Genomic DNA, 548,855 nt, shown 5'->3' on the forward strand with positions numbered 1-548,855 from the left:
TTTTTACCCTTTTTCCCCAAGATGCCGGTTGCTGACTTTATTATAATTAGCACCATTCGATTCAGCGTCGTCAACTTACCCTTAGGTCAAATTTTGAAGCGATCAGCTAAAAGGTCAGTTTTTGGCCCGCGTTGACTGGCCTATTATGTAATCCGTCGTAAATTATGATCGATACGATTGTAAGAAATTTTCCCAAATAATATCTTTATTTTAATAGGAGGGAAAAAAAAAAGAAGAAAAGAAAACGATAAGCGTGTGTGACGCGGAATTAGGTCAGAAGAATTGGGCCAAGTCTATGCAGAAGAAGCTACCAATCTTCGATGACCTGAAATTGAGTAAATTTACTTTCAAGATTTTAATTTAAAAAAAAAAGGAAAGAAAAAATAACCAGCTTCAACTCTTCTCTTAAATAGGTTACTTAATAGCAAGTCGTATAATTAAATATTCGTTTACATCTTCTATCATTTTTGTTAATTGAAAGTTACATCGAATAGAATCATAACTTAACAGTATTAATAATAAATTGAAATTAATATTGATATAGTATATTAATTTATACGTAATTAATTATAATATATATTTATGTTTTCTATAGAAACTCAATGAATAATGATGATTTATATTCTGTAAAAATAAACATTTTTTTGTTGCCATTTAAAATATTTATACAATTTTAACAACTTTGTCCGTATACGTACGTACGTACGTACGTATTTATGCACAGATATGATTTTTATTAGAACAACACCTGTCGCTATTTAAACTTCTCTTTTAATTTCGCCTATATTGAAACGTATCTCGCAAGGTACGACCTTAATAACCATACCACGCACTCTCACGATATTATCGGAGCAGGGAATCTACCTATTCATCGTCTACGTGCTTTGATTCGGCAATTAATTATTACATCAAGCAAATTACTCTGCTCCATCTTTAACCCCGAAATAGCTACCGTTTATCGTTACTATTCGATTATCACAACGTTTTATTTTTATCCCCCTTCAAAATCTTCACAATATAAAAACATATTGATTACCAAATAAAGAAAACACATTATTTTTATGAATTATAAATAAAACATCAAAATTATAATGTGTTTTCCTTAATTTTTATGGGCTTACATACCACTTTCGTAATAAACGATCACCGATTATTAATCATTTATTACCCGACGTTAAATCCCACTTCTAACAATAAGACATAATCTTTCTCGATGAGAAAACTCGACGATTGTTGAATCGATCCATCGATCTTTTTTTCCATCTTTCTCATCCCAAAGAAACACACACACACACACATACAGACACACATAGAAAATAAAAAACTACTATTAATAATATTCGAATATAAATCATAGAAAGAAACGTTTCCGACGTATTGACTTATTCTGGTGTTATAATTACCGATGCGTATACCTGCTGCGTATAATCGAATTCCTTCGGTCGAGACCATGGTCAACCGCAATAAAGAATATGGTCGGGAAACGTATAAAAGGTAAATAAGGGATCGGACCGTAACTAATAAGCGAGATCTCTAAGGAAGACCGCAACAAATGCTATGGCGAGATGAGCTTCGACAAACGATCGAAGTTTAACGAGCCGAAGAAGAACCCACGAACGGACACCGATAAGTCCATTTTCTCTTTCTCTGATTCTCTTGTTCATATACTGTCGATAGGTGTCTCTTGGAACGAACAATATCCTGGATATCTCGAAGGGGGATGATCAAGCCTGGTATCTCGTTGGTTGATTCGTTCGTTCCGTTCGTTCGTTCGTTCATTCGTCGTGTCGCGTTTCCTTTGCAACGATGGATTCGTCATTGGCGCCTTTGTGTAAACCTCTGTTCGCTGCGTTTGACACTTCCGATACGATGGCCTCTCTCTCCTATCCTTCGTTTGAAATACTATTCTCCCTTTGCGTCTGACACCTTTGATTACCGCTCGGTGGTCTATCGAAAGCTGCTTTAATCTCGTACGGTAGGATCGCCATCATCCCTTCCTCGTCCTTCCTCATCCTCATCCTCATCCTCATCCCCGTTTTCTTATTCGTCGTCGTTGTACACAACGACGACACTCGGAAGATTCAAAGGAATCATTTAAATTCGCATTTAGAATTTCCCATTCTGGATTTGACCCCAAACCTAACAACTCTTTTTTCCCCATTTTTCCTCTTACTTTTACCGATACCACTATAAAGGTAACACGTATACAACGGAGCTACGTTTAGTATATTTTGCAATGTTTAAACATCGATATCTGTGCAATTTGATACGTAAGTCATATGTGTAGAATGATTCATTAGTAACTGTGTCATCTAGATTAGTTGTTAACCGTCGATAGGTTTGAACGATTTAATACGATACATCGTGATATAAATTATATTATACAACTTTTTCTACTTCGTACTACTTAGAGTAATTTAATCATTTGGTTTATGTTAATATGTTAATTATTTTGTATGTGTGTATGTGTGTGAATATATATAAATGGATACTTTCTCTTTTAATAAATTTAAATGAAACAATAAAAATAGATAATAAGCAGATACATTAACGTTTTTAATATCCAACAAAATAATTTAAATCTTAAGAAGATTGATTTTACGATATCTATTCTTAATACTATTATATTATTTTAATTATATTCTACGTGCGTTAAATGAAAACTGTGATAAGTATAATGAAAAGATTATAAAATCTGTTCTGATCGAATAAGTAAAAAGAGAAGGAAAATACGGAAAGTTAACACAGGTTTTCTGATTATAGTCGGCATCCCACTCCTATATTCCTGCTATTCTACGTTCTTCTTTTCCTTTACCTTTGCTGGAATTACCAAAGCCTCGGGACCATGTATCGAGAAAAGGAAAAAGAGAAAAAAGCTCGGTAGGGGGTGTTAGAAAGAAAAAAGAACGGAGAAAAAGAAATGCAACAAGAACGGAATCCAGTGGCGGGAACGAAAGAGAATGTTTATCGTGGCCTTAGGAAGAAAAGAAACCTTTCCGACCAACGAACAAACGGGAAATACGACATATAAATTTGAGTAAGATAAAAGGTACATTATGTCTATGTACTTGTTGGTGGCTTTTTTTTTATACACACAACCGATGCAAATTATTTTACTATTTTACGAAATGATTGAAAATTGGCCTAAATTAGTACCCTATCCAATTTTTCTTAATATTCGTATAGGAAATTAATTATTCGTTACAAAAAAAATAAAAAAACGACAAATTCATAATTACGTTCAATTCGATTTTATCATCAATCGACAAAAATTGATCATTCCGATGAAGCTAACGTAAAATTGAAATATTTTTTCAAAGCATTTAAGTAAATTTTTGTTTCAATTTATCGTAATGTCTCCTTTCTAATAAAATCAATTTATTTTCGTCATTTTTTTTTTTTTTTTTTTAGAGAAAATAAACTACCGGCAATTTATTTCTTTCATTTATTCGGCAAATTTTAGAATTTTTCTACGTGCTAAAATAAATCGGACCGGTGGCGCATGTATATACGTGAATGGGTTGAAAAGTTTTGAGTCTAACATAAAAACAATTTTTTGTTTCGATCAAACCTATTGTTTTCTTTTTTTTATTTTCCCCCGACGTAGTCTCCAAACTTTTCAATCCATCCACGTATATTTTTTTACCTCTCCAATTTTTAAATATACGCAAATATAAATAAAATAGTAGAAATGTGTTTACTGGAAAATCGTTCGTGAAATTACATTCGGATAAATCCCGTTGGTACCTTGGGAAAATTATTGGAATGAGAAAGAAAAAAAGAAAGAAAAAAAGAAGGTAGCACGTTAAAAGCGATGTTTAAAACAAACCGTTCAAAAGGAAAAGGCGGGAGACGATGATGGACGAAAAGTAGAGAAATCCACGTGAACAAGAAAAAAAACACGTTAGAAAGAATAAAAAATAATATCTTTCAAGGATTTTCAAAGAAAACTAATATTTAAAAAAGAAAAAGAGAAATCTAGATACTTGCACTCGGGAGATGTTGGTTTCGATCGATAATCGATTAAATTCTTTCTCTTATATTAGACGAGAAAATATTGTTGAAAGATTTGGCCTTTCTCTCTCTCTCTCTCTCTCTTTCTATTTTTTGTTCTAAATCATTTATTTACAGATGGAAATAAAACGATTGTAAGAATCGTTAGAAGTAAAAATTAAAAAAAAAAAAAGAAAAAAAGGAGAGAACAAATTATAAACGTTTGGTTGCAATTCTAGTAATAATGTTGTTTGATAGAACTGTAAGTGAAAAATGTTAACAAGGAAACGTTTTAATAAGTGTCACGTTACTATCGTAAGCAATCAAGAAATGTTGTCGTTAGCTATTAAAACTAACTTGTTGGTCGTTATCGAGAAATATCGAGAAATGTCGAGAAATGTAATAGGAAATTATTAACGATCGTGTTATTATTATTGGTCCGCGCGAATCGATTGTTAAAAGTAAGTAAGTAAGTAAGTAAGTAAATAAGTAAGTAAATATATAATAAAAATACAAATAGTAATAACAATATTAAGTTGTTATTAGAAAAATGAAATATGATTAAAAAGAAAAAAAAAGGAAAAAAGGAGCAATAGACTCACCGGAATGACAGGTGTTGCGAAGTGCTCGATGACGTCACTGTTCCCGTTCAAGCCAATCGAAGTAATAATAGAATTATCATTAGCATTGGAATTAGAAGAAATAGTATTATCCACCTTAACGAACAGAGTTTCACTAACGATCTCGTCGTACACATCATCACCGGTCATCATCTTCGACATATCGTTACGAAATAATCGTCGATCATTATCATTGTAAAAAGAAGAAGAAAAAGATGGTATAGAGGAGGACTCGTCGTTGCATTCGATCCTCCTCGTTGTCGTAGTCGTAGTCGTAGTCGTAGTCGTCGTCGTCGTCGTGAGCATGGCACACCTCTTCTTCTCCATGGTATCGCGCGTCGCGACGCCGACGGCCGATATGATCATCGCGTCGCGACGCCTTCCTTCTGCCTATCAACAACTTCTAACACCGACTGATGTTGACGCTGCTGGTGCTGCTGCTGGTGCTGCTGCTGCTGCAGATGATGATGATGATGACAATGATGCAGGTGCTGCTGGTGTTGATGATGTTTTAGCCGATGTTCCAGCTGATGCTGTAACTTTTCCACCACCACCACCACCACCACCACTACTACTATTATTACTACTACTTCTTCTTCTTCTTCTTCTTCTTCTTTCGAAACTCGCTCGTATTCGCGCGCGAGCATTCCTTGTCGCGCGACCCAAAAAATATTTCAGCCTCTTCCACCGCCGAGATAATATCCGTCGTCGTTTTCTTCTCAATGTCACGACGACGAAGACGCATATATGTTTACGTCCACTCGGTTATTACTTACTGAATGAACTCTACTGCTCCTCCTCCTCCTCCTCCTTCTTTTTCTTTTTCTTCTTCTCTCCCGCTTCGTATCTTTTTTTCGCTCTCCTTTTCTATTTTATTTTCTATCAATGATTTCTTCACTTCGCGAAGATTTATCACTTGAAATAATTATCGTTGACAACGTACTCTAATATACGGAAATATTATTTACGTTTGATCTAAACAAAACGAAAAAGAAAAAGTAATAGATCACACGCACTTGTTAAATAAAACCAAGGAGAGAGAGATAGAGAGAGAGAGAGAGTGAGGAAGAGAGAGAAAGAGAGACAGGCAGCATACAGAGAAAGAGATGAAGGCCGGTCGGTAAGGAAAAAACTTAAAAAAAAAAACACACGAGACGAAATAAAAGGCGAAGGACGAACGATATACAGATACGAGACGAACGAGACGAACGAGACGAACGACAAGTAGAAATGCACGTCCTCCTAGCCGTGACACGGAGGGCAAACTGTCGTTCGGTACGCGCTCTGGCCGCACCAGCGACGTCTCTCAGCGGCGCGACGAAAAACTGAAACTCGGTGGCGCCACGCCATCGACGATCGACACGCCCCCATGCTGCACCAACGTGCACTACTCTCTCCCCCCACTCTACTTCTCTCTCTCTTACTCATTCTCTTGCTCACTCGCACTAGTGTTATGTACGCGAAAATACTGCTAGTAGGGAAGGCTTCGAACGAGAATCGAGCACGAACAAAACAAATTCTTCATATCGGTACTATTATATTCGAATATTTTCTCTCGTATTATTATATCGATCGAATTATTAAAATAATAGTTTGTGAAATCGAACGAATAAAAAATCATTTATCTATATTATTATTCAAACCGAATTATAATAAGAAAGATTAACTTTCGAAACGGAAGAAAACTCGAATCCTTCCATCGATCTGCGCTCGTCACCGAGGCGCACTCGCGCATCACCATACAACTACAGGAACACCTACAGCACACTGCTACTGACGAGAGACACGCACGAGAAGCTACTACTCTCTTGAAACTCGCTTGTCCGTCCAAGCAGAGAGAGAGAGAGAGAGAGAGAGAGAGAGAGAGAGAGAGTGAGAGAGAGCCATGAGGAGTAGTAGTCGTAGTAGACAGTTTGCCCCACCCCGAGACATCTCTGGCACCTTCGGCACCCTTTTCCAGGGTCTCTTCGGTTCAACTGCAATTCGTCCTCGATCCTCGATCTCAAGTACGATTTTAAACTTGCCATCTTCGTCCCACGAGTTATATCTTTTCTAAAACTACCCTTCTATTCCCTATCTTCCACCACCTCTCTCGTTCACGGTAGATACTATTTACTTACATACATATTACGTTCTCTTTCAACGATAAGTTTCATTGGCGTTACCGCCTTCCATTCCCGATTTTATTCCCATTTTCTTCTTCTTCTTCTTCTTCTTCGTCTCTATTCTGTCCGATTTCTCTGGCTGAAACAGCACTACGTGGTGTATCTAACAAATGAAAGTCCCTCAAACGCCAGCGAGAGAGAGAGAGAGAGAGAGAGAGTTTAGAATTTTCGCGAAGAAAATACATTGAACTTTTTACGAGTCCCACCTCTCTCCTCTGCTACAATTTCTACTTTTTCAAATGCTATTTACTTTATGATCTTTCTTATTTTTTTTTTTTTTACAGAGCTGATGTTTCCTAAAATACTTTTATCGTATATTCTGTCGTATATCCTATTTTTTATTTCTTCCATTAAATTCTTTCCCTAATAATCATTTAACACGAATTGACAAACGATAGCGTAGATTTTATCATTAGAAAAATGACACATAACACACGAATGAACGTTTTCATTTTAAAATACGTAGATAGTCTTAGTACGCATTGATATACTTTGATGAAAATCATTAAATATTGTCATATTTTATTAGTTTTAGGTAGTTCGTTATCACCTCTATTGTCCACCCCCTTGGTAGGAATATTCTTTTTTTATTATTTTCCACCCCAGGCACTTGGTTTCGCTTCTTATCGCTCTTCCCTTACCACTACGGTCGTTCTTCTCCTTTCTCATCTCCTCGGAATCTTTGCGAAATCCCACGACTTTGTGGCCACGCCCCCCTCCCTCTCTACCCCCTATTCATCCTCCACCTTCCTTCTCTTCTTCGAACACCTACCCCCGAAGTCCAACGTCGAGGGTTGGTATAGGTATCTTCTTCCTCGAGGTCAATGCTTCCAAGACGAGCGATGCGCTTACGATGGAATTAAAAGATGGGAGAGTGGTAGTTACGCTTCGAGATTTGCGATAATATATTTTTCGAAGGTCGTTGAACTTTCTCATCCTCTTCTTATTTTCGATTAAAAACGGGAACGAAGGATACGCTAGATCGAGTTTCAGTCTTTCGAAAGAAGAAACTTTTCGCCAAAAATATTCCAAATCGTATATCGAACGTTGATTTAAAGTCTCGACGTTTTCTTTAAAAAACCAAAAGAAAAAAAAAATCGCATTTGTGTACGCGCAATTTTGCATGTCTCTCCCTCTCTCTCTCTCTCTCTATTTCTTTGCTATCTCTTTTTCGTTCTTTAAAAGCACTTTTGTAAATTGCTTCGTAACTTTGGTTCCGTCGATGAACGAATCGATACGCATTTCCGTTCCCATCGATGGTCCGTTCGAGGCTATCAAGCTATCTCCGAAATCGTTCTTAAAAAAAAACGAGACAACAAAATATAAAATAAAAATAATAATAAAGTGGAACGCGAAATCCTTAGTATTAAAAGTAGTGATTCGACGATATTGCAAAAGCAGAATGCTACGTGACAGAGAAAGAAAGAAAGAAAGAAAGAAAGAAAGAAAGGAAGAAAAAATAATACACGCATAAATGTTATTAGAGTTTACGCAAAAAATGCAGTCAAAAGAATATAAAGAAGATAGAGACAGCAAGAGGGTCAGCTAGATTTTCTCCAGGCCATTTTAACGGGTCGTGAGATATCGATGAAAGGGTCTTCTGGCATGATGTTTCCGAAACATTCTCCGTTACGGAATAAGGGATGGAAGATGGGGTTGATGGTATGTGTGTGTTTGGTGTCAGGGGGTAAGAGTTGAAGAGGGTGGAGACGGTTATGGCAAAGTCCAGCGAGGAAATTCGGCTGTGAGTCTCGTGCCTCGGAGCGTATCTGGAGCTCGCCCTTCGACATCAGCACAACCACCATAACCACCGGCACCATCATCTCGACGACGGAAAAGGAAAGGATGGAAGAGGGTGAAGAGGAGGAGGATGAGGAGGAGGATGAGGAGGAGGATGAGGAGGATGAGGAGGATGAGGATAGAAGGTAGATGGAACGGGCAAACGGGTAAGTCGGGCAAAATCTCGCGTTTCCCTCTGGAATTCGAGCCCCGTCATGCCGGCGCATCGCGTGGCATCGTTCGACGTCCTGATGCACCACTATCCCTCTTCTTTCCGTGTATGTATGTCCAACCCTCCAGTCACCCTGCTGCACACCACCGGTACCTCCACCCTTGGGATCGAACCTCGTAAAATTGGATTTGCGCACGGCGTACGCTCGATTTATCCTATCGACCCGATCGATATATGAATGTACATACATATATACCTTCATATATCTATATACATATGTATATATACATATATATTAGTGTGTATGTATATATAACTGTATGTGTACATCATAGAAACACGAAGAACCGAGATCTTCTTCGATTTCACGACCATGACATCCTTAGTACCGTGGCATAGGATTATCAACGTCCTTTTTCGCGTAATCGCTCTCTTCCTTTCGTTCTTACTTTCGATGATGACCCACACTCATATATATATATACGAGTATATATACTTACACAGGGAAAGAGAGCGACATATAGATTTCGAGTTACCGCTCTGATTTTCTACGGATTTTACTCTGTTTCGTTTCCTACGATTTCTACGATAAAACGCGAGATAAGGAGGTACCAATCGATCCTACGATCTCGATTCTCCGTTAAAAGAATGTTTCTAAATCGAACGATGCTTTCTCTCTTTCTCTTTCTCTTTCTCTTTCTACCTCTATCTATCTTGCTTTTTGTCGCTACGGAAGATTTATCGATTCTGCGGAAGGAAGCGTCCAATCGTTTTGCATTGTTACGAGAAACCACTTCGTCCTACGATTCGTTAAAGCAAAATCGCTCGTAATTATTTATCAGACGAAGAGAGAGAGAGAGAGAGAGAGAGAGCAAATCAATGCTCTACATTTAACAAATCCTTTTACCAAATGGATACAATCGGATTGTGATATATTACATAACATTACACAATATCACTTTATTACGACTTGGAGAAATCCTTAAAGAAAGAAAGAAGAAGAAAAAAGGAGACATAATAAAACGAAGAAAGAAAAGGGATCGACTAAAGCTTGACAAAAAAGGTAAAGTGCGGAAATGAATTTTTGGGAAAATCCTTTTCTCCTTTGTGAAGAATTAGCTTGATATTCTGGAAAGGACGTTGATGGTAGTATTGGTGGTGGTGATGATGACGATGGCAATGGTGGTTTGTGGTCGCTCGCAAAGGCGCCAGGCTAAAGTTCCTTCGCAATAATTTACTCTAATCCCTGAGAACGATCCCATCGAAGATCCGGCGGAAGTTGCAGGTTCTCTCACAAACGAGAAAGAACGTACGAACGAACGAACGAACGAACGAACGTAACGAGAGAAAGAAAGAGAAAATACGAGATGGGTAGGTGAGGGAGGGGGAGTGGGAAGTGGGAGGGTTTGGTTGGTGTAGCAAACATTTTGGTCGTGAAAAGAACGAGGAGTGTTAGAAGAGAGGGTTGAAATCCGATGGCAAAGGAAAAGTTTTCGTCTGTTGTGGGACGTCATAACGTTGCTGTGCACGTGCACGAGAAACCGCATGTGCTATCGGGGGTAGTAGACGCGATCGAGACGGAAAACAATCGCTTTTTCCATCTTTCTTTTACTCCAGGAACCACGACCACCCCCTCCCCCCGAGGACTTCTTTCTTCTCTTTTTATCCCGTTTCTTTTTCTTTTTTCCTTCGACTTCGACGATCAAAAAGCCACCGACGAAAATGACATACTTCGTCAATACTATTTTCCCTTTTTTACCTTCTTCTTTTTCTTCTTCTTCTTCTTTTTCTTATTCATCTTCTCGATCCTATTTTTTCTTCTCTTCTCTTTTATTTTCTTTTTTTTATTATTCCTATTTTCGATAAGTATTAATTATATTAGGTTATTTCAGCGATAAACATAAATATATGTACGTGAATCGGATTGGACGGTTTTGAACATTATCGAAATAAAAGGAATGCGTGCTTAGCTTTCGCACCGCGATAGAAGCGGAACACTCGTGAAATCGAGTGGAAAATAATTCAATTAAATTCGTATTAATAAATAAATCAAAGTTTATTTTTAGAAATACAAAACGTATGTGGATTGGTAAGAAAAAAAAAGAAGTAGCTTTCAAATATATTCACTTTATGTTTTTCATTTGTCGAAGTTTATTTTATAACGTGCGTTTTTACTTTTTTATTTTTAAGCGAAATTCTAATTCATACGATTCAATGATCAACGTAAAAGTCAAACGAGGCAAACATTGGCTATGGTTTTATTGCATGTCGAAATTCATTCTGTATGAAGTGCACATAGAAAAACATTTTCGAATGACCTGGTAAGGCGATTGAGAAGATAGAATTGGTTCATAAATAGGACACATTTTATTTTGATTTGAAACAACGTAGAGATAAGACATTATGTTTTCGCTCTTCTTATAAGAATTTATTCCTACGTGAGAGAGATTAAATAATATTTTATTATAAATTTTTATATCTAATTAAATTTTATTTGATTTACAGATTTTAGCAGTCATTATGGGATGGTGTGAATGTCTTGAAATTAGGTAAGAAGATTTATAATTAGAATTACGGGATTTAATATTTTTTCTATGGTTTCAAAAAGATTTTTACCATAATCTCATTCTTTTTATGGTTTTAGAAATATATTCACCATAATCCTAATGAAATCATACTAATCAGTGATAGAATATATAACTTCATACGTGCGTGCAAATATTTCTCTGTTTTATTTTTTTTTTTTATTTCAGAACTTTTCAATTTCCATTTGGATCTCCGACACAGCAACCTCCTCGTGGTGAAATCCCGTAACCAATATTGCTTACGGTGTCTATAGAATTTGTATAGTGCAACGTAAGCACCGTCGGGAAAATGGCTGATGTTCGATATATTAAAAAATTGTAACTTTCCGTTTCGTAAATTAATTGTAATATGAATGAAATGATTTATTGAATTAATTATTTAATTACGTGCTTTGCGATTGTTGTTTCAATATTATTAATTTAACTTCATATTATTTATTGTGATATTAAATTAACATAAATAATTCGAGCACGTTCAATCAATTTTAATTAATCGTTCAAATGATTATTTATAAATATTTTACCTTGTTTTGTGTTCTACACTAATGCTATATCTATTCTTTCCTATAGATATTAAAGCAATTAATTTACTTCTGTAAAAATAATCCTATCGCGATAAAATGTATTTATTAAAAGATAGAATGCAACGCGATATTTGTTCGTTAGTATTTTAACTTATTTTTCATATAATTTACAAGTTTTACATCTTTTAAATATTTTTGTTCAATAATTAAAATATATAAAAATAGTAGAACAAAATATTGTCATAGTCAAAAGTGTGAATTAATATATATATTTCTTCTTAAACATCTTTATCAATGAATCTGACTTTGTCTGAATAAATCAACGATTAGTATTATTTTGTAATCTTAATTATTACTTCTTACATATATATTCATTTTTTAAATCATGATTGTCTTCATTCGTGGTTTTCATTCGTGAGAAAGATTTTGAATGATATAAAACATAATTAATATTATTTCGTACTTTGAATTACAGATTAATCATCGATTTAACGATTCATTGATTCAACAAGTCATCGATTCAACAATTCATCGAATTTTAATCAACTTCGCATCATTCGGGACGAGTGTTTTGGAGCCATCGCAGAACTTCTAATGCTAACTGTTCATATTTCATATATGCGTCATTTTAATTTTAAAATACCACATATATGTGATATATCTAACAGTTAGTAATGAGCGAGTTAAAAAATTTAAAGTTCATCGTTTCATCAGTTTCAATTCACTTAATTAACAGTGCAATTATTTAATGCACTTAATTTTTCTCTTTACGTATTGTAAAATTTGTTTTACATGCATTGCTTAATAGTTCATAATTAGTTTATTTTTATTAAAAATTGTTCTAATCTAGTTTTATTCGGACGACGATAAAATAATTGAATCTGCTTTCAATGCAAAGTAGAAAACCCGTTGAGGTACTTAACATCGGGATATTTTTATCTTCTACCTCGCCATGGTTACCTCAAAGTTGACCGTGTGTTCGTTCGTTCGAGTGCAAGAGGAGAACGCACATATGTATTTTGAGGAAAAGCTTTTAAGAAATTCTTTTCCGAAATCATACGAAATAATCTTTTTTTTTCATTTCTTGCTTTACCCAGTGGTAACGTATCTTTTGCCGTGCTCCATTCGTTCGCTAATTGCGCGGTGGAATACACTTCGTACGAAATGTTTATGTGTATCTTTCAGTTTGACTTAGAAAAACGTTTTTTTTTTCGTGAAAATTACTAAAGAGGAAATGCGATGCGTCGAATTTTTTTCCCCCTTAGCCTTTTTTCTTCCTCGATTTATATTTTCGGTTGATTTTATTCTTTTTTTTTTTGTTAAATCCGAAAGAATACAAAAAGCAAAGTAAACGAATACTTAGGCAGAGAAGAGAAATGATAAAACCGCAAACTTTAGTTCGTTTTTTCAGTTATTCTCACAATAGCTTTGAACAATAAGCGATGTAGATGACGATAATGTGTTTAATCTATCCCCTTTATTCTATCCTCATCCCCATTTCTCTCTCTTTTTCCCCCTTTTTCTCTATTTCCTTCTCAGTTTTTTTCTTTCCTCTCTTTTTCCTTAACGTGTTACAAAGTCTATAACTAGAAAAGGTTTGCTGAAATGATAGAAAAGTATCTTCTCGTCGAAGCCGACGAAAAAGTTCACGGTGAGGAGAAGTTTTTTGCGATACCGCGAGAATCGTATCAGATTTCTCTGCTACCAAGCCAGAGAGAGAGAGAGAAAGAGAGAGAAAGAGAGAAGGTTTCAAAGCTTGCTCTTCGAATTCTCGATCTTTCTCTCTCTTTCTCATTCGTTCGCTCTTTTAAAGACCGCTTACACTTCGTACTTAGTCTCCTATTCGAACGAAACTTAGCCAGAGCGAGCGGATACGCCAGTTGTTGAGAGAGAAACTGTAAAGAAAAGGAAGAGAGAGCTCGAAAGAAATAAAAGACAGAGAAAGGAAGAAATAAACGGAGAAAGAAAAAAAGTGAAAGAAAGAAAATTTCACGTTTAAACGGAATTAGAAACGTCCAGGGGGGAGGAGAGGTTTCACCTATTGCCCCTATTGTTTCCTTTGCAAAGAGACCATCGGGTAACTATTTCAACGTATTTATTTATGTATTTCATAAGCTTCTATATGTATGCATGCACTTATATATATATATGTAACTACGAGTACGTTTATTTACCTGTCTAACATATTTGAACGCGTTACTATTTAGTCATTTGCGTATTGCAGATGAGGGACATCGTTCTTAGTTACTATAACGCTTTAGAAATTAGTTTAGCTTTATTAGGAAAACTCATTGATCAAAGGGTTGTTAATCGTTATCTCAAACGTCGACACTCACCACCTACTATCAACATCTAACCATTGGAAACATTTATCTACTCAATTTGCTTCTACTTACTGGTATTACGTATTAACTCGTTCGGAATGTAATTTCGTTTTCCGTACAAAGATTTCGTTAATCGCGTTTATCCGTTTATTCAACCTTACTATAAATCTTCAAATTATTTTACATTCTAACAACAGACGCGATTTATAAGCCACTGCGATTCAATATGTTAATTAGTTTTTCTGTTTTTAACCACCGCATCAGGAATGGAAAAAATTAATGAGCGAACAATTTCGTCATATTTTACTTTTGTTTTTTTTATATCAGAGTATATTATATATAAGGGTAAAAAAATGCGGTACAAGGGAAAACGAAATTACGAATAAGTTAGAATTGATTTCTCAAAATTTCGTTCTGGTAAATTTCGATTACTGATTGCAAGATGCAGCACGCTTGTATCGTCAAGTTGAAAAAAAAATGAGGGTAAAAATAAAAACATCGATGGATGTTAATCGTCGAATAACAATTCGAGAAGTAGCCAAGAAGTTGAATTTATTAAAATCGATCGTTTATTATTTTCTAATTCTTAAATAATATTAATGACCGATATTTCGAATTAGAGTAGACGACATATTCACGCGAGTAGATGGACCAAGTAATTCCTTAGGATAGATAATCGCGTCTTTGTACGATCGAAAGCTTCATTCGAGTTACCCGTTTGAACATAGCTCCATTACGAACGACAATACACCGATCTAAACTCCGCCGGGACAATGATGACGAAAACTAGATGGTGAACGAGAAGCGAGATGAAGGGGGGAAGAAAGAGGAAAGGAGGAGGAGGAGGAAGAGAAACCGAACAACATACATACCCAAACACACACGTACACACATACACACACGTGTACACCTCGTTTAGACAACCAGATATATCCGTGCAAATTCGAGAACGATGACTCCCGTTTTCGTAGAAACGTTGTGGAATTAGCTTGGTTCGTCAGCTTCCAAATGAATCATCAACTTGTTTCGCTTCACCTTTTTTTCTAATTTCTCTCTTTACCCATTTAATGTACTTATAACGTCATAGTCATTTTACAGCCACCAGGAAGATCTTTGCCAACGTGTAAGGTGAAATGATTCATGCCGTGCATACCGTGATCTTTTTTCGTATTTCATCGTAGACAGTAAAAGAGAAAAGAACATTTCATCAAACGAGTCGCTATCATCAGTACTGTTCCACTACCTGTATCACACACACACACACACACACACACACACATCTTTTTCTTTCTCTCTTCATTTATAACCCTTTCCCGAAGAGCGTAGAAACGAGCGTAACTACTGCGCGGATGTACCACCGCTGGTGTGGCCTTTGTTAGTCAAAATTCATGTAGCAGTTAATTAATTTCAGGCGGCCCTAGCTTATTATATAACCGCAGGAGGTATTCCAGGCCGCTTTCCGACATCGTGCAATTTGGCAGATCGTTACAAGCCCGAGCGAAACGTGTGCCGAGTACTTTGTATGTACGTGGCATCCCTTTTACGTATGCCATCGCGAAACAATCGTATTCCCCCTACGGCCATAACTGCTGCTTTCGTATACTCGCCATATAACTAACACTACGTGAAGATACGAAAGGTAGGTGGAGAAAGGGGTCGTTGGGTTGGAGAGTAGGATGTGGGTGGATGACGGTTGGAGGAGTTGGGTTGGATAGGGTTGGTGAGAATTATCCTTTCGTTTCCAACGTATACTCTCGTCGGAGTTTCCTCTCTACAACGGGGAGGGGGGGAAGTGATTCAAAACTTCTCTTCTCTTCCACTCTCTCTCTCTTTCTCTCTCTCTTTCTCTCCAAGGAGAAATGTTTCTTCTAATTTATGTAACACGCACCGGACGTTAAAGGTCGTTCAACAATTCCGTTCTCCCCGTGCACCCTTCCCCTACCCCCACCCCGGTTAATGTTAGTTTTGTAAAGGGTTCTCTTCTCTTCTCTTCTCTTCTCTTCAGTGGTACGATGAGAGATGCGGTTCTCCGCTGAGAAATGATTCCACCCGGTGGATCGTAACGAAATAGGAATTGGAGGATAACTTTAAAGGGTAAAGCGGAAAGATTTACCTGAACCATAATGTGTAATCCCCATCCACTAACGACTACGGTCAGCAACTTTGGTCATCTTTTGCCCGAAGACTCGGAGAAAGAAAGGAAAAAAGGTTCATGCTTTTTCTTTTAGTATGGTATCATTAGTATTCTCGAATATATGTATGTGTATGTGTGTGTTTTTGTGTGTTTCTGACTGTGAAGAAGAAGAAGAAGAAAAAAAAAAGAAAAATGAAAAAGAAAGATAGCTGAAGAGGACGTTGGTCGTTCTCGACCAAGGAAAATGAATATCCCACGCACAGTGAGACACGTTTCTCGACTACACTCGTCCTACTTGCTTGCTACGTTCCTTACTACCCGGTAACTCGGTCTGAAGAGCAGTAAGAAAGAAAAGCGAACTCTCTTAACGAATGCTTGTCTTCGTCATTTGCCGTCGTCGTGCGCTTTAGAGTAGCACAAGAGAGAGAGAGAGGATAAAAAAAAGAAAAGAGATAGTCATGCTTCCGGAGCAACGAGATGCTAGACGTTATTTTTTTTTTCTTTCTTTCGTTTTTGTATTTCTTTTTATTCTCTCTCTATCTCTCTCTCTCTCTCTCTCTATCTCTCTCTCTCTCTCTCTCTCTCTTTCTATATCTTTCTCTTTTTCTTATTCTTTTTCTGTCCGTCTGTCTGTCTATCTCTTTTTCTTTCTCTCTCTCTCTCTCTATTTCGTTTTCTCACTTTATCTTTCATCTCCTTCTTTCACATTCATCGCGACCTGTAATCAGCAAAATTAATGAAGCATTTACATTATATTCCCGCAACGAAGTCGGCATGTCCTCTAACGAGGAGCCCTTATGCGATGAGATTCGGCCGGGCTCCTCTCTCCTCCCCGTATATCTCTCGTTTCTAATTAGAGTAGTAGGTACGTATTTTGACTGGCGCGAGAGATGTAATTAAATTTCCACGGATAATTAAATAGGATTACAAAGATGGGATTTCGGATGGATCATCTGGACACTTTACAAAGGTTCACGTGGCGCATAATTAAGCGGCCCTCTGCTACGATAGATAACTACGTCTCGAAGTAGAAAATCGTTTTCTCTTAGACAAACGTTTAAGAGGAATTAGAAGAAGAAGAAGAAGAAGAAGAAGAAGAAGAAGAAGAAGAAGAAGAAGATGTAGAAAAAGAAGAAGAAGAAGAAGAAGAAGGAAGGTTTACGGTTACGCGAATAAGCTTTTCGAATCTCGTCATCTGTCACGGGAAGATAACGAAGCGAACTAACGAAAGTAACTCCGCGTAGATAATGTAACAATTTCGTTTGATATTTTGCCAAATAGTCGCTCAATTTTTGCTGCTCTCGTTTTCTTTTTTTCTCTTTTTCAATCTATCTTTTTTTTTTTTCTTTTTCTCTTTTTTATTATTTTTCATCTCAAAATTGAATTTTGTAAGATTGATAGCAATTTGCCGTATATATATATATATATAAATATATAGAGAGAAGGAGACACAGCATACGTTGTTGAACGAGCTTATTTGTCATAAGTCGAGTCACGATAAAAATTCGCTTTTATCGAGCAACCTGTGCTAGTAGAAGTGGGCAGATCGCCCACCTAATATCCATAAAACGGTTAAAAGATCGATTTAGAAAGTAACTGACCCAAATACGAGCGTACGCCTACCGGTAACCATTTTGTCCTGATATAAATACACGTATAGATACACGTATACATATATACATATATATATATAGGTGCATACATGCATGCACGAACGTGTGATTGACGAAGGAAGAAGTTCAACGTCGATCGATCGATTCTATGCGGTTACTGTTGGTCCTGGCAAGGAAAACTTTGAAAAACGTTTTAGTCCGGTTCGTCCGGTTGACGACAAGTCTTATGTCCAATTTTTCTCCGTTACTCGCAAATAAAACTTCAAAAGACGATTTAGCTACGATAGAAAATAGAAAGAAGGATAGACGATATAGGAGGATATTCGTTGTAGAAGGCGAAACGTGACACCTGGTACCACCATGCGATCGGCATTAAAGTCCAATGAAACTGAAAGGAATCTACGAGTAACGAAAAGGACAAAAAGAAAGAGAAAGAGTGAGAGAGAGAGAGAGAACGAGTGTATACATGTATGAGCGTATAAGAGAGAAAAGAAGGGGGGGACGGACAGAAGTCAAACCACGTCGAGAAGGGACGTGGTCTTAAAGTTTCACCTCCGACAAACTCGACAACACAATGACGAGTTACGTTTGCACTGGGGCTGATGTATATATACGACAGTAGTAACAATGACCTCGAGAGATATCGTTTGGTAGAAGTGTGTTTTTCGTATATGTATCGTAAAAGAAGAAGAACAAGATGAGGAAAGGGGCGGTGGAGGGTGGCCTAGAACCAGGACGATTTCTTGCTGATTTCGGTTATTCTAGACGGTCTGTGCTTCTTCCATTGGATTCAAAGGAATGGCCGGGTGTAGCAATTGGACCATAGTTGGGTTCTGGATGGGCAGAACCCCGGGACTCTCCTCTGTAAAGAAACGAACCTTCGAGGCGTGAGTTCCGAGATCGTAGAAGTGCCAGGTGCGATTTCTCTTTTTTTTTTCTCTCTTCTTTCTTTTCTATCTCTCTCTCTCTCTCTCTCTCTCTCTCTCTCTCTCTCTCTTTCTTTTACTTTTATACCTGAAATCCTATGGAACCAGAATCTTTATTCTTCTCTTCCATTCGTGGTTCAATGATCCCAGAAATGATACCGCAAGATCCTTGAAATATTATCCCGATTCGGCTCGTGTTGTTGTGATCGATCAATTGTGATCCATCCGCGACTTGCGTGAAAGATCCGATAGTTAAAAATATAGATAAATAATGTTGGTGTATTCTGTACAATGAATCGGAATAATCTATAAAGAGAGGTTTCAGATTGTGGGATTTCATTTGGCGATAAACAAACATTTGTAAATTGAAATATTTAGAGAAATAACATCGTTCCTCTTTTTCCTCTCTCTCTTTCTCTTGGATAATGAAAATAATTAATTCCAAATCAAAGCTATCATGAATTTGATTTATATTTAATCGAAATGTTTCCTCTCGTCTCTCAACTATGTAAAAATGTTTTTTTTCTAACATAAATGGTCCACATTATTGAAAAAATAATATTGTATTCATCATCCAAATTCTTATACTCGTAACATCTATGAATTTTTCTTTTAGCCTTAATGAGTTTGTACTATGCTCTTGTATTTGCATGAAAAAATAAATATTTTAGGAACATTTTCATATAGTAAACAATATTATTAGGTCCATATCAATTTTTTTAGTAATTTTACCCTAATAATATTTTGTTTAAATTGTATGTAATTTAGTAAAATAATGTGAAATAAATAAAATATTTTGCATGTAAAATATAGAAAAAGTAAAAAATATTTATGAAGACGATTTACAATTGCTTGACGAAACTTTAATTAAAATATATCGAAAATATTTAATTATTTTTTTTTTTATTATTATTTTTATTATCGATTAACATATAAGGATTAAATTTCTTTTGATCGAATTTAAACACTCGCCTATATTATCGACCGCCGTTTAAAGTAAAGATGTTAAAAATATTTTGTTTGTTTTACCTTTTCAAATATAAGATGTGTACCTGAATTCAAAGAAGGATCGCTACCAAGGACGAAGAACAAAAGTAGTTGAGCGGTACCAAAAGAGTCCTTTAAGTACCGATCTCTGTGTTTGCTCGACGAATTAGTGAACACAAAAATGTACGACGTGTATATGCGTGTATACTTAAAATACATATTCTTGAAAGGTTGTCGACGACAAGCTTTTGTTTTTCGTAATATCCTTGAACCTTTTTCTTCCTTATGTTAGTCATGGTCAGTGGAGAGATCCTGTGCAAATATATGTAGATACAAGTGTATGCAAAAGGTTAAAAACATAAACGACGGGGCAGATGTTCCTTTGAAAAGAGACCGAACAAAATACTTATTTGTGTGTCTAGACACAGGAAAGTGGTACTCTACTATACGAAACTTCAATATTTTCTCGCCGATCTTATATAAAAAAAAAAAAAGAAAAAAACATAACTTCTCAATAGAGTCTTCAACACGTTGAGTATTTTTTTTTACTTATGAAATTATAAATAAAATAAAATTAATGCATGATTAATCTATCGTTACAAATTTTTACGATGTCTTGTATGGCGCACGCAAAATATTATTTCAAAGGTTTCCTTATTTTCCATTTCTATCGTATTACTTGTTCTTATCAAAAATTTTAAACTTAATGCGATAAAAAAAGAAAAAAAAAACGCAACTGAGGAAAAGCGTGCGAATGAAAATTTTCCTTGGTAGGTGTAGAATGTTTACACGGGCTGTTAGGAAAGTCAGTGATCCGTAGGAAAGGGTAGATCGAATAAAAGATGTCGCGTGGCTGTACGCTCGATTTGACTTCGTTATCGAGATACCAAAGTGGTGTGGTATACCAGGAAACAATCTCGTTCTCTTATTCCCTTTCTCTTTCTCCCATTTCTATTTCACTTGTGTTCACTACAATCTTGTCGATATTGTTGCCTATTGAGATAGTTGATAAAACACTCGAAAGTTATCAGAGTGTGATCGTAGTTTGAGTATCTTTGGTAAAATGCCTTTCGGCGGGCATGAGTTTCATTTCTGTTCGATTCCTGGATATGCTTTAGAAACGATATTCGGAAGACACGATGACGATCTTCCTCCTCCTCCGAACGTTTCTCGTTCGATTCCCTCCACCTTCCTTTCGAACGATTCATTTTACGGACTTTTGCGTTCGCATCCTCTTCATTGTGTCATATCTTCCGTTCGAATAAAACATGTACCCTGGAAGCAGCACTCTAGTGTGCTGCAACAACGTTTCAAAATCGAAATCTTTCTACTGCTTTTTTTTAAACAACAAAGGAAATGTCTCATCCTGTGTGAACTTTTTCTACGTACGCGCGTGTGTTCGTTCAACAAATCGAGTCTCACTCTTTCTCTCTCTCTCTCTCTCTCTCTCTCTCTCTCTCACTCATTCTCTCTCTCTTTCTCTCGTTTGTCCAACTTTTCTTTGTCATCTAAAAATCCTTGCTTCTTGTTTTTTTTTTCGTCAAATTGAAAAACGTGCCCATAGAAAATTTTCAAATTATTATCTTTGTTATCCATAGAAAAAGTTCTTTTTCAATTTTTCATAGAATACGTCTAATTGAATCATAAAATGAAATGTTTCATTTTTGAACGAATATTAAATACCTAATATAATTATTTCTATCAGTAATTTATCGTACAACGTTATAATTTTAAATATTATTTTTTCCGTACGTGTTTTCTAATTAATGCCAATAACAAGGATCGATTTCAATGATAGAACATTTTAAATGAAGCATCTATTTAGAATAGGAATCGTGTTTATCGACTATAGATAAGATTGAAAGCACATCAGAAAATTTAAGCAAAGAATGCAGAAGAACGTAAAAGCTCACAAGTCCCCTTTATTATCTACCCAGATTCATCTTAGTTACTACCGGGACCAGAAGTGGGCGATAGTAGGTACTAAACGCGACGACGTACAATACTATCTACTACTACTAGTAGTTAATACTAAAGAATACAGTATTCTTTGATAGTATATGAAAGTATATGATATATTGTAGACAAATTTTAAATAATTATATTTAATTTTTAGTATATAAACATGTGTTGTGTGTGCCTTTAGAAATGCATTTATACATATATTTTAAAATGAAACAATTTAAGACATTCAAATAAAAAAGAATCCAGAAGGTTTGATAATAAATCCAACGATGATCACCTGTAACGAGAAGAAAACTATATTAATCATACAATCAAGTGATACAATAGCCTAACATATAAATCGTCCAATTCGCAGATGCACTTTTCAATTGAATTCTCTGTTTATTTTGATCAAATCTCTATTTAACGTTGCAATGAAGTTAAATTTAAACGCGTGATTTTGCATTTACGTAAAATAAATAAAAATATATAAAGAAATAGGAAAAGTAAAAATACTAAGTTACTAAAAAAGATAATATCTATTAATTATTATGAAATACTTTTAAACTGCATTCTATAGAAAAGAAAAATTGCAAATTTAATAAAATACGATCAAAGTGAAAAATTTTAAAGACCAAACAAGAAAAGAGAAGAGGCCCCCGCTTAATTGTGGCTGAAGAGGGCAACTACATAGACTATTAAGTTATTTAGTCCAGTCAACTCGGGCCATCTCCTTCGAATCTCAGCAGATTTGGTGGAAACTTGATATAAGGGTAAATAGACGACGCTGAATCGAATGGTGCTAATTTTTTTGAGGTGGAAAGTGCCGTTTTTGAGAAAAAGGGTAAAAAAGGGTCAAAAATAACTTTATCTTAGAATCTAGGCATTTAATCGAAAAAAGTTTCAAACAAAAGTTGTAGAAAATTGAAAAATACTAAAAAAATGTTCTATGAGTTATCTTCGTATTTTCAAAAATAAGCGCATAGAATTGGATTGAAGATGGGAAAAAAATTGTAAGAGTGGGAGAAAGCAAGCTTATCCCTCCGTCGCGTTTTACACGCGAGCGAGCTAGTGTGCGTGCGAGCGTCCGTGTGCACTAATACACAAACGAAGGATCTTCGGCAATCTTCGGGACTCTCGGTCTTGAATGCAAGTGAGAGTGAGAGAAGAAACCGATATTTCCCTTTTCTATTTGTTTAGGCGATAACGAGTATTATCGTCCTTGGGAGCGTTCTAATATTTCTCTTTTATATATTTTCTTTGGTAGCAAGAATTTTACGTCTTGGCCATCGAGCGTCGTGCGTTTTGTATACGAGTGCGAGTGAGAAAGAAAACCGATATTTCTCTCTTTCTATTTTTTCTTTCGGTAGCGAGAATTTTTCGTTTTGGCCATCGTGCGTCGAGCGTTCTATATATCTATATATATCGGCGTATAAGCGCGGCACTTTTAAATCGTATCTTGATGCTTATGGCACGCCGTTTCTTTATTTATTGTCAAAAATAATGAACCTTGAGTAAAAAAAAAATAATTCATTTTAACAGAAACTATTATTATTTAGTTGAGAGTAAAAATAATGAATTAATTTTGTGTCTCGCCATAAAATTAATTAGAATAATTAATTGATATAAATTCTTTGCCTCACAAAAATTAAATTGTATATTTTTGTAAAATATAATGAAAATAGTAGTGTAAATAGTAAAAAATGTTTGTATTTCTGAAATTGTAAAGAAATTAAATAGGTTTATTTTTCGCGGTGTCCTAGGTGATTTCTTATTAAAATGAAAATTATGTTTTACTCAATGATGATTCGAACATTTAACGAAAATAAGAAGAGACAGTGTTTTTATGAAACACAAAATCTAATTTTTTATTTAAATTGCTACGAAAGGGTATTCGATTTCTTCATAGTCTTCCTGCTCATTTTCATCATATTGATTAAAATCAGAATCCTCGAGGTCCAGTTGTTCGACAATATCGAGGAATTCATTTCTTGCCATATCTTCGACATCCTCGTCTCTTTCTTCTACTCGAATCTCAGCTGAATTCTCGACTGTGCTAGTGGAAAAGTTGGAGCAGGATTGTTCTCCACAATATTTACAAAATTGGGTGCAAAGTAGCCCACTTTTTCGGCAGCTGCACCGCAAAGATTTGCAGTCTCCCGTGCACGCACATTGTACCTAGACATATACATGTAGTAAACATTTAAGGAAAATGATTAAGAATTTGCATGCGCATAGAATGTATATGATTTTTTGTATAGTTCATTTCAAATTCGCGAAACATTAATCGAACGGTAAAGACTTTAAAAATTCGTGAATTTTTGGAATAATCATTGAGTCGTGCAAATTTTTGCAAAATTCCAAATATTTTACTAATTGTTGTTTTCTTCTTCGATTCAAGTTTAAAAAAGTAACGTTGGCGTTCAATTTACAATTTCAGAAATACAAACATTTTTTACTATTTACACTACTATTTTCATTATATTTTACAAAAATATACAATTTAATTTTTGTGAGGCAAAGAATTTATATCAATTAATTATTCTAATTAATTTTATGGCGAGACACAAAATTAATTCATTATTTTTACTCTCAACTAAATAACAATAGTTTCTGTTAAAATGAATTATTTTTTTTTTACTCAAGGTTCATTATTTTTGACAATAAATAAAGAAATGGCGTGCCATAAGCATCAAGATTCGATTTAAAAGTGCCGCGCTTATACGCCGATATATATAGATATATAGAACGTTCGACGCACGATGGCCAAAACGAAAAATTCTCGCTACCGAAAGAAAAAATAGAAAGAGAGAAATATCGGTTTTCTTTCTCACTCGCACTCGTATACAAAACGCACGACGCTCGATGGCCAAGACGTAAAATTCTTGCTACCGAAAGAAAATATATGAAAAGAGAAATATTAGAACGCTCCCAAGGACAATAATACTCGTTATCGCCTAAACAAATAGAAAAGGGAAATATCGGTTTCTTCTCTCACTCTCACTTGCATTCAAGACCGAGAGTCCCGAAGATTGCCGAAGATCCTTCGTTTGTGTATTAGTGCACACGGACGCTCGCACGCACACTAGCTCGCTCGCGTGTAAAACGCGACGGAGGGATAAGCTTGCTTTCTCCCACTCTTACAATTTTTTTCCCATCTTCAATCCAATTCTATGCGCTTATTTTTGAAAATACGAAGATAACTCAGAGAACATTTTTTTAGTATTTTTCAATTTTCTACAACTTTTGTTTGAAACTTTTTTCGATTAAATGCCTAGATTCTAAGATAAAGTTATTTTTGACCCTTTTTTACCCTTTTTCTCAAAAACGGCACTTTCCACCTCAAAAAAATTAGCACCATTCGATTCAGCGTCGTCTATTTACCCTTATATCAAGTTTCCACCAAATCTGCTGAGATTCGAAGGAGATGGCCCGAGTTGACTGGACTAATTTTCAAAGGTTCAACAATTAAATAAGTTCAAACTTTTCGAAAATAGCTCTGTCACATTACGCTGAACCGAGCAGCCTACCGCATGAGAAAAACTATTTGTATAGTAATTCTATGGAGATAAAGAATTCTAAAGGTGTTGATAATCTAAAATAAATATGTAATATATTTTCAATCTCAGGTTACAGGCGATAGAAATAATTCTAAGATATTCGGTCTCCTCAAAAGAAAGGGTCTGATGCTTGTTCCCCCTTTTGTAAACAAATGCAAGTTTGGACGGGTAAAATTCCGAGAACTGTGGAAGATACTCTCTCGCTAAGACGTTACAGGCGGTAAAAGAAAGAACTATCGATGACCAATAGGGAATCTGTGATTTAATAAGAAACGCCTTGTAGGATAAAGAGAGTCCTTTCCCTCCCACTATATACGGGGTATAAAACACGGACACCAGACCAGAAGCATTAAGTACGAATAAGTATTAATATGCATGATGTCTCAAGTCGTAACATATAGTGTTACAATATTAGAAAGATTTGGATTCCCATTTCAAAAGTGAAAGATATATAAGAGTTTTTTCTTACTTTAAGTATAACGCAGAGAGTTTTTTTGTATTTTTGTTCTATTTTCTTGTGTTTTGTTAAAATATATGATCCATATTTTGTACTACTTCGTCTCAACTGTTATTCACCCCGACCTATAATCGAACAAGCTCTTTAGTCATTTTTTATATTTTACTGTATAATTTTGTTGCTCGTCATTAATTTGTAGTTGTAATTGGAGATGATGGACCATTCCATCTCCTTGGCACATCAAATCTATGCGCCGTATCGTCCAAAAGATGCATTTGTGTTTAGTTAGAGTCAGAAATATTAAAATTTTTGTATTATTAAATTTTGAAGCTTAAATACCGTTCGGTAAATATTACAGTAATTTCTCTTTTCTTGTTTGGTCTTTAAAATTTTTCACTTTGATCGTATTTTATTAAATTTGAAATTTTTCTTTTCTATAGAATGCAGTTTAAAAATATTTCATAATGATTAATATATATTATTTTTTTTAGTAACTTAGTATTCTTATTTTTTCTATTTCTTTATATATTTTTATTTATTTTACGTAAATGCAAAATCACGCGTTTAAATTTAACTTCATTGCAACGTTAAATAGAGATTTGATCAAAATAAACAGAGAATTCAATTGAAAAGTGCATCTGCGAATTGGACGATTTATATGTTAGGCTATTGTATCACTTGATTGTATGATTAATATAGTTTTCTTCTCGTTACAGGTGATCATCGTTGGATTTATTATCAAACCTTCTGGATTTTTTTTTTATTTGAGTGTCTTAAATTGTTTCATTTTAAAATATATGTATAAATGCATTTTTTAAGGCACACACAATACATGTTTATATACTAAAAAAACTAGTGTGTGTACTTATGTACGCACGTAAGAAGTTATACTTCTTTGCCGTACCAAAACGAATATAACCTCAATAACCTCAAAAATAACTTAAAAAAAAAAACTTCAAAGAAAAAAAATAGCTTAAAAAAAATAATTTTTATTATATATATATAAGAAAGAATAAAAAAAAGAAAAAGAAAATATCAAAATATAGATACCAGTCCACACTAAATATAAGAGAGATATATCGAATTACTTCACGCGTCAACAGTCATGACGCGGTTACAGCATTAGTTTTCGCTTTGATCATTTAAGTAAAGCAGCGCTGAGTACGATTAGTATTTGGATGGGTGACCCGTTTGAAAAAAAAAGGGGAAGAGGAAGAGAAGACAACTTCATGCCGTATACTTGAAATCGCTTTGCCGCGCGTCGTAAATACCGACAAACTTCATGGTGTCGTTTTTCCAGACTAGACGTTCGGAACAGAATCACTCCCCATTACATTTTCCCCAACGCGCCAAAAGAAGTATAACTTCAAAAATTAAATATAATTATTTAAAATTTTTCTACAATATATCATATACTTTCATATACTATCAAAGAATACTGTATTCATTGATAGTATTATTCCGTCATCCCGTTAAGTACAAACTTTCGCTCACTGGTGGTTCCGATAGTAACAAAAATGAAACTGGGTAGATAAAAAAGGGAACTTGTGAGCTTCTATGTACTTCTGTATTCTTTGATTTAAACAAACATGAGAATGAAACCTTATCATCAGTTTAGTTCTTTTTCTAGTTATCAACAAAAGATTAAGATGATCTCTATATTTATTATGAATAATATGCATCTAAGTGGAAAATTATTTTCATGTGTAAATGTGGGCAATGTTTATCATTAGTCCATCAAGTAGGTATCTACAATTTTGTTCACTTTTTCTTCCATAATCTTACTAACTAATTCTGTTAAAATTATAATTTTTTTTAAAATTAGAATAATGAACCATTTATCTATTGATAAAGTATCATCACTATGGTATTATAATGATAAGCTATCATCGATTGGAAAATTAAAATGACAGAACCATCAATAGATAAAATCAATTTTTACAATGAAAAAATGTTTCTAACTAAAAAAACTTTGAATCTTTTAATGATTTAATCAACAATTTTAAATATAGACATTTTCAGATTCTTGTAAATTTTTATCAACCTTGTTCTTTTACCATTTATGTTAAATAATAAGCTTTCAATTACTTATCCATATTTAGTTTAATGGCAATTACATATTGAATCAGGTTCAATCGACAGCAGATACGATGATAATAGAAATGTTGTGTAGAGTAGATGTTTCATATGATTAATCATCATTGATGATAAAAGTGGGATCACTGAGAATGAATGTGTTTCTATCCAGAATACCATAACGGCTTTGCACGTAAGACTTCATTTGATTAAAACTCATGTTACTAAGGAAAGTAATTAAATCCTTACATTTGTAATGAACGAATACGTAGTGAAGCTTTCTTCAATATATTATATGGCTTATAAGATGAATTTTTTTCAAGTATAAATTAAAAGTTATTAGATTGCAAAAATACTTTTGTTTAGATTCGTATAATAATTATTAATTAATAGAATATTTATTTGTTTTTTTTTTATTGGAGAAATGTATATAATTTATGAAAATCCATGAAATAATAATTTGAATGATTTTGAGGAATATTTCATATTTAATAAGTTTTCTTAAACCAAATGAAAATTATTTGATCACGTTTTACAAATTTTCTCCGTATTGATTTTGGCATAAATAAATTTTCAAGAAAAATTTACAAGTAAACAAGACTGGCATAGCAACCATGTAATCAAGAAAATGATATATTTCATTTCGAAAATAACATCATAGGAAACATCATATTTTTATAGATATACATTCAAGGTTGATAGGATAAATGTTTTACCCTGTATATATATATGTAAGTAAAAATATTAATATATCACTGAAACAAATGGTTGTTAAAAGATTTTTATATTTGAGGATTTAAATAATATTTATTTTAAATACATACCTGTTATGTTTGATAATCGATAGAACCATTACGGAGATCAACGATAATAATTATTGTTGAGTTTGAACAAGTTCTAGCAATAGAGTAACACCATCGAAGATTATAATCAAGTCATTTCAAAGGTCTAGAATAGAAGCTAGATTGAACAAGAATAAAAGAAAGAGAAAGAGAGTGAAAGAGAGAGAGAGAGAGAGAGAGAGAGAGAGAGAGTGAGAGAGAGAGAGTGAAAGATAATAACACTTAACAATAAGAGTAAAAAGACTGTCGTACATGGGGTCAGGTGGTATATGGAAAAAACAACATATCCTGGAGACCGATTTCAGCAGCGGTGGTTCGGATCGTTGCACGGGGCACGTCGAGGGCAAACACCCCTGGTTGGCCCGGCGGTCTATACCAGAGGTGGTAGCAGCGTTACCGGGCCACGCATCACCAAACTCTTCTCTCCTCTTTGATGCTGGGAGAAAAGGAGTATAAGTGTAGGGTAGCGAGAAATTTAGTAAGAAACTTAGCTCGAAGGAAGGAAAATTCATCTCTCCTACTAGTTGGCGTTTCAAAGATATCGGAAAATCTTTTAGAGATAAATCGGATCTACGAAATATTTACAGAGATAGATTCAGTATAACACAGAAACCGAGAGAAAGAGAGAGAGAAAGAGAGAAGAGAGAAACAGGAGGATGTGAGGGTAGAAGGGAAGGTTTACGGTTTCAGAGCTATGGTGTTAGGTAGGTTAAAGAAAGATAGATAGAGATGGTGAAGTAAAACGAAAGAGTGAGAGAGAGAGAGAGAGAGAGAGAATTCTCCTGTACACGATGGTGGGCACAATATTGATCTGTGGGGTGGGCTTCGGGAGATGGGTGTACTCCACCGCCCAGGCAGTGGTTCCCTTCTTTCCTCTCCCCTGTCCTGAGATCTCCTAGTTGTGTTAGGAGTGGGAGAACCGGTGGCTGCGTGCTGGACCATTCCGCAGGCTCCTGCGAGATGAAGAGTGGGGGTTAGCCGGGAGGGAAACTAGAGAGGGAGAGTGGAGGAGAAAATACTCTTCTTAGGGGTGGTGGTACCGGTGATGGAGGTGGTGGTGGTGGTGGGCTTACACGAGATGCGGGGTGCCTTTCTCGCATCTATACCGCGCCGGTGGTGGCTGCGAGTCGTAGGGAGCTCCACGGCCGGTTTGCTGCTGCTGCTGCTGCTCCGTTCTTCACTCCTCTACTAAGTTTTTAAGATCGGGAGAAAGAAAGAAAGAAAGAAAGGAAGAAAGAAAGAAAGATTTGCTCTGTTTCTTATTTTTTGCTTTTTATTTTTTTTTTTAGACAAAAATTTTCTTTTATTTTACATAATCGCATTAAATTTCTTTCCATCTTTCTCTGGCAGATCTCTATTTAACACTTCTTATCTTCGAGAATATATTTCGACATTTGAAGATACGATAGTCAACGTAAATATTCTCAATTTTCATTTAACTATAATATAATATAATCTTTTCGTATATCTTATTATTATAAAGTAACACGTCATTTTTTAATTCTTCTCTTTCTTACGAATTTCTTTTGTTCTTTCATATTTGTTTCTTTAATTTCGTTTATTAAAGCGTATCAATAAGATCGCGTGTAGAAGAATATTTGAATGTGAAAACAGATCATCGGCACATCATCAACGTTGCGAAACGTACACGCCGGTGTACGGCGTGGTGCTAGTGATGGTGCTGATGATGATGGTAGTGTAGGTGGTGCTGCCGGTGGTCTTGCTTAGTGGTGGTGGTGGTAGTGGTGGTGGTGGTAGAAGTGGTAGTAGTGGTGGTGTTGGTGGTGGTGGTGGTGGTGGTACTGGTGGTTAAACGACCCTCGCTCGTCCTTCGTTTCGCGAGAAAACACCGCCAACACCGGGACTCACGAGGATCGTTTCTTCCACTTTCTCTCTTTTTCTCCCCTAATTTTTTTTTCATATCTCTTCTATCTCCTCCTTCTTTTCCCTTCGAAAAAAAAAATAAAAGAAAAAAGTAAGAAATAAAACACCCGTGTATCAACAAAATCTAACCAAGTTCGTCACGTACTCGTCACGTTCGTCTCTTTATCGTCCCATATACGTAGAATCCTTATTTTTTTTTTTCTTTTTTTTTTTAATACACCGAATTCGTGCATTCATATATATATTTCTCTCTCTATTTTATTCTCTTTGACGTTGGATAAGTTTTTATCGTCGTATATGACAAAACTTTATCATTATTATTATTATAATCATTATATCAATTACACTTACCAGCGAGATAAAAGAATAGACGAGAATTAGGATAGAGTCTGTTGATTTGTCTTGCGTGTTTTTGACTTGAGAGATCGTTCGACAGACACATTTGACTGTTGTACTTCTAAGGAAGAGAAGGATTATTAGAGGGAAGAACAAGGAGGTGAAGACGAGGATAGTAGTAGTGTTGGATTAGTAGTAGTGTAGGCGATAAAGGAGCCGTTGGAAGACAACGACTCGTCAGCAAGGGTAGAAAGAAAGAAAGAAAGAAAGAAAGAAAAAAAGGAAAAAGGAAAGAAATAGAGAAAGAGAGAGAGAGAGAGAGAGAAATAGAGCTAGATAAAGAGAGGGATGAAGGGGAGGTGGTAGTGGTACTGGTAGCGGTGGTGGTGGTGGTGCTGCTGTTGCTGGTTGAAGAGGAGTAAAAGAGGAGAGGGTAACACGCTCGAGGAAGTTGCCTGGATACGGGGGCAGCGACGGTGGCACCGTGTTGCGCCCTCGTTGAAGGAGGAGGAGGTGGTGGTGGTGGTGGTGGTGGTGGTGGTGGATAAAGTGGTGGAGGAGGAAGTAGTGGGACGGGGCTAGAGGGAAGCAAAGAGAAGGAAAGAGAGAGAGAGTAATATCTGTATATACATATATTGAGAGAGAGAGAGAGGGGTAGAGAAAGGTGCGCGCGCGCGCGCAAGCGAGTGGCCGGCCGAGCGAGAACGCACATAGTACGCCGCGTACGGATTGGAATGGAACGCGTCGCGGACCTCGACGAAGGTGCTATTTGTAGTGAGACGTGGAAAAGTACGAGGATGCACGAGCACTTGCTATTGCTATTGCTAGTCCTCCTCTATCGACGATTCGTCAATTTAATTTACTTTATTTCGCGATAGCATCCTGCATCCTCGTTATGACTGATGATTATTATCTGTTATCCTTATTCTTATTTGTAACATTTTTATATCTATTTTTAATTTAACTTTGATTTATTTTATAGTATTCCTTTGGCTCTTTCTATTCCTATTTTCTTTTCGTTCTTGTTCGTTCTTGTTCTTTTTCTTTTTTAATTTTGTTTGTATTTATTTGTCGCGCGAATCAGTCCCGCGATCATCGTGCGCGTATAATTGGTAAAAAGAAAAATAAAGAAAAGGCAATTGAAAAATAAATTTTCTTTTCGATTGAATTCTCTTAGGAAGTGTTGGGGAAATAGAGAAAGAGAGATATAGCTGAGTGACAGAAAAATAAGTGAAAGGGAAGATTCGTGTTATGGAAGAGAAACGAGAAACAGGATCACCCGAGTGGATAACGGACGAATGGGTGTCCTCCTGCTTAAAAAGGAAGGATCGTGTCGGGGACACCTGTGAATTTAGTGTATTATCATAGTACGAAGGACTTTCATTTGTCCTTCTTCTCCAAAACTCGCCTCTGGAGCTTGCGATATTGCGAGACACGAGAGCGTGGTATGTAACGAGCTTGTAATCATTTTTCTCCCCATATATCTAATATTTTTATTTCGTTTCGTTTCTTAGAAGTTTTTCAAAACATTTGCAAAAGGACGTGCGAGTGAGAAACGGTTAAAAAATTATTTTACTATATTTTGTATTTTCTCGAAATTCGGATCTGATTTAAATTGTTTAAATCTTATCATTAAAAATGTTGACGTTTTCTATACTTATTACATTGTACATACAATTTATTTGTTTTTTTTTCCTATAATTTAGCGAATTCGTTTAAAAAAAATTTGAATTAGTTTAGTATTATTTTAATATAATTAGGATTAGTTATTAATACATAATCTTATCGTGAAATAAAATTTGGACACTTCTTAACTATTACACGTATTGAGAATAATTTTTGTTTTTCTATTCCGGCGAGATTTTTTTTGTTTTCTTTTTGTTTTGTAATTTAAATTTGATATAGTTCGTGCGATTGAGGGATAATAAAAAAAAAAATTATTATTCTTTTTATTCTTTGTAATTACGATCGGATTTAAATGTTTGCTCTTATCGTGAAAAATGATGAGCCTTTCGCGCGAATGTGAGAAAGATAGTTAAATAGACAGAAATAAGAGAGATAAAGATAAAGAGAGAGAAATAGAGAATGTAAGAGAGAGAGTGAGAGAGAGGGTGAGAGAGAGTAAATATACGAACGGAGTTCGATTTTCGATATGCTCGTAAAAATCGTTATATCGAAGCGGCTGTATAAGAGCATCTCTCAATAAATAACTGGTGTCATTTAAATGAGTAGTTCGCGCGTTTATAATGTCCTGGACAACGAGGGGATTGCTATTAACGGAGAGAGAGAGAGAGAGAGAGAGAGAGACAACGAACCTTCGAAAGGCTCGATCGTTTTTACGATAGGGATGTTACTTTCGTTTCCTATCAAATAAAGCAAAAAGAAAAAAAAACAAAACGATAATGTTATTTCAAATCAGTCGTATTTTTTTCTCCATGACGTCTTAACGAAGAAAACTCGTAAGGATAATATCCCTTCGATATCCTACGAAAACAAAAATAAAAAATAATTTTTTTCTTTTTCATATTATCTCCTCAATCTTGTTTAAAAATACGTCAAATTGTATTCCTAAAAAAAAAAAAAAAGGAAAATTGGCAGACTTTCTTTCTGTTTTTGTTCTCTGGAGTTGACACGAAAAAACAGGTGAATTTAATTATTAGATAAACAATTTTCGATTTGTTTACGATAGTAGAAAAGTAAAAGAAAAAATTTTATAGAAAAGAATCGTGATAGATATTGACAGGCTCGTCAAGGATCAAAGTATCGATTATTTTTCGTCAGCTCGAGAATAAAGCAGAAAGAAAGAAAGGAAAAGGAATAAACAGAGAGAGAGAGAGAGAAAGAGAAAGAAGTGAAACGAGTAGTTAGTATTATCTCTTTCCGCAAATACGAAAACGTCCGAAACATTTTGAAAAGATATGCACGTATAACATAGATACGAGTTGACGTATCGAAAAAAAAAAAAAAATATGCCGTGTTCTCTAACAATAACGTTTTTACAATAAATCCCGTAGCATTAATTCGATGAACAAACTTCTATTCGTAAATAAAATTATAATATGAAAAATCCCCCCCCCAAAAAAAACAACAAAAATATCGAGAAACTTAAAAAGGAAACCCCCCAGCCCCCTCCCTAAAAAATATAAAAGAAAGAAAAAAAATGATCGAAAGAAATATGAAAGAGGGTTTTTTCTTTTAAATTGTTTTCAGAAATTAGAAGAAAAAAAATGGTTGGATTTTGTTGGAGGGATGATCATACGAGAGGAACGACAACAACGACGAGGCAAACAAAAACAGCGTAGCGCTCGATAGATTGCGATCGTTCGAAGAAAAAGAAGAAGACGAAGAAGAAGAAGACGACGAAGAGGGAGGAGGAGGAAGAAAAAAAAGAGGAGGAGGAGGAGGAGGAGGTGGTGGTGTGTTGGAGAAGAGAAGAGAGGAGAGGAAGAAGAAAAACGGGGAGATTCGTGGTAGAAGAAGAAGAAGAAGAAGAAGAAGAAGAAGAGGAAGAAGGAGAAAGAGGAGAAAGAGAAGGTGGTAGTGGTTGTGGTGGTGGTGGTGGTGGTGGGTGGTGGTGGAGGAGGAGGTGGTGGTGCGAAAGGACGAGGCTTGGGTTCCCTCGATCGCGCGATAGCCCATCGTCGAATAATCTGAAAGAGGACGCTCGGTTATGACGGCGAAATCGGGTGGAGGTGGTGGTTTACGATATTCTACCCCACGGTCGCGACTTTTAGTCGAATAAGGACGATCGGGTTGAGAGCTACGGTGTCACGATCACGGTCACGGAATAGATCATGACAGTTCTCTTCGTTCTCGTGGAATTAATAGTAGTAGTGGTAGTAGCAGTAGTAGAAGTAGCAATAGTAGTAGTCAAAAACGCGCGACCAAGTGGAACCTTTATAAATTTAAGCTTGGAGCTTCGAATTTAACGGAGAACGGAGTTTTTACGAAACTTAAGGAACAAGAAAATTGTCGTTATTGTGGAACGTCCTCCTCTCCTTCGAGACTTGTGTGTGTATTTATATGATATATATATATATATATATATGTATATATAAATATATATGATATAAATATTAATATTTAAATATAAATATTAACAAGATATTTATATTTATATATTGTATTATATATTTATATCTAAATTATATTTAAATTTGCGTATCTCGATATATATACATATATATATTTATATGTGCGTGTATATGTCTATGTGTAGAAGTTTTTGATATCGGTCATTCGAAGGTGGACCGGAAGAAGAATAAGCTGCCATAATGGCGCACGACACTATTACGGGTTCTTTCCCAAGGATACAATTTTGGATGTTCACAAGTAGTCTGCCGATTTTATTCCTGCTTATCGTCGTACCTCAGGGTGAGTGATTACATATTTTTATCTTATCTTTCAATTATTCTAATCGTCTTTTATAATAATTTCAATACGTCACATCGATGGGTGATTTTGATATTTCGAATAATATCGAAATTATATATCTTTTTATAAATTTTGTTTTTCTTGAAACAAATATTCCACGTACTCGTCTATGTGCGTGTTCGTTTCTGAAACAAAAAAAAGGAGAAGAATTTTTATCATCATAGTTTTATTATCGTTGCACAACAAAAAAATTGTTTGATTATTTTACAAACGTTTCTTTTTCCTTCCCCGATCCTCGACAATATTTTTGAGTAGTCAAGCTTGGATTCTGGATAAGACAGACGTATCCTGGGGTTGTCGCGTTGTTGAAATATTACGGGTGTAAAGAATGCACGTGCTCGAATAAAAGGTGCTTCTCGGTTATACTCGTCCGGAACAATTTTACATGCTTTTCACTCGCTTCGAAGAAAGGCAAATATATTTCTGTATTTACGTATTACATGTATGTGTAAAATATATGACAAGAAAGAAAATACGTAAAAGAAAAAAAAATACAACAAGTAAACAGTATTAAGATGTAATTTTCGTTTAAACGAAAAGATTTAAAAGTGATACTTTGTAACTGATATAATTTTTATTTGTCGTAATTTTTATCGAAAATTAAAAAAAAAAAACTAAACTAAAACGTTTTTTATTATATTTTATTTTATAATATAATAAAATTAAACCTCGTTGTGTGTTTTACCATTTATTCGAAAATATAATACTTTCGTGTGAATAAAAAGTATAAAGAAAAGATGAAAAATAAAAAGATATATAATCGAATGTTCCGTTCGCGAACGACTTATTCAAAAATATTATTTACAAGTTAATCTACGTATGCATATGATGTTGCTTCATTTTAAAAACTAATATTCGTTTTCGTATCGTCCGTTGAGTAATATCTTTATTTAATTTCTTTTTTTTTTTTGTTTAATTTTCGTTTTATTTATTTATTTATTTATCTTTTTTCTCGTGGCAAATGTACGCTCGAATTCATGCGACTTCATTTCGAATTACAGGATTATTTATATATTTACGATGGACGTTTCCGTTGGATGATTTGAGTCGATTTTTCGCCTAACTTATCGCGATCAACGATTTCGTTGATTGAAAAGAAAATAAACGTCGATTACGAAAGAAATGTACTGTTCGATGAATCCAAAGAGAGCATTTTCTTTCCATTTTCTTTTCCCTCTAAATGAAAATCTTATCTCTCTTTCTCTATCATTCTATTCCTATCCTTCTTCTCTTAATTTTCTTCTTTATCTTTCCGATCAGCTTTCATTCAAAGACATTACTGATTAAAAATCGTTTTTAGTTTAAAACGGGAACGTTTGAAAAGGAAGAATTCGTTTATTGTTTTTTCTTAATTAATTAATTTATTTATTAATTAATTAATTTATTTATTTATTTACTTCGTAAATTACAGTTTATTTCTATTCTCGCGGATCGGAAACGTCGATCTATTTTAGTAACGTTAATCAATTAAACATAAAATTATTCTCACGATTTGTTCACACGTTTTGTTTCATTTCGATTATTGTGTCTACATATGTATAAAATATAAATTTACTGTAATAATAATCTATATAATAATATATAAAATGTATAATCCGTTAATCGAAGCGAGCGAATGAATTTTCAAAATCAAATTTCGTTAATAATTAATAAATTAAATGAATCTATTCATTAATTCGCGTTTCATATTGTTACAAAAAGAAAATTCTTTTTCAATAAAGTTGAATGAATTAAAACGAGTGCCTGCACTTTATCAGTCATTGAAAGGACAGAACTCAACGATAAATCCTTTCATAAATTCATTTTCGACGATGAAACATCGTACGAATTCCCTAAAGTTCTTTCATATGCAAAATAAACTGCACAGTTTCACTTTGATTGGTTAGTTGTAAAAGATGATATCAGTGATAGACGTTGATTGTGAAAGAGAGATTAAAATCGAGTTGCCATAAGTTTTATCGTCTCTTTTAAGATTCTCAATGATCTTTCGTTTCTTTTTTTGTCATTTTGTCATTTTGTTCATCTTCCATTTCGTTGTTTCATTTCTTCTCCCATCTTTTCAATAACCTTGGGAGGGGGGTGGAGGATTCCGTTTTCTTCGAAAACGTCGAATCACCGAGGTATACATTATTCAAGAGCTACATAGAATCTAATCGCGGAACGTTTTCTTCGACTCTTTCTTCTTCTATTTCTTCTCTCGTGAAAATCTTGCATTTTCCTGCGGTTTATCAAAGAGAGAAAGAGAAGTGAAGAGAAGGAAAGGAAAGAAAAGGGAAGGCAAGGGAAGAGAGAAAAGAGCTCTTTGGAAAAGGGCGAGCAAATTGATTTGGAGAAGATTCATCCTAGAACTCGATTCTAGAAGCTTTCAAATAATTCTCGTCTTTAGAAAATCAAATGGAAAGTTGTATCTCGCTAAAAAAAACACCGGGAAGATAATTATTCAGCAAAATGTTAAATACTCGAGAAGGTAAATTCCCACTCTTTGTGTACAAATTTTTGTTGTTACAATGTAAAAGTTACGGTATTATTTTACACAGTAATTCATTTTGCGATTTAAATATTCGTATTTTTATTCTTCAATCCTTTTACAGGTCCGTGAGGCATATTTTTTATTAATGTCGATTTTTTATAACGATATATTTTTATTAAATAAATTCTACGTGTGCAGGTATGCGAGATTTCGAAATTTGGATTAAATATTATTTAAAAAAAAAGAGAATAAAGGAAAAGAAAAGAGAAAGAGAGAGCGAGAGAGAGCGAGAGAGAGAAATAAAGAGAAACATAGAAAAATTGATTAAAAAGAGAGAACTATAAGACAATTATAAAATTTTTCACGTCGATTATAATTATGGATAGCGTATATTCGATGACAAAAGCCCGTGATAGTAACGAAATCATGCAGTAACGTATTGCATGTCGTGTCCAAGCGCTCCTCGTCGTTTCACAAAACTGCATTTCGTTGGTCGAAACGCTTCAAACAAAGTTTCCATTTGTTCTGGTCCACCTCAAACCCTCCCCGCTAACCTCCTGTCCTCGTGTTACTATCCTACCTTTAAATTCTACTCTTTCGATCGAACGTTGCTGCGTGGAATTCTGGCTGCTATTGAATAGAATTTTGTGGTTTTAGAAAATAAAATGGGCAAAATTATATTGTCATTGTTATTTAACCCTTCTATTTTCTCGATTAAACATGTTTTCAAAATTTTGCTGAAAAATAAATTTTCAATATTATCTTAACCTCGTGATAAATATTTTGTGTTAACAAATTTTTCAAAAGTTATCACTATTTTTAAGAATATTTTGTTTGATATAAATAATTATTTATACATTACGGTATTGTTTGTTGTAAATCATTACTGATCATTTAAAAAAAAATTGACCAGTTAGTGCATTTATAAATATTTTCATTATAATCTTTCAATCTTTCAATTAAATAAATATCTAATATATTTTTCATGAATATTGATCAGATAAATAAAATATTAGTCCAATTTAACAAATAATACCATTGTTTGATATGCTTAGAAAATAAAAAGAGGATATTTTATATAACAAATAAAATTTAAACTAAACACACAGTCTTACTCAAAGCGTGTAGCATATGCTTATTATACCAGGCACCTATTATTAACAGGTACGACCCTTCGACAACAATGGTCCTTTCATTACAACTACTTTGACTCCTTTATTTCGTCTCACTCAGAGACACTCAGTAACTAATTGCCAGTAACTAACTCACCTTGCTGACTGTTTTTAGTCTTTATAAATATAATATCTTACTTCTCCCATTTTCACGTCTTTATGAAAAGTCTCTACTTTTGTCGCGACACTTTTTATAAACAAAAGATGCATCACAGGACGAGCTTTGGTTAAAATAAATACGGGCCCCAGGGTTTTATTGCTTTCAAACGTACAGATACAAATCAAAGGGACAGCTTACCCTTTCGTGCACTAAGGGACAATTTCTATTTCTCAGATAGTCTTTTTAATTTTGTTGACTTTGAAAAATAAAGTAAATGATAGGGAAAAAAGGACGACGTTTTTTAAATATCTTAAATATATAATATTACTATTTCTCAATATATATACAGACATACATTCTGTTAACGTATCTTACATTATCTTACAGGTATCTCCATTCTTTGATCACTACCTTGTAATAGATAGTATCTTCACAAAAGATAAATTGTCTTTAAAAAAGAAAAACTACATTCTACTCTATTCAAGTAATTAAGTATTATAGCAACTATCTCTTTTACCGTTATCTTGACTGATTCTTATTTACAAAAGATACATAAATTTAACGATAAGAATTCGCGAAGGAAAGTGGTACTAGTTGTTTGCAACAACGTAAAAATAAACTCAATTCTTTTGGTTTTTCCATAAGAATTGAGTTTTCTATCTGAAACGTGGCTTTAATAGTTCTGTTGTTTGTTCCACGAGTAAACTGGGAAGGAAAGAGATACTTTCTTCTTCGGAAAGATTGTTTTCGAGATAACACGTATATCTTTACGCGTTAACGTTTTATGTTAGTGCACGAGGGTTGGAAGGGAAAGGGGAAACGACTTTGAAAGAAGAGGAACGAGACTTAGGGGTTTCGGGGTGAAGGGTTAGAGGTTCTGACTTAGGTGAAGGGGTGAGCGAGGTTAAGGGGTAACACACCACCCTAGGATTTTCTTCTAGAAAGGCCAAAGTGATCTTCTCGTAACGCTCTCGTGACGTCGTCGTCGTCGTCGTAGGAAGAGCCCGCGAGACTCTTCAATAGTAACAGCCTCCGCGTTCTCGTTTTAACGAAGCGCAGATTTGAAAGCTTTATCGAATTAGTTACTGGCACGGTGAGTTTGAAGCAACGATGCATGATTCCTGGACGGCGAAATTCCATCATTATTATTTCAATGTGATTACGTATATTCATCTTTTTCTTTTTCTTTTTTTTTTTGCTCTCTCTCTCTCACTCTCTTTTTCTTTTATCTTCCTTGATTTTTCCTTTATTTTTGTCACGTTCATTTTATCAATGTTTTATATACATATATGTTTATATCAATATTATTATATAATAATAATAATAGTAATAATAATTACTAGACTGTTTTTTTTTCCGCAAAGTGTTTTTTATGACAGTTAACTTCTCCAGGTGGTACATGTTATTTCGGTTAACAAAAAACAACTGACAAATAGACTTGGTCATTTTAAAAAAAAACATCTCGAATATATAATAATATAATAATATTTACTATTATTATTATTATTATATAGAGAAAAAAAAATCTATTTGTTTATCACTAGAGTTTCGATTGCGTTTTTCTTTTTTTGTTTTTTCTTTTACTATCTTATATAACGTAAGATTATATTTTATTATAAATAAATATTATACGCGTGTCGTTAATACGCTTAGAAATATTATTGGTCGGTCTTGTTTTCTTCTGCTTATAATAAACATGTTTTTTTTTTTATTACAAATAGTTACGGATATAAAGTGGTACCTCGCAAGGATGATAAAAAGTGCGTCGCATTGGAGAAAGAAGGAAGGAAAGAAGAAAAAAAAAAGTAATAATTTTGCGTAGGAAAAATCGATACGCGTAGGATAATGAACGAATAAAAATAACCATTTAGCTTTGTATCTTTCGTTAATTTTCATTGATACCACTTCAACTATTATATGTATACGAAGGCCTTATTTGACGTATATAAAATATTTCATAAAAAAGACTTATGTTTCGCGTGGTGCCTAAATTCAAAAAGAAGAAAAAGAAGAAAAAGAAAAACAGATTAAAAAAGTATATTACTTGACACAAATATAATCGCGCATATAAACAATTTCTATAATTTCTATCGAACAAACAAAATAGTCTGATAATAATGATTTATAAACAGATTCAACGAATACAGAGATAAAAGATTATCGAAGATTAAATGAAATTTTGATGAAGAATCAAGCATCTCGTTAATTTTCCTCGTTTCTCTCTCTCTCTCTCTCTCTCTTCTTTCCCCATTATGAGAGCGGGTCTCTGTGTGTTTATGTATTAGCATATAAAACGTACCCATATGAAATATACTTTGTAGAGAGTATCGTCGAGGCAAATAGTATTCATGTATGTGTTTGCATATACAGAAAAAAAAGAGAGAGAGAGAGAGAGAGAGAGAGAGAGAGAGAGAGAGAGAGGGTAATATTCAATACGTCCTTTAAAAAACTCGCGTACCGAGAGTTTTAATATTCGACCTCTTTCGCTAAATCCAACGTGTTTGCACGAGCAAACACATCGAGCTATATATGTGTGTGTGTGTGTATGTGCGCGCGTGCTTGTTCGCTCGCGCACTATTATAAAGAACAATGAAGCATTAAAATCTCTTTCTCTCTCTCTCTCTCTCTCTCTCTCTCTCTCTCTCTCTCTTTTGAATCGATCGGCTGTCAAGCCAACGCGTTCGTCGAAGTGCCTGTCAACGGAAGAGCTTGGCTTTGGTCGAGCTTGATTGAACGGGATATGTGGCACGCATTAGAGATGCATGCATGCCTGACTCGATTATGCATTTCCAAGAAAGGAAGAACTTTGCGTTCGATACTACTACTCCCGTTAGATGCGACGCCTTAACTCAATCACTTATCGTTCTTTGTTTTTTTTTCCCCTTGTTCCCCCTTTTCCTCCCCCTTTTTCAGAAAACGGAATTTACTAAATAGATTTTATCGATACAACTTGTGCAAGAGACTTTTGCATCCTACTGTAATAGAATCTTTTTTCTTCTTTTCCCTTTGGGATATTTTTTTTTTTTTTGTTTAGATTTATTTTTCAATTTTCTACTCTTATATAATAAGCGAGATTTCTAGCTGCAACGGACGAAAGGAATCATTGGAATTATCTTTTTTTTCTTATGGATTCTTTTCTTGAAACGTTGCTTCTTTTTGTTCTCTTTTTGATATACATTTTTTTCTTTTCTTTTTTTTTTTTTTTTTATGAAATATTCCACAATGAAATCTCTTCTTCTTCTGCTTCTTTTTCTGCTCTTTTTTATTTTTGGTGGTGTGGTTCTTTTAATTTCCTTTTTAAAATAACATTTTGAGATGAGAACACTTGGAATCCTTTCTAAGATTTTTTTTTCTCGAAATCTTATTTTTCTCCTTCCTTCTAATTCCTTCTTCACTTTTTGTTTTTTTTTTTGTTTTTTTTTTTTGATAAGTACGAAGGATATACAGCAAACACGTGCGAAAAGCCCATGTAACTTTCAATGAAATTTTCATATCGCCGAGTTTGTGCATTAGAATTACTTAAAATAGAAATAAAAATAATACGGCATGGGAGAGTATAGCTGTTGCTCATGAAATTTTCCGTAGTAGTACGTAAAACTTTTATGTTTTTATTCGTGTTTTAAGCTTGTTCAACAGATTACTTTCGATTCGTCCAAGAAAAATAAAATAATACGCGTAAGGGAATAAAAAGGATGGAAATGGAAAAAATAAAAAGAAAAATAAACGTTGAACAGTTTTGCTTCACTATTGATTTTTTCCTTGGATATGGATTTAAGGAAGCAAAAATAAAGAATAAAAAAAAAATGATGAATTCGCTGATTCAACATTTCCTTCATTCGTTTCATTCTTCAAAAGATAAGATAATATAAAATAGCTGCAAACTATGCATACTGATTTTCGATTAAACGAAATATCATCCTGACATTTAACTTGAAACATTTTTTATCGATGATCGGGTGATAAGAATTATCAATGCTGTAGCGAAGTAAGTTAATTCTTTCGTAGGTTTCAGCGATATCGTGCGGATAATATTGAATGAGCATAACCCACGCGTTAATTCGTTCGTTCTTTCGTATATTTGTTCGTAGATTCGTTTTTTACGTAGGTGTGCGTGGGTGTTGGTTCGCGCGAGAATATAGGATCGATTTGTGGGGAAGACGCGTGTACCGTAGCGTTAAGCAAAAGAAGAAGCAAGCGTCCGAGTACTGGGATGAGTTGCGTTGAGTCGAGTTGAGTCGAGTTGAGTCGAGTCGAGTTGAGTTGAGTAGAGTAGAGTTGAGTCAAGCTGTACACTACGTGTTACGAGCTCATAGAGCATGATGAAGAAAGGGTTGGAGTGAGAAGAAAAAAAACGTAAGAGAAAGGGAGAGAAAGAGGAGGAAAAGGAAAAGGAAAAGAAAGAGGAAGAGGAAGAGGAAGATTGGTGGAAGAAGAGGGGTAGGGAGGAAATAAAGGGAGGGAGAGAAGGAAGGGTGAGGGTTAGAACGGTTCTCGTAGAAGAGAAAAACATTTTTCTATCTCGCATCGTTGAACTTCGTCAGCTCGACCGAGCGTACGTGTGATCGACTTGCTTACGATACTGTTCTCTCTCTCTCTCTCTCTCTTTCTCTCTTTTCCTCTTTGCGTATGCGTGTCACCAAGACACGCATGCGTCCTTTATGAATGGCGATATGTGCGAGTGATCGATCGATGCTGTTAGTAGCTATTCAATATATCACTGGGTCGCTAGAATTCGAATATCAGGTGAACCGAAAACGAAACCAAATTTGTTCGACAACTAGTTTTGTTTTTACATATATATATATGTATGTATGTATGTATTTATATATATGATTCTGTGCGTGCGCGAAAGCGTGTTTCTTTCCACCCCTTGGTCTAAATAATATGCTTTATCATCCTTCGACTATTCGTTGTTTTTATTCTTGTTCCGATTTTTCACTATCTTTTTTATTAACTTTTATGAGGTATCGCGTTACGAGCTGAAACAAGAGAAAAAAAAAGCAAAAAAATAAATATAGAATAAATTTATTCGATTTTACATACATATGTGTAATATAATAATCGTAGTTTGATTTCACGTATAAACATATTTTTCAAAATTTTTTGCAAATATATAGGTAGTTAACGATAGTATCGTATTACTGCAGGATATCTAGAAAATGTTTTATTTTTTTTTTCGTTCGAATTTAGATACACTGTTGATTTAGATACACAGTGAGATACACATACTTTTGAAAAAAAATTAAAACTAACTTTAAATACTTTAAATACGAAAAAAGGGTGATAAAGAAGAAAGAAATCTAAAGGATGTAGGGATGGGGAGGATTGGTGGTACTAGCGGAAGAGGTGTGGTGGTGATGATGGTAATGGTGGAATAGAAGGTTCAGGCACGATTAATTCACGTCAGACGTACGCGCGTTTTTCGATGGATAGGTCAATTTATCAAGCGTGCGCTCGCGCGAGAATGAAAGCAAGTTAGGGAGTAGGTGGAGAAGTAGAAGTAGAAGAAGAAGAAAGAAAGAGAAAAGATGGAGGAGGATGAGAAGGGGGAGGGGGAGGGGTGGAGGAGGAAGGTTTGGATAGGTTTAGGTTGAAAGATAGAAAAGAAGAAGAAGAAGAAGAAGATTGGAGAAAGAGAGACATTTGGAGTGGTACTTTCGGAATCTAAAATTGCGCGTCCAATCCTGCTCCGAAGAGTTCAGCTCTCAGTTTAATTTGTCATTCATGGATTCGGCCACGAGGAAAGAACAACTACCCTCGTTCGAAACGATTTCTCTTTTTCAACGATCGAAAACAGAGACAGAGAAATGGAGTACAAGAGATAAAAAGGGTGAGCGAAATAGAAAGAGAGAGAGAGAGAGAGAGATTGCTAAGGGAATGGAAATGACAAAGGCAGAATTAAAATAAGAAACTTTTGTTTATTAACTCTCCCCAAGACAGTATGATATATTAATCTTATTTCGTACTTTATTAAACTTAACAGAATATTAATCGTGTGTCTCTGCTAATATTAAAAGATCATTTGTTTTTATTAATTATTTGATTATATATTATATTTATATGCGAAAAGTAATTAATTAATAAAGAGAGAAAGGCACAGAGAGGAAGAGAGAGAGAAAGAGAGAGAGAGAGAGAGATGATAAAAATGATAGTGCAGAATATTTTTTTATTGATTAACAAAAGGAATACCTTTTTTAAGTCCCTTGAAAGTAGTTTTTGGTATTTGTTTATTTGATCGTTCGTTAGAATTGAGACGTAAATTAGAGAAGCGAGTAGGGTAAAGGCGAATGAAGGGGGGAAATCATAACGAAGGAAAGTTTTAATCAAACGATTCTAGAATGCACCAACAGTTGCATCGCACTCCTGTTAAAGAAGACAACTGCACACGAGAGAAATTAAGCGAATAACGTTTAGTACGAGTTATATATCATGAAACTTGACGTTATATTCTTTAATTTGGTAAGTTCTCTCTCTCTCTCTCTCTCTCTCTTTCTCTCTTTGCTTTTTGTCTCTCTCTTTCTTTGTCTCTCTCTCTCTCTCTAGTGGTTCTTTCGTCGTAGCAACGTTATGCAAATTTTCTCGTCAAAGTTCAGAATTCTCTTCTCTTCCCTCTTCTATTTCCTATCTCGGTAAGCAGCCGGTGTTCTCTAAGGGTAACGGATTGATTTACGTTCCCTCGTAAAACCTCGAAACTCTCGAGAGACGTGGTTAGAGAACTCGACGCGGCATCTTCCGTCATCTCGTTTCTCTTAAGGGATGGATCTTTCAGATTCAAGAAGAGTAAAAATACTCAAAGAGAAAGAGAGAGAGAGAGAGAAAGAAAGGGTAAATGGTCCAAGCATGAATTTTCTAGGCTGAAACACACAAAAACACTAATAGACGAGATCACCCTCTCGTGAAAAATGCATTTTTATGTCTATTCAAAAAAACATACACACTTACATACACATATGCACGAATACACAGGTTATATTTCGGTGTATGCTAACGCATTTTTACATAGACCCGAAAAAAAGGAAAGAAATGAAGAAATACCCATATGTAATAAAGATTTTTTTTCGGGGATTTCGTTCTTTCCTTTTGATTTAAATCGAAGCTATTCATAACAGGTAGGAGTTAATTCGGTCCTCCGCTTTTTTTAATAGTGATTTATACTCATCCCGTTCTATTCAAGCGACTTTTCGCAATTTAGTTGGACGGTATGGCGGAAATTGTCGACCCGATAAACTTGCATATGTTCCCGTTATATCATCTAGTACTGTGTGTGCCGTGCACGCTACTGATACAGCTGAAACTCAAACAATAAGTAAGATGATAAATCTGTATTCTGGTCCGTATTGCACATGTTCGCAAATATTCGTTCGGGTTTGGATTTGATGGTCAAAACTACGGGGAAAAAAGATGATTTTGTCTTCAATATTATATTGAATTTTGTTTCATGCGATTTAATGGTATTTGGTTCGTTCATTTTTTTATTATCAATTATTATTATTTTATATATATATATATAGATTACTGATCACGTTACGTTACGTTATATTTGTATGCAATTCGTGTAGTCGCATTAAAAGGTCATGTTAAACGATGGAAACTACCAACGGGAATATACCATTTGCTCTAATTACCGTTGGAAAGTCTGAAAATTTGGCGAAGTTATTCATTAGCGAGTTCGGATGTTACGTTCAAACTTCGTTTCGTGATAGTAATATTCATAATAATATTTTACGCGAGTTTCGTTACGTTTTCGTTCTATTTTTTACGAATACTTCGTTAGATTATACTTTCACACGCACAGACATACATACGTACACGTATTTGTATATACATATGTATATATACGTATGTACTTATGTATAGGGTCATTTTGGTCTGCTTATATTTCCAGTATAATAATCTTCGAACGCATGTTCCAGGTGAACGAAATAACACAGTGATAACGGTCTTTATTTCAGGGATTACACTTATGTGATATCGAGTCATGAAAGTTTCTTGGCAAACGTGTTAAATGTATTCGGATTATTTAAGAACATACATGTATATATATGAAAAAGTGATTTGGATTAAAGGAGAAATGTTAATTATAATATCTTGTATTTTCTTTCTTAAAAAAAAATGTCTCCAAAAACTAAACAACTATATTACATTTTCAATTGTTAATCGACAAAAATGATATTATATTCGTTAATATGTGAGTAGTGAGTAGTGAGTAGTGAGTAGTGAGTATGGTCAGAAATTGAAATATTAACAGTCAGACATAGATTGTCAGAAATGTTAAGTAGTAACAGTCAATAATGGACAGAAAATTAAGTAGTAATAGTCAGTCATTTATCTGTGCTCATAGATTTAAGGTGTAAAAATCATGTATTCGTATAAGCAAAGATATATTTCTTTTATAATCAATTGTAAATATTCAACGAAAAATGCCACCTAAATATTTTTCAAATCGTGTAAATCTCATAGAAAAGTCCTCATTCGATTCAGAATTCGAGATTATTTCTGGCGCGCGACACACGTGACATCTAACCCGATGAAATTGGATTCTTTGACGAAACCAATGTTACTTTCTTTTTCCTTCATCGTGGAAAACCACGAATGGAATTTCTAACTTCATACCTTCTTTTCAAATACTTTATATATATACATACTTTAGTGGAAACCAGATATATATCAAGATTGCGATTAGTTTTTTCTTTGTTTTTTTTTTTATTCCAATTGTAACTGAGAAAAATTTCTTCGAAATATCTAAGTATATGATATAGTTTTATTTTTCTTTTGAAAGAGCTCGATATGGTCTCAAATTCATCGAAAACTAAACCACAATTATTCGTTATTCTTTACTAGTCCTCTTTCTTTACTCTCCCCCATCCCCTGTTCCGCCAACATTGAATGCAAGCTTATCTCTTCGGCATATTCTCCTTGCTGAGACTTGAAATGATCAAAGCGAGTCAGTCAATTTCATGTAAATTCGATAATAGTAGATAACCGATCAAAACAGGAGAATGATAGATAGAATTTTCTTGAGTTTCCTATATGTATAAAGATATATATGTAAATAAAATACGAGAAAATATATCCCGAATGGTTAAATCAGAATAAGATAAACTCTTTGTTTAAACTAGTATCATGAAGAGAAGAAGAAATAAAAGAAAAAAAAAGACAAAAAAGAAAACGAGAAAAAAAAGAACGAGGATTTAAAACGAACTTGCTTATTTATTTTACCGTTACTCGTATCTAGAGTATAAAATATCGTACAATTATTTTAAATATCATTTTACTTACGTAAAAGTAACGTGTCGATATAAGAGATCCGATAACGTAAATAATTGTAATATTTTTTTCTTTAAAGAATTGAATCGGACGATTACGAAAATGATCGAAGTTTTAAAAATATGTTTGCATTACGTAAAAGAATTATCTTTTCTTATTATAGTAAAACAAAAATAAATAAATTTACATTAAAACAAAATGTTGATTATCGTAGATAAAATAATTCGTCGATAAATTTTCAAACACCAAATTACGAAATATTATTATAATTTCAAAATGTAAAAACTAAATTATGATTTAACAAGTATTTTCGTAATCACCAGGTGAAAACAAGTTTCTGCAATTCTCGTTGTTAATTTTCGTTAGTTTTTGTTGACGTGGCAAATACCATACGCTATTATATTATATTTAGTAGAGCATGATATTCATACGTCATAATCGGTCATAGTGACACGTCGGCCATACTTGTAATTCGGTTTCACGAGTTTCCATCGTGGGACCATCTGCATCGTGCTTTCCACTCTTCTTCTTTATCCGTAACTCCCCTCAGGATTAATATTTCAAAATTAAGCTGCAACCTGCTATAGCCCAATCCGACAAATCTCGATATCAATTTATTAATGTCCTTATATTATATAGGATCACCTAGATAACCGACTTGTTTCCTAACTGTATTATTTGCAATATTCCCAAAGAGAAATGCAATGAAAGATGAGAAAGATAAAAAATATTTAATTTCAATTTTTAAGATCGAATTGATCATTATTATTTTGTTTAAAGAAACGAACAAACAAACAAGTTTTCTATTTTATCATTATTTACGATTTCTGTTGAAATTAGATCAAAATTCAGCATTATTAAAGGGATCAATATTTCTTTGATATTTATTTCTTAGTTTTCTAATATAAACGAATATCTCAGAAGATTATATTCTTTTCTTATATTATATTAAAAAAGCACGAATTTTTTTTTTTTTTTGTTCTTTTTTATTTGTTTATGTTGAAGTTGTACGCTTTGTCGGTGCTTGGAATCAAGCTTCCTGTTATAATAGAAGTTGGTAGAGGGAAGAAGAAAGAGAACAAACGATGAGGTTGGCTGATGAACGGCTAAGAAGAAATGGTAAGAGAAGAAAAGAGAGAGGGTTTTTGCAGAGGGGGAAAGTTGGAATGGGAGGAGGGGGGAAAGATACCTTTTATAATTAGGCCCACAGGCGACGCGTTGCTCCTCTAATTACCTGTCCAACAATCCCAAGCGAACGAGTAAGTGACTCCCTGCTAGAAATCTAGTCGGTGGCCGTTATTACGAAGCTTATTCAGTTATAGAAACGACAGTCAGCCATATAAAGCAAAGTCTCTATACTTTCTCTTTTTCCTCCTCCTCCTCCTCCTCCTCTTCCTCCTCCTCCTCCTTCTCCTCTTTTTTACGTGACTAAGGGCCAAGAAGTTAAAACCTTCCACACGACCTAAAACATTCCACGATTAGCTATTACATAGCTAGAACCTAATCCAGTGAAATATTTCACATACAAGATTTTAATTCGTTAGAAATATAACTTTCTGAATGAAATGAAATTATGTTAAAATATTAAGAAACTTTATGCAAAATATATATATTTTCTAAATGATTGAAATTCTAATGAGATTACCTTTAACATAAAATCTATCGTCAAATTATTAACCGTGTTAGAGAAAATTTTTTGTTTTATTGACAACATTTGTTTTCCTTTGGCTTGATTAAATGTAATGAAGATAATTACTTAAGGAATTTTATAGAAATATATCCCTTCATTTTGTTGAAAATTATAACAAAAGATTTAGCATTATAAAGAAAATATTTTAAATGTAAATAGAAATCAGACAACAGTCATTATTTAAAACCTGTCTCGATTATTTGTACATTCAATGATTTTATACAAAACTAACATAATCGTGTGGAAAATTTTATAAAAAGAATATTCTATTAAAATAGGTCCTCGCATTAACCCTGCAAAATTTCAAACCCTCTCTCTCTCTCTTTCTTTCTCTTCTTTTTTACTTAATTGATAAAAACGTAAATAATTTGATTATTATATAATTAAGCAAAAAAAATAAATTGTTAAGTAAAATCGATATTTATGAAATTTCTATACATAATACGATGATGACCCCCAATATAATATAAGAAAAGGAAAAAAGAGGCTAGGAAAAGATCGTCGAGAGTTCAGGTTTCCAAGTAGCTCGTTGGACGGATTTGCAGTAAATAGGCAAGTGGCCGTGAGAACCTTGATGGGACCGATCGTAAAAGAGGGATCTTCGTAAACGAAGACCTTGGTTGTGTTAGCTGGTTGGTTTGTTACTTGGATGGGTGATCCGGTAATCGAATTAGTCCCTTAAGTAACAAGGCGTCCGTATACGCACTTTTTAGGGGATCATTCGAAAACATTCGTTTATATGTGTGTATATCTTTCTCTTTATTTATTTCTTTCTTTCTTTCTCGTTTTTTGTTTCTTTTTCTCCTCAACAGTTAACACCGATTGCTTTGTACGAAAAAACATAGACATATACAATAAATTTCGTAGAAACCTTTTATTATATCCACTTCTGTAACAAGAATTTGCGACAAGGTATCATTTAACAAACAAAACAAATTCAACTTTCCTTTTATCTATTACATGTCTCAGTTTTATCAACGATATTTCTTATTGATTACTTCAACGTGTCGTTTTATGTCAAATAATACACCGAAACCGATTATTTCTTCATTGTTTCTTACAAATTTTTCGATTAGTTAGAATTAGTTTTGAAGATGACGAGTTCAACGATTCTTGACTAGTTCTATATCATGTAATAAATGTGATAATTGAAATTGATAATTGAAATTTTGAAACAGTTGCAACTTTAGATTTTTTTTGATGTTAGAATGGTTGCAAATGGAATCAAAGTTACATAGAGAGAGAGAGAGAGAGAGAAAGAGAGAGATAGAAAGAGAAAAAGAAGAAGAAGAAGAAGAAGACAATGGAGTATAGAAATAAGTTCCTCCTTCTTTTTACTACAGTTACAAGTACTTACAGTCTCCCCCACCCTCAATGTTCTACGATTAAAGTAAAGTATTCGTAGAGTGAAAACTCTGAATACATTCACCACCGAAGCCCTTTAAACTCTCTCTTTCTCTATTTCTCTATCTGTTCTTCTATTTTTTTTCTATTTCATTTACACTCTCACTTTACTTCAGTTCCTTCAGTTTATTCCCTAAGATAGCCTTCGATTTTGTCTTTCTAGTCACGCTACTGTAAACTTTGCTACTGGCACGTGTACGTGTGTAGCAAATTGCCTCTTTCGCGTTGGTGGTATTACGAGGAAGTAACATCTGCCGTGCGATACTTTTTGGAGTTGCTTCCAATCTCTTTCTTTCTCTTTATTTCTTTCTTTCTTTCTCTCTCTCTTTCTCTCTATGTCTATGTCTATGAGTTTGCAATCGGGTGTCCTGGAGATAAAGGCTAATATGGTTCTCGTATAGTGTACAAGGCATGGATCATGATGATATAGTACGGGTTATGCAGATACACTTACGGGTTATGTACGCTTATACTGCATATAGTATCACAGTAACACAACGTGCTTCCTGTCTATCTGTGTATATGTATATATGTATATGTATATCTCGTTTCTTCTATCGGAAAAGGAAACCACACGTTTTAAAGATAAAACGTCTAATTAATTTCTATTTAAAAATATTTATTCCGTCTCATTAAAAATTTTTTATTTCTTTAGTAATTATACGTGCGCAATATTATACTTTTTATTTTTATTTTCTTCTATTTTATTCAGAGAAAAATAAGATTCACAGATGATTTATTATATTATCTTTTTCTCTATATTGTAAAAAAGAAGTTCAATGAAATAACATACAAAATAAAGTATTGTGAATGTAAAATTTATTAAGAATGAGCAATAAATTCACAATTCAATGAATAAAAATACTTGGAGAAACATTATTTTCGAAAAAGCATCGATTACCCATTGTGATTTAAAATTCAAGATTCTTGTTTTTGAAATTACATTGAGTAAAAGGAAATGATAAAAAGGGGGAGAAAAAACGTGGGAGATTCGTTAAGTAAGGATACCCTTTAACTGGATTTGTTTCTTCGAGTAAGAAGAAGAAGACTAAGAAAAAGGAACTAAAAACAAAACAAAATAAAAGAAAACTCATGATTACGTTTCCTCCAATAGCGATTGTTGTATTGGTAATACTAAACTGTAAGAAAAGAAAGTAAGAAAAAAGAAGGAAAGAGATAAAGTTTAACAGAGAAGAAGGACATCGAATCGAATCGACGATGTTTCCGGTGCACGTTTATCTATCGAGTAATACGAAAGGGTCTCGATATCGACTACGGTACTACGCCGATTGAGCTTGGAACGTTTCGAAACGAAGGAAGTACCCTCCTTAGTAGTTGCATACTAGAATTTTCCCTCCTTTCCTCTCCTCTTTCGGGATCTATCTTAAACTTACACAACTATAGTTCTAAGCTTATATACCACCCACTCGCGTTAACATATACATAGATTCATGTACGTGGATTTACACACATACCACACATACATTCATTACACGTATACTGTATATCTGTGTATACATAAATCTAGATAGGATACATGTATCTACCCACTCGCAAAAACGTGTATACATACGTACACATACGTACACACAGGTACATACAAACACACATACACACACACACACACACACGTATAAAGATCGAGGAACGTATATATGTAGAGACACTGTCAGAGGATGTTGTCGGCGACAAGGGTGAGGAGAATCGATGGTAGCGGCTACATTGAAAACCGGTAGCTACCCCAAGTGTTTATCTACGAGCGGTAAGCGCTCTTGTGATTCGACGAATAGCCAAGGTTGCTTCGATATCTGTGGTGGCCTCTTAAACGTCGATGTGCATATAACGGTTGACCCAATAAGGATACCAACCAGCCCTCTTCTCTTCTCTTCCTTTCTTCCATCGACCCCATCTCTTTCTCTCTCTCTCTCTCTCTCTCTCTCTCTCTCTTTCTTTGTTGCTTTCACCTAGTAGCTCCATTTGCTTCCCTTCTCATCGTTGTGTCGGCAAAAGAGACACGGATGAGTGGGAGGAGGTGGAAGAGGTGGAGGAGGAACTGTAGGAGGAGGAGGAAGTTGAGAAGCAAGACTGAGGAGAAGGAAGGCAGATCGAATCCTGGAAGAGGCTCGAACACTTGAGAAAGCACTCGAGCCACGCCTGACTTAATCCTTGTCAAGTAGCGAATTTACCTATAGCTATACTCAGACTAGCATAACAATTTTCCATCCACTATATCAACGATGTCTGCGTGCGTTCGTGTCTCTTATTCCTGTTTAGATTAACGAGCAACGGCAAATACGGCAATGTCTGAAATTTCAAATTTACACACACACACACACACACACACACATGTAAACAAGTATTTGTATATATATATATTTGTATATTCTTCTTGTTATTTTTTTCTATTAACGGTGACTATTATTTTTCACCCGCATATGCCGAGTTTTCTTTATTCTTTCTCCCTTTTCTATTTTAATCTTTAGATATTCTTCGACATCTTTGCAATTATTGATTCTATCAAAATGCATTCATTCCGAGCTCTCTTTCTATCTCCCTTTCTCTCTCTCTCTCTCTCTCTTCATGTATTTGCTCATTGAAGTTTTAACAATTATTTTTTCAAAGTTCAATATCAAAGCGTGCAATCAAGCAGAATAATATTTAATCGTTAATTCAATGTTCGAATATAAACACATATCTTTGACTTTAGAAATAATTCAATGTTTAACGCGTAGGTTGTTAAAGTGAATTCTAGTTTCAATGCATACATGAATAAGCATCAATAATTTCATTTGATTTCTAATCGGCTTAGATAGTTATTGTAAGGTTTTACAACATCAAAAGTTCTAGTAAACGTAATTGATTATTAAAAAATATTGTTTCCGATTAAAACAACATTGTTGTTTATTTTTCCGAATAATACCAATAAACAATAATGTTAATTATAATCAAATTTTCGATATTATTCGTAAGATAAAATAACACGAACGTTGTTATCAATATTTCTCCGAATTCTACTAATAAATAATAATGTTAATTGTAATCAAATATTCGATTTTATTCGTAATATAAAATGAAAATATATCGTTGCTCGTAATAGTAAACTGCTGGATTTGTGTTTAACAATCGTCTAGCAGTCATTTGATATCGAACTGGCTTACAAATCCACGCATAAACACAACCTTCGGAATTAGAGGATAAATAGATAAAGAGGGTGAGAGAGAGAGATGTATATATATATATATATCCAGACTTAGATACGATCGTTGAAAATCGGATTGATTTAGATTCTCGAAACTGCAACCAGCAATCGTACGTTTACGAAGTATACTGCACACACGCGCACGCACACACACACACACACACACATCTAAATATATATTTATCTATATACCTATCTACCTACTTGGATATACACGTACGTACATCTATCGTTCGCCGATTGCGTTGTAGCTCACCTTTAGTGTTAAACGTGCCGTACTGATATCGATCTCACATTTACGAGCGTCTCTATTTACGAGCATATCAATGGAGAGAGAGAGAGAGAAAGAGAGAGAGAGAGAGAGAGAGAGATGCTGGCTATGAAAAGCTAACACCCTCCCCTCCCCTGCCCTCCGTTAACTACCTTCCCCCCGTCGCTCGTTTTTTTGGCTAATTTTAAAATCATCCTATAAAAAAAATAGATTTTCATGATTTACATTATATAGCAATCGTAAAATTCCTTCTTTCTTTTCGTTTTCTTTCGATTTTTCTTGTTTATTTTTTCTTTTTTTTTCTTCAATTTAATAATCCCCATTGTAATCATTTATTTTCTTCCGTTTGTTCTTTTTTTTTTCGCGTCCGAATTATGTATCTCTGTAAACGAAAATTTCGACGTTGTGTTCGAGCTATTATCGTAGAATTTAACGAGACGTATAAAAAGAGACGTTGGAAAGACGAGCAGCAGATGTTGGTCGGTCGGGAAGACGAAATGGATTGTTTGATCGTAACCTTTCGCGTCTGGAATCCTTTTGGTAGAAATAGTAGGAGATCGTAAAGGTTCTTATCGTATCGTCTAGCCAATGAAATTCTACGAGTAGGTACCATAGTCGTTCGTGGATTTTACGATGCGTCCACTCCATCCTAACGCTAATTAATTGCTCATTAGGTACAATCGATTTTATGCGTCTAATTAAGGAGCAATCAGCTGAAAGTCGTATTCTCATTGTTTTCTTCTTAACACTCTTTCATTTTATTCTTCCTAGTATTATCGTTAAATTAAACACCTTAAAGGTTCTCGTAAGACTTTATTAGAAAATTAATACGTCGATCTAATCATCCAAATGCTTACCTTGATATTATTTTCAATTAAAATTTAACAATAACATTTACATTTAGATGTTAGAAAATTGTTATGAGAAAATAAAATTTCACGACGAGTTTATTAAAGAAAATAATGTTAAATGATTAGATTAGATAATAAAAATATTTTACGATTCTATTAATACAATTTGTAATATTTAATATTTCCAAAAAATGATTGATAATCATTATGATATATATTATTTACAATATTTTACGGATAGAATTCGATTTAATACCGACATTTAATTAAAGTTATACCGAACAAAATATATACGTACGCAATACCGAGCATTTATTTTACAAAATATTTACTATTAATTAATAAAAATATCGATCAAATGAAAAGAAATAAATGTAATGAACAAGTTAATATAATCACACAATTGCATTTACGAAAATCAATTGAAAACAATAATAAAAATTGAAATATAAATAAATTGATCAATGTTAAATAAACATAGAAAAATAAGATAGAGAGCCCGTGTTATTATTACTGTAAGTATAAAATATTTGAAGCGTGAGAATGTCGAGGAGACAAGAAAGTTACATGGAGGTAAAGGGTAGAAGCAAGGAAACGGGTATTGAGGGTAAAGAAGAAAAGAGGGATGAGGCGCGTGGGCGAGTTGGGGTTGGTACGGGGTTTGCCACGAGGGGTTGGTAAGTAAGGGAGGATAGGGGCTTGTTGCTGGCGTGGCGCTGGAATGTGGAGCAGTGTGTCAGAACGACACCCTTCTGAACAGCAGAGCACAGCAGAACACAGCAGAACAGAGTATAACACAACGGGACACAGCACAACAAGTCAGCTGGCTCTCACGTCGGGGTGTTTTCCACTTCCTTTCACAAAGAGATTCTTACGTGGATCCTCCCTTTTTTTTTGTCTTTCATCCTTTTCATAGATGACAAATTCTTTTCTTTGTTCGATCATCATTCAATCCTCTTATTAATTTGTTTATTAAAGATAAGCCCCAACATTTTATATTTTCTCATTTTCATTTTATTTTTTGGATTAGTTTTCTTCCTCTCTCTTTCAGCAATGTCTGAATGTCTCAGCATGCATTGATTTTACTCAACCTACTACCAACCTCTCTCCTTCTCTCTGTGTGTATATACTTACCTACTACCTAAGTCCTAGGTCCTTCTAAGCCTGGGTAAACACTCGACACTGCGAAGTGGTACACGTTTTGTACCCGTGCGAAAGAACGAACGTCGCCCATTAACGCACACATTCATCCATCCATCAGCCTACTACCTCGACATATACTATATATACTACCAACAGGAGAAAGAGAGAGAGAGAGAGAGAGAGAGAGACAGGAAGCTAGCAAGGCTACTGATTCAGGGAACGAGTACGGTAGCATAGACCAGATGAAAAGTTTTTCTCTCTTTTTCTCTCTCTCTCTCTCTCTTTAATTTTTTCACCGTGCGACGCGTTTTTCGGTTTTCGAAGCTAACGAGAACCCGTGTATGCCACTCATGGATTTCTTTTTTTTTTGATCCCAAAGTTAAAGCGGACCTCGTGACAAAACAAAAAGGAACACGAGAGATCATTCGCCCTTTTTTTCCTCTTTTTTTTTTCTCTTTCAATCTATTTATAGTCTGTCTCTCTTTTTCTCTATTATTTATTTATCTCCCTCTCTTTCCCTCTCTCTTTTTTTTCACCTCACTTTGTCTATCAGATTATCTCTCTCTCTCTCTGTCTCTCTCTGCTTCTCTCTCTGTCTCTCTTTTTCTTTCTGTGTCTTCTTTTATTCACCTTAGGAGAACACTCACAGTTACTTTGTGATTATATCGTATTATATATCGAAGTGGTTTTCTCTCGAACCTCTCGATCGAGGTTCACCGCGTTGCGCTCGAGTGTGAAGCGGCCTTTACACTTAATTAATCGAAGAAGAGAACGTAGACGACCGCGTACAAATCAATATTTCCTCCTATTTTTCTCCTCATACTATTCCATCAATCTATTAGAAATATTTAAGTTTTTATTTTACCAAAGCGAGATATCGAATGATTTTTCTCCTGGTTAAAATACTCGAGGAAGATAATATTTTCTCTCGTATATATCTAATTTTATTTTTGTACGATAGATACGTGCCAAAAGAATACGTGTGAAAATATATATTTCATCTATCGAAAAATATTTGTTTATTTAACTCATGTCAGATGAAGTAAAAGAAAATTTTTCTTCTTAGAATTTTTGGTAAATCATGTTAAATTAAAATCGTGTAAAAAAATAGTATAATTGGGATATATATTTTTCTTTCTAATTATTTATCTATAAACTATTAAGACTTATTTTTTCAATTTTCTTATTATGAAGAAACATGATGACTATTTTTTCTCTTCTTTTTCTTTCATGCAGTTGTTTATAACGAAACATTCGAGAGTAATCGATTATCGTTGTTTGCCGATATCCTACATAAATAATAAAACGCAGAAGAAAAAATGAAAAGAGAAAGAGAGAGAAAGAGAGAATTAAATAAATCCAGAAATATTGATTATAAAACACTAATACAAAAAAGAGAAAAAACGATTGAAACTTGCTTATTAAATACGTACGTGCATGCGTATGTACGCTTTTTGATTTATAATATTAACAAACTCGGCATTAATAATATTCGTAGTAATTACCAAATTTGCAATTAGCTATAATGATTTGGTCGATGTTGACGCTGCGATAAAAGTGATATTCAAATTGCCATCGTTACCATATCGGTTACTTTATCAATACCCTTCCCGCTTATTTCTGACTCATGTTTCAAAATTCGTTATACAACTAAAACATAATACTTTTTATTTTATTTTATTTTATTTTATTTAATGATAAATATTTTTATTTATTTAATTATTAAATTATTAAGGTATTGGTAAAAAATAGAAAAGAATTGCAAGTAAAAGCAAAAAAAATAAATAAATATTTCGATAATTATCAAGAAAAAAAAAACAAGAGTAGAGCGGTTAAAGGATAAGATTGCGAGTAAATGAAAAATAGATAGATAAATAGTTACAAATTGAGATGAAAAAATATAAGTGGATTCTCGAGATAACAGAGAGATAATCTTTTTGTTATTATTAAAATATAAAGTGTATTAGTGAAAGAAAGATGGATGGATAAATAGAGAAAAATAGAAGAATAACAAAATAGACAGACAGAGCGACAGAGAGAGAGAGAGAAAGAAAGAGAGAGAAATAGAAAGAGAGTGAGAGAGGAGGGAGGAAATAAGAGTACATTCGCAAGTTAACAAAGAAAATTTGATACTATTAATAGCAACCATCGTAGAAGCTTTTATCGTTGTACTTAACGTCGTTACGAGTACGTAACCTTGGCAAATTATTATTGCAACCCTCATAACATAGAAATACGATTATTAGAACGTTCCAACGTATGATACAAACTTAAAACACAACGAGCGGTATGTGAAAACATTAGGAAGATTATAGCCCTTGTCCATTTTACGATACACTTTCGAACATAGTTATAGGATTATATAGAATCGATTTTTTGTATCCATCTTCGAAGAAAAATTTAGATACTTCTATCATATTCATATAATATATTAGTATGACATAGGATAGAAGAAGAGAAAGAAAAAAAAAAACGTTTATGTAAAAATAAAATTTGAAAATATGTTCAAGGATGATTGACGCACGACAACGACGACGATGATAAAAATATACGTGACGCGTCGTTAAAGTATCTCGTTAATAATAATAATAATAATAATCATTATCATTATCGTTATATTATCTTAAATATATATATATATATTTAGTCTGGTAAAAATGATTTTTAAGAGCATATTGAAAGTGATATATGTGTATTAGTAATTCTATAAATAATTTGATACCAAGTGATATATATTTATACGTGTATATATCGTAAAAGAGAGAGAGAGAAAGAAAGAGAGAGAGAGAAAGATAGAAAGCAGATAGTTCAGTGATATCTTATAATAGATTTCTTCGTTACTTTATTAGACCGGTCTCTGGCCGTCGTCGTTTCGACGGTTATACATATATCACAAAATAAAAAAAAAACAGAAGTGACAGAACGGGGTAATGGTACATATACATAGATACATATATGTATGTATGTATTGGTGACTATACCGTCTGACCAAACACGGTCTTTCTCTACTTAGCTTTCATTCAGTAACTCTTTCGACATTCTATTGCTTCAGTACTTTCTCTTTATTTTATTTCACCCTATCTTTCTTTCTTTCTCATTCTCTCTCTCTCTCTCTCTCTAGCTCTCTTTTTAAATCCAATAAAGTTTCGAGCGATAAATAATAAATTTATATGCGGCAAGACTCGTTCGTTGGCACGTAGTGTTTTAAATTTCACCCTTGAGAGAAATGTCTCTCTCTTTCTCTCTTTCTTTTTCTCTTTTTTTCTTTCTTCGGTTTTTCCAACGCTATCATTTTCAGTTTGCAGTTAGGATGCAGATACGTAGATACTCGTAATATATATAAAAAGCTTCGTTTCTTATGAAAGACGAAAAGAAAGAAAAATTAAAAAAAAAAGTAAGGCAGAAAGAAGGATAGAAGAAAAATGATAGGAAAAAGGGAATATGAAAATTCAATTCGTTTCGGTAGATTACAATTTCGTTAGTAAAACGTTCTTGTACTGAATATTTTTATTGCTAGTATCTACCTATTGGTTTGATTAAAAAAAAAAAAGAGCCTTATACAAAAAGTAGAGACTTGGAATGGGAAAAAAAAAGTCAAATAGGAAGAAACAGATAATAATTAACCCTTTCGGTACGAGCGAGTTTTATTTAACATATTAAATATATGTGTATAATGGAAATAATATTCATAATAAATAGAATTTATTCTTCTAAAAGTCATATATAAGTAAATAATCAATAAAAGAAATTTTCATAGATGATAATGATCCAGTTCAACGGTGGATTTCGAAGAAAAACGTTGATTGAATTTATATTTCGTGCTTTTACACTAAAATATTCCTTTTCTTTCGATTAATTAACAATATTTTAAGATACATATAATACTTTAATGTATTCTACTATATTACGATTGTTTAAATTAAGATACATTTGTTTTAACCAATTTGTTCCTGCTTAACGATGAGTTTCAATTGAAAATTTACATCTAATAAAATATCAGATCGAAATCGTTTAATATTTTAAGTACATTAATGAAAATATGTTATTTTTAAACAAATTTATTTTATATTATTCTTATTTTAATGGATATATAAACTGATTTTGATACACACACACACACACACACACACACACACACATACACCACCATCATCATCAACTAACACTAGAACCTTCCCTAATTTCGTTCAACTGTCTATCGACTGAGGATTTTATCTCATACTCTCTCTCTCTCTTTCTTTTCATGTAGTTTTATAAAATTTTATCGTTACCTATCGTCGCTTAAAAAATATTTCACTTTATTATATTTCTTCACTCTATTTCACTTATTTTCATATTGCTTTATTGTTTCGATTTTTCAACAAAAAAAATCTCTTTTACCAAGCGCATTTCTGTTTCTCAAAATCGAGTAAATATTTTAACCTGAATCGTTTGCGACAAGAAATGGATACTCTGTAGTATTGAGAAAAATATCTTCCCGAAAATCCGTAAAATCCTACTTGGGAGAATGAATGAGACACGATTACATTGGTAAATGAATTCCTGTTGGGATATCCAGGAACGAGGGTAGGTAAGAGTAAATGGTGTTTTAACCAGCGAGGAAAACGGCAAAGAGGGTGATGAAGAACGTACCTGAGAATTGGATATTTCGTAAAGTCAAGATGAAAGAGGAAAAGAGAAAGAGAGAGAAACAGAGAGAGAGAAACTATTAATTTCCGTTTAATTTCAATAATCGCAAGAAAAATATTTATCGACATATATTTTACTAGACTTTCAAAAAAACGCATCGTATTTTCTCTTTTTACATGTACATAGTTGTTAATGTGAACTAAATAAGAACATTGAAAAAAACAATTTATTTTATGACTTTATATGCCTTTTTATTCTTTCTTTTACGGGTTCGAGTCACTTCTTTACGAACACTTTCTCATACCTATCCAATACTACCATAGAAGTCGTGTCTTTTTTATCGCTTCTCTGGAGTCAGCAGCTCATGGTTTTTGTCTCTTTTTATTTTTCCGGACGGGTCACCCATTCATTTAATTAATCGTACCTACGTTGCTTGATTTTAGCGATCTAACGGGATATATTTATATAATTATATTTTGTTATATGAATATAAATATTATATTTTATAATATAAATGAGCCGTTTATTTTGAAAGTGGCCTAACTCCATTTTTCATTTTTTTCCGGTTACCCACGGTAACATGTACAGCTTCAAATTATCTATCAATAAAGCATTTAAGATTTTTTATATTCCGAGTAAATACGGTAATTCTGGACACATAAGTTTTCAGAGTTAGTTGAATCACTGAACCGTTTATTTTGAAAGTGGCCTAACTCCATTAGTAGTAGAGATTTTGGTGTGGTAGAAATGGCATTAAAAAAAAATAATTTACTGTTTGTCCCCCGAGAGTATTACAATATTATCAAAAAGTGTCGGAAAGGTAATAACTTTATTGTACATGAAATGAGACAAGAAGATTTTGTATCAACAAAATTATTAGAAGACGCAATTTTTAAAAGGGTCAAGAATTCTAACGGAGAACCAATAAACTGATTAAAAATATGTTGGATGCGTTTTGTCAAAAATGAATAAGATTTTCTATAAGACATCAATGAATGAGAACGAAAATTTGAAAGTCCTGAATTTAATACCACGTCGGGGTAGACCAAGAAAGTTCGAAAATATTGTATTGACACCACTGTATAAAAATATAAGACAAATTACAACCGCAAAATTCAAGGACATGATTGACTTATTACGATATATACCACCGGAACATCATTAATTCTTTAAATCCCTTTAACATACACAAAATGTAGATGAGTAGAAAATTGTTTTGTAATTTATGTTTGTAAAAAATATTTTGAATCGCATAATTTATGTTTTTAAAGTATTATAAAGATATGTAAAATAAAATAAGTATTGTTTTTTCGCAATTTGAAGCATCTTAAATTATGTTGAATGGACTTCGGTTCCTTCAAATTTTATAACGAATCTGGTTGTTAATTTTGAAAGTGGCCTAACTCCATTCTTGGTAAGAAAACGCATATTATTCACTTAATAATTGCCATTATTTTAATAGGAACTGTAAATTTAACACCTTTAGATACACTTAAGCAACATAACTCATTGTTATTCATTACGTATATTTTTAATTGCATTGAAACGCAAACCTTTAAATATCTCAATTTAAGGTTATATGGAGTTAGGCCACTTTCAAAATAAACGGCTCAAATAATTGTAGTATATTATTAGTTATAGTAAATAATAAATATTAGATCGAGTTGAAAATTTCTTCGAATTTTCTTGATAGACGGCAATAGGATTCGCATAATTCTGTTAATATTAATCGAATCTGTTAATATTTGATAAAAAACTGAAAATCGACCAGAAAACAGTTTGAAACTATTTGGAAGAAAGGTTCGATACGGAATACGAATAAAAAGCTTTTTTTTCACTTTTGCATTAAAATACTAACACTAAACTCTTTTTATTACAGATTAGATATATTTTAATGAAATTATTATTTTATCTATAGGTTAATAGAAAAATGAAATTTATTATTTTGTACGAATAGAAATATGTAAAATAACGAACGAATGAAATGCAACGAGATCGATGGTAATAATTATATAATTATCGTATATATAAAAGCGCGTGTACGACGAACATAGCAGAAATCGCCATTAATTCGATTTATTCAGATGATTGCTTTATCCGACCATTCGAATCGTGAAAATAATAGCGATTGTCTATCTATATATATATATATATATGTATTGAAACGAGAGAAATATAAATGGTAGAAAGAGAAGGAAGAGTGGGGAAGATCGGAAAACATCGTTATTATCGGCAATACGTGATAATGTTCCGTTGGACGTTAATTTGCGTTTTGTCAAATATGACCACGACTTTCATAATTATAAACGACACTATGGATAAAACCAATATAATATTAAATATCCTTTACGTTTTTAATTATTCATAATATAAATACAAAAAATATAATGTTCTCAATGTTACTTCAAATCGTACAATTTGAGGGATAAGATAATTTTTGTTTAACTATTAATAATTAAATCGTCTTTATCTCCTACATCGTTTAGAAATTTTCTTATAAAAATAATGGACTCTACAATTACTTTAATTAGACAAATTTTTCTAATAATTCATTTATTATTAATAACTTGTAATTACATACTGGAAATATTGATTGAAAACGTTAAAAGATCCTGATCATTTATTTTTGTTAACTACGAAGAAGAAGAACAAACGAAAGAGCAGAGAAGTCAAACTAAAATAGATAGATAGATTGCTAGATAGATATATAGAAAGATTGGTAGACAGGGATCAGGATAATGAAGGTAGTCGAGACTGGAATGTCGAAGAAGGATAACTATAACAAATTTAGGGACCTCGTTTGGATTGGGGGATAGGTGAGAGACGATTGCCGTTGGTAAATGAATTCTTGGCAAGATGTCGAGAGAAGAAAAACAGAGAGAAAGAGAGAGAGAGAGAGAGAGAGAGAAGACAGCTTAAATGACGTTTTAACTGAAAGAAGAAAAAAGTGTAATAGAGAGGGGGGTGGAGAGGAGGAGAGAAGGGGAGAAAAAAAATAATATTTCGCCAAGAATTGCTGGTACGGAAAAGCAATCGAGGTAATTTCGTTCTGTCTAGGACTGCAGTTGCTCTCTCTCTCTCTCTCTCTCTTTTCTTTTTTTTTTCTTCTGTCGTACCTCTAAAGAAAATGTTGAGCTTGTTTTCTCTCTCTCTCTATTTCTCTCTTTTTCTTTTTAAAAGCTAATTGCTATCTACGGCGAACCTTGTCGCGTAATTACTCGGCGTTTAATCTTCCTCCGGTTTTCCCCTCATTACCGATACGTCTTGTTTGGCATTTCGAAACAACCTCTCGCAGGATCCTTCCTTCTTTAAGAGAATTCATCTTCTTCTTCTTCTTCTTCTTCTTCTTCAACGTCAATTTTCCTTATTGCGATTCCATTCACGTGACTTTAGCGTATGATATTAGTTCCTTTTGCAGATGTTGTTGAACATCGTTAAACATAAAAAACATTTCTCGCGTTCAAAGGGGGTCTCTCTCTCTCTCTCTTTCTCTCTCTTTGACGAATCGTTTCTCCTATTTTAAGTTGATAACATTAATAGATATACAAGTGTAAAAGGTTTTTTTGATTATTATTATTGATTATGTAATATTTGCATATACAATCATAATATCAATAAATAAATATTATATATAAATATTATATTTATATAAATATATATAAATAAATAAATAAAAAAAAAAACTAGAAAGAGATAAAGAGAATTGGATTTATACCTGCAGTTTATTTATCTATTATAAACTAAGTTATAATAATGTTTTATAGTTATACGTTGTGTTTCAATCCATCTCAGTTGTATCATAAAAGTCAGCAGGGATAATGACAATATTTCTCAATACTGATTTCAACTAGTCGTACATATCTATGTCGGTATTTGCATTTAACTATGTAAGTTTCGAATTTTACTACGTATTCTGATTTACGAGTTACTCTACTACGTATATGTTTTCTATAGCTTTGTCAGAGACAATATAGTATCTACATATATACGGATATTTATGTATGTATTTATTTACTCCTATACACATTACTGGAAAAATAAAATCGTAGATGTATTCCTATACGTTGGAGAACGTACGTGAAAATTCTATTTCTCTCTTTCTTTCTTTCTTTCGTAAATCATATCTTGTCAATAGGAGCGTGCCAATATTTGCAAATGCACGAACTTTCTGTAATAGGAAATTTTTTTCAACTTATGTTCCTCTTTTCATATTTATTTTACAATATTTTATTACATATACATATAATAATAGTATACGAATATAATATATTTTTCATTTATCATAGAAAATTTAATTACGATGTAATAATAAAAAAAGTTCAAATGCGAAAGTTATACATTCTTTGATTTTGTTAAATTTCATTTTTTTTTGTTCGGAACGTGTTTTTAAATTCTCACCCGTAAGAAGAAAAGAAATAAATGAAGAATAGGGTTACTACATACACCCTTGACATCATTCTCGACGTTCTGATTATCTTTCTTTCTTTCATTTTGATTCATCGTAATCATTTTTCCACGTACTTAAAATATGAGTGCGTGTTTGTTTTATTTTATTGTTTTCTTTTTTTTTTTTTAGTTTGATCGAAGATGTTGCAGCGCAACATATTCTGCAATTTCTTTGATGTGCTTTCTCTCTCTCTCTCTCTCCCTCTCTCTTTCTTTCTTTTCTCTCTTTCTTCTCTGTCTTATTTTCCTTGGGTTTTTTTCATAAAGACGGGCTTTTAGAAAATATTATGTGTATCGCATCGTGGGTGCTGTCGAAAGACGACGAAGACGAAGCATTTTTCGCGTCGAAAGGGAAACGCAATTTTTCACGAGAGATACAATTTTTATTTTTTCTCTCCTCTTTCTCTTATATTTTTCTTTCTTTCTTTCTTTCTTTTCTTCCTTTCCTTCCTTCCATCTTCCTTTTTCTTTTCTTCTCGAAGAGAAATATAAAAAAAAAAGGAAAAAATAGAACGAGTAAGAATAAATAGAAAAGAAAAAAGGATTGAGAAAAGATAAAAAAATAAACGACGGAGGTAGATTTTACTGTTTTTTTTTTCTTTTTTTGTAAGCAAATTTATTTATTACACCTAAAATTCATACACGTCGTGCATCCAACATTTCCATGAAATAATATATATATATAAAAAGAAAAAAAAAGATAGTTAAAAATGAAATTCAAAAAGAATATTTTAGAATTTTGATTTCAATCGTAAATCAACTATAAATTTAACGAAAATTAAATTCATTTCCAAGTACGTTACGATTGTGGTAAAACAAATTTTCATTGCACAATGGTAAAAAAAAAAAAAGGGAAAAGTGGAAATAAATGTACTTATCCGGAAAAAAGTTTCAAGAATATTGAGGAAGAAAAATCAACGTTAGAAGTAAACTTGAATATTCAACTTTCTAGTAGGTATACACACATACATACTTTAAACATTAGTATGCAAGTATGTCTACACATACATGTATAGTATATGTATTTGACGTCTACATCTTACGTTTCCTCGTATCGATCCTTTCCCCGAGCTTTCTAAGAGAAAAGAAAAGAATAGGCAAAATGGGAGTGGATGAAAGAAAGAAAAAGAAAGAAAGAAAGAAAGAGAGAGAGAGAGAGAGAGAAAGAAAGAAAAAAAGAGAATGCTCCATAAAGTTAGGAAAAGAATCTAGTATAGACAAGAGGAACGGAGTGTCAGCGTAAAGACCAAGGGAAAGTTCTTTCAAAGTATCGTTATTCTTGTCAGTAGTAGTGGCTCGTGAAAATTCTACCTCCAAATGTACACACACATACTTACACGCATCTAACATCTACATAAGCTCGCACAAACGTAGTTATGCATACAATCGACTTCCCCATACACACAAATGCATACGTTACATACACAAATATATACACATTTGATTTAAGGAACTTTATGTATGCACACGTATATGTATATATACATATATATATATATATATATAGAGAGAGGGTCTTTCACCTAAGTATACCATCTTAAATATATCGCTTATTTCGTACGATAGAAAAAAATGTCAGAGGGAAGAAATATTCTGTTCGAAGACGTAAATACGGTGATGGATCGAAATTTTTTCTCAAGGTCATTTTTATCGAGATTTCAAGAACATCGTATTTTTTTTTTAAATGGGACTCCATATTTTCACTGCGACAGTCTTAAAGCTTATAAAAAAACGAATCCAACGAGGTGCAATATGTTGATCTTTGAGTGTCCTTTACCGAGAAAATTGTGAAATGTTGTCTCTTGTACACGAGAGGATTTTTTACTTGTATGAGTGTCTTACACGTTGATTCGCATTTGTTCTTTTTCATTGACAGTCCTTCGAGCGCGTACTGAAGTTACTCACAAACTTCTTTTCTTTTTTTTTTCAGTTTCTTTTTTTATTTTCATATATTTCAAAAAGATTTATTTCCCGAACGATTATTATTCGATGATCTGTTTGTTTTCGAAGGAAATATCGTACACGTGATATTTTTATCGCATGGAACGGAGGAAGACCACGATGAACGTCGAAGAACGTACTCCAGGGAAATTAGAGCTCAACGCGATCGTCGTCATTGGATTATCTTTTGATTTCGCATGGTGAAGCGTATTTTCAACAGTCGTATCTTGATATATATATATATGTATATACTACTTACAGCTAAGTTATTTTCTCATTTTTTATTTCAAAGTAACGTATATATCCAGCTGAAATGCATTATCAATGCTTGGGATTAATTTCAGTTAAATTAATCTTATTTCCGATATTTTCAACGAGTTGTTCCATTAGATTTGATCAAATGGAATTCGATAATTATTTAATTAAAAATGGGGATGCATAAATGTTACGGTTAAAATGTACGATACAGTTGAATCGTGAAAATTCTAGATTCTACACGAAATAATTAGACGTTTTCGAAAAATCATATAAAATAAAACAAGTTGATTTAGGAAATAACTACGTAATATTTATAAGAATTCAAAAGAGTTGATAGTTAAAGTGTGAGATTGAAATTTGAACCGTTTTTAAAGTTTCAACGTTGTACGTTCAAATTTGATAGAACAGAGCACGACTAATGGAAAAATTTCTTCTCAAAGAACGGATAACTGAAAGCACTTTTTCTTCGCGTTTATTTTATTTTCATTTTCGTATAATAGTTTTCGAAGGAAACTTAGTTTAGTCCCTTAAATCGATAGAGAAACTCTATTTCGAAATTAGATAAGCTTCGCTTGGATGACCATAAAACGAAGAAACACATATTTTCTATCATCGGATTTACGACGGTGCAAGTATAGGTGGGTGGCATTGAAATGAAATCGAAGACAATTTTTCTTATACTTCGAATCAAATTTTAATTTCATACTTTAACTACTCGCTTCTCTCAAGAATTCACATATTACGTAGTTAAAATATATGTAATTCTCTCTTCTTTCATACTTTAATAGGTCAGTGTAGTTATTTTGTATTTTAGTAGATTATTTCATGAATTAACGAATTTCACAAAATAACGGTAACGAAGGATAATATATAATCACGCGAAAAAAAAGAAAAAAAGTTACTAGAATACAAAAAAATAATGGAAAAATGTACAAATGGTAAGAATAATTATTCTCCCTTGTTCTTTCTGCCCTTTATTTATTCTCTCACAGATATTTTTTTGTTATAAAAGAGAGAGAGAGAGAGAGAGAAATAAAACGTGTAGTAAAAGCTGATTCTATTCTCCCCGCCACTTTATTTTCATCTTACCTGTAGGGCAAGATATTTTTTTTTATTCCACTTCTCTCTCTCTCTCTCTCTCTCTCTCTTACACTCTTTCTTTTCGTTCTTGAGAAAATCGCTGACATCGTAGATTGTTAATGCCACGCTTAATCCGTATTTAATGAGGTAGTTTTTATTACGTTCGTTCGTAACAACGTGGATCTTGAGGTATTGGAGTAGTCCTGTAGAGTAGTCCAGAAACGACAAACGATACGTGAAAACGAAACGAGATATTACTCTTTAAATGAAGGGGAAGATAGATAGATAGATAGCTTGATAGATAGAAAAAAAAACTAATAAAACAATAACACATACCTATAAGATATTTGAAATCATTTGCTAACTTTTTAATGCAAAACAATTCTCTTGACATCACTTGCTTATGGTTTCTATACTATTCGTTAAGAAAAAATTAATGGTGGTATACGTTATGGTGGTACTCTCTTCTTTGTGCTATTGCTATAATTGCAAATTGGTTAAATAATAATTACCATATAATATTGTACATAATTTTGTAGAAAATGTATAATAGAAACTAACATTGTGCGACAAAAAGGAAAGAGTAAAAAATAAACAACAGAAATTTGCATTAGTAAAATTATAATAAATTGTTGACCTATCAGCGATTCGAATAATTTTTGTCTATTTTTCCTTTTAATTTTAATTGTTAAATGTGGGAAAATATTTTTTCCTTTATGTTATTTTATTTGGAAACGCGCGAAATTATGTAAAATCTAACGTCTGTTCTTGTTGTCAAGTAATTGCTTGAAATTTCTTGCAAACCTTTGCGTTTAGTTGAACAAAATATCTTTCGATTGGTTAAATCGCCAGATTTCTTTGACATCTGTCATCTCTCTCTCTCTCTCTCTCTCTCTCACTCTTACTCGTTTTCTTTTTTTCTTTCCTTCTTCCTTTCTTTCTTTCTTTCTTTCTTTGCCTTTGCGAAGAAATCTTTGTAAGATTTTCAGTGAAGCGATAGAACGATTTGCCTTTGACGAGAAAAAAAGAAGTAAAAATTCAGGGACGTGGAAAATGCAGTCGTACTCAATATAAATTCTTTTCTTAACATCGTTCATCGCTTATTCGATTTATCCTAATTCATTGCATAGTAAGTACTTATATACTTGCATTAAAAAAGTATAGTAATTAGCAAAAAGTAATTATTTACGATATCGCTATGTGTGATATTTCAAACTATGTAATTTTTTTTACATTATAAAAGTTTTTAACACAATTATAAATAACAGAGATATTTCGATGTTCCAATTTAAATATCCTATAACCTGTTTATATCATATATATATGTTATAATATGTATCAATTCATTATATAGTAAATATTTATATACTTGCATTAAAAAAATATAGTAATTAGCAAAAAGTATAATAATTATTTACAATATCGCTATGTGTGATATTTCAAACTATGTAATTTTTTTTACATTATAAAAGTTTTTAACACAATTATAAATAACAGAGATATTTCGATGTTCAAATTTAAATATCCTATAACCTATTTATATCATATATATATATATATGTTATAATATGTATCAATTCATTGTATAGTAATTATTTAAATACTTGCATTAACAAAATATAGTGATTAGCAAAAAGTAATTATTTACGATATCGCTACGCGTGATACTTCAAATTGTGTAATTTTTTTTACATTATAAAAGTTTTTAACACAACCATAAATAACAGAGATATTTCGATGTTCCAATTTAAATATCCTATAACCTGTTTATATCATATATATATGATGCGGTTATAATATATATCGTCGGCAACCTATCTATCCTGTCAGGCAAATAATATCCATGCTGCACTGTGGTGTCGGCAAAAACTTGGATAGATGCAAATCGGAGGTAACTATGCTAGCATAAAAAGCACGATCGTCGCCATCTCAGCAAAAACATTCTCCTTTTTGTCTCCTTTTGCTATTTCTCTCTCTCTCTCTCTTCCTCTTCTTCTTCCTCTCCCCTTTTTTATTTTATTTTTTATTTTTACTTAAACACGCACGTTACGTATAACATATCTTTTCTTCGTTGGTATTAAAGAATAATCATTGAAACTGTGCGAAGACGAAAAAAAAGGAAAATAAATATATGAGAAACGTTTAACGACGAAAAGATGAAAAAAAGAAAAAAAAAATGATTTTAATAGTCGTACGAGTTGTATGATATTCTTTTTTATTTTTCTTTTGTTTTTTTTCCGCCTTTTCTTGCTGCAAAAAAGATTTTATTCGTCTAAAAATCTTTGACTATTTCGATCGTACTAAAAAGCACATACATACATCCCTGCACGTACTCGTACAAAGGATTTAAAATTTTTTTCCTCAAATAAATATATCTTTAGAATAAAAATTTTAATGGATATGCATATGTGTATTTATATTGATGATTTTCTCTTTCTTTTTTTTTTGTATCTTTATCAAGATTAAAATTTTCTCGTTAATGGATACGCGTGTACAGGGTGGACTACAAGTTTTTTAACCGATTTTTCACATCTATTATAACACCACTTTATTTCCAGATTATTATAAAAAGAAAAAAAGTATAAGAGCAAATTTAGAATGAGAACAATAATAATTGTTTTGTTGGTTAAATTATCGAAAAATTTCGTACTCATTTTTTATCACACGAACGCATACGTCGATATGATTCGTAAAAAAAAAGATCAAACGATTAACAAGAGAATAGTAAAAATACTCGTTCGTTCATCTTCTAAAAAAATGAAAGAACAAATTAGAAAATGAATGATTTTTCCTAGCTGAAATAAAACAGTATAATTTCGAGAAGGAAAAGCTGCTACTCGTTTCGCGTTGATGGATGTTATGTTCCCTATCGTTTAGCAGAGCAGAATGATAGAGTGGGTGTATAGCAAAGTATAGTATGGAAGGATGCTGTGCGGCAAGGAAGTTCGTTAACTTTCTCTTGGGTTAAACGAGAGAAGGGGATAGTTTGGTTGAGGGTGTGGTAGGGTGGATTATTTTCTTCTCGAGGATACACAGCTGAGACTACGATACAGTTTTGATACGTAGACGACCGCAATCATGTTTTATGGTGTAAATATTCCTACGTATCCATTAAGCCAAGGAAACTTCTAAAGAATCTAAGGCTATTATTAACTATGTTCGAGAAATTCCTCGTTATAGTTTAACGTATCGAGTTTTTAAGATGGGAGAAAAATCTCGACTTCGTTTATCCCCGATACAAATGATATTTATTATAATAGTTTTTTTTTTTTTTTCGAATTATAGATAATTTTATAAAGATAAATTAATAAGACTACATATATAGAACGAATATAAAATGATATATACGTGCATCGAATGAAAAGAAAAAAAGGAAAAAAAAAAAACGTTAAATTCATCGAGAGATTCTCTTTTTGAAATTTATCCTATCCTCCTATTTTTTTTTTCTTCTTTTGACATTACAAATAAAAATAAATACAAAATTCGGCTGAACGACAGGTTGGAAAAATGGAGAACGTTCTACGTATCAAATATCTCACATATACGTCTATATGAGTGTGTTATACGTGTATATACGTATTACACGTATATTAAACGTTCATATATGAAAGTAGAACTTTTTGACGCTTGAAATATTTTCGACGCTTAAATAAATTGTGATATCCTATTCGCCGCGATGACGCATTTTCGATAAAATTCGATATTCGTGATTAAAATGTCGTTTGATTATTTCTATTTCCCTCTCTCTCTCTCTCCCCCTCTCTCTCTTTTTTTCTCTCTCACTTTCTCTTTTGATATACCTAATACACGGTCCGAGCGTTTAACGGTGCACCAAACGCTTTCTACTGTCAGAAATGAAATTTATTTAGTCGTTAGGAAATTATGTGATAAAAGTAATTGATCTATCAATCAAATTAAAACAATCAAAATGTGACTTTTTCATTCTCTTATATTTTAAGAGACCAAATTTGCCAGTAGCAGCAGCAATTACTGTTGCTACTGCTGCTGCTGCTGCTGCTGCTGCTGTTACTGCAACAAACGAATGAATTCACCTTTGTGTTATTTTTTTTCCTTTCTTTCTTTCTTTCTATTTGAAGTTTCTCTTTTGTCAGATTCTTTAGAGAATTGTCTCATATCAAACAAACGTAACAACTACTTTCATCGTCTCCTGACTCTACGAGTAAGTACTATTATTATTCATTCGGGATAATGGAAAAAGGTTATTACCTTGTCCACCCACAATTTCCAACCCCCATCTCTCGCCCTTCTCGCCGGTTTCATACTCGATCGTTTCGAGGATAAAACAAAGGAGAAAATGCAACTCTATGCGATCTGTATGTGTCATGTTGAAACGGATAAGACAACTCGGCAAATTTATCAAACTCACTGACAGATCAAAGTTATGAGAAAAGAGTTTTTTTTTTTTTTTTTTTTTTTTTTTCATATCATCCCGTCAACTATTTTCAATCTTTTCTTTTGTTTTTTTTTAAAACTTCATTTTTACAAATATCTAATATAAGAAATGACATTTTTATGACTTTGCCATGACTGAATTGACACGTTCATTTCTATTAATTTATGAGAAAACCTTTTAGAAAGAAGAACAGATCGTCGAGACGGAAACGCTTTTGATAATAATTGCAATTTTATTATAAAAGAAGACTTACAATTAATATAAAATTTCATTAAAATAGAAAGCATGTAAAAGGACGTATTATATATTATATAAGATAATAATACGATTAAATAATTATTCTTAAGATCAGCAGAGTTACTCTCTTATTGTTCAATTTTTGGGATTAAAGATTTATCCTAAGCATAGTTCTGAAATTACACAGGTTTTAAAACAGTATAAAGCTTATAATACTTATTTTTTTTTTTAATTTTTTTTTTCATAAACCATGTGAGTGAATTGAATCAAATTTGTTGAATAACGACTAAACCGTGGGGAAACTAAAAATGAATTGAAGAAAAAGGGATAGATAGATAGATAAATAGATAAATAAATAGAAAGATAGATGGATAGATTTTTTGAAGGGACGACAAAGGTGGCCTTCAAACTGGACACTCTGGTACTTTTCAGTCGTTCTTTCTCACGCTCGGCATCCCTCGCAGTTGTCATGGCGACGAGGATCTGACAGTAGAAAAAAAAGAAGAAGAAGAAGAAGAAGGGGAAGAAGGAGAGGGAGGGAATGGAAGAGAGGGTGAAGGAAAGAGAATCTAACGTCTTCTCTCCCCAATGACAAGTCTACTTGAGAATACTTCAACTCGGAGTAGAAGCAGCACAGAAGCAAAAGCAGCATCTTCCCCCATTTCTCTCTCTCTCTCTCTTTCTCTCACTTTCTCTCTTTCTTTCTTCCACTCGTTACTTCAAGGTGATATTTGATAAATACATTCTCGCAACATAAAAAGGAGAATCTTCCGCCCCTCTTGTTCCCTTTCATCCACAAAGTTAGAATATAAAATGTGTCGTTAGATTTTCGATTCGATATTCTTTAAGCATGGGCGTTTACTTTTAAAGATAAAATAGGAGAATCATAATTTCTATTAAATGTCTCACGTAATGAATATTTTTGATATTATTATTTGTTTCAAGTATCTTCCATATTTTGTGATAATTACAAATATTCACGGTTACCGATAAATATCGATGATATCATTTCCATTTATATTCATTTATTTATAATTTATTTTGTCATTTATTTAGATTTGAAACATATTAAAGAAGATGATTATGTTAGATAAGTAAATTTGGTTTTAATCATTTCTCGTTTGTCGTGTTAATATAAGATTGTTGAGATTCCATTCGTTCGTCAAATCTAGAAAGTCATCGTTGTAGTCATTGAAGTGATTTAACAAGATAGCTATCATTAATTACTATATAGGACGCTAGGGGTGGTGGGTGGTAGTGGGTGATGAAGGGGATTCAACTAGTTAGTGCATTAATGATCTTGTAAAGCGTTTCGAGCTGTTTGCAAAACACGAGCTTCATACTTGACGTTCTCGTCGTCGTCGTCGTCGTCGTCGTCGTCGTCATCGTCATCGTCATAAAGTTTCCGTCATAAGTCACGCCAAAGTGTTTACATGGTAAACGTTCTCGAGGTCGGAATACTTGAGAGCGATTAAGTGTTAGCCTCGTTTTGGTTAAATTGCTATGCGATATATATATTTCTCGATATTTCGTCTTCTTTATAAATATTCATTTTGAAGAATGTTAAAAATTTGGATATATCGTTTGGAAAGATGAGAATGAGAGAAGAAAATGAAATCGAAGAATAGGTGGCAAAGGAAAATGGGTAAAAAGAGGATCAAGAGGAATGAAATTGTAATGATGAGGAAAACTTTCTCTTTCTCTTTTTCTCCCTTTTGACTTTGTTTCTTCTTTTTTTCTGACGTCGAGGGTAAAAGTAAAGATCGAACGAATAAGATTGAACCCAAATGAGTTTGAGTGTGCTACTACCGAGAAGGGGGAGAGTTAAAAATGAGAGTGCGAAGGAGAGATACACAGGAGGGGAGAAACTCAACTTGCTTAGCTCGCAGAAAGATCGAAATCGGAAAGAAGGCATACAGAGAGACTTAAATAAATAAAGAAAGAAAGAGAGAGAGAGAGAGGGAGATAAAAAGGGAAAGAAAGAGTGGGTTAGTTAAATAAAAGGAAAAAGAAAGGGAAAGAAAAACAGAAAAAAAAAATAGAGAGAAAGAAAGAAAGAGAGAGAGAGAATTTTCGTACCCTTTAGTTTATTTCTCTCTCTTTCTTTCTCTTTCATTTCTTCCTTTTATCACACTTTGTCTTTCTTTCATCGTGTTCCTTTTATCACATTTTCAACGTCAGCAAAAAGATGAGAAGAAACACGTACGGGAATGAAAGGGTATAGGGATGCAGGAACAAGTTGGAAGATGATAAAGAGAGAGAGAGAGAGAGAGAGAGAGAGAAATTTCGGGGGTGTCTGTTGCTATGGCGACAACCCCGGGACTATACGCTCGACGATAGGGGCACCCGGGCACACTTTGCGATACCGGTTATCCAGATATATAGAATATATCCACAGAATGAAATTAGACGCCCTGTCGTTTCCTGAGTAGGCCGTTAATATCTTGCCACCGCACATTCTTACCAAGAGATACTGTCCGCCATAACGATAATGCTTTTCGACCGCCATCTTCATGTTTTCTCTCATTCTCCGTCTCTCTCTCTTTCCCTCTCTCTCGCTCTCTTATTACTAGTCTTTAAAACGGGAAGAATTACCTTTAATAATATTATAATCACAAATATATTATTATTTTAAAAGAAAAATAATGCATCACACGTATAAATTATTATTCACGCTGATCATTTTGTTCTTTTCTTCCTTTTTTTTTTTTTTTTTTTATTATCCTCGAAAAAGAGAAACCAAAAATAAATATATATGTTAGTATATAATTTGATAAGCTTCTTATTTTTTAGTTTGACAAATTATTCATTTATTTTTTTTGTCCCCTTAATTATTTGTATCTACGGATTTCGATGATAAAAAAAAAAAGAAAGAAAAAAAGAAGATTGACACTTGTCGTAATAATTTAAACAGGTCAATGCACACAAAGTTGGAATAATAAAAAGAGAAATGAAAAAGATAACAGAAACATTGGTATATGTCGTCGTACTCAACCAAAAAAATAACAAGAACACGAAATAAGCGAGTATGTGTATGGGTGTAACGTGTGTTTACATAAACTCAGAAAAATAAATAGTTCCCTCGCAAAATTACGATTTCCGTTCTCTCTCTCTCTTTATCTTTGTTTTTCTCTCTTTTGTTGAAAAGAGATAGAGACAAACAAGGGGATATATGGTTGGATTCGATTCTCGCGTGCTTAGAAAAACCTGACAGCCATTAAACGAGATCGCGTACACATATGTTGAGGTCCACGTCAAGGGGGTAAAAAAATAACCAATAAAGGTAAGAAGGAAGAAGGAAGTAAAAGACACGTGTATTTTTTTGTCTTTCTTTCCTTTTTCTTCTTATCTTTTCTTTTTTTTTTTAAAGCCGAATCAACGAGATAAACGTCATTTATAAAATACGGATGATTCTTCCCATAGAACGAATAACATTTCTTATCCACCTCGAAATGGTGGCTCGTTTCCAAATATTACTCCTCTCTCTCTCTCTCTCTATCTTTCTTTCTTTTCCTCCCTTTAACTATCATCTATCTCTATCTCTTTTTCTATTTTTTTGTATCTCGCGTATTCTCGACGCTTGTACTTTGACATGCTCAATGAATATATCGACTGTGACACTTGTGGCACGATTTAGTATATCACTGCTTTTTCCTTCTTTTTTTATTTTAATTTTTTTTTTGTTTAACCATTTGCAGGGTTATTAACGATCGAACAAAAATTGTACAGTTTACATATTATGCGATTGGATATATATTTAAGATATTTTAATAGATTTAATATGGAATCTTTTTTATAGTGTTTAAATTGTCGTTTAAAATAGATCTTTCATTTGAATGGCATTTAAGGAGTTGTTACAAAAAATAACGTAGAGTTTATTTCGTTTTTTTATTCATTTCATTTATCATCGTTTCTCGTATGCATAAGTGTAAGATTTATTTTACGTTATTATACTGTAATCGTAAGTTTTAATTCAAAATACATTCTATTTTAAGTGATTTGTTTTTATACGAGAATTACAATTCGTAGGATTGTTTGAGGTAAAAAAAAAAAAAAGAGAAAGAAGAAAGTATATAGATATAATATGTATATAGATATAATAACGATATATATATGTGTATATATATGTGTGTGTATATAAACGACAAAAAGAGACGATGTTCTGTTCGGCAGTCGTTGAGAATATGCCTCACACGTGCGACCTCTTGTAAATGCAAAATTCGCGAGAGACTTGTGGGTTTCTAACACGTGGCACATTCTGATCAAATATTCCCTCTTCATAAGAGATTTTTGATATCATAGTACACGAGACTCTTCGAGGGAATTTTACGTATCGAATTTATGACAAATATTAAAAGATAGAAAAAAAAAACTGAATAAATTTAAAGAATTTTTATATTCATTAAATAAAGAAATGTTTTAATATAAATAAATACAATTAAAAACAAAATGATTAACTGTTTGGAAGAATATATTTAAATAAAAAAAAAAAAAATTATTATTAAATAGATAAAGAAAAATATAGAAACTGAAATAATTATTTTGACGAAAGAAATTTGCGCGGAAAAGAGTATTACTCGTTTAATAATTTCGTTTATATATTATATTATCCTTATAAAAAAAAAGCATAATAATAATAATAATAATAATAATAATAATAATAATAATAATAATAATAATAATAATTAATATTAATTGAAAATCCTCTTATCTTATTGTCACGTCTATAAATTGTATATTTTTACAAGTATCATATTTATTAATAATTATTATTTCCACATGTATCTCTCTCCGCGTGAATTACTTTTACTTAGTATTATATTTCATAATATACTATTCCATAGTATTCCATTATAATATATTCAGTTTTGAAAGGACAGTAGTTTGGTCGTAGTTATCGTCATCGAGTTTTCCAGCATCCACGCGTATGGCGTTGAGTATCGGAAGCATCGCGTGAGCCAATCGATAGAATTTCATCTTGAAGGACGAATGAAGCAAGACGGTAAGACACTCACTCTCTCTCTTTCTCTTTCTTTGGTGTAGGAGACCGATCGATAGTAATCAAGAACCTTCACCCTCTTCTTGTTAGACCGTTTTGTATTTCAATTGACTCATCTTCTCGTGTTGAGCAACTTCCGGCTCAGATTAAGTCCTTGAGTCCTATCGATACAAACGGGTAATCTTCGATTATCCCAACTGTTTAATATCTAACCATCTTTTTATCTTTTACTGTCTTTACTTACTTTTCTTTTTTTCTTTTTTTTTCAATCTATCTTGTTGACTCCCAATGAGCCATAATTAAATGTAAATGTAATTAGTCCGATACACTTGATTAATTGTTCTTTAATTTCATTTTGTCTCTCTCGTAGATCGATTTAAATGATTTTTTATTTTTACATTTTTATTTTTAACCGTTTAAATGTTTTCTTCCTTCTTTCTCGGTAATTAGAAAATTCTGTTCCAAAAATATGAAAATTCGATTAAATTCTATTTTTAATTTTCACCACTTTTTTAATTTGATAGAATTTTGCGATGACAAAATTCAATAAAGTTGGTGAACAAAATCGTGGCAGAAAGAAAAGAAAATAATTGCGACGTTATTTATTAGTAGTGACAGTAGTGACAGCAGAGTTACAGGATTTTGTTCATGCAGAAAATTCTATCGAGCAGAACGCATAACTGTTTGATTGTTTATCGTTGCCTGATTGAAACGAGAGTAGCTTTAACGTTGATCAAAAGAATTGTAGGTGAAGCATTGTCTGTATATATATATGTGTTTATGTGTGTGCGTGTGTATGTGTGTGTGTGTACGTCAATGTATTGGGCGAATAGAAAGCAATGATATACATACATACTTACACTTAGATACAGTTCTATAAACACACACACACACACACACACACAAATATATATACAATGGATTTTATTTGTCCTGTTTGTCGCGCGATACAAAACTCTCGGGCGTTGCTTATCTTTGATTTTATAAAAAAAATTTCACGATGTATAACTCTGACAAATTTATATCCGTTCGAGATAACAAAAAAACAAAAGAAAAAAATCCAAACGTCGAGATCAAATCGATCCTTTGATTGAAACGATCGCACGAATAATACATACTTTATTTGTTTCATAAAATCATAATATATTTAATATATTAGAATCGTTACTTTTGTCTTTTTTAAAACAATACAAAATTCCAAATCAAATATTGACAATATACGCGAATAATAACTTAATCAACAACAACAACAAAATAAATAAATAAAAGAAACAATTTTCTTTTTTTCTACGAAAACGAAATATTTATTTACAACGATCAACATAAAAAAGCCTTCCCGACTATAAATATATATATATGCATTCGTACGTACATATCTACTACATGTGCAATCATTTTTCAAAAGGAAGATCGTGCGCGAGGGAATGAGATAAATAGATAGATAGATCAAAATAGAGGAAAATAAATAAATAGATAGATAGATAAAAAAAAAGAAAAAGAAAGAGAGAGAGAGAGAGAGACATGAGTTTTTTCCGTACTATCAATAACAGAACCCATAAATATTCAAGGTGCGTCGTGGGCTCGATTTAAGATGATCTATCGAAACGTCGATATTCGATCACGAAATTGGGAGAAACAGAGAGAGAGAGAGAGAGAGACAGACAGAGACAGAGTGTGCGCGCGCGCGCACGTACACACTCTGTATATCTCATGAAAAAGCTGGCTGGCCGCTGTCAACCTCTACCACTTCAACCTCAACCTTCTCAACCCTCTTTTCATCCCTGTTCTAACTCTCCGTTTTCCTCGACCAATCGTGTCTCCCCACCTTCGAGTATCAACAAGTCACCGAGCCCCCAGTGCTGGCAGAAAACCAATGAACGGTGGTAGCTTCCTTCGTCGTTTCTTACGTCCAAACACGTGACCCTTATATACACTTGCCAATATTCTTCTATTCGAGTTACTATGCTAGTCGATTTTTGATTTGACTATTTTGTATGTTTATTTAGGAAGAAATTGATCGATTATTTATTTCAAGGGCTACTTTAATATATTCATGGATGTGCAAACTGTGCCATTGTGTGCATCAGGGTTTCGCGCTGTTATAATTCTATTATAAAACAAACAAATATAAATTAACTTTTCTTTAAATTTTTATATATCTTCTTCTTCTTCTTCATTCTTTAATTTAGGCAAGTTGCCTGTTTCGTAATGACGTTTTTCTGCCTATTGCACTGTTAAATTGTCGCACCATCGTTTTCGTGGGCGCCCCGCACTTCTGCGGCCAATCGGTGATTTATCCCGTGCAATTCTGCCGATTCTTGTTGTCCATTCTGCTAATAGACAGAGTGTCGTTTCTATGAGCCGCAAATTTTTTTACGTTGGGTAGGGAGCTAACGTGATCCAACAACCTTCCTCCTTTTCCCGGGCTTAGGACCGGCAACATGATCGTTGACCTTGATCCGTCCAGCGATCATGCAGGCGGAGTTAATTTTTATATATAAACACGAATATTAGAATGTGGAATAAATATTGATTAAAAAATGGATGTTTGTCTATATTTAAAATTTTCACAAATGTTACTAACTTTCGTTGATATGATGTAGTTCTAACAAATAATTGATTAATGCAAAATACTTTTACTACAATTAATATTACATATAAAAAAAAAGAAGTTCATCGTATCAGTCTCGTCGAATCGTCGGTCACACATGCGATTTCGATGGTATCAAGGGACTTACAGGTGGCTCGTATACGCGTAGGAATGTCAAAGTTTAGCTCGTAAAGCCAGTCGTACCTACCATGCAGTCGTTAAATGGATTGTTGTTGGTAGTGCATTGTTAAATGTAATGGGGGCTTTACTTGGATCTGTCATCGGATATGATTTGACCTATATTTCTCAACTTTTCTCCTATTTTTTTTCCTTTTTTTTCTAACAATATCCATCGAATCTTCTATTCGTTTAAATTGTTCCTTTTGATTCACGAATGAAATAAATTTAATAAATATTTATTAATGTAACACACGCACACACATGAAATAAAAATAATAACAAATTTCAATTAGAACGATAAGATAAAAGGAAAAAAATTTCATATTATCCTGCTATCGACAAACGTAATTGCAAAAGCACGAATTCGCAATAGATCTTTCGAAAAAATGCAATATCCAATTTTGCGAGGTGTCGTTCGGGGGTCATCAATTAATTCGAGATTAAACGTAACGGTAGGAAAATGCGACGATGTACGACTCTAGCACATGCAAATGTCAAAGACTCGATTATAATAAAAGGAAAGATTCATTTTGTAACCTGTATTGTCTTCATACAATAAAACCTCGTTTAATTTTTCGAATCGAATAATCAAAAGTAATTGCTTCCCTTTTGTTAGTAGTACAGTCAAAACCGAATAACCGAATATATGTTGATTTCATTTACGTGTAATAGGTATTTGTATATTTTATATTTGTATGTATGTATACGTGTGTGTATATATATATATATACAGTCGGTTACAAAAGTACTATTTTGACGTTTACATATAATATCGTTAACAAATATACAATAACTGTCTGTTGCAGTACAGTCTATAGAAATTAGAAACAGGAAACCGTTGCTTTTTTACGTACGGTTGTTTAAATATTGCTGAAAAATCTAACAACAAAAAAACACGAATTTTTATGTCACAAAAATATTGGGTCATTTTACAATATAGATGTAAACGTCGAAATAGTCCTGGTGTCTAAATATTTTTGTGACCGACTGTATATATATATATATCATGAAATAGCTCTTTGCAAACGGTGACAACAATTAAATTCACCGTTACACTCGTACGAGTATTGCTATTATTCTACGTAGCTCTCTGGAGAGCTGAGTTTAAGGACAGTTTTCGCAGGTTGAAAGTTTTGTGGACGAATGGAGAGTAACGATGTTAGCAGAGCGGTGAGACTACGTTGTTGTTGTGTTGTTACAAAGAGAGAGAATAGAGAAAGAGAGAAGAGAGACCGACAATGAGAGAAAGAGAAACGAGAGGTTACAGCTTCGATTCTTGCTATTGTAACTCAGACTCGAACAATAAAAGCCACCAACTGTGTACACACAATGATAGGCTCTTGGTTTTGGTGAGAACCAAGCTACAGAAAAGGAAAGAGAGAGAGAGAGAGAGTGAGAGAGAGATAGGGAGAGGTCAAGGGATAACATGTATTGTTTATTTCACATCGGAGGCACAGTTTTCCGCAGGCTAAGCATCTCTGCCTCTCTATCGTTACATTTTTTATCAAGCATTTCTCTTCCTAACGACAGAGAGTAAGTACTAACGATGTGCTAATCAAATATTAACCACTTTCACTACGAACTTATGTATCTTACATTTCCTACGTTTCCTAAACAATTGCTCGGACCGATATTTAATTGTAGAGAAAAAGAAGAAAGAGAATGTGGATTGTTTTATTTTTATTTTTTTTTTATTTTTTTTTAAATATAAAACAATCCAAACAAGAATTGCTTATATATATATGTTGTTAAGGAAAAATATGAACGTTTTGTTGATACACATTTAATTAAACAATTTGATCATTTCTTTATTTCTTTCTTTCTTGTGTATATCACTAATGTAAGTTTTCTCCTATTTCTTCATTTCTTTCTTTATTTCTTTTCCTTTCTATTTGGTTTCGTTTTGCTTCGTTTCGTTTCTCCTTCCTTCGGGGAATTGAATTTTTCTTCGGGATTCGATATATCGAACTGCGAAACGATTGTATAGCCTCTATGTCTTTCTTTCTTTCTTTCTTTGTTTCTTTCATTTTTGTCTTTATTTATCTTATACGATTGAAATTGTCGATTCTAATGATTTTTTGAAAGAAGATGGTTTGTCAGATATATGTATGCATGCATGTATAATATAAGTATCAATTGAATTTCTTCCATTTATTGTATCTTATAATGCTTTTGAAATGTTTATTCATATCTGGCCAGACCAATTTTCTTATCATTTATATCAAATATTACTTTTCTTATGATAAAATATTATTTTGCAATAAAATTTATATCAATTTATAAATTTAATAATATCAAAATATGTTTTATATGCGTATAAAAATTTTGTAAATATTGTATTACAAGAAAATATAGATTTTTTTCTTTTTAAATTGACAGCGACTCTACGAATTCTCCTGTGACTCACTGTATATACAATATTTATCTGCACATAGACACACTTATCTTTCCTTCATCAATCTATTCATCTATCTATCTATCTATCTATCTATCTATTTATTTATCTATCTATCTCTTTGTGTCTAACTTACACCAGAGAACGTGAAATTCAAAGAGGACGATTACTTCCAAAGTTTAAATTGCAAATTAACATGCGGTAAAGCGATACTCGAGTCAACAAAGCTTCGCCATTGTTCGTCGTTGAGTCTAACGTTGAAATGTTTGAAGCAAGCGTTTGAAAACTTTCAAGACAATGTTATTAAATCCATTGTGCCGGTGTTGCTGTTGTGTTGTTGTTGGATACGTGGATTTAAAGTCGCAAATAAAGCCAACCGCAAAAGCATTGAACAACGAAAAAGAAGCGTGGTTCCAACGTTGTTCAATTAAATCGTCGAATTCCGTTTTGCTTCTACCTAATTGTTACGTTTTCCCTCGGATATTGTATTCCGGTCAAAGCGGAAGTAAAAGAGCCGAGTTACCGAAATTTTCCATTTACGGTTGTTCTCTGATTTTAACGTCGGACTCGTTTTCCATTCCCTATATTTTAAAATATTTATTTATAAATGATTCTTTCCCTCTCTTATTCGACGAGAATCGACCATTTCGACGTGTTCTATTTTTCTTTCTTTTTTTCCTCTTATCCTATTATCACGTATTATTAATTGTAGAATATAAAATGAGTCTAATTATGCCGACATTTTCAAATTATACTATATACGAAAAAAGAGAATAATTAAGCACATTGTACAATTATTATTCAAATTGTCAAATTATTTTATATTATTTTAAAGCCTTTTAAGCTAAATAAAATATAACATTAGTATTACGTTGCGTTAGAAAGTATTGTGAGACAAAAAATAAGGCTTCGTTTTTATTTTTAAGATGAAATTTTCTAACTTTCAATGAGATCCAAATCATAAGATTATTTTTAATTAGATTCGATTAGATAATAAATGTCATTTGTACTATGGCATCAGATCCGTGCCTTTTTTCCACAGAATTTTCTTGAAACCCCAAACAAACCCCTTTTCCCTCCGAGAGACCAACAAATACGTCACGAAACATTTGGAAAGCTTTTATTCTCTGGAGATTATTCGGAAACGATTCGAGAGATATTCGTAGTAGAACGACAGGGAACGATCGTCGAGTGTATGGTAGTATCTCTCTTCAATTTATTCAAGTAGGAAACGTTCTTTTGTAGTAAGCCGATTGGAACGGGGGAATAAGAATGAACGAAAAAGAGACAAAGTAGAAAAGAAAAGGGGGGAAAAAAGAAAAAAGGAAAGAAAAAAGAACGGTGCTCGTCCATTAACTTGTTTGTACGAGGATTTAGAAAAAAGAACAAACCAAGAAAAGAAGAAAAGAGAATAATTTGATGACGATTAGAATTCACCTGTTCTCAACCCTTTGTATCAATTCATCCTTTATCGGTAACTTTTTCTAATACGTTAAAGAACTAACGATTATCGTCTGTACGTATAGTAGTATGAGCAGGAGGAGGAGGAGGAGGAGGAGGAGAAAGAGGAGAAGGGGGTGGAAAAGGAGGAGGAAAGGGTGGAGAAGGTGGGTGATCTACGTTGGTAATTCCGTTTTCAAGTGGCTTCGTCGATCGCTTCACGAAGCGTAATAATATGCTCCGGGGTAATTCTGATTCAGCAATCCGCAGGTAATCCCAGTGAAATCTCGGTTAACGTGGAACGCACGCTATTTGCGATAATACTCAAGCGAGGAAGCATTGGACCGACGTTACGCGTACGCCCAGCTACACGTAATCGATGTAAATTCATTTTGAATACGTTTATCTAGGAGTAGAAAATTAAAACCTATTAAATACTTTTATCTTTCTATTACCAGTTTCTCTCTCTCTCTCTCTCTCTCTCTCTCGTTCGTTACGATTTTCATACGTATTATAGATACACGTAGTTATAGTTTATACTTATGTACGTGACGTAGGAAAATTGAATTTTCCTCTAAAGTCTTTTGTAAATTCTTATTCAAAGTACGATTGTCTTTTAAATTTGTTTTTCATTCATTCTTTTCCTTTCCCATTTTCTTTTCTTTGTAAAATATATCTCATTAAAGCTTGAATATATATATATATATATACGTAAGTATTGCGAAGATTTAACAATTGATGTAGATATATACGATAAAAATAAGATAACTAATGGGGATAAATGTTAAAAATGATATTTGAACTATACAAATTTTTCTTTTTCTTTTACACGCCTATTAGATTCTTTGCGGCTTACAACTGTGAATTGTAAATTTTTCAAATTTATTGAGATATATTTTGAAAATGTAATCAAAACAAAAGAAAACATTATTCTAAGAACAATTTATCACGCACAGATATATTTTTCTTTCTCATTCATTACTCTACATCCAACGAATATCCTAATTTATTTTCGTTCAATCTATCTACTACCATGAGTCAATGACACGTAGTTCGATAATAATTAATGTGAGATAGAGAAAGAAAGAGAGAGAGAGAGAGAGTGACAGAGAAAGAAAGAGTCACATACATACACATGCACACACAGATGGACAGAGGAAAATGTCGAAGCTCGTCAAGTATCGAACGATATTCCTTTTTCGTTCTGTTTACCTTTCGAAAATTCACAATTCATGTGTCACTCTCGTGAAATCCGTCTTCGTGTCAACGTCATACTGTTTTACAAGCAAAGACGTCTCTCGTTATTATTACTTCTCCTCGTTCGTTCATTCATTCATTCATTCATTCATTCATTCATTCATTCATTCATTCGTACATTCCTATATTCGTTCATTGGTAATAGCAACGAAAACATATCGAACGATGTTGCATTTTTCAATTATGCGCCAGCTCTTTACTCGCCAAGGTACAGATCGATGTAGTTTGTAATATCATCTCAACTCTCCCTCCCCATCACCCCCTCCCGCCCGCACCCGACCCTCATCATCACTCTCACCTTCTCACCCTCTCATTTCTCCTCGCAATATTTCCCACCTTTCTAACTTCGTATCCAGGACTTTTAATACACTTTTCGTGTCACCCTTGCAATTCCTGTCATTTATGTCACCTACCAGCATCGAAATTAAACTCTTTCTATCTCTCTCTCTCTCTCTCTCCCTTTCTTTCTGTCGTTCTTCACGATACATCTGTAACTAAAAGTAAAATTTATCATCTCGTGAAAAATTTTTCTTCCATCTTTCCCTCTCTGTCTGTATATATATATCTGTCTGTCTGTGTGTGTGTGTGTGTGTATGTGTGAATATCTTGGAAGAGAACGTTAACCCCTTTACGGTAGAATAACTTTACCTCGGCCATATTTTTATCACGTTAGTTCCTTCGTTGATTATCGATCGATGGAAAGTATCGATAGGTATAATGGTTAACGGTACAAAGTAAAAAGTAAAAATAAAATCAAATCAAACAAAAGATATAATAAAACGGATCAATTATAATCGGAGTTCCGTTTGGTTGAACCTATTTTCAATTGAATCTATTTAAAAATCCCTCGGACTTTTAAAATTAATATTTAATTTTCTAACGATAATTTCTAATGGCAATAATAATCGATATTATATTTTCGAAAGAAAAAGTTTGAAAATAAAGAAAGGAAGGAAGGAAGGAAGGAAGGAAGGATCTATCGGTTTAATTCTAAGCTAACGATCGTCTTTCTCCTAGCAATTTCGATTACGTTCGCGCGACCCCCTCCCCCTCCTTCCCTCTTTCCCCTTCCCCCCTGTTCTCTCCCGGACAGCACAGGAATTAATTTCGTTCGTTTATATCGTACGTGTGTATCTCTGTGTGTCACGAATTCCCGAAGGCACGTGAAATCAATCTGATCCGATAGGATTGCACCTATCGATTTCTACGAGGATGTATATATCACGGTAGTAATGTATTACAAAAAGGAAAGGAATTATGTAAAACTCGTTATTTTTTGTTATTTTATTCTCGTAAGTATCTCATATATCTATTACATATATTTATTTATCTTACTAATACGTATAAGTATGTATTTACGTGTATGCGTATTTTTATATGCACGCGAGTGCATCGTTGATGAATAGGGGAGGATGGGATTTATAAATGATTTTGTTTAATTTTTTTTTTATTTTAAAAAATGTTTCTCTTCGTTTCTACTTTCGTTTAAATCTGTGTAAATATCTATCCTAACGTCTACTAACGTAGATATGTATGTATGTATGTATGTATTTTTAATGACCAATGGAAAGGATGGGAAGACTTCTTTTTATAGTATATATATATATATATATGTCTCTTTCTTCCTTTCTATTTCTATTTTTCTTTTTCTCTCTTAGTCAATCGAACGTCAAAAAAAGCGACAGAGCATTGTTCTATTTTACAGTCTGACAGAAACTCAATGGCTCGTTAACTTTCGAAATACGGAAAGATGCTAATGATCTATGATTCTCTTCCTCTATTTCTTTCTTCTATATTTTTTCCTTTTTTATTTTTTTTTCTCATCTTTTTCATTCAGTCTTACATATGTGTATTTAAATATTATGCATTTGTATTTTTTCATATGTCGTTGCAAAGAATTATATATATGTTCATGTTCGTTCATTTCTCTCAAGCATTGATTAAAATACTTTATTTTATATATAATATGTTTATAACACGTGATGTGTGTAAATGCTCGAAAGTTATTTTTTTATTATTATACGCTTCGTGTATTATACCGATTAGTAATGAAACGTTTTATATTTGTAAACACTTCCTGCGTGTAATTATTTATTAATTATTATTAATGAAAAATTAATAGAGAATTTTCATTCTTTCACATTTATAATTCCCCAATAATGTGAGAAAATTCGTGCGGAATTTCGCGTAAGTGGAAATTAAATAGATTTTTTGTTGTTCTTTCTTTCTTTTTCTCTCATATTATACAGTACGAATATATGTAATGTGTCAATATTATTTCTCGTCTTTATAATATTTTAAACGATATCACAATTATACGCGAAAGTAATGTCAAATAGAATATCTTTAAAATGAACCACTAATCGATTCATTGAAATATTGAAAATTATATGATATTTTGTGAATAATAAAAAAGTTCGGCCGATCGACCAATAATTTTTATATTTCAACGAAATGTTTTTTTTCTCAATTGTCGAGCAAAAAAAATAGAAAGGAAAAGAAAGAGTTAGTAAATCGTCTCTAAAAGTTCTTTCCGCTGAAAACACAAGACCTTCATCTTCTTCTTCTTCTCCTTCTTCTTTTACTTTTTCTTTTGGAAGTTGATCGCGTAAGGTCTTTGGCGACACGAAGAAAGTAACCGACAGGTTTTCGTGGTTCATTTACTCGCGAATGGAATACTCGGTATAAATTAATAACGTTGCTTAATGATGCGCGAAATTCATGTGGCACTGGCAGTTTTCAAAGGCAAACAAACTTTTAATTACACCTACCTGACGTACACGTCATTTTGTTAAAGGATTAAATATCAGACGATCTAGGCCGACGGTTGTAAATCTAAACACTGTACTATATACAGATTCTACTTTTTATTTCAACTGCTGCGCAACCTTGTATAGAATTTCAGTTTTTATTTCTTTTCTATATCTCCCATATCCCATATCCGTTTTGTATTTTTTTTTTCCTTTTTCTTTTTTTTTTATTTAAATTTCTTCTTCTTCTTCTTCTTCTTCTTTTCTTGTTTCTCTTCTTTTTTCTTCTCAATCTATGCTACTATTCTAACTTTCTGTGTGCAACTCGAGTTTCTTGAAAGTACCAACACCAAATTATCTCTTATCAGATTATCTTGCATTTTAGCTCGCACGACGATCGATATTGCACCACCGAGAATTTAATTATACCTCCGGGCAGAATTCTACTAGCTATAGAGAGAAAGAGAAAGAGAGAGGGAGAGAGAGGGAGAGAATATGTCTTACGAGAAATATATCGGAAAAGATCGAAAATGCATCCAGATTCATATTACGTATCATACATCATACATACATCCATACATAAAAACATGTTATCGTTTATTGTGAAGTAATAATAAGAACTAAAGTAAATAAAAAAAGTATTATATGCATACTTTTTATCATTAAATGCAACAAAGTAGCTAATCATTAATACATCCCCATATACATACGTATATATATATATATACACGGTATAAAATGTTATACATTTATTTTCCATGGGAGACCACAAAGGATAGTAGTAGAACACGGAAGACACTATTTATACTTAAACTCGAGATTCCCGGAGAGCAAGTAGCAAGGCATATCCTCTTTTATGTAATATCAGTCGACGTTAGGTTGTAGTAGGAGAGAAGTCGGTCTTTAGGGAGTGGAAGAGGGTTATAACAAAAGCAGGGAAAGCATAGGAGCACATGGTAAACATCGCACAAGGTAGTAACACACAATACTACCACCATCAGACACGATAGCTTGATACAAAGGGAGTAAGCCTTCGTCTATAGGTATTCTGATATCCAATCCAGTATGGAATCTCGAGCACATCTCTCTCTCTCTCTCTCTCTCTCACTCACTCACTCACTCATTCTCTCTCATACCCTCACTCTCCATCTCACTCAATAACTTTCACGATTGCATGTATCCAAGCGTAGGATACGACACATATGAGAGGAATATTCGCACTTCTACATATGCGTAGAGGAGTCTCTGATGGCAGTGGCAGAGAAAGTCCTTTAAACATAAACCACCATACGCGACCTTAACTGAAATACTGGTCTTCCTGGGTTGCGTCGATGATATTTGACTTAGGCGAGTATATTACATCGTGAATACTTTAAAACCTCTAGTTCAATTCGTTGAGAAGTTCGTCCGGTAAAATACAAATATAGGAGTAGTTCATTCTGTTCACAATCAAATGAGAGACGAAGAGTGAGGAGAAAGATGAAAGGTTTGTATTGATATGTATCATGTATATTGGATATGAACGTACTCGAAATTTTATTTGAATATATTTCATAATTTTCATTCATATTTGATAATTCTATTGTAATTACTTATTGTTAAATATCGTAATCAATGGTAAGAATAATTATAGAGATTACTCGTATATTTTATTTTGTTTTCTTTTTCTATGGTTATTTATGTATAGATAAGACGTGTTCGTTGCTAGCCTACTAGACGATGAACGTTTTCTTAGGTGTTTTTTTTTCCTTTATTCGGTCTTTGTCTCACCGTGAAACACTTTAGCTATCGCTATTCGACAGTTTTACATTAATTGGGCCGCTTTCACTTGAATCCACCAAGCTCTTATATTCTTCGTTTTACACATACTTAAGATTTATCTCACGCATCATATATGTAATTGTTAATTTTGTCTCTATTTATATGTTTTATTCGATTTATTTCGTTAACGAGAAAGGACATTAAACAACGGTAAATCTTTCTTATTAATATTTATCATTATGACAGGTATTCATTAATTATCGACGTGGAAACTAACGTTTAATAGCCATGAACATTTGATTTTCGTACATCTACGGCGTACTCGCGAACGATCAAAAATTATTTTCGCGATAATGGAAACGAAATTAATGCGATAGTATTTGTTTCTATCTGTATATACTATTTCCATCTTAATTCCCGATTAATTACTATCGCACTTATACATATATATATATAATTATTTTATAAAAGAGAACAAAATAAATGGAAAGAGAAATCGATAAACATATCGAAATATTATTCCTATTTCTGTTTTGTTAATATTTATATATTTTTATTGTTGTTTCTAATATATCTCATTGTGTATTTTTCAATTTTCCTTCATGCTCGATTACTTTTTACATAACACATGCGCTCGTTTTAAATCGTTAGATCGAAAGTAATAGGGTACTCTCCATGTTTGCACGCACGAACGAACGAACGCAATGCAAACGCATGCTATTTATTCGTACGTTTGTACATACATATATACATACATACGTACATATACGCGAAGCATACGAGATATCGTTTGTTTGTTTATAGAAGAGGATATGTATATATCGATTCGATGCGCGATGCATTATATGTTACACCGTATATACTTGACTCTGCTTGTTTGATGAATATTGACGATTTTCATGCGTTTGTTTATCTTTTCTTTTTCTTTTTTTTTTTTTTCAAATATACACATTCTTATAATACTTTTTTTCATTTATAATATTCATAATATATATTATGTATATATAATACATATTAATAACATATAATAATATTCATTATAATTATCTCATATAAAAACTATACGATACGATAACACGCTTTATATCTTGAATTGTATTTTTTTTTGTTTTCTGTATTGAATTATAAAAAATAAACAAGTATTTTCACTAAAAACTTGACTTCACAATAAGAGTCCTATTTATTTCGATATTTACCTATTTCTCTCTCTCTCTCTCTATCTCTTTCTCATTTTTTATTTCTATCGGTTTCTCTTGAAATATTCGAGTGGATCCTATCTTTTTAAGAAGTTCTAACCCCCCCCTCCTCCTTTTATTTCGACGGAAACAACAGGAATCGTATAAAAGTTTTGTTCTCGATGTTCGTACGTCGCTTCGACGCCTCGTAACGATCGATTTCGGTTGTGTTTCGATAACGAGAGAGGCAACTCTCTTGATGGTAGAGAGAACAAGCTTTTCCCCGAATAAGAAAATATTCTGCATTTAACAAGAGACAAGGACTCTTACAAATACGTTTTACTTTCAATAATTGGATTCTCTGGTTGTTATTGGGAGAGAAAATGAAAATCATATACGTATATCTAATTAAAAAGTATCGAAGAAAACAATCTAAAAGAAAAATCTTGAAGGAAAATCATCAAAAAAATAAATGAATAAAGAAGTTTAATGAACTTTAATAGAATGGGGTCATTGACCGATCGACGAAAGGATCCTTCGTCCTTTTTCCACAAAACTTACAACTCTTATCTTCCTCTCTCTCTCTCAAAATTTCTATCGATAATGAAAAAGAAATAGTCGAAGTTTTCTTTCATTCATTCAATTCTCTATTATTATTATTATTATTATTATTATTATTATTATTATTATTATAAAAGAATAAAATATAGAATTATTGATTGAGTTATTATGAACTTTTATCTAATATAAATAATATCAAGAAAAATCTTATCGAGAATTATTATTATTATTCGAGAAGAAATCGAATCGGATTAAATATTTTTCTTATAATATAAATTTTGTTAATAACGTTAGTAAAACAAAAAAAGAAAATTACAATTGGAAAAGAAAAATAAATGAACAAGGTTCGGTGAACTTTAGTAGGAAGGGGTCATTGACCGATCGATAAAGGTCCTACGTCCTTTTCCCTGGAACACACACACACACACACACACACACATATTCTATCCTTCTCTCTGAGAATTTTTGTCGAATGAAAAAGAGAGAGAGAGAAAAAAGAAAAGAAGAGGGATTGACGAAAGGTTTATCTCTCTCTCTCTCTCTCTCTCTCTCTCTCTCTCTATCTTTCGATCTTTTTCTTTTTCTGTCTCACTTTTATTCGGCACTCGAGATCACGCGATAAATATTCGTAGGAATATGTCGAGGGTGGCACCAGCTCGTCGCTGCCTTTCGTTTTCACGATTTATCGTTCGATACATCCACACTGACAAACGATATCGACAAGCTCGTCTTCGAGAGTATTATCGGGGAAACGATCTCCAGCTAGGAAAACCCCCTTCTTCGTTGCGTTTTCTTTTACAACGACGACTACGACGACGACATTCGCTCTGATTTCTCGTTACTTCACTTCTCTTTACGTTTTCTATTTTTTTTTTTCTTTTTTTTCCTTTCCCAATACTACCTTCTATCTCTTTATTTTTCTCTCTTTATATATCTTTTCTTAGAAACCTAGGACACAAATCGATCGAGCTTATCAGTTATCTCGAACTAGGATTATCTTCTACCAGCCAATTCTAAACAATTTTCTTATCTTAACTAATACATATATATGTTATATGATTATGTAATATTATTATAATATAAATTATAAGAGTATATATATAATATATATATACTATATGTAATATCGTGTGAGAAAAGCAAAATTACGGTTAAATAAAATAAAAGTGTAAATTAATGCTTTAAATAAATTATTAATTAGTGTTCTTATCACATTATACTGTTATCAATGTGTTAAGTAGGTATCTATCATAAATATATCACAGTGTATAGGACAAAAGTATAAGGCATTATGTATTTCAATGCATCATACATATATTCGCATATACATATAATCATACTACTATACTACTATTATAGAACCATTATACTTTTATTTACTATTTTCTTTTTACTTTTATCTACTTTCTGTGCGTTACTACAATTATAATGATAAGTTTAATAATAATTACATAATTTTCATTTCCGTTTTGTTTCACCTATATATTATATTGTACTACACTGTAATTAATGGTCTTAAGGGAGCTTAGGCTTTTGGGTCAATAAAATATTATTAAATAAATAAATAAATAAAGGACAAAAAATTCATTTTATATATACTATGCGTTACATGCAATTTCCAGAATGTCGAGATAAAATCTGGAGTTTAAAAGAAACACAGAAAAATGTAAAAATAATTAAAATTTGGTTGGATAAAAGTATTGTCCAACACTATATATATATTTAATATTACTTATACTAATGAAATATATATTATACCAGTATAGAAAATAGTTTACAAATAATAAGAATATTATTAATCAGGTGCCAATCGTAATCAAATTTAAAAATTGATGTTTTACGTCCACACAGATTTTTCGATTATTGTATTATTGAAAAATCAATGAATATAAATTATATATTTCGAGATATTCCAATCGTTCTTACCAAAAATGTAAGATTTAAAAATGACATCTTCTATTTTTTACTTCTCAACGTATAACTTCGATTTATCATCCCTCTTTTATGACGTAGATTCATATATCGATAAATATACGAGAAGCGTGCAATTCTCCCGAGATTTTCTCTATCGGCACGCGGATATTCGAACGTACAAAGGAACATCTTCCTTTCTGTTCCTTAGAAAGGAATTTGTATGCGTACGTGTATATATTATATACATATTATGTATGAGTGGTGAAAATATGTGTCTGTATATAAACGTAAGATCGCATGAAATTTTTCTTTTTGCATAATAGCTTCGACTCGTTTAGAATTTTAAGTTATTGTGAAATAATACGATACACGAACGTGTTCTTTTTAAGTAAACGACTTTTCGACTTCAAAAAGTTGACGAAAAATCTAGAAACTATTTTTTTTTTTTTTTTTTTTACAAATATTTCGTTTATTTCAGTGGGTGAAGATTTGAAATTTTGACGAATGCATCATGAATTAATTTCGAAATAAATAAAAATGCAAAATAATTCCTTAATATGCAAATAATTACATTTAAATAATGTACATTTAAAAAGGGAGACTCCCCACAACCTCTTGGAAAAGTCGGAAAAAGAATATATAAAGTATTTCTCGTATTAAATATTACATTGATTTTGAAAGGAGAAGTTTTTGAACGTTACATACGATCTGAATATTTTCGTTTATGTGAAGAAATAAACGCGGATAAGATGGGGTGAAAAAAAGATCATGTATTATGTCGAAAGAGAATATTATAAACAAAGCTCCGAGACTTTCGTTCGAAAGTTATTTTTTCTTTCGAGATTGAAATTTGTAAGAAGAACAAACAGTGTACTCGAAACTTTCGAATGAGACGCACGACCAGGATTTCAATCTGTAACGTAATTATTCATAATTTTTAATTTATCCTTTCCTTCTTTATACTAACTTACATATATTACCTATACATATATGGAAATAATAGTTGAAATATTTCTTATCGATAATTATTAATAGTAAATAGAATTAGACGGGTAGCGTTACGGGACACTAAGCGGATTTCCGAAGCTGTTTTTATTTTCTCACAGAGAGAATTGCAATTATGTGCTCTGCGGTTAACCGATTGGATTTGACCAATACCGTTGCGTTTAACTATAGAATAGTCGCTGAAGCTGATTCGGATGCCTAAAGCGGTATTCGATAACACCAGGATAATGTAGGACGAAGGACGTTGATTCGCTTCAATATAGCGAATTTAGCATTCCGTAGCTAAACCGCATGCTTTTCAATGCGTTCATCGTACGAAACCATCGTATTTAATTTCTACTGACTTTTTCCGTCGATAATTTATCACGTAATTAAATTTTCTTTTTATATAATCTATCCATGAGCTGAGAACTTATTCACGAATGAGAGAATTTATTAGTTTTATTAATAATTGATATTAACAGATATATCAAATCTCTTTGATATTTTTTAATTAAATGTCTTCTTCCAAAATTTCAGATCTCGATCGAGATATTATAAAATATATAAGAAAAATCAGTTGATATTACTTATCGAATATAAGAGTGAAGTTCTCTCGTTTTTATACGAAAAATCAGAAAAGATATGTTTTATTGTAGATTCGTATTATCGTTTAGAATGATAGATTTTGGGAAGAAGGTAGATATTCTTGCATATTGCGTGCCAAAACTATGGAAACATTCGGATTAATGGTTTGGCTCACACTGATCGTTTCACATCCACGTGTTTCTTCCAGCTGTCCTTAATGTTCTCTAATGTTATGAAAATACATGTATTGTTATATCTCTAGTTCATTCGTACTGTAGGATTCGTGAAAAAATTGGGCCGTTGGACTGACTGGACCGGGACTCGAACCCGGATCTTCCGCTTTCCGGGCGACTGGCTCTTTAACCATTGAGCTATCCAGGGCCCACCGTCCAATCTCCTCACGAATGCCTATTTAAGTTTGGCTTGGAGGCGCTCGCATCCCACAGTACTATTTAATTTTTTTCTTTATTTTAATTATATACAGGTAAAAATGATTGGATTTCAATCAGGACATATTATCGTAATTATTCTTTTGTATTTAGTATAAATTTCAAGACCAATTTAATTTTTTTTCGTTTCAAATATAAACCAATATTTTTTGTATAATCGCAAAATATTGTACATGAAAGATATCGATGAACCTTTGTCTGAAACTTTTGTCGTAATATATCGAATCTTTTATTTTTTTTTTTTTTTATATTTTGTTGAAGCGATGAGTAGTGGTACCCTCGGTACGAAAGCACATTGGTTGGGGTAATGTTCGAATTGATATCCCGTGCATGGATACGGTAGCAGCGTTTGCCCGCAGCCGTTACACCATATCGGAATACGGAAGTTTATAGTCTTCACGTGCTGGCACGTTGCCCATAAATCTTCTCAGTCTTGGTTGCATTCATCGAGAAGGTCACGTGCACCTATCAAGAGTATCCTGATTCTAGTATACTAGATCCTACAGAATACACTCCCATGCTTACAAGATTGACACTTGTAAATGTTTAGTTCCACTTTCTTAGGATTACTCGTGTAAAAATTTAATATCCTTTGTGTGTTCAAAGATAAAAATCATTTATTACGAAATGTATGATAATAATCGAAGTTGTTAGAAAATATTTAAAAAACATTTCAAATATGACGTAAGCATTACTAATTTTCTGACGATTAAATCGTAGGAATCAAAGAAGAATTGAAAATAATTTTTGAAAATTTTATGATTGCAATTATTACAATGAAATTTAATTTATTTATCGATCAACTTAATGCATTATCAATTGGTATCATTTTTTTGTTCCTCTTTTTATAACAGTATGAATATTTTTTATAGCATTTTTCGTTCAACTTTTACATACATTTTTCTTTCGAAAGTATTAATTTCCTCGATGTAGATGTAAAAATGAGCGAGGGTGAGTTCTAAAGACTCGAAAATCTTTCAAATCGGTGAGAGAAGTATTAAAAAGAGGAGTGGCAGAACAGGACTTAGCAAACTGGCTCGAAAGCTACGAGATATCTACTTTTTCGAGGGCACATGGATTTTACTTTTCCTCCCTTTCTTCTTCTTCTTCTTCTTCCTCTTCTTACTTACATACTTCACTCTCCATATCTCGCATATCTAAAGTTCCTACTTCTCGCAAGAAGGAAAATTATTTTTTCGCTGTAGATCCCCGGTGGAGAAGAACGTATTGTTATGATAGGAATAAAAAAACTAAGAATAATGCTTTGTAGTGTATCCGGCATATTTCTAATACATACACGTATACCTTACGCATACATGGGTTACATTATAGAAAATGTAACTTACGTATCCTGATTCGCAATAAAATTTTTCTCTTTCTTTTTCTTCTATTTTTTTCTTTTTTCGTAAAAAATATTATTCGGTTTAATAGACGCTGTTCATATTAGTTAGATGTTTAATTAAAAATTTTCATTTCAACTAAATTTTCCTTTTTTTTTTTTTCTTTCGGTACATTTGTATGATATTTTATTTTTAGTCCGTTAATTAAAATTATTGTCTCGTCTCGACGGATTTTCTCTATTTATTTTTTATATTCGTACGAAGGGAGATGTCAAATGTTTTTCCTACGTTTTTCTTGAAAACACTTGCCAACACTTGGTGTAGGGAACAAAATTTTTTATATTTAAATATATGTTAGACTGTGTAGAGAAAGACGGAAAAGAAGGAAGAGAGAAAATAAAATAAAATCGAGCCACTCGCAGATTACAAAAGATGTTGAAAAACTTCTGTCAATTTTTGTATTTTTAATCACTTTTTCCTAGTTTGAACATAAAGCAGATATAGTTATATACTATGTACACTGTACAGGATATACTTTAATACATAGAAATATACATAGTAGTATGTAGCTTTAAAAACGAACGAGATGCGAATGTGAATTATTAACGTGACGTTATATCTTTCATCGAATTTCCTCTTTTATCTCGTTAGTTAGTTCTGGTCGCGGATCGTTCGTTAATATTTTCGATTCTTTTTTCTTTTTCCTTTTTTTTCTTTCTCTCTTTTTTTGGACAAAGAGGAAATATATACGAGAATTGATTATATAATAATAATAATAATAATAATAATAATAATAATAATATAATAATAATAATTGGTTTTTTCATACGCCAATCAGGTATCGAATGATTTTACTATTTCTTTTTGCTCTTTTTGCATTTCAATGATACTACCAGTATTAATAATATGTTCATTTTTCTTTTTTTCGGATTAAATCGAATTGATCTTTTATATATTTTTCTATAGATCAATATATTTTTGTAGAAAAACAAATGATCAGTATTAATGATTATTTTCCGACAGATTTAATATAGAGATCAATTCATACGAAATACATGCCAATCAAAAATATTGACAAAATTCTGGCCAGACAAAAACTAGCTTTTTATTTTTTAAATAATATTATACAAAAACAATCGGGGGGCTTTAGTTACAATACACAGATTTCAAATAAAAATTTCATCCGAAAGAAACATACTTTTATTCCTAGTAGAGGCCGTTGCTTTTTTTCCAGCCATTAAAATCCATAGAAAGCGGGAAACCGTGAAATAAAGTATATATAAATATATGTATGTGTGTGTGTGTGTGTGTAGTATATGTGTGCACGAGAGAGAAAAAGAAAAAGAAAAAGAAAGAGAGAGAAAGAAAGAGAGTAAGAGAACATTTTCTTCTCTGTGTTATACTTACCGTCGTCGTAGTTCATTCCTCAATGCAAACGAACGAATCGCGAGTAGGTTTGTAAAGCAACGTATGAAATAAGGTCGACGCTCGACAGTCCACTTGTACGGCGCTTGTTTCCTAAGTTTATTAACGTGTAGCCGGTCTAATTAACTCTCTCAGCTGCTTTCACGCTATGTTTCTCTCTCCCTTTGTCTCTCTCTCTCTCTCTTTATCTATCTCTCTTTCTCTATCACTCTATCTCTCCTATTCTTTCTTACTCTCTCTAATTTTTTATCTTTTTTTCTCTCTCTTCCCGTATGTCTCTTATTCTTTATCTTTTTTCTTACTCGTTCTTTCTTACTCTCACTCACTCCTATATCTTCTTCTCTCTCTCTCTCTTTCTCTCTTTTATTCTTTTTCTGCAGTAGTATTTGGATTCGTGTAAAAAGGGATTTATGTAAAAGAGGCTTAGGATTTTTATTCTTTTTCTTTTTTATTTCTTTTTTCGTGTAAAGAAATGTAGAAAGAGAAAAAATAACCGAATCAGCGCGTACGGGGGGGGAGTGGGGTGGGGTGTCTTGTAAAAAATTTAAAAAGAAAAGGATCGCGAAAGTGGTGAAGGAGTGCAGAATTGCTGACAAATAGAGAAATATATATATCTAAAGAGGTAGAAAGAAAGAGAAAGATGAAGAAACAAGTACGAGGTACAGCTCGATGAGAGAAATTTGCTGCTATGCTGCTATTGGCGTTAATGAAATTCCAGAAACTCTGCGTTGCGCCCTCGGGCACCAAGTTTTTTCATTAAAAACATTCAAACTGTTTCAGCGACAATCTGCGAGAATTGCAATATTTCAATCTTTGTCTTTTTCTCTGTCCGTTTCTCTCTTTCTCTTTCTCTCACTCCGCTTCTTTCACTCTTTCTTATTTTTTCATTTTGTAAATAATTATGCATATCTCGTGAAAAATGTTAGTTTAAATATTAGAGATAATAATTCATTTTTTCTTATTTTTCATTATTTTATTATAAGTCGAATTTCAAGACGGTTCGAATATAATTTGACTTTTGTGTTTCTTATTTTTTTTTTAAACAGTTCAACAGTACTTTAAATATCTTAATTTCTATTAATAATATCGAGTCATTAAATTAGATTTAAGATCTGTGATCGACTTGATGAAAAATATTCGACTTAGAATACCGTATTGATTTAGGATAGAAATAAATAAACACGTTTAAATTAACGTGCCAATTCGTTTGAAAAATGTAGGAATAAAATATTTCGAAGATAATACAAAAATTAATCGATAATATCGTCAAACGTGAATATCGTTATTAAAATGTTTTGAAGGTTTAGAAAATTATAAGACAAAAGGATATTTCAGAACGAGAAACAACGATTTTCATGGCTTAAGTAGGAATATAATTTATCGTATGAACGAACAGTCTGTTTGTATTGCTTGGTTGCACGTTTACTTGCTTGCTTGCTTGCTTGCTTGGTTTCTCCCACGTCTGCTTTCTCTTCCTACACGAACGTTCGTAATTATTTAATGGCGCCGAGGACGCGACGCTTAATCTACTTTCAAAATAACCAACGATATGATATGTGAAAAGCACGCCGAGCACTACGAGTTTCAATCTTTCGTGATAGATATATCTCGTGTGGGATAGAACAATGCAACTGATGATAAATAATTATACGAAATGGTACGAGACTAACAATATTCATCTTCTTGCGAATTCGTTTTAGTCGTTGACACTTTTGTTTCAAATTTAGAAACTCGTAAATAAGAATTATCTGTTAATTTTATAAAATTAACAGATATATGATTTAGAAATATTATTATTTATCAAGATATTTGAAATCATTACGTAAATTTGGAAAAATAGGATATTTTGTAAAAAAGATATGAATTACTATAGAGTAACGGAAGTAGATTTATTTAATAAGAAAATTTACGCGAGTAGAGTATGTTTTATAATTTTTATTATTATTTTTGTAATTATACGAATAATCTACGATTATTAGGAATAATATTTTATGTTGTATTTGGTTGTTGTAAAATAAAAAAGAACGAGTCTCGTGCGCCTCGATGATGAAAAAATATGGACGACGTTAGATGGTACGAAAGTATGAATATAAATATTCAGCTTATAATGGGAAAACATCGTTACGTGGCGGCATTTTGCTTAAAGTCAAATTTAGTTTTACTGTTAAAACATACAACCATATAGACTATATCTTTATATGTGTTAGTCTGTCATCTGCGATGAAAATAAATTTTTAAACGATAGTCTCGGAATATTGCGGACAAGAAATATACGATGGACGATGAGCTAACGTAAAATTTGTAGTCCAGGTAAACTAGTTGTTTTAGAAAGTAGAAAGTTGGGAATTTCCAAAAAGCAGAATATAAAGTAATCTTCTTACCCTAAAATAAAAATTTGTTATGATCAACTAGATATTCTTCATGTATAATACTTTGGTACTCGAACTATGTAAATATATGTATGTGTAAATTTATGATAGATATTTTTTAATTTTAATTTTTAACAATACAATATTACAAATAGTACAAATATTTAATAAATACGAATATTTTGTTTAGTGTGAATAACAAGATCGGAGTTAGACGATTTTTACGTATTATTAGATTACTATAAAATACTGACAATTTTTCTATTAATCATTGTAAATATTGAACATTTATTATTTTATTATAAAAGCTGATCTACATCAACTTCATTTATTGTTTTAAAAATAGTTACAAATTGATAAAGTTTTAACAAAAACAAAAAATATCATCCAATTTCTACACCCTTGTGTTATATATTATCCCGGTGTCTCTTTTTTTGTTTGTTTTTTATTCGAGATTTAATGAAAGAAAAAGACTCCCGATGAAAAAGAAACAGAACGGAGGAAAAAAAAGCGAGAGAAAAGAGGAAAAAAGAACAGAAAAATAGAAGCGAAAAAAGAAAGAGAGAGAGAGAGAGAGAGAGAGATTTCACGTTTCGATGCGAAATCGTTCGGAACGATTTTCGATGAGGCCGTAGTACATCGGCACATACCAGGGAGAAGAATGAAGAGTGCAAAGGGCGAAGGGCGGCGGTGGGGGATGGTAGTGTTGGTTGAATTCGTATCTCGCAAAATGGAACGCGAGTTCGGCAGTGGTAGTCTCCTCTATGTTTGGCAGAAACCCAATTAAAGCTTTTGATTAGTCCGTTGCTGGAACTTGAGCACCCGAGTACCAACCACTCTCTCTCTCTCTCTATCTCTCTCTTTCCCTTTCTCTTATTGGCTCGTCCTTTCGTCTACTCGTACTCTACTCTCATCGCGTAGTTTCGGCAACATCCCATCGACCACACTACTACTGTATGTTGGTCGTTAAGTATACGGGGGTATCACGGAAATATGTCAAGTCATGTTAGCTTTCGGCAAATTTCACCTAAGTTTTGTCGCCTAAGTTAAGTCTCCCTAACTCCTTTCCTCGTTTTGGTGACCTCTCTTAGGTGTCAAGCTCTCTCTCTCTCTCTCTCTCTCTCTCTCTCTCTCTCTCTACTAACATCTTGTAATACCTTCCTTGTATCCTTTGAAACTTATTCTCTTCTCTCTCTCTTTCACTCTCTCACACACACACACTCTCTTTCTCTATCTTTTACGCTCGTTAGCACGTATCAAGCACATACTTATAAAATTTTCTAACTTTTCGACTACCACACAACTTTCAGACCTTTTTCCATGCCACGACCCATACATTCATCGTCCGGTTATTACGTGAGATAATGTCCTGATACTCTTTCTTTTTTATTTTTTTTTTTTCATATTAATTTCATTTATAAATTTATATATTTTTACTATATGTATATATCGTTAATTTTCTAAAATGTGGATTACGATTTGAACGAATAATATATCGATTTACGATGTATTTTATGGAAATAAAATATTCTTGATTGAAATTATTATGACATTAATTGCAATATTATTTAAGATAATTAATTAGTCATAAGGTAGTCAAGTATTTAACTTATTAATTATGTAAAATATTGACAATTATTTGAATAATACCAGTGATCTTTTTAAATCGTTTTCCCCACGGAACCTTGTGGTTTCGCGTAACCTACCCAAGAGTTCTACAAATTGTTTTTATCATTTGTCGTGTTTGAATAATTTTATTTAAGGAAACAGTATTAAAATGAAGAATTTTTATTACAGTTTCAAATAGCATAAAATGCAACACACGAAAATGCGAACAAATCGATAATTGATTTTTTACGAGGAAGGGATCCGTAAAATATTTTTACTGTCATAAGGGTTTTGTAAACAGAAAATATTTGATTAACACTAAAATAAACAAAAATATGACCTAATTATAATAATTAGCTTAATTATGTGTAATATAGGATCGAATATACGTTTAATTTTTTAACTGTCACGAACACGTGTTTGCAGAATGAAACTCGGAGCGTTTACTTTAAAATCCTTTCTAACGTGCGTTTCTTGAGACAAGATTTTGGCGTAACGAAACTCTGTTTACGTCAAAATCGAAGTTAACTTCTTAGTAAACTTCGTAAAGATCGTAAATCCTTGGAGGAACAATGGATTGTTGAAAGTTGTACGTAAACTCGACTGGTATTGCCCTTTCTTCGATATGCGTTAGCACGATCAACGTATAATATTATTTTCGTTCATTCTACCAAATTCTAAAAGATCATGTGAAAACGTTTAAGATAAATACATACATAGTATGTAGTTTTTTTTTAATCAAAATCATTTATTTATTAAAAATAACCGAAATATTCCATTTATATTTAATATCATTTAAAAAGAGATAAATTTTGACTAATCCAAAAATATTTGACTTTTATAGAAAAGACTGCACAAATGTTCGTTAAAAAATAACGAAAAATAAAATAAAAAACAACAAATTCCAAATAAACGGGACCTCTTAAAAACGTTTAACGATTTCCTCGAGTATCTTCATTATTTTTCTTCTTTGACCTCGTATACCAAGTTAACTCGTTTGGTTCGTCAAGTTCTTCTATTCAACGCTCGTTTACGGAGAATGAAGTAATAAGAGTAAAAAAGTCTCTTATAACGAGCCATGTAATTTACACCTACGTGTTATATCTACTAAACCCAATGAGGTTGAAATCCGTGGTATAATAACAAAAAAATAAGGGGGAGATGACAGGGGGAAAAGAAGGTATGGATAGTTTTTGTTGGAGATATCTACGGGGTTAAAAAGATGTCACGCTTAATAAACAATTTAACGATCGATAATACAACAACGCATTTAAATACTGTGAACTTTCTATAAAGTTGAAACATTTCATTTTTATATGAAAAAAAAAACAAAAAAAAACAAAAAACTATTAACCTTTATTTGTATTAAATTAATAAATGTGAAAAACGTGTTCAGTACAGAGATGAATCGTACAGTATCGTCGCACATTCGAATATAAATAACTGTTTTCTAAAATTTTCATTTACAATGAATTTATTACACGACAAACGAGAAACGTCTTAATAACAATTTAGACACGTGACATTTTTGTTTTCAACGTAAAAAGCTCGGGAAAGCGTTCGCGAATTGTTCTACGTTAAAGTGATAACTGACGGTTCAAAGTTTTGAGGATTATTACGCTTACGAGAATGCAAATGTTTTAAGAAATGGAATGGAAGATGACAGTGAACAAGTAGAAGGATCTTGTCACGAGAAGGATGTTGTCTAAATGCAAAAGGTTCATTCTTTCTTTTCTAGAAAGATGACGAATGAAAAGAGAAAGGAAGATAAAGAGAGATAAGGATTTCTCTCGAGGGATAACACGAAGAGAGAGAGAAGAAAGAGCGAGAGGAAAGTGTAAAGGAGAAAGATACAGGTACAGGAAAAGTTGGTAGGGGGCAGGGGGTAGGGAGTAGGGGGAGGTGAGATTCTGTTTACAGCACGATCAAAGTTAGCTCGTAGGCGGTGTGTATATTTTTCGCGGATCAATGGAGCTTCGAGCCTCGACACAACTCCGCTTCACCGCACCTCTTTCACGAGCGAACTGCACGCGGTTTTCTTCTCCGTTAGACTACCTGGGTATTATTCTCTATCTTTTTCTATCTATCTATCTATCTATCTATCTCTCTTTATCTCGGTAATATTCTCCTCTTTCTATCTTGGATCCGCGTGGAACGTTAGAACACTTACACATCCTGTTGAACCCTCGAGCTGCATCATCCGCACGTTTACTACGTGCAATGTCGACCATACCAAACCACTACCATCATACATATATGTACGTATACGTGTGTTGAATCTATCACCTTACATATATCTCTCTGTATTTCTGTGTATCTATGAATCTATGTTGATATTTTCGTGTATTATATAAACTTTCTACTAATTATTATATACGTTCTTTGTCATCAAACATCAGCAACGATTTTAAACGTTAAAAAACGTTTCACGTTCGTTGATTTATCTTAAGTATCTTGGTTCCTAGTTTCTCCGTTTGGATACCATTCTGAATTGTCGTCGAAAAGTATTTTGTTTGATATTCGTCTTTCATGTGTGTTTTTTCTTTTATTTGAATTTTGCATTTATACTTTTAATAATTGACAATTTAATGATTGAATTTAATAATTATTAAAATTGTTGTAATTACGTAATTTATAAGATTAGATCTAAACAGGTATTTTTCGTGTGGCGTAGTAACGTTTAATTATCATTAGGATCCTTAATCCTTCCACCGGTGACGCTAAATTTCCGCCTGTTGTCGTTCGTAAGCCGATGAAAATCATTGCCGTGGATGCGTCCGTCTTGAACGTTTAAGCTTAGCCTAGCTATTAACCTGAATAATTCGTTAACCAGAAAAGATTAGTTATCTCGGTAGATAAATATATCATTTTTTTCTATTTTAAATAAATATAATACAATTAATATCATTATTATTATTAATTGTCTATTTTGCGACACAATAATATCATTTTATACTTGTGCATTTTTTAATTATTATTTTTACACAGCGTATCAATTTGAAAGATTGGGAAATAAACTTTTGTTCGATCTTTGTTATATTGATTGTAGAAAGAAAATTGTTTATAACGTATTTAACACTTTTTTTTTTCTATTAAAAACTTAACGAACATGAAACGAAAGGTAAAATGAGAAGAATTATATTATTATAATTAGGTAATGAAAATATAAAAAAGGGGGGTTGTATGAAAGATGTTTGAATAAAACGTTGAATGCAAACAATATCAAAGATGAAAAAGATAAGAAAATATAAGAAAAAGAAAACGAAGAAAAAGAAAAGGTGGAATTGAAATTATCCATTTTATCCATTTGATTATTCTCACCTTTTATCATTTACTTCTTTCTTTTTTTTTTTTTTAAATAGATTCTCGACCAGTTTAAGCGCGCACTAAAGGGTGCGCAAGCGCAATAAACTTCCGCTAAGGTGCTTTAGCACGAGATCCCCAACAAACAAGAAGAGTTTGTATACGCGAGCGAACATTCATATGCACATACACGTCGACACAAAAATACTTATGCAAAAAGCTATATTCTAACACATGTCCCTTTCACTCGAGATCTCGCGTTCCCGCAGTTACTCTCAACTATGACTTTGTCATTTATGCAGACAACTGTTTCTCCATCATAACACAACTACTTATTTTCTTTCTCTTTCTCTCTCTCTCTCTCTGTGTGTTTCTTCTGCTTAGAATTTTTTAATAAAAAATATTTCAAGTGGAGTGGAAAACAATTGTCCATTCAATTTAATTATTGAATATATGTTTTGTATTTTTCCGTATTGAAAAATTATCATCTACAAACGAAATAAATGATATTAAAAATATCTTTTTAAATATTTTTGTTCTTTTTTTTTGTTTTATTCCGTATATATATATTTTGTGAAAATGAATTCGAGAGATAAAGCAATGGGAATTGCAATTACCGATCAAATTTAATTTAAATAAAAGATTGTCTCATTAAATGAAGTTAATTATTTTCTTTCCAAAAGAGAAAACAAATTCGTGTTAATTAATATATCGATATGTTTATAAATACGAAAAATCATAAAAGAGAGAAAGAGAGAAAGGATAAAATATCATTTTTGGCGAATTCTAATTAGAGGATCGATCGTAAATTCGTTAGTTTGATAAATATGTACATTAATTAAAAGTTCGATGCAATTGAGAAAGAAAGAAAGAGAGAGAGAGAGATAGAGAGAAAATAGTTCGTGAGAATATTTTCGAAAGTGATTACATAGATATAGTCAATTTCAAATCGATGTTTAAATGAGTTGAAAAAATATTCAGCAAACAAGGTGAGCTCACTATTCTCGATGGATCGTTCAAATAATAGATGCTTTTATTTGCGTACAATACGATGCCGGTGGTACTATCAAATATTTGACTGATGTTCATTAGCCGTATCGTGTAACGAGAGTAGCATATGTCATGATTTTGTATACGGTTAGTGTTCGTTAGTAACATATCACGAAAGTGCATGTTTTTCAATAAAACTCGACTTCAAAGTGTTATTTATATTTTTATATTTTTTTTTTTTTTTGCTTTTTTTATATACAAATTGCATCGTAACTAGCGGATAGTTCTATGTGAAAAACGTGTAATATAATTGAAAGAGTGGAATAAATTTCGTTCATACTAGGCCATTATTTTTGAACAAAAAAATAAGCTTGGAAATTTGTTACGAACGCGCGTACTCGATTTAGTTTTTAACTCGACAGATTTTATCATCTTATTTTCGATTATTTCAGAAAATATTTTTGTGCTTTTTAATATGTTCAAAAACATTGTCAGTATTACAACATCTCTTATATTATCGGTTTCTATTCTTATGCTTATAGAACAAGGCTTTCATCTTCCAAGATTTTCAAGCTCAAAATCGGTCGAGTATACGCGTACTCGACAAATTTTTTTTCAAAAACATATAATTTTACACGAACAAAATATTATTCTACTTTTTATTCGTATTAATTTTTAATCTAGAATCACCTATATACTTGTTTGCATCACCAATTAAAGGGATAATCTGTAGAATATGATATGATATAATATTATTGAAAAGTTTATTGGAAAAAAAGTTAACATAGAAAAAATTGTTTTTATCGATCAAACTCACTCTCATATCTTTTGATATTGGTTACAAAAATGAATAGAAAAAAATACATTAGAAAATGTTTAACCCATTTTAGTACATATATTTTTCACAACGTGTACACAACTGTTACAATTTTATAAGAATGAAAGGAAAGAAATGTAAACGAAATAAATTAATCAATCGTTTTGTCGAGCGAATTCATTTAAAAAAAAAAAAAAAAAAAAAAAAAAGAAAAAAGGAACGTCATAAGTTTATTCGTAGGTAAAATGGAGGAAGACTTTCCTTAAAATAACGATAAAATGAAATCAATAATTATCTCGCTCTACTTATCGTCCTAACATTACAACGTTTTCCCATCATCGTACGTACACATCATCTACACGATCTCATATTTTCCTTTTCTTCTTCTTCTTCTTTTTTTTCTACTTGATGAGGGCGTAAATGGAAGAAAAAGGAAACGAACGAATAAAGAAATATTCTTTCCTTTGGATATATATATATATATATTTTTTTTTTCTTCAACTAAAAAATACCACAATTGGTGATTCGTTCATAAAAATTGCAATGATTTTGAACGACGAAAGAAAGATACGAAAAATGGAGTGTATGAAAAACCCTTTTGGTGATCTTTCAGGTAGAAAGTAATTGATTGTACTTGGACGAAGCCATTTTGAGTTTTCTATTCCGTAAAGAAAGAGAAAGAGAAAGAGAAAGAGAAAGAGAAGGAAAGGGATAAAACGCCTTCCACGATTTGCTCGAGCGAAAGAAAAAGACGGTAATAATTAATGAGACCGTGCTTAAAAGTCGGTGGAAGAAAGTTTCCGCGGGGAAAAAAACTTTCTTTTTCTCTGGAAAAACTTCGAGAAAAACGTGAGCTGCATGAACTCTCAATGAGAAATATGTGTGTGTGTGTGTGTGTGTGTGTGATATAAAATTCGGGATATAAAGAAAATTCTTTTTGCTTTCTTTCTTGGTTTTTTTGCTTTTTCTTCTTCTTCTTCTTTTTTTCTTCCTATATTTTTCTCTTCCATCTCTTTTTGTTTGTAACGAGAGAAAAAAAAAGAGAGAAAAAAAAATATAAGAAAAGAAAGCTTATGAAAACCAACAAAAAAAACAAAAAAGGATAAAAATCAGATCAGTTGTTTTACTTGGCAAGTTACGTTTTCGAAATGACCTTTCAGAGATGCATAATTTTATCTCGTCAATAATTAATCCTAATTTTTTTTTTTATTCCGAATACGTTGAATTCAATTTTAGGAAGAACTTTGAATTCTTTGAATTTGAATGGTGATATAAGTACAATACATTAGATTAAATTATTCCCCAAAAGTTTTCTTTCTTCTATCGAAAATCATCTATTATTCTATATATATCCAGTGAATGGATAGATTCTACGCTAAAATCACTTCAATTTCCTCAAACAATCGTAATACCTGATATTCTCTAAGGATTCTCATTAAAATGTTGTAACCATAAAGATCATTGTTTAATTTAAACGAGAACTTTATATTACTGACGATATTTTACAACCACCGAGTTACAACTTGCAAGATTAATATGCATCCCTTTTCGTTTTATACATAATGCATATTATAGTTGAGATTATATTTCAGTTTTAGTTCTCTCCGCTTTTGTTCTTACGACTTTGTCTTTAATAATAAACTACAAATTCTAAAAAATAAAATCGAATTAAATTATTAACTTAAAAAGGTGTACTTCGTCGAGAGTGAAATACCATTACTGTTCAAAATTGAAGGTTAAAAATGAATGTTAACATTTTACATAAATACGCGCGCACTCAATCTTCAGAAGAAAATATTTTGCATTTTTTTTTTTTTCATTTTATTTGATGTCCGATAAAAACAAACAAAAACATAGAATTGGAATTAATGAAAGAAAATGGAAGGAAATTGAAGAAAGAGGAAAAAAGTCATGTAATTGCATCTGCGATTAAAATTGAACGATAGTTCGTTCGAATGTAGTTTTCATCGATAGAAACATTTTCTAAGAGTCATTCGATTGCTCTAAACGAACTCATGTTTTTTTCACGAAATCGACAAACGGCCATGGAACGGAATAGGAAGTGGACTACACAAAGGAAAATGAACAAACGGAACGCGAGGCATATCGCCTTTAACTTCATTCTTTGTACGGTGCCAGCAGCAAATCGTACTCATATCCTATACGTACATATATGTGTATGTGTATGTGTGTATGTGGGTTGGTAAAGAAAAGAAAAAATTGCAAATAAAAAGGCAACTATCGTTTCTTTCCAGCAATGAAAAAAAGAAATATTATAAATGTGAAACAACCAGTGCGGCTTATTATTTATTTTCTTTTCTAAATTTATCATAGATCGATAATTAAAATCTACGAACTCGGATCAATTTTACGGATTAATTGTTTCGAGATTATTTTATTAAATAAGCCGATAATTCCTTACAGAGAATATAATCACACTCGCGTGTGTAGATTGTACGCTTTTAAATCTGATAAAAATTTAATAGAAAAAAAAAGATAAATACATATACGGTATTATACGAGTTATGTGAGATAAAAAGTAATTTTCGTCGATAGAAGATCCATTTAAAAAATAATATTAGTCGTAATAGTAATAGTGGTGTTGTGTTCTATTAGGAATGTGAAAATCAAAATCGATAAGGTAGAAAAATATTGAAATGACCGAAATTTCGTTAATCCTCATCGAATCCTCGACAATTCGACAAATATCAAGTTTACGTTTTTATTCGAGATGTATTTTTCTGTTTTTCCTTTTTTTTCTATTTTAATATCTCGTTGATTTTTTTGACTGGCATTCGAGTAATTGGATAAATTGAAAAGGAACGAGTATATGATGACGACAACGACGATTTGACGTTGCATCGGTGAATAGATCAGGTATTGGGAAACCTTTTAGAAGAGTTATTTCAATAAAGTATCTACAAAAAAAAAATTAAAAAATTTAAGGAGCCACAATTATTAATTTAATTTATTTTTTTTTAATTATTTAAAATGATTATCGAAATATACCATTCATTGTGACACATAATTAATATCAAAGTTTTGTGCAATTTGATTAGAATAAGTAATCAAATAATATCCAACTCTAGTGATAATTCCTTTCGAAAAGGAACGACTAATCACACAAATGAATTAACAGCTAACCCTATATTCTATTCGTCTTGGTTTTCTATTTTCGAATGGAGAAACAATACTCGTAACTCGGCTGTGTTTAATTCGCTATTAAACAGAGGCGCGTGTTCTAATAGTGCTCGAAAACTTACTGATAATTAGATCTAATTGTTAGGATTAATTAATTAGTTCAATGTATGGGTAGTCTAACCACCATGATCTAAGATGTATACTGATCGGTCCAAATTTTTAAATCATTTCTAACAATACACAAATATTAGAAATTTAATAATCTATTTATAATAAATAAATGATATTAATATATTATATTAAAATTAAAAAATAAATCTTAATAAAAAAATTGTCTTTTTATTTATTAGCCAAACGTAATAACGTGGCCCATCTTATTTATTATTTATTACCAAGTAAGTAAAAGTGAAATGACAGCAAATTAGTTTATTCAGTTTGGTTATTCCTTCTCCCTCTCTCTCTCTCTCTCTCCCTCCCTTTTTCTTATTTTTTTTTCAGTCAATATTCCGAAATTAATCTTCATCGTAGTTACCTTTGGAATACCGAGCTTCTCTTAATAATTGAACAGGTTACGATAATACTCGAGCCGGTAATATTTTATCCTTCTCATACTAACGTCCGAAAGAATTTATCGCGTCGGCTCAGAGAAATACGAGCGGCTTAACGAATGAATTTTGTAAACGAATAAATATTTCGCAAAGTGTCGGTGCATCGACGTTCATCTCTTAAAAAGAATCTCAATTTGTATCTTACAAGGTAGTTGAGAAGGAGGAAGAGGAGGGAAGAGGTGGAGGAAGTGGAAAGAAAAACGAAGAAGAAGAAGAAGAAGAAGAAAAAAAATTAAGAAAAAAACTTGGCCGAGTTCCTTATTATATGATCTATATAAACGATCTCTCTCTCTCTCTCTCTCTCTTTTAAAGTATAGATAGGTACAGTTACATGTTTACCTACCTACTTCGAGTTACGTAGTGCATTTCATACATCGAGACTTTCAAGAAGGAACCTTCTCGTCCCAGTTTCGTTGGGGCCATTTTCGCGGTACTTAATTCTTACCCGTTAGAACAACCTTGAAACTCGTACTACTTTTAATACTCTATCTTTCTCTTATATACTAGCTCGTCGATAGTATACATTGTAGTAAGCCTATCAATATTTCCCAAGTTCTCGATGTGGAATATAAAAAGGTTACATCAAAAACGTCTTTATGAATTTTCTATCAAAATTTGTATCAAATTGTCATGAGATTTTCATAAATTATTGTATTTTCAAACCAAATTGTTTATGTATATTTATGCGACATATTAAATTGCATGATTCACAATATTCCATATTATTTCTAAAGTGAATTTAATTGCGGACATTGTTTAGAAATATTAATGTGCATTAGAATGCATTGATATGCATACCTAAATGATTTCGAATATTGATTGTTCGTTACGGCGGCGAATTTAGAGGAGGGCAACAGGGCCAATCACAAATTTTATAAATATATTTTTCTAAATTTGGTCAGAATCAAATCGTTATAAAAAAAAAAAATTATAAAAAATATAGCAATTGATAATAACGAAATCCTAGGTGAAATAATCAAGAGGGTATTTTTCCAACACACTTAATACTGATCGTGATTCATAAAAATATTACAGACACGCATTGGATATAATTCTAAAAGTGATTTGTTCGTGAATTAATAAAGGAATACCTTTATTCCAAAAATTTCTTCTACAATTTTCTTGACATATATATTTAATATGACATATATAGAGGATATGAAAGAATAGATAGGACACGTATCGCGTGACTCGAGTCTCTCGTCTTATTTCACTTCATATCTCTCATAGAGAGACGGTTCAATTTTTACTGGACGAGATACGTATACGTGATCGCAAACCGAAAAGGCTGGTGTTCGCGATCGGCGGATTGCACAGGATGGTGAATTTTGTAGGACAATTTGGTAGCTCGGTTACTTCACGTACGAACTTTGGCTTCGGAATACCGAACAGATAAAAGGAACGTATAGAGGATAGTCTAAGAGAAAGAGAGAGAGAGAAAGAGAGAGAGAAAGAGAGAAAGAGAGAGAGAAAGAGAGAGAGAGAGAATTCAATCTGTATGAAGTTTCTTCTTATGCAGTACCTTCATGATCCTAAATTGGTATCTGACGATATTTCGTCCTATCTCTTTTTCTTTCTAACATCCATTCACACCTTCGTTTCCCTTCTCTTCTGTATCTTTGTCCCTTTCTCTCCCTTTCTCTCTCTCTCTCTCTCTCTCTCGCCTTTTCCTTTTCGATAGTCGCACGTGCTAGGAATTTCATAAAGGATGGACAAAGGAAAGCCATTATTCTACACCTGAAACGACACAAATGTACTACACACAATCCTGTTGCATTTCACGTTCGATCTCTAGAAGCTTTGCTTTCATTGCTTCAAACCTGAACACGATTTTGTTCGATTCGGTTGAATAGAGTTCTACAAACTCTGTTCAAGGATTAACTCCTGTTAGTTTCTCTCTCTTTCCCTCTCTCTCTCTCTCTCTCTCGTTTTTACTATTGCTTTTAAGCAATAAATTAGTACAGTATACGTTGCAGACAATTTACACATGAAAATATCTATATCGATTTACAATACCATAAAGAGAGAGAGAGAGAGAGAGAGAGAGAGAGAGAATATAATATACCGTAGTATTCACATTGTTTCGCAAATTTCAGTTAAGTTAATACAGTTTCGAAATTGTTTTGAGGTATGTACTACTAATCGTGTATACCCATCTCTCTACGTATATAAGCTTCTCGAAATGATTCGAAACACTAATTGTTTGTTAAGGTATTACTACTCTAAAACATTCCTTCGAATTATAAACTAATTCTTTTATATTTTGTTATATTCTTGATGAAGTATTAAGGCTGACGCAAAATTATGAACATTTAAATATGACAAAAATCTCAATATTTATTTACCATTATTAAAAATGAAATTACTTTATACATAAACACAATCTCTATATGAAAATGATCTTTATCAAAGATTATTCTGCGAATTTCTATCTTGATTTGTTACTCATTGTTAGATAGATTTTACTTTTATTAAGGTCTTCTAGTTAGGTCGTAAAGATATTGCTCGTAATACTAGATTTATCGATTTATTGTGCCAACAGATCGATATAGTGTCATCCTTTTAGGAAATAAAATATTGTTCGGTGATTTTTCTCATATGGTTTTATCTTTGAGAAGGATTGTAAGAGCCTATGTAGGATTTAGATCTCACTGGCTGTGATAGGGGGGAGGGGGTTGGCCATTAATTGTACTCTGTATCTGTTTCTTTATTTCTCTCTCATTCTCTCTTTCACTTTTTCTGCTTGTTCCTGACAATTCTCTCATTTTTCTTTTCTCATTCTGTCCGTAATAAGTATTACCAAGGTAAACACTTTTAATGGAATTCATGTACTCGCATTTTATAAATTACAAAAATGAACCGATATTAAAGTTCTCCTTCAATCATTTTATTTGCAATGTTCCATTTTGCAATTAGCTCGTGGTAATAATTTTGAAAGCTTGTAATACAAACAATACAGTTAATATATCTATATGAAATTTTTTAATAAGATAATGTAATATAATATAATAATGTTGTTTTAAACGTGTACAGATGTGTGCAACAAGTGTCACTTCGAGTTTTTCTATAAATGAAACACCCAAAGAAATATCTAGAATGAACTTGGAAAAACAACGAAAAGTTACTTTTCTTTTTTTTCCTAATATTTTAATATCTTCCTCCTTTTGTCTGTACACATTCGTACGTGATTTTTATCTTCGTATATTTTATTAATCGTAAAAAAGGTATTATTATATGCGAGTACGGCCAACTCTCTCTCTAAGGGAATAATTATTCTAGCTTTTGGTCATTACCAAGGCGAATAATTTTTCTTCAAAAGAGCTGTATTTTTCTATGCTCGTCTAGAAACAAAAAGAGAAAAAAAAAAGAAAAAAAAGCGGATGGAAGGAAAGACCGTTTCCACTCTTTTTACTTCGACATTTTTATTTTTGTATCTCGCAGTCACTCTTCTTTTCGTTTGATTTATTGAAATGATTTACTGATTTAGTTGATACAATCGTTTCAGATTTACACGCACAATATTTTATAAATTACAGATTTGATAAATAATAAAAAATAGTTGAACGAATAAAAGTATGTTTATTATTTAAACACGTTTACATAAACGTCAAGTTATGGAATCGATGTTTCATTTAATTTTCTATGCTTTATGTTACAGAGAGTCATGGTGGAGAACACGAAAAACGATTATTAAATAACTTATTATCAAATTACAATACTTTGGAACGTCCAGTTGCCAATGAGAGTGAACCACTGGAAGTCAAGTTTGGGATTACGTTGCAGCAAATTATCGACGTGGTGAGTATCATTTTATAATATAATATTCAATTACGTTTTTCTTATTTGATCTTATCTATTCTGTCTATTAGATCAGTGTTTGCATGTTAAATAAATAGTCAAATTATTGTGAAATTATTTCTTTTACAATATGTAAGTATGTTTCAAGCGTTGATATATTCTACTTGTCATTCTTTATTCTTTTTCTATACATTTGTCTCATTTCTAACAAAACATAGATAAAATCAGATCAACGATCACATTGTAAAAATTCATTTCAAATTCAGTATCTATATTTCTTCGTAATATAAGCAATGTGACCACATGTATTAAGTAGATAAAAAAAAAGATTACATAAGAATTACACATTTTATTATTATAAATGTGGGGTTTTGAATTGTTTAAGAAGTTAGATATGAATGTGTGAATGGTATGAGTATGAGAATAATTGAAAGGAATGAAAGAATGCATCCGGTCGAGGATAAAGAAAGAGCGTTAGATAAGAATATAGTAGATAAGAATATTAGTTTAGGTATAAGGTTACACCGTCTGGACTTGTCGCCTTTGTGAAGCTACATCGAAGTCTCCCGAACGTTCTCGATAATATGGAATACCGGAAAAGCCTTTGTAGCCCAATGAAATTTTGCCAGAATGCCTTAATTTTTTCCATAGTGCTGCAAACTTGATATAAGGGTAATTTGACGACGCTGAATCGAATGGTGCTATTTTTTTGCAGTTTGATTTCAGCGTCATAAAAAAAAACGTAAAAAATAGCCTTATCTTAGAATCTAGGCATTTAATCGAAAAAAGCTTCAAACAAAAGTTGTAGAAAATTTAAAAATACTAAAAAAATGTTCTAAGGATTATCTTCGTATTTGCAAAAATAAGCGAGAAAGAGTGGTAAAAGTAATTGTAAGAGTAGGGGAAAGCAAGTCTTACCCCTCTGTCGGTTTTTACACGCGAGCGCGCTAGTATGCTAGTGTGCGTGCGAGCGTCCGTGTGTACTAATCATAAACGAAGGATCTTCGGCAATCCTCGGGACTCTCGGTCTTGATAGTCCAGTCAACTCGGGCCATCTCCTTCGAATCTCAGCAGATTTGGTGGAAACTTGATATAAGGGTAAATAGACGACGCTGAATCGAATGGTGCTAATTTTTTTGAGGTGGAAAGTGCCGTTTTTGAGAAAAAGGGTAAAAAAGGGTCAAAAATAACTTTATCTTAGAATCTAGGCATTTAATCGAAAAAAGTTTCAAACAAAAGTTGTAGAAAATTGAAAAATACTAAAAAAATGTTCTATGAGTTATCTTCGTATTTTCAAAAATAAGCGCATAGAATTGGATTGAAGATGGGAAAAAAATTGTAAGAGTGGGAGAAAGCAAGCTTATCCCTCCGTCGCGTTTTACACGCGAGCGAGCTAGTGTGCGTGCGAGCGTCCGTGTGCACTAATACACAAACGAAGGATCTTCGGCAATCTTCGGGACTCTCGGTCTTGAATGCAAGTGAGAGTGAGAGAAGAAACCGATATTTCCCTTTTCTATTTGTTTAGGCGATAACGAGTATTATCGTCCTTGGGAGCGTTCTAATATTTCTCTTTTTATATATTTTCTTTCGGTAGCAAGAATTTTACGTCTTGGCCATCGAGCGTCGTGCGTTTTGTATACGAGTGCGAGTGAGAAAGAAAACCGATATTTCTCTCTTTCTATTTTTTCTTTCGGTAGCGAGAATTTTTCGTTTTGGCCATCGTGCGTCGAGCGTTCTATATATCTATATATATCGGCGTATAAGCGCGGCACTTTTAAATCGTATCTTGATGCTTATGGCACGCCGTTTCTTTATTTATTGTCAAAAATAATGAACCTTGAGTAAAAAAAAAATAATTCATTTTAACAGAAACTATTATTATTTAGTTGAGAGTAAAAATAATGAATTAATTTTGTGTCTCGCCATAAAATTAATTAGAATAATTAATTGATATAAATTCTTTGCCTCACAAAAATTAAATTGTATATTTTTGTAAAATATAATGAAAATAGTAGTGTAAATAGTAAAAAATGTTTGTATTTCTGAAATTGTAAAGAAATTAAATAGGTTTATTTTTCGCGGTGTCCTAGGTGATTTCTTATTAAAATGAAAATTATGTTTTACTCAATGATGATTCGAACATTTAACGAAAATAAGAAGAGACAGTGTTTTTATGAAACACAAAATCTAATTTTTTATTTAAATTGCTACGAAAGGGTATTCGATTTCTTCATAGTCTTCCTGCTCATTTTCATCATATTGATTAAAATCAGAATCCTCGAGGTCCAGTTGTTCGACAATATCGAGGAATTCATTTCTTGCCATATCTTCGACATCCTCGTCTCTTTCTTCTACTCGAATCTCAGCTGAATTCTCGACTGTGCTAGTGGAAAAGTTGGAGCAGGATTGTTCTCCACAATATTTACAAAATTGGGTGCAAAGTAGCCCACTTTTTCGGCAGCTGCACCGCAAAGATTTGCAGTCTCCCGTGCACGCACATTGTACCTAGACATATACATGTAGTAAACATTTAAGGAAAATGATTAAGAATTTGCATGCGCATAGAATGTATATGATTTTTTGTATAGTTCATTTCAAATTCGCGAAACATTAATCGAACGGTAAAGACTTTAAAAATTCGTGAATTTTTGGAATAATCATTGAGTCGTGCAAATTTTTGCAAAATTCCAAATATTTTACTAATATTTCCTAATATTTTATCTTGTAAATTGAACGCCAACGTTACTTTTGTTAAACTTGAATCGAAGAAGAAAACAACAATTAGTAAAATATTTGGAATTTTGCAAAAATTTGCACGACTCAATGATTATTCCAAAAATTCACGAATTTTTAAAGTCTTTACCGTTCGATTAATGTTTCGCGAATTTGAAATGAACTATACAAAAAATCATATACATTCTATGCGCATGCAAATTCTTAATCATTTTCCTTAAATGTTTACTACATGTATATGTCTAGGTACAATGTGCGTGCACGGGAGACTGCAAATCTTTGCGGTGCAGCTGCCGAAAAAGTGGGCTACTTTGCACCCAATTTTGTAAATATTGTGGAGAACAATCCTGCTCCAACTTTTCCACTAGCACAGTCGAGAATTCAGCTGAGATTCGAGTAGAAGAAAGAGACGAGGATGTCGAAGATATGGCAAGAAATGAATTCCTCGATATTGTCGAACAACTGGACCTCGAGGATTCTGATTTTAATCAATATGATGAAAATGAGCAGGAAGACTATGAAGAAATCGAATACCCTTTCGTAGCAATTTAAATAAAAAATTAGATTTTGTGTTTCATAAAAACACTGTCTCTTCTTATTTTCGTTAAATGTTCGAATCATCATTGAGTAAAACATAATTTTCATTTTAATAAGAAATCACCTAGGACACCGCGAAAAATAAACCTATTTAATTTCTTTACAATTTCAGAAATACAAACATTTTTTACTATTTACACTACTATTTTCATTATATTTTACAAAAATATACAATTTAATTTTTGTGAGGCAAAGAATTTATATCAATTAATTATTCTAATTAATTTTATGGCGAGACACAAAATTAATTCATTATTTTTACTCTCAACTAAATAATAATAGTTTCTGTTAAAATGAATTATTTTTTTTTTACTCAAGGTTCATTATTTTTGACAATAAATAAAGAAACGGCGTGCCATAAGCATCAAGATCGATTTAAAAGTGCCGCGCTTATACGCCGATATATATAGATATATAGAACGCTCGACGCACGATGGCCAAAACGAAAAATTCTCGCTACCGAAAGAAAAAATAGAAAGAGAGAAATATCGGTTTTCTTTCTCACTCGCACTCGTATACAAAACGCACGACGCTCGATGGCCAAGACGTAAAATTCTTGCTACCGAAAGAAAATATATAAAAGAGAAATATTAGAACGCTCCCAAGGACGATAATACTCGTTATCGCCTAAACAAATAGAAAAGGGAAATATCGGTTTCTTCTCTCACTCTCACTTGCATTCAAGACCGAGAGTCCCGAAGATTGCCGAAGATCCTTCGTTTGTGTATTAGTGCACACGGACGCTCGCACGCACACTAGCTCGCTCGCGTGTAAAACGCGACGGAGGGATAAGCTTGCTTTCTCCCACTCTTACAATTTTTTTCCCATCTTCAATCCAATTCTATGCGCTTATTTTTGAAAATACGAAGATAACTCATAGAACATTTTTTTAGTATTTTTCAATTTTCTACAACTTTTGTTTGAAACTTTTTTCGATTAAATGCCTAGATTCTAAGATAAAGTTATTTTTGACCCTTTTTTACCCTTTTTCTCAAAAACGGCACTTTCCACCTCAAAAAAATTAGCACCATTCGATTCAGCGTCGTCTATTTACCCTTATATCAAGTTTCCACCAAATCTGCTGAGATTCGAAGGAGATGGCCCGAGTTGACTGGACTATGAATGCAAGTGCGACTGAAAGAAGAAACCGATATTTCTCCCCTTCTATTTGTTTAGGCGATAGCGAGTATTTCTTTTCCTGGCCATCGATAGTTGAGCGTTCTGTATAAGATTTTTTCTTTCGGTAGCAAGCATTTTTCGTTTTGTCTGTCGAGTGTCGAGCGTTTTGTATATCTATATATATCGGCGTATAAGCGCGGCGTTTTTAAATCGAATCTTGATGCTTATGGCACGCTGTTTCTTTATTTATTGTCAAAAATAATGAACCTTGAATAAAAAAAAAACAATAATTCTTTCTAATTTTCTTAAAATTAAAAAAAAAAATTTATTAAGCTTACTTTACAATAACGAAAAAAAGAAATAAGAAAGCAAAGAAAAAGAACGAAGAGAAAAAGAAAGAAAGAAAGGTAAACATACTTGTTAGCGCTGTCAAGATAAAATATAGGTATCGGCGACTTGAAAAACATACACACACTGTAGCTACTGTAGCCACTACACTACTACAGTCAAAAGAATAGGTTAATAAATTTTTTTTCTATTTTTTCAATAGTATTTTATAATAATTTTATAGAAAATATAATTAAAAAAAAATGCATTTGTATTATAAGCAGTGCGAATTTATTTTTGGCTTACGATATAAATTTTATTACGAAAAATTTATTAGGAAAAAATTAAAAAGAAAGAAAAATTTAATATAAATTTTATTACGAAAAATTTATTAGGAAAAAAAAATTAAAAAGAAAGAAAAAATTTTAATATAAATTTTATTAAGAAAATTAGAAAGAATTATTGTTTTTTTTTATTCAAGGTTCATTTTTTGACAATAAATAAAGAAACAGCGTGCCATAAGCATCAAGATTCGATTTAAAAACGCCGCGCTTATACGCCGATATATATAGATATACAAAACGCTCGACACTCGACAGCCAAAACGAAAAATGCTTGCTACCGAAAGAAAAAATCTTATACAGAACGCTCAACTATCGATGGCCAGGAAAAGAAATACTCGCTATCGCCTAAACAAATAGAAGGGGAGAAATATCGGTTTCTTCTTTCAGTCGCACTTGCATTCAAGACCGAGAGTCCCGAGGATTGCCGAAGATCCTTCGTTTATGATTAGTACACACGGACGCTCGCACGCACACTAGCATACTAGCGCGCTCGCGTGTAAAAACCGACAGAGGGGTAAGACTTGCTTTCCCCTACTCTTACAATTACTTTTACCACTCTTTCTCGCTTATTTTTGCAAATACGAAGATAATCCTTAGAACATTTTTTTAGTATTTTTAAATTTTCTACAACTTTTGTTTGAAGCTTTTTTCGATTAAATGCCTAGATTCTAAGATAAGGCTATTTTTTACGTTTTTTTTTATGACGCTGAAGTCAAACTGCAAAAAAATAGCACCATTCGATTCAGTGTCGTCAAATTACCCTTATATCAAGTTTGCAGCACTATGGAAAAAATTAAGGCATTCTGGCAAAATTTCATTGGGCTATTGTGCGTGGTTTGGAATGATCGGGAAGTTTCCAGGGGAATGACAAGAAACATCGGAAGACGATGGAGGGGATGTAGGGTATAAGTAGGTGACGGAAAGGACTGGCGGGGCGTTTTTTTTCTGTGAGTTCGGTAATAATTGGCGAGTGATAAATGTAACGGAGAGTACGGAAGACAACGGGGAACGGCGAAGGATTACGATAGGCGACGACGAGTCGGGTTCGGGTGTTCCTTGCGGTTGTTTTCGGACGTAGAGAATTACACTTATTGTTAATATATCGTAGCGTTAGGTCATTGATTTTAGATTATAGATATTTACTATTTTATTTCTTACAAACATTATACCTTCTTCTTCTTCATTCTTTAGTTTAGGTAAGTTGCCTGTTTCGTAACGACGTTTTCTGCCTATTGCACTGTTAAATTGTCGCACATCGTTTCGTGACAATTCTGTCCGAACATTATACCTTGTTAGTAGTTATTAATAAATAAATACTTTACTATTACTTACCATTATAAATATATATCTCTTTACGTAAATCTTACATAAATTACTATTATTGTAACTAAAAAATCATTTATATTACGTAGTGTAATATCTTGTTATAAAATACTAATTATTTACTTTAAAATATTAATAATTTAACAAAAATTAGATAATTTTTGCTGTATCATAAAATATATAAAATCGGGTAAAGAAAGAGAGAGAGAGAGAAAGTAAAAAATAAATTCAATTAATTTCAATAAAAAGATAATTCTTTAAGAGAGAAAGAAAATAACAGTCTCTCTCTCTCCCCCTCTCTCTTTCTCTCTCTACGATATAACATCGACAGCCATTACCATTTCTATCGACATTAAAATGCACAATACTACGAGTGCCATATATCCATCGACCGATGGAAGTTTGTTGTGAAAGCTTTCTATTATGCTTCTCGTCTCCTTTGTAACATATATAGAGGTTAGTTGAACCGTATATGGATAAAGAGAGAGAGAGAGTGAGAGGGAGAGAGAGAGAGAGAGAGAGAGAGAGAGAGAGTGGGAAAGAGTTTAGAGTGCTCTCATTGTCAGTTCGATCTCCTTTTCCCCCCCTGTTCGTTTTGACGCGTTCTTTCTAACGGTACGTCGCACGTTCTGACTTTTCTCCATTAACGATAATAACATTCGATGTCAATGAATGTGTCCGTGAAACTTGATATCGTAGCAACATCGATGATGGGGCTTCGTTATACCTACTCAATGTGTGATCCTTCGTTTAATATCCCAGTTAGATGTCAATCGTCCTAGAAACGCGTATATATTTCTCATTTTTTCTTTTTTTCCCTTCTCTCTCTCTCTCTCTCTCTCTCTCTCTCTCTCTCACTCTCATTCTCATTCTCTCTCTCTTTTCTTCCGACTCGTCTCGTTATCAACGAAAATTATAAGAATTAAAAGAAATATATTTACAGTATTGTGTGAGTAATTAACTGTTAGTTCATTATCATATTTTTATGTTTTTTTTTAATAATATTAAACAAAGAGAGGATTTTTTTCAATCTATTTTTAAAAAGAAAAAATCAAAATCGAAAATCGTTTATACGGGAACTCGAAATTAGAAAAAAAAAAGAAAAAAAAATGATAAGAAGAAAGCACAATGAAATGTATGTACGCGTGTGTGTGTGTGTGCCTGTTTTTTATTTTTGTGAACATCTGTACGGATGGAAAATAATTGCAATTTTTTTCTCTCTTTCTTTTTCTTCTTCTTTTTTTTTTTTAATCGAAGGCTTGGAACAAAAAAGTAATCTTTTCATCGCGTGATATTTTAATGTAGCGTTTTAATTGCGACGTAATATCGCATACAATTTAATAGTAATGGCGAAAAAACAAATTATACGAGTTAACGTTGTAGCCTTAATGAACGAATATTATGTTTATCGGCTAGGTTGATCAAACCGTGATATTAATTATTGTTAATAACGTCTTCTTAGATTTCGTTGCGTTAGTAGTTCCCATTATGTAGGAAAATCAATATTTATGATTTTAATTTATCAGTTTCTTTGTTAGAGAATAATATTACGTTTGATAAGATAATGTAACGTAGATAAATGCACACACACACTCATATATTTATATACACATATGCATGAATATGTTATGTCTCTCTGTAATTTTGAAGCTTAGTTGAGGAAAAATGACGTTCATGAATTCTCTTTCATTCATTTTTGCGAGTTCACAATAGGTCTCTTATTATTTCATATTCCCTGATGTCTTGTACGTCTTTCAGTGTATTGCTCGGTTTTTAAGTTTTAAAAAGTTAGTAAGAGAAAATGTCATAGGAAATATTTTCAGTCATAATAGATCTACTTTTGTATTATAGTCGTAAGTATCTTTTTCCTGGTCTTATCTTATAAAAAAAAAAAAGAAAAAAAAAAGCTACGTTACAATACTTTACTTTTCTTTTATCCATACTTTGATTTTTCTATCTCTCTTCCTTCCCTCATCTTTTCTTTCTTGTTTTCATTTATATTCTTTTTTTAATATTTTTTTTTTATATCTACTTACAAGAGTATTTCGAGTTTTGTGTTAAATTACATAAATGAAGAACGAGAAAAAGACAAAAGAGAGAAAGGAAAGTAAGGAAACGGATAAAATGTTTTTGTCTTTATAAAAGTTTTGACATTCCTTCTTGTCCGAGAAAAATGTTTAACTTTGTTTAGTTATATACGAAATACGTGCATTATCTTTCTCTTTCTTTTCTAAAATCAGAAAAGACCATTAACTGATATGTTTCGGATAATCAATTTGATCTCATTTAATGATTCTTTCTTTTTTATTTATAATATTTTTTTAAGAAATAAATAAAATCGAGTAGGCTGCATTTAAAAAGTACAAGATAAAAAGAACGTCATTAAAAACGTCGTTCGTTATTTTTGATCAAGCATTTTTCTACTTGTTCGCACATTAATCGAAACGTCAAATCGTGTCGGTGGTTTAAATAAGAAAAAAAAAAAAAATCCGCAATTTCGACGGGTTTTTCTTGTAAAATAATTGTTAACCTTCTTTTATTTTTATTCTGTGCCCACCGCAAGACTTTTTTGTATTTCAATTCTTCGTTTGTGAGAATGAAATAAAAGAGATTCGAATCATTAACGACAAAAGGTTAAATTACCCGTTACAAGGTACTTTCAAATGTATTATAGACACACACACACACACACACACGCGCGCGCGCGTGTATATATATATATATATATATATATATATATATATATTTTTGTGCGTGTGTATAAGTAGACATTTTCTCTTGGTGCATGTATTAACGTATAAGTAGAAGCTCAGATGAATTTCCTTTTCCCGTGTGTTTGCACGTCCTGCGGTTTTAATCGGGTTCCATGTTTCACCTTAAACGTATGTTTAATTATCGAGGATATTACGTCAGTAGAGAAGCCTCAGACAAAACGAAATACCACCTTTGTACGAAGAGAAATCCAGAAAAAAAACCGTGTTAATTTCCACACTATTTGACACTATTCACCATTTCTTTCGAAATATTTTTTTGTTTTTGTATCCTTTGGCGATCGATTTTACGCTCGTTAAAAAAAACATTTATTGGTCTAATGAATTTTTAACGAATTAATGTAATATTTTGTTATTTATGAAAATAAACGATTTTTCAATTTTATTTGACTTATTTAGCATGTATTTGGAAAAATGTTTTGACGATGTTTTAAATAAATATTCATATTTTTGGAATAAAGTATGGATAAATGTATATATATATATATATATATATATATGTGGACTTTTCATTTATTTTATAAAATACTGACTACAAATATTTAAAAAGTATTGAGCAAATAAATGGAAGTGTGTATATATTTAATCGCATATTATAATTACGTATATACATTTCCGATGATAGTCGAAAACGTGATTTCAGATTTAACCATAGTATTATAAAAACGTTCGTATATTACATTATATTATTTTAAAAGATTTAAAAAGAGATTTTCATTCGAAAAAGGGAAATTATAAAAATGTTTTGTTAGTGATAGAAGGAGAGAGAGAGAGAGAGAGAGAGAGAGAGAGAGAAAGATACGAAAAACTTAAACATTAGAGATTAAAAAACAAAATAATCCAAAAGATATTCAGCTGCATTGGCAATTCGAATCATGTTTTAAAGAGGAGATAAAAAATTAATATTTTATCCGTAAGCGACGATATTCATACATGCACGTACCCGAACAAACGGAAAATGGTTGAAAAATATTCTTATAATTCGATGAAAAAAAAAAAAGGAAACAAAGAGAGAGTTGATTTTAAACAAAAAAAGGAAAAAAACAAGAAAAAAAATTTATCCGTATGGTTTCAGATTTGGAAATTAAATAAGTCCGTTTAGAACGGTAATGCATTTTTTTCAGATTACTTGTGAACTATCTTATATATTGTCTATAAATATAAATCTATTTCTAATTATAATTATAATGATACTTATAATTAATTATACAAATATATGATATATTTATTTTTCTTCTTTCTTGACAAAATTAATATTATTAGATATTATAAATATTATTATTATTATTATTATTATTATTATTATTATTATTATTATTATTATTATTCATAAAAACGGATGGAGAGTAATTGAAGAATTATGTTGATTATCGTACGACGTTATTATATTTGCGCGTGCCAACGAATACGGTACGCTGCTCTATCACGTGTATCGTTTCACGATTTTGTTCATTTAACGAATAAATATTTATCGTAGTGTCTTCTTGCATTCTCATTGCACATTCTCATCCATACGAATACGAGCTTGCATTTCTATATTATCATCAAACATGCAATATGTGTTCTCTTCATTGATATGATTGGTAGAAGATACGTGTGTACCTATACCTATGTACAATATTTGCATGTATTTGTTTTGTGTATCGTACATTCTCTTCCTCTTATTATTCCTCCACCTTTTATAATTTCGTTTGGAAAATGTATATACGCTCATCTACATAATATTTATGTACTATACGCGTATTAAATGTGTGCATGTTTATATCCAAGTACTGTTCGATAAAATTTCAGATAATCTCTCGACGAAAGCACGTTTATTGCTACGTTCATGCTTATGCATATACATGTTCTCGTGTGTGTCACATGTGTGTGTGTGTGTGTGTGTGTGTGTGTGTGTGTGGGTTTGTTGAATATCCTCGATATAAATAAAGAATATAATTCAATTGTTACTCTTTTTAATAATTTAAATAGATATCGAGGTAGATTTCAGTATGCTTGACATTGAATTAAATGAAATGAGTTAAAATATTTCATTTTTTGATAAAATATAAAAATTTAATTCGACATTTTGAAATGAGCTATTATATGTATATATTAAGGTATTAATCCTATCATTTAAATCTTGTTTCCCCATCTGACTCGTTTTTATTCTTTTTTCATGTTCATAGGATTATAGAAAATATACATCTATGTATGTCACATAATATTGAATAAAATGTCATGTTTTAGGATATCATTTTATTATCTTGTATATCAGACTATATAATATTTATTAAATCTTTTATTTAATGCGATATAATATATTAAATTTAAACAACTTGTTTAATAAAAAAGACGTAAACCTTTTCACAATTATTATTTCAATAATTTATATAATAAATTTGTATAACCGCAAATCGTAGCAACGTTTTCTAACGAATTTCATTTGATTTTCTGTTACAGGATGAAAAAAATCAGATATTAACGACGAACGCATGGTTAAAGCTGGTAAGTGTCAATCCATAGAAAATATTCATTACACTTTTAATATCCCTTTTTTTTCTTTAATCATTTTGAGATATTTGATTAATCATAATGTTGTATCTTGTGTGTATCAATTTATCTCTCGTATCCAGTAGAGAGGATTTAATCGACGATATCGACATTGATCGATGATGGTTGATCGATTTATCGTTTCTTATATGTGTATTTGATGATAAAGAAAATAAAAATGTCGGTTGGGGCGGGGACCGAAGAAGAAATTTCTCGATAACAAACGTGTACCTTTCTATTTTTATTTTTATTTCTTTTTTTCTCTCGTTTCATATCTTCTACCGTCTGGCCAACATTTTATAATAGAAACTTTCGAATCGGGAAAGAATGAAGAAAAATATCTACACGTACACATACACGTACACTCGTAACATACTCCTAGAGACTAGAAAATTCGTGTACAAGATAAACTAAAAAAAAATATGTGTGTATCGATTTAAAAATACATAGATCATCGATCATATAGTGGACGGTACAAGTTTTCTTAAATTTTTTTTTCTTTTTTCCCTTTTTGTTTTTCTTTGCTTCTCCTTCTCCTTCTTCTTCTTCTTCTTCTTTCTCCATTCATTTTACCATCGAACCATCGAGATAACTCGAGAATGTAGTTTCGTCGTCATCTAAAGTCACTTTAGAAGCGATATATATTTGCATGAATCAACTAGGATAATAGTTTGTACATAGATAATATACGTGTACATAGTCATCTATGTATACATTCATACATAAATGAATGAAGAAGATTAAGAAGAAGAAGAAGAAGAAGAACAACGAAAAGAGTTCTTATCTCTTAGCGAATTTCCATAAACTAAAGAAAATACAAAAAAAAGTAAAAAAAAAAAAAGCAAACAAAAATAGGTTAAAATAAAAACTTACTTACGCGACGAAAGTTATCCGAAGATATAACAAATTATTAAGTATTTGTTACAAAACATGTGTTAGAGATGAAACAAACTTTTTCTCGTCATTTTCTTTTTCTCTTCAACCCCACCCCCGCTCCCTACCTCCCTCCCTTATTCTTCTTATTCTATTTTCTTTCTTTCTTTCTTTCTTTTTTTTTTTTCGTTTTCTGTTAACACTTAAAGTTCTTTCTTCGTCTGTATTTTAAAGTTACCGAATGTGCGTACTCGTAGTTCCCACGAGAGACAAGGAATATAAAATGTTAAATCCATTATCGGTAATTGGGTTTTCCGTTTGCGCGAAAGAAAGACGGGATGAAGAAAAAAAAGGGGGAAAGACAAAAGGAAAGGAAGATAGAGAGAAAGAGAGAAAGAGAGAGGGAGAGAGAGAGAAAGATGAAAGAGAAAGAGAAAAGCCGAGTTCGCTCGCGGGAAATCAATATCAGATATCGGTATTTCCATTTCCGTTCGGCGTTCGTTCTAATATCGGGGATAAAATATGCATCCGACGTACAGTTATCCTTGCGGAAAATGCTATCGTTGGAGGTGCCTCAAGAGAAGGTGAGAAGAGAAGAAAGAGAAAGAAACAGAGAGAGAGAGAGAGATACGTTAAAAAACGAGTAGAGAAACACGAATTGTATTTTTCGAACGGCGAGTATCCGGTAAAAGACTCCATTCTGTAAAGTTACACGTACCAATATAACTCTGTGTATAAGTGTATTTCTGTGTATAAGTGTATTTCTGTGTATATGTATTATCTGTGCGTGCACGAGTGTTTTTCGATTGATACCGAAAAAAATCGATATTTGAATTATTTTTCAACTTGCTGCTTCGCGTTTATGTTCGATTCGATGAACTATAGAATTTATTAAATGAAAATTTTTCATTTTAAACTTTTAATATATTGCTATTGACAATATCAAAAAATAAATTTAAGAGTTTGAATTGTTGATTTTCCTCGGTTATCGTTTAATCATAAAATTACGATTGTATATTATTACGTTTTTTTCTCTTTTTTTTTTTTTTTTAATTTTATTCTATTATATAATATCGTTTTCCATAATGATTCTTTTAAAAAATAAATTATTCATAATGTCTCTCGGAGATATCAAATAATTCGTAAAAGTTTTCCATTTATTTTATCTTGAAAATGACAAGAGAGAGAGAGAGAGAAAAGAGTTAGAGAATAACGAAACGAAGCGAATAAAAGAATAAGATAAAAAGAATAAAAAAAGAAGGGAAGAAAAAGTCGTGTTAATTAAGACGTACAAATATATTTCGTTTAATCGATCGATATGATATTAAAATAGTTAGAAGGCGTGATTAAATCTTATCGAAGAAAAAAGTAAGTAAGTAAGTAAGTAAGTAAGTAAGAAAGAAAGAAAGAAAGAAAGAAAGAAAGAAAAAGAAGAATAAAGGAAATAGGCTTTTTCGTCTTTGGAAAGAAATTCTATCGGGTAGAAAAAATTAAATTAAAAATAAAGGGTTTGAAGATCGATTTTTTTCTCACTCTTTCTTTTTCTTTTCTTCGTTTTTTCTTCTCCTCTTTGGGTACATATATATATATATACCTCGAAATCAAGTTGATTCGTGTGCATTCGCTAGAAACCAACGGTCCGGATATTTTTGAGACATCTCATTTTCATTGAAATTAAATTCTGCCGAGGATAGAAAAAAAAAACAAAGATGGAAGAAGAATAAGAGGGAAAAAGAAAATGGAAAGAAGAAAGAACCAAGGTGATAGCGGTTATCCAGAGTTCCGAGACGTTGTAGGGTACATTAACAAAAGTTTAAATTAAAACTTTATTTTATGTGAGTTAGAAGTGCTAACATTTTAACTTGATTATCGTGTTTTACGAGTATATGGTATCGTACTCCTACGCTTTACGAAGGGAATTTGTACGAACACTTACACTTATCCGCGTATATTCTTTGTTTTCCTCTTCAATTTTCATCATCTTCCTTTCTTTAATAAAAAAAACGGATTTCTTTCTTTTTTTTTTTATTGTTTTATATGTTTATTTTTATTTCAAGCCTCGACTATCCCTCCTATAACATTTTTTTTTAGGATCTCAAAGGAATGATAAAAAGAAAAAAAAAGGAATCTTTCTCATATCTAAAGTAAATTTCTTATCGCAAAGTAAATTGTCTTTATCTATATCCTCTTCCAATTTGTCTTTTTCTACGTAAAAACCTTTCTCTCGTTTCTCGTCTCAAATTTCATCAATCTTCGTCCCATCCCCGATCACCCCCCTCCCCTCAGCGCCGTTTTCGAGTTATTCCAAGTGCCAACGACGAAGGAAAAAGCTGGCAAAGCGATGACCCTTCTCTTTTCTTCTTCTTCTTTTTCTTATTTTCTCTCTTTCTCTCTTTGCGTATTTCTCCTGTTTAATTTTTTTACAAGTCGATCGAAAAGTAAAAGGAAAACGTCGAAGATGCGACACGTCGAGGAATTAATCAGCTTATAGCTTTCTCTTTATGGCGAATCCAATTTCCAACGATGCGTTTGCTTTTAAAGAAATTCGTTTTTAGCCTAAAATCAATTATCTACCATAGTCTAGGAACGCTTACTATTTCTAGTACCGTATTCAATCAAGAAACCTCGTTCTTCCTTATAACAATCGTTTTCAACGAAATCCAAATAATGGAATTTCTATCTCTCTCTCTCTCTCTCTCTCTTCTTTTTCTTTGGATGCGTCTTGCACAAAAACCACCTCCAATTGAACAAAAGATTCGCATTCGTCACTGACTCTCAAAGCATTGTTTCCTTTCTACCATCCGCTTTTAAACAAATCAATTTCTAGTTCGTACAACACATTATGTTCATCATTCAATTTTCTTTCTCTTTTTTCTTTTTCTATTTTTAAGAAAGCTTTCTCTAATATGGAATACTCGCTAAATGTAAAAATATATTTTGATAATGTGGGATGCGAGCTCATCCAAGCCAAACATTTAAATAGACATTCGTGAGAAGATTGTACGGTTGGCCCGGGATAGCTCAATGGTTAAAGAGCAGTCGTCCGGAAAGCGGAAGATCCGAGTTCGAGTCCCGGTGGTTCCAGTCAATCCACAACGGCTCAATTTTTTCACGAATCCTACAATAATGAAATTTAATAATAGAATTAACTAATATCGCGTATAGTTTTAAGATTTGTATCAATTTAAAGTGTCCGTAAAAGAAATGTCGTACGCGTAAGAAGTAAATTTTGTAAAACGCAATATTTACAATGAAAGAATTAAACGAAAAAAAATTCGAATGACGAGATCCGATTGTTTTTTCTGTTTGAAAAACAAGTCAAATAAAACGTTTGACGTAATATTTAAAATCATATTTTACTTCTTCGCGAAGATATTGCAGTACTTCGTATTATAAATTATTATTTATTCGTGCGTGCATCTCTGACACGCGTGTTAAAAATAAAATGAAAATAATTCGTAGAATTGTAAAAGTAAAAGTTGTATGAAATGTAAAAGTAATCGAATAACTAACGACGGCATTACGAGGAGTGGGGGAGGTAAAGGAAATAAGGAAGGAAAGATTATTAGTAGAAGTATCGTGTAGCTTCTAGAAGGGCTAATCAAAACTTCGAAATGCATTAAGGTAGATGGAATTTTGAAACAGCTCTCGTAAAGGGCTACGCTATACTTCCTTGTTCTCTCGACCATCTCTTCTATCCTTCTCGTCGTTTACGTTACAACGATACAATTTAAAGTAGTTAGTTATGATGGTGTAATCGTTGCTGCTGCTGCTGCAGCTGCTGCAGCAGCATTTCCACGTCCATCCGCGATACGTGAACTTTCACGAATTAGATTTTTGACGCGAATGACCGAACATTTTCGCGTATTCCTCATGGGTGTGAACGCATCTCTCTTAAATTGAAATTGAAATGTTCTCTCTCTCTCTCTCTTTCTCACACACACACTTTCGTATCTCTTATTCCGTGAGCTGGCAACTAGTTGCGGAAGTTTTGGTGGTACCTGTTGAACTGCCTGTAATTCATCCACCGAAAAGAGAGAGAGAGAGAAAGAAAGAAAGAAGAAAGGAAGAAAGAAAGAAAGAGTGTTACTGAATAGACCAGCAGTTTATTTCTTTTCTTTACTGTCAAAAGTAATGGAAAATATTCGTTTAAATGTGCCTAGGATTCCGCATTTCTTCTTACCTAGCTATGCGAGAATTTGATCTGTCTATACTCAAACGTTTATACTTGGGTTCTTTTCCTAAGAGCTACAATTACTGTCATCTTTTCTATCTATAAAAGAAAACGGACACAAATTAGTATGAATAATAAGATGAACAAATAAAATAACTGTCGAGTCTAAATCGATCTATACTTTGCAAAAGACGATAGACTTAAATTGCTATTTGATGATCTAAGTTCAATAAGAATTCTTAATCACTTAACTATTCTCTAACATTGAACGTTTATTCTCTTGGGATGATACTAGCTCTAACTAATTATCCAAAAGTTTCACTTTGGTCATTATCATCATCATCATTATACAAAGCACCACCAAGATAACGCGTAGGTTGTAGAAAATTGAACACGTCGAGTGATTGCGTGCTAACTCGACGCGGGACGGGTTAATAATATCAGGTTAATAATATCAAAATAATTCTACTGGGGAGTCTTGAAACTGTTAGAGTGAAAGAGGAAGAGGATTGCGAGAGGAGGGAAGGGTGGGAAGGAGGTAGTCACAAATTGAGAAATTGGTTGCTGATACTTTGCATCTTGTCTACAAAGTGAAATAGAAGAGGAAAGGGAAAGAGAGAGAGACAGAGAGAGAAAGAGCATCATCCACACAACGTCATATCGAATATACCTAGGGAGAAAGGTTTGTAACATGTCAGCCCTGTGTCGGCACAACCTTGCTGGCTTTACGTCCTAAATGTATATGACGAAGTCAAGGACGTTGTCGTAACAACTCGCATTACTACTCGAGTACTACAACCTAACACACTAGCGTTGCAATTTTATGTTTGATCTGTCGACGTCTACGTTTCTCTTCGATAGTTAATGTGAAACATTATTGAAAATAATATTTTCGAATCGTCGATGATGTTAAACGATTTGATTACATGTTTTTGTTGTTAGCTTATAAAGTATTCCAAAATAAAATTCTATTCGAATCTTTTAAAGTCTTATTCGAAATATTAAATATAATTATTACATTAATTATTACAATTACATACATATACAAAATACAAACACACATATACAAGAAAATATAATTATTATTATAATTATTATAATTAAATATAATATTTACAAAAAAATGTGTGTGTGTTTTAGAGTCGTCGTCAATTTTAATAATTAAATCGGATGTTTGAGTTGTTTATATAAAAAATAAAAAGAAACAACAACAAATCGGATAATTAACTTTACTCAACTTTTTCTAATCTTATATTAACACGTTTATATAGAATGCGATATAGAAGTTGACCAATATAAGAATTATGGTTTAATTGTTTTAAATTTGTGATTTTAAATATACGTACATTGTTTAATTAATAATTTGTAATAGAACTGGTGTATAAATTTTGTTTCAACCTGTGTACGTTTATTAAATACATGCTTAAAAATACGTGTGTCTCGTTTGCGTGTGTTTTTTCTTTTGAAAAAAAAAAAAAAGAAAAATACGAAGAATAAAAAGAGTTTGCTAATAGCGTTCATTCGAAGCATTGAGAGCGTTCTGATTTTATTTTCAACTTACTTTGTTTGACGTTCAACGATTAAAAAAATAGAAAATGTCTTTTTCTCCGAAAATCGATAATTTTAATAAACAAAATTGTGTGTTCTTCGTATTTGAAAGCTTATATACCTTGTATTTTTTGCAAATGCATTCTCGCGAGAAGCAAGCAAGGTGGATTAACTAGATGAGAGAGAAAGAGAGAAAGAGAGAGAGAGAGAAAATAAAAAGAAACGATAGGATCGATGTCCACTTTCGAAATTGAAATTTCACATTCGTTCAACGGACGGTCAGTTTCGATCTTTTTCTCTCTCTTTTTTCCCCTTTTCTTTTATCATTCACTCTCTCTTTCATTTCAGTTTCCATTTCGATCGTGACGAATAGGCTTTACGTTGAATTATCATCTAAAGGGAGTATGTATACAATTTTCGGTTGTTAACTTAAAAAAAATACAAATATTTTTGCTCGAATCTTATTTAATCCTCTATTGAATATTATTTTCTTTTAAAAAATATCTTAGATACTATAAGAATTAAATTAGATGTTTTCCCCAGTTGTTCCCATAAAATAAGATGCTCGAGTTGAGAAATAAAAATTGTCCAAAATAAATTTTCTTCGAATCAATGCGATCCAAAATTAAGAACATTATTTAGAACGAATTGATTGTATTGAATTATTATCTTACGTTAAGAATTAGATAAAAGATCGGAAAATAGTCGGATTACGTCGATCCTACTCGCAATTACAAATGACAATAATTTATGTAACGTTAATTGCCTTCACGGCATTTGAATCGTTGGGTGTCGTGACGGTGAACATTAATCCCCGTAACGATTCCCTTGGCCAATTCTCCTCCTAGTTGACTATAAATTTTAACGTCATATTAACGACATCGTCCTGTTCCCCATTATCAAATATTCCTGTCGACGAGTCTCTCGCGAGCATCGCCAACTAGGGCTACGAATAATTCGTCAGGTTAAAACGAACCAGAACATCTAAGATTAATCCTAACTTTCTTAACCTTAAATCCATTCAATATCATTTTCTTCTTATCTTTTATTCATTACTCTTTTTATTATTTCTTTTGTTTGTTTATACGATAAGTATAATAATCTCAACGTTGGTTTAAAAAATATTCAACAAAATGCACAACGAAATGAGAGATTTGGATGTTTTTGAAATAATCAAATCATTTGGTTGGTTGAATATTTTTATGAACAACAAAATTTCTATCCTATTTCTTTGAAAAATAATTACTATTCGATTGTTTTGTTTTGTTATTTCTTTTTATTTCTTTTCATTCAGTCATTTTATATAAATTTCAGTTCTATTTATTCATACGGAATATCGAGAAACTATCGATTATATTTTCTGATCGAACGATAAGAGTAAGAAAAATGTGCGACAAGTAGTATAAGTCAAGGAGAGAGAGAGTAGTATAAGTCACAGAGAGAGAGAGAAACAGAGACGTACGATAGGTTCCAGGATAACGATTCCTACTGTATATTGATTATCTCACGTAAATTTTCTTTCCGTTTTACTTTTTTCATTGATAATTGTCTTTGCAAAAGGAAAGAGCAATGAAATGAAGTATTGGAGGACTGTCGTGGAAATTTTGGTTGAGAGAAAGAGAAATAGAGTAAGAGAGAGAGAGAGAGGGGGGGGGGATGGGGGGAAATCGAATAATAGTAGCCCCCATGTCTGTAAATCGTTTATCTCTCTAATAAACTGAATTCCCGACACAGGCGGGATATAGGAAGTGGTGTTCTGATTGACTCTTAATGGATTCAACAGACAACCACGAATTTCTCTCAATCTCTCACTTTCTTTCTATTTCTCTCTGTCTTTCATTAGTTTATTATCTAATCATTGAGAAAGTAAAATAAGGTGATGAGGTAAATCGTGAGAGATATACGTTAATATATTTTTAACAGAAATTAATTGATAATAGAACCCATTTGTAAATCAAAATTAATTAAAATGGATTAATTTTGTGGGAATAAATAAAATATAAATAATATTTCAAATGTAACGAAAATTGATGAAACAAATACCTCTGTCATCCTAATTAAATAATAATTATCAAATATATTATATTATTGTATTAATTATCCTTTTATCAAAATTTAATTTATACTACACTCGTCGAATATTAATTAAACAGAAAGTAAAGTTCGTTGGTCCCAATTTGTAAGTTTATTGTATTATTTACCTATCTCCGTTGATTAAAAGCGTATAAACATTTTTGATATACTGATATATATATAATATATTTATTAATGATATCGAGTTGCGGGTAAAAATGTTCGTGCCGTTTTAAATCAACAGTGATAAATAATACTTAAATCTAGAAGCATTGTTTTTACCATATAAAAAAGATTCGTTCGTTATTAAATCGTTAAAATTTGAATGAAGAAAAATGTTCTTTCTCTCCTTTACCCTCCCCTCCCCTCCCCTAACCACATTGTTGAGTAATTCTAACGAGAAATTAAAATGATTAATTTTAGATGACTAACATTAGATAAAATATTCGTTCTACACTTGATCCTCGTGAAATCGTTGTTTGCCGAGCCAACAATGGCTAGGGAAATCATTCGGTATGAATAGTCAGATCAGCCAGGATAAACAGCTGCCAGCCCTTTCTCTCTCTCTCTCTCTCTCTTTTTCTCCGAATTACACGCCTCACGTATATTTACTCGAAGAAAATGAACACGAATAAGTCTTGCGAGGATAATTGAACGAACTGTATGGTAGTAGTGTTTATTTTAACACGTTGATATACTTCCTAATCCTCGATGTTAAATCTTTTAGGAACGTTCGCGTAAATATTTATAATAACAGATTGTAATTAAAAAAAATTCTTATTATTTCGTTTGAAAAGAATAATTGAAAGAGAGAAAGAGAGAGAGAGAGAGAGAGAGAGAGAGATAGTTATAATGTAATTATTACGAAAAATGAACTCCTCTTTAAAAAATTCTTCTAAATGTTTCAACGCGTTCATCGTGGATTACTCTTTTTTAGAAATATCATTCTCTCTTTTCTTTTTCTCTTCCCTTTTTCTCTTTAAATAAAGATCAAGGAATGAAAAATAGGGAGCCAATGCCATTCGAGATGAAATTCACCTCAATGCCGTTAGTTTTCTTTCCCATCTTCTTTTCTTTTATATTTCTTTCTTTGTCTCTCTTTTTATTTTTATTTTTTTTTTTTTTTTTGGTAATATTTTTCCAATCTAATGGTCTCAAGAGAAAACTTCATTGTACAGTTTTGACATATGGATCGTGCCTTCGATAATGCTTTTCTCCTTTAAAACGTGCCAAAGTTTTGGAAAGCGTTTCGATAAACGAGAATAAATCCTAAAAGCCCTTCTTTCCCTACTTTTTCTGTTTATAGTTATTTTTTTTTCCTTTCCTTTCCTTTCCTCTCTAACTTTTACAAAGAGAAACGGAGGAACAGGTGTAATGCTAGAAAACTCCGATTTTGTATTATTTTAGTTCGCAAACGAGAATTCTTTAGATTCGCGTAACGAGTTCTCACGAGTTTTTGATATCCTGATTTTTCGTTTGTTAGGGAATATTCTATACGGAAATAATAAATCTTTGTAACAAGTTTTTGACGGGTAAGAATGAAATCGAATAAATATTAGCGAACTTTGACACTGACTAATGTGAGAAAGAGAGAAAGAGAGAAAGAGAGAAAGAGAGAGAGAGAGAGAGAGAGAGAGAGAGAGAGAGAAAGTTAACAAACGAATGAAGAAAGGATAGAAGGAACGAATTATAGTGTCGTGTTCGATGATTACAATTGGAAACGTGAAATCGAATTTCCTGGATTTCAATGTAAGAATTGTTTTATTTCGTTTCCGTTCGTTTCTGTCATGGTGGTTAACCCTTATTCACGGATGCAGGTTCTTGCATCATTAAAGACGTGTACACATATGTATATGCATCCACATATGATGTATATTACCAGTACATGTGTACTAGCATGTACCCTTGTACTACTTGTCAAACTACTACGATATAACACTAGTTTCGTATTAGTGTCTTATCATTAATATATCCTATCGAATCTGTTCGAATCGTTCTTGGTTTATAACAGCATTTCTCGTTCAATGGATCTTTAATTTTTAATTGAATAATTGAATGAATGAATAGGAAAGTGATACGAGTATTATTTTTCTTTAAATTTAAAATTACAAATTATACGATGTTTAATTTGTAGTAATGCACTTATCTCAAATTAAAAATTAAAAATAAAAGATATTACTTGTATCCTTTATTTTTTCAGCCACATAATAGCTATGCGTTAGGTTGGTTGATAGGTTTATTCGTATTTTTTTTTGAAATTGAAATGTAAGAAATGAAAGGAACGTTTTTATAAGACTTCAAACACCTACAAACACGCATACACACATATCTGTGTACGAGGATTATTAAACGATTATACATTAAATAGATTAAAACAGATTTTTAAGAGGATAACGAGAGATAAATTATTTTTAAAAAAGACGACGTACTATTTCAATGCTTTCTTTGACTCGAGTATTACGATCTTTAAACCTTTCCAATCTAGAAATTGAATTTTCGTGTAAGCGCTTCTATCCAAACGTTTTTTCATTAAATAATCGTGAATCATGGTGTTACACATTTATTATCATAATTACAATATTAAATATAATATAAATATAAATATAATTTCTTTTTTTTAAGTGAAATGTCTCTCATGATTCAAATATATGAAAATTTCACGTTAATTCAACAAGATGGATATAAGTTTTGAAAAAAATATTACAAACAAATAATTACAAAGATATATAATTACATTATAAGAAAAAAAGAAATATAATAAATAAATATATATCATTTAAATAATACACATAAATTAATAAAAAAAAAACTGGTGTGTGTACTTATGTACGCACGTAAGAAGTTATACTTCTTTGCCGTACCAAAACGAACATAACCTCAATAACCTCAAAAAAAAACTTCAAAGAAAAAAAATAACTTAAAAAAAAAATAATTATTATTATATATATATGTGGGATGCGAGCACCTCCAAGCCAAACACTTAAATAGGCATTCGTGAGGAGATTGGACGGTGGGCCCTGGATAGCTCAATGGTTAAGAGCAGTCGCCCGGAAAGTGGAAGATCCGGGTTCGAGTCCCGGTCCAGTCAGTCCAACGGCCCAATTTTTTTCACGAATCCTACATATATATAAGAAAGAATAAAAAAATATCAAAATATAGATATCAGTCCACACTAAATATAAAAGAGATATATTGAATTACTTGACGCGTCAACAGCCATGGCGCGGTTACAGCATTAGTTCTCGCTTCGATCATTTAAGTAAAGTACGATTAGTATTTGGATGGGTGACCCGCTTGAGAAAAAAAGGGGGGAAGAAGAAAAGAAGACAACTTCATGCCGTTTACTTGAAATCGCTTTGCCGCGCGTCGTAAATACCGACAGACTTCATGGTGTCGTTTTTCCAGACGCTCGAAACAAAATCACTCCTCATTACATTTTCCCCAACGCGCCAAAAGAAGTATAACTTCAAAAATAAGTTCATTAATAAATAATAAATATAACATTATAAATAATTGCAAAAGAAATCTAAATAACAGTTCTTCGATATAATCATCTATTGGAATACTTTGAAAAGATATATGTTCTCGATGTAGAAAGAAAAAAACCAAGAAAGCAAGAAAAATAAGAAAATAAGGAAAGAATGAACGAGGGAAGGAAGGAAATATAATCGAAACTTTTACGACAGAGATTGAAATTTACGTTTCGGAAGAATGAACGTGCGCATCTTGTCTACTACTAGTTGGCTTCCTGTTAACTCCTAACGGTTATCGTAAATTTTCAGAAGCTCACATCGTCCCCATAGTCGTCGGCCAAGAGAGAAAGCTTTCAAAGAACGGAGGCTCAATGTTGTTATGTATTTCTCTCTCTCTCTCTCTCTCTCTCTCTTTCTTTATGCGCAGATGCATGTGTTTGTGTGTGTGTGTTAGTGGGTGTTAGAACACTCGGTCTTGCGGCAAGCTTTATCCTAGCGTTAAACGAGTGATAAACGTGCTTTTCCGTCGACCATATGTTACCGGTATCCTCTGGGATGTTGAACAACGTCGTCGATCGTTAACCGATATTCGAACGAACGAACGAACGAACGAACGAGAGAAGAGGCTAAACATTTCGTTCCCTTTTCTCGAAACAGCTTTCCATTAGCCCTTTCCCAAAAGATTCCTTTCTGGATATATTTACCACATATACGTGTAACGTATGAATGTACTGTACGATAAGAATTCGAGGGGAAAAAAGAATGCTTTTAACTTTTCGATTTTAAGTAGGGAAAAAAAAGGGGCTGATATACGTTTTTTTAATCTAAATTTTCTTTTTTACCGCGAACTCGAACTTTCGTTCCTCTTTCTATCTGTTTTTTTTTTTTTGTTTTTCTTCATATAAATTAAAAGAAACAAATTGTTTGTCTTCTTTCTTTATTTCTTGACTATTCTTTCCTTTATATTTATCGTAATTTTTCTTGTTGTTTTTCATTTATTTTACTTCGTCATTTCGTATTCGTATTCGTTAACGAGTTACTACAATTCGAAATCGATCACTTTATGACGAATTAATCCTACTCTTGGGTGTATCCGTAACACGTGTTTCGTTATTATTGCATAAATCGCATTGATAATCGCCAAACGTCAATATGTGTCATATCGTTTGGTATTATCTCGTTTGTTTCTACGTTACTGAGTTTCATTTTCGTAATAATTAGGTATATTCACGTTCCTTCTCTTTGTCCGTTTAATATACGATGAACACAAAATAAATATATAAGAGACAAAAAAAATATATTATATATATATATAAATATTTTACTTAAGGTGTGAATAAGACACAATGATAGGATTTTTCGTATCTTTATTCTAAGGTAGTTGAGAAAAGAAAAAGAAGAAACAAAAGAATGAAAGAAAGAAAAAAATAGGTGGTGGGGGTTGGGGGTGGGAAGAAGAAGAAGAAGAAGAGAAGAGCCATTAAAAACAAAGCGAATGGTGTAGGGATTTCGATAAACGAGTGATAAAGAGTACCTTCTAACACGCGAAGATATCGTGTTTTATATCGGTACACGTTCTAGGAAAAACCAAGAGTAAAAAAGGTACGTGACGGGGAGGTGAGTAAGGGTGGGCGGGAAAATAGAGGGAAGGGGTGCTAGAAAGGGGTGAAAACAGAGCTGGAGAATCGATAACAGGATAAATAGACTCCCGTCGACATAAAGATACCCACCCCCCTCTTTCCTTCTTTTTCTTTCTACTATAGCAAAGAGAGATAGACAGAAAGAGAGAGAGAGAGAGAGATAGATAGAGATAAAATTTTCCACTTGGTTTATCTGCTAACGTTAGAGTCACATGCTCGCGAATTCGTGGCCAGGACTTCGTGGGCGGCAGGACTTTTCTCCGAGGTCCCACCGGTTAGCCTGATTTATGGGTATGTGGAAAAGAAGAAAGAAAGAGAGTGAGAGAGAGAGAGAGTACTTTTTTTTCTTTATCTCTTTCTATTCTTTTTTTCTTTCTTTCTTTCTTTTTATCTTTAGTTTTCCTCTCTCTTTTTCTATCTTTCTGTATCTGCTCTTGATCCCATGGAGAATTCAACGAGAATGAATAGGCACAGAGAACAAGAGCGATCGGGTTTCTTCTTATTTAGGACGTACGTCTTTCTTAACCCAAGCCCTTTCAGATAATACATTGTATGTATTTATCTTTACGATATATTATATAAAACTAATTAACTGTTAATTATATATATATTATATAAAACTATAATATATATATGAGCCGTTTATTTTGAAAGTGGCCTAACTCCATATAACCTTAAATTGAGATATTTAAAGGTTTGCGTTTCAATGCAATTAAAAATATACGTAATGAATAACAATGAGTTATGTTGCTTAAGTGTATCTAAAGGTGTTAAATTTACAGTTCCTATTAAAATAATGGCAATTATTAAGTGAATAATATGCGTTTTCTTACCAAGAATGGAGTTAGGCCACTTTCAAAATTAACAACCAGATTCGTTATAAAATTTGAAGGAACCGAAGTTCATTCAACATAATTTAAGATGCTTCAAATTGCGAAAAAACAATACTTATTTTATTTTACATATCTTTATAACACTTTGAAAACATAAATTATGCGATTCAAAATATTTTTTACAAACATAAATTACAAAACAATTTTCTACTCATCTACATTTTGTGTATGTGAAAGGGATTTAAAGAAATCATGATGTTCCGGTGGTATATATCGTAATAAGTCAATTATGTCCTTGAATTTTGCGGTTGTAATTTGTCTTATATTTTTATACAGTGGTGTCAATAGAATATTTTCGAACTTTCTTGGTCTACCCCGACGTGGTATTAAATTCAGGACTTTCAAATTTTCGTTCTCATTCATTGATGTCTTATAGAAAATCTTATTCATTTTTGACAAAATGCATCCAACATATTTTTAACCAGTTTATTGGTTCTCCGTTAGAATTCTTGACCCTTTTAAAAATTGCGTCTTCTAATAATTTTGTTGATACAAAATCTTCTTGTCTCATTTCATGTACAATAAAGTTATTACCTTTCCGACACTTTTTGATGATATTGTAATACTCTCGGGGGACAAACAGTAAATTATTTTTTTTTAATGCCATTTCTACCACACCAAAATCTCTACTCCTAATGGAGTTAGACCACTTTCAAAATAAACGGTTCAGTGATTCAACTAATTCTGAAAACTTATGTGTCCAGAATTACCGTATTTACTCGGAATATAAAAAATCTTAAATGCTTTATTGATAGATAATTTGAAGCTGTATATGTTACCGTGGGTAACCGGAAAAAAATGAAAAATGGAGTTAGACCACTTTCAAAATAAACGGCTCATATATATATATATGTGCCCATAATTATGAAAGTGGTCTAAGTCAAAATTAAAAAAAAATAAGTTTATTAGTTATTTCACACCACATTATTTTAAACTAAATTAATTCAATGTAATTTTCACGATATTATGATTTCATAAAAATGAACCGTTAGATAGTGTTTGTTATTTCAATATTATAAAGAATTCATTTAATGTTCAAATGTAATCCTTTAAATATCTCGAAACAAAAAATATATGACTTAGACCATTTTCATAATTATATGCACATATATATATATATAACTAATTAACTAACTAACTATGTCTGACATATGTAAGCTTTTCTTTTTTTCTTTTTTTTTAATAAATAATATTTGTTCATAAGACACAACAGCATATGCGACATTAACGTTTAACAAGGTTAATATAAATAAATGTATTAATTTACGCGCACTTTAATAACAATTTCTACAAATTTGATTATTCTTTTTTTACTATCATCGAGACTCAAATTTGATTTAAATTAACCCTAACGTTTCGACGAAAATTATATTCTACTATTATTTGTAGTTATAGAAAAAAGAAACAAAGAAATAATCAAATTTTTCGACGTACTTCACTTTTTTTTACAGAAGATCGATGTAAGCTCGTTAATCGATTACGCTTATTGACGATCCTCTCTTATTATCGCGCGAGAAGGTTAAATTTCTAATTAAATTCAATACTCTCAGATGAGAGAATATCTCTCATCTCGTAGACCGAATTAAAGCAAGAAAATGTAGATACTGATCTTAACGTTTAGATCTGTGCGATTAATTTGTATATCATCAATTAAATGAATGGTCGACCTTGTGTGAGGCTTTGCATTAATTTATTTCTCTAATTATAAACTAGTTGCCGAGATAGGAATCCAATATGAATCGAAATTTGAGCAATCTGGATTTCTTCTTCTAACAAAAACACACATATACATAATCACGTGTATATCTGGATCTACAAATATACGTGTGTATGTGTGTAGGTATATCACACAGTAAGGAAGGATGAAAGGACAACGTGTGAACATAGAATCACGTGCATTTAGTATCTCCGTAGCGATAATGTAACAATTTCCACACGGAATTTGAGAGAAGAGCTTGGGAGATTATCGTGGACTGCAGTATATGGCTTTCTCTTGCAAACAACGATGCTGACGGTATTCTCAACAGAGAGAGAGAGAGAGAGAGAGAGAAATATACATGTAGAGAGTACTCGCAACGCATGAAGGAGTGTTCAAGGGAAGAGTGTCCTCTCTTGCATCGATCAAATCTCCTTGGAAAGTGCATTCACTCACTCGCATTAATTCTATGGCTACTATGGAATTTGATTGGTTACCAGCATATATATACATACACGTATACAACTTTCTATCCCTTTTCCGTACTACTTAACTTACCTTTTCTAGATTATCTTTGACACCATCTTAGCGAAATAATTATCATCGTTTTATTAGATTCCTTCGAATATTGCTTTTATCTTCCCATTTTTCTTTTCTTTTTTTTTTGGGCATAGGAAAACGTGTATTCGTCTTAAAAATCTCTCAGCTAGTATGACAAGTTTTACATCGAAAAGGGCCACTTGGTCGGCCTAGTTATTTGCCTATTATTAGGTTATCGATCGGGGGTTTGCACTTGGTAGTAGGAAAAATGTAATCGGACGTGACCGAAAGGCACGAAAGGAGAAAGAGAGAGAGAGAGAGAGACTCTCTTCCTCCTCAACGAACTTGCCGAGTTTAAAAGGCTGACAACCTGTCAGCTTGTGCCTTTCTATCTTCCACTTTCTCTCTCTCTCTCTCACTTTCTCTTTACTTCTCTTTCTCTCTCTTTTGCTTCTCGAAAATCGTGTTCATCGAAGAGAAGGTACAGGGTCGGGTGTAAAATAAAAGGATTTCGTCAGAAATGATGATAGATCGAAATGCTTTCGAGGTAGTTTAAACGATCGCGATGCAATTTAAATGCATATAGACGAAAGATGGAGGTAACAAGAGATGTTAAAGATCTCAATGTATCTCTGTTTCCTCACTCTATTAGTCGAAATACTCTTCATCCCAAGGTATTAGGATGTTTATACCTCCTCCATAGATGCTTTTCATCTCTATCATTACCACTATTCCTATTTCTCTCTCTCTCTCTATCTATCTATCTATCGATCTTGCACGTCTTCTCATCTTTCGGAGTATGTACGCATCTATGAACACGTATATGTGTATTTACGTATATGTATACACGTATAAGTATGGCTACTCACGCATCCTACGTATATGTGTATCGTGTATATACAGTAAAAGCAACGTCCTAGCCCAAATCTCACCTTTATTCGAGGCCTGACTGCGATTGAGGCTTTTGATATACCACGAGGATCTCTTCAGACTTGAATCATACCAATCTCGGCCTATCCAACACACCTAATCGGCCCTTCTACCTTCGGATCCCCATTGATGGGAAAGAGATCTTGATTTGACGAGTCATATATCAGCTTTGATGAAAACCTCATTTCATCTTGGACTTTCATTAATATGCAATTGCATATTTTATTTGTTTCTTCTTTTTCTTGTTCTTTTTTGAGATAGAGAGAGAGAGGGTACTGAATTTTCTCAGGGTCGATATTATTTTAATATTAATAATAAAAACAATGAAATATGATATATTGTGTCTGGTTAAAAAGTGTATTTAGAATAGCGTATGTGTTCTCTGCTTATATCTTAGGATTTTTATAATATAATTTTGTTTATTCTTCTTTTTTTTTTGTTATTTTAATCGAATAGAATTTGTAATAAATTTACGTTAATGTAAGAGAAATTTCGTCGGTTGGTTCGTGAAAATGCAGACGATTCGATATTAAATCGAACACTAGTAACGTAGTATGCAGTATTGTTTCTTTGCTTTTTCTTTTTCTTTTTCTTTTTTGCTGTTCCGTTACGCTTTATCCCGCTGGGATTTACGGTGCATATTTTTAATTGAATTCTTTCTTTTAACCCGTACGTCGTGCGAGAAAGGATTCGTTCGCAAACCGTCGTAGGTAAATTCGAGAAAAAGGAAAGAATATAAAATGACGGAGCGTAAATCATTTTTCATGATAAAATAACAATGTGAAAAGAACAAAATAAATGAAGTAATACTTGAAGAAGAAGTAGAAGAAGAAGAAGAAGAAGAAGAAGAAGAGGAAGAAGAGGAAGTAGTAGTAAACGCAGAAACGAAAGTTACGTGAATTGTAGCACTTGCAACTCTGGCGTGTCCCTTAAATTCGAAATTCGTAGTGGATTCATTCGGACGACGGGTTGGCTCGTAACTCTGTTTCCGATATTTACGCGTCAGCCAAATGTTACGCTCGAAATATCGTGCCAAAACGGTGAGCAGTGATTTTCCACTTCCTGCCAGTAGTAGTATGTAGTTACTCTTACTTACAGTTTACTGATTTTCCTGCGTACTTATATGCAATAAAGAATCGAGAGAGAATGGGAGAGAAAAGGAAGGATATTTATTTGATTTCAGAAATTAGACCTTAGTCGGTTTAATCTTTTTAAATACGAAAAGGGGCTGAAAATCAAGGTAATCTTAAGTAAAGATTTTTACAAAAAATGATATTTATCAGAGGTTACAGGTTTTCTCAAATTTCATTTTTCATTCTTACATTAGTGAACTACGGTGATCAGTTGCTTTTATGTCTTAGACCACTTTGATTCTCATTATGCAAATTTTATAAGATTATATGATATAATGCTCGTGAGATGCATTATCATAATTGGGGCAAAATGCAAACATCCTTGCTCAACCTTTCTCTCCCTCCCTCTCTTTCTCTCTCTCCCTCTTCCAAAAATTAAACGTATTAATTTTATTTAAATTGAGCCTTTATTTTGTCTAACGAACGGAACGATCTACTCATTTTTATCGAACGTATGATTTAAATGACATAAAATATTCAATTCTTTTAGTTTTACATTAACGAACAATATCTACCGTTGTTTCTTCTTCTTTTTAGTATCTTATCTATCATCTGATATTTAGTTAGACATACCTAAATAAACAATACGTTTAATCCGATCAACCTTTTATCACGATATTCGGAGTGTATTCCTAATCATGACATTTTCCTGAAATTCTAGCTTCCTTGAAATTATTGTTTAGTCTGTGAAAGCTTTAAGCATATTCACTGTGTTTCTCCTAAATCGATTTTCCTTTACTTACTGTCTCCGTTCTTCGCACTCTAATTCCGATTAGAATTATGCGAATGGACATTGCAAGGCAAGTAAGGTAAAACAGGACACTTTGAGTTTCGGTATTAACGGTTAGCCTTATTCATGAGCAGGAATTTGCAGAAACCACACAGTCCTAATACGTACCATCACCTATCTTCCTCTCTCTCTCTCTCTCTCTCTCTTCATTTAGGTTCTTACCAGATCGTATCTTTCACGACCCATCATAAATTTATTATACCAAACATTAACGCAAACTTCATCAACGTAATATAGTAATATAAATCATTCTTACGGTTAAATTCATTATTGTTTAATACGAGAGTGATTTCATATCTATTATGAATAATAGTAACAGCAATATCTAATTAATAATTGAATATATTATGATTGAATGTGTGTATATTGATTGTATGTTTTAATCGGATTTGCGAATTATTGTTTTCATTTTATACCTAATATCATTTATTAGTAAATAATGATAATATTGTTATAGTAATTTAATGATCAATTTTTGACGATCAATTTTTCATTATCTATAAAAATAAATCAATTAATTAAAATAAGTAAGAGAGAGTTAGGACAAGGAAATATATTATATTCTCTCTAATATATTCTTCCTAATGTCATTTACGCGTTAATGATTAGACTATAACATACGTGTTTAATTCAAATTTGCTCGAATTTACTATAATAGAGGTTTGTTTCTACGGATCGTATTATGCTATCTCGAGATAGGTTGCGTACGATGAGATATTTGTAATTACGGTGGAACAGATAGCATTCATGTGAATATACGGATCTACATGTGTACATGTATATGTAATATATCATGTATATAATATATATATATTATTATTATTATTATTATTATTATTCCTTTATTCACATAAATAGACACGCATGCGTATATATTATATACATATACTGGTTATAATTCCGTATATTATATATAAATCATGTAGGTACAACCTAGATGTAGGTATATTAATCTCTCGGTCCAATGAGATTTTGGATGAAATAAATTCGTGATGCGTGACGAAACGCTAAACGTTGTTATATCCTTTAATCCATTTAACGATCGATGCATTGTACGCAGGTAATAATCTACCTACTTTTCCGAAGAGTATCTGAAAAATAAAAGAATAAAAAAAAAAATTGATCAATGTAATTACTTTTATCATTCTCTCATTTTCTACTCTTTTTCCCGTTTCATTTTATTTTTTTCTTTCTTTTTTTTTCCATTTCATATTCGCGATAATTGAAATTATTTATCGAACAGGCTGAATACGAATTCGTTCGATTGTATTCGTTGTATCGACGTTTATGAAATGAATCATCATAATAATATGTTATTTTAAATGAAACACATATGATGAAAGTGTCGTTATGCATATTACACGTACGATTACGTTTCTGCGGCTAACCAAAATATATTTCAAACGATTGATCGTACGATCTCGTTGTTACTCATCTACGAGCAATTATTACGTTGAACGATTAAATAAACATACATCAATTTTATACGGTAAACCATGGTAAAGGATATTTTCTATTTGGGAGCGTATCTGTCACGTTTGAAATATGTTTCATCTATTGGGTACGTCTACGTAGAAAATTTCTTAGAAAGAAAATCGTAACCGTTATTTATTGTTCTTATTAATAACAGAAACAAAAATAACGATCTCTACCTTTTTTCTCTATTAAAATACTTCCAAATTAATACGAATTGTAACCAATCAATATCGTTTCTTTCTTACGACTTTTGATTCTTCTTAATTTCGATCTTGTAACTGTAATAATAATAAGGTTTACATATTTATTCGTATTACGTTATAATATTTCATTATATAAATCCCAAAAATTAATTCGAACGATTGATCAAATTAAAAAACAAACAAAACATTAAAAACACTATTCTAACAAATGGCATGCATACATAATGTAATAATAATAATAATAATAATAATAATAACCAACAAACAATTAAATATCCCATTTAATTATATTTTTTCGCGTTTCAATTATGACGAGTGAATTTTATTCGTTTGAACGAAATTATATGGTTCCTCTCTCACCCCCTCACCCCTCCTCTTCCTTTCTTCCGTTCACAAGAATCTCCGAAGTTTTATCTTAGCATTTTAATCTCCCACGGGACACTAATTCGTTAATCAATAGTAGTACGAGGACCGACGTTCGTTAAAGATCGATTAAAGTTTCAGGCGTCAAGCCGAAATTTCACTCAAGCCATCGCGTCGAGCTTTTCCTTCAACTTTCTCTCTCTCTCTTTCTCTCTTAGTCTCTCGTTTCTGCTCTAAGCCGCCGAGATTCGAGGAAAAGCTTTTACCGGAAGTTATAGGTTGGCTTGGTCTATTTCAGCGACCGAGGGCTCCAGCACGAAGCCACCACGTATTCTCTCCTTTCGACCAATTATGTGAATTGCACTTTTTTCCTTCTTCTTCTTCTTTTTCTTTCTTCTATTTTTTGTTTTTTTTTTATTTTTCTCCCACTCTTCTTTCCGTTTTTACGCTTTTTTTTGCCTTTCTTCTTCTTTTTTCCTTTCCTTTTTTTTTATTCCCTTTTTTTTTATTTTTCATTGCCGTCCATTACTACCGAACTTCGTCGGCGTTGGTTGTGTCCTCGTTTCCAACAAGCCGACATAATGGAACATTTAATAGGCTCGTCGCGCCTCGAAACTACGACGATATGTAATTACATGGATAATTGTGCACACATAATTATCTACCATGGATCCGACCTTATAAATAGCATATTAATTATTCTGATATTTCATTCGTGTTTTTATATACCTTTTGCTACGTCTCTGTACAATTTTTTTACCTTTCCGCCCCCCCCCACTTATATGTGATTATTTTAACTTTTGTTAATCATCCTTATTGCTTTAAGTATTGTCAAAAAGCACTCGCACTTTTTGTATTATTTCGAATGTTTTTCCTCTATTTCGTTTTATTGTAGTTTTCATTATATTTATGAAATTAATTGAAATTTCTCGAGAATTTTATTAATTGTCAAACAAATTATCTAATTTGCGAGTTTCTATTCTATTGCGTAAATTTATAATTTCTTTTTTTTTTTCTTCTCTCTCTCTCTCTCTCTCTCTCATTTCTCTTTCTCTCATTTCTCTTTCTCTTTCTCGCACGCACTTAGCGACGTAGTAACTTGTAAAAGTTCGAAGAACATTATGGATCGTCAGTAAAGAGGTAGCTCGTAAAGCCAATTAGTGTTGAGTCGCAGGTGCAAACTTTTATGAGCTTCCTCCGTCATTATCGCCATTCTATTCGCGATAACAAGAATCGCATCGTTAAGATTAATTTAAACCGGTTAAGAATTAATTTTACGAAACGTTCCCGTCTATCGATCGATCAACGAAATACTTGAAACTTCGACTAATCTTCGACTCAAAAAAGAAAAATAATTTTCGTTCGATTTTTTTTGTTCGAGTTAATAAACCAAAAATTATTTTTATCAATTTGTTCAAAACGTCGAATTTTATTCAATAAAGTATTTGTCCATGCAATTCTTCCGTTTAACAAATTCCACCCTTTAATAATGCGATACTCGTACTAAATGGTTTCGATGTATAATTGTGTATTAAATTTGGATAAAATGGTTTTCATTTAGTAAAATTGAACGCGTTCCCTTCCCAAGTTACATTTTACTAATATAAATATCATTATAACGCCACACGTATATCTAAAACAGTATACAGGTTGTAAACTTTAATATATTTGCGAAATTTACCTATTGTTTTCTGTTTCTCTACTGGAAATTTATTCCGTTGGTATTAGTAAACACTAAAAATATCATTTGCCGTAAGAATAAGTCTTAAACGTGTGTACCGAAAACAACACACCTGACAAGAAACCTGTTAACAAACTCGAACAATCCTAAATGTGTTTCGATTAAACACAAAAGTTGATTAACCCATTGAATGCGGAGTTCGTCTAACGATTGCAATCATCAAGGACCGAATGATTTTTCTGTTAATGTTTAACTAAGAAAAAGAAATTCGAGCCAAGGAAGGTGGAAAAAATTGATAAGCGCATATATGCGTCCTTAGTCTGCACGGATTGCTTTCGTTGGGCGTATATATGCGCCCATGTCACTCAAATGGTTAACATAAGAAACAAATGAATTATAACAAGATATCATTAATAATATAATAATATATTTAATATAAGAATTAAATAGTTTAATAATATTATGTGTATGTAATTTCGTATTCCCTTGTAGCACTTTACTTACACTTGTCGGCAACTTACGTATCGGATTATGCGTAGAGCTACGGTTTGGTTGAACACATCGACCCACCACCGTTTGGCTGACCGATCAGCCATAGACTGTTTGGTCAAGCCGACGAGCGTTTGTGGATTCGGCCGGATAAATTGCGGGCTGCTCGACAATAGACGCTCTGGTAAACGTTCTCGTCGAACGTTAATACAAATCGGTCAATAGATATACCGTAAAAACGACAATCGTGACGACAACAAATACGTGTGTGTTGTTTTATCTTTATTTTTTTTTAAAAAACATACAAAATCATGAAAATGTTTACATTTAACTAATGGTCAGCGCTTTGTTATCGCTCATGTGTTAATTATTCGTATACAGTTTAACATCTTATCTCTTAATGAAATAATAAAATTTTTGATGATAATAATCCTGCGCATAAATTTATAATATTTTACGATTACGACTTCTAACGAGAAATCAAATATTGTGGTTTTTTTTTTTTCTTTTTTTTCTTTTCTTATTTTTGGATCGAATATTTTACACAGCATAGAGATATATCGAACGGACGGAACGATGGTAGCTTTTTATTTTGCTTTCCCCCTTTTTGAATCTGCTTTTATTATATATCTATATTTTCTTTTTCTCTCTTTTTTTTTTTCTTTTTTGGGATACTCGAAAATATTATTTCGATTGGTGGTCGTTGTTTATTTAAACAAAAATTTCTTCTCCACTACTGGCGCGTAAGAAAAATAATGCATCATAGTACGTATATTTTTTTTCTTATTTATACGTTTACCGGTTGTTTCGTTTGAATAAAAAAAAGAAAAATAAAAAAAAAACGAAAAACAAATATATTAAAATAAAATAGAAAAAATAATATTTAGAATGAAAATATATTATTAATGAGAAAGAGAGCAGCTGTTTTGTAAGCCGAGTTATTTGAAATCTAAAATAATTGCGATAACTAAGTAGTAAGTGTTTACCGTTAGACGATGATATCTACAATCGCGTAGTGAAACTTTAGCATCATTCGAATAATTTTCACGTAACGAAGTATATACCTACCTACCTACTGATTACAATTACACGTTACCGTCTCTGCTTTATTGTATTACCAAGTAGTTCTCACTCGAGGACCGCTGCACCGGAACTTTGGAAACTCGAGGGGCAAACCGATGGAGCAGAATATATCTTAAGTTTGTTTTCACAAGATTCATACTACTGGTACGATAATGTATTCATCTCTCTCTCTCTCTCCCTCTCTCGCTCTCTCTCTCTCTTTCTCAACAATTTTCATTTAATAACAGAGTTAGCAGGAAATGTGAGAAAGAGAGTCTCAAATAAAAATACGTTAAAGTATCTAAAATACTTTGATTTTCGAATAATTTAGTAAATACAGAAAGAGAAAAGATCAATTTTAACGAAAAAAAATAAAATATAGGTAGCCGCAATTTTAATTGCCATGCATACGAACACATATGATACAAAATGCAAGTTTCAATAAAAATGATTAACGTTGAAAAATGATCAAAATGATTTGTTTTGTGGAAGGAGGGGGGAGGGAAGACAATAAAATTTATCCATGAGAAAAAGATTAAGACGATTAGAATTAGGATCATCAACATTTGACGGATTTTGAAAGATGGTCGATTCGTGTTTGTTGTTATTTAAATAGCCCGAATAATATATTAGAGAAATAAAATGGTGAAACATTTTCCAGGCTGATTAGAAATTTTAATTAACGTCCCGCTGTTGGCACGAACGTAATTCCAAAAGCTGCAGCATACTACTATGCGTCATCATTGTCGAGACAATGTGTCTCCTTGCAGTTTTGTCGTAGTCGGTGTTACTGCTGCTGCTGCTGCTGCTGCTGCTGTAAGTAGTAAGATTGAATGCGGAAAGACGGTAATAAGTTCACAGGGGAACTCAAGTGAACAAGCGTAAAAGAGAAGAAGAAGAAGAAGAAGAAGAAGAAGAAGAAGGATATGAATACAAATAGACGAGGATAATAAGAAGAATGAAATTAACGCAAACCAGAAGAAATGAACGAATGAACGAACGTTTTCTTTACCAGAGACCAATGACTGACAGACGGTACTTTTAACCCTTTGAATGCTGAATACTTTTAGCTGAAGTGTTTTCTACGGACATAATAGTTTATTATTAGTACTACTGTTTCCATTGATTAATATTATTAATTAGATCTAATAAGAAATTATATATAATAATTAAAGTTGTTGTTTGTTAATAAAATTTTCACGTTTCAAGATTCAATACAATAATCAATACTCAAACCAACATTACGTTATTATACATTCATATTGACAAACACACATAAAGGGTTAAAGAACAATTTAGTTGTTTCATTCATGTTTTCTCTTTTAATATAATATTTCTTCATTTGCCTATTTCATTGGTTGTATTAAAAAAATATTGTTAGAATTGCTAGGATAATATTATTTGTCGGAAAGTAACGTTCAAACGAAAAATGAAAAAAATATTTTTCTTCAAATAAGATTTCTTCTTTAATAGAACATTTAATCGAATATTCATTCAAAAAATCTTTCTCGCAAATGATCGTAAATTTTATACGACGACGAAATTCGAATCAGTTTAATAGAAATGTTTCATGATGAGTTAGGTCAATTAACCAGTGAGAGAAAGTAGGGAAACTTCACCGAATTTACTCGGTTAGAATTCTCTTACACCGTCACTGCTTGCATACGTATTTCGTATTTGTCGATTCTCCAAGCCGTGAAACGTGCACGCACCTGGAATACGTTGTACTTTACGGAAATCGCACGAGTACGTCCAATCGTACCGTTTGATTTTAGAGTAAACAGAATCGTTCGTCGTTAAAACAAACGAGAGAGAGAGAGAGAGAGAGAGAGAGAGAGAGAGAGAGAGAAAGAGACAGACAGACGGACAGACAAAAGAGAAAAGAAATAAATCGAGGTAAACTACAGTTAATTAAAATTCTACCGAGAATAATACAATCGATTGATTACTCTCATTGTACATTCGAAAGATAAATCATTAATATTGAATCTCGATGTATCAAAGTAAAGTGATAGCGATGGACAAAGACAGCCCTTTAATGTTCCTAGTGTGTTTTGAAGCAATGTACTACTCGTATCCATTAGAGCGAGTGTATGAGAGAGAGAGAGAGAGAGAGAGAGAGAGAACAGAAATTACTACAACAAAGGATCCATATCGTTCTCGTTATTTCGATAAAATAATGTAAATACATGTATGCAACACGATAGTTACGATATACTCGTAGGATATTATATTTTTCTATTAGTTTTGTATATAGGATAAAAAAAAAAACAACAACAAAAAATAAAAAATACAAAAATAAAAATAACGCTTGTATCGTGAATTGATTTTTCGTTGCAAAAGTACGACGACACCCGGGATAACCAAAAAATCAAGCTAGTCAAAAAAAAAAGGTTTCGGGTGGGAGAAAGGGAAGAAACGGAATAGAAAAAAAAATGAAAAAAAAGAGCGACGGACTCGATGGAAGCGTTGAAAAATTTCTCTCTCCTATCTCTTTGCGCATCTCTCTCCCCCCTCACTCTCTTCCTCTCTCTCTTTCTGTCACTCACGGTTGTACGGATGATCCGTTCCAGTTCCATGAATCACCTCCTACTCCTTCTGCTACTCATCGTATACATACATAAAAGCAATGCAAATAGCCTTTCAATTTTTATGCATTTCGAATATATATTCAGCCTCACGAATGCCCTTATCTTCGCATGAACATACAATGCATTTTCGATAGAACCCAAAAGAGCTTACATCGAAACCGTATCTTTTGATTATGAACTATGAATCCGTAACTTGGCTTTTTAAAATTAGTCTCAATAATTTTTTACAGAAGATATTTTTTATTCTAAAGGTACTATGATTTACGATTAATCATATTTCGTTTGTTCCTCTCGATAGTTCATTTATATTTATCTAATCAATTAGGATACATCAATTATTTCATATAATATAATAATTCTACGTTGGTTTATACGTAATATTAAGATTTGGACGATTATGATAATGAAGTAAGTTAGACAATCTATAATATTCCTTCAAATATATATATATAAAATTATTAAATAATTTATACGCACTTATATATTAATATTGTAAGATTTATATTTATAATGGTAGTATTTATTTATTAATAAATAATAAGGTATAATATTTTTAAAATAATAAGAGATAAAATAGTAAGTATCTATAATCTAAACAAATAGTCTAATGCCACGATATACTAGGTGTAACCCTTTACGTCCGAAGACAACAGTCTTAATTAGCGAGGAACACCCGAACCTGACTCGTCGTCGCCTATCGTCGTCTTTTGTCCTCTCGCCGTCCCCCGTTGTCTTCCGTCTTTTTTTTTTTGTTACATTTCATACTCGTCGTCCCAACCAAAAACTATTACAGAACGCGCCCACCAGTCCCTTCCGTCGCCTACTTATACTCTATATCCCCTCCATCGTCTCCCGTTGTTTCTCGTCATTCCTTCTGGAAACTTCCCGATAATTCCCAATCACGAAAAGGCTTTTTATTTCCTGCATTCTAACATCGAGAACGTTCGGGAGATTTCGATGTAGCCACACAAAGGCGACAAGTCCAGACGGTGTAATCCTAAACCTAAACAAATATCCTTATCTAACGCAACGGTTCCTTTCTTTATCCTCGACCGATGCATTCTTTCATTCCTTTCAATCATTCTCACACTCATACCATTACACATATTCATATTTATATTTTTCAAATAATTCCAAACCCCACAATATTTTATCAATCAATTTTATTTCTAATAATTTATTTAATGGACGATAAATGAAGATACATTAATTTTGAATTTGAGATTTATGTAAATATTTAAATAATAGAGATAAGAGCGAAATTGTGAACGATCAACGATATTACATAAAAGTTTCGTCAAATTGAATAAACAATTCAAAAGTCACATAGGATTTTGTAAGTTAAGTAGGTAACCCATACATGACACGTTAGATTTAATCTATCCTAAACCAAGCTGGTGCACAAGTTATCCCGGCACCAGGGCAATCTCCTTCGCCACATAACCCGATAATTCTAATTATCCTAACAAGATCAATAATTTCTCTTCTCGGTCTCTGGAACATTGAACAGCTGCTTCCTTGACATTGACACGCGTCTATCGTCTCTTATAAACGCGTCGTCGTTCACTTTTTCACTTACAATAAAAATAAAATGAAAATATAAAATAAGTCAATTTATTAGAATATAATCTCTCGAATATAGAAGACATTATTTTAATAATTCACAAGATAATGATTCAATTTTGTAACACTTTTATTAATCATCATTATAATATTTTATCAGCTGATCGTAAGTTTGATTTTATAAAGAACATATTCTCTCTCTCTCTCTTTCTCTCTTTCTTTCATTAATTTTTCTACATTATGTATAACTCCATATTATCTACACACACACGTGGAATACGTTTGGATTACGTTATTGAACTTTTCATCGACATTATTATTAATTCAGGTGGATAATACGGACGAATTGTACATGAACGTAATTAAGAGTTCTATTTCTCGACTAGTCTCCATCGATGATTTCTCGTTTCGTTCCTCGTCTTGTAGTACTTGTATTGGAATCCATACGTGAATATGTATATACATCCATTCATAGATACACGTGTGTGTGTGTGTGTGTGTGTGTGTGTGTGTGTGCGCGCGCGCGCGCGCGTGCGTGTGCGTGGAAGAGTTCCGATAAATCCGAGCGAAAAACCCGAGCTCTTTCCAGACTCGTTTCATCCATTTTACTCCTCTCTTCTCGTCCGTGAAAACTATATTTTTATTTTTTTTCCCTCTCTTTCTTCCTCTATTTTTTTTGTTTTGTTTTTTTTTTTTGGAAAGAGTAGGTAGTATTTTTCATTTGAAATCGAGAGAAGAATTTCAAGATAATTCTTTCGTCTCAATTAAGCTCGATATATTACTAAATTTACTTTTTATTTCTCTAAAAAATAATTTTTCATTAATCCTTTATTTCGTTTTTTTTTTTCTTTTTTTGTAATAATCTTGTATAAAGATTCATACGTAATAAAGGATCATATAAGTTAAATATAGTATAAAACAACGTAATGTTATTAATTAGAATTTATTCAGGTATTTTTATACTTCTGGTAATTATCTTCATTTCTTATTCGCTATATTTCAATATTAAGCACACAGTTTAACCAATTTAACTCATTTATTTGGAAATTCTTCATAATATAACATTCTAAAACAAATTTCTTAAACAACAATACGATACTCGTAAAATGATTTCGTATGAAAAAATTAACGAAAAAATTCAAATACAAAAAAAAAGATCAAATAAAATAATTCATTATAAATCTTTACGCAAAAGAAAACATTTCATTTACGCTTATAAATATATATATATAATATTTCCCCCCCCCCACTATATATATAACTATTTCCAACTTAAGGATTTTTGCGATGTTATTTTCTGTTGGTTTCCAGTCGGAATGTTCACGAGCATTTCGCGTACGAGATTTTCAACTGGGGAGGAAACGGCCAGAGAATTCTCCGAATTTTCCTTGGCTTGTAATTACGTTCATCAAAAGGAAAGACGTTGTTGTTCGTCTAACGCAGAGGAACGAGATGGAGTTGGTCGGGTTGGGGTTGGGTTTGGGAGGGTTTGGGTTGAGGGGGGGTTTAGGGTGTTGGAAGAGGTGGCAGGGAAGCAAGGAAATAGCGGTTTCTACTATAACCACATTGGTCACCGCGAGCACGTTGTTAGTTCACGCGTAAACCCTATTCGAACGGGGGAAGGGGGGGGACAACCCCGTTCTACTCGCAGATTCGGTGTGGTCGCGGAAGATCGTGCCTCGGCATTGATCTTAACCCAAAGGCACGCAGCTGCATTAATACGTCAGATCTAAAGGAGAACGATAGATGGAGGAGGCAGGAGGAGGGGGAGGAGGGAGGTGGTCAGGGATGAATGGTAAACGAGGTGGTCAACGAAGGGGGATGTGGGATAAGAGACTATAGTTCAATCGGTCCAATGGACGCTGTCCACTATTGTGGCCTTGCTTACTTATACATATAAGTATTGTACAATAACTAAACTTCTGTTTAGTGCATTTGGTTAACAAAATCCACTCCAATTGATTATATTATCAATTGCTATAAGTTTTATAGATGGATTCATGATTTTGTCGAGACTTATTGAATTTTTATTTTCGGGTTGCATTTTTATTCCGATGCAGGGAAAATGTGTGTGTATACGTCGATTACGGATAGCTTTGGAAATTACGTTGGATAACATAATCATCGTTCGTCGAATGAAATTGTTTAATTAATTCTACGTTTCTTTGGTTATTTTTCCTTTTATTTTACTTTTTAAAGTTACGTTAGATTTTCCGTGAAGGAATTTCAATAAAACACGAAATATAATATATATATATAGAGAGAGAAATATAAAGTTACGGGGGGAATATGAATTTGAGTTTCACGTTTTATTTTCAAATCCAGAGATATTTCGTGATTCAAGAAGATTAAAGGCCACGAAGGAGGAAGCGTAGGAGGAATCGTAATAACAAGAAGTGGTACGCGAATAAACGCCGTTCCCACCGAAAAGGAAAAGTCTCTTTCCTCTCTCTCTCTCTCTTTCTCTCTCTTTCTTATTATTTTTCCTATTTTTATGTCATAGCTGTCTTTTACGACTAGTTTTGATACGGAAAATAAAATGGATCCTTCCTTTTCTTATTTTCTTATTCGTCTTTTTTATATTTCCTTTTTTTCTCTTTTTTTTTTTTTAATATATATATTTAAACAAAAGAAAGTCACACATAAATTTAGGTCGATTGAATCCTTGATCGAAGGTTACGAAAAAAAAAGAAAAAAAGAAAAATAAAAATTAAAAATTAAAAATATAATATAAATGAGTTCAAATGAGAGAATGTAAAAATGGACGTAAAAGGAAAAGGTTGAGCTTCTCTTTGGTTTAAAAAAATAAAAAAATAAAAAAAAAAAAGGTTCGGTTCTCTTCGATAAGCAGCCCGTCCAATAGGTGTGTCTCGTGTAGAACGATAATAATTGGAGCGTCAGGAATGATTTATCGGTGGCTATAAATTCGCGATGGGTTATTGCAAATGGACGGACAAAGCACGGGCATCTAACGTCTCTTTATCGTTCGACCCCTCGATCTCGTCAAAGTTAATAAAACCTATTCAACCTACATAAGAAGAGGATGCTGGGAAGAGAGAGAGAGAGAGAGAGAGAGAGAGAGAGAGAGAGAGATACTCACACATACATATATTCTGAAAAAAAGCCTATCTCTCTCGTATTTTCCATTCGGTTCGTGTTAAGTGTGTTTCTTATTGGCGGATTCCATCCGAGAAATACGAGTAAGTTTATCCATTAGGTCGTACGAATAAAAACACCTGCGACCCGAAAGTTCGATCAATGAGAGGGAAAGAGAGAGATAGCCCCTTCCCTTATTTTCCCCTACCCACCATTATTATCTTCCTCTCTTCTACATAGAAATTCTCTTTGTGCAATTTTAAAGGGAGAGAGAGAGAGAGAGAGAGATCAAGCATGGAAAACTAATTACCCTGAACATTTAATCAATTAGTTTTACCAAGAGGAATGGGTGTTCTACAATTGTTTAAAATTTATTCCTATCGATTTCAAATATATCATCAACCATTTCGATTATTTTCTACTCAATAAGAGAGATATATTAAAATATCGGTTAATCAAGAAAATTCTGTGCTGTTGTTTTAATTAACCCTTGATTAAATGTTGTAATAAACTTAAAAACCCCATGGTAAGAATTTTTGTTGGTTATTAAATACTAAATAAAAAATATATTTTTATATATATATTATAATTATATACAAATTATAATATATTAAATTCGCGTTGTTAAATTTATTCGTAGGTAAATATTTGAAATACGTTATTATATTATAATTCGTTTTAAAATAAAATAAAGTGATATCGTTTTGTTGAATAAAGGTGAATTATAATAGTAGAGTCAGAGCTTAATATTAGATGATAATGTATGAGATATTATAGGACGTTAAAGCGTCATACATATCTTGCATAAGGTACGACGACAGAAAAGGGAGAGAGAACATGCTTACTTGTGAAGGAAAGGCTTAGGTGCTTTACACCAAGATTGAAAGCCAAGATTTTCGTGCACAATGGATATTACTTCTCTCTTCTAGAAGGAGAAGAAAGTCCACATCGTTTTTAACATCATTCTTTATACGTCCTTGCATTGTCGAGACAATAGAAATGCGTGATAGATTTGTGGGGATTCGATTATTATTTTTGTTAATGTACATTTTTTATAATATTCTTTTCATTAAAAAAAGAAAAGTTAAAGAAAGAGTATAGTGTCATTTAAAATATTAAATATTTTCATTGGTATCTTAGTTACGAATACAATTATTCTGTTCGTTAATCATTTTCATTTTTAACAACGAAATTTCAATCTAATTGTTTTCTTTTTCTTTTTTCACTTCGTGATATTCCTTATTAAAAAAGTAGAAGGAGAGAAGGGGTGGATAATTTTAATATTGAATATTTTACGACGATATATTATATCATTTAAATAAATTCATTATATATATTATATATAATCGTGTTTATTAATAATAGGTTATTTCGTTTCGTATGAACGAAAAATGTAAATGCAAAGGCGTGTAATTAACAAACGTTAATACTCGTGGACGAGTAGGATATAAATTAGAATATCGGCACGAATTTCATTTTCTCCGTTAATTTTGCACAAGCTCGTTACTTTCATTGACGTACGTTAAAAGTTAGCAAAGTTTAGAGAGCTCTCTCTCTCTCTCTCTTTTAATAAATCGCGTTCTCGACGTGTCCGTAGTTTATTTCCAGCAGTCCCAGAGCCAATAACAATAACTAGTTGAGTAGGAATAGTCATCGTCGTCGTATTCCACTCTTTACGTAATAAAATCAAATTCAGAAGTCGCGAGAAGCGTGAATATTCGTCGTCGCGTCCGTTGGCTCGACAATTTTCCAAATATGATTAAGTTTAAGAGGCCCAGTAGTAAGATGAACATTTCCAAATACGTTTAAGCAAAATTATAGAAAGAAAGAGAGAGAGAGAGAGAGAGAGAGAGAGAGAATGTGTGTGTAATGTTTCACTAAACAAACTTAAATTACAGTTAGACAAATTTAATTGACTATTCTTGCGTCAATGTTCTTTTTTTTTCGATGGATATTTTTCACAGTATAAAAAATAGCAATGGAAAGAGAAAGAAAGAAAGAAAAATAAAAACACGCGTATATTGCGTTTATGCATGCACTATGAAAACGTTGAACGAGACGAGATAACCTCGACGTTTCTTTCGATCGACCTAAAAACCAGGTCGACCTGGAGACTTCATCAAATCCCAACTGGATCGTCGGTTGCCAGCGCTTTTCAAAGAAACCCCCCTTAGTATGCAACGATTCTGTGAGGCTTTCTTTAATTCTATTATTTTATTTTTTTATATACAGTCTCTCTTTCTCTCTCTCTCTCTCTCTTTCTTGTATTTCAACGTGCTATAAATGTTATTAACGCCAATATAATATGCGTTAACAAGTATTACGAATATTACAACTAATCTTACAACGAGAGGGAAGAAATTTAATTAATATTTTTTAATTGAAAACTCTCTCTCTTTCTCTCTGAAGTGAAAACATTTAAATCATTTGATTAAATCAATTAACATTTTTGGCTTAATTAAAAGAAACGAAATAGAAAACGAATTGTTTACGAATGTTTCTTATTCGACGATAAAAGGTTCACGGTCTTCGAGAGTTTATCCCTCTCCGATTGTGTTTAATAGAATTCAATCAATTCTAGGCGAATTGTTAAGTGTTTAAAAGTTTTCCACTTTGGTTTTGAAAGTTGCGCTAGTACGGACGATTAACTTCTTAACGAGAACTATTTAAATAGATCGAATTTGTATATATAGACGTTTAGTCATCTCTCTTGTAGCATAAATTAAAGTATATTCTGAAAAAAATTAATTGGTTAGAATTTTATCATCTAACTCGATATTAGAATGAAAATGAACGTTAAATTTAACGATTAAGCAGTACATGCACGTATATCTCGAATGATCGATCATTAACAATATTTATAATATATTTAACTATTAAATATATATATAATTTTTAATTGCAAATATTTTTGTTATATTTGTAATTAAAAGTCAACGGCTTTTAGACACGTTGTAGAACTAGTTCCCGTAAGATAATTATAATCAAGCAACGTGGGTATGGTTAGTAAAATGAGTTGAGTGATTCGTTCGGCAAAATCAAAACCGTGTGCTTTATGACTACGGAGAGTTGGCAAATAAACGTGATCTTTTTGGTGACATTGGATAGATGCGAGAGAGTATTTGTAAAGAATTGACTGGAATTTGTTAAAAAAGGGAGAGTAAAAAGACAATATTTATAATTAAATTTCATCAATTATCGTAGAATTTGTTGAAATTATTTTTTATTACCTCTTATCGGTAAACAATAATTCAATTATAACGTTCGTTATATCAATTATTATAAAATTTCCAAATGATTGTGTTTCGTTTGGTAAATAATAAATTTATTTTTGTCATTGTTGTGTTATATAAAATGTATCAAAGTAATAACGTCTAATAGAAACTTTTAATTGATAAAGAAAAATCTTGTCGTTCGAGTCTCTGTCATTTTGATTTAAACACGAGTAAAAATATACACCGTTGTAAAATTTTCAAAGTTATTAATCTTGACGTTAAAGGAAAAGCTAAGTTGTTGCTTACTCACTTCTACCGATCGAAACTTTCAAATGGTTTTTATCGTCTCAAGCGGCCTTTATATAAACGAGTCTTTCCTTCTTCCTAAAACTTCACTCTTTACGGATTACGATCTTTTCAAAGTACCATTTACTTTAAAAAATATCGATTACTTTCCGTCTTATAAATGATATCTCCAACGATTCTTGATAATTCCTCTGAATCGAGAAGTCTGATTGTACGTAACATTTCAGGATAATTCTTAACTATAAAAATAAAAAAATTATAACATAAAAAAAAAAACACTGACGCAAACACGTAACTTGGCTAACGCGTGAATCGAACAAGGCTCGTTAGTTGACAAAATTATTGTACATTATTTATCAACTAATAATAAACTTTTTTCTAAACATTTGTATTAATAATATACTGTATGTGCTTCAATGGTTATATCTTTTACAATGAAAACAAGTATGACAAGTATAATAATAAATACGTGATGTTTATTATCGAAAAAACTTTTCACTCCCACCCCCCAGCACTTTTATATTATACAAATCATTCGTATTTTCTATGTGTATATGGTAGAACAGATAATAAATAAGAAAATTGTATCTTTTTCTTTTTGATTACAGTCGTGGACCGATTACAATCTCCAGTGGAATCAAACGGAATATGGTGGAGTAAAAGACGTCCATATAACACCGAACAAGCTTTGGAAACCTGATATCCTCATGTACAATAGGTAATCTGGTCATTTTACGCTTACGCCAAATTGCTTTAGCTCGTAATATCGGATTTCGCAAAATTCCTTCGACATTAAGTCGTCAATATGTTTTTCATTGATCGCGTCTTAATCTATTATCGCGTAAACGTAATATTCATTAAAAAAAAAAAAAAAAAAAAGATACAAAGCAAACCCTAATCGTTCATATTTTAATCGACGTATCCAAAAAAAAAAGAAATATAAATTTGTTACGTTAAACAAAACAAAATAATAACTATACAGGTGGTCGTCCAAATTATTTATGTTTAAATAAAAAATAATAATAAAAATAACAATATAAAAAAAAATAACGAATAAACAGAATAAACAGAATCGCGTAAATTGAAAAGTCGTGTCAATTATAATAATTCGAATAGTGATCATCGGTATAACGCAATGTCGTGGTTACAACGTAATTAAGTTTAATTTAAAATTAGACAAAATACGCGTGGACGTTTAATTAATATATCTAATTGAATTTATCGATAGTATGTACTTATATGTAAATCGTGCTAGAGAAGAGACAGGAGTACATAGTTCGAATGAAAATCGATCGAAAATGACAGGGAGTGCATTAACGGAAATTGTATATTCGTTTTTCTTTTTCTTCGTTTCGGATTAGTCGACATTCACGCATAGTAATTTGTCGTGCGACGGAACGTATTCTTTCTTTCGATGTACAAAATTTAATATAACTCGTGCAATATTTCTTTTCATATAAACGTAAGTAAACCGCATATTCGATTATTTAAAAAAATAAATTTTTCCCTCCCGTAAAGAAGATAATAAAAAATTTTTAATACGCGTCGCGTTCCGTTAAAAATAAAAACAACAAAAAATAAAATATACTTTCTCTTTGATATAAAAAATTAACGAGAAAGATATTAAAAGACTAAGATTTTGAGAATGTTTCAGAGAAACATCACGAAGAGACTAGGATTATCGTGCTGCTTGCAAACTTTCTAGCGCTTTTATGCGAGCTCGAAATAAATATTTTTGGTTCTTTTTTTTATCCCTTTACTTTTATTTCCCCCCCCCAAAAAAAAAGATTTTTTCTTTTTTCTTTCCCTTTTTTCGTTAATTTACTAGCGTTAATTGAACGTAGATCGAATTTTTCAATGTTCGTTCTCATTAATGGCATATGTTTCTTTTTTTTTATTCAATTTCTTTTATTTCTGTATTCCATTTTTATATAATGAGAATTATTTTGTAAAAAAAAAAAGTGACATTAAGGGTACGTAAAATTTATCCCAGTGTTGCTTTGCATTTTATTATGAAGTATTATAATATAGGTATATATGCGTATATATACATACACAATCAAGAAACCCTATTTTCCTAATATTTGCATGCTTTTATTTGATACTTACATTAGAAAAATTATATTATATCTATATAAATATTATATATTATATAATATATATATATATATATAATATATATATATATATACACTCACATCTCTATTTGTAATATGTATACTTACGTTTAAATTTTTAATTGTATATATATATAATTTTACCTATACATTGACTTTTAATCCCGTAGTAAAATATATATCTTATATCTACGAGCCGGCCGTTTTTTTTATTCGTCGTCGTTCTATAGAATTGAACGTGTCACTTATTGTTAAATAAGAAAAACAAATGTAAGTGTAAAAAAAATAGGTAATATATAAAAAATATAAAAGTTAAATAAGTAACGATATTAACCGTGAAATAATTTATAATTAATTAACGTTAACAAAAAAGTCGACGGCTCGTAAAAGTAATAACTCTATCTATATATCTATCTATCTATCTATCTTTCTATCTATCTATCTATCTATCTGTCTGTCTGTCTATCTATCTATCTGTCTGTCTGTCTATCAATCTATTCTATTCTATTCTATTCTATTCTATTCTATCCATCTGTCTATCTCTATTTCTCTCTTTTTGATACTAAATATAATAATAATATTAGAAAAACATTCAACGAGAAAAAAGTAAAAATTCATATTAGTTGCATTCGAACTATATCGGTCATTTTCATTTTTCAAAATGAAAAATAAAATCAACGTTTCTTCCAAGCTTGTCAGAACGTTCCTTTATATGTAAAGTTTCGAAGTGTATCTATTGTATATTTAATTATTGAAAGTTTAGTGATAAATCGATACGTTACATGAGAAAATATCATTTATTATGAAATGAATGTTGTGACAAGCTTGTTTTTCTTAACCCACTACTATCTTTCTCAAAGCTATTAGATTAATTAGTATTAGGTATTTATAGATTGCCACTGTACATCGATCTCGGGGCCCTCCTATGTGGTTAACCGTCACATCGACGTGCTAATCCACGTATTGATGGTCCCGAATATTTCAAAATACGAATCGTCGTTCGCCCTTAATCGATTCCACGACGTTATTAAGAATCGATCCATCGATCGTCTCCAATCTCTATATTTCTTTATTTCTTTACTCGTTCATTGACGCTAAAAGAGGAATCGAATGATTTCAACAACAAATACAAAAATCGTGAATAATTTCAGTTACGAGATAATTGAAAACAAACAGAAAAATTCTTATGAATATTCATTATTTAGAAATTTTATTTATAGTTCACAATAACTATGCCGCGAAGAAAATAGTGAAATAAATAAATCGTAATGGATCGTTGATCGTTTATCGCGCGCGCGCGTGTGTGTGTGTGTGTGTGTATGTACGTGTTCGATTAATCTTCGTTAGAACATGCAATGTATCACAAAATTAGATATTTGTCATCGACTATGTCCAACCGGGATATTGATTTTAATCCAATTAAACATTCGCCGGTTTTCCGATTCGTACTATTTTCAGAGTAAACGATCCCGTTCGTTCAAAAATGTTGCCAACATCCATTCCTTGTTTCTCAGTGTAACGCTAATATCATATATCTCCGATTGAAATTCATATCTATGTAAACGAAAAAGAACGAAATCGAGAATAAACATTTTATACAAATTAATTACTTTCAATCGCGTCTCTTATTACATTTATATTTTTACATTTCTTTTTTTTTTTAAACTAACTAAAAAGTAAATCAGATTTTGATCGAGGAGAAAAGAAAAGTGTGAAAATCAAAAGACGGTATAAATTATAGGAATTTTTGGAAAATCTGACGAGTTCGTCACCTTCCCCTCTTTACCCCGCACCCCCCACCCGGAGGGTAAAAAAACGCTTAGGCAAATACTTTAACGCGTGAAACGGAAGATATGCTTACGGCGAGAACGTAAAACGAATCACGAGTTTCCGCTCGGAGATACTTTTAGTCGATGGTAGTGAATTTAAGCCAGGTGTAATCCCTCGAGGATACGAGACAGGACAGAATTGGCGTGCGGCTCGTAAAATCTGTTCCGTCCAGGACCATTACCTCTCGGCATCCTAGGAAATTGTCCCTACGTCGGCGCAATTGGCCGGAAATAACTCTTACACCGTTTACCAACTTACGTGATTTTATAACGATCCTTACGATTTTTTCACTTTCTCTAATATATATTTTCTTTTCTTTTTTTTTTTTTATCAATCTACAATATTCGCAACATTTTAAATAATTTCACGAAATAAGAGAGGTACCGTTGTTCGAAAAAAAAAAAAAAATAAACCCAGAAATTATTTCTAAGGAAATATAATTCGATTCGTTTATTACGATAATAGCGTTGATGATTCGAATTGATCTGTAATTAATAAAATTGAAAAAACAAAAAAAACAAATTTTGAATGTTCAGATAGACGATCGAATCTAACAAATGCCCTATAACAATAATAATAATAATTGATTGTATAATGTATAGATATTAAAAATTCAATCGATTCTTGGTAGTTGGTTTGATATCATAGAGCGGTTTCGATTGGTGGCGAACGGTGCTCGTAATTATGTGGATAATTAATTGAATCGCGACGTCAGGCTACCCCGTTACTGCGTACCACCGCAGGACCGGGCCCGGTGCCCGCTCCCTCGCCTCTTTCGTCAAACGAACGAGAAGAGCCGTTTGTCCTTTCCGTTTTGCCACACGTTTTCACCAACCGAACCCTCCCACGATTAAGACAGACGCAATCCCTTGGAGGGGAAAAAGGAATGACCTCGAATAACTCCGAGCATGAGTCCTCGTGAGGGATCAATAATAATTAATGGAATGTTTCTTTTCTTTCAAAATCTTTCCTTATCACTCTCAAATATTTGTCTTATCGATTTTTCATTAAGCAAAATCGATGATTCTCTTTTAAGATCGTTTATAAACAAAAGGAAAGAATTAAATAAACTCGAGGCTTTATCTTTTTTTTTTTTTTTAGTTTGAAGAGAGAAAATTTGTTTGTTAATCCAACAACAACAAGAACAAAATAAAAGAAGAAAAGAATATTATTACGGTTAAATGTTAATATTAAGTTACTTTTAAACGAGAAAGAAAATAAAGCGCAGAGTTTATCGAATGAAAGATCGTTGGGAGATATTATTTGTGCTTGCCGATAGTTACGTGTTATACGAATTTTCGAGTACGTTTAGAATTCTTTTTCTTATATTTTCACAGTAAAGGGAGAGTTTTTGATCACGTCACATCTATTACGTAAAAACTCTGTCCAACCGGTATGAGAACCGTTAAAAGTATCATTAGCTTGGCTCGCCTGTAAAGAGGAAGGATAATTAGCGGTTTATTCTACTATCTTTCTCTTACTTTTTCCACTCTTATAATCGACGATCCGTTTAACTTATCTATCTTCTTCCGGCGAACGAGCTTAATGATATCTTCTAGCTTTTTTTTCTCTTCTCCTCTCTCTCTCTCTCTATATATATATATAACGAATATATACTCACGAATATTTTTCGCTGACTATTTTTTTTCGATCTCTCGCATTTTCTTTCTCTCATTCACTTTTTCTCTGCAGATATCTCTCTCTTTCTCTCTCTCTTTTTCGCTTTTAACATTCAACTTTCTTTGAAATATCTTCTTATACTTCAATTTACAGGGATAAATAAAGAAGAGAGTGTTGTATATACTTTGTAGGACGCAAGCTCGGACACACGGGAGAAAACCTTTTTCCACTTCCGAAAAGCTCTAAGATTTCATTTAACTCGAGTCACTAGAACGATGTCTGACACGGTTCGAAAAGAAAAAAAAATATACTAAATAAATATAAAGAAAAGTAATAGTAATAAAGTAAGAGTTAAAGAAAGATTGCAATAATTAGAGAGAGTCTTTCAGTAAAAAGAGTAATTAGAGTAGAAAACTATTTATATTTTGAGTGGTGGGTATTTAACGCGAATAAAAATTAACGAACTCTTTGTTTGAGGAAAGCATTTGTGAAGAAAAATAAAAAGAAAAATCTAAAGGAAGATGGTGTCTTCTGAGAACGTTTAACTGAAGTTAACGAGGATTCTTGTCGCATGCTCGATAAGCATTTCTCTGTAAGTAATACTCTTTCCATTATGTACGGGTTTTACATGAGAGATTGAAGAAGAAAATTTGCTCTTTTAAACATGAGGAGTTTTAATTTAGATTTATAATGACGCCTTTTCAAATCAAACGAAATATATCTATATATATTTTCGAAATTCCTTTGAATACTTTCACTTAATCCACGGTAACTCGAATTCTCTTATTCCATTTGCTCGGGTTGACTAATGTTTTCGGATAAATGTTCCTTCATTTTTTTATACGAACTATGAATTTTAATATGAACTAATAAATAATTGTATATCGATAAATTGAAATAAGAATTGAAACAAGAAGACATATGTGGGATGCGAGGCGCCTCCAAGCCAAACTTAAATAGGCATTCGTGAGAAGATTGGACGGTGGGCCCTGGATAGCTCAATGGTTAAAGAGCAGTCGCCCGGAAAGCGGAAGATCCAGGATCGAGTCCCGGTCCAGTCAGTCCAACGGCCCAATTTTTTCACGAATCCTACACATATATAATATTACAAATACACGTTTATATTTTAAATTTGTGTAATTATGAAAAGTTGAAATGATCTTACAGAGGATCAATTAAAAAACCACATATCAAGTGGATATCATTTGAATGGCAAATTTTTTCACGAATATAAATGACTTTTTGCACAGGTGGTGTCCCCGTTAAATACGACGTATGAGTCGGACGTGTGAAAGATAGAGTTTGAAAATACGTTTCTAGGAAGTCATCGTTTCTCATGAGAGAGGAAAGATAAATTTGGACGAGTAGCATTGAGAAACGTTATGGTAACTCGTTGGATAGGTTAACATTCTCTCTCTCTCTCTCTCTCTATCTCTCATCTTCCATCTCTTTCTCTCTCTAAGGTATTAGTATTCCACTGAATTCGGTTCCTAAATCCTAGAATAGCAGAAGTCCCTTCTCTCTCTCTCTTACACACACTTACTAATACACAGACACACATAAACGCGCGTATTCATCGCTTTTGGTATTCTCCGACAACGCTGGCGGGAGTTTGGAAGGTGGATGGAACACAGTAGTACCTTCGGCTGGTGATTCGACGACGTTAACTTTCCGACAGTTTGCTCGACATTTATGACGTCCACGACGAGGTTTACTCGAACAGGAAGAGGCTCCCCGTTATTCCGCCTTTCAAAGGCACGCGCTGTTATATATACATACATAAACCTCTACGTACATATATCGATCTTGTTATTTCTCTGTCTCCTTCTCTCTCACTCCCTTTCTATCTTTCTAACTCACTCGAGAATTTAACGATCTCGAGGATAGAACTCCTACGATCGCCGGCCGCGTGCCTTCATTCTCGCAAACCTAATCAATAATGACAATGATTTTACTACCTTTTTCATATTTTTTCTTTTTCTTACTTTTATTTATTCTTTTCCATTAATTACGAGGAAATTATACAGAGAGAGAGAGAGAAAGAGAAAGAAAAAAATGATGAAATTCTCAATCATTCAGTTGGTATATAATTTGTCTTGTCTTTTATTACTCACGGCAAAGTTCTTCTTCTTCTTCTTCTTCTTATTCTTATTCTTCTTTGTCTCTCATCAAGATTCACGCTATGAAGAATTACGCTAGACGAGATTTGAAAAGGTAGTCCGCAAAATTACTTCCGAGTAGTCGAGCGAAACGAAACGAAACGAGTTTCGAACGTTGCCCATGGTTTTCCTCTTTTAAATGCGGTGCACAGCTTAAAAGCTCATTTGGTAGTCCAATGTACCTTATATTTGTAAGTCCACCTTGTGAAAGAGAGAAGGAGAGAGAGAGAGAGAAAGAGAGAGAGAGAGAGAGAGAGAGATAAAGAGAGTAGATGGGTGGGGGAGGGGGTAGGAGAGAAAGAGGAAGCATTAGGAAACATTATAATTACGAGTCTGTGAGAGTAGTCGGTTGCACGCGTTTTCTCTGGGCTGTTCGTACGTTTCCTATGCATATGTGAAAAAAATGAAAAGAAAGAAAGAAAGAAAGAAAGAAAACAAGAAAATAAAAAGAGCAAAATTTTTCTCCTCTCTCGTCATTTGCTTTTATCGAAAACCATTTTTTCCTTTTTTTTTTTCATATTGCAATCTTTCCAATCTCTTTTATCAAACGAACTTATTATACAAAACTCTGTTTGTTTTTTTATCCGTAATGAATTTAATGTCGAATGTACACGCGACTAGAATGGTGCCAGGCATCATCAAACGTGACTCTGGGTTGAAGAATGAAAAAAATATTATATGTACATATACCTTCATAAAAAAAAAAAAAAAAAAAATGAAAAAAGGAACGAAAGAAGAATATAATAATAAATTTTGTACATTGTAAAATATGATAACCACACACACGCGTGCGTGGCAAACGCCAACGAGGGAGCAGGCTTCGCGGCGTGGTCGATGAAACCCTGACCGCTGGGATCGAACGCACCACGAACTTTGATTCTCTTCGATGTAACCAGCCCTTGTTAAAAAAAAAAGAAAAAAAAAAAGAATAAGAAATCAAAAAGAAAAAATCTTAAAACAAAAAAAAAAGGAAAGAAAGAAATACGAGATTATCTAGAAATTTAGAAAATTATATCTCGAATCATTTGATCATCTCGTTTTTTCAATGAGAATTTTCATCCGTACAAAATGAAAATCATTATAAAAATCTAAAATAAAATAATAATAATAATAATAATAATAATAATAATAATAATAATAATAAAAATAATAATAATAATAAAAAATAATAATAGTACTTAACAAAAAAATCCGTGACCGTGTATCGTTTAGTTTTATTATACGCGTAATAGGTATAATCGAGTAATCGAAATACGCGTGCGCGTTTAAATTCAACATAGAGAGAGAAATTAGGTAGAACGATAAGGAGAAAACGAGCCCGAGGACAAATTTCGTTCTCACATACGTGTTAATCCTACTGGCAAGTTTGGAGAGTGTTCAGCGTATGCAGCGTAAATCCAGAATAATCGTTAGCCGAAATTGATATTCTCTTTGGAACAGTTTTGTCAGCGCCATTACACCTGGATTTTTTTAAAAACGTTTGTCGTTTTTGCTTTTCGTTTTTTTTTTTCTTTTTATTTTTTACTTTTTTTTCGAGGAACAGAGAGAAAATCGAGAATATTAAACGTTTTTTATTCTTTTGCAACCTTTTCTCGCACGCATCTGTTCCTTTTTTTTTTTCTCTTTTGTAACGAAGAGAGTTTGAACGGGTAATTAAAAAAATAAAAATTTGATAGGGTAGGTTAAACGAGTGAAAGATATTTTAGAGAATATTTTTTATTACTTTTCTATTCGAGATCTTTTGGAACGAAAAAACAAAAAAAAAAAGAAAGAAAATGAAAATAAGAGTTCGGATTAATATTGTGTTTTTAATTTCGTTTTATTAAAAATCATTTATATACTTAACGTCGATTAACCAATCGCTACGTACGGATTAAAAAATAAGATCGAAGAAAAGATTATTTTTGGATGATCGATCAGCAAAAAGTTTGAGACATATAACAATCTAATAACAATGTAACTTATTCGTTTAATTATGAATATCTTTATTTGACACATATATTTGTAGTATAATATTTGAATAATGATCGCAATTCGGATAAGTTAATTATACTTAGGAAAAAATTTGAAAGAAGAGAAAAGTGTATTTTCGAAGATCAATCGAAAGGATTGTCCTTTCTTAAAATGAATAAAAAAAAAAAAGAAGAAAAAAAAGAAAAAGAAATAAAAAAATGTTTTTGATATAGAGAGAGAGAGAGAGAGAGAGAGAATTATGAAAGGAGCGAAGTTACTGGTTCTAGTGTGTCTTATCTCGACTTATATATAACAAGGAGAGCTAGAGTTTGAAAATCCAAGAAAGGGCAAGGTAAGACGTCTGTTAGTCGTTCGACTTTCAGTGGATAAGGCTGATCGATGTTCTGAATTTCCGTTCTCGATACCTCAACATTTTTCCGAAAAGAAATGTCTTCGTGATTCGCGATTTCGATTAAGTATAATACTTTCGAGACTTCATCGCATCTGTTCGATATATCGGACGAGTGGTGCATTTTTAAATAACTTTCTTTTTTTTTCAGTTTATCATTCGCAAAAATACAATTTCTTTTATACGATATTCAAAAAATGATAATAATCTACAATGTAAAAAATTGTCCATTAGAAAACCGATTACAAATTAATCCTAATTCCCTTTCTATTCTTATGACGTATTATTTTTAACGAAAAAGAAAAAAAAATTTCAATACTAATAAAAATTAATTTTTTCTCTTTTAATGAAATATAATTCAAATCGTATAACGAGAAAATCGATGTTATGTTGTTTTTAAAAACAATCAACGATCACAGCACTTATCAAATAGAACGATATAAAAATGACTTTGCATTGGTTTACAAAAAAGAAATGAATTTTGAAGATAAAACAATGACTTTTCACCGTCCCAAGGGTAACATTTATCCGATGCAAGTTTCTAATGATTTTTTCTATACACGTTAAAAAAAACGTTGCACTCATATTTTTGATTCTCGTTTCTTCTTTCGAAACACAAATTTCTCGCACATGCATATTTACTTAAAGCTATGCACGTTGCGCGTTATTGCATCGTTGAGTACTCATCATCATTATCAAGTTGATATTGTTCAAAGAAACAAAACGTTCTCTATTTAAATAATCGTTCCGCGTGAGGAACAAAAGAAAATATAGAAATATAACGCATCTAGAGGTTTTTTTGTTCTTTTTCATCATTTATCTATTTCTTTTCCTTCTCTTTCTTCTCTCTCACTTTATATGACTTACTTGTTGCTTTAGCTACCACCAACGGAGTTGCAACCGTTCTCTCATAAATGTCACCACCGAAAGAGACACGTGGGAGAGTACGTTAAAGGTAGAAAAGCAAACCAACAGAGAAAGAGAGAGAATGAGAGAGAATGAGAGGATGAAATGATGGCAAAGGGCTCAACATTCTCGGAAAATAGAATTTGTCGAAAGATTCGTGAACGACTATGGCAACGATTGTTTTCATTGAATGAGAGAACGGGATCGACGGAAACGCCTACACTTGAATTTACGACCGGCCATCCAACAGTCCTACGTGTGATATATATGTACGTGTATGTATGTGCGCAAGTGCGTGTATATGTGTGTAGTAAAAGAGTACTTGACAATTGTTGGGAAATTGAAAATAGATTTACGTTCATTCTCCTTGATTCTCCATTAAAAAACAAAAACAAAAAAACTCGTAATAACGTTCATTCTTATAATTTAATATTATTATTTAGAAAATAACTATGTGTTATTAATTGATCGTAGTCGAGTATGACGTGGTTATAAGGTAAAACAAAGTCTTAAACAATAATTAGAGATAAAATTATTGCTTAACGAGAACGGAGAGAAATTTTGTATAATTTTATTTTTCTATTTTATTCGAGATCTTTTGTCTCTATTTCTCTCGTTGTATCATCTTGATAACGTTGCTAAAAGACAATCAAATAATTAACAAATGATTTTTTCAAGAAGAAATTTCATTGAAACTACGTCAATGCGTAAATTGTGTAATCACGCGTTATATTAACTATCATTTTATCATTCTTCTCTCACTTTCTCTCTCCATCTCTCTTTCAATTTCTTTTTTTCATTTTAAGGGCGGCAGGGTACATACAATCGTCTCCTCCGCCAACCCTTTCTATTTTCTTTTTTATTTTTTTTGGCGGCTCTACACAAAGCGAGAAATAAATGCACGTAGATATACGCCAGCATTCCGATTCTCCGGACTCTCGAGTATGTACTATCGTTCTTTTCTCGCATCTATTCCCTTCTTTTCTTTTTTTTTACACTAGAAAAACAATGGGAGGAAAGCAGAACGAAACCGTGACGCTTTTTCCACGTCCCCGCGAAATAGCCGTTTTCACACCTGCCCAGGTGCAACGAATATTTTTGTCATTCTTCTTTACAACACGCGTGTGTCCTTTATAAAAACGAATTTCGACAAATATTTGTATTGTTCGTTTTGTAATATCATATTTGTATAGGATTTTTTATTTATACTTTTTATTAAATTCTTCTTTGAATTATTCGTTAAAATAAAATCATAATAATATGTCTTTCTTAATTGCATTTTTTTCTTTTTGTAATACGCTTAACGTCAAATTTTAAAGACGAAAAGAGTGAATAAAATTTTGTCGTGTCTGTGTGAACATTATTTCATTTTATTAACATTTCAATCACGAAAAGATTAAGTAAGACGGGTAATCGGCTTTTTTCTTCATTTTTCTTTTTTTTTTATTAATCAAACAAGAACATTGTTGCTTCTTTGACAAAGTTTCAAGAAGTTTGCGTCGTCGACTTTTATCGAAAGGGGTTTTCCTTGAAGTTTGTGTTAAAGGTTACGACCGAAAAGCTTTTCACAACCCAAAAGCTCATTAGCCCTTATCTCGGAACGTTTAACTTCGCGATTGCATTTACCGAGGTCGTGATGTTCCTTTTCTCTCTTTTTCTCTCTCTCTCTTTTTTTTTTCCTTTTTTATTTTTCCATGAACGTGATCGCGAGAAAAGGCAGAACGAATCTTCTCGAGTATGCGAGAGTTCCTTTTTTTAATTGTTTTGCACGCGACGAAGAATTCGTTCCAAGCTTTTTTCCTACCAAACCCAACATCTCATCTCAAATTTACTCAGTTCTCGAAGCTTATAATAATACCCAAAAATTTTCTCGTTAAAATAATAAAATTGTCTCTCCCCCTTCCCCCCCAACCGCTAATTTCTTTCTCCATAATTTCTAGAGTATTTTCCCGTTTCCATCGAATTTCTATTTTTTTGTTCGGTATTTTTTTTCTTTCTCTATTTTTCTTTTTGTTTATAAATTAATGGTAAACATTTTCAAAATAAACAACGTTCAATATAAAAATCGCGTTTAGTCGCTTAAACATTGTTTACCTTGTTTCAATACGATTATAAAATATTGGAAAATATTTTCATCAAAACACATTAATAATAAATTTTCTTATTAACGAGAACAATATTGAATTGAATATGAACAAATAAATACCATTAGCGCCGTTCTTTTTATTTTTAATGAATTTTTTTAATCTTAATAATAGATAATATAAAATATGTATCTTTAGATATCATATTCAATTAATTTGATCGAAAAGTTAATCGATCATTCGTTCGTATATTTCTACACTATAGAGAAAACTTTTTCTTTCAATAGAAAGATCGAAGAATAAGAAAGAGACAATAATTAAAAAGGAATATTAATTTTTTTCTTCGGAAAAAAAAATTTCTAATAGACACGAAGAAAGTTATAAGCGTGATTACGCTATTGTATGAAAAGGGGGTTGTTACCTGCTTGGTAGTGGTAATCGCGGAACCACATCATCTGAAGCTTGCTTTCCCTTTTCCAGCAGCAACCTCTTTTCATTAGCGTCCGTCTTTTTAGTAAAAGCCGTGCCGTGCCGTGCCTCGAGATAAATGCACGTGGATAGGAGCAGTTACTAGCTTTGCGATTGTATCTCGAGTGGTGTCACACCAATGTGCTGCACTTGCTATTCAAAAATTTCTTTTTTCTATACTTGTTTAAATACAATGACTACGAATTTCGTATCATCGGTGCGGTATTTACACGTTTAACAATATTTTCTTTTCAAAATTCTTTACTTTCAGATGAATGTTTAATCGAAAAGTGTTCGTATAAATTTAAGAAATTTTCCTGATTTTTCGTTAATTGCAAAAATATATTAAGATTTGAGTAAATGTAAAATTTCAATACTTTTATAGCTACATTTTGTAAATAATTAATTTTATTTTTTCCTTTCTTTTTTTGCTATCAGTGACAATGATAATTTATTTTGTTTTATCACTTTAAACAAAAATTCATATTCGATTGGATAAACGTATGTATTAAATGAAATTAATTGAAAGAAATAAAAAGAAATGAAAAATATTTGTAGTGAGTAAGGTGAATGATCGAATATACAAAATCGTATTGTCGTGTAATAATTATTCCTTTGGTTTAATTTGACAATAGGTGATTTGTTAAAATTACACGCGAAAGTAATAACAAATTGTTACGTAATTATGTTGATACGATTTGAAATTCGCGTTTGCAATTCGATATCACGATTGCTTATAATAGCGTTTGTTATCAAAATTTCACGAATTAATCGATTATTTCATTTAAAACGATATACGGAGAGAACAAATTTATATTTAACTGGAAGGAAAAAATATTACATTTATTTATTGTTGTAATCATTGAATAGAACGAATTTTCATAAGTATAGTTGACACTGTTGAAATGTAGCATTCAATCAAATTCCTTTTTTTGTTATTTTTAATACTACATTCTTAACTTTAATTATTTTCGGTCGAATGTTAAGTAGTATTTAAGTGTCGTATTTAAATGATGCCGTTATACACCGAGGGGTATATTTCACAAGGATATTATCATCAAGAGCGTAGATCCCTTACTTTTCCACCCCCTCGACAATATTTCACCATAGCTGGCATTTAACCAACGCTATTTTCTAAAATATCTACGTTGCTAGTAATTTTAACTAAAATCTCAATCTTCCTACTCTCATACATATATACATAAATATATATATACATATATATATATATTTCATCATTTCTTATTTTATCTTTTTCGCTCTCATAAATATTTAAAACGAGAATATGAAAAAGTATAAAAAATATATATTAAAATTAATAATATTATAAATATTTAAATTATTTATCATACCAATACACAGAGCATACAAATATTTTTCTCTCTTATTTTTAAAGAAAGATAAATATTTTACATACGTATACAATTTTGTTGTATTATAAATGGGGTCATTTGATACTAAAAAATTAAATATGAAAAATTATAAATATTAAAATTAATTGTGACACATACTAATATAGAATTTATATATATTTCTTTTTTATTTTCAAAGAAAGATAAATTTGTGTTTATCCTATCTAAAACAAGATACTTGTTAATGGACAAGACATATCGATTTACAAGCATCACGTATTAACAATAACGTGTCACTAACTCGTACAAGACCATCGACAATTATCGATATCACACGACTATCAATTGGACTCGTAACACATGATTACTATTAGCTATCTATAATGATGGTTACTATTATCGTTGGTTGTCCATCTACAGTGAGTAGTCCTTCACCAATCGAGAACGTTGCTATACTATTGTTTATTCCATCCACTGAATATACTGCTTTTACCAATGTTGTATCATCATTTGTGTGATTGTATCGAAAATCAAATTAAACATTTATTATATATTTCGTTATTTTTTATTCTTATATAATAAACGTAACCATTCTATATTATTCGATTAAATTTAATAAAAAAAAAAAATCGCAACAACATGGTGGTACCTTGATCGGTTGTTACAGAGAAAATTTTATTTCATAGACAATATCGAAGAGATTAAGAAAATTCCTTATTGTATTTCATTCGTTTAATCTTAATCCCCATAAACATTATCCTTTGGTTAATCGGGGAAAGATTACGATAAGTGCTGTGATCGTCAAGCTGATGGCACGTTAATTAAAAGGTGTCGCGATAAACAGGTAAAACTCGTAGTACATACAAATGTTCCCTTTTCTTTCATGATTATTATCCTCTCGCAATTTTATTATCTAAACGTACGTTTTCTCTTTCTTTTTTCCTTCATTCTCATCTTCAACGAATTGTTAAAAATATGCAACGTACAAATAAGTCGACGATAAAAAGTAACATTTAACGTTTGTCATTCAATATACTATTCGAAGAACTTGTACATTGAATTTTCATTTCAACAACTTTTAACTTGTAAACATTGTCTTTGATTCTCGCATTCATTAACTCAGTAATGTTTACATTCCGCGCGTCTTCAGTCGTTCAACTTATTTCTTCTGCGTTCAGTTTGCCTCTAACAGCGAACCTGTAAACAATAACGTAACGTCGCTAGCAGAAAATTACAAACAACAGATTTTCAAGTTATCCCTATGCGAGATACGTAGAAAGAAAATTAATTAGGTGAGATTGCTTTTTATAATAATATTATTTTTAATATTTTATATTATAGAAAAATAAGATATAATTATATTTATAATATAAGATATTTATCGTAAATATTAATTTAAGAATTTATAACGTAGGATTTTTCTCAGATACGATATTACATCAAACGAAAATATTGTTAACGTTCTTTCATTCAGATTTTTATTTTTTCCGACATGCAATATTATCAATTCTCATTTATACGTCTAGTTTATTAACTCACATAAATAAAATATCGACGATAAAGATGAACGATATTAGACACAGTGATGTCTTTCACACCATAAGTCATAATTAACTCTCACATTTCAATATCCCATCTGGGATAGATTAATCAATGTATTACATTTACAGTCATTAAATCTCTGCGAGAGGCTCGTTAACGCGAATTGATTTGCCGTTTCTGTCGATAATATGCGAACCATCGAGATTTCCCCCTTCTCTCTCTCTCTCTCTCTCTCTCTCTCTCTCTCTCTTTCTCTTTATCTCTACTATATCGTAATGCATTCTAGTACTAACCACATATACACAGATATCTATATAACTGTTTATTATCTCTTATAGATCAATAAATCTGATCGTCGAGCGGGAACAACTTTCAACGCGATAAAATAAACGTTTTAGCTATTATTAAATTTTACGTTACCCCCAAGGAAATTCATCGTGCATAAAATAAAAGCAAAAATTTATTTAATTTATTTTCATTTTTCTTTTTTTTTTTGGATTTCTCTTCGAAAATACACGCAATGATTTATTTATTTTTTTTGATTAAATGATCGATATAGGTAACGTGGAAATTAAAAAAAAACGATAAACGATTTCTTCATTTTAAATTGAATAATTAGAAAGTAGTAAACATTTAATTATACCATGGATGGCAAATAAATGACAAGTTTACTACGAGAAACATTATTGGTAGTATACGTGCATATACAAAACTTATCTTTGCATTCGATCAAATTTCATGAAAGGCACTAGCCCATTAAATGCAATTATAAATACAAGGTCAATAAAACTGAAATATAAAATCATAATAAAATTCAACGTATTTTAACACGTCATTCCTGCATTAGAAGGATTGGAGTTAATTACTTGTCAATTGGTATTCTCTCTCTCTTTCTCTTTTTATGTCTGATCTCATATCACCGACAGATCAGTGTACTTAATTACGATTTACTATGTCGATGGAATACGCTGCGATACGCTGAAATCTATCTATCGATAGTTATAATATTTATATATTGTTGTAAAATAATATTGCTAACGTGAACGAATCAATGAATAAATAAACGAACGAACGAACGAACGAACGAAAGTGTTAATGTCAATGCGATTTAAACGAAACAATAATCGGTCTAATCTCATGTTTCGATAAAGAAACATTTAAAAAAAAAAATTACATAGAACGACCATTAACAAAAAGCAACAGTTAACGGCTTTTAAAATGATCCTCTCATAAAACGTTAAATATCATTCTTTAAAACCATATCGACTATTCGGAACCATTTAAATGAATACTACCGTGAAATTGTATTTCGGTACTCACGTAAATTATAATCTTTTGTTATAACAGGTTATACGAAGGAACGCGCGAAATTGGTAAGGTTTAGGGAAGAATATAAAAGAATTTCTATTTGTTTAGACTCTCTTTCTTACTCTCGTGTGCTTCGGAGAGGCTTTTAAAGCTTCGAAAATCGATCAAACTATACTTACACCGTTAGATACTTTTTCTTTTATTTCATAAGTACTCGAATATTGAATACACGATTGCATTTCAATGGTCCTTTGAGATCCAACTTTTTTTTATCTTATTTTTTTCAATTTGATATTATAATAACAAATAAAAATTGTTTAATGAGCATAGAATGAACGGATTAACAACGACAAGAAAAGAAAATATAATACATCGAGAGAATAGAATAAATTTTTATTTAAATAGAATAAAAAAATTCATCGAGTATTATATCTGGACGGGTTGAAAAGTTTTGAGCCCCAAAATAGAAACCAATATTTTCCGATTCTTTTGTTGTTGTTGTTGTTATTATTTAAAATAAAACAAATGGTTCTTTTTATCGAGGTTTACAATATTTCAAACAATCCTCGTCGTGCGCGCGCGCGGGCGTATAAAAATGAAATAATTGTTAATTAATAATTATCCCGAAGGGATCGATTCAATTTCTAAAGAAGCAGTTCTCGAGACCATTTGCTTTCTTTGATAATAATAAGCTCTTTGAAAAAAATTAGCATAAATGGGGGATCGAGTGCGCGGTGTTATTTCACTAGTACTTGTGAAACGAGTATAGATAGGTAAATACACGAGTACTTACTTTGATGCTTGCAAAGGTGAAAAAAAGAGGAAAAGGAAAAAAGGGAAAAAAAAGAAAAAAAGGGAAAAAGGAAAAGAAAAGAAGAGAAGAGAAGAAAAGAATAAAAATCAAGTATTACTCGCGTTCAAATGGAAAGTATGCCGCGAAGTGTGTTTCTTATCTCGAGCACCATTTCCATAATATCACGTACAAAGATTCGAATGGTCCTCGTCGTCGCGTTGTCGTCGTCGTCGCATCGTGTTTTCTTACTTTCATTTTGGTAGAAAAACCGGTAATAACAGTAATACGAGACACATAATACATATACTCTATCATTCGAGATGATAGTTGAATTATTTTCAAATAAAAACTCTCATTACTCAAGTTTTTCCAATGGAAAATGAATAAACTCGGAATATTTATCTTCGCGTTTTTGTTCTGTTAAAAATTTACATTTAAAATAATATCGTCACCTTTGTCTTCTCGATTTATTATTTCAATCGTTATTATTTCGTTCCGATATTAAAATCTGCGAAAAAGTTCTTTTCCCGAACGCCTGAAGGAATATTTAACAAATTGAATATAATTAATAAAAAAAAAAAAAAAGGAAAAAAATATAAATTCTACACCGAGAAACACGATTTTTAAACATAAAACTAACTAAACGTTTTACTTTCTATTCGAAATCTTCTTTTCGCGCTTTTGTTTTTTTGTCAATTCTTTATTTTGTTTTGTTTTGTTTTTTATTTTTTACGTGAAAATAATTTAAAATCCCAGAAACTCTCACGCTCGCGCATAATACCATCCTACCTTTAGCTCTTAATACCGTTTAAACGAGCAATCTGAATTATTCTTTCGCGGATTAAACAGAGATAACGGGACCGTCCGTTCGTTCCTTTATTTATGTGCACGCGTTCGATGTGTATCTCGCTAAAAATAAGATGTACATTTATATATACGTATATATTTTTCCCTCAAGAATATAACACGTATACACAGACATACGTTTCTTTTTATGCACACGTATGGGATGGACGTTAACGAAGAAGATTTGTATTTTCTAACGAACGTAACCTCTACGTTTTCGTGTTTTATCTCATTTTTTTTTTCTTCTTTTATTATCTTTAATCTATAATACGTAAATTTTACAAAAATTCGTAAAAATGATTCTTTATAAAAAGGATACAAAATTAACGATAAAAATCAAAATAATGAGGGGAAAAAAAAATAAACGTAAAATTTACGAAGGACCATTGATCTCGATTGTTCAAAGTATAAACCAAAACACCGTTGCTCTTACATTTGTTCGACTCTCGATCTTACCTAAATAAATAAATTAGTAAATAAATAAATAAACAAATAAATAAATAAATAAACAACTAAATAAATAAATAAAGAAATAAATAAAAAAGGAAGAATCGCTCCCGTAAAAAATCGTAGGAAATCGAATCCCGTAAAGAATCGAATGAAAAATACATATATATAACATATGTTACATTAATATTAAAATTAAAAAATAACTTAAACAAAAAAAAGCAAACAAAAAAAAAAGAAAAGAAATAGAAACTTGTTGTTTTTAAACATATGGTATCTGAAGAGATTCATCCACATTATTAATCAAAGAAATATATGCTATACACGTATGAAACGTTAGCGCGGATGAGGGTTTCGACGGGACGTACCAAACAAACGTGGTGGTCGCGCATAACGGCAGTTGCCTGTACGTCCCACCGGGCATCTTCAAGAGCACATGCAAGATAGACATCACTTGGTTCCCCTTTGACGACCAACACTGTGACATGAAGTTCGGATCCTGGACCTACGACGGCAACCAGGTACACACTACTGTCTCCACTAAACACTAAAAACATAATCCTCGAAAAGAAAACCGAACAGTTTAAACAGCACCGATTTAACTCTCTCTATCTCTCTCTCTCTCTCACACACACACACACATATCATAATTAATCCCAAAATAATAAAAATCCTACAAATAATAATCCTTTTATTTTCCTCCTATTTTACATCCCACTAAATTTCCCTCTTGTTCTCTCTTTATCTATCTCTATCTCTATCTCTATCTCTCTATTTTTATCTATCTATCTATCTATCTACCTAACTCTATGTGGCCCCTTTCAAAGCTCGATACAGAAAGACGGAAAGTCGGCCGAACGGAGGACTATCGAAAGTGCCTTCCTCGTCGTTGCTTCGATTAAACTTCCCTATCGAACCACACAAACTTTAACTCAAGTTTCTCTGAACAATTTCGAGAAGGAAACTCTCTCTCTCTTCCTCTCTCTCTCTCTCTCTCTCTTCTCTTCTCTCTCTTCTCTTCTCTTCTCTTCTCTTCTCTTCTCGAGTGTATATCCGTTTTTCCACATAATTACTATTACAGAAGAATATCGAATTTCCTTTTGATAAGTTTTAATCATCAAAATAATAATAATAATTATAATAATAATAATATTATACTTTTCGAAACAATTTGTTCAAACGCGCGTACGTTGAACCCTAATAAGTAAGTTTCTCGAAATAAACAATAAAAAAAAGAAGAAAAATAAAAATATCATTTCGGAATACATTTGTAACATACGCGTACAACTTTTTACTTGCTTACCTTAGTCTCATACGGTTTTAATAGCCCTCCCAAACTCCCGTTTTCTCTTCTTCGCGCAAAATCTACCTTTGTGTTTCTTGAAATTCGTAGAATTTACTAGCCCACCCATTTAAATTAAGTTAAAGCAAGGTAATGTTACTCGCTGAAAGTTTCATTAAATCTTTCAAATCTACTACGCAAGTTGAAATTTCGTACAATATGGAAAACTACTAGGACAATGTTACCCTTTTTATGTTAAAAGATTATCCTATTCGCGGTAGGATGTCCGGTACTTTTTCTTTTTTTTTTTTCGACAAGCATAATATTCAGTTTTCAGTGGAAGAAAGAGTTAGTCACTTTGAAAAGTCCGACGTATCGAGTTATTCCGAGTTATGTTTTTTCTCTCTGTTCTCTCTTTCTCACTTTCTCCCTCTCTCTCTCTATATATATCTATCTCTGTCTGTCTGTCCGTCCGTTCGCCCGTCCAAACCCGTTCCAGCCGATTCCGAATTGGAAAAAAGCCTTGTCTCCTCCTCCAGCCCCCAGTCCACCTACGCCTTATAGGCACAAAACCGCGGCTTCTTTGTCCGACACGACAACTTTTTCAGTGCAACAATAGCAATGCTCAATAGATAGCCATTCTCACGCTTTCTTAGCTTCAGCTCGGATCTTATTATATATTCGTAATATAATATATATATTTATACATTTATATATATATATATATATATATATATATATATATATATTATATATACATTTATATTATTTATACATATAAGAAATATTAATTTTTCTTTTTCTTTATATATATATACATATATTTAGATTTTTATAAAATTAAATATTAAATCTATATATATATATATATTGTGATACACAAGCGATAAGACTCGTAGTTTTGTAACGAACTTTTAAAAAAGGATTAAACTAAAGGATAAAGAGAATAAACTGAAGTAAAAAAAAAAAGAAAAAAAAAATGAAAAAGAACACAGGGCAATGCAAACGAAATGAAAGAAAAAAGAAAAAAAGAAGTGCGAGGGGGAAAGTAAAAGAAAAGAGACGAAAATATCGTGCAATGTTAGAGATAATGAATAGAAAAGTTGGCGAAGAAGTGGGTAAGAAAAAGAACAAGAAAAAGATAAAAAAGGGAAAGTTTTAAGGGAGTAAAAAGAAGCTCTTGGAGGAAATAACGGGGAAAGGGGGGAGCGGAGGGGTGTTGTAAGTAGTAATGGTCGACGAGAATCGACTAGCATCCTCCTTTATTTTCCTCTTCATCTCCTCATCGTCCTCTTCGTCGTCGTCGTCGTCGTCGTCATAGTTTTTGTGTTAGTGTATAACGTTTGGTGAAGAAAAACAGTGTCAAAGTTAGAGAGGAAAACTAAAAAGCGTTTCCGTCTGTTACTGTGCTGCTTTGGTCTCTCTCTCTCTCCCTCTCTCTCTTTCTCTCTCTTTCTGTTACTGCTGCTAGAACTGATGCTGCTTTACTTATGTTAGCCACTGAGAAAGCAAAAAAAAGGTCAAGATCTTCTCGAAGGTGTCAAAGAAAGAAGAGGGTGGAATCTATTGTATTCTCAAGAGTGACGTGTCAATGTCAGGGTTCATCTTACATTTCGTTCTTTCTTCTCTCTTTCTTTTTATCTGCTTTTTTCTTTTTTCTTTTTTCCTTGATCTCTGCTTTTGTTCGAACGGGAAAATGGGATAAGATTATTTTTGGGGAGGGATATTTTTTACGTGATTTATCATAGTATAAAGATACGTTAAACGTTGTCATTTATCGTGCGAAAGAAAACTTCCGGAATGTTATTTTGGTATTTGTTATTTGGTAATTTTTTTGTTTTGTTTCTTCGTTAAGATAAATATGTGAGAAAAATCTTTGAAGTAGTCAATTTACAAAAGAGTCCACGAAAAGCTGCTACTGATGTTACTATTACTACTATTACTACTACTACTACTACTACTACTACTACTACTACTACTACTACTACTACTACTACTGTTGCTGCTCTTGCCGCTGCGGTCTGCCATTAGTTGAAACCACCGAATTCGGAAATTCGCCGTTAACTACGAATCATCGAGTTTCAAGAGTTGAAGCGTTGAATTATTTCCGAATAGCTACTAACTCGAGGTGATCGGTCGTTAATGAAAACGCTTATTCGAAACTCTAGTCAGTTAAATCTGTGTTGGAAATCATATAAGAGAAATAACGGGGAAAGAGAATTAGACGAAGATAAATGTAAAGCTATCTCGATAATTATTATCGAAGAGTATCATCCGTCGAGAGTACAAACAAAACTCGTATTATAACGATAATTATGGCGATAATTATAACGATAACAACGATAAAATATCGCATCAAATTAGCGAGATCGAACATCAAATTTGACTGGATCAAACGACGACAATTGGTGGTTACTATAAAATCATTTTATTAACCGTTCGCAAAAAAAAAGAAAAGAAAGAAAAAATATGTGACAAGAAATTGATTCGAACGATTCGAGGTTATTGATTGGTCGAAAAATTTCATAGACATCGTTTACGACCTACTCGTATTTCGAAGCACCTCGTAAAAATCCTTCGGTGAAAGGTCGCGTGACCGTTCTTCTCCCTTTGATCATATTTTTTTTCTCATTTACTCGTTCTTCATAAATCCAAACAAATTGTGTATCCCTTATTTATATCCATTTGTTCTCATTAACGAGATATGACAACGAACGCGAACGAGCTTATCCGAAAAAAAGGGGAAAAAATCACAAGGAAACAAAATGAAAGTGTTGCTCGTGAAAAAGAAACGTCAATTCGTTTTCGATCGGACTCACCTGTTCATTCGTTCGCCATTAACGTCTACCGAACGATACGAAATCGTAGTTCAACGAACGGCCAATAACAATCGGCATTGGTGGTAAACGACTGAAGTTTTTTCCCCTCTGTCGGATTTCAATCACCGTATTCCACGACAGTTTCATGTGCAACTTTCAACTACATAACTTTGTCGTGTTACCAGCGATTTCGAATAAAAGAGAAACGTACTTCTCTCTCTCTCTCTTTCTTTCTTTCTCTCTCTTTCCTCCCGTCATCGTCTATTTTCATTGGTATGCACTTCGTAGTACACAAATATGCATATACTATTTATTACAGTTTCTATTTCTTTCGCTCGGTATATTTTTCTGATCTCGCATTTACATCGTTGAAAATTGAATATATCTAGGACGCGAAAATAAAAGACTTGTCAAACTCAAACCGATAAGATGATACGAAACGCAAAACTAGAAAAAAGAAAAAAAACAAAGAAACGAATGAAAAATAAACAAGATTTTTATCACCGTCAAAATATATTCTACTTTTTCGTCAAATTTTCTCTTCGATATAATAAAATTGATTGATAGTTTATTTTACATTTCTCCTTTTATTTCTCGATTTTATTTCAGTTTGGTGTTTACAGGCTGCGGTATACGGGGGAAGCGAAACAGCATACTCTTATCCAAGTTGCAACAGTCAGTTTGTCAGGGGCACGTTCCCTCGACACTCTCGACTTAGCTCTCGGCGCGTAACATATACGACCCTATGATAAATTCATTTTACTTACGACCTGGCCTCGACACTTTGACATACTCATGACATCGCTCGTCTCCAGACGCAAAGAACTCTCTCTCTCTCTCTCTCTCTCTCTCTCTCTTTCTGTCACTTTCTCTTGGTCTCACGTTCGTACTCTCAGGTACTCACGATTTATCAAACGTCCGACTACATAAGTGTGTGCATAGACACGTCCAACGACTGTTAAACTTTTCTCGAACTTTCGTCTTCACGAAAACACCTTTCCTCCTCCTCCGCTTCTCCTCTCCTCTCGTTTCTCATATCTCAAACTCACTGCTGTCTCTTTTCAACGTTCACTCGCGTTTACTTCGATCATCGCTACGGATCTTTTCCACGCCTTTTCTAACTTTGAAAATATAACCACCCCACTCCCCCTTCCTCCCAACCAACCAACCAACCAACCAACCGTCGTCGCGTTCCCCGTTCATCTTCAAGCATATTTGAAATTTTCTCTAGATGGGTAGGTGGTGATACTATATTCGAATATATTATACATATGTGTGTATCTATGTTAGTAATAAATTATGTTTTCGATTCGAAAAGGTTGGCAACGGACTTAGACTTTCTTTTTTTTATATCATTCATCGAGATAGACCAAACTAGGGCAATCAATTTTAATCTTAGACATTTGAGCGACATGTATTCGGTTAACCACCCAACTATTCACCTAGGAGAACTTCAACGATAACGATGTCTTAATCAGGGATCAACGTCTTTCATGCTTTGCTGACTTTGGTAGTTTTAATGGTCCATGTATTACAGCGTTTCTCAACATTTTTTTAACTGCTAGACGTATAATAACATTTGTTTTTAACGTTTATTATAAAATTTGGTTGCAATTTTAATGATAAATTGAGGGGTCTTTACATTATTGTAAAATTTTTTTTTGTTAATTTTCGTAAGAAAAGAAAATTTTGTCCAACAAATGAATTCATTTCCATCTGCATTAGCGACAGCTATTATTTTGTTGCTCGTTTAATTTAACTTCATTTTAATATTGAACGGTGGGATTCATAGATTGAGAAATGTTGCTTGTAAAATAATATCGTAGAAATGAACTTTAGGATAGATTCATTTTCGTCTTCTCGTCTTATAATTCGTAAATTTGAATCTACCATCGTTCCGAATGTAATATCTCCCAATTCCTTAAAGCAAACAAACAAATATTTAACTGGACGATAAAAGAGGATGCTAGAAACAATCAATTCTCGTCGAGTGTTTTTAATATTATACGAAAAAAAAAAACAATAGAAACAAATTCACGAGTAAAATTGTTAACTGTCAATGATCGAATTTGTTGTAAGATAAAAAGTAAAAATTAAATAAAAAAAAGGAGCGGACTTTCCCCGAATGGCACGGATGCGAGATGCACGCGACTCGCGATTAGCACGAATTGAATAAACATTCTTTCTACATATATTATATATATATATATATATATATGTATATGTGTATATGTTTATTCAATGTTTCACTATATCTATCATATTACAAATCCTCCTACGTAGAGGAGGAACGCTAAAATGGGCTGATGTCGCTTGGCCGATGTTTCCTTGCTTCTTTCACGGGCTTTTACCGGAATCATCGAGCGAGAGCTTTTATATTATACGCTATTATCTTTATATATTTTACATATTAAATATTATATTTATATATATATATATAATATCATATATAATATAGAAACACATACACATACATTATATATTATATATTACAACGATAAATCGTAAAATCTTGATAGAAAATAATCGAAACGAGCAACGAGTCGAGTCTTTAAATGAATTCGAAAAATAAAACAAATACAAACGATGGAATAAAAAATAACGTTAAAAAAAGAAAAACTGAAAAGGAAGAAGCAGAAGAAGAAGAAAAAGAAGCAGACGACGAAACGGAAGGGAATTTAAAATATGAATGGTAGTGGAATGGAATGGGAACAAAAAAAGAAAAGAATGCAAATACTTTCAACATAGTTTTAGTCAGGGGATCGTGTTGTTAGGTCAAAAACAACCCCCACCACCCCCAACCGCCGCCGTGTTTCTCCCCCCAAACCCCCCTTTTTCTCTAGTAAACTATAATTATATATGTTTAAAAAAAATATATACGTCGGAAGGAGGTGCAGGATATCCGAGACACAGACTCCAATAATATACTTATACATGCTTCACACACATAATACATCGACCAGTCAAAGCAGGGACCACGTGATTATGTCTGAGCTGGGATTGCGACTTAGCATGGAATAACAAGTCCACGACGCTCTACTATTGACTCTGCAACCGATCCTTACTCTCTTTTTCTCACACAGACACACTCTTTCACATACACCGTCTCTCTCTCTCTTTCTCTCTCTCTCTCCCCCTCAATTTGTCTCTATTTCTCTCTTTTTTTTTGTTTTTTTTTCTCTCCCCCCCTACGATACACCCTGTATAATTTAATTCCTCGTAATTCTTAGCATTTTGAATTTTCTTTCGTAATTTATATGCTCGTATATTATTTTTTCTCTTTTTTCTTTTTTTTTTTATATATTCTTCTCTTTATTTTGTATTATTATTTTTTTTTTTTTTTTTTTTTTTTTTTTTTACGTCCAGCGTATGATTTTCCTCCTCGTCCGATTTTGTCTGTTATTTTTCCTTTCGTTTTTTCCGTCGTTATTTTCCCGACGACCCGTTAGAGCGAGCGACCCGTTCGTTCGCTTTAACGAGCCGATCAGCTTTTCTCTTACCAACGATTTCGATACTTACGAGAGTGTGTAAGTTTTTTTCACTTTACTCCTGTCTATATCTGTCGTTCTGCCTATCTTTATTCTTTCTTTTTCCTTCTTCGTTATTAGGCAAAATGGAAGAAGCGACGTTTATTATAATACGCGTATTCATTTATTTATTTATTTGTTCGAAATCAATCGCTCGATTCACGAGAGAAAAATAATTAACTAAAAAATCGATAAATGTATTATATATCCGTAAAATATTGTCAAGAAGAAATAATTTAAATTTGATATAAATATTGACTGAGTTATAAAATCAAATGAAAAGGAGAGGAAAATAACAATGTATCGGATTTCTCCCGTAACAATAACTAAACTTCTTTATTTCCCCCCCCCCCACCAATTAAAGAACTTTGGGAAATATCCAAGAAGTAATTCTTTCCCATAACATTTAGTCGTTCGCTTCGACCATTGTAACAATGGTAGACCATTAAAAACGTCCTATCGGTGTTTCCGATTATTTCATAGTTCAAAAAACTATAACCAATATAGATACACCTTCCCCGCCCCCTTCTCCCCCCACTCTCCTTCCATCTTTAACGATAATATTCGTTTTTGAGTTTCAAGCTCGAAGGAAGGATGAGAACAAAAATCCGAGCTCGAAATTCTAGATCCTAATTCTTTATCTGTATTTTTCTATACGTGTGTGCGTGTGTATGTGTTTCTTTCTTTCTTTCTTTCTTTCATCTGATCTCTCTCTGTCTCTCTCTCTCTCTCTTTCAATCTTCTTTTTCATCCCCGAGTAGGATGATCGAAATCGTTGGAAATCCTTTGATATCGTCCCAGAAGCATGTCCTTCGACGATCGTACTAACGTTCGCCAAAGGATACGCTTCGTAGGATCTATCGATCCGCAAACCCTCTCAATTCCAATACTGAGTAATCCCGTCGTGGAGTCTATAGCTGAGCGACGTCTCCATGCCAGCCAGATGCGACTCCTCATTCTTGAAATTCTCCGTGAATCGACTCCGAATCCAACTTCCTAGCGAGCCTTTCTACCATCTACCCTAAGAAGCTAATTCTCTTGTTTCCCCACCTACCATCTTTATCTATCTATCTACCTACCTCTTTCTATATCTCTAACTCTCACTCACTCACTCACTCACTCATTCTCTCTCTCTCTCTCTCTCTTGCTCATTTTCTCTTCTCTCTCTCTCTCTCTCTTTCTCTCTCTCTCTCTCTCTTTCTCTGTCTCTGTCTCTGTCTGTCTCTCGTACTATTCGTTCATTTCGAAATTTCGAGGATAGTACAGAGCAACGAGCTTATTTTCAATAAAGATACTACGATCTTTCGTCGAACGAGACACTTGCGTCAAATTTATAGAATAACATTGATAATAAAGAAATTTTAAATTCTATTATTTACGTTGATTTCTTGATAGTCTTTCATTTCTATATAGCTTTCTTGATTTCTCTCTTTTTCTCTCTCTCTCTCTCTCTCTCTTTCTCTTTCTGTCTGTCTCTCTGGCTCTCTCTTTCTATACATTTTTCTATCGATGTTTAAAAGCTTTAAATACATCGATCTTCTTCAGGAAAATATAATTGATTATATTTTATTAATTTCGCAGGACACTAATACTTTTTTACGATCGTCGGATTTTAAGTTTGAAATGTTTGATTATTAAAAGAAATTATCTTATGTTAGATCAAAGGTAACGCAAGTTTCGAAGTTCTTTAATGAATGTTCCTGTTAAAAACTACTATAACTTTTTAATACTCTTAATTATTCACCTTTAACTTGTAATTCGTAAGCTTTTAAGAAGTATCCTTTTTTCTTTTTTTTTCTATCTTTTGCTTACTCAGAACTACGATAATAATTAGATTAATTCTTTATTCAAATATTGATGGCGGTTTTAAAAGAAGTAACATTGATCGGATAAAAGATTCAGAGTCCTGACGAAATGTAACACAATCATTTGCTTTGGTAAATATCATAGACGCAATACATTCAAATTATTTTCGAAGTAGAATTTATGTTTTTAGCGAAAGATCGTAAATCAATTTTTTCGATAGATAATAAAAAAAAAAGAAAAAAAATAAGAAAAACAAACGGAGATTAATAAACGACAAGAATAAGGGCTCGCTTGGCTACGCTTAGGCTAAGTTTGCATTCATTTCGCACACATTGGTGGAACGTTTTAATCGTCTTATGAATTACTGTCATGAAATATATAATAAAGTATCCAATGATGGGTAAAATTTTAAATTTCATGGTTTGTCATTCCATTATTATTATTATTATCATTATTATATTATGAAATTTCGATTCTTCCTTAAAACGGTTAAATTTATATGCACCATAAGAAGTAAGAGACCATAACTCGTCAATCAGTTACGCTCGCAGAACCTCGCAAGTGGAAAAGTTTAACGGAGCGCGAAAAATCAGCCAATCAGGGAGAATGTCTTTTATACAAGTTCACCGACTCGACACGCTCGTATTTTTAAAATATCGCCATATAAATTTCGATCAAAATTTAGGGTGACATTTTTTTTTTCCTATGCATAACCGAGAAATTAATTTTCTATGAAAATATATATATGTTTACGTGGATGACCATATTTTATTATAACAACAATCATAATTATTAAAAGGAAATTAATAGACGTAATTTAAATGTTTGATATGTTTAATATACAATCAAATCAACTTAGAAATATAAATGCTTATAACTCGTAACGACAGTAGTCCTAATTTCTATACACTTTATGAAATTCACATACAAATCGAATTAATTTACATTATTAATGATTCAGATAGATGATTATGTCAAACGTAAACGTGCTGCGGCATACAGATTCATAGTTATACACGTATTAATTGTGTTAACAAAATTGATACAGATACACAATACGTTTAATAATCTCAATATCTATTTAGACGAGGAAATACGGGAAGATAAATATCAAATCGAAATTTGTAAGCGATTGATGATTATTTTAATAAACCAATTTTCATAAACATCAGGGGATAATAATCTTTTCTTTAATAAGCAACGTCAATCTATATGCAGATAGTGTATTATACCTGTTTCACAAATTTCTATCTCTTTGGTATATTCAATCTGACTAGAAGAAAAATAAATATAAAAAAAAGGAAAAAAGAAAATAAATGAATGAAATAAAAAGAGAAAAAAAAATTATCGTAGAAATTATATTTTTGATAAATAAAAATGAAATCTGAAATAAATCGAAGTAGAATATAGTGGAGGATTTATACAAACATAGGTTTACGATTGAAAGCGTTAAAAGTTGTGAATTTTTTCGGATTGAAAGGGGATGAAAACAGAATGGGGTGCAAAGGATCCGTTTCAAATCGCTTGGAAGGCGATCGGGGGCTCGACTAGACGTTTTGAGAAATAAGTGAGCTACCCAATACCTGTCTTTCTCACCTGTTGCACGCGTGTTACTCGCTCTGGTACGCTAACCTATTACGATGCGTCTCAAGACACACTTTTCTTTTTTTTACAATCCGTACTTATTTTCTTTTTCCATTCGTTTCTTTTCGTTTCTTCAAAAGCGATCCCGTTTTTTTTTTCGTTTGCCATTTTTCTTTCCCTCTTAGTTTTAGTTCTTCTAGATTCATCATTATCATCATCATCATCATCATCATCATCGAGTGATCGGAAAAAAAGTTTGCTTTTCCACTTGCGAACGGAATTGTTCGAATTCTTAGAAAAACAAAAATGTCCTACGGAACATTTGACGAATATGTTTAATGCTATAAATGAATAAAAATGAATTGAAGAAAAAACAAAAGAAATAATGCAACGAAGCCGCTATTGAGTACGAGATGGATGCATATTTATTGTTCGGATGCACCCTTACTTGCGTGCCCCTCGGCGTACTTTGGCGTCACGTTGTTCGAATATTTAAGAACAATTTTGGGATTGTACCTTGGTGGGTTACACCGTGCGCACGAGAACGGGGCACTCGTGTAAGACCAATTTACCGATAAATTCTATCGGTTTTATTTTTTCACGATTATTAATTCGAATGATATATCGAACTTTTCGTATTTCTTCTGAGAAAAGTTTGACAATTAAATCGTTCGATAGTGAGTGTCTCGCTTCCGGTACGATCGATTAGTCTCGAAATTATCGCAATAACTCAATGAGAGTATTTTAATATTTTATATGAACGAGTCTTACGCGAATTAAAAATAAAATAAAATATATTATTTATAATCAATTATATATCTATATATATATATATACATATTATAAATATTTAATTAATTATAAATAATTTCCCGATTTATCTCGAGACAAGGATACGTAACGAAAGAGAGAATACTCGTATTTTTTTCTTAAATGCACAATGCGAGTCGGACGTAAATGTTTAAATAAAAAATAAATAACAAAACAATATTTAGGATTATATAATCGCGATTAATCGAGAGCACGGTTGAGGATGCAACTTCCATTATGTTTATAATCTAAAAATAAAGAAACAATTTTCGATAATACATTTCTCCCTAAAGAAACACGTTTATTTTAATCTTTTTTTCTTCGTGTATATATATTATAGTTATTCCCATGATCGCGTTTACGTACGAATGATTGATCGATCCGCTCGTTTATCTTCCTCGATCACTGTTCCTTCTCTCTTTCTATCTATTTCCTTTAACGTAACATATTTTCATCTCCTCAACTTGAAAATTGTCTTTTTACCAAGCTGATAAATCGATATCATTCGTCAAAAATTATATTACCTTCTCTACCTGCTTATTCGACTATCGTTCTCGTTCCAAACCGGTTCGAAAGAAAAATCGGATTCTTCGCGATGATAAAAATGAGAAAAAAAAGAAAAAGAAAAAGAAAAATAACAAGGAAACACTTTCTCATTTTACCTTCTTCCTTCCGCAAACAATAATTAACAACGTGATCGAAATTTAAGAACGGTACGAAAAAAAAGAAGACAGATAGATCAATCGGTTAATAAAGACGATCGATTAATATCGAAAACGGTACAAAAAAAAACTAGAATTACTTTTGAATCCTTGTCATAGAAAAAGAAAAAAAAAAAGAAAAAAAAGAAAAATCGACAACAAGGAAGAAACTCGACAAAAAAAAAAATCATCGTAGCCTGTCAGCCCTAAACTCAACCGTGTCATCCTCTTGTGCACCCTTCCCTCCCACTCCACCTCTCTACTCTCAGTTCGAAGCAGCCCACGAGTGGAGATTTACGAGCGAAACGATCTTTTCGTGATTCGATGATCCCAGAGCAGCGTTTGTTCGTTCGTTGTCAACGATGGCCGATCTTTTTCTATTGCACTTTCGAGTCCCGTTTTACCTCGTAAATTCGTATCGAGAGACGGTCAGACGAATTTATTTTTCTCTTTTATTTTTTTTATTTTTTCTTTTTTTTTTTAATCTCTCAAACTCTCATTCAATATTTTTGTTCTCTCTCTCTCTCTCTTTCTCTCGCGTGTTCCGTCTATCTTTCGTCTAAACGGGATTTGTGCCAGGCCCCCTCCCCCTTCCTGCTCCGGTTTTTCTCACCGTGCTCTCTCTCTTTCTAACGTTTTTTTTTCCGTCTCTATTTCGTTCAAAACTTCGAAATAACGCAGTCCGAGCGCATTTTCTTTACCGATTTTGCTACTCTTTACTTTTCTTTTCCTCTTATTTTTTTTTTGTTTTTTTTTTTTTTAAAATAAACAAACGCCTATTGCATATAACGTTTTCCCCATCACGTCTCTGTCTCTGTCTGTCTAACTAAATCTTTCTAAACTATCTATCTAATTAACTAACTAACTAACTAACTATCTATCTATCTATCTATCTATCTATCTATATCTATCTATCTACTGTCTCTTTCCCGTCGCAATCTACCCTTCTCGATTCCATGTATTTCTATTATAATTATAATGAATTTGCTCTACTCTGTTTCTCTAAAAACAATACCTGTTATTATATTATACGTATATATATATATATATATGTATATATGTATATATATATATATATATATATATATGTGTCTATGTATATTCTGAATGTCAATATGTTCCTCCCTGTTGTCTAATTGGAAAATTTGTATATAAAAATAGATAAGCAAATAGAAAAATAAAAAAACATATATATATGAGAAACTACTAACTATAACTAACTATAGGAAAATATAGAAAAAAAAAAAGAAAAATCATAAAATAAAATTAAAAAGTCGAAGCAGAGAGAAAAAAAACAGTGAATGTGTAATCATTCGAAATTTAAAATATCATATCTGGAAAAGGGGAAAAAAAAAGCAAAGCTACATAGGTCGTTATATTTCATTTGTGTAATTAAATGTAATAATATCGTGATGCGCGCGTGCGTGCGTGTGTGTATGTGTGTGTGTCGCATGTCCCCGTATAATTGATTAATTATTATTGTTAGTCGGTGTACATCGGTGTACGTTTTAAATGGTCGTATTCCCTAATATATTTGTACTTGTCCTACCGAGGAAGTAGAGATGCATGTGGTTAACAATATACGATATATGTATATGTAATATATTATATTATATCTAGAGCTACTGTTTATGTAGCACGTAAGAATATCTATATCTATACATATTCTGTTCTCTATGTTTTCACCTCCTTCGTGTCCTCTTTCAGTCTCATTTTCTCCCTCTTTGTCGGTCTCTATCGTCACCCTTGCATTACGAGTTTAAAGGGACACACCTATTAGTCGTTCCTTTGTACATATGTACCTAATATGTACATGTAGGTACTGTATACTCTCCTGTGTCACGGTATATGTTTATGAGCGAATATGTGTGTGTGTGTGTGCGTGTCGTGCGTGCGTGCGTTCGTATTTCTCTGTTGCGTGTATGTCTCTCTGTGTATACGTGAGAGCAGCTGTGCATATTTGCTATTCGCACGAACCTCCCTAGTCCCTATTTTCAATGTTCCCCCACGTATATACATACACACATACACATACAATCACGCACGTTACATACACGTATTTACTTATATATATATACATAAGATACTAACCTATCTCTCCCTTCTTCTATCTCTCTCGCTCTGTACATTATCATTTACCGTTCCAGCTCTCAAGTACGATCCTAGATACTCGCCAAACTACTCACGAATTCCTTTGAAAGATTTCCACTTGCAAAAGGGATAGACCCGTCCCTACGTACTTCGGAAATTTACTTCATTGATAACACGAGAAGAAATGGAATCGAAAAAAGAAAAATATATAACGAAAAAAGAAATAGATAAATCATCAGCCCTCCCCCTCTTCGTCGAGTTTATCTATTTGCGGCGAGACTCGTCTCGTCGTTGCGTTTAAAAAAAGAAATAGGAAAAGAAAAACAAATCTTAGACTCTCGTGTCTCGTTTGCACAGACATATACGCCCACGACATATATCTATCTACTCCTACCTTCTATAAAAAAAAAAAAACAAAATAAAAAGAAAGACAGGTGATTTTTATTCGAAGTTTTTTTTTTTTTAAGCAAGGAATGATTCGTGATAAAGAAAAATCTGTTGGATGTAAAAGATGACGAAAATGGCTCGTCGGATGTATTCAAACGTAATTCATCGTTTGTTTATCAAATAAAATAAATTACACGCGTCGTATGTTTGTTCGTGTAGTTTATATATGTTTACGGAACACGATTTATGGTTATATCTCAATAGATCCGATCATAGAAGAATCCGCGTCGGTCTCTTTCGATCGTATACAATTGAGCTGTAGATTCTCCATCACAGTATAGTGAAATTTCATACAAATTTAGTTTGTCCTGTTTGGACAAGTAACAAGTGTATTTAGTTAATTGTAATATAAAGCACACGCGTACGTATATGGTATCGATTATGTTTAATTTATAATGTAAAATACGATAAATATTTCGCGTAAAATATATTTGTTTGAAAATCGAAGCTTACTAAAATATATTATATTAATCATTCGCGTTATTACGTACGCGCGAAAACGTACGCGGCCACGCACGTTTCAAGATCGAATCTAACAAGAAAAGTGATATTTTAATAAATCAAATATTATACTTATGATAAATCAATTGTTTTCAATCAATCTCATTAATGTTGTTGAATACTACTCTTTATTGATAAAACCGTACGCAAAGGAAGCGAGTTTGTCGGTTAATTATACATCAACCCATAAAGTTGCTAAATAACGAGTCAACATAGACACACTCCAAACACCCACCCACTCTTGTGTTTTAATCAAAGCCACATTCTATTTAGTCTATCGCTAACTTCGATAAAATTGCCACAGGCTTGGAATGAGAGTTTGAGTAATCAAATGAATGTTTCATGAGTTGAAACGGATGCGATGTGACTAGAATTATTTAACGTCAAAACATATCAAATAATTCCTCGGTCGCAGTTGTTAAAGACACTTTCGATAATATGCTAATAGCTGATTAGTATAGGGGACAGGGAGGGCAAGTCGACAAAATGAATCTCACCATGCAACACCGTGAAAAGAAGGGGTAGTCGAGGGGGCCGAGGGAGTTGAAAGTTAGACTCGTTAAAATCTACGTACATACAAACACATTCCATTTGGCGACTGATCAAAGAGCAACAGATATTACTATACTAGAATTCAAACGGAACGATCTTTTCAACGATGCTGCTGTAAAAAAAGTAATCCAAAAAATACAAAGAAAGAGAGAGAGAGAGAGAGAGAGAAAGAAAAAGAAAAAGAGAACGAGATTTTTCTGTTCTCCAACTCGATTCAGTCACTCGTATCACCTTTTAAGCTTTGATGCAGTTTAATTTTACAATCTCGTTGCACCCGTATGTCACACAGGAAAATTCCATTAGAATTGTACCTTCAATGTACAAAGAAAGTGGCTTTGGTCAATGTCAAAGGACAAAAAAAGAAATATATTCACGATGTTATTTTCAGTTACGAGTACTTGGGATATTTTGTTTCACGTTGAGATGAAAAAACGTTTAACATAATATGTTAGGTAAATCGGAAGAAATAGGAATACATATATGAACGACCGTGTGTCACGTTTGAATTTCACCGACGAGCCGATAACTTCTCATCTGTGTTCAATTGCTCTTTTAAAAAACATCTTCACCTTATACACGTTTCACTCTACATACACGTACTACATACATTTTCTTACATACATACTTTACATACATATTACATAAATACAAGCTGCACGAAACTTTCCTTTCTAGTTTCGCATGTTAAATCGAGTAAAAACGTTAGGTAGTGTAACGTTTCGAATGGAAGACCAACGAACCCCACTTTTATTTCACTTTTACGACTAAACGAAGAGAGAACCAACCCTCTCGTTCCTATTTTTTCTTTTTTTGAAGAAACGAATTTAAGTAGCGATCGAATTAAAAAATCAATAGACTCGAGAACACAGTCGTAAAAACTTACCCTGCGGCCGATACTGGGTACTTCCCCTTTTTTCTCCTTTCAATTTTTTAACTCGAGATTCGACTTACCGACTGCTGCTGCAAAAGCCAGTAAAAAACGATTTTACGTTTGGTCATCGACGATTGCTCCTGAAATTTTTATCGATTTAATTTGTTTTTTCTTTTTCTTCCAAAGAAAGATAAAAAAAAGATCGGAAGTCCCTCGTTCTTTTTTTCATCTTTCCAATAGCATGCTTCTCTTGGAATGTAATTAGACTTGTAAATATGTAAATATGTGAGATTTTTCTTTTTTATGATATACATAATCTTTCGCATGCGAGGCACGTATGTGTATGATAGAAGTTTCCTAAATAAACGGTACGCTAAAATAATGATTGGTACACGCTCGTTTTAATCAAACTTTGACCTTGATAGCTCGATCTGGTCCTCGAGTCAGAGAAGGGAGGTGACTTGTCCGATTTCATCATGAACGGGGAATGGTACCTCATCGGTGAGTTTCTCTGGAGTTGAAAGTTTGCCGGGAGTTTGAAATCACCGAATTGCAGACATTTCCTATCAGCGTGTATAATAAATAATCTACGTGCGTGCAAAAAAAGAAAAAAAAAAAAGAAACCTAGCATCGAAGAGGAAACGATGAACGACAATGCATTTATACATAATATAATTTAATATTATTAATAATAATAATAATAATAATAATAATAATAATAATATTAACGAAAGGAATAGCATAAAAATCAATTTTTGTCTACTTGAAAAAAAAAAAAAAAAAGAAAATATGTTATTTTATAATTATTATATTATTTATTATTTCTACGATGAGAGATGATTTAAGGGGTGATAAATGTTCCTCTTTCCTTTTATTTGTCTCTCTCTCTTTCTCTTGCTCGTATTAATTCGTTAACTCGAGTGACATCGAGATGAGAGAGGAATGGCAGGATGAGGTGAGCTTATTAACGTTGAGGTCAACGTAGCGTCGATATTGGCGCAAGAATCGATTGTGAGAGTGGTCGGTGGAAAGGGCTTGCGGGCGGGGATGGGAGGGAAGGTGGGTAGGGGGAGGGGGCTTGGTGGCTTTCTGACGGAAGCATATACCGCGGAAGCAGCAGCCCTCCTCCTTTCCCTTTGTACGTCGAGATCAAAGCCCCTTGTCTCTTGTCCCCTCATTTCCCTCCTTCCATACTCTCCACTCGTATATGCCCTCCCTCCTCTTCCCTCAAGTTCTTCTCTTGCCATTATCTATCCAGCATTCGTACGTATGCATCTACCACGTTAATGCACACGGTTGTTAATCCATGGTAATTTGCAAATCTGTTTGTCGAGGTATTACTTCAAGCGTGAACGAGAAGATTGCTCGATGATTTTAGCCCGAAGGACGTTCATACCCCGAATATATACCTATAAAGGGTCAAATTTTCATAATGGTTACAAAGCATATACCTACTTTATCCGCTGTGTAATATTTATATCGTTTCAGTAGGTAATGACAATAGCGTATCTTTTTGTCTTCGTTATGGTATAATAAATAATAAAGTATATAGATAAAGTTTTAGAGAGGGGATACGGGTTCGTTCGGAGTTAACATTTGAACGAGTTACTAATTTAAAAAGATTTAACTTTTGATCGTTGTGTTGTTGTTTTTTTTTTATATACGTGTGCCGCGTATATACATATACATATATATATATTCTAATACACATTGACAGACTGCTTTTCGATCTGTCACCGGCAGAATATATCCTAGTCCACTCTTCGAACTCTGTCAACGGTTGTTGGACATCCTTGACCGAAGAGTCGAGTCAGCTTACATCAACGTCCTTGACGTTTAATTAAAATCGAAGTTAAATTCGCCCATTGCCATCTATAAACAATCGATCCAGTTTCGATCCGGCAGGCGGGCGGGCTGGCAGGGGGGGGTTTATCGATTAAAGTTTTTTTTCTATCACTTTCGATTGATTTATTTATTTGTTTTTTTTTCTTTTTTTTTCTTGTTCCTCGTGTTCCTGTTTGTCCCATTCAGTTGTAACGATTGAAACGAATATCGATCGATAGGAGGAACGTCGGAATGTCGATCGAGAATTGGTAAAAAGATTAGGATAGCTTTGAATCGAACGTATCTACCATATGTGTGTATAGTAAATCGAACTAGCGACACAATGGCCGTTCTCGTCTTCTCCTAAACTTTCCGGAGTTTTTTCTTATCAAGGCTAAGTCACCTCGAGATCGTTGATATCGATTGAATAGAAACCAAAAGAATTTATGAGCATTCTTGATGGTTCAACCAAGACGATAGCCATGCTTTCAGAATGTGATTTTCTTTTCAACGTATAATAGATACCATATATATATATATAATATAATAACAACGTAATTCACAATACCGACCGATATCTTCATTTACTTTTATTATTTTTTTCAATATTTCAAATCAAATTTTAATATCCATTAAAAAATGATCAATATTTGTTAACAAACTTTTCGTAAATTAAATTTGTAACTCTGACACAATTTTCTCATAAATTTGTACCATCCGTTTAATATTATCAACAATATATTTTGATATTTATTTCATTAATGATCGATTTAAAAAAGAGAATTTGTACCATCCGTTTAATATTATCAACAATATATTTTGATATTTATTTCATTAATGATCGATTTAAAAAAGAGAAATCTTATGAATGCCAAATAAATGTAAGTATTTTCTTTTCCTCTCATTCATTTTTCATCACGCTTAAATCGTATTTTATTTATCTTTTTTCTTTTTTTTCCTTTCTTTCCTTTCTTTCCTTTTCTTCCTTTTTTTTCTTTTTTTGATTCCAGTCAATAAATCCAACGACAAAATCTTGACTACCTTTTCCTACGTTTACAACCGAGATTGAACGCGGCAAAAGAGAGGATGGGGGAAAAAAAAAAAGGAAGAAGGAAAAGATGAAAAACGGTATCGAAAAAGTTGTAGGATCCTTAAAATAGAACATTCGTTTAGATAAAATGTCCTCGTTTCGATCGAAATTCCCCGATGGTGTAATATTCCTCAACGCGAATGGATTCCTATAACCAAGGGAAATAGAGACAAGGGCTTTTACGTTTCGACGTGAGAGGGAAAGATCGTGTCGAATAAATCGAACGAATGAACGAACGAACGGTACGTACGTTTTGAAATCTTACAAATGAATGGTACCATTACTTCTATGTACATTTTATTTTTTAATCTTTCACGAAACCTCCGTGTCATTCGATCTCGATAAGAGAGAGAGAGCAAGTAAGGAAAGAAAAAAGAAGAAGAAGAAAACACAAAAATATATATGACACGATTCTCGTGTAAGTTAGTAGTAGCAGCAGCTAAAGGAGAAATGACTTTTGGTGGTATTTACTTAACAACATTGAGGTTGTGTTTTAGATCGAGTTTACGTTTAATTTCATGAGTCTCAACGGTCTGCGATCTCGGTCTCCCGTGCCACTCAGCAATTCCAATTGCATAATAATTATTCCCTTAGCGAGAGTAGCTAAGGGAAATACGAGTAGTATAATAATATATACAACGTATATATATATATGTATAATACAAACATAATGCATAGATCAATATATATATATAATAAAAAAGGAAGAGGAAACGAGAAGTTTGGCGATCGCACTATTAAAAAAGAAGCAGAAAAAAGTTAATAGTAATCGAGTCAAATAACACATTGTTCTTTTTCTCGTAGAAGTTTCGATCGAAGGAGAGGAATAATACTCGTCCCTCTTCGCAAATCTCGAATTATCGATGTTAAACTTGTTCAATATTGCAGGTATGCCTGGACGAAAGAATACGATAGTGTATAAGTGCTGTCCGGAGCCGTACGTCGACGTAACGTTCACGATACAGATACGCAGGCGAACGCTATACTATTTTTTCAACCTGATCGTGCCCTGCGTCCTGATATCGAGTATGGCCCTATTGGGTTTCACATTGCCGCCCGATTCCGGAGAGAAGCTCACCTTAGGTAACGTAACTCTTAGCATGCCTTGCCTGCCGCACTTATTTATCAGCTAGATAACATACACACACGTGTGTTATTATATTATATATTTATTTATTTATTTATTTATTTATTTATCCTTTTAGTTCTTTCGTATATCCTTTTTTTTCAATCTCGAGGCTTCTATCTCTAACCTATACTTCTACTATTATTATTATCATTATTATTATTATTATTATTCTTACTACTGCTATTACTACTACTGCTATAACTATTACCACTACTATTATTACTACTATTATTACTACTAGTACTACTCTACTATACTATTACTATGTTATATGCGTCTCGTCGTGTATGCATATATGGAGTTTGATATACACATTGTATATTATATACCGGTGTATGTACTTATTTACATCCAACATTCGGTAACATATCCATCTCTCTCGTATACTCGTTTCTTTTCATTCATTTCGTTCGTATTTTTCGTCTTTCTTTCTCTCTCTCTCTCTATCTATCTATCTATTACCCTCCCTCTCTCTCTCTCTCTCTTTTTTTCTCTCTCTTTCTCTTTCTATCTCTACTAATCTATCTCTATCTATTTCTTTTTCTTTCTATCTTTCTATCTCTTAACCTTAATCTTTTTCTCTCCGTACCACGGTTGACCATCTAACGTTCGTTTCGTTCCATATGATCCAAACAATAACTAACGAACAGGGATGTTTAATTACATTGTTTTAATTCTTGCATCTCGATGAAAATCGATCGGTCGATCGAAAAAACATGACCACCCTAAACCACCACCACCACCCCCACTCTGTTTCTACTCAACGTAATAATACTTTCTCTTATTTCTTTCTTTCTCGAGAAAATGATTCTCTTAGTTCTCTCTTGCGAAACGGCAACGTTTTCAAACGTACGCGTATGTATATACACGTATATATATACATATATATATTTATATATAAGTATACTAGAGTATTTTTCTCCGTCCGATTCCACTCGATCACTGCTTTTGTCTTCGAAGCAAAATAATGGTATGGTATAGGAAAGTTTTCGTTATAGGAAATTGTGTTTCCTTGTGTGCTTCGTACTCGCTTGAATTTCCACATTGGTGGAAGAATGTGAAACGAAACCGAGAGAATATTTTTCTTCGACTATCTTCGACGAAATATGTACGCGAAGGTAAAACGCGTAGGTTGGTAGGTATAGGTGGTTTGTTATAGATAATGACTACAGAAAAAATGTTCAAACGTCAGTTCGTACGTTCACAAGTTATGCGATTTTATTAGAAAAAAATCTACTGAGATAATTTTAATTATCCTTATCTCGATTGAAATCTCTTCGGTGTAACGAATACGTTGAATATTATTTTTATTCGTCGATATGGAATTTCGTGGAAACGGGGGGGAGGGGGTCTTCTTGTTATTCTACGTAAGTTCGTTCGTTCGTTCGTAAGATCAAATAAAATAGATAAAAGAATCAGATAGGAATATTTCTTAGTAAAGGTATTGTATACTTGGAAATTAATCTCTCGTGAAAAAGTGTGGGGGAAAAAAGTACTCGATATAATTTCATTTCATTATACACACGACAACGCCTACAATCTTTTTACCCTTTTCCCTTCCTTCCTTTCTCCCTTTCTTCTGGTCTCTCAATCTCTTTTCTCTTCTCTTCACTTTTCATAAGTTGTTTAGTCGAGGAGTAAACATTTTCACATTCTCCTTGTTGAGAAAGAGTGAAATTTCGTGTGAGAAATAAGGGTAGCGTAACGTTAGGGTAGCATTGCGTTAGTTTAGAAAAGGGATGTGTGTCGCTACAGGAACGAGAATAGGATTTTTCGGCAAGAGATAAGCCGCGAAGAGCATTAGAGAAGAGTAACGCAAACGCGAAACTTTGTTTACCTAGGGAGTTTGCCCGAGGAACCAGTGACATGCTAATTTATAAAGTAAATTAGTAATCCCGTTTGAAAGTGCGGACGGGAGGTACTAAACAAACACGCGCACATCCACATATATACGAGTACATTACCATTACTTTTATTACTACTACCACTACTACTATTATTACTGTTACTATTACTTTCGGGGAAAAACAAAAAATTACGGATGAATTACCATTTATCGTATTTAACTTTTCATTGAGGAAATTATGTACATACTTTCCTATCGTTTTACCACCACCTTGGGAAATACGTAACTTCCTGAAATCCCGTTTAATTATGCTCTCATACATACATATCTTATATGGTATGATGATTCCAATTTCAATTTAGTTATTGAAATTATTCACGAGTAGTTTCATTCTTTTTATTTGCTTTTTTGTTTTCTTTTTTTTTTTTTTACCTGTACAAATGTGTACGATTTAAATTAGAAAAGAAATAAAAGAAAATAGAATATAAATGATATTCATATCTATTTCTTACTTTCTTATTCCGAAAGAATTTCTTTTGCAAATGATATGACATTGATCGAGCATAATTTACATGGGACAGAACAGTTCTCATGGCTTATGTATCGCGCCATTACGAGCATTATGGTGGCTGCTTGAAGATCGTAATACAAGAATATATTCGTTTGCCATGTATATATGCGTCCCTTTATGCGTAAAATTCACTTCTACTCGTATAGACCTTCCCCTAACCCTTTCTATCTTTCTCTTTCTCTATTTCATCTTCTTTATTTTTCTCATAAAATAGTATAGTACCTATCTAAACATATAACATAGGCATAAACATGCCAACTTTATATCTACGTTTACAAACCTATATTTAACCGAAATATTGTTTAAGAATGACTTGAGAATGACTTGAAATGAAGAAAACAATTTTTTGAGAATGTTAAATCGCGAATCGAAAAAGAGTATTCATTTGTGATCGTTTTTAACATAGTCAATTTAGTACTTAAATAAATATCGTCAATATGTAGGTAGACAGAAAAGAATCGAGCAAGATTTATTCGATACGACAAAAACTTACAATTAGTTACTTGATATACTTGGAAAGTATTTCTTCCCTCTTTCGTTTTCTTATTTTCTCTCTCTCTTTCTCTCTCTCTCTCTCTCTCTCTCTCTCTCGGTGTAAAAGAAAATTACGGAGTTTTATCTTACCCTGATTTGTTCGGATGTTCTTTACGAGGGTCAATTAAATTCGCAGCAATTTAAATAAACGTCGAATTCGTTCTTATTAGCCAGAACATCGAATGGTCTTAGTTAAGTGGATTGATAACGTCAAGTTCGTTTAGCAAAGAAGAAGTTAAAGGAGATTGCGTTGAAATCAAATTCGATTTCTTTTTCCAGGACGAACCTTTTCTCCTCCTCGGTTTGAAGAAAACAGCCGGAGATTTGATCTCGTTCAATGTACAGTCCCATATATATTTTTATTTTCGACAACTGATCCTCTCATCTCTCTTCTTCCTCGTTTTTCACCAAATTCTCTTCTTCTTCTTCTTCTTCTTTTTCTTTTTCTTTTAGTACTTACTCGTCTTTAACCTTTAATGATCTCGTTTTGTTCGAAAAGCTTTTGATACCTAACTTCCACTCGAATCTACCTCTGACTTGTTTTCCTTTCATCTTCTTTCTCTCTCTCTCTCTTTCTCTCTCATCCTCTTTCATTTTTCCATCCGACAAACTGGACTCTTTTCTTAATTATGATAGATTTATTGTGGAATTAGGTTCATCTAACGTGAAACGTTTTTCTCGAGCTCGTTTTCTAGATGAGCGTTCAAATCGACCAACCTTTTTTCGTTCTAGGTAAAAAGTGCAAATTCCCTGGACAATCTCGTGACCTCGTTTTACGTACGTCCAATTTATCGTAATACATATAACACCGTGACAAGATATTTTCCAATTTCATTCTTTTATATTTAGCTTTACCTATGTTATAACGATCTATCTTATTATATTTTAATGGATACACCTAGACTTTATTTTCATCTAATTTTTCTTCAACGGTACCGAATACGTCGTCGTTGTTGTATCCCTTAATCAATGAATATTCCTAATAAAATAGAAAATGATTATTATTATCGATTAAAAAAACAAGTGCCGGTTAGATTCCTTTCAACATTCTTGGCTTAACCGATTCTGAATTATTATTTATGAATTGAAAGTATAGCTTGGATTTGGTCAAATTTAAATTTTCAGTTAATTTACGTAAAACTTTTTTTTTATTATTATTGTTTCACCACGTTACACGTTCATTTTTGTACATGTATATATACGTAGATAAAAATTTAAAAATCGAAACACTTTTTACGTATAGTAATAGTAAATGAGTATCTGTACTTTTCCAGAGAATTACAATTTTCCATATTGAATAGCATCGTATGTGTATGCGTGTACCAATGAACGGTAATTTTAATTAAGAATTCAAATCGATCGACCGATATCCTCGAGCGATCGAAATTTCGCAACGATTAAATACTTCGAAAATTTATAAATGAAGAATAAATTCGTTTGACCAATTAAATTTTTTATTTTAATAATTTCATAGCAATGTTCACGTTTCTGGTTAATCTCTTCCTATCGTAATACGAAATATCAAATTAATTGAATAAATTTGTATTATTATTATTATTTTGTACCAATAATGCAGAACCTTTTAATTATAAAGAAATCGCGTAGAAGTCTGATTTTGATTATAAAATTGTTCGTGAATTTTTTATAGGGAAAAAACAAGCTTCGAAAAATTCTATGGATTTTTTTTTTTTTTTGTTTTTTTCAGCATACGACGATGTTACAAAACGTTACTCATGCAACTCACGAGCCGCTTCTTTGCGTAATACAAATTATTGAAAATTTATAGATTAATTAGATTACCTAATTTGAAAGTAAACGATGAATATTTTGAAGTGTTCGTTTAAATTCATAAAATGTTATCGTAATTTTTGGCAGATTGACGATATTAGACGATCCTGTTCAAAGAACGTTTATTTTGTGATACAATCTAAAATCTGTTATAAATGACTATACACTGGTAGAAAAATTGGACAGCTGTCGAAGGACGCCGGTGCATTTGACGTTAACATATTGGACATGACTTTAGACAGAACTTCATATCGGTCTTTTACACTTTACGATTTCCTTTTCAAGTACTTACAATCCGATTTTTATATTTGCTTATTTTTGCTTAGATCGCTACTTTTGATTCAATCAAATTTTCAAATATAATAAAACGAAGACATTATTCGTTTAAAAATGTCCGTATTTGTAAGATGTTCAGATTAATTCGATGACTTTCTTTTATAACTTTTGTTTCAATTCGAATTTCTGCGTTGTGATGGCATCTAGAAAAACGAGAAATAGAAAATCATGATAAATAATTTTCGAAATATAAGACTGTACCTTGTTTTTGTAATCAAATCTACGAGTAAAAATAAAAATACACCGAATTAATTTGCACGGCTAATAAAAAGAAATTCTGTAATACGCAGGGAGAATAATAAATCGTTGTATACAAATATTTGATTACAAATTCTGACCAAAAATATTATATTATCCCGAAAGTATTTAACTTTTTCTCAGTAAGTTTTACATTCGTAAATAATATTCATTAGTTTATATTAAGTTTATAGAATAATATAATATTCGTTTAGTTCTATTACCTCTCATTAAAATTACTTTTAGTAAAAATGCATAAAATAAAGAATATTGTGCATGTAAATTTACTAAAGAGGAAGAAACTTTTTAGGAACGATCTCATATTCAAAATACTAATCCAATAGGTATAAAGCCTTATGAAAAGAAAAAATTTTGAGATAACAGAAAAGTAACGATAACGTTGAAAATAAATTTCTATTTTTCTTTCTTTTTCTTTTTTTACTTTTTTTTTTTTCGAAACTTATAATAACCATCAAAGACGATGTTCTCGAGATAGAATGAGGTTCGGTGGTGAGTTGGTTCTTATTAAGAATTCTTTCGACGTATTTCTCTTCTTTTTCGATAGTAAGAGTCGTGTCTTACTCTTCCTTTTTTCTTTTTTCTAACGGAGTTTCTTTATACCATACCGTGCAAAAAAGAAAAAGAAACATCCGGTGTGGAAAAGGGCAAACAGTTCAGTCCAAGAGCACGTTTCTCGTTCCGGAACTTGTTCTTCTTCCGTTCAAATTGCGCCAGGCCGATCGTGCGACTAACATTTCGCGAGAAACCGACTGCTAAAGTATTGAAACTTCCTTCTTTCCATATTTCCTTTCTTTACCACCTTCTTTTTACCTCACCTTTTACTGCTATCTTTTTGCGAACATATCTTTTTCCTGAATTCGGGCTCTTTTATTCGCCATAAGGATGTGAGACGCTCTTATTGCCACTCACGGTCAAGAAATGATCAAAAGAACGAACAAAGGGATGAATTTAATGGCAATAACAACGAAATTGAACGAACATATATTATATTATTCTTCCACCTTACATTTCAAAGATCGTAATTTCATTTTTCAACGATTCGTGCAGAAAATACTATTTCATTTGCAACTTTTTTACCGTGTTCGAACATTAACTAACGTATAAAAGCACCTCGTAAAAACAAGTTTATGAATCTCGAGCAATCAAAATTTACTTACCTATTCTTTTTTCTTAAGCAAAAAAAATATAACATTACTTCTCAATTTAGATAACCGTCTGATAATTGAAATTAAAGAGAAGAGAAAAATTATTAAATGGAAAAAAAAAAAAGAAAAAGAAAAAATCCCCGATGGGGTTATTGGAGTAAAGTAATACTCAATCGTTATTCTTAAGTTTCACGATACACTTTCAATGTATACGTTTACATGATCGATAAGTTCGAGTTTTTTTAGTACTTAAGCGATTTGGATATAAAAGTTGGAGTCCCTTGGACGGAAAAAAGGTGAAATATTCAAGGTTTCTTGGAACTAACTGGAGAAAGTAGTCGACTACATCTGGGAAAAGGAAGAAGTCTAAAGCTTTTCATCCGCATTAACTGCAATCGAGTGATTTTATCCTAATCTCGGCTGGCTTCTAGAGACAGACTTGCGATCTTGTTAAAGATTCTAGTAGCGTTCTTCCTTACACTCTACGTTCCTCTCATGAAATTCTATCCCTCGCTTCCTTCTCTTCTATTCGATTTTTCTAAGACGAAGCTTATGACTATGATAGTCGATGGAAAAAAAAAAAAACTTTCCCTAACCGATTATCGATTATATCACAGTTTTCTCATTATTTTCAAGTAAATATAATACATCTATATACATATTATTATTTATATCAATCCTGCTGTTTCATTTTATATACTACGTATAATATATTTTCTTCTTTTTTTTTTTGTTTTTTTTCTTCTCAACATGAATTCCAGCTACGAAAATCATTGTCGATCTAATTAAAAAAAGGATACAAATCGATGAACTAATTATTTTTATCGACACAATGACGACGCATTGGTTGGATGGGTTTGAGTTTGTATGTGCACGCGCGCGTGTTTGTAAATGTGTATGTGTGTGTGTGTGTGTGTGTGTGAGGAAGTGAGTTTCCAAAGAAGTTTTTCAAAAGAGTCGATCGAAAATCACAGTATCTGTTTGTAACAGTCGCTCCATTTTCCTAGTACCGTTATTCTCTGCCCTTTCCAATTCTCTCCTTTGTTTTTCGTCCTTGACGTATTTACCATTGTTGTTACTTCGTTCGACGTTCGGTTAAGCCGACACACGCCCACACACGCACACAGTTTTAAGATTCCATAGGATATCGACTTATTTTATCGATTTAATATCATCTTTTCCATTTTTTTCGTGTCCCCCTTTTCGTCTTACATTTATTGTTTAAAGCTCAACCTTTTTCACATAATATATTTGTATTTTATATTTCATTATTTATTTATTTATTTATAATTATTTCTAAATTAGTAAGGTTTTTTCTAACATTTTGTTTCAATTCTAAATATTGTAGTTATTCGCCGATTCGAACGATTAATCATCATCAAAATGGGATTGGGCTAGATATCTTCCTTCCTCCTCCTCCCCCTCCTCCTCCCCCCTCCCTTTGTTTCCCCTAAGTGAACTTTCTTCCATTTTCCTAGTTCAACGTTTGACGCGCTAAAGTTTCCCTCCGCATTGGAGAACACATGGCATGGATCGACGCGCTTCTCAAACTTCCCTTCTAACTTTAAGACGTATTAGAGTTTCCCGAACGAGAGAATCGATATTTTTGGTTGGTAATACCCACCGCCGCGAGAACATTGCGATTAATCGGCTCCAATTAACTGAACTTTCGAGTCTTACAAAGACTTAACGATTTTCACAAAGAAGAAGAAGATTCTTCGAACGAAGATTATTAAACTTTTTTTCTTTTTTTTATACTTAAAATAGTAGGACAATTATTTAATTGTTAATTAACTCGAAGATTATAGCACGAGTAATGAAATTTTGTTGCTTGTAATCATCCATAAACTTGTATATATTTTATTTGATATTCCTCGTTCAGATGTATTCAAAGTGAAAAATGTCATCCTTAATTCTTTTATTTCTCTCGAAATAGGATCCTTTATAGTTTTCTATTTTCCGGTTACAGTCGCTATAACGTCTAAATCGTAGCACGTGATACATCATCCTTAACGTCGCTCAATACATAGCACGTTATAGCCTAAGTGGTGTTTCTCTTCCTTCAACTTTTTTATTACGACATTACGAAAGCGGATTTATCATCTTATTTATTTTTACTCGACAGTCGGTGAAACTGTCCTGCCTTTCCAAGATACTTGATTATCTACTTTGATGATTTATTATATGTTCAAAATTTAAACACTCTTAAATATTACTTTGATATATATCGAATTTTATTTTTTTTTTCTTATAGAAAAATATACAAATATATCGAAAATGTCAAACGTTTCTTCATTTGTCTAATATCAATTAATGACATTTGAATTATTGACGTATCCTGTGCTATACGTGGCAATTAATCCCTCGTATCAATCCCTCTTCTTTAGATTTCACTATTATGATTAAATTTATTTGGACTACTTGCAACATTTTTATCTTTCTATTTCACTCTCATAGATTTATTAATTTGCTACTTTTCACGCGAAAAAAAATCAACATTCAAAATCTTCATTAACAATATCTAACGTAAATGTTTATCTCGATATAAGTGTATACAAGTTTATACATATGTATGATAAAAATTAAAATACGTAAAAGCTGGGGAGGCTAGAGAGTAAGTAAAGAAAAAAGAAGAACAAAAAATTGAATAAAATATAGAAAGAAAGTGAGAGAGAGAAAAACGAAGCTTTTCTGGTTACGCAAGAAAAAGAAGAAGAAGAAGAGAAAAAGCTTCTTGCTTGGAGAGTCCATGAATGAAATCTCCATAATATCGCGTAAATTCCGAAGGGAGAGTTTCCAGTGACGAGAAGATATTACGAATTTCATTAACCGGATAAATAGGAGGGAAAAATGCAACGGGCTGTTATCCATAAGGTATCCAAGCTTTTCCAACCTTCTCTCTCTCACTCACACACACACACACGTACACTTATACTTACCCTCTTTCTTCTTATTTCTTTTATCAAGAGGAAAGAAAAGGCTAGCGTGTATTTGATCGAATATTAGCATGACAAAGGGATCGAGTGTGTGTGCGTGCGCTTGTACGTGCGTTCGTGTTATATTCGCAAGCTTCATTTTCAACCCTCCACCCTTCCACTTTGGAGTTCACCTCAATCACCACCACCACCAACTGACTCTCACCACATTCACCACCACTACCACCAGTAGCAGCCAGCTCTCTCACCCCCCTTGACACACAACTCGTGTACATCGTCTTTCACCTTGGCACCATTAATACGCTCGCGCGTTTCTGAGTGGCTTCCACGACTATGATCCTACTGGCCACTTCTAAATGATCCGTGAAACGAATTGATTTATTGCTCTCCCTCTGTTAGTGGTGGTTGCTATCCGTTCCAGATGTTAAAATTATCGAGCATCATCTCGTACATTCTTTTTATCTTTTATTTTTATTTATTTATTTTTTTTTTATTTAAATATGCATATACAATGAAAAGCAATCGTTGTTGTTATTATTATTATTATATCATTTTGCGTATTGTATACTATATCAAAGATTTTTGTTAGGTCTATAGTAATATATATATGTGGGATGCGAGTACCTCCAAGCCAAACATTTAAATATGCATTCGTGAAGAGATTGGACGGTGGGCCCTGGATAGCTCAATGGTTAAAGAGCAGTCGCCCGGAAAGCGGAAGATCCGGGTTCAAGTCCCGGTCCAGTCAGTCCAACGGCCCAAATTTGTTCACGAATCCTACATATATATGATAAAATTACATCGATATTTCGACGTAGTATAATAATCGTGCTTATTCGTTATATAAATATATTACTGAAATTGGAAAGTGTTAAGATTTCACGTGGTCGTTTGTAGCGCAAAAGGCCGAATATTTCAGTTTTATTCTTCCAGATTAATATTTTGGACGTACACCAAGCAACCATACGAATCTTGATGTTCTCCAATTTAAGTCTTTCACGATAACATATTTATCTAATGAAAATTGAGTTGAGAAATATCCGAGATCGATTATATCGCATTTACTATGCTCTGATTTAACGTTCATGGATATTATTTGCTTTATAAGGAAGATTTACGGTACGACGTACGCACTACTGCTTGACTCAAGAGAAAGGGAGATTGATCGTCCAGTCAATTGAGATTAAACGATCCTTCGTCGAAAGTACAACAGTTCCATTGAGATTCATTTATCTATCTGTCTATCTATCTCTCTTGTTTCTTCCTGCAATGAATTTACACATTTAGCGAAAGATCATAACGCAACAGTTAAATTTTCTATTACCGTGTATCTGATTTTTTGAGGAAATGATTATTTGAAAAATATCGTGGTTATACTATTTCACTCGTGACGTGTCGTTCATAGTTTTATATCCGTGATCCTTCTTTTTGAATCAGCTGATTCATTAAACTTAATTGTTTTGTTTAATAAATATTAACTTTTGTCGCAGTCATGCTCAATCGTAAATAGATTGAATATCGTTTATGCGTGTAAGTATCTTCAGGGCTTATCTCTTCTCTCTCTCTCTCTCTCTCTCTCTCTCGCTCTCTCTCTTTTTGTAACTCTTTCTCGATGCGATGAAATTTTTATTTAGTTTGCAACGAGACAGCTAATTTTTCTTTTTTTTCCTTTCCAAACTTTTTATATTATTTATTTTATTTTCCATTTTCTTCCCTCTTCTTTCGTTCGGGAAGAAGAAGAGAGAAACGATAGAGCAATGTAAAAAAAAGAAAAAAGAAAAAAGTGGATAAAAAAGAAAGGGAAATTTTAAACATAAAGTACGCGTCGTTGGTTCTCATTTCTCGACGTTACCAACCACTTTTCGTTCTATTTATTAATTTTGTAACATTCTCATTCTCGTGAAAAATGAAAAATTTTCAGTTGCAGAGAGCGGGGAAAATAGAAAGTAACGACAAACGAACGAACGGTTCGTTCGTTCGTTCTTTCGTTTTTCCCATTTAAAATATGGTAGTCGGGAAAAGAGTGACAGAGTTCAAAATACGATGGAAAGGACTTCGTGACGGAAATACAGAATATATAGAAACACTTACACACCGACGCGCGCAAATAAATATATATATATATATATATATGGTGGAAAAAAAAAGTGACGTTTCCTTTTGCCAGATGGTTCCGTTCTCTTGGAAAATTCGAAAATATTCGAAATACGTTTTCTCAGCGGGAAGAACGAATTCGATGAGGGAAAGTAAATTCATGAAGGGATGGATGATGAGGGAAGGTAGGAATAAAGGATGAGGGCGGGAATAAGGGGAATAGCGAAAAGAGGAGGGTTGATTTTAAATTGTTCCTGTTCGTGTCGAGCTTTTGAATAAAATTAAATTATCTCGTGTATATTATCAACGTAGAAATACGCGGAAGGCGTGTATACGCGGTCGGACATTTATAAAATGTCCGACACCTCTAAATTGGCTGCGTACACGGCAAATTTGATTTGTTACTTTTGGTTAATTCGATGCGGACAAGATACTAAAGTGGAAATAAGAGAGAAAGATACAGTACCAAAGTATAATAATTCTAAATGGATTATTGACATACTAGTCAAATTTAAAACTAAAATCATTCGTACGCGTTTAATCATTTGTTTCGATTGATAATATTATACGATTATATAACGATTTATTATAACGATTCTATTTGATAAAAATGATTATGAAAGAAAACGAAAAAAAATGTATTTGTATTATAATTAAAAATTATATTTTTAATAAAAATGAAAAGAAACTCGCGATCTCGATTCGAATTTTAATACTTCAATTTTTTTTCTTGTTTCCTTTGCCACGAGACACGACGTATCTCGATTGTACGCGAAGGTTGAGGATTAATTGTAAGGAGTAATTGCTCTTTCTCTCTCTCTCTCTCTTGTTTTGTATCCACCGTTTAATTCTCGAAAAGCAGCTGAGTTACCTTCTGCCCGGTAAAATCGTCGATCTTATTGGCGGTTTGCCACTAGCAGGCGGATGCAGCTTGTCGTGGTTTCTAACGGGGAAGATCTCGTCGAAATGCGGCTGTCGAACGAACTCTTATCCGTTCGAACGATCATTCTGCTGTACTGCACATAGTCAATGTTTTAAAGCGCATTTAAAGCTTTAAGGTTAACGAAAAGATAAATTCTAACATCGTGAATCGTTATGGATAACGATCGATGATCGATCGATCGTTGAATCAATCGAATTTATTGATGTCCAATAAAAATGCCCCCTATCACCGATTAAAATTCAGAGAAATGGATGATAGTAGCTGTCAAAAATAAATGAACGATAACGAAGCTTCGCATTTTCGAACAAACAAATGGCGTTCCAACCAAAAAGAAAAACAACGGCTACAACGAAAAAACAAAAAAAAAAAAAGCAACAAAAAATATATCCCAAATGTTGTTTACGTTCGAATGAAAATTCGGTCCCCGTTCATTCGCGTTCGTGTCCATTTTCCTCGTATATATTCGTTGAAAAATTTACCAACCATAACGATACGAGATACGAAAACGTTTCTCTACTATATATATATATATCTATACGTATATTTTTTCTTTTTACCATATTTTTGTTTGTACTGCCTGCAAATTTTCTTCAATTATTCGCTCAAAAAGTATCCCGCCGCTTTACTTCGCGATGTAATAATTTCTTTTTCTTTTTTTTTTTTTCTTTTCATTTTTCTTTTACTCGCCCGACGTTACGATCGTTAACCAAGCTATACTTTCTTCGTTAAATTATTCGGAAGTTAACGATAAATTCTTGGAAATCATAATTTCGCGAGGAAAACATTTTCTTTTCCTTTCTTTTTTTCGTCGGCTTTCCCTCCCTCACCCCCTCCCATTCGTTCCATCCTCCCTTCCTTTTTTTTCTTTTCTCAAGGGAATGGTTACCGTTTCCCCGTCTGAAAAAAAACCGGACGGTAAAACGAATAGAAATCTTTCGAACGAATTTCCGGCACTCGAAGTATGCTTTTAACGATAGTACTTTTGAAACTCTTATCAAGTGACTCCTTATGAATCCCGAAGCACACCCGTGGAATGAAATTTTCACACCGAAAATTTTCCTTCGCTGAAATAAGTCGACTAGGAGTTACGTGTAGGTCTTAGGGATTTTCTAAGAAAAACAAAAAAAGAAATAAAGAGAAGTTGTTTCAAGCTAGTCAAACTACAATACTTTTCCAAGAGTAGAGTTAGCAATGGTTATTAATGATAATAAGGTGTTCTATTCACGCAAAGCACAAAAGTTCATTCAATGATACACGCCGAACGTTAACTTGAAATTTATTTCGACCGAAATTCATCTTTCGCAAATAAAACAACGATTGAAAGTGATCTTTGTTAATCGTTCTTACGTCAGATCATTAAAACTGCAATCTTCACAAACAAACAGGAGACGATCTTTACCTCCTCACCTTCCCGATAAAAAGACAAAACATATAAATAAAAGTAATTAAAATAACAAATGTGAAGAAAAATTGATTCTGTAAAATTGACTAACTCAGGTCGTTTTGGGTTTACTTGGGTTAGTAGGGTGGGTCATCAAACAGTGTTAGTTCAAGGTTCCCAAAGTTAACAATTCGCCAACGTAAGATCAACGAAAGAAGAATCTCCTCGTGCGTTCTCGTATTACATTATTTACTAAGGAATATTTTCTTCAACAATTTGATATTATTAATTAAATGAAAAAATGTCAGAAATTAAAAAACTCCGAAAATATAAGTCATTTTTTAATATATTATACATAAGGATTATTGTTTTTCAACCTGTCTATGTAGGAGTGACGATTCTGCTGTCGCTGACAGTTTTCCTGAACCTCGTGGCAGAAAGCATGCCGACGACCTCGGACGCTGTCCCTTTGATAGGTATCTATAATAATAATCATCAAATTCATCATGGTCATCGTGTGTCGCATCCTGGCAAGCGTGTTTTTATAAAGTGTTTGTTATACATACCTATTTATATATGTTTGTACATATTAACGTATCTACATATATATATACATACCTGTTGCCTGGTCCAAATAATCCAACTTATCCAACACCACTTTAATTAATTATTAAATACTAACCGTGATCTAGGATTTTCAAGTGATATCACGTTAAATATTAGAACCGTAGAATAAAATTATCGCGAATGAAATAATTCGAACATCATTTTTTCTTATCATAGAATCACGATGATAAACCAAAAAAACAAAGTGAAAGTCATTAACGCGATCGATTTTATAATCGTGTCTCTTTCAAAATCGTCGAAAGAAGATATTTGATGAAAGTGAAAATCGTAAGATTGAAAGAGTCGGATTATCAGTCGTTAGCTTTCTTCGGTGAAGTAATAGAGCGTGTAAATTTCTCGAATGCTTTAGGCGAGAACCTCGAGAAACGGACCGAATCGTCGATTTGAGACGAAGTCTGCCAAAAGAAAGGAGAAAGAGAGAAAGAAATATAAGAGGAGAGAAGAGGAAAGGTGGGAGGGAGGGAGAGAAAAAGAGAAAAATAATTAAAAAAGGAAAAATATGTCGTTGGAATAATTCCCAATGGTGTAGAGCCTTAATTCGAAAGGAGAAAAGAAAGAGGGAAGGAGAAAAAAAAGAAAAAATAAAAAAAAGAAAGAGAAAGCGAAAAGGGACTCGTGACAATTCGGGGAAAAGTTGAAAAAGAAAGTCCCTGAGAAAAATTACGTTCTCGATAGTAGTTAGAACAAAGGTAGGTGGTATAAAAGAAGGAGGAGGAGGAGAAGGAGGAGGAGGAGGAAAGGGGTTGGGGGAGAGGGAGGGTAGGATGTGGAAAATGGAGAAAACCGTTTCACCGAGTACCTGCTCGTTTGATCGTTTCGAATAGACTCGAATGCCCCTCGAAATCACTTGGTGGACGAGAAAACTGCAAAGGCTCTTTTCGGTGAGTCACGATTATATCCGCTCTCTTCTCCTCTCTTTCGTTCATCCGAAGAAATCTATTTGGTCGAAAGGAAAAGCGAATAAAACCATTCTATTCTAGCTGCTAAACATTCTCTCTTTCTTTCTGCCTTTCTTTTTCATGCCCCCCCCCCAACCCTCTCTCTATCTCTTCCTCTCTATCTCCTATTATTATTGATGTAAACGTTTGTGTAATGTGTTTGCAATTGTCCACGAATTTTAGTCTACGATTGTTTTTTTTCTTTTTCATCCAAATTAAATAAAATGTTGATAATTAATTTATTATTCGTTGTTCTAAGGCATATTATTATTATTATTATTGTTATTATTATTATTATTATTATTATTATTATTATTATTATTATTATTCGTTGATTATTCGTTGATTATTCGTTCTTAATCGCATAAGAGAAAGAAAAAGAAAAAAAAGAACACAAAACAAAAATTAGAATAGATAATTTGCCAATGGTGTTACAATTATTAAAATGAGTTTCTTCTCTCCCCCGCCCCCACCCCACCCACATCCTTTCACCTAATAGTAATAAATTTTATATTAGATCCATATGTTATTGTGTTTAAGTTAATCAGAGTTAAAAAATTATAGCAACACTTATTTCGTAGTTGTTAACGATCATCATTCGGCAAGTAAACAGACGTTGCCGATATCGTCATTTAACTTTCGAATGTGTATTTTCGGTGCCCCACCACCGTAGCGTTAGTTGTTGTTTGCATCGAGTTAAACTTATGAAATTTTGTGGTACTGCATTTGAGAAAATTCGTCGGGACGACGAAGATGACGACGATTATAACGACGGAAAGATCAGAGAAGGGGTGTGCGAGCGTGGTGTGTCACGTTTTAACGAGATACACCAAACTACCTAATCGTTTTAATCCGCGATCAAGCACGATTAACTTCGTTAGTTTGGTATAATAAATGTTACGTAACGAGCAAAATTTATCTTCTTAATAGTTGACAATCAACACATCATATTAATTATCGGTTATCATTAATTAAAGAAAGAGATACACACGCACCGACAAAATTATTTAACGCGTACGAAACAATTAAAACCGTTAATGATATCGCTCGAACACACAATATATTCTTATTAATTATTAAATATTATATCAAGAATATACTTTAACTATAAGTTAACGTAAAGTGATCATAATTTCTCGTTGGGGAAACAATTAGAGAAGTTTCTGCCACGAACTGCGGGGAGGGGGAAGGGGGAGAATTGGTATATATGTGCATCCTATCTACGTTAGTGTTAAGCTTATACCGTTCACCGCAACAAACGATATTAATCATAATACGCGTACTATTAATTTTCGAATAAGAGATAAACTACTTGGTAAGGAAGATAGTAGGAGCTGAAAGTGAAGGAGAAGGGTGATGGAGGAGGAAGAGAAAGAGGTGGGCTGTTTGGAAAAGGATAAGAGAAATTTTGGCACTCAAGGATAGATAGGTAGGTAGGTGAGGTGGGTGGGTGGGTGAGTGGGTAGGAAGGTACGTAAGGTAGTTAGAGATACGTGTAAGAGAAGATAAAATCGATCGAACTACGCTTGGAACTGTCGGTTCGAGATTTCAATTAATCTCGATTTACTCCCAATCTTCGTTTGGTCGCTTCAGCAGATGAGATTCGTTGCAATAGCTGCGATTCAAGTTAACGGGATGATTTCTCTCTCTCTCTCTCTCTCTCTTTCTCTATCTAACTACCTATCTATCTGTCTGTCTCTTTTTCTCTTTCTTTCTCTCACTCTCATTTTCTCTGTTCCAGTCGATAATTCGTACGAGCCGTGAAAACCACACAAACGGACCCATATATTTCGGATAACGGTGACATTTTTCCAACACGATAATTCATTCGGCCAAATTCAATTTCATTTCGTAGTAGCACTTACACTAGCCAACGGTATAATAAACTCTTCTCGTCTAGCACCACCTACTTCTGCTCCTCCTTCTCTACTCGAGGATAACCATACTGTTTTATTGAACAATTCGATGATCGAGAAAAAGAAAAAAAAAGAATGAATAGGAAGAACAAACTCGTCTCAACTCTTCTCTCTTCGTTTCTCTCTCTCTCTCTCTCTTTTTCTTTCCCTTTTGATTAATTTCATTCGTTCAAATATTCTTCCCTGATCATTCCATTTAATTGGTATCGTGCTCGGATCCATTTCATATAGAAAAAGTGATACGAATAAGAGACGAAACGGGAATAGAACTATTTCGTCGTAAAGGAAAAAACTTTGTGAGATTCGTCGTCGTTTTCGTCGTCGTTTTCATCGTCGTTTTCGTCGTCGTGAAAGGAAACACCGAGTTGAAGCAAAAAATTGAATGAAAGAAAGAGAGAAAGAAAAAGATAGATTGGTATGAAGAGGAAAAGGAGGTGGAATGGGGAGGAAGGTAGAGGTTAAAGTTTACCCCGTGCTACGAATGCGACGCACATTTCCGAGTTACGCGAAAAGATGTCGAAGAAAGTTTAATTAAACCGCAAGTAGCAGTACTCGTCTTATTTCGTCTCTCTTTACTTTTTCGCCTTTTCTTTTTTCCCCTCCTTTGTCTATCCCTTTTAATGCATAACAAAAAAGATGAGAGAGTGAAATATATATACTTCTGTCGTTTTAAAAAAATACAAACAAATATATTTATTTATTTATATTCTTTTAAAGAAATATATCTAGAATGAAATATATAGAATATATATATATATATATATATATATATATATATATATATATATATATATATGTATGGAAAGAAAAGTGTTATTTTATTTTTTAATATTATTTTTTTAATATCTTTTCCTTTCTCTCTCTCTCTCTCTCTCTCTCTCTGTCTCTCTCAATTTTTATCTTTCTTTTATTTTCTTAGAATTTTCATTTCTCATTTCTCTATTGTATATGGGGAATAGAGAAAAAGTCGTAGAAAAGGTTCAGAGGACACGTTTCTATCTCGAAAATTGCACTCGAAGCATCTACTTCTTTTTCTTTTTCTACTTTCTCTCTTTCTCTCTCTCTCTCTCTCTCTTTTTCATTCTCTATTTCTATCCCTTTCTCTCTATTTTTATCTCCTTAGCTAGCTTTTCCTCGATAAGTTCCTCTTTCTCGTAGCAATTAGTGACGACGCGCAAGCTGACTCAAGGGCAAATGGAATTCTAATGGCTGATTAGCGATCACTTTGATATCCCCCGAACGGTTTGAATTACTCTTTTGATTAAAAGTCACCTCTCGTATCTTCCAATCGTACACGAAAGAGAGAGAGAGAGAGAGAGAGGGAGGGAGAGGGAGAGGAAGAGGAAGATATTTGCAAATTAGAACGATTTCAACGTTGGATTCATTCGACGGTGACACTAATGTCTTATCTGTCAAAGAAATTCTAATCAATGTTTAGAAATTGTCGGTTTAAATCCTAATCAAAATCGTATTTATAGAATAATTATTTGGATTTTTATTATTAACATTCGTTAATGCGTATCACACACACACACACACACACACACACACATAAACACGTTCATATACCCATATTGATATGTACATATGTATTTGCGTTATCGAAAGCTATGAGGATCCATTGGATCATATAGATCTTTGATATCAATCACTTTAATCGCTTTGATTCGTCAAACGAACGGTGTTATTAGCAAATGTCTACTTTGTCAGTTATATCCTTTGGCATCCTGTACAACGTGTCAAACCGAGAACGATATTCTACACAAAGGACTGCCAATCTACATAAACATTATCAAGATCGTTGAATAGTAACACCGTTGGATTAAAAAAGTGCTGAGGAGGAGGAGGAGGAGGAGTGTTAGAACAAGCAAGCTTCGATAGCGACATTCGTTGAATCAAAAATTGATCCCATGATTTCTCAAATTCTTATACTCGTCATTCGCTCATTGTCGTCGTATTTCCCTTTGATTCTCATTTATTTGATCTTTTTTTGTATCATCGTAAGCTGTCCGATACGATTAAATAAACGTCGTTCCTTTTAGACGATTCCTCACTCGTATTGTCAATTCGTTTTTCCTTTTTTAATTCAAAAAACTTCGATTATTATTTTTGATTCTAAATTATTAATTAGATATAATATTCATTCAATTGCAACATTTGAAAGGATTCATTTCTTTCTTCATATTGTTTTTGTTTGAAATGTAAAATGTCAAATGATTACGCAATAATTATTTTTATATTCATTTAAAATAATGAAATTCGGGTTAATATTAAAGGATTATTTCATCAAAAATTGTGGCATTAAATTTATCTAATTATTTGAAATCTACGTATATAATAATCATTGTCAAAACTAGAAAATGAAGTTTAAATGGTAATACGGGTATTTGGAAAAGTCGACAAATATTTGTCGCAGGTGACCTATTTTCCTTTTTTCCCTTAGCCAAGCCAGTTTTCTCTTCGATTTCTTTACGATATCTTTCGTCGTGGTCGTTTTCGTGGTCGTGGTCGTGGTCGTCGTCATAGTCTTTTTTACGATTCATCTTTCGAAGGTACACGCTTGCGGATATTTTCTCGATGTTAGAAGAACACGGAAAACGCGAATTGATTGGAAATACATCAGGTCAATTTAGAACAAATTTCTGATTTACCTGAGACGAGAAACGAAAAGAAATAGCATTTGCAAAATATCATCTTTATTATTCGAGAAAAACATGTCGTCTCTGCGAGATGTATACAAAAATAACAATTTTGTTTTCGATCATTTCCGTTTACTGTCCTTTTTTCTTTCTTTTTTTCTTTCTTTTCTGGCTTTTTAAATTTGGCTCGGTTACATTTGACTTCGGCACGGCGCCATGTGTTTAAGTTACGCGTTCTCAAGAATACGAGGAGAATTGGTAGTACACCATATATCAATGACTAAAAGTTTCTCTTTCAAGAAATCACAATCGAAAAGTTCTAAAGTTTAAAAAGCTAAGCTTTAGTATATTTCCTAACCTTATCTCTCCCTCTCTCTCTCTCTCTCTCTCTCTCTCTCTCTAAGAATTTTCTTTCTCAAAAGTGAGAAAAAACCAGACACGTGCAGTCAATCTCAAAGTTGTAAGTTTTACTTGTAAAAATAAAGAATACTCGTTGCCAAACTACTTTTCACCAAGTATCGTCGTGCTAAACATAAACACCCTGCATTTTTCTTCATTCTCACCAAAAAACAATTTTCTCTGACTCTCTTTCTCTCTCTTTTTAGCGGATTGTTTTACACTTTCTTTTTTTTTTCTCCATCATTCTCTTGAAATTATTCGAAAAAGAGTGGAATACAATTTTTACGACGAAATTCTTATCTACCTTTTAGAGTCAAATATTTTTTCTTCATCTCGAGAAGAACCAAAAAAGGTTTTCCTGATAGGTGTGTACACACACACACATATACATTCATTCACACTATGAAACTCTCGTTTCCATTTTCCACCAATAGCATTCCAGAAGAGGTGTAGATTTCCAATTCCATTTTGGATTGTAGATCAACTCGATATCGAATCTAACCGAATGAGATTGTACTACGTTTTTGAGGGGAGGACCGTTAAACAAAGGTATCATTGATTCAATTCGATTCGATTTGATAAAAGCATAGGGATAATAAAAAAGGGTTTAACCAGGTCTGGTCTTTGTCCGTGAAATTTTTACAACAAATGTTGACTAACGTTGAAAACTTGATTGTCCAATCGGAAAGGAAGAAAGAAAGAAAACAAACTCTTACAAATGATAATAATAATAATAATAATGATAATAATAATAATAATAATAATAATAATAATAATAATGAAACTTAGACAAAGTTAAATTGGATAGAAAAAAGCCTTCCGATGGGGAAAACTTCTGACGTTGGTATTCGGTGATAGCTAAGGAGATAAAATTCGCTTAGAAATTCGTTCGATAGAAAAGGCAGGAGCAATTTCGAAAATAATGAATTTCAAATAGGAGAATCGGCATCGAAAGTCAATTAGAAGAAGGGCAATCGTCGAGAGAGGAGTGGAATCGAAAAGGGTCGGTCGATCGATCGATTTCTTGACTTTCGATCAAGTCCACTTAAGGTGTTGGAAGGGTTTTTGAGACGATTCTCCAGCATTTTGGAGAAAGGATTGCAATGGTGGACGATTAAACGACTCCTTCCATTCTCCGAGCCAAACAACGACCACTGAAATCGATTCTAATGGTCGCATAGATGTCTTCCGTAATTTGGAACCGTGACACTTCGCATGGATAGGTTGTGCGATGTGCGGTGTAATACGGTATGGTGTGGTATGGTATGGCATGGTGTAGTGGGGTGGGTGTAGATGGTGTGCACACCGATCGAATAATTTCACCGTTTCCAACCGAACTCTATCGATTGTGCGCTCGCATGCGCGTATGTGTGCGTGCGTTCGTGCGTGCGTGTGTGTGAGTAAGTGTTACGTATGAATCGTATATTCGATTTCTTTGTCCTCCTATTTCTCGACTTACACTAATGATAAAACACATACGTATAATTTATCTTTAGTTCGCGAATAGATCATCGAATATCTCGGCAGATAGATTTTATCTCTAAACTCTACGTCTACATCTTTTTCACGTGTCTCGTTTTTTGTTTTTACTATTCGTAAGCAGCGTGTGTATGTGCGTGCGTGCGTGTGTGCGTGCGTACGTGCATGTGTATACCAAAGATTTGTTCTTTTCTTCAAACAAGCTCGGATGTCGATGGGAAAATATGAAAAATTAATAAAAAGGATATAAATGCAACAAAGAAAAAAAAAGATAATAATAATTACATCTTGAAATTAGGTTACAGGAAATTGTTGACAATACTTTGATGAGTGATATTGTTAAACGTAAGATTAAAAGGAACGCGCGATCTTTTTAAATAAATGATTATTTTTATTGAAGCAAAATTGATGATTGTTCCTAGAAAGTATCTTAGAAAAGAAAACGGATAAAAAGAGAGATAGATAGATAGATAAATAGATAGATACATAAATAGATAGATAGATAGATAGAGAAAAAAAGAAAGAGAGAGAGAGATAGAGATAGAGAGAGAGAGAGAGAGAGAGAAAGAGAAAGAGGGAGAAAGTTTAATCACGCGACGAAAAGAAGAAGTGAAGATAGTAAATTCTTTGTAAAAAGTTGGCGTATAGAATATTTTTCTCTCTTTCTCTCTCTTCTTTTTCTTCTTCTTTTTCTTCTTCTTCTTCTTCTTCTTCTTCTACTTCTTCTTCTTCTTCTAGTACTACTTCTCATTTTCAACAACGTTCGTTTATTCTCACCCTTCTTCTTCTTCTTCTTCGTTTTTTCTTTTTTGTCTTTAGTAAGGGGGAAAAAAACACCCTTCCTTCGGTCGCGCGTTCCTCGCGAAACCTGCGGGCGACTACAGAGCTAGCGGAGCTTTAGTTTTCTAAAAAAAAAAAAAAAAAAAAAAAACAAATAAAAAGAAAAGAAAAGAAAAGAAAAGTAAAGAGAAGAAAAAAAAGAAACAAAAAAGAATAAAACCATGTGTCTCCACCGTGTCTCTCCCTTTGTACAACCAACCCATATACACGACCACATAGATTTTTACATGCATACATGTATATACATAGATACACGTAGGTAACACATTCCTATCGAACTCTTTCCTCCTTTTTCTTTCTCTTTCTTTTCTTTTCTTCCTTTTTTTCTTTCTCTTTCACTCTCTCTCTCTCTCTCTCTTTCTCTCTCTCTCTCCCTCTCTTTCTGTCTTTCTCTTTCTCTTTTTCTCTCTTTCTCTCTTTCTCTATTTCTTTCTTTCATTCTCCCACTTCCTTCTCTCCATCTTTTATTCTAGCTCTCTGCAAAAACAGAAGGTAAGTTCATCGACTCGTGAATACTCGCGATGTTTCTACGAAACAACGAAAAAAGGAGGCGTTGGGGGAAACGGGGGGGTGGAAGGGGCGAGCGAATATTCCCTGTTACGTAAGAATTCGCGTTTCTATTACGAAAGAAACGAAACTATTTCTTTGATAGAAATCGTTATTGTTGTTTGTTATCGAAACAATTATTTTTCCGATTGCAAAAGAGTATTTTCTTTCATTTTCATTTTTCTTTTTTTCTTTTTTCTTTCTTTTTTTTACTGCAGAATAACGTGAGAAAATAATTTTCGAAATAATAAAATAATATAATAATCGGTAATGGAAAGCGTGTTTGTGACCAGAGGTCAACATCTTTTTTTTCTTTTTTTCTTTTTTTTTTTATACATCTTAACTCTTATCACGCGACAAATATTCTTTTCTTCTGTATTTTTTCTCTTCATTAGTCTTTTTATCTTTGTTACTTTTAATTTAAATAATAAAAAGAAAATTTTTTTTCATTTAAATAAACGTCGCGCGCAAGAGAAGTTAGGCGAAAAAAAAACACAAAAAAAAGAAAGAAGAAAAGTAAAGTACCTAAATATTCGCTCACGGTGTCTGGAAATGACAGGCGTGAGTCGATTGAAATTTTTACGAACGAAAATTTCGAAGCTCCGTGTCGGTAGGGGGAAAAAAACCAATCGTAACCAACGTACCTTTTATTCGATTACATTTTTCTTTTCTTTTTGGTATTTTTAACTTTACGTTACTCACGAGAGATAATAATAAGGGATAAAACTTGGTGGGTAATGAGACGAAAAGAAAAAAAAACCCATCTAAAACATGAACTTAAAAACGGAAGAGAACGAGTAAACATACGTATGTATATATGCATGGTAGTGTGTGTGTGTGTGTGTGTGTGTGTATGTATGAATGTGTGAGTAAAAAAAAAATTAAAAATAATATCTAATAAAATTGAGAAAGCAGAAGAGGAAAAACAAACAAAACAAAAAAAAATAGCAAAAAGAGCCAGTTTGGGGATAGACCAATTGGAGACTCCATTATCGAAGTTCGTTCGATAGGTCGTCGAAAACATACGGTTACTCGTGAAAATGTTCCAACGAGAGAACGTTGTCGTTATTTTCTAATAAAACATCGTTTCGTTTTATTCGATTGGAATAAACGATTTTGCGGTTATCGCAAAAGAAAAACGAGGAGGCTTGCCCTGTCTCTCTCTCTCTCCCTCTCTCTCTCTCTCTTTCTCTTTGTAAAAACTGTCGATTTTTGACTTTACTCTAATTTCCATTTTTTCTTTCGTGTTTTCGGTTAATTTTAATTGAACGAAAAAACAACTTCATTTTATTATTACCATCAAACTTTTCTCTAACACGAAAGTTGTGTCGTTGTCTCGTTTCGATACGTAATTAATTCTTTTCCTACGATTCATTTATCGTTTTCTCTTTTTTTGTTTCTTTTTCTTATTTCATTTATATTTTATTTTATTTTTTTTGATAATTTAATTGTGCACGATCGCTTCGAAGAAAATTTATTTTCTATTCCTTGGATACAATGTATTTCTAAATCAAACCATTATTTAATTTCAATTTCCTCCAACGAATGAATTTTCTGTTTAATCTCATGTATTTTTATCCGACCCTTGTAGTAATTTCTCTCTCTCTCTCTCTCCACTTTCGTCTCCGTCGGTCTTCCCTTTTAAAGAGATCGTATTTCGAGAGAGAAATCATCGGTCGATTAAGAAACTTTGGTTAACAAGTAAGTAAGTAAGTAAGTAAGCCAAGTAACTGTTCCGTCGTTACGAACACCAAGGATTATCTTAGGTGATCTTCCTTTCCGATTACCGTCTTCTATTCTCCTCTCATCTCCTTCATTAACAGTTTCGTAATTTAATTGAATAAATAAAATGACAGAAAAACCAAAAATTCCAAAATAATACATCGAAAGACGAAGACATTGAGTAGAATTAAATTGAGTTCACGTTATACACAGAGGTTGTATCAAAGTTTATGAGCATAACTTCAAAGAATAATTTCAATATATGCTAAAGTAAGAAAAAAAATTATTGGAATCGTATGCTATTTTGTTTCCGAATGACAACCGTTTCTTTTTGTTTTATCTTTTTCTTTTTTAAATCATACGTGCTGTTAGGTATATGATTTTTAAAGAAAACGTTTAATATGATAGGAATTTTTAAAGGAGAAAGTCCCATATAAATCGATCGATTAATGGAAGTACGATATAAATCAGTTCAATTTTTATTTCTAAGAATATCTAAAATCTTTAATTTAAAATATACACCGAAAAACTATATCGACGTATTAAACAGATTTTTCGGTTAATTCAAACAACAGTTGGTGTTTTCAAATGAATGAAAAAACGTTTCAAAGTATGTAATATAAAAATGAAAACGAGATCATATATTATCTGTCATATAATTATATGAATTTTTTAATCTTATTTTAACGCATTTGAACCACAGCCCAGAAAGAGTTATACCTACATTTGTTGAAACAGTCTGTATATATATATATGTATATTTTATCTCCCTCTACAAATATGTATAACACGTGTCGGTTAGAGAAAAGTCTCTTTTCATTTTCCACCTCACGTTTCGATGCTAGGATTACCATTTTTCATATGGAAAAAGGAAAGGTCCTTCGTGGTTTCGACGGACCTTTCAGTAAAGAATCTCTAATGCCCTTCTTCTTACCACACCCCATCGTTCTCTGTTAGTTTGAGAATAAAAACGATTTCAAGGATTCTTCGAAGTTACTCCTTTATCCGTTAGATTTGAACCTATGAAAAATAAATAAAAATAAAATTGTTCTCTCTCCCTCTCTTTCTCTCACTCTCTCTTTGTCAATAAATTAACCCATTTTGAGTGTTGAATACTTTTAATTGAAATGTTTTCTAAGAACGGAATAGTTTATTATTAATGCGACTGTTTCCGTTGATTGATATTATTAACACCGTACTTAATAATAAATTATATATTTAATAATTACAATTTTTCTTTATTATATATCATTTTCTGTGTGACAAAATTCAATGCAATAATCAATACGCAAATAAACATTATATTATTTTACATTCGTATTGACGAACACGTATATGCGTCGATAGGTCACGCTAAAAACTATTACCAAACGCATATATGCGTTCATAGTAGTCAAAGGGTTAATCGAATAAAGAATTTTGTTTCTGATAGAGTAAAACATTGCAATGTTATTATTTTTCTTCTTTTTCTTTTATCTTTAAAGAAAATGAATGTTCATAAAATTCGATCAATAGAGAATGCCTACCGTAATTTAAAACTTTCGCAAACTGATAAAGAAAAGAGAAAGGCTAGAGAGAGAGAGAGAGAGAGAGAGAGAGAGAGAATGAAAAAGATACTTTTTAATACTGGAGTGAACAAATTTTTCTTTTCTTTTCTTTCTTTTCTTTTTTTTTCTTTATATAACCCGTTATATCACTGAAACGATTTCGTAAAATTAAACTTCCGGATAACGAGTCTTCCGCTAACAACTTCACGTCGCATCGTTATCCTTTACTTTTTCTATCCTTAACAAGGCACGATTAACGAACTACGGGAATGAAATTAATTGGAAATGTCGTGAGTGGAACGTGTGTAGGTGCTCGATCAGGAGGCTGACTATTTTTTGCTAGGAACAAAAAGGGACAAAAAGAAAAGAAAAACCAAAAAGAAAAGAGAAACGGAGCGGATAATAATTTTTTCTTTTAAATTCCAAAGTGCAATACTTTCTTTGGTTCATAAACGTTGCATAGTGTATCGTCATACTGATCGTCTTTGTCGTCAACGGTGATGCAAAGAACGCGAAGGAACTTTTTTTTCTTGTTCACTTTGCCTGTCTCTCGGTCCACTGTTTTTCCGGAAGAGTGGGGGAGAGGGAGAGTTGGAAAAAAATTTCATCAGAACTTTGACGATAACCATTGACCCTACATAGTCGCAGGAAAACCTCTTAGTATTGTCTATTTTTTCTATTTTTTCTATTTTCTTATTTTTTACTTCCTATGTCTTTCTTTTCTTTCCTTTTTTGTCCTCTCTCTCTCTCTCTCTACTTTATCGTTCCTTTTCAGTTCACTCGTAAAATGTATATAAAGATGAAGTGGAGAAAAAGAAGAAAAGCAAAGTAGCATATTCCCAAGAGAAATTTAATGACACGTTACTCCCAATGGTATATTTAATGCTTTCTCAAAGCCTTCTCATTCTCTTCTCCCTAACTTTATCTCTTTTCATCGAAATTCATTTCTTACGTACCACCATTTCTTCGCCATTTTCTACCTTCTCCTCCTCTTCCTTTTTGTTCACGCCAAAAACTAACATAGTAATCTCATTCCATTCCATCGGTAGCATCCTTTCAAACGAGAAATGCACTGTCACTCGATTCATTTCACTTTTATTCCTGCAGTTTCCTTTTATTTTTCCTTTTCTTTCTTTTTTTAACGAATGAAAAGAATTGATTTAAAATGATCGAAGAACTAACCCGATAGCAATAGAAATAATAATAATAATAATAATAATAATAATAATAATAATAATGAGACAACGACGAAGAGTAAAAGAAACAAAAGTTTATAGTCGGTGAGAATAATTTTTAGCCTCATGGTTTTGGAAATGATTTAAACGATATACGTAGGGTATATTCGTATGGAACGGATGAAACGAAGCGAATCGCGGTTTTACTTCCGACTTTGCCAAGGGATTCGATGGATTTCCATAAACGAACTCGGTTCCGTTACGATCACGTTCTCTACCCCATATGGAAATTTGCATCCTCCCAACTCCTCCTCCTCCTCCTCCTCTTCCTCTTCTATCACCATCTCTTCCTATTTTACCATCGATGGCGAAACGGGGCAATAACGGATGAAAGAAAAGGTGAAAAAAAAAAGAAAAAAAAAATAAAGGTAAAAAAAGAATAAAAAATAGATAAGAAAAAGTCAAAACGTTCTACGGACTTTTTATGCGCATAAAATTTAACCTCCTCCCACTGCCCACCCACGCACTTTTCTCCCTTTCTTTTTCTGGTCTCTACGTGTGAAACACATACGTTAAATTTGTATACGTGTGTTATACATGTGTCATGTTCGACCTTATGTAAAACGAAACGAAATTGAAATGTAGAAATGGTAGGAGAAAGGATGGATGATGATAAAGAGATAAGGAGGGAATGGGAAAGGGGGAGGATTGACGTTTTTATTATTGAAATATCACCGAGGAAGATACGCGTATTATCACCTTGATATATATATAAAAAAAAAAAAAAGAAAGAAGAAAAAGTAAAAAATAGAAGCGGAATAAAAAGGGAGAGTCAACAGAAGGGGGAATCTGAATCGAGTCGTTTGTCGGTCGTAGAAAAAAGGCAAAAAAGAAAAGAAAAAGAATAATAACATGCATTGCAATCTAAAAATCTGCCATTTTTCGTCTCCCTTTTTTTTTCTCTTTTTCCGGTAAAAATCGTTATTGGTAATCGTCTTGACTTGATTTTTTCCCTTGAACGTATCGGCTATATGCTGGCTGTCGTTTAATCGAAAAGATAAAACAACAAGGAAAAAAAGAAATTAGGGTAAAAGAGAATGCTAGTAGGACTGTCCAGTGTCGCGAAAAAAAAAAAGGATAAAAAAATAGAAAACGGGAGGAAAAAGGGATACTACTCGCGACACTTATTGACTCGGTTTTTTATTTTTCCTATCGTTATCCAACTCGAATGACTTTTCTCGTCAAGTTGAAGAACGATTACATTCGAATATATATATACATACTTGTACACACACGTATGTCGTATACTCACATTGAGAGTGTGTAAGTAAGTAGAAAACTCGTATATACTCGTCATAAAAATCGTAGAAAAAGGAAAAAGAATCGAGAACAAAAACTAGCCGAACGTTTAAAAATTTTCGTTTGATCCTCGAAACTTCACGTATTCCAATACAATGCTATCTACGATTCAAAACGATTTTCTATATCGACAGGGATAACGAGTGAACACATAGAAAACATAGTAGCACGTGCTCCAATCTATAGAATATTTCAAAATACATAGTCTAATTTCAGTATGGTAAAGTGTAATAGAAGAAATTCATACGATCATACGTATGTCCGATATAAACCTTATTTTCCATTTTTCTCTTTAATTGTTAAATAAATATCGTTAAATAATTTTCATAGAAAATGTTCGAACGAAAGATTTATAAACAAATTGATTGCTCACGGAGAATCGATTATAATTTCTACTTAAACCAATCCTGAAATTACGCATACCCATGTGTTTTCTGAAACATCCTGTATACACACGAATACGTGTTTATAGATGTGAGTGTGACTTTAGTTGAATCCGAACCATATCCTGTGTTTTAAGCGTTTCGTTTCTCCGTCCGTTCGATTTGTTCGTTTCGTATATCGAAATTCTATAGAGTGGAAAGGTAATAGTCGTTTATGATATACATGAATACACGTATGTAGTAAACATTTAAAAGCCATCATCGTTTCGATGTCCACTTCAGAACGACATTGATAACGACTACGACTAAGTTTCTCTGAAGGGTGTTTACGTTCAAATGTGTGGAGAGGGGAGTAGGGGGGAGGGGGATGGCTTACATATATCGACGAGTAAATCTCGTGTTCTAGTACTATCAGATCATTGTTTTATTTTCATCTTAGCATCTTTCAACCTTCATCCTTCTATACTTTTTCTTTCCTCTTTTTTTATCCCTCTCTCTCTCTCTCTCTTTCTCTCGTCGGAAAAGCAAGCAAGCAAGCAAGCAAGCAAGGATAGTAATCGAAGAAGGGATCATCGTAATTATCGTCCTAAGAGTTGAAAATCGATTTCTCGGGAAAATTTCAATCTCTCCCTCTTCGAATTTAATCCTTTAGTTAACGACTTTTTCTTTTATCCTTTATCTATCCTTTATTCTGATCCATTCGAGTTGTTACCTTATTCGAAATGCACGAACGAAGTAACGAACGAACGAACGAGAAGGGAGGAAAGAAAATAAAGGGAGTACAAATTCTTTCCATTCGAGATTCGTTCCACTGTTAATGTCGTGAAAAGTATGTTAGACTAAAGTGTTCTAGTATCGGGCAAATATTTGTTCGCGAATGTCCTTTTAAGATACATATATATATATATGTATTATATAGGGATGTACATATACATTTACGATTTCTGCTTGAAGAACATCTATCCTCCTACTATCCTGCATACTACTCTTGTGCTAACGTTTCGAAATAAACATTTACTTAACGTTTGAAAAAGCTTCGAAAGGTTCGATGCGTGGATAATAGACGTCGGGGAAAAATGAGAAGGAAAATTTAACTGAAATAGAGAACGATAGAACGATGAAGAAGAAAAGAAAAAGAAAAGATATATATATAAAGATAGATAGATAGATAGATAGATAGATAGATAGAAAAAGAGGGAAAGTACATTGGAAAATGCTTTTCACCAGAATGAGATACGTTTTTCCGCGCGACTGTTCATTTCCACTGACGTAATACTTTCCTTCTCGTTTTGTCGATTTGTTAACGACAAAGTTATCCCGCTTTGAGTGTCCTTCGAGCTTTTTAAGCTTTCTCTCTCTCTCTCTCTCTCTCTCTCTCTCTCTCTCTCTCTCGTCCGATACCGTGAAAATGTTCATTCCCATTTTAATACGAATATATTTGCTCTTTGAATTTCATTTCCACGAGAAAATTTTCGATTTACGATCTTGTTAACTTGGATCAAATAAATTCTCATTCTTTTTGTTTCCTTGCCGCGCCCCCCCTCCCCGCTCCCCCGCCTCTACCTTTGTTCTTTTCTTCCTTCATTCGTACGTTTTACATGCACCGACTGTATTTAAAAATTAACCAAAAAACACACGAGAAAATAAATTAATTTATTTCCCATGTCGTTACATTATATTAAAAATAACAACAATAATTGTACATAATGAAACGGGGAAAAAAAGGGGGGGATGTACGACATTAAAAGTCATTAATTTTATTACCTCAGTTTCGTTTCGGTTTTTTTTTTGGTCTTTCTTTTTTATATTTTTATCATCTTCCGTCTTCCGCTTTCTCTTCTCTTACTTTTTTTTCTTTTCTTTTCTTTTTTGTCTTTTTGTTCCAATCTCATCCTCTAGAATAAGACATTCGCAAACAATAATATAAAACGTTTCCCTTTCATTCCCGCGTGTAAAATTAATGTCCGAAGTAATCGTAGGAAACGTCAAAAGCAATGATGTTTGTTTCTTCTTTCCTTTTGAACGTATTATTAATCGCGTTGCTCTCGCGACCGCTTGAGAGTCAACCAGATGTTAAAGAAAAGCGAAAGATTTCTCTCTCTCTCTCTCTCTCTATCTGAAGTTAGAAACAAAGAAGCAGAGCCAGTAGGTTTCCTTTTTTCCCCCTCTAATGAGGAAGCATTTCTTTCCTTTTCGAGGTTACCTTTTTCTTTTCCATTCCTTCTCTCTCTCTCTCTTTACTTTTTATTATTTCTTTATTTCTTTCCTTTTCCTTGTATCTCTTTATACATTTCCTTTTCTACTTTTCATCCCTCTATCTCGTTTCCTCGGGTGATATCGATTTTACTCCGGGATTCTAAGAGTCAAAGTAATTATCATTCCGCTCTTTGTTCTTTATTTAGCAAAAAAAAAAAGAAAAAAAGAAAAAAATTTACCCTTTGCAATCGACTCGATGTACAAAAACAAAAAATAAATATCTATTTCCCGACTTTTTTCCTCCCTTCCCTTCTCCCGTTACTTTTGTTTTTCTTTTAACCGTATCACCTGAAAAACAAAACAAAAACAAATAAACAAAAACTGATATACCGGATAATAATTTATGATTTCAATCTTTCAGAAATATCATCGTACTCGAGAGTGTTTGGTTGAAAAGTTTTGACCGAGTTTCGATCGAAACGATAATTGTTTTTGTTTTAGGCTCAAGACTTTTCAACCCAGCCTCTACCTATGTACACGTATGTCGAGTGACATGCACATACGAACGACATCAACGTATTTGAATAATATCTTTGTCGTTTGCGTGTGCATCGTCACCTTTTAAAAGAAAAAAAATCTTCTATTAGCATAACTTTCCTTAAATTTATTTCAATTTTTTTTTTTCGATATGGAGTAAAAAATCCCTAAACTGGCATAAATCAAAATTTACTCGTTTTCCGATGTATTTTAACGTTCGATAATTACCGTCGTCGTTATAATAATTCAAATTCAGGTATGATGTTTGAAAAGAAAAAAAAAACGGACGCGTTTCATCGTCCTGTGAAGGGATGATACCATGAAATGTTAATTAAAGAAAAACAACACCACAGGGGAGAAAAGTAGTAGGAATCGTCGAAGCTCGCGACAAGTCGCCTTGATTTTTACGCTCGAAAGAGTTGTGAAAAGCATAATAATGGGCGTACTTTATGTGACTCTGATATTTTCACGGAGTACACTTGAGCACGATTGGCTGCGATTGTTTCAGGAGTGACCATCTTGCTATCGCTGACGGTGTTCCTGAATCTCGTTGCCGAGACCCTACCCCAGGTCTCCGATGCTATACCCCTGTTAGGTACTAATCGACTTTTTACAATAATCAACGAATTAATAAATAATTAATTAAAAAAAAATAATAATAAATAAGAAAATAAGTAATCGGAAGATATATTAAACGGCGTTTCTCACTCGGTACTTGTCACGGACGATGCGCGTGTTCCCGTTGTTTTTTAAACGCGAGAACAGAAGGGATATTATTTTTTTACTTAACTCAATTCAATAATATTTGAATATAATGTTTGTGAATAATTTTAGATTTTTTTTTTTTTTTTTTTATTTGGTAAGAAAATGTGCGAGAAGAAAAATAAATACAAGATCCAACTTCGAAAGATACGTTTCTTTTTTTTTTAATAGTATGACAAATAGGAAAAGAATTGGTTTTTGCCAATTAAGTTTGGAAGATATTGATCAAAGAGGAGAGTCGATTCGGAAATTCGTGTAAAAGTGCGAAACATGGGAAAAGGCAATTTCGTTTTTCTCTACTGTCCGGAGAACGAAATGTCACATCCTATCGTCGTGGGAGGCACAAATCGCTGAAGCGAAACTTTCCAAAACTACCAGTTGCTTCTTTATCGAATTGTTCCGAGTGAGTAACCCTCTCTTACTCGCTGGACACATTTGTGTGTCCTTTCTATTTAAACTCAGGGATATGGAGGGATAAACAAAAGTTAACATTCCCCAAATTTGTTATCTCCAATTTTCTTTGGTCAAAATTAAAAAGAAAATATTAATCGAATAAAAATAGTAATAATTTCAATCGTTATAAAATGTTATTTAAAATTATTCTTAATTAAAAAGAAAATAGCAATTCACTCTCGTTTTACCCGTTAAGAAAAATTCACGAGAATTATATATAAATCAGAACAACAACAACGTGCAACTTGATCCAAAGTTGTTTTAATAATAAAACCAAAATACTTACTCTCTGTGTGATAGGAAAAATATTCGAATTAATTATCATAAAATATTATTAAAAGATTGTTATATTCTTGAAAAAAAAAGATGTATATGTATATATTCCTTTTGTGGGAAAATAATCCTTTATTTTTTGCAAAACCGTGAAAACTAGAGAAAATTAGATGAGAAGAAAAAAGAGAAAAAAGAAAACACACCTTGGCTGCTTTTTTCGAGGTTGTTACGTAGCTTCATCCTCGGGAACGATGTACTTTCTTTCTTTCGACGAAATGCCTCAAACTTTTACGAACGTAGAAAGACGTTTTCCACGAAAACTTGAAGAAGAAAAAAAAAATTAGCCAAGAAGGAAGTTCAAAGAAGAGGAGAGGTACGTTGACTCTTCTTTTTCCAGAAGAAAATTTGAGTTAATCACGACGGGTAAACCCTAACATTACCCACGCTCGACTTCAAAATGTAATTCTTTTTACGTTTCGCTTGGTCCACGAAATTTCCTAGAATTTTAAGAGAAACTTCTTTTACTTCCTTCTTTTTTGGTTTTTTCTTCTTCTTTTTTTTTTTTAATTTTCCATCTTACAATTTTAATCTATGTTCTCTTTTGTCTATTAAAAGAAATAAAAGCAAACAATGACGCTTCGTATAAAAACAAAATTTCGTAGGTGTATAAAAAATGCAATGTACGACAATTAGGAAAATTTGATTATTAATTTTGAAAAAATATCGTGGTCCACGTTTAGGTGACATTTGGACAGAAAAACAAAAACAAAAATAATGATACAATTTACTTATTCTCGTTTTTCCGAATGAGTTGCATTTGAAGCGTTGCATTTGAAGCGTTTCTCAATTCGCTAGAATTTAATTGAATAAGTTTTGAATTCCGAATACGAGATGAGGAAAAAAAGGGATGAAAGAAAGAGAAGGACAAAAAAAAACACACCAATGGCTTCTGTTTCCTTTTTTTCCTTTACTCTTTCTTTCATTATTTCTTATCCTCTTCTTATCCTTAACACGATCGTCCTTTTTTTAAGGGTGCATTTGTAGCAATGCACAGTAAACTGGAATCGATTAACCCTGACACGTTTCTTCCCTATTCCTATCTCTAATCCTACACGCCCTTATTCCAACTTTGACTCGCCGCGAGGTACGTCCAAATCGAATTACAATTACGGACGACGTAGAAATTGACGGATGAGAAAATTCGTACGACTTTTCTTTCTCCTACGAGTCCTTTCGTTTTGTTTTGTTTTTTTTTCTTTCTATTTTTTTCTGTAGATTCGATTTTTTCAATTGTATTAAAGATAAAATGAAAAAGGAAGAAGGAAAATTTTGTATTGCCAATCAGCCAGCCCTTTTTCGAAAATATCAGGTTGGTGCTTGAAAAGTTATGTGACACTTTTCAAGCACATCGAGTATTTCAATTTGAATTTAATACAAAATTCATTAGAAAGTAAACAAAATAAACAACCCTCCCCCCCCCGATGAATTTACACGTGTATTATAATATGAAAAATATCGAAAATCAATCAAAATCGTAATTATTTTCATTATAAAATATAATAAACTTTATTCGGTATCATATTTTTGTTTTCTTATCTGAGCTGACGCGCGCGCTGTGACAATATTTTTAAAATATTAAATTATCCTTGTAATCGAATTTTTAAATTAAATATTCGCGATATCTTCTCTTTTTTTTTCTTCTTTTTAAATTATTTTCCTTCGTTAAAATTATTTTCGTGCTATTATCCGTCAAAAGAAAAAAGAAAAGAAAAAAAGGACAAGAAAAACAGGAAAATAAAAAAAAACCTCCCATCGTAAATCGTATTACTTTCGGTTGAAAAAAGTTTCTTCCAAGAAGATGCCGAATCTTCGACGGTCCAGGATTTTTCTACCGTGAAGGATTCATTTACGTTACGATACAGCGAGTCGTCCCTGGAGAGAACACCGAAGAGAACCTGTCGATTTTCTTCTTTCCTCTCTCTCTCTCTCTCTCTCACTCCCTCACTCTTCCTCTTTTTTTTTCTTTTTAACCCCTCTCTCGTTCCCCTCTTGTTTACCCTATTCTTTTTCCAACCATTCATTTCAAGCTCGGAAGACCATCAGTTTCGATTTATCGGTGATCGTAGTAAATTAAAACTTGTACTTCCATTTCTTTTGAATGTTCTCTTCTTGTCAATTTCTTTCTCTTTCTTTCTCTCTCTCTGTCTCTCTCTCTCTCTCGCTCTTTGTATCCAACTTGAAAAAATTTCATACGAATTTAACTCGACATCAAAGTTATCTATCGGAAAGAAAAGAAAAGAAAAGAAAAGAAAAATAACACATTCAATATTCGGGACTGTCAATCCGTAGAAAAATAATTAAAAGATATCAAAAAGATTCGGAACATGTGACTTAAACACATCGATGGCTTTCAAATATTCACGAACAAAGGTAACAAGTTGCTAACAATATTTGTTCGATTAAGCTTTCACTTAGAAACATTTCCAGAATTTTTTGAAAAAATAATCTAACTATCTCTGTCTTTTTCACCCGTATGTACATAGACACACACACACACACACACACACACACACATATAAATATATCTTTGACAAGTTCCCTAAGAAGAGAGTATATTTTTTTCTCTTTTACAACGCGATTGAGTTAATCGATAATTTAATCTTCGAGGAAGATAAAAGACACACTCTCTCTCTCACACACACACACACGCACACACACACACACACAGAGACACTTATATGCCTACAGTGAACTCTTTAAAACGTAAGCATAGAAAAGGAGACTATGTGAGTGTCGTTGTTTGAAGAGGAAAGAGAGAAAGAGAGAGAAAGAGAGAGAGAGAGACAAAACAAAGAGAAAGAGAGAGAGAGAAGGATAGAACGCGTATGCGCTGGGATGGCAAGTCGACTGTGAGGTAGTAAAGTGCATGGTAATTAACAACGTTGGACCAAGTGCACGTGCGCGGCAAGTTCAAAACGTATATACGTAAGAGAGTGAGTGAGTGAGTGAGTGAGTGTGTAAGAGAGAGAGAGAGAGAGAGAGAGATAGATAGATAGAAGAAGACAGAGAGAATTTGCTATTGCCGGTCATACGATGCGAGACGAAGAGAAGACACTTTCAACTTCGTTATCGTACTTGCCTTGAGAATATATAGGTGATACTAGCAAAGAGATACCCTTAAACGGCGTATACCCTTCTATCTTTCGCTTACAAGATTGAAAAAACCCTCTTTGAACATTATCATACGTGATTCTGGCGAATCTGTTCAGCAACAGGAGCTATTTTGAAATATTTCATTTCGGAACTGACGGGAAAGTAATATCGAAAAATAAAAAAACAAAAAAAAACTAAAACTTCAAATATTTCGATCAAGGATTGACATTGTCAATGTTTTTTCTCTTTTTTCTTTTTTTCTCAGAGTTATTTGTATCATTTTTTTTATTTGTATACGATTTATGATTTGGGGTTACATACAAGAAAGTAACGTTTAAAGAGAGAATAGTGTGTCGAGTATTTTGATTATCTTTTTTTGGTTTCAATTATTTTTTTATTTATATATTTTTGTATGAATCTTCATCGATCTGGTATTAATTTGTTTAATATATTATTACAGTTTATTTCCGCACGCGCGTCGTATATTTGTGTTGTTTTAATTTATGAACAAGAATTTGAGCGAAACGAATGGATATCAGCATTAAACGTTTACATTTAAATCGATATGGAATTTATTATTCGGTATTAATTATTGAGATTAAAATTCAATGCAGGATGATAAAATATTATTTTGTAACTTCTTAACAATTGTTTATTTTGATCTATACGTAAATATAAATTTGATTGAAAAATGTTCCTTTTTCTCACGCATATACACAGATATATATACACACACACACACACACACACAGAATTTTAATATATAATAGACATGTAAATATTATTTTATTTTTGTCGTTGTAGTCTCTAAAATATTTGCTACCTCTTAGAAAATAAATAAGCTAATATATTCGAGCTTATGATTCGACGGGTTACTTCTTTCCCAACGGCGCGTTTCCATTCCGCATTCATATTTCCTCGTTTATTTTTCGGCTTCGTACCGGCTACAAGCATCGTCGACATTCGAGGAATCTTGTTATATCTTATTTATCAGCGTACGTTTCGAGCATACGTAATATCTACGTAACCTTTCTCCTAGCTACTTTAACGAATGATTATATAAAAAAGAAAAAAAAAAATACATGCTACTACGCATACACTACACACACACACATATATTAAAGGAAAAAATACATGACGTTAGCTTCTTTTTTATGTTTTTTCCTGTATTTTTTTTTCCTTCTTTCTTTCTTTTTTTTATATACACTGAACACGTACATGTATGTACGTTTGTATTTATGCATGTATGTATGTATGTATGTATGTACATATTGTCACGCAAGGTTTCGGGAGATGAAATGTATTCGTTGAACCTGATATATGTAATACATGCATACATATATACATACATGATTAACCTTCCAAGGAGCATTTTAAATTCGTATATGAAATTTTGTTCGAAATATCGAACAAATAATTACTCTTGAATATTTGAACTATTACGTTTGTACAATTGCTAGTGAAATTCGCAGGAATCAACCACTCAATTCATTATATGCTCTACCACGGTTACAATTGAACATTTAATTTTACATTGCATTTAATTTCAAGGTTACCCTACCTTTACCTTATCCGAGATAAATTCAAATTTAAATCCTCACTGGAGAACAATTTAAATGATAAGGAAACTTCAGTTCATCAAAAAATCTAAATTAGTCAACGAGTTATTAAAATACAAGCTAATAATCACACTGTTCATATGACACTAAACTCAAATTAATATAATAATAATACTAATAATAATAATTATTATTATTATTAGATTCTAGATTCTCTCGATTATGCAACTTTACTATTTAACTTTTGTAATATCGGTTTTAATGTCGGTTCTTATTAATCTCAATTGAAAATGAAACGAATACAAAATTATTCGTCAAATTTTAATTTTTTTTCTTTAAATTAAAAAAAGAAAATAATAAAATATATATTAAGAATATACTAACATTTTTTTCGTCCTTTTGTCAATATTTGTTTTCTAATATAATATATAAAAAAATAGATCATACATCAAACAATTTATATTTCTATACAATCAAGCTTATCAGTAATAAATAAAGTGCTGAATTTTGAATTTTTTTCTTCGTATTTTGTATTTTATATCATTCTCATATGAATAAATAATTCTGAAACTAATTATGCTCACAAACCGAGGTTCCACAGTAATGCATAATTTTCTTCGAAAAAAAAAGAAGTAGTAGTTTGTATACTTTAATTATCGTTATTCGTGTGCACCTGTGCTCGATATTATTAAAGAGTATATCGTAAGTATACATATATACATACTTCTGAGCTTTAATAATGTCCTAGAAACACCTGCCGGACCATTTGTCCCGTTAGGAACATTTTCATGACGCTTGATACTAACTACTCTCTTAACCGAAACGATAAATAAATTCTCCCCATTCTCTCTCGACTCTCTCTCTCTCTCTCTCTCTCTCTTACACCCACTTATCTTAGCCTGGTTTCCATGGGCCCATCTAAAACGTTCATAATAATTAATATAAATCGACTTATGGAGGAAACTATGCTTGTTGCAACTATGCGACGAGTTTTACGTCGTTTATTTATCATTTAATAAACCAACCAGCTTAAATCTGCCTTCAATGTTTAACTGCTTTCTTAGACGAAAATAGTGTGTTTTAGAAATATTTTGTATTATTATTAAAAAATCATCAATATATTATCTGTATATAAAATATTATAAAAATATGTTTGTTTTTTCTTTTCTTTTTTTTTTCATTTAATTCAAAGTTGGATCTTGTAAAATGTATTAGAAAATAACGAACGATATTAATTAACAATCATAAAAAAAAAAAAATCTCTTCTATTCTCGCAGCACATTTAAGAACAACGTTAAATCATAATTTTTTCGAATAATTCCAAATTAGTATGAAACGCGCAAGAGATAACGCACGTGGAAAGAAACCAGATGGATAAAATGACAACGTTTCTTTGATGTTCTCTTTCTCTAACAATATAATTACAAAATTTTATCTGAAAAAGAAATAACAATTTGCTTCATTTTCGTGCTCTTTCTTTCCACGTTTTAAGTATTGTACATAAGTTAGAACGATTAAAAAACATTTTCGTGATCGTCGTGATCGATTTACGCGAACTATTTCTTTCCTTTCTCTATCTCTTTCTTATTTTCCAATAGTTCGCGTCAAATTGGCACGGGGAAACGAAAATTTGACGAAAGAAGCGTGCGCGTTGCCCGAATTCATTTATAAAAGTATATATTTGTGTGTGTCGTATAAATATATTTTATTTTATATTCATTCGATACACGTATATATATGTACCTATAACATAATTAATTACTATCATTTTTACAGCAGGGTTTCTCATATGCGGGTCGCAGAAATTATTTGAGCACGGTTTTAATTAAATTCATATATTAAAATTATTCATTATATTCGTACGTATACCCCCAAAATTATTCACGAATAAATTTGTTTAACTGAGATCAATTCTCAACAAATATTCTAATTCTAGTCTAAGTATTCTATGTCTAGGATCGGGAAAATATAAACTTGTTGTTTTGGTAAAGGGATTCGCCGAGTGGAAAAATTTGAGAAGCCCTGGTTTGGAATAATATCGAATGACTAATGTGCGTGAGGGTGTGTGTGTGTATCTTTAAAATAAAAAAAAAACAAAATATTTAACTAAACGTATGCGAGTGTTAAGTGCGTATGTAACAAGAGTGTTCGAATGAACGCATGAATGTCATATTGTTGCATCTTTCTACGCGTGTACGTGAATGTATGATTGTGTGTATGTATATATAATATATGAATGAGTTAACTGAAGGCGTAGACATATTCGTGCATCGAGTTGTCTGGTGTCGGTGATTATGACGAGGGTTAACAACCTGTGCGTTTCTTTCTCTCTGTCTTCTTTATTTCTATTCTTTTATTCTATTTGTTCTGTATTTTTGTTTCTAGTAACTTTTTATCCTACCCCATGTCCCCCCGAGTTCTACGTTTTTCTTTTATTCTTTTTTTTCCTTTTTTCTTTATTTTTTTTTTTTTGTTAAAACCATTTGTGCCCTTTACCATCCATCCATCCTTTACCTCCCTTTTTTCTTTAGTATCAACGGTAATTGCCTGGCTTCGCGTCGTTCAAACTGCGAGAGAACTTTTAAACCGACTAGAGCTTGTGTACCTCATATTTTGCTTCGCTATTCTCTGCTCTTTCTATTCTTATTCTTTTTCTTTTTCTTCTTATTCTTCTTATTATTCTTCTTATACTTCTTCTACTTCTATTTATACTAATACTTATACTAATACTATATTCTCTTGCTATAAATTTTAATTATTAATTTTAATATATATATATATATATATATTTATATTATTATTATTATTATTTATTATATGCATATATAGTAATATTGTCTATTTGTGCATACATATATGGTAAATTATAGATAATATTATTAATTAGTTAGCTTAAATATATTACAGAAGTTATTGAAAGTTGCTCATTCTGATATTCTCTCAGCATCTCTCGTTTTCGTTCAATTTATCGATCGTTTAACTCGTCCAAACTATCTTATAACTTAAACTTATGATAAAGAATAGAAATTAATATTACACTAAGGAATGCATTAAAGAACTGTGTAACGTGAATTTTCATTCCAGAAAAAAACGACACGATTGATTACCGTACAATCATTTTATCTCATTTCTTTTTTTTTCTTTTTTTTCTAGGAAACAAAATTTATCTTTTTCCAACACACCGTTTTTTAAATTATGAAGAATCACAACATTTCGTATATTTAGAAGAAACATAAATTCGTTTTGAAACCCATATATCCTAAATTTCTCGGTATCATAGTTTTAAGTTGATTTTATTTACGATATACGAGTAGACGTTCGTAAAGAAGTAGGAAAAGCAATTTACCTTAAGCGAATCACCTTAAAACCGTGTACTCTCATTCTCTCTCTCTCTCTCTCTCTCTCTCTCTCTCTTTCTTTCTCTCTTTCTTTTTCTCTTGATGTACGAACAAAGTAGATCACGAAAAAGCAAAGTAACGTGGATAAGCGTGGAAACAAGAAGGAACGCCTTACATGAAAATAGCTTTTCCTTCGACGGAATTTTGCAATCCCGGTCCTTCTCTAGTTTTCTTATTCTCATTCTTTCTCTCTCTCTCTCTCTCTCTTTATTCTTTTTGTTCCCCTTTTCCTTTCGAAAAGCGAACGACGCTTTACGAGCGGGCTACGTCTCTCTCTTTTTGGATAGACTCTTATTATTCAAACTTCTTCAAAGTTTCGTCGACGCAATTCACAAAACGAAGGGAGGAGATGAGAGATGAGAAGAGTCGAGAAAGAGTAAGAAGATAGAGTTTTCCAAAGACCCGAATGAAAATTTTTCGTACCAAAAAGAAAAAAAAAGACATTTCTGCCCGTTTGCAAAGAAAAATCTACTTTTTTTTCCACTTGCCAAAGATTTTCGACTTTGCGTGTTATAACTGTCCATGTCTGATGTTAGAAGAAATTTGAGAAAGAGAAAGTAATAAAAAAGAAGAAAAAGGAAAAAATTAAAAAGGGGTCGAAAAGAAAAAGAGAGAGAGAGAAAAAAAAATATTCGTTTAACGAAGAGACAACAACGAAAAATAGACAGACAAAAAGAAAGAAAGAAAGAAAGAAAGAAAGAAAGAGAGAGAGAGAGAGAGATGAAAGTTGAAAAGAGGTCGAAACGTATTTCAACGTCTTCTCGAGAATACGTTGACTCTCGTCAACCTTTATTTTCTTTTTGTTCTTTCTATCTTTTATCTCTTTCTTTTCTTTCTATTCTCGTTCTTCTACACACACACACACACAAATACATTGGTACGTCGCCGAAGCAAATAATTCACCCTTACGTCCGATTGATCTTCCAATAAAATGTCCCCGTGAAAGAGAGAACGCGTATGCACGAAATGCACAACACAAAAACCTTCAACAAACGAGACAACGAATAGAATAATGCTTCACGAAATCGGAGATAAATATATTATTTTCGGACGTTTAATATATTATATATTTACGATAGAAATCTGCTACAATGTTAGATTGAAACATCGTAGGGAAAATTATTCTCTTTATTTAATAAATAACAAGTTTAAAGTCTCCCTATATTGCATATTACACATTTATTAATTAGAAACTTTTTTAAGTTTCTTTGCAAAAAGTAATTTGTTCGTTCAACGGATAACAAGTAGAATCCTTATACAAACATATTAATTGATACTAGGAGTATTATCAAGTTTCCTCGGATATTGTTAAATAGGAGCGTGTAAGAATATATTATTACTAATAGAGTAAAAAGTGTTGCATATCTGCAGGCGCTAAGCAAACAAAATTATTCAAGATTATAATCGATTTAAATGAACGTTTAAAAATATTGTTTGGATAAGTCAAGTAAGAAGTTTCACAGATTATCATTAATTTAACTAAACGATTTTTTTAATTCTTTTCTTCGTTTGACGTTATAGTTTACGAAAAAAAAAAAATTAATTAAAGTAAAAATTTAATATAAAAGAAAAGAAAGAAAGAGAATAGATAGATAAATTTATTGTTCTCGTTCGTGTTTCTCGTTGGAGATGCAAGGCAGTTGGAAGAACAGAAAACGGTGTAACGGTGGACGCATTTTTTTCCTTTGGAAATCATATTTCAATGGGTTCGGTCGACGCTTAAGAACCCTCAAGGCTTCTTTTCTTCCATTCATTTTCACACGTTTACACCTCTACCAGCATCGTAGTCACCACCATCATCGCGACAACCACAACCAGGTATACTCTTTTCGCCCTTTACCTTCGTCAACGTAACTCACCCTCTTCGTTGGTGCTATTAACAACACTTCCGTCCTACCATTTAAATCACCCTTCGAATTCACTTAAATTCTCTTTCAACTCTGACAAATTCTTCTCTCTCAAATTGTATCATTAAAACTCGTATCGATCTCATTTAGAAACAAACTTTATTTCGTTAAACGAATATTTGAAAAAGAATATAAATCTATCATCGATGAATGTGTTATAAATATTATAGTCGTCTGGAAAATTTCTTAATCATTTTTTTTTGTCTCGTTTTTAAATAAAAGTTTATTTTTAATCGAAAAAAAATATCTTTCCATGTTAGACTAAAAACATTTCAATCCAGCCGAGTATCAGTCCTATTCAATTTTCCTTTGATATTTCAAACGATATAGATAAATAAAAAGAGATGAGAAATAAGAACGACAAATAAAAGAAGTTAAACCTATTTTCAGGACATTCTCGATAGATTGTCTCAGGACACTTGTCTCGTTCAAAGTACCTATACCACCTGGCAAGTTGGAAACTAAATGTAGTCCTTAAATCCCCTGACTGCCAAGAACCTGGATCAACCCTTTAAGGTATCTAGGATCAGCGAATGTACGGATGAACGAACACGTGTCGTTCCTTTCAAGGATGTTCCAATACCTGACGCGTTGAGAACAATCTGTCGAGCTTGATCGTTTCCTTTCTTCCTATTTCTTCACCGTAAAAGTATTTAATTGTTAATAAAATTAGTAAAAAATTAAACAATGAAATATATTTCGTTCGAAAATAATCTCGTATGACTAATCTAATGATAAATTTAATGGCGAGAACGAATGATGCTAAGTAAAAATATCGAGGATGCGAGGATTGTGATCGTAAATTGTAAAAATCGTTGCTATATTTTAAATATCCTTTCTTTATATTTTTATTTCTCTCTTTCTTTCTCTTTCTCTATCTCCAATCTTCTCTTTCCTAAAAAGATCTTATATTATATTTGTTTCTTTCTTTCCAAGATCTTTTGAAACATTTTCATTTCAAGAACGAGAAGAGGGTACGTTATCCAACAATATTACTTTTCCTTTTTAATTTGTTATTTATTTTATTATATCAATTAATTTTTCTTCATCGATCGAACGAATCCAGGCAGTATAACAGAACTTATTGCAAACTTTGTTAATTTGCTGCTGTGTTTCACTTTCTTACTTTTCCTAACTTTTTTTTCTCTATCTCTATCTCTATCTATCTCTATCTCTCTCTCTCTCTCTCTTTCTTTCTCTCTTTCTCTCTCTCTCTCTCTTTCTCTCTATTTCTCTATCTTCTGTATTTACACGCACATACACATAAGTATGAAAAATAATAATTAAATACATGAACAATTTATTATGAAAGTGTTATAAGTCCATTTCAAAAAGAAATAAAAAAAAAAAAAATATAAGAAAAGATAATTTTTCGATATTTTATTTTTAATTAATAAAATTTATTAATTTTCTTAATTTATATATATTCTCACAACATGGACTCGCATCATTTTCATGATAAACGATCCAATTATATATATTTGAATATATATTTTATAAATTGGTTATGAAATATGTACATATGTGTATGTGCGAGTGTGTTGCGTTAATCGGCTGTCGCTTCGCTACTGCTTCTTCGTCTTTTACAAATTTGCGTATATTATTATACAGATATATATATATATATTCTTTTTTTGTTTTATACATATATATATATATATATATATATATATATAAATATTAAATCTTTTTTGTGTGCACAACAAGATTGATAAATATATATGCTGCTCTTTTCCTACGTTCGCTTCGTATTTATATTTATACATTATACATATTTATTATATTGTATTATACATTTCTATAATATATTATTATTATTATTATTATTATTATTATTATTATTATTATTATTATTATTATACACGAGTACATAACACTAACATACATATATATATATATTTAAATATACATATTTAAAACCCACGCATATACAAACTCACATGAGTTGAAATCTATGTAGAAATTGTAATAAACGTTATAATGATATATACGAGATTTAATTAATGATAAAAATGAATGAGCTTTCATTCACCCGTACCAACTTTATAACGAATAAAAAGGTACATTATATTATTACGCGAGTTCTACCAACTTTTACTTCTACAACTTTTCTCCAATTCATATATTTCAAAGGGAAAACCATTCACGTTATATTCTTACCTTCCAACGAAAGATAAACGGCTCTCCCAAGCGTCTCGAAATTGACCGAGCAGGTCTACGTATGTATTACTTCTTTTTCTTTTTCTTCTTCTTCTTTCTTTCGTTCGTCCGGTTTTGAAAAATGTGTCGTTTTTTTTTTGTCGAACGTTTTGTTCTCCTTTGACGAATGTATCCAATTATCCGACGCTTCTCGATCGATATCGTTAAAAGAAAAAAGAAAGAAAAAAGCAAAGTTACGATTACAGCAGATGAATGATACTATTTAATCATAACGAATCCTCGTCGTCGTAATCAATTTTATATATATATTTATTAAAAAAAAAAAAATAGAAATGAAAAACAAATATAACATTTCTCTCATGACAAATGAAATAATTATTATAAAAATTCATTATCTTTTAAATACTCTCTGATTTTATCTATTTAAAATATATCAACAGTTTGAATATTGATCGATGTAATCATCGAATTTAATTAAGACAAAAATAAATGACATCCTTTATTTTTCATTTGTTACTATATTTTTATTACAATAATCTCGTATAGATAGATTTTTTGTTTATAATCAATTTGGAAAACAGTGTTATTTATATTTGTTCTCAGATATTTGCTTAATTCATTTGTACAAATCAATCCATCTCTATCTCTCTCTCTTTCTCTCTCTCTCTCTCTCTCTTTGTTTTTCTCTTTTGCTCTTGAAGACGTGAATAAACAGTCGCATATTCGGTGGAAAGGTTCGTTCATATAACGTGGCATTGTCATTAGAACGATAAATCTAGCGTTGTAAAAGGCAACGGTTGTGCATCACCGCCTCCGTAACGTCGAGTTAAAAAACCATCCTCATTATTCGCGTGAAAACAATGCGGGCAACAGGAATGACGACGGTGTGCTGTGCTGCCTAGTAGGCGAATGCACAACGCGAGAGGTGGGTTTTCTCTGGCAGGGTGAGAACATGCCCCTACTACCCCTTTTACCCCATCTAACAGTGACATTTTTTACCAACACTTTTTTCAAGGAAAAACAATACTTTTGGATTCATTGATTTCACGTAAAACTAACGGAGCTAGAGTCAAAATAAATTTTAACCATAAACAAACATTTGCATTCATAGAAATTCATAGAAAAATATTTTTATAATATATACAATATAAAATATAATATATTTTTTTTTTATAAATATTTTTATAAAATATTTTTATAATATATTCATATATATATATATTGCAAATCTGATATTAAAAATTCTACTTTAGTAAGATCAAAAATTCGCCTCTCTCGATAATGATTTATTATTTAATAAATATATTTCATAAGAAACGATTCTTTTCGTGATAAAAGAACAAAATCCTATATATGAGGGAAATAAGACAATATACATATCATATTTATAAGTAAGTCATTTTGGAAATTCTAACGGCTACGTAGTTCATACAATATTCATCGTTATATCGTGAAACCGCAAGCAAATAAAGGATTAATCGATCGGCGCGTTCTTCATTCGAGTTCTCTAACGTTTATATCGAAAAGTCACGTTTCACGGATAATAACGTCGATCTCTCGTCGGTGACAGAGTTAAAACTCATTTCACACATCTGTACACACACGTATATGTCCATTCATATATAGGTAACATATTTTGTCGTATAACCGCAAAAGTAACGCGTTACCTACCGGTAACACGCTTCAATCTCTCCCGGACGGTTATTTAAATAATTAAGGGACCGCTATCGAACGAACACATTCCTACTCAAAGTTATTTATTAATTTAACGTCATTCTATCGTCCCGAGCCAAAGTTTCATTCAACTGGCAATGATTTGCCCCTATACTACAGAATTCTACGTTGATATAATACAGGAAAACTAACTTACCCATCATTATTATTTCACGTTTTCTCTAGTTTAAAAAAGAAAAAGTTCTCTTTTGTTAACTTTTACTCGATTTTTTTGTTATTAGTAGATCGTTCGAAAAAAGTTATGCCGGATATTTTTTCTTTTGTAATTTTTTTTTCTCTATGATAAATAAAGAAATTAAATTTTTCTTTTTTCCTTCATTTAAAATCTGAAACTTTTCAAATGATCGCCGTAAAGTGATCGAGATTCGATTAAATTCAACTTCTTCTCACGTTCGCGTTGTTTATTGTGTTTCTGCTCGTTTATATGTTTATTTTTCTTTTTTTATTTTGTTTTTGACGAATTTTTCAACAGGACACACAAACGCATACGTACCGCTGCCTGCCATGTTCGAAAAGAATCTCGGAAAAAGAGAAAGAAAAGAATGAAAAGAGGGCTGGGAGGTAGCATAACTTCTCGTTTGTATCTCGTAAAGATCGTTGTGAAAATTGGCGTAACTAACAACACAGCACACACGTTTCTCAGCCACAACCGACCCTCCTTCATTGTTCTTTTCAGCCGCATCTGAAAATCTCTCTCCCTTTTGTTTATTCTCTCTCTTTCTCTTTCTCACATACGTATTTATTCATATACACATATACATATATGAATATACATAGCAGTATACAATAATAATTATTCATCCCGAAAATTTTTCTGTGGTCTCGTTAAGCACAGCTCTTTAAATGTCCCGTTATCGATTCATTTATATACATAGTCAATTTTTTAGAAAATCAAAATTCACGCACGCACACACACACACACACACACATACATATATATATATATATATATATTCTGTGATAAGAAAAATTGGACACTTGCAATGTTAACTTTTATGCAAATTATTTCGAATGTAAGACATTATATGTATTTATTTTTATCATATTTGTTAAATTTAATTACTTAAACACATACGTAAATTATACGTAAATAGGTCTAGATTTATAAGAATACGTAAGTATATATACACATACACACACACACACACACACACGCCTATACAAACGTAACCTTTAAGTACGACTACCGATTTTGTTTCGTACAAATTACGACAGTTTACCACCAGTCGGAAGGTTCTACATAATTACTGACTTTCGAGTTTACTTCACTAACACAAAAGCTTGCCTAGCCATTCTCTTTTGTAATTCGTTGACTTTGTATAGTTGCAACCAACTTTGGTCTATTTGAAGGATCACATAAATCGCGTGTTAGAAATTCAAAAGATTTACGAAGAAAATCGCAAAAAATATATAAAAATATATTTAATTCTTTTTATTCATCTACTTTTTTATTGGGTTTCCCTTTTTTTCAGAATACATATTTTTCTACATTCTTTTGTTTTTCTTTCTTAATTAGTACGAGTTTATTCGTCCTATATATGATCAGACATTTCTACGAACAACAAGTCCTTGTGTGGTCCAATATTTGTATGCAATACGAGATTAAACATGGTCAGAAATTTTTAAATAGTATCAGTCAATCATTCATATGGTCAGACATTAAACTCACCAATTATAACTTTAACGAATATATATAATTTACAGATTTGTTCTATCGTAATTTATTTACACGTATTTTTAACTCTAACTACAATAATTTGTACGGAATTTTCAATATAAAAAAGTATTCCGTCTCATTTATTTTACACGTTTCAATTCCTATAAAAAAAAAATATACTATTACGGCATTCATTTAAATATAAAATACAAAACATTTTCGAATAAACAAATACCGTAGCGTTACTTTTATGTTTTTTCAGATATTAAAAATACTGACATCACACTAATTGGCCAAAACACAATATAATTGTATCAGAAATAATACTGCAGAAGAAAAATATTGTCAAAGAAAAGATGGGTCAAATAATTCCAAGCTTTTTCTTTCATTTCTTTTTTCCCCTACTTCTTTATGTTTTTCGATCTTAAAACTTCGATCGGCACTTTCAAGTTCGATTGAGAAGATTCACCTCTCTCTCCTTTCATTGAAAAATTCCTTACGTTGCCCGCATTTTCTTATCGTTTCTATCGATAAGGGTAAAAAAGGGAGGTAGGTACAAAAAAAAAAAAATATATATATATATATATTACGAGGGTTAGTAAAGTAGTAGCTCGAAAGAGAACACGGATTTTCGCTCACGAATCGAAAAAAAAGAAAAGCAGTGCGTTCAAGCGGGAGAAAAAAGATAGAGAGGGAAGAAAGAAGATCCTTGTAGCGAGGGGCTTTTAACTCGATCGTAACCGTTACGAAAAATTATAGCCTTTGCGAAAGGCCTCTGTACCGACCGTTTTCGCTTTATAGGAATAATCTAGACAATGTCCCTTTAAAAGGGAGAGAATTAAATTCTATATAATGCCCTCTTACCATTCCCTATTCTACACTCTCCCACTCTCTCTCTCTCTCTCTCTCTCTCTCTCTCTCTCTTTCTCTTTGTCTAACAGGTTCTTCATTTCTCTTCTTTCTAATTATTTTTATTAACTCGGTTAACATTAATCATATAAAAAAATTGTTATTTGTTATAATATTTTCAAATAGATAATTAGTATTTATAACGAGGTCATATATATATATATATAGTTTATTGTCATGATTAAATATTAATATTTTGTCGTAAACAATACGAAGAATTTCAAAAATGTTGAAAATATCTGATTAATAAAATAACACTTTTTTTCAATTATTATTAATATTATTATTATTATTTTTAACTTTCAAATAATCCGATATCCTCGTCGCATCGATGAGAGAATATATATATTCGCATTTTTATGAAAATATTTCGAAATAGTTTAACGTTGAAAATAAAAAGGTAAAATAATAATAATCAAAAAAATAAGGAGGGAAGAGAAAATAAATGAAAATAAAAACGTACAGAAGAAGGATAAAAGCAAATTCGAGATACACGTGTTGTTGTCCACTCGACGACTTACTGTACTTTGTTCTCGTGGATTATTGCGATCGTAAAACGACGAGTACGTCGACGAAAACGACAGCAACGACGAAGACAACGACAACGACGACGAGGTAATTCGAGTTTCCACGTTTTTACGTGATACCTAGGTAATACACATGTTGTATAATACATCGATACAATTCTTGATTCGAAAATCACGTATATCGAAAGAGAAAGAGAAATATATGGTATTCCATGGAATTTTTTTCAGAAAAATATGTTTTTAAAAGACGCGATTTATTTCAAGCCAAAATTATTTTTTATCGAATTAAGAAATACCGATTACCGTAAAACTACAATACATAAATACATATGTTATATAAATATGAAAAACATTTACATATACATAAGATATATTATTTTTTTAATTTTATATATATATACATATATATTTAATAAAACATTTTTTATATAAAGTATTTTTTAATTTAACACACTAATATACATTAAAACACCGAAATACATATAGATACATATTATATATATAAATGAAATATTTTTCTTAACAAATGTATATATTTTATATATATGAAATATTATTTTTAACAAGTGTGTATATATTTAATACAATAATTTAAATCTATATTTGATAGATATATATATATATATTATATTATATAAATAGCTTTTTCTATCTTTCTCTCTCTCTCTGTTTCACATACGTACCAAATAATTCTTTATGACCTATCGTGTATTTTAACGAACGTTTAATCTATTTCAATTTTTCGCTCCACTTGCATGAGCATAATTATTTTCTTCGTTGGGTATTATTATTATTATTATTATTATTATTATTAATTATTATGAAATTTATCTAAGTACTAAAAAATTTTTCTTTTTCTTCATAATTATTATTGTACAGTAATCGATACGATCATCCTTTTGCTAAGATTAAATAATATCGATAGTCCGATAAATTGATTCTATTTATGGTGAAAAAACTTCTTCTATTTTATCTCGTTTAAATTTTTTCTTTCGTTTGCATTCGCAAAATTTTTTGATTAACAATAAGTAAGATCTATATCATACATTATAATCTATTTATCTTATCTATCTATCTGCTCATATATATATATATATTACATTATTTGATTTATTAAATTTTACCTTGCAAGCTGCTGGTTCGTTGGTTTTTTTTTTTTCAAAATTGCCTGCGTACTCAGCCGTTGCCTGTAACACTATGCTTATCATATAATCTAAATTAACTATGTATGTACATATGTATGTATATGTATGTATATGTATGTATATGTACGTAAACATCATACATATACAATATACGGAAGTTAATTAAAAAGTTTTGAGCTTCAACTTTTATTTGCTTTTTTCTTTTTTAAACAAATGTGAATTTGACAGGAAACAAAAATTCTTCCTAGGTTGAATTCAAAACTTTTCAATTTTCCCACGTACACATACATACAGACATACATATTCCTATCTTTATACATATATAAATATAAATATCTTTACATTAAATATACACGTGTAATGTCTGTTGATTGGTGTTGATTTGTTTCGTATACGAACGAGTATACACATATAAAAAAAAAATAGAGAAAAGCAATTGTTTAGATTAAAACAAAAATATACATATATGTATATATGTATATTTCTTTATATATATATATATAGGTATATAGACATAATAAAAAGCTTTATGCTGTACTTTATTAATTATTTAACTTTAAAAAAACTTTCGTTGAGCATAGCTTGCTGTCTTGAATCCATTATCTCTAGTTCGTGCTACGAAATTATTATTACATTTTGCACTTACGTCTAGCGTGATCGGTATTGAAACGTGCGTAACACATACATATATACTAACGTAAGTACATAAATATTCATCGACTTTTATGTATAATCTATCATCTATCATCACGAAAAATGATTTATTTTACACGTATAAAAAACGTTCTCAATAATTCGTAATAAAAACATTTCCTTTCGAATTTCCATTTACATTCCGTGAAATAAAATAGAAAAGATACTTGTCTTACTCTCTCTCTCTCTCTCTCTCTCTCTTTCTTTCTTTTTTCCATTTTTTTTTCGAGTATAAAAAAATCACGAATCAACACACACACACACACACAAAATACTAAAAATGATTTTACCGACGTGATTAATATCGATTAATATCCTAATAATAAAAATTTCCAGTGTTTCCCCACTTCTTTCTTTCTTTCTTTTTTTCTTTTATGAATTACCGTTTTCTACCATCCTTTTTGTAATTACACGGTTACATTAACTTGCGCCTTTTGCGGAGAAGAACAGACAACGTATTCGTCTAGGCTAGTGCCTTTGGCAATGTTCAGCGCAATGTGTCGAGAGAGGAACAAAATTACTGGGCGCAGGTACATGAAATTGGCTTAAGCTTACCCGCCTCCTCTACCAACCCTTCTCTACAGTCCTTTCTCCCTCCCACTTTCCGTCCCTCTCTCTATCTCTCTCTCTCTCTCTCTCTCTATTTCTGAATCCCTCTTTATCCACTTCTCTTACTCTATCTTGTCTTAATCCCTTTCTATCCGCCCTTTTGCCATCCGCGTTATATTAAACCAGTATCCAACTCTTTCTCATTCTATTTTCACCGTTTACTTCGTATCTTCTCTTCCTACAAAAGAATAATATCATTTATATATTCATGATTACGTGTATTCCATTAATGTATCAATAATAATAATATTAATAATGATGACATGGGTGTAAGTCAAAAAATTAAGAAGGAAAAAGAAAATAATAAGAAAACAAGAAAATTTAATTCGCGATATAATTTTATCATTTCAATAAATCAACGTCAAATCAATATCGTAATTTCTTGATTTACTCCGCTGTCATAATTACAGACATATATTATATATATATATATATATATATATATATGTATACACCACCACACACCTTGTTTTATGTATCAATAATAATGACAGGAGTATAAGTGAACAAAACAATTGTAAACGTTTGTTCTATGATTTATATAAATTAATGTAAGATCAATTTTTTCAATGTTGTTTTATCTAAACCCCACTGTCATTATTATTGACGCATACTCGTAGTTAAGCAAAGTAACGCAGGATAAAAACGAGAGTTGAAATTATTATAGCCGATTGACAAAGGATCGCAGTAAAAAAAGGACAAATTTTATGTATAAAAAAAGGAAAAAAAAAACTAGGAGAGAAAGGGAGACGAAACCTATATATATATACCCCTTACGTTCACGCAAATGAAATAGAGGATAAAAAGAAGAGTACGATAAAAATTAAAAAAAAAAAAAGGAAAAAAAAGAAAACAAAATTGTAATTAATTTTTTTAAAAGTTGTACGAAGTTTCAGGGAAAGAAAAAAAGGAAATGATCGAAAAGAAGAAAATCGTACGTGTTACTCTTTGCGATACGAATCGAATCGTAAATCTGGGAATCACGTGGAATCGAGTATTAGAGTTTCGTATCGTATAAAAGGAACGTTCATTTACGGACGATTGGAGCGAAGAATTGCGTGTCTCGATGTCGTAAGTTCGTTTCCTTTTGCACAAAGGATTTCAACGTCGTGGACTCGAAGAAAATTCTCTACCTTGCATGATAGTGGAACGTAAGTCTCTCTCTCTCTCTCTCTCTCTCTCTCTCTCTCTCTCTCTCTTTCGTTTTCACTATCTCGCGTTTGTTAGAGGTCGTATAATAAGAAGAGGATCTGTGAAAGAACGACGGTAAATTTAATTTTCGACAAAGTACGAGGATTTGCGACTATATATTTATTGGTTTGCGAAAATGAAAAGAAATATAAAAGAGAAAAGTAAAAAAAAAAAAAAAAAAGAAGAAGAAGAAGAAGAAAAAAGAACAAGATAAAGAAATAGAAGAGGAAGAAGTAGAAGAAGAAAGAAAAAATACAGGAAAGGAAGTAACACAATTGAAAAGATTCAAGTGTCGAACGTCGTAGAAACAAAAGTTCCGTGAGAGTTCCGTTAGCAGTTCGGACGATAAACTTTTAATTAAGGACATTGGTAAATCGAGACGAAATTAAGAGAGCATCTAGCAAAAAGTCAGAGAATAGAAAGAAAGAAAGAAAGAAAGAAAAAAATAAAAAGGATGAAAATTAAAAGGAATTGAGAACGGCGGGGGGTATGAAAAGAGGTACAAAAAGGTAAAAGATAGAACCTACGACTGGATAGAGGAGTGAAAGGAAGACCAGGGAATAATTAAAAAGAAGCTCCGATCAAATATTTGCCTTTCGTCGCCCATGGTTAAATTTCTTATTACGTTTGTCACACGATTCATTCTCTCTCTCTTTCTTTCTTTCTCTCTCTCTCTCTCATTTTCTTTTTTCCTGTCGAAGGAGGAGGAGGAGGAGGAGGAAGAAGAACATTTCAAAAGGTTCGTAAAGCTGCTTCGAAAAAGATGCACGGCAAAAAGGATGGAGAGCCAATCTCGTCTCAAACGAAATTAAGAGAGGGGGAGAGAAAGAGAAAGAGAGAGAAAGAGAGAGAGATCGAACGCGTCAAGAAATGAAGAACGATCTCTTTGATCCGTGAGAAAATGTGATGGCCGTATTGCAATCGTCGCTATGCGAATAAATACATCGTCAGGGTGTTCGTTCTTTTCATCCCCAACCTCTAATATCCAATTTAAAAGCAATAGGTTTTTTAGCACCGGTATCCTATTTTGTTTTTTAATCACCTCATAATCGAAAAAAAGCTTCCTCTCTTCGCTAACCGTCCAGCTCATATTTTCTTATTTTCTCTTAGATTACAACCTATGTAATTTCTACTTCTTTTCTACTTTCTTTTCTTTTTAAATCTTATTTTCTTTTTCCTTTTATCGAAATACGACGGGTTAAAGCGTGTACGAATATTTAACTTACAATTGTTCTTTTCTTTTTTAAATGTAAAAATCGTCGCTATTGTCGAACCTCAAATTACACGAAGATATTGGATTACGAATGAACGAGAATAAGGAAAATGTTCACGCGTTTTGCGAACAACTCTTATTATTTTCAACGAACGAGCGTGAAATTCCCAGAATCTCGTCTAGCGTAAGTTCCTTGTCCTTCTTTTGATTATTTTCCTTCTTCTTCTTTCTTTCTTTCTTCCTTTCTTTCTTTCTTTCTTTAAACTAAACGAGCAAGGTCGTCGTATCCCTCAGCAGTCTCCAACCTCTCCGACGACCTTTCTTTTCCGAGTTTATTTGCATGTCGTGGAGGTAAAATGAAAGAGTAAAGAGATAGAAGCTTTGTTCTTTCAACTACGAACGATTTCTCTCGTCCCAATCGCATCCTTCTACCACAAAAACATCGTATCCCTTCGGACAGCATCCCAAACAACAATGCGAACGAAACCATAAAATCTACCACAAAGTTCTAGCATAAAATTTTTTACTACGAGAAAACAAGTAAGTGGATGAAACGTGTCTAGCAAAAGAAAGAGATAGAGAGAGATAGGTATACCGTTTGATCGTAGAAAAAGAAGAAAAAAAGACGAGATAGATGTTGAAGATATGGATTTCATCGAGTCTTCGTTTTCAATGTAACTGTACACTCAAGTCGGAAGCTCAATGCGTAAAGAACATTCACCGATTGAACTCAAGAAGAAAGGAAAAGCCCCACCCGAAGAATGGAAAAAATGTTGGGAAAAGTGAAAAAAAGAAAAGGTGAGAGAGAGAGAGAGAAGGAGAGAGGGAGGGAGAGGGTAGATGATACCGAAGAGGAGGCAACAAGTTCATTTGCGAAGGGATAAGTGATTATACGTGTGCTCAGGAGCATCATCGCAAAACGACGCTGAATATAAAGAGAAAAAAATATTCTTCGATGACGTGCACCTGCTTCAATCGGAATAACTACTCTCTTCTTTTTATCTCTATCGAAGGATACTTCTCTCTTTCATATCTCTGACTATACGGTGTGTATAGGTTAAATATGAATATATGTATGTATGAGTGCATACATATATATGTGCAAGGTTGCATCTATAATAAAATGCAGAGACGTACGAGATCATCGTCTTGCTGAGAGTGTACCGATCGATTAGATATTAGAAAATATTACTAATAATCTTTTTTTTTTATCGATTATTATAATATAAGAATAGATAATTAAATAAATATTTTAAATATTCTCTTTCGGATAAAAAGAAAATTCAGAAAATAATCACGCGGGTAAAGGTAATTGGTGTTTAATAGTATTATTGTTTTTAGAAAGAATTTATTTTGTTTAAAATATTACTTTCTCCGCGAGAGAACGGGAAGACAATTGATTGATAAATCAAAGATTTTAAGGCACATGAAAAGAAAAAATAAATAGATATTTAATCGTCACGCAAACAATGCACGTCGTCTAATTTCACGTTTCACAACGTCGTGTCGTTGTTAAAGATATCGAAATAGGCATGTGTGCGTGTGTATGATGTTACAGGTGTGACCATCCTCTTATCACAGACGGTGTTTTCCCTGCTGGTGGCCCACGTGTTGACGCGAACCTCTGAGGCGGTGCCACTTATAGGTACCGACCACATCTTTTCCTATACCAACCCACACTGTCAAAGTAATTATCGCGCGTGGGGAGTTTCCAAACCTTTTTTTTTTTTCCTTATTTCTTTCTATTTATATCTGTACACGCGGGACACACTTATGTTCTACTTAAATTCGAGCGATAAAGGCCATCGTGCGATTTTAAAATAACTCGAAACTTTATTTTCATTAAATTCATTTGAAAATATATTTACTTTAGTGTGTATCAGTACAAAAGTATTCGTACCCACACCTCATTGATAATTTTAAATCATCTATCAAAATTAGACAATTCTTTTACGAGGAAAAATAATTTAGGATTATTGAATTTATAGATTGATACAAATTTTATTGATAAATGAAATTTGTTATCATTAAAGTAATATATAATTTGATATAAGTTATAAGAAGATTGGTCACACGCAAGAATATTTGTATATATTTATTCAAGATATAAACAAAATTCGATGAATATTTTTGCAATTATTATTTGGTGTGTCTACCCTCTTACAATAAAATACTTTTAAACAATAAAACTTCATAACAATTTCAAGATTTAATCATTCTAAAATACATGACTGGGTTGACAAGTTTTTAATCTAACATAGAAACAATTTTTGTTTCGCTCAAATTAACTTTCATTTAAAAGAAAGTAAAGATATTTTTTTTTGTGGTTAAATCTTAAATCTTTTTTAACCCCCTATTCTCATATGTTTCATCCATAGAAGAATTGAGGAAACATCAATTGTTTAAAATTGACAGTAGGGGTACGAATACTACTATCATTCATTATAAATATGTACATATATTTATTATATATGTTTAACTAGTATATAACATATACACTCGAAGTGGTAAAAATTTTACCACGGAAACGTCGTTATGTAAATTAACCTAGGCGCCAAGTTAAAACGACATTTTTATTAGAAGCACACTGGGTCTACGAAGAAAGAAGCAGTTTTTCGCCTCGTTTCGCGAACGAAGCTTTTAGCGTTAAAGAGAAAGCTCCCCACGTGTTAGACCTTTGACTCTTTCTCTTTCACTCTTTCACATTCTCTCTCTCTCTCTTTCTCTCTCTCTCTCTTTCTCTCTCTCGTAGAATTACCTCATAGCGATCTTTCATCCTTCTCTCTATCCATTCCCCCTTACTCGCTTTTTGCAACAATGGTTGTTCCAATTGTTGCACTTAATGCACTGAAAGAAACGAAAAAAAAAGGAAAAGGAAAAAAAAAAGGATTCAATTTTCTTTCGAAAGTACAGAAAAAAAATATGAAAATGAATTAATATGAAAAATTAAATATAATAATTCGCGTCTTTATAAGGATTATCGTTTTTTTCGATATTTAAAATCAATTCATTGGAAATTTTTCTAATTTTTTTTTTTTTTTCTATAATAATTGGCGTCTTTTTATTTTGCATCGAATAAAAAATCTCGCCGAACACGAGCGTCTGCGTGTTGGTCTATTTGCGCGAGAGGAAAAGTGAATGTGTGTGTGTGTGTGTATGTGTGTGTGAGTGTGTTCGTCGATGCATGCATATACGTTACGTTATCAGCCAATTGATAACCTTCTATAATTTCAATGGTGATACACACATTGCATATTAACGTGCTGGTATAATCAAAAATCGTCGTCAATCATTAAAAAAAAAAAACAGAAAAAAAAAATTGTCATTAATTGACATGTAACCAATTCGAACGAGAAATATATACGAAATAGTTTATTACAATTTGATATGAAATAGCGTGGAATACGTTAAAATTTAATTGGTATATCATAATAGTATCTTCGTGCGCGTTCCTTGGTACTACTAATTAGGTACGTTCGATCGTTTTCTCGTACGATTTTCGCCTCGTGTTCGGACAATAATGAAATGACGTTATAAAAAGTATAAGCACAGTTAACAGTACATTTTCTTTTCTTTTCCTTCATAATCATAATTTCTCGTATATAAATAATATTGTTTCGAATATTCAATTTTTCATTCGATTCGTTCGACATTAATAATTATATTAGAAAATGAAATAAATTTGGTGTCATCATTGTTGTTGAAGATAAACGAAATAAAAGAAAAGAGAAAAGAAAAAATAATAATAATAATAATAATAATAATAATAATAATAATATAATAATAATAATAAAATAAAAATAAAACTTTAAAATAACACTGTAGCGTATGCGTGTATAATGTGTGCTCGTGTAATTCATTGCAGTTGTGTGTGCGTGCGTAAGTGCGCGTGTATGTAGACGAACGAACGTGTAATTAGAATTTCATTTACAGGCAATGTCCTGCCATATGTAACTAAATATGTTATGTGTATACATATACATGCATACACACAAGTATATGTATCATTGTTTAACCACGTACACGTGTTGTTCCAAGCGTATGTTCTCTCTGTGTCAAGTAAGGATCGAGTCCTCGTAATTGTAATGTTAATTACTCGATCGGTAATTGAAAAGAATCGTAAAGGAAATTTTCCCATAACGAGAAAAGTATTAACACCGTCGGTTGTTACAGATGAAATCGAAAATTTCATTCGATGTATTTTTAATAATAATCGATAGATAAACGTTGGAGCAATTTTGTTTCGATAAAATGTCTGCCTGCCTGCCTGCCTTCGTTCGAGAAAGATGGAAGATATTTTTTTTAACGAGAATATGTCCGTCGGATTTTCCTCTCTCTGTCTTTTTCTCTCTCCTCTTTCTCTCTCTTTCTCTCTCCCTCTCTCTCTCTCTCTCTCTCTCTCTCTCAGAGATGAACGTGTCTATCTCTTTGGTCCAGATCACGTAATGTTTGCTCTGATATCAATACTATTAGAGCAATGTAAGCGTTATGAACAAACAGGATGATAATTGGACAGTGATAATAGAAGAGAAACAATTATCGAAGGATTAACATTCTTTATTATTATTTTTTTTCCCCCTTTTTCTTTCGTATCTGTTTCTTTATAATAACGTATTAATTCCCCGAACGACACATTTATTTAATTCCATATGGTTAAAGTAATATTCGGTGAATTTCTAATATATTACCTATTACAAGAATCATATATTAATTTTTCATTTTAAGCTGCGAGTACTTTGTTAATAAAAATAATCGGCTCCTATAACGTTTATAATAAAATCGTCGTCCTTGAAATTCGTTTTACTTTTAGAACGAACATATTTGAAAATTTAATAAACACGAATGTAATAAACCCGATCCGAATTGATAGACAAATTTTCATGGGATTTTTAGAATTGTCAAAAGTTATTCGATTGATATCATACGTATTTGGACTATACTTATACTTACTTAGTATTTACGAGTATATAACATTTGTAGATAGGTACTATATATTTATATATACACTCACACACATACGAATTAAGAAGATAGAGGAACGAAATAAACTGTTACTATACTTCATATAGTAGATTCATATTTTTTTTGACCTAAGTTTCTCTCCGAGCTTTAAGGAAAGTCATAATGCGTTGAGTTATAAATTGCATGACTGCTAGATAATGGCTCGTAAAGCGTAAAACGAGGGAAGTTACTTTCACGCGGATTCTGTCTCCTACGACGACGACGACGACTCACTGGCGGCGGCATTTACAATTTTACGTTTTGTTTCCTCATTTTTCAAAAGACGTTTCTCTTATACGTTCCCTATTTTATCCTCAGTTTACTGGTTTAACTCATTTTAATAAGAAAAAAAAAAAAAAAAAAATAAAAGAAAAATAGTAATGAAATAAATTGGTAGTTAATATAAAAATCATTTAACTTCCTATATAAATCTGTCACGTCATTTTTATATGCATGGTTTTTATCTATCTATCTATATACACCATAATAATCTTCTTATGAATAAATTATCAAGAAAGTTATTACGTTAGTAGGTACACCATAAGATATTCTCACGAGTCCTGTAAAGTGAATAGAAATCTATCCATGAATCGCCAACTAGTAAACTCTATGATTTACTCTATGAACTAACAATAAGTCTATTATTTATTTACACGATTATTCATAGAGATTTGCATTTAATTATGTTAATTTATGTTTTAAGTTCTTCATCCTAACAAAAACCATAAGGATTATTCCGTAAGGATAATAAACGTACTCAACTATTCATTGTGAATACGTTTTTTCTTTTTTTTCTTTTTTTCTTCTCTAGGAAAAATTAAACGGATCGTTTTTAATATATTTTTTTTTTCTCAATAAATATTTTCACTCGAAAATGCGCATACCTTTGATAAATAAAATAAAAAATCACGCTCAGTCGGAAAGACAGAAAGAAAGAGAGAGAGAGAGAGAGAGTATTTCGTGAAAAAAAATTTCGTGAAATTTAAAGGCTCATGTAAATTCAAAGGTACGACGAAGTATAAACCGCTTTGGTGAATATTTGCACGCGAGGACCCTCCTCTTTCATCCTATCCCTCTTATTCCTCGTCCTCCTTTACGAAGCTGCTCTTAAATTTATTCGCTTGCAAAATTTTCAACCGTTTTGTCAAGATAAACCAAACCGAGAGACAACAGTAACTATCGATGAAAAATTCCAAAGCATCGCGTTAGATTTTTTAGAAAAATATATTACCCCAGAGTACTGTGAACTTCCAAATTCTTTTTACGACAAAATGAGATACGCGAGTTAAATAATAATAATAAAAAAAAAAGAAAAAAGAAATTACATTAAATTAAAAGAAATTGATTTTTTCCGTTCGACCCGACGATCGAATGAAATGAAAAATAATTTATGTTTTTTTTTTTTTTTTTTTTAACAGATTTCCTACGTAATTTGACGTAGATTGAATTTTTCTTTCGAATGTTTGTTTGTCAACCCCCTTTTTTCTTTACGTTATACCAACATTGTAGTTTGTTAGGGTTGGAGGGAAAATATTGAAAAGAAAGTTAGATCGAGAAGAGTAAAGCAAACGTACGTATACGTATATGTTTCGGGGAATTTGCGAGTAAACAAGTAGAAAGACCAATTGCCTTTTGTCGTTGATTCGCGAATGGATTCCCAAAAGCTTCTATTTTTTATCGTATCAGCAGTGAACCGATCGGGAAACTCTTCCACGTCGTTAGAGTCCATTCGAGAAACGTGTTTGTGTGTATTTCACGATAATTTTTCTTTTATTTACTCGTTCAACGATTTTATTCCGCATTTCATACGCGTCGTTAAACGTTATGCGGTATTATTCGTATGAAACCTATCTAGGTTCCTCCATTTTCTTTTTCTTTCCTTATCATTATTTTTTTTTCGAAGATATACATATACATATGTATATTTTCCGTTGCTATGCAATGGAAAATACGGAACATTGAAAATGTCGTTAAGTGTTATATAAGAGTCGTATAATAGAAAAACTTAGAGATACGTGACGGATACCGATGACATTAACGTACGAAAATACGAAGCGAACTGATAGTATAATATAAAAATAGAAAAATAAAATAAGAGAGAAAGAGAAAAGAGAGAAAAGAATCAAAGAGGGAGAGAAATATATATATATATATACATAAAGAAAAGAAAAGAACACAGAATACAGATTCGTTCCGCCAACGGGTGGATGAATTTATGAGCCAAAAAAGGAAAGAATAATAATACTGTGAATTATGACTTACGGAAATTCTTTATGTATCGTTTAATGAATTATTTTTAAATGTTCCATCGAATTTTCATAATTTTTATTTATGAATGACGAGTGAGTTGTCATAAGAAAAAGGAAAAATAGATTTTCCATTATTAATCAGATTTTCGTTCTTGTTCGTTGAATAAAATTTACAAGAAAAAAAGAAAGAAAAAACGAAAAAACAATCATCCAAAGGAGAATTTTATTACGAAACGCGTTTCGTCCATTCGATGCTAAAGAAGAAAAATATAATATAGTAATAATAATAATAATAATAAAATAATAAAAAAAAAAAGAAAAAAATTAAAAGGGTAGTATTTAAAGGCGCATTAAATTCCCATCGAACTTCATTTTACTTTGATATTCCTTAGACAGAATATCACCATTACAGAGGGCAAGCATTGTTTGTACTTACTTTATTCTACTATCGCGAAGCTTAATGAAGCTTTCTGAAATGATTCCCTCTTTGCTCGGTCTTAAAACTAAAGTAATTAACGGGAAGTCCCGAACTCCGTTATTTCTTATTACAAAGCAACGTAATCAAAGCTAAGTTAATCACCGTTCTCGGATGAAAGCATAAATGTCTCGTAATCTCGGCTTTTTAATGAAAAGGTCATTTATTTTTTTCAAAACCTTAACATATTTTCTCTTTCTCTCTCTCTCTCTTTCTCTTCATTTTTTTCTTTTCCTCTTTCTGTATACCGACGAATGAATTAATCTTTAATATTTCGAGGTCTATCGATTCTTACAATATATATTATTATAATACAATAAGTACAAAATAAATATACATATGTATTACAAAATACAATGTATATTCAGAGACAACAAACGTAACCGCATGCAGGGACAGGAGAAGGAGCATTAACGAGATCGCACAATACTTCGCTTTGAAGTTAGTCTTTACCACTACCACTACCACCACTACCATCACCACCACCACTACAACTACCACCATCAATCCCTCACCCCCAAACCCAACCCATTCCCTTGATCGTGGCTACTAAGCAGTAATATGTGTAATTGTGTATGTATGTACGTGTGTGAATGAACGTGTGTGGGTGTATGTGTGAATGTATGCGAATGGCAGCTTGGTCTGGTGCGTCATGCTCGGCTCCCGATTCACAATGCTTCTCTGCCCTCTGACTGAACAAAGAGAAAGCGGAATCTGGATTTCGATTAACGTGCCCGTAGTGAGAAAGTATTTACATGGGGTGTCTCCTGTGTAAGTAAAAGCGTACGCTGCACTGAATCAAGGAAACGATCTATCTCTCTCTCTATTTTCTTTTTCTTTGTATCTACCTGTCTTTCTCTCTCTCTCTCTCTCTCTCTCTCTCTTTTTCTCTCTCTTTCTCTTTTTTTTTCTCTCTTTCCAGCACAGACACTAACCTTCTCTATATTTGCCTCTATCAGTCTCTCTCTCTCTCTCTCTTTTTCTTTCTTTTTCTATCCAACTGTGCTTTAAAGAATCTCTCTCTCTCTCTTTCTCTCTCTCTCTCTCTCTGTTTCTTTTTTTCTTTCTTTCTTTCTTTTTCTGTCACACTCAATCTCTCTATCTACTACTAGACTATCACTTGTATAAGTCTATCTAAGGACCACTCCAATGAGCGTTATCGGGAAGGACCAAGGTGAATCCTTGGGATATCGGGGCAAGGGAAAGGACATTAAGAAGCTTTCAAGCTCGGTGAAGCAAGTCCTTTCGAATATAGGTAGGCTGATGCCACGTCGATAATAAAATTAAAGGACTTCGCGAAACCCGAGACGCCATTGGTTATTGGTTCTCCTTGCTCTAGCTTTTGCCTCCTATCGCTCTGCAGTCTACGCTGAAAAACTTCTACTTTGCGTAATATTATATGTATATATATATATATATATATATATATATATATATATATATATATGCATATAATATTCGCGAATAACTAACAACCATCAAAATAAAATATAAATAAAGCCAAATATGACCGTCGTATAAAAAAAAACGTAAAACGAACGTACACTCTCGTGAAGATTTTTACTTTGATAATAATTTATAACGTCAAGTTTTTCGTTTAATAACATTCCGCGCGGATTATCCATTTTCACGACGAATGGAAGATGAAAGTAAGGGAAAAAACGCTTTACGAAAATTTCAAATTAACGTAACTTTTGCGAATACAAAACCCCTCTCGATCTAACGATTATTAGCTATTTAATCAAACGATTATTATTATTATTATTATTATTTAACGAATATCGATAAAACTTCACGAGATAAAGCACGATCGTTTATACGTGTATAACTTATTAGAATAGTAGTTAATGAAAATAAAATATTCAGAAGGAAGATGCACCTGCCCGGAATTTGGCACCGCTATTATCGCTCAAACGTAACATATCTCAAGCTAATTTATCGCAGTATTCTATAGATCTCTATCTCTATCTCTATCTCTATCTCTATCTCTATCTCTATATCTATCTCTATCTCTATCTCTATATCTATCTCTATTCTGTTTTTGACGGAATTGCAATATCTCGTCGAATATTTCGTAACAATTTCCTCAAAACCATAGCACCCATCTACTTATATACACTACTGCATTAAACTAGCAGGACGATCGACATTGCACGATTGTGCGAATACTCTTCTTCCTCTCTCTCTCTCTCTCTCTCTCTCTTTCACTATTGCTTTCTTCTGTCTCCGTCTCTGTCTCTATCACTATCTCTCTTTATTTCTCTTTTCAATCGATGTGGCGCGCGTAGATCACTCTCAGCTTTTTTTTTTCTTTCAAGCCTAAATAATATCGACAAATCGATATCTTTCCTCTTCTCTTCTCTTTTCTTCTCTTTCTTCATCTATCGTTGATTCGACTAACAATAAGTAACAAGTTGATTGACATATCGTTCATACGTGCTATGTAGAATATTTAGTTTTCTTTCTTCCTCCTTATCATTTTCTCTCTCTCTCTCTCTCTTTCTCTTTCTTCTCTTTCATCTCTTTCTCACTCTGTCCTCCTATCTCTCTCTCTCTCTCTCTCTCTCTCTCTCTCTCTCTATTTATCTATCCATTTCGGTTGCTACGCTGATTGAAAGTTACCGTCATAACAGGATACGTAGTTACTCTGTCGTGCATGTGGAAGCACCACAAATTCTTCTGGTACAAAATTCAACACAGTTGCATAACGCGAAGAGTCCAATCGCTTTCCATCACCGCTGAAATTCCAATTCTATCGTCCACCACTTTCCCATTTACCATCGTCTATCATCGAAAGTAATATACCATTATTTCTCCTTGAATCCATCTTTATCTCTCTCTCTCTCTTTCTTTCTCATACACTTTCTTTCTCACTCACTTTTCCTAATATTCCTAACTAAATAATTTCTAAAAACTAATCTGACTTTTCATGGCTTACTTCTACCCAACCCCCCCCACCACCACCACCACTACCACTACTCAAAGTGGCACCGCTGAACGTGCTGATTGTAGACGTTAAATATTAGAAAAAAATTATCATTTTAAATCTAACCGACAAATAAATATATACATACAACATTTAAGTTAAAAAAATAAAATTAAAAAAAAAAGACAAAACAAATTCGACATTGATCGAAGAAACGTATTTTATTTTCTCGCGAATAAAATTTCGGGTGGTTCGATATTAAATTAAAAAAAAAAGAAAAAAAAAATAATACTCGAGTGAGAGAGAAAATTCGTGGGCGCGTCATTTCGAAATCTTTAACGAGGATAGACGAAATACGGATGATCTACGGGAGGAAGGATAGATACGTCGAATCTAATCGAGGATACAAGCCTTTGAAATCAATTTTCCTGATTTGATCGAAAATGGCTGGACGTTAAACGAGGTGAAACCGCGTCAGACGACGAGACTATGCCAACGAATGCTTCAATTATATACGTGGCAGCGCGACACCGTGCATGAGTTTCACGTATTATGGCACCGAAATTGTCATGCTAGGTCATAATGTTCTATCTCAGTCTCTTGACGGTACAACGACGATCAATGGAATTAATTCATTAGAATGTTCGTACGGATTTCCTCAATTATGGCAAACGGCCTCGTGATTACAATATCTCTAAACGATCTTTACATTTTACATTTTTACTTTCAATCATTTTTTTACATTCATTTTTAAATAACATAATAATCCTATGTAAATCGAGTGATTAAATTAACTAACTAATAAAAAGAAAGTTAATGTAACGTTTGGAAAAATGTATTGATTTCTTTATCCTACGTAATCAATTGACGCGTCAAATTTTATCCCTCGTCGTAATGTTTTTTGCATTTTCCTAATGGTAAATTGAAAAATGATTTCTTTTTTTATTATCTAAAAGTCATATCAGTAATTTTATCCATTAGGATATTTTTACGAAACACTCGAACGTGGTAAACGTATTTTTCCAATAATTTTTTTTCTTTATCTTTCTTATTCTTATCTACCTATCTTTCTTTATCTCAATTTCTCGTCATTCTCGTCATTAGAGTTTCGCGTCTTATTTTTTTTAATTTATTTTTTAATTTGTGGTCACCAGCAGAGCAACGAGCAACAGTAATACACTTAACAACAACAATAACAACAAAGATAGGAACAAGAATAGCATGAGAAAACCGAAAAGACCGATCCTAGAATATTCTTTGAAAATGATTTACTTATTTATTTAAATCTACCCGCTTTCGTTCTTTTGGAACCGAACCTAATAAATACATGTATGTGTATATATATATTTACATGCATAAATATTTCTACCTATCTCTACGTAGATTCTACAAAGAAACATAAACGTACGTAAACACATATGTTGGGGAAAAAGCTCTTATTTACACGTAGGAACCCTTGAAAACGAGCAGAGTTATCTAAAATATTCTAGAGTCGACTACAGACCACATCGTCTGACTCTTGGCATCTCACTCTCTTTCTCTCTCTCTCTCTTTCTCTATCTTCTCTCTTTCTCTATCTTCTCTCTTTTCTGTACAATTTTTCTTTTAGTATCTAGAGTCTTGTTCTTCTTCTTCTACTTCTTTTCTTAGACTTCAGTGGAGATCACTATTCAAGAAGTACACGTATATACTTCTCTCTCTCTCTCTCTTTCTGCATTTCGTTTTTGTAGTTACTCTAGACCTATAAACTTTCGTGCAACTTTGACGAACGTCAAGTGTAGAAACGTTTGCCACTTTATTCTACGTTTTATCCTCTCTTGCCAAGTCGGCACCCTACTATTTTCCTTACTTTATTTCTCTCTTTCCATTTGTATCTTTCTTCCTCGCCTCGTTGCTCTCGTATCCCGCGCGCGTTTCTTCTCTCTTCTCTATTCTCGACGAAATAAAATAAACGAAAGTGAAAGAAAAAAAAAATAGAGAGAGAGACAGAGAGAAAAAAAATAATAGTAGAGAAAAAAATAAAAACTACGACCACGTCACAGTTTTCAATGCAACCGAACGAACCGCGTAGAAAATCCTTCTCGCGATTTTATGCTTGCCTACTGCCTACAACGAACACATTTGCCTCCTCTTTCTTTATTTCTTTGTTTCTTTGTTTGTATCATTCTCTCTCTCTTTCTCTCTCTATCACTCTTTCTCTTTTCTTTTTTTTGTTTTCTTTTTTTTTTACAATATCAAAAGCATATTCACTCGTCGCGCCGAAATATTGTACGATATCGTCTGCTATTTGTTCCACCCTAGTGGTGTAAAAGAAAGAGATATATTCAGTAATTCCATTTGGTTATTCTAGACCAACCCCACTCAACGATCGAAGCGTAATTCGTTGTACGGATTTCTGTTCAAAATCGCGCGTTTGAAAATGTTGAAACGTTAAGTCTCGTGGAAATTATCTATCGACTATTACCGTCGTTCAATCGAAATCGTTTTCAATTTGTGCCGACACCCAACTCGCGGAAGAAGAACGTTTACGCGAAACAAAGATGGGCATTATTGTTTCTTTTTTTCGTTTCTTTCTCTCTCTCTCTCTCTCTCTCTCTCTCTCTCTCTAATGAAAATATACGAATATAATACACGAATTATAGGTAATGAAATAATTTACGTGACACGGTCTCTGCGTCGTGTAACGTTGAACACTAAATATCCAATACGATTATTATTATTATTCATACTAGTAAATGTTTTTCTTTTTATTGTCAAATATTTGCGAAGACAACGAAATTAAAAAAAAAAAAAAAAAAAAAAAGAAACAATATGAAAGATTTAACGAAACGAATTTTACACGTCACATCCAAAGGTCCTGTAACGTCAATCAACATTTTTGTTTCTCAAACGAATCAGGAAAAATCTGCTGTCACTTCTTTAAACGGCGTAGATATGTGCTTGACAACTTTCACTTGTCTTTTGCACGATCCGAAAAAAAAAAGTATATATTTAGTTACACTTTATCGAATAGATTGCGTTCGAATCTTCTTCGTCGTTTTGATTTTTGTCAGGGAATAATAAAACGATTATTTTGATAAAGAATAACTTGAGGAAAAAAAGGCAAGGAAGAGAAAAAAAGAGAGAATAACGGTGTATTTACCAGTTTCGTTTGCTTAAGTTAAAAAAAAAGAAAAAGAAGTAATTAAGAAGAAAGACTCGAGCGCTTTGCTAAAATGCTAAGTAGGTACTCGCGTTTTCGCGCGAAAAATGAAGGAAATGACAAATTTGTCAAGAAGAAAAGGACGAGAGAGAGAGAGAGAGAGAGCGATGAATCTCCTCTGGTAATTAGAAAAAAAAAGCGTAAAATATATAGTAGAGGAAAAATAGCCGTGGTGGGAAATCGTGGGAAAATACTATTTCGTACGTGACGGTGTAACGAGCCACGCTATTTTCATAATAATCAAGAGACAACGTGAAATAACCAATCTTCTTCGGTGTAAACGAATGTACTTCGAAAAGAGAAAAAGAATGAAAGAAAGGAAGAAAGAGATAGAAACAAAATGAATCTCGTTTTTAAAGAAAATGAGAGAGGAGGGAATTAAACGAAACGAAACGAAACTAAGCTAAACGGAATACTGCTCGATCGTTTCAAATGCAATGTTTTTTTTGACGAATAACAATAGTCCAGTTTTTTTTGTTAAGGAAGAACAGTGACACGGTCAGAGATTAATATCGCTTTTTATTTCGTGAAAGATAATAATTGTCAGACGACCACAGTTGACAAATATCGAGAGAAAGAAAGTTGTAAGGCTCCGGTAGTAGTGAAGGACCCTTATTTGTCAGACGCAGTAGAATAATATTATAAAAACGCGACGTTGTTAACGTAAGTAGTAAAAACGTACGAACACGGTCAGACCAAACTCTCAACTAATGTAAATATTCAACGTATCCGCATTATTCGGATTATAACATTTCTTTTTAGTCAAAAACAAAACAAAAAGAAAAACAACTCATAAGATAAATTCATTCCGATGGAATTCGAAATCGTTACGAATTCCATCGATATTATATTTTAATCAAATCAACATTTCAGAAATGAAATTGACAGATACAGAAATGTTGATATGAAATTGATAGTACGTTGCGGAGTTCTCTCGTTTAATTTACTTCCTTTCCCTTTGCCGTTCCTTCTCAAAGAGATACGAACAGAGAGAAACGAAGTGATGAGAATTTAATAGCCGCGTTCCGTGGTTTTAATTCGTAATTAAACGCTCATTTTAAACGCATCGGTTAACGTTAGAGGGTACGTTATTACGTTCCTCATTTTTTCGAAAGTCAACTTAAATCGAAGTTATTCTTTTTATAATACTTCTGACAACGATTTTGTCATAGAGCAAAATACGAGATCGACCACAATCCCCGATGATTCTCTTTCTCTCTCTCTCTTTCACTAGTTTCCTCGACCATTCGAAAACCATACATATCAGTGTACGTGGGTATTTTCCTGAATCGTACGTGATCGTTATACTAGTATCATTCGTCAAAGTATGACCGTATTTCGAACTGAAATCGGATCCTGTATCTCTTTCTTTCTCTCTCTCTCTCTCTCTCTCTCTCTCTGTATATATGTATGTATCCCTGTCTCTATGGGAAAAATAGAAATGAAAAAGAACAGACCGAAAGCACAGCTGTCGAATGCAAATCGAACGAAAGCGATTTCGCGTGTAGATATATCCGAGTTGCACATCGGTAGGATGTAATCGACGTACTCGTAGTAGTCGTATAGTATCTCGTACTTACACATCCTGAGCTTTGGATTCGTTACGCGATTCATTCTTGTTCGTCGTGTTTTTCTTTTTTTTTTCTTCTTTTTTTTTCCCCTTTTTTTTCCTCATTCAAATATCATTTGTCACGATGACACGAGGAAACTATAGAAAAAGAAAAAATAATGAGAAACAAAAAGATAAAGCTACTCTGGTGGTAATCATTTACTTTTATAACTTCTAATTAATTATATCACAAAATGTGTAAATTAATCATACTAGAATAATGAGCAAAAGGTTTTGAGTATGTGTACTTGGAAATATATGTGAAAGCTGTTAAACGTATATTTACCCGTGCACACACACACATACACATATACCAAGAACATTCTTCGATAATAATTCTCGATAGGTACGCTCACCCTAATTGCTCGTTAAGGATGCATAGTCTGTTCGTCACAAGATGAGTAATTATTGTTGCCACTTCAACGTAATTATCTTTCATTCTCCTATTCTAATTTCTACGGCATAATCGCTTTTCGCGTAGTTTCAACACAGCTTTTTGAGGGGAATAAAATTTGTTTAAAAATTTATATTACCAAAAGAAAATATTTCAAAGTTTCGCGAGATTGTTTTTTTTATTCGCGGGCCTCCAAGGTAATAGAATTTAATCGATTTTTTTCAAGAGAGATTTCTTTAGAAAGATAGTTCACATTATTTTTTATTAATACCAAATAGCTACGCGTATATTATTTTCTTTCTCAAACTATTCTCAACCGAGTGGAACGATAAAAGTGAATACACCGAATTAATCTTGCCGCGAAAATTATCTTAACGAGATATCTCGCGATTTCCAAGTTTAAGGAAAACGTTACGAGATAAAATCGCAAAATTTTCTAAATCGGTTTAAAGAGATTGTCATCTAACGTAACACACACGCATACGTGAAAAATATAGAACAGGATGATCACAAAAAATTCACTTGAATGAAATCTAACGAAGAAAAAAATTAAAAAATACCATAACAGAAAATTGTGCGTACGCGTTTGTATACGTACGTGTTTATGTAAATTACATACACTCATATTACATATTTCCTAGTAAACTCGGACAATTTGTGAAAAATTATTTAACAAAGGAAGAAACCAAAAAATATCATATCGTTTCTCAATCGAGTTTCTCCCCTTTTCCTCCTTCCCCAATTCCCCATAAATCGATTCCTTTCTGCAAATTCAACGAATTTCAAAAACCCTTAAACATCCAGCCATCTTCTTTCTCTCTCTCTCTCTCTCTCTCTCTCTTTTTCTCTCTCTCTTTCCTTCATCTTCTTTTCTTCTGAGTTATTTCGTCGGATAAATTCTGACGTTAAATTTTCGACTACGAGAATCGTTTATTTCGTCGGCGCCATACGAAAAGCTTCTTTTCGCGACACGTTTAGAAACTCTTAAATGCTGTCACGCACACTCGTTTAAACCCACACACAGATAGATAGATACACACACACACACAAAGCAAACACACATACATACAGAGTTTAGAGTTGACGTCGACGCAATTAACGAACGGACGTCAGTTTTGTTCGTTCTGTAAGAACGATTAACCAAAACTCTGTGTGAGAGAGAACTTCGTTACACTTAACTATGAAAATTTATCTGAAACGAGAAGAAAAGCAAATGGTTCTCTGGGTTAGTGAAAATGGGTTTGTGAAAAGAGCTGAAGAATATAGGAATGAGGATGGGAATAATGGGGATGGGGGAAAAAGGGGGATCTTTTAAACGGTAGAACTTGACGAATAATCGATGCATACGTCTATTTATTTATTCATGTAACGTATGCATATGTTATTCCAGATAAATACAAATATCGGCTCTTTGTAATCCGTATTAATTTACATAAATAAGTATATGTATATAGCTGGCATATGACGTTTCATCAAAATCCATAATTTTTTCCATTTCCTCTCTATAAACTAAACGACACGATTTTATTACGACATATCATTAAATAATATGTATCAACGAAAAAACTAATATTAAAAATAATAAGACGTATATGTATCATATTTGATTTATTTGGAACAATTTTATTTAATTTATTTTATCAATAAAAAAAAAATATATTCTTAAAAAGATTATCCAAATTTATAATATTACCGTTGGCAAATATTTGTCTCGATCAACTCGAAACGCAAAAGGCCTTGAATATATCAAAGTACGAATATAAAATGGTTCGTAAATAAAAGAATATTTAGCAATTATTTAAGAAAATATATCCGAATGCGTGTTCACATTTAAAACATCATCAGAAATGGAAGAAGCACCGTCTATCGCCGTCGGAAAGAAAAATTACGGAATCGATCGTACGAAAAAGTTCAAAATGAAATCCACGATATTTAGTTTACGCGGCACACGAACGGGGAACACGTATGATATTGCGGTATCGATATTATCATTCTCGACAAGAAAAATCTTCTTGCACGCTAGACGTCTGTATAGTTGTATAATACTATATATACACATATACATTACATACATACATATATATATATATATATATATATATATATATATATATATATAAAAAAAAATATATATATATATATATACATATATTTAAAATACATAAACATAATCTTTTGCATGGCACGAACGATACTTAACGTAAGCTTATTGACTTTATCTACGAGCATGCACGTATTAAATGTATATCTGTATGAATAATTGTCTATAAAAAACAAAAAAACCCTATAGGCATAATAATCGTGCTGCTATAAAGCTGAGAACGAATTTACTATAAGAGAATAAGTGTTTCTCGCGACCCTAAGTGCATGTCGTATTAAGATTCTAGCGATAGCTTGTGTGTCGTGATTAAACCCGATGAAATTTATGAACGAATTTACTCCCTCCACCCCTCCACCCCTCGATCCTTTTTCCCCTATCCCTGCCCCACTGCCGAGATAGAGTAAAATCGGTACTGAGCCAAACCCACCACTTTTACGCCCCATCCTTCTTCTTTATTTTCTTAAACTCCCTCGAGCGTTTTCCTACTTTCTTTATTTTTATTTTTCATCGTTAAGTAGATACTTACGTATGTTCAATATTTTTTTTCCCCATTAACTGTTAAAAAAAAAAAAAATAACAAACAAAAGAAAATAATAATTCGACGTGTTAAACATTTAACATGTCACTACCTAACCATTTTATTCGTTATCGGTGTTTAATCGTTCTATTTAATTTCTTGATTATTATAGCACGAATATTAGAAGAAAAATTATAATATTATAATTCGTGTGTTGGTTAATTAAATCGTCTCTCATTGTCTCTGTCTATCTGTCTGTCTGTCTGTCTCTGTGTTAAACGCCATTTATTTAACACGCACTCGCTGTAACGCACAAGTAAGTACCGAAGCTTTCTTCTCTCTCTCTCTCTCTCTCTTTCTTTCTTTCTTTCTTTCTTTCTATCATTTTCTCTATTAACTATTTTTCTTAATCTATCTTTCTTTCTTTGATCTTTCTATCAATAATTAATATAATATAATAGTAATCGATTCTCTCTCTCGATTAGCGCAAAATTTGTTGTTGATCCGTTGTCGTTGTCGCCTTTATTATATATTTTCTCATATTTTTGTTTTATTGCTAACAAATCGTTGCTAAATTACACGCTCGACATTTACTGCCAATTCACCTATTTTCACTTTTTCGGCTTTATATTATATATCTTTCTTTCTCTCTCTCTCTCTCACTCTCTCTTTCTCTCTCTCTCTCTCTCTCTTTCTTTCTCTCTTATTCTCTTTATAATACTATACTCTTAATTTTCGCAAAAACAACGTTTCCTGCTTTAAACCGCGAGGAAATCTTTTCTCTATCTTTCGTCAAACGAGATCAGACTTTTCGAAGCGTGCGCTAAGTCTGGCTGGATGTACGTGTATATGTATGTGTGTGTGTGCGTGTGTGTGGTATTTGTGTGTATGTGGGTGTATGTGTTAATGTCCAACCAACTCACACCCACGCACACACACACACACACACATACATACGATAATATAATATAACATATAAACGAGTGATTGCGAAAGAGTGAACATGTGGTGTGTGATAAGTTTTTTTTTATTTGTTTCTTTTTTTTTTTCTTTTTCTTTTTCCATTTTGAGAAGAATATAAAAGAAACGTATATTTAAAATACGTCGATGCGATCGGTTTACTTCGTTTTATCTCTTTCTAGATCTATTTCATCTATTTTTTCTATCTGTCTCTATTTCTTTCTCTCTCTTTCTCTCTCTCACACACTCTCTTTAACTCTCTCTCTCTCTCTATCTCTTTTTCTCTTTCTTGTTTTTTATCATTTCTTCTTTTTTTTATATCTCTTATTCTTATTCTATCGAGCAACGCGTTAAACAAATTCGTAGACTCAGACCGATCCATTTTTTTCCTTTCTTTGTTTCTTTTTTCCTTTTTTTTTTTTTCTATATCTTTGTCCAGCCCTCTACCCACGTTCATGCATGGAAAAAAAATGTCAGTATGAAGAAGAAAAGAAAAAAAAAAAAGGATTCGTCAAACGGTGATCGAATTCTTATTATTATTCGATCGAGTCTACGAATTTGCGCTTCGGTTTCGGATAATTAAAAGTTTTCCCTTGCGCTACTCGTACACGTTTCAACGATCGAAGGATCAAATTTTTCTTTCTCTTGGAGAGAATAATTAATTGAATAAACCACACACAGGGAAGAAAGCCGAATGATCAATGAAATCTCGCTTCGTGCGTGATGAGAATATAAAAAAAAAAAAGAACGAACGAAAAAGATCGTCGAATCTTTCTCGAAAGGGAAAAAGAATGAAAAATGAAAATGAGAAAAGGAAGGAAGGAAAGAACGGGAGAGGTGGGGTGGGGTGCAGGTGGGGGAAACGATTCGACGATTATTTCGGAATCGTTGTTTAGAATTGCGTGGAGATAACACCGTTTAGAAACTAAAAGGCAAAAAAGAAAAAAAAAAAAAACGCAGCGAAAAAAAAAGAAAAGTAAGAAAAAGGTAAATCCAATCATTTCCGTGACTAATCGCCTGTTCTCTTGTCTTTTCTCCGGGGGATTTTCGGAAATTCCTCGAATTCAGGGTCGTACTTCAATTGCATCATGTTCATGGTGGCGAGCAGCGTCGTCTTGACCGTTATGGTGCTAAATTATCATCACAGATCGCCCGACAGATACGTCATGCCTAATTGGGTAAGAATTCATTATCAAATTTAATTGCTTTAGGGTTGCGGACGTTAATGTGTTTAACGTGTATTCCATTCTATCGTTTCTCGGTCTACATACACACAGATATAATACACATTATGTATATATGTATGTATGTACATATATATATATATTAACGTACATATGCACACTTAACTATAAATCTAAATACGAGAAAACTTCTTTTTAAATTTTATTCACAATTTTATGATTGTTTTTTTCGTGCATTTAAACTTTTACCGAGATTTCGAAATAATGGAAGCATAAACAAACGATGATTTCAACAACGCTTTGTTTTATAAAACGTCTTATGCGTTGCATAACCAACATAGTGGCCGTTAGACCATTAAAGACTATGCTTTAGTTTGTGAAAGTTTAAAGTGCCTTCGAGGCGTTGATCCTCCTTCTTGGTCGCTCGGTTACTAGAACTTTCATAAACCAAGAAGAAATGTTCTTCGGGGCCAAAATAAAAAAAAAGGAAAATAGAACTACTCTCTCTCTTACGTTTTTATTTTTTTTTTCGACTCTTTCTTTAAATACTTTTCATTTTTTTAATTTATTTTTTAATCCTCTGTAAAGCAATGTCACTTTTAAATTTAAACAGTTTTTATATGATTTTTCTCTACTTTTGTTTTTATCATCCCATTTATTTTATCACAATAAAAAACGATTTATTGAATTCGTACGTTGAAATTTTTTCATCCAAGACCAAAAGTTATATTCAACATTTCGTTCAATGATTAATTTCTCACAAATCTGACACACTTATTTGATTAAAAGAAAAAAAAGGGAAAAAAAAAAAACAAAAAATTTAATTCAACTTTATAAAAATCGATTTCGTAATTGAATTTAAATAATTCGAACTCAATCGCGTCGGTTCTTCGAACGTTTCTTCTTGTCAAATAAAGATAAAAAAAGAAAACAAGAAAAGTAAGTAAAAACGTTAAAAAAATTATCTTAATGATCGATCGTATCGCAGATCAAAAAGCTGTTCCTACAGTGGCTGCCATGCATACTGTGCATGAGCCGTCCTGGCAAGAAGATCACGAAGAAGAGTATCCTGGTGAGCAATCGGATGAAAGAACTCGAGTTACAGGAGAGAAGCAGTAAGAGCTTATTGGCGAACGTCTTAGATATCGACGATGATTTTCGTCATGGAAACAGTGCTGCCAATCCAGCTACCGGTTACATAAGGTTCGATCTTGTGTTTTTTGCAAATAAGTTTGTACATATGTGCGATATATACCATCAGTACCAACGGTCTGCATTCTAAAACCTTCTGTGTATGTGTGTGTGTATGTGTGGTGTCTATCTACAACTATATCTATACCTAAACATAGATCAATTTCTCTCAATTCGGAACAAAGTTCGAGCTTTATGTAAATTTTCTGTTATACGTTCTGCTCTCTATCTCTATCTCTATCTCTATCTCTATCTCTATCTCTATCTCTATCTCTATCTCTATCTCTATCTCTGTTTCTCTCACTTTAAAGCCTTCCCTCTATTCTTCTACCTTCGTATTCATATTCAGTATTACGTTGTGCATTCCGATGGAATACCAATATCCGATACGCTTGTCAAATAACTATCTCCTTCAATCAGAATTTATCTAACGTTAACAAAGTACAAAAGAGTTTATTGTCGAACTAAAGAAATAATTATTATTAATATATATAGAGAGAGAAAGAAAGAGAGTGATTTATGTAATTAAATAAACACCTAATCGTTTCTATTAACAAACGTTTATCGTTTAACATCATTGTTAATATTTACTTATCGATTATAATAACAGAAAATTATATCCTTGATATGGGAAACTATTTGAAGTTATACAAATACGCGTAGTATTATTATTCTTGATATTAGCATTACCCGAATAAATATACCATGAACAGTTAGCATGAGCGTTGATATTAGCTGCGAATTATACGACTTCTATTATCCAAAAGTTTTCCTAATAAACGATCCTTCTCATATATATTTGATACGCTTATTTAAATCTTAACGGTACGTTCATCTGTTTGACAAAACTAAAAAAAGAAAAAAAGAAAAGAGAATGTCAGAATATTTGCAAATACCGTTGGTACGACATTTAAAAGGAAAAAAAGAAAAAAAAAAGAGTAAAATTGATCCAACAAAATTTGTCCGATCGAACATAATTTTCATTGCATTTTGATGAATTTTTAATTTTTACAGCAGGTCGGCGTACGGCACGCCATTGTCCGGACGACCGGCTACGGTCGAAGAAACGTCGGCATCGTTACCTCTAAGCGGAATGCAAAGAGAACTTCACACGATTCTCAAAGAGTTACAGTTTATCACGAGTCGTATGAGAAAAGCCGACGAAAACGACGAGGTGATTAACGATTGGAAATTTGCTGCCATGGTGGTCGACAGGTTGGTTCTTTGGTTTAATTCTTTCCTCAATTTTTACTCCTTTTCAAAATCTCAAAAAAAAAAAAGAAAAAAGAAAAAGAAAAAGAAAATTAAAAGTACTATATATTTATTTCGTATTTTTAATGAAAAATATTCTCGTCGCTTGTCAATCAATGAAGGTTGTGCCTGATCGTCTTCACGTTATTCACGGTGTTGGCCACGGTCGTAATACTATCTAGTGCGCCACACATAATCGTCCACTAATAGACTGCCCGGTCGAGACACCGAAGAAATGCACAAAAACGTCGCTTAAGTAGCGCCTCCTCGAATTTGGTAAGAACTTTTCCATCATTTTACATTACGAAAATATTATTCCTTTTAAGAATTTTGTTTTCGTAGGTATATCAAAATCTTAGAGAAAGATCAATGAAATTTGTTGAATATATAAAGGATCATTGCTTTTTATTCTCACAATACTATATTATATTAAATTCTATATATTTACTTGATAAACTATTTCTTAACACTAAACGTACATTTTACAATCGGTCAAATGTTACATTTTAAATTATACATTTTCAACTTTGTATTTCATATTATTCTGTTGTTCTCTCTCTTTCATTAAACTTTATTTCCAATTTTAATATTGGACTTTATATTAAACCAAAAGAACAAAAAACTAGAATTCAATCAGGCATTTATAAATAATCAAATGTGTGTTAGTAGTAAAAGTCAGTAGTAAAAGTCAGGCATTTGTAAACGGTCAGACATGTGAGTAGTAAAAGACAACCTATCGAAATATGATGAATTAATATCGTTGTTTGACTTGTAAATTTGACCGATTGCAATATAAATACGTATGTAAATTTAGTGTTTAATAAAATAACATATTATGTTTCTCTTTTAACGTCAATATCAAGTGATATATATCTCTAGAGAAAAGAAAAAAAAGAAAAAAACAAATCACAAAATTCGTGTCGCACATTTCCCCTCTTCCTTCTCTCTTCCTCAGAAGCAACGTTCGCGGGACGCGTGATTTGCGGGACCGACTCTATTACTAACAGGAGAAAGAAAAATAGAAAGATAGTAAGAGAAAGTGACAAAAAATAGATAGATAAAAAGAAATAAAACGAAAGAAAGAAAGAAAGAAATAGAGAGAGAGAGAAAGAGAGAAAAGAGGAAGAAGGAAAACAACGATGGAAGAAAATGAGCCACGGACAAAGTACGAGAGGAAAATGAGAGCTTTCCAATTGACAGCAAAGTTTCGCAAGCCTTTGGAAGGGGAATAATACATTAACTGGAAATCTGTTGGACTCCGAACGTGCGTCGTCCATTTTGTCGTCGTCGTCGTCCATTTTGTCGTCGTCGTCGTCCATTTTGTCGTCGTCGTCGAACTAACCTCCCATCTTCGTCGTACCTTTCGTTTCATCGGTTTTAATTAAAGAAGAAAAAAAAACAATAATAATAAAAAGAAAAAATAAAGAGAGAAAGAGAGAGAGAGAGAGAGAAAAGAAAGAAAAGAAATGTTCGATTATCAAATTTTTCAGATCGTTTTTTTTTCTGTTCTAGATACTAATTTACAAAAAAAAAGAAAAAAGGATAGAAAAGATAAAAAGACAGGAAATGAAAGGAAAAAAAAAATCTACAATAGTCGAAAAGTCGAAGGGAGTCGTTAATGAAATTTCGATAAGGTTCGAACTCGTTTTCATATACTTTTTACTTTCGCTTGATTTCTTTCAGCCTTCCTCCACCTCTCTTTAACAACTATTTCTCTTTCTCTCTTTCTTTTTCCATGCGAAAGAAGAAAAGAAAAAAGATCGGAAAATGATTCGGATTCTTCGCGATACGCGCGATCCTCGAACGAACAAACGAATGAACGAACGAACGAACGATCGTCGTCGTTAAAAACCCGGCCTTTCACGGCACGTCAATAATGATAATAATAATAATAATAATAATAATAATAATAATAATAATAATAATAATAGATAAATAAATATATAAATAAATAGTATAAATAGCTAAAGGAAATATTATATTCGAATCGCTTAGCGCGCGCGCTCTCGCTCTCTCATGTTTCCCTAAAAAAACATTACACACACATATATAATAAATATAAATATAAAAGAATAATATTATATTAATATTTATATGTATGTGTATATAATAAATATATATATATAAAAATAGTGGTGCGCGCGCGCGCGCGCCTGCGTGACCGAGCTCATAGATAAGCGTTTAATATCTTCGAACAACTGCCAAATAAATGGAGGAGCTCTCGTGTCAGGGGTGACCAATATATGTATATCGTTTATTCGAGATCGATTGATCGATCGATCGATCGATTGAACGAATGAATGAACGAACGAACGAACGAACGAACGAATGAACGAACGAATGAACAAACGAATGAAAGAACGAACGGACGAACAAACGAACGTATGAACGAGCGAACCTGAATGAAAAATAAACGGATCGTCGATCGATATTCTTGAGAAATCGATTTAAATCGTATAGATCATTCGTGAAAGTTAATTTTTTGAAAAAGCGAGGATTAAAAATTAATGAAAATAAATAAATCTTACCGATATTAATAAGATACTATATGTATTCTAATCACATCGTCTTTCCAATTCGCTAAACGCTAATATTTCACGAATGGTCTGGGCGCGTAACTTTTTTAAATTTTTGTTATTAATTCTCAAGAACGTCGACCAACGTTTAGATCGAATCGATCGAATTGTAATAAGATCGATCGTAGAAAGGATTAAGGTAATGAAAAATAAAAAGAAAAAAATTAAATAAATAAATAAAGGGCTTGTGTGTGTTGATATTGGTTATTATAGATATGGAAGTTAAAAAATGAACGTGTAGACAAAACTGCCAAGTCGCCATCACCCCTGCTTTCCGTACAGAGATAAACTCGAATTATTATCGAATTTTTCATCGGCGAGAAGGGTCTGATTGTGAGAGAAAGAAAGAGAGAGAGAGAGAGAGAGAGAGAAAGAGGTGATATAAAAGGGAAAAAAAGAAAAATGAGGGGAAAGAAAACAAATGAAAATGTAAGAATAATTTTCCGAGCGATAATTTCGGAGGAATGTTCGACACGCGTCGAAAGATACGGCAGCTTTGGTAAGAAAGTAAAAACAAAATTTACTCTCGTACCTTCTTTTTTATTTGCCTATTTTTTTTTGCTTCATCATCTTCTTCTTCTTTTTCTTCTTCTTCTTCTTCTTCTGCTACTTTTTTTCCAACGGAGAAACTTTATCTCGAACGAGTCGAGGCCATGGTCGCCCATCGTTCTCGTGAAACACTTTACGTTCCGTACTTTGCCTTTTATTACCCACCAGCTGGATATTATTTGGCTTCTATAACACACCTTGCGGCGTGGAAACGAGTGCCACGCAATTTGTTGTTAGATCGTATAAACGCGAATGGACGAGCGGGTTAACGTTTAGCGATAGCAGAGAAAAGGATACTTTCGTGATTATGTTCAGACGCAACTATAGTTTAAACGAAGAAAGAAAGAAAGAAAGGGCTACGTTATACAACGTGTACGTTCCTCTCTTAAACACAAATATCACATCCCATAACAATAACGCGTTTAAAGTTTTAATTCAATTTTTTGTCTCTATTACTTATTAATTATCTGTTACTTTTGATTTTCATATACTGAGAAAAAAAATGGCTAAAATGTTGTTGAATTTTTTTACAATACTCGGTGATAGACACTTTTTTACATTGTTTTGGATATTTTTAGTGTCGAAATGTGTCTTCTGATTCGTAAATAAACGAAATCATACGGAATATTGCAGAAAGATTTATGCGACGTTTCGATTTCGAGAAAAATTTAGAATAGCCTCGAGAGGAAAAAGGCTCGCGAAAAGTGCGAAAATAGTAGAATAATTCGGATCATAAAACTTAACGGATGGCGTTAAGAAAAAGAAGGTTGTTATGAAAATACGCCAAAACGTATGGCATTGATGTAATAAACGTTTGTCTCGGTCTCACGAATTTCAACGAATTATTTCTTGACGAAATTTAATTTGTTTGAATTTATTTGATCTTCTTTTTTTTTTCTTTTCTTCTTCTTAACAAGAAAAACCAAAACACGTATCGCGAAAAATATATTATCTCTCTTTTCGACGTTAGCATTCGCGTTTTAATGTAAAATAGAATGAAAAAAAAATCTATTTTCGAATCTGGCCCGCGATATAATCCAAAAGTAACTACGTAAAATACAACAAACGGAAAAATCGATAAGGGTGTTCGTGCACAAGTGTATGTAGTTTCGAACCGATCGAATAATCCTTTAAAGTTTAGCTCGTAAAATTACTTTGGTAACGGACATCGTATAGATAAACGCGAGGAATGACGATCAGCGGTGTAGCTACGCAAACGAATTTACTTCAAACTCGTTTAAAGCGTCTAACTTTAGGACGAATGGTCGACCCTTCGGAACGTTATGAATTGTATCTATGAATCCTAGTTGTTAATGAAAAATCGAAATCGAGTTTGATTGGAAAATCATATTAGCATATAACTTGTATTTGACGCAAAATCATTTCCTTGAAACCTTCAGATTAGTCGAATCTCGTTCGTATTTCTAAATAAAATGAAATTGCGACGAAAATAGAAGAAAAAATTAAATTAATAAATTCACGATTATTCGTTAGAAATGATGTAAAGCAAAAAATGAAATGAAGAAAATAAAAAAAAAAAACAAAGCCCTTCTCGTTGGATTGGGAATATGCTGTACGGAAGGACAGAGTGATATTAAAAAATCGTTCAAACGACGCGAAAAACATAATAAAGAGTAATATTGAAAAGTGTTCCGATAAAATAATACTCAAAATAAATAAAATATGTAAATAATGGACGTTCGCGTGGCGCGGGACTCAAGTTTAATAATCAAATTTTCAAAAAAAAAAGAAAAAAAAAGCGACAGAATATATATTCAAGTCGCGTATAATATTTCTCTCTCTCGTCGCATGCGATTTGAAACGTAATTTAACGATATAAGTCGCGAATATGATCGTAATTCGCATAATCGTTACGATTTTACAGGCAGACGTACAAAGTTTTTCTTTTGCGTCTAGCTAAATAATAATAATAATAATAATAATAATAATAATAATAATAATAATAATAAACTGTGGAATAATAAGATGTAAACGAGAAAGAAAAAAAAATAATAATAAATGAATAAATAAAAAGGGATAGAAAAAAAAGGAAAGAAGCGAAAGAAAAATATGAAAATTCAAAATGGAGAAAAGAAAATTAAATAAAATAAAATAAAATAAAATAAAAGAAAAAAGAGACGAAAAAGGAAGAAAGAGAAAATGAGGGATCGTCTTCGAGATGATCAAATTTCAATGATCGAATGAACGAAGCTTCGAAATCTCATTAATACTCGTTTGATCAATCAACAACCTTTTCAAAATTCGTACAGCGCACCGTCAATTGATGGGACTCTCGTGATCGCTCGTTTGCGATCTTAGACAATCATTTATCGCGTTTCGGAAAATGAAAGGATTCATTTATTTTTTCTTTTCATTTCTTTTTTTTTGTCATTTTTTCGAGAAAGGAAAGAATCAATTAAACGATTCCGACAATGAGGATGAAAGACGAAATAAAAAAATAACGGAAAATTAGGGAAAAAAAAAATAGGAAAAAGAAAAGATATAAAAGGGATAAAAATTTCGAGAACGATCTTCTTTTTCCGATAACAACGAAACATAACGTAACGGTATGTTTTAACGTGGATTATCGTCGGAAGAACACAAATCTGCTGAAATAAAAAAATAAATAAATAAGAAAAAAGAAAAAAAATAATAATAATAATAATATGGAAAAAAAAAAGAAAAAACACAGATAAAACCGACGCGACGCTTTCGGTACATTATTAAAACACGCATCTTTCTCTTACAATTAGTCAACGCGTATATATATACATATATATATGTATATATATTTCTCGATAAGTATACGAACATGTAATTAATGACGGCCAAGAAAACAAAACGATTGTAAATAAAAAAAAAACAAATGAAAATTCAACACACACACACACACACACATATACATACATATACGCAGTACAGACACACACTATCGTGATAAACATAATTGAATGTGATTACGGCATACGTTCGTTCGACGCGCAATTGGCACGCGTAAGTAATACGTTATGTATTTAATTAGGTAGGTATCGAAAATCGAACAAAATCGAAGAAAAGGGAAGACGATCGGATGCATAAAATAATAATAATAATAATAATAGTAATAATAATAATAATAATAATAATAGATCGTCTAATTGTCGTAAGAGAATATAAACCTCGTTAGTATCCTAATCTCCTTGCGTCCCGCGAAACACGTTTTTCCATTTCGAGTCGCTGGATCACACAGGCGTATAAATCGACAACAACACAACAACAAAATCTACGACATTTCTTTGGCGACGGTTTAATTAACGGATAGAGTATGTCGTATATTATAATAATAATAAATACAAAAAATAATAATAATAATAATACTACATAAATATAATATTAATAATAATAATAATATAATTACGCGCATGTATTATCTTTATAATTATTATCGCGATCGAAAATTTTATATCATAACAACCAAGAACAACAACAACAACAACAACAACAACAACAATATCAACAAAAATAACAACTAAAAGAAAAAAAGAAAAGAACGGAAGCAAAGTAGGAAGGAAGTAATAAACGGAAGAAAAAATGCGTCAGAGTTTTAAATAATATAAATAATAAATGCTTGTTAACAAAAAAAAAAAAAATAAAGAAAAGAAAAAAAATATATATAACAGAGTAATAATCATGGGGCGAAACTTGGGGAAAAAAAAAACATTTTACATTGTATGTCTGTACATTTTAAGGGACTGACGAGAAGAGTTATCTCGAATATTATAGTTGTAATTGATAAAGATAATATTATTATAAGACGAAAACGAATAAGAATCATCCGAGATCGAAGTACCATGTGTAAAGAAAAAAAAGAATGAACAAATGTTATAAGAAAAAAAAAAAGAGACAAAATCGAATTATCGCTAATGGTCTGTATAACGTTAAACGTGGTAAGATTTTAGAATTGGTGTATGATAATCGTTCCATTAGTATTAAAATTATTTATTATCGTTTAAATGCCAACAACAACAACAACAACAACAACAACAACAACAACAACAACAAAAGAAACATTATTGTTAGTACTATCGCTATATCACACTATTACTATTAATATAATTGCTATTATTATTATTAATAGTGTTACTAAATACTATTGTTACTAATACTACTACTACTACTATTACTATTAGTACTATTATACCTACTATTATTATTACTACTACTACTACTATTACTATAGTACTGCTACTATACTATTAATTACTATTACCACTACTAATTATTATTATTGCTAATATTAATACTACTACTACTACTACTACTACTACTACTACTACTGCTACTACTACTATCACTATTATTACGACTACAACTATACTAATGCTGCTACTACTACCACTACTGAAATTACTAACGTTACTACGGATACTACTCTTGCTTCCGTTAGTATTGCTGCTACTGCTGCTGCTGCTGATGGTGCTGTTGCTACTGCTGTTGCTGCTGCTGCTGCTGCTGATGATGATACTATAATCCTCTAAAAGAGAGATAGGATTGCGAAAAAAGAGATGAGAGACACGAATCGATACAAAAAAAAAGAGAAAGAAAAATAGAAAAGGAAAACGATAACCGAAAAATCCGAAAAATACTTGGCATTATCGTTGCGTTTGCTGAAGATCAAAACTCGTGCTCAAAAAAAAATAACACATATCCTGGCATTATCGAAAATCACCAGAAAATTTCAAACTCATTCTAATAGATTTCAATGTTTGTTCGATGATCTGTCAGAATTATAAATTCGATCGAAAATTAATGAAAAGAAAAAAAAGAAAATAAAAAATAAAAACAAATCGATCGATCGATCATTCCTATGATTTGTGGCTAAGTTTTAACTTGATATATTGATCGCACAAAAGTAATTTACGGATCCATAGATCATAGAAGATCGACGAAAAAAAAGACATGTAACCGTAATAAGCAACACGAGCGTTTTAAATCGAGTGACAATTTACGTGTTTACCTCGAAAATATAATACATGTACGCGAATATTTATTTGTCCAACAGGCTGATCAAATTATCTGGATTAACTTATCTAGAAAGAGCGAAGAGAGAGAAGAACGGCCGGTTTGCTTCGGGCTGCTATGCGATTCAAATGACAAAAAAAAAAAGGCACGTTCGTTCTCCCCACAAAACTCTTTTTCAAAATCTCCAAATCCCATAATAATACGAAATCCACCCATCATCCACCAACTCGTACCAAGTAATCATCTATTTTTCTCCCTCCCTCTCCACTTTCATTCAACCTTCCTCGAACAGATATTACGTATTATCAAGCGTGAATGGTGAACATGCGAGAAAATCGAAAAAACATGAAATAATCGTGTAAATAACTTCTGTGATAAGATAAGATTATTGATGATGATGATGATGATGATGATGATGATGATGATGATTATGATGATAATTATGATGATAATTATTATTATTATTATTGCCGAATGCGAAACCCCTTATTGAGACGAGGATTTATCGGAAATCGTGCCACCAAACGGATACTCCTCCATTTATCCCTTAACCACGCTCTAGAATTAAAAATACAAACTGAACTAAATATATTATATTATATTAAAATATACATATTATTATTATTGTTTGACGTATAGATCGCATCGATCTTTAACGAAATCATTGAATTCTATATCGAGCGAGGTGATTCAAATAAAACGCACAAATAGATACGCGAAATCTATTCCCACTCTTCTTCTTCTTCTTCTTCTTCTTCCTCTTATTTTCATTTCCTTCATACATATCTTATCCAAATAACTCGATTATTATAATTTGAAGAATTTTTACATTGTTGAAATACCGATTCGAAATAAACATATATATATATATGTATACATCGATACGTAAATCAGATGATCTCGTGAAATTTCGATGTCGATTGACTGACAAATATTTAGAAATTTAGTATGGCATACCTAAACCGTATTCTACGTACGCATTTTCTCTCTCTCCTCCTCCCTCCCCTCTCTCTCTCTCTCTCTCTCTCTCTCTCGATCTTGATCTGACTTGTAGGTGGGTCCATGAAGCGATTAAACTACCAGCTGCCATTCTAGACGAGCCATAGTACCATTTGCAGCTGTTATACGCATACCAAAAGCAAGCACGACGATGACGACGATGACGACGATGACGACGATGACGAAGAGAAACCACGAGAGATGAAGAGAAGGAAGAGAGAGAGAGAGAGAGAGAGAGTAACCGGTGGTCAGGGTGAACGTTTCATTGCGTCCTCCGACTTGACGAGTACGACGCATCGTTGATATGCTATTGGCTGGCGTACCAGCCGATCAATGACGAGCATAACTATTGTGCGTTCTAGTCGTATTCTGTGTGCTGAAATAGATTATATTATGCTCTTTAAAGTAAACCAGACTACCATACGGTTATTAAATATTTTAGATTCTATCGAGATTTAATATTTCAACCAACGCGTATGTTACTTGCTCTAATTCGGATTTAGTATTGTTTTTTCTTTTCTTTTTTTATTTATATCTATTCTAAAATTAATATTATAGTTGTAACGCGTGACAAATAATATTGTTCATATTAATTTTAAATTTAAGTTGTTTTTTTTAATCTCACAACGACGATAATCTTTTATATACATATATATATAATAATTGTAAACTTATTTTAATAATCGTCAAAAATTGTATGTCTCTTTCTCGCGTTAAGTTTTAATTCATTGACAAAAATTTAAAGTCAGTTTACTTCAGATGTATTTCGATTCCATGTTTCAAAGCAAATACTTCGCACTGTCCGATTAAAACTGACCTCACTGTATTTTTTGTAAGAAACTATCAATTCTCATCAATTCGACACACCAAAATCATTCTCTGATCCTATTTCACTTACAATTAGTATCAGATATGTATCATATAGTTCGGAAGTGTGAACCTTTCGTGTTGAGAATATTATAATTCACTTTGAATGAAATCCGAGATTGAAATATTATCGTCGAGAGATTATCATCACTTTTTAATGTCATTTAATTATATCGTTTCTTACGTATATACAATTATTTGTCTAATTTAATTTATTAAATTATATCGATTTCTTAGCATATTTCGTTTATAATATATTTATAATATATTCATTATTACGTATTTAAAATTAATCTAAAATTAATGTTGATTCATATATGGTTATAGAATTTGATCGATCATTTGAAAACTGATCGGAAACGTAACATGAAATATTCGAATACGGTACTGTCTTTAATAAGATTTTTATAATGCAATTTATCTTATAATTTTCATATTTGAAATGTAAATCGTATTTTATTAAAACTTCGACTGGATTAGAAACAAAATATCTGCTTGATGGCACAATTTCCAAAGATCTGATCGGTGCGTAACACATTAATTATTAAAAAACACATTTGTTACCATTTAAGTGACTTTCACGTTTCGTGGACGAATGATCAAGCTATGTATCTATAACGTGAAATGCATCGTATTGATATATACTGATACAAACTTTGAACATACAAACATATATATACATATAAATATATAAATATATAAATAAAAATATAAATATAAATAAAAGTATAGGTCAAACACACAAATAAGAATAAAAGGAAAAAAAGTAAGAAAAATTAATAAAATAAAATAAATACGCGTTATACATACATAATTACACATACATACATTATATATATATACATTTAATAGAAGAAGGAAAAAAAAAACCAAGACAGATATAACGGGAAAGATAAACAATATTGTAAAATAAAAGTAAACAAAATAATGAGAAATGGACCGTCGTTGTCGTCGTCGATATACATAAATGCTATTATTAAACTAATAATAATTGAACGTTATTAATATAACTACGAACTGTTAATAAATTGTAATATTAACTGATTCACATTAATGAACTAAATACAAAGGAATTGAATTAGGTTACACGGACAACACGTAGTCTGTCCCTATATTCGTCTCTGTTCCTATTTTCTTAAAAAATGCGATATTATAATATTAATTAACATAAGAAGAAACAAATAGAAAAAAAATATATATATATACACATATAAATATAAATATAAATATAAATATAAATATAAATATAAATATAAATATAAATATAAATATACACACATATACAGATGCATACGTAAATACAATACGCATTATGCACACGTAGATACACACGCGCGTACACATGCAGCAGAAGAAGAAGAAGAAAAAGAAAAATCCTGTGTGCCGATTCCGATGCCAATCGTAGACGAACTATGCTTAAGCGAGGACCTAAATTCGAAAGAAATGCGAAGAAATAAGAAGAAGAAGAAGAAAATTTAAAACAAAGAAAAAAAAAGAGAACAAGGACCAACATGGGTGCGACCTTGAAAAAACGATAGTTCGAGGAGGACAAACACAAACATTGACGATTTTAAATATACGTGCCCGTTTTAACGCGATATATTCCTTTTATTTAACATAAGTGCGAACGTATTTCATTACGATTTCATATGGGGGAAAATTCGTATCGAGTTTATGATGTGTCCGTATTCACGCACACGCATTCACGCATGCATGCACGCATGCACGCAAGCGCGACACGCAGACCCGCCCTACAAACTCTGTCACGAATTTAACCATAGCTAGCATCGATCCAACTGCTGTTTACATGAAACTTTTTAGTGCGTACACTCGTGCTTCTAACCTTTACATCAATAATAATAATAATAATAATAATAATAATAATAATAATAATAATAATAATAATAATAATAATAATAATAAAAATAATAATAATAATAATAATAATGTTAATAGTATTAAATAATATAAGTAATAATAAGATTATTAAATTAATAAAGATTAATAATAAAATAATAATAATAATAATAATGATTATGATACATATGATAAGATAAAGCGAGTTATTGAAGAGGAAAATGATATATACATTAAATTATTAATATATATATATATATATATATATAATATTAAGTTTAAATTAGCCGCGCGATATGCTCAAAAAGTAGATAAGAAATTTTACTCATGTATATGCGCTTGAAGAAAAAAAATAGAAAAAGATAAAAAAATAAGAAAAAAGAAAAGCCAAGAACGATCTCGTTATGTATTACATAAATATATACATATATATATATGTATATTTATATTATATAATAGATATAGAAAGTCATGTATCGTGGACCGTGAAGGATTATTGAATGTGATGTTTCATATAGAACGAAGCTCGCAAGGTTATACGAATCGATAACTCGATAACTGGCGGAAGAGTCGATATCGAAGAAGATATCTTAGAAACTCTCGGCGCTGGCGCTTGTGAAAAGATGTGTATGTTATAAAAAAAAAAAAAATAGAAAAAAACCGGAGAAAAATAAGAAAAGAAGAATATGAAGGGAAAAAAGATTGAACAAAAAATAGAAAGAAGAAAAAAAAGAGATATATATATATATATATACATATATCTATTCGACTGTGATGATGAAGAAGCTTTCATTCAAAAATTTGTTCTCTGTCTCTTATTGTCCTATTTCGTTTTCTTCCTCTCTTTCTTCCTCTCTTTCTTTCTTTCTTTCTATTTTTTTCCTTGATTTACGAATACATCGTAAAACATCTATGGTGAGATAAAAAGCACGTTTCGAAGAATAATAAATTAAAAAAGAAAAAATCCAAATTATATTAAATTTATTCAATGATACTCTTTATTTTAAATGTTTCCTCGTTATTTCGTAAAAAATACTGTTCCAATAAATATAACAAAATATTGAAATAAATCGATTCAGTTATATTATTCATTTAAGTTATCCTCGGGATGATCTCGCGTAAGTATTGGAAATAAATTGTTAAAGTGTAAAGGGATTGATTGATTGAAAGATATATTTCAAATTACAAAAAAAAAAGAAAAGATAAATAAAATAAAATAATTAAAATTAAAGAAAGAGAATTTTTTGGGCTCTTTCGCTAGTTCGAGAATCGTGCAGTTGGAAGAGAATGGCCTCGAAGGAGAAACGAATAAATTGCCAGATACCCTAATTCGCCCTAAAACCTCGATATAGAATTAGATATTTGCGTCACGTTGTATTATTATTATTATTGTTATTATTATTATTATTATTATTATTAGTATTATTAGTATTGTTATTAATAATAATTTGATAAGAAGAACAAAATTTATCAGACGAGTAACGAAGGTGAAATATTCTAATCGATCCTTATATTTTGTATTTTACGATTATATATTCATTCATTCATTCCTTCACGTAGAATTTTAATTAATAATATAAGATGCAGGATCGATTATCGAGATGCATTGTTTTATTTTGTTTCTTTTTCTTTTTCCTTTTATTTCCTCGCGATCATTTCGTAAAACGAAAATAATAATCAGTTTTTCGATTGTTAATGAAAAGCTTTTTAGTATTTTTCAAATCACGATTCTACGATGACAAACCGACAAACGAATTAAACGAATTGTAAATTTTATCATCGAAAATAATCTTACGATGTTTCATTTAATCCGACAAATGCTTGTCATTGTTGTATCGTAAGAATCCTGTGAACGATTCATCGAAGATTAATATTCATCAATTTAAATTTCCTCCAACACTCGTTGTTCTTAATTTTCTTACATTAGTATTATTTAATACAATAATGTATTCGACAAAATCTATTGTTATACAGAATTATTATTATACGGATACGCAAGTCTTGCGAGATACAAATATCGAAATAAAATAAATTAATAATTAAAAACAAAAAAATTACTTAACATTACATGCACTGGTTAAAGATAATACGAATAAAAAATAATCATCGTCTAATAATTGTCTTAAGAGATGCATATAATTTGTAATTAAATAAAACGATTGAAAAAAGAAAAAAATCTGATGGATAAGATAAACGGAAGGCAAATGATGCGATAAGAAACGTACATAATTTTCTTTCCTTCAAATCTCATATAGATGTCAAATAGATGAAAATATTGATAATACTTCGATCTAAACTATCAAATGAGCTTGCTTATCCGTATCGATTTCAAACTGGTGTGTTCGAAGTTAAACGTAATAAAGTGAGTTTTATTCTGACGATATTAAACCGGTACACACACACGCTCACGTGTACACTTGTATAATAGATACCGATACAAATTTGAAATTCATATTTCGAGTTAAACCATACGAAAATAAAACACATGGAATTTTTCCTTACATGCGTGTACGTCTATAGGAAAAAAAAAGAAATTCATTTTAAAACTTGCCGTCGCCATTTTTTTTCATTCTAACCGCACTTGCATACATGAATGAAAAATATCTAAATATATATATATATAACTAAAAATAATAAAAATCTATTACACCAAAAAAGAGAAAAAAAGAAAAAATAAGAATAAAAATGAGAATATAAATAAAAAAAAAATGCGAAAGGTTTTCTAATATTGCATGGAGACGAGTAACACTTTGTTCTTTCGAAATTAAAAAATAAAAATAAAATTTAAAAGAAAAGAGTAGTATTCGTAGTAAATACGAGCGCACCGAATTACGCAAAACTACCGGCATCGTATTAATTAATTAACATACAGTCAGCGTCAGGAAATAAACTGACATTGAGCGCATTACCTTGCTCTTTCTTTCTCTCTCTATCTCTCTTTCTCTGTCTCTCTCTCTCTCTTTCTCTCTCACTCTCTCGTACTAATTATTACGAATATCGATCATCACGAAACACGTCGGTTGGACGATGTATTTCGGTCTTCCTGCTTTACAAAATGCATTAATTTATTGATTATTAATTATTCTAGATTGTCTTGATTATATTATTTATTCATGTTATTAAAAAAAAATATTCGTTTATTACTTATATCAAAATATTATCCGCATGTAAGTATATATATATAAATCCTACACGTACATGTATACTCGTGTTATGCATGTGTAGGTCGTACGTATATTTTTTATTCAAACAAATAAAAAATGAATTGGATTTTGAATCGTGTCGTAAAAAAATGAAAAATAAATATATATATTAATATTATATATATAAAGAAAAGGAAAAGCGGGCGTATAAAAGATTCTTCGATAATCGATACCTTAATTGCTATTTCTTTTGCGAATGAATCTGTCCGATCTTCGTGTATCTTCGTATTGTAAAACTCAACCACCCACCCACCTACTCACTCACCCAGTCAAACCAACACCATTAACAAATGCAACGCGAGTAATTTTAAATTTGTACAATTGAATGAAATAATTCCAAGGTACGACTTTACACACACACGCGTTTTATGATTATTGTATATGTATAATGTATTTATTAACGAATTGAAAGAAAACGAAGGAGGAGAAGAAGAAGAAGAAAAAGAAGAGGGGGCGAATATCGCGATAATCAACTTTTGTATCTCTTTACGTATAAGTTGTGTAATTTATAGAAGAAGAAGAAGAAGAAGAAGATAAAAATAGAATGAAGAGAAGCGTTTTATTCGTTTTAAGAATGCGACGTTTGTGAAAGAGGATAAAATAAAATTCTAGTTACGATAATACACATGAATTATATGAACGATTTTACGATGTTAACGATAATAATGATAAATATAATAATAATAATAATAATAATAATAATTAATGCGAGAGCTACGATTGAACAGAAAAGAAATAAAAATGAATACAAAAAAAAAACATTATAAAAAAGAAAAAAAAGAAAGAATAAATAATTTACTTAAAAAATAAGTAATACGTTGTTAAGTTACGTTTATCAACGTTACTATGTAATTTTTCATACAGCGTAAAATACGACTATTTCATGAATAAATATAATATTAACGGAATATAATAATAAGCTAGATATCTTAACGTGGGGTTAATGATCAGCCACGTATTAACGTTTCTTTGTTTATACATACACACACGCACACAATACCTACTAGCTATTTATAACGAATTACAAGTCTAATGATTTCAAAGTGGTAGGTATACGATATAATATAAATAATGTGTGTATGTGCGAGCGTGTATATAATACATATAGAAATATTGCGTATTAAACAGGCTGATAAAAAGAAGACAGTTCTAAAAATCGAATAAACATCTCATGGAAGACGCTGAAAGCTGGAGGTGAGAATTTTTTTTCAAATGAAGTTTTTTTTATGAAAATATTTAATGAGAGTCAGATCACAGATTGAAGAGATATTGTTTGAATTTGGAACTTTTATTATTTTCGTAAAAGCTTATTCGTTCTATCAATTGAAATCGAAGCCTAGAGCTTCCAGCTTTCGCCGTTGATATTTTAAATTTTAATAAAAATCGGAGATGCATATCCAAAATCTGCTGAAATTTCTAATGTTTACCGATACCTCCGAAGCGAAATAAAAATGATATATGTAAGACTAAATGCAACTACGAAAGAATCTAATCATAATTTATTAAAATGATCGTGTTGTAAAAAAAAAAAATATTGACGAAATATATTATAATGGACTTAATGATACGTTTACAATAAATTGTTTCTTAATATTATATTTAACATTGATTTACACGATTATTTCGTCTGATCGTTAGACAAATTTTAAACCAAAATTTTCTTTTTTTGCTCTTTTATTTAAAAAATTAACTCTCTCTCGTTCTCTCTCTCTCTCTCTTGTTTTGATTATATTTTTATTATTTTAGTATATCGTACCTGTGTTTTGTAAATTTTGTTTTTACCGACTGCGAATAGCTTATCATCGCATGGAAACACTTAATCTACCAGATGATGGTATTTAGAATCAATTTATCGCAATAAATAATATAGTAGAAAATGAAAACGTAATAGTAAGAAGTTCAAATAGAAGAAAATTTCGAAGGTTTGTTAATTAAATCTAACAATTTGAAATACCCGCGTACGTGAAGCCAGTACTCATAAAATGCAATGTATATCGATAAAATAATTAATTAATTTATTTATATTTATTTTTAGAAGTATAGATACAGCTCAAAAGTATGTTAATGCTTAAACCAGTACATATAGGTTTAAACAATCTGAAATATAAAGAGATTGTATTAGAGTATTAAAATAATTGTTAATTAAGCGATCTTTGGTTGGATTTTACTACTGAAAGGTATGATGGTAAGTGAGTGAAATTTTAGATAAGGATTACCTGTAAATATAAACAAATGATTAAAGAAACATTATAAAGTAATTAGTTTTCGTAGACGAAATGGAGAGAAGGAAACTAGGAAAGGAATAAAAATATGGTATTCATTAGGAGGTTAAAAGAAACTAATTACAAGTATAATGTTTATCGTAAGCGGTCTTTAGCAGGATTTTACTTGCAATGGAATGTTTAACATATAAAATATGTTAAACATTATACGGAAAGTAAAATACCATTGGCCCGAGGTCTACCACGAGGAGGTAACCGCTTCTGAGACCCGGGATGTGCATCCTGAAGATGTCCCCATCCGAATGAAATGGAAACCAAAGAAAATAAAAACCTCGAGAACTGTTTTTAATGAGCCCCACTCTTAGGCCCCACCCTAAGAGTTTTATTCGGAAAATTCTTATAATTACTATGGAGAATAAAAAGAAAGTTTAAATACTGAATAAGAAAATGAAACCGAGGAAGTGCATCGAATAAAATTCAAGTAACATCGGTGATTTTATTTGGAAATTAATATACTTTAATATAATTTCGATAAATACGCATACGGAGATTACAATAATGAATATTTTATACATAATAATTGTCAATCTACTTAAAATATAGGTTATAAAAATAAATGCATATAATTTTTGGTTGATCCATGGCATATAAAAATAAAGAAATACATTAAAAATAACTATCAGACATGTGCAATGTCAGACGAGAAAACAATAAATGGATTAAAATACTTCATTATATTGAGAAATAATTATTTATATACCGTTTACCATTACTCTGTCCTTTCTAGTCATCTTCTAATCCACTTTCCTCTCCTCTTGGACAGAATGGTTATATAAAACATAAACTGATTAAAAATTCATTTACTTATAGAAATAATTATTTTTTACTACCATTTACCAAACTTAGTCCACTTCTGGTCCATCTTCTAATCCACATCCCCTTCCTCTTGGTCGGAATTGTTATCTGAAACAATAAACGAATTAAAAAAGTTCATTTACTTATAGAAATAATTATATTCTACTACCATTTACCATAACTCAGTCCTCCTAAGGTTCGTTTCCTTTTTCTCTTGGACGGAATTTGGCATCATAGTTTATCCTGCAAAGAAAATATTAAAAGGAATAGGAAAAGAATAGGGAAAAGTAGAACTTTTAAGGTGGAACTTTTCACGATTTTTGTTTTAAGTGGTTTCCCCCCGATCGGACTAGTCCACTGACTCTAATTTTTTTTACGAGAAACCTAGGCTTCACGCAACGATCGACCATTACTCTAACAGCAGACGATTGAGGCCTGACTAACGGATAGTGACCGAATCGCCAACGCGTGTCGCTTCGGTCCCTATGCTAAATGTATACTTTATGCATATCAAATCGCGAATAAAAAAACAACGCACCTTAATATTATATATTACGAGGGACCTAGGCTTCACAAGACGACCGACCTTGGTGCTAACGGCAGGACCGGTGAAGCCTGACTAACGGATAGCGACCAAATCGACTATGTGTCGCTTCGGTGCCTATACTAAATGCATATTTTATGCATATCAAATCGCAAATAAAAAAAAAATCTAAAAGTTGTTCCTCCTCAAAAGTTAAGTAAACTCACTTGAATGCATGCTAATTCATGTGAGCATACTTGATATAAAGGAAAAGAAAGAAAGTAGGGAAAGTATGATGGTTGATGGGGAAAATTTAGGTAAGGACTACCTGTAAATGTATAAAAGTTATTAAAAAACATTATAAAGTAATTAGTTTCTGTATATTAAATGGATAAAAGGAACTAAGGAAAGGGGTAAAAGAATATGGTATTAATTGGGAAGTTAAAAGAAACTAATTACAATTATAATGTTTAAAGTAAGCGGTCTTTGGCTAGATTTTACTTGCAATGGAATGCATAACATATAAAATATGTTAAACATTATACTGAAAGTAAAATACCATTGCCCAGGTCTAACCACGAGGAGGTAACCGCTTCTGAAGACCCGGGATGTGCATCCTGAAGATGTCCCCATCCGACGACCTAAGTCGAAACCCATAGAAAATGAAAATCCCGAGAAGGGAAATCCGGAATACGAAAATAACGAAATAATAAAAGAGGAGTGAAACACGAAAAGAATTGAAATAATATGAAACTTGTGTGAACAAATGAAAGACATTTAAAATAAATATCATACGCGTGCGATGCTAAAACGAGAAGAATAAATAGATAAAAATTATACATTTAATTATACATTTAATTATACAATTAATTTTACAAATAATTATCTTACACTATACTTTATTATAACTAAGTCCTCTTCTGGTCCTCGGCTGGTCCTCGTGCTGGTCCTCGTGCTGTCCTGGTGTGGTTCTCCTCCTATGTAATCTGCAACAAAAAAAACAATGGGATAGGGAAGAAGTTGAAAAGTAGACTTTTTAAAGTGAAACTTTTTACGTTTTTTTTTAAGTAGTTTCCCACCGGTTGGACTAATCCACTGACTCTAATCTTCATTACGAGGAACTTACGCTGCACGTACAGTTTGCCCACCAACACTATATTTACTGCAAGCTTGAGGAACTGAATCCCTGGGCCCGTCTTACTAATAGCGGTGGTAGACATCCCTTCTAATGCAGTTTCAGTTCCTATGCTACATCTATGCTTGCAAAATCGCGAGTTAAAAAAAGCAAAGTAAAATAAAAAAAATAAAAAAAAAAAGATAGGGCGTTTCACTTTAAAAAGCTAAGGGAAGGACATGATTCTATCCTTGAAGAAAGATAGAATCAAGGCTCGCGTGGGCAGGGTCGCATCCCTGAAGTAAATTCCTTCTTAACAAATGGCGCCTTTTGCGAAGAAGAAATCCACCCGCTACCCATTGAATTGGTTCTAAAAAAATAATAAAATTTTAATAAACGTTTGATATTAAATTTTATGTAACAATGATTGAAAAACAATCTAAGTAATTGTAGAAGTTTATAATTATGTTACAATCCAAGAACGCAACCAAGCTAAAGACACAGTCATCTAAAACCATAAAAATAAATTCATATAAAATTATTTTCTATATTCAAAGTACGTTAATAGGAGAGTATATAATTTAAAATAATGTATGTATATGTTTAAGCAATTATATATAAGTATTAGTAGAGAATATACTTTGTTCATACACCTTAAATAATTATTAATTAATCAATGCAAGTGTCTATTGTTGCTTAAAAACTCGGAGTATATGTTCTGTGATCCCTCCTCCTCGAAATTCACCGTTGATCTGAATAATTATCCTCTGTTAAAGTTTTTTTGGTGAAAGTTGTTTATGTGACTTTCCGAAAATTGCGCATGTGTATAAAAGAAAATCAATAAAATTAATCAATAAAATTTAATATTATAACGCTCTCATTTTAATATTCTTTTATTTTTTGTATAATTGTTTAAACTAATGTACATTTGTTGTTACGTTCTTGCGCAGTGATGACTTCGAGGAGGCGAGGTAAAATTTTCATCTAATAAAATATCGGATCGAAATTATTTAATATTTAAAATATGTTAATAAGTATGTAATACCTATATATATATATATATATATATACTAGTACATATATGTGTCTAAATAATCTGAAATATAAAGAGAGTGCATTAGTGCATTAAAATAATTGTTAATTAATCGATGCAAGTGTCTATTATTGCTTAAAAACTCGGATTATATGTTCTGTCAACCGTCTTCCTCGAAATTCACCTTGAGACTGGCACTTTCTCTTTTATGAAAATTCTTTTATTAAAAGTTGTTTATACGACCTCCCGAACGTTGCGCATGTATATAAAAGAAATAATCCACCTAATTAATAGAATTTAAGATAATAACGTTCTGATTTTAGTATTTTTATCATTTTTATGTAATTGTTTAAACTAATGTACATTTTTTTTAACGTTCTTGCGCAGTGATGACTTCGAAGAGGTGAGGTAGAATTTTCATCTAATGAAACATCAGATCAAAATTAATTAATTTTCAAAGTAGAATAATAGATATTTAATATCTTAAAGTTGGATATTAGATATGTAAAATTTAAAAAAATATATTACGAATTCGTAAGCAACATTATCAATGATGTATAATGTAATATCTTATTTAGAGAGAAAGAGCCTACTGTCTATCCATTGCAGCTATGATTTAAAAAAGAAACCTACAAAAAAATAATGTTATTCCAGGACTGTAAAGATGTAAGTAAAGAGTAAGTAATCTACTCGAGTGAGCCACTATAGTGGCTCATCGACCTGGAAAAAATATTCGCTAAAGCCACTGTAGTGGCAGGCCTGTTAAGCACCATATCGGTAATAGTAGTGATCTACCTTTATCTTATATACCGTCGATAAGGGTAGTTTTCTACTTAGAAAATATATCGACCATCGGTAACGGCAGTTTTATAATTTGAAAAATATCGACCGTCGGTTCCTATTTTAAATTATCGACCGTTATTAATAAGTTTCTAGTTTAATAATATTGACCATCGGTAATTTTAATGTAAAGTATTACTTACGTAGATTAAAATAAATAAGTATAACTTCTTATTTTTTTCATAATTATTCATAGATCATTCTTGAAACAACTCGAACGCTCTAGAATGTAGTAGTATCTTAAATCATATATACAGGGTGATTCATTAACTCTTGACGCCAAGATAGCTCCGAAAATATGATAGCCAAAAAGTGTATATGACAAATTCGGGAGTATAATATGACGTCAGTTTTTTTTTTACATAAAATATAACTTTCGTTATAAAAAATTATAAAAAATTATAAAAAATTATAAAAAATTAATCATGCATATAAACATGTATGGCTATATAATCTTATATAGTTATAATAGTTATACAGGGTGTCCTATTTAAATCGATTCACTTAAATATCTTCAAAAATGTTAATGGTAGAAAAAAAGCTGTTAGACAAAAGTTGAATGGTTTAAGGGGGGCACATTATCTAAATAATATATTAGATCATAAAATATGAAATATTCAATTTCGAACTGAAAGTAATATAGAAGTTAATCGAACATGTCATATTAAATTACTTAATATATGCGTATAGGAAAAATATTGAATAATTCTATAATAAAAAAAATAATCAATATTAATATGAAATTCTACTATTTTGTTGTTGTTTTTTCCGCATTTACAATTAAATGATATTTTTAATTAATTAAATTATTTATTTATTTATTAATCGATAAACTATGACGATTGTGTTTATTGTTTGTGTGTGATTTTTAATACGTGATAAAGTTTATGAAGTATCGATAACACGATACGAATATTATTTTTCTTATTTCCTTAATTTTATTAATTTATACTTATTTATTTAATTTTCGGGCCTAAGACGTTCAAATTTTTGTATAGTGGACATACATATGTTTAACCAGCCAAAATTACTTCTAACAAAATTAGGAAATTACATTCTATTCGAGATTTTACTGAAAGACGAATTACTTTGAAGATAAAAATATAATAGAAAAATTTTAAACTTATAATAGGCCAGTAAAAATACATTGTTCTTTTTTTCTAATAATCGAAGGATTATTTATGAAATAGAAAAATTGTATTTGAAATTTTTTTATGCATTTTAATTTCATTCTCTTTCTCTCTCTCTCTCTTTCTTTCTTCCAATATATATATGTATATAATACTTATTATTCATTAATATATTTATATATATATATGTGGTGTGTGGGTGTGTGTGTGTGTGTGTGTGTGTGTGTGTGGGTGTGTGTGTGTGTGTTGTATGTGTTATAGATTTAAGACGAATTAATTAAGTATAAAAAAGACAAAATTGTTTACATTCTATTTTCTTTTCATTTTTTTTTTGTGTGTGGATTTTTACATTTTAAAATCGACTTGTCAAATTTTTGTCATTCTTTTTTTGTTTATTTAATATATTTCTTCTTTTAATATATGAACTGTTTAGTATGAAAATGGTTCAAGTCCATTTAAAACAGAAAAATTAAGAAGAAAAATAAACATAATTTTCATTAATTATAAATAAAACATACAAAATTTTCTTAATTTTCTTTTTTTTTTGTTTGAAAAAATGTAATTACACCATTTTCTTAACATACAGTTCATTAACTAATTATATTTATCGTATATATATATATATATTTTTCATTTATTATTTAATTCTAAGACTTATTTATTTATTGTTTAATTTTCTTTTCTTTTTTTTTTTTTTGGTTTATTTTTATATTTATTTATATTCTATTTTCATTTATTCGTTTGTTTTAACTTTTACGGGAATTATTTATTACTCATCGAAGGGAAATAAAAGGGTTAAAAAAAAAAAGAAAAAAAATAAGGAAAAACTCAACTGCTTTCTCTTTTTTTTCTTTATATATATATACATATATACACATAATCATATGCATACATACATATACATATACAGATACTTAGGATATATATGTTCATCATCATCATCATCATCATCATCATCATCATCAGCAATCATTCAAACATCTAAAAATTCATTCCAATTGAATATCAAAAGTCTTATATCTTTGTTCACTCATCTCTATTATTTTTAACCCTTTAGTTATTGAAAACCCATATAAGAGTGGTTTATGCATTGCCTCCTATTGACCCATATAGGGGTCTTACACCATGCGATTTTACATACGTAGAAGCAAATTGTTATGCGTAACGAAAGGGTTAATAATTATAATATATATATATATATATAATTAATAATAAATTTAAAGTATTACGTGTAATAATAGTAATGTTTATCGAGGAAGAAAAAAATTAGTTTAATTCGAATTCTTTTCTATATGTTAAAGTCGTCTTCTTTTCTTTTTTTTTATTTTGTTTTTTTTTTTAAATCTTTCTTTCCTTTTCTTTCGTTTCATTAATTACGATTAATATTTATTAAATAATTATTACTATTATTATTATTATTATTATTAATATTAATTTTAATATTAAATAATTTTCTACGTGTCGATTTTAATCGATGACTCGTTAGGATATTAAATTTAAAAATCGGCACGTAGAAAAGTATGCGTTTCGAAGACATGCACTTGATTTCTTTTTCTTTATTATTATTATTATTATTATTATTATTATTATTATTATTATTATTATTTTCTTGTTCTATATAACAAGGCTTTTCAAAATGCGTATGGGGTCGTCTAACTAGATTTGGGATAGGCAAAAATTTAAGCAACAGTAACAAATTTTTTGTACGCGAAAAGATTGAAAATCAATTGAAAATTAATTTGATAAGACTATACGTATGGTATTTTTATGAGTTTATGATAATAAGGGTAATCGCCAAATTTGAGAAGCCCCGTTTTCCATAATACTTAATTAATACAATTTGTATGCATATGTGTTTCTGTTTGTGTATGTCGATTGGTTGTTTATTTTTATTATATAATTTTCTCTCCATTTTTTGTTACAAATTATTATTATTATTATTATTATTATTATTATTATTATTATTATTTAAATCAGCGTACTGCGAGTTCTGCGATCACCAGACACCACCATATTGGTTTGTCAACAATAGACAATTAATGAATTAATTAATTCAATATTTTAATTCATTCATTCGTTCATAATTTATAAATAAAATGAAGTAATCACGCAAAGATACAAATGTTACGATAATTTGGAAGTACAGGTACGATTTTTTCTTTGTTTTCCTTTTTTTTTTAATTATTAATTCTACATTTAATTGTATTAATTTGTTTTTATTCGTATATTTAAAAATTAATAAAAATACGAGAAACGTGTAAAAGGAAGAAGAGGAAGAGGAAGAGGAAGAGGAGGAGAAGGATAGAACAAGGAACATAACTAAAAGAACAAATAAAAGAAAATTAAAAAAAAATTTATTTTTAAAAATTAAACCAAAAATGATTCAGGATGCACGGTGCGCGTTTTACATGATGAGTAAGAAAGAAATTAAATAAAAATAGATATAAAAATAATACCAAAAAGAAAAAAAAAATAAAGAGAAATCATTTGCTATTGCATGAGAAAGAATATGATTAGCGAAAAATGGCGAGACCAGCTGCAGTTGAAGAAATATTTCATGTATTATTATTATCATTAATATTATTATGATTATTATTATCATTTATCAATCGATACCGGTCGATTAATCATGCACATAACGTATATGTATGTATTTATACATATACATACATATATATATATATATATATATGTATGTATTATATATATGTTTATACTAGTCTGTAAAAAAAAAACGATTTGACAATGTCTTTTTTAGTTTCGTCGTTCCTTTTTTTCTTCTCTTTTTGTTGATCACGACCACAGAACAGTCGCAGTTTTCTACTCCTTAAATTTTTTTTTTCTTCTTAACAACAGTTCGACCAATTTCTACAATAACTCTATGAACAATTATTTATTTATTTAATTAATTATTAAATCTCGCCTTTCGAGTTGATATTACTATTATTATTAATTAATTTTTTTTATTAATTTTTTGCGCTCACAGAGAGAGAAGGGGGGTGGAAACGTATATTATTTTTTTTCCTTTTTTTCACTTTGTAATATCGGCAGTTAGTTTATAACAAATTTAGTAATAATAATAATAATATTGCGAGAGTATGCATTATTTTATTTATCATATAATGATTTATTCTTTTTTCTTTGTTGTTGTTAAAATCTTTCTTATTCTTCACTTAAATAGTAGGATAAATTTGGCTCATAATTAATTTTCAATTATAATCTCAAGAATGAGAGAGTTACGTTTGTTATGTTTCTTTATTTAACAAGAATAAAAGAGAGAGAGATATATATAAAGAAATAAAATTAAAATTCAGAAAAATCAAGTAAAATATATTAAGAAAAGAAAACTTAGATACTTTACTATTTAAACGTAATTCTCTCATTTTTATAATTAAAAAATCCTAATAATAAATTGCGGAGTAATTAACATCTTCTTCTTCTTCTTCTTTTTCATTCTCTTATTTTCAAAGATGATTATTGCTTGTCTGTTGCTGTTGCTGCTTCTATGTAGTAATTGTTGATGTTGTTGTTGTTGAAAAACATTGTTCAGAAGATTTGTAGATGGCTGATGACCACGCGTCACTCCATTAAACACGTGCATATGAAAAGTGTGTATGTATACGTATGCATGTATTTATATATATACGAATGTTAAGTATGTACGTTTGCATGTGTGTCTTTGATCTTTCATTTTTTATGATATTTATCCTTTATTATTAAGTTTTTTTTTATTTTTTAAATTTTTCATTGTAGTCTTTCAAAATTTCTAACTGAGGTTGTTGTTAGGTTTATGCTGAATAAATTCAATTATACTTCATCGAAACTTGGATGGCCACAAGATAAGAGAACAAAGACATTCTCTCTTTATTATTATTATTATTATTATTATTATTATTATTATTATTATTACTATTATTAGTATTATTATTTATTATTTACTATTATTATTATTATCATTAATATTATTTTTTTTGTTTAAAGTCTTGAGATGTTCGATGAAGAAAATTATATATATATTTATATATTGGCTTACTAAGGATCGCGAACTAAGATGTTCTCATATTATTATTATTTGTTTATACATACGTATATGTATAATATTGTATTACAATCCCATATATCACGAATTTAGAGTTTAAAAGAGTTCATTTCTTTTCTCGTTCTTATTTTCCGTGAGTTGACCCATCGACACATCCTGGTTTTTTCTTTCCTCTTTTTTTTTTTTGTAATAGTTTTAACTGCTTGACGAACGTTGGCAAGCAGGTATAATAAGCGTACAAGAGCGACATCTTAGGTTTGATGTCGAGTGGCGTACGAAGTAATAGTAGTAGTAGTAGTAGTAGTGTAGTAGTAGCAATAGTAGAAGTAGTAGTAGTAATGGTAGTCCTGGGTTCTCTGTGTCCTTTCTTTCGTTCATTCATTTATTCATTTAGAAGAAGCAGGTGGATTTTGACGAGGATGGGAAGAATGGAAATAGGAGGTGGTAGGGGTAGTGAAGAAAAATTAAGGGATAATGAGAGGTAAATGACGTAATAAAGATATCAGCAAAAGACTTAATATTGGATAAAGAAAGGAATGGGAAAGATGATATTCTTCTGATTAACTGTCACTTGTCGTCTATGTATTAGCGACGGTTTTGATAACTGGCGTTGTTGGGATTACCAGGTTGTCTCATTCCACCACCTCCCCTACCACCATCTCCTCCTCTTGGAAAACCTCCTCGGCCACCACGAGCTCCATGTTGACCACCCCTCATCACTCCTGGACCACCTACAATCGATGTATCATACTATTTTTTATGGACAGTTACGACGATCAATACTACATATATATATCTAGTTTTCTTATTCTTTTCTTAACTCTTTGTTAGGATATATTAATTGAAATATATATATGTATGAATGGGTATCTGAAAGAAGAGCCTAGGGTGTACAATCTAGTGACCCCATACACGAGGTCGAGGAAATTTAAACAAAACTTACAAATTTATAGACGAAAAACGACGAAAAATTAGTTTAACGGAGAAATTTAAAAATAAAGAAATCTACGATATACACCATCATAGAGTATTATAGGCTTTTGCAATATGTAACATATAGGTCCTTTTTCAGACACCCATTCATATATTGTTATATCTATAGTTAGAATAATTATGATTATTTTACGACCTCTACCTGGTCCTCGTTGTTGCTGTTGTTGTTGTCCACCCATTGGTCGCATGTTACCATCACCTGAATTTAATCTTCCTCCACTTCCGTCCATCGACATCCTGGGCTTCGTTTTCTTTTCCTCAACGTTCAATTTTTGTCCATGTTCATCGGGATAACATATGGGCTACACAATTGAAAATGTAATTATTATTATTGTAATAAATAATAATATGTATTATTTGGAAATTATAAATGGATGTTTGTGTTGAATAACTTACCAATGAGTTTAATACTTTCGTTACAACTAACTGATCTTCAAAAGTGATAAATCCGTAATTGGGTACTTTAGTATTATTGTTGCTACCCAAAGGACCTTTGCACCTGTCACTTGATTTGCTGTGTACTCGTAAGTCTGCAACTCTACCATATCGTTCAAACAATTGACGTAAGTCGTGCTCTGATGCGTTGTGTGGCAAGTTCCCAAGGAATAATTGATGAGCATCACTGTATTGACAAGGTCTTGCTCCACCACGTCTTTCTCCGTCTAATCGTGAGAAAATAAATATATACATTAATTATTAGTTATATAAATCAAATAAAAATATAATACTGCATTAGGTATTAGATGTAAAAATAACATCGCATTAGATATCGGATATAAATTGGAATATATTAAGTCTGCTACCTCGTTGAACAAGACCACCTCTTGAAGTTCTTTGTTGTTGTTGATGTGGTTGTTGAGGTTGTTGATTACTATTATTTCTGTGCGTTTGTTGTTGAGAGGCATTAACATTCATTCCTGATAACGTTGCTGCGCTTCCCGTAGGATGTAACTGTGATCTATCATCTAACCTTAAGTTTGTCATCGGTGGCTGAAAAATAATATACGATTAACATCTTATATGTTTGTTCTTTCCTAACGTGCGCATTTAATAAAAAATATGAATAAGATTGAAAAATAAAAATGAAAAAATAAAGACAAATACCTTGCGATTGTTATGGGAACTTACGGGGGACATCGAGATCTTCGGAACTTGAGGATTAGGAGTGGAGTTCGAACTTGGAAACGATTTTACCAAATTAGCATATGTTTTAGGTCCGCTACTGCTAATGTTGGTGTTTGGAGACACTTGACGCTCTGGTTCAGACTCTTGTGTGGTTGCTGGATATGTTTCAGCTTCTGTTTGTTCCTGAGTTTCTGCTGGCTGTGCTTGCGGTTCTTCCTCAGTTGATGTCGGTTTCTCTGCAGGGGTATCTGTCTCTGTTTCTTGAGCAAATTGAATCTGTGCCGTTGGTTCAGCTATGTATTGATGTGGTGGTTGCTGTTGAGGCTGCTGTTGTTGTTGAGGCTGCTGTTGTACTGTAGGAGGTGGAGGTGGTTGTTGTTGAGGCTGAGGCTGGGGTTGTTGATTAATCAATGGGGTTTCTTCGTGAACGGTTCCATTCAAAACTTGTTGCATTACCGGATGTACCTAAAATAATAATAATTAAAAAATTGCAAATAGTAAAATAAAAATAATCATTTTATAATCATAGTTTTATTTCATTCACTAACCAATGGCTGCGGTGGTTGTGCATAATAGATCTGTTGTTGTTGCAATTGTGGTTGTTGGGTAGGAATGAGAGTAGGTTGAGTTTGTGGTTCAGCTGCTGGTGCAGTACCAGTAAGCGACTGTCCTTGATTTTGATGTTCATCTTCATCTGGTTCAGAAGGCCCACGTTCTTCGGCATCTCTTTCACCTGGTTCATTAATACCACCTTCCATACCGCCAACATCCGTTTCTTCTTCATCAGGAAAGATCAAGTCTTGATATCTAAAGATGTCATTGTGAACGTAATATTTTTTAGGTGCTTGAATTGCCAGAACAAAAGTTTGGGTAAAGCGACGCATTGGTTGACCAGCATTAGACAGTTCTCCAGAAACCTAAAGATATAAAGAAGATATTTAAACATAAATCAAATCAAATAACTAAAATATTTGACTATCTAAAAGTAAAGTAATTAAATATAATTATTATTTACCTGCACGACAACTCCATTTTCCAAGGTTAATTGTGAATCAACTTGGCTGATCTTGGCATGACAATCACGAAAATTGAGTTGCTGAATTTTTTGATGAATTTGCTTTTGTCCAATAGCAGGCGTAGATTCTCTATTGGAGTCTAATCCTCCGTGCACAAAAGATGAATGTTGGTTATAAAACCTGGAAAATATTTTTGTCGATATTGTATGGTCTAACAGATATATGCAAATAAAAAAAGAAAAAAAAGATACTTAATAAAATAATTAATAAATACCTATGGAGATGTGCGGGAGCCTGATTAAGCAATGTATAATATTGTCGGACGAATTCACGACCGACGCTTTGCGGCGAGGGGGAAGCCTCCATTACCATTTTCTTTTTCTTAACGTATCTCAAAACAATCAGTCAGAATAGATCGCTTAAAGACTTGCCAAGATTGCAGTTTGGTAGAAATGCAATTATCTGAAACGAAAACAAAATGAAATTAATTAAATTAAATTGAGTTCTAACCATCGATATCAAAAATATTTCAAATAAAAGAGAGAAAAAGAAATAAGATTCTAATTTTTATTGCGCATCGAGTCAAGTGTCTTGCTTAAGAATTATCACATGAGACTGATGCATGTAGAAAAATACAAAATTAACACCGAATAAAAAATAGGGGGGGAAAAAAGAAACAAAAGAATTCCCTAAAAATAATTATTTACAAAAGAAGTCAATTAACCTAAACATTTATGAAAAAAAAAAAAAAAAAGAGAAAGAAAAGAAAACCTTGTACCTTAAATTAAAATAGAAACAAGATAAACACAAATACTGCAGGGGTAGTACTTCGAATACTTTTTTTTTCTTTTCTCTATTTCAACGGATGCAAAATGAAATTGAATTTGTTAAAACTGAAGATATGAGAATTACAAGAAAGTGAAAAGTAAGAACAAATATTTAATTATTGGTATGAAATAGAAATAAAGTTTAGAGCAAGAATGAAACGTGTGTTCATTGCTGCGAGTCCACGCTATAAAAGAGAACAAGAAGAATAAGAAGAAGTAGAAGTAGAAGAGTAGAAAAGAAGTAGGGGAGGGGAGGGGAGGGGAGTGAAAAGAGCATGAGAAAGAAGAAAGGCGGGTAAAAGGTAAGCGGGAGAATACGAGGAATATAATATTATATATATATTCCTACAATATATAATATTGTCTAAAAATATAGAAAACGGAAAGCAGGTAAGAATTAGATAAAGAATGTCCGAGAAGGGTACATTCTTTCAAACAATGAAATAAAATAGAATAAAAAAAAGGTCAGATCCGGAATAAAGAAAAAAAAGGAGGAGAGGAAGGAAGGGACTCCCCGGTGGGTATTACAAGAAGCCAGCAACAGCAGCAGCAGAAGTAGAAGCAAGCATGGCGATTTTTCTTCGTTTCTCGCGTAAATTGAACGCTTACGCTAAAAATTCCCCAGAAAGCACGCCGTTGGGGAAAATTAAACGAATGTGGTATATATATGCTAAAACTATATAAACAATTTTAGAAATCAAATGAATCCTTATGGATAAATAAATGAGTACATTATTGCGATGGATGTATTTTAAGTAGAAGTATTAAAATAATAAATCGATTATACGATAAAAGTGATCGTAGTTATTGGTAAATTAGAAACCGGGTTCCCCGTAAGGGGAAGTTAGAGGACGTTGAAAAAGAGATGACGAAGGGAAGGATGGTCGGAAACGGGGGGAAATGGTAGAATAAACGAGAACGATGATATCGTATAATATTTCCTTGCATGCTTCTATTTCTTTCATTATATTTATATTTTACCTTAATTCAGAGAATCTCCCTCGTGTAAAATGGTTAATATCACTGAACTTTGTCCCCGCGTGTGCAGGGACTCTATTTAAACGTGGATTTGTATTATTATACTGTTTTACACTCACCCAACAAGGATCGGGATCTTAGATAGACGCGAAGAAGCACTGAGTAGTTTAACCGATGATATTGAGAAAGCCGGGAAGATAATAACAGAATAAAAGTAAGTAAGAGAGAGAAAAAGAGAAAGAGAGAGATCAACGTTTCCGCGAGAGTAACAACAGTCCACCACGACGATATTAATTATAAAAACAGTTCTCAGTTGTTGGGACTCGAGAGCACCTTCGTATCAGCACATGCAGTAGAACCTGCACTAAAGAACTAATCCAATAGAAAGAATTTTACTACTTCCGAGACCACACGAAACTACCGACGCGCACTCTAGCGACAGAAATTTCAACTAAACCGTTATGGCGCGTTTACATTCGATCACTTGTAAACTTGATATTATTTGGATAATATTGTTATTATTATTATTATTAATAAAATTTTATTATTCAAAATATTAATTCGTTGTTATATTTTAATTTGTTTATTATTTAATATAAATATATTTCAATTGATCACAATATCATTCATTTGTATGTTCGTATTATTTCTCTATTGTTACAATAATAAAAATTTTTTAGTTTTAAATAGTATTCTTAGAACTTATCGTGTACACTTGAATTGAAGATAAGATTATATTCTTCGATAATACAATACATAAGGATATTGAACAGAAGTAAACATAATATTCATGGAAATAAGGAAAATGAATAAGCCAGGTAATTTTTGTTCTCACGGTATTTTTTTTCTTTTTATGTCAAAAATATCTGAAGAAAGGGGAAGATAAGGTGCATTCGGAACGTTGTTAAAAATTACAATTGTACAATTGCTTGAACTTCATTCATGCTCACTCGTGTATTGAGCGATTTTAACGAACGTGGACAGGAAGCAATGAGCGATAGGCCTAAAGTTGAGTGGACGCCATTTTTCGTATCGCGGTGCGTTTTAAGGGTAGGTACTCTTAAGCTCGTCGCTCATTGGTCGCCATATTTTCGCGCTTTCCAAATCTGCTTCAATTCTTATCATCATTACATATAAACTATTCAAAAACTTATGATTTCTCTCGTTTCTTCATTGATAGGTTCTATGTGATTCTATTATATTATTTCAGTTTCTTTTCTTTTCATCAAATCTTTCATATTTAATTTAGATTTAATTGTAAATGAAAATTCATTTTTATCTAAAAATGTGTATACCATACGACACCGTTTTGGCGGGCTAATGAAAGAATTTGAAATCATGAAGATAAAATGTATTATGACGATTTTCAGCGAGATAAATAATTGAGATTACTTGATATTATCATTCCTTTGAAATATTTTTTTAAGTATTATCTCGTTAATTTTCATTACAAAATTCTAATCTTTCCCTGATAAATCAATTATGACGAGCAATACTTCTTCTGATAAAATCGAACTTGTCGTTTTCTGATAAAGAAAAAATTCTTATATTATTAACACACGTAGTTAGAATCTCTCTTTTTCTCTCTCTCTTTTACTCGCTCCTTTTCTCTCTATTTTTCTAATGTTACAATATTGTAATCCTATAATACGACAACCGCGAAGTTAAAATCAGTTAAACATCGATGCTCGACGATGTTTAAATTTTATATGCTAGACATATATGTATATCGATTAATGTACTAGGCGGAGTTAAGTGTTATTAATATTATTATTATTATTATTATTAATATTATTATTAGTTAATTAATTTTTTTGTTTAAATCTTTTTGTAATTAATATGATATACGAGTTATTTATTTACTCAATTTATAAAAGTGATCCTATCTATGAAAGAACATCTTAACAGAATAGGTAAGTCACAATCGCGCTATTTAACAGCTTATTTTAATTATTTTTGTTTGTTTTTTTTTTAATTTTTTAAATTTCTATCAAACAAAATACTGAAAGCTTGATTTTAAAATATTATTAGTGCATCTCCTTCCTTTCTTCTCTTTTCTTCTTTTCTTTTTTTTTTTTAAATTGATTTTTTTATCCAAGAAATATTACAATATATGATTGGAGCACAGATTAGTAGATCAAAGAGAAAAAGAAAAAATACAATGGAGACTTGTACTTGAAAATGCATTAATTAATTATACAATTTACTTATTTTTCTTGTTTAAAATATATGTATGTATATATATGATTACGTATATGTATATATACATACATACATAGATAGATACATACATCTACAAAGAAAATTGTGTCAAATATATAAACATTAAGAATACCTAAGTAGTGTTGTATTTTTTCTCGTTCAATGTTAGAGTGAAGAATCATCATCTTTTACCGAAGACATAATAATTAATAATAATATTTTTATATATATATGTAATATATAGCTGTGATATAATATCCAGCAAATACTCCTTTTTTTTTCTATATATACTTATTATTTCTTTTTCTTTCTGTGTAATCAGATTGATCAAATCTTCCTTCTCAGTCTTATATTTAAATTTAATAATGATAATAATCTTGTGTACATATACTGTTTTGTTTTATTTAGTTAAGTCAGTTTTTTTCTTTTCTTTTTTTAAAATAAAAAATAATTATATAGGATCTGGTCAATACAAGTACACACATAACCGTATGCAAGATATATTATGTACACAAAATGAATTTATTTTATCCTATTTAATCTTACCGATAAGGAAGCAATAATCTTTTTACTTCATCTCATTTCTATCACGTTCTTTCTAGTTATAAATTGTTCTCCATTTCATATTGGTTTTTTCATTTTCTTTCATTAGTTGTTGAAACATTCACGCGTAAAAAGTACATTGCCTGCTTACTTTTCTACCGCAAGTTTTCAATTTATCCACCCTCTTGTTTACCCTTCTTCCCTACGTCACTTGCTCCGTTTCATTTCATTTACCATTCATATAAACTTTAATTACAGACAAAATTAAAATAATCTTATATCGTTAAAAATGTGGACAAAAGTGGTTTAGAGTTTTTCATTATTTTGATCATCTTTTTTCTCAAAACACACTGTTCTTAACGAGTGGAGTGAACTTGTATTACTTCTTGTTTTATTAATTACTCTCTACATATTTTTTCTATTTTTTATTTTAAATTATTATTAATATTATTGTTAATATTCCTCTTATTATTATCAATCTTTCATCTATTGCTTTCCCATTTGCACAAGGTGAAGAAAAGAAATTAATGATTTTAAAGACATGTAATTGTAATTTACGTTATAAAATATTAAGTCGTGTAGATATAAAAGGCGTGTGTTCTTTTTCGTTTACATTAATGTATCATTGTATTTTTTTCGGGTCAAATGTATACACGCACACATATGTATAAATATATATATATATATATGTATATATATTATTGAAAACTACATTCGCATTAATTGTGCCTATTTTTCTTTTATTTTCTTTGAAACAATTTCGTTAGCTATATTTAAAAAAAAATGCAGACGTGCTTTTATTTCTTTTTTTTTAAGTTAAACGTAAATATAAGATCTCTTGTACACACACACGCCTCACACACATTGAAAATATATATATATATATATATATATATATACACATACATGTGTATGTCTACAAATGCACCCACACACATATTTATATGTATGTTATGTATGTATATATATATATATATATATATATATATATATATATATATATATACATACATATATGTAATAATAATTATATATTTCTATGAGAAGTTAATACTACCTATTATTAATTAAATGTAAGTTACTTAGAGATAAATTAAAAATAAAAAAAAAAAAATATGGAGATAAGTCAATGAGAGTTAATGAGAGAAAAATAGTCTTTTTTTGTTAAGTTTTTAAACTATAGTAAGGTATATAATAAGTTTTTAGTTGACTGCTATTTCGTACAAAGGGGTAAACGAGAGATGGAAGCAAAACTTATGTACATACATATACGCATTTAAAGAAATATATACATGTGTATATGTATATACATTATGTATTTTCATTTTTTACTTTTTTCTTATTTCTTTCTTATTCTGTTTTTTATCTGTTAATATTTTCTTACGTTCTTGAGAAAACTTTGTTGTTTTTACTCTAATTTCCACAATGCTATTAATATTATTAATATTTTATGTTTAAACGCAACATGATCAACTATTTTACTGTTATTTCCTTTTTTTTGTTTAATTATGTGAATCTCGGTGATTGAATTTATTTTGCGGCAGTTGTTGTCTGCGTTGTTGTTGTTGTTGATGATGTGGTTGTTTATTAATGGAATGATGATGATCTGACGATTTACGATGAATTTTATGTGGCAAACCTAGAAAAACAGAAGAACAAACAATTGTTAATTGCAAATCTTTTTCTTTCTCTTATATTATAAATTCTCGGAATAAAAATAATTTTAAAACTGTTTAACATTTAGATCATTTAGGAGGCTCGAATTATTGCACTTACACTTCAAATTGATTTATTAATATTTGTTTAATAAACAAGGATCAAAGTGATCCAAGTTATATAAATATTTTTTTAAATAAAAATACAGCAGAAAAATTGAAGGAATGGAAAATATAAAAGAACATAATAGTACAAAAAGAAAATGATAGTCACAAACAAAGGATGATCAAAGTTAACACATACAATTATAATATGACCACTATGAATTATTTTGAATGAATTAACTTACCAGTGTTTGCAATGAATATAACATTGCAGTTGCAAGTAAAGATTTCCATTAATAAGGTTGGTGCCTTTGATTTTGGCGACCTCCCCTCTGCTTGCCGCCATAGCCTGAGCCTCCTGAAACAATTCCATAAGCCGCGTTAGTCAAATAAACTTACTTAACTAACTAACTAATTAACTACTACTACTACTACTACTACTACTATTATTACTACTACTACTACTACTAATATTAATAATAATCCTTCCCAAATTTCGTTTATTTAGATTAAAATATTATCAATATAAAAATAGAATGAACTATATATATGTGTGTGAAAGAAAAGATATTTTTAGCGTATAGACTATTCCACACGCACACTTTTATTATAATAGAAAATAATGTAAAAATAACAACGAGAACAATAATAATAATATTAATAATAATAATAAATAGAGAATCTATGTAGAGGCTACAGGCTAAGGTAGTAAGCTGCAGGCTGCGTGTTCCATTTCATAATTCTTCCTGTGTCCTATACATTTCTGGAAAGTTTTTCATTAGCTGAAATATTTTTTTTATGAAAAGCTTTCAATGCTTTTCAAAAATATTTTACTTAAATATGTACATTAGATATCGTTAACAACAATTACGACAATTTTCTTATTATCGTCTTCGTTGTTTTATTTAAAAAAAAACTTTAACAAACATGAATTACCAGAAATGTTTAAGGCTAAGGAAAATTAACATGAAATTAAATCAAAGGATGTGTAGATGAAATGGTGATAAGCAGAGAATTAATATCCTCTTTCCTTTTTTTATGATACTTTTAAAGAGTTATAACGTCGTAGTTGATATATATTTATATTCTTTTTATCAAGATTAAAAATTTAAGAATGAGACACGAAAAATATTAAATCATTGATCAAATTATAATGATATCAATAACTCTTTGCAAGCATTATAATTAACAAATATTAGTGAAAATACATTGAAAGGTGAATCATTCAATACCGAAGATGAGATAACGTTATGATTAAATATATATATGTAAAGCTGATATGGTTAACAAAATTAATCGATTAGTATTCCTAAACATGACTGTTATTTTCGTGAATGAAAAATGATTTAAGCGATATTAATATTATTTTTCTTTTTGGGAAGCAATATGATTAAGAAATGTAACATTTGATTGTACGATTAACAGTAAAAATAATTAAGACAGGGAAATATTTAAACAAACGAAATTATCAATACATTATTTTCAGATGATCGATGATATAAAAATGTGTTACTTTTCTCACACATTCATACATACGTATATACATGCATTCAAGTGTGGAATTATTATATATACACATATCTTTGTAATCTTATGCGTTAAGACGCATAGATATGTTTATATATAAAATCAAGAAGAACAAAAATAAATATGAATAAATAAACCAAATAAATTATAAATAAAAGGAGGATAATACAGATAGGGAATAGAAATGAGCGATGGAAAAAAAAAGAAAAAAAAACGAACAAATGAACATAAAAAATACAAATAGATATGAGAGAATTGAATGAAAATGAATTGATACAGGTGAGAGATAATATCATTACTTCCTTATGAGGGTGTTTATATGCATACAGAAAAAAATTAATAAATAAAAAAAAATATATATATCTATATAATATAATATATTATAATAAAATAAAAAATGCGTATTTAAACCAATCAAATGATGATTTAAAAAAAAAATGAAATATGCCATGGGAAAATTACAAAACAATAGAGAGAAGGAACGCTAATGCGTACCTTTACCGCGTGCACCACCGCGCCCGCCACTGTAGCCACCATCGTAACTACCACCGCCATATCCATAGCCGTCTGCGTTTCATGGAACACACGGTATAAAGAGACAATGGGATCAGTATGGTAATAGTATACGCGTTAGAAAACACGTTTAGTTAAAAAAGCTTTCTTTTTTTTTGTTAAAACAATAAAATCTACGTTAACTAATTATCTTTGATCTATTAATTAACAAGATCAATCAACTTAAAGCGAATATTTTTAATCTCAAAAACCATTATATTTATCTTATTATTTTTTTTCCTTCTGTTAAAACGAATTTCGTCTTTACTCTATGTATATATTTAATATATTTAATATATATTCAATATATATATATATATATAATATATATATATCTCTACTTATATATCTTAATATTTAAGATCTTATTCTTAAGTTCGTGTTATGCTTATTTGAAACAAAAACTAATATTACATCTTCCAAAGGGTTTTTTTCTCATTCGTTTATGCACATCTCATGAAATTTTTTAAGTGCTGAGAGAGAGAGGTTGCTGTTTAACTTTTTTTTTATATCAAAATTATTATTTTTCGTATCGATCATTATTATTATTACTATTATTTTATTTTAAATTGTATTAGATGTATCATCTAATGAACAACTATGGATAATAGTCTTTGCATGCACGAACTGATTAACAAACAACTATTATTGCAGAAATGAATTTTCATTATTTGTAGTACCAAATATGTTCGCCACTGTCATTAAGGATGATGATAATAATAATAATAAAAGGATATATGTATATACAGATGGGAACGGATTTGTATAAAAGAGAGAGAGAGAAAAGGAGAGTGGAAGAAAAAGATTCTATTCAATTATGCGGCTATTTTCTTTTTTTTTTTTTAATTTTTGTTGTTGGTTTGTTTGTTCTCGTTTGATGGAGGCCGAAATGTACGATCCAAAATTGTACAACTACTCGAATGAACTTTTTTCATGGGGGGAGAGGGGGGGCACGATAGATAAAAATTATTGAATTAATTTTTCCTACGTGGATTCGATTTTTCTCTTCGGAAAAGTAAAATCTTTTATGAGATACTGAATTACGATAATGAAAAAGAATAAAATAAAAAGAAAATAAAATAAAATAAAATAAATATATGCGATAGACGAAAAGTCGAAGAATAGCAGTATTGTTGAGATATGCTTGATGAATATCGTTGTAAAGAATGATGATCATGAATTATGATTAATGAAAACATGATAGAAATTCTTGAGTAAGCATGCATGAGATTCATATATACATATATATATTTATACTTATGTAAATAAATATATATACATATTCTTTTTTTCTTGCCAATATAGGATAAAAAGCAGGAACGGAAGGTTCAATATACTGTTTCATACGACATATTTGTCCTGTACATTTTTGCTTTAATGTTTTCCAAATTCCAATTCATATATAATTATGTTACAGTGATTGCGTGCCTTTTGAGGTCAGCGAGTCTGTAGAATAATAATAAGAAGAAGAATATATACTCATGAAAACCGAAAAAAAAAAAAAAAAAATGAAAAACTACAAATTTTATATTCCACTGATTCACTGACATCAATCAGTGAACGTATGAAATGTTACGTATCATTAAAATTTGCAAATTTATTTGTATTAAAACATTTTAAACAAATTAATTTTTAATATTAAAACGTGCTTCTAAAATTTTTTTTTACTTTATATATTTGTTGTAAATAAAAGTGATAATATTATTTAAGAAATATTAAAACAAAAAAGAATAAACACGAACCGGTGTGTTATGTGTATCAAATAATAAAATTCTAATCGTGCCATTAAAAACTTATAATGAGAATATGTTTAAAAAAGAAAATTCATAATTGTTTTGAAAACTAGAGACTTCACACATTCACTGTTACATATATTATATGACATGTTCTTTAATTAATCGTTAATATTATAACCATTCGCACGTGTGTTATATATGTATATATGTTGTGTGTGCGTGTGTGTTATATATATATACGTATCTTTATGTACGTAACATGTGTGTATTTATGTATAATATGTTTTGTTTAAATCTGTGTAAATTATTCGTGTTAGTTTAATATTAACAAGGCATCAAAGAATATAACTTAGTAAATTGTTAACTTTAGTTGGTCATAGCTTCGTAAACAGCCAACCCTCTGGAAGTAGGCATTCGGATTATGTTCGCAAATCTCTACTTTATATATTACTATTATTTAATGTATATTATATTTATTATAGATAATAGATATTTATATCTATATATACATATGTAAAGAAGTATATTGTTAAAGGATTTTTATTAATTAAAGCCAGAATAGTAGTGTGTATATATACACTACTATTATTTTAAATCTACGGTATTATATTTAGAGAATTTAGAGGAACATAATCCGAAAAAGACGGGTTATCATTTTCCTACATGTCTGAGCTGCTGGTTCATACAAACACACACAAGCGCGCGCACCGTTTTTTTTTAATGCAAATAAAAAACCAATCACTGATATACATATATGTATATATCACTGAGAGTAAGGAACTTGTACGTTTATGCGATAAATTTCTAAAATACTCGTGTGTGTAATATAATATTAATAATAAGAGAAAAAGATATTTTTTGTTTTAGTTCAATCAATCAATCAAACAAATAAACAAACAAACAAACAAACAACCAATCAACCAACCAACCACAAACAATCAATCAATCAATCGACCAATTAACCAACTAACCAACTAACTAACTAACCGACATTATAGATTTGATTTTAATCTAAAAGATTAGTCGCTGATCCGCCAGCAAACCAGCACTCACCCTGCAGCATCGGTTAGAATTAATATCACACATCATATATAATATTTTTTTTTACGCATGATAAATACTATTTTAATACCAAACTTTTCAATATCTATCCGTCTGTATATAACGATACTACTAAATAGTAGTACACATATATGTATATATGTATTTGTTATGTTGGCAGACGATCTCCACATATTCAGCTTTAAATATTAGTAATTAAGCATTAAATATATGTATATTTTTGTCATGCCTCATCAAACCAATCATAACAATAATTGTTAATAATATATTAAATTTATTTACTTGTTCTTTTTTGCTCTCCTTTTCTCTCATTCTATCACACTCTCTCCCTCTCATTCAACCAAAAAAATATAAGAGAAAAAATACACAAAAAAATGAAAACAAAAAAAGACAACACAAAAAGTTCTTATATTCTAATCAAAAAGTCTGAACTATAATTGATTTTAATATAGGTAACTTCAGTGATAAGTGTTAAAAATATTATACGGTAAATATTAGCATAATCGTCTGCCGAATACACTGGGACGGTAACGATTGCTATTTTCTTTCTTTCGTTTTTTTCTTTTTAATTTTTAAAATTTTTGACTTTGACTTTTCTTTTGTTCAAGTAGAACTAGCAAACACGTGTGTTTTTCACGTGATTTAAATACTTTACTTTTTTTTTCTTTTTTTTTTAATAATAGTCAATAAAATTACCGTATCCACTATAGTCGTAGCCGCCATAGCCGCCGTACCCACCGCCATAATAATCATAGCCACCGCCGTAACCGTCGTAGCCTCCACCGTAGCCTCCTTGGCCGTATCCGCCACCATATCCACCACCATAACCGCCTTGACCCCAACCTCCTTGGCCTCCAAATCCGCGACCTCTTCCACCTCGACCACCTCTACCACCCCGACCACCTGCACCACCACGCATTCCACCCATGCCATCTGGTTTCGGAGTAGCTTTCTTAACGTCAACCTAAATCATCATTTCAATTTTGTCGTTATATTATTATTACGTTTTATTTATATGAATAAATAAAAAATGTCTCATCATTTTAATACAAACCTCTTTGCCATTAATAGTTTGTTTTGGTGTTTTTAATAGTTCATTTACAACTTGTTCAGACTCGAACGTAATGAAGCAGAATCCTTTACGTTGATTCTTTGTCTTATCGAAGGGCATCTCGACATCTACGATCTGTAAAATTATAAATGTATTATACACTTTGATTAGTATTAGTTGAGAAATATTTTATTTTAGTTTTCAATTAAATTACTTACAGTGCCAAATTGCGAGAAGAAATTTTTAATATCATCATCTGCTAATTCTGTTGGAAGACCTCCAACAAAAATTTTTCCATGCCTAGCTTTAGCTTTCTTCGGATCTACTTTTTTATTATTAATCACATGGTCACCGGAAATGATCTATTAAAAATATCAATTCTTAATTATAGGGATGTGTAATAATCTATTATTAAAGAAATACTTTATAAATTTTAAATAAATTTCTTCAGAAGTAGAATATCGTCATGCACATTCAGTAGCAGAACTGGTACTTTAAATATCATCATAGAATTTATATACATATATATAAAAAAAAGAAATATTTTCAGATATTATTGACGATTATGATAAATAGAAAAAATCCTCAAACGATTCTCAATTACCTTATCTAAGGATTCAGCTTTAGCAAATACAATAAACGCGAATCCGCGTGATCGTCCCGTATTTGGATCAGTTTTAACATTGATGCTTTCAATATCACCGTAAGCACCAAAATGATCTCTGAGTTCCTCTAAAAAGATATAGAATACAATTAAAAAATTAGATTCCACTGATCTAAAACATTCAAATTTTGTTCTCTATGTAATATTGAAATAAAAATATTTAATATGTGCTAAAAGCTCAGAAACAAAGTGTTCTCATCTGACTATTGTCATCTGAAGGTGTCCTAAGGTTAAAATGTGTACATCATTGCTTAAAAGCACTTTTTTTTTTTTTTTAAATTATTTGATTGTTTCTTTCAATAAAATATTAGTACTCACTGTCCGTTGTTTCCCAACTCAGTCCACCGACAAACAATTTCCTGTTAAAAAGATAAAAATAAATAATAAATTAAAATTATATCAAAGAGAGAAAGACGAGCATGTAAAACCTACTACTCTACAAACAAATTAATTTAATTTAATAGCAATCACAGCCGACTATCGTTTGAATATGTAACTTTGAAGTTAAATATATTTCTTTTTTTTTTTAATTATTCAAAATTTAACTACACCGTGTGTTTAGAAAATATTAAAATGAAAAGGAAAAAAGAATTAAAATAAAAAAAAATAAAAAAAAAAGAGAGAGATAGAGAGAGAGAGAGAGAAGGAGAAAAGAAAATAATACAAAATAAAATGTACCTATCGTTTAGAGAATCCTGGTTACCTCCGGCCGACCTGTAAACCAATCGAATAAATATATTTTAATAAGAGTTTAATAAATTATCCTGTAGAAATATATTTAAATATTAAGGATTAAAGGACGAAGCAAAAAATTTGTTTAATTTTGTTACGATCTATCCATTTATATGTATATATATGTATATATATTTCAAAAAGGAGTTTAGACTTGACCCCTGGAAAAATTAGAATCATTTGTTAAAATTATTTTAAATTTAATATTGATAATACACAAGAGAAAGAGAGAAACGTAAAAGACCAGTTGTCATTTGGAAAAGGGGTTCTGGATAAAAGCTCTCAAGTATTTGGTGAGGAACTTTATTTAGCGGAGATGTAAGTAATTTATTAATTAAATATGCTTCATAATTATATGTAATGTATATATATATATAATTACGTTTACGTTTATATATATCATTTACAAGACTTAATTTGATGTTAAGTTAAATAACACCTGTATTTTTTATACTGCCTACCGTGAGAATGAGTTGGAAAAAATATAACTTTTGTATCAACAAAAATATCAGTAATAGATAGTTTCTTTCTCATTTTTCTTTAAAAGATACAAAAATTAATTAGCAATATAAAATGTTCATACCATTCCTAAAATAAATTTTCATCGTATAGGCAACTTTACCATATATTTTATGAAATAACAAATGTGCATTTTATAATATATATCCTCAGTACGTGAAACAAAAGAATTGTAACAACCAACCATGTGATGACAGCTCTGTATATACACCATAAAAAGAAATCATAATTTGAATTTTTAAACAAGTATATATATATATATATATATAATGTTTCAAGAAATAATAATAATAATAAAAAAATAGAAAAAAAGAAGAGAGAATTGAAGGGAAAGAACTTGGAAAAAGTATGCGCATTGGAAAATTAACGTATTTAGAGATCAAAATACTTTTCATGACGTTTTTGCGAACCCAAGATAGCTACACAATTAGAACTCCGGTTGAGATACTGCTGCTCCTAAAGGAAACAAGATTTAACTTTTCCAAGTTGAACTCTGACTGCTGATTGGCCCAAAGAATTGGCATATCGTAGATAGTACTGCAACTCTATTAAAAAGCTAAAAGAATATTGTTTTCACATTACAAGTTAATATGCCGGTCATTTTTCTTCGTATACTTTTTAAATCTTTATCATTTATCTTTTTTTTCATTTAAGTTTAAACTTATATATGCACATATGATACTGGACATTGATATTTAATATATTATATGTATTATAATAATATTATATTGTTTCTTTGTTTATATAGTCATCGGCAAAATATCTATTATTGTTTCAAGTCCTGATATACTTTTTCGTTCTTATAGATATAGATATTTATATATATATATATATCTATTTATATAAAAAATATATATAAATTTATATATATATTCAAATTATTAGTTGCAATATGATCAGTTCTATTTTTTCATTTTGTTTCTTTTTACTTAGATAATGATCTTTCATAAATCATCTAGGGCTGGTGATAAATACCGTAGGCACCAGTCACTCGCCGCTTATCAGTTGTCGGTCGGGTCACGGTTAGCCGGTTGCGAGCCGCCCGCCATAATCGCACTGGGTCGTTTGCCACCTGCAGACCAAGCCACATAAACGGAGTTAATGGCATTTTTTTCATTTGTTTATCGATTCCTAAAATTGTGCTTTATCACGCCCAAACAGGATTGACATCATATCAGAATTTACTCTACGCGTGTTCCAGCAGGCAAGTGTGTCTGTGCGAGACTTATTGATCTGACGCAATTGACTCGACTTCCAGTGCTTGTGTAGTGACGAAACATGACGGACTTGAACTTGACGTTGACTTCTCACAAAATTCAGACTCAAAAGTCATTCATAAGTCTTCACGGTTTGGTTCTCAGATCCCAGGATATCGTACATTATTGTCAATCGTTAACAATTGACTAACCAGAATTCTGCTGCAATGAATGTACGAGGAAGATTCTCGGCTGTCCAAAAACGTATTTAAAAGTTAACACTCTATAAAAACATTACAATCATTATTTGCGTTTACAAACTTGAATCATCAATAATAGAATCACAAATTTTCTTTATTAGAATTATCACAGAACTATAATAGAGAATTAATTAAGTAGGTAGGAGAGCAGAAATAAGGAGTTTACACAAAGTTATAAAAAATTTTCAAATAAACTTATACCTCGCAACAACAGCACAATAAAAAAATTTACAACTAAGACTTATCATCATTACGCATTATATTTACCTTATATATCTTATTGTCTCATCATGCATTATATTTTACTTCGACTTTGAAATTGACTAATAAGAAAAACAAAACAGTGGAGTAACGGCTTTCGGTCATTGATTTTCTTCGCATTCTACATTGAGTTCTCATCCCTGAACACCTACCGCATGGGTAAGAGAAAGTATACCTTCAAATTTATAAACCAAAAATTTATCACCCTCAAAATACCATGAAATATTTATGCAGTCTCAAAAACAGAATCATCTATCACGTAAATGCTACTTTAAAATTTGCAGGTTACATTCGCTTTCCCAAATGAACTTTTATACATCTCTACATTTAATCTAATAATGCTTACCCATTTTTTTTTCTCAAAAAACATACCCCAAACTATGAGCAAGAGTTTGCGATAATCCAAGGCTGTAAGGATGGTAAAAGAAAAAAAAGAGAAAAAAAGAGAAAAAACAAGGAGTCGATTCCTTAGTATCAAGAAGTCCAAAATGCTGCGACAAAAGTAAAGAATCAAAAAAAAAACGGCATCAAAATGTAAGAACACAAAAGAAAAGTAGTAATATTTACATAGATCAAGAATCCGATAAAAAATCGTTACACATCAGACTAATTACAGACGAATCCGGTGTGACTTAAATCATCCAGCTCGAGTTCTCGTTACGCTGAAAAAGGGAGTAAAGGCAACAAAGGTGCTGCTACGTAGCTAACTGAGAGATAAAGAGCAAAAGAGAGACAAATTCTTATGATATACATAAATTTGATTGATAAAATTAAATTAATATCTCTCAAAAGATATCTTACAGGAAATACAACAACAGCATCCTTGATTAATCTATTTTCAATAAATAAGAGAAAATTTGATGTGTTTCATTTCTTTTATACACTTACTCTTTTGAATCGATAATAATTATATATAGACAAATATATATATTACTCTCGAATCGATAAACATGAATGTAGTAAATCGACTGTAGTAAAAGAGATGGAATTAAAAAAATCTAAAGAAATGTTCTTTTTTTATAGGAACGAAACTCAATGTAAAACGTGATAAAATACGCAAAGGATATGCCCAAGCGTGTTATAAATGAGAAAAGAAAAATAATTTGATATATATTGAATGTATATATAGAATTAATAAGTATAACCCAAAGCCCGCCATTTTATATGCCTGTTCCACGCTAACGAACGAAGGAATGGAGGGGAACGTGAATAGCGGAACGACGCGTGGGCGCGTCCCTCTGAAAACCTACGGCCGGCATCTCCACTTGTTTTCTTTTCAGAATCACCATGTATATATATTAAAATATGAAAATATTTGGAATCCGTTGGGAAAAAAGAAAGTTACCAAATGTTTAATCATAGTAACGTCACGCTGGTAGTACAATTGCAAAAATTGTGACCGCTCATTCTTCGTCTGATGTCGTTGGATTACTTTTTATTTTTTGTAACACCGTAAAGAGAAAAGCTGCCGCGTCCGCCATTTTGTCATACGCGATTGTACCAAATGAAAGCAAGTCTCGACGCGGTAATAGATGTAATAATATATATAAAATATATATATATATATATATATATATATTTGTGGTCTTGGGACGACGCACAAAATGTAAAGAAAAAAAAATAGAAAGAAAATAATTTATAACACATATATACGAATATATATATATATATGTATAATTGACCACACGAGTAGAAAACGTTAAAAAAATTACGTGCGTCAGAACGAATAATAATAATTTTTTTAAACGCGTCTCGCCATCCGAGTTGGAAAGCAATCTTGGGAGAGAATATAAAAGATCGAGAATAAAATTTACCTGTCTTCCTGCGACTCCTGGTTGTTTTCAGCGGCGTCCCCGCCGCCACCATTTTCCGCTTCGCCGTTCTGCTCAAAGTTTTGATCAGCGATATCTTCGCTGAAGTCATTATTTTCTTGATCAGCCATATTTTAACGCGAGTGAATTTAATCAAAGGTTATGCGTTTTATCAAAAAGAGAGAAACAAAAGTTCGATAGAAAGATATAAATTAACACTATAAAGAAAACACGTTATCTACAATTTAAGAGAAGAGAAAAAAAGTCCGAGCGTTCCGAGTAAAACAAACTTTACGAATTGCACGAGCTATTATACTTTGTAAGATATTAACAGCTCGGCTTACAGTATTCACTGAGAGAGAGAGAATGGTTTTAACATCCGTAAGGCTTCGAGGCTTCTGCGCGATGCATCACGGGATCCCTATTTCCTAGCTGCTACGCTGACTAACCAATCGCATCGTTCCTATTCAGTGCCGTCTTCGGTGGTATCCATCCCCCGATTGGATCGCCGGTAAATTCTACGATCTATGCCGGCTAAAAAACAAATCGTTATCGATCAATATCAACTCTAATAATAATATATAACGTATTAGTAACATATATTAAGCTTAGATATTACGATACAACAGCATTATTCTATTGAAACATATTGGTTTTGTTAATTGTTTCTTGCGAAACGAAAGAAAAAAGGACAATAAAGAAAAAACAAGGTAGGTTTATAGAAGAAAATACATATTTTAAGTGTATATACTTGAATAATCGAATGTACGAGATATCGAGAAGATAAATTATTCGTATCTAATGAGATATTAAGATCTACGAGAGTAATAGAAACAAAGTAAAACCAAAAATTTTAACAATTTATTAAAGCCTCGTGGCATTATAAGCGTTAACGCCTAATATTCCGTGATTAATACGTTCCTGAAGTTTCGATCAATGTGAGAAATTGTAAAACGGAAGAGAGAGACGTCGGGCGGCGGATGTGGCGGCATTTCATTCCCGGGATGAATCGGCTTCGATATGAGAGCAAACGTACGGAAGAACGTCGCCATTGGTCGAGATTGACGGCAAGCGTCTGTAATCGACCAATCAAAATTTATATGAGATCCCGCTTCTTTACCTAGTTTTTACTTCCCACAATTCCAAGCGCGCGCGTATGCTACTATGAAGAAATCAATAATATATATTATATTTATCAATGGATTCGGAGTAAAGCGTTTACGCGCGCTATTATTAGTAATAAATATTATTATTATATTAATTGATTAATATTAGAATGTAAATCGAATCTATCAATATTTGTATCATATAAATGATGTTTTTATAGGGCTTACGTCTGATTGTGAGATTATAATATTCGACTCTTACGAGTGTAAACTTTGATGTATATATGTATGTATCTATACATGCATACATATATGATGAGTGAAGAAATTTTTTTTCATTTTTGTGTTGGTATCGTATTAAATGATAAACTATTTTGTAATTTTCTATATTTCAATATAACTGTCGTCAGCACGCAAATACTTCTTTATTTTTTTTATTAGTTTTTTCTCTCTTTTTATTTTTATTATTATTATTATTATAATTTAAAGAAAGACACAAACGAATCTTTTAGTTAATGAATAACAGGAAGTCCTCTTCTCCCTACTAAATTATACCATAAATTATTGCTCAAAATTTAGGATTATTTGATGATAAACAAATAATTGAAAATTAATCGATAGTTAATTAAGTTTGATAAGCTAATCGAATGATTATTTTTTGTAACTAACTTCAATTAGTGTTCATTAAAATTGTTGGTACGCTTTCACCATTTTGTAGGAAAAATTTCAACGAGTAGAAGGAAAAGACCGAGGTCATCGAAATGCCTGAGGAACAGAAGGTGGGCTAGTCTCCCTCGTGTATTCCTAAAATAGGATGTCGGTGAAAATGAGGAGGGGAGAGAGAGAGGGAGAGAGAGAGATAGAGGGAACGAGAAAGACAGACAGACAGACAGAAAGAGGGGAAGAAAGAAGGGTGATGGATAAGGGGAGAAAGCAGAAAGAGGGACTTTGGACTAAAGCAGATTTTGTACTAGCACGTTTCACTATTCACTAACTCATGTTACTACGCATGTGTGTGTGTGTATTCGTAGGCCCTAAAACTACAGGATGTCTGGCGTACTTGTAATAAAATACGTGCTGCGATATTTCGTACGGGGCTTAATCTTTGGGACCATTACAAACCCTTAGATCCCGAAAACAACAGTTTGATTTCAGGTAAAAAATTTTCAATAGTGCCAAGTTATACGAACAATTTCCTTTACAAATTTTCAAAGGATTTTAAAATTAAATACGAGGCAAAAAAGGATCCTAGAATTTTGTGATTCATTGAAGATTTCATTTTAGGATTGTAGGAGAAACAAATATATATTTACAAATACTCAAATATTTTTTCTTCTTTCTTTTTTTGAATATTAAAACTAAATTGTTTTTATTTGAGATAGCTGCTTTCAGTATAACTTGGCCAAATTATTTGACAATACTAATTAATGATTGAAAAAATAATTTTGATAAATTCTATATTCGCAGAAGTTAAATTTGTCTCAGTTTTATGCGGTCCACTGAAGGAAATTATCGGCTTATCTGATAAAGAAATATGCGAACTCGCTGATTATTTTCGCGTACAAGATGGACGAATTCTTTACAGGCAATTTTGCGAGGTCATTCACGACAGCGGTATGACGAATAATTTTTTACAAATGTGTCGCGAGATCACGATCGAGCAAAAATCTCGGTTTGAAAAGTAATAAAATTTATTTATCCACAACAAATTGTTCCCCACTCCCTCTTCCCCTCGCCCCCCATTGACTGTATTTTTTTTCTTTTCAAATATGACAAGAATTTGTTCCTACAATACAATGCGATTTCCAAAATTCCTACCAAAGTTTCTTTTCTTTTCTTTTTCTTTTAAAAGGAACAACAGATGTTTCTTTCAAGATTCTATTGAAATCATTCTCTTTTATTTGAAACGAAAGATTAAGCTTTCCATTTCATTAGAAATAGAAAAAATAGATAAAATTTTCAACCTTTTGAATTTGAAAAGAGAAAGTTACACACATTCTTAAATATAAAAATTAAAATGTAAAGAAAAGTCGTTTGCAGCTCCTGATTTTAGTGGGAATAAGCCATTCGTAACTGGATTGGAATGGGAAGATCCACTTCATGTTAATGTATTGAATTCTACTGAACTTCGAAAGTTGTCTTTGATAATCACTCGGATTGCTGTATTGGTCAACAAGCGTAAGCTCGTTTTGAGGCCATATTTTCAAGATTACGAATTAGTACGTTTTATCAGGAAAAATAAAACTTAAAATAGATAAAACAATTTATCTAACGTTCATGTTTATCACATCGAAAAAAAAAAAAGAAAATTGAAAAATAATTTAATTTAAGATTAATATTTTCGTATAGATAGCAAAGAATGTGGGTACCGTTACTTACGCACATTTCGGCAGAGTATTGAAATTTCTCGGCATTGTTCTCGGCTCGGAAGAATTTTGTTTATTGGTTAAAAGATTTTCTAAGGATTCCTATACCATAAATTATGTTGCTTTCGTCAAGGCCATTGACGAGGCACAAGATTACATGGAAAGATGCGGGATGCTTGATCTTTCCGGTGTAAGCAAATTATAAATAAAAATAATTATTTAATAATTAACGAAAGAGAGAGAGAGAGAGGAGAGAGAAAAATGTGTGTATGTGTGTGTGTATGACGACCAAGAAAGTTCCTGCTGTTCCTAAGATATTCTATCATTTATTTTTACTTATTAAACTCGAAAAAAAAGAACTTGAATTTGAATGATTTAATAGAAATTATTAGATCAATTTCCTGGCCGAGTGATAACCGCAGAATTACCGAAACTTCCAAGGCCAGAAATTGGCAGGGTTGACTTAAATCGTGTTTTTGGGAAACAAACGGTGTTTCATCCTGTGACGAAATTACAAAAAGAACATATGTCGTTGACGGAAGTTATCAGACGAATTCAGAGACACATATTTGAGCATAGAATTCGCATCTCTGAATTCTTCAAGGTACCAATTGATAATTTAAATAATCAAATATAAAAAAAAAAGAGAACGTCTTAAACTTAAATTTTAATTGAACCAATTATTTTTAGGGCTTTGATCCTTTGAACGATGGTAAAGTAACAGTGTCACAATTTAGAAGAGGATTAGATGCACTCCAAGTTTCATCCTTAGGAAGACTTTACATTGCTGAGACAGATATTTATTCGTTAATTACATTGTACAAAGATCCTAACGATCCTGATCGTGTTTGTTGGAGGACGTTCGAGGATGATATAAATCAAGGTATCTTCAAGTGTATTTCCCATTTGGGAACTGAAATAAAATTCACTTATTGTTAAATATTTTAGAATATTTTTAAGACGAATATAATAAAAGGTATTCAAATAATTATTAGAAAAATATATAAAAAAAAAGAAGAAATTAAATTAAATTATATGTAAAGGTTGTTAGGAAGAATCTATTTTAAATATAGTACGGTAATTACATGAAACCCATACATGGGCCGTTCATGCAAAGGCCCCGTACGTACGGTCGACCCATATAAGAATCGTACCGTGTTACCATAATTATATGCGATTAATTAAATATACAATTGTTATTACAAATTCTAACAAAATATTCTTCGAAGTTTTCACCGTTAAGGAATTGGAAAAATTGCCAAATTTGCAAGTAATTTCTCCTCCGAAAGAAGTCGAGGAACTTGTTAAACGTGGTACGACTGATTGGCAATGCGAAAAAAAAACTATAAGAGAATTATGCGAGAATACGTTGCTAAAGGTACGGCGTAGGATCGAGGAACGACGGATTTTGTTGAAACAATTCTTTCAAAATTACGACAAGTAATGAGAGAGACAAATTTATATCGATCTAAGATATGTAAAAATATGTTAAAATTATTATTTTTTTTTTTCTCAAGATATAATCACGGTCACGTTTCGCGCGCACAAATGAGACAAGTTTTATCTACAGCAGCGGTGCTTTTATCACCCGAAGAGGAATCAGCACTCGAACAAAGATACAACGACGATTTGGGATTCAATTATTTTATGTTTTTACAAGAATTAGAAGCCAAACCAATAACTCAACCACTTTACGATCAAATGTTAAAACAAAAAATTCAAGTTAATGCCGAGAAAGTATCGAAACCTGGCACTGAAGATGAAACTAACGTTGTCCTTGTATTGGCAAAAATTAAGGCCAAGGTTGTACGTGAAAGAATCAAGGTAAATCGTTAAACCACACACAAATGTCTTTATATTAAATGATTATGATATTTTCGATGTAACTAAATCTCAACGCGATTATATTTTTTATTTTCATTTAGGTATCCGAATTTCTTAAACAATACGATACGCATAACGAATTGAATATAACAATGGAGGATTTTGTACGGGGATTGGATCAACTTCGTTGTAATTTGAGTACCACCGAAGTTGATACTATAGCGAAGATTTTTAAATCTCCTATGAAGTAGGATTAACGTTTTACAATTAAAATATATATACATATATATATATATCACATATTTTTCTATTAAAATTATTAATTTTTGTTTTCTTTTTTAATAAAAATCAAAGACCAGGTTTTGTCGATTACGCGAGATTTGCCGAATGCGTAGAAGAAGCTGTGGCTATGGGTAGTTTGGAACGAGCACCATTAATTGTACCAATCCAACATATTCCTTCAGAAGCTAGCAGTAGAACGTTTCTTAATTTTGACGAACGATATATTTTAAGTCAATCGATGGACAAATTGTGTACAATTAAACAACCAAATTTGGAAGAACTTTTTGCGGTTGGTACATGATTGGTTTATCCAAATAAAAGAAAAAAAAAAATATATATATATATATAAATCAAATGAAATTAAAATGTTGATATTTAATTAATCATTCAATTGTTGGTAGGATTACGATAAAGAAAATGTAGGCACCGTTACGAAGAATTGTTTGATGCGTACTTTGTCTATCAGAGGAATGTTGAATTTGATTAGCAGCCGAGAATTAGACGTAATTTACAAATGTTTTTCTATCGAGAGAGCTGGTAATCTCGGATTTGATTATCGTGCATTTTTACGAGCATTGCGTTTGTTGCAAGAAAATAAAACGGCTTTACCTTTTTAATATATTTCCTCTTCTTTTCATATTTGCATATAATAATTCTTATATTAATCTTTCAATCAAAAAATAAGATATTTTGACAATCAAAAAAAGAATAAAAAAAGAAAATAAAACAAACTGCAAAGACTTTTTATTGTTTCGAATGTTTATACGAATAAGTAGAAGAGGATCATCCTTTCGACTTTCTTCAAAACTCGTTTTGTTCCTCTTCTATCAAGTGGATTACAAAACTCGTTTAACCAGGCTCCATTCTCTACGATTTCTTTTCGTTTCTTTTCTTTTTATTGTTTTTTATACTTTAAGAATATGAAAGATTCGACAGGATTTTTTTCATTTTTTTTTCGAAAAGGTAAAACAACAGCATGATTTTTTGTTTTTTAATTCAGTAATATTCTTCTTCTTTCTGCTTAAGCAACGTCTGTCAGAGATAATTTGTAATTACAAAGATATACTGTTAACAAAAAATTAATGTAATTATTATTATTTGTAATATAAATAACATATAGATTGATTTTTGAAGATTGTGTCGACATCTGACAACAATTATTTTCTTACCATTTACCTTCGTAGGTAATAAAAACTTCGATTTAAATCATCGGTAACGTAGATAACACAGGAACGCAATCGTATCGATACAATTTGTTTAACTATTATTTTGATCGCTAGATGGCAGCAAGATACTGAATCTCTTGAACGCAATCGTATCGATACAATTTGTTTAACTATTATTTTGATCGCTAGATGGCAGCACGATACTGAATCTCTGAAAGAAAACAAATGTAGGTAATTAATATAATCCGTCGGCAAAGTAAAAACTTTATAATACCGACGAAAAATAATTATATATTTCTTTTTGCTAAATAACAATACAGCATACTTTTTTTATTTACAAAAAAATAATTGAATAATAAAAATAAATTGCAATCTCGTTTTTTATAATTTGCAAAAAGAAAAAGAAAAAAATAAGTAAAGTAGATAATAGAAAGGAAAAACAATAATTCCTATACTCGAACGTTATTATCGGAATTAACAATAAATATTAATTAATCTTAGTAAATAGATAAAAATCCAAATTCATTAAAGTATCGTTAGACAGAGTATCGTGATTATCTTCTCGAAATTTTTATCCAGATAAAATTCAATTCAATGATATAGGATTAAGAGTATTATCAATATCGTAATCATCGATCATAATTTTATTATTATAAATTGTTATTAACGTGTATCAAAGACACAAATATTAACTTTTCGTGGGATTAATAACGATTAAACGAATACGCTAATGTAATTCTAATTTCTTCTGACGCGAGTTAAAAAAATAAAAAATTTGTCTACTATCGAATTCTATTAAAAAAAAAATAATTACAAAATTGCACTAAAAATTTGAAATGAATTGATAATTGATATAACACAAATTATAACAACGATGTTATAAACAATAGACGTAATGATAAAAAAAAAAGAAATAAAACAAAAACAAAATAGGAAAATGTTATAATGAAAAATAAAAAGAAATTAGAGAAGAGTAGGTGGCTCGTTATCCTTGAAAGAAAAAAAAGCTGATAGGGTCCAGCAGAGTGTGGAAAGATACGAGATACGTCTCAACGAAAGTAAGGTATAGGTTCTTTGAAGTATGTCTTGTAAGCTCATAGGTCGTGGGGGTAATTGAGTGGTAAGCCTAAGATAGAAAAAGAAAGAAAGAGAGAGAGAGAGAGAGAAAGAGAGAAAAACCCTCGAGAAGCTCGTGCAAAAGATGCAAACCGAACAGAGACATGGAGGTCATGCTTCCTGACCTAATTTTATATTCATCGATGCTCTTCTATCAAAAATAATCATTCTCTCTTTTTTTTCTCACTTATCATTGTAATAATAAAAAATAAAATACATTCCCTTCGATCGATTAATCAATGAAATTTAAAACTTTGTGTTTCTTGTCAAAAGTTAGTACGATTAAAGTAAAAACTATTATGTCGATTTATTAATTTGTTCATATTTTGATCATGACGATGGTGTTTTTTATTAGTATAATTTATCAAATTAATAAAAAGAAATTTATTATATTTATTTTATGAATTAGTGTTTTCATTCTAACATATGTTCCGTATAGTTACATTATTAAAATTATTATAACAATGTGTTGTGTGTGTGTTTTCGTTGTATATGAAAATGAATTAAAAATAAAGAATATATGATTTATTTTATAGTAATATCGTTAAATCAAATGCGATACTGTTAATTGTAAATGATTCTATTAATTTCCACATTCAATCGGGGATTGTTTGTTTAAAGAATTTTTAAATTCTCACAGATAAAATACAATTCTTATAAATATCAAAGAGAGAGAATAGCATTGTTGTATGATAAAAATGTTATAAAGATATCTTTTATCATATCTTGTTATATTCTGATTATTTTCGATTGTGCGACTTAACTGTCTATATAAATCGTTAGAATTGATTTTCCGTAATCAGTGCAATTGTTATTTGAGACGCCATCATCGAAAGGTAAATCTTATAACTATTATTACTTTCAATTATAATTATAATTTGATTATAATTAATGTAAATAATTTTGTTTATACAATTTTATTTCAGATACAGTAACAACAACAATAACAATGAAACTACTCGCATTTCTATGCATTTTATTATTCGCTGTAGCGACCTACGCTTCACCGCCATTGGGAATACCCGAAGAAAATCTTTCCGAACAATGCAAGACCCCTAAATGTCCAGAAAATGGTGGCAAGGAAACAATTAATTTGCCTTATCCATTGGATTGTTTGTTATACATTTCTTGCGGTGCTGAACGACGAATTGAAACTTGTCCCGACAATTTAGTCTTCAACAAGGTAATTTTTTATCACGCATTTTCTTCACACATATTTACATTAATTAATTTATTATATTTATTTGATATCGGCGTTATTTAATTAATTACGAATTAGTTGTTTTCATTCAAACGTAATAACATTATTAAATTAATTATGATAATGTTGTTTATTCGGTCAGTATATAATATAACTTAACAATTTTATATAATTACATTTCATTGATAATAAATATATTATTTAATAAGTTATTAATTATATATATTTATTTTTATAAATAAATCGATTAACAATTTTTGCGTGGATTAGAAATTTACGAAACTCGTTATGAAAAGATAATTAAAAAATACTGACCAAATAAAAAAACACGAAATGTTCGATGTCTCGCTTTAATCACGTTTCAAACGTATTATATACACATACATATACGCATACACGTATACAAACATATATATAATAAAAAGGAAGGAAAGAAAGGAAACAAAAAAAGAACCGGTTCCCTGTTATAAGGACTCGACGTCACGAACGCGTGGCACGAGCCTCTCCGAGTAAAAAGTCACGACCTCGAAAGTCACCCTTGAAAAGTCCCTTGGAACTCGCGGTGCTTTCACCGTATCTAGTTACGGTGTTCGTTGTTCTCGTACTCGTCGTCGTCGTCGTCGTAGTAGTAGTAATAGTCGTGGTGGTCGGTTGCACACGTGCACACGTGTCCATTGTAAAACCCGGGTGCTTCACCTGACACGTGCCAATTTTCAATTCGCATACTGGTGTCGAATGCGTAACTGCTTGACTTTTTGACACGACATTTTTGTCAAGGGTAGATACGTAAGATACCCTAATCGTATATATCGATCGAATCGCGATTTTTTATAACAATAACTCTTGCTAATGTATACTCCTAATGCGTCAATGAACATTGTATCTTATCTTTTTATTTTAACAATATTTTTTTTTTCCTTCTATTTTATATATCATATTCTTTTGTAATCGTTATCGTTAGAAATTTGATAATACCTTGCGCGAATCAAGGCCAATCGATTTGTTCTTTTCTATTTTCCTTACGATAGTTTTATCAGCTTACATCGATATACTTTGTGATTTTCTTTTTTTTATTATTATAGAAAACTGGACTTTGCGACACCCGCGAGAATGCTCAATGCGTACCATGCTGGCAATTACCATCGCCATAATGTTTCGACACGATTAATCATTTTTCTCTTCCACGGATTTATTATAATTGATAGATTTTTAATGGATCGAATTTAAAAAAAAAAAAAAAAAAAACAAAGTCTAAATAAAATTGTTATCACATGTGATTAATAATATGCGTACGATAAGAAAGATTTTTCTATTTATTTTCGAATAAAATCTTTTTACCTATTCCCTTAGCATACCTTCAACCTTTTCTTCTAACCGACTCGTTATTTCCTTCGTTTTAATGAACGACCATTTAGAGTTAATATTCGCAAATGTTAAGATATTCTTATTTGTGATCTTCGAGTATACTCGAAAGTTTAGTCCCACTATAACGTTAGTTTCAAATGTTGGAAGAAGAAAAAAATGTAATATATATTGGTAAAGGAAAACGAGTATACGGGTGGTGTTTGTGGATTGAATAGAGTGGGTCAAGTGATATCGATCATTTTTTGAAGAGATAGAAAGGAGATAGATACATACACACACAGAGAGAGAGAGAGAGAGAGAGAGAGTTATATTTTTTGTTTTACACAAAAGCTAACGATTATATTCATTTTCATAAGCCAGCATGATTGGCGAACTCGATCAGTTTATCCCTTTTTATACAAAATATTATTCTTAAAGTATCCAAGGAAACGAATAGAACTCGTTTTATTCTTTTTCTTTCTTTTCTTGTAGAAGAAGCTAACGAGAAGATTCATTTCGTTGGATAGATAATTGGCAAATATGATTAAAGTGTTTGAAAACGTGGTAATTAGTCAGCAAAAAAGAAAGCTCCGTTTGATATGAATTTAAATGTTCAGGAGGTATATTCTCAACTGACCTATAACAAAGAAGAAAGGTGGCATACAACGGCACTAACACTATCGTATGCTAGCCATTAATAGATTTTCCCGTTCGTCCACAGCCTTCGATGTTTCTGACGTCAGCATTGTCAATGATTAACCGTCGACAAGTTTTATCCATGATATCGAAAGATATTTCAAATTCCATCAAAAGTACTTTAATCGGTTGGGGGGGGCTAAGGGGAGGGGGGTAGGCTAGTGGTTGTGGGAGTAAAAAATTCGACCTTGCCAATTCCAAAATTATTTGTCAAATAATTCTCAAACATTACAAATATTAGGGTGAATCCAAAGTTCCTACGTTATAAATTATTTTATAAACTGCACGATGGATCGTTTTTGTCAAATTTACATTTGCAAATATTAATATAAGAAAAAAAATGCGCGAACTTTTAATATATAATCCTTCTTGTTAATAAATATAATATAAAATATAATATTATATATATAATATATAAAAAATATAGATATAATTATAAACTGCATAATGCTTTTGTAAAATTTATATTTAGAAATATTACTAAAAAAAAACGCGCGAATTTTTGGTTCACCCTAATACTATGATAACTCAATAAAGTGAATTGATCATTATACGCGTATAAATAAAACCGATATGTATATAATGTTCAACGTACGAACCATTGCTAAGATCAATTATTTCTATCGAATATTTTTAAACAAAGTTTCGACCGGTACAAAAATAAATTTAAATTGTTCGTACGAAAAAGGATACCCATGAGAAAAAAAAAGGAATATAAATTCTGAAAAAAAGAGAAAAAGAAAATAATTATAATTATAAACAATCCAAATAGCAATTGCATCATCTAACATTACAAATTTGACTAGATTTAATCCAAGAAATGAGAAAATATACTCTATCCTAGAAGATAGTAAATTGTTTGGTTGTTGTTGGTTGTCCGTTGAGCGCCGACTCGTGAATTTTCACTCACAGTTCACGCCTCCTTTGGTAAGTTGGGTTTGGTGGTAGGGTTTAGAGGAGGAGAACCTTGTTCGTATATGAAACAGGGATGGAATGAAGAAAACCAGAAAGAGAAAGAGAGAAAGAGAGAGAGAGGAAGAGAAAGAGGAAGGAGAGGGAGGGATGAGTATTGCGCGCGCGCCCTCTTACCCTTTACTCTTGGCAAAATGTCGACTTGTGTGACGTCACGCGAACCGAATCAATATCAGAATATGGACTTCCGTACGTACAGAGAGCCACCGACCGTTCAGTACGGGGTGGCCTCCGCGACAGTCAGGGACAGACCCTTTTGCCACCACCGATCAAAGGACAACGACAAGGAAACTAGAGAGAGAGAGGTACACGTACCTCTTCTCGTTGAATTAATATCTCAACGTCATCCTTTCTTATTCTCTTAACAACTTTCTTTATTTCTCTTTCTTCTACTTCTTATTCTATATTTAATTGAACATCTGCAAGTTACATTGAAATTCGTAAGAGGAAAGGGGGAAGAAGGAATTTTGTTGACCGTCAGTATCGTGTTAAAGTGTTTGATCAAACATGACGATAAAACAGTGTTGAGATACTTGGTAACAGGGTTGTTACTGATTGTGGTGATCGTGAACGTAGAACTGTCCTCAGCAGTGCTGGGTAAGTAACATTCTTTCGGGATTCATTTTGCTGGACGGGGAGTGGAAAGTGGGAGGATTTGTTTATTGTTTTATGATAGAATCGTATTACGACGTTAAGGAATATAGGGGTGCAAGATTGTTGGGTTCGTTTATCTTGTTTTTTTTTCTTTTTTTACGAATGATGTTCATGTCAATCGAGGGGACAGGTTGTGTAGGTCGTTGAAAAATGTGACGAAGAAGAAGATGGGCAAACGAAAGGGGGTTGTGATTTTTCAGAGAGAGTGCCGTTGTACCGATCGATCGTGATCGGTGGCGGTACCAAACGGAAGTCTCCGAAGGGCGAAGAGACATTAGCGCAGAGAAGTAGAGGAGGACTTGGTGAATCGAGGAAAAATCGATGGCCATCAGCGCCCATGGGCGGCCTCGCGTTTAGGACAAGGAACAGCCCCTCCCAGAAGACCTCGCTCCGGTGGGGTGATTGCTGCCCCCCAAACCCCAATCCGCCGTCGTCGTCGGCCCTTTGGAAGAACCGCCAACGGGACATGCCGCCGGTGCCCGTTTGAGGCTGTCCCCCGTTGCTGCGTGATTGTACTCCTAGGGGTCTTCAGAGGTACACCTCATTTTTCTTCATCTTCATCTTTTCTTACCCCTTTCATTCCAATAATACTTCTTTCGACGAACCATTTTTCTTTCGCATCATTTCGATAAACGTAAGATTTATTTGATTTCATTTGCATTTGATAGTTTTTTTTTTTTTAAGTTTATTCGAATAAGATACTCGTTTGATACGATTAATTAGTATTTCGATTGATTTAATATCTTAGGAATTAAAATGAGATCAATCGATTGATCATTCAGAAGGTGGTATCCTTGACAATCCTCAGGGCTATGACCTTTTTCATCCCCGTTCTCCAAAGGTCCGTCCACTAGCGAACCTTCTTCCTTCCTTCCTTCCTTCCTTCCTTCCTTCCTTCCTTCCTTCCCGACGATTAGAGTATAGACCCGGGACTAATTGGATCAGAGGGTTAACCCAACGGACCGATTTTGAATTGACTCTAACCCTTAAACATTATATTTACGGTTAACTAAACGCGTTTGATTTTAAAGTATGCATGCATACACATATTTAGTTAGGTACTTAAGCTTAACGCAGAATGTTTAATTCGATGGAAAAGCAAAGGTGCGGTATCTCTCTTTCTACCCGTGCTCATTTTTCCAATCCCTTTTTTATTTAGGAACGTTCAACCCTCAAACCCTATTTATCTGCAATATCAAACGAATTCATTTCAAATTAATATTACGAATAATATAAATAAAATGAAACGGTTAACCACCGATTGATCGATCAAACGAGTCTTTAAATGAAAATGATTTATACGAAAAATTGAATGAAAAAATGTATCATTAATATCGTTAACCTTTAAAAAGGTATCCAAACGTTCCGAAATCGGACCGGTCGGGAAGTCTGTGGGACCTCCGTTTTCGTCAACTCGAACATACGCCGTTGGAGCCGTACACCCCAAAGATGATCAACATCGCTGGCCTGATCTCGATTATATTGTTTTACGCGTTGATATTAGGCGTTGGAATATGGGCAGCAAGGAAAAAGGAGTCTGGCAACGACTCCGAGGAAGAGGTCATGTTAGCTGGCCGTTCGATCGGCTTATTCGTTGGGATCTTTACAATGACAGCAACATGGGTAGGTGGAGGTTACATCAACGGGACAGCAGAGGCCATTTACACGAAAGGCCTGGTCTGGTGTCAAGCACCATTCGGATACGCTCTAAGTCTTATTTTTGGTGAGTCTTTACTCATCTTGAACTTGGATTACATTTCACTTTCTTTACACAGTCATATATATATCTCTGTGTGTGTGTTTGTGTATTTGTATTATTTGTAAATGTCTCGAGAGTTTCTTTCACTAATTCTTTTCGCATTCTTTTCTTTTCTTTTCTTTTCTTTCTTTCTTTTTATTAAACTTATATCTCGGAAAACTAGCTGTCTATAAGCAGCTGTCTTGGGTTTATTGCGAACTATTGTATAACGTAAATTGGGCCAAGTTTGATAGATACAATTTAATTGAACGATTTGTAATTTTAAAAGCTAAGAATTCATTTAATCTTCTCTAACTAATTTAAATGACTCCCTAAATTGATTTTAATGCCTAAAATTGAACCTCGTTATTTGAATAAGTACAAAAAATGTGAATTATATAATCCACGTAGTTTCATTAATTTTGCGAAATTTTCTAAGTCTCATAACTTGGCCCGATGAATATTATCATTTGATTAAAGATGAAATTGATTTTTTGACGACAGGCGGGATATTCTTTGCGAACAAGATGCGACAACAGGGGTACATCACTATGCTGGATCCGCTGCAAGATGCATTTGGGGAACGAATGGGTGGTCTTTTATTTCTTCCTGCCCTATGTGGCGAAGTATTTTGGGCAGCAGGTATTCTAGCTGCCTTGGGTGCAACTTTAGCAGTAATCATTGACATGGATCAGGGTGCATCAGTCATTCTAAGCGCCTGCATCGCAGTTTTTTACACGCTCTTCGGCGGCCTCTATTCTGTCGCCTACACCGACGTCATCCAACTTTTCTGCATTTTCATCGGACTGGTAAATAAATCAAATTTAAAATTCAAATAAAACACAAGAAGAAAATTTAGTCATTTTCTTCAAGAATTTTTCATCTTTTTTTTTGTCAAGTATCAAAGTAGAAAGATATAACAACACACCACAAAAATGCTTAACTATATTCCTTTTTGAATGGATCGATAACACACACACACACACACATACATAGACAAATAAAGAGAGAGAGAGAGAGACAGAGTGAGAGGCCTCTGTGATTTTCTATGTTAGTATTTGTATTAACAAATTCAACGTGTGTGGGTGGTAGTAGATTCAACGTGTAGGTGTTTGCGTAGGTGTTGACCTACTTTTATCAAGAGTTCTAGACTCTAGTCGACGTATCTTATTCCCAGGACACATATCCTTCCGATTATCATTAACTACGTTGTCTTTGGTATAGTAATACATCTAAAAAACAATATGTTATTCCCCCCCCCTACGCGTGTAACAATCACTGAAAAGATAAAATCGAATTTTCTTTTTCTAACAAAAATTACTTTGACATTCAATTTTGCGGATTAGCATTAACGTTACTTTTGCTTTATCTAAGATATTCATTAATCAAATTGAAATGATTGTCTTGGCGTTTCTAAAGGTTCTTTCAGAATGCAATAAAAATACTTACAGAGATAAATAGAATAATGTTAGGAAAAAAGAAATGAGAGTTGTATTGAAAGAGTATTTCTTCCGTGGATCATCCATTAACCGTAATTAATCGAGATATAAATCAAATCCCTATTTCTATCTCCCTATCATCCTGTTTCGTGTCAGACGAGCGTGTTTGGTTGCAACATATTAAAGAGTAGGTTTTCTTCAAAGGGGAAGATAGAGGGATATATCCTCCTATTCATTGAGGAAATCTTTTTCAAAGTATTCGCAAATACCTGCACGTTACCACATTGAATTCTAAAATATTAATATCAATATAAAGAATAAAGAAAAACAAAATATATTATTAATTCGAGAAATCTAACAAAAAAAATAAAATATTATTTATTTGAATGTTTAAGTGGATGTGCATTCCATTTGCCTGGTCCAACCCAAAGGTAGAGTCACTTAGTTCCATGGAAGTTGACTGGATCGGCGAGGTCAAACGCGACGAGTATTTTTATTACATAGATTATGGGTTACTTCTGATATTTGGTGGCATACCTTGGCAAGTCTATTTCCAGAGAGTACTTTCATCTAAAACAGCTGGAAGAGCACAAGTTTTGAGTTACGTTGCTGCTTTCGGATGCATACTCATGGCTATACCACCTGTTCTCATTGGAGCCATAGCAAAGGCAACACGTAAGTTATTCAAATATTTAATTCGTTTCGAATATATTCATCCTATTGTTCGAATGTGATCTAAATTTGAGCAGTCTTTATTATACATTATTTTGAAAATCATTTCAGTGCTTTATCAATTGAAAAATATTAATCAATACACGTACGAATCTAAAACAATTCAATCTAAAAATTTAACTGTTCTGAATATTATTTTCCAAATTATTATAAACTATTTTCATAAGTACGCACTAATAAATTAAATCATTGTTTTGATTTAACAATCGATCTTAATATAAACGAATAATAGTTACAATAAATTAGGTTTAAAAAATATTAATAATTGTAGTAAAACAATAATGTGTGACAAATGTAATCATTAAACCATCCCTTAATTTTCGAATATCGTTAGATGTAATCACGAGAGGTAGACAATTTTGTTGTTTTTGTGTTTGTCGAGGATTCCACCCTCTGTATCTATAAAAGAGGAGGGGTGTTCGAATTAGATCTGGTATACTCGTCATCCCTAACGTTAGGAGTCTACTTGACATTTGCTACCACGGCACCCGGTACTGCTGGTATTTATAAGCTTCGTGAATACAAAAGGGTGGGGAAAGAGGATATGTATGGGGAATGGGAATGGGGATGGGGATGGGGATGAGGAATGAGGAATGAGAAGTAGGGATGAGAATAGGGTGACTAGACTAAGAGGGTGAGTTAGAAGGATCCGAAAACGTGTACAATACCGTGGGACCTTGTCCATGTGCTATCACTATCTCTATCTCTTTCTATCTTATGAAAAGCAACGAGGGTGTGGTAATGCGACTCGACCACTAACGTGAAACACGACAACGTTCTGGAACTAATCCGACACCCTGTATATCGTTATCCGAAACTCCATTAACGTTCAAAAACGAAAATTGCCAGTGGAGTGGGTACTAATTATTTATTATTATTGATTACTATTATTTCTTTCAACTACACTACTGCCATCCTCGTAGTTCATCAATTTTACATTTTTTGTATATTTTTTTTTTCCATTTGAAATATGTATACGTTAATTGTATTTAATATTTTTTGTTGAATTTTTTCTGACCGAATTAAATGGGGGGGGGGGGGAATTTTATGTTACTTTTTTGTCTTATTTATCATGTTACGCGGTTTATATTTGTCAAGGTAAAATTTCGTTTTAGTGTAGGAATTTAAATCAAACGTCAGATGTTTAATTTCGTTACGGTGACGATGTGAAATCATATCTTCGTAGAGACAGCTGGAACTTTCTCAGTTATTTTATACAAAACGCAACGTGTTCGATGTTATTTTTTTCACAGAGGATGTACCTACGCGCGCGTGTGTGTGTGTGTGTGTTTATAGAATGATCATCGGCACGTGAGAAATTATTATGATCCGCTGGAACGTTCAACAACGGAACGTTCATTTCGTTCTTTCGTTCTTTCGTTCTTTTTTTCTTTCTTTTTTTTTCTTTTCAATTATTATCATTTAAAACTTTCTAAATGTTCGAACATCGGAGTAAAACTTAATTGTCTTTCGTATTCTTCGAAATTAATATAGAAAAATGTAAAATAACTTAAATGGCGTATTAAAAATGTTTTTGTTCTTAAAAAAAAAAAAAGAAAGAAAATCCAAACAAAAAGGAAACAGAAATAAAATGAAACAAATAGGAACTTTCTATGAAACAAAACAAATCTTATAGTTCGACGAGTAGAAAATAGAAATGGCAGATAGATCATGATCGAAGATGATGCTCCACTTTCCCTTATTTTCAGATGAAATCTGTACTACATTTGAAAGATTAGAAAGAGAAAGAGAAAGAGAAAGAGAACGTGAAAGCGTCCTCGGAACGAAGGTGAAATGCTTATTAACGGGTCAATCATTTATCTTCGATATTTTCTATCATTACCATTAATTTATAAATATTATTAATTATTAATTATTAATTATTAATTATCGTCTCTAACACGTGTCAACGTGTAAAATTTCATTTTAAATCTTCGAAAAGAATAATTATTTTTCTATAAAAAAATACGTAGAAAAAATAATAATTAATAATATCAATTAAATAATACATTAATTTGAAATAAATTTTCATTTAAAATTGTGACAAATTAATTCTATAATTGTCGTAAAATAAAGTCAAAATACTTGGCCTAGAATAAATCGTGCGCGTGTTAATTAAAATTAATATTCATCCTTTCGTTATGACAAATGATGGGATTGGTTTTCTATTTATTTTTTTTTTTTTTTCAATATTTGTTACAGCTTGGAACGAGACGGATTATCACGGGCCATATCCATTAACGGAATCGGAAACAAGTATGATATTACCGATGGTGTTGCAATATCTAACACCAGATTTTGTTTCCTTTTTTGGATTGGGTGCAGTATCGGCAGCTGTTATGTCTTCGGCAGACAGTAGTATATTATCAGCCAGTTCGATGTTCGCTAGAAATGTTTACAAGTTGATCTTCCGACAGCGGGTGAGTTAAATTTACACGTTTCCTTATAATAAATCATACACCTTGAATTTAATGGGACAATATTTTCTCTTAACTTGGTTTATATGTATACCCTTCCCCCCTCCCCCTGATGTGTTTAAGAAACACATATGACGCTTATCATTAGTAACAAACTCGTTTTCTCGTACGAGATTTATCGAGTATCAAAGAATAAATAATCAAGGATCACTTTCACATCTTTTCATACGACTGTATGAAGTTAAATCGAGTTATGGGATTATACATAAAAATGGATACATTTGATTAGCCTAACATCATGCTGAATTAGCTTTTATATTATGTTGACTAATTCTACCACGTGTTATTTATAACATGAACATTTTGAACATCGAAATAGTATCGAATTTGAACGCATAATTAAATAATCGAGTCATTGTTAATTTTTGTTCGAAAAATATTATGATATTTTTGCAATTTAAATAAAAAAATAATGAAATTTGTGCCACAATGTTGGTATTCCTTTTTATTTTGTTTTTGTCAAACCAGGCATCGGAGATGGAAATAATTTGGGTGATGAGAGCAGGAATCGGAGTAGTTGGTGTGTTGAGTACGGTGATGGCCTTGACGATACCTTCGATCTACGGATTATGGTCGATGTGTTCCGACTTGGTTTACGTTATTCTCTTCCCACAACTTTTAATGGTCGTCCATTTCAAGGAATATTGCAATACTTATGGCAGCTTATCCGCTTATACAATAGCATTTTTGGTGAGGGTCAGTGGAGGTGAACCATTGATGGGTTTACCAGCATTGATCCGTTATCCTTGGTACGACGAAGAAACGCAAACGCAAATGTTCCCGTTTAGAACAATGGCGATGTTGCTATCATTGGTGACGTTGATCCTTGTCTCGTACGGTACGCAGGTTGCTTTTGAATCTGGTAGACTGGCTCCTGGATACGACGTCTTTAGGTTCGTATATTTTCCAAAATATTATTTTAACGATATTTAATCCTCGATCGGTATAAGAAATTTTACAAAACACCATAGAGAAAGGTTATGTTTCTTTCCAACGTTATTGTTATTTTTCAAACAAATATTTAACAAAAGTTTCATCATTACTTCACGAAGTTTAATGGAATGTTAATATGATCATTTATTTGAGAGTTGTATGTAACTTTTATTCTTAAAATAATAATAATTATTATTATTCGAACATGGCAAAGAATCGCGGTTATCGACGGAGTAATTAAAATGAATTCTAATCTAAAAGAAAAATTATTCTCTACGACAACTTGTACCTGGAACAATCCCAAATAAAAAAAACAACGAATCGTTTTGATTTATGATTCCCAGATGTGTGGTAAACATACCGGAAGACGTTGAACGGGTTGGACCAGATCCAGCGGAAGGTGAACAAATGGCGGTCCTTGCCGCAGGAGCTGGAAGGCTTTACGGTAGCAAGGACGAATCACACGGACGAGTGAATCCAGCGCTCGAGCCGGACTACGACATGGAGCCGGGTTACAAGGCTGTTGTGCCACCTGAGGGGGTCCTCGATGGGGGCGGGGGAGGGGGACAATTAGGTCTTCATGGACCAAATGTTCCTCGCCAACCACAATCCAGCACCGCGTTCTAATTCCTGGTTCCGTGATCGGATGCTGTGACCAACAATAACTGCGGCGGTTCGGGTACGTCTTTCTAATTTCCTTTCTCATATTTCCCCCCCTCACCCCCCCTTTTCTATTTCTATCTTTCAAACAATGATTTTAATTTATTTTCTTTTTCTCTTTGGATTTCCTTACTTTCTTTCGTTTTTGTTTCTTATCGTAAATCCTAGAGAATCCTTGTGTGTGAAAATTCTATCGCTAATCGGTACAACGAATATTTCTTAAACAAAATATTTCGTCTCTAAAATTCATTTTCCTTCGAGACATCTGAACGTGTACTTAAAACTTAACGTAACATAACGTAACGTAATTGGGTCGTTCGATAAATTTCTTGTTGATTATTTAAATTATCAGGAATTTTGTCGGCCGATCCAACAAATATAAATGTGTTGTACGCTTACAAATTAATCGTTGTTAGAACGTTGTTACTTTTATGATGATCAAATGCATGACATAATACTACTAGTGCTAACCGTCCAGGTGAAAGAAACATTGTATTTGCTAAATATAATAGAGAACAAAATTCAAAAGAAATGAGATAAAAGAGGATAATTTTTAGGCAATAAAAATCTTAGATCGTGCGATGTCTTTCATCTATTCTCTCTCTCTCTCACTCACTGTTTCTCTATATCTTTAACTATTTCTTCCTTTCACTATGCGTGTTATCTATGATTCGGATAAACCAAAAATAATATATGAACAATCACATTTTCGGCAAATGTTTTTTTTTTATTCTTTTATTTTTAAATCGTTTGAAATTCAAGGACACCGATCAATTTTCAACAGCAATTAATAAAAGGAATATAACGTGTTATATCGTATCTTTATCTTTGTCCTAAGGATATATAGATCCAAATGATCGATCCCACGGTTATGTTAGATTCGTGTCACGTTGGTAAATACCGCGTATAAATAATACATAAGATGAATTCGTTCGAAATAAATGAATTCTCGGTCAATGTTCTCTTTCCTAAATAAGAAAACGATTTATAATAAGAAACAAAGATAAAGATAAAAGATAAATTAGATTAAAGTAATCGGAGTTCCTTGAACAAATGACGATTTTTCAATTTATTTAATAATTTGTCTGATTTTTTCGTACCCGTACCGCCTATTAGGCCTAGTAATTTCCTTGTTTTTATTTAAAAAAAATAAAAAATGAATAAACAAAAAATTATAAATAAAAAATATATACATATATATAAATATATATATATATTTACAGACACATGTATATTATATATGTATATACACATACATATATAAATATACATTCGAATACGAAAACACGATGTTAATATGTGTATGTGTATACGTATATATATATGTACATATAAAAATATATATATATATATTATATTATATTATATTATATTATATATTATATAAATATATTTAGAGTTTAATTATTAACTATTTGAAGAAGACTTAACATCTGAAAGGTACGACCTATCCGCTCGATTTCTATCATAGCGAAGTGAACCCCCCTTTCCCCCTCCCCCTATAAGAAATTGCATACATGGGGTGTCCTAGTTTTTTTACCCCCCACAAAATTCAATAAAAATTACAAATTATCATTTCAATAAGATTTGTTCTTTTTTGTTATTTATACTCATAGAATATGTCGATAAAAAAAAGATTAGGACACCCTGTATATATTGAATCGAGTAAAAAGTTTCTCTTCGTATTTTTTCCGATCAAATGTTTTTACGAACGTATAACTTCTTTGGTAACGCGCATGTATTTTTGAAAACTGACATAATCGGTAAGTAATTTGAAGATATTTGGAAAAGATTTAATAAGCGGAAGAAAATATTTAACAAAAATGTAAATGTAATATATATTATGTTTAATTTCTGCTTTTTAAAATACGAAAAAAACTTTTTACCCATGCCAATTGTATTTATGCATGCATATGCAAAAGAAAAATGAGGGGGAGGAGGAGGAGGAGGAGTGGAGTAAGGGGGGGTGAGGGGGGTGGGAGATCGGTGTTCGTTAGGAATTAATTATTGAAGCGCGGAATGGCTTCGTTGATAAAGAAAAACAACAAAAAGAATGAAAAAAGAAAAAAAACAAAACAAAATAAAAAAAAAAAGTAATTAAATTAGGATAGAAAAAATAATAATTATCGAGCAGCTAAATAATACATGATGATACGTACGTGTGAACCGCCAAAATGTTTAGAATTAAAAAAGAAAACCTAATCTCGTTTTAAGATGAAATCAATGAAAAGAGATTATCGTAAAAAATAATTCTCATCGACGAATTAGAAAAAAGTTAAAGTCATCATTCGTTATTCGTGTCTGATCATTCTTACAGAAACTAACAAATATACATATAATATATATATATACATAAAAAAAAAAAACAAAGGAATAACTTAATAATTAAAATAAACTAAACTAAACTAAACTAAACTAAAAAAGAGCTTTTGTACTTTGCGATCGAACGTCGTTATTGTTGTTGTTCTTCCCATGCTTTGCTCGAATACGAAAAAAAAAATGAAAAAAACAAGGAAAAGAAAAAAAAACAGAAAAGTAAAATATACACATTAAAATCTGAACGCGGGATGAATATTTAATCCGGATGTGAATAATATTCATCTCCCAAGGGCATATCCTCCAAAAATGAATTATTATTATTATTATTACTTTTATTATTATTATTATTATTAGATAAATTCAACGTATTTGAATCGCGTTTGCATTGTTTTAAATCGAGTTCCTCGTGAGGCCAAGTAATTATTACGACGATCGATATTTCATTATGAGAAATAACTACGAATTGTTGTTAATATTATTATTATTATTATAAAAGTTATAATTAAATGATTAATTACGTAGCTCGTTATCTATTCAATTAATTTAATCTCGATATTGTGACATTATCTTTTTACCTTATCGGTTGCCTAATCCTATCGGTTTTACCTAATCGGTTTACAAACAATTTTATTATTTTTCATATTGTTTGTTTCTTTTCTTTTTACAGTATTAGAATATTTTTTTATTTACTTTGTTATGTTCGTTATTAATTGATGGATTATTTTTATGATAGTAACCAAAAAATATGCGAGAATTTAATGAAGCTTTCTTTTGGGAGGGGTGGGGTGGTTGAGATTTCGTGGGAATTTAATTTGTTAATGATTTTTGTAATCTCGTCGTATCAATTAACGAGTGAATATTTCATATGAAATTAGCGTAAATCGCGGGCGGATTGGTCAACCTGCAGATCCGTTGTGTTTATTATAGAGTATATATATACATGTATAAATAATAATAATAATAATATATATATAAAAATATAAGAGAAAATGGAGTATCAAATAATGATACATACGTGAGAAGTATAGATACGAGGTGATAATGTTTATTAGTGGATCACACATTTTTTCATCATATTTTTTATCTATTTATTTATTTAATTATTTAATTCCCCACATGTACATGTAATATATACACATTACATACTATACATATATATAAATATTTTGTTTTGATAGTAAAAAATGATCGAATCAGCTGATTTGTCAAATTTAATAATTTTATTCGTAAATTTAATATTTTAATAAATTAAAAAATGTGAGACAGATACTTCATAAATTTATCTTTAAAAATTTCCTAATTTGTTACATATATATGTATAGTATATCGAGTATACTAATCAGTGTAAATTAATATGTGATCACTGGTATATATTTATCAATGATTTTCTGACAAACAATATGACACGATTAAAATAATTATTTTTATCTTAATTAAAATCTACATGAGAAATATTACCACGTGACTATTTAAATACCCTGTCATGTGTACTCGTGTATATATGTGCATGTGTGTGTGTGTACAGAAAGTACGTGAAAAGACTAATCGAGAATCCTAGATGTTAATAATTTATCATCATCATAATCATTATTATTATTATTATTATTATTATTATTATTATTATTATTATTATTATTATCATAATTAATAATATTTCATGCATTGCTAATTTTGAAAATGAATTTTGTCTAGTCGTTTCCATATAATTGTTCCTAAAACAAAATAATATATATTACAAATAAACGAATAAACAAATGAAAAACAAAAATACATATCCATCAATACGACAGTATTTAAGAGACACTTATGTATACATTAAAAAAAAAAAAAGAAAAAAAATACCAAAAAATGTTAAACACGTGTGTTATACGATTTATGCTCGAGATCGAACTGATTAGACGAATGTTTCGATTGGTTAACTGACATTCGTGGTGTGCAAATGATCGTATCATTTCGTTCGTTTACGAATAACAAATACGATCTTTTTGTTCTTTTAAAATAAAAAAAAAATTAAAAGAACATCTCTTAAGAGTAGCATAAATTAGCAAGCGTAATTAGTCACGCAGGTGTTTAAGAGTAAAGTCTGGCTATCTCGGATAAATTATTAAAGGAAGAAAACTTTCCAAGTAAATAAGTAAGGAAGAAGAAGAAGAAGAATTAAAAGTAAAAGAACACAAAAAAGAAAAAGAGGAAGAAACTGAAAAGAAGGAAGAGATGAATAAGATAAAGGAGAGAACAATTCCGTAACGTGTGAATAAATCTTTTAGGAAAAAGAAAATTTGTTAGAAAGACTGCGAGGACGTGATTTAAGACTCTTTTCGCGTCTCGTAAAAACTTTCGACTTTGTTGCGTTTCTTGCTATTATATTTCACTATGAAAGTAAACGTGACAATGATTTTAATAGTTTGGTTAATCAACGACTGACAGACGGACGAATAGAAAGTGAATTGGTCGTTGACAAATTTGTCTGTCAAAATCAGTCGATTTATTAAATCATTATTATTTCGATTAAAAAAATGTTTATATCGAATGGAACAAAATAATATCAGACAATTTTCACTTTAATTTTTAATTAAATCGATATTACGTTAGAATGAATGAAGAAAATAAATGGGGAGAGAAAATATTTTATATACACCCTGTATAATTTCTCGAAGCAACATTCTCTTATATTTTTTCTTTCTTTTTTATTCTTTTTTTTCTTCATTATAGTCATCATTGACTCGTTGTTGTTATTAATATCACGGAAAATACTTTCACTTCGTTATTGCAAAGTTTACAAAGAAGAAGAATATTACGTCTATGTATTATCGTTAGATTTATTTCGTTATTTTTATGATGTTGAAAAAAAAAAGAAGAAGAAGAAGAAGGAGAAGAAAAAAAGAGGAAAAAAACGATAAAAAGAGCAGGGAACTGTAAACTTGGATATTTTAAAACTAACAAACGAATTTTTTCTTACGATCTCAATATTTTTCAAAGTTTCTCTTTGTTCTTATCGATTATTATTATTATTATTATTATTAATTTTTTATTATGAGAAGATCGTTTATCCATCCATCTATCCATTTATTTATATTTTCCTGCTTATGATAAAACATATATATATATTATTTATTTAATAGTAATAATTAAAATAAAAAGAAAAATATATAAAAATGTGTGTGAAAACTTTTAAGGTAGAAAAGTTATCTCGAGTGTCAATCAAGTTTCAAATTGCGCGCCAAATTTGTTTCCATTTTTAGTGTTTTCTTAAAAGCGCGTAATCTACGACATATCAATTAAGGTTATTAGTCGTGCTAACGAATATAAAAAAAAAGGAAATAAAGAAAACAGAAAAACCAAATAAAAAAATAATAAACACAATTGTACCGATTTATATATTATGATAGCGGGAATAAGTCAACAATTTATAATGTAAAATATATATTTTATGATTTATTTTATAATTCTATGAAATTAATGTTAATATAAAATAAATCATAAAATTCGTTTTTTTTTTTTTAATTTCATATAACTACACATTAATTCTTAATGTATATTAATTTTAATAGAAATTTTTGTCAATTTTATTTTCTCACTTAATTCGCTATTATAATTAAGTATCGGTAAATTAAAATAAAAGGGCCGACCACATAACTTAAGAAAACCTATGCATATCACGAAGTGTGCTATAAATTTATATAAATATATATATAAATATTAGCTGCGTTTGAAAGAAATTAATTGAGGATTAGCGAAGGGTGAATAATAATAAAACAAGAAAAAAAAAACACAAAAAATAAAAAAAAAGAAAGAACGGAAAGACATAATGTATATACGATATAATTAATAACTTATCAAGTATTAGAATGGGCGTTCTCATAATCGTAAAATGAATTAATAAATAACGCTACGTGCGCTGCGATGTTCGTTAATATAATGGGAAAATTAATAACAATTAAAGCGGACGAATTTCTTTTCGCGTGGTGTTTTATTTTTCTCTTCCTCTTTTCTGTATTAAAAAAGAAACAAAAAAGAAAAAAAAAAAAGAAAAAAGAAAGAAAGACAAACAGAAATTCGCCCCTTTAATATTATTCCTATTTAAAAGAAAGAAAAAAAAATGAAAGAATTGAAAGCCGCGTAAAAGATTGTCCTCCCCCACCTTCCCCCCTCAACGAAATCGTTCGTATTTTTTCCTCTCCTATTTTTATTTCCTTCGTAATAGAAAAAATAGAAGGAAATGAAGAAGTATAGTAAAATCGAGGGGGTTTAAACGTTCGCGTAATTAATATTTACGAAGGGAAAAAGAAAAAAATAAGAAAAGAAAAAAAAATTACAAAAAAAAGCGGGCTGTACGTACGCCGAAAAATCACGAAATATGAATGTGTGTACGCGTTTATGTGTCGTCGTTAATCCTTGCCAATTAAGAAGAAGAAGAAGAAGAAAAAAAGAAAAAAGAATTACAATTAAGTGAAATTTATTTGAATTTCTGGTCTCCGAAAAAAATCATTCGAAGGATCAATGAACTCGCGAGTACTTATACAAATCAATAAAATATTATATATAAACGTGTATGGCGTGTTCGAGGTCGTTATACTTTGTTTCGATTGGACGAAAAAAAAAAATAAAAAAAAAGGAGGAAAATGGATTTATTGTAATAATTAAAAAAAAGAAAAAAAAAAGAATAATGAGATGCGTACCTACAAAACGTTGTTGTATAATAATAAAACAAACCTGATTACACGCATAAATATCCTAAACATTAATCACCAACATAATTCCACCCCTAATTCAAAAGTCCATTTAGCCCCGTGACGCGCCTACAAATTATTGTAGTAAGTATAATAAATAAATGAATGAATAAATAAATAAATAATCAATTAAAATGAATATCACACGATGTGTAAAGAAAGCAAGAGAAAAAAAAAAGAACAAACGCCCGATTTGATCTTCACCAATCCCGTCACTTATTTCTAACCAAAAAACATGGGAGATTATTATACAATATATCCATCAATGTACTTAAAATTAAATGACAAAGCGTTACACGGTACTTTATAATACAATACATGACATATATATATACATATATATATTATTCGTGTATATTTGAAGAAAAAGAAGAACAAGAAAAAGAAGAGTAAGAAGTATATAAAGAAAAGAAAAGAAAAAAAATGAAAAGAGAAAAGAGAACAAAAACAAAAACAAAAAAGAAACTCGAAATAAAAAGATGTTGATTGTAAATGTTAAAAATAAAACTGTATATAAAAATTCACAACACATAGTATTATTATTATTAATTAATTAATTATTCCCTGAGATACCGTACCAACTATCATTTTCAACGATTTAGCCAATAGAAAACGTAAAACCACGACGACATTTTGAAATTAAGATGGCGGTTGTGTGATCGCTGAAAAGTAAAAAGAAAAACAGAGAAAAAATAAAGAAGAAGAAGAAGAAGAGAAAGTTATGGGAAAGGATAACGGTGGTGAGTTAGTTCTAATGGTTGGTTCTTTTTCTTTTCTTTCTTTTTTAAATCTGACTTATATGATCGATAGTACGTTTTTAGCCGAGTTAAAACAAGAATAGAAAGAAGACAACTCTCTCTCTCTTTCTCACTCTTTTTCTTTGTCTTTCTGTTTTTTTTTTCACGAGTTGGAGTGAATCGATAAATCGATTAATGGAGTTAGAACGAAAGTAACTCGTACCACGACTGATGTGAGCTAACTTTACCTTTAAAAGCACACCTTTTTTTATATCTTACGATAGCGTGTTGTATGTAGGTTCTTGTTTACTTCTTTAGAAGATTATTATCACACATTCATTCCATTTTTGACTTTCAGGAAATAATAACAATAATAATATCTATACCAGCAATGATAATGATAGTGGCAATGGTGATAATAATGTAATCATGGATAGAACACTCATTTATCAATTGTTTTTCTCAGCACAGCTACTTTATTAGTATAAAAAGCGTCTTTATAAAATAAATAAGTTATAGATAGGGTTTTTTTTTCTAATGTGAACATAAAAAAGGGACGAAGAGGAAGGTTCCATTTTTCTTTTTCTTTTCATTTTGTTTGCATTCGTAAATCTTATTCGTCGATCAGATCAATTCGATTCGTTTTAGTATTTAAAATCAAAATTATTCGATCAAACATTATCGATTTGTCTCTTTCGTTTGGATTCGTATCGATCGATAAAGACTATATATATCAAATTCGAACAAATGTATGAAAATAAAGAAAAAAAAAGAAAAAAATAGCAAAAGGGTCGTAAAGAAAAAAGATTTCAGTTGAATAATATAATACGAATGACGGCGGCTTATCAGATAAATATCTTCCATCCTTAGTTTGACTTCGATCGGATTGAATTCCGCGAGATTTTGGCCCGGTCCAATTTCGCAACCCTTCGTTTCATGGCTGGTCAACGTTAAGAAGAAAATGAACTCGTGGTTTTGGTCGCAAGGCGTAGATAGCATTTTCCATCGCGTCCCATCATTATTTCTATTTAAACTCATGAAAGTGATACGAGGTAGGGAGGCAGGAAGGGGGATGCCAAATCTCGCGGGTAGAACACATAGCGTGATTTTAATATTGGTAACCACCGTTGCTAGCGTAACTTTGACCACCCCCGGAACCACCGTTTCCGCCAAAACTGGGTGCTCCGTAACTGGACGATGGTCTGCCACCGCCGCCGCCGCCGCCGCCGCCGGAATAACCACCGGATCTAGGTAAAACAATAAAATGAAGAAGTATTCTTACAAATGTCTATATTGGGTGAGTATAGTATATTAGAATGATAGAGTAAAAGATTAAACACATACCCGCCCCCACCGAAACCACCGCTGCCACCACCAAAGGAAGGTGCACCGTAACTGGAAGATGGTCCACCACCTCCACCACCGGAGTATCCACCACCCCCACCTCCGCCTCCACGCGAGGGTGCACCGTAACTGGAGGATAGCGATCCTCCACCCGAGTACCCACCGCTGCCACCGCCGAAACCACCGCCTCCTCCGAAACCTCCGCCGCCGCCACCCGAATAGCTGCTACCACCGCCATTACCACCCCCGAACGAGGGTGCTCCGTAAGAGGAAGATGGTCTTCCACCGTTGCCTCCTCCGTTCGATGGTGCTCCATAACTCGACGATGGTCTACCGCCGCCACCCGAGTATCCACCACCACTTCCACCACCGGCACCACCACCGAAACCACCACCGAAACCGCCACCGAATCCACCACCGCTCGAGGGTGCTCCATAACTCGACGAAGGCCTTCCACCTGATGGTGCCCCATAACTGCTCGATATTCCTCCTCCACCACCTCCGGAATAGCCACCGTTTCCACCACCACCACCTCCACCACCTCTCGATGGTGCTCCATAGCTAGAGGATGGCGGTGCTCCATAACTGCCTGACAATCCCCCACCACCACCACCACCTCCAGAATATCCACCAGAACTAGGAGCCCCATAACTACCAGATGGTGCGCCACCACCACCACCACCACCTCCGCATCCTCCAAATCCACATCCACCACCTCCGCTTGGTGCACCGTAGCTCGTTGATATTCCTCCACCACCACCACCTCCTCCTCCTCCTCCGCCGCCACCTAGATTCGGTGTTCCATAACTGGTCGAGGGTGGTAAGTAACTACCAGAAATTGGTGCTGAAAATCAATTATTCATTGATGCTTGACAATCATCTATATATATATATTAAACGATACTGTAGGATTCGTGAAAAAATTGGGCTGTTGGACTGACTGGACCGGGATTCGAACCTGGATTTTTCGCTTTCCGGGCGATTGCTTTTTAACCATTGAGCTATCCAGGGTCCACTGTCCAATCTTCTCACGAATGCCTATTTAAGTTTGGCTTGGAGGCGCTCGCATCCCACAATACTAATTCAAATTTATGGTTGGTTAAAAAGTTTTCAATCTAGCCTAAAAAAAATTGTTTTCCTCTAATTTTATTGAATTTACTTTTCTTTGTCAAAATTTAAAAATTTTGTAAACAAGAAATTTTTCATCCACGTATAAATAAATAATATTTTATATATTTGTATTGATATACAAAAAAGAAAATAAATTGAAAATAACGAAAACCCGTTTTATTTTGACTCAACAATTGGATATTATTTCGACCGATTTTGGTTATGTTCTAGTGTTACCAATCGAAAGTTTCTTTGATTATGTCGCGGTTCGTTTGTGATTTAGAGTATGACCTACTGTTGAACTAGATAATCAAATCTCTCTCTCTCTCTTTCTCTCTGTTTTTCTTGCGTGAATTTACCGTAAACTCGGTGAAAGTAACCAGAGTAATACTTCGATAAATGATGCTATACTTTTCTAACAATTTTTCATTTATTAAATCATTTTGTTCACTTTTCTTCATCCTAATTACTTTTCCTAATCATGTAAGAATTTCGTTAAAAGATTTCTAAACGAAACGTAATTAAGGGTTTTAAGTACATGTCTTTCTATTTAAACCGACAAAAAATTCTAATCAAGATTAGAAAGATCTTCGAGCCAACTTCTTATTAGTTTTAGTCGTCTTATGTTAGTCTTCGAAGATATTTTGCGGTATTGCGGTTTTACTGGCATTGAAAGTGATCAAGGTGATCTCAAGATGATCGAATGTCATTTTACTTTACGATAAATATAAATAAAAATAACGAATTTATGATTTTATTTTGCAATTAAAATAATAAATTTCATTTTTCTTAATATTTTTAATTCTTAAAAATCGATGAACAAACACTTTTTTCGTATTTTTTGATTTAACAAAATAGATTTCGTTATAGTATAGAATCATAGAAAGTGACAAAAAAGACAGAGAAATAAATATTACGCGTAAGATAATCGTTTCGTGTAATAAAAGATGGATGGTAATCAAAAGTTAATGACATCCAATCGTGAAACTCGTATTGCTACATGATGCATCTCTATAGATAAATACATAAATGCACGTATGTGTAGATAGAAACAATAATGATCAGAGGCTGATTCATTGATAGCATTGCTTGCAACGTCCAAGGAAGACCAATTACGTTGACAATTTACTTACTTTGTAGTTGTCTATGTCGAAAGGATTAATTAAACAAGAATGAGAAATAACAAGATAAATAAAATAATAGAAAGAAAATAAAAAGAAAAGGAAATATATAAATGTAATATAATTAAAAATAAATATAAATAAACGAATGTTTAAGAAATAATAATAATGGGAACGCGAGTTAATGAATAAAATATAAGGAAACTCGTGAAATTTGTTTGAAAAGAAGAAAAAGAAGTGTTAAATGATTTAACAAACGTTGAAAAGTATCTTTTGATGGTACATGTCTGGGATGCAATTAACACTGATTTGTAAGTTGGAATACGAAGAACAATCGGAGTTGCTCTAAATTCTCACGGCGTAATACAATGGGTTTTGCTGTGCTTAGGCACGTTACACGACAATCACATACATACATACATGTATAATAAATAGAAACGGGTAACACTTTCGAGATGGTTTTACAACCTGCTATGTATACATATATACATTTCTATGTATACATAGTAAGATCCTAAACGAAATTACAAGACACGATTTGCGTTCATCAAGAATACACGCCACGCGTGCGTTTCGGTTCGGGTTGCTTTGGAATTCGAATTTTCATGATAAATTCATTAAGGATATCATCGGATTTAAACTAGGCCACCGGTCGATGAACCTTTTTATTTCAACAAATACGAACAAATGAAATATATTTAATCGATAAATTAAATATCGAATGTGTGTCATATGAAAAATCATGCAAAATTATACCCAACTGTTAAATCAATTTTTGTTAATAAATCAAATCATTTTATTCTTTGGAACGAAACGATAATAATAATAATAATAAATAAAAATCTAAATTAAGATATTGTGATAAAATTTTCAATTTCTAATCGAACGCAAAATATTCTTATTTAAATTGCAAACAACTTATCAAAAATTATCAATATTACATTATATTAAAATTCTCATAAAATTCACGACGGGGAGGGGACAAACAATAACAAATAAATACAAATCTAAATAATAATTAAAATAGATAAAAAAGAAAAGTAATCCATACCTTCACCGCAAACGGAGGTAAAAACAGCAGCGGTAGCAATAAGGGTAGCCACCAGATGGTAGAAGGGTGACCGATTGTTAGCAGACTTCATAGTTCTGCTAAGATTAGATCAACGATAAAGATCTAAAGTGAAACAATAAAATAAGAAAAAAAACAAACAAACAAACAAACCAAAATAAAACGGCAAAATTAATTAATGCCGAAAACGCGTCTCTGAGACAATTTTTTTTTTTCAAATATCAAATACTCATTACTATCGCGATTATCTCCAAATCAAAATGCGTATTTCGCGTATATATATATAGGGTGGAAAAAAAAATAATAGTCAACGAACGATTATTAAATATTTAACGTAACCACGTGTGTATCCTCTAACTTAATGCGCGAAGAATAAAAAAAATGTGAACGAAACAAAAAACCAAAATGATGATTAATAATAATAATAATAATAATAATAATATAAAAAATTAGTTATAAAATATTATTATTATTATTATTAATTAATTAATTAGTTAATAATAATATAAGAACAAAAATATCGACCCGTAAAGACGAGCTGACCCGTTCGTCTTCCTCGTACGAATTCGTCTAACGTGTTTCAAACTCAACCGATCTCGCTTATATAGTTGTCCGTCTTTCGGAGAAAGTCTTTACGGGAGTGCAAGAGGATGCGCTGCTAGCAACCTGGCTAAAGACGATTCTTGGTCAACGTGGTGGTAGTGGGGGAGTTTGGATGAACAACTGGGGTGCCAACGGGGGGGGAGGGCATGGAGAGAGGTACAAGAGGAAGAAGAGGTACAGGGGGAACTTGCTGTCTTCTGTCAAAGATCGTACCGAATCGGTGGCCTAGGGGGGAGGGTGGGGGGTAAGATACACGTTCTTCCCATTTCTGATTTACTAACTTGTTATGATGCGATTTCTGATAGACTTATACGATTCAACTTCGATTTCATTTTTATTCTTTTTACGGTATTTAACGAAAATCTTCGCGAGCGTACAATGCGCGTATCGTTTATTTTTTGTTAATTCATATTTCGAACGAATTGATTTCATTTACGACGCGTATCTTAATTTAATATTATTTCGAATAAATTTTTAAACTTATTTTTTTTTTTCGTTCTCCCCCCCATTTTTCTCTTCGCGTTCATTTACATTTTATTAATTTTGCGCGTCCTATTTTTTTTTCTTTTTATTTTTTGACAAAAAACGTCCTATAACAATACTTATGCATCCGTGTGCGTGCGTGTAAATTAATTCGAAATAACAAATAAATCATATGTTAGAAAATAAATAGAAATATTGTTCGTTCGTATTTGAAAGTTCTTTTTTTTTTCTGTTGTTTTTTTTGTATAAAAAGTGTATGCTACAATTCAAGTATGTATCCATGATTCAATCATCTAAGACGTAAAAGAAGCAACGAAAAGAAGAAAATAAAATGGAAGAAATAGTAGAAAATTGAGCGTTTAACGATTCGTTCCTTTTTCAAGGACTGGTGGTTACTATCGCATATTTTCATATTCATTTTTTCCCTCTTATTTTTTTGTTCTCTACTTTTTCCTCGTCGTCATCACGTAGGATTATTTATATTTCGGAGTCATGCTGTTAGCAACGATCTCGATTCTCTTGCACGTATGGGAAAGAAAAAGGAGGAGCAGGAGGAGCAGGAGGAGGAGGAGGGGGAGGAGGAGGTAGTTGAGACATGTTTAGAAAGAGACGCGAGTTTCGTCGGCCTTGATGTCATCCTGGATGGAAGATCGCTCGAGAAAGATCATCATGACGTGAAGGAACAAGATCGTACCTACCATCGCGGATCTTAGTTTTCACATACACAGAAAAATAAAAAGAAAAGAAAATAAATATATTTTTTAAAACATTACACACACATTAGATTTCTTCCTTTGCGAGTAAATGTAAATAATAGTATACTTGATTGCGTAGATAAAAATTTAATTTAGGTCAACTGTTAGTGGGTATCATTTTTGATGTTGTGTTACATTGAAATTGAGGTCAGTTGTTAGGTAAATTCTTGAATATTTTATATCGTAATCATTTAGGTTTCATTTCTGATGTTATGTTACAATGAAATCATTTAAATTTGCTGTTAATTCTCACTTCTAATGTTAGGTTACATTGATTGTAAATTATTAAGGTCAACTGTTTGTTCAAATCCTGAAAATATATTTACTTATATCGAAATCATTTAAGTTAGTTGTCGTTCAATCCAGTTTTATTCCATACATTACTATTAATCTGACGTGTAGTTTATTTTATCATTCAATCAGATTAATGTACATTTATGAAAAATGATTTGTTATTAATAAATAAATACTAAATTCATTATACGATTAATCGAGTCTCATTAACCTTGACGTATTAAAAGATCATGCGAACTGACGTTGACTCGCTTAATCACGCGAGAATAATAAGCGATAGAATGAAATTAAAAAAAAAAAAATAAAAAGAAAACAAGATGAAAGTAAAAGAAAGAAAGAGAAAGAGTATATATATATAAAAAAAAAAAAAACAGTATGAAAATGTCAGCATGCACGAGCTTATCGAGTAAGGTGAACAGTTTGTCGTCTGGTGTTGGCACGAAATTACAAGATCCCGTTTAAACGCGTCAAAAGAATTTCAACAATTTCAGAGTATTTCAAAGATTTTAATTAAAAGAAAAGTAACATTTCTTTCATTTTCTTTTCTTTTTTCTTTTTCTATTTCTGTTAAATAATTATCGCATTTAAAACGTACAATTTTGTAGATCAATCAATGCATACCGATATGAAAATATAATATAAATAATAAACGAAAGAAAAAAAGATATTACAAAAAATAGGAAAAAGAAATAATTATTTTAATTATCTTAATAGTACGTTTTTATAAATAATAAAACTTAATAATGCGCGAATATAAAACGTGTCTCTTAATCACTTTTGATTATCGCGTTTAAATATACATTGTCTAAATCAATTATGCATACGAATATAAAAATCTATAAATAATAAACAATACGGCAAATATAAAAACAAGAAAATAAATTATTTCAATTATCTTAAATAATTCTCGTTTAAATATTAAACTTAATAATGCATATATAAAATCTGTTATTTCATTTTTTCTGGATTATTCCACTAAAACATACAATTTCTATGTCAACTATGAGTACAAATAAACAATCAAATAAAATAATAACACGAATGATGATAATAATATTACAATATAACATATTTATATATTTGAATATAAAATTTGATTTTATTATCAAAATTGTATAATGGATGTAACGATTATGATATTTGTAAATTGGCGTGAAAACAACGTAAGATTAAATGAAACGTGATCGAATATGTTTGATCGTTTAATCTGAAAATACAAATGTCGAATCTATTAGAGATTAGTATAGATCTAACGTGTGTCTTCTATGATGTCTGTGTGAAAGAGATCACACAATAGGATTTCATCATTCTGCATAAATAGATCTCTCTATCTTATAATACCTCGTGGAATGGCTAATTTCTCTCGCTCACTCTCTTTCATCTTTCTTTCTCATCTCTTTCTCTCTCTCTCTCTTTCTCTCTATCTTTTTCCAATGCTTTTCAATTGCATAAGAAAAGAAGAGAAATTATATTCTACGATATTACGAGACTTAACTTTTATCTTCACCAACGGCAATTTCCTATTTCATTAACGCAAACATATATAAGGAATAAATTTATTCCAAAATTTCAATAAAATGCAAATAAAAAACACATAAAAGCATACTCGAACACATTAAACGGTTATATAAAATAATTCATACGCGTGTGTGTGTGTGTGTTGTGTATAAAAATAATGAAACATATATCATCGTTACCCATTAGGGAATTTGCTAATTAATCGAGTAATTAATAATAAAAATAAATAAATCAAATGATTTGTTTCATTCAAAATAATAATATTTATTTTTTCAAAGTGAGTTCTTTTACTGATTGCTGAAATAAGAATCATTGCTAAATCCGAGTTGATTTATTATTGCTATTGCGTATAAGAATAATAATAACGAGCTTGATATGTGTGTGTGTGTGTGTGTGTGTGTGTGTGTGTATCTGTCTCTTTATGAATGTTAGATGCATCATCGTAAAAGCTATGACAAACGTTGCAGTAATATAAATAGTTGGCCCAGTTTCTTGTCTTATTTTCTCCTTATCGATATGCTAAATACCTTAGGATTAGATCAAGTAAGTCATTGATATTTACTAAAGTATGAATATAAGAGAGAGAGAGAGAGAGAGAGAGAGAGATAGAGGAGTGATTATGGTTGAAAGAAGATCGATCGTTACGATAGTTTGATTTCTGATAAATCGTGCTATTTTGATCTCTAAACAGGATTAGAATTCATTCAGGTGAATAATCTTCAAAGAGATGCTCTGATGCATATTAATTTCCTTTCTATCTATTTATCAATCTACCTCTTTCTATTTATATAATTATAATATTTAAAATAATTACTCTTATAATTATTTATTATTTATTGTAAAATAAATTAAATATAATCAAAAACATATTAATTGTCAATAGAATATTGTGTAATATTATAAAATTATATCAGAGTGATTATTCAGAGTAACAAACAGTTGACAAGTTTTCAGTATAAACTGAAATATTATTATATAACTTCATATTAAATTATAATAATAAAAATTAATTATAAATATAATAAATATTTATTAAAATCTCTCTCTCTCTCTATCTCTCTTTTATTTTCAATGCAACCTATGACAAATTTCTAAATAACTATACCAGATGATCGTGCACACGAATAAAATAAAAATAACAATAATTGTATAAAAAAAAAGTCGTATTAAATTATAATAATAAAAATTAATTGTAAATATAACAAATATTTCTATTAAAAAATATCTAACATTACTTTACTTATTTCTATTTCTATCTATTCCTCTTTTATTTTCAATACAACCTACGACAAATTTCTAAATAACTATACGAGATGATTATTATACACGAGGAAAAAAAAATAAAAATTATAAAGAAGAAAGCAATCGGATACAGTAACTATAATAATAATAATAATAATAATAATAATAATAATAATAATAAAAATAATAAGGATAGCTGGAGGGTAGGAAAAAGCGAAAGTCACGGGTGGGTTGCACGTTTATCGATAGAAAGAACTCGTACCTATTCTCGAGGAACATAACATAAGGAGATGTATCATAGTATAATAATAAATAAGATAGTATTGGTGTAACTAGTATGTGTTCTGCCCTAGATAATTAATATCCCGTGCTTACGGTTCGGTTTTAAAGCATCGAATAAGAATTGAGGATAGGTTAAGGAACGTGTTGCATCTTACCAACCATCTTTCCATCTTTCTTCATATCACGTAATATATATATACATATATACTATATAGATAATTCTATCTTTCTCTTTCTCATCTTCTTCGACAACGGGGGAATTGCTTCATTTTCAACGTCGGGGCTAATTGATTAAAGGGATTATATGCCGCGAAGGAGCTACGAGGCGTCACGGATCTATCCTGCCGACCGATTTTCTCACTCGAGAGGAACAAATGTGGTAAGAATTAGTTAGTGAGTGAGTTAGTGAGTGAGTTAGTGAGCGAGGGTGTAAGTTGGTGAAGGTATATATGAGTAAACGAGGGTGTAAGTGAATAAATAAGAGTGCAAGTGAGTGTGTTAGAGAGTATAAGTAAATGTGTGAGAGTAGAAATGAATAAATGAAAGTGTAAGTGAGTGTGTTAGAGAGTATAAATAAATGTGTGAGGGTATAAGTGAGTAAGTAAGGGTGTAAGTGAGTGAATGTGTGAGTGAGAGAGAAAGAGAGTGTGATTAATAGTGAGGGTGTAAGTGAGTGAGTGAGTGAGTGAGTGAGTGAGTGAGTGAGTGAGTTTAAGTACAACTGATTGTGAGTGTGTGAGAGAGAAAAAGATAGATGATAGAAAGATGAATATCTTTCGTAACACTTCTCGTTTCGTTTCTTCCTCTTCAATTTCTACTGCTTGCCCTTCTTCTTTCTCGATTCTCTGTTACATGTAACACGTATTTACATATTTATTAGGTATATATATTTATATTTTATTTTATCTATTTTTTGTGTTTTTCTTTTTGCGATCTAACGAAGAGTACGAAAATAATTGTACGAATTATTTGAATAGTTATTGATTTTTCTCTCTTTTTTCCTTCCTTTTTTTTAACGAGATGAAATATTGTTTCGTTAAAAAAAAAAAAAACAATTTATGCACTCTTGATACTTCGAATGAAATATTTTGTCATTCCAATAAAGAATTTATTATTTAATTAACAATATCGTAAAAGTAATAAAAACCTATGTCACTATCGATGTTTATTTTTCAGATGTACGTTTTGAATTCATGAAAAAGGCAAATTGTTTGTTGAATTTTTGAACGATATATCATACAACGGGATGTATAAAAAATATTTTTTTTCTTTGATCAATCTATCTTGATATTTTCCAATTAATTGTAGAGAATGTAATTATTTTTAACAAAAAAAAAGAGAATCTTAACAAATTTTAGTTATAAAGTTCTGATAACTTTGGTAATTAATTAAACAAGTCTCATTTTCAAATGGCTGCCTTTGAAGATATTTCCTCTTTTCTTTTTTTTTCTCTCTAATTTCGTCCCTCCAATCGATCGATTGATACTCGACACCTTTTTGTACCGAATCATACCTAAACAACACACAGCTATTCGTTCTAATTCAAAAATTGAAAGTCACGAACAAAATGTAAAAAGAAAAAAAATGAAATAAAAATATGTAAACAAAAAAAAATATATTATTAAAAGGTAACGATATTAAATGCATTGTTACAATGGAAAATAATAATATGAATAATAAAAAATAAACGAATAAATGAAAATATTTATTACAGAGCAAATAATTGAATATTATATAAGAATATTATATATAAATATAATAAAAAGAAAAACTTACGTGTTTTCTTTAATATAAATATTAATAACGAACAAATGGTAATATGATGAGTAATAAAAAGAATCAAACGCGAGAAAAGTACGAATGAAATTAATACGAGGAAGAATGTAAATGATGAAAATAATAATAACTCGTATTTCCTTTTCTTTGTTTTTTTTTCTTTTTTTTCTCTTAATAATATCACGTCCGATACAATCGAACAATAATATATCAATTAAATACTCGCAATAATACAGGAGGAAGGGCCTTGAAATTTTAATGAGATCCATACGCTATACAATTTGCTACAATTTATCTAATAATTATCATCACCATAATATCTTTCTCTTTTTTATTTATTTTTCCTTTTTATTTTTATATTTCTTTTTCTTTTTTTTTCTGTAATTCACCTTCATTTTTTCTTCGTATCCTTAACATCCTACTAACGAGCCAATTGAAGATGCGAATTGAGGATGTAAAATAAAAGATATTGAAAAATTAAGTTCATCAAATGAGAGAAGGGGGGGAGAGAGAGAGAGAGAGAAAGAAAAAGAGAGATCATTTCTTAATTTGATTTCTCAAGGACTAAAAACTCGTCTCTTTCAAACAAATATGATTACCCATTAAGCTATTATGCGAGTTGCCATATAATACAATTCTTCAAGGTTGTCTATCTCTTATGTCTTTTATGATTTCATTAATCTTTTGTAAATCATAGAAGAGATGAATTGTTTCTTCTTCTTTCATTATTATTATTATTATTATTATTATCATTGTTTATTACGAATTTTTATACTAATAAACTTTAGAAATCATTCAAGAAAAATGAAAGATATTTTGCATTGAAATTATTCTTTCGTTCATTATCAAAATTCATTTAAATTTCGTTCTCATTTAATGCAATTACTGATTAAAAAAAATAGAAAATAAATCAAAATCAAAATATAAATATATAAGTTTACTTTATTAATATAAAAAAAAGAACATTTATATATTATTGTGATTAACTCTATGAACACTTGGAATAATTTTAATTTTTAATTAATAATATTATTCCCTATCGAAATAATAATGATTAATATTTTCTTTACTTATTTTTTTTTTTGTAATATGTACTTCGTTGCATCTTATTGAAATAAAAAAAAAAAATAAAATACGAATGAATAATCAAAACTAAGATCAACGATAAGGTTACATTTAAAATAAAAATTAAAAAATAAAAAAAATGAAAGAAAAAAACAGCAATACACAATAACAACAACAACAACGACAACGACAACAACAACAACAAAATTCTTCGAAACATGCATTATTATTTATTCAGGTCGATGAGCTAAGTAACTCAAAATAACTCATTGTGCATCGACCTTCTCTCCCCCTCTTGCATATATCTCCCACTTATGAACCCTCGTGCGTTCACCACCTATTTCCTCCTCCTCCTCCTCTTCTTCCTCCTGCTCCCCTTAGCCCTCCCTCAATCTGCCCCTGTGCCCCTTTGCCAAGCCGTTATGTATCCAAGTACGTTCTCGATTTATATCGAATCCTGGGTTACGTCATCATGAGAGGACCTGGCCGATGTCATCGACAGACTGATAGGACTAACATAATTAAAAAGTGTTCACCTGGTACGTTAATGCAATACTAACTTCCATGTCACGATCGATTGCAATTTACGATTATGAACTCACGCATATTACTTTCTATAATAAGAAAAAGAAAGGGGAGGTAGGGTGGCGTTGGTAAGGGGGAAGGGGGACGTGTGTGTGTAAAGAAAGAAAGAAAGAATGAAATAATTTGTATCAATTGTTAGCTAATTATATGAGAAAAATTATTATTTTTTATATTTGAATAATTATTATATGTACTGGTAGAAATTTTGTAATAATAACAAAAAATAATATATATATATATATACATAAATTAAAATATTAAATATATAAATTATGTAATGTATATAAATTAAAATATATATATTATATATATTTTTTTTGTATCGATTCGTATATTATTCCATCTCCAATATATATAATTTTCATCCACCAAAAAAATGTTAATATTTATTTTATTTTTGTTTTTTTAAATACGAAAATAACGATATTTAACGACAAATGATCAAATCTCGTGTCATCTACAATTAAAAATCCAAACGCGTATTCCTATCGAATAAAAAATTCTTCTTCCTCAACGAATAATCGCAATAGAATAGAAACGTAATAGAAATAATATCGTAATTATAAGATCGGTAAAAGAATTTGAAAATAATCAAACGGAAGCACGAACTATGGGATTGTCTGATAGATTGTTGCTTGGAAACAGAACGACAACTATGAAAAATGCTTGAAGTAGATTGAACGAGGTTAAAAAGGTGGAATAATAGTTGGAGAGAGAGAGGGATTAGGTGGTTAGGGGAAGGGGAAGGGGTTAGGGGGAGGGGGAGGAGGAAGAGAAGGGAAGATAGTTCGAAGAAGAGGATCAGTTTCACGGTGAAGTACGATAATGAGACCATGAGAGAAAGGAAATTTCCCTGGTACGTTGAAATGACGTTGCAGGTTCTTTGCAAATCTTCTTGCTAAATTATCTTTACGCGCAATTATGTTTTATTAAACATCCCAAATCAATTCTTCGAGCAAATAAAATAAATTAAACGCACGTCTCGTTTTTTCTTGTTTTTTTTGGGGGGGTGGTGGGGTGGTCGATTTGTAAATAAGATTTTTATTTGGTTGTTTTTCTTTCTCTTCTAATGAAAGTTCGATTCATCGGGACAAATTGTTTTGTATTCGATGATATAATTTCGGTCATTGAGATTTTCTTTTTTTATTTTCTTTTTGTCGAAGATTCGAGCTGCAGGTTATATCGTATTTTATATTTTATATTTATCATGGTTATCTATTACGTTTGTTACATTATTTAATAATAATAATAATAATAATCATTGGTAAATTATATTTGTATTATCTATACGATTGTGTGAAAATAAATTCTAGATATAATTAATTTAAATTTATGTTGAAATTATTTCTATTAATCAATAATAAAAATCATATATAAAATGTTTCAAATAATTATATCGAATTTGATTTAAATTTGAAAAATATATAAATTCTATTTATAATTTAACAATAATTATTAATTATTAATAATGATTGTGGTAATGTATCATCAAACGTTGAAAAAATATTATGAAATAATAATTAAAGAAAAAAAAAAGAAAAGAAAATTTGTACAGTATTTATTATCGATTGTAAAATATGTGTCGTTATTCGTCGTAATAATCGATAACATAATTTCAACGTGAAAATTGATTGATACTTTTCTCTCTTTCGTGGTGCATACAAACACGTCATTAAAATTTTCTTTCCGCACGTCGAACTACGTGAAGAAACATACGATGGAATTCTTAAACAGACGAGTCCAAGCAAAATAAGGCCGTAAAGCGTTCAACGAAACTGAGCTTTCACTAAACTATAGTTTTAGACTGATGTGAAAGAGAAAAAGATAGAGAAAGAGATAGAGAAAGATAGAAATAAAGTGAAACATCATACACACACGTGTTACGTGTTTAATGTTTGACGCGAACAAATAAAAATATAAATTAACAAATATAATACGAGAAAAAATGTTGTTCTTTTATTATAAAGTTTACCTATATATATATAAAATAAAATATACGAAAATGAATCTTTGTCCTATTCGAGTTTTCCACGAAACGAGAAATCTATGATTAACGTAAAAATCTGTAATGATTATTAATACTCGAGTGATATACTCCATCCAATTTGATTGATTTCTAATACTTTCGATTAGTATTCCCGAATTTCAGTGCATTTATTTAAATAATTATATAATAATATAATCGAATGTAATGTAATCTAGAAACTTGTACTACGTTATTAAATACAACATAATATCTTTAAAATATATTTGAAAAATTTAAAAAAAAATGCACTGAAATATGCAGCCATTCGCCCGGTAGTACTTGCGTTACAATATTTCCTTTTAATTATATTATTAATTAATTCGCAAGTAATACCGACCCAGATCTCACCACGAGGAGGTTGCTGCATTTGGAGATCCACCAAAATTATTCCACAAAATCTTCTTATTAATATCTTCAATAAATTAATAAGTTTGCACTATATTACACACACTGCACCAAAAATAATCCTAGACAATGTCTACACTTTCTCACTTATGATCACACCAATTATCTATACAACATATAAAAAACAAATAACGCGATAACGTTAAAACGATTAACAATCAAAAAATATCGTCCGATAACGAAAGCACGCGTTTCTTTAATTATCAAATTACTTTTTAACGTTTTATAATTAAATTTATTCGATGAGTAATATTAAACGATTTTCAGAGCTGTTCACGTGACGATGTTTCCTTTAGAACTGATAACGTAGATATTTTTTTTACCCTTGAAATACCGAGAGCGTTAGACGATTATTTACGTCTTTGAACTTGGTCGAAAATACGTTAGTAAATTTCTTATTCCAATGTTTACGTTCTTGTTTAAGATGTTTCTATTTTCTTTCTCTCTCTCACAATCTCTCTCTCTCTCTCTCACTCACTCTCCTCTTTTATTTATTATATTCTTCTTTACATTTGTATGTATAATATAAACCAATGCTACGTATGAAAAATTACGATGTTTTTTGTCTGTGATTTGAACGTGTTTCGAATTCGTCTGAACTGGAAATAAAATTTTTAGGGAGGCTATAAAAACATATGCCTGGGTATAATATTTTTATTTCTAGATATGTATAAATATTTTATAACGAATATATAATTATACGGGAAAAAATAATTCGCGAATGTATCATCGTTTAAAATATTTTCATCGCACGGTAATTGCATTTGCACGGAAAGATAAAAAATCTCTGTGATTATGGTATTACTCAAATTTTGTCCAACGTTTTTATTCTCTCTCTCTTGTTCTTACTTTTTATTTATTATGCACTTTTTTAAAATTTGTATGTATAATAAAAAACGATCCTACGTATGAGAAACTACGATATTTTTTGCGCCCACGGATTTGAACGTGTTTCGAATTCGTCCGAACTTGAAATAAAATTTTTTGGAGACAGTTGAGAAAAATACATTTTTATTATTTATACAAATATTTTTTAACGAATACAATTATAAGGGAAAAAATAATTTGTGAATAGATCATCGTTTAAAGTATTTTCATTTTACGATAATTGCATTCGAAAGATAACAATTTGCGATTTTAATATTGATAAAATTTTATCAAGATATAAAAAAATGTTCTTTTTTCGTAGATCGAATTTGGAAAGAAATAAGACGATGGAATTCTTAAACAGATGATTTGAAAGAAAATAAATCGTAAAGCGTTCAACGAAGCTAAGCTTTCACTAAACTATATGTGACTTAGGTTTGTGAGAAAAAGAAAAATATATAAAGAGAGATAGAAAATAAAGAGAAACATCATACACGCGTCTTACTTTCTTTCTCGATGATGCAAATACAACTACAACTACACATACACTCATATATACACATAGAAATATATACATACATACATACATACATACATACATATAAAAGTATACATGTTTGAGTTTAAAATGATGCCACGGTTAAACGAAGATCTTACGTTCGTTTTTTCTGTATTCCCCCTTTTTTTTTTTCTCTTGATTCTTTTTCTCCTCCCGTAAGATTAAAAGAAAGTAAAAGTTTATACCATTATTATTTCTATCAAAAGATGAGAAAGGAAGATGAGGAATATACGAGAAAAAAAAAATAAATTAAACGCGTCAACGTAATTTAATAGGATATTTAAACTCATATCAATTTTACATAATAATTTTTTGTTCTTATGATATTTTAATGTTAAAAGATATTACAAGTAGAAGGAAAGCAAATTTATAAAAAGATACTTTCATAAATATTTTATTTTATATATATATTTTATTTCTTTTTTTTTTCTTTTTTTTTCATTGACGAAAGTACTCGAATTTTTTGACGATGAAAAATGATTTGACCCATCATCCATGCGATATTTAATTCGAAAATTGATTAAAAACCATGTAAAAAAGTGGGACGAAAAAGTTAATACGTTTTTTATTTAAGTTTCATATTTAAGAATAAAAAGGAGAAGATTAATTGTATAAACTTATTAATAAATATTTCCATTAATATTACATTAATATCTTGGATGCAAAATACTTTTGAAAAATTATTTCAATCTCGTGGTTTTATGATTTATATGATTTTCTTATCCCATATCTTATATATAGACAAATTTTTGGTTGCTTTTATCTAATCAAATCGTTAATTGAATTTAATATTAATTACAAATAAGAAAAAAAAAGAAAACATAATGTAAACGTTAGAAAATATTTCGAAAAAAAATTCGATGAATTCGATGAATGTTATGAAATAGAAAAAAAAAAAGAAAAAAAAGAAAAAAAGAAATATAAACGGTTACTTAAGAATAACACTTTGGATAATTTGAAGACAAAATCCGTGGTAGGAATGAATCCGATGCTGCGTTACTTTCTCTCGTTTAAAAATTGAAAGAGACGTAAAGAGAAGAAAGGTGCATCGATTGATCGGAGAAAGCTTTGCGATAATTGATCGCAAACAGGTAAACATGACTTTTTGCTAGGAAAAAGAAAAAAAGAAAGAAAAAGACAGGAATAGTAAACGAAATTCTTTCGAGATTTTCTCACCTTTCCATGTCTGACGAAATATATCGAAAGTGACATCAACTGTATGCACGTGTATATATGTATATCTATCTATATGTATACTATCTATACGTGTGTGTATGTGTGTATGTGTGTGTATATATTTTAACAAGAAACAATATTCCTTTTCAAATTTCAAACTAAAACTAGGTTATTCAATTTTCTATTACGATAACAATTTCTATTACGAAACAGAGAATAATAACACCATTGACGATGATAAAATTTCATTCATTAAGGAAAATAATGATCGATCTTGAAATCTAATCAACTCATTCACAAACAATTTCCAAAGTGTTGAACTTAAATGTAAATTACTTCAACGAAAATTCTATTACGAAATTAATGAGAACTTCGTCTTTAATTACGACTCCCAATTATTTTCTCGAAAAAGGAGAAGAAACGAAAAAAATGAAAAAAAATGAAAAAAAAAAAAAAAAAGAAAAAGAAACACGTACAATTATAAATAAATATAATAAGTATCGTTGCGAATAACAATGACGCGAACGATTTAACCAAATCGTTCGAAATATTAAAAAGTTCATCTTAAAAGTTTTTTTTTTCGCAAAATTTAATTAACGACGCACGAAAAGAGGGATGCTAAGAGAAATTCAATGAGATCGAAGTAGAAATTAATTATCCCTTCTTCCCTCTCTACGAAAAGAAAGAAAAAAAAAGAAAAACAGAAAAAAATAAAAAGAAAATAAATAGAAGAAAATATGCATTTGATAATAAAAAAAAAGAACAAAAAAAAAGTAAGTATTATAATATATTGAACTTAGCCGTCGGGTGAAATTTCGTAATCGTGATAGAGTACGTAGATGGTAAGGTAACGAGCATAATATGTCTATGTGTATAAACTAATACACACAAACATGTAAAATCGAGAGAGTAGAGGGAAATAAAGAGAGAGGGAGAGGGAGAGAGAAAGAGAAAGAGAGAGAGAGAGAAATATAGGAGCCATTTTTGACTGATTCGCGAGGTGGGCCTCTGAAGTGGGTTGATGGGCGTGGCAAGTAAGGGGTGGTGGGCGTGGTTAGTCTCGATCAATAGAACCACTTCCGTGAATTTAGCAGAGAGAGGGGGGTGGTTCCGCGTACAACGTACCACTGTTTCTCCAAGGGGTGAATGAGAGTGAGTTCAACTCAAACGTCTACGTGTATTTCACCATCTATCTCTGCCTATAAATGTGTGGATGTGTGTGTGTGTGTGTGTGTGTGTTAGAAAGAGATAAAAAGAGTGCATGGACTCTGCCAAACCACATCGATCCTTCAACCTGAACCCCTTCCCCCTCCTCCCAGTTCCTCTTCAGTACTTCACTCAACTCTATTTCAGTCATTCTTGAGGATCGTTGAAGTTACCGCCATGACATGCCATGGTTTTCTATGTTATGATGGTGTGCCCTGGAACTACGGAAGATACTTCTTCTTCTTCTTCATTCTGAGCACGAAGTCACGTGAACTCTCGCACGTAATGATTCCCTCGGTGAGAAAGAGAAGAGGAAGAAGAAGAAGAAGAAGAAGGAAGAAGGAAGAAAAAAAGAAAAGGTGAAAGGATTTTTTTTATCCTCTTTCTTTCTCTCTTACATTTTTGTTCGTTGCACTTTCAACGCCATTGTCAAAGTTCGTATCTTTCATCACGCATACATACATACGTACATACACATCTGACTTTTTTATTTAATTTTTTTATTATCATTTTTATTTTTATTTTTACTCACCCTCTTTTCTTGTATTCGCACTTGTGTCTGTCTCTCTCGCTCTTTTCCTTTTTCAATTTTTGAAAGGTGAAATACGTGACTGCGATCTCGTCGTCAAAATTCTTATCTCAACTTTCATACATCTGTATTTTTTCTTTTTTCTCTTTTATTCTTTTTCTCACCTCCCATCTCTTTGTACTTTTATGACTGTCTCTCTCTCCCTCTCTCTAGATTTCTGTTTTTTATTCAAATTTTTTTTTGGTAAATTTAAAATATGATATACCACGATGCGAGACTTACGATTTTATTATACAATGTGTCTGAAGCTTAACCCTTTGTTTTTTTTTTGCTCATTTTCATGCATAGAATAATACAATGACACCGTTCGCCTGAAACAAACTCCAGACAACCTATATATATATTTTGTTTTATTTTATTAATAATCTTTTTTCACCCTCACCCTAATACTCTGTCTCTCTCTCTTATTTTATTTTTAAGATTTATTATACACATACGATTCTTTTAAGATTCCCATAAACTCCCCTTTCCCCCTCCTTTTGTTCTTTTTTTACCTTACGTTTATAAATAATATGCAATTTCCTCTATAAAAATTGTAATTATTTGTTTATTTATATTTTCGCATTTTTTTCTTCCTCGGTGTGTTTTATTTTTAATTTTTCGTATTATTTTTATTAAAGTCAATTATTACAAATTTTTGGAGCCTTTTGTTTTCTTTTCATTTGCAAAAATAAACTATCATAAGTATAAATTAAATGATCGTATAAGAAAATTGAAAAACGTACACGTTTAGATGCATTTTATTACATCAAAGATTATTAATATTATTTGTAGGAAGAAAGAAACGTGTTAGGTTTATGGTTTTCATTTAACATTGGTCAAAATATTTATATCACGGTTCATTAAATTGCGGAATCATTTAGTTCATTCTTACATAACTAAAACATGGAAGACATTCTTAAGAGAAATGTAAACCTAATGATTCACTCTATCGATGCACTTTCTATTTCCTTTCTTTACCAATCGTTTACGGTCTATTACCCTTCGCGATTTTGTTTATTGTCCATTAAAACAAAACAAAACAAAAACAAAAAATAAATAAAAAAGACAGTGAACATTTATATGTAATAATATATCATATAATAATACTTCAATAATAATTATACTCTTCGTATAATAATACTTTAATCAAATTGTTCTTGTTTAATATATAAATAATATATTTAAATAAAAAAATTATCTCTGACCAACGAATCCAACGTTTGTACGCAAAAGTGTATAATTCATAAAAGAAAAAAAAATATATATATATATTTTAATTGAAAATTTTTAATCAAAAAGAAAAGGAAAAAAAAAGTACATCTGTAGAAATTAAAACAACGAATAGGAAAATGAACAAAAATAAAAAGAAATAAAGTAAACTCCGCATAAAGAAAATGTCACGCAAAAAAGAAAACTAAAATATTCAATTAATATCGCAAAAATGATGATTATTTTTCTGTTTCTCTTTTTTCCTTTTTTCTTTCTCTCATTTTCAACGTAAATTAAATTGATTAATCTATTGAAAAAAGAGAAGAAGAAGAAGAAGAAAAACACACACATACACACACGTATATATAACTTAATATACGAATATTAAATTAAATGAAATGAAACGAATTTAATGTAATGAATATAAATGAACAAAATTAAATTTTCTTGACAGAAATATTCCTTTAGTTTCCTTTTAAATTCCCTCCCCCTTCCCCCCTAACCATTCTTCTCATTTTTACGAGTTTTGGAATAGAATGGAAAATGTTTTCTAACGTGTCATATGGTGTTAGAAACGAATATACGACCGTGGCCTGTATGAAATCGATCAGTTACGAACTTAAAACAACAATACTTGTCTATGTTGCTGTTTGAAAGTATGTAAGTAATAAATATCATATATACACACACACACATACACACACACATAGGTAAATTACGATCAAGATGTATGTATAGTAATATATAATCATACTTAAAAACGTATCTATGATTAACAAGAGAAAGAAAAAAATAAGGGAGAGAGAGAGAGAGAGAGAGTGAGAGAAAAAATATGAAATAAAAAGTACCTTTGAAAATAATGATAAGTTATCGTTATTTCTTTTTCATCTGTTTTTCTTCTTTTTTTTTTTGCATACAAATATACACCAGGTCAAAGTTCATTCTCTTATAACTCATCATTTAATGTGAACACTTCACTTCAACCCGGAACTATTTTATACCTAACATAAGCACTTTCTGTACATTATATCTATGTATATATATATATATATATATATATATGTATGTGTGTATGTGTGTGTATGTGTATATACTTTGCTAGAATATTTAAAGAATTGAGGAAATTTTCGTCATTGAGTTTTTTTTATCCATTTGTTGGTACACATGTAAATACATAAATTAAGTATCACGAAACACCAGGAGTTACTTTCTAAACTAGTAAAAATCCTATCTATCACTAATCTTCTTTAAATAATTCCTATTATTATTTCTTTTTTTCTTTTTTATTTTTAATTAACATAATTTTGTTTACTATTCCGATAACATAATTTCAATGATTTCGTTCTACAATCATTCTATTATATGTCATATTATTATTCTCACCAGTTGTTAGAAAAAAAAATAATCGTTATCATCAATGATTTCTTTCCACGATAATTATGGTCATTTCATTTACTTGTTTATTTTTAAAAGGTGAATAAAAAAAAAAGAAAAGAAGTAAGGATGTATGGATAAAAATCTCCAGCTAATTGACGAAACTTTTGGGGGCGCATGTAATTCGTGTTAAAGTCGAGGTTAACATCGACCTTGACCCAATGCTATTAATAAAAAGGGCATACATTTGTAGGTACGTATAAAGTAAGTAAGTAAGTAAGTAAGTAAGTAAGTAAGTTAGTAAGTGAGTAAGTATGTCGGTCGTCTTTGTCAACGATTGGCCCACTTGCTTGGATTTAGCTTGTGTTAGTATCATTTGAAATCGTTCCTGTTGATTAATGTTACAATTTTCTCACAAATCCCCACACACACACATACACACATACATATACATATACACAAGTATGTAGACGTATAGAAATGATCGTCTTATTTTCGTAGAAATCTGATCGTAAATTCTTACGATCTGAGTAAAGATAAAGATAAAGAAAAAAATAAAAGAAAAAAAAGAGAACAAAAATGTTAGACTTGACAAAGATGTAGAACTCGCATGAGATAAAACTTAATTAAATGGTATACTAGCACCTGGAGTCAGATAAAATCCTTACAAAATAAATGAGAACAAGAGAATGAGACAATGGTTGAATTAAAAAGGATTAAATTAAGAGAAAATTAGAGGGAAAAGGAAAAAGGATGCATGGAATGTCTTTTAATAAGAATTTCAAATTAAGAAAGAAACAAATATTAAATATTACTATCAAATTGCATAATATGAATTTCAAATTATTTAATAAAATTAATCATAGAAACGTATTGTACGACATTGATAGACAAAAATTTTGTTAATTAAAGAACGAAATTGCAATATTATTTTTCCGAAGGATTAACTTTGATTGGAAAAAAACAATTAAACAGAGCAAAGGAAGAAAAAGATACACACACACACACATGTAGATAGATAATAAACGTAAAAAAAAATTTCCATCTATAATGAAGAAATAATAAGATCGTAAGAGAAAGAAAAACTTCGACCGATGTTTCATGAATTAACACAAAGTAAATGAGAAATAGAGAGAGAGAAAAAGAAGAGGAAGAAAAGTAAAATAGAAAGATGAAAGAAAAATAGAAAGGGTCGTAGGATAGAATAAAACAAAAAAAAAACTAAACAGAGAGAGAGAGAGAGAGAGAAAAAAAGAAGGGAAAAACTTTTTAATGCATACCTGCCAGAGGCAGAAGAACGAAGAACGAGAGAGAAAGAAGAAGAAGAAAGGGAACGCGTGTCCCTCCCATTCAAGTAAAATAAATTATTGTGAGTGTTGAGGTAGTCAAGTTAGGTTAGGGGTAGTAGTATAGGAAAGGGGGTGGTGGGGGTATAAACCCCCCTTTCGAGTGTACTTTTAGCTACCCCCCGGTTCCCCCTCCTCTCTCCCACTCTCTTGAATATTGTTAGGATCCTTGTCCCTGAGCAAGGAATACGCAATAGCAACACACCAACGGCAACAGAACCAACCAAACAATCAACCCAACAACCAACAACTAACTCAGCAAGCAAAGCAAGCATGGAATGGAAGGAAGGATGGAAGGAAGGAAGGAAACAGCAGGAGGATTCTCCAGCACCTTGGTCGTCGTCATTCTAAGGACGGCGTAGCTAATATAATATTCTAGGCAATTACAGTGTTTGCGGATCAAACACAGAGGGAACGGTTTGCATCCCCTCATCCGTTCGAACAAAAGTCTTCAACCCCTGCGATTCAGGCTCCTGGTTCACGAGTATACTGAGAATCGTACGGGTGGTAAGGATGGTGTGGGTGGTGCTGGTGCTGGTGCTGGTGGTGGTAGTGGTGGTGGTGGTCGTAGTGGTGGTGGTGGTGTTGCCGACGTTTCAAGGGGTCGCTAGAAATAGTCTCTCTTTCTCTCTCTCTTACTTTCCGTCTGTTATATCTCCATTTTTTTCCTTCCCCTTGCCGTTTAACGACGTCATTTCGCTCGATGTTTAGCCACGACCAAAGCCACCCAGCAAGTCTGCCAGGGCTCCTCTACTCGTCGTCATTTCTTCACGATTTCAATGCCTTTCCTACGGAATGTTTTTTTATTTTTAGGTGAATGAGAATTTTTTTTCTCTCACAAAAATGTATATGCGTATTCGAATGATTTTTCTTTCAGTATTTTTATATATCATTGATTTTGATTTTTGAATGGAAAAAATAAAAAAGAAAATAATAATTTGGTATCGAATTTTGTCGATGGAGACGATTTCTTTTTTTTATTTAATACACGTATGGTTCCTTTTTCAACATTTATGAAAAAGATATATATAGGGTGAATCAAAAGTTCGTACGTTTTTTAATTAATATTTCCAAAGTAAGTTTTAGAAAATTAATAAGTAAAGTTTCAACACAAAAAACGCACGAACTTTTGCTTCACTCTAATATTATATATAATTAATGTATATATATATATATATAAATTTTTTGAAGAAAAAAATATAAGATAAGAGGAGATACTAGGAGATGTATGGGGTTTATCTTTTACGAATTACAAAGTGTCTTTCTCTTCCTACGTTTGTGGCCTTTTAAATCTGAATATAGTTCGCTCTTGGAAAGTCGTTTCGCTTGCGCCATTTAAATCGGAGAATTTACAAGTCAAATACATAGAAAGAGAAAGAACGAGAGAGAGAGAAAGAGAGAGAGAGAGGAACACTAGTAATACAACTACTACAATCATGCGCCACAATCACTCGCCATCATTCTCAAACGGAAATAACATTTTATAGTAGGATCGTCCTTTCGAAAGTTTCTTTCTCTTTTTTTTTTCTTTTTTAGCAATACGTGCAAGACAAGCACAAAAGAAAAGAAAGGAACTGTTAAAGTAATAATAGTATCGATTGTAAAATATTATATATTATTATTTCAATTATTCTAACAGTATGAGAACAGAAAATAAAAAAAAAGGGGACGAAGTAAAGCGAAACGATGAAATGAAAAATGAAACATAAAAGTATATCGTTCATTTGTGAGATAAAATATATTACTATTTAGGTATTACTCCATTTACATTTTTATATGGTAAAATTTACTTACGGGTAAACGTATAATAAAAAAAGAAAAGAATACATCAACGTATGAAATTAACTTAATAAAATGTATCTAAAAAAAAAGATAAAAATGAAAGGAAACAGAATTGTTTAAGATACCAATGTAAATTACGATAAAATGCAATTTACAGCTATCAACATGTTCGGATAGTAAATTCTATTTGTGATAAATATTTAAAATGGAACAAAACCAACCCTGTGTTAATACGTGGTATTAACAGAAATAAAATATACTAAAAAATAAACCTAATTAAAAAATGATAATAAAACGGTATTTAAATTACAATAAAAGGAAAAAAGAAAATAATCACAATTACCACACACACGTTCTCATATAATAAACACACCTATACAATAAAATAAATATATATACATAAATAAATAAATAAAAAATCCGATAAGTACGATATTAATTACCACGAACGAATAAAACCTTTTAAACAAAAACAAAAACAAAAAAAAAGAAACAGAAATAAGATGATAAAAAAAAACAATAAAAAAGAAGAGACAATAATAACAAAAAAAAAATTATAGAAAATATTTTTGTAAAATAGGTTTTTTAGTTCGTAGAAGTCATCTTTCCCATGCATAATTTTCTTTCTTTACAATCCCATATGTGTATATATGTGTGTATGTTTGCATGTAAGTTATATTCGTATTTGCATTCTCTCTTTTCTTCTCAAACCCTTTCTCTTAAGTTTTACTGTTCTGCATATTGTTTTATATTCATAAATAATCCGTTTTTCCTTTTTTTTCCTGTTTTTTCTTTTTCTTTTTCGTACAAAAACTCTTTGACGAAAAAGAGACGCGAACTTAACGTTTCGCTTTTTAAATAATTACGCTTCTTTTTATTCCATTTTCTTTTTCCGCGTAGAAATATAAGTTGAATAACACGCGTGTAACACGTTTCGGTTTTGTCGTTGCAAAAGATTTATAATTCAACAACGCAAACGAGTTTTATTCTGTTCACTGTTCTCCGTTCGTTGTTCATTATAGTTCACCTTCTTCGAAATCAACTCTTACTTCATCTCTTAGTTCCCATAAGTGTGTTTTCTTTATTTCTTTCTTTTTCTTCCATGCTTTGTCTTTTTCCTTTTTATTTGTCAGCAGCAAGTAGACAACGTATAAAGAAATAACGAACGAACAAGTTTCCTATCTTCTTTTTCTTTATTTTTCTTGAAAATGTTGGACATGTCAGTGTCTTTCTTATCATTTGACATAATTTATCACGTCGGATTCAGTGGTGAAATACCAAAAGGGCTTCGAAATGTCTCCAAAGTCTTAATATGATTTGATGTATTTGTTTTTTAATAATTTTATTTGATGTATTCGATTTTTATTATCATACAGATGTCAATTAATATTTTTAATCTAATTCAAAAATATACCAACGTAAGCATTTATCGATCATTTATATATGCATCATTATTTTTATTATTTATTTAATTTCACGATTAATAATCGTAACAACGATATAATCGAAATATTTATTTATTTATTTTTAGGATAATACGTAAATAATTAAATGAACATTAATGATTATTATATTACGTTATAATTTCTATTTGATGATATAAATTATATGTTAATTAATACGTAAATAATTAAATGAACATACTATGATTATTATTGCGTTATAATTTCTATTTGATGATATACTAATTATATTTAAGAGACATATAATATACTAAGGGAATAGAAAATATGTATATAGTATACGCATGCGTTGATATCTCCTGCAGTTAAGAGTATACTAGCAAACTTGTTCATGATCGTGTCCAAAGACCGTTTATGTTAATGTCCTTATCATACTTGCCAACTATCAAGGAAGAAGTCCCTTTAACGTTCACACCAAGGCTACAAATACTCACGAGATCCTGTTTATTATTCTAACTACGCTATTTCGAAAATGTCTAGCTTGAATTTTTAAAAAGCTGAACTTTATGGTTCGATCGTTTCCATACACTATGAAGAATATACAATTAATAATAATAATAATAATAATACAATAAAGTAAATGAATTAATCTAAAGGAGGGTATAAAATTTGATGCAGAAAAAAAATATATTAAATTAATTTAATTACAGTCGAGAATAAGAAAAAAGAAGAAAGTAATAATATTGAATGAATAATGATTATATAAATTATACGGTTATATATAATTAAATAATTATATTAATCGAATGATTAAGTTGATTGTCATACGTTAATTAAAATGGATGAGTTTAACGGTAATGAATTTTTTGAATGTCTGTTGATTTCTGTTTCTCTCATTCCTTTTTTTTCTTCTTCTTTTTTTCTTTCTATTCTTCAACCAAAGAAAGTAAAAAGTTAAATGATAAAATGATGAGGGGCTTAAGTTTTCCCTCCAGATTTGTTCAAAGCTAACGATATTTCGCGCGAGATTTGTCGAAATCCTGTGAATTCGATCGTAGGAAAACGAATTATACGGATCGTTCGTTTGATATTCCAGTCATTCCTTCCTCTTGAAAATGCGTTCGTCGTTCCTTCCACCCAACAGTGGTGTATTAAGCGGCCTCAACCTCGGGGTCTCGAGATATTACAATTTTTTTTCATTTAAGGTTCGAGGAAAGTTATATTTTTTTTTTATATAAATTTAATCATTGCTTTGCGGTTATGTAATTTTCGATTACTTTTTTGTTACTCTTTTTTGTTAATAACTTGATGGGAGTGGTTTTCTTAAATTTTCTTTTTTCCTAACCTCAATTTGTTTGGGCCCCGAAATTTGATACGCCAACTTGATACGCCACTGTTCTCTATCCTCGCCATTTTTAAATTCTTCTGTATTTTTGTATTTTTTTATTTTTAGTATTTAAACATAACCTGGAAGGTAAAACAAGTCTATTTTTTCTGCTTCCTTTTTTTTACTTTTTTTTCCGCGTTTACGTAAATACGAACTGCGTAAAAGTAATTTAATTATGCGCAACAAAACGGACATTAATTAGATCGTCGACGAAATTTAAACGCGTTGAAACAATTTTAATGGGACGCGTGCGAAATTATTCTTCTTCTTCTTATTATTATCATTATTACTGTATCATTTAATTGTCATTAGAAATAATTATAATAATAACGAATAATATAAATAATTAAAATAAAATTAATTTAATTTGCTGACCAACAATTTTTGTTTTACTTCTTTTTCTTTTTATTTTATTATTATTAAAAATAATATTAATAATAATAATCACGTGTATACCATAGAATATATTTATTTGTAAAAATAGTATTTATCGATAAAATTTTTATCGTTGAAATTTAAGATGAATAGTAAACGGAGAAAATCTAATAAGTATTCCCATTGGATCCTTCAAATGTCACACAGGAATATTTCCATTAATTTGAGTCAATTCGACCGCACTCTACGGTGTCCCGTGAGAATTCTGAATTTGAATAGTATTACAAGACAGAAGGAACGAACGAACGTACGAACAAATGAAAGAGAGAGAGAAAGAAAATATTTCCATTTCGTCGTACCAAGTATAGTTAATAAATTTCGAAATAAACGAAATAAAAAAGATAAAAAGAAATAAAGCAAAAAGGTTTTCAAAATGTTATTAAATAACATTTGGAAAATTCCCACGTATATTTCGAACAATACTCCAATTAAAAAAACAAAAAAGAAAGAGAAAAAGAGAGAGAGAGGAAACGTATCTATAAAACAAAATATTCCATACCGTGATATTTTATCAATTAAAATTGTACGTATAATAAATAATTAAGAAAAATATAACCTGTATTTTCTCGTAACATAAAATAAATAAAAATATCCAGCTACCACTCTCCATTTAAATATAAAATATTAATAAATCAAAAATAATTTATTTAATTTTGTTTCAACGTTTATAAATAAATTTCCAAATAAAATTCGTCCATGCCTTATTCTATTTAAAAAAAAAAGGGACAAAAAAACAAAATAATAATTAAACAAATGTCTACGATTCTGAATAAATTTGCTAAGAAAAAAAAGAAAAATATGCCATCTACAGGCGGGTCATTTTTTCAAATAATCAAATAAATTTCTATAAATTAATTTCGTTTTGATTGCATAAAAAAAAAAATAAAATAAAACACGTAAGCACACAAATGTATCCGTATGGGTTTTTAAATGTATGGTGAATTTCATTTCCGTGTTCTTCTCTCTCTCTCTTTTCCATATAAGTGCAAACAGAAAGTCTATTAACTGAAAGAAAGGTGAAGAAGAAAAAGCTAAAGAAAAAATACCGAAAAGAGTAAGAGGGAGAGAAAGAGAGAAAAAAGAAAAAAGAATATGAAAAGATAAAAAAGAAAAAAATGTATGGCATGACGTGTTCGTGACGTTTACAAACGCTCCTGCTTTTAACGGTTATAGAAAAGAGATAAATAAAAGATAAACAAATGACGTTTCTTGTAATATACATTAAAGAAAATATCTTTTACTTTAGAATATCTTCCTCCTTTCATCACGATCTACCTAAATAAGTATATACTTATCTACTTACATATACATACTCACATATACACATATATAAATACATTCGTATACATAAATTAATGGCACTTAGGTTAATCTGCGATTTATTCGAGTTCGAATTATCAAAATAGTGAAATTCATTTATTAATACAAATTTAACGATTAAATTATGGTATTATTATTCGTCGTTTTATTTTTTTTTTTTTTATAATTATTAATGAAAATTTCACTAGATCTTATATGACTTCGATATGTATATTTATCGAAGAGAAAAGAAATGTTTATAATAAATTAGATAATAATATTTAAACGTTTTACGCGTGCCAGAAAGTAATTTCGTTTTCTTTTTCTCATTCGCGAAAAGACTTCAACGAAGGCTCGCTTCGGTATCGACCTTTCTTTCTTTCTTGAAAAGATTTCAACGGTTGTTTTCTCTCTCTACACTTTAATAAATTATATTAAATATATTTTTTTATTTTTTCTTTCTTTTTTAACGTAAAAACCTTAATCCTCTTATTTTGTAATTTACTATACGACTTTTTTCTAATACTTTTGTTTTTTTAATCTAATCTAGATAAATGTTACGAGTTTAAATGTTTATTTTATCTTCCGGATAAATGGTCGAGTAACTTTAACGTATAAATAAATAATACAAACAATTGTAATATTTTTGAAATTATAAGTAAACTTCGAAACGTCAAACGGTAGAAAATGAATTAACCTGAATTTTAGAAATCCTACGAAATGTTCTCCATCGTTGTTCGTAAATTACATCGATTAATAAAATATTTAATAATAGAAATCATTTCAAATTTCATCAGAGCTTGTTTTTAGTTTTTTACTTTTGATTACAACTGTGACGTTGAATTATTAAAAAAAAAAAAAAAATAATCAAACAAAACAAATCAAAAAAGAATACGTTTATTCTAATTATCCTTAAACAAATTGTTGTAAACTCGAATAGAAAATATAAAACGAAATCGATCGATCAGAATAAAACGAGCTTTCAACTTTTACGAGTCTATATTTAAAAGAGAAAAAGAGAGAGATAGAGAAAAACGAAGTATACATTTTTAATCATTTCCATCTTGTTCAGTAAAATACGAAGAATTATTATTTTTATCTTTTTTCTTTTTTTTTCCAGCCAAGAAATTCAATATATCTTTCATATCCTGTTTCTCTGAATTTACTTTCCTAATCTTACTTAAATAAGGTTCTTAAATAAAATGAAAAAGAAGATGAAGAAGCAAGAAAGAAAGAAAAAAAAAAATCTGTCAGACGGCGTATATGAACGATCAAACGATCATCCCCACCCTCACCCCAACGAAGTAAATAGATTTTCCAAAATATACGAGAAATACGACTCAAATTAGTTTATTCGATTGACTTCGTCGATTTCGTTTTAGTATCACGAGTCCTGTTACGTAATTTCGATCACCCCGACTGTTCACCTCCATCACCACCACCACCACCTCCACCACCAACACTACGACCATCACCCACCACCACCACCATCAGAGTTTGATCACGACGATTCTCAACTACCTTTAAAACTCTACAACCTTCTATGAAAAAAAAATTCTAATACACCTGCATGCACACGTACACGCACACGATCCTTCATAAACCTTATCGACGATTTTCTCGATAAAAATTTCTTGAAAAAAATAAGATAATAATTTCTCGACAAAAATAAAAATAAAAAAAAAGAGAAAAGCAAATAAAAATTATAATACCTCGACAATTTACGATGTATTTATTTCCCCTTCCCCAATCCCGTTGGAAAAATCGTCCTCTCTTAATCTGAAAAAGAAGGAAATAAAACGAAAACCCAGGATTATGGTAAAGCACCGAAGGAGAGAATTTGAAAAGGGAGGCACTGACCGCGACGGATAACCCATTCTGTTCGAGTCCAGAAGAGAAAGAGTGAGATATCGATACATAATGTTACGTACGATACCAACTTAGTGTGCGTGTGCGTGTATATGTGTATATATATGTACGTGTATATATATAGCGCGTGTGTGTGTGTATGCGAGAAGAAAGAACAAGGCGTTGCTAGTCGTGGGATGGTGGAGTGGTGATACAGGTAAAACCCATATCGACCTGGCGCCACCAGGTGTCGCCCCAATCATCCCCTCTTCATATCCTTGTTTCTCTCTCTCTCTCTCACACACTCTTACCCCTATCATCCCCTCTTCGTATCCTTGTTTCTCTCTCTCTCTAACCCCTTATCATCCCCACTTCGTATCCTTGTTTCTCTTTCTCTAACCCCTATCATTCCCTCTTCATATCCTTGTATCTCTGTTCACCCCAGTGATACCCCTCGTTCATCCCCCCGTTGATTTTTTCCCCTATAGCGAAACACGAACGAACGAACGAGCGAACGAATGAACGGGAACGATTGCATAGGTATAAGAGAAGAATAATTCTTGTGTCGATCGCAATAACGTGGGTGGTGGGAGTGGTGGTAGTGGTGGTGGTGGTGGTGGTGGTGGATGAAGGTTGGAAATACTCGGATGGTTGTGTGTGTGTGTGTTAGGGGCTGAGACACGGTTATGGTAGCGCCAATCCCAGAATCCCCGATTCTGTTCAGCGACTGCGCCTTGGTTAGAAACTCTTCCGCTCAGGCTCGTACGTTTGCCTCCAACTTAGGCTAACGGGGGGGAAACGGAAAGAGGGTAACCGCATCGCCCGGTGGCGGGGAGAACCTCGAGGACAGACGTTGAAAAGCCACCCCGACGGAGAGACACGCCGAGACGCCCCTGTCATCGGGAGCCCTTCGGTATTAGTAAGTTCTTTTTCCATTTTTTAGCATTTTTTTTAAATATCCACTCCCACCCCCTCGCAACCATTTGTTATCGTAAATTTTATTATTTTTTTTTGTTTAATTGTTATTTTGCACTTTGCGTAGTCTGATTATTTGCGAATGATTTTTACATTATAAATGGATACACGTAACGTGTAAATCTATCCTCCGATGTATATATTTTTTTTATAATTCTAAGCTAGGGTTGCTCCTTTTTTTTTCTCGGGGTTGGTACGATGTTCCGAATGTTTCCTAAAGTTTCTTTTTTTTTCTTCTTTTTTTGTTTCTAGATAAATTTATATAAAATATAAAAATTAGATTTATTACAATACGTATATAGAAGGGTGCGGCAATAATTTTACTCCACTTTGAATCTGTAATTTGTAATAATAATACGAAAAATAACGTTTGGTACAAAACTAGTATAGCTTAGAGTGGTAGCCATATTGCGATGCCTATTTCTTTTGCGTAGGTGCAAACGTAGAAAAGATTTCAAGGTCATTTTCATTTTTTATTTCTTTTTTTAAATTGGATGACCTATTTTCTTTTTTACTGCTTTGCGATAACCAACGTTAAGACGGTTATATATATGAAGTGGATTTAGTGAGATATAATTAATTGATTAAAAATAATAAACCAATAATCCATTAATTAATCTCTCCATTGTTTTTGCAAAAAATTATTACCACCACTATCGCATATCAAAATAAATAATACAAATGAATAAAAAGTAATCTCTTTCACTTAAAAAAAAAAAAAAATAAAAAATCCTAAATATCTTTGTTTTAGAAAGCATTTGTTTTGTTATTTTAAAGGCTCGGTTGTCGACTCGACTGAAAAGGTGGAGGGCCCGGGGACGCGAGGAGCCAAGGAGTCCTCCGTGAATGACTCGACGGAGGAAAACCGACCGGACGTCGCCGCGACTTTGAGCGGTCTGTTCGCCGGACTTCCAACCTTGGCGGGTCCCCAACGACTCGCCAATTCCCTCAGGCAGAGGTTTGCTAACCATTCTGGTAAGTCGAATAACTATTCATTTTCTCATCTCTTCATCCCCTCCTTCCTCCCTTCCTTCCTTCCTTGCTTCCTTCCTTATTTCCTAACACACTGCAAAAGGGGTTTCAAGATCAACCCTTTTCTCGTTACAATTATCCTTCATAATTAATAAAACGAGGGTCACCGCGAACAATAATTCCTCGGATTATTAACCTGATCTACTTTACCGATCGATATTTCATACATATACACCTAAGTGTTACGTATCAAAAGAACGAGAGGTTATTAAGAAATATTTGTTGAGCTTAGTTTTTAGTCACTTTGCATTCAATGAGTTTAATCAAGGAACCTAGGCTCGCTTATTCAAAGATTAAATAGTCATTAAAAAATACAAGAATAGCAAATGATAAATAGTATATGAATTTTTATTCGTTATCGGTCTGATTATTAACGTGAGAAAATTTCGGAGATAAAGTTAGGGTTGGTTAATCAATCCAGCACGATTAGCTCGGGCTCTTTAACATCTACCGTCACTGCTGTCGGAGGGTGAAGGGGTGAATGTGCAAATATATATATATATATATGGTGGTATCGTAGGTGACGCAAATTACTTGGCTGGCTGAAATGACCTCGGGGGGAGGGGATCCAGGGTAGTTCTTGCGAAGGGATTTTCTGGAGGGAGGGGGCCGATTCTCTGTTGAATCACGCGTTCCTTAGTAACGCAGTCATCAACGTGTCTTTTTTGGTCACGGAACCCTACTCTCTGATGACTATTTACTTTAAGCATAGTTCAGGACATCTATTAGCGAATGTCATTTTATTGTGGGTGTGCTAGATAATCGAATTTCAATTATCCCCGTTTCCCTACGAATTCTGTTTCAAACAACAGATCCGATTTGGTGGTTTTTATGATTGGTTCTCGCTTAATATCTACGTTTTTTCACAACTGCCAATTCGGGAGAAAAGGAACTCTTGGAACGCGTATTTATCCAGGGTTTCGTCTTCTATAATTGAGAACCAGACAAGTTAAGGTAAAAGGTTTCGGGAATAAGAGTGGTGAGGGCTTCAGATATCAAGCACGCCTCCAATTGCTGTACCAATTGGCGTAATATCTTTGAGCGTAATTTTACTCCTCTGCGATAACTTATCTTAGATCGTTTATGCATCCGATAATTAATTATTAAGCGATCAATAACAAATCGGACAAGAACGGTTTGTTTTCCAAGTTTTATAATCGGTTAGTTAACTGATTCGATCGATGAGGAGACGATGTTAATTCGATACGATTATTAATTAAAAGAGATTTGATGGAAATAAAGGTAAAAAAGATAAGTGGCTAGTGGAAATTATTGCACCGGCGTTCGGATTCTTAATTTATTTTTAAATAAATTATTGCACTTACAGTTGTGTGCGAAATTTATCAATATTCGAATAATAACTTTAATTGTTCTGGACATACTAAACTAACAGCGTTGAGATATTTCAAGCTGTTAAATATTTTCCTGATATTGATTTATAAGAATATCCTCTATCGTAGAATGATGAGAATGATCAGAATCGTTCGAGATTATTCCGCAGAAATAATTATGAACAATTAACCAACCGAAACGAAACAGTGTTTCGTTTATATAGTCCCATTGTATTCCTGAAAGGGGATGACATAGGGCTCACTCCTCGACATTAGTCAGCCTCAACTTCCCTTACTCACAATTATATCGCAAAGCGTGACGTGTTCAACATTTCTATCACCTCCACTTATAGTCCTTATCTTACAGTATCTTTATTATCCAAGTATTCAATATTCCTCTGTCTACCTGTTCCTAACGTCTTTTTAGATTTAACATATACATATTGCCCTTTTTACTTATCGTATTAATACGATAAGCCCACATTACCCATCGTACCTTATTTATCCAATCTTTTTCGTATCCGGTAATATTTCTACCTTTCCGTTTTACCTTCTATAATTTTAAATTCCGATTGATTAAGTTACTTAATTATAAATATTATATTTTTTATTCAGGCCTTTACCTTCGTCCTTCCCATTTCTTACCTTAAATGTCCACTTCGGGCTATCGTTACACACTTGATAAATAATCTGTCGATGTTACATAACCTAGCGCCGAATTTGTTAGACATAAGACGACAAATGTTAAGGTTAGTTCGTATTTCACCCGACGACTCTGCAGCGCCAGTATTTTCTTGTAAGAATTTCAATGCTTTCCGATGTTTTCTTTGTTGGATAGAAGAACGTTGTCGATTACCTGACACTTATGGTTTTATTCTCCTGTTCTCTTAGGTTTTTTTTTAACTGTGATAGACAGCTCGATAAGCTTAACCTTACTTTATGCTTTCCAATTTACGTTGCTCGAGATCGTTGTAAGAGTGGAAGAGTGGGGGTATAGTAAGTCACGTCGATGATTCGTTGAAAAACATCCAATAGGAATCAGCAAATTATTATTCCATTTGCTATTTCATTTGATCGATCTTTTATTTATATTACGAATCTATCAGTTGTTTTATTTCAACTATTGAAAATAAATACTCACTTGTCTTTCGTTTTTATCACTAAATTTTGTCTTAATTATCTTTTGCCCAAACTACTTAATGTTGAACTATCGATCTTTTATATTAACTACTGAAAATTTTTTCGTACGTCATTTATATAAACTACTAAAATAGTTTCGCTCGTGGTTTAGTCATACTACTGCGAAAAATTATTCTAAGCGTAATAACAACGCAATAGGTTACAAATTTTCTACATATTTCATTATAATACGTGTTTATATATTATAATAACGTTAGGATTTGATAATAATCGCTTGCTTTTTGATTAACGATCAAATGTTCATTACAATTGGACACATTCTCACACAGTTGTGTATTGTATTTCTTTCAATAAGATCTACGTCCTGTCAAATTGATTTTTTTTTCCTTCTTAAAGAAACAAAGAGAGTGAATGAGAGTGAGTGAGAAAGAGGGAGGGAGGGGGTAGTATTGGTCGAGAGTAATTAACAGTGGGGTATAGTAGACCCTTCTAACAAAGCCACACGATGTCGACCCCGTTTTCAGTTCAGGTTCACTCCTGTGTTTTTATCTCCGGTAACACGATACCTGATACCCAGACAATGTAAGAGTGAGAGAGAGAGAAAGAGCTGAGGGGGAGCCCCCACCCGGGGGTAGGGTGTCGTGTTAACTCTTACTACGAACCATTGGTAGAGAAGTGCGTGCGTAAATCAGCCCGAAAGCTTTGCTTCGAGGGTTCTTTCGTGTCTTCTTTATTACAATGACGAGGATTCTCGCATATGGTCGGGTCGAGTAAGACGATAAAAAAATAAAAAGAAAAAAAAGAGGAAAAGTTTAAATGCGCGCTGACCAGGCCGGGTCAGGGCTCCCTTTAAATTTTTTTTTGTAAACAATTTCAACTCGTGATTATCGTAATAATCGAGTATCGATGTGTTAAATCCTAATTATTATTTAAACGGATACTCTCGATAAATATATATATATATATATGTGTGTGTGTGAAAAAAAAAAGAAAAAAGAAAGAAAGTATACAATGAGGAAAGTTAAAACAAAATTGATGCAAGATATATATACATCTATATATATATATATATGTTAATGTTGGAAAAGATAAATATATTAGAATATAATTGAATTGAAAAGTGTATGCATTTATAGATATGTGTATGTTAAACGTATCTTATGTACACGCATACGCACATATATTTAAATATATATATGTGTGTATATCAGAATTTCGCGGTATTTAATCGTATCAACTCGGTGATCTGTTGTAGGTTACCCCCGGCCCGGCCTGATGCGCATCGACCCAATCGCGACGATCTCCTCGTCACGCTCGCTCGATTGTAAGAAAACAAGCAAACAAACAAACAAGGTCTTCTTCTTCTTCTTCTCCTTCTTCTTCTTCTTACATGCTGATAGGGATTATTAGTTCCTCTCGTTAGTTTCAAGAAATAATTTCGAACGCATATGCACTACAACAACCACCTTAATCACCAACAATTGTCACCACCACAACCACAACCACCACCACCACCACCACCATCATCATCATCATCGGTACAACTACAACAGTAGCGGAGTTTAGTTTGGAATAATTTGGATTTGAAAAAAAAAAGAAGAACAATGACGACGATACCGATAATCAACATGGAAGTTGGGGCCTTGAAAGAGATCGTATGGACGAAGTTACAAGAACCTAAAGCTCAACGTAAGCTGGTATTGGTGATCGTATCGGTGGCATTGTTGTTGGACAACATGTTGTATATGGTGATTGTACCGATAATACCGCATTATTTGAAATACGTTGGTGCGTTTGGAAATGATGGTGAGGAAGGTAACGACACGAGTGGTCCTGTGGTCCATCATGGACAGGACTCGGCAACGGGAGTGTTGTTCGCGTCTAAAGCTATTGTCCAGTTAATGGTGAATCCGTTTTCTGGTGCATTGATAGATAAAATCGGTTACGACATACCAATGATGATAGGATTGTGTATAATGTTTTTGTCAACTGCCGTATTCGCATGCGGCAGGAGCTACAGTGTATTATTTTTTGCACGAAGCTTACAAGGAGTTGGTTCGGCGTTCGCCGATACGTCTGGTCTGGCTATGATTGCTGATAGGTTTACAGAAGAATCCGAACGTTCCAAGGCACTTGGAATAGCCTTGGCATTTATAAGTTTTGGATGTTTGGTAGCACCCCCATTCGGTGGTGCATTGTATCAATTCGCCGGTAAGGAAATGCCATTTTTGATATTGGCGTTCGTCAGTTTGGCCGATGGTTTTATGTTGTTGTTGGTAATGAAACCGTTTAAGGAACAATTGAAGGATAGAAATCGAGAACGCGAACCTACGATACCGATTTGGCGATTATTGATGGATCCTTATATCGCAGTTTGTGCCGGTGCTTTGATGATGTCTAACGTAGCTTTAGCCTTCTTGGAACCAACTATCTCGCTTTGGATGGAAGATCACAATATAACCCACGATTATTGGAAAATGGGTATGATATGGTTACCAGCATTTTTCCCTCACGTTATCGGCGTCATTATAACCGTCAAAATGGCCAAACAGTATCCTCAGCATACTTGGTTAATGGCAGCAGGTGGTCTAGCTCTCGAAGGTCTCTGTTGTTTCATCATACCATTCTCGACCTCGTACAAGGCCCTAATGATACCTATTTGTGGAATTTGTTTTGGTATTGCTCTAATCGACACTGCGTTGTTACCGACCCTAGGATATCTCGTGGATGTTAGATACGTGTCGGTTTACGGTAGCATTTATGCCATCGCTGATATTTCTTACAGCATCGCGTATGCGGTTGGTCCGATAATAGCTGGTGGTGTTGTCGAGGCTATCGGTTTTACGGCGCTCAACATTGGAATAGCATTTTCCAATCTTCTTTACGCACCTGTACTCTATTATCTGAGACATATCTACGATTTTAAACCATTACAAGACGAGGCTAACGTTCTCATGCAAGATCCACCTGACAAGGAATATCAAACTTACGCACTTCAAGATCAAAGACCGATACCAAATGAACTTGGTAATCATTTGAATCAAACCCGCATGGAAACTAACATCGATCAAACTTATGATCCGAATTATCAGACTATGCAAAATACCGGATACGATCAGAGTACGGTATACGGTCAGAACGTTCCCGTAACGGGTTATAATCAAACCAGTGGTTATGAACAACAACAACCACCACCGATGTATGGACAACAACCACAACAACAGCCGCAAGGACCTTTAAATTATGCTCAACCGGTTGGATACGTCCAACCACAACCACTGCAACAATCCCAACCATCGTTACAACAACAACAACAACAGCCTTATATACAACAGGATGTACAAGAACAACGGGGATCTCAAATGGATGTTAATCCGTTTAGAAGAGCTCCACCTGATGTCGTTGAACAACAAAGACCGTCGAGTGACAGCAATCCTTTTAGGCAAGGATTGTTTTAGTCATCCACATAATTTAACAAAATTAACAACAACGCGAAGAAAAATTTAAACAAATATACAGGATATCAAATATTATATTCCTGGATTATATCGATAATCCTAATCGACATCGAGTTTTCGAGATTAGTCTTCGAAAGATAGGCTTCCAGTTATAAACAAAGAAGATGAAGGTGAAGATGAAGAAGAAGAAGAAAAATATGATGGGACGACTCTTCATTTTGCAATCGATTCAACCTCATTGGTATATACTAAAAATATAATTCTGTTATTTTTTTCTTTTTAATTTTTTTTTCAATGCTTCGTATAATTAATTCTATTCCTCGATAAAAGAAGAAAATGCTATAACATACACGTACACGTTTACACTTATATACACATATACACACAACGAATCTCTCAAACAGTAATCGCACAATTTAAAATATATTACGACAATTGAATGTTTTAACAACAGTTTGGCAACATTACAACGAGAATTGTAATCAAGCAACCCGAAGAAAATCATCTACGAAGAAAATGATGAGACAAAAATACACGTACACAAATACACCCAACGAATCTCTCAAATAATAATCACACAAAAATATATTCCAACGATCTAGCGTTTTAACAAGATTTTGTCAACATTAACAACAATAATTGTAATCAAGCAACTGAAGAAAATAATGAGACAAAAATACACGCGTACACAGAAAAACACACACGTAACGAATCTCTCAAACAGTGATATGAAAAATATATTCCAAAGATTTAAGTGTTTTCAAGATAAAACAAAAAATCTCTAATGGAACCGTTGAAAAATTAATAAGAAAAATAATCATATTATAACAATTCTGCTTATCTAATCAATTTATCTAATATAAATATTTGAATTTAAAAAATAAAATATTTAAAATAATATTTCAACCCTTGCAACAAAATATCTCCCGCCCCTAATCCTGAATCGTCCGTCAAAAAAAAGAAAATTCCTCCCAAAAAAAAGAAATAAAACAAAAAAAAAATTAATATAAATTACGAGATACGTGTGCCAGATTAAAAAAAAAAAAGAAAAGAGAAAACAAAGAAAAAAGAGAGAAAGATAAGGGTAAATGATTCGTACAACCGTTACGTTTCCACCATTAAAAAAAGTCAGCAAAGAAAAATTACGTAAAAAATACGTAGAAATGAGATTAACGTTCCTCTGAGTGTTATTTAACCCATTACTACAACAACAGCAACAACAACAATAACAACAACAACAACAACAACAATGCCACCACCATTATATCACCATAATCATTATCATCATTATCATAATTATCATTAGTACCATCTACGATCACCAAGGAACCAAATTATGAATTATGAAGAAGGATTAACAAAGATATTAATAATAATAATTAAAAAAGAAAAAAAAAATGAAGGGAGAAAAATAAAAAAAAATAGCTTCAAAAAAATACAAAAAAAAAATAAAAAGAAAGAAAGAATATAAAGAAAAGAGACAAAATTGTTCGAAGTAAAAAGTTGGTGCTAAGAATCGCGTTATAAATAATCGAGGAAACAAGTATATAATAAATTACGTAGAAAATGAAAGATAATATGTGAGAATGAACGAAAAAACGCGAGAGAGAGAGAGAGAGAGAGAGAGAGGGAGAGAATGATAGTAATTACGTCTATACAGTGTGAATGAATAAAAAGAGAAGGAGATATCCGAGTATTGAAGGCTTCCACTCAGCAAGGACCTTCTTTAACGGATTGCCAAGTTAGGCAAATTTTTCAGTTTTTAATACCAATGTTTCAGTTAAAACGTTATCATTGCTGAATTGAAATACCATATCATTAGTTAAGAAATACGAAGAAATAAAGAGAGTGGAAGAGAGAGATCTATATATGTATATTAAGGCTTTAATATTAGGTATTATTAATAATTAATTAATTAGGATAAAGAGACATCGTTTCGAAATAAAAAAAAAATGTCTCTGAGATTTAAACTGTTCGTTTTATCAAGGTAACAAAGTACCATTCTTATTTATGGTCTTAACTCTCTATAATATCACAGACATATATATTTTAATTGAAATATTTCAAAAGTATAGATATAAATGTATAATGTTTAATATTTGAAACAATTTTGATTGAACTTTTTTTAGTATGTAATTTATTTTGCGTGTTAAATGCACGATTTATATCTGTTATTTTTTTTTTTATTTATATTCTTTTTTATGCTTTTAAAGTATTATACCGAGTTTCTGAAGTTACAGGGTCAAACAATATATTTTTTTGTATATTATTTAAAATAGGAACCTTAATATATTTTATATTCGTATATAAATTCAATTTATTTTATAAAGAGTAAAATAATTTATTTAAAAAAGATAAATACGTTTTATACTTTGCATATTATTTCTTAATCCTTATAATAAATTTCATTATAGAGAGTTAATTAATACACGAACCTTGATTAGATACTTTCTCTCTAACGAAAGTTTGCAATATTAGGAAAAAGTATATCATAAAAAGAAAAAAAAATAATCTAAACATATCTAATATTTTCGATCGAAATTAAAATTTTTCCTTATCGAAAGTGTTCCCAAGTTTATTTAGATATCACTTATAACAATAATTAGACGTACATATTTATCTATGTACGATGTCTCTCTATATACATAAATAAATAAATAAATATATATATATATATGTATATGTATATGTATATTCATATATATATTACATATACATGTTAAATATTATACATATATATGTATGTATATACATAACATATATCATATATCATATCACATATAATTAGTTTATAAAATACGTGCGGGAAACTTTGTAATAAAAAAAAAATAAAAGAAACTAACTACTCTTCGTTAAACGAAGATTATTTATTAACAAAATAATATATATATATAAATAAATAAATATATATAAATATATTATTATATATACAAACGCGCTTTCGATGTGACGTACGATCGCGATGATCATCGACGTTAGTTTAAAAAAATAAAAAAAATCAAGAAAAAATAATCTTCTTTCTCTATCCAATTTTTTTTTAATCTTACAATTATTATATTATTGATTTATTTAAAAACAAATATATAAAGAAAATCTAATTTAACAATTTTCATCGTGTATCGGGTGTTCACGAGCCGAAAGTATACGAATTTTGTTGTTTCATTTTCATTTCGTCGTTAGTATGTGTGTGTGTGTGTGTGTGTGACGGACAAAATTTATTGAACAGACAAACGAACAAACAAATATAAAATAAAATAAAATATGAAGACGAGCTTTCAAAAATCGAACAATGATGCATATCGTATATTATTATCATTATTATTATTATTATTATTATTATTATTATTATTATTATTAATAATAATAAGAAGTTATTCGTAGCTTCTTTTTTATCTCTTGTAAATATAATATAAATAAACATATACACATATAAATATATATACACTATAATACAAAAAAATATATCGAGATACGTAATATCGTAAACGCGCGTAAGTGTGGATGAGATTATTGCTAAAGAGAGACACGAATAGATAAAAAAAAAAAAGAATAATTACGAGATGAAATTAATAAATAAAAAAGAAGAAAATAAGAAAAAGTTAAAAAAAAAAAAATAAAAAATAAAAAAGAACGAATCTTGCGTATCAAATACAATACTTTGCCTACTTGTGTATTATATGAATATAAATATAGGTTCAATCGTCTAACATTTTCACGAGATTCATGGAAAAATAAAAAAGGAAAATAACAAAAAAAAATATATATATATATATATAATCGAACCAAGGTGTATGATAATTATTTTTTGTTTTTGTTTTCAACAGCTTGTTCACTTTATAAAAATTGTTATTAAATATATAATTAATTTAATAGGTTTATTCCTTATTATTATCCTAATTTTGATAGTTTCCAGTTTGTTGTTAACGAATCGTTTGTTAATATCCGTCCGCGGGTAAAAAGTAAAACAAATCTATTAATTAAAAATATAATATATCGTCTATACGTTCTTACGAAGTTTTATTTAAAAAAAAGAAATATAATAAAATGAAGAACAAAAGAACACAAGAAATGATAAACAATAATAAATAAAAATATAAATATAAAACATTAAAATATATATTAATCGAACGAACGCGTGAATATATTATAATTCCGTAAAAAAAAGGAATAAACGATACGCGTGTGTGTATTTACAATCCATACACCTACACATATATATATATATATATATATGCACACACGTTAAATTAATAAAAAATCTGACACGAGCGCGAATGAACGAAATTAAATCGAACACGATCGTACAATGATTTCAATAAAAAATATCTTACAATGAGTCATGGAAATTTGCAATAAAACGAAATAATTACAAATGCGTAGAAAGAAACGACAGGAAGAATAAACAAAAAAAAAAAAAAGAGCAAGAAATTAATTAATAATACGTTCTTATTAACAACTCTCTCTTATAATGTTAAAACAATTCGAAGGACAAAAAACGTCCACGCAAATAAATAATAAAAACACATGACAAAAAACACATCGAATACTACACACACATACGCGTAGACACAGACACACGTGCAGAGTTAAAAAAAAAATATAAACGAACAATTAAGCACACGAGAGAGATTCATTACACAAACACGAACATAAACAGACACATACAGATATATATAAAATACACTTGCGACAGAGACATATATGTATGTATATTTAAGAAGAAAAAAAAAAAACTCAAAACGAAAAAAAAAAAAAATACAAAAAAGAAAAAAAACCAAACCAAGTATCGAATTGCGTATGTAATAATTGAAACTTATGACACTGTAATGTTGTTGAATTGGTTATTAAAGATGTCATTGTTACCGAAGAATATCACGTCTATTATAATAATTTCATAATATATCATCCCTATATATATATATATATATATATATATATATATATTATATTTATAATTATTATTATTTTTCTACTTTAATTTTCTTTTCATTTAATTACAACGATTAACAAAACAAAAAAATCAATGTTATCCTTTATAATCGTAATATTTGTTAATAAACGCGAAGTCTCGTGCGTTAATATCACGCAGTCAAAATTTTTCAATTTTCATTATTGAGAATTAAAATACGTTGAAATAATTTAGTTTAATTTCGAGAATACTTCTTTTCCTTTCTAACGATAATTAAAACAACTTTTGTATAAATTACTAATATCAAATAAAAATGGGTAAATGATTAAAATGATTGAAAGTATTAATATGAAAGTTTATAAATTACAAAAAAAAAGAAGAAGAAGAAAGAATATTCGATAATGATGAATTAAAAAGAAATACTTATATAAGTAATGATAATTTATTCCAATCTAAAATAACTCGTGTATGTATATAGATAGGTAATATTTAAAAAAAAAATTATTAATAAAAAAAAAAGAAACAATATAAAGATTGGAAGGGTTGAAACCTTTGAAAGGTTGTCGCAATGGCACGCGTCGTTAGGAATTCGTGTCTAATGAAAAAGAGAGTAGAAATTAGAGGGGTAGAAGGGTGGAAGGGGGAGGGGTTGAAAGATAGAAAGAGAAAGAAGAAAAAAAGAAGATGGATAAAGAATGAACTATCCGCGGGTCCCAGTGTCAACCTAAACCCATCAAAATGTAATAATATTTATATTAGGGCGCAGCTAAGAGGGTAGGGACGTTTATACAGGGGGAGCGAATGCATGGGGGGTGTCCCTTTCGACTGGGTGTCCTGGAAACTCCCTAGTACACAATACACGATAATACTGCTCTCTCTTTCTATTTTTTTTCTATATATAGGTATATTTCTATCTCACTCTTACCTTCTTTTAGATTACGATATCGATCTAACGTGCAATCAGATCGAAAGTTTTGATAGGCTGACGATATTCTTTTTATCTGGATGATTAACAACCATTTCTAGGACGCTCTTGACATTCTCATTACTGTACTTGACAATACAAATATCGTAATATAATTGTCGATTTTAGATCAAAGTATTTTATATAATACGATTGATACCAATATGAAGAATATTTTGTTATACTTTTTAGAATTATGAGAGAAAGATATTTGCATTATATTCGTCTAGAATGGTTAACAATATTTTTAATTGTTCTTTTTTTTTTGTCATCTTTGTCGTTGATATTAAAATTAAAAGAAACAAATAAAAAAAAAAGCAGAAAAATGTAAAATAAAAATAATATTGATATAGGAGGAAAGATTTATATTATTATTGAAATAAATATAAAAATTAAATATTAAAAAAACTATTTAAGAGAGAAATAATATGAATTTTTAATCAAACGTTTAATAGTATAAAAAGAAAATTAGTTTTTTGATAAACGTAATAAACGATAAACCTAATGAAAGATTTATTTAAAATTGCTATCTCTCTTTCATCAAAACTTGTTTTTTTTTTTTTTAATCTAAAACCGACGCAAGAAAATGAGATCTAAAAATATATACTATCTGCTATCTTTCGCAGTAAAAGTGGCGTTAATCCGAAAATCCGATTATACGGCTCATCGATCTTTAACAACAGCGAGAAGTCTACACACACCCCATAGTTCAATCAATGTGTTTTTCTTCTTGCCTACCTACCAAGTGTATACCCTACGTCTTGCTAGCCTTTTTTTTTTCTCCTTTTATTGTTCACTATACTCGCACAACCCCTATAACCTTTTTTTTCTCTTCTTCTTCTTCTTCTTTTTTTATCCCAATGTCAAATTCCACTCGACTTCTAAATCCTAATTCTCAAGAAAATGTTAAACATATCTCTGAATTTCGTAGTAGGAAAGTGAATTTGATAAACTAGAATATTGAGGAAGAAAAATTAATAATATAATACAATATAAATTTTATAAACTCGAATAAATTCTGTCAGATACAACTGGACATTTAAATTCTAATTCTGAAAAATGTTAATCAAATTCCTGAATTTCCTACTCGTTGTATTTTTTACTTTAATGAAGTTGATGAAGTGAAAAAGTGAAAAAAGAAACATAAATCACAGAGTATAAATATTACAAACTCAACACAATTCTGTCAAATACAACCGGGACAATTAATGAATTGAAATTTTTGAAGAATATTATAATCCAATTCCTAAATTTCGTACTCGTATTTTTATCTTCGATTATGTTGACGAAAATTGAAAAAAAAATGTGAGAAAAAGAAAAGTGTCATCGCGACGTGTGAATTCTGTCAAATCTGTCGATTCGAATTAACGTGAAAAAGTAAAGCAGGTAATTTTAGTAGAAGGAAAAGGGAATGTCGTCAATTAATCGTGCCTGGCCAATCTCGAAGGGTCGAAATCAGCCAGCTGGCTGATAAGGAATACGAAAAGGGAGAAATAGGAATAGGAAGATGAGAAAGAGTGAGAGAAGGGCAAGGAGTTAGGATCTAATCGAGTTGTGTAAGCTTCTTCTTGGACCACCTCCGGCGTGATGTCGTACCGTTGCAATGTCCGGCATCTTGTGAATCTGATTTGTCGGCTCGTTTAATCTTCACACCGGACTACTTTATCCCCCCCATTAAATTCTTATCCCATAAAAAGACTTAAATTATCTAACAATGAACTAAGAAAATGATCTTTTAAAAATCAAGATGAAATAATTCCTTTTAACTCTTTAAATTAACTTCTCATCTTCAAATGGAAAATTAAAAACAAAAAATGGATTATTTATCCGACTAGGAAATGAGAATAAACATTTTCCAAATTTTATATAAAAAAAAACCTTCCAACAATGATCTAAGAAAGTGAACAGTTAAACCATTTGAACTTGAGAATTAAATTTTTACCCCTCCCCCATTAAACATAAAATAAGAAAAGAATTATTTTTATCTGACTAGATAAATTAACGAAAACAAACAAAAAATCAATAAAAATCAAAACTGTATCGATGGTATACGTAAAAATAAATTTATAAAATACGTAGAAATAATTTCAATTACGTTATCCCCAAATTTTTTGTCATTAATTATTTAGTTAACATACAAAAAAGAAAAAAAATGAATAAAAATCAACACACGAATAATAGTAGTAATAATAATAACAATAAAAATCAAGAAAAATAGTAAAACAAATGAAATAAGTGTATCCGATCATTTATCAAGTAATATATTTTTTGAACGAACGAAAATTTCGATACGGTACCATCGACAAAAGTATTTTGCACCCTTCTCGTATTTTTCGCATAATAGTTATCAATCCCTATGAAAGATATACCTTAGCGTGCATGTCCTTTAGGATATATCGATTTATCGAAGAAAGATAGATTTGAAATGTTGAAAGGTATAAAATTATATACATACACGTATATAAACATCGATAATGTTCGTTCGTCTATCGCATGATTTATCGAATACGAGCTTATCGATATATGTACATGTATATATATATGTATGTGTATGTGTTCTGAAAACGGTGGCTCGACTTGGCGTGACAAATTGTCGCAACACAAGAAGGGTGAGCAAGGCCTAGAAACGGGTTCCTTTCCACGCCTACATCTGTTTTCGCGTTAATACCTTGTATAACTCTTATGGCCTAGAGATACGAAGAAAAAAGGGGAGTTGGAAGAAGAGGGGAAGGTGGAGGAGGGGGAGAGGGAAGAAAGACCACACTTCTGTGTCCATACTGCATGGGTAAGGGTGAGAAAGAAATAAGGGATCGTATGATGATAGCAAAAGTGTGACAAAGGGTGTTCCACGTGAATAATAAAAATAAGAAAAAGAAATGGTATAGATATTTATATATATCTATAACGAATTTGTCTAGGATCTATTGTTTTTCGTGTATCAATATAAAATAATTCTCATTAGACAGATAGAATAAATGGATAATAAATGAGAGTTAAGAATTATTTTGTAAATTAATATGTAACTGTTAGTTAAGTATTAGAGATTTGATTGATTTTATTAGAATAGGTGATATAATTAATATAATCAATATTGATTCATTATAGAATACATAAGATTTCTAAATTAGGTGATTTTGTAATATATTTTTCTATTTAACGGTGTTTATTCTACTGGTTTTAAATAAATCGAAAAAAATAATCAAATAAATTAGATTGGGAGAATATGAGACTGACTTTTCGATCTTTGTTATAAATAAAGAATAAAAAATGTAAAATAAAATAAAATATATATATGTGCGTAAGGGAATTTCGGTTAAATTCGAAGATTTTTGATGCATTTTTTAATTATCGGTCTTGGCTCCACTGCTTTCAATAAATAAAAAAGAAAATAATACAAAATAAAATGCGAGAATAAAATTTTGTCGGTTTGTTTAGACAACGTTCTTTGTCATATATATATAAAATCAAACATACGAAAAGAAATCTTTGTCCTATTCGAATCTTCCAGGAAACGAGAAATCTATGATTAACGTAAAAATCTGTAATGATTATTAATACTCGAGTGATATACTCCATCCAACTTGATTGATTTCTAATACTTTCGATTAGTATTCCCGAATTTCAGTGCATTTATTTAAATAATTATATAATAATGTAATCGAATGTAATGTAATCTAGAAACTTGTACTACGTTATTAAATACAACATAAAGTCTTTAAAATATATTTGAAAAATTTAAAAAAAAAATGCACTGAAATATGCAGCCATTCGCCCGGTAGTACTTGCGTTACAATATTTCCTTTTAATTATATTATTAATTAATTCGCAAGTAATACCGACCCAGATCTCACCACGAGGAGGTTGCTGCATTTGGAGATCCACCAAAATTATTCCACAAAATCTTCTTATTAATATCTTCAATAAATTAATAAGTTTGCACTATATTACACACACTGCACCAAAAATAATCCTAGACAATGTCTACACTTTCTCACTTATGATCACACCAATTATCTATACAACATATAAAAAACAAATAACGCGATAACGTTAAAACGATTAACAATCAAAAAATATCGTCCGATAACGAAAGCACGCGTTTCTTTAATTATCAAATTACTTTTTAACGTTTTATAATTAAATTTATTCGACGAGTAATATTAAACGATTATTCGGAGCTCTTCACGCGACGAAGTTTCCTTTAGAACTGATAACGTAGATATTTTTTTTACCCTTGAAATACCGAGAGCGTTAGACGATTGTTTACGTCATTGAGCTTGGTCGAAAATACGTTAGCAAAATTCTTATTCCAATGTTTACGTTCTTGCTCGAGATGTTATTATTCTCTTTCTCTCTCTCACACTCGCTCACTCATTCATCAATGTTACTACGTATAACAAATTACGATGTTTTCTATCAGTAATTCTAACGTATTTTATATTTGATTGGACTTGAAAGAAAATTTTTAGGAAGGTTAACAAAAATATATACCAGTATAATATTTTTATTTCTAAATATGTACAAATATTTTTTAACTAGTATAATTATACGAAAATAAATAATCCGTGAATATAGATCATCGTTTAGAATATTTCAATTGTTCGAAAATACATTAAAGAAGAAAATCTACGATGATTATATTAGAAAAAAAAGTATATAAAAAGAATAAAGAGACTAAAAATGTAGACGTATAAGCATCATCTTGAATTCACGTGCTCTATCTGTCTTTGGTCGGACTTAGAGTACAGAATAGCCACCCTCTAACAATCAGAAGGGTGAGAAGGGCCCAGAAGGGTATAGAAGACGTCGGTAGAGGGATGAACAAGAGGAATAGAAGAAGAGTGTAGTCCTACGGTGGTGACGATGACTATACCACTGTGGTTGAGTATAGTGGTCGAGTTTCAGAAGAAAAGAGAAGATGAGGAAAGGGATGTGGGGAAAGGAGCGGAGGAGCAGGGGGGAGGGTGGAAAAAAAGGCCGGTAGGTAGGAGAGCTTGTAACAAACGTGGATCGTGTAAGGGGTCGAAAAGATAAAATGAGATCGTGTCTTTGGGCTAGCTAGGGTGAAAGACAGAGGAGAAAAGAAATTGGTACATCGTCTTGGAAAAATGAGCCGGTGAAACGACGAAATCGTCCCTTCAAACGACACGCACACGTCTATGTATGTATATATGTATATATGTAATTCGTTATTCTTTTCTTTTTTTTCTATCTCTCAGGTATATTCTTTTTGTTATCTTCTTTTGTAAGCGAAGTATAAGAAAATTTGTGAGTTAATAAGACCAGTACCTTTTGTATCAATCAATGTGGTATATAATGTAGTAATTTGTTTATTAAATTATTTATTAATTTACGCGATTTTTTTTTATTTCACATCAGTCATAATTTGATTTATTTTTTGGACAAAAGAAAGATGAATTTTGGTAGTATGAATTTGTTTATAATAAATTGTTTATAACAGATTGTTAATAATTTTATTAAAGATATGTTGAAAAAATTATACGTTTGAAAATAATGATTTTCTCAGTTTTCTACGACTTTTAATACCGGAGATATTCCCATGTGAATAAAAGTCCTATATTGTTTATTTGATAAACGTGTAAAAGTAATTTGTTAATTAATTATTTAGTAATTTATAATATTTTATTGAATCAATCGCACAATTTGAATTTGATTTTTGATCAAAATAAGATGAATTAAGTTCGTGCGTATATTTATATTAAATGGTTTATAACAAATTGTTAGTTTATTATTAACAATATGTTAAATAAATAGAAAAAAGTCTACCCTTTAAAATGATATATGAATCAAGTTTCTAGGATTTTTAGTTCCTGAGATATTTGTATGTAAATGAAACGTGTTTATGTGGACCCACTGACCTACATAATTTCATTCATAATTAGGTCAATGACCTATATAAATTCCAAGAATTTACTACTATTACTACGATCAGCTTTTCTTTACGAATTATGAATGTAAATATATTAAAATTGATATCTTCGGAAGGAAAAATCGTAGAGACATGAAACAAATACTATTTTAAAGAGAAAATTACCCTCTATTTATTTCAACGTAAAAACAATATTGTTATAATAAAAACGATATTGTTAATATTTTTTTAAATGAAAAAAAAACTTTTTTTTTCTTCTAACAATTACAGAACTATAATAAGATCATATAAAATTCATATTATAATGATGCAAAATTTAATTTTTATATTAGAAACAAACAATAATTATAAAACAATAATTAAAAATATATCAAACTTGAAAGTTCGTATTTTCGAACCGATTTGTTTTCTTTTCCTAGTACTAACTACTGCAAATAAAATTATGAAAACTTTAAATCTCTCATTATTATATAAATATTATATGATTTACATAAAATAAACAATATTATCGGAATAAGAGAATGAAAAAGATTTGATTCATTATTTTCTCGAATAAATAATTTAAACTTTAAACGTAGGATTTGAAAAAGAGGTCAGAGGTGAAACTCGTACGAGTTTTCGTATTTTCAACTTTTCGTGAAAATAATCGAGCGTTAACAAACTCGTTCAATGTTTACACGCCCACACGTTAAAAACCCACACACACACACATGTACACACACACAAGCACCCACACATCAATATAATAAAAATATATGAACGTTGTTGGTAAGTGAAAAGGTAAAGAAATCCTAGATATTGCGAAGGTTGCAAAGGTTGGGATAGACTGCACCCTTCAAGGAGAAGTAAAGGGATGCAAAAGGGACGCACGCAAAGGGAAATAGAAAAAGAAAAAAAGAAAGAATTGTTCAGACAAAGCCTAACCTTCGAGTGCTTGCTCGTGGCATTGTTGCCCTTTACCCTTCGCAACGCCCTCCACCCCCAACCCCCTCCTCTTCTAGCCCCACCCTCTATACCTCTCTTTCTCTACCCACACTCGTAGAGCAAAAAAAAGGGTTGACGACTCTCGAAGGTACAGGAAACGCTTTAACCCGCGAACCGGAAGTGCGCTCGTTTGACGCTTCCTGAACGATTTGCGTCCAAGTAATTTCTCGTTGTTTTCCATGCTTCAGTTCATTCTTACGAGAATAATAAACGAACCATGATAAATTATTATTAACAAAATACTCGGTTAATTACTCTAATTTATTATTATTATTATTATTATTATTATTATTATTATTATTATTATGAGGAATGAATCTTATTAGCATAACCAAAGTGGTGAATTCTAGGAAAAATACTCGGAACATTACTCTCATTTATTTTCATTATTATAATTATTATTATTATTATTTATATTATTATAAGGAACGATTCTTGTTAGTATAGCAAAAGTGATGTCTTCATATTTTAATATTACAAAATAAATAGAAGTATAAATATACAGAAATTTGCTTTCTTTTAATTAATTAGTTCGAATTATTATTATTATTATTATTATTATTATTATTATTATTATTATGAGGAATGAATTTAATTAGCATGGTAAAAATGATGTCTTTTAATATTTTAATATTATAAAGTATAATATAAGTGTAAAAATATTGAAATAAATGTCGAGTAAAATTAATCGATTTGATAAATGAAAAAATGTAAGATCAAATAATAATATATTGAAATTAAATTTATTTATTTGTTTAAATAATAAATATGGAAAAAATTGTTGATAAGATAAAAAATAGAAATATTTTCTTGATCATTCAAACAACTAAAAGATTTAAACATGATCGTAGGATACGCCCAAGAGGTTTCAAACTTTTCCCCATCTTATGAATAACGTAAGACGATTCGCCAAACACATAGAACAACAAAGTCGTATCAAACACCATCATCTTGGAATATGGTTACTTTTATATTATCTTTCTCTTTCTTGCAAGAAACATTCCTCCCCCTCCTCCTGATAACACCTCACCCTTCTCCCTTCTTAACCCCCCTTAAACTACCCACCCCTTTTTGCCTTTCTCTCAACTACCACGAAGATGATGAGGTTTACTATGGGGCACCATGTTGCGTTACGACTATCAACCTGGTCATAAAATGGTATTAGCGTTTCCCCCATATGCTTGCGAAATATCCACACTTCGAGAATTTAGTCGAGCATAAAGGAACAAAAAAAAATAAAAGAAAGAATACTCCAGAAAAAAAAAATAAAAAAAAAATAAAGTAAAATAAATTTTTAAACTGAAAGATAATTAAAAATATTAATTATAGGACACCAAACACTCGTTTTTTTCACTTTTGACAATTAATAAATTAGTATTAAATCAATATCAAAGAAATATTTGATTCATATAAAATTGTCAACTTTTAAATTATATTTAAAATAAATAAATAATTTTTCCGATCAACCTGTATTAACAAAAATTTGCATTAACTTTTTCCAAAGATCATACGATCCATAACAAAAATACATTCAATTCTAAATCTATTATATTTCAAATAAAACCAAATAATGATCCTAATCATTTTGATATTAAACAAAAAATTGCGATCACAAACTTACTACACTTTAAAAAATTAAATGCGTTTTTCCTTTCGGTAGAAAGATTAGAAGAAGAAAAAGAAAGAAACATTATTATAAGAAATAAGGAAAGCAAAGGAGCCTTTTTTTATCGGGCGTAAAAAAGAAAAAAAAGGGAGAAAAGGGAGAGGTAAAAAAAAAAAAAGATAGGAAAGAAAACCGCGGACGTGATCGCGCAAAGTCGAATAAAGGAGCAAAGCTTGCTTGGTACGCCCCTTTCCATTTTCTTTTTGCCTCGAGGCACCCTCTCTCAAACACACGAACGTTGCTACGAGCCCTATAGGGCAATACTCCCGAAGTACAAGAGAGAGTGGTAGAACCTTGGCCGCAGTAACGACGCGTCGTCAGTTAATCAAGCCATTTTGTTCCTTCGGGATTCGGAATGAGGATTTTCTACGAACGACCATCGAACCTTTTTCTTCTTCTTCTTTTTCTTCTTCTTCTTTTTCTTCTTCTTCTTCGTCTCCTATTACTTCTACCTTTTCCTTCTACCTTTCTTGCGCCCTTTTTTTCGCCCCTTTCTTCCTTTCATTCTTCTTCCTTTACAACCGTACGAATCTACTCGAACGTACGAATTCTTCCAGAAAAAGGATTTTTATCTTTTTAAAAGTGTTCAAACAGATTACGTTATCATCATTTAAACAAAATCCTTTTATCTTTTTAACACTAATCATACCATGATGCGATCAAAGGAACCAAGTCCTGTAATTATGTGGTAATTTCTAAGAATTCTATAATTTGTAAAAAAAAATTCGATGAAAATGTATAAAATGTATTTACAGTATTTATTTCTAAATAAAATAAGATATATTGTTCACTATTCAATTTGTTGGATATTCAATCTAAATAAACAAGAAATGTACAATCAATTATCAGTGAGAATTCATTTTATTATAAACATAATCAGAATTATATAAATTTTTATTATTATATATATATGATTGTGAGATTATGTAAAATAATTCAATTGGATAAATTAATCAGAAGTATATTAAAAATAATATATTAAAAATATTAAATTAAGATTAATTAAACAAACAAATACGAGGATTTAACCATAATCTATGGATTATAAATTTATCGAAAACAACTTAGAAAATATTAAAATCTCATTGAAAAGATCAAAAAGTAATTGTGATCTCGTTTCACCATTAAGCTTATTTTAAATTAGATTACGAAGTTATAAATTAGTTAATCGATCGTTCGAAAAACTTTGCACATTTTTCTTGACTTCTTTTTTTTTATTTGAATAAACAATAAGCATTAAAAACATAAACGAATGAAAATGAATTTAATTTAATATAATTTTATTCCGCACTAATCTCATAAAACAAATTCGCTCGTTCCAATGAATTGTATCGATGATCTAAATTTATGTTTGTATGCGTGTAAGAAATAATGAGAATGAGAGAACTAGAAAAGGAAGATTAGCCCTTCTCTATTCAAGTCTCGCTCGAATGATTCCACTCGACATAAAATAAGAGTTTAGAAAGTAGGGATTTCGTAATTAAGACTGCGGGCTTGTTGTTAGAATCTCGACTCGCGAAACGATATTGCACGTAATCGTCGTTAGACCGCATCATATGCAGCATAATCAATTATTTCGCATGGTTTCGTATTGCATGTTGGCCTCGCAACGTAAATATTAAATACTATGTTTTCCCTAATTAAAACAATTGCAGAGCTATGCAACCGAGCAACCTTGTATTTAACGTGTAAATTCGACGAGGTATACATTTTTTTTCTCTTATTTTTTTTTTTTTTATCATTTTCCTTTATCCTTTTTTACTTTATTATCCAACTTGTTGAACAAGTTGGAACAGTTTGATTCTATTAAAGGAAAATTCGAAGAATGGTCAATAATAATAGACGGAATGTTGGAAAGATGTCTCCGTTAGGTTCCATTGTCATTGAAATTCTTTGGGTAATCTCCCTGAGGTAGGAAGGAAGGGCTCCTCTATCATTTCCGGGAGAAACGGGGGAGGGATCAGAGGGGTGAAGTACAGAGGGCTACGACCCCTGTAATCCTACGACTGAAAGCCTCGTTTAATATTTATGATTTATTTCGCTTTAATTCGACGCGCAAACGAGAGAAAGACACGCATCTGTATTCAGTACATAAACATACCCACACACACACACGCGCACAAACATAATCCATTTTCGCAACGTTTGATATGTGTGTACGACGCGTTGGTAATTTTAAAGATGTCATGGTTTTATTAAAACAAATGTTTTTTTTATTATTATTTATTTTTTTTCTTATGGTTTTGATTATATAACACACACACACATACATATATATTTCTACGGTATAACGAGTTAATGAATATTCATCGATATTATTAATGTTAAATAAAAGAAAATGTTCAACTTAACAATATATTGTTTTTTTTTTAATTATAATAAAACAACTAAATCGATAAATATTTATATATATATAATAAATGAATAATAGAAGAAGTAAAAAATTTGTCGTTAACAACAAATGAAATAACAATGTAACTTCATTTACAAGTCTTATCGTAACCGGGGTTCGGTAACAATGACCGATAGAGATACCTTCACCCTCGGAATTCCTGACAAAGACTAGGGGACAGAATTACCCCTTCCTATATTAACTTACGTAATTGAGATTTATTAATTCGGAGGTTGGTTAGTGGCCACGCAACGAGCCTGTTCCTGGGATGTATTGTAACGTTATTATTCCTAACACATACATATATCTATACTTACTCGCTCACACATACACACACACATACATTTATTCATCCTATTCAACAATATCTATTCATATTTTATCTGTTATGTCGTGACTCGTAGCTTTCCTTCCCCCCCACCCCCTACCACTATTCTTAATATTTATCTTTTACAAATAGAAAAATGTTATTTAGGGTTCTTTTGCTACCTGAACGAAAGAAATATTGTCAAATTTATTATCTAAGATATTCAATAAATTCTTGACCTTTTCACTCAAAATTTGTAAAACCATTCATATCCTCTTCCTGATTATCTAATGACCGAATGGTATTCAAATTTCGTCTAAACGATAAAACTTGTGTCAACGTTTTTTTCAAACTTTAAATAATCTCGAATTGTATCTTGGAAATACAATAGAATTTCTTTTAAGTCTAAAACCATTATAGTGTTTTTAAGGTTTTCATATTTCTATCCAATAGGAAACCAAGTTTAGTATTTTCTAAAAACAAATTTACTAGGAAGTGGATATTGGAATATGTCAAAAAAACAAAATCAAAAGATCTAAAGTTTCAGTTTTAGTCTGTCTGTAGAGTACTACACATCTGATTTAAGTTTTGCCTAACAAATCTTCATTCTCTGTTATCTTGTGCTTCCAGTTAAATTAGTTGTTGAGTTTCTCCAACTCTGTGCAAAATTATAAAATAAATAATAAATTGATAAGTAAAAAAATGACAATTACTAGTAAGTATATAATTGGAATTAATTTTTTAATTAAATTAAGCGATAACATTTGTGTTGAACAATGTACGCTTATTTCGAATAAAAATTTAAAGTGAAATTATATATAGTAACGATGTACATAAAAGGCGAGGGTCTAAATTTTTAAATTCTAACTTTCTATTCTACGTTGGATCAAATTTTCAATCAATTTCTCAAAGAAATCTTTTATTTTTTTATTTTATTTTACCTGTTTCACTTTTTAAGATTTAAATCATCATAAGACTATTTCTTGGTAAAAACTTCAGATGTTTGATCTAAAACTGATCAATCATGTTATCTACAGGATGTAACAAATTTAATAAAATATATTTTATAATATTTCATTTGAATATCTCAGAAACTGCATGCTTTTGAATAGTGGCCTGTCATGAATATTATTTTTAACAGTATACCACTATAGTGGCTTTCGTGAATATTATTTTTAACAATACACCACTATAATGGCTTTCGTAAATATTATTTTGAACAGAACACCACTGTAGTAACTTTTTTTGAATAGTACGCCACTTAAATGGCTTTCAATCGTTAAAATGTAATTATTAAAAATAATAATCAAACACGTAAATCGTTTATATATATAAGATGAAATCTTGTAAAGCAAAGGGGATTAAATTGTTCCTTAATATTGGACAGAATTTGGTGCTTTCGGCAGACGTCGTTAATACCAAAGAGACAAAACGATCCGTCATCAAGCCGTTTAATGAAAGTCTCACCCATAACTTAGTTGGTTTAAGACGCGAACGGTTAGAGAAAGTGAAAAGGATAGAAGATAACGATCGAGAGGGTGCCAGAAAGAAAGAGAGAGAGAGAGAAAGAGATAGGGATAGTTGTAGAAGTCGAAGATGGAAGTTTAACACTTAATCCAGCAATATGAAACTCCCCTGTGGCCTGTCGTAACCTTACTTCTTCTTCTTATACGCCTACTCGTATTATGCTTTACGATCTTAAGATATTTAACTTTTTCTTTTAAGTTAAAAGTTCGAAGAATATAAAATAATATTTCAATTTATTCCATCGCTTACAAGAAAAAAGTAAATGATTGATCACGAGCATGCTTAAGAAGTAAATATACGTAGGTATATATATATATATATAATTATGTTTCCCCATAAATTTTGTGCAATTTAATTTTGTTTACCAACAACGTGGAAAATTTTTTAACAAAATTCATAAATTTGTTCTTATACCTCGAAACTGTCGACCCCCTTATATGGGTCGCTGGTTAACGAAAGGTTAAATGTTATTATTTCGTAACTAGTTATCTTATTTTTATATCTTCCGTGTGTGTAATGCTTCAATGTTCTCTATTATCTGCATACAAAAAAAAAAAGAATTTTAATTTAATATGAAAGCAATTATCAATTTACCTAAAAATAAAATAAAAATAATTAAAACAATATGAAAAATATCGTAAATTATTCATCCTGTTACATTATACTTATTTTGCATTATCTGCACGCAGAGAAAGAAAAAAAGAAATAATAATTTACCTGAAAATAATAAAATAAAAAAAAAAAATGAAGAAATATAAAAAGAGGAAAGAAATTTAAAACAATATGAAAAATATAGTAAATTATTCGTATTAGTATACACAATCGTTGTATTTTGCATTATTTTAATGCAATTTTCCTTAAACTATTTATCTTCTTATTCTCTGGTACACAATAATACTTCTTGTTCGTTTGTATTTAATTTTTTTGGTTTATTTTTTTCAGAGGGATGGCGAGAGTCGGTGTTGGGGGCCCCGCGTCGTTTGTTGGTGACTCTCGGTAGTCTCTCCAGGGACAGCTCGTCTTGTCCAGCCACGGTAAGTCGTCTCACTTTGTTTCTTTATCCCTTATCCCTTATATCCCTTATCGATCAATCGTTGCTCGCGTCTCTTTTTCTACGTTTTGTTGTTCAAATTCTGCGAATAAAATGAAAAAACGACGTCGATAAACAATTGGACAATTATAAAACAAAGATAATATAATTAACGTTGATATATAAAAAATATAATTACAACGTATAAATAATTTAATAATAATTATGATAAAATATTTTTTATATATTGTCGGAGAGATAATTGATAATAGTTACGATCAATGTCAATATCAATTATCGAACATACGTGATTAGAATATTATTATTATTATTATTGTGTTATTAAATATTAATTACTTATGACGTTATTACAATAATAAACAACGTTAGACAATATTACATTTCATTCATAATTAACGATTATGATTGGTCTATATTATGATACGTTGATATAATATTTCCTACACGCATACTTTGAATATATATAATTTTATTTCACAAAGACACGTATACATTAACGAAATCTTTCCCTAGAACTCGAATGCATTGATTAAATATATTTGTAGACTCGTGTATTGATTAAATATTTTCAACCACGCTCGTAGTAGGCTCAGAACTTTTCAACCACGCTCGTAGTAGGCTCAGAACTTTTCAACCACGCTCGTAGTAGGCTCAGAACTTTTCAACCACGCTCGTAGTAGGCTCAGAACTTTTCAACCATGCTCATAGTAGGCTCAGAACTTTTCAACCACGCTCGTAGTAGGCTCAGAACTTTTCAACCACGCTCGTAGTAGGCTCAGAACTTTTCAACCATGCTCGTAGTAGGCTCAGAACTTTCCAACCCTACTTGTAGTAGTTTCAGAACTTTTCAACTCCGTTCGCGATAGACTCAAAACTTTTCAACCCATCGTCGTATTATTAGACTCCGAATATTTCAACTTAACTAAATTTTTGTTTTCACGTACCGTGAAACGAATTGGTATGTATATAAGAATACACGTGTAACTTTTTCCTTAGTTTTCTTGAAAATTGTTGAGTATTGGGTGGTTGTGTTTGCACAGTGTATGACCTCCTACGACTGTATAAAGTTAAAAAAAAAAGAACTCGGTTTCTCGTCAACTTGGTTATCGTATTTTTTTAGCGCATATACTTTTCGCATATTATTTTTGGTTTCAGTTAAATTTCTTTTGTCGAAGATTTTGCTTGTAAATGTAAATCCACCGCCCATCGTGGTCGCACCCTCGAATTCGCCTAAAGGAAATGTTCGTATGTGTATGTGTGTGTGTGTAAGTGTGAGATGGGAGAGGGAGAGAGAGAGAGAGAGAAAAGGAAGAGGAGATAGAAAAAGCTGCAGAAAATCCGCCTTCAGGCGATATATGTAAATGACACGTAGCCGGCGTCGGATAAAATCTCGTTACCAAAGCGACAGCGATGCGAGCCAAAGAAGATAAAAGCAAGCAAGTTAACAATACTGAAAAAATAAAGATAGAGAAAGATAGATAAATTAGAAATAGAGAGAGAGAAAGAGAAAGAGAGAGAGAGATTTTTAACTAGACACAGCGAGGAAATAATAAGATGTTTTATTTTGTTAAAAATATTCAAATAAAATCTAGTAATCAAAAAAAAAAGAAGAAGAATTCGATCTAAAAATAAAAAATAAGAAGGGGGAGAGAGAGGAAGGAAAAAGAAATTATGGTGATAAATTCTCTTGGGATAAGTTCGTAAGTTTCGTAGTCTTCCTGCGAATGATGGAAAAGCGTAGAAATCCGTCAGGAAAAAGTATTTCTCATCTCGTATAAAAAAATAAAAAAGAAAGTAGCTAAAAGTTAACCGGAAACACGAGTGATGATCTTTCCCAAAACTTTAGCAAACAAGAATGAAGAAACCACGAAACTTCTTACTACGCTAAAATGTACGAACATTTCTAACTTTGCTCTAATACTACGAATACGTTAATTAACTTCCTCGTAGTATTCGTACGTTAAATATTTCATACACTTTATATTATACATTGATTAACATTATCGTAAATTAATTCTTGAATATAAAAAATATTATTCATACCATTGACTAAGATTATCGTAAAAACGTTGAAAATGAAAATTCGATAATCATTTCGAATCGCATTAAAAATATCTAAAACATATTTTTGTAGAAAAAGAAAAGAAAAAAGAAAATTCCATCTTTATTTTTATCAAATCTAGTTCAAGTTACTAACAAGAAGAATGCAAAAAATGACATAAACGTGACTAAAGATTTTTCTTTAGTTGTATACGATAACGACACAGATTTCTAAAAATACTCGAGAAGTATGAGGATTTAACATACTCTATGGTAACTGTTATCGAACGTGTATGATATTGAAGATAAAAGAATCAACGAAACAAGAAAAAAAATAAGGTAATTATTTCTTAATCGCACTTGAACGAACGTAAATACAATTTAAAGAAATTCATTAAAAAACTAACGTTAAACAAAAAAAAAACAAAAAAAATAAACAAAAACGAATCTCGTGCATCGATTGCAACAGATAGAATAAGAGAAAAGAAAAATACATTACAAATAGTATAATAATTAATGAAATATACAAACGGTTCGTATAACCAGGTAACCAGGTGTAACATAAACGAGACATAAGTAACAAAAAAAAAAAAGAAGGAAAAAAAATAAGAGTAAATTAACGGGCTTGTTAATGTGGTAAGAAAAAAGCTCGTAAATCATATCACCTGTAAAATGTACATCAATACATATAAACACCATATATACGTTATAAATACATATGAGAAATATCTATGTATATATGTATCAGGTGTGTGTGTGTGTGTTTGTATATACTCGCGTAAGAAGTAAAAGCGAAAAGACGAAGTGTTGCAGACGTCCATAAGAAAATTGCTTCTTCGAATCGAGGGCGACTTGGAAGTCTCCTAAACGGAAGAAAAGAGTGTTATAGATGTGTATGATGGTAAAAAAGAAAAAAGAAAAAAAAGATAAAGAGAGAGAGAAAGAGAGAGCGAGATAGAGATGTAAGTAAAGTGGATAAAAAAAAAGAAGAAAAGTAGAAGGAGAAAGAGAAAGTACAGTTGATAGGGCGAAAGACGAACTCCGTCGTGGTGTTCACCGTGTCACTTCAGATATTGCTTTTATATTGGATTTTCGGTCTTATTTTAAGAACCGAGTGTTGTAGAACCATCCAAACGTCTTTGATTTTCTTTTTTTATTTTTTCTTCCTTCCTACCAAGACCCCTCTTCCTTCTTTCTTTTTATTTTTTCGAATTATTAACACTTTTACTCTTCCCGCTTTGTCAATCATTCTGCTTTATTCAAATTGGAAAAAATAATGTAATTATTATTGATGAAAAATAATATTAAATGATTGTTTTTGCTTTATGTTGTTCCATCGATCAACTCGTCGTTCTTTTTTTTTTATCTTATTTGAAATATAGAACGAAATAAAGGATGTAATTAAGTAGTAAAAGTAGTACAAGTAAAAGTAAAAGAAGTAATGGATGTAAAGGATGAAAAAGATAATGTAATTATTATCGAAGAAAAATAATATTAAATGATTATATAAACGAAATATTATTCTGCGCTTTCTGTTGTTCCATCGATCAACTTGTCGTTTTTTTTTTTTTACCTAGTTTTAAACACGAGATAAAAAATGATCGTAATCATTCATACTTTGTGTAAAAATAATAAAAAAGAAAATAAAAAAGGAGAGAAATGAAAAAAAAAAAGAAAAAGGATGAAAACTGTAACTTAGAATACGTGGAAATTCTGTTGGTATCGATCAGCAAACCAGGTGTACACACCACGCCCAGCTATCAATTAACGAGCCTTCCCAAGTTACCTGGTATCTGTCTAAAAAAAATGACGAAAAAATGACGTCAAGGTAATAATCGATATTTTTATTTAAAATATAAAAAAAACTTAATTGCAAGATTTGATAGCTAAAGTTATGCATTTTCGATAATATAACAATAAACACGCATCGAGTAAATGAATTTTTGAAAGTAAAAATTTCAATCGATATTATCGATCACGTTCATCGATGAATTTTCTTGAATTTTTGCCCACGTATGCAGTAATTGACTGAAGTATTCCTACACCCATTTCTCGATTACCAATTTCAAATAATATGATATTTACATTTAATGCAAATTTTCTCTTATATATATACGTTCGAATTATTGAATTGAAACCTTACATTAAAAAACGAATAATTAATTGTTTAAAATCGATAACGAAGAATTACTACGAATACTCGTTTAACCCGTTGTGCATTGAAGTTAAAATTATTGAACCTTGTTAAAGCGTTAAACGTAGTATTTAACAGTTCATTGAATAATACTTAAATATATTTTCTAAAGATTACGTTACCTTTAAATATATCCCATAACAGAGATACAAGCACACGTTTACAAACTTAAAACACGTATACGTACACGCATATGGTATTATATACATCAATAGAAAATCGGCTTAGGTCAAAGGCGTTGAACGTGGTAAGCTGCGGCTTCGCTTATTCCACCTGGACAAGCTCATGGTATTCTAGCCCTTCCTATATCCCATTAAACGGAGCAACCACGATAGCCTAACTCTTCTCAAACTGCTTGCCACTGTTGTGAGTTGTTCCGATTGCTGCTGGATTGCTCTTTTTTTCTTTTTTACCGTTGCTATTGCTATTACTATTATTTTTACTATTACTACTACACCTGCTACTATCTTAGCTTATTCTTTTCTTCATTCTTCTTTAACTTGGGTTAGTGGAAAGGGTGCACCGTCACGAGCGGTCCATAAATAACGCGTTATCTCGAGTTCCGATAGCGAGCTAATTTATTTACGAATCGTTCCTGGCCCGGAGGGTTCCTTGCGGGCCAGGTTTTATGTATGAGTCACGTGCCATCTGCCATCCCGAACATTCGATCTATTATATACCTACAGGAAACTCTATGTTTGCCCTCTCTTATTTATTATTTTCTATATCATCCGAATTTGTGCTTTGATATTTAATTTCTTTTCTTTTCTTTTTATTCTCTTTTATGTTCTCTTATATTTTTATTTTTACAATTAATTTATCTTTCTTAGTTACCCTTCTTTTTTTCTTTTTCGAATATTTATCAATTTTTATTTCGCGATATTAAATCAACGCGTCGATTTATTTTCATTTCAACCATTGAATTGGGTCGAAATTCTATATTGAGAACGTACGTGTGATAAATTAATCGAACAGTTAAATTTGATCCGTATTTCGTGAAATTTCGTCGTCGATCAATAACATCGTACCGTGCATGGTCCAACAAACTACAACCAAGTTAAGTAGTCGCCTTCGTGTACAATAAAGTGAGCCATAAAATGTCCATTACGAGTTCTTCTAGAAATTTATTTCGCCGGACGAATTCGTACGTGCTAAAAGTACTTCTTAACCCTTCTTTTATTACCCCCTCTCTCCCTCTCGCCGTACCTGAATTTACAAGGACCGTTGAATTTTTTTTTAAACGCATAAATGCAAAGAAGAAATTAAACAAAAAATAAAAATAGTACTTATTATCTTATTATAATTATATTATCATCTTTATATAAAATATTAAAAAAAATTAATCCAAAAAATGTCTTCGATAATATCGCGATACATAGAAAATAATTTTCAATATAAATATTACACCCAGTATATAAATTTGATCACGAACTTCTCTCTCTCTCTCTCTCTCTCTCTCTCTTTCTCTCTTTCTCTCTTTCTTTCTTTCTCTTTTATATAGAGAAGCCAAGAGGATGCGATTAAAGAGGATAACACCATAAAGAGAACCCATACGTTTAACACGTAGAAGAAACATCAGGTATTGAAAAGTTTAGTTGAATCGAGTTCGTTCGTTAACGAACACTTTCCCCTATTCCCTCCCGTTCCTCTTACCACGATACAGAGAAAAGCATAAAATTTGGTTTGAACGAAAGTTCGACCAATCGTATTTCGTCAGTCGTGTTCTTCCTACACTTACGTTAATAAGCATGATCAAGGGAAGATGAGATACTGTGAGTATGCTAGAAACGGAACACAGTGCACCTTGTGCTGCTCGGCACGACTTCAAAGTGAATGGACTAAAGCGAGTGTCGCTAACTAAACTCTCCTTCTCCTCTCCCATCATAAATTTTCTCTCTCTCTCTTTCTCTTTCTCTGCTTGCTAACTACTCGTAGATACCAACAAACGGGGAGAGAGAAATAGAAGCGAGTTTGCCGTTTCCAATCCCAGTCCATTTCGTGATTAAGCGTAAACTTCTGAAGTTGGCCCTGAGAGAGGATGCTTTGCAAATAACTGAGTCGAACTAACGGCGACAACCAATGGAATCACTTTTTACTGACTAGCTGTGATAACTAATTTTACTTTCTTTTTTTCCTTTTACTTTTCTTCATTTTTATTTTTATTTTAATATTCGTTGCATCGATTATTTTAATCTTCTTTCTTTCTAGTTTTCATTTCGATCTTTCATAACCTCCAAAAAAACTATACATATTATTAACTTTCTTCTGTAAAATTTACTAATGATTTTTGTTTAATTTGTCAGATACAGCATGCTGACTTATTTCAGTATTTTTATTTTTATTCTTTACTTTTCTTCTTTTTGTTTTGTTTTATTTATTTCCATTAACTGTAAATTATAAGATAAAAAATATATAAATATCTCTATCATAGGATTATTTTTGTATATAAGTAAATAATATGATACGAGAAATAATTTACTTCTATTCCCATTCCCGAAAATATCGAGTTGCTAATGGCGTAAAGTAAACCTGCCAGTATAAAAACGTACGGTAGAATAATTGAAGGGTTGCTTTGGAATCCCCTAAAAGATATACCCTCTCTCCCTCTTTCTAGAACCCGAACCAATACCACCTCATTCTCATCCGTTCTGTCTAATTGCTCGTCGAATTACTACTTCCTTCAAGTTTTACAAAAATATATAGGGTGCCTAGGTCCGAACCAAATGGATTCAGCGCAATTTAAGTACGAAAATGAAAAAAGAGAAAAAAAACACACGCATAGACAACCCCTTACATATATACATGCTTCTAAATTAAAGTAAAGTATTACTCGTTCAAATACCATTCACCCCCCAACCCCACCCCATAGACGAGGGACAAATTCGTTCTCGTAATAATTACCTAACATTATCGTTTACTAATGTACATTATTCTGATTGGTCGAGGGTCACAATTTGCTTTGATAAAAAAAGTCAATGAACAAAATGAATGATATTATATCAAAAAGATTTTATTTTAGTAAAACATGCTTGTTTATCGAATAAAAATGGGATTTTCTTGTTTTCTTTTTATTGTATCTCAATCCGTTTGTCAGTGATTTGATTTTATTATATAAAAATTATTTATCCATATAAATCCTGAATAGGGAAGTACGATAGGCATTCTCTTATCCGCGGGGGTCAAGTTCTCGGTCGCCTCATTAGAAACGCGAGTGTGGTTCCCCAGCGTTGTACTCTCCAATTACCGTACACCAACACCATCACCACCACCATCACTCGCTTTCGGGTTCGAGTCGCAGGTTCAAACTCTCCGCGACTATCAATGGCGTAGACATTTCAATTTTCATTCAAAAATATTCATAAATCATTTCTTAACTTTCAAAACTAACCTATTTTATTATTTCGCTTAGTTGAATAAAATTTAATTTACATCAAGAATGATAATTGTATCGAAATCTTAACGAAGAATATATAAACAGCATTAATAATACCAAATGATTCGTATTAATGTAAAATAATGTAATGTCGATTTGCTTATTAATTATTATTTTGAGTTTCGTCACATGAAAATTATATAAGATAACAAAAACTTTAATTACTAAATATAATTTATTATTATATCTGATTAAATAATATCAATCAACGGAAACAATCGTATTAATAATAAATTATTTCATAAATATATTAATAAATTAATAAAGTATTCAATACTCAAAGGGTTAATTTAGTTTGCTTTTTAACAAACAAGTTGTTAATAAGTAAATCTATATACCAAATTGTACACGAATTAAAAAGAAATTAAATTATAAAAATTATAGATTAATAAATTTGTAATAATAAAACGATTATAAATATGTATTAATATTTAGAACGTTAAAAAATGTTCGTTGTTAACGTTATCCTACGCCAATGACTTAACCAGCGTAAAACTCTCTCTCATTCTCTCTCTCTCTCTCTCTCTCTTTCTATTCGCCCTCCCACAAAGAGTTCGTGCGACATGGCGTTCACGCAAAATCCGTAATTGCTTCGCACGGTTGCGCATCGCCAACTGTTTGCCAATTTGTTCGATTTGCCGGTGTTTGCTCAGAACAGCACTGGGAAACAACGTTCGTTTCTTTCCTCTCGCTCACTCCCTCTCTCTCTCTCTTTTCTTTTCTTTTTTTTGCTTTTTTTTCCTATCCCAGGCACAACTTTCCTCATTAGATGTATAATACATCATTATATTAGCGACTAGCGTGGAGAAACAAATAAAAACAAAATTAATTAATAAATCATTTCGTTATATTAACAATAACGAATCGAAGAAAGTATGATTAAACATTTAAGTTGATCAAAAAAAAAGAGAAAAAAAAAGAATGAAAGAAAGAAATAACGAAGAAGGATAAATAAATTCGTTAGAAAAATAATAACAATATCGAATCAATTTAAAATTCCAACTAAGGTGTCTCATTAAACAACCAAAACGTAGACGACGACGCCCTGGTTGGAAAATGAACGTTCGATGAGATAAAATTAGTATGAATACGCGTGCTATTAATCTCCAATGCGATTAGTCTCTGAGAAAAAAAAGAAAAAAAAAAGTAAAAAGAAAAAATGTAAGGGGAAAAAAATCCGACGGATTCGTACGAAAGAAATAAAAAGAAAAAAAGGGGGAGAAGTTTCCGAGAGTTGCTGTGGGAGAAAAAAAAATCTACCTCGGAGAACTAATAAATAAAGAAGAAGAAAAAAAGGAGAATATTCAAAGGCAAACGATTTCTTTTTTTTTACTTTCTTTTTTCTTTCCTCACCAACGACGCGAGATGAAGAATTCCCTCGGACGATTTTCTCAAGCATATTTAAGACGACTTTGATCAGATCAGAGAATAGTAGAGCAACGAGGAAGAAATCGGCGCGAGAAATTTCACCGAACACCCAAACCCAACGACCCGACTCAACTCGCAACACCCAAACCCAATCAAGACGACGACGACGACGATTCCTCGTAGGAACCCTAACGATGCTAAAGGTATAGGATATTGGGTATGGGGGAGGGGGTATTGGTGTTGTGGTGTTGGTTGGAAGTAAACGAGTTCCTCCGTCTCTTTGTGACCCCCGGAGCCATCGAAAACTTACCAACCAACCCCCAATTTCTGTAACGTTAGGACTACCACCTTGAGAATGAGTGAATAAGAGAGTAAGAGAGAGTGAACGTAAAGACCGAGTCGAGTTTATCAAAGCGCACGCCAAAGTGTTCCCAAGGGACCGGTGAGTCCGATTATATGAACTCTGTAACTGACATAAAAGAACAACAACAAAAATATATATATAAAACGAACATAAGAATATACAAAACATATTAAACGCCTAGGTCTTTCTAGGTCTGACGATAACAAAAGAAAAAAAATAAATATAAAGAATTTAATCTTAAATATTTTTAACGAACAAACATAAAAAGAAATTTATGAAAGAATGGGAACTCATAAAAAGAAGTCAAAGTTGTATATAAACCAACACACCGTTATAACGAGTACAAAAGAACAGAGATAAGGATTATGTGACGGCAATTCGTGACACGCCTAGTGACCTTTGGCTAGGGGAAAACATTTTGTTCTGGGGAGATTGCAAGTGGGAAAGGTCAGAACGTAGAGACCATGAAATTTAACGTGGTCGTTCTGGGATTGAAGAAAAGAATAGAATGAAAGTTGAGAGAGAGAGAGAGAGAGAGAGAGAGAAAGGAAATTTGGAGTGCCAGTACTTCTTATCGATGCAAAACAGTGCGGAGGGTAGCAGCAATTAAGAGATAACAAGGTTTCCTCCCTCGTCACCCCTCCAATTAGTAACACCCTGGACCCCACCCTTTTCTTCTTCTCTTCTCATCTCATCTCTCTTTCACTCTGTTTCTGTTGCTTTGACCCTCTCTCTGTTACTGGCAGAACCAAAACGTACCATCCCCGAGGCCTACGATGTTTCCACCCTTCGTATTGACTACGACGACGACGACTACGACCACCCCCTTCTTCGTACGCGAACTACGTTTTCAATCTTCCCTCTCTTTCTATCGTTTCTGTTTGCATATCGAGTGTGTGGTGGGGGGTTGTACCAAACCCAAGCCCATTGGGAATTTCAACGAGAGATTGCAAGGTGCTGGCTGTTGCTGTTGCTGTTACTGCTTTACTCAAATGGAAGAATGGACGAGTTAAAAATTTTTTTTTTTAATTTATGATACCTTATTTTGAAGTGACATGTTTTTTTTTTTTAAAACATTTAATGAATGAATCTATTATTAAGACAATATAGTTTTTAAATTAATTTATAAGTCTTTTATTCAATTTCCAACCCCCTATTAATGTTAATATATGATGAAATATTGGTTCACTACTTTTTACCCCCATTCTCCTTGTTAAATATTTTTTCTTTATTTAAAAGAATTACTAAAATTCCAATTTAATGAAATTTATATTATAAGTATTTTTTTTATATATACTTCTTATCTAGTAACAAAAGTGAAATAAAACATCACTTTAACGATATCGATTGAACGAATTTAATTTTTTTATTTTTTTTGTTAAATTAAAAGAAATCTTTGAAATTATTTATTACTATAGACCCTTTTACTCTGGTTATATAAAATATTTTTGTGCGTATGCGTGTATCAATGAGTAGAGAAAAAAAAAAGCAAGCTTTGAAAATTCCTATTAGGAATGGGAATGCAGACACGAATAAGGGTCGTTATGAAAGAGAGAAAAGAAGGGAAAAAAAAAGAAAAAGGGCTCTCTCTCTTCTCTCTCTTTCTCTCTTTTACTTGCTTTAACTCTGACTCTGGTTCTGGTCGAGGAAATTATTTCGAATTCAGTAAGCTCGAATAGCAGGCACGTCCGATTGATTATTATCGAATTGGACAAACGAGGGTGCTTGATCGAAACTATTGAAGCATTTTGAATTACGATATCCTACCAACCCCCCCCTCCCCCTGTCTAACTATATTTACACCTAATTACGCCAATCAATATACGAATTAGAATGGGTCAGCTAGCTAATAATAATTCTTTAAATAATTCTAATTAATTAATGTCAATGGAAAAGATATATATATATATAAATATTAAATTAATGAAATATTTATAAATAATATAATAATATAAAACATTAATAAATGAAATATTATATTGATAAATATTAATCTTATTTGTTTTTATACGATGTAAGAATATTTTTACATTTAATTGTGTATGAATTTGTGTATGAATATTTTATGAGCCCATTATTGTCTCGAGTATTATGTTTTATTTTTGTTTTTAACAAAAAAGGAAAAATAAACGTGAGTGACGTATAAATTTCTTCCAGATAAGTAAAATTTATAACTTCATTTCGGAGTATATAAATCTTAACATAGACAAATGTAACTTATTGTTAGTATAATTCATCTTACATCGTAACAATAACAATATTCATCGATCTACAATATGGCAACACTTTGTTTATACAATAGTCAAGAATTATTTAATAGAGAGATTATTTCTCTATCGTTCAAAGTAAGAATAATTATTGTTAAATTATTTTATATATATATATATATATACATATATCAAATTTTACGCTATATCACGCTCGTCAGAACTACGAACATTATCGTTCGCATAATCGCACGTACACATACACATATCTTTATTAGTTCAAAGTGTATTTTAAAAGTGTTTAGAAAAAAAACAAAACAATAATAGAAAAAAAGATAATAAAAGTAGAAAAAAATAATTTTCTTGCAAGTTATCAAAGTGTTTCAATGTTAAAATATCAAACGGGGTTATAGTAATAACTATTTAACTATGTTACTTTTTTTTCTTTTTTTTACGAAACGTACAGATTGTAGGAGTAAGAATGAAAAAAAAAAAAAGAAAAATATAGAAAAAAGAAAAGGATAGAAAATAAAATGATGCAGCATCAGAATACAGCAGGGGAGTTATAGAACAGGTCGGTGCGTATGAGGTCGTTAGTAAAGTTTCCAGCGGTGCATATCAATGAGAGTCAAGCCTCCTCTACTATTCTATAGGAAAAAAGGGGAACGAAAATCTCATGGGAATACGGACACCCGTTATACCAAAGGAACGAAAGAAGTTAGCTAGCTAGCTAGCTAGCTAGCTAGATAACCTAACGTATCTTGCGAAATATATATGCGTGAATTTCGAGGGGTTGCTTTTTAGAGAAACGCAACTAGAATTTTTCAACACGAATCTAACTGACTCATCATGCTGCTTACTTAAACGATAATCTCTTACTCGTTGTTACACCCTAAAAGGACGATTTCTTACGGGATTCCTTTCGTGCTCGGAATAAATCGTTTATCTTGATTTATCTCTTCCAATATATTTGTAATCCTAGGATTTGTATTTTTTTCTTTTTAAAGTGTCGAGTTAAGGGGTTGAAATATAATTCTCAAACATTTTCGTAAACTCATCCATTGATTGATTAATATCGTAGATATAATAGATATTCCATAAATCATTGACTCGGAATTTTGTAGACTCGTTCATCGATTAGCCAATTTTTCGTATAAACTCAGTAAAAATATTTCTACTCCACAATAATTTACTCGACAATAATTCCATACAAAAAACTACAATCCATAGAATTTATAAAATTTTCATTAAAACGGAATAACAAAATTGATCGTTCGATCATCGGTCAACGAAAATACTATTCTCCAATTGGAACGTACCTATTAAAAAATTTACAAATTATTAAAAAATTTGTTCAAACTATTTTCCTCCCCCCGTTAATAGGAATATTCATTTTTCTATCATTTTGTTGTCTTCTTCTTCTTCTTCTTCTTCTTCTTCTTCTTCTTCTAGTCCTCTCTTTTTGTCCGTGTCCTTTCTCGATCATTGAAGAGAAAAATTCAAGCCGAAGGATCGGAAGGAAGGGTGTAGTGGACTCAACTGGGCTTACGCGATTGTATTGGTGCGTAGGTGTGTGTGCGTTCGTTCGGGTCACAAAGTTGGTCTTGTTAGGCCACGGCGAAAGGGGATTCTGATCAACGAAGCGTGCTAGCCCTAAGGGCTCTTCTTCCTCTACCCAGAGAGACACGCTTCGTTTCTCAATTGATTCTTTATTTTACAATCGCTCGTGGCCTTCTTTCCGGAGGACCGCGGAACACGTCGTGCGGGATAAGGACGTTAGATGCTTATCTTTCCCACCCCACCCCACCCCCATCCCTTTTTTCAATGTGTACGTATAGGTGCGTATCTGTGCGAAGGTACCATCCATGTTTTTTTATTTTTTCTTCTTTTTCCTCTTCCTACGATTACCCACAACTTTTAACTCGAACAATACTATTAGGTTCTTGTTTTAAAATTTATTGTTTTTGTAAAATTTATTTTGGAAATATCATTTAAAAAACGCATTAACTTTTGATTCATCCTAATAGATTTGGTTAAAATGAAGTTTTTCGACGAGCTTTGACAAGAAGAAACTTTTATTCGTTATTTAATCTATTAGGCACAGCTAAATTTTGCACAGGATTGTTTCTTTGTATGGCTAAGTACGATACACCAATTGAAATGTGTGACGAACAATGCTGTTCTTTACGCAAACACAACGAAGACTATCATTGTTATGAAACGTTGTGAAGGTATAAAACAAGTGTCAAATAAGACATATGAAAATAATCATTTCATTCAAACGGTAAACGAGTGAGAGCCACTATAGTGGTGGCTGAACCAAAATTTCGTGTATTTTTTAATTAATATTTCTAGGGTAAATTTTACGGAAACAATTCATTATACAGTTTCAAAGTAAAGTTTCAACACAATAAAAGCACGAACTTTTGTTTCACTTTAATATAAAATGACATGTGAGAAAGCTAATATAATGCCGTATAGTTTCTAAGAGATTTAATTAAAAATAGATTGTTTTTCATATTAGGCTCGACAAAATTATACCTTTGTAATTTTATCTTCAATTATTTCATTTATTCTATCTTTATACCTCCGAGAATAACTTTTAATTCTGGATTTCTAAAAACGATATCAGGCAGAAATATCTTTTCACATTGAATTTATTTAAAATAAATCGAAAACGTTATCATCGAAAAAAATCGAAGTAATTTTGAGAATAATGGAAACGTTAAAAATCGAATAAACTTATATCGCATTGGAATACTTCTTTAAATAATTAATTAATTGATAAATACTTTATATAAATATCGATGAAAAATTGTATCTATCGTTGCAGAGAATCGAACCTCTACCCAGTCTTCCAGTCCCAGACTTGGAAACAACCATGCAGAAATATTTAGCACAAGTTGAAGTGATAGTACCGAATCATCTGGAAAAGACACGAACTTTAGTAAGAGGATTCTTATCTGGATCTGGACCAAAATTGCAGCAACATCTTTTGGAACGTAGACATAAAATGGCCAATTGGGTAAGTTGATTTTTAAGATTATTTCAATTTAATCGATAACAAGAACGAAAATCTCCAAGATAGAAAATTGTCATGCAAACTTAAAGTGACAATTATTAAACAATTAATTACATTTTGTTGTTATAAGTCTACATAACTCATACTCATATACGATATACATATATCGAAACTTATGAAATTGAATCTTTAATGGGATACATTTAGAAACTACTATTAAAATGAATCCGACATTTTCTTTTAAATTCTAAATAACAATTCTTGTTTCAACCCAACACCCGTCACTCTTTACTGTTCATATTAAGAATAAATAAGATATAAGTTACTTTAAAATATATACCATCTGCTGTCTGATTAAATATTCTAACGAAAGAAGAGAAAAATAGAGAAAGATATGAACAGAGATATAAAAGGAGGCAAATGAAGAAAATGAGGACGAAAGATACAAAAAAATCTGATAAAGTAAGACAAAAATGGTGAATCTTTTCTTTCTTTTACTTTTCTGTCGGACTAAGTGGCACAACAGCACTTTCGTTTTAAGCCACTACCATGCCTCGAGAGAATTTACCTTCCGTAACGGTTGGGTTCTACGCCATTGTAAGCATCCCTTCTCTCTCTCTCTCTCTCTCTCTCTCTCTCTTGTACATATTCGTAGAATATCCGGGTGTGTCCTTGGTGACTTTTGCGATCTTTCCCCCGCGTGTCTAGCACGCTTCGCACGTTCCCATGGGATTCTTGGGCCGATGCATGCTTGCTTGCTTGCTTGCTTGCTTGCTTGATGGTATACCATAAGCCAGACCCTACTACTACTACTACACCCTTCATCCTTCGTCCACCTACCCTTCGCTTGGCAAAGCCCCCCGTGGCACATAAATAAATAAATAAATGGATTTACGGGGGCCTATGTACGTTTCCTGTACTCTCACTCTCACTCCTAACTTCTCTCTCTTTTACTCTTTAAACCTCACATGCCATTTCTCTTTCTATGCTTGAGTAAAGAGGGACGTGAGAGGGAACGAGGAAGTAAAGGAATATTAGAGTACGAGAAAGAGAGAGAGAGAGATAGAGATAGAATATATTCTTATACAATGCAAATATTATAGGAAATGGAACTGAAATGGAAGGGTTGAATTTTTTATGATTATACTAAATTATATAATAACTTAATTCATTCATATATACGTGCATATATACGTATGCATCTTTTTCATTTTGGTTTGTTTGTTTTTTTGGAATAATAAATAAAATAACTTCAATTGAAATGAAAACGTATATTATTATTATTATTATTATTATTATTTTAGAATGAACCAAAAGTTCGTGCATTTATTGTATTGTTTCAGATAATAAAATTTGTTTAAGTCAATAAAATGATATGCAAGTAAAATATTAATTTAAACCCACGAACTTTTGGTTCACCCTAGTATTGTATAATATTTATTATTATTATTATATATATATATATATATATATATATATATTAAAAATTTATTGAAGAGCATCGTGATTAAAGTAACGTTTCTATCGCGACATATTAAAAATTTGAAAAGTACTTAAAAAGGGTTGTTGAGATTACGAACGAACGTATAAAAAAGATGTCGTTAAGTGGGAAATAAGAAGGAAAGAAGGAAGAAAAAAAAGAAGGAAAGAAAGAACTGTAGTTAAGAAAAAAGAAAGAAAAAAAAAGAAAAAATTTGAAATTATCGGTGTTACTTTTTTTTTACGAGTACGCGAAGGGTCGAAAATAAGAAAATGTTTCGGATATAAAGTTAAATCGAATTTTGTTTCTATCCTCTTTTATTCTTTCTTCTTAAAAGAAGATATTATTAAGATATATAACGTAAGAAGGGATAAGAAGAAGAAGAAGATCGATCATTTCACAAATGTGATTGCTCAAGATAATTTACGTTACGTTCATTATCTCTATGTACCTATTACTTAAGACGAAAACTTTATTACGAAACGTTTAACTCGAATAATCATCATACTCTTACTCAAATGATCTATAATAATCTAATATTATCCAATCAAAATTGACTGGAATAATAAATAAATTAACCGATCGAGTGTTTGATCTATGAAAAGGGTAACGGAATGAAATATCAAACGTTACGATAAAAATATTGAAAGATCAGAACGGAAAAAATAAAATAGGACGAGAAAGGAAAAATATGAAATCGTGATGGAAGATCTGTAAAGGTCTCTCTATCTCTCTCTCTCTCTCTCTCTCTTTCTATTTTTCTATTCGATCGATCGATCAGATGTTGAACTATACCAAAGGAGAAAAGAATTTCGCGAGAAAATTGCTTTTTCGTAGCTGCATCCCTTTCTCCTATTCCACCTCTTGTAAACGTGTAGGGTCCAGCAGAGTCTTTCTTTGACTCTGTTAAAGCCGACTAAACGGAAATGTAGTTTCCTCTGTCGCTTACATACGACGAAGTATTTCTAAAGGACTACATTTTTTTTCTTTTTTTTGCTATACAACGAACCCCCAATGTGTATAAAACACATTTTCTATATGCTTGCTGTATCTTTTAATTATATTATCAAAACTTCAAGAGACAAATTTATCAAAAAGAAAAAACAAAATTTAATTAGTGAAATGAAGAATATTAAAATAAGTAAAAACATTCATAGTTATTTTACTTATTGAAATAAATCATAGAAAAATTATTAAATGTTATAAAAAAGAACAACCAAAATGAAGATTATTGACGATTATTGATCAAATTCTAATGATTTATTAAAGTTTGCGAGACACAGATCAACCAATGAACCCAACGTGTATAAAAAAATATTTTCTATATACTCGGTGTGTCTTTTAATTATTATCAAAACTTCGAGAGAAATTTATTCAGTAAAATAAAGAATATGAAATAACTAAAAACGTTGATTGTTATTTTGCTTATTGAAATAAATCATCAAAAAAATAATTAAACGTTATAAAAAAGAAAGGCTTGATATATTTGAAAAAATACGAACAACAAAAATGAAGATTATTGACGATTATTAATTCTGATGAGTGATCAAAGCTACCGAGGCACAGTGCTTACGCAGAGACGTACAAAAAAGAAAAAATAATAGAGAGAGAGAGAAAAGAAATAGACAGGGTCGTTCGAAAAGCTCTGTTTCGCGAATGAATAATGGAAGTTTCAATGAAATTTTCCAGTTCGCCGCGGGGCACCGTAATATTAGCTTACCACCGGCACAATTCACTCTCTTTCTCTGTTGTCGAGCTTAAAGCTCTTTCTCCCACTGACAAAACCCATCGAGCTTACTGCTTGGACTGGTAGAACCCTTCCACCCTTCACCCCTTCACTCCTATTCCATCCTTTGGACTATACACACTCTACAAAACCCTTTATGATTTCTCTCACCTCGAAATATATGAAAGAACTAATGGAATTAGATCATTGTTAAGAATAATACTCTTCTTTCTATACCCCCACCCACCCGATTCCGTTTACTTCATCTTATCTATGAATAATAATAAAACTTATAATAAATAATTAAAATATTAATTGAATGAAAACATTAACATTAAAACAATATAGTCATGAATAAGAAGGGAATTTAATAAAATATTAAATGACCACTGAAATTAGGACATTGTAGAGAGATTAAGATAATTTATATTGAATTATACCGAAATACTATACCTAACCATTAAACTTTCACCTTTAAAATGATTAAAGAGTGTTTCTTCAAGAAATATATATTTACAAAAATATATTAAAATAAAGTATAAGAATATAAATTAGAATAAAAGATAAGATAACCGTTGGAATTAAAATATTGTTGAGATTAAAACAATTTAAATTAAATTAATACAGAAACATTACACCTAACCATTAAACTTTCACCTTTAAAATGATTTAAATTCCTTCCAAAAAAATATTAAATGAAACTGAATGCCACCTGAATTAAAACATCGTCGAGATGAGAACAATGAAATTTAATTATGATATTCCACATATATAAAAAGAAAGAAAAGGTATCGTGTATAGTAATATACGATCTATTTAAAAGAAAAGGACAAACATAAATGATAATAAAGATCTATAATATATATATATAAATATAAAATATAAAATATAAATATATAAAATATAATATTATAAATAAATAAAAAATATATAAAAATATAATATATATGTAAAATTTATTTATTATATATATATATATATATATATATATATATATATATATATATTATTATATATATTATTATAAAAATTATTATATATATAAAAGTATTAACACAGGCGAGAAAGTACACGCAAGATAAACGATAAAACCGCGAAAGAAATAGAAAAAGAAGGAAAGAGTGTGAGAGAGAGGGGGAGAGTGAGTGTGGGTGAAGGGGGGTGAGAGGGTAAGTGCAAATGGGCGTGTGTCGATGGTCTTTCGAAAAAGGGACGTATCTCTTCTCTCCCTACTTCAAGGAGACAGGAAACGACCGGAAGGACTAGAGGCAATAAACGTTTATGGTTTGGTCAAAAGCACCATATCGAATGAACGTATCTTTTCCTGTCCTTCACTTAAACTCTCTCTCTCTCTCTCTCTCTCTCTTTCTCACACATTCTCTTTTTCCTTCCCTGTCACTTTCTAAAACGTCTTTTTATCGGTAACAATATTTTTCTGCAAAATATAAATATCATATCAATATATCAACATGTGTATCATCTCATTTTATCTGTAACACACGTTATACCAAATTAATTATTTCTTATTTGTTTTTTTTATATTTATATTTCTTAGATTAGTCATTCTATCGATTAATTTTTGACAATTATAAAATCGTACAAATTAATTAGCTCACTAGTATCTTAATAGATGAAATAATGAATTAAAATTGTTCGTTGAGAACGATGCGACGTATCATTTAAAACGTAATAATTGTTCAAATAATTATTAAAACAATTTTTATAAATAATTAGCCAAAAGAAATAGAAAACAAATAATTTCTCTTATTATAACAACACGATATAACGCGTAATCGTTTCTTTTATTAATACATTATGCGTCGATTAAAAAAATACAAAAAAAAAAAAAAGCAATTGCATATGGAAAAATATTGCGTGAGTAGATGCAGTAAAGTAGTAAGAGAAGTATATCGTGATGGTCAGACAGGAAAAAAGGAAGCAGCAGCAAGTAGAGAAAGGCAAGTTAGATGCGTTTGCAGAAAGAAGTATGAAATTCGAAGGGGAATGGCAAAACCAAGGCGTGGAGGAACAACCCCTAAAGTACGCAACTTTTCTTAGGAATCCCCGTGGGCATCGAATGTCTCTTTCTCTTTCTCTCTCTCTCTCTCTCACACTCTCCAAAGACTTATAGAGAAGACAGACAGAAAAGAGAGAGAGAAAAAAGTTTTTCAAGCTCTTGGTAGAAATAAGGAAGAAAGGGAAGGAAAGAAGAACGTTCCTTCAGGAAGGTGACTTCAGCTTTCACACGCGAGAGGAAATTTAAGGGGGAAAATATTTTTCCTTGATACTCGAGACTCTACGCACACACACACACACACACACACATACATACACAACACAGTATATATACATCTGTTAAATATATATATATATATTCACGTATACATCTTACACATAAAGACAAATATACACATTAAACGTATGCAATACATGCACACAGATATACAACACACAGACAGAACTAAAACTCATTCGATACACGTACACAGTTAAAAGGTATATAGAGAAGAAAGTGATAACTATTTTCTCGTTCTAATGAAAGAGATAGAAAGAGACGAAATTAAATGGGATAGATAGAAAACAGTGTTATATGGGGTATCCCTAAAGTTTTCTCTTTTTATTAGTGTAGTAGTAGTTCCCATAGCGATCGTGGAGATTTTCCTGGCGTGTTTGAGAATGATCGGACTTGACGATAAACCGAAACTTTCCAGTAAATCGATAACCTTCTACTATAGTCAAGTGATCTGTTTTACGTGTGTACACTTGCGCATATGTGTGTGTGTGTGTGAAATAAAAAAAAAAGGGCCGTACCTTCCTTCCTTCCTCTTTCTTTTTTTTTGTTGTTGTTTGGTGAAAATAAAAAAAAGGGCTAGGAGAAGAGAGAGAAGAGAGGTTTAGTCCTTTGTCAAACGAGACGGTGGTGCTTGCTGCTTGCTCCCTTTTGTCGTTCGACTCTGCCACTTCGTTAAAACGCTGCCGGGGAAATACTTTGTACAAGGCTATCGAAAGTTCCACTGGGATCAACTGTTCCTTTTGTTGGTGGTTATCCTTGCAATTAGGATGAGAAACAACCTTAAACTATCGTCCTTTTTCTTTGTTTTTGTTCTTTTTTTTCTTTTTTATTCGCATAGACTCTCTCTCTCTATGGTAAACGAATTTATTTATTTCAAAAATATAACGCGAAGTAATAATATTCAAATAATAATAATAATAATAATAACGCGAAAATTAACACACCGTGTTGTCCAATGACAATAACGTTGATTCAAACAAAAATTTATTATTCTACAACAAATGGGAAAGGGGAAAAACGTTAAAGATATTTTTAAACAATAAATAATAATCTAAGTATCATAATAAAAAGTAAACATTAGGAATAAAGTAGCACGAGAGAGGTGTAACGTTAATCTTGGCAATTTAAATGTTTGTCACCAGTATGGGGTTTGTACGATCGGGTATCTCTCTCAGTAGAGCTTAGGGTAGCGTTAGTAATCCCTTGTTGAAACAGCGCTAAGCCCTTACGGATTGTCTACGGAATCGTTGCGACGATACCGTGAGAGTAAAGAGAGAGAGATAGAAATAAAAAAAGGGCTATAGATCCCTCTCGCGGTTGGTTCTTCACCCTTCACCATCCAACCCCTATTGTCTTTGACTATAGATATATTGTACAAGATAATAAAAAGAAACGTAAAAATGATAAAAAAGTTTTTTTTCGCATGTATTCAACCACAAAATCCAATTGTTTCGATAATTCTCACGTTGTTTTCTTTTTATCGAACCAACGAAAGAAAACAAAAGAAAACTTGTTCTAATAAGTATCCACCATCCAAGCCCACCCCCCAAACTTTTTAAACGATAGGCTAGGAAGAAACACATAGGTACGATCAAACCGAAAAAGGTCTCGTTTGTGAAATTGGCTTCGATATAACATAGATCCGATAGCGAATGGGAAAATCGTCATCCCCCACGTGAAACACACAGCCCAATCTGACCCTGGAGATTCACGGTAGCGTTATAGTCTCTATGAAACGCAGGAGGCCCTTCCGAAACTTATAATCTTTTGGGATCATTCTGGTTGGCTTAGGATACTGTATTACGTTTATCGTTAACGTTGATACGAAACTAGAATCGATCAAAATAAAATATAAAAATATAATTCGATATAATTAATTGTTCAAATGTTATATTTGTTATGTAAAATGTTAACGAGTTTATTGATTTATAAAATAATATTTATACAAGTTTAAAGGAAGTATTATTTAATGAACAACGTAATTGAAATGTGAAATGATATTAGATCGAAATCGTGTGTTGATTTTACGAACAAAAATACATACGTTGATTTTACAAACTGTTGACAATATGATTGGTGACATGTAATACCGCGAGATCAAAAGGATTTGTTTCGAATGATTTGAGAAGAAATATGACAGCGAAGGAACGTAACGAGATGGTGATTTTTCGAGAAAACGAGGAAAAGTTTTGTATTCGAGGAGCACTTAACAACACAAATATTTATGGTATCTTTGAGTTTCTCGAGATAAGGGAAAACAAAACAAAGAAGAAGAAGAAGAAGAAGAAGATAGAGGAGGAGGGGGTGGAAAAATACAAGCTGAACGTCTTTTTATTTTATTTTTATTTTTTTCTTTTTTTTTTTGACGGAGAACACGAGTCACGAGAGAAAAGAGAAGAAGAGTAGAGGAGAGTAAAAGAGGGGGAGGAGAAATTTGACCCTCCTCGAATACGCATACCCCGCGGGATTAACCTTTAATTCTATCCTGACTCGCTCCCTTCGTCCTTGAAGAAGGGTCGTTGTCGTTCTCGTCGTTCTCGTTCTCGTCGTCGTCGTCGTCTACCGTGAACGTTCTGATGTGAATGTGTTCTGAAACTCGACATCGACCGGAAACAAGATGGAAATGAAATTTTCCCAATGGATCAACGAGCGAGATTGCACATCGCGAGAATCCTATGAAGTCTAAAATTAAAAAGGAAAAAGAAAAATAATAAAAAAAGAAAAAAGAAACAAATTATTTACGTTATTTACAGTTATTCTACATATTGTCTAGGTAATGTGCAGATTAACTAGGGTAATCCGTTAAAGTTTCATTTCTTTACCTAGATAATCTGCACATTACTTACTAGGCACTTGATTAAAGTAAAAATAAAATCTTTGTTGGAACAACGGCAACGTTTCTGTACGTTTAAATTAACGTAATCTTATTTTTATTTATTTCTTTCGATATCTAAAGAATCAATCAACAAATTAAGTTGGCCAGTACCAAGAAATTATTTCATTGTCGTTTAACGTAAAGATATTTCTACAACAAGAACATCTTCTTTAACGATACTTATCGATACGGAAACCGTTAATGTGTACATTATCTAAATAAAATACGAAAAACTCTTGATTCCCCACCGTTAATGGAATAAATCAGTTAATCTGCAGATTAGCTAGGTAATGTGCAGATTAATAACTTTCGAGTTTTAACGATAACATATATCTGAACTATTTAATACATATTACATTCTTTCAAACGAAAAATACAGTATCATATTGAATTGTATCTATCAGTATAGGTATTATCGGTTTTAATTATTTTAATAAAATTAATTTAGTTATTAATTATCTCAACAGAGACACCTTCTGTACGTACACATCGAGTAAAAACTAATTAATTCAATATTATTTGTTGAAAAATTGTTTAAACGAGTCAATTTATAAATTGATTTATATAACCCATAGAAATACACAGAAGTAAAGAGAAGCTGAACGGACTAGGCTGGACCAGCGGATCGATGAGAGTTTACCTGTGAACTCTTAACCCTCATCCGCATCTCTAAATTCACATTCGCATAGACAATACAAGCTCGAAATAACAAAAAGGAAAAATAACGTTCATTTTTAGGACCCTTGAGAAAAATACACTCATATAACTTCATCATATACCGGTTATATCAAGATTTAGATAGTCTATACACATGGTCCAGTTTTCTTTTCTACAATACCATACTATTGCAGTATCTCTAGAAAAAGAAGGAATAGAAAATAGAATAGAATAAAACGGAACGGAACGGAACACGGTGAGAGAGAATAGAAGAAAAACTATCGAACCATATAATAGAAGAACAGAAGGTGAATATTCTTGCATGGAATGACGAAAGGCAATAATGCACGTACACGTACATACATATACACATCCAACCAATATGATGCACATACACACACACACACACACACATGTATACATACATATATATATACTGTAAACGATAAAAAATAGAAACACTAGGTGACATGATACGAGAAAAAGTGAAAAAAAGAAATATATACGTATCTATAAGTATATATAAAAAACAAACTAGAGACAACACACACACACATACACTAGGTAATAGTAGGGGGAAAAAAAAATAGAAAGAAAGAGAAAGAGAAAGGTGCAAAGGTGTGTATATTCTAGGCAGACACGTTAAAGTGCGCAGAATCCAAGGTAACGATTACAGGAGAGAACAGCCAAAGGCAAGCAGCCGCCACCAGCAGGGTGGTACGTCATCGCGTACAGGTAAGGTGAGACCGAGGCTATCTGTGTTACCACGACCTCGTCCTAAAGGCCGGACCTACTAGAGGTTACGACCAGCTGAAAGAATCGATCGAATGAAAATCGAGTACAGGTAACCCTTCTATAACACGGTTGATAAGTCCCTACAAAATACCCTGTTATATGACATCCAAAATTCCTTATTTCTTTCACTTTTTTTTATTTTTTTTCTCACCCCAACCCAACGCTTATATACACCTGACATTCATTGACAAGTTTTCAATGTATAGATAAATAAATATTATATTATATTAATAATTCATTAAAACGAATTATTCATTCTTTATATATCGAATAATATTACAAAATACCGTGTCATATGACATCCAAAATTCCTTATTTCTTTCACTTTTTTGTATTTTTTTCCCCACCCCAACCCAACGCTTATATACACCTGATATTGATTGACAAATTTTCTCAATATATAGATAAATAAATATTATATTATATTAATAATTCATTAAAACGAATTATTCATCCTTTATATATCGAATAATATTGAAATATATATTATTTTAAGGCCATTTGATTTTTAAATATGTTTAACAAAATCGTGGTATACAGTTATGTAAAAGTACAAAGGTTTTTCGCAATTTATGAATCGTGTTATAGGATGACGTGTTGTATGAGGGATACCTGTACTCTTTTTCTCTTTCTCTTTCTCAATTTGTCTTATGTGACAGATATCATCATCCCCTTTATTTTAAATTACCCCTCCCCTCCTCTATATCTTTCTCTCTCACCTGAAATTTCCTCTACATTTTTTCTTATCTATCAAATTTTTATCCCACCGATCAAACATCTTTTTTCCAACGTTGATTTTTTTTCTTTTTTTGGATCAATAGGAATAAATCATATGATATCTCATATACCTAGTAAATGTTTCATCGAACGATACCAAAATTTATGTTCTTTTTTATGTAATTTAGGTCAAACCATTCGTACGGAGACTTTACTTTATCTTGTTGTAGAAAATATAAATTAGTTAAATATGATTCTTATTATTTAATGACCTTTATATCATACATATACAACGACTCGTGGTTTTATTTTATTAATCTATTAACAAAATATAAGAAGAATTAATATATGTATAACCGATAATATAATAATTCAACGTTATATATTATTTTTTAATTGAAAAATTTGCAAATTAAAATTTATTATATTACTGATCATCGATTCAGATAACTTTCTACACATAAATTATCATAAGATAGGAATTCAATCTTTCATAAGTTCTCTCTTACTCGAATTTGATGTATACCTGCATGTTTCCAAACTTCTAATTCGCAATTTAACTTTCTTCAACGTTAGTCTCGAACTGTCAACGATAAGATGACATTTTCTCGAGGAATTCAAATGAATGTATAATTTTCCCAACCCAACGGTTATATACACCTGACATTGATTGACAAATTTTCAATATATAGATAAATAAATAAATATTATATTATTAATAATTAATTAAAACGAATTATTCATCCTTTATCGAATAATATTGAAATATACATAATAAATAATAATAATAATAATAATAATAATAATAATAATAATAATAATAAAATAATAATTTGTATCATCAATATTATAACGGATCATCGACGGTATATTTCCGAAAATGAAACCACCAGATTCAAATATGCGAATACTCAATCGTTATATATAAGGAAGGTCGATCGATAACCTGCAACGAGAATTACAGGAACCATTGGTAAACCACAAGGAGAGAGAAAGATAGATAGAGAGAGAGAGAGAGAGAGAGAGAAGACCAAGTACAATGAATTATTTAAAGCTGACTCTCTTTATATAAAAGTGGGCCAATCGGAGATCGAATTTTCAATAAACGAGATCAAAAGTGTATATTTGTATGTGAGAAAGATAAAGAAAATACACAGGGTTTACTTTTGTAGCGAATCGATTCGAGTTATTTATTAAGAATTTTCTTTAATTGATCCAATTGAATTTAATCGCTCGAGTTGATACGTTAAAATAAACAAAACAATGCAAAAAGAATAAATAAATAAATAAATAAATTTGTGTTTACTAGAAAATCGTAGTTGGATGATGTGATATTGGTTCAGGACGTGTGTATGGAAAAAAAAAGAAGAAAAAAAATATAAGGATAGGTGGGATCTCTTTGGGATCGTCGAAGTTAATCCAAAAACTGCCAATGATAGGAGAAACTTTTCGAATCCTGTTTTTCATCGTGGATCAACGAATATATCCCTTGGTATCTCGTGTAACACCGTCGAACTCTCCTCGTCGAGGTCTCCGCAATCAGTGTGTCGGACTTGTTGTTACTCCGTGGCTCATCAGAAACTGATCGATCGTCTTTTACCGAGCAATCCCTAATGGGATTTCGATCATAGTCAAAAAATATTTGTTTGTAATTCGTTAAAATATAACGAACGAGATACGTGATGACATTTATAATTAAGGGGAAAAAGATTTTTCAGTTTTCAAATATTTAGTATATCTTATTTAAATTAATTAAACAATTTTAATCTGATATTAATATTTAAACTATTTCATTTGTAAACAAATTTAACTTGAGAATTAATTGTTACATATTTCATAAAATTATTCCAACGTTTAGATACGTGATAACAATTACAATTAAGGGGGAGGAAAAAAAGATTGTTCAGTTGTAAAAAATTTAGTAAAATTTAGCAAAACAAATTTAACTCGAGAATAAATTCAACGTAATTCCTAAAATTATTCCAACGTTTAGATCGATAGATCTATGAACCAATACTATTGGTAAAAAAAAAAGAAACAAAAAAAAAAGAATCGATAATTGAAATCTCCGTAGGAAAAAGGGGGAGGGAAGGAAGGATGATGTGGGTGTCGAGTTTCCTTCAACGATACTTCATTAGCCCCTAAAGTACTGACGATGAAAAGAGTAAAATAATGAAAAAGAGAGAACAAGAGTAGATGTTGGATCATAGAGGGTCAATGGAGAGTTCGAACCGATAGATACTGCAAACCCAGCCCCTGTCAGAACCACACTCTGGTGTGTTGCTTGCTTGCTTGCTTGCCCTCGCGGCACCTTTCGGCGTGTATTCGAACAATGACGAAATACATTGAACGAGTGAAAGATATACAAACGTTGCTAGTTGCCAGCGTTAGTTCGTGGCTGCCTCTGGCTGGGGTGGTCGATAAGGTCGAGTTTGCGCCTGACGAAGAGAGAGAGAGGGAGAGAGAACTGAAAGATAGACTGAGATACTGATATAGTTAGATAGATAAAGATAGAAATAGATCAGTGATAGCAAGAGAGAGAGAGAGGGAAATATAAATACCGAGAGGATGAGAGAAAGGGATAGATATGTCGAGGGATGACTACTTGGTTCGGATAGGAACAGACAGAAGGATAGACAGATAAGTGAGACCGAGAGAAACAGGGAATGTAGTAGATGGAAACTTGCAACGGCATCGTGTTCAGGCTTCTGTTGAAATCTCCGTAACGTGACACCAAGCAAACTTCGAACTGGCTTAGTTGATGTCTCTCGTTCCACGGGCCCTAGCCTCTACTCGATTCCTTCACTCTTGCTAATTGTTCAATTATCTGAAGACTCTACCAAACTCCGAAACGATTCTCCGGAGAGTTTGGTAATGTCTAATTTCTATCGGATTATCTATCTAATACGTTAATCAAAATTTTACGATTTAATGCGTGTTATTGGATAATTTTGTAATTTCTTTTGTAGCAACCTTTGGAAATGTTTCTTTTGCGTTTGTAACTCACTTCGAGTTTGTCTCGAAGTTGAGAGAAAAAATACAAAAAAAATACTTATAATAATTTTAATACAATAATCCAACGCTCCGACTTTAATAACCCCATAATAATAATAATAATAATAATAATAATAATAATGCAAAATCGAAAAAGAAAATCTTATTAGTCGTAATTTTTGTTAATTTACTTTCGTCAATACGATTTTAACTTTTTTTTTTCCCCCATAAAAAATACGCCTGACGCTTTCGACACGCAAATCCCATCGTTTAAACGTTCGAACGCATTTACATGTACATATTTATTGCGCCATGAGAATTTCCTAAGAAATCTGATCGCGAAATAACACGACGATACGATACGAGACTAAACGAATAGACGAGTCATTCGGTAATTTCAACTTAGGATCGTTAAATTGCCGTCACTTACTCTGGAGTAGTAGTATATATATTATTACTCTACTATTACTGACTCTAAACAGTCTAAAAGTTAAATCCACCGACCTGTTTTGTACCGATGTGATCGTTAAGAAATCTGAACGATAGAAAAATAATAAAAAAGACAAAATAGGAATACATAAATCGTGACGATTTTAAAGATCGTTTAATAAAACGTTTCTTAAATGATCGTATTTCATTTTTTTTCTTTTTATGTAATATGTGTAACACTCCTCGTTATATCATAGATGATTTGTCTAATCTATCTCTACAGGATTGATCAAAAGTTTTTTCAAATAATTTAAAAAAAATAAAATCCACTTCGTTAAAACTTTGTTTGTGTTTGTTTGTTTCTCTTTTGAAGATTTATTTTAATTTAAAAAGTCAAGCTTACGGTTTTACGATTTACGCGAGAAAAAGTTACCGTAGGAAGTAATTCATTTGTTAAAATTATCTGTAAAAACTTTTGACACATTCTATAGATCAACAAAAAAGAAAAGGAAAAAAAAGAGATAAAAAAATGCGATACACGCGTCGAGATTAATTCAAATAATTTCTATATACTACATCCACGAGACTTGTCTCTAATAATGATACATCAAGTTAGTTGCATGAAACCAATAGTATGATCATTAAATCTCTGGAAAACTAGACGCTCATCAGTTTTGCAATATCTACAGGAGGATAGATCGGCATGCCAAGTAATTTATTGATACTCTATCATCTCCCATGAGGTAACTTATTATGTGAACACCTGCTTCTATGGCTGCTGCTGCTACTACACCTACTATTACCGGCTGATTACTTATACTGCTTCAGTATTGTTTTAATTATCTACATTATTTCCAACAACATCTTCTTGGATCTTATTAATATCCCTCATTTGATATCCCTGAAAATAACATAAATAATTACCATAAGTATTAAATGAAAAATATAAATAATAAAAGAGAATATATAGTGGCATCTTCTTTTTCTATTCTTTTTTTTTTCTTTTGCAACATACACAACATAATTAGGTGAATAGAATTCTGCCGTGATAAAAAATCGAAAGATTATAAATTTGTATTGATTATAATCTTTATTCGATCCCGCATGAGAGAGAAATAGGGTTTATGATTTAGCACGCAATCATCTTGCCTAATGGATTCTGAAAGCTTCAAACTAGTCCGCTTGACAGGCGAACGTTCGAAAATGCATTCAAACTCCCACCGCATAGTTTACGTGTGCAACACACCGTTACCACCAGGTTTCTCCTATACGATGCAATTTTTTGATACGATCAATCTCATTTTTTTCGGTAAATATAAAGAACGGGAGAGTGCTATCCTTGGCCCAAAAGGAATATGCATGTAACCTTAATACGCCATATTTAGAATAACTTTCTTATACTATGTGTTCTCGTAATTTCCACTAAACAAAAAATTATATAAATAATCATATTTATTATTAATAATAAAATTACCAACTGTTCGAATATAAATATAAAATTAAAGAGGATGAGAAAAAAGAAAAAAAAATATTAAAAACTTGCTCGATCGGTAATGCAGGAATTTATTGGTAAAATATGGCACGAAATTTCAAACGATTGATTGATCTCGTTCTTGGAACATTAACGGTGATCTTCGTTGTAGGTACATGATGAAAGTGAAAAGAACATGACTGAAAGAAAAGAAAAGAAAAAAAAAAGAAAATGAAACTGTACGAGTTTGCTGGTAGTTATGCGTGCGAAACGATGATTATCGTATTTGTTTGCTTACATATGTTTATATAAATACTTACATACACAAATAGGTATCTTCTCGATCTCTGAGTAATTTCATACGCGCGCACGCGAGTAAAATACAGATGAGGTCTTTTTAAAAAGAAAAGAAAAGAAAAAAAGTAAGTTAAGTGAAGATCTCGTGTGCGGAGGTTGCGAAGTGCAGATGCACGTGCGCCTAACTACATGATGCAATTCGACACTAGAAACAAAGTGGTAAAAAAATAAGGACAAAAGATTAACCGTCGTTAGGTAGGAGTTACTGGTACATCTTAAATAAAATCAAGTAGAGTCGAGTGGTAAAATATTGACCAATCGTGTTACGTTTCTTGCTCCTCTTCTTCTTCTTTCTCTTTTCGTTTAGTTTCATTTCGTGTTACCGAAGTACCCATCATTTCGAGAACGAGATTTGCGTTTCTCATTGCGTTAAAATGCAACAACAACGAGAGTACAGTTCGCACGTTATTTGCGTAATTGGAAATTTTACATAAACGCACGACGACATCAGAACAACGACTTATTCAACATTACAAACGAAAAGAAACAAAAGAATATAACAAAATGGCCTTTTCTTCTGCTGCGCCATTTTGTTGGCTGACATTTTTTTCAATGACAATCTTCATAATTATTTGCCCCAATAGTACAATAAATTTTCTCGATGATCTTAAATTCGATTAATTTCGTTCAAAGATTTTTAATTAAAAAGGCAAATAATTTTTAAGTTGAGAAAATAAAATAATAAAAGAAATATGTAATCTCGAGATTTTAATTGTAAGATACTTACTAGGAAATTTCAGTAAAGCATCGAACTACTTTTCTCGATTATTCTTCGCACGTTTATCACTTTGATCGCTACTCGATATTCTTTCCTGCCACTGAAAAATGATATTAAACTATGAAAAATTCATATCGCGATAACGGACGATCAACTGAAAAGAAATATGCACTAAAGGACAGTAAAAATGTTACTTTATTATTTATCAATCGTGATATCCGAAAAATCGAACGAGATAACCTAAAAAATTTCTTAACACATTTATAAAAATCTAGTTACATATCATTAACGGAGGAAATAAAATAATTATTGAGTAAATGAATTAATTAATATAAATAATAATGGATGATCACCACATGGCATTAGTATAATTAATATGATAAATTAAAATTGAAAATAATTTTAATCTAGGATAGAAATAAAACGGACGAATCAGAGACGAGGGAGGGAAATTTAAATCGGGTAAAGACTTCAAGCGATAATATTACGAATATATAGGAAGAAACGGCTTTCAAGAACGCATTGAATGTAGCTCCTGCTCGCTATCTATAGACCATTTGAAAGCAAACCTAATCCGTTATATCGACATGGAGACGACTTCGTGAAACTTGTATAGAAACGTCGAGAGTTCGCTTGCAATATGACCCAGAATAGTTTGGAAAAAAAGCTTACCCTAACACGTGCATATCATACAGTCAAGTTATTACAATTATAAAACGTCCGCGTTACTGCGGAAGTCTATACGCGGATTCCACAGAGGAAATCATTTCTTTTTTCTTTCTTTTATTTTTTTCTACGAACTTATTCTAAAAATAAACACAGTTTTCTTGGATTCCCATGTTACCGACCGAGCTATTTCCTATACGCGCGAAACAAAAATAATTTAAATAATTATTTAACTATTGTCCCATAGATACAGTTTTATTGTTTTATTTATATATTATCAGGCAATAGATAATAAAAAAATAATTATCAACTTTCTATGAAATTAACATTACATTTTAATGACATTATTTTATTATGATCAAAGTAATCATCCTGATAAGAAATTTCTATAGAAATAAAATATATACGCTATAATAAATTTTCTAATCTCTTATCTTATAGCGAAAAAAAGAATTTCTAATTAAATAGATTGTTTGTTCATCGTAAAAATAAAAAACGTGAAGGATGATCGAAGCTTTGGACGCGTCATTAAATGCGGATTATAAACGACGAAATTGCATGGTCCTTTAATTCCCTAATACACCCTCCTGTGAAACCTTCTGTGAAAACCCTCGCGAAAATATCTTGTTAAGCTATTGCATTAAATAAAATTCCAAAGAGGGAAGGTAACAAGTAAATAATAATTCAATATTATTATCACTGAGAATGTGTAAATAATAATTATATGTAATTAATAAACGAATATAATATTTTCAGGCTACCGATTGGTGGTTGCACGACATGTACCTATCCGTTCCATTGGCTTTACCAATAAATAGTAATCCTGGTATAGTATTAGAAGGAAAACAATTTACCAATCAACAAGATGCAGCAATATTTCTTGGAAGATTTATAACAGAGCTATTAAATTATCAGGAACTGCTGGACAGGTAAACAAAAAAAAAAGAAAAAGATAATCAAACAAAAACCAAAATTCCTATTCTGTTACAAACACTGTAGAAAAAAAGTTTTTTCAATTATTCAATATTTGTAATCCTAGCATGCACAACTATAGATTCTTTGAGTCATTGATTTTCTTCAAATCAAATATTCTATTCCTTCAAACAGTCCTTTATCTCAACGATCAAGAAAGAAAATCGTTCGTTCGTGTTCGTTCGTTCGATGCCTTCATTCTGAACAATTGAAGTCTTGAGAATTGAACTTATTTCAATTCCACCGATGCGAGAACACGTCCTTTGGAATACAAGTACCTAAAAGATACTTTCTATCCTTTGTGAAAATGGAAAGGGAAGGTTGAAGCTGAGCTAAGCTAAGTCCTCCACCTCTTCCTCCTCCCCCTCCTCCTCCTCCTCCTCGTCCTCTTCGTGTTCGTAGTCGCTTACTCGAATCTTCAAGAAAAAAGACTGAAGGAAGGATGAACCACCTAAAGGATGAATGCCTTCGTGGAATCGTTCGTGCTACTGATTTAGTTGAGGACAAAAAGAGAAGCCACACTGAAATCAATTTAGAGAGAAGGGCCACGTCCTTACTCTCTTTATCTTTCTTTTTTATTTTTTTATCTTGTTAAAAAAAGAAGGAAGGAAGGAAGGAAGGAATGAAGGAAATCCGGTTTCTAAGATCCCATAGAATAGGAGCATAAAGATGACAGGAACGCGTAGAAAAGGGATCACAGTCCCTTTTCATTCTCTGCCTTTGCTAAAATGAACTCTCATCCCTTCTCCCCCCTTTTTTTTTTTTTTTGAACTCACACTCCACTATTCTTTCTTGTATACCTGATCGGCACGAAATGTAATTTAAAAAAAAAAAGAAAAGAAACAAAATATTTATATGTTTTTATCCAATTGTTTATAAAACGTACGGTATTATTATATCTTTGATAGGTCCGAATTGGAAATCGATAAGGTTAAATCGAAGGATGGAAAATCTATGCAATCATTATGCATGGCTCAGCATTATCAAATGTTTCGAATTTATCGACGACCTGGTATAAACGTTGACGAACAAATCATTTTTGACAGGGCTACTTCGGGTGATCATATTATTATCGCACATCATAATCAGGTAATACAAATTTTCTTTCATTTTGGATGAAACATATTTTGTTGGTATGATTAATTAATTTCTTCTTTTTTCTTTTTCTTTTCTTTTTTTTTTTTGTAGTTTTATAGTGTTCCTGTTAGAGCGTCGGATCGAGGACGAATAACTGAAAGCGAATTAATACAACAAATATTAAAAATCATGGAAACTAAAGCAAGTCCTACTACACCACCTGTAGGAATTTTGACAACTGGCAAAAGACCGGTTTGGGCTAAAGCAAGAGAGGAATTGATGAAAAGTAATGTAGAAAATTTCGTATTATTTTCTTTCATAAATAAATACGTAAATGTTGAGTGTGTGTGTGTGTGTGTTTAAATACTTACGATGGATAATGATTTTTGTTTTTTTAATTTATTTTCTTCTCACTTACAGACGAACGTAATCGTCACAACATAGAATTGTTGGAAAGATGCATGTGTATCGTTTGCATTGACGATGACATTTTACCAGGAACGTTTAACAATCCATATAGAAAGAATGATCGATGGATTGGTGATCGTGATTTAGCCAATGTTTTACATCACGTTATTCATGGTGGTGGTTCTCGACATTTTGCTGCCAATCGTTGGTTCGATCAAACCGTTCAATTGATCCTTGGAAAAGTAATAATCATCATTATTATATCATTTAATTTTTGAAAATAATGAAAATTATTAAACATCCCATTGATATCAATTTTTATGTGTGTTTTGTTAATTTGAAAGGACGGTTTATGGGGTGCCTGTTATGAACATTCAGCTGGCGAAGCACCGGCTATTTTAAACGCAATCGAGGATATAACACAAAAGGTCGATTCTATGCCACCTATAGAAGAAAATTTAGTACCATCTCATTTGCCAGCTCCGGAAAAACTCGAATGGATACTTACGGAATCCAGTTTGAACGATATCAGAGAAGCCATGAGTAATTTCGATTCGTGAGTCATTTATTTTATAACTTGTTTGTTTTTTTTGTTTGTTAATAATCCGCTCTGTAAACAAATTAATTCGTCTATTACAATTGTTTAGACTCGTCGAAGATTTGGATTTGTGCGTTATGAATTTTATGGATTATTCGAAGGAATTTGTTAAATCTTGCAAAATAAGTCCAGACGTTTACATACAATTGGCATTACAATTAACATACTTTAGGTAATATATTTTAGAAACTACATTTATTTATTTACTTATTGAATTATTTGAAATATTTTATTTGGAATATTAATTGATCATGAGAGAAAAGATAAAAAAAAGAAGAAAATTCATTTGAAAATCTTACTAAAATCTTTTGTAATAATCTTTTAGATTGCATGGTAGATTAGTGGCAACTTATGAAAGTGCTGGTATTCGTCGATTTGCACAAGGAAGAGTGGACGTTATAAGAGCAGCCAGTCCAGAAGCATTAGCTTGGGCCAAGGCCATGTGTCAAGGAGATCCAGAAAGCCAATCGACAAATCAACTAAACAACATTCAAGACGAAGGCTCTAAAAGAGTTCAGTTCACCATTTACAGTGTAACTGAAACTTAACAACACATTTCTATGCTAACAATGATTAGTTTTTTTTGTTTTCTTAACTTCTTCTCCTTCTTTTCTTCTTTTTTTTTTGTTTAATATCGAATCATTTATTCTAACACATTATTAAGCTAATAATTTCAATTGAGATAATATGAGAGTGAGAAATTGTTTTGTTTTAATTATTACAAATGTTTACGCGTAAAATAGTATCGGATTAATTAGAAAGAATCACTGAATAGGGAAAAGTAGTAGTCTATTTTGTTTTTTGTACGTTTTTTCCTCTCTTGTTTATTCGAGAAAGAGGAAAAGACAATCAATTAGATCTTACCTCGCTCTTTTCGTACCCGATCGAGTGTTTGCGGGATGCTTTTAAGGGGATTTTTTCCGTTTGTTTTCCTTTCGAGCCTTCTTCCCTCGTTCGATGTTACAGAACTGTTATTTCTCGTTTATTTCTTTGTTATTTCAGACGATATCTTATTTAGCTGGATATTGTGTATATACTGTTGAACAAAAGATATTTGCTTTTTAAACGAAACCAAGTAATATAATAATATTCCATAATCATATGCGTAACGATATTTATTTCTATTTTTATTTATATTTTTATTTTTACTTTTTATTCATTTGACCCAGATAATTATCATAGATAATATATTTTTTTTTCCTTTATTATTATTCCTTATTCTAACTTCGATATAAAACTTTACGCCATTGAGTTAACCTCGAGGGGAAGAAAAATAAAAAAAATTGTACTATGCAGTGTTAAAATTTATCTCTAATTTTATACTACGAAGGGGGAGGGGAATTATTGACTTTACTAATAAGTTTACATTAATAATAATGTCGACACACATTTTTCATAATTTTTATAATATTTGTGTAGTTTTATATTGAAAACAAATTTCAACATTAATTACGAACCAATCGAATAGTTTTTAAAAAATAAATAATAATGTAATTGAATGTTGTTTGTGCTAATGTTTGATTACGTTTGAATTCTAATTAGAAAATAAATGTTTGTAGCCTGACAGAATAAAGGAATTGTTCGATTTGGCTGTACAAAGGCAAACTAAAGAAATGAACGACAATATAACCGGACGAGGAATCGACAACCATTTGATGGGACTCCGTTATGCTGCTAAAGAGGCCGGAGAACCAATCCCGGACATCTTTACGGACGAGGCTTACAGGATTATTAATCATTTTGCACTCTCGACTTCGCAGGTCAGTCATAATCATAATCGATCATTTATCTGCATCCTACTCTACGTTCTAATATTTTCCATTGGCGTCTGCATTTCATATTACCTTCTTTACTAAATTATTTCATACTAATCTATTATACTAATCAATATATATATATATAACATATAATTAATTAATAATATTATTTGTAATCTACAGATCTACAGATCGTTACAAAAGTTGTTCAATTCGTAATTGAATTCAATAGATGAAATTTTTTTGAGTCGTATTAAAAAATGAATAAAAAAAAAAAGAAAGTGATATTTGATTTACTTGAAATTTTCTTAGAGTTGTTGTTATTATTTAAGTGTAATTTGTAGAAAAAAAAAGAAAAGAAATTATTGAATTACGAAAAGAAACTAAACGTAGAGATCTATTTATTAATTTTTGTTTTTCCTTTCACCCTACGATTATTGTTTTTAATTTAAAATAATCACAATAAATTCTTTAGCGTGTAAAATATTTTGCTATATTTATTATATAGCAATTATAAAAATTTGTATAAATAATATAATATAATAATTATATTATATATTATTAGATTTTGTAAATAAATTGCAATGAATGCATAGACGCCAATGAGATTCATAAATTATACTATTTACGCTTTTACGAGGATATATTAATCAAGATTCTCGATTTCACCTATAAAGATCCAGAAAGAAACATAAGATATTACATTTCGTAGTCTTAAACTTGCAATTATTCAAAGAAATAGAGAAGAAGAAGAAGAAACCTTGAAAAATTTGCCACGAAGGATATTATTGATAGCATTTACGATTTAAAATCATAATAAAAATATGACTTTCCACGGGATGCGCGGCAAATGAAAAAGATTTTTTACTTGCTTTTAAATAAAACAATAAAAAGAAAGCCGGATGAACAAATTGTACAAAGGAAAAAAGGAAAAAGAAAAAAAAAAGAAGAATAATTTTTTTGTTTCAATTCGCTTTTGTTGAATCGTTACTTTTGAAGATCCAATTTGGTTAACAAAGGTAATTGCTAGGGGCTTTTCCGGTTCCATTGAACTACCGGAAACAATCCACGTCTCGAGTTGGCAGTTGTCGGAAGTGACGTTGCAAGCCTGATTCTATTCTAAAGGAACGAATAAGAAGGGTCGTAGTACCATAAATTTAAAGTCTACCATTTAAATTGTTCAAAGAAACTCTCTATCCCCTTTTTTTCTTTCATTTTTCATTTTTCATTTTTCATTCTTACTTTTTTTCTTTTCTTTTTCATAAAAATAATTATACTCTAATTATATTATTATGATAATCTATTGAAAATAATTGAATAATATCAAAACGTTCATATTAAAATAATTAATAAAACAATTCGTAATAAATGAAGATATTATAATATAATGATTTTTGTATTTGTAATAAACTAATAATCTTTTGTTATTTCAACAGGTGACCACAAAAAATACAAATGCCTTTATTGGATATGGTCCAGTTGTTCCAGATGGTTACGGATGCTGTTACAACATGCAAAAGAATAAATTTATATTTATAATTTCGGCCTTTCACAGTGACGGTCAAACTAATTCATTACGTTTCGCTCAAACATTAGAACAAGCGTTACGTGACATGGCAACTATGTTGAAGAATTCTATTAACCAAAGATAAATACTTATATTTAAATTATTATTAACAACAACAAAATATATATACATATATATATATATATATATCGTTTGCCTAAAATGTTAAACACGAGAACAGAAAGAAAGAAAGAAAGAAAGTATAGAACAACGAAAAGTTATTAGATCACATTGATCAATTCATAGAACGATTCAAATATTTATCATTTATTGCAAAAAAAGAAAAAAAGAAAAAATAACAAACACATATAGAAAATGCAGAATGTTAGCCCTCTCTCCCTAACCCCCCCCCAAAAAAAAAGAGTAAACATTTTAAGTGTACCCAAAAGTTTGGAAATAATTTGTTTAACAATTAATTATCCATTCGCGAGAACTCGTTGATATTATTTTAACGTTTCAAATTATAATTAATGCAAATCTAATTATATGCTTGAAACAAAACAAAATGTCACCGATTATTCATATAACTACTCATTAATCATCATATAGAATAATAATTGATTTTTTAACATTTTGCAAAATAATTTAGAAACTTTTGGGGGGGGAAATAACATCCTGTATTTTATATAAATAAAATGCATAAATTATCATCAAATAGAGATCCTATCGCGCGTTGTGTTTCTATAGCTAAACAACAAAAAATTATATTATTATTATATGAATGATTAAAAATAAAATGATATATATATATGAAATATTAAAAAAGAAAAAAAGAAAAAAAAACAACTCAAAGCTCTCGCACAATTGTTAGTATTATCGATGGTTTATTATATAATCTTAAAACAAAACAAAATGAAAGAAAAAATCTCATCGAATGCTGTCGTAAATTTTAAGTCATGTACACACATACATACATACATACATACATACATACACACACATCTCTCTCTTTCACTTTCTCTCTTTCATTCTAATATATTACGGCACTATTAATATTATTATTTTATTATCTCATTTTGTTTTAAAAAATAAGAGAAGAAAGAGAAAGAGAGAGAGAGAAAGGATTTGGAAAAAATTAATTAAATTGAACTAATCCCTATCAAAAGCAAAAATATACGAATATTCACACTAACACATACATAGTTACATACATAAATACATATCTTCTATACGGTGTTGTTACTCGCGACTAAAATTAAGAATAGTTAAAAGAAAAAAAAGGAAAAAAGAAAAAAGGAAGAGAAAAAAAAGAAGTTGAGTTAAAAATATAATAAAACATAATAAAAAAATAAAAATAGAAAGAAACCGTGTGCGTTTATATATATATATAAATTAAAGAAAAAAAATTATTTAAAAAATAAAATAAAAATAAAGAAGAAAAGGGTGTAGACTCGTTTGCGTGTAGTAGGCAATATAGCGATCGATCGGTTATTGTTGTTGTCGTTGTTGTTGTTGTTGTTGTCAAAAAACTTTTAGCTCATTCATCGCTTCCTAAAAAACGTGCCATTCGCGGGAGTTTCGCTGCTTTGTTTTCAAAATTTTGTATTACGGAATGAAAAGAAAACTTTTGCGCGTGTTTAACGAAAAAAAAAAACAAATTTAGAAGATAATAATTATTCTTTTCCTTTTTTTCTTTTCTTTTTTTTTGGTATACACAAATTTATGTTTGAAAAGTAAAATGTATGTATCTTCGTTGTTATTGTTAATAACTTAGACTGTTATAATTGTTAATTATTGTTACGAAAAATTATGCGAATTATTATTATATTATATTATATTATATTATATTATATTATATTATATTATATATACAAATATTTATATATATATATATATTCGAGAGGGAAATATTTTGAAATAGAATTCTGTTTAGAAAGAAATATGCATACATATAAACGTGGATAGATTATAAAAGTTTTTACAAAGTTTTAGCTAAAAATTCTCCAATGATTTAATAACTAATTTCATTTAACATTTGTACACGAAACTTTTGTTCGAATCGAATATCAATCCTTTTCTGATAATTATACAAATTTACAAGCCTAATTACTAGTTTTAACAAAGGAATAATTTTATAAATTAATTTTTTCAATCGTCCTAAGAAAATTTGGCTCTCAACGTAAAAACTTTTAAATCATACCGTACACGTAAATAGATTTAAGTTGCGAAACGCATAGTATAATAATTATAATAATAATAATAATAATAATAATAATAATACTATATAGTAATAATAATAATAATAATAATAATAATATTAATACTACTATTACTACTACTAATAATAATAATAATATACTGTCAAATGTGCTGGTAAATTACGACAGAAAACTAAAAATTAATAAAAAAAATTGTAAGAAAAACAAATTAATTTGATCATTTACTTCGTAATAATAAAAATTTGTAATTATAGTTAACTGTCATAAATTATTACTGGCACACTTAAAGAAGCAAAAGAAAAGAAAAGAAAAGAAAGAAATAAATAAAAAAAAATTGTAAACGCGCGCGCGCGAATGACACGTTAATTGTCAGCGACACTTTTAAAAACACGTGGCCAATCATTTATATATTGGCTCCCGCACAGTAAACTCTTGTCCAATTCTTAGATAGGTCGATAAATCTCGATCATGTTCTCCATTATGCTATAATAAGGAGCAACGATGATCTTACGTCGACGAGTAGCACTATCTCTTTCTATCCTTTATCTCTATCGTGTCTTATAATCTAACTAATCTATTACTACATTTCTATATCCTATCTCTCTATACGTTTTATAACACTAAACCTACCAACACAATATTTAATTATAATTTATTTATATAATTATATATAATAATATTATATTAATTATAATTTATTTATAATATATAATTTATTTCATTTTTATCCTAACACATACACACACATATCAAATGTTTCATCTTACTGATCAAATTACACGTCAAATGAAACATTCGTTTGGTCAGCGCGTGAATTAAAATAAAAGAAAAAAAGAAAAAGAAGAATATTAATCATCGTCATATTTTTTTTAAATTCAACAATTGATATATGTACATATATATACAATAATTTAAATAATAATTTTCATTCGATCGAGAGGATAATTTTCGTGTTAACATTTCAAACAATTCGATTTTTACCGATTGTCGTGGTACGTTTAGTGTTAAAAAATTTAAAAAATTAGAAAAAAAAGAACACATAAGGGAAAGAAGATAATAGTTATCCTAATCTCTACAGCTCATCCCTCCCCCTTCTCCTCCTCTACCCCACGTTCGCGACGCGAAAAATCTCACGATCGATTGTGAAAAATTTTCAATGGATCCGATGTATCAATCTCGATTGCAAACAAAAATTTATTTCTTTTTATCATCTGTAATGAAAAATACATTTTGAAAATAATTCGAAAAAATATTGCAAAGGTGATCGTATGAATTGAAAATTTTCGATCGACGAGACTCGTTGTATTTAATTATAAAAATTTTAAAAAGAAAAAAAAAACAATATAAAAAAAAACACGAATACGCACATACACACACATATATGTACAATACACATGTAATTATAGTTAATTAGGTTAATCGAGTGCATTACAACTTGTATATTTTGTTTACGCACGTTCGGTCCTCTCAATCCTACTAATTGTTAATTATAATAATTTATATGTTTTATGTGATATATGTTTATATATATATACCAAAGATGATTAAATATTTATACATAAATAAATATTTATAAACGAGTAGACACAGCGATGAGACGAAACTGCAATGAAAAAAAAAAAAGAGAAAAATTTATTAATAATTTTACATATACTTCACACAAATAATACTTTACAAGAAGTTGGATTTTAGGAAAAAGAAAGAAAAAAAGAATTAAGAAAAGATAGTAAAACTAAAAAAAAAAAACTATATATAATATATATAAATTATATTGCAGTGTGTTGTCGCGAGAAGAATAATAATTCTGTTATGCGATCTCATTAATATTATGTTCAATCTTTCTAACGAAGTTTTGTTTAAGTATATTCAAAGTTTAAAAAATAAAGAACGAAACAAAAACATATAACGAACACGTAAACACACACACACTCATATATATAAATACGTATGCATATTTAACATTATCTGCTAACGTTTATTATAATATGCACACATTTCTGTACAGCATATACTACATAAGAAAAAAAAAAACGAAAAAAATTACAAAAAAAAAAAAAAAGAGAAAAGAAAATAACTATTAATTATAAGAAGACAAAGAGTGCAATGTTATATTAGAGAAAATATAGTATAATTAACATATATATCAATATATAAATATATATTATAATACAATGAGATTGAAAAATTATTTGCACAGTAAAAAAATGCATATTTGTATTCTTTTACTTATAATTTTAATTCAAATTCGTACAAATACTTATGTGAAACTCATTGTACACACATATATATATATATATATATTAATATATTATATCTTATTATTACATATCGCGAAAAACTATTGTGATCGCATTGTCTGCGGCCAAGAATATCACGCGCATATCAGGCGAATGCCAAACGTAGCGGATTATCTATAAAAATACTTTTAATAGAATCCACAATAAAAAAAATCATTCCCATCTTCCTGACTCACCTTCCCTCTATCCTCCTCTTCAACCCTCTCTCTCCATAATATAATTAAATTATACAATTAATCTCAATTATTATTAATAATACGTATAAATATAAATAACTAGAGTAAATCCTTCTCGATTATAGAAAATTATAGAAAATGTTTATGTGTGTTCGATTAATTTGTCGTTTTAAGAGTTTCTACGCAAATACGAAAGTATAAAACGGGGTAAAAAAGAAAAAAAATATGAACATTATCGGTAAACGTTATAATAAGTGTTTAAAAACAAAACAACCATCTAAATGATAATATTGAAAATTATCTTTGAAATGAGATATTAGAAATATTATCTCATGTTGTATAATTATACTTTTATATTATATATATATATAAATTTATTGTTTTATTATTATTATTATTATTATTATTATTATTTTTTATTATTATTATTATAATTATTATTACATATACGACAAAAATACATACAACACACACACACACATATGCGTAAATATATTTATATAATATACAGATTAAAAAAAGCTTGAATATTCTAACGCGTTGTAAAACACGAAGGATCTCTTGTAGCGTCTGAAAAAGCTAAATAATTAAAAATAAAATTATGAACAATTTGTTCTCTCCGTTATAACGCAGGAAATATACACAGCATACCTCTGTATATATAATAAGAAGTTTATTAAATAATTCATATGTGTATGTGTCTCGCATTAAGTGTATGTTTTACTCTTGTGCTCTATTATTGAAATAAACTAAATTGATGATTAAATAATTGTTTCCTTTTTCTGTTCTTTTTTTTTTTAGCTTTTTCCTTTTTTAACACGCGATTTATTTCATAAATATAGGTGTCTACATATATTTTCAATAATAATAATAATGTTTTATTTATCTTGGGGTTTCTCAAAATGTGATGGATGATGTCATCGAAATTTTAACAAAAGTGGTCAAGTGGAAAGGTTTGAGAAGCCCTGATCTAACATGGTGTTTTAAATTCTGTGAAAATAATACATATATACATTTACCGTATATATATCTTTAAAATTCTATATAATTACAATTGTACAACTACACAACAAGTGTATATATCTATAAGTATATTTAATATAATGGGTATCATCTTTTTTTAACAGAATTGAGGATTTTTTAAATTTTCTCTTTTCTTATCAAAATTAGATTTGATATTTAAGGGGGGAGATAGGTGTAGAGGCTTCAAAAAATTTAATTTTTTTTATAAATCGCTTATAAAACTATTAAAAAATATACTCCTAAAATTTCAGAATATATTCTCAAATATATGTGTAAAATAATCTCACCATATTAATAAATTATATAAATTTTTTATGTGTTAACAGAATTCATGAAAATTACTATAAAAACGCCGTTCTACACCTATCTCTTCCTTTAACAACTGTTAAACAACTTTGTCGTACGGAATGTGAAAATAATGAATCTACACATTATCCTCTACTTTTGTCTATGTCATTGCACTCGTATTTCTTTTTTATTTATATTATTATTTTATCTTGAAATATCTAATTAGTAAATTATATAAAATTTATAAATCATTTTTCTTCTTAGATATCCCCACTGTGTGATATCTATAAATATTTCTTTATAATTATTTCCGAATAAAATATCCTTTTAGAATATATTAGTTTATCGAACGTCGATAAGGAAGGAACCATTTTTTGTGATCAGATATTTTAAATCAAAAATTAAAATTCGAGTGGACGACGATTTGCTGTACCTCTATATAATATATAAAACAGTATTCTCTCTAAAATAATTAAAGTACGTCAATAATATAATTAATGGCTAGCAGATGATATATGCAATAATGCAAGTCTTTTAATATGATGATCAAAAACGTGCAACAGTTAAATCCGCGTTAACGTCCTCGTATGTTTGCCCAAAAGGTAATGTAAGAAGAGTATTAGCGGTATATCTTTTTTTTGGATCATGTTGCAAACATTTCTTAATTAAATCTATACCCTCTAATGATAATGTCTTTGGTATCGCAGGAGCTTCACCCATACCGACCTAAAAATATAAATTTAAACAAAATTTAACATGTCTAATTTGATTAAATTAGATATGTTAATGATAGCCATAAAAATACCTTAAACATAATTTGATAATTAGAATCATATTCCGACCAAGGTCTTCTTCCACTAGCCATTTCAATAATGCAACAACCAACGGACCAAATGTCTACTGCTCTACCGTGTCCAATATTTTCAGTCTTCATAAATACTTCTGGTGCCATGTAAGCTAAAAAAATATAACAGCAAAATGTAATGTATAAACAACGGTTAAACAAAATAAATATTTATATATATGAATGAAATATGAACCTTGTGTGCCGACGAATCCTTGAAGTTCACCAGGCATAGTCGTATGTGCTTTTATTTGCACTGCGCTACCAAAATCACCGAGTTTCAAACAGTTGCCTTCGTTGGTCAAAAATATATTTGCGGCTACGAAAAGACAGATAAGATCATTTTTATAATATACCTGAAACATGAAATTATAACTAATTATTATTACTACCTACTTTTAATATCGCGATGAACAATACCATGAGAATGTAAAGCTGCTACAGCTAAAAGAAGCTGATGTGTATATTTTCTAACTAAAGATTCGGGTAAACCATTTCCGCTTCCTGCTACCAAACTTTCCAAAGTTCCTTCTGCACAGAATTCCATGAATATTAACATCTCTTCCTACAAAAAACGAAAAAACAAAAGAAAAAATAAATTCTCATAAATATAAATCATAATTTTTATATATCTTATATAATATTTAATGTGATTTCTTACACGATGAATTTCTAAACCATAATAACGAACTAAATGATTATCCTGTATGCCTTCAAAGATCTGAAGTTCTTCCGCTACTCTTCTGATCGCTCTGTGATCACCAGGTTGTAATTGAACCTCTTTCATAGCCAATAATTCACCGGTTTGATTATTAACTATGGTGTAAACTTTTCCAAATCTTCCTTGACCTTTAACAAGACGTTATCAAAGATTCATATGAACCAAATAATATTATTGAGATATTCTGCATAGATTAAAAAACACATACCTATTTTAATTCCTCTTTGCCAAGTAAATGTTACCTGTCTAGCTTTAATATGAACTCTATCGACAGCTTTCTTGTCGGTCACTTGACCGATAAGTTCTTGATTTTTCAATCTTTCGTCAATTTTCTGATCCACCGTTTTAATAGCTTTGATTATTCTACCTTGCCTGGACACATTTAAATTAACTGTAAGATTACCGTCGACTGCACTCTGTGAGATAGATTTTTTCGACAAAAGCTCCGGTGATTTTAAAACGTCTCGAGATTTTTGCGAAGTACTTATACTAGCTGTTCTGCTACGAGAATGAGACGGTGAAGATGCTCTTGATCGAGGTAATCTTTTCAAACCTAAGAAAGCACATTATTAATAGAAAATATATATGAAAAGGTATTAATAAATAAATAAAAGAAAAAATTAAATTTACCATCATCTGAAGGCGACACGGACGCTGTTCCGATGACATGAGAAATACAACGATCCATGGACGTTTTTAATTCCTCAAACTCTTCGTTAGTTAAATGTTTAGTATAATGAGGCTCGCAAACAAGTATTAAAAATTCAAAACCTTGATTAGCCCATCTCGGTCTCAAACCTCTTCCTCGTTCGCATCTGGTTTTAACGAATTCCATCCAAAGTAACGCAAAGGATATCAGACCGCGTGTTAGAACAGCTTTCTCTTCCAACCAAAATAATTTACACATCTCTTTGTAATAATCAAATCCCATTCTATAAGCCTGATGAAGTATTTCTCTTATCCTTGAACGCATAGTCGTAAGATCACATTCGACATTGGGTTCTTCTGCTTGATTAAGATCGTTTTGAAAATCTTCGATGACTGTGGTTATACGATGTCTCAGATCCATAACTATTTCCTAAATAAATAATCATGATTTTCTACAATAAATGTTTATTTTATTTAATAATTACCTTTAACGCTGTTAAAGCTTCCTCTAACTCGTTATTAAGCGCCGGCCATTTTTCAATATCTCGCTTTAAACATTTAGCCAAGGTAACGCTCTTGACAACCTTTTCCCGAGCTTCCACGAACATTCCTTGCCATTCACGTCCCACATACATAAGATGAAATCTGAACCATTTATTAGGATGAAACAAACATTTGCAAAGCAGTTCACAATTTAACGAACGAATTATCTCTTACTTGCCTGACCATTCATCATCATCGTCCCTTTCATCTACCGATTCCTTGATCTCCCTGGGACGTTCCACGAGAAATTCTTTCACTTGTATAATCATTGTCCTAGCAATTTCACTAACAAAAATAATCAATAAAATCAGAAACTTTATTTTTTCTAATCATATGTAAATAACGTTTAAAATTATTTACCAAAATTTAACTCCAGCTATTTTATATCCATCAATAATATCTCCTGCGATAGATTTGACGAAGATCCATTCGTCCATAATTAAATTTTTATGAAAGCTATCGTGTTGTACCATATCAACCCACTGTTGCAAATAATTCAAATAAACTTCGAAGACGGCTTTCAGGCTCTCGTCGAATTCCTTAACTTCCGCCTCGAAAAGAGTATTGCATGCACAAAGATCGCTGGCTATGGCGGTACGAGAATGCGTAGAAAATCTGTCTCTGTGTATGCAAGCAATTCTAAGTCCTTCTCTGAGTTCGCGCATTAATTGACGTACCGACAATGGACTCGGTTGTTCTGGCTTTTGTTCTAATCTCATTCTCAAGAATTCGTGTACCACGTCTAACGGAACGCGTGACAAAAATACAAACGCAGCCCTAAAACAATAAATCATTTGTCAGTATGTTTAATTCATTTGTTTTGTTTTTTATTATATATTAGTACTTTAATAATCAATTATTTTAACCGATAAGATGGAAGATTTAATTCTTTAGCTTCCTGGCTCCATACACCGTATCTTTTTAATTCCTTATCACCATCGTATTCCTCGTTAGCACTGTCGTTATCGTTCTCATCATGTTTCTCTAAAGTAAGTCTCGCTTTTCTAAGTACAGAAGTGTGCAATCTTTCCAAAAAATTAAGACTCTTCCTCAATCCTCTAGTCTTCAGTACATCCTCTATGTATTTTCTAGATATAAGACATTTATTCTATATAAAGGTTTGTAACAATAAAGTTTTTGTAATAGTAATTGCATACCTGTAAGCCAAGCGATCAAATTCTACCAGATAAAAATCAAAACGATCTAATCTTTCATCGTCGATATATGAAAATGAAGATTCTGGAGTAGATGGCCATGACTGTGCCAAGGACATACCACCAAGAGACGAATTATTACTATTGTTACTGTCCGATGGATTTGATACTTCATCTTGTTGAGATAATTCGAAACGAATCATGGTTCGTCTGGGTTCTGAATAATCTGTCATATCTGAACCTCGAGAACTTAGAAACGAAAAATTAATTAGAATCGATCGATATGATTTTATTGGATTAAAAATAAAGTAAATATTACCTTATACCAGAATCAGATGTTTCATCTTGTTTTTTCTTGGTATGAAGCATCATTAATAATTTCCCTAAAATTTGTAACTTTAATCTATGATGTTTAGTCATATTATACCATAGACACATGGCCTTAACTCTTCCAGTAAATTCAGGACTTTTGTACAAAGGATAATGAGTAGCAAATGCCTGAGACGATGGATATAAAGCTTCGGCAGCTTCTAATCGTCCCAACAATCCTTCCACTTGTCTTAACGCTTCTCCTTGCGAACGTACACATGGTCGGCAGTACATAGAAAGACAACCTGAACATAAACTTGTTTGTTCTGCTACTCCCATACATGTATTGGAATTTAAATTCTGTTCATTGCTATCATTTGGACTCGGCGAAATCGGAGGACGATTTGCGGTTTGATTATACCTAAGAAGAAAACAGAAAACCAAAATATTATTAAATGTTATAATATTGCTCATTAATGTTTTTAATATTTTTTGCATACCTATATTCTATTATTTCTTTAAGTAATGACCCTACTGCTTCTCGTTGCTTGCACAAGTATTCGTCTTGAGCCATCGGACTACGGTCAGCATGATGCGCTTGTAACTCCAACCAAATTAAATCTTTCAATTCGTTTTGCCATCGAGTCTCTTCATGACTCATTTGCCTACGACAATTACGCTCTGTATTTCCCTATAAGACAATATTTACAATATAATACCGATAAATGTTACATTATAATAAATCAGATAATATTTTATATTAAATCTATATACCAATTTAATAATAAAAGAAAATGTTTCATAAAAGATTTGTCGTGTTGAATAACTTTGTGACATCGGTGATTGAGATAAGATTTTCTCCTCCGTCGATGAAACGGCTAATTGGACAGCTTTGGTTTCCTGTTTCTTCTCTTCCACGTCAATTGGTTTCGATCTCAAACTACGAAATCTATTCTTCGTTTCTATCTGCAAATATTTCAACGAATTTATTAAATTCATTTTAACAATGAGAAAAATATTGTACAAAATTTAAGTAAGCGCATAAAATACAAAAGAAATAAATTACTTTCATATTATTAGGTGTATATGGCATGAAACATTCGGACTTTTCTGCATAATTAAGAGCAGCTTCGACATCCAGTTTTAAATCCCTTTCATTGCCGCGTAGAAGTTTTAAACTTCTTTTACATTTCCTATTGCCTTCCTTAACGACTTCTTCCTTTGCTTCATTTTCACGACACTTGTCTGCCTCGTCGCACATTACATTGAAGATAATAGTATCTAACGTATTCCTTCTTCTCATATTAAATTTAGGTCGACATTCTTTCTCCAAAGATTTTGTCTCTCTAATAATAATAAAACAAAATTAATTAAAATCAAAAACTTCTTTTAATAATACCAAAGAGAATCATTCATTCTGATAAGAAACACGATCTACATTTTTTTCAAATCGTTATCGTTGAGCAATCCAATGGATTTAAGTATGTCTAACAAACACATTTCAATACGCATTAACACAAGCATAGATTATTTGTCATAATAGCAAACTTGATAGATATAAAAATTTATACTAGACAAGTAACACAATTTCTTTTCAATCGTACACATCGAACGATGAAGATAAATAGACAAGACAAGGATGGTAAGAAAACAAAAGGAAAAGAATGTGGGAGATAGATTAATTGGTGAGATAATAAGAGCTTAATTGAATAACTCGAAGACGTACCCTCCAGCCAGTCTTTGTTTCATGTGTCTTTTCTTACGACTGAGACGTGTTCTTGGTGGAGTCTGTCCATAAATATCGCTCATTGCTTGTAACGACTCTTCGTATTCGTTAGTTGGACTATACGAACCTTTATTTCTAAATAAACAAAAAATAAACCAATTATCATTCATTTAATTGACGAGTGTCAAATCAATTTTATTTATATTCTAAAAAAAATAAAAGAAAAGAGAAGTGTGAAATAAGAATTTCAATTTGAATATCCCGCTAATTGATTGGCGCGAGAAAAGGAATTTGTCCAAAATCATTTTGGGTGGAAAAAAGAAAATTCATTAAAATAAAAATGAATAATAATGATAATAATAATATTAATATTAATAAAATGAAAATATGAAAGAAAATTAAAGAAATGATTAGAAATTCTCCGAATAAGTTAATCTTAATGTCCTTATCGTAACAATGCGTTAGATAACTGGATTAATCGTCGATACATATAGAGAACCAAACCCTGCAGAGTTTGAAAACGTTGTGTAAATGGGAATCGGATTACACAAGCATTCGCAGTATTTTAGCGATCGAATTATTAACAGGCAGCTTATTATTAACAAAAGGAACGACTACGATATTATGTAACTCGAAATAGCGTATATAGTTTTACATATGCACACAATGTAGAAAAGAATAAATTATAAGTTAAATAAATTAAATAATAATGACATTAAGAAACTATAACCTTAATTTTTACAAATTATCTTTTCGATCGATAAAATCGCATTAAATATTTCTAACTCAAGTAAGTGTTGTAAAAGAATAAATGAAACACCGTATGAAATTATCAATTCTTTTTTTTGCACGACACACACACGTGACCAACGTGGCATCAGCAAGGAAACTGTTCTAAAAAAGAACGCTATGTAAATATAATACGTACCACGATGAAATATTCCGAAGATTTTACATAATATAATACGACTTAAATATCTTTGATGTAGAATTAAAATTACACATAATAAGATAAAATTAAATATTAAAATCGTTAATCAAATTAACAAATTGTAGAACACTTCTTTTTTTTTTTATCTTTTAACGTCCATCGTACATAGATGTGTAAACAAAGAAGAAAGACTAATATCGTATGACGTCTGCGAAAGCAACAATTCGATGCCGGTTCCGATTCTTAACTTCGATAACGAATCACAAACAAGAAATTACGTAAAATAGGCACATGTGTGTGTGTGTTGTTTGATTTTCTTGACGTAAATGAAATACTTTATTCTTCACCTGAAGTTGTTCTCATCGTCGTCGGAATAATCAGAACTAAACATTTCGCCGATATTTATTTCTTTCGTTCTATTATAAAACATTGTTACAACGAAATGCGTCGATTAAACTACTAACTTGACAGTGTCAACTTCTACCTAAGCGTCTCTTGCAATTAGAGACACGAGTATTTCGTACATGCGCAGTTCTTTTCTTTTTTTTGGTTGCTCGATCGATTAAAAAGAATCGATAAAGAAACTGTCGTCAAAGGAAATCTATAATATCGACGGTCAATAAAAACATCTACAATACCGACAGTTAATTCAGAAATCTACAATACCGACGACCAATTCAGAAATCTGCAATACCATGTCGATAATCACGAAATCTTTTTTATCGATCTATTTCGTTAACCTCTTATATTGTCATGTGTTCCGCTTACATTTCATGCATTTTTGGGACAATTGAATAATCAATTTGAAACACTAATAAATATAAATTTACAGAAAATGCATTGAAACATATACACGAAAAACTTAAATAATTTATTTCTCAATAATTAAGCATTCCTTATCGATTTTAATAGTCTTATATTATTCCTGGTAGTATTTAGAATATTTTTAATCATTTTTTTATGTTAATAATTTATTTATGATAATTATATAAATTATATTTTTTAATTACGGTGATATATAACGTGTATATTCTCAGAAATAAAATACCAATGTTATTTCGAATGTAGCACCAAAAAAAAAAAAAAAAAAAAAATAAAAGAAAAATACACAATTTTAGAGAATAATTTTAGATTAGATTAGATTAGATTAGATTAGAAAAAATGACCAAAGGCCCCTTTAACATAAATCGGACCAATGATATATATATATTGTTTTTTGGAATGTCTCCATATGAAACTCTAAATAGCCAAATATATTATTATAGAGTATCGAGACGAATTAATTGTATTATAAAAAAAAACCTGTATTCGTCTATTCTTCAAATCTTACAACGTGACATTATCGTGCGTCATGCTTAACTATCGTTTTTTTTTTATATATACCTACATATATATATATATATATATTTTTTTTTTATTTAACCCTTTCGCTCTGTGCGCGTTGTTCTTTTGTATCTGATCGTCCACTTTTCGATAGCGTATAGATACGCTCATCGTATATGAATGTTCATTCTTCGAGAGCGTATATATACGCCCGTTAAAGCGAAAGGGTTAATTATATATATATATGCACGTATAATCACTATTCTTATGAGTACAGAGACGACTATAAAATGCTCTCTGTTCTAACTCTCATTCGATACTATTCCTTTAATAATATTATTAATAATCAATAATATATAATAATATATAATAATAATAATATATAATAATAATAATAATAATAATAATAATAATAATAATAATAATAATATTACTACACCTAATAATAATAATTGATAATAATAATGCTACAAAATTGTAAATGTAAATATTAATATTAATATTAATAATAATAATAATAATAATATAATTTTACTAATTTGTAAATATTTTAATATTACATATAATCAAAAAATATCTATATTATTGTTTTCTTTTTTCTTTCTGTAGTGTGTTTTAAACCTTCCTATTGCATATTACAATAACGTGTAATAATAAAGTATTATCAAAGTACAAACTGTTTAATCATATTAATTATTATCTAACAATGCTTTCGCGCTCTCTACCTCTCTCTCTCTCTCTCTCTCACACACTACACACACACACACACTCTCTCTCTCTCTTTCACTTTCTGCAATAATTAATTATTCTTATGTTTTTCAATATCGTTTGATATTATTTTATCGAAACAAAACAAAACAAGCAAACAAACTAAAAAAGCAAAAATTGGCAGCATTTGAAGATAGTTGTGTTCGTCTCTTCTTAAAGTTTTATCAAATTATCTTTATTTTCTTTTCGCATAATTTAAAAATAAAAAAAATATATATATATATATAATAATAAAATAAAAATTAAAAAGAAAAATCAAAGAAAATAAAGAATCGTTTAAAAAAATTCTATGGCGTACCAGACAGCCATATTATCATGTTTATTCATTTACTTATTTATTCATCTTTTTTTATACTTATTTTTTGATTTTTTTTTCTTATTCCTTTATTCATTCATTCATTCATTCGTTCATTCGTTTGTTCTTATAATCAAATCACTCTTTCTCTCTCTTTCTCTCTTTCATGCACGCACACATACGCACAGAGAATTTTTTTACGATTAAAACATATTAACTTTCTCTCACATTCACTCGATATTTTAAATTTTTGTTTTCGTGTACGTTGATTTGGGCTTTAATGAAAAGATATGTGAAACTAAAGGGCTAAAATACCCCCAAGTTTCTGTGTCCTATTACAGTATACTGACTGTCTCTTATACACATCTAGATGTGTATAAGAGACAGGTATACTGATTTCAACGTACGTATTTGTTTATATATATATATAATAGATAAAGGCCACAAGTGTTTTAATATATAGAAATTACGCTTATCAGTAATAATAATAATAATAATAATAATAATAATAATAATAATAATAATAATAATAATAATAATAATAGTAATAATAATATAGAAATTCGCACGTGCAAAAAATACAGTTTAAACTTATACATTAAAAGCCATTCGTATAAAGTTTTATGGCTTCGCTCATCATCAATTTGTCGTCTCCCTATGTTGCATCTAGGATTCGCTGGGAGAAGAGATGAAGAAGACAAAAAAAAAAAGAACAGAAAAAAAATATTCGCTCAATTAATTTTTTCATAGTCATACACTTTCATTGTTAAAGTGTAAGTGTGCTTTCTTTTTTCTATATCAAAACACACACACATGTAACATTGCAATACAGTGAACTGTGATTATGAAAATCTAATTATTTTCATTTTGTTATTATACTAATGTTCAAGTACGTTTCTTTTTTTAAACAATAATTTAATTAATTAATTGCAATTATAATTCAATAAATTCTCTTTTTTCTAATTAGTATTTTCGGTGAATCTATCTAAAAGAAAAGAAAATAAATACAAATGAAAATTTCGACAGTATATATTCGAATTCAGTTTTGAAAAAAATCTCTTTCTCGGAGAATTTATTTTTTTAAATATACAAAACTTGTCCCAAATTTAAAACTATTTATATATATATATATATATCTCGTTGGATTTCATGGATATTGTTAATACATCGCCATTTAATTATTGACAACATTGTCCAATCTAATATAGATGCTAATAATAAAGTGCGAGAATGTATGTGTGTGTGTGTGTGTGTCTAAATATATATAAATGTCTATTTGTCTCTTCAAATGTATTTTTACGAAGGACGGAAACTATAAACGACGTGTGTATATGTATAGAAGGGGGAGGAAGAGGAATTATTAAAAGTTTTTATTTGTGTCAAAAATTTTTAAATGATTTTAAAAATAAATTCGTATTTTTCCCCTCAAACATTAATAAACTTGTAGTTAAACTTGCGATTTAATTGAACAAAAATTAATCTAAAAAAAAATCTAGAAAAAGGTTTATAATAATTAATTGATAAAATTACTGAAGAAATTTTTGGCCTAAATAAAAACTTTTTTTTAAACTCATTCTGTATTAATAGATGTATGCACGATGAAAATTGCGAAGAAGAACAAAATTATAACGTGCTATATAGTAATCGTTGAAAGAAAAATTATATTATCTGCACCATTTTGCGAGCGTCTTATTTTTTTTTCTTTATTTTTGCTTTATTTTTTTAATTTTTATTTTTTTGTTACCGGTCAACGATAATACTTACGACGAGAGAAAAGAAAAAAGAAAAAGAAAAAATATATATATATATATACTATACGAGAAGAAAAAAAAGAAGACGAACGTTCAAAATTTTTGTTGTCCATGACACAAAAAATAAGGAACATAGAGCATAATAATAATAATAATAATAATAATAATAATAATAACAATTAATATTAATTAATAATTAATAATAATGATATTCTTAGCACATTCTCGACAATAAGAATAATAGCAAACGCGAGTACGAGAACGCAGATAAAAAATAGCTAAACATAACTGCTACGAGAGAGTAAGTTAGTTTTTATTGCCAAATACTATTTATTCTAACAAATATTGAAAGTATTATTAGTTTTATTTTTTCGAGATTTACTTACAAAAATAAAGAAGAATATAAAAAAGAAGAAAAAGAAAAACATACCCATCTGAGGATAGTAATAATTATTACAACTCTAATATCGGCGAGAGAAAAAATACACCACAAATTGATATAGATCCATCTCAAAACGCTTAAAAAGACTTTGAGATAATTCAATCCCATAATTAATAATACGTGGAAGCATATTTGGAAGATATCATAGTAATATAATAAAATTGTTCGTCGTGTTCCTTTTTTATTCTTTCTTTTTTTTTCTCAATTAATAAATTTCAAAGTTTTTAGATTCGTTGCCATAATTAATGTATTTTTTCCTTTCTTTTAATTAAATTCTCTGGAAGTTTGAATATATTTCAACGATGAGAATGATTAATGTATGTGTGTGTGTGTATATATATGTGTGTGTCCCAATGCTATAGGATTATATAAATTGCTATGATATAAAAAAGAAGAAAGGGGATCAATTATTAATGTTTGACGTGGCACAAAGAAAGAATTAAGATCGATTATAATAAAATAAATTTTTTTTTTCAAAGGAATGACGATAATAATCAATCTAAGTGATAATAATAATAATAATATTAATAATAATAATAATAATAATAATAATATACTTAGGATATTGAATCCTCTTTATCTATCTTTCTCTCTCTTTCACTTTCTTTCACTTTCTTTCTTTCTTTTTCTCTCTCTCTCTCTCTCTTTCTTTCTTTCTTTCTCTCTCTCTCTCTCTCTCTCTCTCTCTCTCTCTTTTTCATGTGCAATAATAATATTATTCCGTATAATAAAATACGGAACGGATGAAATTCAAAAAAATGAGATAATAAAAATGCATTCCGGGCGTGCTGATAAATATACGCACATATTTTACATATTCTCAAATTGATCGACACGACGTTTGGTATTTCCCTTACGAATTTCACGAAGCGTTTTATATTTGTCACGTCCTTGACGAACATTTTCCCTGTGGATTTTATCCATAACAGTTTCCTTAGTTTCGTCTCGTGATTGTGCTAGATCTTGCTTCAATGCCTATAAAACAATAAATCAAATTGATAAATACATATCCTAAAATTATTTTGTACAATATATATTTTTTGAAATCAAACTTCTTTTGGAAGAGAAGTAAAATAATGTATGAATCAAGCAAAAAGTGAAAGGTTTTGAAAAGAACGCGTTATTTGAGTGGTAAGGGAGAGAAATGGAGAAATATCGATTGAGCATGCGAAATAAATGTTTAAATGATATTTGTATGTGTATAAAAATTAACGTTAAGAACGGTAATTAAATCATATATAAATTTTGAATAATAAAATCTAATAAAATTCGATAAAGTTAACAACATAAAAAACTTAAGTTTCACTTCATATATCTATTTAAACGTAATAAATATAATGATAATATTAAAGATTAAAAAAAGATGTAATAACAATTGATTAATTATATTATATATGAATAATACCTTCAATTGATCGTTAAGACGTTCATTTCTTTCCGCCAAAGTACGTCTCTCTTCGACTGGATCAATTATTGATTCGTCCGTAGCAAGATCTTTAGTAACATCACCGTGGGGAACCTCATCTTCACCTTCTTCCTCTCCTTCCTCATTTTCTTCTACGTGATGATGATGAGGAGTCGTATTAGCTTGGAAAGCACGATCTGCTTCCTCTTGCCTGAGTCTACTCGAAGATGAAATAATAAAACATTGTTAGTTTATATAAACGGTATATCATGAAAATTATAATAAATAAAAATAATTAATTAAATAAATCAATAAAAATAATTAATTAAATAAATCAATAAAAACAATGAGTACTTGGCAGCTTCAAACTCTTCCTGCAATCTCCTAGCTTCAGCATCTTTTGCTTCTACTTCAGATTGTATGCGTTGTACTTCCTCTTGCTTAGCTCTGATTTCTTGTTCCAACTTGGCACGTTCTACTGCTTCCATTTCATGAGAACGTTCTAATTTCTCCATCATTACCGTCAATTCCTATTTAATAAAAAAATACGTAATCATTATCATTTTATTATAATAATCGTAACAAATATTTATAATGAAATAAACCTTTTGACGGTCTTCCAATTCCTCCTTAGCAGCTTGTAACTGTTTCAATTGTTCTTCCAAACGTCTTATCATTTCTTGAGCTTCATTCAATTCAGCCTGTCGCCTATCCATTTCCTCGGCCATATTTCTTAGCCTTTCTTCGTACTCCTGTTGTTTCTTTTCTGCACGTTCTCTCGCCGCTATTTCCAATTGCAATTTCTCCCTTTGCTGTTGCTTGGCGATTTTTTCCTCTCTGGCTTGAGCCTTGAAAAAATATTACCACGTACGTTGAAAACTTACAGTAAAATGATTCTTAACTTATAAAATTTATCTACAGATAATGCCCTCATTCGATATTCTATTATCACGGCACTCAAAAGTAGCAAATTAATCAAATAATCATAGGTAGATTTTTATCAAAATAAAAAGTAATATTTGAAAACTTCTATTAAATACGTGTATACGTGTATTTTATACGTGTATATCTCTAAATACCTTCATTTGTTGAACATCAATGGTATCAGGTTTACGTCTACGCATATATAATTCATGATTGCCCATACATAGTGCCAAAATTCTCTTATTAATTTTCACTCTTGTAGCAAAGAAGACAAAGTCTGGCGCCTTCTTATCTATCGGTTTAATAATAAATTTCTTTTCGTTGAAAGAAATATTTCTTATCTCCGACCAAGGGAAACCAATTTTAGGAGTAAGCTTATCGTCCTTTTCGTAAATATTCAAGCCTAAAGCATCGACACCCAACCACAATTCTGTTCCTTTTTTATTACGAATCTCGAAATAATTAACTCCATACATTTCTAAGTCCTAGATAACAGAAAAAGAAAAGATTTAATTAATAAATGAAAATAAAAAGAGAGATAAGAATCTTCAAATATAAATGAAAATAATTGAATTAATCTATAGATATGATGATATTAATTTTTGTCATTTATCACCTGAGCAATCTTCAAGTATTCCATCATAGCGTCCTCTCTCAACATACCACGGTGTTCTTGCCACCAATTGGTTATCGAACTCTCCCATTCTTCTTTACTCATTTTATGTTGATCGACAACGCGTTGGGGTAATAAACGATCATTAGCTAAAAATCCAGGAGTATGTATTCCTTTTTGGAAGTCACCGTGTCTTGCTTGAACCGCGTAAGATGCTAGCAAAACGGATGTTTCAGGTGGGCAGTAAATTTCATCTGATAGAATAGCGTTTTTCACCTGGAATAAGAGAAATTTTTTTTTATATAAAAGAAAAATACTTGTATATGTCAAAACGTATTATTTAAAAATTCTCAAACCATAACAAAGAAAACCAGATGTAGGATAGATAATAATTAATGTTTCATTCGAACAACTAAAAATGTTCCTCCATATGCAATTATTCATCTAATGTAACAGTCTAATTAACAATGTAATAGTCGAACGATCTTTATTGATAAATCATAGAGATTAGACTTGTTATTAGAAAAGTGAATTATCAAGGTCGTGCATTGCATGCATAAAATAAAAGAAAAGGAGGGAGAGAGATTACAACTTGCAAGAGAGTACCAGTTTGCATATTCTCCTTTACTCTCTAATTTCTATGATATATCGCAAAATCTTTTTTAATCTCATATCTTATATAACAATACAAAGATTATTATTTTTTTTCTTATTTCTCTTAGGTCAAAAAAAAAAAAGAGAAAAAAAATTCTCACATTATATTCAACAAATATACTCTATAACAATCGATGGAGAAAAATGAAATAAAAAAATTCAACAAAAATCTTTAATTAAATATAATAACATGCTACTTTTTCTCACCCACCTGAAGGTAAAATAAACGAAGCGTAATATCCTGTATGATTTCCTCTGCAACATCTTCGGGATAAAATTTTGCGCGAAACTTGAACTGCAATGGGGTCTCCTTTTTGACCTCCTGGTTCATCACCTGTAATAATTAATTGATAACAATAAATGAAAAAATAAAGTTTCATCAAAATAATATCATATTCAAATACACACACATATATATATGCGCATTTACGGGGTGGACCAAACGTTTCTAAGAAGACTCGATATCATTTAATTAATTTTACAAAATCAATTACTTAGTTTTTATTAAGACTTTGTAAACTATTAGTTATTTGGTTCACCCTATAGATATGTAGGAGCGAACACCTCCATTCAATAAAAATAAGCATTCGTGGAAGAAGTGTGACCGGTGGTACTGGATTACTCGACGATTAGAGTCCGGTCAATCTAACAGCCCAATTTTCTTTCACGAATCCTACATCTATACTCGATAATATAAATCAACTACATGTGTTATTTTTATTTGCTATAACATTTGATCAAACACAAAGGTAGAAAAAAAAAAAGAAAATCAAATCAAATGATAAACTCACTCATCTATCATTTTAAATATACAACAAAACGTGCAAACTTGTGCATTTATTATACGCATATAATTTTCATGATTACAATTATAAATTAAACAGTAAAACATGACGATTGATCTTTGGAGTGTTGTTTGTTGCGGTGACATGCAAAAAAAGAATTATCAGACATACATAAATAAATACATAATTTTTTAATCGATAAGGAATAGAGAAGTGGGTGGGGTTGAGGGCTAAGGAAGACAGAAATGCATATCCACCGATAGAATATTTAGATTGAGTAAACTCTCCATCATATTTGAATGATTGATAAGAAACAAATACTATTATTATAGTTCCTATATATTTCTTAATAATAATCTATGTGTTATACTTCTAAATCTTATCAAGTATATCTACAAGAAAACTTGACGATAGAATTTTTATTTTAAAAGGTAAAGGATGTATTATTGAAAGAGAGTGGTGGGTGAGAGGAAGGTTTGGTAAGAGGAAAAAATGACAGAAATACTTGAAACTACATTAATTTGCTATTAAAAATAAAATGTAGTTACGAGTGTTTGAAACGATTGTCGGAAAAGATGAAAGAAAAGGAAAAAGAAAAACAAATTAAATGTATTTATATAACGTAATAATAAATATCTTGATTAATTGTGAACAAATTTTTGTTTAATCAATTTGCGATACGATCAATATTTTTGTGGGGTACCATTTTTATTTGGAAATATTTTGGATGATGATGATGATGATAATGATGATGATAAAACGATGTATAATAGACGATTGTGTTCTTGACATTATTGGATTAAAAAAGGAAGAAATAAAATTAAAAAAAAAAGGACACGAGTATATTTTTAATGGTTTGCCTTGGTAAAACATAGACTCTTAAAGTATTGTCTCACCCATGAGAGGAAGAGAGAGAAAAAGAAACGATATTAACATGATCGCCTTGATCGTACGACTGGCACAACACAGATCTCAGTTCAATGCCGATGACACCATTTTTTCTTTCTCTCTTCTCTTCTCTCTATTCTTTTTTTTCCTTCTTTTTTATATAATTATAATTGTGCGGTAGAGGTAATTGCATTTACGTAAGAAAAATCTTAATAAAAAAAAGAAAAAAGAAAAACAAAAAAATATGAAGAATTGTCCGAATAAATAAATGTATCTATATAGAGGTGCGAAAAAAAATAAAATTAAACTTGAAGCTTTGGTGCAAAAGCTTGTACAAAAATTTGGATAAAATATTTCTTTTGAAAAAATGATCTATAATTTTTATCTTTTATTTTTCTTTTTATTGAGTTTCCTTCGACTAATAAAATTCAGAATTTGTATTTATCAACGTTATTGAAATATTTTGTCGATTAGAAAAAAAATACAACATCACTTCATTGGTCCTACCCAATTTATTTATAAAATAAATAAATAAACAAATTGTATTGTGTGTACTATTAAATTATTTCAATATGATATTTTAACCATTTTTTAGCGTGCGAGATACGTGTGGAGAGATGTTATTTTAAAATTTTAAATTGCGCGTGGAAAAATAAATAAAATGCATACTTGAATTACGCGTAAAAAAATATAATCTAATATAATTAAAATAACAAAAAAAAGAAAGAAAAAAAAAGAAAGAAAAAAAATCACTTTAAAATATCTGATTCGCGTGTTTATAATCTCGACACGTGTCATTTGATAAACGCGTGCGCCAAAATGTCGAACCTTCTTAAGTCACCTCGACACATTTTTATTGCAATTTTAAATTCTTTATTATCATTATTATTATTGTTATTATTTTAACAATTATCCTTCTTAACATTGAAAATAATTAAGACCGGAGGAAACGTTTATACGTATGAAATGTTTCTCATTCATTTTTTTTTTTTATTTCAACATTGAAAATATCCACACAGCAATAAAACACGACAAGTTACGGATTGATAGCTAAGGAAATCAAGTTTATATGGCACGCCAAAAAGAAAAAGAAAAAGAAAAAAAAGGAAAAAAAAAACATAAATATAAAAAGAACTATGTAAGACAAGTAAACAATGATTAAACTCACACACTTATTCACTGTTATAAAAGATTGGTAGTTTTGCTTGATTAGTGATTAATACTACCGAGAATTGTGTCATTATTGCTAAAGATATATACGAATAGAATAAACAACGCGGTATTTTAAAATAGAAATATAATGGACAAGACAAAAAGTATAATAATTAAAAGAAAAAAGAAAATATTAGAGAGAAAAATTAAAATATACATTGAATTCTGTTCAAGGATTTCGAATCTTGGCGCTTCTTTTGGATCTCGTTCGAGGGATTCGCAAAATCATAATTAATTAATGGATGAATTAAAATTAATGAATTAATTAATTATTGATTTATTTTAAAAAATAAATAAATATATATATATATATAACTATATAAACGAAAGGACAAAATAATTCTAATAACTTATTCTTACGTGAAAGATCTTTCGAAGACCGCAAGGTACCACCTGAAATTATTTATCAATATGTATTGGTCATCCGTCTGTTAATTTATTTTTTTTTTGTTTTCAGTATACTAAAAATAAAAAGGGACAATTAATCGCGAAATTTTAGTAATGGATAATATTAGATTCGATTAATGTAATCGACGTATCGAATTGAAAATTCGCGCCAAATCATTGACTCAAAATTTCGTCTTATTTCGTAGACTCATAAATCATTGATTAATTTTTTCGTAGATACGTACAAAAATTATAAGTTATTGTATTCTACTTGCAATTTGCGAAAAAACAAAACATCATTGATTAATTATTACTTATGCCGTAGATTAATTTACTAATTGATAAAAATTATATACAAAATATATTGAGTGAAAGACTCGAGAAAAATCATTGATTCAAAACTTCGTCTAATTCGTAGACTAACTTTTCCATTGACTAATCTTTATCGTAGATACGTCTAATTTAAAATTAAATGGATGAATTATCTCTTTTTGTATTTAACGATTTAAATTAATAAATAAATAATATATATATTATCACGAATGAAATATTACCCAACATTGGCATTGAAGGAGGAAACGAAAAAGAAGAAGAAAAAAAAAATGAATAAGCGAAAAGTTTTGACGTATATAACATCTCGAGTAAGATATCAAATGGATATAATAATATTCTAACGTTGACTACATATCTGTGTGCGAAGAGTCTGTGTGTTTCTCTCTTTAGTATGATTTTCGTGAATAATAAATGAACAGAGACTGTGTGGGAAGATTATGTCATTGGGGAAACTCCTTACCATTGTATTCCTAATAATCTCTACTGTCATACCTCTGAGAGACGTTTTAATTCTACAGGTAAAAACAGAAAATCTAGGATTTCTATTTACATGTATATAATATTTAAACAAATTTTCTTATGTATTCAATTAATTTCACAATTTAATCGAACAAAGTATCAAAATTATTGCACGAGGTGTGACTTTTAGTTTTTCGCGACCAATTAAACAATATTTTTTTTTTATTCTATATTCAACAAAAAATATATACATATAAAAAAAATAAAAAAGAAAAGTAATACTTAAACTTGAAGCAAGTGGCAGAATTTATATATCTAATTAAACGTATTATAGTATAATAAATAAATAATGAAATAAATGTAGAGTTAAATCGCTTTTTTAATTAACACAAATTAAGGAATGTAAGAAATGCAGTCGTTTCATTCGTGGAATATCATTACCACCAAATGATGACTGAATCATTTGCTGATAAAATACCATGCATAGTAGTCATCTTAGATTATAAATTGATTACATACAGGTAATATATATATATATAGGCTATCATTAAATAAACTATATTTCTTAATAAAGTGTTATTATTATTAACGGGAGACGAACTTAAATTGATAATTAAAGTTACGGTAACTTACCCTAGACAAGAACGGAAGTCCAGACTTCCAGTTGTTAGTATTGTGGTCGGCATGCGTTCAAAGAATGAAAATATGATAAATAAATATGGCAAATGTTACATAATCCAATGAATAATTTCTATTACTTTCCTATGTGTCCATACATATTTTTTTTATTTATTTTTATATATGTATATACGAATGATATTGCATTGCTATCAAATATATGATCGTATTCATTCATTCAAATGCATATATCGATATATTCATCAAAATGTAATATACAGAGTGAACAAAACTGGAACACTCTGTATATATTAATATTAATTAATACACTTATTTAATATCTTTTAATATGTAATCAAATTCATCGTAATTTAAATGATATTTAAATGTTGTACACGTTCATGAGATAAACGATGGTTTGAAAAAAAAAAGAAATAAAAGAGAGAGGTAAAAAAGAGGTAAAAAAAAGTCTTATGTATTTATTATCTGTATTATTAAAATGAAAATCTAACGTGTGTTAAAATAAGTCATTTAAAAACGAAGGACGTTTTAATCTCGTTCAATGTTAAACAAAAAATAATATTTTAACATCCTCTCTCTCTTTCTCTTTCTCTGAACCATATAATAAAGAAAATCTATTCTCTGATCCGATTTAAGTTAATAAGAAAGAGAACCGACAACCCTGCGATCGTTAGAAGTGCATTTTCTCTCTAATGTAAGTGTTCTCAATCCTTTAAACTATTCCGTTTCTACTCAATCGATTATTTCTATGATACTTAAACTTAGAAAATCATGACTTGACTCTTCCTTTTCAATTTTTTCTTACAAAAATTCTAATTAAAAATATCAAATTAATCAGAAATTTTCTCTAAAACTTGTATACAAAAGTTTTACAATCCGAACAACAACAAATCTTAAAAAGTATGAAAAATAAAAAACAAAAGTACAATTAAAAAAAGTAATCTACAAAAGTTTAAAAAAACCACAGTAGAAATGATCTACGAGCAATAAATAATTTCCAATCTGTTACCTGTAAAATAAAAAAAAATAAAAAGAGAAAGAAAGATAACCAGAGTGTGTATATCATTTATAGTAAGAAAAAAAAATCTATATAAAATAATAATCCAACTAAATCCGTGTAGCCACGTCATTGTACAAACGGGAACACTGAAATCGATAGGAAATCTAGCTTAACGATTTTAGAAAAAATATTATTAACGAACGTTTCATCGCGAGATAATAGAATAATCTCGTGTAACGACCAGAGGATTTTTCATCCCAGATGTTACAATTATTTTCAAAATAGTTTTTTAACGTCCTTCTGACAAACTAAGAATTCGTATTATTTCCTTTTGCGAGAGTAATTTAGAACGACGAATGCGAATGTGGCTTTAGTGATTCACGCAAAATTATATATATTATGTAAACTGTGACCTCCCTCGTCGCTTAAAAGGTTAACATGCGACCAAGAGAAAAATCAAAGATGTTTTCTATCGAATGTAATTAAAGATCAAATAAAATAAACACATATTTGGAAATATTATGAAAATACAATATTTTTGGTTTTTCTTATTCTATTAAATTTACAAATTATCATTAAATTTTTCTCTTTCAACTTTATATTATCCAAATATTGTTTCTCAATAAATAAATACAAAAAAGGAATAAAATAAAATAAAATACAATTATTTTGTGGAAGTAACAAACATCCAAATAGTTCATTATCAGTTATAGAAATATAATTGTTTGTCGATCATGCGTAATACTTTCGTAGAAAGCAATCTTTAATAGGAATCATAACATGAATCAAAAGTATGAATAAAAAATTAAGAACAATGGAGAAGCCGTAGTTTAAAATTATTATTCCCCCTTTATGCGCGTGTCCCGGACTTTTATCACAGCCATTTTATTGCGATAAGCAAAAGCTTGAGTAGAGTTCGTTTATAATCTTCGTTACTTTAAACTAAACTCGAATAAACAACACATTCATTCAAAGTACATACAATAATATTCTTACCGAAGAAAAATATTAATGAAATTAATTAAATTAGTATAATTAATATATATATTTCTTTTCGTCAAATTAAATGGCATATTTGAAAATACAAATTTGAATAAGCGATGTACAAATATAAGGAGAGCCATTTCTTTTTTATTTTAATATTCCTTCTTCTTCTTCATGTTCTTTGAAGAAAAATTAAGATAAATTAAACGACGCGTTCAGTAATCCTTTGAAATGTTGGCTGGGAAAAAAGGTAAAAACTCTCTTTCAGTGTTTAAACCATTCGAGGAAGCAAGCATTGCTCGAAGTAAGTAAGAAGAAGAAGAAGAAGAAGAGAAATAAGAAACACACAACCTGTGTGCATCTCTTCTTTTTAAGAAACCGATATACCGAGGGAAGAAGAAGAGAGAGAAAAACCAGTCCTTGCCTATTTGCATAACACTCATTGCCGTTCGTTTTCAGTTAAGTATGAAGTACCTTGGAAAGGCCACAAGTATTATTTGCACGAGTAGTTAGAAGAATTGTTTGGTTGGGCCTTATCCACGTGTATTACATCAAACTATACATAGAAAATATCTAATTAATTAACATTAACAGAATGAACTATCTCTAAAATTGTGTAATTCTGTTAATTCTCCAACATTTTCAATTATAAATGCTGTTTATCAATAAGTACAAAATTAACATTAAAATTAAATCCTTATAAAGTGGGCGTTGAGTAATAAAAAATTAGGGCTAAAAATCCATCAGTTAAGATTGCTCGTTGAATTAACGGAAGCTCAGCTCGAACGTGATTACTTGTTGGATGGATTCCCATTAAAGAAAGTCGACGATTTCTCTCTTTCTTTTAATTTCCTTATATATGTAGAAAGATATATAGATTCTTTACACTTCCTGTATGAACAGGATTCATCATACTCTCTCTCTCTCTCTCTCTTTCTTTCTTTCTCTTTCTTTCTTTCTATCCCTATCTCTCAAGAGAGAAAGAGAAAGAGAAAGGAATAAATAAATATAAACAGAGAGTCTTCCTTTTAAGATACACGGCTTACCAGATCGTCTTCGAAATCGTCGTCATCGGTGTCAGAGTCCGAGTAGCCTCTTAACTTTCGTACCTTCTTTTTAACTTCCTTCTTGACGACTCTCGTTATTGCACTTTCCGGCTGTATACAATCGATCGATCATCAAAAAGTAGTATTTTATTTTTATTTTTAAATAAAATCCAATTTACAAGAGCTTCTCGTAACTTTTTTTTTTTGCTACACCTACGACAATTTTGTTGAGATGGAAAGGGGGGAAACAGAGAGAGAGAGAGAGAGAGAAATTACTTTAATAAGCAGTTAACGGAAAAATAAGAGAAGAAAATTGGAAACACAAATTCATGAACAATTGTTCTTATCATTCATGATCCTACAGAAAAGAAAAAAAAAGTTAAATAGAAAGGTAGAGATAAGAATCACTAATAGCCCATCTTGCTCTAATGCAACAATACATTGTGTTATCTACGATATTACGGAATAAAATAATTAGCGTATCTAATCGATGCGTACCTTTAAAAAAGAAAGAAAAAAGGGAGAGAGAGAGGAGTTTGCTTTAGATCTCGATTGAAAATGTTTGTTAATAATTAAGGGTACTTCTAATCGCGATCGGATATGCAAATATACTTTCTTTTGTTATCAATCTACGTGTAAAATATATGTGTGTATGAGTACGATTAGAATTTTTTTTTTTCTTAATTTTTCTCGTTTAACTAATTTTATACATTGAAATCTACTCTTTAAGTTTTATTATTAATTACTAGAACAAATATTAGAAAATAAAAATATGAATGTCTAATGAAGTCTAATAAAAATTGTACGGATATCTACATATAATTTAAACTAAATGATGTTGTTTATTTTTTTTTTTTTTAGAATTTTAGAAAGGGAAAGAAAACGAGAATAAGATGAATTTCTCTGGACCACGATAAAACTTGTTCACAGGAAAGATTCTCTTTCTCTTTCAACAAATTCATATTTCACAGATAAGATAAAAGAGTCTGGAAGAGTTCCTCTCATCTAAGGCTAATTAGCTATTCCAACAACTTAAATCCATACAGTGTGTTAAACTTCATCGTTAGAGAAATATAATTCTATTTAAATAATAATCAAAATAATCTCAAATACGAGATATACTAAAAATACTATGATTATTTTTATGAGTAATATTTGGTTGGCTTTTTTTTGATACTTTCCAGACGATTAAGCACCCTTGTTAAACCAATTTTCCTTATCATTTATATTAAATTATACTTCTCTTACAATAAAATATTAATTTGTAATCAAATTAATATCAATTTGAAAAATTCTAAAATATGTTTCTGTGTATACAAATTTAGGAACATTGTGTTACATGAAAATATCCATTTTTTTTTGTAAATTAATAGTGATGCTACGAATATTCTCCTTTTACTCATTATACAAGTATATGTGTATTTTGTTGTTTGAAAGATAGCAACTATACAAGAATAGAAACGGAAGAGACAAAACCACTTGTACTACACGAAAATCTTCCGCTTCCTGTCCCGAGTTAGAATCGACGCTTAGAAAAGTGGGTTGGCCGTTGTGTGCCGGAAGTCTCTAGGGCAGGTCGCCTTTTGTCGTGGGGAAAAAAAAAAAAAAAATAAAAAGAAAAAACATACTCACGTACACAAACACATATATATGAAAATAAAAGAAGTGTGTGTGTGTGTGAGGGGAGAGGGAGGAAAAAAAATATGTGAAACCGGATAAAAAGGTATGCGTGTAAAAATACGTGTACATGACTTACACGTTAGAGAAAAGGAAAGACAATACGTAATGAAGACGAGAGCAAGAACAAGAGAGAGAGAGAAAGAGACAGAAAAATCGAGACTTCAACAGGTCGGTGAAAGCCTTGAGTATTTTTATGTATGAAGAAGAGAGTCTATACTGCATATGTGTTTGTGTATGTGTGTATATATGTATATACCTTCTCCTTATAACTGTTCATCGATCGAATACCAAATACTTTGGTCTCATATTTTTGCAACTGTACTCGAAACTTATCGTCAATGATATGCATTATATTCTCTATCGTTTCGAATATGATCTTTGCAAACGTTGAAAAAAAAAAGAAAAAGACGATATATAATATCTAATTGAAAAATATTTGTAATAGACAATTTACAATTTAATATGTGAAATCAAGATATATATATAAGAAACATATGATTGATTATTACAATACATTTGCAATTTACGAATTTATAGTAGAAAATTTGAAAATTTTATCGTAAAAAAACTTAATGAATTTCCTTCTTTTTTTTTTTTTTTTTACATTTTACGATTATAATACAACGAAGAAAGAAAATTGCATGGTGAACGAAGGCGTACTGGTCGTCGTAAAAGGCAAGGAACGCGTTTCAAGATCCTTATATAAAAAAAAAAGAAAAAAAAATGTTAAAAATTCTTCGAGATCGCTAACGATGATACTCGGATGAGAAATAAATTTATTTTCTGTTTTCTTCATTTGCGAACCTACTTTTTATCTTATCATAAATATATTTTTGTTTCTTGTGAAATGTTCTCACGGTCAGAAGAAGATGAAGAAAAAGAATGAATTCGTTAAGATAATATAGTAATATTATGAGGTAATATTCTTTTTTTAATTCTACGCAAAGTCATTTACAAAAAAACAGGTCAACGATAGTGTCTCTGCACGCATATGGATCAGTGAAGAAAACCATATAATGGCAGATGTTTTATAAGAAACGAGGAAAAAAAGAATTGAGTACACGCACGCGGATGACGTCATTCTTCGTCATCGATGCTTCTCTCTTTCTCTCTCGTTGCTATCACAGAAACGACAAGAATCCAATTAAGGTTTTCTTGAGAGTGATTGTGAGAGAGAGAGAGAGAAAGAGAGAGAAAGAGAGAGAAAGACGTAAAATGCTACACATCTGTATGTGCTTCTAATTACTTGAAAAACGTTCTTTGATCCAAGTTAGCTAAAGATTTTCATTAAAAAATATAATAAAACACGAAGATTAATAGTTTTAGAATCAATTGTACCTGCTAGACATCTTTTTCTGTTACTTCGCATTAATAGCAGTTTTAACATTTCTATTACGTCAGGTAAATCTTATTAATCGCTGTAAAAAAAAATAGCACTTATAATATATAATTCAATGATATGCAAATGATATCAATTATGATGATTATTATTCCGATGAATAAGCTAAATACTCTTAACTAGTACTACGCTTAATAGCTAATAAATAAGTACGATGAAATAATTATCGTTCTACATTATCTAACTCTAAATACGAATACATAAAAACTCTTTTGGTAATCGCTTTCTATCTTGTCGAAATAGAACTTTAAACAACGTTATTGTTTTTAATCGAAGATAAAAGATAAATTATAGAAGAAAGTACAGTTGTCCTACCTTTTTGTACAATTTGATCCATGTTAGATCACCCTTATTGTCGGTGTATTGAAGCCCAAAGAACCAAACTTCACGTAGACCAATTGTCTTAACTACTTGATCAAAAAGTTGTTTGCCGGTGGTCGTCTGCTGGATGGCAAACTCCAGCTCGGCGTCCATCGTCGTCACCCTGACGTTCATCTTTAGGTAGAACATGAAATAAAGCAAATTAAATCAAGATTTAAAATGTGTGCAAGAATACAATGGGTGACGCCTTCCATCAGTCGAGAGACGCCAAACGTTTCAAATCTTATTTCCAATTTTGGAAGAAGATAAGACTTCTGGAATGACGTTATGCGTTTAATAAAAAAAAATGACATGCACATAACGACGACGAACAAAATAATTATTATAATAAAATCACATAATACGACACGAATTCAACAAACTTACCAGTTTTGTACCGGCAACCATGGCGTTGGATCTGGCAGTACGAATTAATTAGACTATGCACAAGATATATAAAAAGAAAGATAAAAAATATCACGAAACGAACTTCTAAATGCTAATTATTCCTTTTTTTACATTGACAGGAAAATAAGGATGATCGAGTATTATTCGTTTTAATGTGTACGTGGCGAAGGCGTCGTCTAAATAATTTCACGTTTCGCGTTCCGTTCTCGTCACTTGCCGTTGGAACAATGGGCCAAGTACAACCGGCAGCGTCTTTCCTTTTCCTCCCCTCGACCCACTCTTTTCGATGCAACGCGTCGTTCCTTCTCACTCACTCACTCATTAATACTCTCTTTTTCTTTCTCTTTCTTTCTTTCTTTTTCACTCACTCACTCACTCACTCGTTCCCCCTTCGACGACCTAACCTAATATAAGATAAGAGCGCCACCTTGCTAACTCAGACGATAGAGAAAGAAAAGAAAGAGAGAGAGGGAGAGAGAGACGACAGCGTGGTCACGTGAGAAGCCGGTTCGCGTCGCTTGACCAATCAGCGTTGAGCCCGGTAATACACAGTGTGTCAAATGAAATGATCATTTTTTTTCTTCTCATGTAAGCTTCTTTTATGATGCTACGAGAATGATTATGATTTGATGTGCATTTAAGGGATGCTTATAAACGATTTACGTAATCGTTCTTACGAGACTAAATTTTAAATGATATTTCGTTCGATGTATACATATATATACACGTATATATACAAGTATATAACCTTTAATTAGAAGCATTTATCAATATTCGTTCTACTTATAAGCAATCATTGTAATATTTTCGTTAAAATAATCTAACCTGTATATGTTACGTTTATATATTAAGAAGGTGTTCAACAAAAATTCTATTTTTTTTCATCTTCCGCTTAAATTCCAATACGGTCGATCTTGTAACGTTACCAGCCTGCATAATTTACGTAAAAGTGTGATAATAAACGCTTCTCCTCCTCCTTTTTCACATTTCCTGTCAAATCCACGCACGGTCTGTATCGTATGCAATTAACATTTCGCTGTGCCAACAAAATTTCAAAGTCACGAGAAAAATAAGAGACATGCATAAGAGTTTATAAATATATATGTATATACATACTTAAATGTTTTTATCAAATACTTGACATATACAACTTAAAAGCATCTATCACACAGGAATTCCTTTGCGGCATTTCAAACATCGATATAATCGATATATACAATCGAAATATAATCGAAATGGAACACGTACCGACTTCGGCATGGTGGCTGCTGTATTTTTTCTTCTCACGTGGACGGTTAAGTTAATTAACCTGAAACAAAAATATCCAAATAATATTAGTAAAAATAAAATATGATACAAATATTATATATACATTCAATTATATTCAATGTCAATTTGGATTATTAAAAAAAAGATAGAGAAGAATAGTAAAAAAATGTGTAGGTACGGTTCTGCGAATGATGCTGGACACCCACACACGCGTATATAAATATGTGTGTTTACTATGGAGTCTCCATATTGGAAGGAAAGGACAAGTTATAATGCAAATCCGCGTGACCGAGATCCACCGGGTGATGTGAGTGAGGTGTGCCTGCACACTCTCTTCGTCTAGCATTCCCCTTTTTATTATCTAGGACTGTCCACGTTCGTTGAACCTACGATATCTCTCTCTCTACTTGAGCTTTTGTCGTTGACGTTTAAATCCGTAACTCCAATCTATATGTATATGTGTATTCGACGACGGACAGCGAAGCCGAACGTACTCGGAAAGCGTCTGTCTATTAATAAAAACTTATATCCGTTGATGTCTCATAGGGAAACTGCTTTACTCACTTTGAAAAAAATAACAAGAAATAGAAACGAGGAAAATAAATAAAATTAGAAAAAGAAAACATCCGATTATCTTTATTCTTATTCGAATTTTTATACCATAGAAAAAAGGAATAAAAGATGGGGTACGTTCTCACGGGATTAATCGTGATACGTGATTGGTCGATTTGAAAAAAACTATTCCTGTTGCGTGACGTCACTGCGAAAATCGAACAACGTGACTACTACCTGTCCGCGTGTTCGCCCGCGCACATTTGAATGTGTTAAAAAAAATATATGTGTGTACATTTGTGTGTGACATTTCCGTTCTAACTTCATCGTCGAATGCGTTCGAATAAAAATTCGACGACCAAACACGACATCGTAGGATCCTTCTGATCATTCTTTTCAAGGTCGCTCATTGACGTAATATGCTCGTTTCTATCTCTTTTTAACGATGAACAACACATGTATATACATAACCACACATTTGTATATGTGTATATATATATATATATATAGATAAATATATTGGAATTGTACACCTTTTGAAATTCTTCTCTCGTTCTCCAACTGTTACAGTCTCGAACATAAATCTTTTAACGACGCCTCCTATCCTACTTTCTTCTTTTCGCATATTAAATAGTCTCTCAATAAAGTAGACGAATGATAATCAATTTCTTTCAATTTAAAAAAGATGTTCACTCAATTATAACCAAACCATAAATAGAAACTTAAAGGATTGTTTTCAACAATTTACAATTATTTTATATAATATCGATATCAAAGCATTCGATTGGTCGATGCTTAAATTTGAATATTTTAAGTAAAGTTCAATTTAAAATTAAGCCATCGTTTACAAATAAATCGAAATGTTTCTTTTTAATGAGAATTATTAAATGACGATGATGCGTAACATTTCAAATTTCGTAAGACCTCACTTTCTAACAACTAGAAATCAAAATTCGAGAATGAAATTTCAAAGAGAAATTAGGTATACTGTATGATAATAGATCCTTGAAAGCTCGTATCTAAATGAGTAAACAAATTTTGTAGCTAATAAAAAATGATAGCAATAGTCGAGTGTTGTAAAAATAGAAACTGAATGGGGGAGAGAAAAAAAGAATAAAAGGAAAAGAAATAAAAATATTTCAGCGATCAGCACACTATATAGAAAATAAAAACTATTGCCAATTAAACATAATTTCATGAAAATACATCTATTCATCATATTGATGAAATATACTATGAGAATAAACTCACGTTAATAATTATGCACAACCCACGCGTTATAAACCTCCTACTTCGATATTCGTATTTAACATACGATAATGTAAAAGAGGAAATAGATAATATTTGAATTCACATACACATATCCATATATGTAAAACGTAAAAAATCTAACCTCTAAAATTGTACGCTTACAATTTATTACAACGAAGGAAAAATCTAGTTGACCCTGTAAACATCTTGTCGAATTTAACACCTTTGACCGAAGACTGTTTACGACTTAAGAATATGTATGAATGTACACGTAAGTATAATAGTAAAGTATTTGTATTTTATCTAACTAATTTATTTATCTATTTATTAAAATGAAAATTTGTTGAAACGACGTTTCCTTAGTTTGGAGAGAAATTCTTTATTGTTTTTTAAAAACACGTTTGTGTATGTGTGTGTATCGTAGGACAAAAATATTTATAAAAAAGAACAAAAATTATACAAGGAAAAAGAGAAAAAGAGAAGAAAAAAAATAACAAATAATTTGTTATCTATCTGTTCGAATAAAACGAATTATATACATATTTATATACATCTATAAATTTTAAGGTTTAAAAGCCGATCGTGTTTTAAGGTTAGAGAATGATTTGTTAATCGTATGACGTTATGTTCTACTAAAATCGCTTGAATGATATATGATGTGTATGTATATATATATATAAATGTATTATCGATTAAATACGATCAGTTATTTCGATAATTTTCAACGTGTACGAATTAACTATCTCTCTTTCTCTCTCTCTCTCTCTCTTTCTCTATCTCTCTTGTTCTCTTTCTTTCTTTCTTTCCTTGTTCCCATCCGTTAGTTCAGTGCATTTAGTCTCGTACGATGCAACAAACGACGACTTACTTGTTTTCTCTATGTAAGAGGGTGTTCCTTTGACACGTGTACCACACATTCACGGTAGACCGGTCGCACTTTTACACTTGCACTAATGTACGCGACCAAGGAACGATGGGAAATTGTGCGATCCACACCCAAAAATCCCGTCACGTTGAGAAAATACTGACACCTCACTAATAATATGGCTGCCGCCCGCCCGCCGATCACCGCGCGCGCCACGGGGTGGGGCAATCCATGAACTATAAAGTTATTATATAGATTGTCGACATTGTTGTATTTTTTTTTTAATCGACTGTCGATTTATTTCAACTTATTATAATCGTTTCTTTTTCATTATTATTATTTATTATCATCTTTTTAAATTGTATTATTGTAAGTATTGTTATTTTATATAAAAAAAAATAGAATCGTATTTTTGAAAAATAAACAATGTAATACGTGAATCATTTACCCTATCGTCGTGTATTTATATCTTTTTTTTTTTTTTAATGTTTTCAAATATATTAAGATATATATTTGTTATTTAAATATGATTCATATCGATATTAATATTTAATATAAAATTATTGGAAAATAAAATTCGTTTATGTAATAATCATTTAAATATTCTAATGACCATTAGGCGCCACATTGAAACTCATATTATTAGTTTTTTTTAATACCATCATTATTCATTTGATTGATCTATTATAGAAGTAAATTTTTTGATTAATTATATTTAAATAAGAGTCGAAAAAATGTATTTATTTTGTTATGTATTAATTTGTCTAATGTATTTAGAGTAAAGTAAAAGAAAAATTGATTTCTACGCTCCTGATTCTGAGAAGTATGACTCTAAAGATTCGAAAAAGCAAGGTATAAATGTACATTTAAGTTGATCAAAGTTAATTTCGAGAAGTTACAAAAAGGGGGCCAGTCGCATGTACCTTCAACTTCGTCTTCTTCTTCTTTCATTTTGGATTAGTTATTGTTCGTCTCGGGAAATGGTTCTATTTCGATAGTGCCTGTTAATTGAAAAAGAAATGTGAGTAAGATAAGTAACCGTAGAAGTGATTAAAATTAAATCAAATAAAGTAAAGATATATATAACGCATACAAAAAAAAAATAATAATAATAATAAGGGAGCAATGGATCTTTTTCGAATGGTAAATGAAATCATCATGTTCAAACAAAATTGACCTTCCCTTAATTCCTTTAACATGCACACGTACTTTGTTCTAAATGAAATTTATTAGTACACCGAATGTACTGTAACAATTGCAGTGACTAAATTCATTATTATTGCTTACTTAACCTAACTAACTCGTCCAACAACACAACAAAAAAATACGAAGAGCAAATTTTTTGTGCATATACATACGTACATACTTATATATATATATATGAATTTTTATTTACATTTAAAATCAATGAAAATAAATGTAACAATAATTTAAGAAAAAGAGAAAAGAAACAGATAGAGACAAAGAGAGAGAGAGAGAGAGAAAATATATTTTCACAATAAGAAATGAAAATTAGGTATCGTTAAGAAACAAAAAGAGTAAACGAAATTCTTATTAATGCTGTATCATTCTATTGCAAAAATAATTAATGCCGATTTATTATCGATAGTCTCATATATTTCTTTTTTGCATTATTCTTGAATTTAACGACGTAATTGGTTTTCTTAGAAAAAAAAAAGAAAATAAAAATAAAGAACAAAAAACAGGAAACAAATAACAAAAAGTGCTTAAAAATCTGTGCTCTCTGAAAGTTCTGCATGACAAAGTTGTTGAAGAAAATATTTCAATGATTAGCCTTTCTTAAAAATTTTTTTATATTATTTGCATGATAGAAGAAACATCCTTCTGTTTATGACAGAAGAAAAAATATATAAACAGTTATTTTTAGAAGAACGCACGTGTCTCTCATAAATCCTGTGTCTTGCTCGCAGCATCTATGATTTTGATATGAAAAATAGAGAAGGAACTATGGTTAGTTGATATATTTAAATACATCATTGGATTCCTTGCCTTTACCTATTCTCTTTTCCATTGTATCATTTCTATTATATTCTGGTATGCATTTCATTTTTATTTTTACATTTTTTTTCTTCATCCGCATGCTTGTTTACGTAATACAAATTTTTCTTTAAATATAATCGACTCAATTCTTAATTGCTGTACAAAATGATCATAATACTGTTACTGTTCGATGCATATTTAACAAGTTTTTTTTTTTTATAATTCTACGCATATATATATATATTACAATATATAAATATTTAAATATTAAGATATTTATGAAGATTACTATATTATATATTTGTTTATTTTTTTATTATTATATCCAATTATGTATCAACATTATTTAATACGTTAAACACCAAGTCAGTCACCAGCGGTTGACATTCTTGTGTATTTTTCTGGATAACAGATTATTGTAGTCTAAGTAGAGAGTTATACATAAGAAGCTTGGTGCTTAATGTGTTAACTTATATATATATTTAATTAATAAAATTAATAACATTTTTTTAGGCAAGTTGGTCAAAAAAACCTCGATTGTGTACTGATTTAGCATTGGGTTGTTCCCTAATCGTACCAGATAAAAATATGTTTTGCTGGGGGAGTTCTATTCATGGCGAATTAGGACTAGGTGGTATCGAGGATGAACATATTCTTGCTCCTCGTGAAGTCGATTTTCAGAAATCCACTGAAGTTACATACAGTAAGATATTTATTTCCATTTGTTAGATAATTAATAATTTGCTTATCGAGTATAACAGTTTTATAAATAATCATTTGATGTATGTCTTTTATATATATATTTATTAATGTATATGTTGTGTTTGTTTTTAGTTGCATGTGGCGAAAATCATACCATAGTTATAACGCAAAATGGACAATTATATTCTTGCGGAAATAATGACTTTGGTCAACTAGGACATGACCACGGAAGAAAAAGGTTACGTGAGTATTTTGAATTAATAATATTAGTTAATATTGTTTTAAAATTAATTTTAAGTATCAGAGATGAGATCTAAGAAGAGATAGTTTTCAAATTAATATTATTGTTTTGTCTACAGACTTAATATCAGGATTAGAAGCGTTTGTATTTAAAAAGGCAGCATGCGGAGCATATCACACGATAGCAATCAATGAATGGGGACAATTGTTTAGCTGGGGATCTAACTCTGAAGGCCAATTAGGTAACGTAACATTGTACAAATATATTATTTTATATTTTTTTCTATTATTTGAATTTTAATATATATTTTTTCCAGGATTAAATGTAATAAATATTTCTGAGCATATACCACGTATGGTAAAAACGTTAGGAACAAATGTAATAGTGCAAGTAGCCTGTGGAATAAAACATGTACTTGCACTTACAAATAACGGAGAAATCTATGCTTGGGGTTCAAACTGTGAAGGACAATTAGGTTTAGGTTCTGATACAAATAAGGAGTTGAAACCAAAACTTATCAGTAGTTTAATTTCCTTACCTATTGCATTCATTGCATGTGGTGGTTATCATAGTATAGCTATAACTAAGTCAGGTAATGTTTTATAAATCAATGGTATTATCAGAAAACAAACTTGTGATTTGTACAACTAATTTTTCTATTTTTCTTTTTTATAGGTGCTGTATTTGGATGGGGAAAAAATTTATTTGGTCAATTGGGACTAAATGATACGCAAATTAGACATGTTCCTTGCCAATTAAGAACTTTAAGAAATTCCAAAGTATGTTACGCAGCATGTGGAGAAGAATTTTCTGTATTTTTAACAATGGTAAAGTATGAATTATTTAAAGTAAATAATATTTAACTATTATCTTTAATATATGTTTATTTTTATAGGACGGTGGTGTATTTACTTGTGGCGCAGGAATGTACGGCCAATTGGGACACGGAAATCATAACAATGAGATTTTACCTCGCCAAGTTATGGAATTGATGGGCAGTACTGTTACACAAGTACATAAACATAGAATTTTTTTTTTGCATTATCGTATAGAAAAATTTATTTTTTATAATATATATTTTTATCTATTGCAGGTATCATGCGGTCGAAGACACACATTGGCATTTGTACCTTCGCATAGAAAAATTTATGCTTGGGGATTAGGTGGTGCAGGACAATTAGGCAATAATGTTACACAAAGTGTTACTACTCCTCAAGTTGTACTTGGACCATGGATACCTCCTCCTAGTGGACCATCAAAAATCAAACTCAACACGCAGTTCAGTCCTTGCTTAATCGATTGCACCGTTAAACATATATTTAGTGGAGGAGATCATTGTTTTGCTACTGTTGTTGAAAGAGAAGTAAATTTATGTTATATCTTTGTATAATTATTATTAACGCGTTAATTTAAAATTATATTACATTCATCGATCTTTCTATAGGAAAATAATAAATCAGACGACTGTAGAATAATAGACTCCACTTCTCAGATACTTAATATATCTGAAGAACAATTAGCAGCTTGTCAAAGAGTTCCAACCGGATCTCCCGTCGATCATGAACTTATGATGTAAGTTAAATCATTTCATATAATATTTTAAAATATCGTAAAAATGCATTTTTTTTTTAATGTTTCAGGTATCTAGAAACTGTTTTTAAAAGTCAATCTTGTATGAATGGATCGTTTTTATCTAAGAACGATGCACATTATGGATGTTCAAGTAAAAATCATGGAGTAGACTTGGAGGTAGCTATTAAATCCTTTGGGATTATATCGGAGTTGTGTAATAGTACAATTCAGGAACTGGTACGTATTTTTAAAGTTTCACTTTTACGTATTTTAATATTTCTCTTGACTGTTTCATATTAATATTTATAAATAATTGTATTATTTCAGATTTTTAATAGCATAGTGGATAGTCTTATACCATCTTTTTCATCTTCTCCACCAGATATAGAATCGTTAAGAGTATATTTAACAGTGCCTTTGTATCATGGTTTCGCTAATCCTGTACATTGGAATGCTTTACATCAACCATTTTGCAAAGCCATTTCAAACTTAAAATTGGAAGCACTTAAAGTAGTAAGCTCATGGTGGAGTAAAGCTCCGTCTTATTATTTTGAAAGACTCGTTCGTACTCATAAGAGCGTCGTTTTACATATTATTAAGCAATCTAAACATGACAAGGTAAATAATAATACATTAATTATAATTATATTAATCGTTTGAGTCCAGATTTCATGTCGAAATTTTTCTAGGGAGCTCTGAAACTTAATTCTTCTTTTTTCTTTATTTCATTTTTAGAATGTCTCGTGGAATGTACTGGGTAAGCACATTCTAGAGTTCTTAAAATTATTAAATAAATTAAATCATACCGCTGAAGATGAAATTAGGGTGCCTTATTCCACATTTCATTTGCCGGAATTAATAGAACATATAGACATTAAAGCTGATTATTTTAAATGGCTGACAGAAAAAGACAATTATTCGGTACGATAATATGAAATGTACATTTGATGATATAAAACATAATTAACTGATTTGTTTTTATTTTTACTTGTTTATTTTCAGAATAATAGAATGTATTTCTGTGATTATCCTTTCCTCTTCGACGCGCAAGCGAAAACTATATTATTAGAAACAGATCAAGCTATACAGGTATTATTTTACTATTTTATTTTTATTGTTATTGTTATATCAGTCAATAATTCTTTTTTCTATCTACTTATTTTTATTTAATTTTTAGATGCAATCAGCGATGAATGAAGCTGCGACTCGTGCTATCACTCAAATGCTTTTTCATCCATATCCAGCTAATGGTGCGGACACTAGACTTCACAATCAATTTGTGACATTAAATGTTTCACGAGAAAATATTGTACAAGATACTTTATTTGAATTATCTCATTATGATTCTAGTGATTTGAAGAAACCGTTAAGAGTAAGCAATTTATTTAATATATATTAAAATATCGTTTGATATTTGTATGGTATATTATATTTATAAGTAAACATAATAGGTAAAATTTCATGAAGAGGAAGCAGAAGATGCGGGAGGAGTTAAGAAAGAATTTTTTATGCTTCTTTTGAAAGAAATCTTAGACCCAAAATATGGAATGTTTAAGGAATATGAAGAAACTAGAATTATTTGGTTCAGTCAAGATTCATTTGAAGATGAAATTATGTATTCTCTAATTGGTTTGCTATGCGGACTCGTTATCTATAATTTTATAATTATCGATTTGCCCTTTCCATTGGCTCTATATAAAAAATTATTACACGAGCCAGTGGGATTAATTGATATTAAAGAAATGTCTCCCGCAATTGCTAAGTAGGTGCCTAATCAATTATACCTTTATCGTATGAACCAAAGAAAATACATTAAACATTGTTATGATCAATAAAAATTATTTTTAATTGCAGAAATTTACAAAGCTTGCTCGATTATGAGAATCCAGATTTCGAAGAGGTATTTTGTTTAAATTTTGAAATAGTGAGAGATGCTTTTGGTGAGACCAAAACGTATGAATTAATACCAGATGGTGGAAAAGTTCCTGTTACATTAAAAAATAAGTTAGTCCTTTTTTTTCTAATGAACTTTTTCAATAATAACGACTTATATGTATATTTTATAATATATTAAAATGTAATTTTATTTTTACAGAAAACAATTCGTCGACTTGTATGTAGATTATATTCTTAACAAATCCGTGGAGTCCCATTATCAAGCATTTCATACAGGTTTTCATAAAGTGTGCGGTGGTAGGGTATTAGAACTTTTCCATAGTCATGAATTGATGGCTGTCGTTGTTGGAAATGAAAATTACGATTGGGAAGAATTACAAAGAAATGCGACATACAAGGAAGGATACACTGCTAATGATCCTACTATTATCCTATTTTGGCAAGTATTTCACGAGCTATCTCTAGAAGAAAAGAAGAAATTTTTACTTTTCTTAACTGGATGCGACAGAATACCTATACAGGGTATGAAAGCGATAAAGGTAATTTATTTCTATCGCTATTATCATATTTATCATTTAAAGAAAATATTACTTTTTTATTTCATTATTAAAATTATATTTAATATTTCATATATTTTTGTATATCGCAGATAATAATACAACCTATGAGCGATGAACGTATGCTCCCTGTAGCACATACGTGCTTTAATGTGCTTGATCTCCCACGTTACCAAACTCGCGAAAGATTACGCTATAAATTATTGCAAGCTATTCAACAAACTCAAGGCTTTTCGCTGGTGTAATCGCATTAAAAAATTATTTTTCTATTGTAATATATTATTATTATATATTTTTTCTTAAATCCTAATTATTATTATTATTATTATTACTACTATTATGATTATTTTTTAATGGTATAAAATAGAAAATCATTATGATAATGATGTAATTCTTCATAATTGAGTGCATTCAATTGACACTTGTCATTTGCTCGTGCATAAAATTAAAGCAGCTAGATGAATAGCGTCTTGTTGAATAATTGTTTTATGATTCATGACTACATACATATATATATCCATAGAAATATTTATGTAATACATACATGAATGATGTTAGACAAATTTTCATTGAAACATCTTCTGTTTCATTTTTATCTAGTCCGATTATATTATTACAAATTATGTTATAATAATTGATAAATGATTTAAAAGTTACCGAATAAGAGAAAGAAATATTTAACATTTTTGCTTCGTTTAATAGAACTATTATTACAAAGGAACATAGGAGAAAATTTATAACTCAGGGAGCGTTCATTATTACAACAAAAAACAATTTTTTATGTTATGCTTTAAAACATGTCGTGACGAATTTAGTCACGATTTAGAAGAAAGTTTAAAAAATAATGTATTATTATAGAAAGAGAAAAAAAAAAGAGAAAAGGAAATATTCGAAGAACGCACTACTACGCTTTTAACTCCGACATACGCGTTTTATATTTTTAAAGTTAAAAAAAAGAACAAGAAAATTGATTTATTTCACAAATGCAAACAAACAAAAATATTTAAAAGATGGAGTTCGAAATGTGTGCTTTTATATTTGAACAAAATTATTTATTTATTTATTTGTAGTATATTTAAGAATATTGATAGATTGTTAAATTAGAGGGAAAATGTTAAGAGAAGAGAAACGCGTGTAATTTTTTAATCGCGTCGTAAGACATTTCTAGAAATAATCAATTATTCCAATGAAACCACACGACAAAGATGTGCATTTTTTGAACAAAACATTGAAATTTGTAAAGATCGTTTTTTTTTTATTTATTTATCTCTTTCAAGAACAATAAATTACATAATTACAAACGCATCGTTGGTTATTCATGGACACGTCGGTGCCAAATCGTATTATAAAATGAGACACGTATTTGTATATATTTTTTTTTATTTTTAAATTTACCTCGTTAGTGATAAAATTGTGCTTTCAAGTTTTATAATTATTATTCCTATTTTTCTTCGAATCTACATTGTAATGATCAATAATATGTCTCTTCGTTCGTCTATCGATATTATTTAATATTAAGTCAATATCGTGTTTTCTCATCGTTTCAAGTTTCCTTGTTCATTTCTATTAGCATTGATAAAGGCATTCAATCTTCGCATGTATATCATTTTTCTGTATTTTTGTTTTTTTTTTCTTTTTTTCATTTAAAAACAAATTACACGACTGGAAAATATTTGGAAGCATTAATTATCTTCTGCTATATTAATGTCATGATTTTTAATAGTGTATCGGCACAAAAGAAAGAAAGAAAGAAAGAAATAACAGAAGAAGAAGAAGAAGCATAAATTATGCATAAATTTTTCTTAACGATTTCTTTTCTTATATCAAAATATTTATGCGACGAAAAAAAGGTAAATGTAAAATTAGAATAATTTACGAGTCGGTCAGTCTCTCTCTGTAAATAGATACATATACATATATATATATCCGACACACAGGAAATCTGTACAACGAGCTTGCCAAGACCTATGAGAAATAATATATATATACATATATATTAAAATTACATGTTAAATAAAATAATGAATTAATCGTTTCCAAGAGTATCAATTTCAAATTTACGAAATGAACTTTTCTGTCATTTTCTACCCCCGTTTCGAAAAGAAAGAAAAAAGCCTTAACAAAAAGTTTTTTTAATTTGATTTTTCAATTAAAACTCGTCGATTGGCGATTATTGGAATTTGTGCAGATATCCTAAGAAAAAAAAAAATAAAAAGAAAAATGAATAAAAAGAATCCTATATAATATTAAGGCGAAAATATAATGCGAATATATTATAATATTAATTAGAATGCCCTCTGCGCTAATGTTGATAAGATGGAGTAAAGTATTGAGTTCCTGGTGGAGCTCTGTAACCTGGATAAGTATTGTTAAGAGCATGCTGAGCAAAGAATCCGCTGTAATCCTTGTTAACCCGACGTGGCCTAAAGGCGGGCCCCCTAGCCAGTTCCATCCTTGCTTGGTTCTCAGCTTCCGTTTGTGCTTTTACGGAAGGTGGTGGCCATTTGAGATCTCCTCTCATGTTACCACTGACTGGAGCTTTCGTTGCTGCAGGTTGTGCTTGGTACACTGGTGCTGGTGCCTAATAAATTAATATTCAAATTAAAATAATCTGTTAAATAAAAGAAAATAATTTATTTTTAACACTGTTTTGTTCATTGATACAACATTGGTTTTACAAAGCAAATGTATTGGACAAATACTGGACGACACAGTGTAAAAAAGAGAATCAACTTTTTTTGAGAAGATATATATAACGTGTATTTCTTGAATTGTTATTATTATTATTAAGTGAAAATAGATATATTAACCTGTGAAATCGGAGGCTCCGGTCTAAGAACAATGGTAGAAGGTGGTGCTTCGTAAGATTGATATGGTTGATTCTGTTGTCTCGTTTGCTCGTTATGCTCTTGAGAGTGCTGCTGAAACAAAAAAAATATGGATATCAAAAAATTACCATGAATTAATAATAAGTTTCGCCTTTTCATTGAGATCCCTTTTGTTCTGCTGCATTGCATAACTGCATTGAGGCATTGATTATCCTTGATAATCCATCTGAGGTTGAAGGGGTTGAAATGAAAGAAGAGAAGAGGAAGAAGAAGAAGAAGAAGAAAAAGTAAAAGAAGAAGATAAATAAAAAGCACAGATGACAATTATCTTTTCATCTTGCTCAAATTTCCAAAGCACGGACGTATCAAATTAAATCTGAATTTTCGATTAAACAAAAAATATTTCAATCTTTTCTTTAAAAAGTCTATAAAATTCAGAATTTCTTTAGGTACACACAAAATTAACGTCCGTACTTTGAATCACTTACCTTTTGATGCTGTAATTGTTGTTGACGATGTTGTTGTGGTGGTGGTGGTTGTGATAGTGGTTGTTGACTGGACCAATCTTGAAGAGGATGTTGTTGTAGAACAGGTGAGGTAGCAGGTGGTGTAACAGGCGCCCAACCCTTAGGTGCAAATGGCTGTTGGAAATGCGATGGTTGCCGTAGAAGAGTTCCACTTGGACTGATCGATGGCGATGGGGATGATGGAAGGACACTCTGAGTTGATGAACGAGCTACCGTTGATGGTGGTTGGGGTGATGGACCTGATGAAGGACTGCTCTGGTACGAGGGAACCTCACCGATTCCACGGGTCTTTTCAAGGGAAAATAAACATATGGTCGTTTGCTACTAAAAACGTGCACATTCGACGTTCCTGTCACTATTGTTTTCCTTCTATACTGCTGACAATGATTTTTAATCATTTATCAACAATTAACAAACGTGCATTCTTTCTACATCGATATTTTCATGTATAATAATAATAATAATAATAATAATAATAATAATAATAATCAATTATCAGGCTTCACGACATTTCAATACATACATATATGTATGGAATACACGTAGCGTGCACGTGGAAGTTCACAAGGTTTTATCAACATTTTAAAAATAAAAATAAAAAAAGAATATTATCGGAATGGAACATACAAGGAAACACAATTACGCTAAAATGCTGTCACATGACAAGAAGTTCCGTACGTACCAAATAACTGGGATTATGCTATGAAAGACACTAAGCATCGCTTAACAACATCAACGAATATCTTATTAATATATCATTGTCACGCGAATCGTGATATTTACCTTCGCTTGGACGGGTCCTTGTTCAACGTAGTCAAGATCTTGATCTTCAGGAGGTGGCGGCCAAGCAACACGTTTCAAATCTGAAACAAAGTTAAATTATGTTATCTTCTAGCAAAAGTTGGAACTGTATTTATAACGTTGAACAAAAGTATTGGTGCATAATATAATTGTTTTTATAATATCGTCTGTATTTTTGTTAAAAGTACGATTCATTATTTCCAATATTTGATGATGATGTTATAAGAAAATTCAATCTTATGCTAATACTTTTATTTAGCATTTAACGACACTCAATATGCATCTCTAATAAAATCTAAATTATATTACGAAAGAGATCATACGATCAAAATTATCAACGAACGTCTTCATCATATTAATGTACTTGGCTGTAGTTGCTGGACGTTGTGATCGTTTCGTAGGAATATTGCAAAAGATTAATAGAAAAAGAAAAATTAAAATTAAAATATAAAAAAAAAAAAAAAAACAAGTAAATAAAAAGAAGAGAGATCCGAGAAGAGAGAGAGAGAAAAAAAAAGAAATTCAAATTACGTCAAAAGCGTGAAATTAAAATTCCTTATGTTGATTCCCGTCGTTGTAGCCAAGTTTATATTTATGCGATTATTATCTTAGAATTTTCTTGATTCCTACGTGACCTCGTTGTATTCTTAGTTTCTTCGAAATTCGAAGGCCGTATGTATATATTTTGAAACGATGCAATATCTTTTTTCTTTTTAAAAAAAAAACTTCAATCGAGTCCAAACTTAATGTATAAAAAAAGAAATACACAAATATATGAAATTTTAAAATAGAAATTGCGAAGAAAAAGTAAAAGAGATCACCTCGTTTAAAAATATTTAAAAATTCATCGAATCTCACACGTAAACGAATCTTTTAAAATTACACAAATTTATTATTATATTATTATAATTATATTTTAATAATTATACACTATAAAAAGAGAGAGAATGAGATATTATCCAAAAAGAGAAAATCATTGAAAATATATATATATATATATATCAATTCACTAAAACACAAAATAATGGTCACTCATTGTCACAGATAACACAAAGCATATTCTTCCAAATTGGATTCATATGACAAGGTTGAATATCAGCTGGTCACTCTAAACAATACTATACATTGAAAATCCAAGAAATGATGATTATTATTACGATAGATCTATATATATATCTGTATATCTATTACGAAATGATATTCGTCACAACGTACCCTGTGTCTTTTGTTTCAAATTTTGGAAACGAAGTATCCACTAATTCAGGTGTATTAAGTCGGAGGAAACACGACTTTGCCAAAACAGTAACTGGCCAACTACTAACGCTAAACGAACATTTCTTCCACCTTTCATGATTGCCGCAATGACCTGGCCACCGATTTTAGAGATTTCTTGGTGATTGGCCAAAGAGTGGGGGTGATACAAAAATCTAACAACCACTCGGAGATAAAATGCACGTATTTGGATTGGTTCGTATTGAAAAAAAAAAAAATCATAATCTTATCGGTAAATCACTATCACATCCTTACAGTTTTTTTTTATATAACATAAATTGTTTAAAATTTAAAAATCATCTCTACCAATATTAATGTATAATAAATCTGGATCATTCGACATCGTGCATAAATAATTATTAAATAATGGAATGAGAATGAAATTGAATTTCATGATTACCTGTTGCAATTGAACAAAACTGGCGCATTCGCTTGTAAGATTATTAATGACATAAGCCTTTTGATTTAAGAAAAAAGATCATAATGATCTTTCGAATCGTTCGAAGTTAGATGAGGATCGCTAAAGCACGTGCCACTGGATTTTTGTATGATATTTTACGTGTTAAATGCCTCTTTTCTTGATCTAAATTAGTAGGTACTAGAAAATCCTTCGTACTTTTATTTTTCTCGTGGTATTGGTAGTAGATCGGTATATTCCTTGCGTGTCAGTGATCTTGTTAGTCTTCTGCGACGATCGGTTTAAGTTCCGTTTCTTGCGGATCTGGGCAAAAGCAGCAAGCGTAAGTAAAACGTAAAATTAGCTTGCTAAAATTTGAAGCATAATAGTTATATATTATAAATATATAAATCGATTAAGTTAAACTGAGATTTCATTTTAATAGGATATTTATACGTATGTAAAAAAAAAAGAAAAGAAAAGAAAAGAAAATAATAAACTTTAACGATACATATTGAAAGCACGTTCGAATAAATTCAATTAAAACAAATGATTAATTTTAAACAATGTCTCATCATTAGATCATCTTAGTAATTATCGAATGTTATACTTTGTCATGCACTCGGCACATGCAAGGTCAAAATTTATTTTCATCAAATTCATCTTAAGGGATTAGAATGATCCTACATTAATAAAAAAAAGATAAGAAAACAAGGTTTCTATGTTTTACACATCTATTGCTAATTTGGTGAAGTTTAATATTTGAATAATTGCCAGACACGTGGTATATAAAGAAAGAGACAGAGAGAGGGAAAATAGTAAATATATCTATAACGAATGAATCAAAGATGCATCATAGACGTTAAAGATCGATGTGTCGTATCACGTTAAATTAGCACGTACGAACATTTGCTCACAATTAATTATATACCAACGATATGTATGTGCATAATTTTTTCAAACGATGTATATGATCCTATTGAGCAGGTGAACGAAATAAATGAAGATGCAAGAAGTAGTGATACTTACTTGGTTGACCACCTCGTTGTCTTGCTTCTTCTTCTTCAAGCATGCGTAGTACTGCGCTGTTTTGCAAATTTGCCGGCTTTGCCAGCTGGTTGAAATCGATCCTAAAACAATAAAAGATACTGTCAGAATCTGCTCGGTTGATTTACAAAATAATTATTTTTATAGAGTGGAAGAAAGGAGAGAGAGAGGGAGAGAGAATGAATCATTTAACAGGCTGATTAGAGCCAAGCTTTGTCATGTAGAATATTAATAAAATTTGACAGCAAATTTTTGTATAATTTGATCAAATTTAAAGAGGAAACATTAGAAGAATGTATATAAATAATGAAATGAAATAAGAAACTGAGCCAAATTGTTCTATTGACATGACACCTTGTATAAAATAATAAATGAAATTTGTAAAAAATATATTTAAAAGATTAAAAAAAAAAGATTAATAAAAACAGAATATCTAACCTTCTTTGAGCGATCATACTGGTAAATAATTGAATAAACGAAACGAGCGCAAAATGAATAACAGGGGTGGTATCACGAAAATCACGAGAGACTGCGGTCAACCGTATAGCCAGGGGCCATCAAACGCGAAACTAAGTCAAGTACGACGTTCACGGGATTTGCGCAACGACTAGCCTCCGAGTTCGCGTTTATTTCTAACCGGTGTGATTCGGCCCTCTGAAAATAACGGGGGGTCGGTCTCTCGCCAATGACGACGACGACGAAGACGACGACGAAGAGAACGACGGTGGTGGTAGCAACACCACCAGGCTGCTGCTGTTTTCTCTGCTGATTCATCTCTTGACTCTCGTATAAAACACTTATGTGTGAGATCCTATCTTTTAAATCGTCGTCACTCGTCAATACTTCAAAACCGAGATTAGAAAGATTTATTTATAAACATAAACGAATATTCTATATTTATAACTACTGTCAAATTTTATAAATATATATATATTATTCTTTAAATATTTTATAATTATAAGTGATATATATATATATTTGTATTATTATAGAATTTTCTATACTGTATTATAATAATACATATATATGAATATATGCTATAATAATATTTCTATATATAGAATTGAGGTAAGATTGTTTACATACTTACATTTTTCAATCGGTCAATAAACCTAATCTGTTTTTCTTTTTTTATCTATCTTCGCTCATATATATATATCATAAAAATAAATATAGCGATTAGGATACAATCACTCTACTAGAAGTGTTTAAATAAGATTATGATATTATAAGAAGACTTAAGATTTGATATGACTCCTTAAAACAATGAGAATTAATCTCTGATTGTGAGAATAATAAAAGACAAATGAATTAGATTTGTTCTAATAGCATTTCTCAAACTTATGGGGTTGAATTTTTAACCTGGATTGTCGTGAAATTTAAAAAGAGAGAAATGAGGAACGATTACGTTGTCTCAAGGGATGAATATTCTTCCCTTTATTTCTCGTTGCATTCTTCCGTAGGTCGTGTGCGTGATATTTTAAGTACGAATGTCATTACCCGACTGCTCCATTAGCCAGAACCTGAGTTTGCCTCTCCAAAGTCTCCTTTATCGCTTGCGGTGAATACAAGTTGATAGGAGAGTTGAATTGCTTGTTCACGTATTTCACTTTCTGTTCAGCCATATTTTTCCCTTTCCTTTTTCTTTTCTTTTTATATTTTCCTCGTTTTCTTCTGACTAAAAGCAAAATATCAATTAAACTCTTATAATAACATTCAAATAAATTCAGTTGATAAAATAAATTAGTTGATTGAACTCTATAATCAATATTGACTCCTCTCATCTTCTTCTTATTTTCTATTTAAAACCCACCGATACGATCAATACAAACTATACTCTCTTTAGTCTGAAGATATAAATGGTTAAGATGATTCAAGTATTTAACTTTAAAACACGATTACTAATCGTCAGGCACAAGTGTGATACAGAAAAGACATCAGAAATTCTATTGGCTAAGAATCATCGTTTATGTGCGATCATTACTTCGAAGATTTTTCTTCCTCGCAGTGTTTGGACATTTAATCGCAAATACAAACTATCCGTGTATTACAAACATTTAGTGGATGTACTTTAAAATCGTGCCAAAAAGTGGCACATGGAATAAACGAGAAAATATGACGAAAAAGTACGAAAATACATGTATAGAAGTACACGCGCGTGTGCACACCACACACACACACACACACATACACGTATATACGTATGATCGTTCAAATACTGTTAACCTATTGAAAACGATAATACTCGAACAGTTTTCGTATCCAGTTCGAAGTATTTCCTAAGAGAGTTCACTGACACTATCTTTCAGCTTTGGAAATAGGAGTAAGTTGTTCATCGCTTAAGTTACAACGACTATTCTCAAATGTCGAAAGTGACATTGACGAGAGAGCAAGCAAGCACTTAAGCCAACCTACGGCAAATTTTCATACGACTTTTCCAATAAACTCGCGTTCTATTTCTAAATAGATATTTTAATCTTCTATGAATGAAACCAAGAAATTGAAACAAAAGATGCTAATTTCGTTAGCGAAATCCTTTTTATAGCTAACTTGTATCAAATTAAACCTAAAATAAAAAAGAAATATTAACAAACTAAAAATATAAAGAAATTAATTGAAAAAAATAGAAAATTTCTTACTGAAGTATCTTGATGCTGAAGTTAGTTGGTTTAACAGATATTCTAATTATGAATGAATGAAACTATATAACAAAAGGAATCAGTTTCATTGAGTAGAATCCTTTGAAGATTTAATTAAAGAGCAACTCAAGACTAAACCTAGAAAGAAGAAAATAAAAAAGACTTCTGTAATATATAAATAAATTAATTGATAAAATGAAGATTTCTAACTGAAAATATCTCGATGTTCGAAGGGGGAATAGTACAAGTTACCGTTGGCCTACCATAGTTATTTTTGCTACGAAATTCCGTCTGAATATATCTACATCGTCCGCAAAATCTCTACATCTCTCCCACTTTTCCCTCTTTTAACGAAGTTATACGTCAGCTTTCCTGAATATCGTATGTATAGGGATCATATTGCATTATACGATATAATCCAAAAAATCCTGGACGACGACGACGACGACGGAGAACAAGATGACGAGGGCAAAACATATCGAAGGTAAAATAGTAATCAAGCCAAAAATCTTTCGAAAGATCGAAGACAATTAGTTTCGGAATGGGTAACGCACAGCGACAACTGCTAACATGAAATTTTGATATCCGTTTCCATTTACATAACTCATTTCTATTTCCACCAGCTTCGTTGGTATTTGGGCGAGCTCTTGGATTGAAACAGAAAGAGTAAGAGAAAAAGAAAAAGAGAGAGAAAGAGAGAGAGAAAGAGAGAAAGAAAAAGAGAGCAGTTCTTCTTTGAAATTTGATTCCTCAGACCGAAAAATGTATGCCAGATTTAAAAAAAATGAAAGCAAGAAAAAAAAGGAAAAAAAAGTCTTTAAATGAAAATTATGAACAATAAAGTTTCTTCTCCAACATTCATTTTCTGTCTTTTTTCTTTTTCTTTTTTTTTTTATTTTGGTAATTGAAATTATTTTTTTTGTAATATACACACACCTAATGTGTGTGTTCTATACCCTAATTCTCGTATTTTCTCTTCTATTTTCTTTTGTGCAATCAACACTGGATTGCGTGCCAAGTATTCGACATCGAGATATCCAAGAGCCGAGATTGTTTACACGCTTTTCTTCTCCGTACCGATATTACAGATTAACCGAACTATTTTCGTGTATCTGCATTACGATACAACATAACTATATACGAAGTTGCATATTCCAGTGTATATAGTCATAGGAAGTACATATTCTGCGAAGATTATAAAATAAACTCGATGATCTGACGAAATAAAATTAATAATTATAATAAACACCATTAAAAAATATGATCGTATAGTATAAATAAAAAAGAAATTGTAAACAAATTCTAATATAATGAAAGACCATAATTTTCTTTAAAGAAAAAGTACAATGCGGAAGAAACTCTTTCGTCTCTCTCTTTCTTTTTCGTTTGTCTTCTTCCTCGAATTCTCCGTATCTTCTCGTTTCTCCCCTATATCTTCTCAAATACTATATACAAAACTAAAAGTATAAAAGAGATACACAAAAATAACATGAGTAAAATTAGAAATCTAAGAATGAGTGTAATAAATTAAGATTATACTAAAATACAACGTATACATATATATATATATAAATTTCCAGTCTAATAAAAAGATAAATGTAAGCATTTAAATAAAATCACTAAACAAATGTATAAGTACATACATAGCTCATTGTCTCTGTAACAAATACATTAATTATATGTCTTATAAATAAATTTAAAATGAATAAAAAAGAAACATTGAAAAAAAATATGAAAAAGAAAAGAAAAAAAAGAAGAAAAAGAAAAATGTTAAATATAAGATAAAGAAGAAGAATAAAATGATTCAACCAGAAGAGAATTACATTTCCGTTTCCGGTCTAAAGAGAATCGGTAAAATGTACGAAAATAAGAGGAAGAGAGAGAGAGAAAGAAAAACCAAGAGATAGAAAAAAGATATAAAGAAAAAAGGAAGCTTTCGTTTCTTAGAAGCTTTTAAACTTACCTTCCTGTTGAAAAGGTGAAACACGCGTTCCTCGTCTATCGAAACACACTGGACTCGTAAAAGCAAAAGCATACAAGAGTACCAGTGGAGTGATGACTATCTCTCCCTCTTCTTCTCTTCCACCCTTCCTCTTTCTTTCTCTCTCTCTATCTCTTTCTTTCTTTCTCTCATTCTCATTCTCATATTAAAACAGGACGAAGCTATTTTCGAGACCCCTCACACCACCGCTATCATCCATCGTGTCCAACCACTTTCCTGGCAAACGTAAGAAACTCATTTGCGTTTTCTCGAATATTTTCAAAGTAACGTTGTTAAAACCTCCCGCTCAACTTTCCATTCCAAACTCCCGCGCAAAATGGCCGCCTTTATGGCGGGTAGTACTTGCTCTTTCACTTTTATTAGCGAGATAACCTGGAAAATACGATTAATCCGTTAGATGATCGTGAAAATTTATGAGATATTCTATAAATTATTCGATTCCATCGTTACATCTATGTGTGTGCATGTATCGAGATTTCGAAAATAAACTAATGTAATTTATGGGATATGTGGAAATATGCAAAGCTTACTTTTTAAACTAAATAAACTCTTAATCATTTATATTCTCTTACGTTAGCGCGATGATTACGGAGATATATATTTCTAGAGTTTATTTATTTCATTTTGAGAAAGATAGTATGGTGATATGAATAATTTTAATATTACTTACGATATTAATTTATCTCTTTCTTTTTTTAAAAAAGTACGATATGTTTATTATTAATTATTTAAAAAAATATATTTTCGTCCAACAAACGAAATCTGCATATTTAACGCGCCATTTTTACGGACAAGATGGACGCTGCGTCCACCTGCCGATAAAAAAATCAACTATATCGAATATCCGAAAGTATTGGCGCGCTATTCGATTTCTTATAATTATATTTCCATCGTTAGATGGCGATATTATTTGTAGTCCACATTTACAAAATTATCTTTACAGATTATTGAGATCTTTTTTTAAGTTCTTCTTATCATAATTAACAAAAAGTAAAAAAAAAAAGATAATATAAGCATTTAATATATTTTTATTAAAATATTCTTATTTACGTTGTTATCCTTCTTGTTCTTTAACAAAATATAATGATTATTTAAATATAAAATTAATGTATTATATTGTGAATGTCTATACTGTCGGTAATGTAATACACTCTAATAATTTATGTTGGATCCAACATATACGAACGTAACAAAATATTGGCACGAAATAGAGCCTAAGAATAAATTAATAATCAATTTATTATTATGTCATATTAAACATTTAAATATATATACATATATACATAAATAATAAGTAAATACATTTCATTTAAACTCAGAGTATTTGTAATAAATTTGTTACAATTTTGATTAAGTCTTTATGCAAAATGTTGATATTTTTTTAACGAATATCAACCTTTACTAATAACCGATTCTATAATAATATTCATAATTTATTTGAAATATTAATTTCTATACGAATAAGCGAATTAATAGTACGATAAATGACAAAAATTAAATGATATGTATTTACGAAAGAAATTATTCTTACCAAAAGAGTAACGAACATTAATCGATTTCTACGTCATCGTATTCCAAAGTTGTACACGCGTACTTTCGATAATCGAATGGCATTTGATATATCACGCGTTGTACCATAACCTGCGAATTACGGCTATATCGACGATCAGGACATAGGAACTAAAACACCCTAACAGTTTGTTCACGAACAAACCCGTCGATATTATTCGCGTTCATCTTACGAAATATCCTTTATCGTACACACAATCGAATTTGTTATTTCTAATAAAACCATTAACAAATTATCTCGAGCGTTATGCTTATATTCTTTTCATTTTCGGCTTAGTTTCTCATATATTTCTTATTTTCCAATTTATTTTTGTCCGAAGAATGAGTCGAATTGAGTATAAGTAAAATACCGAGAGAAACGGGGCTGTTGAAAAATTCTTACCCTCTTGCTACGAAAGAAAAAAGAAAAAAGAAAAGAATATAATACCGAGTTAAAAAGAAAAAGTAAACGTGTGTGGTAGGTTTCCCGCCGTAGAGAAGAACGTAAGAGAATAGATCAATAAAAGTTACCGCCCTTACCGACTCGCGATGCAGCAACAAGATGTTTTCTCAAAATGGATTCCCTAAGGGCTTCTAGTATATTTTCTATATCCGTAATTCTCTTGAAAAAGTGAGATATCACTAGTATATCGTATAGTATATTCCTCTAAGATTTCAAAATAAATTAATATATATTATCTTATTTCCTCATACGCGTTAGTTTTTTAATTGAAGAAGAAATGGCGACGAAATTTTCGGTTGTCGTCGTAGTCGTAATATCGGGGACGTGGAAAGAAGAAGATGCGATCGCAACGCCATGTTAAGCGCTCATTGGTCGAGAAACCTTGTACGACAGTACGCCGCAGCCATTATAGATCCCGTTGTGAGTGACCGAGTACGTCTGATCGTTTGGCGAGCTTTGGAGAACTCCTAATATTTTCCGTGATAAAAAGTTACGCACGACAGATCCGTGAGGGACGCTAACAAGATATTGAATATTGTTGTTACACACACAATAATACACATTAATTTCGCTCATTTTTAAACAACCAACTACTACATTAAAACAACAAGAAGGAACTAGAACAACAAGAACATCGAAAAGAAGGAGAAGAAGAAGAAGAACAGGAAGAAATACATACTACTTTCTAATAATAATGAAAACGTATAGTAGAAAAAAGGGCGACGGCCCCAGCAACGTTATTATTCATGTGAACGAGCTCTGCCGACTGTGCTTGGCAAAGGAAGATGAGATGGTGCCGATATTCGATGAGGAGACTATACCGTTGCCACTTAGAATCATGGCATGCATCAATTTGGAAGTAAGTAAGCGTCCATTTGTTGGCGCGCAAAAAGTAACCAGAAATAAAATAAATAAATAAACAAATGTATATATATATATTATTCGATGGCATTAAAAATAGGCTCTTTTTTTATATTTTTATAATTTAACTCGAGATAGGTCGTTACGAAAAATAGGAATCTATTTTATCTTTTCGCTTGATTATTCCTATACCACACATATATATATATATATATATGTATATACATAGTATATAGGTACATATACGTAATGTATACATATATATATATATATACACACATGCACATATATACGTATGTGCATTTATGATTCGCTTTTTCTTTTTTTCCTCTCTCTCTCTTTCCCTTTCTCTTTCTCGTTTTCATTCTCTTCCCTTACAATTTCATGTAAATCATAGATGCGTTTCTCTGTGTGTGTGTGTGTGTGACGCGCTGCATATATATATATATATATATATATATGCTTTCACAGTAACTACCGGCCTTACCGAGTTATCGACTTTGTAACTCTCGATATCTCGCGCTCCCTTCGTTTTACAGGGATCTAGAACGAGAGAGAGCGCACTACTCTACGAAATGTAATAATACCATCTTTACCTTTCGAATTTATAGAAATCTGCAACGTTCAATTTTCAATACACATTTACCTTTCTCTTCCTCTCTTTTCCTCACCATACAATTCTATTATTAAGTCGATAATCATGTTTTTCAACATAATTATCAAATTTATTTTCTAATTATTATGCAATCGTTTCCTTTTAATTTCTAATAGTCTCATTGCTTTATTACATTAACAAACATTTTTGTTTTCCTTTTAAACGATGTTGAAACATTTCAACAACATATATTAATTTTATTCTTCTATATATTTAAATTGATTGTAGTACAATAAAAAGAAAATGTTTAAATATTTTATATGATTAGGTTTACGAGGAAGATGGCCTACCAAATAAAATTTGTTATCCATGCAAATACCAGTTGGAAAAGTCATATCAATTTAAAAAGAAATGCGAAGCGGTAGACCTTAAGCTTAGGTCACATTTAAAGATAATACGCAAATATTCCGAGCAAGATGAAGAGACGGACAATCAAGAAAGCAATACGGATGGTTTGAAAGAAGCATCGGGTAGTGGAAAATCTAAACAAGTTAAACAATTGTTAGCTGATTTAGTATCGACCAAGGGAACCGGAAGCCAAGCTGATGGAGATCCTATCGAAGTTACGGAAGAAGAATTAATTGGTGGATATATTTTAGGTATGTGATGATTATTGTGGAAGACTATTATTTAGATGATTGGAATGTATTGCATTTTATTAATTTTGGGGACAAATTTTAGGTATGAATTCTGAAAATCCAGAAATGGAAGAACCTATGTCGGAAGATCCAGAAAGTATTACATTAGTACCGGCTGAAGAAAGAACAGCGAAAGCTCGATGTACGATACGTACAACTAGGATTAAACAAGAACAAGAATCTGAAGATGAAGCTGAGGAAGTACAAAGAGCTATCGCTAATGCTGATCATAAAAATGTTTACATGATGGAGTTGACTAGTAACAGTTCTGGTCAAGGAGAGTCATTGAAATTGCAACCGATAGGTGATACAATAGGTACATAGATTACCTAACGAAGTATTTTGACTATTAAATAAGAGTATAAATGAAAAAAATAATTAATACGATTATCTTATTCTTTATAGTTGATGCAAGCACAGAGATCAAAATATTTAAATGTGATAAGTGTCCAAAAGCATTTAATAGAAGAATAATGTTAAAAAGTCATCAATCTGTTCATTCTACTCAAAGAGGATATACCTGCCAAGCTTGTGAGAAATGGTTCCCTACGAGATCAGCCTTAGTAAGACACGAACGCACACATACGGGTTAGTTTTAATATAACAAATATCTGTTATATTTTTTCTTTTTTAATATTATAAGACTTGATAAATTTATAAGTTTTGTATTATTTTTAGGTGAAAAACCATTTGGTTGCAATATATGTCATCGTGCGTTTGCACAGAAAGAAATATTACTACGCCATTTAATGACTCACTCTGGACAAAAACCATTCCAATGTCAACATTGTGAAAAGAGTTTTACCCAACGCGAAGCACTGAAAGTGCACATGCGTCGACATCAAAAGTTGGATCCAAATGATATACAACTTCATCATTGTCAATTATGTCCCAAAGCATTCTGTCATGCATCTGGACTTAGCAGGCATTTAGTTACACATACTGGTAGAACGTACAAGTGCGTCGAATGCGAGAAAACTTTTACCGATAAGAGTTCACTTTTAAGGCACAGTCATATTCACGCACCTAAAAAGATTACATCGAATTAATATTGAACGAATATTAAGGGTTGCGTTTTATTTCCAGTTAATAAAAAAAAAAAGCAAAATAAGAATTTTACTTCTTTGGGTCCAGTTGTACATTTTTTATAAAAATAAAAGAAAATATTCAAACTTTTATAGTTATAAAAGAAAATCATTATTAACTATTATCATATATATGCGAGGGTTCATTAATTGACATTTCACTTTAAATTAATATAAATTATTGTAATACACATATAACTGACCCATAGAAACTTCGTATATCACAAAAAGGTATATTAAACCTTTTTTTTAATTATTCATTTGATTAAATTGTATTTAACAATTATTTTTACTATTCTTCCTTTCACTCTTTATGTAAATCTATAGAAAACAAAATTGACGATTACGTTACAGCATATATACTTTTGTACAAAATTGTAGCGGATATAGCATTTTTTGCTATTAAGATCTATATTGTATTATGTATAATTCAAAATTAGGCAAATTCTTTTTTTGCCAATTGTAAAGGCAATTTAAAATATTTTTTTAGATAGTAAAGTTTTTAAAAAAAGAAAATTAAATTGGACCTTTCAATGTATAATATTCATAAAGACCTTATGTACTATGTACACTATTAAATATATATTCTATGTATATATCTATAAATATACAATATATTGATGGTAAATAATGATTTTTTACCTGATGTAAATGTCGTTCACCTTTCATATAATAAGTTTCAAAGATTATATATACGATGTTCGCTATATATATATATATATATATACATTTACTAATTCGTATGATAACTTTATTATTAAATACAGGATAAAATTTATGTACACAATCATAATTATTTTTACTCGCTAAACGTTAGATAGACACATTTTTTTTCTTTCTTCCTTGGCAATGCTATTTAACTTTATAAAATGCAAAACTTATATATCATTCTATAATATGTAGATATATAATTATCTATTTGCGAAATGTTTCTTTTCAAGGGGTATCGTCATGTTTGCAAATTCAACTTTTCCGTATATATATATACTTGTTTTTTAATTCTGTGCAATATTCTATCGTTAGTAGTTTGATGTTGTAGGAAAGATTATGGAAAAATTTGTCGACTACTCGATATTGCATGATATTTATAATTCTATCTATAACGCATAATCCTTCTATTAAAGCGATAGTAATTCGAAGTGTACTTGCATCGAGCGAATAATAAATGTTAAAAATTGATTATATTATTATTCGAATGTTGCTTTGAACGTTTCATAAAAACTACACAAAGTTATGATCATTGGTATAATATTTGTTATATTTTGCAAATATTATTCATTTAATATACATTGTTATTACTATTATTAAATATTAAGATCATTTAAAAATTTCGTTTAAAAGAAAAATAAAACGCTCAATGTATTGTTAAGTACACTGCAACACTATTACTTTTAAACGGCAGTAGAGAAAGAATAAATAAAGAATCATTACGCAATGTATATTATAGATGAAGAATATTCCTAATACTCGTTACGATTTTTTATAATAATAATAATAATAATAATAATATGTCAAGTACATATGACAGAGCTCAGTATTCTCATTATTACTATACAAATATCGTACAAAGTAGCCTAACTAAATTTTTAGTATTTTCACATATTGTGCTATGAAAACGCCCATTATATATTGAATAGATAAATATATTTCATTCTATAATGCTGCTATATCATTTAATAATAGACCACACGTTATATATTTATAACGATCGAGTGACGTGAATTGTTAGAAAAAAAAAAAAAAAACTAGATAAATAAATAAATGAGAAGAGCGAAAAATGAAAATAAAGAGAAAACAAAGTAGAAAAAACAAAAACAAAAGGAAGAACAAAAGCGGAAGAGAAAAGTTTTCTGACCGTTTATTAAAAAAATTTATTTTATTATAATTCATGTATATTATGATCACTTTTTTGTGCATTTTTAATTACATTGCCAATGTTGATAAATATATATATATATATCATCAGATCAAGGAAACGTGCTAAGTTTCTTCGATTCATCTTTTTTTCCTTTTACACACATTTTCGTCATTGTTTAAAATCATAATTGTTAATACATATCAATCATTCGTTTTATATTTAAAAAATTGAATTAATTTCTCTCATCATGTCGAGCTTTAACAATAAATCTATGCTGGAACGTCTTTCTATGTATAAGTTAATAAATCGGATTATCAGATTATCTCTGCTCTTAATTCAGATTCAGAATTATTATGAAAATCATTTATTTTTTTCGATAAAACCAGATTATTATCATTATTATTATTGCTATTATTCGATAATTATTTACTAAATGTGATTACTATCTACATGATGTGGCTACATAAAATTCACGAGACATATGTCGCAGTCAATAATATATGTGAAATAATTATTAAATCAATATATATATATATAGAGATTTATGTGAAAATTATATGAAAAAGAAAACAAAAAACTCTCATATAATTTCAACATGACAAAGTCGTGTTATTATCCAATTAATCGTAAGAATAAAAAATTTTTCTTTCTTTTTTTGATAAATACTTATTAGTTCACGAATTTTCTTTATTTCTTTTGCATTCTTTTCTTTTTTTATTTCTTTTTCTCTAATTATATATATATATACTAAAAACTAGTTTCCGTCAAATCTTTACGACGTGTAATGTCTGCTATTAGATTCAAGAGGAATTAAAAAGGAGGAGCAAAGGACTGTCCACGCCGTCGTATCGGATTATGCACAAAATTTGTACTATGCCTGTCATGATTTATAGACACGACATATTTCATGGCGTATTAAGAATCTAATGTAGATGACAGACCACTAGTTCTCCCCCCCGTTTTATATTATTGAATTTAAAAATAAAAATAAAAAAAAAAAAAAAGAATTAAGTAATATAAAATAATCAAATAAATTAAGAATAAAAACCGAATAAACATGTGGTGAATGTAAATCCAAAGATTTTGAATTAACTTTGATGAGATAAAAGATTTCGCTTCATGGATATAAAGGGAGGGAGGCAGAGGGAGAGGGGAGAGAGAGAGAGAGAAAAAGACAAAGGAGGGCAGACAAGGAGCAAGGGGAAGAGGATAAGTAATTATTAAGACGCTCTAAATGAGTAACGTCTAATGATTTAGTATGCATCCTCTCATCAATCGAGGTTCAAAATTTTTGGTTGTTCCCATGTAAACCCATCACGACCAAAATGACCGTATGTACTGGTCTGTTGATAAATTGGATTACGAAGATTCAACTCTCTGTAAAAAATGTTAAGTATTATGTATTTTGTATTTGAAATTATTTTGTTTTTCTAACATAATATCTTGTTCGAATTTTGTATATATGAATTACGAATTTAATGTATTATGCAATATTATATTAAAAAAGATATTCTTGAAGAAGTGAGTAAAAATTATTTGATATTGTTCGAGTTGATATAAAATATGTTAAATATGAAATAATGTTAATACTAATGAAACAAGAATAGAAATATACTTACTTAACAATTTTTCCTGGCCGTAAATCAAAATTTTTATTAACTATACCTAATAGTTCATTCTGTGATAATTTTGAAGTACCATAGTCAAAGACTGTGATAGAAAGGGGCTCTGCAACACCGATGGCATAGGAAACCTGAAATGAAATATAAATTAATATAAATTAACTTAATAATTAAAAATTAAATAAGAAAAGTACTGTTTCAAATAATCCAATAATTGTACCTGTACAAGACAGCGTCTGCAAAGACCTGCTTTTACAAGAGATTTAGCAACCCATCTCGCAGCATATGCAGCTGATCTATCAACTTTAGTGAAGTCTTTGCCAGAAAATGCACCACCTCCGTGGGCTCCCCATCCACCATAAGTGTCTACAATTATTTTACGACCAGTAAGACCAGCGTCGCTCTGTAAAAAATAAGTTACGGTCATATATATATAAAGATGATATTTTGTGTTATATATATTATTTGCAAAATATTGATTTTACCTGTGGTCCACCGATGATAAAAAGTCCACAAGGATTGACGTGGAAAACTGTTCTATCATCGAGATACCTTGCTGGAATAACTTCTTTTATAACTTTTTCCATAACAGCTTTACGTAATTCATCCAAGCCAATTTTTTCACTGTGTTGCAAAGATACGACAACTGTGTGAACTCTTATTGGTACGCAAGCTCCATGATCCATGATGTATTCACATGTGACCTTAACAAGAAAAAAATTAAGTTAAATATTTATAACTTCTGTGGTATTGCAACGACAACCAATTTGTGTTTTATATTAAATAAATACATTGTATAACTGATTATTCTCAGAAATGTGTTCTCATCATGGCACTCAAGAGTAGCAAATACAATTAAAAAAACATCATTGAATAATCTCTTATAAAGAAAATTATCTATGTATAAATAAAAAAGAAAACAAATACAAACTTGTGTTTTAGAGTCTGGTCTTGCCCACCATAATTCTCCGCTTCGTCTTAATTCCGCTATCTTTTGATTTAATTTGTGTGCTAATACAACTGTCAATGGCATACACTCGTCAGTTTCATCTGTTGCATAGCCGAACATCAGGCCCTGATAGTAAAAATTTCAATTAATACGATTGAAACTTATATTAGAAAAATAAATTTAAAAGCAAATAATAAAAATAATATTTGATAGCAACGAGATACAAGTATTTTACTAATTTATAAAACATAAAGAGTTAAGCACATTTCTTTTTTTTTATAATGCATATACGCATAGAGTACTAAAAGTATAATAAACTTAAATAAATAAAAGACAGAGAGAGAGAAAGAGTATTAAGAAAATAAATAATAATAAGGTGTTACATTGTGTGCATGCAAAATAAAAGGTGCTACACAGAGCAGAATAATATTTGGAGATCAAAGTTTGGGGTTTTTTTTAAAGTATATAAATGATTTAGTTAACAATATAAAAATGATATGATGAAAAATAAAGAAAATGTAAAAAATGATATTTTTACATGTGTATGAACAGCATAAGTGTGCACCTATGAATCGAGTGACTGCAAATTAAAAAAAATAAAGATGTATTATCGTAGGCATAGGAAATGAAGATACGAAATTTGATAGTGCTGTTATATCGCTGATTTATCAATAAGGAAATAAATACAGAAACACATTGCAAGATTGGCTATTAAATAAATTTAGTAGAAAAAAAGAAAACATCGACAAAAGGAATAAAATTGATTAATAGAAAAAGAATAGGTTTCTTTTTGTTGTACGTAGCATGAAAAGCACAATTAATTAAATTACAAAAAGACGTAACTACTTTTTCAAAAGCACAGGTTTTTCTTGAGCCTACAGTTCTAAGAAAGAAAAAAAAAAGAAAAAAGTTAAATATGTACAAACGTGTATCTAAAGAGAAGCGTAGAAAAATAAATATTAATACTACTTTAACAAAGAGCTACTAATAGATAACTACAATAAGATTGTTAATAACAGAGAGAAAAAAATATATATATATATATATTATATATAAATAAGAGAGGAGGAGAACAGAATAGCTGAAATAAACGAAAGAGCGCTAATTGACCTGGTCTCCTGCTCCTACTTCCTCATCGCTACGATTTTCATGAACGCCCGCGGCTATATTTGGTGACTGAGCATCAAGAGCCAAAAGAACACTGCACAGCTTGTAGTCAAAACCTGTAGAAATGATGGGTATGAGATAAGAATGATCACCATTCCGTATATAATAACATTGTCAGCTTATGTTGATATTTTTTTTTTTAAATCCTGTTATCCCATGTAATATTAATAATACACAGCTCATGTTTCCTAAATTAAAATAATGATGTTTTTAAATTATATTTTGTCGTCTGACTTAATTGAGATATAATTTAATATACATAGTACGGCATAAACATATCAAATCAATTTCAATGTTAACGATATATATATATATAATATATATATCCCCTAATTATTAATGTCTATCTAAATCTCCTACATATTGTCCGGATCATTCCTACTTTTTAATTAATGAAAATGATGCGAGTTTAAATTTTAAGGAATATAAATGTGTATATATTATCCTAAGGTAGTTCAAGTTACTTTAATTAAAACGCACGTACACATAGGCACATATGTGGAGTGCGCGTTAATACCTGCGGATACATTTGAGAGGAAAAGGAAGATTTGTATAAAATTAAAGAAAATAACAGAGAGAGGGAAGATCGTTGATATTAAATAATTATTTGGCTGCTCTGTGGCACGGGCTGAGAATCGATAATGTACCTGATCACCAGCACCCAAGTCCATCTCTTCCCTGTCCACATGAACACCATCAGCGATATTTGGAGATTGTTGTTCTAGTGCCACCAAAAGGTTCAACGTACGCCAGTCGAATCCTGCCACGACCATGATACGCTTACGTTACATATTCTTATGCATTCGCGCTTAATATTCTTCCATATGATAATGAATGCGATTAAACGTACCTCTCATCGATCGAGTCATGGAAATTTTCCAAGTCCAACATCTTATTATATATAAATGACATATGTAGCGTAAAGCATATCTTATATATAAATATATATATTTTATGTAATATTCGTATAAATGACAAATCTTTCAAAATAATGCAATAAGTATTTTGATGTTTGGTGCTTGCAGCTATCGTGCCATGATTCGACCGTGTATTCATAAATTTAGCTATGAACAATATGAATTGGGGGCAATTGAAGTCAAATTCGGTCATAGGTGGCCATGCATATATGTCGGTTAATTTTTTTTTTTCTTTCAATGCTATTATTATATCCGTATAGCTAATATTTCAGAAATATAACGTAGTATAAAAATTATCCAAAATAGACCACAAATAGTATCAAAAGAAATGCTTGTGTTAATTCATATCTCTATAGAAAACTATTTTACCTTTGGAAGAGTCATCATAACCGATATGGTTAACGGTCTCACGAACAATCTTTTGGTAATCTACCACCGCTTTAGATGTTATCTCTCCGCAAAGTAGTATCATTCCTGTTTTGGTGACTGTTTCTGTAAAACATATATTAAACAAATAGAATATTTAAATTAAGATTATCATTGATAAAAATTATGCAAAATAGAAAGAAGAGATTTTTACCGCAAGCAACTTTGGCATCGGGATCTTGTTTCAAATGTGCATCCAGAATGGCATCACTTATTTGGTCGCACATTTTATCTACAACAAATTTAATCATAACAATAAGAGATGTATAATAATTGGATTAGTATCCACTGTTTAATCATTTTGTATTCACTGCTTTGTTTAAATGAAACAGATAGATAAAAAAGTGAATGATCTAGAAAGAAAAAAAAAAAGAAGACATCAAAAAAGATAAATGAAAATTTTTCTCAATATTTGAAATAAAATCATATATTGTAATAAATGCAAACATACATGATGTATATAATCAAATTTTTAATCAAAATGATATTGCACGATATTAACATCTTCTTGCTGAGAATTGCTAAATATCGTCGACAACGTGCTCGCTTAACCTCGAAATTCATTTCATTGAATATTCCAGAGCATTCTAAGATAAAGTATAAAGTAAATCCAACGGACATTGTTACTTAACAATCGAAGTTTTAAATAAGTAGAAGAAGAAAGGGGGAGGGGGTGGGAAGGGGTTGCTAGAAAAGAGAGAAAGGCGGAGAAAAGAAGAAAGGAAGAAAAAAGGAAGAAAGAAGAATTGGAGAGAGGCGTGCGCACGCGGGACGATGGTGAACATACATTATATCGTTTGCTTCTCGATTACCAAAAACTTTCATGGCGGCATACAACACGCGATCAAAGTTGAGCACCTCTTTCTTTCTTTCTCTCTCTTTCTCTCATAAAAGAGGTAGGAGAGAGAGAGAGAGAGAGAGGAAAATGAACGTATAACGAACATGTAGAAAGAGATACAAAATGATGCGCTTTTTAATCGTTTCGAATGAATAAACTAGTACCTAAGGTAAGATCTAATATATGAGATTGAATTTAGAGTTTACCTGGATGTCCTTCACCAACCGACTCGGAGGTGAATAAAAAACTAGTATCCTGCTGAAGTTCGGGCGGTGTGTGCCCGTTCGCGTATCCATTCATGTGGTGCGCGGTTTCCGGCATTTTTCTTTTTTTCGACGACGTCTTTGCCGTTTACTTTAATCCTTTCTTTTCGTTTATTTTACACACACACACACACTCTCTCTCTCTTTTTCTCTCTATGTTTCTGTATTTGTGTGTTGGTCTAGAGATTTCTTCTATCTTTCGGTCTCTTTCTATCCTATTCGTTTTTTTTCTATCTTTTTTTCTCTCTCTTTCTCTCCTTTACCTCTTCTCGTTCTTCTTCCTCTTCTTGTTCTCTCTTCTGTTCTTACTTCGTAACTCTAATGGTTTCTCGGCACGCGTTTTAAGGCCGTCCGTTTCCGATTCTTTTCCTTCTTTGTCGTGTAGCAGTCTTAAATAGGTAAATTCGAGGAATTAGGATTGGAGTAACGTGTGTCGGATTTTGTTCGGAGGGTATCGTTTAATACACGCCGACTTTGTCTATCTCTTTCTTGGTTAATTATTTTTTTTTCTTTCTCTTTCTTTCTTTCTTTTTCGTTTCTTTTCTATGATATTCCTCCTTAAAAGCGCGAAACGAACTCAACAGAAGCACAGCGCACGACGTAATGGTCAGACGGGCGAATGCACCGAGTGAACGTATGGGCAGTTAAAGAGGCTCCCCGCACACTGGCGCCCGTTATTTATAACCTTCGTTCGTCGGCTCCAACATCGGCTAACTTCGGGTCACGTGGTATTCCGTCTCCCGGGATACGAAGATTGGCGCGAAATTTGTTTTTATTACTAATGAAATCTTATCGTTCTTCTATCGCATTCTTGCTTTTATTTTTATTTTTATTTCTCGATAATGATGAATTTGCATATTATTATTCATTGATATTTTTCCATACATTGTGAAACATTATTATTATTATCGATAATTATTTCTCAAATTTCATCGAATATTTTAAAATTATTTATTGCTTTTTTTCACAAGTTTACATCGTTGTTTTTCTAAGAAGTAATAGTCATTGCAATATGATGCAATATTCTTTGATTTTCTTATTAGATTTATTTTAACACGATCTATTTTAACGATTATTTGAAATGTTGATAATTATTGTATGTGGCATAATTATAAAATTGTATTGTTCGATGGATAATTTTATTTGCAAGAACTTGATATCTTCTTATTTCATGCTTTGTAATGATTTTTATGTTTAACGAACGTCACAATTGTAATAATAATACGGTAAATACATTTCATATTCGTGTTATCGCGTTATCATTTCAAAGTTGTGTATTCGATCTTTGCTTCGGACGTACTAAATTTAAATTCGATTTTTTTAACTGTCTTTTGTAAATTGGCAACACTCTTTTACAATACGTGACAATAACAATAAGTTAGATTCATATTCTTTAACGTAGCATATGTAACAGTTATATTCTAACAGAAATAATAATAAATGTATAAATTGTTTAGAAATTTAAATTTCATGCTTGTGCATGTCTGTGTACGTTTATGTATATAAATTATAAAATATTATTTAAAAATATTCAACTATCGATGATCGTTCACTCAAATATTTATATAAAAAATGTGGCAATCATAAAAATAAAAAATTAATTATTTACGAATTGTACAAATTAATTTAATAATTTTTGTTATACAAGATTCTTTCTCCAACACTAATGCAACGGATGTAAAATTATGACACTTATTATAAATAACTCGTATAAAATAACTAAAAATCTTTTATGATATATAAATATAATCTTTAAAAGAAACAAAAGAAAATAAACTTCAAGGTTAGAAAACCAAAATGAGTATAAGAAAAATGAATTTTTCTAACGATTGGAATTATTCCAAACGTTGCATTGGCATTTGTTCTGTTTATTGCTCAATAATTGAATGATAGGATTAATGTGTCAACAATTATATTTTTTAAATTCATAACAATTGCATTAACAATAATTATATTATTTTTTTAAACAATACAAAGCACAATTTATAGGCATGGATTATTACGCAAATTAATGCAAATACATAAAATAATATAATACATAAAAAAATATTTGTGTTCGTATTAGTAATAATTTTTTTGTAATTTTTAACTAACAATTTATTTTTCAAACGAGCTTGTTTATCATTAAAACTATGCTGGAAAAGAGATGATGTTATTGCATTAAGACTCTACGTAATTATATATCTTACGTCATTATAATATTCATATATAAATGTACCATGTGCTTTGATAGAAGAATATCGTCATAATAATTAATGAATAAGCATTACTTGCTTATTATAGAGTATCAACATTTCGCAATAAGTATACATTGCAGTATCATTCTAGTATCAATTCGAAGTAATCTTTCGAGATATTTTTACACTAAAACATCAATCTCTTCACAAAAATATTTTTATAGAATTATATCTTTTTGTCTATTTCTTTTTCTTTTAATTACAGCTATAACATTTGATCTAATCAAAATATCTATTAGTTGTTATAGAAATAAAATGAGAAAATTTTGGTAACGTTATCAATATATCGATATAAGTTCAATATTTAATAATTCTGTTACAATATGTCAATCGATAGATCGATAACTAGTTGATAAGAATGATTTTTTGTAAACAATTTTATATCTTCATAATTTTTTTTTCTATCTCTTCCTCTCTTTTTTTTTTTTGATTCTAAGTTGTTTCATAATTCATTTATTTTTCAATAGCTAATTCAACCGACTAATCATCGATAATAAATGAACTCGATAATCATTGATTATATTTGTAGATCAATTAGCAATGTTTCTATTTGTTTTTCGTGAGAAAAAAAAAATCCCCGACAGGAAAAAATAAATACATGGCTGTTGGTAGGTGATGAAATAATTATCAAAATGAAATGTACAAACGAAAATAAAGAAAGAAAGAGAGAGGGAAGAAAAGTAAAATAAAAAAATATAAGATAAGAGGATAGAACGATGATTTAATAGGCAATTTTTTAATTATGCTCTTAAAAGAATGATATATTTAGCATATTCTACAAAAGTTATTATTATCTCGCGGTTGAAAAAAGTGTTAATTATGCATATGAAAATCAAGCGGATTTAATTTCTGCTTGATCAGCTTAGAACGGTTGTACTTACACGTGTCTAGAATTAGTCCATGGAAAAAGAATTTGTGATAATATATATTTATATACATATAACACTATTCATCATTCCTGAGTTTATCTCAATCGATAGATTCGACCGATAATCGATTCTTATCGAATTCTCGTCTAATTTTCAATAAATTTTAAAATCAATCGTAAAATATAAACGCGATTGTGTTTATTCATTTTAATATCATCTATTTTTATTTTTGTTATACTAAAAATTTATATTATTATAGAAATTAACTTTGTAATTATTTCAATTGACTTTTACAACTTGATAATCATTTTAAACGTTACCTACTTTGAATATCTACATCTTTTATTAGTTAAATTTTTGTTTATTAAATCATCAAGACGTTCGCTTTCTTACTTTTTTCACATAAGAATACGCGTGATAAAGATACGACATGATATTAATTTCAATAGTAGAATATTTAGTAGAATACAAGTTAAAACTAGTTTGTATGATTTAAAAATGACAATATTCGAATTTTTAAATATCCACCATTAATCGTATTATCTCTGTAATAAAAAAAAAACAAAATAAAATTATATATAATTAAAAATAGAGAGTGAACTATTTTATTTTGTTCGGTAGAATATTGTCGAGATAGCACGCTGATAAGATATTATTCCTTTGCATAATCCTTTACATAAAAGGTCGGTCATGGAAGGCAACCAAAAATAGAGTCACGAGTTCTCTGAAAAATAAAGACAAATTTCTTTTACAATCGGAAAAAAAGAAAGAAAATAAGAGAAAGAAATAACAAATGGAGTGTTTTTGTAATTTCGGTATACACAAAAATATTTCATAATTTAAATTACATACAGTTCTATATTCTTTTATTATTATTATTATTTCTTTGTAAAAAAAAAAGAAAAAAAAAGATATATATCGATATTATTTCGATGCTATGAGTGCATTTTAAAGGAAGTTGAGATCTTTGATCTTTTCAAACGTTTAGCTGGCAACAATAAATCAAAAGTGCCAACAAACGTAACCAAGATATGTATCATCTTTCGTAAACGACATAGATATGTATTAAAAAAAAAGGAAAAAAAAAAAATAGAAAAAAAAGGAATAGAAAAGAAAAATTTGTTTATCCAGGATAAAAATGTTACGAGAAAAGAAAGCAACACGAGCTATACGTGGTGGTATATTTTTACAAGAAAAAAAATAATAGCAGAGACACATAATCGATCCGTTTTATTAGCAAAATTATAAAATTAACATTTATTAATTATAAATAGAAAGTGGTGTGACAGCTTGATTGGAATAGAACAACAAGTATTTACGCATTTATCGTATATATTGATCGTAGATTATAATTCAATTACAATTAAATATATCTGTTCAGTTTTCAATTCAATTCACTATTTTCTAATCAACGATAGAAAATATTTGCATTTTCGATGAAAATAATTAAAAAAATTATCTTTCGATGTATATTAAAATAAAATAAATATTTATAAGAAATGTTACTGAACTTCTTGCTTAATTATTTTTATATATTTCTTTTTTGTTTCTTTTTTTTTTTCAAGAAAAAAAGTAACGCCGTAAGTTGAAACGATCTTGCTCCCTTTCTGTTTTGATATTTTTGATGTTTGAGGAAGAAATGAAAGTGAAGAGGAATAGCTTGAAAGTGAGGATAGAGAAAAAAGATAAGGATTAAAGAAGATAAAAAAAGGAAAAAAAGAAAGAAAGAAAGAAAGAAGAAAAAGTTACTCGAATCAAAAGTTCAGCGACCCTTGACACCGTCTTGTGTAGCAATGAACGACACAGAAGAGAGGTAAAGTAACTAAGTAAGTATGTAAGTAAGTAAGTATGTAAGTATGTAAATATATAACTGCTTACGATGAAAGATTTTCGCGAGGGGAGAAAGTGGAAAGCTTACAGTGAGAGTCCAAAGACAGTAAGATAAAGAAGATAGAAAAGGAAAGAAACATGTGCTTGCCTTAACCTTGACCTCTGATAATCCTCGTATTCCACTCAGGCTCTCGCCCTCGAGAAATCTCTCGGCTCTTTTTTCCTTCCACTTTTCAACGAAAAGAACGAGTTAAAGAGTAAAATTGTGTATGAGGGAGAAAATAATTTAGAAGAGTAGTATGTACATGTATATTAGAAAATGAGTGAAAGTATCTACGTGTGTGTGTTAGAAAATATAAGTTTTATAGAGTATATGTTGAAATAACAATGTGTGTTAGTAGAATATATGTGTGAGAGTGAAAAAAAATAACAATACGTATAACAGAATAAGAGCTCGAAAGTATTTATGTGTGTTTTTCAAATGTAAAAGAATAAGAATATATGTAAAAGAGTGATATTACGAATATGTGTGATATAACAAGAGTGAGAGTATCTATAAATGTGTTAGAAAATGAATGAGAGTATGTGTTGGGATAAAATAGTTTATAGTATGTAGATGTGCGAGATAAAACGAGAAAGAGAGAAAGAGAGAGGAAGAATAGTGGACGACTTTTGCATGAGAAAGAGAGGCCAGCAACTGGATCGATTCTCAATGACGGAAGCAGCTGCTGGAAATAGACGAAGATAAAAGAGATACCTAAATAATTGAAGGAGACTCTGACCCGTGTTCCCAAAAAACACAACATGTACACCTTATAGATGCTATTTCGTAGTAAAGGGTAAAGGTCTATGATGCAATCAACGCATATCTTATTTGTTATTATTATTATTATTCTTTTTATTTTTTTTTTAAATTCAAAAAGCCTCCCACAATATACAAAATCTAATTTTTCGTTTACGAATGCAATAGAGCCTATGATGTAATAAACGTTATTATTTTCTTTTTATTCATTATTTGAATTCTTCATTTCGTCATTCTTTCATTTTCAAGAATGAAAAATTTGGAATTTCGTAGATAATTTCGTAGTTGGGGACAATTTTTGTAATTTTTCTCTCTTATCAGTTTTTTCTTTTTTTTTATGCGAATAAGAAATGCATTAATTGTAATCAATCGAAATAGAAACATCTAAATTACAAATTATTCCGATCGGAGGAATTTTCCTTACGCAAGACGGAAAATATTGATTGTATTCTTCGAATAGAATGATTTTACTAATCTATCATACTAAGAAATGTTCATTTTTCATTGTAGAGTACGTACATATATTATATGAGATTAATATTTGATTAGCATCATGTGTGTTTTTAGAAGATTTTTTTGGAAGAGTTTTAAGTTACAAAATAATCGTATTACTTTTACATTTAAGTAATGCGTTTTCGTGTACACGAAATGCGTGTGTGCGTAAATTGTATCGATCGAATTGAACGGTATATGGGTATTGATATTAACCTAATGATATATTATTTTTTATTGTCGATGTATATCAATTAAAAACATTAATATTTCGAAATATAGATGATAATAGGAGTTTGAATTACAACAAATCAATCGCACGCGCGATATCATTTTTCTTATTTCAAACGATCTTACATATGTTAGAATTATTTTTCTTTCGCATGATGACTAATCATTACGTCACATATTTATATAAAACGTTAAGCTCGTTTAATCGAATTTCATATTTCACATTTATCTTTATCTTTAATTGTAAGAAACAAAAAAAAACAAAAGTATAACAACTTAAAGAATCTAGGATCGATAAAAATTACACGTAAAAAATAATCAAATTTGTATTGTTCCAACAGATGTAAAAAAAAAACCAATGTTAATTGCAGTCGCGTAAATTGTTATTAACAAAATGATATTCTATTTACAATGAAATTTCGAACGAATATCTCCTTCTTTTTAATTGTTCAACGAGAAAAAGAAAAGTAAAAAAAATTTGATAAATATGTTTATTATGTAAATGATTACAAGAAAGATTGTAATTAAGTTTGAATTATAGTCAGATAAATTAGATGTTACTTTTTTGTTATTGGATGATAATTTAGATATTAAATTAAGGTTTTATCGACATTGTAGCGTTAAGTATTACCTATGGATCATGGTCGGTAAATTTCCATATTACAACATAGTTTTTATTACCGACTGATCGTAGTCTGTCATTTGTTACATTGTAATGTTCCTTCTTTGTCGATGTATCGCAGTCGGTAATTCTTGATATACCATAAATTATTTATACGTACGTTTCCTGTTTTTATTAAGACCAAAGCATGTTATTTCGAAGATAATAAAAAGAAAATGTTAACTCGAATAAAAAATAAGATAACAAACAACTTATTCGCGATTACATTGTGCTTGGTAGATTTTGCAAAAATCATGTTTAGAATAAATTATTTTTTCCTTGTTATTCATATTCTCAGGATATCATTAATTCGATTAAACACGTATTACGAATTCAATATACTTCTTGAAGAAGAAAAAGAAGAAGGAGAAGACTTTTTATCGCAATATGTATAAATATTGATGTTTTGTTTACATGCATATTCCGTATCGTAAATTACACCTAATGGCAAAAAAATTGCATTTATATACATTGATATGTAAACCGGCATCTTTTTACGCAATAAAATACATTGTATTTACGAGCTTTAGATAACGTCATCGAAAAATAAAAAAAACAAATCGATTGTGAAAGAAGAAATATTTGAACATTTCATTTAAAATAATTGAAATATTTAAACGCGTTAGTTTAATTTAACATTATATTATTTATACATATTATTGAAATGTATGTGTCTATAAATAAAGCAACATTCTTTCTTCTTAACGATTCATATGCAACACAAGTTTTTCCTCTCACAAACACGCTACCGTTTGAAGTAAACGCCTTTGTTACACCTTTCACGGATTCAATGATCTCGTTGTTGTTCCACCTATATGAATAAATAATTATTCAATACGAAGAATTGCATTCATGCACCAACGAAACGTTCGAAGATAAAAATTGCAGTGTAACAAGTTTGAAAAAAAAAAATAGAATGGTATTCATATAACAATTTGTTCTAGTTAAGAAACTACCGCAATTACATGTACACACATAGTAAAATGAAGAATTTAATCAATTATACGTAATAATCAATCATTCAATACGATTATTCATAATGTTATGAAACTCACGATTAAATCTTATGTTAGATAAAGATTATATATTTTTTCAAATCAAATCTTATCTCATGAAAAATTACAAACGTAGTATATCCGGGTTTGAAATATAATCAAGCTCGCAATTTTATCATTTTCACTTGCACACACGTTTATAGATAACGTTTAAAACCAAATGAAAGTAATTCGATCATAAGGTTTTCTTTTTATATGATTATAGGAAAAAAATTTGGTCTTAATCGAAGGTCAAAAATGAAGGTCAAGAAATAAATTAAAAGAATCTTTTCTACCGTATGATTATTTCTCAAGTATGTTTATGTCTCAACAAATTTAAATTTGAGAGTTATATTTTGGCTATTTATGTGGGTGCTAGCCCATCAATTTCTATGTTACGAGCAAGATAAATTTGAATAACAGGTATTTCCTTAATATATAATAATTTAAGTTAAGAAAGAAATATAAAAATATTTGTTTTCTTCGATGTGAAAATAACCTTCGATCTGTTAGTACGGTGGTGGTAACAGCAAGGTCATACAATACATCTCAGTTTTTCATGGTCAGAGCAAGTATTCAAGCAAAATGTATTCTTATCGTCAGATTGTTCGATACTTCTGTCAGAAGAGCATCAATAAGTTATTAGCGTTAATTTTGTAGACAGTGTATAGACGTAATTTAATTACTATTATACTTATTTGTAAATTATTTTGCAACAATGATTAAAATAAATTTGTGTATTATTCTAATTTCTCTTATATTAATTAATCAATTATTTACCTCAGTATTATCGCAAAAGACATTTCTAGACAGTCCGGATAATCTTCGGCTCTATCGATTGATTCGTGTCGGACTTTTCAGAATTCTTGGTACGTGTCTCTCTTTCTCATTTTAAGTATTAATTAAAGATCGTTAAGTGATATGTGTGAAAAGTTTTCTCGTGTTGATTTCAATTAGTTTTGTTTCATTATTTAATTAGGACAAATCTATGACATCTATTTTTAAACGAATATATTAGCACAAGTATAACTCATAATCGTTGAATATTTTGGTTTACATTTTACTTAAGTGTTTTTAATTTTTGTATTCTGACAAAATTATTATAATTTGAGTGATATTTGTAATAACGGTGTTAATATCAATAAATAATATTAACGTTTGTGTCAAAACAGATTTGACTTTAATTATGATATAAATTAATTTGATTAATTAAAAGGTTCTACAAGTACTTCAGAAAGATCATTGCGAAAGTCCAAAGAGTTAAATAAAATGCAAGAACAGATTGCAGAAAATGTTTCTTTTCCGTGTGACGTGAAAGGTAAAAAAAAACAAAAAATATAACTTAAAAAGATTTAACGTTTTGGATAATAGTGAATGGATTTTTATTAAACAGGATGGAGATCAGATGTTAGACCCACGAATGTTAATCGTTTAAAACCAGGTGACATAGATATTATTGCATCTATGGGGGATTCTTTGTCTGCTGGAACAGGAATCTTTGGATCGAACCTTCTTCATATTTTAATTGAAAACAGAGGAGTTACTGCTGCTGGTGGTGGCCAAGATACATGGAGAAAATTTTTGACTTTACCCAATATACTTAAGGTATCGTACAAAGTTAATTCTTTTCTTTTTTCTTTTTCCTTTTAAAATTGTCAATAAAATCATTGGGCCAAGTTATACGGAAAATTTATCGAATCGTCAATTATTTAAAATTAACTATATTTCATTTAAAGATTTTATTTTACAAATAAAAATATATACAAATAAAAAGAAGTAGACTAATTTCTAATTGGTTTTCTGTTTTTACGTTTAATTACGAGTAATATAATTAATAAGATATATTTGTAGTTAAACCTCGGATTACGAGTAACTTGATTTACGAGTGTTTCCGCAAAACGAGTTGCAAAGTGAGGATTAACTTGTGTAATTTTTAATTACAATTGTATTTTATAACATTATACGTATAAAATTGTATTTTGTAACATTATGTGTATTTTATAACGACTGTTTTTGATTACTAACACATTTCTGAAACGAATTATGCTCGCAAACCGAGGTTCCATTAATTCCGGTAATTCCGGTTCTGTGTGTTTGATTATATTTTATTTATTTTTATGGTATACTTGTAAAATCTTGAATATTATTTAATTGTTATTAATATTTTAACTATTAAAGGTAGCGGGTAGGTACTCCTACACGATCCCGGTTGAGGATAGACCTACTTCAAGGATGCGACCCTGCCTACGCAAGCCTTGGATTATCTCCCAAGACCATACGGGGGAATCCATTGTCCCATCCAGTATCCTTATCTAAAACTATAAAATTCCCTAACACACCATCCTTACACCATCTTCCAACACGTCTTTAGCCAGCGAGGAAGATTAAGGTTAAAAACCTCTCAATATGAGAAAGGCTTTTGTCCAGCAGTGGACAGTATAGGCTGATGATGAATGAATGAATATTTTAACTATTAGATATTGATTTAAAGTATTCTTTCATTTCTAAATGCCGTAAAAAAAAAAAAATCTTTGAATGAAAAAACTACATGATAATTTTAATAATTTGTATTATATATTAATAAATTACGTATTTTTCGAAAAATTTGATAATTTTCCAAGGAAATAAAGATCGATTATTTATTCTTACATTATTTTACGAATCGATTACGATTAAATTTTTAATTAAAATTTTTTTCAGGATAAGATTTATTTTTGATTTAACCCGAGTCAAAATGTAATCTTACAAATGTTGACGTTCACTAAACGTCATATTACTTCCTTCTTACAGGAATTCAATCCAAATTTATACGGTTATGCTGAAGGGGATTATTCAACGTTGGAGAAGGGTTCTAAATTAAATGTTGCCGAGCTTGGCAGTATATCAAGCGATATGCCTTATATGGCATCCGTGCTTGTTAAAAGATTAAAATCTGATTCACGGATTGATATGCAAAATCATTGGAAGGTATTTTTTTCTGTTTGATCTTTTTTATCTTCGTCAGTTTTTCTTCTTTTTTTTTTTTCTCTTCACTTTGTCAAAGATTTTTTATTAGTTTTCAATCAAAAAGAAAAAAAATATCATCTTTTTTAATATAAATAAATAATTCTTCTATGCTAATTTTTATATTAATAATTATCATGTATTACATGTGATAGAAATTTAAATAATGCAAAAATATACTTATACCATAATTTATTTCCTTTATTAGCATATCTCTTTGATGATCGGAGCCAATGATTTTTGCATCTTCATGTGTACGACTCCGCCAAATGAATTTTTGGCAAATCACGAACGAGACATTGTGGAAACTTTGAGAATACTTCGGGACAATATACCAAGAGCCTTTGTGTCTTTTATTGTAGCACCAAATTTAAGAGGACTTGTTAAAACTCGAACCGATGGAAAACCATCTCTTTATTGTGATTTACTTAATGATTTTTCATGTCCTTGTTTATTTGGTTTAATGAATGAAAATAAGAGACAAGAGTATTACAAAATTATGGAAAGGTCAGTGTTCTCTTTTTATAATTATATGTTAAATAATATGTTAAATAATATTTTAAACATTTTATCGACATATAATGGAATACATTTCAATGAGAACTTTTTTTTCTAATCAATTATATCGATTTAATTAGCATTTTTAATTTGTAATTATTGTATTAAATAATTACTTACACATTATACATTAATTATTAATGATTATCGTATTAAATAATATTATTCATGTTACATTTATATGATTATTGCAATTATTTAATTAGGTGGCAACGACTGGAAATCAAAATAAGTAAATATCCTGAATTTCAAAGAGATGATTTTACGGTAATGATTCATCCATTTTTGATGAACGTAGAATTTCCAAAAACTGACGATGGCTATAGCGATCCATCGTATTTAACCGTTGATTGTTTTCACGTATCGCAAAAAACTAACTTTTTATGTAAGTTTTACAAGACACTATTATTAAGAGATCGTTACCATAATAAATACATTATTTGCATTCATTTAAACTATCATAAAAAAGTATAAAAATACATTTATCGATGAAAATGCCATGATTTCAAAAGAATAATAACACGCCTAATCATTTTTTTTAATGCAAATTTGTAATTATCTCTTAACCAGTTTACCTTGTTGAAAAACGATTGACGTATACATTTGATAGTTAAACGATTATTAGATAATTATTTTTTATAATGAAAAATGGAATGATAATTTTTAAATTTTGATCATTTCATGTTGTTATAATATTTTAAATAAAAACAACAACTTTTCGTTTTAAATTTACAGATGCTCTCAACCTTTGGAATAGTTTGCTCACACCTTATGAAAATAAATTATATGAGTTTCTTCCAAGTAAATTAAAGTGTCCTACTAAGAAAAATCCTTATTTATTTACTTATAATAATGTAGGGCTCACTGAAGATTCCAAATGAGATATGTTAAATTATTAGAATAAAATATTTTTCAAGAAAATAATTTCGTTATTCGTCTTATTATTTTACATCACCAATTTAGATTTATGCGAAGTTTGTTTGTAATAAATAAATTTAATGTATAACTTCTCTCTCTCTCTCTCGTCCTTTTTTTCTTTTATTCATACAATGCGTTGATAATATTTTGGGGAAAAGAACTGGAACATTCTACGCATTAATTGTTTATTAACAAAATACAATTCTTTTACGTAATTTAAAAAATAAAAAATAAGAAATATTAAAAATAATATAATACACGTATGGAATATATACAAAAATTTAATATATTATATAATAATAATTATTATTATTATCTATATTACGTTAGTCATTGTAATTAATAATTATAGTTAATTGAAAAGAATTTGATTTCTTTCACAAGTTGAAAATTACTACAATATATGGTGGTAACATTAATTCTTGATTAATTTGTGTTGTAAGTATGTAATTAATAAAAAAAAAAGAAATATACGAGGCATATATAATATATGTTTACTCATTAAATAAGACAACTTGACAAATGTCATAATTACCGATTCGTGTTAGGAAATAAATATGATAGTAGACGGAGATAGAAACGAATAAATAAATGGACGCATTTATATAAAAAAAGAGAGAGAGTGTATTCCTCTTGCACTTATTTACGTGTATCACGTTTTCACTCTTGTTGAATGTAAAATAGTACTAACAATAAGTGGGCTTGAGAATAAATTTGATAGGAATGAACGAAATCGGTGGGGAAAGGTGCCTTAAGCGGAATTGTGGGTAGGTGAGGGTAGAGGAAGGGAGGGAAGAAAGTTGTTGGTTGGTTTACGTTGGTAAATGTCAGGAAGAAATGTTCTTCTTCTTTTACATCATTCATCAGTTATGTCCAGTACTATTTCAAACGTGTCCAAGGACAGTGAGCTATCATCGATGTGTTCTTGTACTTTACCTAACAGTTACAAAAACATTCTTCAACTATCGTTAGCATAAATCATTTTTTTGTATTTACATCGATCTATCGAACGAAAAGTAAAAAAGTTAAAGTGCTCGAACAGTAGTTATTATAGTCTGTTCTTTACTTGGTTTTTTCTTTTTTTCTTTTTTTTCTCTATTAATGATTCTGTTCGAAGTTCAATGCATCGCATCAAGAACGATATTATTGAAGTTATACTTATTTTTAAAAATAGAACATGAAGACCGGAAAAAAGACAATTTTTTAAATTATCGTTGCCATTTGGTAAAATATATAAAAAGGATTGCGAAATTTGATAAAATGAATGAAAAATTATTGTATAAATTGAGTGGTATATATGTTACTCTTTAAAATAATACAAAAGTTTAGAAATATTTTCGAGACGAATTATGAAGAAGATAATTGATTAGATAACTTTGATGATTATTCTTTTAAACATAATATCATTTAAAAGACAGCTTTTATTTTTTGCTGTTTCTAAACATAAAATATTTATATATTAGATACGAGATTACTGATAATTCTAAGTGTATTTCGACGAAAATTTATTTTTATTGGTGAAAAATAAAAATAGAAAATTGTAAGCGATGAAAGTTAGGAATACGATTTTACTGTTCATTATTCAAATAGTTGCCTTTATACAAGGTGCCACTTTCACAGAAATGTTACTAAATCTTTTTAAATCCGGAAGGGTGAGTGATTTTTCAATCATTTTTTATAAATACTAATGTAATTGTCACATTGTCTACATATCATTTGTTTGTAATTTTTTTCATTTGAAATCGTAATTATAATAACTATCCAATCGTAATTTTTTAATATATACAAATATATAACATATTTTTTTATTGCATTGAAAAAAAAAAACGAAAAATATTTGAACAATTTGAAATAATACGCGGTGTATATATATATCAAGTTTTAAAAATGAAATTTATTGAAGTGAAAGATAGAAAAAAAAAAGAAAAAAATAACGAATATGTTAAATGCATTTGTAACTTTGATTATTTTTACGACCTCACAGTAACATTTCGTAAATTTTATTTGATTGCTAGTACATATGTGTGTGCGCGTGTGTGAGGGCGTACGTGTGTAAAAGTAAATTTTAAATGACCATGCTTCCATCGGTCGAAAGTAGCTTTCCGAATAAAGAACCCAAAACAAACCAAATGAAAAGAATATAAAAAAGAACATAAAAAAGAATGAAGAGGAAGTAAATGAGAAACCAGTTAAGTTACCAAAGAGATTAAATTTTGTATATCTTTTTTTCATCTTTGCATTTTTAATTTCTACTTTTAAACGTTTATAAGACAGACACATTAACACGATTTTAATATTTACGAAATTTAATATTTATTTCCTTTTTCATTATTTTATTTATATAAACATATATTAAATTTAATATTTATTTCCTTTTTTATTGTTTTATTTATATAAACAAAAGAGATGGGGAAATAAATAAGTTATAATATTTTTTTGTATATTATTATATTTTTATTTACTATTTTTTATTATTATATACTTGCCAAAAATTTTCTATTACCTCCTATCTCACCTATCGTAGTCGTCTTACCGAAATGTTAGTATCCAACGGTATTTAAGTTGAAATGGGATGTAGTAAAATGCTAATGAAAGAAAGTAAAAGTCTATACGTGAGATGACTACGTTATTAACTTTATTATAAATGGGTGTCAATCACTAAAAGATTTGATGAAAGTATCTACCAATATGGTCAGGGATATCGAAGAAAATTTTTATTTATATATATATATGCGTGTGTGCACGCATTTGTAACACTTTTTATGCTACTTATATTTCATTATTTCTTATTTGTTATTTATTTGTGTAATTTTTATTTTATTTTATATATATTTATTTAATTGTTACATTATTTATTAATGTAATTTTAATAACATCATTTTCCATATTAATAATAATTCGTATTAATGTATTAACCGTTAACGTTGTTTCATTTATATTTAACATTTTATTTTATTCAAACAAAAAGATACATGAAAAAAAGAAAAGAAAATATAGAGATTGGTTATTTTAGTTATTAATTTGAAGAATATCTCACGATTATGCTATGTACATAGACAGACAACACACATACACGTTACATTACGTACGAAATAAATATGTGAAAGAAATTGTTTCCTGACTAAATTCGTATGTTTCATTTTGAGCAATTTAATCTTCTCATTCCTGTTTTGAAATACGTCAGCAACGTAACTCACTTTCATATAAGCATGAATAAGAATCTCGTAACTTTCATTCAAACTCATTATCAATTACTTTTTCCATCTGAGTAAATGATTGTAATAACACGCGAGGAGTAATAATAACGATTAATTCTTGAATTATTCAGGAATGTTTACTCAATACATTTTTTATATATACATCCTATACTTTTAAATTATTCTTTCTTTTTCTTTTTTATTATTATTTTTTTTGTAGGAAGATCTCAATGCTAATGGTATAATTTATTCAATAATTCCGGATGGAGTACGAAGACAACCAAATATACCGAAAACAATTCCGTTTCCTTGCGACATCCGTTTCGGCAGGTCTGATGAAAATAAAATTTAATTAAATATCGAATATAAATATATATGACATTGAAATTAAAAATAATATTATAAGATAGGAATATTTAATTTATATATTTTTATTTGTTTTAATTAGATCACCATATATACCGAACAGTGTTCATAAGTTAAGACCAGGTGACATTGATGTTGTCGGTGGTCTCGGTGATTCTTTGATAGCTGGAAGTGGTGCTTTAGAAGAATTTGCTATTGGAACTTTCATCGAAGCACGTGGTGTCAGTTGGTGTGTTGGTGGCCAAGACAATTGGCGAACATTTTTGACCTTACCAAATTTATTAAAGGTAAACTTTCAATTTTTATTTTAAACAATGAATTATTAATTGATAATATAGTCCATATTTATTAATAAACAATTTTGTTCTATTTCATTATTATTAAATTAAATGATTAATTAAATCAAATTTGTCGATGAATCTCTCTTATAAATTAATAAACGTATATTGAATGTTTGGTTTTTTTAAAACGATAACAGGTATTCAATCCAAATTTAACTGGATATTCGACAGGTACAGGTGAATTTATTTCCTCAAAAGCGAAATTGAATATTGCATTTCCCGTAGCAGCTACCGAAGATGCTTTTGAACAAGCAAAAATACTCGTTCGCAGAATAAGAAATGATCCTAAAATTGATTTTACCAAACATTGGAAGGTAATGATTAACATTGTTTAACGTATAATAAAAAGAATGGAGAATTCATTTAAAAATATATAAATATTAACTAACAAAAAATTGATTATTCTTATAGTTGATCACAATTTTCTTCGGTGCAAATGACATCTGTTCGGCTCAATGTTACAGCCCTGAACAATTCTCGCCATTGCGTCATGCTTATCATCTAAAAAAAGTCTTAGATTATCTTAAAATGGCATTACCTCGTACTCTCGTTAACCTTATTCCTACCATAGGTAGGATATAATAATATAAACCTAACATAAGTAAAAATTAATCATTACCTAAGATGTGTTAGAAAGATTTATTATCTCGTGAAATATTTCATATAATTAATCAAAGAATGTTATATCACTGTTTTTCTATCTGTACAATTGTTAATTAATCATTATTTCTATTTATATAATATGCATAGATGTCACAATTTCTCTTCGAGTAAAACAAAGTACTATGTGTACTATTTTACATCAATTTTATTGCGCTTGTATGCATCGAGGATTTCGATCGCATATTAAAGTGTCAAGGATGGCAACGATGTATCAGAAAGCAGTCGAATCTTTAATCAATTCTGGAAGGTATAATTCCTTTTTTTCTTATAAAAGTATTATAATACGATAGTATAGTAAATAAATAAATAAATAAATAAATAAATAAATATTATAATATAAATATTTTGTCGATAGATATGATCATTCGGAGGAATTTACAGTGGTATTGCAACCATTTATGAAATTATTTAATTCACCAAATGCTGACCCGAGTAGAGCAGGACCAATCGATACTAATTTAGTCACATATGACTGTTTTCACTTTAGTCAAAAAGGCCATGCACTTGGTAAAGAATTTTATTCATTCATTAACATATCGCTATAATACTCTTTGAAAATATATTTATTTATTTTACTTTGATAATATACTTTTCTTATAAATGTGTTACGCAAACAAGCGATATAATTTTGATCATCTAGAATGTTATTGCTATTTTTAGAAATATTGATATATTCTTTTTAAGTAAAACTTGGTATCGATAAGGCAATAATAAGGCAATCAATATACAGGTTCTTTCGTTTAACTCGACTAATTAAAATATCTCGCTTATTTCGTATAACAGACAAAATGTCAGAGGAAAAAAATATTCTGTTCGAAAGTGCAGATATAATGATAGGCTGAATTTTTTTGAAAGGTCATTTTTTTTTTGAAACATCATAGTCATCGCATTTTTTTAAATGCAACTGTATATTTTTACTCTGATATTCTCATAGTTTATAAAAAAACGAATCCAACGACGTGCAACATATTGATTTTTAGGTGACCTTTACCGAGAAAATTAATAAAAAATTTGTCAGGAACTTTAGTACGCGCTCGGAGGATAGTAATGAAGAAACAAATGCAAATCAATTGGATTATTTGGATTATTGGATTATTACTAGATATTTATACAGAATATTTTTTCATCTGACATTTTTTTCTATTGTACTCGTAAACGAGGTAGTTTAGGTGGTAGAGTTAAATTTTCTTTTTGTTCTTTTAACGGAGAGAATTATTTCTTTTATTATTATTATACTGAATATTCGATCGAACTTATCATTACATTCTATATGAAGGATAAATTTATTATACAATTATCTTGACAAAGGAACTCCTTTATATAGATTTCGTCTACGAAAGAAGTATGAAGGGTTGCATGTTGTAAGGAGTAAACATTCTACATAATCAATGATCGGTAATAAAGATTTTTAAAGACGTGTCAAGTTTATATCACTTGATGATAACAATATTAAAAAAAAATAATAATCATGTAATACATGATTCACACTAGATGATCATATGAATGAATTGAGATTTTAATGAAAAGCATACTATATATATATTAATTTGCATACTATTAGGATATCATTTTTCATTAATACAAGCAACTTCTATATGGATGTAGAAATAATGATAAAAATAATACTGAATACTATATTGCATAAATATGATAATTTTGAAATAATAATTGTGATTTATTTTTAACTAGCTGCTAATCTTCTTTGGAATAATATGTTTGAACCAGTTGGAAATAAAACAGAGTGTGGATTACCAAGAATATTAGAAAGGGTTAAATGCCCAACAGAAAGTGCACCCTACATATTCACAAACGTAAATTCAATGATATTTAAACTAACAGGATATCAAGATGGAATTATACCGAGATAACGAAAAATGTATAAAATGTGTTTTATATATGTGTATTAGATTAAATCACGAAACTCTTGAACGAAGTAAAATGGACATTAATTACATTTATACTGTTCTGGATTGATCGATGATAGTTATAAAGATATAAAAGTTAATTAATAAAACTTCAATGTATAATTGTATAAATTAAAATGACAATTTACAACTTAATAATGTGAAAATATTTTTGGACTCTGTAAATGAATGTGATATATTAAAATTATACTCCCTATTATAATTAACTTGTTAAAATTTTTTTTTCTGGTATATAAACCGTGAAAATATATCGACTAAAAATATATTTTTTTACTTTCAGTTACAATTTATAAATATTTTGATATTTAAAATATTCTATAGACTCTAAGGAATAATATAAAACAATAAAAGCTAATAAAAAATATGGTTAAAAAAATATACTAACCTGACAATCAATGGGCGATAACAGATACTTAATGCGATGACAATACAATACTATAAAAGAATGCAATATTTTTTGATAGTATATGATAATATATGACATATATTTTGATAGTATATATAGTATAGTTATATTGTAATATAGAAGTTTATATAATTATATTTAATTTTTAATATATAAACATGTGTGTGCCTTCAGAAATGCATTTATATACATATTTTAAAATGAAGCAATTTAAGACACTCAAATAAAAAAGAATCCAGAAGGTTTGATGATATATCCAACGATGATCACCTGTAACAAGAAGAAAACTATATTAATCATACAATCAAGTGATACAATAGCCTGACATATAAGTGGTCCAATTCGCAGATGCACTTTTCAATTGAATCCTTTATTTACTTTTTATCAAATCACTAATTACCGTTGCAATAAAATTAAATTTAAGCGCGTGATTTTACATTTATATAAAATAAATAAAAATAAAGAAATAGGAAAAATAAGAATACTAAGTTACTAAAAAAATTAATATCTATTAATTACTATGAAATACTTTTAAACTGCATTATATAGAAAAGAAAAATTGCAAATTTAATAAAATACGATCAAAGTGAAAAATTTTAAAGACGAAACAAGAAAAGAGAAATTACTGTAATATTTACCGAACGTTATTTAAGCTTCAAAATTTAATAATACAAAAATTTTAATATTTCTGACTCTAACTAAAAACATATGCATCTTTTGGACGATATGGCACACAGATTTGATGTGCCAAGGAGATGGAATGGTCCATCATCTCCAATTACGATTACAAATTAATGACGAGCAAATACATAATACAATAGAATATAAAATATGACTAAAGAGCTATTTCGAAAAGTTCGAACTTATTGTTGAACCTTTGAAAATAACTTAATAGTCTATGTAGTTGCCCTCTTCAGCCACAATTAAGTGGGGGCCTCTTCGGCATAATGCCTCTTAGCCCAGTCAACGCGGGCCAAAAACTGATTTTTGCAGCCCCTGCTTGATTCTTTGATATAAGGGTAAGTTGACGACGCTGAATCGAATGGTGCTAATTTTATTTAAATTTGATCCCGAGGTTTTGAGAAAAAGGGTAAAAAAGGGTAAAAAATGGCCTTATCTTAGAATCTAGGCATTTAATCGAAAAAAGTTTCAAACAAAAGTTGTAGAGAATTGGAAAATACTAAAAAAATGTTCTATGAGTTATCTTCGTATTTTCAAAAATAAGCGCATAAAATTGGATTGAAGATGGGAAATAAATTGTAAGAGTGGGAGAAAGCAAGCTTATCCCTCCGTCGCGTTTTACACGCGAGCGAGCTAGTATGCGTGCGAGCGTCCGTGTGCACTAATACACAAACGAAGGATCTTCGGCAATCTTCGGGACTCTCGGTCTTGAATGAAAGTGCGAGTGAGAGAACAAACCAATACTTCTCTCTTTTTATTTATCATGCGATAACGAGTATTATTGTCCTTGGCCATCGATTGTTGAGCGTTCTGATATTTCTCTTTTTATATTTTTTCTTTCGGTAGCAAGAATTTTACGTCTTGGCCATCGAGCGTCGAGCCTTTTGTATACGAGTGCGAGTGAGAAAGAAAACCGATATTTCTCTCTTTCTATTTTTTCTTTCGGTAGCGAGAATTTTTCGTTTTGGCCATCGTGCGTCGAGCGTTTCGTATATCTATATATATCGGCTTATAAGCGCGGCATTTTTAAATCGAATCTTGATGCTTATGGCACGCCGTTTCTTTATTTATTGTCAAAAATAATGAACCTTGAGTAAAAAAAAAATAATTAATTTTAACAGAAACTATTATTATTTAGTTGAGAGTAAAAATAATGAATTAATTTTGTGTCTCGCCATAAAATTAATTAGAATAATTAATTGATATAAATTCTTTGCCTCACAAAAATTTATTTCTATATCAAATTGAATACGTATTCTCTTTAAGACGAAATTTAAAATTTAAATATTTTTCCTATTAAATTATGTATTTTATAAAATTTTAAATTACTGACTTTTTGTCTCGTAAAAATTTATTAGTTTATCAAATTAAATACATATTTGAAAAAGAAGAATTTTATAACCACACATAAAATTAATTCAAGATATATATGAAAGGATATTCTAAAAACGTGGAATTTATTTTTTGTCTATACATAATTTTAATTCATTTTTATTATGTTATAAGAAAATAGTAATGCATTCTGATTCATCTTCGAAGTCTTAAGAATTGTACGAAATAAATTGAGCTATTATCAAGTGGTGCGTTAGCTTAAGTAGTAATGTCTTCGCTTCTCGCGCTGGGTATTTAACGTTCGATTCTTCGTGGGGGAATTATTTTTTTTATAAGTTTTTCTATCCTTAACAAGGAGACGGTCAGTGAGTCCCACCTCAGATTTTTTTCAACTTTTGCACTAACGATATAAAATTTATTAAGAAATCAACATTATTACGCGAGTAATAAAGTTACTAATTATAAATTAAATAATATCCAATAAATAACAAAAATTAATTTTTAATGTGCCGAAACGAGACATTTTTTAGGATGGTATTTACAGGATGAATTTGTAATTTAAGTAATAAATCTTCCTTTATTTGTGCAAGATGTAAAAAAATTTATTGCTTTTAATTTTTTTGTAATAATTTTAATTTTTTTCTATATATAATTAGAAATTAGGAAATTTATAACAATTTATATAACCTAAGGATAGAAAAACTTATAAAAAAAATAATTCCCCCACGAAGAATCGAACGTTAAATACCCAGCGCGAGAAGCGAAGACATTACTACTTAAGCTAACGCACCACTTGATAATAGCTCAATTTATTTCGTACAATTCTTAAGACTTCGAAGATGAATCAGAATGCATTACTGTTTTCTTATAACATAATAAAAATGAATTAAAATTATGTATAGACAAAAAATAAATTCCACGTTTTTAGAATATCCTTTCATATATATCTTGAATTAATTTTATGTGTGGTTATAAAATTCTTCTTTTTCAAATATGTATTTAATTTGATAAACTAATAAATTTTTACGAGACAAAAAGTCAGTAATTTAAAATTTTATAAAATACATAATTTAATAGGAAAAATATTTAAATTTTAAATTTCGTCTTAAAGAGAATACGTATTCAATTTGATATAGAAATAAATTTTTGTGAGGCAAAGAATTTATATCAATTAATTATTCTAATTAATTTTATGGCGAGACACAAAATTAATTCATTATTTTTACTCTCAACTAAATAATAATAGTTTCTGTTAAAATGAATTATTTTTTTTTTACTCAAGGTTCATTATTTTTGACAATAAATAAAGAAACGGCGTGCCATAAGCATCAAGATTCGATTTAAAAATGCCGCGCTTATACGCCGATATATATAGATATACAAAACGCTCGACGCACGATGGCCAAAACGAAAAATTCTCGCTACCGAAAGAAAAAATAGAAAGAGAGAAATATCGGTTTTCTTTCTCACTCGCACTCGTATACAAAAGGCTCGACGCTCGATGGCCAAGACGTAAAATTCTTGCTACCGAAAGAAAAAATATAAAAAGAGAAATATCAGAACGCTCAACAATCGATGGCCAAGGACAATAATACTCGTTATCGCATGATAAATAAAAAGAGAGAAGTATT

At 31.2% G+C, this 548,855-nt stretch overlaps 15 protein-coding genes and 6 long non-coding RNA genes across 50 annotated transcripts; 11 read left to right on the forward strand and 10 right to left on the reverse strand.

Moving 5' to 3' along the window:
* The first annotated feature begins 30,002 nt into the window (after positions 1-30,002).
* On the forward strand, positions 30,003-34,255 carry LOC122515737. 3 transcript variants are annotated; one of them, XR_006303368.1, is made up of 3 exons: positions 30,003-30,115; positions 32,099-32,366; positions 34,132-34,255. It is a non-coding gene; the product is annotated as an uncharacterized LOC122515737 (long non-coding RNA). The 3 variants fall into 3 exon arrangements; XR_006303364.1 differs by lacking the exon at positions 30,003-30,115 and adding an exon at positions 31,583-31,710; XR_006303367.1 differs by lacking the exon at positions 30,003-30,115 and adding an exon at positions 31,588-31,683.
* Positions 34,256-34,499: 244 nt separating this feature from the next.
* Positions 34,500-283,605, forward strand: LOC122518943 (acetylcholine receptor subunit alpha-type acr-16). Its single transcript, XM_043638086.1, has 14 exons — positions 34,500-34,932; positions 35,141-35,295; positions 116,230-116,369; positions 128,026-128,070; positions 164,532-164,641; positions 184,098-184,278; positions 201,174-201,249; positions 204,551-204,745; positions 219,013-219,099; positions 237,435-237,521; positions 280,772-280,881; positions 281,876-282,090; positions 283,093-283,293; positions 283,452-283,605. Exons 2-14 carry the CDS (start codon positions 35,196-35,198, stop codon positions 283,534-283,536), a joined length of 1,632 nt encoding a protein of 543 aa, XP_043494021.1. The 5' UTR covers positions 34,500-34,932; positions 35,141-35,195; the 3' UTR covers positions 283,537-283,605.
* LOC122518954 lies at positions 214,942-215,818 on the reverse strand. 2 transcript variants are annotated; one of them, XR_006304209.1, is made up of 3 exons: positions 215,530-215,818; positions 215,336-215,469; positions 214,942-214,982 (listed from the first exon to the last, which is right to left on the reverse strand). It is a non-coding gene; the product is annotated as an uncharacterized LOC122518954 (long non-coding RNA). The 2 variants fall into 2 exon arrangements; XR_006304210.1 differs by having other exon boundaries at positions 214,945-214,982; positions 215,340-215,469.
* Positions 283,606-310,522: 26,917 nt separating the features above from the next.
* On the reverse strand, positions 310,523-315,461 carry LOC122520523 (ras GTPase-activating protein-binding protein 2). Of its 7 annotated transcripts, none has more exons than XM_043640622.1 (9): positions 315,196-315,461; positions 313,546-313,733; positions 313,271-313,451; positions 312,804-313,172; positions 312,235-312,720; positions 311,931-312,120; positions 311,527-311,792; positions 311,267-311,432; positions 310,523-310,868 (listed from the first exon to the last, which is right to left on the reverse strand). In XM_043640622.1, exons 2-9 carry the CDS (start codon positions 313,641-313,643, stop codon positions 310,723-310,725), a joined length of 1,902 nt encoding a protein of 633 aa, XP_043496557.1. In that variant the 5' UTR covers positions 313,644-313,733; positions 315,196-315,461; the 3' UTR covers positions 310,523-310,722. The 7 variants fall into 7 exon arrangements, with proteins under 7 accessions (XP_043496557.1, XP_043497052.1, XP_043496970.1 ...); XM_043641117.1 differs by having other exon boundaries at positions 311,273-311,432; positions 311,934-312,120; positions 312,259-312,720; positions 315,196-315,460; XM_043641035.1 differs by having other exon boundaries at positions 312,259-312,720; positions 315,196-315,460.
* Positions 315,462-319,267: 3,806 nt separating this feature from the next.
* Positions 319,268-331,369, reverse strand: LOC122521798 (RNA-binding protein squid). 2 transcript variants are annotated; one of them, XM_043642548.1, is made up of 10 exons: positions 330,956-331,369; positions 326,852-326,887; positions 326,492-326,532; positions 326,114-326,241; positions 325,728-325,871; positions 325,513-325,644; positions 325,155-325,422; positions 321,604-321,675; positions 319,827-319,939; positions 319,268-319,460 (listed from the first exon to the last, which is right to left on the reverse strand). In XM_043642548.1, the coding sequence occupies exons 1-9, from the start codon at positions 331,081-331,083 to the stop codon at positions 319,875-319,877; spliced, it is 1,014 nt and encodes a 337-aa protein (XP_043498483.1). In that variant the 5' UTR covers positions 331,084-331,369; the 3' UTR covers positions 319,268-319,460; positions 319,827-319,874. The 2 variants fall into 2 exon arrangements, with proteins under 2 accessions (XP_043498483.1, XP_043498565.1); XM_043642630.1 differs by lacking the exon at positions 321,604-321,675.
* Positions 328,338-330,729, reverse strand: LOC122521951. Its single transcript, XR_006304963.1, has 2 exons — positions 329,709-330,729; positions 328,338-329,632 (listed from the first exon to the last, which is right to left on the reverse strand). It is a non-coding gene; the product is annotated as an uncharacterized LOC122521951 (long non-coding RNA).
* A 1,450-nt stretch (positions 331,370-332,819) lies between the features above and the next one.
* LOC122521037 lies at positions 332,820-337,151 on the forward strand. The gene is given in 12 exon segments (XM_043641426.1): positions 332,820-332,837; positions 333,033-333,213; positions 333,526-333,672; positions 334,099-334,277; positions 334,408-334,614; positions 334,807-335,028; positions 335,115-335,307; positions 335,654-335,864; positions 335,942-336,248; positions 336,350-336,495; positions 336,603-336,819; positions 336,932-337,151. Coding segments are annotated over 12 exon segments (2,244 nt in total). The 3' UTR covers positions 337,148-337,151.
* A 3,429-nt stretch (positions 337,152-340,580) lies between these two features.
* Positions 340,581-341,315, forward strand: LOC122517985. The gene is made up of 2 exons (XR_006303952.1): positions 340,581-340,791; positions 341,096-341,315. It is a non-coding gene; the product is annotated as an uncharacterized LOC122517985 (long non-coding RNA).
* A 1,902-nt stretch (positions 341,316-343,217) lies between these two features.
* Positions 343,218-352,186, forward strand: LOC122513628 (high-affinity choline transporter 1). The gene is made up of 8 exons (XM_043630067.1): positions 343,218-343,622; positions 343,880-344,213; positions 345,032-345,402; positions 345,922-346,226; positions 347,252-347,531; positions 349,791-350,008; positions 350,534-350,958; positions 351,343-352,186. Exons 3-8 carry the CDS (start codon positions 345,129-345,131, stop codon positions 351,623-351,625), a joined length of 1,785 nt encoding a protein of 594 aa, XP_043486002.1. The 5' UTR covers positions 343,218-343,622; positions 343,880-344,213; positions 345,032-345,128; the 3' UTR covers positions 351,626-352,186.
* Positions 352,187-359,897: 7,711 nt separating this feature from the next.
* Positions 359,898-361,846, reverse strand: LOC122513643. The gene is made up of 2 exons (XM_043630068.1): positions 360,789-361,846; positions 359,898-360,691 (listed from the first exon to the last, which is right to left on the reverse strand). The coding sequence occupies exons 1-2, from the start codon at positions 361,435-361,437 to the stop codon at positions 360,123-360,125; spliced, it is 1,218 nt and encodes a 405-aa protein (XP_043486003.1). The 5' UTR covers positions 361,438-361,846; the 3' UTR covers positions 359,898-360,122.
* A 16,955-nt stretch (positions 361,847-378,801) lies between these two features.
* Positions 378,802-382,816, forward strand: LOC122513673. Its single transcript, XR_006302824.1, has 4 exons — positions 378,802-378,876; positions 379,078-379,289; positions 382,184-382,337; positions 382,586-382,816. It is a non-coding gene; the product is annotated as an uncharacterized LOC122513673 (long non-coding RNA).
* Positions 382,817-384,056: 1,240 nt separating this feature from the next.
* LOC122513678 lies at positions 384,057-392,149 on the reverse strand. Its single transcript, XR_006302825.1, has 3 exons — positions 391,597-392,149; positions 391,449-391,515; positions 384,057-384,218 (listed from the first exon to the last, which is right to left on the reverse strand). It is a non-coding gene; the product is annotated as an uncharacterized LOC122513678 (long non-coding RNA).
* Positions 392,150-392,326: 177 nt separating this feature from the next.
* On the forward strand, positions 392,327-458,248 carry LOC122513656 (vesicular acetylcholine transporter). 3 transcript variants are annotated; one of them, XM_043630074.1, is made up of 13 exons: positions 392,328-392,503; positions 393,337-393,534; positions 419,102-419,193; positions 433,650-433,841; positions 451,773-451,945; positions 452,897-453,077; positions 453,177-453,351; positions 453,486-453,715; positions 453,818-454,029; positions 454,121-454,243; positions 454,397-454,604; positions 455,631-455,831; positions 457,265-458,248. In XM_043630074.1, exons 4-13 carry the CDS (start codon positions 433,698-433,700, stop codon positions 457,478-457,480), a joined length of 1,863 nt encoding a protein of 620 aa, XP_043486009.1. In that variant the 5' UTR covers positions 392,328-392,503; positions 393,337-393,534; positions 419,102-419,193; positions 433,650-433,697; the 3' UTR covers positions 457,481-458,248. The 3 variants fall into 3 exon arrangements, with proteins under 3 accessions (XP_043486014.1, XP_043486009.1, XP_043486017.1); XM_043630082.1 differs by having other exon boundaries at positions 392,330-392,503; positions 454,397-454,583; XM_043630079.1 differs by lacking the exons at positions 419,102-419,193; positions 433,650-433,841; positions 451,773-451,945; ... (6 more) ...; positions 455,631-455,831; positions 457,265-458,248 and adding an exon at positions 397,318-399,701 and having other exon boundaries at positions 392,327-392,503.
* Positions 458,249-463,852: 5,604 nt separating this feature from the next.
* LOC122515090 (mitogen-activated protein kinase kinase kinase 4) lies at positions 463,853-471,920 on the reverse strand. 3 transcript variants are annotated; one of them, XM_043632279.1, is made up of 18 exons: positions 470,562-471,920; positions 469,284-469,418; positions 468,624-468,903; positions 468,332-468,523; positions 468,058-468,248; positions 467,568-467,978; positions 467,252-467,497; positions 466,961-467,182; positions 466,455-466,871; positions 466,269-466,379; positions 466,037-466,196; positions 465,534-465,981; positions 465,112-465,456; positions 464,844-465,031; positions 464,579-464,747; positions 464,379-464,501; positions 464,144-464,295; positions 463,853-464,064 (listed from the first exon to the last, which is right to left on the reverse strand). In XM_043632279.1, the coding sequence occupies exons 1-18, from the start codon at positions 470,642-470,644 to the stop codon at positions 463,885-463,887; spliced, it is 4,053 nt and encodes a 1,350-aa protein (XP_043488214.1). In that variant the 5' UTR covers positions 470,645-471,920; the 3' UTR covers positions 463,853-463,884. The 3 variants fall into 3 exon arrangements, with proteins under 3 accessions (XP_043488214.1, XP_043488222.1, XP_043488229.1); XM_043632287.1 differs by lacking the exon at positions 470,562-471,920 and adding an exon at positions 470,212-470,293; XM_043632294.1 differs by lacking the exons at positions 463,853-464,064; positions 464,144-464,295 and having other exon boundaries at positions 464,453-464,538; positions 464,603-464,747.
* A 3,575-nt stretch (positions 471,921-475,495) lies between these two features.
* On the reverse strand, positions 475,496-494,136 carry LOC122513876 (moesin/ezrin/radixin homolog 1). Of its 8 annotated transcripts, none has more exons than XM_043630376.1 (11): positions 489,949-490,521; positions 489,517-489,696; positions 483,087-483,110; positions 481,635-481,667; positions 478,601-478,723; positions 477,739-478,011; positions 477,278-477,607; positions 476,804-477,046; positions 476,553-476,728; positions 476,199-476,418; positions 475,496-475,768 (listed from the first exon to the last, which is right to left on the reverse strand). In XM_043630376.1, the coding sequence occupies exons 1-11, from the start codon at positions 489,967-489,969 to the stop codon at positions 475,604-475,606; spliced, it is 1,788 nt and encodes a 595-aa protein (XP_043486311.1). In that variant the 5' UTR covers positions 489,970-490,521; the 3' UTR covers positions 475,496-475,603. The 8 variants fall into 8 exon arrangements, with proteins under 8 accessions (XP_043486311.1, XP_043486301.1, XP_043486321.1 ...); XM_043630366.1 differs by lacking the exon at positions 481,635-481,667 and adding an exon at positions 486,123-486,233; XM_043630386.1 differs by having other exon boundaries at positions 476,199-476,415; positions 489,949-490,517.
* A 603-nt stretch (positions 494,137-494,739) lies between these two features.
* Positions 494,740-501,353, forward strand: LOC122522700 (probable E3 ubiquitin-protein ligase HERC4). 3 transcript variants are annotated; one of them, XM_043643987.1, is made up of 19 exons: positions 494,740-495,049; positions 495,795-495,877; positions 496,421-496,610; positions 496,742-496,852; positions 496,969-497,091; positions 497,167-497,442; positions 497,526-497,677; positions 497,746-497,862; positions 497,944-498,213; positions 498,295-498,422; positions 498,491-498,659; positions 498,750-499,040; positions 499,158-499,343; positions 499,425-499,511; positions 499,600-499,794; positions 499,874-500,184; positions 500,277-500,426; positions 500,518-500,857; positions 500,968-501,353. In XM_043643987.1, the coding sequence occupies exons 2-19, from the start codon at positions 495,854-495,856 to the stop codon at positions 501,118-501,120; spliced, it is 3,273 nt and encodes a 1,090-aa protein (XP_043499922.1). In that variant the 5' UTR covers positions 494,740-495,049; positions 495,795-495,853; the 3' UTR covers positions 501,121-501,353. The 3 variants fall into 3 exon arrangements, with proteins under 3 accessions (XP_043499922.1, XP_043499925.1, XP_043499932.1); XM_043643990.1 differs by lacking the exon at positions 495,795-495,877 and having other exon boundaries at positions 494,741-495,049; XM_043643997.1 differs by lacking the exons at positions 494,740-495,049; positions 495,795-495,877; positions 496,421-496,610 and having other exon boundaries at positions 496,748-496,847.
* Positions 501,354-502,994: 1,641 nt separating this feature from the next.
* Positions 502,995-514,568, reverse strand: LOC122522728 (putative uncharacterized protein DDB_G0290521). Of its 5 annotated transcripts, none has more exons than XM_043644016.1 (9): positions 514,477-514,568; positions 513,920-514,346; positions 512,350-512,760; positions 509,248-509,425; positions 507,730-507,830; positions 505,014-505,093; positions 504,192-504,518; positions 503,686-503,793; positions 502,995-503,456 (listed from the first exon to the last, which is right to left on the reverse strand). In XM_043644016.1, the coding sequence occupies exons 4-9, from the start codon at positions 509,370-509,372 to the stop codon at positions 503,178-503,180; spliced, it is 1,020 nt and encodes a 339-aa protein (XP_043499951.1). In that variant the 5' UTR covers positions 509,373-509,425; positions 512,350-512,760; positions 513,920-514,346; positions 514,477-514,568; the 3' UTR covers positions 502,995-503,177. The 5 variants fall into 5 exon arrangements, with proteins under 5 accessions (XP_043499951.1, XP_043499945.1, XP_043499946.1 ...); XM_043644010.1 differs by having other exon boundaries at positions 503,686-503,796; XM_043644011.1 differs by lacking the exon at positions 513,920-514,346 and having other exon boundaries at positions 503,686-503,796; positions 514,477-514,557.
* Positions 514,569-514,770: 202 nt separating this feature from the next.
* LOC122522718 (zinc finger and SCAN domain-containing protein 12-like) lies at positions 514,771-517,922 on the forward strand. Its single transcript, XM_043644003.1, has 5 exons — positions 514,771-515,258; positions 516,184-516,514; positions 516,597-516,869; positions 516,959-517,141; positions 517,232-517,922. The coding sequence occupies exons 1-5, from the start codon at positions 515,094-515,096 to the stop codon at positions 517,600-517,602; spliced, it is 1,323 nt and encodes a 440-aa protein (XP_043499938.1). The 5' UTR covers positions 514,771-515,093; the 3' UTR covers positions 517,603-517,922.
* Positions 517,923-520,707: 2,785 nt separating this feature from the next.
* On the reverse strand, positions 520,708-526,366 carry LOC122522751 (S-adenosylmethionine synthase). 3 transcript variants are annotated; one of them, XM_043644029.1, is made up of 9 exons: positions 525,622-526,366; positions 524,732-524,809; positions 524,521-524,643; positions 523,178-523,290; positions 522,050-522,193; positions 521,604-521,822; positions 521,339-521,521; positions 521,116-521,249; positions 520,708-520,873 (listed from the first exon to the last, which is right to left on the reverse strand). In XM_043644029.1, exons 1-9 carry the CDS (start codon positions 525,734-525,736, stop codon positions 520,768-520,770), a joined length of 1,215 nt encoding a protein of 404 aa, XP_043499964.1. In that variant the 5' UTR covers positions 525,737-526,366; the 3' UTR covers positions 520,708-520,767. The 3 variants fall into 3 exon arrangements, with proteins under 3 accessions (XP_043499964.1, XP_043499966.1, XP_043499971.1); XM_043644031.1 differs by lacking the exon at positions 523,178-523,290 and adding an exon at positions 523,882-523,994; XM_043644036.1 differs by lacking the exon at positions 525,622-526,366 and adding an exon at positions 525,029-525,277.
* An 8,050-nt stretch (positions 526,367-534,416) lies between these two features.
* On the forward strand, positions 534,417-538,316 carry LOC122513954 (phospholipase B1, membrane-associated-like). The gene is made up of 7 exons (XM_043630496.1): positions 534,417-534,703; positions 535,051-535,152; positions 535,228-535,439; positions 536,625-536,801; positions 537,046-537,344; positions 537,602-537,780; positions 538,131-538,316. Exons 1-7 carry the CDS (start codon positions 534,553-534,555, stop codon positions 538,274-538,276), a joined length of 1,266 nt encoding a protein of 421 aa, XP_043486431.1. The 5' UTR covers positions 534,417-534,552; the 3' UTR covers positions 538,277-538,316.
* A 1,544-nt stretch (positions 538,317-539,860) lies between these two features.
* LOC122521045 (phospholipase B1, membrane-associated-like) lies at positions 539,861-544,748 on the forward strand. Its single transcript, XM_043641438.1, has 8 exons — positions 539,861-539,965; positions 541,731-541,840; positions 541,959-542,163; positions 542,355-542,531; positions 542,629-542,788; positions 542,968-543,127; positions 543,236-543,387; positions 544,570-544,748. The coding sequence occupies exons 1-8, from the start codon at positions 539,861-539,863 to the stop codon at positions 544,746-544,748; spliced, it is 1,248 nt and encodes a 415-aa protein (XP_043497373.1).
* Positions 544,749-548,855: the final 4,107 nt, after the last annotated feature.

The sequence above is a fragment of the Polistes fuscatus genome, unplaced genomic scaffold (genome assembly GCF_010416935.1).
Source record: "Polistes fuscatus isolate 324 unplaced genomic scaffold, CU_Pfus_HIC Scaffold1, whole genome shotgun sequence".
NCBI classification, from domain to species: domain Eukaryota; kingdom Metazoa; phylum Arthropoda; class Insecta; order Hymenoptera; family Vespidae; genus Polistes; species Polistes fuscatus.

What these genes read in the sequence shown, in the direction of transcription:
- LOC122518943 (XM_043638086.1), top strand. Translation starts at nt 35,196, where the DNA reads ATGGCGCACGACACTATTACGGGTTCTTTCCCAAGGATACAATTTTGG. An exon ending in GCTTATCGTCGTACCTCAGG is followed by an intron (nt 35,296 to 116,229) that starts GTGAGTGATTAC and finishes TTTATGTTACAG; the next exon opens with AGAGTCATGGTGGAGAACAC. An exon ending in CGGGGAATGGTACCTCATCG is followed by an intron (nt 201,250 to 204,550) that starts GTGAGTTTCTCT and finishes TCAATATTGCAG; the next exon opens with GTATGCCTGGACGAAAGAAT.
- LOC122520523 (XM_043640622.1), bottom strand. Translation starts at nt 313,643, where the DNA reads ATGGTAATGGAGGCTTCCCCCTCGCCGCAAAGCGTCGGTCGTGAATTC. An exon ending in GTTCCCATAACAATCGCAAG is followed by an intron (nt 312,121 to 312,234) that starts GTATTTGTCTTT and finishes ATTATTTTTCAG; the next exon opens with CCACCGATGACAAACTTAAG. An exon ending in CGAAAGTATTAAACTCATTG is followed by an intron (nt 311,433 to 311,526) that starts GTAAGTTATTCA and finishes TCAATTGTGTAG; the next exon opens with CCCATATGTTATCCCGATGA.
- LOC122521798 (XM_043642548.1), bottom strand. Translation starts at nt 331,083, where the DNA reads ATGGCTGATCAAGAAAATAATGACTTCAGCGAAGATATCGCTGATCAA. An exon ending in AAGCTGAATCCTTAGATAAG is followed by an intron (nt 325,872 to 326,113) that starts GTAATTGAGAAT and finishes TATTTTTAATAG; the next exon opens with ATCATTTCCGGTGACCATGT. An exon ending in TCTTCTCGCAATTTGGCACT is followed by an intron (nt 325,645 to 325,727) that starts GTAAGTAATTTA and finishes ATAATTTTACAG; the next exon opens with ATCGTAGATGTCGAGATGCC.
- LOC122513628 (XM_043630067.1), top strand. Translation starts at nt 345,129, where the DNA reads ATGATCAACATCGCTGGCCTGATCTCGATTATATTGTTTTACGCGTTG. An exon ending in AGCCATAGCAAAGGCAACAC is followed by an intron (nt 347,532 to 349,790) that starts GTAAGTTATTCA and finishes TATTTGTTACAG; the next exon opens with CTTGGAACGAGACGGATTAT. An exon ending in AGTTGATCTTCCGACAGCGG is followed by an intron (nt 350,009 to 350,533) that starts GTGAGTTAAATT and finishes TTGTCAAACCAG; the next exon opens with GCATCGGAGATGGAAATAAT.
- LOC122513643 (XM_043630068.1), bottom strand. Translation starts at nt 361,437, where the DNA reads ATGGGGCTCCTAGTTCTGGTGGATATTCTGGAGGTGGTGGTGGTGGTG. An exon ending in GGTGGTTTCGGTGGGGGCGG is followed by an intron (nt 360,692 to 360,788) that starts GTATGTGTTTAA and finishes TGTTTTACCTAG; the next exon opens with ATCCGGTGGTTATTCCGGCG.
- LOC122513656 (XM_043630074.1), top strand. Translation starts at nt 433,698, where the DNA reads ATGCAGAAATATTTAGCACAAGTTGAAGTGATAGTACCGAATCATCTG. An exon ending in GACATAAAATGGCCAATTGG is followed by an intron (nt 433,842 to 451,772) that starts GTAAGTTGATTT and finishes TAATATTTTCAG; the next exon opens with GCTACCGATTGGTGGTTGCA. An exon ending in TTGCACTCTCGACTTCGCAG is followed by an intron (nt 455,832 to 457,264) that starts GTCAGTCATAAT and finishes TTATTTCAACAG; the next exon opens with GTGACCACAAAAAATACAAA.
- LOC122515090 (XM_043632279.1), bottom strand. Translation starts at nt 470,644, where the DNA reads ATGTTTTATAATAGAACGAAAGAAATAAATATCGGCGAAATGTTTAGT. An exon ending in TTTGATCGCTTGGCTTACAG is followed by an intron (nt 467,183 to 467,251) that starts GTATGCAATTAC and finishes TCTTATATCTAG; the next exon opens with AAAATACATAGAGGATGTAC. An exon ending in ATTATCAAATTATGTTTAAG is followed by an intron (nt 464,065 to 464,143) that starts GTATTTTTATGG and finishes TTATATTTTTAG; the next exon opens with GTCGGTATGGGTGAAGCTCC.
- LOC122513876 (XM_043630366.1), bottom strand. Translation starts at nt 489,969, where the DNA reads ATGGTTGCCGGTACAAAACTG. An exon ending in GACTTCCGTTCTTGTCTAGG is followed by an intron (nt 478,724 to 483,086) that starts GTAAGTTACCGT and finishes TAATTATTACAG; the next exon opens with GTGATGAACCAGGAGGTCAA. An exon ending in TTGATGTTCAACAAATGAAG is followed by an intron (nt 477,047 to 477,277) that starts GTATTTAGAGAT and finishes TATTTTTTCAAG; the next exon opens with GCTCAAGCCAGAGAGGAAAA.
- LOC122522700 (XM_043643987.1), top strand. Translation starts at nt 495,854, where the DNA reads ATGAAAAATAGAGAAGGAACTATG. An exon ending in CCACGGAAGAAAAAGGTTAC is followed by an intron (nt 496,853 to 496,968) that starts GTGAGTATTTTG and finishes TTTTGTCTACAG; the next exon opens with ACTTAATATCAGGATTAGAA. An exon ending in AGCAATCTAAACATGACAAG is followed by an intron (nt 499,041 to 499,157) that starts GTAAATAATAAT and finishes TTTCATTTTTAG; the next exon opens with AATGTCTCGTGGAATGTACT.
- LOC122522728 (XM_043644010.1), bottom strand. Translation starts at nt 509,372, where the DNA reads ATGGCTGAACAGAAAGTGAAATACGTGAACAAGCAATTCAACTCTCCT. An exon ending in CTGGCTAATGGAGCAGTCGG is followed by an intron (nt 507,831 to 509,247) that starts GTAATGACATTC and finishes TTATTGTTTTAG; the next exon opens with GATCGATTTCAACCAGCTGG. An exon ending in AAGGACCCGTCCAAGCGAAG is followed by an intron (nt 504,519 to 505,013) that starts GTAAATATCACG and finishes TCCCTTGAAAAG; the next exon opens with ACCCGTGGAATCGGTGAGGT.
- LOC122522718 (XM_043644003.1), top strand. Translation starts at nt 515,094, where the DNA reads ATGAAAACGTATAGTAGAAAAAAGGGCGACGGCCCCAGCAACGTTATT. An exon ending in TGGCATGCATCAATTTGGAA is followed by an intron (nt 515,259 to 516,183) that starts GTAAGTAAGCGT and finishes TTATATGATTAG; the next exon opens with GTTTACGAGGAAGATGGCCT. An exon ending in ACCGATAGGTGATACAATAG is followed by an intron (nt 516,870 to 516,958) that starts GTACATAGATTA and finishes TATTCTTTATAG; the next exon opens with TTGATGCAAGCACAGAGATC.
- LOC122522751 (XM_043644029.1), bottom strand. Translation starts at nt 525,736, where the DNA reads ATGCCGGAAACCGCGCACCACATGAATGGATACGCGAACGGGCACACA. An exon ending in TTATGATGACTCTTCCAAAG is followed by an intron (nt 523,291 to 524,520) that starts GTAAAATAGTTT and finishes TCATTTCTACAG; the next exon opens with GTTTTGACTACAAGCTGTGC. An exon ending in CGGCCAGGAAAAATTGTTAA is followed by an intron (nt 520,874 to 521,115) that starts GTAAGTATATTT and finishes CATTTTTTACAG; the next exon opens with AGAGTTGAATCTTCGTAATC.
- LOC122513954 (XM_043630496.1), top strand. Translation starts at nt 534,553, where the DNA reads ATGATTAAAATAAATTTGTGTATTATTCTAATTTCTCTTATATTAATT. An exon ending in CGGACTTTTCAGAATTCTTG is followed by an intron (nt 534,704 to 535,050) that starts GTACGTGTCTCT and finishes ATTAATTAAAAG; the next exon opens with GTTCTACAAGTACTTCAGAA. An exon ending in GCAAAAAACTAACTTTTTAT is followed by an intron (nt 537,781 to 538,130) that starts GTAAGTTTTACA and finishes TTAAATTTACAG; the next exon opens with ATGCTCTCAACCTTTGGAAT.
- LOC122521045 (XM_043641438.1), top strand. Translation starts at nt 539,861, where the DNA reads ATGAAAGTTAGGAATACGATTTTACTGTTCATTATTCAAATAGTTGCC. An exon ending in ATCTTTTTAAATCCGGAAGG is followed by an intron (nt 539,966 to 541,730) that starts GTGAGTGATTTT and finishes TTTTTTTTGTAG; the next exon opens with GAAGATCTCAATGCTAATGG. An exon ending in TCTTTAATCAATTCTGGAAG is followed by an intron (nt 543,128 to 543,235) that starts GTATAATTCCTT and finishes TTTTGTCGATAG; the next exon opens with ATATGATCATTCGGAGGAAT.